Source organism: Stenella coeruleoalba (assembly GCF_951394435.1).
Source record: "Stenella coeruleoalba genome assembly, chromosome: X".
Lineage (NCBI taxonomy): Eukaryota > Metazoa > Chordata > Mammalia > Artiodactyla > Delphinidae > Stenella > Stenella coeruleoalba.
The window spans coordinates 16121054-16697769 of record NC_137152.1 but is presented as its reverse complement, the minus strand read 5'-3'; the positions used below and the strand labels follow the sequence as shown (position 1 = coordinate 16697769).

At 39.8% G+C, this 576716-nt stretch overlaps 2 protein-coding genes and 1 pseudogene across 7 annotated transcripts; 2 read left to right on the top strand and 1 right to left on the bottom strand.

Annotated features, from left to right (window-relative positions):
• Positions 1-232434: 232434 nt before the first annotated feature.
• RPS6KA3 (ribosomal protein S6 kinase A3) lies at positions 232435-546008 on the top strand (the record flags this gene model as incomplete). 5 transcript variants are annotated; one of them, XM_079910436.1, is made up of 23 exons in its annotated part: positions 232435-232720; positions 347054-347226; positions 465631-465687; positions 492033-492149; positions 497982-498063; positions 505418-505498; positions 506252-506331; positions 506916-507022; positions 510943-510980; positions 511216-511358; positions 511559-511629; positions 520386-520474; positions 520671-520735; positions 520812-520914; positions 522880-523004; positions 524617-524742; positions 528024-528113; positions 530068-530226; positions 532286-532447; positions 536269-536345; positions 537097-537214; positions 539813-539953; positions 540600-546008. In XM_079910436.1, 22 exons carry the CDS (start codon positions 347119-347121, stop codon positions 540720-540722), a joined length of 2262 nt encoding a protein of 753 aa, XP_079766562.1. In that variant the 3' UTR covers positions 540723-546008. The 5 variants fall into 5 exon arrangements, with proteins under 5 accessions (XP_079766562.1, XP_079766566.1, XP_079766563.1 ...); XM_079910440.1 differs by lacking the exon at positions 232435-232720 and adding an exon at positions 459813-459849 and having other exon boundaries at positions 347096-347226; XM_079910438.1 differs by lacking the exons at positions 232435-232720; positions 347054-347226 and adding exons at positions 458773-458823; positions 459813-459849.
• Positions 234933-235669, bottom strand: LOC307180216 (pancreatic progenitor cell differentiation and proliferation factor-like; annotated as a pseudogene). Its single transcript has one exon. The product of its transcript is annotated as a pancreatic progenitor cell differentiation and proliferation factor-like (transcript).
• A 3297-nt stretch (positions 546009-549305) lies between the features above and the next one.
• EIF1AX (eukaryotic translation initiation factor 1A X-linked) lies at positions 549306-570688 on the top strand. The gene is made up of 7 exons (XM_079911707.1): positions 549306-549686; positions 560755-560838; positions 562943-563046; positions 564133-564183; positions 566297-566378; positions 567522-567613; positions 570582-570688. Exons 1-7 carry the CDS (start codon positions 549671-549673, stop codon positions 570585-570587), a joined length of 435 nt encoding a protein of 144 aa, XP_079767833.1. The 5' UTR covers positions 549306-549670; the 3' UTR covers positions 570588-570688.
• Positions 570689-576716: the final 6028 nt, after the last annotated feature.

Sequence of the window (576716 nt, the reverse complement as noted above, 5' to 3'; positions counted from 1 at the left end):
TGAAAACTCTGAAAGTGAAATTAAGAAAACACTCCCATTTACCATTGCAACAACAACAAAAAAAATATGTAGGAATAAACCTACCTAAGGAGACAAAAGACCTGTATGCAGAAAATTATAAGACACTGATGAAAGAAATTAAAGATGATACAAATAGATGGAGAGATATACCATGTCCTTGGATTGGAAGAATCAACATTGTGAAAATGACTCTGCTACCCAAAGCAATCTACAGATTCAATGCAATCCCTATCCAACTACCAATGGCATTTTTCACAGAACTAGAACAAAAAATTTCACAATGTGTATGGAAACACAAAAGACCCTGAATAGCCAAAGCAATCTTGAGAAAGAAAAACGGAGCTGGAGGAATCAGGCTCCCAGACTTCACACTATACTACAAAGCTCCAGTAATCAAGACAGTATGGTACTGGCAAAAAAACAGAGGTATAGATCAATGGAACAGGATAGAAAGCCCAGAGATAAACCCACGCACATATGGTCACCTTATCTTTGAGAAAGGAGGCAAGAATATACAGTGGAGAAAAGACAGCCTCTTCAATAAGTGGTGCTGGGAAAACTGGACAGCTACATGTAAAAGAATGAAATTAGAACACTCCCTAACACCATACACAAAAATAAACTCAAAATGGATTAAAGACCTAAATGTAAGGCCAGACACCATCAAACTCTTAGAGGAAAACATAGGCAGAACACTGTATGACATAAATCGCAGGAAGATCCTTTTTGACCCACCTCCTAGAGAAATGGAAATAAAAACAAAAATAAACAAATGGGACCTAATGAAACTGAAAAGCTTTTGCACAGCAAAGGAAACCATAAACAAGACCAAAACACAACCCTCAGAATAGGAGAAAATATTTGCAAATGAAGCAACTGACAAAGGATTAATCTCCAAAACATACAAGCAACTCAAGCAGCTCAATATCAAAAAACCAAACAATCCAATCCAAAAATGGGCAGAAGACCTAAATAGACATTTCTCCAAAGAAGACATACAGATTGCCAGCAAACACATGAAAGAATGCTCAACATCAATCATTAGAGAAATGCAAATCAAAACTACAGTGAGATATCATCTCACACTGGTCAGAATGGCCATCATCAAAAAATCTACAAACAATAAATGCTGGAGAGGGTGTGGAGAAACGGGAACCCTGTTGCACTGTTGCTGGGAATGTACATTGATACAGCCACTATGGAGAACAGTATGGAGGTTCCTTAAAAAACTAAAAATAGAACTACCATATGACCCAGCAGTCCGACTACTGGGCATATACCCTGAGAAAACCATAATTCAAAAAGAGTCATGGGGCTTCCCTGGTGGCGCAGTGGTTGAGAGTCCGCCTGCTGATGCAGGGGACACGGGTTCGTGCCCCGGTCCGGGAAGATCCCACATGCCGTGGAGCGGCTGGGCCCACGAGCCATGGCCACTGAGCCTGCGCATTCGGAGTCTGTGCTCCACAACGGGAGAGGCCACAACGGTGAGAGGCCCGCGTACGGCAAAAAACAAACAAACAAACAAAAAGAGTCATGTACCAAAATGTTCATTGCAGCTGTATTTACAATAGCCAGGAGATGGAAGCAACCTAAGTGTCCATCAACAGATGAATGGATAAAGAAGATGTGGCATACATATACAATGGAATATTACTCAGCCATAAAAAGGAACGAAATTGAGTTATTTGTAGTGAGGTGGATGGACCTAGAGACTGTCATACAGAGTGAAGTAAGTCAGAAAGAGAAAAATACCATATGCTAACACATATATATGGAATCTAAAAAAGAAAAGAAATGGTCAGAAATTCAATTATCTGAAATATGTAATAAAAAATAATCAGTCCTCGAGTGGCATTGATATATATACATTACCAAATGTAAAATAGATAGCTAGTGGGAAGCAGCCACATAGCACAGGGAGATCAGCTCGGTGCTTTGTGACCACCTAGAGGGGTGGGATAGGGAGGGAGGGAGGGAGTGAAATGCAAGAGGGAAGAAATATGGGAACATATGTATATGTATAACTGATTCACTTTGTTATAAAGCAGAAACTAACACACCATTGTAAAGCAATTATACTCCAATAAAGATGTTAAAAAAAATTACACTGAAATACAGATATCAAAAAATTTTTTAGAAAAAAAAAGTCTATGCGGATTCTCTTAGAACTAGGAACATGTCTAAAGAGTCCTTGTGTTATTTTCTATGTAGAATAAATAAGTAGGTATACAGAATAACTGAAAACAAGGCTGAATTTCATTCAGTATTCCATATAATGAGCCGATGGCATGAACATCAGTGGGATGTTTTTCTCCAAGAAGATGGAAAAACAATGTCCTGAAAGCAGCAGGGGAAACTGAAGAGGTGTGGGAAAAGAGTAACCCCCACTTGAGAGGGTTTTTGGTGAAGCTGAGTTTTATGTGAGATCCCTTGCTCTCAGTTTCAACAAGGAGATGGAGGGAATGTCTAAGAAGAGGATGTGATTATGGAAAGGTTGTAACTGAGAAATAAAATATTGCCTGCTGTATCAGTTAAGCAAAGGCTGTCACAGCCGTCAGTGTGGAGCCAGTGAGCCCTGAGGGAATTCAGGAAGGAAACAAAGAATACCTGCCATCTAGTAGCCATCAGGAACTGCAGCCACTCCCTACGGTAAGCCCTGAGGGAACTCAGGATGTGAAAACACAGGATACTGGCCCCAGACAGCTGAGGCGCATATCAAAGGAATGGTTTCAGTGAGCCCAGACTCTTGCATCTTCCCATACATAGAAAAGCCCTAAATTCCTTAACTTGAGGTACCTAGTTTTCATTTATTAACAGTACTCTTTTGTTTCTACTACCTGCCCTTTGTTGCAAAGCTCCTCCCATATATCGTAGCTCCCCCCTCGCCTCCTCGGAGCAGTTTTTTCAGGGTTACCTGAGATGCTGCCTCCTGGGCTTGAAGTCCTCAGTATGCCCACCGAATAAAACATAACTCTCAACTTTTAGGTTGTGCATATTTTTTTTAGTCGACATAACCATAGAAAAGCGAATTCCTGAAGGCTAAGGGGAAAGTTTTTGGAGGGTGAGGATCAGTGGGAGTTTGGAATAGACATGAGAAGGCACAGAAAATTCTCGAAATGTGAATGGGGCAGAGGATGGTCAGAAGACTTAAGGCTTCATATATTGGGGAGGTGACCAAGGATAATAGAGATAAAGAGGTATGTGGATGTAGCTACGCATAATTCTGCCAAGTGAATCATTCCACTGGGGGATGGGATGGGCACCCAGGCATCAACCAAGATCCAGATGGATTGCATTTTCAAGACAACTCAAGTTAATGGGGAAGATTTCAGCTTTTGGAGGGTTAAGCTGAGTCTGCATTGATTATGAAGAGGGTAGGAGAGGATCTGGGCTCCAGGCTGTTGGAAATAGGCTCCTTGGGAGTGGGTAGAAGCCAAGTGGATGCATCGGAGGGCCTGTGAGTTGAGGGATGCTTATGATCTAACTCAAGTCCAGTACCTTCTCATTAGCCTTGAATACTCCTGGTATGCCATATACAGATGCAGGGCCTTATTTACCAGTGTAGGGAGAAGGGTGTGGTTAGATGAAATATGAAAAGATGAGAGAAAATAAGTTTCGGAAAGAACAAATTGTTGATTTATGAGTATGTTGAGTTTGGGAGCAAATGTGGCCCACTCAGGTGTAGCTGAGCAGCAGGCCATTGTAAGTGTAGCCTAGAGAGAAAAAAGGAGGGTAGGGAAATTGGAAAGCTTGCTAAGAAAAAGAGCTTCCACTTGTATTGATCCATAATGTGCCTGGAATGTTGGGTGCAGGTTGTATGTTGGTTTTTGTATTCTGTCTTCTGCTTCCTGCCTCACTTAGTTCTATTTATCCTTTCTTCAGTTTCTGTCTTCTTTTCCATTTGACCCTTTCCTTTATCCATCAAACATGCTTACGTTTTCATTTCCTAAATAAATCTTCCCAAGTTCTGGTTCTTCTGCAAGCTACTGCCCCACCCACCCACCCATTCTTATTTCAAAGTAAGAGGTGTATTTGATGCCTACATTTTATCTATCCTTCTACTTTTCAGCTCCCTGCAGTGTGGCTTCCATAACTCTGTGGGAAATGATCCTTGATTCTCTCTAACGACATCCTCATTTCCGAATCTCATAGCCACTTCCAAGTATTCATCCTCCTGACCTCTTGGCAGCATTCAGTGTTGCTGAGCACACTCTTTATTGATGTTCTTTCCTAGCCCTTGGCATCTCTTCTTTCTTCATTCCTCATTTTTCTCCCATCTCTTCTCTTTAAGCACTGGAGCCTCTTCCCTTGTTTTATCTTAAAGTTAGCTGTTCTGTATGTTCTGTCTGTTAGATGCTGCTTCAACCCAAATCTGTGGGGAGGGGGGCTGCCTGAAAGCCTTGGGGAGCTTCAGCCATTGCCACCATGAATGCCACTTTAAGGACTCACTAACACCAACTGCTGCCACGACTATCAGTTGAAAGAGAAGCAGGAAAATTTTTATGTGGGTTTTTACCTGATATTCAAATGACTAATAACATATCACTAAAATACAAAAGTTACAGAATGCTACCTGCCACTTAGCATTCTGCAACTCTCAGCTTCAAGCTCCCAAAGTTGGTTAAATGTGCCACTTTTACTGCCCTGTATTGTGATCTCTACTACATTCCTTCAAACCAAAGGTGGCTCCTGACAGGGTGTTGAAAATTGGCACCAATTAGTTATCATCAAACCTACCCTCCTTTGTCCCTCTTATGTGTTATCAGTGATAAGTAGCAGGCAAGTCTGTAGGACTAAGACAGGAGGGCATTTGTGAAAGGGAGCAGGTCATATTTTTAGCGTTTAGAAGCTTTACACATTTTCTCTGAACTCTCAAGCTTGGTACAAGCTATCAGTTCTGAGTTCCCAGGTGTTGCACTGCCTTTAGCACATTTTTTTTCTCCCACTCTGCTTATTTTCTCAGGCCACCTAATCTTCATCTCCAGCTCTGATTCCAGTCCTGGTCCCTCTACTGTGTTACATATCCACACCTCCAAGTGCTGATTGGAAAACTCTGCACAGTTGTCCTGCAGGCAGCTTGACCTCATCTATAACTGAACCTATTTCCTGCCCCCTTGACCCTTCATTCTCTTTCCCCAATAAAAACACACTTATGGTCTTTACCTTGGCAAATGGCAACCATCTTCAACTCCTGCTTATCTCTCTCCAACCCCACCACACATTTCCAGTGATACTGACTCTTGGATGTTTCTCTCATCTGTTAACTTCCTCACACCCACTTCCACTGCCCTAGTTTCATGCCCCATCACTTACTGCCTGGACTTGCAATAGCCTCCAGATACTCCCCTCTCCAATCTGTCTTTTACACGTTTATCAGAAACGTGTTCCTTAAAAAATAAATATATTCAGTCCCTGGGTAAAAATCTCTGTTGAAGGCCTGTTGCATGCAGAATAAAGTCTAATGTCGTTAACCTGGCTTGCAAGATTGATCGTTATCTGGCCCCAAAATAATTTTCCCTTAGAGATTTTTTTTAAATTGGGGTAAAATTTACATACAGTGAAATGCACATATATTAATGGTACAATTTGATTAGTTTTGACAAAGGTACACACCCATGTAAGCAATGCCTCAATCAAACTACAGAACATTTCTATCACTTTAGAAAATTCCCTTATGCCCCCTCTCAATGAATTTCCATATTCCCATAGATAAGCACTGTTCTAATTTTTATCATTATTGATTAATTTTATCTGTTAGCAACATAAAGTATGTATTCTTTTTTCAGTCAACATAATGGTTTTGAGATTCATGCTGTTTTATGTATTAGTAGTTCACTATTTTTTATTGCTGAGGAATATTCCATTGTATGATGATACCACCAACTGGAAGTGTTTCCAGTTTGAGGCCTTGATGAATAAAGCAGCTATAAACATTTTTGTACAAATGTTTTTGTGGAGTTATGTTTTCATTTCTGTCAGTTACGAGTGGGAGTGGGATTGCTGGGTCGCATAGTAGATGTATAGTATGAAAGTTTATTAAACAGTCCTCCGAAAAGTGATTGTATCATTTTCCACTTCACCAGCAATATATGAGTTGCTCCATAACCTCAACAAAATTTGGTGTTGTCCGTCATTTTACTTTTAGTCATTCTAGTGGTTGAATTGTGATGTGAATCGCTCACTGTGGTTTTGGTTTCTATTTCTTTGATAATTAATAAATTTGAGCACTTTCCTCTGTGCTTATTGGGCATTTGTGTATCCTTTCTTAAGTGTCTGTTCAAGTATTTTCACCATTTTAACTGAGTGGATTGCCTTTATATTGTTGCATTAAAAGCATTCTTTGTATACCTTTTCTGCAAACCCTTTGGCAGATATCTGTATTGTGAATACTTTCTGCCAGTCTCTGGCTTGCCTTTACATTTTCTCAACTGTCTACTTTAACAAGCAGAAGTTTTAAATTTTGATGAATTCTATCAATTTTTTTATGTTTATTGATTTCTGTGCCCTATTTAAAAATCTTTGCCTATCCTTAGATAACAAAATATTCCCTAGTAGCAGTTTTCTACACATTTTATTGTTTTAGCTTTTGCGTTCACATCTGTAACACAACTTGAGTTGCTGTTTGCATATGACCTAATTATTGATGAGGTTTGGATGAGCCTACCATCTTGCTATTTGCTTTCTAATTGTCCAACCTGCTTTTTGTTTCTCTATTCCTCCCTTTCTGACTTCTTTTGGATTAACAAATATCTTTTATAATTCCATTTTAATTCCTGTATAATACCTCTTTGCATTTTTTTGAGTGCTTGTTTTAGAGCAGGATTTCTCAACCTCAGCACTATTGACATTTTGGGTCAAATAATTTTCTGTTGTGGGGACGGTCCTGTGCATTGTAGGATGTTTAGCAGCATCGCTGGCCTCTACTTATTATATGCCTGAGGAGGTTTGGCAGTGGGGGGGTTGTATGCTGCATATTGTAAATGATAAATTATATAGAGTCTAGATTACGTCATCTTATTTTAAAGGACATTGAGTGTTGTTCTGAAAATCTCTTTAATTACTAGTGGAATCTCTAGGTCCTGTTGGACTTAGTTTTATTCTGTTAGAGTGGGTCTTAACTTCCTGTCCCTTATTCTAGGACCTGGTCCTGTCTCCTGAGGTGTGGGCTTGTCAACTGAATGCCTGAAGTGCTCAGTGGGATCTCTCCTCTCTGGCTAGGCCAGAATGCCCCTGTCTTTTAGCAGTGCATAACCTCTGGTATCTCCACTTAGCATTCAACCCAATAACATACAGTCTCTGATAAGCCTAGTGGACTAAAGCCCTGCCTATGTGCAGCCCAGCCCAGAACCTACGGCCATGTAAACTTCTGATGTCACCCTTCTTAAAAGCTCCATTTTCTCTGGTATTCAGTCCCACACATTTCAGTCTCTTCAGCAGCCCAGAACCCCAGTTTCTGGCTCTTTAAGGAAGATGTTCTGCTTGGGCTCCACCTTCCAGTATGAGGCAAAAAAGTATTCTTAGGGAAAAAGCTGAGATTGTGGGATTCATCTTGTGTATTTTCTTTCTCTCAAGGATTACGGTATTGCATGGCCTGTTATTCATTGCCTGAAAATAGTTGCCACACAATATTTTGTCTAATGTTTATCTGCCATTGACAGGAAAGTAAGTCAAGGATCAATTACTCTGTAATGGACTGAAGTAGAAGTTTTATAGTTTTTTACTGTTTAATTAAAATTGAAAACATATTTTTCTCTTGACATTAGTAACTGAACTAAAGTCATTATATTGGGGAAAATGGAGAGGATGGTATGATTTTGAAATTATGTTGACAAGACTGATTTAATAGATAAAATTAATTCTGAACCTGAACATTCTAGTTCCAAATTTGTAGTTATTTGGAATTTAATAGACAAGACACAGCAATTATCAGAGAGGGATCTGCTTGTCTATCTCCTGCCTCTGATCTCTTCTTACCTATCATCATTTACACCTTAAAACTGCCAGTGGTTCTTCTGAGGCTCTTTGAATGAATGCAAACATCAGATAGTTGCATCCAGCCTGCCCCCGTGGAAGTGCCTCATTAGCTGGCTGCTCTTTGCTGCAATAAAGTCTTCTTTCTTCCTGCCCCTGGCCTCTAGTTCTCTTCTTTTTCTGAACTTCTGCACAGGATGTCAGTATACAAAGCAGGATCTTTCTTTTTTGTGTGTCTGCAGTGCTATATTTGAGGGCCCATCCTGTCCAGAAAGTATTTTTCCTGAACAGTTCTATCCATTTCCCAAGATGTCTATTTATGTCTTCTTCCTTTAGCCTCAGTTGCTGAAAAGTCTGAGACCCAAATAATAAAGGTTTTTTATTACAATCTATTCCCTGATTCTATCAGGCTTACCTGTTTCACACTTTTTACATGTCGTGCACACCTCCATAGCTGTTTCTTCTGGGATGACTATCTCAGGATGCAATCCAGGCCACTGCCCCTGGGCAATGTTGCCAAGGTCTATTACTGTTCTTTAAAAAAAAATCTCCAAGTTCAAGTCACACTTTGATTTCTGCAGTGTCTTCTTTTGACGAAATTAAAGAATGCACAGTTTAATGTTGAGGAAGCTTTCAGCAATGCCCTACTCAGGAAGAAACCAGAGTTGTCCCTAAGCAGCAAATGCCCGGGCATTGTGAGTAGAACACATTCCTTAGATATTCCGAAGAGTCTCTCTGCAGGAACAACATGTCAGTTACTGCCTCCTGGCGAATTTCTTGATCTAAATAAATGCTGAGTGTGTGTAGAGATGTGGCTAACAAAACCCCCTTGTGATTTTCGTGCTTAGGAAACCTCATGTAGATTGTGCCCCTATGTTATACCTCGAGAACCCCAGGATTCCCCAAGGTAAAGATATAAACTGGACTTAAAAATGATTGTTGGTTGCGTGTTTAAATCTGTGTTTCTGTGATTTTATGTATGTATTTTGAAAATTACCTTCTGTCTACTACATTGCAATTTCCTTGAGGACAGTGATTGAATTTATTCTTTGACTAACAGGTTTCTGTCCTCTCTGTCAGCCTACTAAGCCCCTAATGTAAAGTTATACACCTGAGGCAATGAAACTTGCCGAACTCTGAACTGAATGATTTCTCTACAATTATTGTAAACCATTAGAAAAGCAACACAGTCATTCAAATCGGCTTTCTAGACCAAAAATGGTTTTTAAATTGAAAACATGGCCTGCAGAACTATATTCTTTAGGATTACATCCATCATTATAAAAGGGAACCTAAAGTTCTCTAAGAAATATAGATCTCAGGAGGAAAAATGTTTCCAGTGATTAGCTGACGGTGGAGTAGAAATGGGCATTCAAGCACAGGGGTAGGATTTAACTATTCCCATGCAGGTTTGAATCCCAGGTTTATCTCTTATTAGCTAGGTGCCATTGGGAATGATAAGAAGGTCTGGAACCTCTCCATTTCCCCATCCTCAAAATGAGGACAATAATACTTAATTTTCAGGTTTGTTTTGAGGTCTAAATAAGATGTGCTTCAAATATAGTACATAATCTTAAGCCTCTAAGAGTGTGTTACCTACAATCAACTGATTCAGCTAGCTGGCATTAGAAAATGTGAACTAGAGGCATTATTTGGAGAAAAGTGGAGAGGATGGTATGTCTACAAGACTGGTTTAATAGATAAAATTAATTCTGAACCTGAAGATTCTAGGAATTGGACATACCTTTGATTTAAAAATCATTCATGAGTTCTAGTTTTTAAATTAGGAAAGAGATTAATAGAATAGCTAAATGGATTTAAAAGGTAACTGTAGAAAACTGTGCTTCTTCAAGGTTTGTAAAGCTAAATTCCTTTTTTTAAAAAAAATTCTGATTTCAAGGTTCGGAGCTCACACTTACCTTCCTTATCAATTTAGTGTTACCAAGTGCAATTTCTGTCTTCTTGCCAAATGAATCCAGCAATCATGAAGAGTTATCATTGCAGTGGCATTGTGTAAAGAAATTCAAATTTCTGGGCTGAAACCAACTGTAAAACATCAGACAGGGAAGATAAACCTCTGAAGCCTTGATAAAGAACATAGTAATTTGTAAATGTGTTTATGACTATACATTTTATTATTCCACTCAAGGAGAGCTGCATTAACACAATTACCTTCAATGTTCAAAAGATGGAAAATTAACACTCAGAGGCTTCACTCTAAAATAGGATTCTCGGAGTTGAACTAAAACAATGAAAGTTGTTTTAACCTCTGTGTATATAAGCATTTCTGAGCTGGAAGGAATACATAAAATTCAACAAATTCTAAGTCTATTGTGTAAATCCCATCTCCTGAGTTCTGAATTTCAGTGTTTATATTTTTCAGTTTTAAAATTTCTGATTGATTTTTACAGCTTCCAGTTTTCTGCTGAAATTCCTCTTCTTGTCATGTAATTTACTGAACATATTAATTAGTTATTTTAAAGTATATGGCTAATAACTCAATATCTGGACCTCTAGTATGTCTGTTTCTATTTCCTGTTTTTTTACCTTTTTATTTTTTAATAAATTGTTGCCTTTTGTCATACTTAGTTGTAGTTTTACTAATTGAACACTGAATATTGTATTTTTATATGCCTTTATTTTTATTTTAGTTTTAAATTTTTATTGGAGTATAGTTGATTTACATGAACATTGTATTTTTTAAATAGTAGAAGATATTTTGAGGCTTTGAAAATGTTATCTTCCTCCAGAGATGACCTCCTTTTGCTTCTGGCAGGAAGTTAGGGTAGGGGCAGATTGTCTTAATTTTGTCTGGGATTGAGCCGATTTGAAGCCTGGTTTAAATTTTTGTGAAAGCTGACCCATTAACAGTTTACCCTTTTTTTATTGTGGCAAAATACATGTAATATAAAACTTACTATATTAACTATTCTAAAATATATGGTTCAGTGGTATTAAGTGCTTTCATACTGTCGTGCAACCATCACCACCATCCATCTCCAGAACTCTTTGCATCTTACAAAAATGAAACTCTATACCCATTAAACAATAGCTCCCCATGACTCCTTCTCCACAGCTCCTGGCAATCACCATTTTACGTCTACTTTCTTTTTTCTTTTTAAAAAATCTCCCCTTTTCCCACATGACCCATCCTCTGGTAACCACCATTCTACTGTCTGTACTATGAATCTTTTTAAAACTCCATACAATATTTTTCTTTCTTTGTCTGCCTTATTTCGCTTATCATAATGTCCTACAGGTTCATGCATATTGTCACAAATGGCAGGATGAGTGTGTGTGTGTGTGTGTGTGTGTGTGTGTGTGTGTATCACACTTCCTTTATCCATTCATTTGTTGACAGACATTTAGGTTGTTTCCATATCTTGCCTATTTGTGAATAATGCTACAATGAACATGGGAGTGCAAATATCTCTTCAAGATAGGGATTTTATTTCCTTTGGACACATCCTCAGGAGCACTTGTTATCTTCTGACTTTTTGATAATAGCCTTTCTAACAGGTATGAGATGATATCTCATTGTGGTTTTAATTTTCATTTCCCTGATGATTAGTGATGTTTAGCAACTTTTCATGTACCTATTGGCCATTTGTATGTCTTCTTTGGAAAAATGTCAGTTCAAGTCCTTTGCCCATTTTTTAATTAGACTCTTTGTTTTTTGCTACTGAGTTGTATGAGTTCCTTATACATTGCGGATATTAACCCCTTATCCGATAGATGGTTTGCAAATATTTTTTTCCTATTTTGTAAGTTGCTTTTTCATGTTTAAAATTGTTTCTTTTGTTTTGTGGAAGCTTTATAGATTGATGTGCTCCTACTTATTTATTTTTGCTTTTGTCACTTGTGCTTTTGGTGTAACAGCCAAAAAATCATTGCCAAGACCAATGTCAAGGAATTTTACCTTGTTTTTTTCCTAGAAGTTTTACAGTTTCAGGTCTTACATTTAAGTCTTTAATTTATTTCAAGTTAATTTTTGCGAGTGGTACAAGACAGGAGTCCAACTTCCCTCTTCTACATGTGATTATCCAGTTTTCCCAGCACCATTTATTGAAGAAACTATCTTTTCCACATTAAGTATTCTTGGTTCCACTGTGAAATATTAGTTGACTGTATATGCATGGGTTCATTTCTGGGCTCCTGATTCTATTCCATTGGTCTATATATCTGTTTTTATGCCAATACCATACTGTTTTGATTACTATAGCTTTGAAATATAATTTGAAAGCAGGAAGTCTGATGCCTCCAGCTCTGCTCTTCTTGTTCATGATTGCTTTAGCTATTCAGGGCCTTTTGTGGGTCCATATGAATTTTTAGATTTTTTTTCTATTTCTATGAAAAATGCCATTGGAATTTTGCTAGGGATCACATTGAATCTATATATTGCTTTGGGTAGTATGGCCATTTTAACATATTAATTCCTCCAGTTCATGAACATGGGATATCCTTCCATTTATTTATGTCTTCTTTAATTTCTTTCATCAATGTTTTATAGTTTTCAGTGTACAGATCTTTCACCTCCTTGGTTAAATTTATTCCTAACTATTTTATTCTTTTTGATGCTATTGAAAATGGGATTCTTTTTCTTAATTTCATCTTTGGACAGTTTATTGTTAGTCTATAGAAACACAACTGATTTTTGTACGTTGATTTCACGTCCTGTAACTTACTGAATTCATTTATCAGTTTTAACGGTGTTTTGGTGGAGTCTTCGGCATCTCCTATATATAAAATTGTGTCATCTGCAAAAAGAGACAATTTTAGTTCTTCCTTTTAGTTGTGCCTTTTTAAAATAAGTTTATTTTATTTATTTATTTATTTTTGGCTGTGTTGGGTCTTCATTGCTGCGCGCGGGCTTTCTATAGTTGCAGTGAGCGGAGGCTACTCTTCGTTGAGGTGTGCGGGCTTCTCATTGCAGTGGCTTCTCTTGTCGTAGAGCACAGGCTCTAGGCACGTGGGCTTCAGTAGTTGTGGCTCGCGAGCTCAGTAGTTGTGGCTCACGGGCTCTAGAGCTCAGGCTCAGTAGTTGTGGCACAGAGGCTCAGTTGCTCCATGGCATGTGGGATCTTCCTGGATCAGGGCTCGAACCCATGTCCCCTGAATTGGCAAGTGGATTCCTAACCACTACACCACCAGGGAAGCCCCTAGTTGTGCCTTTTATTTCTTTTTCTTGTCTAATTGTTCTGGCTAGGACTTCCAGTACTATATTGAATAAAAGTGGTGAGAGTGTGCACCCTTGTCTTGTTCCTGGTCTTAGATGAAAAGCTTTCAGCTTTTCACCACTGAATATTATGTTAGCTGTGGGCTTGTCATATATGGCCTTTTGCATATTGAGATTCATTCCTTCTGTACCTAAATTGTTGAGAGTTTTTATAATGAAAGGATGATGAATTTTGTCAGATGCTTTTGCTGTGTCTATTGAGATGCTCATGTGATTTTTATTCTTCATTTTGTTAATGTGGTGTAACACTTTGATTGATTTCTGTATGTTGAATCATCCTTGCTTTCCAGGGATTAATCCTACTTGATCATGGTGTGTTGTTTAATGTGCTGTTGAATTTGGTTTGCTAATATTTTGTTAGGGAATGTTGCTACTGTGTTCATCAGGGATATTGACCTGCAGTTTTCTTTCTTATAGTGTCCTTGTTTGGCTTTGGTACCAGGGTAATACTGACCTAGTAAAATGAGTTTGGAAGAGTTCCTTCCTCTTCAATATTTTGGGAGAGTTTGAGAAAAATTGATATTAGTTCTTCTTCAAATGTTTGGTATATTTTACCATCTGGTCCTGAACTTTTCTTTTTTGGGAGATTTTTTACTACTGATTCAATCTTACTCATAATTGGTGTGTTTAGATTTTGTATTTCTTCATGATTCAGCCTTGGTAGGTTGTATGTTTCTAGAAATTTATCCATTTCTTCTAGGTTATCCAATTTGTTATCATATAATTGTTCATAGTAGTCTTTTATGATCCTTTGTATTTCTGTGGTATCAGTTGTAATGTCTCCTTTTCATTTATGATTTTATTTGTCTTCTCTTTTTTTTAGTCTAGTTAAAGGTTTGACAATTTTATTTAAAAAAACTTAATTTTCTTAATCTTTTCTATTGGCTTTCTAGTCTCTATTTTATTTATATCTGCTCTGATCATTATTATTTCCTACCTTCTACTAACTTTGGGCTTAGTTTGTTCTTTTTCTAGTTCCTTGAGGTGCAAAATTAGATCGTTTATTTGAGATCATTCTTTTTTCATAATGTAGGCTTTTATCACCATAAAATTCTCTTTTAGCAGTGCTTTTGGTGTATCCCATAAGTTTTGGTATGTTGTGTTTCCATTTTCATTTGTCTCAGTATATTTTTTTATTTCCCTTTTGCTTTCTTCTTTGACCTATTGGTTGTTCAGGAGTGTGTAGTTTAATTTCCACATATTCATGAATTTTCCAGCTTTTTTCCTCTTGCTGATTTCTAGTTTCATACTATTATGGTCAGAAAAGATGCGTAATATGATTTCAGTATTAAATATATAATGAGAAGAACATGTATTCTGCTGCCATTGGATGGAATGTTTCATACATGCCTGTTAGGTCCATTTGATTTAAAGTGTAGTTCCAATCCTGTATTTTCTTATTGATTTTTCTGTCTGGCTGATCTATCCATTGTTGAAAATGGGGTTCTGAAGTTCCCTACTGTTGTATTGCTGTCTATTTCTCCTTTCAGATGTGTTTTATTTGCTTTATATATTTAAGTGCTCTAATGTTGGGTGCATAAACATTTACAATTGCTATATCCTCTTGATGAAGTGACTCCTCTATCATTATATAATGACCTTCTTTGCCTCTTGTAACAGTTTTTGATTTAAAGTTTATTTCATCTGATATATGTATAGCTACCCTTGCTCTCTGTTGGTTTTCATTTGCATGGAATATCTTTTTCATTCCTTTGTTTTCAATCTATACGTGTCCTTAAAGCTGAAGTGAGTCTGTTGTAGGCAGCGTATAGTTAGGTCTTATTTTTTTTAATCCATTCAACACTTTGGGTCTTTTGAGAATTTAATTTATTTACATTTAGTGATTATTGATTGTTAAGGGCTTACTATTGCCCTTTTGTTCCTTGTTTTCTGGGTGTTTTATAGATTCTTGTTTTCTTCCCATCTTGCTGTATTCCTTTTTATTTTATTTATTTCTCCTTTGATTTCTTTTCTATTTATCTTTTGTGTATCTATAATAGGTTTTTGCGTTATATTGATAGTTACCATGAGGCTTACATAAAACATCTTATAACAGTCTATTTTAAGCTGTTAACAACTTAACTTCCATTGCATACAACAACTCTACATTTTTGCTCCCCCCACTGCATTTTGTTTTTGCTGTCACAATGTTCACCTTTCTATATTACGTATCCATTAATAAATTATTGTACCTATAGTTATTTTTAATACTTTTTTCTTTTAACTTTTATATTAGAGTTATAAGTATGTTACACACCCCCATTACAATATTAGAGTATTCTGAATTTGACCATATGTTTACCTTCACCAGTGAGTTTTATACTTTTATATGTTTTCATGCTGTTATTTAGTGGCCTTTTGTTTCAGCTTAAATAACTCCCTTTAACATTTCTTGTAAGACTGGTCTAGTGGTGATGAACTCTTACAGCTTTTGTCCGAGAATATATTTATCTCTCCTTCAACTCTGAAAAACAACTTTGCTGGGCAAAGCATTCTTGGTTGGCAGTTTTTTTTCTTTCAGCACTTTGAATATAGCATCCCACTCCTTTCCGGACTGCAAAGTTTCTGCTGAAAAATCTGCTTATAGTCTTATGGGAGTTTCCTTGTACATAACAAGTTGCTTTTCTCTTGCTCGTTTCAAAATTCTCTCTTTGTCTTTAACTTTTGACAGTTTGATTATAATGTGTCTCGGTGTGTGGCTCTTTGGATTAATCTCTTCTGGTGTTCTCTGAGCCGCCTGGATCTGGATGTCTATTTCTGTCCCTAGATTTAGGGATTTTTCCACCATTATTTCTTTGAAAAAGCTCTCTGCCCCTTCTCCCTTTCTTCTCCTTCTGGGACTCCCATCATGTATATATTATCCATTTGATGGTGTCCCATAAGTCCCTTAAGCTTCCTTAATGTTTTAATTCTTTTTTTCTTTTTCCTTTTTTGCTCCTCTGATTAGATAATTTCCACTGACCTATCTTTGAGTTCAATAATCTTTTTTCCATTTGATCTAGTCTGCTGTTGAACCCCTCTATTGAATTTTTTAGGTCAGTTGTCATATTCTTTAGATCTATTATTTCTATTTGGTGCTTTTTAATATTTTCTCTTTACTAAAATTGTCCTTTGTTCATGAATTGTTTTCCTGACCTCGGTAAGCATCTTTATGGCCATTATTTTGAATTCTCTGTTGAGTAAATCACTTAACTCTCTTTCATTATGGTCAGTGTCTGTAGATTTACTTTGTTCGTTTGTTTGGGACATATTCCCTTGTTTCTTCATTTTCCTTGACTCTCTATATTGGTTTCTGCACATTAGATAAACTAGTCATCTCTCCCAGTCTTAGCAGACTGGTCTTGTGTAGGAGATGAACTTTACCAATCAACCCAGCCCAAAATTCTGAGTGCCATCAAACCCTTCTGCTTGTCAAACCCATACCACCATCTTTGTTCTTAGTGCTTCCATGAGATTATGGGGTGCCAAGTCTCATCACTTTCCCCAAAGTGGGGGGAATGCCCACATGCCTGTTCAGGCTCCTGGAGGACTATTAATTGCTTGCCTGGTCAGCTCCCAGATGCATGCTAATTGGAAGCTGGACCCTCAGGCAGCTGATGAGAAGGAATGTTAGATATGCAGTCTAGCCCACATCAGGGAGATAAGGGGAGATAAGGAGCAGAGTGGTCTTGCCTACTCACTCTGTACTGATCCAGGGGGAATAGCTGCTGGAAGTACTTGTACGCCCATATAAAACCAGCTTTTTGTTCTCTGTGGTCCTGCGGGACTCAGGAATGCTGAGCCCTGTCAGCTCCCAGAGCTAGGTAATTTAGGAGACAGTCCTCAGATAAAAGTTGCAGAGATTGGGGTGCTAGATGTATAAACAAGTTCCTTCCAGGGAAAAGCTAGAGACTTGGTTTTATTGTTGGAGCAAGGGGACTAAGGTAGAAGATGTGCCCAAACGTCCTTTCAGGCTCCAGGAGGAGCCTAGCCAGCTCCCAGATGTAGATTGATTAAAAACCTGACCCTCAGGCTTCCCTGGTGGCGCAGTGGTTGAGAATCTGCCTGCCAATGCAGGGCACACGGGTTTGAGCCCTGGTCTGGGAAGATCCCACATGCCGTGGAGGGACTAGGCCCGTGAGCCACAACTACTGAGCCTGTGCATCTGGAGCCTGTGCTCCACAACAAGAGAGGCCGCGATAGTGAGAGACCCGTGCACTGCGATGAAGAGTGGCCCCCGCTTGCCGCAACTAGAGAAAGCCCTCGCACAGAAACGAGGACCCAACACAGACAAAAATAAATAAATAAATAAGTATTAAAAAAAAACAAAAACCTGACCCTCAGCAGCAGATGGGAAAAAAAAAAAGTAAGCAGTCAAACCTCTTTCAGGGAGAAACTGGAAGCCGGGCATTTTTGCCTGCTCCCTCTGCACTGAGCCCAAGGGGATAGCTGTGGAAAGTGCCTGTACACTCATTTAAGAACTGCCTCTTTGTTTTCTGTGGTCCTGGAGGACATGTGAATGCCAAGCCCCTTTGGCTCTCTGAGCTAGGTGATTTGGGAGCCTGTCCCTTGGGTTGAAGCTGTAAAAGTTAGGGCATTAGATATGTAAAAAATCTCCTCCCAGGCAGAAGCTGGAGACTTGATTTTATTGTTGCAGTGAACTAGGGGGAGAAGGCAGGGGAAGTGCCCACAGGCCCTTTCAAGCTCCAGGAAGAGCATAGTCAGCTCCCAGATGCAGGCTAATTAGAAGCCTGAATCTTGGGCAGCAGCTGGAACAGTTGCAGTCAAACCCCTTCTAGGGAGAAACTGAGAGCTGGGCTTTTTTGCCTGCTCCCTCTGTGCTGAGCCCAGGGGGATACCTGTGAGAAGTGCTCATGCACCCATTTAAAAACCACTTCTTTGTTTGCTGTGGTGATGGGGGACTTGTGAATGCCAAGCCCCTTTGGCTCTTCAAGCTAGGTTATCTGGGAGCCAGTCCCTCAGGTGGCAACTATAAAAGTTGGAATGCTAGCTGTGTGGTCAAAACCCTTCTCTCCTCAGAGAGAAGCTGGGAGTTGGGGGTTCCCTCCCAATTGTAAGGCACTGTGCCAAGAGTGGGGTTTATGGCATGAATGTCTCAGCTGTTCCTACTCATTTCGATGTGGGTATTTTCTCAGTCCTCTGATGGGTAGGAGTCACTGAACTAGCTTCTGGATTTCTCTCAGAGTGAATCGATCCATCTGTAGCTATATATTCAGTGCATCCATGGGAGGAGGGAAACTTAGGAGCCTCTTATTCTACCATCTTGCTGATGTACCAGTTCACTCTTATACCTAAGCTATAGTCTTTCAAGAGTTCCAAATGAAACTCTTCAGTATCTACGAGGACTCCGCCTCCTTGTAGAGCTCTGAACTCCAGCTTTTGTCCCCCAAACCCATGAGGTTCCTAAAGCCTCTGTTCAGTTTCTCAGCCTCTTAACTCTTGCCTTCAAATTGGCAAATGCTTTAGAGGCTCTTGATGAGTACTTTAACCTTTCTGAACCATAGTTCCTTGCCTGTAAAATGGGACTAATGCTACAGGCCTTGCAATGTTGTTGGAACACTTGAATGAAACAACTTTTGGAAAACAAATGATGCAATGCTTCGTACTTAATAGCTGCTCAATTCATGTCATTTTTCTTTCATCTTTTGTGGATCTAACCCTTCCTTTCAAAATGTTCAAGGAAAACCTATAATGACAGCCATATGGCAGTTGTTCTAGACAGGATATGAAGGGAAGGAAAGCATTATTTCAACTGTCTTTTCACAGCATCTGAAGCACATGTACCTTATGCCCATCTTGTATGTGGAATCCAGCAACACTGTTCATCTTTTTTTCAAAATAAGCTATAAAAAACCACAAGTTATTTAGAGTAAAGTACCTAATTCAGAATGCAATATTTGTGAGCTAATTTGAATTTCATATGAGGAAGAATTCTAGCATTTTGCTTACCCTTGGAAAAATAAAAAAGTGTAGCATATGCGTAAATATCATTAGAGGTCAAAGGACACACAAGGGCTTAGTGACACTTGTAATCAGTTCTTCTCCCTCACGTGCACGGAAAAAGGTATAAAAATGCAAACACTTGGCACTACTTTACAGAACCATGGATCACATCACAGAGAATGCCTCTTTTGTTTTCTTGTTTACTTTGAAAGATAAGCCTTTCTCCCCCTTCAGAAGCTGGAGACTTCTTTGCAGCAGGTATGTGAAAAGAAATGCCATAATGCAAAGAACTTTCCTTCTTAACTCAGTAAAATTGGCAACCTCAGCCTGCATGAGGGTAGCAATGGCCCTGCCACAGTTTACCATCATCACGGATTGGGATATAATGTCAATGCTGGGCTCCTGGAGATGCTTTTTTAAAAAAACATCTCTATTGAGTTATTATTTACATGCAATAAACCACACCCATTTAAAGTGTACATTTCCATGAAGTTTTGTATATGTGTGAAGAAACCACCATGATAAAGATATAGAACATTTCCACTTCCCTACCCAGAGATTCTTTGTGCCCCTTTGCAGTCCATCTCTCCTTCTACCCTCAGTCTCAGGCACCCACTGATATGCTTTCTGTCTCAATTTGCATTTCTATATTAGTTCATATTTTCTAGAATTTTATATAAATGTAATCATACAGTGTAACTCTTTTTTGTCTAGCTTGTCTCACTCACCATAATGTATTTGAGGTTTATCATATTATTGCATGTATCAGTAGTTCATTCTTTTGTATTACTGAGTAGTATTCCATTATATGGGTACACTACAATTTGTTTATCTTTTCACCTATTGATGGACACTTGCATTGTTTCCAACTTTTTACTATTACAAACAAAAGTGCTACTAACATTTGCATACAAGTCTTTTGTGGATATGTGTTTTCATTTCTCTTGGGTAAATACCTAGGAGTGGAATAGCTAGATCATATGGTAGGTTTATGTTTAACTTTATTAGAAACTGACAAATCATTTTCCAAAGTGGCTGTACTACCTTACATCCCCACCAGCAATGTGTGAGAGTTCCAGTTTGGGGGATACTCCTTAACATCATTTTATTTACTTAAAGAAATTAATTCAGAACAATTAGCCTATAGTAAGTATATAGTAAGGCTTGGCATTGAGTTCTTCATTTATCCTCTATGAGTCTGTTTCTGCATCTGATAAATAAGAATAATAATGGAACCTACCTCACTAGATTGTTTTGATGTTCAAATGAGATATAGGTATAAAGATCTTAGCATATGGTAAGTTCTCAATAAATGTTATCTCATTATTATTATCTATATGTTATTAAGGCTATATGCCAGGGACTTACTAAGAGTTTTACATTTCTTATCTTATTTCATCCTCCCAAGACCTTAAAATGTAGGCATTCATTATATAGACTTTACAGAGGAAGAAACTGTAATTCAGAAAAGTTAAATGACTTGCTCAAAAATCACACAACAGAGTGACTATCTGGAATTCAAACTCAGACAATGTAATTAGAAAGCTCAAGCATTTAAGCATTATGTTAGCTGGTCTTGCATTCTAATAGGATTAAGAGTGAATATGGTTGCATCGATATCATCATTCCATGTAGGTTGTCACAATACATACTTTATCACTTGCTTTTAGGTAGACCACTGAACAGATAGAGTACTTCTTTGCCCTGTGTTTCAGCAGCTTGAGTCCCATTCTGTTTTGTAAATTTATGGCACCTAAACACAAGTCATGGAGAGAAATAACTCCCTGTATCCAGTATCTCATCTGTCCCCTCTGCTTCTTGAGATTACTCCATCCTACTGTCTAAACCTTCTCCAGAACAGCCTTCTACCTGAAATGCTGCTTGAAGAGGTAGGTGCCTACCAAATTGGAAAACTGCCTGAGAGTGCCTCCTACTCAAGCTGTACATATGCCTGTCCCATCAGCCAGCAATTCCACTCCTAGATGCTCAAAAGAAAAGAATACATATATTCACCAAAAGAAGTGTGTTAGAATATTCATAGCAGCACTACTTGTAATAGCCCCAAATGGGGAAAAAACCCAAAAGACCATCAGTAGTATAGAAGTACATTGTGTGGTAGTCATACAAAAAATAATACACAGCATTGGAAGATTGGGATTGACACATACACACTACTATGTATAGAATAGACAACTAATAAGGACCTACTGTATAGCACAGGGAACTCTACTTAATACTCTGTAATGACCTATATGGGAAATGAAGTTTAAAAAGAGTGGGCATATGTATATGTATAACAGATTCACTTTGCTGTACACCTGAAACTAACACAACATTGTAAATCAATTATACCCCAAGAAAAATTAAAAAAAAAATACACAGCAATGAAAATGAACAAATTGTGACTATATGCAAAAGTACATACCACATATGTATAAAAAAACATAACATTGAGCAAAAGAAACCAGACCTAGAAGAATATATACAGCATGATTCCATTTATATAAAGTTTTAAAACAGGCAAAAATAGTCTATGGTATTTATAGTCAGCTAAATGGTTATCCTTGTTGGTGGGCATAGCAGGGTGTGGCGGGGTATAAGTGACTGACTGGAAGGGGACCTGAGCAAGGCCTCTGGGAGTACTGGTAATGTTCTGTTTATATAGATGTTGGATAAATTATTAGTGTTCAATTTGTGAAAATTCCTTAAGCTGCATACTTATTTTTTATTGCACTTTTGTATGTCATACTTCAATTTCAAAATTCAAAAGAAATTAACCCCTTACTCTGTCCCATCCCCTCACCCCCAAATCCAAAACCCTCTGCAAGGCTGCTGATAGCACAGTTTTCTTTCATTGACCATTCTCTCAAGCATCTACTTAAAGTTTACTTCATGAGAAACTGGGATAAAACCAGCTTTTCCAACAATAAGAATGTAACAAAATTCCCTCTCCCACAACCAAATGTGTATCTCCCTTCCTCCCTGTTGCTCCATATGAAGACAGAAAAATAAAAACTGAAAATATAAATGAGAGACTTGCACTCGACAGTGTCTTTAGGTAGAAATGAGTACCTCTGGCAACTAATCGTAAGGGGTGGTCTTGGAGAATGAGTCACTCAGCAAGTCATGCAGTCAGCATAAAACAAAGAAGCAAGCAATGTGGGTATTAAAAGGATTTTTGTTTTATACTTCAGTTTGCTAAGGAAAAATATCATCGATCTTGGCCTGCCTCTGCTAGTAGGTAGTACTCTCCATACTGAACTACAGCTTGCAAAACCCAGCAGCCACCACAGCTGTCAGAACTGCCCGTGAATTTAGACACACTGACGCTAGAGACCAGATGCTTAAAGTAGTTTGATATGTGTTGGTCTTTGAGTACATGTTCATACTTATTAATTAAGCAACTTAAATCATAAGACAAGAGATTAGCCAGCTGAAGTTTTTCTATTTGCATGCTTTCGGCAATTGATTTCTTTAACGGCAATGACTTAGATGGCAAAGCTGTCTCTTATGGGATTGTAACCCACCCATCATTGTTTATCATTCAGTTTTACTACTGGCTGAATTTCCTGGGTATGGAAAAAGCTGCAGAAATCTGTGAAATTCCTTTGGTTATGCTTATCAGAAGAAATACATCTACTGTTTTTGTCTCCTTTAAACATATATGAAGTCTGCCTCTAAAGTGAGCTATCTGATCTTGAAGCAGAGAGTAATTGGGTATTAACAGAGGAAGTACTTAGCGCCTGGCTAACCAAAGTATGATTCTTGGATAGCAAAGTTGGCATTGCCCAGGAGGTTGTCAAAAATGCAGACTCTCAGGCCCTGCCCACATCTAGAATCTGCATTTTAACCAGGTCCCCAGCTGATGCCTATACATGTTTATGTCTGATAAGCACTGCTGCAGGGTATATAGAAAACACTGACTTTGAGCAGTAGATACAATTTTTCCGATTTTGTATTAAACATAGCACGTTCTTTCTTATAGCATGAAAAATAGGTACCAATTTCGAGATTGTAGCCCAAGTTTCATAATATGTTATGAGTAGAAAAAGCCTGTTAAAGTTCCCTATGTGGCTGGGAGCCTTATCTGTTTAGATCCATGTTTATGTCAGAAGGACAAAATGAATTGCTTAGAGGGAAACTAGAGGTGCTGGGACTTGTGGATACGGATGGTCAGTATAGCCCATAAGCCCATGGCAGTAGATGCTGCCAGAAGCGCACATGATGCTGACCGCATGTCTGTCTGTAGGAGACCTGTGCTTTGTGGGCAGGGCAACCACTGTGATGCTTTAGGGAATCACACTATTCCTCCTTGTGGCAAAGACTGCTTATCATCCCCCAGGATCCATTATCCCTTTCTTCCTTTTGATAATAACCTCCCTGCACACATATGGAGTTTTATCAAAACATATAGCTGTCTAGCTAGAGACTACATTTATCATCCTGCCTTGCAGGTAAGTGTGGCCATGATACTAAATTATCCAATGGAATGTGAGCAAGAAGATGTATATACCTCTCATCGTTAAAAGGAAACTGTTTGGCCTACCCTCCTCTTTGCTCTCTTTCCCAGCAGATGTGGTGCTGTGAAAACAGCTTTGACCATCTCTATGATGGCAACACTCCAGTGCAGAAAGCTGCAACTAAGTGTCTGCAAAGAAAAATGCCAACAAGAAGCAAGCGAATTTTCCCTATATAACCCCAGAAAGGCTGAGAAATACGGGGCACAAATACTTCAGAATGTAGAGTGAGATATAGGAAAACTGACTGAAAGTGTATTAAGGAAAGTTACACCCCCAGTTTCTCTCTGTAACCATTCCCACCCAGCCACTAAGCAACCCAACATAGACAGGAGACTTCATCCCTGGGATGATTCAGCCTGAGAGTCTCCAAAGTCTGGCACACTAGAGGGTATGGAAGAGAAGCAGGTGAAATTTTAAAATTTCTTTTCCTTTTTTGACTTCTAGAACCCGTAGTCAGGCTTCTAATCCTCCAGGTAGGATTTTGGAAGAGTCTTTTCTGAAGAAACAATCCCAAGAGAAAAAATCTTATAGATGCTCAAATTTGAGGGTTCCCCAACAAAATGGCTGGGCCACACCCAATCACACAGAGCTTTTAGTTAGCTTTTCAGTGTTTTATACTGTACTTGGCATTTGGTATGTCCTTGCATTCTGGAAACTCATTTTCTTAATTTCTGGGAAATGTTCTGTCATTACCTCTTTTATAGTTTCTTTACCTCCTTTTACCAGTTTTTTGAAAACAAGAGCTACACGTGAGCAAAGCACATCATTTTAAATGCTAGACTAACAGGGATAAAGAGGAAACCCCTAAAAACTCCCAAAGGAGAAATAAAGTTTGCTCACAAAGAATTAGGAATCAATTTATAATCATATTTCCCAGCAGTAGCACTGGAAGCTGGAGCAATGCCCATAACATATTGATTAAAGATTATTTTCATTCTGGATTTCTATATCCAGCCAAACTAACATTCAAGAATGAAAGGATGGGAGATTGGCATTGACAAATACACACTACTATATATAAAAGAGATAACTAATAAGAACCTGCTGTATAGCACGGGGAACTCTACTCAATACTCTGTAATGGCCTATATGGGAAAAGAGTCTAAAAAAAAAAGAGTGGATATATGTATACGTATAACTGATTCACTTTGCTGTACACCTGAAACTACTACAACATTGTAAATCAACTATACTCCAGTAAAATTTTTTTAAAAAATAAATTATACCTAAAACAAACAAACAAAAAAGGGTGAAAGGAAAAGAACATTTTCAGGCATGAAAAAATTCTAAATGTATTTCCAGAAAGCTACTCCAGGATGTGCTTCACTAACACAAGGGAATAAACATGCAAAGTGGAAGACTTAGGATCCAGGGACTTCAACACAGAGAAGAAAAAGGAGAATTCCTTTATTAACAGAGGAAATTGTGACAGAACAGCCATGCAGCTGGTCTAAAGAACAACCAGTACAGACTGAATCAGGATAACAGGAGATTCTAGGACAGATGTCTTGTGGGGGAGGGGAGAGGAGATGGAACTGATAGATTACTGGATATGTTTGACAGTATTGAGAAGCATCTGTAACTCTATGGAAGAGTGGGGAAATAATTAGCAATTGTTACACATAAAACTAAGCAAACAAAGAAAAGGCAATTATTACCTAGAGAAAAAAATGTACAATAAAGGAACTAGAATTATTGTATACTATATGCCTCAACTGTGAACAATTTCACATGGTCATAATAATGTTAACACAGGGTATTCATTTAACCAAAAGTTATGATACAACTATATTGGAAAGATGAGGAGAGGGACAGTATGGGTGGTGTGTAAGGGTACCAAATTCTGATCTTCCATTACAGGAAGTAAGTAGATAATGTACAAAATAGATAAATAAGAAATCATATTATAAATATAAAACTTAGTGTATGAAGGTAAATAGAAGAAATCGCTAAGAGTTAACAGTAGTTTTCTCTGAGGAGTGGTTCTTGGGCATAGGGAGGAGTGGACCAGTAGCTATATTTTCTTACAAGATTTTTAGTACTAATTTTGCTTTTTAAAATTAAGTACATCTATTAATTTGGTAAAAAATAAAAATATAGGCAAGTCAGCAACAAGCTACTTCTCTGGGAAGTATTCTTCTATAATTTGAATTCTCTGTCTGTCTGTCCGTCTCTCTCTCTCTAATTGTGGCATGAAAGGATTTATTTCTTGTTAAGAAATGTCAGGCGTCAGGAAGCAAGTGAGCACTATATATTTGTGGTGATCCCAGTATCCCTGAGATCACATCACAGCATTCCACTCATATGAGGACTGGCCCTAGTGGACCATTAGTATGTGCATCTGGTTACATTGCAACTGTAATTTCTAAATAAGGTCAGCATTCTTGAGCAAACAGATATGACAGCATGATTAAATGATGAAAATCAAACCCAAGGGCATTTTAACAGTAGTCATAGTCCTGAAAGTAAAATGAGGATCAGAAGGCCTGGATAAAGGAGTGTCAGATACGGACTTAGGCCTCAGTGTCCTAATCATTCAGGAATTTTGCTTTCTTAGCCAAGAATCATCATCAGTTTCATCTGACATGAGAGTCAGTCTTCCTCCCAGCAATGCCAGATAGATGAGGCAGAATGGCCCAGATTCAGAGCAGAGCCACACAGGGCCAGCAGCCGCCTGGGCATAAGGGAAACCAGGCTGAAAAGAGCCCTTCAGTTTTTACTACTCATTATCCTAACTTAGTGCCTCTTCAGCCATCTTTGTGACAGCCAGAAGCAGTGACCAGTGGAGCATTCAGTCAACAAATGTTATTATCACTGAAATAATAATCATGTTATCACCCATCATAATGATGTTTGTTCTGAGAGAAGACTCAGAAGGCTTGGGGTTTCCATCTGGGAAAAACCAAGAAGAGAAAGGTGATGTAAGCAGGACAGGTATGCCAACAGGGGTGGAATAGGAGAGGGCATGTGGAATTGAGAATGGAGTAAAGGGATAAAAGACAAGCGGCAGTGAGGAAAGTGGCACAATAAGAGCTACCCGATAAGAGCTAGAAATAAACTGGTTTCACAATAGTGTTGAGAGCAAGAGACAGATATTTTCTGCCACAGTCACGTTATATCCACCCTGCAGTGTGTTCATTAGTCAGATATACATTGGTAATATTTTCAATTATATAGGAGATGCTGTCAGTGCTCCTCCCACATCCTCTTTGATCTCCTCCCCATGCCCATGCATACCAGCCTGACCACCAATGGCTGGTACATGCATCTTTGCCAGAAGGCTGACCTGGGGCTGCTGGAACCAACTTTGCCCACACACACAATAGTGTCTGGGAACCAGTATTCCTCCAGGGGCAGCCTTGAACCAATGTCTGATGTGTATGGAGGTATACATGCCTCAGATACCTGGTTCCTTGGGTGAGTTATGCTGAGATGTCTGTTTTCCATTTCCAAAGTTTCCCAGCGGGAATAAACTTTAGTTGTCCTCAGTGGTAGCTGGGTTTTTAAAATCACCTTTTATTAACTGTCTTCCCTTCCCTGTATCACCTCCCCATTCCCAGCCAGTGTTCCAGTACCTCCCTAAAACACTACGTACATTCAGTTCTTGTCTGACATTCTACCTCTGGAGAAAACCCAACCAGAACAAACATGGGCAGCATCAAAGGCAGATCTGTAGAGTTTTACGCCTGCTACTGCAATATGGTCAATAGCATCCCAGAGAACAGACAAAGGATGACTAGTAACTACAGTTCCTTCCCCAGCTGCACGTCTGCCGTGGAAAGAATCCTTTTTCTATCTAATGGGGCCAATCAGCCTAAGGGTAAATAGTGGTGGAAATTTAGTCCAAAGAAGAGGATCTTTAGATATAATATGTCCAAGGCAGACTGTGTATTTATGAGTCTTAGGCTGGAAGGGGCAATGACAGTTCATTTTTAAATGTAAGATTATATTCCTCTCGCACAGTTCAAAGCAATGTGCTGCATGCCAACCAGGGTATGGTTTTTATCACGTTACTTGTGGGAACAGTCATAGGAATAACACTGGCCCTACTCTATGGAAGATAAACATCATAATTTATATTAAGAAGACCTGTAATATAAATTTATTTGTAATATATAGTTAATATCATAGGTCTATGACATATCACTATCACGTAGGTAGTCTCATTAATGTCTGAAGTTGCAGCAGAGAGGGCCACTTGCAAGTCTTCGTCTGAGTGCCTGAAGATCTTAACGGCAAGACAATGGTTGGAAAGTAGAAACTGGTGAACAGTTCCCCCTCCTGCAAAGGTACCAGAGACCAAGAACAATCCCTTAAGCCCCCAGACTGTGGGTTTTCCAGAAGGAAAACAATCTAACCCTGATGAAAGAGAGTTCAAGTATGTCCTTGGCCCAAGAACAGTGGTTGTAGCCAAATGGAAAGAGAGGTTGGGTGTCGCCTAGCCAACTAACCCTCAGAATACCTTCTAGATCAGATCCCCCATTGGGGACCAGACCAGGATTCCATGCAAAGGACACTTTAAAGGATAGTGACTAAGACAGGAGGGTTGATTCTCTGATGTGATTCTAAAATCCTCAGAGAACAATGCAGAGCTCTATTAAGACATAATAAAAATATAGCCTAGGCGAGGGACAGTACTTGCTCCCATTTCAGCTCAATGAGTGAGTAAATGCAGGAGTGACTATAGCCACACCAGACAGACAGCAGGGGATTTAGTCCCTCAAATAATTCAATAAATACTTACTGTACATATATATATGTGTATATGTGTGTGTGTGTGTGTGTGTGTGTGTGTGTGTGTGTGTGTGTGTGTGTATATGACAGCATGTAAAGATATAGTGTTCAATAATGAAAAGGATGACTTCTCTCCTGGTGCTTACAATGTGCCAGGCACTATTCTACTCTGTAAGAGTCTTATAACACGCCTATAAGATAGGTATCCTTGTCATCCCCCTTCTAGAGATGGGGACAGAGGTTAAGTGATTGCCCACAGCCATACAAATTGTTAGTGCTAGAGCTGGGATTTGAACCCTACAGTGTGCTGCCCCCCAGGTAGTTCTAGCCTCTGTTGCTCTATTGCCTTGGAGTTTACATTCTGGTCAGCAAAAAAGACCTTATGTAAGATATTAATCGTATTTGCAATCATTTAATTTCAATCTTAATCTAGACCTTGTAGGAGGTGTTACGTACAGAGTGCCTTGAGCATGTTCACCAGCTTATTCACTCCATAAAAACATACTGATTGCCTACTCTGTGCCAGGTTCTGTGGGAGATACTGGGAATTTAATGAGAGCAAACGGATACCTCCTCTACTGTCCTGTGGAGGGAGAGCGGTCAGACATTATTTGAATGACACACATTTATATGTGATTGCAAAGGTGGTTAATGCTTTGAAGGAAAGTACTGAGAAGATTAAGAACATACAATATGAGGACTTGACATTTAAAATGAGATCTGAAGGATAAGTAACAGTTTACCGTGGTAAGGAGAAGAGGAAAATACATTTCAGGGAGGTATGTACCAAAGCTCTGAGGTAAGAAAAAGAAAAATCTAAGGCACTGAGAGAAAACCAGTGAGGCTGTAGCCCAGTGAGTGAGAGGGAGAGTGGAATGCAATGAAGTAGGTCTGGTGGGGAGGGGTCACATGACTTAGCCAATTAGGTTACTTTTGAAAATGAAAAAGATGCTGATAATAATTAAACCAGGGCAACAGGCATAAACAGGTTTTGAATTGGGTAAACTGGGACAGACGGTGACTCTAATTTAGGCCTTGTAAAGGTTTTATTCTCTATCCTAAGAACAATAAGAAGCTGTCACATGATTTTAAATGAGGGGTGGGGACATGTATAATCATATTTTATCATGATTATTTTTAACAACACTCTAGCCGTAATGTGGAGAATAGATAAGACAGCGATAACAAATTCAGGGAGACAAATAAGGACATTATAACAGGAATCCAAGTGAGAGATGATGGTGCTTTGGACCAGAGTGAAAGTAATGGAGATGGAAAGAAGGAGATGGAGCCTAGTGATCACGACTAGTAAAATCAATATAACTTGAAGACTGATTGGGTTTGAGGAAGAGAGGATGACATAGGAGCAACCTGGAAACTGCTTCATGAGGTCAGGAGAAGTGAGAAAGAACTGGACAAATAAAGAATGAAGAATGAAAGAAATGATCAAACAAATGGCTGCTATGGCCATTTACTCCCCAGGAGGAATTTGAAGGGTCTAAGAAACTGCCATCCCAGCATTGGGGGCTACTTCTCATAGCCCCATTGTTCTCCACCATGGCTCATGGATACAAACCAATTCTTGCTGTCTGAACACATGCACAATTAGAGAACGCAGGTATATCTGAGAGACCTAGAACTGAGCTAGTGACAGAAGCAGAGAGGTGGTGTTCAAGGATGGCAATGTGATTTCAGAAAGGAAATATATCTTGAAAAAGATCTGGAAGAGAAGGAAGGAACCTGGCTTGTAAAAGAAATAGGTATTCCAGATAGAAGAAAAGGCACATGAAGAAATCCTATTAGGTTGTGTGTTAAGAGTATGTTAGTGACTTTCCAAAATTATCACTTAATGTTTGAAGGGGTCTTTTTTTCTTTTTACAATAGAAGTAGAAAATAAGGAACAAACCCAAAGTAGTTTCCCTTCCAAATGAATCACTTTCCCTTTTCTAAACGACTGTCAGATGCCATCTGATTCTGTCCCAACTGAAACAACCAAATTGGGAGGGAAAATCCCTTCAGGGGAATTGTTGTACAAAGCACACTGATTTTCCTTGTGGATAAGTGAAGTCAGAACATAAGTTCTCTTAGCTAACATATCTTTTTGGTTGTTGTTAATTTACTTATGTCTGAGGCTGATCAAAGTAAACTGGGTTTAAAATAGCTCTCAATCAAATTAAAGTTCCTCTTACATTATTGATTTTAATCAAAATGGAAATAATGTATAGTTTGTTATCCTTTCCAAAATTATAAGCCTCACTCTCGTTTGATGTGGCCATAAGAGTGCAAGCATAACCAGAAATTCTAATTTTTACTGATATTTCTATAATGTTTCCATTTTCATATTCAACTGCATTGTGTAAGTCTGATGTTTCACTCTTTCTACCAAAAGTCCTGAAGGAAAAAAAAAGACAGTGATGCTTCGTAACAGTCTTTACCTGGTAACAAACAAATAATTCAAAGTTAAAGACTTTTAGTCTTGGAATGAAATCTAGAGGTTAGGTCGTCCTATTCCCTTATTTTGAAGACTTAGAAAGCGTAGGTCAGAAATTGCTTGCCCAAAATTGCGTGATGGAGTCAGAACAAGAACTCAGCTTGCCGATGCCCAGGCCCTATTCTTTCTACCATATTCCATAATCCTAAAGCTTTGTTGGGCTTCAAGCCTCATGGAGTTTCTAACAAGCTAATAGTGTAAGGAGAAATAATGATTTATTTAATTAGTATTTTCCAGAAGGAAAATGTTCATCTCTTTTAATATCAGTGTTCAATTTCTTTTGACATAAACGTTCAATCAGTGTTCTTCTCTCTTAACATGATGCCAACTATAACTTCTTTTGGCAATTATACTGTATTGAGAAAGACTTCTCTGTGGTGGAATAAAGCTAATTTGATAAAAACCTCACAAATTCAATCTTGGGTTGCATTCTCATTTAACCTTCATTCAGAGGAATCAACTTTCCCTGAAGCAGTAGAAAATAATAAACAGGGTGTTTATTTGAGGTTTTTTTCAAGTATAAAGACAACCAAAGAAATGGTAAGATTAATTTGTACTTGATTTTGTTTAAAGCTTTTGAAGAGGAATTTGTTGTGCTTGTTCAAATAAATATCTTTCTGGCACCTCAGTCCTTCCTTGCCAAAAAAACAGATATGGAGTTCTGTAAAGGTTGAAAGATGGAAATGTTTTAATTCAAGACTTCTTTCACATAGAAAATAAACAATAACCACATCTGGTTTAAAATGTTCTGATACTTGTATTTTATAAGAGAACACAAATTATTGAAGACACAAATTACTTCATCTCGAGACTCAATCAGTTCCCCTTATTCCTTGGTATTCAGATAAGTTAAAGTTTTCAGTTTTATAATCAGCTAATATTTACAAAACATGATTTTAACAGTCCTAAAAAATCTTTCAGCTATCTTACTACAACCTTAAGCTACCATCCTATATCATTTATTTTTGAACATCAATCCTATCTTCTTCCCTTAGCTTCTACCTCTTTACCAGTCAATTTTCAACCCCTACCTCCATTGAAACTGCCCTTTTAAAGGTCACTCATGAATGGCTGGCCTTCCTCTGCCTCTAACAAAATCTTTTGGTCTTTATTCAGTCATCATTCTTACTGACATTTACCCACAACGTTTGACATGGTTGATGTTGATATGGTCCCTTGTCATCTAAAATGCTAAACTATCCTGGTTTCTTCATCCTATTGCATCAACAGCACTGCTGATCAGAGTATGGAGCCATGGGAGCCCCTCATTTTGGAGGAGAAAACATCATTGTTAGTTAGAGACAAAATAAGATAAAACAATACATTTTGGGGGAAAGTATTTTGGTGAGTGAGTTGTTGAGGACAGACAGACAAACCAAAGAAAGAAAAACAGTGGGAGATTAACCAAGTAGAGCTGAGGTCCCAGTGGAAGCCCAGATGCCCTGGCAGTAGAGCCACCCCCCTTTTAGTGGTGCCATCATGTTGATTTTTTCAAACGAAAGTAGCGTAATTAGAGGTAAATCCATCAGTGGTCTGGAAGGAGTTTGGGAAGGGTTTGTGCCTTTGGAAAGGATGAGGTCACAAGGGAAAAAAATCTGGGTTAAGTGCATAAAAATCTCCCTGGACTTGCACACTTAATACCTTCTGAGGCCAGCACACACCTGCTGTTTCTCCCTCTATATTGGTAAAGTCTGTGTTGGTAAAGTATCATCTGATTGCATTTTCGTCTGTTCTTCTCATTGGCCTAGCTGCCTATAAGGAATCTCAGTCTGGACAAAAAGACAGAAGAGCACTTTCCCAGACTGGGATCAGAACAACTGAAGGACCTGCTCCTCAGATTTCTTCCCCTGCCCTGCAAACCACCTGCTGGGTTGGCTCAGCCAGAGTTGGGGGTGGAAGAAGAACAGGCATTCAACACCTTCTTTCCTCCCTCCTCTCTCCCACCCTCCTTCCATCCTTCAGTAACATGTACAGAGAACCTAATGAATGCCAATTACTCTGTTACACACTGAGGGCACAAAAATTAATAAGACTGGTTCCCAAACTGAAGTAGTTTATGGTCTTAAGGGAAAATGTATAGCTTACAAGCACCTTTAAGTCAATATTTTTTAAAAAAATCATGTATTCTAATCCTTACATTGCTCCCAACTCCTACCCATCCTAGCCCCTCTTCCTGATTTCTCTATTTCTATTACAGGTAATCAAAGGTTACTCAAGCTTAAAACTCTAGATTTATCACTTAGTTTCTAAAATAAGCATCCCTCCCTTCCTTTTCTACTGCTATGCCCTTGGTTCAGATGCTTATTAATTTTCTACTGCACTAACATGCTTGCTAACCTCCCTGCTTCTAGTTTCTCCCCAGTTCAATTTATTCTGCTCAAGGCCACCACATTAATTTTCTTCAAACACGGCACTGAGTATATCAGTATCCTAGGCAAAATAATCATGGACTCCACAAAATGTCTATTCAAAGTACCTACCAGCTGACCCCAACTTATCTTTACAGCACATTTTCCACCATTCTAAATGCATACTTTATTCTCCAATTATATTAGTGTGGTAGGCTGAATAATGGCTCCCAAAATGTCTGCGTCCTAATCCCCAGAACCCCTGAATATGTTACCTTACATAGTAAAAGGAACTTTGCAGATATGACCAAGTTAAGGATCTTGAGATGGGAAGATTATCATAAATTATCCAGGAGGGTCCAGTGTAATCACAAGGGTTCTTATAAGAGGGAGACAGGAGGTCAGGGACAGGAGAAGGCAATGTGACAACAGAAGCAGAGATTAGAGTGATGTAGCCATGAATCAAGGAATGCCAACAGTCTCTAGGAGCTGGAAGAGGCAAAGAACAGATTTTTCCCTAGAGCTTCCAGAAGGAACCAGTCCTGCTGACATCTTGATTTTAGCCCCATACGACACATCTTGGACTTCTGATCTCCAAAACTCTATAACAATTAATTTGAATTGTTTTAATTTACTAAGATTGTGGCACTTGTTATGGCAGTAATAGGAATCTAACACAATTCATTAGCTATTGCTCCATAAATAACTACCAAATCTCATTTGCATACAAACATAAGCATTTTACTTCTGACTCACAGGTCTATAGGTCAACTGTACTTTGCTGATATTTCATGGGTTCTGCTGGCTCCCCACTCTTGGTTCAGTTCACCTCTACTCTGTGTATCTCTCATTCTTCTGGAAATAGCAAGTTGCATAGAAATTATCCTTCTCTAACTCGGCAAGTACATTTCAAGCATTTGCTCATATCATATCTGCTGACATTCCATTGATCGAAGCAGCTTACCTGGAGGAACCCAAGATCAATGGGGCAGTAAAATATCTCCTGTCTCTAGTGGGAGGAACTTCAGGGTCTCAGGGCAAAGGGCATAGATTTAGGGAGTTTGAAGTAATAGGAATAATAATGCAATATGCCCAGTGGTGTGCTGGTACATCAGTTTTCAAAAACAAACAAACAAGAAGAAAACACACAAAAGAACGCTGATTTATAGAATTTGTAAATATTCCCACTTTGGTTGATTTCAGGCTACCATCATGACATCACGGAACATGAAATTGGGAAGAGATGCACACAATGGGCTCTCGTAGCCAATATCAGTCAGTTTCAGCATAGCATTGGATCTGCAAATCAATCAAACCAGGCTCATGCCATTCTATCCTACTGAAATTCCTCCACCTTTCAAATGCCACCTTTTGCACAAAGCTGCTCTGTTTTCCTAACTAGAAGTGATTACTCCCTCCTTGGCATTTTCAAAGCACTTTCTTGTGGATATTTTTCATTCATTTTTCTGGGATACCTATTGTGCATATAGACTTATGTCCACTGGTTTTCAAGGTACTAGAAGGTCTAACCTGTGTCTAACCTATTGAGATCCTGCAGCACTTTGCACACAGTAGGTATTAATAGCTATCTAGTAGATGAATAAATGAATGAAGGAGACACATAAAACGATAAAAATGTTAATTAGATTATTTGGACAAGTGTTATTCCAGCAGAAAAAAGTCATCTGAAAGAAATAGGCCAACTAAGAATTCCAAGTAACCTAATCCCAGAGAACACAAGAGTCCTGAGCAAGTGCAGTGGGCGAGAAATTTTGTCTTCCTAACCTGTTCAAAGCTGAGAATTTGAAAACCGCCACAGAAGTTAATTCTGACAAAACAAAACATTCTCTTCTCCACCATTAGGAAACAGAAGCTCCAACACCCACAGAGAATTTGGAAGCCCTCAATGACTGAAGCAGTGGAAAATGAGTCTGCTTCATAATCCATAGCAGTTTTGCAGAAATCCTCCATTTTTCTTGTCAGGAGGAAGCCACAGTTCTTACCACCTGGCAGCTGTCGAGACCGGGGATTCAGACTGGTAGAACCAAACTGGTTTCCTGTGTAAATACCTTTTTCAATCCTATCATCAAACTCATCCCTGTGGATGAGGTGCTCCTCCAACGTCAGTGCAAGGCAATTCTGTTTGGAATAGAGATTGTTACTGAGGCAATTTTTAGGGTTTGTGATTCAAGCACATTCATTGATAGGGTAAGAAAGTGTAGAGGCACTGTGGCTGTCCCCTGTTGAGTTCATGAAATGAAAAATAAGACTTTCTTTCATTGCTATTGCTTCTGGTCTTTTTAAAGCCCTTGAATACTAAGAGAAAGGGGTTTTTAAAAACTGAAATGCAGATAGAGTTCTTTTTCTCTCAAACAAAGCATCTTTGGTACAGATAGCAAAGCCTTGGTGCATAAAATATACATAAGGGCCATCTTCCCTTCCTTCATTAAGAATCAGGGATAACTTTACATGTGTAAGGAGAAAACTTACAGATCTAGACAATATTTTTTCTGGAGTGAGGCAAATATATCTTGTGGAAAAATATACCCCTTCCTTGATCTGCCATGTCAACAATCTCCCTTCCTGCATAGCATGAAATGTCCACAATTACAGTGGCTTCTCTGGGTTAAATAATAGGCTAAACATTGATTCAAATGGCTCCAATTAAAACATACTCATTTGTTCATTCAATTAACCATTTATTGTATAACTACTATGTTCCTGACACAGTGTTTGACACTAAGGATTCCAAGATTAATTTTTAAAAATGAAACAAGATGGGGCTTTCCTGGTGGCGCAGTGGTTAAGAATCCGCCTGCCAATGCAGGGGACACAGGTTCGAGCCCTGGTCCGGGAAGATCCCACATGCCGCAGAGCAACTAAGCCCGTGCGCCACAACTACTGAGCCTGTGCTCTAGAGCCCTTGAGCCACAACTACTGAGCCTGCACGTTACAACTACTGAAGCCCGCGCACCTAGAGCCCGTGCTCCGCAACAAGAGAAGCCACCGCAATGAGAAGCCCACGAAGCCCGTGCACCACAACGAAGAGTAGCCCCGGCTCGCTGCAACTAGAGAAAGCATACACGCGGCAATGAAGACCCAATGCAACCAAAAATAAATAAATTTATAAAAAAAAAAAGAAACGAAAAAAAGAGAATCCCTATTGTTAAGGAGTTAAGAGTCAAATAGGGAAAATAGACATAAATAGTTGGAGGTTAGATGTCCTCATGTCTGATCAGACACACAGATTTGAAAACCTGTTATTAAAGAGTGAAGCCAGTGTTCAAAGGGAGCCATATTAACAGTGGCACAGATTCCATTAGATCTTACTCCCCACATACTCTTTGAAAACCTCAGACTTCTTTAAGGTATGCCTTGAAGATCTCTGGTAGTTCCCATGGAGTACTTCACATGTACTCATAAAGATATGCAGTCTAACCAAGAACCTTTGTGTCCTGGCCCAATGGGCTGCAGTTCTCATGAGAGGTGCTCAGTAGTACATCCCTTCTGTATAACATTCAGTTGGGTGGGATCCTGGGTTCTCCAATATCTTACAGATATTTAAGGATTCTATTTTTTAATTGTCACACGAGCTCTCTTCTCCCTATGGGCCTATACTAGTGCAAGGGATAAATCTGAATGGCAAACACCATGCTATACTCAAAATCCCCATGCCCTTGGAATTCCCAAGCTATAACTTATTGAACCACCCTTACTGGGCCTGCCTTTTTCTTCCTTCAGGGTGATTTGGCTCACAAAAGGGCCTCTCCACTGGTTGAGAAGTCATGATTAGGCATATCTGCAAAGTTCTAAGACTCAAGCTGGGACCATTGCTACTCTTGTAATATTTAAGCAGTTTGACTGGTGCAGCCTAGTGGAAAAAACAGAGAAAGCACCCTATAGGAAGTCACACACAGGCTGAGGGCTAAAGGATGAATCAAGAGTTTCCCAAGTAAAGATGAGGAATGAAAACGTCAGCGATGAGGTAGAATAAGCAAAGGACTCCATTTCATTTGAACACTGAATTGTATAAGCTAGTATTGTCTTGTAGTGCACATAGTGGGTGTATGTCCCATTTCTAGTATTACATATTAACACATCACTGATCTAGTCAGTGTCAGTGGATTGATATAAATAGTTTGAACACACCAATGTATCATTGTAATGCTTCTTTAACTGTTTTATGCAGACATCACAAGTTACAGTAATACCTATGTAAATCATAAATGGTAATTAAATTGAAATACTTATTTTAATTATAATATAATTAAACTACTCTTTTAGTTGAAAAAAATAGTATGGAAAAATTTTTCTTATTAAAATGAAGGCATCCAGTTGATACAGAATTGAGAGGAGATGCAGAAGCTGGTGCTATGACCAGAACAGGAAAGAAACAAATTGGGATAAAGCATGCAACAAATTTCACAATGAATGGCAATTGCAATTTGCTACAACACAATAAAACAAAAAAGCTATTTGTGTGCAAAACACTTTAGAAGAAAATAAACTGGAAAACATTAAGAAAATATTAAAAATAAAACTTATTTCAACCAATACATAGTGAATTTGATAAGAAGTTTTGCATCAACAGTCAAAAAAAATCAGTGAAATGGGTCACCTGGACTCAGAATGAAATTTCTAACAAAACACTTTTTAATAATTTATAACTTTGGCCAGCTAGCTAATGGCTTGGATTCTTGCACAAAAAGAAAACCATATTTAGACAGAGAAACAGTGAAAGATTTTTCATTTCCGTTGTGGAAATTGTGTTAGAAAATTATAAGATAAAGATTTAAAATGATATTTTACGAAAAGTGAATGATTCTCTATTACGCCACCAAACAATTACCTGTGGAATACAAGACGTTTCTAACAATTTCAAAGATCAGTTGGCTCAAAATTTGAAAAATTGCATGTACTTTTCTCTAGCTTTAGATGAGTCATGCAGTGTAAGTGACATTGCCCAATAATACTCTGGGTACATTTTGTCTCAAAGGACTTACAAATGTATAAAGAAATGATGTCAATTAGGGGCCTAAAAATCAAATTTATGGTGTAGATATTTTTTAATCTTTTATATCTGTCAAAGAAGAATTTCAGCTAGATACGAAAAAATTCATTTCTATAATGACAGATGATGCTTCAGCTATATTAGTTTCAAAAATATGGATTTATTGAATTTTTAAACAAAAGACTGATGTTTTTCTTTTTGCTTTGTTCCACTGTATAATACATATTGAAAATATTTGTGCTCAGTTTCCTGAAGCAAACTTAAGAAAAGTGTCATGGATACAGTTATTAAAATTGTTCAGTACACATGCAAATGCTATGAATCATTGCCAGTTTATGGAACTGCTGACAGAAATAGAAGACAATGATCGTCTGTTCTTTGCCAATGCTTATTGGCTGACTTGTAGAAGAGCTTTGCAAAGATTTATTGTACATTACTTTTAAATAAAATTCAAGATTTTCTTAAAGCAAAAGGAATACTTGCCAAGTAGTCAATAACCAAAGATAAAAATGGCAGTGGGATTTACATTTTTTCACTGATATCAGATTGCACATGAATAAACTAAACTTTTATACCAGCTTTATTGAAATATAACTCACGTACCATACAATCCACCCATTTAAATGGTACAGTTCAATGAATTTTTAGCATATTCACAGAACTGTGTAGCCATCACCACAATGTAATTTTAGAACATTTTCATCACCCCAAAAGAAGTCCCATACCCATTAGCAGTCGTCCCCCATTTCCCCCTAGTTTCCCCCCTTTCCCTTGCCCCTGGCAGCCACCAATTTACTTTCTGACTATGGATTTGCCTATTCTAGACATTTCATATAAATGGAATCATACAATACGTGGTCCTTTGTGACAGGCTTCTTTCGACTATCACAGTGATTTCAAGGTACACTCATGTTGTACCATGTATCTACTGATACATTTATATTTTCGTTTCTTTTTATTGCTGAATAATATTCCATTATATGAATATGTAACATTTTATTTATCCATTCATCAGTTGATGATATTTGTATTGTTTCAACATTTTGGCTATTATAAATAATGCTGCTATGGACATTTGTGTACCAGTTTTTGTGTAGATATATGTTTTCATTTCTCTTGCACGTATACCTAGAAGTGGAATTGCTAGGTCATATGGTAACTTTATGTTAACATTGTGAGGAACTGCAAAACTGTTTTTCAAAGTGGCTGCACCATTTTAAATTCTCTCCAGCAGAATATGAGGGGCCCAATTTTTCCACATCCTTGCCGACACTGCTATTATCTGTCTTTTTGATTATAGCCATCCTAGTGAGTGTGAAATGGTATCTCATTGTGCTTTTGATTTGCATTTCCCAGATGCCTAATGATGCTGAGGAATGAGCTCATTCTGAAAGTCCAAGGAAAGGAAAAGCTTATTTGTGAGCTAGACAGGTATGATAATTTATGTTGAAATTGAAACTTTTCATAATAGAAATCACTGATAATGATTTTCACATTTTTCTAACATGAAACAATATGCAGAGGATTTAAACTGTAATTGACAGCATTATGTAAGTTGGCTACAAAAAAACTACAAGAAAAATTTAAAGAATCTTTTTTTGATAAATTGAGTTGTTTTTCAATTTATACAATACCCCTTTGAACTTATTCATCATACTGAGTTGACACAAGATTTAGTGAATTTATTTAACTCGGACAGATGTAGTTTGAAACTGATATGCTTTTTATTCAAAGTCAAATCAGTTCTAAAAACAATAAACTGGCTTTGTCAATATGGATGCAAATGTTAAAAGAAGATGATTTTTTGGTACTTGCTTGATTTCAGCTCCTGGAAAGCTTTTAAGTACGCTTGGAAAAACTTAGGCATGTGAATCTACTTTTTTAACTGAAAATTATATGAAATCTAAATTCAGTTCAAGTATTCCCAATGAAAATTTAACATGCAAATTGAAAGCTACTGTAAGTATGAAACACAGGCCAATTTTCAAAGATTCAATATGAAAAAAATAATATAAAATATCTCAATAATATATTTTTCATTTTGATTATTTGTGGAAATCATAATATTTGCATATATTGGGTTTAGTAAATTTTGCCATTTAAATTAATTTGACCTGTTTCCTCTTCCTCTTTGTAATAATTAATTTCAAAGGTTGATCTATATTGTTAAGGGTGATACTGGGAGTAAAATTCTGTGTATAAAGAGCAACAGTGAACTAAAAGAGGAGGGCAGGCATGTTATCATGAAGATAAGTTGCCAGAACTGGAACTTACCTGCCAAATCACTATTTGCATAGGTCCAGTGCATCCCCAAAGAGAGAAATCTTCACGAAGATTAGAAGTAGGTACAATCTTGAACAATGGGAGAGGATTTAAGACCAATTTAAGTTATGATGCTTTGGTACTTTTGAAAACTCTCATCTATCTACATAGCTCTTGATTCTCTGGGATAGCAGATAATGGCTGGGATATGCAGACAATTATTGAAGCAAATCTATAAAAGCAACTAAGGAATACATATGAACAGTATGTAGAATTATTTTCACTTTGCAGCCAGTTAGATGTAACCAGAAGGGCTAAATAGGAATAATACTTACTACAGAGAACAATTTAGAGATTTTAGTACAGAAGTGAGCAAATTGTTAAATGGAAGATTACAAAAGAAACAGCAAAAAATTATTTTTATATTATACATATGCTACCTTTAAGTATATATGTATATATTTAAAGTATATATTTTAAAGTATGTGTATATGTGTCAAATATACATATATATGCATATGGAATGATATATAACACAACATTCACTGTATTAGCATTGGTTATCTCTGGGAAGCAGAATTACAGGTGATTTGTATTCCTTTCTTTTTGCTTGACTGTGTTTTATAAATTATCTACAATGAACATGTATCCCTTTTGTACTAAGAAAAAAGTCTTTTAAAAAGTAATCTGGGGGCTTCCCTGGTGGTGCAGTGGTTGAGAATCTGCCTGCCGATGCAGGGGACACGGGTTCGTGCCCTGGTCTGGGAAGATCCCACATGCCGCGGAGCGACTAGGCCCGTGGGCCATGGCCGCTGAGCCTGCGCGTCCGGAGCCTGTGCTCCACAACGGGAGAGGCCACAACAGTGAGAGGCCCGCGTACCGCAAAAAAAAAAAAAAAAAAAAAAAAGTAATCTGAAGACCTCCTGCCTATGTAATTGAAAGCTGCAGTCTTCTGAGCAGAGCATAACCAGAAGTAGAAGACATTACAAAGACTAAACAATCATCACCTCCCCTCAACACACAGCATAAAGATGAAAAGACCTTCCAACAAATTAAGTCTCAGTGAAATTCTCCAACAGCCACTTTTGGCTCAGCAGAAGGGCACACATTTTTTTCTCTATTGCTTGGCTTAAGATGTCTGGTCACAAGCTCACTGGAGTGAGGTGATACCAGGCAGCCTCTCCCAAGCTCACGCAGACACGGTTTTCTATGCGGTGCAGCGTAGCGGGTAAGGCTAAACTTTGTGGGACACCCCCCACTGACTCTGCTCCCCAGAACACATGAAAACCCCATGAACAAATTCTTAGTTTCCTACTGGGTGGTGATTTTGCACATTGCTCTCATTCTCTTGGAACGCAAACATGATGGATTTCTTTCACAGAGTAATGTGAACAGAAAATGCCTTAAGGTCATGGGGTGAGAGGTGGGATTCAGTACAAGTGTCTGGAAAGTTTAGATTTCCATGGTCAACTGCACACTAGGGAATTTTCCCAAGTGACTCTCTTGGTTATAAAGCTTTTCCCTCTCAGCTCCAAACCTACCTTGCCTTGCTTTGTTCTTTTCTCCGAGGCAGGGTCTGGGACCCTGCCAGCTACTTTTCCCCTTAGCCAGCTGCTCCCTGTTGGACTCTGCCAATAGGGGGCGCACAAGGGAGTCCGTGAGGGTGGAGGAGGGAGAAGGGACTTGCTCATCCCCGTTTGCTCACTGTTTCTGTCAGAATCACTCCAGTAAGGTTTCTTCACCCAGGCAGTGACGTTTGCTCCCTCAGAGACATCTACACCAGCTGAGAAGCTCCCCTCCTCGGAGTTACTCAGTTCTAACAATCCCAACCTCTGCCTTGTGTTCTCCAGTCCTAGAGGTAGAAGCAACTTTCTGTAGCTACAACCTTGCAATATTTCAGTCTTCCCCTTTTGCCTTTCCAGATCTCTAATACCTGGTTAACAACTTGTTATATTAAATTCTCTCTGTTAAAACAGCTAATGTGCTTTCTGTTACCTGACTAAACCTGCCGGATACAGTCGGAGAATAGAATTTCAAAAAAGGTGAAGGGCACATTATTAATAGAACATATTAGGTAACTTTCTTCTGTTCTAACAGTTGGGCTTATAATTGATAAACAAATAAATGAAACCATGTGTAATTATAATATAATAATTATATTACTAATGGCAGCTATACAGACATTTTAAGAATTGGGACCAGCTGTGGCTGGAATAACCTAAGCCATGTAATTGGTTCAAGAAAACTTCAAGAAGGAAATGAATTTTAGGGATGAGTGATACAATCTCTCAGAGAGGAGAAGAAAGGTCATTCTGGTATGGGCAATGGCATTTGCATAGGCTCGAATGGGAAAACAAATGAGTCACTTGTACAAGGAAACTAGGATAGTCCTTCATCATCAACCTCCTTCCCAGCACTTAGCACAGAGCCTGAAACATTGGAGATGATCAATGAATATTTGCTTAAGTATTGAATGCAATGATCGAGCTGGTTTGTTTTGTTGGTGTGGAGAGTTTGGGTAATCTTGTCCTCAGAAGTCTTACCTGTGTGTAGCAATTCAGAATCATAGCAGGTTCATAATAATAGGAGCCAGGATTCTGGAAGAAGATATCTTGGAAGTACAGTAGGAAAATGGGAAGTTTTGAGACAGCCAGAAATTATCGCCTGGGTAGTGCAGAAACAACCCCTGGACTTCAGCACCCATGACAGAAATGGTAAGGAAATGGAAGAAGGGGAAAGAAGGAGGAAGAATCTTCAGTATCTGGAGATCAATGTAAGGATAAAGGAGAAGAAAAAGAGCCATCACGCCAGTGTTATGAATCTAAGAAAACAGAAGACCTGCATAGGATTTGGGGAACAAATAAAACTATCTGAGCTAAGTGTTTAACATGTTTATGGAATATCCAAATGGAGATTGCCTGTGGGCAGAAGGGGAAAATGATACTAAAAGAAAGGAGAAAATTTCAGACCTGGAAATGAAGATGTGCAACCCATATATACAAATAAATTGTGACTGAGTGGATAGCTAGCAATGTAAAACGAGAGGGGGCTCCAAAAGCAGAAGAAACAACTCACGTACCTGGAGGATTTTTATATAATTTACAATGACCAGTTGTTCTGCTTGTAGACTAGAAACAAACAAACAAACAAAAATATAGGTTTAAACTAGAACTTGAAGGATTTAGATTAAATTCAGTATTTCCTGACAGTGAGAGAAGGTTACAAAATCTTCTTCTCTAGACTTTTTTTTTAAATGAAATTGATTATTATTTGTCTGGGGGAGGTGTGACTATGGACCTGCATAAACTTAGTGGAATAAAATTTATTGCTTGATTTCCCTTCCGTTCTTATGATTTCCTAGAAGGACTTTTAGTGGTTGGTTAATTCACTCAAGGTCATGTACAATGAGAGCCAAGTAGAAATCAATTTGCCAAGTCTGAAGTAGGTTTTCATCTCAAATGGTTGTGTCGTATCTATCCCCTTCAAAGAAATAATAAACGGAAAGAGTGCAGTCTCTTGGATGTCTGGTGATTACCACCATGACACCCTAGACGGAACTCTGTCCCCAGCAATCCCTTACTATTCTCACTGACTCAGAGCAGCAGAAAGGGTGGGCAGTTAGGATTGAGGAGAGAGATGCCAACGAACTTACTGTTCTCAAAGTGACTAAAACTTTGGTACTTTCTGCAATATTCAGTCAAAGAAATGCAAATTCTCAACAGCAAAAATAATAACAGCATTTCTGACCTGTGGCACTCCAATGATAGGATGTTTCAGAAATCATTTTAAACAATGAGGTAAATACTATCTGTTACAGGTTCAATTGTGTCCCCCTCAAAAATTCACGTGCAGAAGTCCTCACCACCATTACTTCAGAATGTGACCTTATATGGAAATAGGGTTGTTGCAGGTTAAAGTTTAGATGAGTCATGCTGGAGTATGTTGGGGCCCTAAACCAATATGACTTGTGTCCTTATAAAAAAGAACACCATATGAAGAGACAGAGAGAACACCATGTAAAGAGTGGAGTTACGCTGCCACAAGCCAAGGAACTACCTGAAACTAGGAGAGACACCTGGAACAGATCCTTCCTTAGCACCTTCAGAGGGAATTTGTCTCTGCTGACACCTTGATCTTGGACTTCTAGCCTCCAAATCTGAGACAATAAGTTTCTATTGTTTCAGACACTCAGTTTGTAGTACTTTGTTAGAGCAGCCATAGCAAACTAATATACTATCATTATCTCTATGTTATGGATGAGAAAAATAAGGAAGTGGTAGCTAGTAATGTGGCTTCAGAGCCTGAGCTTTAAGAGCCTGTATGACCACTCTCCCCAATATCATTCAATATGACAGTAGTGATAAGTGAGGGTTGTACTGAAAAACTGATGATAGTAGTAATAGCTCTGTAATTCCTTGACCATATCTTGAATTAATAAGGGTAAGAAAGTATTCTTGTAGATGTCACACACACACACACACACACACACACACACACGAAGTCTAGACTTTAATTACTGCGTCCCTGATCACTTACTGAAAACTGTGGTTTTTTGAACCCCAGATGTACACTGAAGACTTGTGAATTTCAAGTCTCAGCACCAACACTAACCAGGAGCTTTTCCTTCACCCCAGCCTCAGTTTCCTCATATGTAGTGGGTGGTGAAAACTTCCTAGGGTTGAGGGAATTACATGAAAATGTAGAGGAATGCACTTTGAAAACCATACAGTGCTGGGCAAACACAGCTGGAATTTGAGTTGCATCTAACCCAGAAAGAACATACCGAAGTGGAAGTGTTAGCAATTATTCTGGTAGGGAAGAGCGTGAATTTTTTTTCAATGATATGAAAATTTTCCCTACCTTATTCTTTTCATTTCCAGCGGGGTACAGTTACTACAATGACAAAATCATGGGGCTCCACCACCACTATCTCCTACACATACACCCAAAACTTGGCTTTGAGTATGTTAGCTGGTAGGTCTAATAGGAAATCACTGCTACTGTATTTGGTAAGAGATTAATTTAGCTTTGTAGTCAAGAAAACAAAGGCTTTGTTTTGGATTCTTTGGGAAGCTAGGTTTCAGACTCATTTTCACTGCTTTCCACTGACCAGCCAGCCTAGAACTGAACTGGACCTCCCACTGCCTCATACATATCTGGTGTTTTCTAACGCAGAGAGGAAGGTAAGGAAAACTGGTCTTTTGTTAATAAAGGCAGAGGAGGTTTTCCGTTTTCATTGAAGAGCCAATGAGCAGTGGCCAAACAGGAGAGAGATGCACCTGTTTGTGACAATCCAGTGAATGTCAAGGCTGCTGGTATTGGACTGGAAACAGAATTCCCTTTGAGAAGTACTTTGAGATCTCGCAGGGGTGAAGAGAAATGAGAATCCAGCCTGGCTTGCAATGCACAGCTTAGAAAAGTGCATTGATATTATCTTGTTGGACATATCAGGGAATCAAGATTAGGGGTACTTGTAACCTTATTCAAAGGAGTACATCTTGAACAAAACAAATCTTCTCTCATATTGCCATGTTTCAAAGATCCCTTAGCCCCACCCTGCACCAACCCCAGAACAACAGAATTATTAGGAAGAGTGTCAACTTACCACCCCCTAAGCCAGAGATGCTTGTTCTCTGGGGCCTCTTCTTGTCTTCTGCTCATGAGCTCTTGATATCTGCTATGGACTACATGTGTCTCCCCAAAATTCGTATGTTAAAGCCCTAATCCCCACTGTGATAGTACTTGGATGTGGGGCCTTTGGGAGATAATTAGGTCATGAGGGTAGAGCCCTCATGAATAGGATTAGTGTCCTTATAAGAAGAGACACAAGAGAGATGATCTCTCCACCATCTGAGGACACAGCAAAGACAGCCTTCTGTGAACCAGGAAGAGCGCCTTCACCAGAATCTGACCATGCTGGCATCCTGATCTCAGAATTCCCAGCCTCCAGAACTGTGGAACAGTTTCTGTTGTTTAAGCCATTCAGTCTATGGTATTTTGTTAAAAACAGCCTAAACTGACCAAGACGACACCCTACAGCATTTAGAACCCAAAACATACCCAGCACATAAGCAGGGAAGAGTCTGGCTATAATTCAAGATTTTGATACTAAAGATTTCATGTCCATCCCTCCCCATCAGCATATGGACATCAGTATATTGGATAATATACAAAATTCATACATAATATACTAATGGTGGGAGGAGTAGGGTAAAAGAGCAAGTTTTCCTGAGTGTACTTATTTAACTGATCTATTAGTAAAGGTAACACTATAACAAATAAATCCTAAAATTTCAGTGGCTTAATATCCTAAACATTTACTTCTCATTGACGTAGCAGTCTAATGTGGTTGTTCCTCCTAGGCAGCAAGGGGCTATTCCATGCAGTCACCCAGAAAGCAGGCTACCATAGACTCTGATACATTTTACGTATGGCTTTCATGGTCTCCCTGAATATTAACATGCAGACAAGGAAAAAGAGAGAGAGAGTGAGTGAGAGAGAGACACTTGGGAGGTTTCGATGATCAGGCCTAGTAGACTTGAACTCATCTCATGGCAATACCCAACTGCAAAGGAGGATAGGAAATGTAGTATTTGTGCTCAAAAAATAAAATAGGAGGGAGGGAGGGAGAGAGAGAGAGAGAGAACAAAGCTGATAATCAAGGAGCAGTCTGTGCCACAATTGATTTAAAAAACCCACAACACTGCAGTATGGTAGACGTGTCTAAAGCAGGAAAGCAAAATGGAACGAAAATTAACCATTGCACACTGACTCAAAATCCACACTCCCAAAACGCAGAGTCTAAAGCATCTCTCCTGTATCAGTTATCTATTGCTGCATAATACACCACCCCAAAACTGAGTGGCTTAAAAACAATATTTATTTATTATTATAGCTCACATGAAAATGGGTGTGCCGGGGTCATCTGACCTTGACTTGACTTGCCCATGAATCTGTATCTGAAAGTTGGTGGGTCAGTTCACATGTCTACAGGTCATCTGGGAGCTCTGTGCTATGCTGCAGTAAGCTGAGCACCTTAGGGGGCAGCTTGCTCCACATGTGTCTCATTCTCCTCTTGGGACTATCAGATGGCCTGAGTATGTCCTTTTTTTAACATCTTTATTGGAGTGTAATCGCTTTACAATGGTGTGTTAGTTTCTGCTTTATAACAAAGTGGATCAACTATATGTATACATATATCCCCATATCTCTTCCCTCTTGCGTCTCCCTCCCACCCTCCCTATCCCTGGCAGAGGTGCAAGAGAGCTACCAGAAACACACAAAACCTCTTGAAGTCTTGGCTCAAAACTGGTGCAAAATCACTCCTACTTCATTGTATTAGCCAAAGCAAGTCACATGGCTGAGCTCAAATTGAAAGGGTGGGGAAATTGACTCTTTAATGGGAGGGGCAGGAAATGTGCAGGGCAAAAGACGTGCATACAGATAAGGGTGAAGAATAGAATCATTATTGTAATCTACCGCATCCCCCCAATTCCAGCTGAAGTTACCCTAACAGTGATTATGCTCAAAAGAAACACTGATGGTTATATTTCTTTTTACCTGGTTTTACTGAGATATAATTGACACAGAGAACTGTATAAGTTTAAGGTGTACAACATAATGATTTGATTTATATATTGTGAAATAATTACCACAATAAGTTTCATTAACTTCCATCATCTCACATATATAGATACAAAAACAGAAAAAGAAAAAAAATGTTTTTCCCTTGTGAGGACAACTCTTAGAATCTACTCTCTTAACAGGTTTCAAATACACCTTACCAAAGTGTTAACTATAGCCATCATGTTGTATACTACATCCCTAGTACTTATTTGTCTTATAAACTGGAAGTTTGTAACTTTTGACCACCTTCATACAATTTCCCTCTCCCCTCCTTCTGCTTCTGGCAACCACAAATCTGATCTCTTTTTCTGTGAGTTTGGTTGGTCTTTTGTTTTCTGTTTTTTTAGATTCCATATGTAAGTGAGATTATACAGTATTTGTCTTTCTCTGTCTGATTTATTTCACTTAGCACAATGACCTCAAGGTCCTTCCATTTTGTCACAAATGGCAGAATTTCCTTCTTTTTCTGTGGCTGAAAAAAAATATATATGTGTGTGTGTGTGTGTGTGTGTGTGTGTGTGTGTATATATATATATATATATATATATATATATATATATATATATATATACATATCTCACAACTTCTTTATCCATACATCCATCATTGGACACTTAGGTTGTTTCCATGTCTTGGCTATTGTAAATAATGCTGCTGTGAACATGAGGGTGCAGATATCTCTTCAACATAGTGTTTTCACTCCCCTTCAGATATATTTCCAGAAGTGGAAATGCTAGATCATATGGTAGTTCTATTTTTAATTTTTTGAGGAACCTCCCTACTGTTTCCATAGTGGCTGTACCACTTTACAATCTCACCAGTAGTGTGCAAGACTTACTTTTTGTCCACATCCTTGCTAGCATTTATTATCTCTTTTTTTTAAACCATATAATTATAATTTTATTTATCTTTCCTGAATTTTGTGTTATCATTGTCATATATGTTACTTCAACATGTTATGAACCCCATAACACATTGACAGTACTATTGTTTTAAACAGCAAATAGTCTTTTTTTCCATCTTTATTGGAGTATAATTGCTTTACAATGGTGTGTTAGTTTCTGCTCCATAACAAGGCGAATCAGCCATACATATATACATGTGGCATATATATACAATGGAATATTACTCAGCCATAAAAAGAAACGAAATTGAGCTGTTTGTAATGAGGTGGATAGACCTAGAGTCTGTCATACAGAGTGAAGTAAGTCAGAAAGAGAAAGACAAATACCGTATGCTAACACATATATATGGAATTTAAGAAAAAAAATCTCTTGTTTTTTTATGATAGCCATTCTAACAGGCAGGAGATGATATCTCATTGTGGTTTTGATTTGCTTTCCCTTATGATTAGTGATGTTGTGCATCGTTTTGAGTACCTATTGGCCATTTGTATACCTTCTTTGGAAAAAATGCCTAGTTAGGTCCTTTGCCCATTTTGTAAATTGGATTATTTGTGCTTTTTCTATTGAGTTTTATGAGTTCTTTATATATTTTGGATATTAACCCATTATCAGCTATACAGTTTGCAAATATTTTTTCCCATTCTGTAGGTTGTCATTTCATTTTGTTGATTGTTTCTTTTGATGTGCAGAGCTTTTTACTTTGATGTAACCCCACTTGTTTATTTTTATTCGGTTGTTTGTGCTTTAGTGTCATATCTAAAAAATTATTGCTAAGACCCATGTAAGGGAGCTTTCTTTGTATATTTTCTTCTGGGAGTTTTATGGTTTCTGGTCTTACATTTAAGTCTCTATTGTGAGATAATTTTGGAGGGCTCTAAGACAGGTATCTAGTTTCATTCTTTTGCATGTGAATATCCAATTTTCCCAGCACCATTTATTGAAGAGACTGTCCTTTCTCCATTGAGTATTCTTGGCTCCCTTTTCAAATATTACTTGATCATATATGTATGGGTTTATTTTGAGGCTCTTGACTGTATTCCATTAGTCTATGTGACTATTTTTTATGCCAGTACCATTCTGTTTTGATTACTATAGCTCTATAATATAGCTTGAAATCAGGACGTTTGATGCCTCCCACTTTGTTCTTTTTTCTCAGAATTGCTTTGGCTATTTGGGGTCTTTTGTGGTTTCATATAAATTTTAGGATTGTTTTATTACTTTTGTAAAAAATGCCATTCAAATCTTGATAGATATTGCATTGAATCTATAGATGGCTTTTAGTAGTATTCACATTTTAACAATGTTAATTCTTCCAATCCATGAACGGGGGATACCTTTCCATTTATTTGTGTCTTCTCTGATTTCTTTCATCAGTGTCTTGTAGTTTTCAGTGTATAGATCTTTCACCTCCTTGGTTATATTTATTCCTAAATTTTTTATTGTTTTTGATCCTATTGTAAGTGAGATCATTTTCTTTATTTCTTTTTCAGATAATTCATTGTTAGTTATAAAAATGCTACTGAGTTTTGCATGTTAATTCTGTATCCTGCAACTTTATTGAATTCTTGATTAGATCTAACAGGTTCTTTTGGTGGAGTCTTTAGGGTTTTCTATATATAAAATCATATTATCTACAAATAGAGACAATTTTACTTCTTCCCTTCCAGTTCTGATGCCTTTTTTTTTTTTCTGGTCTGATTGTTCTGGCTAGAACTTCCAGTACTATGTCAAATATAAGTGGTGAGAATGGGCACCCTTGTCTTGTTCCTGATCTTAGAGAAAAAGCTTTCAATGTTTCATCACTGAGTATGATGTTATCTGTGAGCTTGTCATATATGGCCTTTATTATGTTGAGGTACTTTCCTTCTCTACCTGATTTTTAAGAGTTTTATCATGAATGATGTTGACTTTTGTTAAATGCTTTTTCTGTATCTATTTAGATGATTATATGATTTTTCTCTTTCATTCTATTAACACGACATATCACATTTATTGATTTGCAGATGTTGAACCATCCTTGGATCCCAGGGATAAATCCCCCTTGATCATGGTGAATGATCCTTTTAATGTGCTGCTGAATTCAGTTTGTTAGTTTTCACTGGGAATTTTTGCATCTTCGTTCATCAGGGATATTGGCCTATAGTTTTCTTGTAGTGTCCTTTTCTGGTTTTGGTATCTGGGTAATGCTGACCTCATAAAAGGAGTTTGGGAGTGTTCCTTCCTCTTTGATTTTTTGGAAGCATTTGAGAATTGGTATTAATTCTTCTTTAAATGCTTAGTAAAATTCACTAGTGAAGCCATCTGGTCCTGGGGTTTTCTTTGTTGGGAGATTTTTGATTATTGATTCAATCTCCTTACTAGTAATTGATCTGTTCAGATTTTTGTGTTTCTTCCTGATTCAGTCTTTATAGGTTATATGTTTCTAAGAATTTTTCCATTTCTTCTAGGTTGTCCAGTTTGTTGGTGTATAGTTTTTCATAGTAGCCTCTTATGATCCTTTGTATTTCTGTGGTATCAGTTGTAATGTCTACTTTCCATTTACAATTTTGTTGATTTGGATCCTCTCTCTTTTTGCCTTGGTTAGTCTAGCTAAAGGTTTGTCAATTTGGTTTATCTTTTCAAAGAACCAACTCTGTTTTGTTCATCTTTTCTATTGTTTTTCTGTTCTCTGTTTTATTTGTTTCTGCTCTAATCTTTATAATTTCCTTCCTTCTACTAACTGCACTCAGATGGTTCTTCTTTTTCTAGTTCCTTAAGGCATAGAGCTAGGTTGTTTATTTGAGATCTCTCTTGCTTTTTAATGTAGGCACTTATTAACTTCCCTCTTAGAACTGCTTTTGCTGTATCCCATAAGTTTTGGTATATTGTGTTTTCCTTTTCATTTGTCTTAAAATACTTTTGTATTTCTCCTTTAATTTCTTCTTTGATCATTGGTTGTTCAGGAGAGTGTTGTTTAATTTCCATGTATTTGTGAATTTTCCAGTTTTCCTCCTGTTATTGATTTCTAGTTTCATACCATTGTAATCAGATACTTGGTATGGTTTCAACCCTCTTGAATTTGCTTAGACTTGTTTTGTGTTCTAACACATGGTTTATCTTACAGAATGTTCCATGTGCCCTTGAGAAGAATGTGTATTCTCCTGTTGTTGGATAGAATGTCCTGTATGTGCCTGTTAGGGCCATTTGATGTATAGTGTTGTTACAATCCACTGTCTTCTCATTGATTCTCTGTCTGGATGACTTATCCATTGTTGAGAGTGGGGTATTAAAATCCCCAACTATTATTGTATTATTGTTTATTTATCCTCTTGCCTCTGTTAGTTTCTGCATTAAGTGCTCTGATGTTGGGTGCATAAATATTTAAAATAGTTATATTTCCTTGATGGATTTACCCCCTTTATCATTATATAGTGACCTTCTTGGCCTCTTTTTACCATTTTTAGTTTAAAACTTATTCTGTCTGATATAAGTATAGCTGCTCCTATTTTGTTGTTGTTGCTGTTGTTGTTACCATTGGCTTGAAATATATTTTTGATGGTTAAATTTATGATGAGAATGAGTAAATTGACTTCTAATCACTCCCAATATGCAGTCTCCACAGTAGACATGCAAACAGCAGAACAACATTGACTGGTAGGGAATCAAAGCTGCTTATCTATTGGCAAGCATTAGTCATCTCTGCTAACAAACGATTGTGCAAATGATGTTGCTGGCTCAATTCTAATTAGAAAAGAACATTTGAAATGTAGTGCTACTTTTAAGCCATTCACAACTTAAGGGAAAGTCCTTTTCCCATGGGACCAAAGTTTCCATAAGCAAATATCATTACTGGGGAGTGGGGGTGAGATGGTGTGTGTGATGGTTAAATTTTTTTTGGGGGGGGGTACGTGGGCCTCTCACTGTTGTGGCGTCTTCCGCTGTGGAGCACAGGCTCCAGACGCACAGGCTCAGCAGCCATGGCTCACGGGCCCAGCCGCTCCGCGGCATGTGGGATCCTCCCGGACAGGGGCACGAACCCGCATCCCCTGCATCGGCAGGCGGACTCCCAACCACTGCACCACCAGGGAAGCCCTGTGATGGTTAGTTTTATGTGTCAACTTAACTGAGCCATGGGGTACCCAGACATTTGATCAAACATTCTGGGTGTGTTTGTGAGGGTGTTTCTGGATGAGATTGACATTTGAATCGGTAAACCTAGTAATAACAGATTGCCCTCCCTAATGTGGGTAGGCCTCATCCAGTTGATTGAGGACCAGAATAGAACAAAAAGGTAGAGTAAGAGGGAATTCCTCCTGCCTGCATACTAGAGCTGGGACATTGTTTTTTTTTCCTGCCTTTGATCTCAAACTGAAAAATTGGCTTTTCTTGGGTCTTGAGCCTGCCAGCTTTTGGACTGGAACTTACACCTTCAGCTTTCCTGGATCTCCAGCTTGCTAACTGCAGACCTTGGACTTTCTCAGCCTCCATAATCACATGAGCCAATTCCTTATTTGATAGATAGATAGATGGTAGATAGATAGATCGATCGATTGATATGATATAGATAGATATAAATATAGATGTAGATATATAGATATCCTATTGGTTCTGAAAAACCCTGACTGATAGAGGCAGCAAGGGGTAATGTTCAATTGGAACTTCAGCAGCCTCTGAAAGGCACTCAGGAAATCTAAACCATGCCCGTGAAAAGTAAAGCTCCAGTTTGTTTTTCCCACTTGTCTAGTTCCAAAACGCCAGTGGCTATTAACATTGATCTGTCCAGACTGCGTTTATAAAGATCTGTAAACTGATCAGAGGGGAAATTAAATTAGACTGTAATTCTGCAGCACTCTGAAGAACATTAGCTTACAAGAACACTCAGGAGGGCCAATTAGAGCCATCATGGTCTATCTGGCCGTGGAATACAAACATGTTCTCTCTCCTTCTATGAAACCTGAAGTGCTACTTAGGTAGTGCCTGTTTCATTTGGAGAGTTAGTGCTGCTTGTGTCTAGAGGTACTGATCACACATCAAGATTAGGAAATGCCTAAAGTAATCCTCTTAGCAAAACTGGACTGAGGAATAAAGCCAGTTGGGTGATACAGCTAAGATTAATGTCAGAGAACTAGTAATATGAGCTCCAGCAGGGAAAGAGAGCTGAGCTCTGCCAATGACCACTGGGAGAAGGGAAATAAGTGAGACCAAAACAGCAGGACCAACAACTCTCACAAAAAGGAGACACCCCCCCCCCCGCCCGCGCCGACCTCAGTAGATTAGGTTCAGAGTTAGTTTCTAAAACCCCAGATAGAAAAGGAAAAGAACATTAACCTATCCCGTGTCTACCGTATGCCAAATTCTTGCACACATGGTTTTATTTCATCTTTGCACCATGTCTCCATATTTTACAAATAAGTAAACTGATGCTGAGAGAGATTAGGGTAATTGCCCAAGATCACATCAGTAGAAAGTGAGGCTCCTGGGATTCTTATCCAGGTCTGAATCCAAAGCCCATGTTCTTTCCACTACAACACACAATCTATGTAAATGAATGAGGTAAAGGGAAAGTAGAAAAGGCTTAGAGCAAGCAAGGAGATGAGACCTCTTGCATTGCATCAAGGAAAAACATTCTTAATTAAAGGTAAGGGTGGTTGTCATAAAAACCTGAAGTAAAGTATGTGAAAGAGAAAAGGAGCCTGCACATGATGAAAAAAAAAAAAAGCTCAGAAAGCACTGAGAAGTGCTGCATCTGAGCCACATCCTGGGAGGCAAAGGGTCAGAGACAGGCAGCTGATCAGGCAAATGAAGAAACACATTGAATTTGGAGGAATTCACCAAGAGTAGTGGTCCTATGCTTACTTCACACCCTGGCAGAGAGAGAGCTAGGAAATATAAAGTGATGTGGTGAGCTTGGAGTTGACAAGATGGGGCTGATGGTCTGGGCTGGCCTCTAGAAAGCCTTAACTTTTACTCCAGTATCCCAGGAACAAGTTGACCATAGACATGCTCAATATCTAGAGCCAGATCCTGAGTTTTCCAGAAGCATCTCTGTCTTTTGGGAATGTGATCAAAACTGTTTTACCTCATGCTTTAGTCAGATGGGACTATTTGTTGTTTTTCGAAATATCAAGCACTCTTTGGCTTTCAGGCCTTTAGGCATGTTGCTCTCTCTACCACAAATCCTATTCTCCTTTCTTCACTGCCAGCTAGAGCTCCAACACTGACTTATAACACAGCCCAACTTATTTCCTGGGGTGAACTCTCTGATGTGCCACCCGGAGTCCCCTTCCGGGAAGCACTCGTTGTCCCGGTCTCTGGGAGTGCTGCTGCACCAGCCTTCAGACAGCAGCCCCTCCTCAGCCAGGTTCATGCTCCTTCCTGCAGTGGACTGTATCCAGTGACTGATCAGTGCCGGAATATTAAGGTCTGGCCATCTTTGCCCAAACAAGGACAACTATGAAGGGTCCTATATCCTCCAGACCTCCTCATGGAGTTGGCTACACCTGCCCTTGGGCCTGCATTGAAGCTGACTTCTCCTTTACTCACTTCTTCCATTCTCTCCTTTCCATAAGCGTTTATCCCATGGGAACTCTTTAATAAACATCCTTCACATTAAGCTCCATCTCAGGGTCTGCTTCCTCAGGAACCCAATCTGTGACACTTCTGGCCCAGCAGAAGAGGGAAGAAGTGATAAAATGGGGGAGAAGGTGAAAGATACTAAGCACTGACCATCAGTGAGGTTCGTCAAAACATTTAAATATATTTTTAATCCAATAGAAATCCAACAAATTAAAGAACTCCTGTGCCAGTCTGGGTTTAGTCAGGAAAACAAAGGCACCGCATTTATTACAAGAATAGGGAATTAAACTTGGAACTCAAGACGTATACGAACACGAGAGGAGTTGGGGAAGTGAAGATCTGGAAGGGGCTGTAGCCAGAGGATAGAAGGTCTAGGGACCTCATTTAAAGCACTGAAGTAGGTGAAGTGGGCTGAGAAGCAGGAAGTGAGGAAATTCAAGAAGCCACCATTCTGGCCACCAAAGTGGGAGCTCATGGAAAGATTTGTGAAGCTGCCAATTCAGCGAAATCCACTGCATTTCACAAAACTGCTACATCTAAGCTCCACAACATCCCAAGAAGTATAGCTTTCATTTCCACCTTCCACATTTCACAGGAGTATCTCTTCCTAGCAAACTCTAACCCAGAATCATACAGGAAAGAATATTCTGAGAAATACAGTTACCTGCCTTAGACAGGAGTGGTGGTGGAGGCAGTTGACACAGACAATCCAGAACTCCGCAACCAAAGAGTTAAGCTCATCTGCCCAAATCCGTGAGTTATGATTTGTTCTTGTTGATCTCTGCCCACTTCAGGTGACTTCAATGCGCTTCTGTTCTCTACATGTCATTGTTTCTGAGTAGGGCCTCTGGGAAAAAATAAGCATGCCTATCCTCTCCATGTACAATGAATGTGGCTCAAGCCACTGTAAAGAATGTTTATGGAAAAGAGCCAAAAACCAGCCAGTGGGCTTAGAAGTGGAAAAGCTTAGAGAAACTAGGAATGATACGTAGCATATGGGCGGCTTTCCTCCCTTTAGTCTTAATTACCCAGAATAATGAACACCTATTAACCCAGGCACAACCTACAAAGGTCACAGCCATGATGGAGAATTTAGTATCAGGTCAGAAAGCAAAGTGGCTTTTATGAAATAGGAGTCTTCATCCACATAAACCTTCACCCACTTGGAAGAAGCCAAATTCCAAGCCTTCTTTTGCATCATTCCCATTTCTGAGGCTTCGCAGATGTGTAATATGGAGACTACAAAACACAATTTGCTAAATTATAACCTTAATAACTCAGTTTGCTCATTCCATCTGGGGACATATTAGCAGATGGTCCACTAAGTGGCTTTTAACTTCATATATTAATGGTTCCCTGAGAACATCTTTTCTTAAAGTCCCTCTTCAGGGAAACAAGATCAGCAGTCCCTGGGATATTAAATAAAGTGGTAGCAGCCTCCTTCGGATTTCTTTCTTTCTAAAACCTCAAATCCCATATTTAGGTTCTTTTTGTGTTGGTTTTTGTTGTTGTATTTTCATTTTTGAATGTGCCCCAGGACCACAGCTACTCCAACTGTGGTCTTTGGACCAGCAATATCGGTGTCACCTGGGAGCATGTAGAAATGCAGAATCTCAAGTCCCAGCCAAGACCTGCTGAATCAGAACCTGCATTTAACATGATGACCAGGTGATTCGTATACCCTTCGAAGTGAAATTGACTGCAGTAAGTGAAGATGCTAGATTTTCATCTACCTGAGGGCTTTCTGATGGAGACTATTTCTACATGGTCTCCTTGCTCTAATCCAGGGGCTTTTACTATATGGGAGAACAGGTGAATCCTTTGCCTTAAAACTTAAGTTTAATCATCTTGGGTGCTCTTGTAATCCTATGACCCCAACAGAAGGGACCCGGTTTCATAACTAAGGGCAATGTGACAACTTTCCCACATTCAGAATGCCTTCGTTGAACTCTGGCCCCATCCCTTCTACTTTCCGCTTGAGTCTGGGCTGTTTGGTTTTGCAGGAGTGGTCTAGGAGTGATCCCTGGATGGTCTGAATGATCCAGAGTCCTGGAGAAAAGTTCCATGTCTAGATTTAGACAATAATCATTATAGCACATGTTGACAGTGCTGTGCCCATACCATTTTCATGCACACCTGCTCCTGGTGGGCGTGCGTTCCTCCCAACAACCAGCACCTGTGCGTCTTTGTTGGCAAACTGCCCTCCGGCTGTCAGAACTTGCTTTGCCTGTGTGCATGCAAAGCCAGAAGTGCCTGAGGATTTATGTCCTCCTTTCCTAGCCCCTAACCTATGCCTGATTGGTGGAGAGGACAAATACTCCAGCCCCTTGGAGTTGGAGCTGATTGGACAACTGTGAACTGTGACTGTGTACTACTTCCAGAACTTTCCCTGTGTCACATTGATTCTATACACTTGCTTGACCTCCTTCCCCTCCTGGTCCCACTTCCCTGGTGGTTCTTCCTAGAAACAGTTCCTGCTAACTCACTGTCACACGAATTCTTGTCTCAGGCTCTGCTTCTGGGAGACTCAACCTAAGACAGTCACCTTTATTGCCTCTCCTCTTGTATACTATTGTTTGTAATTTGATATGGAATTTATTACTTCTATATATTTATTGAACAGCCGCTCTGTACAAGGCACTGAGCTAGCGGTGGAAGTAGAGTAGTGATCAGGAGGGATATGGTCCCTGACTTCAGGGAGCTTATACCTTAGTAGAGAAATAGACTTTAAAGTCTGATGAAGGTTATGACTAGTTATATGATATTATTACCAATAAGCTAAGACAAATCTATTTTGCAGAAGCTCAGCTTTTCCTCCTATTAAGATCTGAGATAAATGGCTCCCCAGGGGCCTCAAAGAGGATACAAGATATACATACAATTTAAAAATCAGATCCATACTTTTAGTCATTAATTCAACAAAAGTTTCTCGAGTACCTACCTTTAGGTACTGTGGAAATAAAATGAATAAGACATAATCCCTTGCATTAAGGAGCTAACTCACTAATAGAAGAAACTCAAATCCATAAAGAAATCAGTATAAAACAACGTGTTAACTACACTTGTCAAAATCTGTTCAGTGTGATCAAAGAATATAGAGAATTGTTTGACTTCTCTGAGGGCATCAGAGAGAGGTAGTAATGCCTGGGTGAATCTGAAAAAGTAGGATTTTCCCAAGCAAAGGCACTGCAGACAGAAAGGACAAAGGAAAGGCCAAGTGGGTTAATCTGCCCTGAGATCCAAGCATGGAGTGGGAAGAAGTGAGGGTACAGATGTAGACAAAGGGAGAGAATAACACAGGACCTTGAGTGCCATGTTAAAATTCATGGACGTCATTGGGGGTGATCTGGGAAAGGGCTAGTTTTAAGCACAGAACAATAGAGACAGATTTTCCTTTCAGCCCAACCACACTGCCAACAGCGTAGATGACTGGATGTAAGAGATACCAGTCAGGAGACTGGTAATAATCTATGATAGATCTGAGACCACCAGGAGGAAGGGGTGAATTCAAAGTCGCTAAGAGACTTAAATGTTCTCACCACAAAAAAGAAATGGTAATTATGTGACATGATAGAAGCATTAGCTGAAGCTACGGTGATAATCATACTGCAATATATAAATGTATGAAACCAACACATTGTACACCTTAAACCTACACATGTGATGTTAATTATTTCTCAATTCAAAAAGAAATACTTAGAAAGAAAATCACTACATATGAAAAGTAGTACGGTTTACCTCAAAATGCGTGATATACAGAAAGCATTAGCTTTCACAGTGCACCACAGACATTGGCCCTTTTTGTACCTGAGTTCCCATCCCGAATGATAAAAGGCCCCCATGGAATTTTCTCTACACTTGGGAGATTTGCAAGACATGTGTTGGCAGGTGAACCTAAAAGCACAGAACTTAGAAGGCAGTGATTAGAGACTAAGAGACATTTGGGACTAGATTTGTGAGCAGGCTTCCACTCCCCTAGTGAAAGAAAAGAGGCCTGGTGTGAGCCACACCAAACAAGAAGTAAGGTCAAGACAGCTGAAATAATATGAAGTGAACACGTTTCGAGAAGACTGGAAAATGACCTGTTGAAATAAAAGATGACTTTCCCCCTAAGTTACTGCTAATTCATTTGTGCTGAATGACCTTATTTAAAATGAAGATTTTTTAAGCTGTCAGAGTGCCCTCTAACTAGAAGGCATCATCAAGAGACGTCATTACCTATCCCTCTGTCCTTAGAAGGTGGCACCTAGCAATAATTCTGCGGGGGATTTGCAAATTGATTTTTCCCCACCTTTAGTCATTGATGCTAATACTTTTCCATAGCATCTTAATGTCAAACTACATTTGACAGGACCGAAGGCGTTAGAGCAGTGATTCTCAACCTTCACTGCATAGTAGAATCACCCGAGTGCTACAAAAAATTACTGATGCTGATAGCCCAATCCCAGAGATCCAGATTTAATTGATCTGGGGCTTTGGACATCAGGTTTTTTTTTTTTTAACTCCTGGGTGATTCTGATGTGTGGGTAGGGTTGAGAATCACTGCATGAGACACTGGCCCCAAAATGACCCTCGGTGGACAAAAGCATTTGTCCATTCCCCAGGAGTACTGGAGAGTCTGAGTGGGGGGTAGCACCCACCTTTTTGCATAGGCCAGCAGCAAGGAAACTGGAAATATCACTTCAGTTTATTTAAATGACCCCCTGCCCAGCACCTTGGGTGCCCTAGGTGTAAATTAAAGAGACAAACACATAGCATGTGTAATTTTCTCTGATAAGGAAGGGGTCTGTCAGTGAAATGAACACATTTCCAAACACCAGAAGGTATCTCAGTGCTTTTCTCACTGCACAAAAAAAGTCTAACGGAGTGAGTTGCTTTATCTTGAATAACTTATCTCATTGACTTTTGGAAGGAAAAAAAAACACTGGAGATAAAACATAATAAAAACAACACAAAGAAATGTAAAATACTAGAATTAAATAAGGAAATATTAAACACATTCTGGCAGAGTGAGAAAGTTGCAGCTAAATATAGCCTATATCAGAGAGGATGGCAAAATTGAGGGATGATGTTTGTGATCATGTGATGCTAATGAAAACACTTCAAATAATTGCATACTCAGGTGTCAGTGAGAGGAATCTCTTTCAAGGGAAGGGGGATAAAAGAGCCTAGGAATTCTAAGTCTAGTGTGACTGCAAGCCGAAGTATAAAGGCTAAGTTTTATGGAAGGCTGTGTGTGCAAAGTACTGTGGGAAACATTTTTATCCCCACAATGGACTAGGAGGTAGATATTGCTAATTCCATTTTGAAGATAAGGAAACTGAGATCCAGTGAGTTTAAGGGACCAAAACTTATTGCTTTTTGATAGTAAGAGTCAGTACAGCATGGTGGTTATAAGCAGGGACCACCATTGGGAGCTCAAATGCCCAAGTTTGTGGTGTGTTTTCCAGTTACGTGCTTTCTCTTTCCCTGCCTCAGTTTACTTATCTATCAAATAGGGATAATAATCGTTTCTCCCTCATAGAGTTTTGTGAGGATTCAATTGGTTAATATGTGTAAAGCACTTAGAAGGCGAAGCTGCTAGGACTCAGAAGGGTGAGCAGCATATTATGTGTTAGCTACAATTATTTTTTTTTTTGATGATTTTTTTTACATCTTTATTGGAGTATAATTGCTTTACAATGGTGTGTAAGTTTCTGCTTTATAACAAAGTGAATCAGTTATACATATACATATGTTCCCATATCTCTTCCCTCTTGCGTCTCCCTCCCTCCTACCCTCCCTATCCCACCCCTCCAGGCCCGTTATCCTGAAGATAATAGGCAAAGGAATGTTTCTCAAGGAACAAGAACCAACCCAGAAACTTTGAGGAAGTGTTAGAAAATTGAAATGAGCTAACCCAGACCAATGGCGAAAGCTGAGAGGGGGAGCCATAACCCAAAGCATCAGCAGTAGGAGCAGCATTTTCAGGGGCAACCCAGAGGAACCCGAACCCAGAGGGGGCGCCCACAGATGTCAGGCATGGAGTTGGAAGGATAAACGTAGCTGGTCAGTGCCAGTACCACAGGGAAGAGACCTCAGAGACTGAATGTTAAAGGAATCCTCCTCTCTGTCCTGGGCCCCCAGTTACGGGGGCCTAAGAGAAAAGCAGAAGAGAATGTGAGGAAAATCCAGATTCTGCAGAACAGACATGCAGACAATAAAGCCAGCCAAGGTATTGGTTCCCAGAAGTAACTAAATCCTTCCACTGCCCAAGTAAATCCTCCCTCATTTGGCAAGTAGGAGGGCTCCCCACAGGCCAGGCTACCTGACCCATGCCCACAAGTACATGTGAAAACTGGATGTAGGGAACGGTTTTCTAAGATAATATAATTTACCCCAAAATGATGCCAGAAGTCATAGAGAAATCTAAGTAGAAGAAATTGAAAAATTTGTCAACTAAGCACTAGGCTTAGTTGATTTTACAGAGGAATAAAGATCTAAAGAACAGATAATTCAAGGGCTATTTAAACATCCCACTGCATAGAAAAACAAGGAAATTTCCCATTTTCTTTTTATAAACCAAGCCAAACATTGTTATCAAAACCCAACAAAGATTACACAAAAAAGGAAACTAGAGACCAATCTCACATATGATTTAGTAATGAAAAATCTTAAATAAAATACTAGTTTATGCAATCCAGCGGGGTAATTCTTCATCACTAATTGGGGTTTTATACCAGGGATATGGAAAATTTATTAAAATAATCCACCATATTAACTCATGTAGTACTAGGTATTATTCCAAATGCTCTACATACATTAATTTTTTCATTCTCAATGAAACCCTAGGAGGTAGGCACTACTGTTATCATGATTTAGAGAGAAAGAAACAGAGACACACAAAGCTTAAGTGACTTCCCCAGGGTCCACAGCTAGAGAGCAGCAGAGCTGGGATTTGAACATAGGCAAAGTGGCTCAGAGCCTGTGCACTTCTCCATAATGCTCTATCGCCTCTTGTTAAAGGAAAAAGGAAAAATATCATTTTATCATCTGCTTAGAGGCTGAAAATACATTTGGTGAAATTCAACCTCCATCAAGAAGTATTTTTTCTGGACTAAGTTTTTTATTGTGGTAAAATATACATAATATAAAACATACCGTTTTAACCATTTTTAAGTGTATAAGTCAATGGCATAAGTATATTCACATTGTTGTGCATCCGTCACCACTATCCATCTCCAGAAATTTCATTAAGAATTTTTAAAGGACTCTTTTTAAAAGGAGTGAATTGGAAATCTAACATGATTAAACTATGTATCTCATACATGGAGAATACTATAAGATTGCCATTGAAGTCAGAAACAAACCAAGGGTGTCCATTATTGCTACAATTATTTACCATTGCTTTGGAGGCACTGGCAACACAAAAATAGACAAGAGAGTTAAAGGCATAAAAATTGCAGAAGAGTTAATATTATTTAGAGATGGTTTCAGGATATACTTACGATATATAAAAGAATCAACTGAAAAAACATTTATAAATAATAATACAATGCAATAATCTGGCTGGGTATAAAAGTAATGTACACAAGTAACTACCCATTTACAAACAGCAGTTAGAAGAAACAGAGGGAAGTATCTCAATTTACAGTAGTTATACACACATGCAGAATACCTAGGGAAAAACATAACAGGAGATGTAATTGAAAACTTTAAAGTGCCAATGGAAAATGCAAAAGTGTGAAAAATAGAATGACAGACTGTATTCAATGATTAGTAGGTTTGTTGTAATAAAAATGTCAATTCTTCCTAAGTAATGTGGTTTCATTAAGAACAATAACAGAAATTTCATTTGCAACTTTAAACTTCATTTGAAAAAATAAAGGAAGATTATATATGAAAACTCAGAAAATAGAAGGAGCTAACACTATGAGACATTAAAATATAAAGATAAAACACTTTAAAAGATCAACGGAGCACAACAGAAGTAAATGAACTACATATGGAAATTTCTTTCTGATACAAGTGATAGTTTATATCCATGGGGAAGAGATGGATTATTCTGAATTTTTATTATACAATTGGGTAGCCATCTAAAAACTAAAATAAAATTTGATCCATACTTAATATCTTATACCAAGGTAAATTCAAGTTAAAAAGATATTTTCATTTTAAAATTAAGTAAAACTGAAAATAGCTGGGAGAATACTTTCATAATCTTGGGGGTGGGGGGTGGCCTTTCTAAAGATTAAAAATCCTGAAGCCATAAAAGAAAAGACTGAGAAAAATCTATAACCTAAAGCCAAAAGACACACAACTTACAAAAATATTTGCATTTCATACCATAGAGTACTAATTTCCCTAATATGTAAAAAGTTCTTACTAATCAAGAAGATAAGATCAACAATTCACTAGAAAAAGGAAGAAAGACTTTGAACATATAGTTCACAGGAAAGGAAATACAAATGGTTCTTAAAATATTTTAAAGGCTCAGTTTCACTCATAATAAAAGAAAGTAATGCAAAATTGTACTGATATACAATAGCTCTCCTATCAGATTGGTGATGTTGAAAAGTTTGATAATATGCTCTGTTGTGATGAGAGGAAAGAAGCTCTCTCTTATATTGCTGCTGATAGTATGAGTTGGTAAACCTTCATGGAGGTAACCTAGCAATATTTATCAAAATTACAAATTTTCATATCTGCTAAAACAACAGCATGACTTTGGGGAATTTATCTACAGGCATTTGTACATGCTTATTTATTGTGGCATTGTTTATGATTACAGAAGATGGGAAACACTCGAAGTGTTCAAAGAGGCACTGGTTAAATAAAGCACATTCAAACAAAATATATTATACAGTTGTTAAAAAAATATACGGAAGACTTTCAGGTAATGATCTAGAAAGACTGTCAGGATATAATGTTAATGAGAAAATAGTACACTACCATTTGTAAAAAAAAGAAGAGGGAAATAATATAGAAGGTATTATTTACTAGGGTATGTGTATTTAGTAGTATACTCATAAAATAATTCTGAGAGAGGTAACAATTACCTGTGGAGAGGAATTGGGTGACAGGAACTTTGGTGTGAAAGGTGAATTATCATAATTTCAGAACTCCAAGGATAAAAAGAAATGAAAATAACTTTGAGAACAGTGGGATGATGCTTTTAAAACTGAGGAAAAATGATTAGGAACCTATAATTTATGCTTAGGTATACCTCAAGTATAAGAATAAAATACATTTTCAGACATGCAAAAATGCCGATAATTTGCCACCTACACATCTGTATGAAAAATGCCTTACCAAAGTTATTCTAGCCAAAAAAAAAAAAGGCAATATTATACATGAACACGAGATAGAAGAAACAAATGCAGTTGACTAAGATCTAAAAGAAGCACTGGAATTCGATGCTTTTAAAATCTTCTCTCAAGTTTGGTGACATGGATTTTTCCATAGGAAGAGTCTCCTGTAGTGAATAATATTTACATAAATCTAATACTGCACATACTATTTTATTTGTTTTAATATTTTACAATTAATCTAAAGACAGTTACAGAATAAAATTGTATAAACCTAGATTATGTGAAAATAATAATATAACAAAATCAGGTAATATCAGGTGGTATAAGTGAGCCAAATTTCTCCTTTTTCAGAGTGAGACATTAACATATTATAGATAAGGTTAATAAAGCAAGAAATACCAGTGTATGCTTATTATCTATAATAAAATAATACTATTATACACCAGAAAAGCATGTTAAAAAAAGAAATTGGTTCAAAGTATTTACCTATGGGAAGAGGTGCTGAGGGAAGGGAAGCTTTTAGTTTTCATCTTAAGACCTTTTATATAGTTAAATTTTTAACCATGCACAGTTAACTTTTAAAATAACATACAAAGGGTAAAAAGGGAGGGAGGAGAGGAAGTAACTTGCTCAGGATCACACATGTATTAAGTGATGGAGCCTCACTCTACCCGGATTCATCTAAGTGCAAAGAATCCCCTGGAGGGCTGGTTGAAACACAGCTTATTAGGTCCCATCCCTAGAGTTTCTGATTCAATAGATCCAGAGTGAGGCCTGAGAACTTGCATTTAGAATCAGTTCCCAGGTGATGGTAATGCTGCTGGTCCAGGAAAAATACTGTGTAAACCACACAATACATCATAACCCCCATTTTTGAGGTCAACAATTTGGGAAAAGAATTATTTATTTATTTATTTTTTTGTGGTATGCGGGCCTCTCACCGCCGTGGTCTCTCCCGTTGCGGAACACAGGCTCCGGACGCACAGGCTCAGCGGCCATGGCTCACAGGCCCAGCCGCTCCGCGGCATGTGGGATCTTCGCAGACCAGGGCACGAACCCGTGTCCCCTGCATTGGCAGGCGGACTCTCAACCACTGCGCCACCAGGGAAGCCTGAGAATTATTTTAAATGTGTCACGAGTTTTGACCACGGTGTGTTGGCTACTGTCTTTTGGCGGTGGCGAGTGGGGTGTGTGTGGAAGAGGAGTGTGGGTTTGGTTTTTCCACTTTTGCCTCCATAGACCCTAGAAAACAGAATGTCCTTTGAATCATAAACATATTATTTAAGTGATTTCCCCACCAGGAAAGTGGGCTCTATCTCCAATTATCTTCAGTTTCTGGATTGCCACTCATGAAGCCCATGTAATAGCCAGGTTCAGAAGTGAGACCCGACCCTACAGACCAAGAGAAAAAAAATGAAAGGAATTATTTCAGGATTAACATGTGTTCACACAAATTCAGTGGCTGGCAAGTAGTGTTTACCGTGTCACTATGGAAATCTCTGGGCAATCTTAACAGCACACTGAAAGGTTCAGAGGAAGCCTCTAAGGTGTTGTGTTGACAATTTAAATGATGTAAAACAGTGTTATCATCTCAGCCCCTGCACAAAGCAGACGCTAGAAAACATCATGATCTTACAAATACGGTATCCATCTTAGCCCTTATCCTTTCTGTTATGTCCCCTCATTTCTCTTTAAATAATGAGCCGTTTGGTCACTGACTTTTTGTTAGGTATCTCATCATTTTCCTGTGGAAAATACTACCCTTCAAAAAACAGCTCACATCAGAAAAGTGAATGTTTTCATCTGTTGTAAAACATGCTGTAAATTACTGAATTTAGAGGCCTTTTATCTAAAAGGGGAGCATGTAAAATGTCATTGGCAGTTTAGTAAAGATTAGTTCAGCACATTTATTCTGATTAGCACCAAGGGCTTCGCAAACATCCAGACATGAAATGCCAATAAACCAATTACTTTATAGGAGCAAATCACTTTAGAAGGTGCATTAACTTCCTTGAACCACTAGGCTACCAATTAGTAATGGATTGCCTCTTTGTGCTTACTGGTGACAAACTGTAGATAATGCCACCCCGAGGCATTTAATATATTCCCAGGGCAGGATTTAATAAATCATCATCATCGTTATTTGTTAGATTTCTAAAATTGCCCTGTTCCTAGCCCTCCACATCAGGGAGCCAGTACAAAACTCAAAGTGTTTGCAAATAAATAAATTGGAATTACAAAAAGTAATTGGTGGATTTTTTTTTTCTTTTCGGTACGCGGGCCTCTCACTGTTGTGGCCTCTCCCGTTGCGTAGCACAGGCTCCGGACGCGCAGGCTCAGCGGCCATGGCTCACGGGCCCAGCCGCTCCGCGGCATGTGGGATCTTCCCGGACCGGGGCACGAACCCGTGTCCCCTGCATCGGCAGGCAGACTCTCAACCACTGCACCACCAGGGAAGCCCTACTGGTGGATTTTTTTGGTAGTCTATTAGTTAAGGTAAAGCTATATGTTGGTAACAAGAGCAAGTATAATGGCTCAAATGCTACAGAAGTTATTACTCCAAAAACTATGTTCTAAAAGAGCTGTCCCTAATCAACAGGTAGTTGTCCTCTGTCAAGGTTAATTTTTTTTTAATTGAAATATAGTTGATTTATGGGACTTCCCTGGTGGTCCAGTGGTTAAAACTCCACGCTTCCACTGCAGGGGATGCGGGTTCTATCCCTGGTCAGGGAACTAAGATCCTGCATACTGCGCAGCATGGCCAAATTATTATAAAATATTAGCTGTATTCCCTGTGCGGTACAATATATCCTCATAGCTTATTTATTTTATACATAGTAGTTTGTGCCTCTTAATTCTCTACCCCTTTCTTGTCCCTCTCCTCTTCCCTCTCCCCACTCATAACCTGTAGTTTGTGCTTTATATCTGTGAGTCTGTTTCTGTTTTGTTGTATACATTCATTTGCTTTATTTTTTAGATTCCACATGTATGTGAAAGCATACAGTATTTGTCTTTCTCTGTCTGACTTATTTCACTGAGCATAATACCCTCTAAGTCTATACATGTTTTTGCAAATGGCAGAATTTCATTCTTTTTTATGGCTGAGTTATATTCCATATATATATATATGTATATATATATATGTGTGTGTGTGTATATATATATATATATATCCCCCACATCTTCTTTATCCATTCATCTGTTGATGGACATTTAGATTGCTTCCATATCTTGGCTATTGTAAATAATGCTGCTAGGAACATTGGGGTGCATATGTCTTTTCAAATTAGTGTTTTTGTTTTCTTCAGATATATACCCAGGAGTGGAATTGCTGGATCATATGGTAGTTCTATTTTTAGTTTTTTGAGGAAACTCCATACTGTTCTCCATAGTGGCTGCACCAACTTACATTCCCACCAACAGTGTATGAGGGTTCCCACATCCTTGCCAACATTTATTATTTGTGTTCTTTTTGATGATAGCCATTCTGATGAAGGTGATATCTCATTGTGGTTTTGATTTGCATTTCTCTGATGATTAGTGATGTAGAGCATCTTCTCATGTGCCCCTTGACCACTTGAATATCTACTTTGGAAAAATGTCTATTCAGGTATTGTCCCCATTTTTCAATTGGGTTGGGTTTTTTTTTTTTTTTTTTTTTTTTTTTGCGGTACGCGGGCCTCTCACTGTTGTGGCCTCTCCCGTTGCGGAGCACAGGCTCCAGACGCGCCGGCTCAGCTACCATGGCTCACGGGCCCAGCCGCTCCGCGGCATGTGGGATCTTCCCAGACCAGGGCACGAACCCGTGTCGCCTGCATCAGCAGGCGGACTCTCAACCACTGTGCCACCAGGGAAGCCCTGGGTTGGGATTTTTTGATATTGAGTTGTATGAGCTGTTTATATATTTTAGATATTAAGCCCTTATCAGTCATATCCTTTGCAAATATTTTCTCCCATTCAGTAGGTTGTCTTTTCATTTTATTGATGGTTTCTTTTGCTGTGCAAAAGCTTTTAAGTTTAATTAGGTCCCATTTGTTTATTTTTGCTTTTGTTTCCTTTGCCTTAGGAGACAGATCAAAAAAATATTGCTACGATTTATGTCAAACAGTGTTCTGCCTATATTTTCTTCTAGGAGTTTTATGTTTTCCAGTCTTGCATTTAAGTCTTTAATCTATTTTGAGTTTATTTTTTATATGGTGTGAGAAAATGTTCTAATTTCATTCCTTTACATGTTGCTGTCCAATTTTCCCAGCACCACTTATTAAAGAGACTGTCTTTTCTCCATTGCATATTCTTGCCTCCTTTGTCACAGAGGAATTGACCATAAGTGCATGGGTTTATTTCTGGGCTCTCTATTCTGTTTCATTGATCCATGTGTATGGTTTTGTGCCAGTACCATGTTGTTTTGATTATGGTAGCCTTGTAGTATTGTGTGAAGACAGGGAGCATGATACTTCCAGCTTTGTTCTTTTTTCTCAAGATTGCTTTGGCAATTCAGGGTCTTTTGTGGTCTTTTGTGGTTAAATTTTAGGATTATTTGTTCTAGTTCTGTGAAAAATGCCATTGGTATTTTGATAGGGATTGCATTGAATCTGTAGACTGCTTTGGGTAGTGTGGACATTTTAACAATACTGATTCTTCCATTCCATGAACATGGGGTATCTTTCCATTTACTTGTATCCTCTTCAATTTCCTTCACCAATGTCTTATAGTTTTCAGAGTATAGGTCTTTCACCTCCTTCGTTAAATTTATTCCCGGGTATTTTTCTGTGAAGGTTAATTTTATGTCAACTTGGCTGGGCCACAATACCCAGATATTTGGTCAAACACTAGTCTGGAAACTGCTGTAAAAGTATTCCTTAGATGTGTTTAACATTTAAATCAGTAGACTCTGAGTAAATCAGATTACTCTCCATAATGTGGGTGGGCCTCATCCAATCAGCTGAAGGCCTTGAGAGAAAAAGACTAATGTCCCCAAAGAAGAAGGAATTCTGCCATCAGACTGCCTTTGGATTTGAGCTGCAACATCCACTCTTTCCTGGGTCTCCAGCTTGCCTGCCCTACCCTGCAGATTTGGCCGCTTACCAGCCCCCACAATTATGTGAGATAATCCCTTAAAATCAATCATTCTCTCTCTCTCTCTCTCTCCCTCTCTCTCTCCCTTTGCCCCCCACTCCAAATAATAACACATCCTACAACGCATGATTCAGGCACCAAGTCCTGGTCTATCCTGTGGCTCTGCCATCTTCAGTACATGTCTCTCAATGTTTCTGCAGTTGTCTCTACCATGCCTGAAGAAGGAGAAAGATCAATGAGAAAGGTATATGGAAATTGTTCATAGGCTATTCTACTCACATTCCATTTAGAAGTTAGTCACATGACTACTTCTACCTATAAAAGTGGATGGAAAATGTAGTCCAATTGTGTGCCTAGGATAAAAAAGAGAAGATGGATTTTGGAGAGTAGCTAGCACTGCCTTGCTTGCTACCATCCTTCAAATAACTTTTACCACCCTAATACCCTGAATCTCATTACCAAATCAATGTTATCTAAAGACAGGCAGGTGTAAGGAGTCCCAAAAATCACTGCTTTGGACAACAAATCTTCTCTCTCAGAAGTAGATCAGCCCCAGAAGTGTTCTGAGCACAGTCATTCACCTCGCTAGATGTTGGTGACATTTCTCATCCACCAGGTTCAATCTCTTCTCCAAAGGCCAAGACAGCTTCCTGTAAGAAAAAGTAAGAATGCCCTCACCCTAGTCTCCTGTAAGACAAAGACCTCTCTTTTTCCTCACCATTATATTCACCATTACACTGTGAAATCCACCACAAATCTGAGCACATAGAAATAATTCCATAAGTATTTTTGAATTAATGAATGAATGTCAGACTTCTTATATTACAGAATCTTATATTTAGGATCCAGTAAAAAATTCTAGAAATTATCTACCAATTTTCTCCCTTGACAGAGAAGTGAACTGTATTCTTAGAACATAAATGTTTTATTCAAGGTCACATAACTAGCTGTGAATAGAGTTCATACCAATTCCCAGCCCAATGTGTATAACATAATGGTTTTAGGCAGAAAATTATAGATAAATAAATCAATTTATTTCCTCATTAAATAATTGTATGTTATTATGTAACCATTTATTAGATAATACTATCTTCATATACATAATTATATATGAGGATATATAAAAAATCCTCATTTATTTCTCTCTACTCCCAAAAATCTTTATCCTGCCTCTGCCCCACCCTAATCCCCACCTTCTCTGTCTCCTGACATTCTTCTCTGTAGATCTGCATATAACTCCCTATCTGTGTAACTGCACCTGGCAGAGCTAGGAAGTCAGGAGAGAGGGATGGTGAAATGGGGCCAGTGATGCCTGCTCAAGTATAAATCACCAAGTGCAGGTGAACCTGGCCATGTTTTCACCTTCAGACAATCCATCTCAGTCATATTCTCTATGTACCCCAGTACCCAGTGAATCATTTTTCTTACCCGTTGGGAAATAAACAAACAAAAAGAGCCTCTGTACGTGATAAGGGCTTGTATAATCAGGACTTTAGGGGGTTTTGTGCTTCTGTGCTTATATTGTCACAGAATGGTGATGATAATGACGGCTACCATCTTTTGAGAGCTTACCACTGGGCAGGCACTGATGAATTACACAAACACACCACACACTATCTTGGGATCACCCAACAGTGTATATTTGCTGATTGGGGATAAAGGGTCATTCTCTAAGGCAGAGGACAGAAGTGGACCACATCAAGACTGAAATCATGACCTTGGCCCAATTAATGTCATAAATATTTCCCTGTGGACCTCCCGGGGGTTCTTAACTGTGAGCCACGGTGCCCCAGGGCATGACAAAAAATTTACACCAGTGCCATGGGATATTTTAATTTTTCAAGGGAATACCTGTGTTATATGTTGTATACCATATGAACTACTAGCTTGAGATAATTCAGTTTCATCATGAGTTAGATCACTACATTCCTTTTGATGACATCATATTTTGCTAAGCTGGGATTTTTAGTGGTTGCTATAAAAAAAAAAGAAAGTATTGCATGAAAATCAATGTGATATAAAAAACGAGGATTGCAGTGTTCAGTGTGACTCTAAAGGTTGAGAAGCTATTTAGTGCCCAACGGGTGCTAAGTTGTTAGAATATAAATACTTATTAAGTTATCTGGACCTAACTCCTTAATAAATGGAACTGTTAGGTATTTGTTTTGGCCTACATGCCCTGTGAAAGAATTACTGAGATTCTAAGGGTGGTGTGAACTGAGAAAGTTAGGGAACCTTTGTGGACATCATTATTTCTGAGGAGAAGCAAGTGTGGGTGTCGTGGCATGAGCTTCCTCCTGCTGCTCCCTCTGATAATTGCTTTAGCCCAGAAGCAGCAACCCTGTGAACCCAACCTACGCATGCTCAGAAACTAAAGCAGTGGCCTGTTTTATGGACACTATGCTTTCCTAACATCCACTTATATCAGAAGGATTTCCAAAGACTATCTGAGCTGATATCTACTTGCTACAAATAAATGCAAATAATAAAAGTAATGAACTTCCCAGAAGTCCCAAAGATGTTATTTCTGATCAAAACTGCCTCACTGCTTTCCTAGCACGTTTCCAACAGTGTTCAAGCAGCAGTATGCTCAGTGACTTTGTTAACTGGCCTTCATTCCCTTTCTGCAGTGTGTTTTTCTCCCAGGAGTTACACTCCATGCCTAAGAGCACTGGGGCTCACACTTTCAGATTCTTCCAGCTTCCCTAGTTGAAATATATTGGACTGAATGACTGACTATTTAAACCAATATTTGGGTAAAGCTTAAAATCAGTCCTCATAGAAAGAACTTCTGGAGCACAAGAATTACATCTTAAATGTTTCAAATAAAATGTAATTATGATAGTAAAGATGAAGTCCTTCCAACAGGTAAACATTCACATTTGTTTTCTTGTAGCTTCTTTTGTTAGGAGGATTGTTGAAGTTTTGGGGTAGGGCAGAATTGGGAGAAGACTAGATAAAATTTTAGCAAATAAAATTTTCCTATAACATTCACTCTCTGGGGCAGTTGTAGACCTTTCAGTAACTGACTGCAGTGACTATGATGTGACCTGTAAAATCTTCCAAGTTTCCTCAAGCCAAATGGTTTTTAAACTGCTTGCAATTCCTCTGGCACTCTTAAAACCCAGCTACTGGCAGAATGGGTCCTGATACTAGTAACGTCAACCACTCATCAATGTTTACAAATTTATTTGCATGCTATTGACTGTATACCCTTTGAAAATTTTAACTTTTATATATTCATTCATTCAACAATAATGTTTTTCATACCTGCTCTTCTAACCATTTCTCATTTCTAATTTTCTTCATTCTTGTTTTCTTTCATTTTTTTCCTCAATTATATTTACCAGAGATTTACCTGGTTTTTGTTGTTGTTGTTCAGTATTTTTGTTTTATGATTTATTGTTGTTGTATTTACTTTCTGTCTCTGAAAAGAGTGTAATTAAGAATCTCATAAATTTTAACAAGTATTAAGTTTTAATTATTTTCTAATAGTCTGTAACTTTATTTTGAAATCATCTTTGTTCCAAAACTATTTAGCTGAAGTTGTTCATCTCTCTTTGGTCTTGTCTTTCCTTTATACTTTTATTAATTTCTAAAAAAATTTTATGGGATCATGCTCAGAGAATGTCACCCATGCAATTTCTAACTTGTGCAATTTTTATAAAAAATTTATTTTGTAGACATGCATTTAGTCACTTTTTGTAAATACCCCATGGATATTTAAGAAGGAGGAGAACATCTCAACAGATAATATCTGTTATCTTTGTAGAGTACAACATCAAAAACTCTTTAATAGGGCTTCCCTGGTGGCGCAGTGGTTGAGAGTCCGCCTGCCGATGCAGGGGACACGGGTTTGTACCCCGGTCCAGGAAGATCCCACATGCCGCGGAGCAGCTGGGCCCCTGGGCCATGGCCGCTGAGCCTGTGCGTCCGGAGCCTGTGTTCCGCAATGAGAGAGGCCACAACAGTGAGAGGCCTGCATACAGCCAAAAATTCCCCAAAAAACAACTCTTTAATAATTCCTTTTTCTTAATTATATTATTGAAATTTTATATCCTTATTTATTTGACTACTTTGTCACATATTGATAATAGACTGTCAATTGATTGTGTTCCTATCAAGTTATCTTGATATTTACAGAAGTTTTTGATTTCTATACATTAATGCTATGTTATTCATTGCACAAAGGTTCATGACTATTATATCTTCATTGTGTATTATATCCTTTATCAAAATTGTCATCCTGTTTCTCTCACTTAAAGCATCAGGGTCTATTCTCTGTCTCTAAGAAGAATTATTCTCTCTCTCTCTCTCTCTTCCTCTCCCTCTCCCTCTCCCTCTCTCATCTGTCCTGCTACAGTACCCTGTTTACTCTTGATAAAATTTAGGTCAATTACGAAAAACATGGTTATTGAGGAGAACACACAAGAAGGGATCTGAAGCAAACCTGCTAAGTTTGGTATGACCAGGACTTCAAGGGCTGTAGGGGCTGACCCTATGGGGAGCCATATAATCAAAGCAATGTCCAAAAAGGCCATTCAGGCAAGTTTAAGTTTAGAATTCAGGAACAGGAAATCTTGAGAGTTGAATTAAGTGGGAAAAGTACTGCATGAAGGAAACCAGGCTGTGAGCAATGCAGCCACTAATGTAGACATCTGTGGAGCAGAGTGACTAGTTCATAGGAGGCATCAAACAAATATTTGTTGAATGGCTAAATGAATGAATGAATGATATATGAACCTGTTCATAGGTGGCAGGATCCCAGCAGTTGAGTCAGGGTGAGACTGAGGACTTCAGTAAAGTAACTATGTTCTCCAGAGTTTAGGGCACAGATCAAGAAAGGGTGCTTGGCCCTGGAGCAGAGTATCTTAAACTTCTTGGTGAAAAATAATTAGAATACATATTCTTGGCTTAATTTCAAAGAGTCTAGGATAGTAGTCCAAGAATCAGCATTTTTAGTATACATCCAGGTGTTGCTGATTCAGGATGTTACAAATTTCACATCTGGTAAACACTAGCCTAAAAGCAGGATAGACCTGTAAACAGGATGATGGGTTAGGACCAGAGAGGCTACAACTGGTGTACCATAAGACCAGTCCAGCAGGTGGACACATGCAGCCATCTAATGGTGCTGCACACCAGATGGATAAGGATGTGAAGCAAGAGGCTTAGAGGGGAACGATAAACAAGCCACAGTGCAAATATTATTCTTTCACTCAAGCCTCCACTGCCTGCTCCAGACTATGTGATCTGTCACTCTATGGTGTCATCAGCCCTAGACTATAAGCCAAGAAACATGGGTTTTTATCCAAGCTCTGTCACTGCAATGCTCTGGGGTGCTGTATAGGCCACTAGTCCAGGTCTCAGCTGCTTCAGGTATTTTAAAAATGGAGCTAAGATTGTGGTTTCCGTGTTCTTCTGGGACAATGAGAAGCCTGTGAATTTCAAAAATCAAAACACCTGAGTTCAAATTCCAGCTGAGCCCTTTACTGACACTGTATCATTGTGCAAGTTACTGGGAAAGAGATAATTTTTCTGGGCAAGATAGAAACTACCTTACTGCATGGTAGGTACTCAATTCTTGAACTACCTCCCCAATATTCAATATTTTGAAAAACTGTAAAACTTACATAACAATGATTTGTACTAATTTTGACAGCATGCTGTTATCAATAATTGTTTAATTATTACTTTGTTTCTAAACATTTCATTGCACATATCTCATCTCTCCTAGTAGATTAGATTTCTTGAGAGCAGGATTTTACCATGCATTTTTGCTTTATTTAGGGTGACCAACCATCTCAGTTTGCCTGGGACAGAGGAAGGTCCCAGATATGGGACTTGCAGTGCTAAAACCAGGAAAGTTCCCAGGTAAACTGATGAGTTGTTAACTCCACTTTATATCCACCTTCATATTTCATTAAATACCTAATAAATATAAAGTGAATAAGTGTATTTTCCCCACCTCAGTTTTAATCACTGCTTTTGTTTTAGTTTATAATTACTTAATTAAGACAACAAATCATAGAGAAGTGTAGTTAATCACAATAATAGTCAAGTTATAGTTATTTTCTATTAAAGATTCAGTTTTTGTTCACAATATATTTGCTTTATCTTACTAAAGGGGTAATCTTTGTGACAAAAGATGTTAATAAAAAGTGGTATTCTCGATCATATAGCCCAACTTGTAGTTTGCTCCTAAAGTTCAGGGATTTTGTTGTTTGCCAACTATATAAAACAGTCTCTAAAGATAAAGCCCCAAAGCAACATAAGAATGAATTTTTAAAAAGAAGTTAGAATTATTATAATTTTTTGCATTAAATAATGTAGACTTCTGAGTACCATCTCTCTTAAGTACTTTTTTTTCCTCCAAGAATGCAATTCTTAAAATTTTAAAACTGGTTAGGCAGTTTGGGATTCCTCTGGGATTTTCATGCCAAAGCCTCCACTGACATTTTGAGGAGTTAATGGTTATAATTATTTTGCCTGTAGCAATATCACTGCCTTTAAAATAAAAACCTCGGGACTTTTTTCTAATGTATTAGATTATATTCTATTCAAAAGGACAGGATTTATTTATTTATTTATTTTTTGCGGCACGCAGGCGTCTCACTGCTGTGGCCTCTCCCATTGCGTAGCACAGGCTCCGGACGCGCAGGCTCAGCGGCCATGGCTCACGGGCCCAGCTGCTCTGCGGCATGTGGCATCTTCCCGGACCGGGGCACGAGCCCGTGTTCCCTGCATCGGCAGGCGGACTTTCAACCACTGCGCCACCAGGGAAGCCCGGACAGGATTTATTATACAGAGAAACATACTAAGTACACTGATCTTTCTTCCAAAATCTATTTTTCTAACATGAATCTTAAAACTATTATCACATATTTGTGGAAAAATTTATTTCTCTAATCCTCCATTTTTAAAAATCAAAGATTCTCGGGCTTCCGTGGTGGCGCAGTGGTTGAGAGTCTGCCTGCCAATGCAGGGGACACGGGTTCGTGCCCTGGTTTGGGAGGATTCCACATGCCGCGGAGCGGCTGGGCCCATGAGCCACGGCCGCTGAGCCTGCGTGTCCGGAGCCTGTGCTCCGCAGCGGGAGAGGCCACAACAGTGAGAGGCCCGCGTACCGCAAAAAAAAAAAAAAAAAAAAAAAAAAAATCAAAGATCCTCTGGTATGTGATTCTTTAATTTTAATTTTCGTTTTTCAACGAGTCATTATTTGTGGTACAAAATCCTTGCTCCTTTGGCAGGGTGGGGGAAGAATTGCCCAGACCCTGTTGAGATAAGATTTGCGACACTTAGTCACAGCTGATGACTAACAGCAGAAAGACCAAGTGCTCCCTCACAGTGGCCAGCGGCCTTGTAGAGTGGCCACCATGGCTGCTGCTCAGGAGAGAGACCAAAGACTGTGGAAACTGTGGCACTTAGGGTCGAGCTGCCCACACAGAAGGAAGAACATAGTGCCTGGAAGGGGGTAATCATGGATAAAAATGGCACATCCCAGGAGTATTTAGGTGCTTGAATAGAGTTGGCCTTGGCAATGGTTTGAATAAGTGGCTGACATACAGGATGATGTTAAATGCTCCAGAAGGAACAGAGGTAGGACACATGGCAGCCAGAGGGGCTTCCTCCCAGGTCAGGTGGGTCACTAGGGGAGACTGAGGCCGTCTGTCAGCAGACTTTTACATCAGTCAGCACTGCAGCTTGAAAGCAGACTGGAGTCCGTCTCTAGGCTCACCCCTTCCTCTCTCCAACTATAGGCTTCATCCCTCTCCGATTCTTTCCCCCTTATGGTACCACAGTTTGCCAGCATTTTGTTTTTACACTACTGGATAGGTGTGTGTGTGTGTGTGTGTGTGTGTGTGTGTGCACGCGCATATGGCGGGAGGCAGGGGACAAGGAAGCTAGTGTGTAAGAAATGCCTAGTATGTCCCAGCCACTACGTGAGATGCATCATGTACACATAACTTCACTTCATTATCACAAGGTGCAGAGGCCAGTATGGTGGAAAGCATTGTTCAGATAGAGAAACTGAGGATTGGAGAAGTTAAGGAACTTTCTCTAGGTTACAGAGCTAGGCTATGCACCCAAGACTGACTCCAAAATAGATTTTCTTCCTACCACACCACACTGACAGCATTAGGATCTTTATTTCTATGAAAAATTAAAGGTCCTGTTTCCCCAAGACTCTGTTAAATGTGTAGTGCATTGTTATACGCCAATAGATAAGGGTCTTCAAGCAACAATATTCACCTCAGATCAGAGAAGTGGCGTTGTATAATGGAAAGAGGGTTAGCATGGGAGAAAGAAATTTGAAGTTGTTACCTCTAGCTGGTAAATATCTAAAGCCATTTAAGCTCCCTGTGGCTCTGATTCATTATTATCGGAAAAATTGAAATAGCCATATTTTCATAATAGGATGTAAGTGAAGGTAAAAGAGCTTTTGTAAGCTGTACACTATCATGCAAAAAGAAAATATTAAAGTAAAATGAGGGAAACAACCCAGATGTCCATCAACTGGTAAGTGGATAAACAAATTGTGGTACATCCATACACTGAGATATTGTTAAGCAATAAAAAGGAACAAACTGCTGATACAAGCAACAACACAGGTGAATCACAAACGCATTACTCTAAGTGAAAGAATCCAGACTCTAGAGGCTAGATCCTGTAGGATATCATTTATATGACATTCTGGGAAAAGCAAAACTGTCAAGACAGCAAACAGATCAGTGGTTGCCAGGGACAGGAGAAAGAGGAAGGGGCTGACTGCAAAGGGGCATGAGGGAACTTTCTGGAGTGATGGAAATATTCTTTATCATGCTTGTTTTATGTTTGTCAAAATACAGAATTATATACATTAAAAAGAGTGAATTATGCCTCAGTAATCCTGAATTTTTAAAAAAATGTAAAATGAAGTTACCAAATACTTAATTCTAACTAGTTATAAAATTCTGATTTGATTACTTGGGGAGCCATTTGCATCCTGATAAACAAGGTGCTTTAGTTCCTTTGGAACAAATGTTTGCTCTGAGTTAGAGAGCGTCCTCATGATCATGAATGATTAATATGGCCTCCTGCTCCAAGATCTCTGCAGATCCTTTGCTCAGAGCCATATTCCCGGTCAGCTTCTTTTTAAAGCAATCTCCATTTGGCAAGGGTTGTACCTTTACTTGATGCTGCGAAAGTGTTCCAAGCTGAACTACTTTCAAACTGCAGGATGTAGCCAGACAGCAAGCTCCTACTGGCATCTTGTAATATGGGAAGACCCGACCTTGTTATCTCCCAAAGAGAATATCCAAGAGCTCAGCCATAATTACCCGACTCTGGAGTCTGGCTTGCCCTTTCTTAATGCTAAGCAGGCTGCTGCTGAATCAGAGAAAGCCTATAGAGGCTTTTCTATTTGAAGCGGCAAAAAGTTCCAGGGTAAGCCTTCAACTGACATTAGCAGGGTTTCCCATCTCAGAATCAATTTGCAACATTTCAGTTTTGAAAGGTAAAGGCCAAAGGGATAAGAGCCTGTTTTTTTGACAACAAAACTACATTACCTCTCTGATCTAAAGTAGACTTTCCAAAAATAACACACAGACATTCCAATGGAAGATTTTCATTTTTGTTTTAACTTGGGGAAAACTATGTCAGTTTTTTTCTACAAACTTTTCAAATATTCATTTTTGAAAGCCTTGATAATGGCTATATTTGAAGTTATATATTTGAAATCCTTAACCGTCAACCATTCTTAAATGAAACAGTTGGCATTTTTGTTAGATGTCTAATCTGCACCTTTTTTAAGTGCAGCAAATACATGAGGCAGTTAGATTGTAAAATATTTGTAAGAAAAGCTCCAATCTTAAACCTTTTGAGACATCTGATTAGCAACTGTGACAATCTTGAAACTGAAGACAATAAAATTCCTTTTATTTTCATGATCCTTTAAAAAATTTCTTAAAAATTCATAGGATCTGCATTTGACCAGTATTCTGCACATTAATTTCATGTGTTGAGGGAGCACCATTCCCTTCAGTGCAGAGAATTCCCTTTCATTCCTGTGGATTTTGTTAATTCTCCAAGCCACATTCCACGCAATTGGCAGTATCAAAAATGTAAAGCTTCCCTCAGAGTTCTTTGCCAGGCACACAGGCAGTTTTAAGACTCAACCAAACAATGAGACAGTGTTCCCACTCTGGAGAAATGACTGATTGGATGGATTAAATGTGCTTCTGAAGTGATTTCCAAATGGCTATAAAAAAAGGAGGCTAATTAAATATAGTCATTGAAGAGCAGTACTTAACTCATCGAGCTCCTGTATTTTACATTCTTCTCAAAGAAGCCATGTGCTGTGGAATTTTCTGCAAAGGGGGAAAATGAAAAAGAGCATAAATGTCCATTGAAAAAGCAAAGGTTTAGCAAACTATGGGACACGAACAAAAAGGACTACAGTGTGGTCATTTAAAATAATCATTAGGAAGACTTTATAACTATATGGGGACCTTCTTATAATACATTAAAGGAAAAAGCAGATTGTTAGGTGGTATGCACATTACAATTGTAATCGTGAAAAACGTATGCTTGTGAATAATTGCAATCTAATAAAATATACAGAAATTTTAATTCCTCTATTTAAATGAGGGGTATATAAGTGAGTCCTGTTTTTTAATTTTCTTTAATGCTGTGACTATACCCTTTTTAAAATTTAAAAAATGCTTTTTGTCTGCACTCTTCTCACTGGAGATAGATAGGAATATGAGTCGTGAGTTTATGTGAGGCATTCCGATCACCGTGAATTCAATTCAAGCTGCAGTGTTGCCTAGCAACAGGATAACTTTTCTGCAGTGAAATTCCCCAGTAGCAGCAACCTATGAAATATCCTGCGAGGAATTCCCTACCTTAAGTGCACCCCATACTCTGTTCTCGTATTCCACTGCTCTGGGGGAATTTCATAATCTGATCATGCCAAGATATTAAAATTTGGAGGGCTGCATTTTAAGATCCACATCCCTGGATGTTTTGCCTCTCTGCCTGGAAGAAGAGAATGGAGTAAAGGATTTTTCTAGATTTCTTCCAGTCTCTAATATTCCCCAGATAAGAAGAACAAGGAAGGAAAATGGTGAGCGCTTTGATTTCTAATCTTTACGGATGGTGGCTTGACATGGCTCCAATCAGACGTAATGTTTCTTTTTTTATTATTAAGAGTTTCTTGAGATATAATGATATAATTTACTATAAAACTCATTCTCTCACAGTGGTTTTTAGTATATTCACAGAGATGTACAACAATCAATTTTAGAACATTTTCATCACCTCAGAAAGAAACCCTATAATCATTGGCAGTCTTTCCCCATTTCTTTCCAACTCTTCCCCCAGTCCCAGGCAACCACCAATCTACTTTCTGTCTCTATAGATTTGCCTAGTCTGGACATTTTATATAAACGGAATCATACAATATGTGGTCTTTTGGTTCTGACTTCTTTCATTTAGCATAACGTTTTCAAGGCTCATCCATGGTGTAGCCTGTATCATGACTTCATTCCTTTTTATTGCCAAATAATATTCCATTGTGCAGATAAACCACTCTCTGTTTATCCATTCATCCACTGATGGACATTTGGATCGTTTCCACTTTTGACTATTATAAATAGTGCTATGAACGTTTGTGCACAAATTTTTATGTGGACATGTTTTCTTTCTCTTGGAGATACATCGAGGAGTGGAATTTCTTTGTCATATGGTAATTCTAATGTTTAACATTTTAAGGAAATGTCAAACTGTTTTCCAAAGTGGCTGTGCATTTTACATTCCCACCAGCAGTGTATGAGGATTCCAGTTTCTTCACATCCTCACCAACACTTGTTATTGTCTGTCTTCTTGATTATAGCCATTCCAGTGGATGTGGGGTGGTATCTCATTGTGGCTTTAAGTTGCATTTCCTTGATGACAAATGATGTTGGGCATCTTGTCTAATGCTCATTGGCCATTTGTTTATTTTCTTTGGAGAAACATCTATTCAGATTCTTTGCCCATTTCTAAATTGAGTTAACTTTTTTATTGTTGAGTTGCTTTTTCTTTTCTTTCCCTTTTGCTACTTGGATTCTTTGTGGAAATGTATTGATGTCAAGACCTTTGCAAACCCCCAAACATTTAGACCAAGACAGTTACCACCAGTTACGGAGGAGAATAGAGGGCAGTCACCATACATCAGTGTCAGTGAATGGAGACACAGCAGGCCCCAGGGAATGATCCCAGTGAACATGATGATATCTGTCTGGTGTCCTTACATCACCCCCGAAATCAGAATGTTGCTGTTCGGCCTCCACAGAGCACAATGCCTGCTCTTGCTCTCAAACAGCTCTGGGGGATGGGGGACTTTCCACCGTAAAAAGAAAAGAATGGCTGTAGTCACCACCCACCATCCCCCACCCCTGTGGTCAGGTTCTATGCCTTTTATATTCCCCACTATTTACCCTAGATCCAGGCAAACAGTTGACAAATAAATGAATGTGAAAACCTCCAAGTAAGAGTGAGTTAGTTCATCTTGCTTGCAAATTTCCTGTATATGCCAATTTTGTGTTTAACATGTATTTAGCACTTAGTGCTCTAAGCATTTTATGAATAATTTTAGCTAATTATTTACAAATATTTTTAACACTTTACAAATAATTTTAAACCAATTTAATCCTCATAACAATTCTGTGAAGTTAGTATGTTACTGTCTCCATTTTAAGGATGAGGAAACTGAGGCATAGACAGGCAAAGTAACCTTCCCAAGGTCAACAGCTGATGAGTTGTGGAGCCAGATTCAAAACCTCGCCTGGCTCTAATCTGTGCTCTCAACTGCCACGCAATACTCCCTTGCCAATTATGTGGGGTTTTTTTTTAATTTTTATTGGAGTACAGTGGATTTACAATGTTGTGTTTGTTTCAGGTGTACAGCAAAGTGAATCAGTTATACATATACACATATCCACTCTTTTTTAGATTCTTTTCCCATATAGGCCATTACAGAGTATTGAGTAGAGTTCCCTGTGCTATACAGTAGGTCCTTATTAGTTATCTATTTTATGTATAGTAGTGTATACGTGTCAATCCCAATCTCCCAACTTATCCCTCCCCCCCATCCCCTGGTAACCATAAGTTTGTTTTCTACATCTGCAACTCTACTTCTGTTTTGTAAATAAGTTCATTTGTACCCTTTTTTTAGATTCCACATATAAGCAATATCATATGATATTCATCTTTCTGTGTCTGACTTACTTCACTCAGTGTGACTATCTCTAGGTCCATCAATGTTGCTGCAAATGGCATTATTTTGTTCTTCTTTATGGTTGAGTAATCTTCCATTGTATATATGTACCACATCTTCTTTATCCGTTCACCTGTCAATGGATGTTTAGGTTGCTTCCAGTACATTTCTTCTTATATGAGAATACATTTCCTTTCATATGAGACAATAAGCTTTCTTTTTCTTTACCCAGTTGAGAGAATTTTCTGTTACTTACATCCAATATATTCTAAAAAGGTAGTGAGGATGAAAAGAGGAAGTGAAAAGTCAGGGTAGTAGCCGAATGAGTGAGGACAGGATAGAGCAAGGGTCAAAACTAAGGCATGTGGTGTAGGAATTCCATGTTGAGTGATAGCTTAAAGGGACTGTAGGCTACTTACTTTGGGTGTTATGTGCAACCCCCTCAGCTTTGCCCTTATCAACTATTTAGACTAATCAGTGCACTTGACCTATTGCATCTACTTTATGCAACCTCAGCTTTAGATATAACCCCCAATTATTTCTCCACCCCAGCTCTTAGGCTGCCAAGCACAGCTAGAGGAAAAAATGTGTCATTGTACCAATAGGTTCTACTACAAATCCAGACTTCCCAAACTCTAAAAGGATATGTTCCTTTTAGATCAAAACCATAAGTTTTGTATACCTCTATGGGGACCTCATTGTCTAAAAATGTTTTATGTTGTAATTATTATTTTCAATTGAAAAATTAATATTTGCTTCTTGTAAAGTAAAAAAGTCAACAAAAATGAAAGGATAAAAAAATGTGAAGATTAATGAGTATACTTCTAGCTTTTTAAAAAATTTTTATTGGAGTGTAGTTGATTTACAATGTTGTGTTAGTTTCAGGTGTACAGCATAGTGATTCAGTTATATGTATACATATATTCATTCTTCTTCAGATTCTTTTCCCATATAGGTTATTACAGAATACTGAGTAGAGTTCCCTGTGCTATACAGTAGGTCCTTGTTGGTTATCTATCTTATATATAGTAGTGTGTGTATGTTAATCCCAAGCTCCTAATTTATCCCCCCCCCCAACATTTTCCCTTTGGTAACTGTAAGTTTTTAAAATCTGTGAATCTGTTTCTGTTTCATAAATAAGTTCATTTATATCATTTTTTAAAATTAGATTCCACATATGAGTGATATCATATGATATTTGTCTTTCTGTCTCTGACTTACTTCACTTAATATGATAATATCTGGGTCCATCCATGTTGCTGCAAATGGCATTCTTTTGTTCTATTTTATGGCTGAGTAATATTCCCTTGTATATATGTACCACATCTTCTTTATCCATTCCTCTGTTGATGGACATTTAGGTTGCTTCCATGTCTTGGCTATTGTAAATAATGTTGCAATGAATATTGGGGTGCATGTATCTTTTCAAGTTATGTTTTTCTCCAGGTATATTCCCAGGAGTGGGATTGTTGTATCATATGGTAGTTCTATTTTTAGTTTTTTAAGGAACCTCCGTGCTGTTTTCCATAGTGGCTGTACCAGTTTACATTCCCACCAACAGTGTAGGAGGGTTTCCTTTTCTCCACACCCTCTCCAGCATTTATTGTTTGTAGACTTTTTGATGATGGCCATTCTGACCAGTGTGAGGTGATACCTCACTGTAGTTTTGATTTGCATTTCTCTGATAATTAGTGATGTTGAGCATCTTTTCATGTGCTTTTTGGCCACCTCCTTCTAGACTTTTTTTGTGATGCATATATGCATGCATGTGCAAATACACACACAAACACATAGACATATATTCACACACAGAGGTTTTGGTTTGGTTTGGTTTTGATGGAAGACACAAAGATACTCTCTCCTGGAAGAAAATCATTAGTATCTTTTCAGATATATCCTACACATATACAAATCTTTAAAATTACAAATATGCATATATAAGTGTACTTGGTTTTGTTACATTGTATTTTTTCCAAAAAAAGGACGTGTCATACACATTATACTATAATTTAATTTTTTCACTTTACAATGTATTGTTTCTTTCTACATCAATGCTTATCTGCACCCCATCTAAGACAGACCTTATCTGAATAAGATCCCATTGCAGGGATGTACTGCAAGTTTTTCAACCAATTGCCTATTGAATAGGCATTTGTGTTATTTCTGATTTGGTGTCTGTTTTAAGCAATTCTTCAATGAACAATTTCACACATTAATTTCTGTGGAATTATTTCTACATGACAAATTCCAAACTTTTAATAGTTTCCTCAAGTCTCCAACCAGTCTGCTTACTCTCAACAACCTTTTACTTCTCTGAGGAAATGGGGCTCACCCAACAAGTTCTGCCTTATAAATTCATCTCTCTTCATTTTCATCCATCTTCTGCTTGTTCTACCGAATTACAGATGGAACTACGTCTTTTCCCTTGCCAAGGCTAAGACTTTCACCAGTGCTGCCAAACCTGTCCTCTCACTCTTCTCTTCTGGATCATTACAAGTGCCTCTGAACTGGGTTCTCTTACCCCAATCTATCCCATCTAATCCAGCTTCCATATGGTTGGAACACTGATCAAATGATGTCTATCTCCTGCTCAAAATCCTCTCTTGGCTTCCTAATGCCTATAGAAAAGCGTACAAACAACTGGTCTTTTTCTCTTTGTGTCTTTGCTCATTTTGTTCCCTTTTTCTGTAAAGTATTTCTTCCTGCTTCACCAGTTGAAGCTTTCCTCAGGTTTCAGGGCCCATTTCAAAAGCTTCTCCTCCCTGAAGATTCTCGAAAACACCCAGGTGAAATTGGCCCATTCTTAAGTTCTCAGAGCCACACATTTCTGCTTTATTTTGGCCCTTGTCCCATCACACTGCTAATAATAGTTAGCTATGTACATACATATTTATCTCCATGGCTCTATATATGTTCCTTTTAGATCAGAGCCATAAGTTCTGTATACCATAGCACCCGGCACAGTGAGACTACATAAAAAGCCCTCAAAAATTGTTTAATATGTTTATTAGTACCACAAAAATAAAAAGAACACTGACATTAGTTCAATATCAGATAACCAGATTGTATATTATATAAATAAAACCTATTTGATAAAATCACAAAGAAACATTTAAATATGGAATTATGTGAAAAATACAAAACAAATGACCTCATATGGTTTTAATACTACAACTTACAAAACATGACCCATCTCCTCTCAACTCGATCATGACACCTTGTTTTGCCTCCCAATCACAAGAATGGGGTACTCATATACACACTACTACATATAAAATAGATAATTAATAAGAACCTACTGTATAGCACAGGGAACTCTACTCAATACACTGTAATGACCTATATGGGAAAAGAATCTACAAAAGAGTGGATATATGTATGTGTATAACTGATTCACTTTGCTGTACACCTGAAACTAACACAACATTGTAAATCAACTATACTCTAGTAAAAACTAATTTTTCAAAAACCCACATACATTCACACATGATGGCTTAGCCTTATGAACAAGAACTAGAATCTTGATAACACAGTACACCCTCCTTCTTTTTCTGTGCCCTCACCATCATTGCACCTCCAATTAGGATTAAAGAAAAGATAATAGAGATGATCTTGAGTTTTTGGTCAGAAACCAAAAATATTCTCCTGGTCAGGTCCTCTATGAGTAGGAAAAAAATTATGAGCCCTCACCTCATTTCTTTGAAAGTATAGATAATTACCACATCTAAACCTATTAATTGTTGAATCCACTAAATAACCCAAATGTTTAACATTGGATAAAATTATAAAGGATATAGTCATAATGAAAAAAGTAGTGAAAAGCAGTAAACAATAATATTTACCATTTTTCAAGCACTTACCATAGGCCAGACACATTGTGCCAATACTTTACACATAGTCTTTCATTCAATCCTCATCAAGTGCAGTAGATATAATCATACCCTTATAGCAAATTAGGAAAGTGAGGGTTAGTAAGAGTAAGTAATTTGCTCAAGAACACGTAGCCACTAACTGTCAGGAGACCAACAAAGATTTGCCTCAGACCCCAGGCCCTGCTCTTCGCCACCACTCTGTACTACCAGCCACCATGAAGGAAACACATCTTTCTATAAAACACTCTGCAAAGAAGTTTCCAAAAGTTCATATATGTCTCCTTTTTTTGACCAAGGAATTCTAACAGATCAGGAATTCATTCTAAGAAAATAATCTTTCTTCCCTCTCCAGCACCCCTGCTGTTGAAGATTCTGTAATGTTCTCTAATACTCTATTTTCTCCATTCGATTTCTCACCTACCCTTACAGACTAGTTCTGGTCAAAATGTTGTGAGCAGAGGAACATGTGTCACTCCCAGGTAGAAGCAGTGAAAGGGTTGTTCATAATTTTCCATTATCTCTTCCTTTACCATGATAATTGAGCTAGACGTCTGTTCCAGCTGGCAGCTACAATAATGTGAAATCTCCATCAAACTCGGTCCCTGAGGACTGTGTGCCCCTCCCCCCACTGACACATGATGGACATGTAACATGAGTGAGAAACAAGTTATTACTGTATTAAACTACTGGTATTTTGGGGTCAATTTGTTACTGAAACATAACCCAGCCTATCCTGACTAATACATCTGCCAAATAACAAATAGTATAGAGTAGGGAAAAAAAGTTATGTAGGAGAATTTTTTTTGCAGCATTAAAAATATTTAAGATCAATGTCTAACAAAGAGTCAAATAAACCATCATGCAAGTTACCAGACAGACTGCCACTTGTAATTGTGACACTTAAGATATAGTATTAACTGGAGAAAGCAGATTACAAACTTTATCTTCTTTGGTATGAATTCTAAAACAAAGTGTCTATATGTATATATGGGAGTATAAAGAGACATGGAAAAAAATAAAACCAGTGTGTTGATAAATAATGGAATAAGAAGGTAGGAGAGAATGTTATTTTATGATGTTGCTATTAAAATTGATAATTTTCCCCTACATAGCACATCCAATTAATACTTTCCTTTAACCAATGCATTTCTTAAGGCAAAACATTAGAAAACCAAAATAGGATAGTTGAATTCAAGGAGTTTTAAGTTAATAATATTTGCTTTTCATATTTATGCTTAATACAAAGAAAATCAGACCCTGACAAATTAAACATTCATTTCTCTTCATATTGGCCAGTTGACCTATTTCTCCAGGTCAGCTCCCTCCTTAGTGTCATGGCCCTGCTGAGATCATTCTAAATCCTTTACTATTCTATTCTTTACATTCCTCCTCAGTGTGATAGTCACCTGATCTAGTCAGGAAGGATCATCCAGAAATGACACAATAAACATCCTGAGGAGGAATTTAAATAAATGCAAAAAATTTTCTAGCTCTTATCATCACTGAAAAAAAACCCACCTAGCTTGTGATTATAGAAACTTGATTTTAGGATAGAAGCATTATCTGTGTTCCCCTCCCTAAAATGCTGTCTAACTAGATTTTGGCTTTTGAAGCAAGATTTTAATTCTCACTTGTTAGAATCTTCTTTGTTAATCCACCAAAATAGAATGACAAATCCAAGAGGTGCCATAAAGGGAAAGCTAAGCACAAGACATGTTTCTCATGTGCTTCCATAGAACCCATGCGGCATGACTCACTTGCAAATAAAATTACTAGAGAGAGTGTCACCTGTTTAATTATGAACAGCTGTTATTTCCAAGCTTCAACATAAGAAAAATTCCTTAACAGCGAATCTTATCCCAAGTAGAATGTATGACAGCATAGCGCTGGCTTCTTATACCTAATATCCCAGTTCTGCTTGAGCCATTTGAAATCAGAGGCAATCTTTGCTTTGATCAAAATGTTCACTGTGGGAGGAGCTTCAAGATGGCGGAAGAGTAAGACGTGGAGATCACCTTCCTCCCCACAAATACATCAGAAATACACCTACATGTGGAAATGCTCCTAGAGAACACCCACTGAACGCTGGCAGAAGACCTCTGACTTCCCAAAAGGCAAGAAACTCCCCATGTACCTGGGTAGGGCAAAAGAAAAAAGAATAAACAGAGACAAAAGAATAGGGACGGGACCTGCACCAGTGGGAGGGAGCTGAGAAGGAGAAAAGGTTTCCACACACTAGGAAGCCCCTTCGCGGGCGGAGACTGCGGGTGGCGGAGGGGGGAAGCTTCGGAGCAAATAACTCAATTTCATTAGAGAAATGCAAATCAAAATTACAATGAGGTATCATCTCACACCAGTTAGAATGGCCATCATCAAAAAATCTACAAACAATAAATGCTGGAGAGGATGTGGAGAAAAGGGAACCCGCTTGCACTGTTGGTGGGAATGTATATTGATACAGCCACTATGGAGAACAGTATGGAGGTTCCTTAGAAAACTAAAAATAGAACTACCATACGACCCAGCTATCCCACTACTGGGGATATACCCTGAGAAAACCATAATTCAAAAAGAGTCATGTACCACAATGTTCATTGCAGCTCTGTTTACAATAGCCAGGACATGGAAGCAACGTAAGCGTCCATCATCAGATGAATGGATGAAGAAGATGTGGCACACATATACAATGGAATATTACTCAGCCATAAAAAGAAACGAAATTGAGTTATTTGTAGTGAGGCGGATGGATCTAGAGTCTGTCATACTGAATGAAGTAAGTCAGAAAGAGAAAAACAAATACCGTATACTAACACATATATATGGAATCTAAAAAAAAAAAAAAAAGGTCATGAAGAACCTAGGGAGAGGACGGGAATAAAGACTCAGACCTACTAGAGAATGGACTTGAGGACACGGGGAGGGGGAAGGGTAAGCTGAGTCAAAGTGAGAGAGTGGCATGGACATATATACACTACCAAATGTAAAACCGATAGCTAGTGGGAAGCAGCCGCATAGCACAGGGAGGTTAGCTTGGTACTTTGTAACCACCTAGAGGGGTGGGATAGGGAGGGTGGGATGCAGGGAGACACAAGAGGGAAGCGATATGGGGGTATATGTATATGTATAGCTGATTCACTTTGTTATAAAGCAGAAACTAACACCATTGTAAAGCAATTATACGCCAATAAAGATGTTAAAAAAATGTTCACTGTGGAATTCGCATGTAGTTTTGGAATACGGCTCCTGATCTGGCTTTACTGAGTCAATAGGAAAAATAATAACTGAAGAAAAACAAATAAGCCTACGTAGACTAGGCCACTGGGAAACTTAAGTGTCATTGGGATTTAATTACCCATAGATGAGCTTGTGAAAAGAAAGAAATCTCTTCTTACAGGTAAAATTCAAGGGTCATCTTCAAAGAAACAAATCACAACTGGAAAACACCCTCTAGAGAAAATCAAGAAAATGCATCCTGTTGTCATAATCATTTCATCAGTGACACTGTTTTACTTTCAATAAATCTGAGTAAAGAAATCCACGTGTCCATCCAAAGTTAGAACCTGGATTGAAATGTCAATAAAAATTACTCTTGTAGACACTGAAGTACCACTTATATTACAATACAGACGTTCCCTGACTTACGATGGCTCAACTTAGAATTTTTCAACTTTACCGTGCAAAACTGATGCACAGTCAGTAGAAACTGTACTTCAGATTTTGAATTTTGATCTTTTCCCAGGCTACCAAAATGTGGTACAATACTCTCTCATGATGCTGGGCAGTGGCAGCAGCCTCAGCTCCCCATCAGCCATGCAGTCATGAGGATAAACCACTGATACACTGACAACCATTCTGTACCCATGCAGCCATTCTGTTTTTCACTCTCAGTACAATAGTCAATAAATCACAAGATATTCAACACTTTATTATAAAACAGGCCTTATGTTAGATGATTTTGCCCAACTGTAGGCTAATGTAAGTGTTCTGAACCTGTTTAAGGTAGGCTAGGCTAAGCTAAGCTATGATGTTCGGTAGGTTAGATGTATTAAACATATTTTCAACTTGGGATAATTTCAACTCACAATGGGTTTATTGGGACAAAACCCCATTGTAAGTGGAGGAAGATCTGTATTTTGATAATACTAAAATTAGAAGATATAATGCTAAGAGTTTGAGAGGGCTTGACATTGTTGTCCATGTTTAGGACCAAATCCTAGAAAAAAATGTTTAAACTACCTGATGATATTTAGTCATTTGAAATAAGAGGTTTGTGGCAGACACTATTAATTGCCTACCCAACAAACATTTCCTCTTTCACCTTTGCCAAGAAAACCTCAGTTGGATTCCTTTAGCTACATGCCGTTAAGAAATAGTATCCCAAACTTGGAAATAAGGTAAAATAATGACTGTCCAACTTTCAATGTCTTAGACTCAACCAAAGAGTATCTAATTCTCTAGGGAGATGTACATTTACTTGACATATAACTTACTCTTGATTCTGTAAAGATATATGTTAATTTGTAGAACATTAATAAAGTGTGAGGAATTTCTGTCTGGTAAAAAAGATAACCCGTAAGGTTACAGTTTTATAGTCCTGTAACATATTAAACCTATCTATCACTTTCTCCTAGTCAGCTTTGAACCAGCTTTACTATTTTGATGGCGCCCTCATTAAGGAGTTACCTTTGATATGTGTTCACTCTATGCTTATATAAGAGTCATGTTTTTAACCATTTGAAATTTAGAATTTGACAGTATCTGGCCCAAAGGAATGAATTGTGATTAATCTCAGACAATTGTGCCATTCCCATACCGCTTTGCCAGTAATTGTTCTAGGACTGCACATATGGACCCATTCTGATCAATGACACATAAAGAGAACTCTTCTGGGGCCTTTTAGGAAACAAAGTTGTTTTCTCTGAAAGAGAGATGATGAAGAGAAAGTCTCTTTTTCTACCATTTTCATGTTTCTTGCTTAGGATGGTGTCATAGAAAGGTGAGGCAGCCATCTTGCAAGTATGAGAGGAGACATCCCTGAATACTGAAGATAAAGAGTAAATGAATCCAAGGATGACCCCAGTCCTCAACAATATCACAAGTTGCGTAATGGACCCTGACCCACGTAGTTCTGGGCTTCTGGTTGAATAAACAACATAAGTCTTCATGCTATTAGATATTATTAGATGACTATTCTGTCACTTGCTGCTAAAAGCTTTCCTAACTGATATAGAAAGAAACAGGAAAAAATGCAATACAAGGATATATTATTTGAGTTCTTAGTTGCTACAATAAAAATAATTTCTAGAATTACTTGTTTTTAACTTCATACTACACCAGAGTACAATCAGAAAACCCAGAGGCATACCTGAATCTACTGCACTATGGCAGTGGGCTGGGAGCTGGGGAATTTTCTTGGCCCATTTCAGGAAGGATATTTCTGAACCATTTCTTGCAATATGAATATTTACTTGGTTGGCTAGTTTTCCATCCTCAGTTGTCTAGCTCACACTGGCCGTAGCAGCTCTACAACTCTCTGCTCTGACACACAGACCTTACAGGCCCTCATTTATATCACTGCTGTTTCAACAAAAGTGCCTTTGCTGGTATTTTATGAACATTGACATCCCATTACTTTAGTTAGTTCAGAGTTTGCAGATGTAAATTATATTGTACTCTCTGTAATAAACTTAATCACAGAAGCTTCTGATGACTGTGATTTACTTCTCAAGGGCGACAGAATTCTTTGAATTTCCCAGCAGTGGACACGCATTCTGATTAAACAATGAATATACTCTATATTTTTGAACATTGTGAACCTGCAAGTATCTTTACAAAAGTATCAAATAATTTTGATGCATGCTTAAGTGAAAAATGTATACAGAGATAGGAAGTGTCTTTGAGAGATCATTCACCCTACTCTTGGTTTACAGATAAGGAAACTGAAGCCCAGGGGAATTTTACCAGTGATCATTAAAAAATGCAAGTGCTTCTATTTTTTCTAAACCAATAGAAAAAAGAGTAACTTTAAGAGAAGTTATTCCTTATCCCAAGCCTCTAACACCCTCTCCCAAATACTCCAGGAGGGGAGAGGTGTGTTGCAGAAGGAGATGGGTAATAATAAGAGCTTTAGTATATGCTGTTGGTATCCCATTTGTGTCTTCCACAACATGGGCCCTTGATACATAAAGTGTCGTCCCTGGACCAGCAGCACTGTCATCACCTGGGAGCTTTTTATTAAAATGCATAATCTCAGGTTCCCCCAAACCTGCTAAATCATCCTTTATTTTAACAAGATCCCCCAGGTGATGTACATTAAATTTGAGGAGCACTTGTGTTATCAACTTCCTTTATTTTACACAAGAGGTCATTGAGATCCAGAAAGAGGAAATGATTTGTTCACCTCTTAGACTTCATACATTTTCCAAAGAACTCCAGAAAGAAAAGTGACCCCATTAAGGTAAAGAAGAAGTGATACATAACAGGAAGTTTCCATGAAATGAAATATTATGGAAGTAGCAGAAAAATGAAAAGACTCTAATTTTGTTTTTTTAAAAATACCAACTATGTCATTCTTTGTTCATTGGATTGCTCTTTATTTTCAATTGTTATCTGAATCATGGTCAATTGTAATGAGGGTATGTCTTAAAATACAGCTTTTTCTCCTTACTTCTATAGTGCACACATTATACAAATGTAGCAGGTTTAAGAATATCCAACCACAGACTCAGGCATGCAAGAAATGGAACGTTATTCTTCCTTATAACTCAACTTAATTTCTATCTTGATCCCCACCTCCCATCAAAAACTTAACCATAGATAATTTGGTGTACCTTTTCTCCTAGGTTATGTCAAAGTTATGACAGCTTTTCCAGCCTGCCAATGGATCCAGGGGCAGAGGGACTGGCAATCTGTCTCTCAAAGTCATCTGTCTACATGAGATCCTCAGAGACATCCATCATGCCACCTGGTCCTTAGTTACAATCCATATGGGTCATAGCTGAGTGTAAGGTAAGACCTCATTACAACCTGTCTGCCCTCTTTCTCCACCAACCTGGGCACTGCTTGCAGGCACCAGATTAATTCTGCTGCTTGTGTGTCCTTTCAGGCTAAGATCTTGTCTTACAAGAGTAGCGGTCACACACTCAAATGTCCCCAAACTGCAGGCAGGCACATGGTGACTGAAGTAGGCTACAGCAAACTGAAGAATTCACACCCCATATAAAGAGGGAGGCTGCTCCTTATTGCTCCAACCGCCTGCTGGCTTCAGTCCCAGTATGTCAACATTTAGGATCATTACTAGCCAATAGGTCTCCCTTTCTGGTCTGTGTATTCCCTTAGTGCAGGAAAGCCTGCTTCACTCATCTTCATACCCCAGTGTAGTGCCCGATATTCATTCATTTGTATTCATTTATTCAATAAATATCGATTGAGCACCCACCATGAACTAGGCATGTGTTAGGCATTACAAAATCTCTGCCATCATAGAGTTTGCATTACTAAGTGGAAAAAACTGACATTAAAAAAGTGACAAACTGATGAATAAAGCACTTACTTGCACTGGTAAAATGAAGAGCCATATTATTGCAGATTTAATGAAAAGTTTAGGATAAACCTATGTAGCCAGCCTGCCAGGAGTTCAGCTGTGTGATCTAAATCTGTCCTGATTCAGGCCATGTTTTGGCATCTCCTCATTTCATTGTCTACTAAATACCTCCTGGGAGTGATTCTAGTCCTTATGAGTACATAGAATAGCAGCATTTCCAAGCATTTTGTTAGACCAATATGGAGAAACAGGCCAGGAGAATACAGGAAACTCAGGCACCTACGCTCCACGTCAGGGTAGCCTGCCAATTCTCACCAGTCCTTGCCCTTGCCTCCATAACAACATCCACCTACCCCCACTCTAAAGAGAATAAGAAATTTAGGCCATCACTAGGTGAGAAACAAGGCTGGGAGGAGGATGAGTGCCAGTCATTAATTCAAATTCAAGTAATTATAGGTCTAGGTGTCATGAAGTTTACTGTATTTTGTTCCCGGTAATTTTCAGTAGTTCTTAGTAGTCCTATGGCTTGCCTTTTACCCATTTAATCATTGTCAGTCATGCCCCAAAAGTATGGTAGAACCAACTGAGAACAAACAGTCACTATTCACCTTTAATTATAAAATAGAAGCTTTAAAGTTTTTAGCAGGGAAAATGGCCTAAAAACCAAAGTGCTTTTGATTTGCAAGAGCTAGACCTCTGAAGGAAAGGAGCTTGGCTTTCAATGTCAGGATCCAAAGCCTGACAGGGAAGACCAGAGTTTTTATCTGAATCATAAGTTGAAGACTGTGTAATGATAGGAGCATTTTCCAGCCACATAAAGAAGAAATAAGGTCTTAGAGAATGAAGTTGGGTAAGTGTAGGGGGAAAGGGCAAGAAAGTTTGGAGCCAGAGTGGGATTTTGTTTTCCAGTTTCTTCCTACCCTCAACTGCTTCCCTCCCCGCACCACGAAAAAAATCTATGAGGAAAGGATGATAAAAATCCCCAGATTGATTTAGAGAAATGAATGAAGAAAAAGGTTTATGTCTCACTTCACCTCATTTTGAGATATGCTTTTTGCAAAGCTCCCTGGACCAACATGTGGCAGACCCAGAAGGGTGGAAATTACGGTAGGTTGTGTTTAAGCATGGCTGCACTCACCTCGTTCCCTTTCCCTTCTTCCCACTCCCAGCAAACTTCAGCCTCCTTGCTTTCCAGTCACAGTGTATGAAAGGAGATCCGTAAATGTTACATTGTTTAAGAATAAGTCACAAGAGCCATCTGAGAAGAGCCATCCAGGCCTTTCAGGGTGTCACTTGTTGTGAATTGAGAAGAATTCAAGAAAAGGGGGGGTGGTGGTTTTGGAGGGAATGGCCTAAGCTAGAGTTAGGATGGAGGTAGCAAATGACCCTATGAGAACCATAGGGCCAACTCTAGCCAATAAAATAGGAACAGAAGTTGGGAGGGTCACTTCTGTACTGAGACACTGAAAATGCCCATGCTCAATTCCCTCATCTTTGCTTTTGTGGCATCCGCCAAAAAGTCCATGCATTCCAGACGATACAACTATAAGAGGGTAATACTTCTACGAGCCTGGATTCCTGAGTGACTGAGTGAAGCAAAGCCCCCTGCTGACCTGTATTGGAACACGTAGCATGAGCAAGAAATATAGTTTTATTGTGTTAAGCCACTGAGATTTGGGGGGGCGTGTTTGTTGCTGCAGCATAACCTAGTCTATCCTTACTAATACAAGCTAATTTTCCTAGTTAGAAATAAGGAGAGTTAAAGCTTTCTCTCTCTGAGTTTTATAATCTCTAAATTTTAATTACTGTCACACATATTAGAGTGAACCGTATGAAACTGCCATTTTACTAGGTCAAAATGAGTTGAACATCAGCAATAGTTCAACCATAGTATTCCTGGGAATGAACTTGCAGAATCCAGATGTACACGTTCACTATGACTTGGTATTTAAGTTTATTTTGTTTGATGATAAACTAGGGCATGATTTTCAACACTAAAGCAAAAACAGAAACTGAATTCTTCCATTTTGTTCTCAGACAACTTGAAAAATGTTGGAACTGGCTTCTCTTCAGCAATTGACATTACATTTATGTTGTTCAGGCAGAAGATAAGTAAATTTAGGAAAGGGAGGCAGAGAAAAGGAGTTTTACTCTCATATAAAATTCTGGTTTGAGCAAGTATCCAAGGATGGTTCTAGACAAAATAATAAATTGAGTGAAGATTTTTCTTTGAGATATTCCCATATCTCCTATCAGTTTCTCTTTCCCTACTTTATTCTTTTTTCACTTCTCTCTTTCCCCCGAAGACTTGGAGTCAAGCCATGCATCCGAGTTCTGGGAATCTCAGCTAAGATTTACACCAACTACCAAGAAGGGGACGAGTTGGCCATGATTAGAGGTATTAGCATTCCAACGAGAGCCTCACAAAAGATCCAAAGTCCCACAAGACTCAAAATCCTGGATAATAATAACAATAATACTCATTGTGTCAACAAATATTTATTGTGCACCTAATTTATCCCAAGTACTGAACCATGGCGAGCAAAGTCCCTGCCTTCACGAAACTTACATTTGAATGGACCAAAAGATTGTAAACAAATAAATACATAACATGATGTTAGGTACCAATAAGTCTTGTGAGTAAAATAAGGTAAGGTAAGGGGCTAGAGACTAATGGATGAGAGGTAGGGGCCATTTTACATATAGTGGCCAAGGAAGGCCTTTTTGAGGAGAAGACATTTGAGGGGAGACCTGAATAAAGTGTAGGAATAAGTCATGGGCAATGTGAATATGTGGGATCAGGAGAATTCCAGTGAAGGAATCAGCATATGAAAAGTCCCTGAGCCAAAACACGCCTGCATAGCTGAGGAACCACAAGAAAATTATGACTAGACAGAAGGGAAGGATAAAGGAAATCATTAAGAGAGATCAGAGAAATAGGCCAAGGCCAAATCACACAGGGCCCTGTAGGCCATAGTAAGGACTTTGGACTTTGTTCAAAGTGTGATGGAAAGCCAACATAGGGCTTTGAGTGAGGGAGTGACAAGACCTGATTTATGTTTAGAAAAGATTCTTCAGGGTGCTGTGTGGTGAATAGATTCTAAGCAAGCATGCAAGCAGGAACACCAGTTAGGAAGCCACTGCAGTCATTCCAGAAAGAGGTGATGGTGGCTTGGACTAGAAAGGTTGACATTGTTTGGTTTGTGATATAATCATGGTTGACATTTATTGACCATTCACAGGCTAAGGGCTTTATAAACATTATTCTCATAACACTCTGTGGAGTAAGTATCATCATTTGCTCCTATTTACTGAGAAGAAAACTGTCCTCTAAGGAGGATAACTTGCCCCATTTCCATCAACTAGCCCTGATTTACCAAGGAGGGCTCTGAAATTTAGAGAGGTGAAGTAACATATCCAAGGTCACGGAAGTAACATGTGCTCTGAGCTCATACAAATTTGTGTAACTCAAGACCAAGCCGTTTTGCCTGCAAAGAAACTATACAGGCCACAATTACTGGTGTTGGGCTAGTTATATTTGAGGCAACTCATTATATTCAGGGTAAGGAACGAGTCCTAGCATATGTTAATCACGGACAAGGGAATACTGGAAAGGACTGGGGCTGGTGTTAAAATTGGGGCTAGGCAATCTTATTTTTGGAATGGGCTACTTAATAGAGGCCCTGGAGTAAGAGCTTCTTGGATTCACACAAAATAAGATTTTTGAAGGCCTTTAGAGGCCAAGAAATGCATTAAAATGAATATAACTGTTAGACTGTACTCTCTTCCTTTTGGACACAAGGAAGGTTTGTGCAGTTTGAGTCATCTGATTTTGAAAAGATTGGCCTGTGAACCGTCTGAGTCTTTATGAGAAGAGAAGAAGGTGGGACACATTGGAACATACTTCCTTGATGGGTTGGCTTGGAGGCCTGAGTAAGAATTGACTCTGGGAAAACCAGCAGCTGACAGGGCTGTTCCCCACCAAGTGAGAGTTTAATAAACAAAATCACAATTCACCCCAGCTTGGCTTCAGCATTTTTGAAAATGACATGCAAGATGGCATCACCACTGAGGAGAAAATCACAGCCTGGTTTGCAGTTGGAAATTGCTAGCTTGGTGGCAGCTGCTGTTCGCTCATAGTTGAACTGCTCTGTCATTAGATCTCAGGATAGGGTAACACAAAGGGAGAGGATGATGCCATTGTCTTCCTAGGCTAGTGAGCAAATAAGAGGTCAGGACAATCTTATTTACAGTCAACGAAGTACTTAATACATGTGGTCAGAACTGTGTTAAATGCCATATAAACCGTTGCGGGGGGCGGGCAGGGGGGAGAACTGTGACATTGCCCTTGCCCTCAAGGGGCTTACGGTATTGCTAACATTCAAGAGAAATTACAAATACAAAGGTGTACCAATTATTAATGTATTGCCCCTCAGCTCCAAATCCGCCCTTCTTTGCTCTGCTTTGTGATACTGGAGCTGGACCTTGTAAACATTTCTCCCTTGCCAGATGGTGCATTGTTAAGATTTGTCAGTAGAAGGTGCTAAAAATACATGGCAGGGCAAAGGGGTACCTCTTCCTAATGTGCTTTGTTTCTTCCTTGCTTCTGCACCACACAGTGGTCAGTGGCAGGCAAACACGCAGAGGTGCTCACGCCTCAGTGAGTTTCAGAGCACCCCCAAGGTGGCTTCCTAGCCAATTTCAGTGGCATTCTCACAGGCAGCCTCCCAGCATATTCCACTAGTAACTCAGAAGGCCACTTCTCAGAGTGTTTCTGTAGCACCCCCCTGGGCAACTTCCTATGAGTCTCATCAGCACCCCACCAAGAAGCTTCCTAGTGAGTTTAGCTGGCACCCCAGCCAGCAGTTTCCTGTTTACCAGCCTGTCTGCAGAAGCTCAGTGAAGCTCTCCACTATCCAGTGGGCCATGCCAACACCCTCTCCACTGAGGTCTGAATCCTTCAGCCTTAGTGGGGGTCTACAGAGCTCTCCCACTTTGCTCCTGCCTTAGGTACACTGCTTCAGTCCTAGAGATAGTGGCTGCCTCCTATATCTGCTGTCCCTGTATTCTTTAGAATTATCCTTTACCCCTTGGTAGTTGATCTCCTTTCATTAGTTAATAATTCTTTATGTTAAACTCCCCCTGTTCTAATTACTGTGTGGTTTCTGCCTCCTGACTGAAGACTGGCTGATACAAGCAGTAAGAAAATATAAGTACGAAACTGGGGGATAACAATGAGATGTTATAGTAGTTCAGAAAATGTAGAGTTCAATGTGGACTTTTGAATCAAGGGAAGGCTTCATGGAAAGCTATAACCTGAAACTGGACCCACTCTGACAGGGGAAGAGAATTCTAAATTCAGAGAGCATGTGTGTCAGGTGTGTGTGTGTGTGTGTTTGAGAGAGAGCGAGGGAGGGTGGAGAGAGAGAGAGAGAGAGGGAGGGAGAGGAAAGATAAGATGAGGGGCTAGATTGGATGATTCATTTTAAATGGTGGGAAGTAATTTCAGAGCATAAAAATAGATTGATTAACCAACCAATTAATGAACTCAACAAATGTTCATTGAGCACCGACTGTGTATCAGATTCTAAGTGTAAGTTTATAGCAGTGGCCAAAATAGATGAAGATATTTGCCCTTGTGGGGTTTACAATATGGAGGGGGACAGAGGGTAAGGCAGGAGAGACATAACAAACAATAGACATGATAAGCACTTTGGTACAATAGAGGTTGGTAAGTGATATGAAAAAAGAAAAAAAGTAGACGGAGGGGTGTATTAGTTTCCTCTTACTGCTGTAATGAATTACACTGATAATGGTTTAAAACAACATAAATTTGTTATCTTATGGTTTGGAGGTCAGTAGTTCTAAAATGGAGGTATTAGCAGGACTGCGTTCCTTCTGGAGGCTTTAAGGGAGATGCCTTTCCTTGCCTTTTCCAGTTTCTAGAGGACACTTTCAATTCCTTGACTCATGATCTTTCTCCACTTTGCACCTAGCAGGGTAGCATCTTCAAATCCCTCTCCTTTCTTACCTCCGTTTCCGTGTCACATCTTCTCTGACTCTGACTCTCCTGCCTCCCTCTTATAAGGACCTTTGTGATTACATCAGGCCCACCCAAATAATCCAGTATAATGTCCTCATCTCAAGATCTTTAACTTAATCACACCCGCAAAGTCCTCTTTGCCGTGTCGGGTAATATATTCACAGGTTCTGTGGATTAGGATGTGAACATCTTTGGGGGGGCCATTATTTGTCTACCACAAGGGGGTTGCAGTTTTAAATTGGTGGTTATGATAGGCCTCATTAAAAATGTAAGATGTGAGCAAACACTTAAAAGAGGGAGTTACCTATGAAGTTACACATGTGGAGAATGTTATGGAAAGAGGTAACAGCCAGTGCAAAGGCCCTGAGGCTGGAGGGTTCCTAGTGTGTTGAAGGAGCAAGGAGGCCAGCACAGCTGGCAGAGAATGAGGCAGGGAGAGTACCAAGAGATAAAGTCAGAGAGAGAAAGACAGATCATTTGGGGCGAATGATTTGGATGAGGACATTGAGCAGAGGAGGACAGTGAATGCTGGAGAAGAATGCTGAGACCAAATACACTGCAGGCATGGGAGGAACGAAAATATAACTGGCATCTTGGGTCCAATGTTTTCCACTGTAGTAGATATGGGGTTCTTGGAATGTTAGACTAAGGGAGCATGTTTCATGTATTTTATAGAGAATAATAAGAAAAAGGTTTTAAGCAGAACAATGTTAATATGTGTCTAAAATTTTTCACTGAGGCAGCAAGAAGAAAAGCTGTCTCACTGAACTAAAATGCAAATGTGCACATTTCTCATATTATTGATACCTCTTGCAGTGTACTTGGTAGAACCTGAAATGTCTAACATGTGCAGGACTTGTGATAATGGCTTCTTGGCTGTGCAATTTTATTTCTAATTGCAAACACCTGACAGTTCAGATGGTCCCTTTCCTCAATCGACCTGATGCTATTTAAATCTATGGACATGATGCTTGCGGTAAAGTGAGAGGCTTTCATGTGGTCTCAAGCTGATCTTCATAAAGGACCTACCACTTATTGGGGAGGGGAGAGGTCCCTAAGGGCTCGATTTCTCCTCTGCACCTCTGCAAACCTGAGAAACTTCCTTTACCAAACACTCAAGATGATCAGTCCTGCGGAAGCAAGACTGGGATGGTACACCCAAGTGCTAATTAATTGACTTGAAGTGTGAGGTTTAAGATGGTCAGTTTTCTACAGAGGAAACTTCCTCCTGATAGTAACCACTTGAAAGGCTAAATTACAGATCATAGAAAATCATATTAATAAAAGTTTAAATTTGTGTATTTCTTCATGCCAGGCACTGTTCTAAGAACATTTTTTTGCTCAACAAATAATTTTTGAGCACCTACTTTATGCCAAACATTGTCTTAGGCACTTGGAAAACATCAGTTTTTTTTAAAGGTTCGTGCTTGATGTATTTTGAAAGTAAAGCCGAGAGGATTTCCTGATGGATTGGTTATAAAGACTGATATAATGAGAAGTCAAGGATGAGGCCAAGTCTTAGGGAAGGAAAGGTGGTCAGTGAGGAATTCTTCATGAAGAGGGTAATACCCTGAGTTCTCTTGGTTGTCTCTAAATCTTCAATCACAGTCTACTGTACCCAAGAGCTTTATCTTAGTGACACATGGAGAAAACAAAGGTGAAACGGAGGTGCCTGTGCAAGGGACAGGTTTCAGGAAGCAAAATCATGGCCTAGGGAGTGTGAATCAAGAATTTGCATAGAGTAGGAATTCAGAAAGAAAAATGCCCAGGAAACCGTAAGTCTCCCCGCCTCCACAGTCCTTATAAATGCTGCAACAGACCTTGGGCATCTCACAACATAGAGGTGAGAGCTTGAGAAGCTTGAGAAAGTTTACATGGGACTCATATAAAGAGGGGCTCAAGAAAGCTAGAAGACTTGGAAGTATTGGGGCATTCAGAATGCATTACCATTTATTAAATAATTATCGATATAATTATCATGAGTTAGTAACGAAGATAAACATATTAACCCTTATTACAACGTTAGAATATAGGTACTTAAATTATTCTCATTCCATAAATGAGAAAACTTGGACCTCAAGAGAGAGGGTAAGCAAATTGTTTGCCCATCCACACCCAGCAAGAGAGAGGGACAGGTCTTAAACCTTAAGCCTTAAAGATGGGTCTTTTTGACCCCATGAAATGTACTCTCCTTGGACTGACAGTTAACAAAGAATATGCCTCTATATGGTATCCTTTTTATGTGTATACATGCCTAGGTTAACCATTGACACACTTGTGTATATTTTAGCTATTGTGATATTTTGATGATTCTCAACAGATGTTTTTCTTTGCTTATAAAACTCTAAATTAAATAAGCCCTTCAGCCATGGTATATTAGTCATCATCAACATGGTGTATCCTTCAAGGGGCAGGGATTTTCTCTGCTTTGTTCATTGTCTCCTCAGCACCTAGAACAGTCCTGGCACATCGTAGGTGCTCAATGAGTGTTTGTTGAGTGAAAAATTGGCCGGCTGATCCCACCATCTGGTTTGGTATGGATGACCACAAAATCTGATCCTTGACTGGGAAGGTGAATCAAATGGTAACCAAAAGGGACTCTTTCTCATTTGGAAGTGCTTGAGGGGATGCCAAGATGAACAAGAAGGAGTCTCAGAGGACATACTATCTGGGGGACTAATGTTTTCTGTGTAACTGAAAATTCCACCTTCTAAATGAGTATTGGGTCACATCCAAGAGCCTGTGTAGGATCTCTGACACTCTGTGAATTGGGAAGAAGAAATCCACCCATACTTCCTCTGCTGCCCAGATGAATGTTAATTTCTGCGGAACTCCTTTAAGCAATATTCGGTGATCCTGTTTCAACTCCCTTCGAGTTCTAGAATCCTGATTCACTATGCCCCTCTCCACCATTAGCTACCATCCCCATCTCCCCTCCAGCCTCTCAAACTTTCCTCTAGAAGCTCTGGCTCTTGGCCTGGTCAGGCCCTTTTAATGTCTCCTCTCTGCATTTCCAGTGGCATTATCCTACCCTGGCCCTTACCATGGCTTTGCCTTCATAACACCAGGTAGCTGGACCACCTTCACAAACTACATGTTTGGTTTTGTTGTTTGTTTGTTACTTTTTATGGAAACATACGTCAAGAAAAATGTACTGATAACAAGTGCAAACCAAACACACCTGTAATACCTGCACCCAGATCAAGAAAGGGAACATTGTCAGCATCTCAAAAGCTGCTGTCATGCTCTTTTCCATCACTACCCCCATCTCACTGCCTATTTCCCTCCTCTTCCCTTTAATCTCTGATTGATTAATGTGTTCAAACAAGAGAATTTGTTTCGGGAGATTTTTAACTCTTCTCTGAAGCTTCTACTGTAGAGATCCTGGTCGAAAATAGGGTATTCTCATCTCTTGCCTCTTGTGAAGTAAGGTTCAAAGGATAGAAATAACCACTGTTGCTTCTTATTATTATCATTGCTTATTTAAAAAAAACCCACATTCAAATGACAGTCTAGTCTGTGACAATGTCAAATGGACAAACCAGGAAAAGAACCCATAGCAAAGAGGTGATTAAAATCCTATGAATAGTTGACATGCCAAAACTTGGGCATACTCATCCCAGATTTCTGTTATTTCAGAAAGGTTTCAATAAGCTTTAGCCATGCCCCATCCTATCTAAAGATGAGCATGTATCTTGCTTGAAACCACTTGATAGCAATAAAGATAATTTCTCTCTCAAGCAGATTTCGTACTGGCTTTATGACAGATGTCTACAGACATCTCTGTCTCTGCACCCACACCTCCCCCAGGGTCTGAGTTTGCATACTGAAAGATAAATGACATTGAAAAGATATATGTATCTCAAGGGGTTTCTGAGATTACCTTTGAGGGAATTTTATTTGTCTACCAGAGCTTAGAGCATCTGAGAACTTTTATGCCAGGAAGAGTTAATTAAATGCAATGCATCCTGGGGCTTGAGAGCTGAAAGCCTAATGAGATCCAATGTTTCAAGAGAGACTACTTAAATTGGAACAGTGGCAGGATTATCTAGAAGCTTCAGATGAACTTTCAAGCTTGATATGTTCCTCATTTCATTTTTTGGTCTGATACAACACTCAGCCAATTGCAGTGTACATTTCTGCATTTATGCCTGCCAGAATCTCCTCGGTTCACTTCAGGAAGGCAATTTGAGATGAGAGTTATTTGATGGCATTTTAGATGTTGTTGTGTCTAATAATGATAATGACGGTATATGGAAGCTGGCACAATAGAAGTGCATAAGCTACTGGGGAGAGAGAGGCCCAAAATTTCATAAGAAAATGCTCATTATCTTTCACCAGCAGCAGATAAAGTTGAAATTTATTTCTACTGGTGGCTTGCAGCCCAAAACACTCGACTATTTCCAAGGCACACAGATTACAGTACTTTGGAAATCGCCCAATATGGAAGGCCAGGGGAATGTCTTTGTTTTCTGGCTAGAAAGCCAGAGTTCTCTCTCTGCCTCAGGTTTTACAGTTGCAGCAAGCTCTCTGGGAGCTACTGTAGTTCCGGTAGGCAGCATGAGTGAAAGGCTAGGGGGACTTAGCAGGAACTGTAGGGGAGAAAGTGACAGCAATGGTAGATTTGGCGAGCGATTTTGAATATGCAGCTCATAGAGCTTTGCATCATTTGCACACCCCACCCTTTAGCCACCTTGCCAGAGAATGAGATACCCACTCTTTGCTCCTTTCCTGCAGTGGGGACAGGATAAAAAAATGAAGGCAGTGAAAATCAGAAGCAGGCATCTGGTGATGGCTCAAATAGCCCCCAGACATGTAGGGGCAGCCCCCACTTCTGTTGCTCACACTGGGGTTTTTGATGGAGACACGATTTTCAGTCTCCTGGTCTACAAGTCCTATTTATTTGGTAAGGGAATGAGCCTAATTGAAGTGATGTGTCCTTTTCTTCTAACACCGTTCAATTTTATTGTAACTTCCCTTTCGTTTTCAGCCTGTCAGCTAAATGTGTAGGAGATTAGAGTTATCATATCTAGATTTATGCAAATAAGTACACATCACAGAGATCAGAAATAGAGAATGCCATAGCTGGAATGCAAGTGTGGTTCTCTGGTCTGCAAGTTACAAAGATGGCAGAACACACTTTGTTACCTTCTCAAAGTGTTGATACTCTTCATTAGTAACTTTTAAATTGCGAATATGACACATATCATTAACCATAACATCGGTTTAATGAAAAGATCATATCTTGTAGAATCAGATCATTTGAGAATCTATAAATAAGTTCAATGGTAAGAAATTACTTAATGGAAGGGGAAATCCCTTTCTCATTGATTAAAAATGCTTCCCCCTGTCACCTTTAGCCTATTAATAGGCCCAATCCTGAATTAAAAGCTGAGCTGCACACCATATGTGCCAGGGACAGAGAGAACATTCCAGCGCTTCTCAAATTTTCATGTCCGTATGTATCACCCAGAGGTTTTGTTAAAATGCAGATTCGGATTCAGCAGGTCCAGGGTGTGGCTCTGGGCGGTGGCTGCTGGCCTGTGGGCCACACTTTGAATGTGGAGGACATAGGGAACCTTCTGCCCTGTAAGGAGGCTCCGTTCAGTTTCAAAGTGTTTCCGGAAATGTGCCCAACCTTTTGAAACACATAAAAAGTTTTGGTTGTTGTTATGATTCACTCTCATGATTCTTTTTGCAATTGTGTGGAACAGAGTAAACATATTTGAAATATCAACTGATGGAGTTTTTGTCCATGGGTTCACGTTTTCCTTCCACCGCCTTGCCCCCATTCAAACAATAACTGACCCTTTGCCCTCTGGCACATAAGAGGGAGGGGGCAGGAAAGAAAGGAAGTGGTTTCTTTCTAGATTTGAGTGCTTCAAGGGCCCAAGGCCAGTTCTCTGCCACCCTGTCACCTTATCACTCTCTATTTTCTCTCAGTCACTGAAGCCAGTTGTTGGTTTGCAATTGTTACTGTACTTGCTCTGTTGCACTTGTAATAGAATAAGGAGGATCAGTAAACAATTCTTGTACCCACTATCTCTACGACAGATTAAGAGGGTAGCCTACTTCAAGATAAATGAGAGAGAGCATATTTCACGATTATTTTGCAAAACAAGTATACCTATGTCAAAAGTATACAACTGAAGACACCGTTATGAAACAGACCACAGTAAGAACTGTCAGTAGTATACAACAGGGTTTCTCAACCTTGGCACTGATGACACTTGGGGCCAAATAATTCTTTGCTGCGGGACTGTCCTGTGCATTGTAGAATGTTTAGCAGCATCCCTGGCCTCTACCCATTAGATGCCAGTGGCACTTCCTGCACGCTTCTACACACATACACACAACCAAAACTATCTCCAAACGTTGCAAAATGTCCCTGAAGGGCAAACTCACTTCTACTGGGAATCCCTGGCATATGACAATAATAGCACACACAGAGTGCATATTGTGCAACTGGCAGGGTTCTAGGTATTTACATGTATTCACACATTTAATAATCAATACAACTTTATGAGATAGGTACTATTACTTTTCCTAGTATAGATGAGGAAGCTGGAACACAGGTTAACGAACTTACCCAAAGTCACAGAGCCAGTAGGTAGAAGAGCTGGGGTTTCCATCTAGCCAACCCTTCTAGTTTAAGAATCTGTGCTCTTAACCAATATACTGTGTGATGAAACATTGAGTAAACTAGAAAAGGAGTGCAATTCCAATAGGATTTATTTTGAATGTGAATAAAGTCAGCAATGCTGCTATGAGATACAGTTACATATTAATTTAATTGCCTGACACCAAACCATTTACATTTGGGGATTTTATAAAAGACTATGAATTAAATATAAGAGGCCCTGGGCCTTAGGGCTGCCTTCCTGGAGACTTTCTAAGTTCCCCTCTGGCACTGGTACTGGCCCAACCAGCAGTGCTTCCCAGGCAGCTGGGAAGCACTGCCCAACCAGCAGTGCCTCCCAGCTTTGCCCAGTCACCGGTTGTCATTCCTCCCTTCCAATTACTTTTTGAATCACTACCCTACCCCTTGCACGAGGTCGACCAGTTGCCCCAAAGAGCTCTGGAAATCAAATGTGTGGGCTGCTCTTGAGGTCCTGGTTCCAGGAGAGCAGTCTGGTGAGAACAGTGCTGCCACCAGCCAGCGTGGTATTTCTTTCATGAAAGTGCACAAAATTGGTGCTGACTCACTGATTTGGAGTGGCTCTCGCTCATATCACACAAGTATCTCTAAGCTACCAATGGTCCACCACCAACCCTTGGGCAATGCTGCTTCCAGTCTACAGGACCTGAAAGTGAAAGGGTTGACGGCAGGCACCCATTACCATGTGCATCCCCCAGCTGGCACCCAAGGTGATCCCCTTCCCCTGTAGCCTCTAGAGGTGTTGGTGACCCTCGAAGGGAGGCCGTGCCTGTGTCCTCAAGGGCTTCTGAGGCCATCACTCTACAATGCCAATGCTATATCCATGTCCTCTCTTGCCTCTGATCAATGTGGTGACTCTGTGCTCTCCTAGATCAGACTCAGGCCACGTGGATCTAGAGACAGACATTCCTTGTGTAAATGGGACTATTCTTGTCACTCAGCCCTTGGCTATCCTCCACTCTCCTCCCCTCTGGTGACTGTGAGTATACTGCAGGGGTATAGTCAAAATTGAGAGAGGTTGAATTCTAGGAATGCAGTGATGATGGCCTGAAGGGTTCAAGAGAAGACATGGTTAATTCATGTGCTGTTCCACCTTTGTACTATAAAATTCTGGGTGGTAAATTTAACATGACCAGAAAATGGCTCGTTCACATTTTCCTGCATACTCTAAGACTTGCATTTGTGATCGTCATCAACAAAGCACAGTTAGAACATCTGAAAGAGTCATGGGCAGCAGGATGGATGATGCATTGTTAATATGTAATCATGTCACCGACATCACATAAATGTTATCAGAGAACTGTGGGGGCAAGAAGTGCTGTATTGCTTCAATAGTTTCCTAGTTTCCTGAGATGTTTTTTAAAGTCATGAATGGGTGTTGAATTATTTCTTTCAATGATGATATCACATTACCCAAGGAAACATGCCTATCTCAATTTAGCAGCAAAAATTCGATCAAGGACTTGACACTATGACCCTTCTAAATATTTTGAATATTTCTCACCAAGGGCATTATCAAATGGAGAAATTTGTTTTGTTCATTAATCATAGAAACATGAATCTTTAGGAGTTTCATTTGTCAGAGAATAATCTCAGCTACTTTCCTTTATTAACAGAAGTCAAAGCCATAGCCAGCTTTACATTCCCAAAAGTGTGAAATAAAATCCCAGATTCCAAATGTATTTTCTTGATCTGAAACTTTATGAAAATAAACTAGCTTTGTTCAGTTCATCTTCCCCAACTAGTATTGATAGTATGAATTGGGAGCTCCAAAGAGAAGTTATTGAACTGTAGCACAATATAATACTGAAAGTGAAATAATGACATTTATTTATCCTAAATATAAAAACACTGTGCAAGGATCCTATCCGTGTTCAAATGAGCTATCATTTTATGAAGAACTTCTTTCTGTTACGAATCTGAATTTAATTAAATATCAAAATCAGTTAGAAGATTAAAGGCTGAATTCTACCCTGCACCTCACAATGTGAAATATAAGACCTGACGCTTCATGTTTTCACAGAAGTTGAGGTACCTGCTTTCCAGTTCCAAATCAAAAGAGTAATGAAACATGAAAGAAAACAATTAATAGTTAGCTCTCTCTATTTTCAATTTGCATTCCCCATGTATATAGTAACATATGATCACCATTAGTCTATCTGTGTTTATTATGTTATCTCTTTACCCTGTATTTCAGTAAAAACAAAGAAGGCTTGATTACATTTCTGGTAATTGATTTTCCATACACCTGGCCTGCTTCACTAATTTATCTGCTTGGTCTGTAGACACACTTGAGTTCATGACTCATTCAGCAAGTATCTGACACATGATGGTTGAACTGAATGCATTGCAAACACTCCTGACGTTATGGTTTGTTCATTGAATTTTCTTTTGATTTCTATGTTACCTCGATCCATAAATAGAGCAATAGCAAAAAAATTAGGCCCAAAGAAAGCTCTCAGTAAAGACATACAACAGAATTTCAAACGTTAGTACAGAACAATAAAATAATACCAGATCCAGAGGTGACATTCAGAATATTTAGAATGCTCATTCTCAGAAGGCTAATAAAAATATTATCAATTGATCCACAGAAAATAAGTAAAAATACCTAAAAATCCATTGAAAGTCTCAATATTTATCAAGCAATTAAAAAAAATTAGTCTAATCTTGGCTTAATCTATAAGAGCACAAATAGATTCATTTCTGTCATTGTCCTTTTCCTGTAATTGAAACACTCATATGGCACTTTTTCAATTCCAAAAAAAATTCCTATTGCAGACTTCTCTTTATTCAGATTTTAATGTAATGACTGGGGGCAAATATTTACTTCACTTTTTGAAACCTTATTTTTGCCTTACCCCAGTTTACTAATTTTCTCTGATTGTAAGTATACTCTGCCTCAAATCCTTCTCTAGAATGAAGTAGGATGTAAATATACACATTCTTTCCTAGGATTCTTCAGGTAAGAGAAAGCACTTGCTATAACAGGGCCTAAGGCAACTTAACTAAGACTAGTACAGTCTTATGTAAGCAATTTCTGTAAGGTTTTATTTCTGTAAATATATTTCTAGTGGAAAATGTAAAAATCATTTTACTTTGGCACATAGAAAACATGAAGCTATTATCTAGCCTGGGATTAATAAAGAAGCACAAACAAAACCAAGTAAAAGCACAAACTAAAGAAATCAAAGACCAGGTAGACTCTGCAGCTCAAATCTAGTATTTGTCCAAAAGTTTAATGGACGCATCAAAAGTCTTTCAAAATCAAATGCCTGTCAGGACTTCCCTGGTGGTCCAGTGGGTAAGACTCCATGCTCCCAATGCAGGGGGCCTGGGTTGGATCCCTGGTCTGGGGACTAGGTCCCACATGCCACAAGTAAGAAGCCCGCATGCCGCAAATAAAAAAGATCCCACATGCTGCAATGAAGATCCCACGTGCTGCAACTAAGACCCAGTGCAGCCTAAATAAATAAATATTTTTTTAAAAAAACCAAAAGCCTGCCAGTCGATAAAGAGCCACCAGTGGTAGAAAACTTCCCCCCAAAGACGAGAGACTGGAAATGCATTTTCTCCTCAGAGTGAAATGAAAAAGAAGGATTATAAGTGAGAATGGAAAACATGCAGGTGAACTCAATCACTCATTTAACACCTATGATGGAGCAACTTCGTGGGTCCGTCTTTGATCAAGGTGCTAGAGACACGAGTAAACACATCAGTCCAAGTCCTTGTCCTCATAGAGCCTTTATGCTGGTGAATGAGATAACTATGAATGAATGAATCAATCAATCAATAAAATACAGGGTTGCGTGTGTCTGTAAAGAAAATGACAGGGTAAGGAGACAGAATCATTCAGAGAAGGGTACTCTTTCAGACAGGGTAGTCAGGGAAGGCTGTATAAAAAGAGAACATTTGAGCAGAGACCTGAATGAAGTGAAGAAGTAAGGTATGCAAATGTCCATCAACAGATGAATGGATAAATAAAACGTGACAGATATATATAAGTACGTGCAAATATTATATAATGTATATAAAATATTGTTTGAACATAAAAAGGAATGAAATTCTGATACATGCTACAACATGGGTGAACCTTTTGGAAAGTTTTGCTGTAAAGAGTGATAGAGAAGTGAGGGACGGAAGGATTAGGGAGGGCTTTTTGGTAATGAGCCTGTTTGCCACTGGAAAGTAAATGTCAGTTGAACCAGATGTGACTTTATGTCAGATAAAGACCTAATTTCCATAACAAATAAAAGGCTGAGCAGTGCACACTAAAAGCAAGCAAAACACTGAAATTATGACTAGTAAGAACTGTGAACTAATCCTTCCAAGTAGTCACAAGATTTAACGCCTTTCCAAAAGAGGGGATCCATTCCACACTTCATAGTTAAACATGTGGAAAATTTGGAAATGACACAGGGAAAATCACAAACATGAGAAGTTTTGATAAACAGGAAATAGAGAAATGAAAGGAAAAGGAAAGAAGAGAAAAATAAGGAAATAATTACTAATTCTTTTCATGTTACTGTAGAGCTTTCTCACAAAGAATTTGTGAATATGCTGCACCATATACTCAGAGGAATAATAAAAAAGAAGCATTAGTAAAATGACATAGACAACCTTGGGATTGGCAAAACAGAGCATATTACACATTACATGCATATTACTTATTGCAGCATAAAATTTGAAACATTGGAATGACCTTCTGGTTACAAAACCTCTTTGCTATATATATATTTTTAAATTTATTTTATTTATTTATTTTTGGCCGCATTGGGTCTTCGTTGCTGCACGCAGGCTTTCTCTAGTTGTGGCGAGCAGGGGCTACTCTTCATTGCGGTGCACAGGCTTCACATTGCAGTGGCTTCTCTTGTTGCGGAGCACAGGCTCTAGGCATGCAGGCTTCAGGAGTTGTAGCTCGCAGGCTCAATAGTTGTGGCTCGTGGGCTCTAGAGCGCAGGCTCAGTAGTTGTGGCGCATGGGCTTAGTTGCTCCGTGGCATGTGAGATCTTCCAGGAGCAGGACTCGAACCCGTGTCCCCTGCATTGTCAGGCAGATTCTTAACCGCTGAGCCACCAGGGAAGCCCCAGCGGGGGCTACTCTTCGTTGCAGTGCGTGGGCTTCTCATTGCGGTGGCTTGCTGCGGAGCATGGGCTCTAGGCACGGGCTTCAGTAGTTGTGGCATGTGGGCTCAGTAGTTGTGGCTCGCAGGCTCTAGAGCGCAGGCTCAGTAGTTGTGGTGCACGGGTTTAGCTGCTTCGTAGCATGTGGGATCTTCCCAGACCAGAGCTCGAACCCGTGTCCCCTGCATTGGCAGGCAAACTCAAGCACTGCACCACCAGGGAAGCCCCCTCTTTGCTATATTGCTTGCAAAACCAGACCAATTCTATCTAATATTGTTTTGGTATTTCTGGCCAGTACAATAAGATGTTAAAACCAAAAAAAAGAGGTATGACTCTTGGCAGGCAGAAGAAAGAATTTTTGTTATTTGCAGATGTTAAGATTGTACACTGAGTTAAGGCAAGAGAATCAATAGGAAAACTATTAGAATTAATAAGCACATTCAAAAAACGGCTGGATACAGGATAAATATCAAGAAATCAATACTTTAGGTTATAAGCAGCTAGAAATATAATGAAAATACAATAACACAGCCTAAAATAATATCCTAGAAGTAATAAGAAATGTTTGGAATATATACCCTAGAAGTAATAAGAAATGTTTGGTGTATATATATATATATATATATATATATATATATATATATAAAGATTCTTTATATATATATAAAGATTCTTTTACTAAGAGAAAGAAGACTTGGATACCATGTCCCTAATTGGGCAGACAATCTTATAAAAATGGCCATTCTTCCCAAAGGAAGGGTAATGCAGTGCTGATCGTAATCTCATGATGATTGATTTTAATTTGACAATATATTTCTGAAGATCATCTGGAAGAATAAACAGGTGAAAAATAGCCAAGAAAACTTTTGAAGAGAAATGATAGTGGGCTTGTTCTTCTAGATATTAAAGCTATTTATAAATCTCAAATAATTGAAATAATGAATTATTTGGAAAAGACTTATAGAGAGAGCAATAAAACAAAAAACTAATACAAGATCGAAACTCTGGAATGCATGAGTATTTACCATATGGCTGAGTAGGTATTACAAATCAGTTGGGAAAGTATGAATTTTTCCATAAGAAGTGTAGAGTAGCTACACTATATTGACAGCTATATTGACAGCTATATAAGAAAATCATATTAAACTATTACCATATCATGCACCAAAATAAACCAATAGATTAAACAAACATAATCAAACCACATAGAAAATATAGGTATCTGATTTTCTAGTGAATAAAAGTTTCTTAAATTTAAAAGTAATTTTTTAAACAACAAAGAAAAATATATACACAACATGAAAAGTAAATCAACAAATTGAGAAAAATATCTGCAACAAATATGATAAACTAAAATTAATATCCATAATATATGAGTTCTTGAAAATTGGTAAGATAACCCTAAAACATGATATAAAAATGGCCAAAGGACGATCTAGAAAAGAAGAAATGCAAATGGCTAGAAAATAACCTCATTCACAATTGAAAATAATCAAATTGAATAACAGGTGATAAAGAGTGATGATAATGGCCCCCCCAATGAATCACACCTCTCTGAACCTATGGTCCTTTGCAGTATGACTTTGATACTCCTTTCATGAAGAAATGCAATCTATTTCCCTACCACTTGAAGCTGGGATAGCCTTATGACTTACTTTGACCAAAAGAATGTGGTAGAGGGCTTCCCTGGTGGCGCAGTGGTTGAGAGTCCGCCTGCCGATGCAGGGGACACAGGTTCGTGTCCTGGTCCGGGAAGATCCCACATGCCGCGGAGCGGCTGGGCCCGTGAGCCATGGCCGCTGAGCCTGCGCATCCGGAGCCTGTGCTCTGCAACGGGAGAGGCCACAACAGTGAGAGGCCCGCGTTCTGCAAAAAAAAAAAAAAGAATGTGGTAGAAATTACTTTGTGCTAGTTCTGGAGCTTAGGCCTTGTGGGGCCTCCCTTTTCAATCTTGCCACTGCATTGGAACCCTGAGACTGTGAAGAAACTCAGTCTAACATATATTTCAAGATAAGGGACCATGATGGGAAGAAAAAAGGCGACTCAGCCAACAGCTAGAAATCACTTCCAGACATTTGAGTGAGGCCATCTTAGCCCCTTCAGCTCCAGCAAGCTGTCACAGGACTACAGGTGCATAAATGACCTAAGTAAGACCAGGAGAAGAACCACGTAACCCCAGCTTGCCAGCCCATAGAATCATAAGAAATAACAAAACATTGTTTGAACATACTAAACTTTGGGGTTGTTTGTTACATAACAATAGGTAAATGATACAGAAAGTTTCCACTTTTATCTACCAAATTAGCAAAGAATTAAAAGAAAAAAGACGCTAATTACTAATGAAGGAACAGTTAGCGAAATACCATAATTCTAGGAGTGTTAATAGATACAAACTGGGAAATGATGTTGCAATGTTCGTCAAGTTCTTAAGTATATTTAAATCCTTTGACCAGCTAATTCTCCTTCTAGAGTTTTATCTTACAGAAATATTAAAAGGTGGACAAGATTTATGCCCAAAGATGTTTGTTACCCATAATTTTTTTAAATCAGGGCAACTTTCCATTTAACAATAGAATAATACATATTTAAAAATTAAAGTATATCTGTGTGATGGACTGTTATTTCATGGAAACTGGTCCCTATTGTCAGAAATCACGGATCTAGACCTAAGTACATAGTATGATCTGTCTGAATTTGTGTTTGGGATAAGCAGGTAGCAAAGACTAAAACAAAGTATATCCCAAAAACTTAACAGTAATTATTTCTGAGTGTGTTATGTGAGTTGTTATTTTCTCCTTTAGTTTTCCTTTTATTTCCCAAATTTTCAAGAGTAACACTGCATTATTTTTATAATAAGAAAAAATGTATCTTATTTTGAAGCTAAGGCAAGTTCTTGGTTGTTTGAGAAGATTTAAGTATGGTCCTGTCTTAACGAGATAATGAACTAACAAACAATTACTGATCACCTACTATGTACAAACTACTGTGTCAGATGTTGAGGTGGGCTTATTGAAAGGGTCTTGAAACCACAAGCCTGTAACAGATAAGCCTCCAAAAAGTGACCAACTATTCCTACTATTAGTTTACAGATTGTATTACATCAATCAAAACAATCAGGGAAAACTGTGACAGCAATTAGAATCAGGAGGTAACTTAGAGACAAGTTTTACAAATCTGAGTAGATTCAACACCCCAGTTGAAAAGTTCTTATAAACTGCATATGGTCCAGTGGGATTGGCATGTCTTAATGACCCTGAGGTAGCCTTTGGCCCAAAAGTTCCTTTTTCCTGCCCAGTACTGGATTAGGAGGACGTTTTCTCTTAAGTATCTTCATCCATCAACCAGAGCTCAAGCTAGATCAAATGGACCAATCCAACTAGAGTGTTGAAGGGGCTGTAGATCTGGGGATTGACCAGAGGCTGGGAATTGGAAGAGGATCCCATATACTGTAACATGATGACTCAGTCTCTGTTCACCAAAAATGGAAGATTCTAGATTATACAAATCGGGAACAATTTTAGTGAGCTGTAATTTGTTTCAGTCCTAGAGACACCATAATCAATTAGCCACCACCAAAGATCCATGTGGTCAAGCCATTCTGACAAACATTTGGGTTTTGCCACCCACCCACACCCATTGCTGTCTAGTGACTAAGGGCTACTATTACTCAGCCTCTGCCTCAACCACCCTATTTCAGTGGTTGCATTTCCTGTCTTTGTTCCCTGCCACCAATACAGTGCTTTTCAAGGATGCTGATTTATATTCACCAATTTATTCTTTATTGCCATAATGAAGGGAATATTTTGTAGGCCCTCTCAGAGGACCTGGTTGTGGGTTGGACAAATCAGTTGCACGTGATAAATCCACTTCAACATTCTCATCTCCCTAAGCCTTTGAATTCCTTCTTTCACATCATACTAAGGTATTTCTGGCATCCCAACTTTATTTCCTATAACACTGTTGAGTACAAATTTTAGTTAAACAACTGAGCAAACAGAACCAGCTGCTTGAATCCAGAATATATGGCGAAGGCATTCTTGTTAATTAACTCAGCTCAATTTAAAATTGCTTTGATCTCTGTTTTGTTGTTGCTTTTGTTTCTGATTTTGGTTATTGTTGTTATTTCTATTCACAAAAAAATCAAGTCACACTCAAGATTTTGTGAGTTCAGTCACTTTATTAAAGACTTCAGGAATTACAAGAGGGATTTCAGGGCTGCTATACAATCTTGCACTATTCTCCTGTCTTCCCCTTTATACTCCAAATATTTTTCAAAAGCCCATGTTCCCAACAAATTGGATAACTTAGATGAAATAGACAAACTCCTAAAAAGGTACAAACTACCAAAAAATGACTCAAAAAGAAATAGAAAATCTGAACAGACATGTAACAAGAAAGGAGATTGAATTGGCAATCAAAATACTACCTACATTCCACACAAAAACTTGTACACAAATTTTCATAGTAGTATTACTGATAGTAGCCCAAAAGTGCTAACAATACAAATCTATGAGCCAATGAATGGACAAATAAAATGTGGTATAATCATTCAGTGGAATATTATTCATCAGTAAAAAAGAAAATTATACATGCTACAACATGGATGAACCTTGAAACTATTAGGCTAAATTGAAGAAGCCAGTCACAAAGGACCACATATTGTATGGTTCCATTTATATGAAATGTCCAGAATAGTCAAATCTATAGAGTGGTTGCCTAGAGCTGAAAGAATTGGAGGAAATGGAGGTTGACTACTAAGAGTATGGGATTGTTATTTGGAGTGATGAAAATATTCTAAAATTGATTGTGGTGATGGTTGCACAATTCTCTGGCTATACTAAAAAAACATTTAATTGTTCACTTTAAATGGGTGAATTATATGGTATGTGAACCACACCTCAGTAAAGTTATTACCAAAAAAAAAGAAAAAGCCCACATTCCCACAGGTGACTTTTTCTGCCTCAGTCAGCCTCTGGAGAAGTACAATCCTGGCCTCTGTTCTAATTGCTTCTCTTTCTCCTTCCAGTATTATTAAAATATCAGATGTCAGAGAGAAAAATATATTGGTCATAATAAAGAGGTAGAGGCAAAATTGACAGCCATAGGAAATACTGTTTATGTAAAACACAAGACTTCCTTGACATAAATATTGTTTTAGGGCTTCTGTGGTGGCACAGTGGTTGGGAATCCACCCACCAATGCAAGGGACATGCGTTCAAGCCCTGGTCTGGGAGCATCCCATGTGCCACGGAGCAACTACGCCTGAGCTCCACAACTACTAAGCCTGCGCTCTAGAGCCCGTGCGCCACAACTACTGAAGCCTGTGCACCTAGAGCCCGTGCTCTGCAACAAGAGAATCCATAGCAATGAGAAAAGCCCGCACACCGCAACAAAGGGTAGCCCCCGTTTGCTGCAACTAGAGAAAGCCTGCGTGCAGCAACGAAGACCCAACGCAGCCAAAAACAAAGAAAAAAAGAGTTTTAAAAATTAGATCAAAAAAAAAATTCGATCAGTTAAACTTGAAAGAAACCTTAACTTGAGAAATATCAGAAAAAATTCAATATTAGATATATAAGAATTTAGTAATTTAAACATATAACTTAAAGTTTAATCTTTAAAATATTTCCTTATTAGTCAAGTTCAAGTTTTTCATAAATTAAATAGGTAATACAGATAAGAAAAAAGAAAACATTTTTTAAAAATCGGAGTAACAGAATACTGTAACAGAATATCAGAGAGAATACTGTTATTATTTTATCACTTTTTCTATACCAGTATATACATACAAGCCCATGGGGTTGTACTCCAGAGTACCTGGAAATTTGTGAGTTGTATCCTTTTTTTTCAGTTATACAAATATATGTATATATTCTTTTTCATATTCTTTTCTATTATGGTTTATCACAGGATGTTGAATATAGTACCTGTGCTATACATTAGGACCTTATTGTTTATCCAGCCTCTGCTTATCCCAAACTCCCAATCCTTCCCTCCCCTACCCCAACCTTGACAACCACAAGTCTGTTCTCTATATCTGTGAGTCTGTTTTTGTTTCATAGATATGTTGATTTGTGTCATATTTTAGATTCCACATATTAGTGGTATCATATGGTATTTATCTTTCTTTCGTGACTTACTTCACTTAGTATGATAATCTCTGGATCCGTCCACATTGTTGCAAATGGCATTATTTCATTCTTTTGATGGCTGAGTAATATTCCATTGTATATATGTACCACATCTTCTTTATCCATTCATCTGTCGGACACTTAGGTTGATTCCATGTCTTGGCTATTGTAAATAGTGCTGCTATGTACACAGGGGTGCATGTATCTTTTCAAATTATGGTTTTGTCTGGTTAGTTTCCCAGGAGTGGGATGGCTGAATCATATGGCAACTCTATTTTAGTTTTTTGAGGAACCTCCCTACTGTTCTCCATAGTGCCTACATCAATTTACATTCTCACCAACAGTGCAAGAGGGCTCCCTTTTCTCCATACCCTCTCCAGCATTTGTTATTTGTAGACTTTTTGATAATGCCCATTCTGACCAGTGTGAGGTGGTGCCTCATTGTAGTTCTGATTTGCATTTCTCTGATGATTAGCAATGTTGAGCATCTTTTCATGTGCCTATTGGCCACCTGTATGTCTTCCTTGGAGAAATGTCTATTTAGGTCTTCTGTCCATTTTTTGACTGGGCTGTTTGTTTTTTTGTTGTTGAGTTGTATGACTTGTTTGTATATTTTGGAAATTAAGCCCTTGTTGGTCACATCATTTGCAAATATTTTCTCCCAGTCTGTAGGTTGTCTTTTCTTTTTGTGAGTTGTATCTTCTACTCATAATTTATAAAGAAAACTTTTCATATTGATATGCAGCTTTATCATTATTCTTTTTTTTTTTTTTTTTTTTTGCCGTATGCGGGCCTCTCACTGTTGTGGCCTCTCCCATTGTGGAGCACAGGCTCTGGATGCACAGGCTCAGCGGCCATGGCTCACAGGCCTAGCCGCTCCACGGCGTGTGGCATCTTCCCGGACCGGGGCATGAACCCGTGTCACCTGCATCGGCAGGCGGACTCTCAACCACTGTGCCACCAGGGAAGCCCTATCATTATTCTTAATTGCTGCATACTATTCCATCTTAGACACACCTTAATTTAAGCCATCTCTTATTGTTAGACATTAGATTATCCCCTATTTTATTTTGCATAAACAGCATAAAAATAAACATTCTTGTTTACCCATCTTTACATGTATGTGGAGTCATTGTCTTGGGATAAATGATGAGATGTGGAATTTTTGAGCTAAGTAATATATACATGGATATTATATTCCCAAACTTCTCAGCAAAATAATTCTATCAGTAACAACAATTCTATCAGTAATTTCATAGCAGTATATGAAAAAGTGACTGCTTTCCCACATCTCAGCCAAGACTATGTGTCTACAATCTTTTTATCCTTGCTAGTCTGACAAAGGATATCTCGTTATTATTTTAATTTGCATTTTTTTAAAAAAAATTAATGTTTCATATGTCTTGTCATTAGTAAGTCTACTATTCACAAACTTAATCTAGTTTTTATTAGTTTCTATTTTTAAATTGATTTATAATAGCTTTTTAAATGCTAAGGATATTAATCTTTGCTCTGTCATGAATGTTACAAATATATTTTTCCAGTTTTACATCTATCTTTATGGTGCTTTTTCCATATAGAACCTCTAAGCCTCTTTATGGTCAAATATTTCAGTCTTTTTCCTTCTGATTTCTTCTACTGAAGTAATGCTTAGAAAGTCCTTCCCAACCTAAGACATGTACCTGTGGTTTCTCCAACAATATATTTATTTCACATGTTCAAATATTTAATCCATCTAGATTTAAATAGAGCTCTGAATTAATTTTTTCCACATCATTAACCAAGTGTCGTAGCATCATTTGTTAAATTATTTCTTCTTTCACCACAAATTTGAGAGGCTGCTTTTCTCATATAGTATTCCAATTCCTGTGTACACTGCGGTCTGTTTCTCGACTCTTCTTTCTCCCCTGGGCTGTCTGATTCTTTCTTGCAACAAGACCCTTGTGTTTTTCTGGGCTGGTCATCTGCCAACACTGGGCCTCCCCCTGCTGAGCAGTCTCAGCATTGGCTGCAGTCCCCACTGACACTTCCAGTCTTTCCTGAGGTGAGGCAAGGGATGGCTTCTCTCCCTGTGATTTTTGCTCTGTTACATGGCAGCCACAGACAGGTTACTTGAGCCCCAACAAATTATATAGTTTAGTGCCTGTTTTTATTTTGGCCAACAATCATAGTCCCTTGTTCTTCCCAGCATAGACTTCATTCATTCATTCAACAGAAGACCACTACAGTACCTGGATCAAGACATTGTCAAGCAAGGGACACCATGCCATCTATACATGAAGCCACTGCTCTTCAAACATTAGCCCTTGTTGCTGAGTCTGGCTTTCCATGTCTCCCAATGTGGAAGGCAACATTCTTATCATGCCTTAGAAGGCCCTAGAAGGCCCTTTGTGATCTGGCCCACTCTTCTTTCCCCTCTTCAGTCTCATATCCTACAACTCCCTTGACAGCCTCCACTTCAGCCACACTGACGTCTTCACTCTTTCTTGAACATTCCTGTCAGGGCAGGCAGGTTCTCCTCAGGACGTTTGTACTCACCATTCCTTCTTCCTGGAATTCTCTTCCCTCAGCTAGCTACATGGATAACTTGCTCACTTCCTTCACAGTTTTGCTGACATCACCTTGTAAAAGATGCCTACCCAAAACACCTGTTATGGACAGAATTGTGCCCCCTAAATTCATATGTTGAAGCCCTAACCTGCAATGTGACTGTATTTGGAAGTAGGACCTATAAGGAGGTAATAAAGGTTAAATGAGGCCAGAAGGATGGGGCCTTAATGCAGTAGGGCTGGTATCCTTATAAGAAGAGGAAGAGACATCAGAGCTCTCTGTCTCACCACGTGTGTGCACAGAGGAAAGGTCATGTGAGGTCATAGCAAGAAACAGCCATCTACAAGACGGGACGAGAGCTCTCACTAGAAACTAAATTTTCCGGCACCTTGATCATGGATTTTTGGCTTCCAGAACTGTGAGAAAATTAATGTCTGCTCTTTAAGCCACCCAGTCTGTGTTATTGTGTTATGGCAGCCTGGGCTGACTAGGACGTGATCCCACTCACGTTAACTCCAAGGCCCTTTTGCCTGTACTACCAATCTCCCTTACTTATTCTACCCTAGCCCTTAACTTAAAAAATAATCTAAAATTTACTTCTTAGTATTTTAATTGTTTATTCTCTGTCTTCTTCCACTGGAATATAAACTCATGAGTGCAAGGATTTCTCATGTTTTCATTCATTGATGTATCCCTAGCTGGAGCATAGCAGACTCTCAATAACTGTCTGAATGAATTGCAGCAGACTCCTTCTTCCTTTAAGATGAATTCTCTCTCAGAAGCCCTAATCCTTGCCTCAGTCCATTAGGAAGCATCTTTGTAAGTCTATCCCACCTTGAGGGCACAATTTGAGCCCTTTGTTCAGGTGGGTCCTCCGCCTCCACGACAATTAGTGCAAGGCAATAGATACTAGAGTTGGAATTGGGGGACCCCTTGCCCGGGGCATATCTGAATTTCAGGTCCAGCTCTTGGTGTTTTAATTTGGGCTCCCCTCAAAGCAGAGCCTGAAACAAAGATGTGGATGCAGGTGGCTCACTTGGAAGGTGATCCCAGGCATCAGGAATGAAAGAGCAGGAGAAATAAGGCAGAGAAGAAAGGAAGCCAGTGAAGGGTATGTTATTGAACCAATTACTGCTGTGGGCAACTGGAGCTCACTCCTGCCCGCGCCCCACTGGCAAACGGTGTAGAATGTGCCTTGGAATTATTCCTCCATCAGACAGGAAGCATTTCTGGGCCCACTCCTGTCCCCCTTTGTTTCAGAGTATCACGCAGAGGTGTTACTTCCCGTGCCCCGCTCTGCGCCATACTCTCAGGCTGCCATATGTACCAGCTGAGCGAGACGCAGCAGTAATGTGAGAGAACCCTTCAGCACGCATAAGAAATGGTACCATGGCTACCACTGAAATCATAGGGAAGCAGAGGGAATGGGGTTTGGGGCACAAGAGCACCAACTACATTTGGTTACAATAAATTACATTTTAAGAACTGCTTTAGTATCTCACTATAGAATATATAGAAATATTTCTATTTCTATTTCTATATATTCTATTACTAAGTTTTCGTTTTTCATGTAGGTAAATGAACTTTGCTAGAAGGATGTGATCTATTAATACAATATGGCACACTGAGCCCATAAACTGAAAAGAACACAACGACCTATGGACAGAAAGCTGGCTTGCAGTTCTCAGTCCACCGTTATTGGTTGTAGCAATGTTGCTTGTTGATTTGTGAGAATTTTCATCCACAGTAGCTCTTCCTCCCAGTAATCTTTAGTGTATAAGTAAAGATATTACCCGTGATCAGTGCTCCGCCAGGGGCAAGGTATGTGTGGTATTTCAGCACAAACTGCTATCTGCCATATCAGACTCTCCAGACAGCCTCCTCAGAAGGCTCATCCTTTTCACGGATTAATTGAAACTGTTACACCAAGTCACCGAAATGGTACAGTATCTAGGAACTACTGTTCTTTGCTCAGAGATAAATATCTCCAAATGAGAACTTCATCTAAGCACAGAGTGTTCCTCATTTTTCCAGAAAATTACAACTAAATCAACCCTATGTTTTAAGGATGCAAGAAGCTTAATAGACCTAAGAATGGAAAAATAAAATACCTGCAAAAGCTGCAGAGAGAAGAAGAGTTCAAGTATGCACAAAAAAAATTCAGAAGTTCACTTCTGGACACTATTTATGGTTGGAGGAAGGACAAGATGCTTAGAAAATATTTGTGCCCATAACTGCCTGAAATATCATGTCTGGTATTTTGGGATGCAAGTCTAACCCTTGAATGAGGAATGTCCCTGGCCAGGAGGACATGTTTAGCATGTAGTAGGTATTTAATAGGTTACGTGTATATTTGTTAAAAGCAGAATACATCTTCCAGCTTAATCCCTGATTCCACACCTGAGAAAAATAACCCCTACTTCAGGCATGGTATTCCCCAAGCATTCTTCAGATTTAGGCTCAAGCAATAGTGAACACATTTTGTTCTAGGTAAAATCTTCAGTATAAATTTATCTCATTTAGTCCTCACCCAAACCCAATAACATGAGCACCTATTATTTGGGAGATGAAAAAGCAGAGGTCAGAGAAGTTGAGACTTTTGCCCAGGGTCACATAGCTAGAAAACATACAGCCAAGATTCCAACTGCAAGTTCAGGGAGTGGGCACTTTGTTTGTTTAAAGGCCTCAAGTTCTTTGCCACTCCTCCCATCAAGAGGGGGCTGCTCTAAAACTCCTTGCCTTGAATCTAGGCAGCCTTATAAACTACTTTGACCACAAGACAGAGGTGAAAATGATGCTATGTGATTTCCGAGGTTAGGTCATAAAAGGCCATGCGGCTTGCCCTGGCTCTCTTGGAACACTCGCGTCATCCACGGGCTCCCTCTTGGGACTTCCCCTCTCAGAACCCAGCCGTCATACTGTGAGAAGCCCAAGCCACATGGAGAGGCCATGTGTAGGTCCTCTGGTCAACAGTCCTGCTGCACCCAGTCATGGAGTCATCCCAGCCCAGACCCCAGACATGTGAGGGAAGAAGCCTCCAGATGATTCCAGCCCCCAGCCACTCTAGTCCTCCCAGACCAGCTGAGGATCCACACATCATGGATCAGAGACAAGCCATCCTCACTGTGCCTTGTCTGAATTCCTGACCCCAGAAGCTGTGAGCATAATAAAATAGCGGTTGTTATTTACACCACTAGTTTGGGATGATTTATTAGGCAGTGATACTAACTGTAACAGGGACCTTTCCCCAAACTTCAAATATCCCATGCACTTATGATGACATATAATCCCATAAAGTCCCACAGGCTCATGGAGACCCATGAGTGCCACCTAGATCCCTTGAAGTTACAGGGGAGCAGGAAGTAGGGACTCTGGCCCAAACTCTGATCTGGGCTTTGTTTCTAAAACTCTAGCCTCAACAATTTCTCACTCCTTCCTATTAGACCTTTCTAGTAACTTTTTCTGCCCGCTACCTTATTTCGGTCACACAAAGCATCCTTTGCCTCTCTGAGCCCACCTAGCCCCTCTGACCCTTCCTAGCACTAAGATTTCTATCTTCATTCTTCACAGCTCTCCCTCTGGTCCCTAGAAGCAGGGGGAAAAAATCTACCTTCTCTTACTGTCGGTCTCAAGACCTGATCACCAACCCTATTTTGGTGGAAGTCACTATTTTCCACAGATATCCCAGCCCACTCACACTAAGTGTGACGACCAAAAGGCACCCATTCCTCTCTCCTCTAGGCTCCTGTCCGCTGGAGAGAGCATAAGTGCCAGATCGAGGGCCTGTCCAGACAGGAAAAGCAGAGCATCCTCAATAATCATCAAGGTTTAGTAAGAATTCGATTTTATCAAGCCCTTACCTTAAACACATGTCATCATTTTAAAAATGAAGCAAGTGTGGATTGCATTGGAATCTCAATCAGACCAAAACAATTAACTGACTGTATAAAACAATTCAAGATATCAAAAATATCTTGTCTGAGAGGCAATAGGAATTTCCCATCCCTAGACCCAAAGTCTAAGTACACAGTAGCTAAGGCCTGAAATTCTACTCTTCAAGGTTTATTCCGTTGGCTTAAGGCTTTGTTCCCCTTTAAAATTCAAATATCTTATGAGTGTCTTACCACTTAGTGACAGTGGCTGGTCTTGCTAACTGACTACCTAATATCCATTCTCCTCCCCTTTTTTTCTGGTTACAGAACTCCAGTTTGGGGGTTGGGGTAACAGTATATACAGATTCCATTTCAGCTAAGGGTGGTCGTGCCACCCAGCTCTGGCTTCTGAGGGTCTAGGTGGAAACCGTTGAAAGGGGCTGCCTGAAAAGCTTGTTTAAAAAGGCAGATTTCTAAACACTCTTCCATTCTTGCTTCATGAAAGATGGAGACAATTCGGGGAGGCACAGCAGCCATATTGCAAACCTAAGGACGTGAGTTACATGTCACAAATAGCAGAGCCTAATTTGTTGATGGCATCACAGAGTCACTGCACTAGTGCTATAGTCAACCTATCCCATTCCAGATGGGCGGCACCCTATTGAGTTAAGGCTGGAGAGAGAGGTTTCTGTCTCTAATGGATGCAGTGTTACAAAGGTTTGGGAAATCATCCAGGAAGTGAGTTTTGAAACAAGCAAGAAGGCAGAGGCATTAGAGGCTGTAAGTACTGTACAGAAAAAAAGGTTCACTGGAGGAGAAAACTGTGGAAGTGGGGCCCTGAAAGTCAGCCTATCATGAACAACTTGACTTAGGTTTTACCCTGCATTCTTCTTTTTTTTAACCCTGCATTCTAAACTAACTAAGTGGAGAAATCATTCCATGACCTTCCATAAGTGGGAGAAAAGAAAGCATTTCTTTGCAGCGTCTTTATGAAACAATAACGTGAATGCTCAACATGCAAATGCTTCAGGAAGATTTTTCTGGGACGAATCTAGGTGAATCACAATTCTAGTCAAGAGGTTTTCATAAGCAACATAGAAGGCCAGAGGTTTCCCTAAATGATGGCTCCACAGGAGCTGGTCGTGGGGTATGAGCTCACTGACTAAAATGAACGTTGAATTGGTGTTTTTGTTCTCCTGAAATGCAGTTGTCATTGGCTGGACTTGGCAGTGCATAAGTTAGTACAAACATTACATAGGACCATTTGAATATTTTACCAAGAACTTTGTTATTTGAGAGCTGAGATGTCAGAGCACTCTAAAGAGAAAACTATGGTCCAGTTTTAACCTTTAATCTAAAATATTCATGCAAACCTCAGTTTCTTTCGTGAGGATTTCATGCATAAAATCAAAGACAAGCTAAGGTTGAAACTGGTGGAGAGTTTCCTTTAACTTGGAATTATCTGTACTGTTTACCACTTCTCCTTCAGGAAAACGTCGCCATAAGTTGTAGGTACATTTTGTGAAATCCCACCAACAGTTCAGTAGGTGGGAATCAAATGAGTTACAATGTTTTTAGCTTAACCCCACAAAGAATTTTCCCATTCTATAGCATTGGGGTGGAGCGGTGCCTCTCGAACTGTAACGTGCAGTATGACTCATCCAGGGATCTTGTTAAAATATAGGCTCTGATTCAGTAGGTCTAGAGGTGAGGCCTGAGCCTCTGCATTTCTCACAAGCTCCCAGGCGATGCTGATGCTGGTCCATGAGCCACACTTTGAGTAGCCAGGGAGTAGAGCATGGGCTAAACTGGCTGTTCCTCGGGATCATTTAGGGATCTTGTTTCTTAAAAACAACAACAACAAAAAAAACCCAAAAAGCAAAAACCACCAAGTCTTGGGCCATATCCCAGCTCTACAGAATCAGAATCTCCGGGAATGAGGTGCAGGAGTTTGTATTATTAACCATCTCCCCAGGTGATTCCTATTCAGCCGTGAGCTGCACCTGGTCTGCAATGAGGCGAGCAGCAGGTCTCAAAGAGTAGCTGTGCGCCCCTAGATCAGAATCGCCTGAGGAGCTTGACGATTGTGCGGATCCCTCTCTGCAGATACCTCCCTTCTGCTGCCTAGGAAGGAGGCAAAGGGTGGAGGGAGTAGAAAAAATCAGGAGACAGTATAAAAAGAGAGATTGACGTCACTTCAACTCCCAGCTGGCAGGAGTGGAGAGGGCCAATTCTCCTGGAAGTGACAGCATGCGACGCACCTCCCGCTGCCTGACCACCTGCACCTCCTTCCTTCCCTTCCTCTCCCTGGCAAGTGCCACAGCCAAGGCTGCCCCTCGGGGGCTGCTGGGGGGCCTAGTTAGAGAGGAGAGAAGAGGAAAGAAAGGGGAGGGCTAGAAAAATAGGCAAAGGTATAGTAAGTATGAACAGCCTTAGGCTTCTGTTCAAGCCAATGCAAATAAATAAATACATATTTCAATATCTGTACTTGCTGAAATGGTAACAATATATTATTTGGCCAAAAGAGTGCATTCCAGTTGCATAAAATTTTGTCTATGTGTAGAAAAGGGTCTGGAAGATCATGAACCGTATTAATTTCCAAGCGGTGAAATTTCAGGTACTGCCTTCCTTGCTTCTGTACACTAATCTGTATTGTTTGAATGTTTTACACTAAGCATGGATTATTTTTATAATGAAAAATAAATTAAGCCATTTTCATTGGGGGAAACAAAAACAAGGGGTCACAGTGCTAACATACTGTAGGACACAGATTGAGGAGGAGGATACAGGCCCTTCAAGAAGCTCTCAGACTCAGCAGTCAGAATCATGGATGCTTTCTGAGTTGCAGAGATATACAGCTAGGTGGCCCACAACAGATGTCAGGGCTGGACTCTCCTGCAGGGAGTGGCATGTGGCCCAAAAGTCCAAGATGGAATCCAAGTGTATGTTATTGAGTGCAGATCTGAATAGGAGTTTAGCGTATTAAAGGAGAGAAATTTATCAAGGTTGATTAGTATGAATAAAGTAGCTCTGGAGGAAAATGTATGAGTCAAGGGATCTCGAAAAAGCCACTATAATGCTTCAGAAAGATGGCATTCTTGTGGCTATAACAATGAGCTGAGCCAAGAGCTCAGCTAGAGATTAAGCAAGCAAAGCTGAGACCTCATCAAAGGTGGAACCACTCCTGCTTGCCCTGGGACTCACTCCCCATGGTACTGATATAATAGAATTGCCACATGCAAATGAACTAAATAGCAACTAGGTGTGGAACAATGATCTCAGTAGAAGTTTGGGCAGGCTTTGTACATCGGACAAAAGATGAGTTCATGAGGGGAAGAAGCTAAACAGGGTCTGCTTATTTGGAAATTTCTTGGGTACTGCAGACCTGTGGTATCTCCCACTGATTTGAACTCTGGTCATGGAAAATCATAATCTAAATGTTTGTAGGTCCATGTTGCCTCGGTCTCCTGCTTCAATCATGGGGAGAAAAAGAAAAACATAAAGCAGCCTGGAGGGAGGGGAGAAGGTCAACCAATTAAATCACCCCTAGGATTCTGAAAGCTGGGTCAGCAAAACTCCCTGAAACTCCTAATTTCTGAACTTGTACTGCCATCCACAACTTAAAGAGATTTTTCTCTTTTAATTTCCTATATCTATTGCTTTCTATTAGCTCAAGCTTCAGGAGGGAAGACTGGGTCATGGAAAGAGAAATATGAACCTAGATACGGAAACACAAATGTTTAAGTGAGTATAAGGCACCTTCTAGCAGTGATAGATAAGCTGAGAAAAGGGGCTGCATGAATCATTTTGCCTCACACAATCTCAGGCACCTTCATCATCACAATCTGAGCCTGGCTTCATCAGCACACTTTCATCGAGTTAGTTTCCAGCCACTGTGCTATCTACAAGGGTTAAGAAAATGAAAGATAAATGTTTCTGGGAGATGGGAATGGGATGAGGAAAGGGGGAGGAGGGACATGGACATGGAGACAGCTGCTGATAACACACTGTCATGACAAGCAGACCCTGTGGCCAGCTTGGGCTCATAGCCTGCCTTCGCCTGTTACTTCCATTGCTTCCACCTGGATATTGTAGCCAATAGAGAGTTGCCCGGGCAGTTATCATGCCACAGGCTAATTTTACTGCTAGGAAAAGGTAGGATTTAGGTTCTCTGCAGTGACTTAGAAAATATCTGTGATACAGCATCAACAGCTGAAATCAAAGGAGGTATCTCAAGTGGGGGGGAATGAGTGATCAAAAATAGGAGATGAGAAATTGTCACTGACTTGTTTGTCACCAATGTTAACTACACAGGAGTGCGTTTACAGTTTGAACGCATGCTGCATTCAGGAAGGTTTGACTGGTGCTGACCATTTCTGGGCCTCTCAGGGTCTCAGATCCAAAACAACTGAACACACCCCCTGAGGAAGCTGCTAGTTCAGCTCTAACTCTCCTGGCCACATCAACCTAAAATATCCCTACAGACAGAAATCGTTCTGGAGCAAGATTCTGATTTTTTTTTTTTTAACAAACGTATTTATTTATTTATGGCCGCGTTCATTGCGGTGCACGGGCTCCTCATTGCGGTGGCTTCTCTTATTGCGGAGCACGGGCTCTAGGTACACGGGCTTCAGCAGTTGTAGCATGCAGGCTCAGTGAGGGGCCCAGAGCACAGGCTCAGTAGTTGTGGCGCACGGGCTTGGTTGCTTCGCAGCATGTGGGATCTTCCCAGACCAGGGCTCGAACCTGTGTCCCCTGCGTTGGCAGGTGGATTCTTAACCACTGCGCCACCGGGAAAGTCCAAGATTCTGATCTTCTTTTCTCTTTTTCAGACCCATCAGAGGAGATCTCCAAGAAGATGCGTGAGGAAATTTGCCAGTTGGCCAGGATTCCTTCCAAGGTGAGGTACATTTAATATACATGCTTGTGGAAAATGCTGTATCTCAAACGCAACCTCCATTAACCCAATTATTCTTCATTAATCATGGCTGAAAAGTCTGGCATCAAGAGACACGTAGAGCTTTGTGCCGTGGCAGCATCGTAGCCAATGAGCTTTATCTGATGGGTGATTATTGCAAGTTGAAAGAGACACTTAGATCCTGGCTCCTCAAAATGGGGTTCCTGGAGCAACAGCAGCAGCGGCATCTGGGGGCAAATTGGAGAAGCAGACTCTCAGGCCCCAGACCTACGGAATCAGAATCTGCATTTTAACAAGACCCCCCAGGTGATCTGTGTGGGTTTTCAAGTTTGAGAAGCGCTGCTTGAGATTCTCTTGAGGAGGTCATTTTCATTCATCAGGTTCTAAATAGGAAACCAGTTGAGAAGTAAAATGTTCAGTAGGGCTGCAAATACTAACACTGAAGTTGTTAGTGAATATTGAAAACAAGCCAGCAAAAGACAGTTTTGAAAAGCTAGTATATACCCTGTTCTGAGGTCAGAAGGTAGGTGCTACAAGGAGAGTGGCCCTAATTATGAAGATAGGTGTTTCAGCACAGCCAACCACTGAATCCCACACCCTTCCTCTTAATCCTTTCAGTCTTTCACAAAAAATGCCACATGACTCTTTTGGCAGAATTAGCTCCCAAATTCGCAGTGGGAATTAGAGAACATCTTCTCCTTCCTTTCCTCTGAAATGTGGGGATGGGGGCTAGAGCAGGCACTCCTGAGGCCAAGAGTAAGCAAAACAGACTGGAAAAGCGGTGCTAAGATCCAAGTGCCAGAGGACACACAAGGCACAAAACTGCAAGAGGGGACAGGAGAGTGATGCCTTGTCAGGCACCTGGGACTAGAGAGGCAAGAGGAGGTGGAGACTTGATAAGGAACTAAGGATAGTAGGGAATTGTCTTGGGGTGGGTGGCTGCTCTAGATAAGCCCCTGTTTTTATTTTTATTAGCCAGTGCCCGATGGGCGGGCCCAGCTAAAGAACCGGGGGAAGATCAGATAGATTCCACGTGGGAGGGAGATGATGAAAGAGGTTGAAAAAGTATGGAGATAAATTAGTTCAACATTTCTGGGCAGTTCGGTGAATTTGAAAGGATAGAGCGATATGATCTTGAAAAGCATAAGCCAGGGTGGGATGTTAACACATAGAACCAGACCTCATCAAAAGCGTGAAATCGATATTTTGCTGCCAGCATCCTCTCTCTGCTCCTGCCTTTCTTTCCTTCTTGCTACTCCCTCCTCCAACCCACACTGAAACCCTTGGTTTAATGTGTCCACCAATTCCTTTAAGCCTGTGGATGTCCACCAAAAGATTTGTCCCCCTTTTAAAAGGAAGTTGAATTTGTATACTCTTTTTTTTTACATCTTTATTGGGGTATAATTGCTTTACAATGGTGTGTTAGTTTCTGCTTCATAACAAAGTGAATCAGTTATACATGGGAACAGTAAATATGTTCCCATATCTCTTCCCTCTTGCGTCTCCCTCCCTCCCACCCTCCCTATCCCACCCCTCTAGGTGGTCACAAAGCCCGGAGCTGATCTCCCTGTGCTATGCCGCTGCTTCCCACTAGCTATCTACTTTACGTTTGGTAGTGTATATATGTCCATGCCTCAGACCTGTAACAATGATGTCCCCTGAAACCCCTCAAATCCATGTCAACAGACACGTGCTCATCTATCCCAAGGCAAGACTTATGTACATGACATTCTGAAAGGATAAGAAAGATGAACTCCGTAAGTAGTTAGGGGCTTAAAAAAGATGGATGACTCAAAATTTCAACCCTGAGTTCCTGAGCAATTGATAAGGCCACTGAATAGACTGGGGGCAAGAGAGAGAATGGATTTTTACTAAATGTAGGGTTGTTATTTTAACAAAATTCTTTATCAATATTGTAATTTATTTTAGGTCTAATCTCAGATTTCTCTTTCATACTTTCTAGCCCTTTATCGTTAGGATATTTATAATTTTTTCCCAGATAATTGTCATAACTCCTTTTGTTCTAGAATTTCATACCACTCAAATGCCAACCAATTATCCCAGTTGGTTCTAAGAGAAGAGAATTGGCAAGAAACAAACATCCCAATGTTTGAGAGCAGAGGGTGAACGATTTTTTTAACAATGGTAATGAGAATTCAGTTTTCTTCAAGGATCATGCAGTTTAACCAATTACATTGAACTATTAATCTGAGGGGGAGGGGAGGGGGAAGAAATACTACTCTCTCATTACTTTCCTAATATCTGTCATCTTCATAAGGTTTTCTTTGGCACACACAGATGATCCTCGTGGCAGTGCAGAACTGAACTCTGCAGCATGTATTGGCCAAATGGTACAGTTCCCATTTGGTGTGTGCCTTGTACATTACTTGTCAAATTAGACATGCTAGTGACATCCGTAATTACACGTTGCAAGCAGCCTGGCTGCAGTTTGAAGTGTACCTAGATGCTAATCAGACTTCAGGGAAATCCCTGTGAACAATGCATTCAAACCTCCTCTAACCGCGGGCTTGGAGGCTAGGCATAGGTTCTTTTATAATGCCAACATAATTTCTAACTGTCTCTGATAATTTAGAATGCTTTTTAAAAGGGTAGAAAGCTAATCCCCAGGGGGCCTGGAGAACCAATTTCCAGTTTTACCAAGTTTATTTTGTGTTAATGGTGTCTTCGCAGGCCACGCCCATCGTGGGGGTGGGATGGGGGTGTGGACACAGCTTTAGATCTAGGCTATCATCAAAGATTCTTGTGCTTCAACTTCCCATCCAGCCTTTCTGAGACTCTCCTCCACCCATGCTCCTTCCCCAACCCCAAATACTTCCATTTGTGTTGGCGTCATAGTCTCCTCCCTTGTGCTTTAAATCTATATGCATTTATCGAACACCTATTGTGTGCCTGGACTGTACTGCAAAGACAAATGATTCCTCAAGGTGGTCACAGTAAAATGAGGAACACAGATACACAAAGACATAATTCTAAAACATGGGGTGACTGTACTGATGGTAACAGAGCCAGTGTATTACAGAAGTACTGACGAGGGGAACCCAAACCAGCCTGAGGGGTGTGTGTGTGTCCACATACATACATCTGTGTTTTGAAGACCAGGGGATATCACAGGCACTGTCAGTGCCCCACCCTTATTGCCTGGAACCCCTTTGCCATTTTCCTGCACATCAGCTCAGGCCGCTTTCACTCCCAGCAACCAGCGCTGTGTCTCTTTGTCGAGGACAGCTCTCAGGCTGCAGGAGCCCACTTTGTGCACATGCACAGAAAACTGAAGAGTCTGGGAATTTACTTCCCCAGAGGCAGCCCTATGACTGACAGCTGTGGGTTTACAAGTGCCCCAGCCCCTTTCCCCCTGATCAAGGTAACTCTGATGTGTACCCTCCCCTGCTTCCACAAGTCCCTAGTGGGATGGAGCCCAAGTTACTCTCCATAGCTCTCCATGGCAGTAAGTCATCCTTGCTTGTTCTCCTTCCCTTTCCTGTCCCTCTGCCCTACTTCCCTATTACTTTTTCCTGGAACACCTACTAATAAATGCACATGAATCCTCATCTCGGGGCCTGCTCCTGGGCTACCCAAGTTAAGACAGGGAGAGTAAAGGAGAGAAGTCTTCCTTGGGGGTCCATCTAAGCCAGGTCCTGAAGGAATGGAAGAATTTCTCAAGATGGAGATAAGAGTTTCACCGCAAGAGAGGGTGAAAAGGGAGCGCTGTGGAAAGCATTTCAGATGGCATGAAAGAAAAACAGCCTGGAATACAGAGAGCTAAAACCACATCCTAGAGCAGAAAGTCTGAGGACAGGATTGGCCAGGGATAAGCCTGGCAGACACCACATCTTCAAGGGCTTGATGCATTTGGTGGGCTCGAGCCAGCTAGCAACCACGTGTTAAATATTCAGAAATGTTGTGATCTGGCTGTTAAATGCGGTAGCTTGAAATGGGCCATGGTGGGAGTATTTACACTATGGAAATTTGCAAACACTACAAGCTAGGGCCTTATTTGAATAGAACTGGTTTACCAGCACACTACTTAGCCATGCAGAGGAGCTTGCTTTTCACTTTATAGGCAGCAGTGGGGAGGACACTTGCTGTTTAGCAGTGGAGTGATAGAAGCAGATTTGTATTTTTTATCTAAGAGTTTGATAGCCATGTAGAGTTTAGAGAAGGCAGAGGGCCTAAACCGAAGCAGCAGTAGCAGACGTGGAGTATGGGGGAGAGAGAGAGTGAGGAGTTGGTCTTATTGGATGTGAGGATTGACGGACAGGCTGACTGGGCAGATGGCTGAGCCAGCCACCAACAGAGCTGGAGAATACAGGAAGAAAAGCGAATTTGGGTGACAAGTTTATTTCTGGAAATGTTGAATTTCAGAATTCTGAGAGATTGCATGGTGGAGCATAGGCATGAGGTCCAGACAGACCGGGGAGTCTCCACAGCTCCAGTCACTTAAGTGAGTCCTGGCCAGACACTGCCAGCCAAATCCGTTCTCTCCTTCTTGGGGTGGCTGTCTCCGTTACTGACTGCCTGTTCTGTCAGTTTCTACCTGCACTCATAACTCTTTATGCCTCAAGTAGAATGACAGCTCCTCTGAAGACAGGGCTGCTCTGGCCAGCAGGCCCTGGGTAATTCCATCTTTTCTGAATTTATAGTTCTCTCTCTCAGGCATTTAAGCCAAGGCTCCCAAGATGTCATGTAGAATGTTCTTTATGTGGCCCCACCTTGTATCCCCAGTTAGGGGCCCTCCTTCCCCAAATGTGACCTTGGATCACAAAGTCAGATGTTTATCCTTTAACTCTTCCCTCCCTCGGGTGACTTCCCAGCTTTCCAGAAAGCTGGCCCCGACAGATAGAAGACAACCTTAGCTTCCCTTTCTTGGGTGAGGGAGTTGACAATGCCAGTGTGTGGAGAATTAACCTCCGACTCCCAAGTACTCATCCTATTTCCTTTCCAGGACCTAGGAAATCTAAGGAAAATGGTATTCTTGGAGGCTGACCATGGCCTCTTAGTTTCATGAGGAAGCTTTGACCTTCACTCCACTCCTTCATTGCACAACATAGATTATGAACCTTTGCTTGCAGATGTAGATTTCACTCAAATTCCATAGGCATTTCTAAGTAATTTTTAAATGAAGTGACATAATAGACATGCTTCATTCCTGTCAGCTCTGTCACCTCCACGCCCCTACCTCAACAGACCTGGAAATGACAAACCAAACAGACATTTTGAGAATGAACTTTTAAGGCAAACTTCAATGCCTGCTTCCTATAAATATATTCATCAAAGGAACTCTGGAAACTGCCATAAATTTATGCCATTATACTCACGTATGAAATAGATCAGTTTTCCTAAACTAATACAATCTAGGCATATTATCATTTTTTGGACGCAATAAAAACTGTGAGCTTGCAAAGTATGTAGCTCACCAAACAGATAACTTCAGTAATGGCTTCACTGTAAAGTTTGAATTTTATCCTTAATGCTCCTTTTCAGTGTAGCACTGACATTTAGTCACCCTAAGAAAAGCATAGAGGGAAAAACACTCTAAGAAATGCTTTGTAATCTAGAAGGCTTTCATTTAAAAATCCAAAATCCCTGTACTAAGCAAATTTATATAGAGAATTTTTCCATTTGAATTTCTACATTGTTTTTAAACATGTTGGGAAAATGTGTAGGAAAAAATTCAACACCTAGCTAGCTTTCAAAATGTAAATACTAGTTACTTTCATCTCCATACTTAGCTCAGAAATAACTGGATTATTTTTTGCCAACATTTCTCAATACTCTCACATGGGAGCTAAGATAAATCATGGCACATTTAATATCAAAGAGTTCTTTTGGTGTTTAGGAGTGGAGAGGAGATTTATTTATGAGCCATTAGCAACATAAATGGAGACTGCTCTTGGGACATAATTATCTACTTTATATAAATAGGATATGGCTACATGGCAATAAAAATACAGCATTCATTTAGATAAACATGAAAACATTGACATATTTGAGTTTTTCTATTTAAATATGTATTCTATTAATTTTCAGACTTTTTAACACAAGAAGGTAACTTGGATTGAAGTGATTCCCAAAAATATAAGCATTGAATATTTGAATTTGAATTAAGGGAATTTATTGATCAACTACAAACTGGTTTTGGCTTTGGCTTAATGTTTATATTAAATAAAGAACAAATTGTTATTTCATAGTCATATATACCAGCTTAATGAAGACATATGCTTTCTCTTATTCAAAAGTAAAATGAAAAGGCACAAACCAATCTGATACCTAAGATGAATCATTTCACACTGAGCAAATTGCATCCCATTTCTTCATATGTAGAGAATTCAAGAAAAGAGGTAGCCATGGCATAGTGAAAAGACCACTGGCTTCAGAGCCAACACAGCTGGGCTTGAGGGCTGGCACAATTCCCTTTTTGGATAAATGGACAAATTAGTATTAAATATTAAAATCATGAAAATAATGCTGTGAAGATTAATATTTATGTTAATATAGTTCAAGTCCCGGGCATTGTGCCTAATACATAGTAAATGCTCAGTGAATAGTAGCTCCCCTGCTTTAAAACACCAATGGCTCCCCATTGCACTCACGTTAATTAACACGGCTCCAAAGATCCTTCACGATCTGGTGCCCCTGACTTCTGATGGCTTCACTTTATAACATGTCCCTCTTGTACTCTTCACTGGTGGTCTCCAAAGTGATGTATGTGAACACCAGAAGAGGTAGAACAGACCCTTTTTGTGCCCTAGCTATACCCTACAGGCCTTACCACTTCAGCGTGCACCAGCCGGTTCTAAATGGCAATGTTTACATCTCTGTGTCAGAGCTTTCTCCAAAGTTGCAGAAGGTCACTCAGCCTGTTCATGCAGAAAGCTGGAAATGTTGGAGGTCTGACACCTCCTGGGAACAGCCTTCAACTAAGGACTGAGGGTTGTTAGATACCCCAGCTTCACCATCCCTCAGGAGGGATAAGTCTGAGAGATCTTTCAAGGATTGTGAAGAGTCTGAGATTTTCCCCTGCCTGCAAGCCAGCAGGTCAGCCTGCCACCGTTTCATGGATGCTGGCAGAAGACATGAGTCCCCTGGGTCAGAGAAAAAGAGCTTTATTACTCACAGCCAGCAGGCAGCATGAGCTTCACGTGCCCATTGGTTTCCCTTGACACCCAAATCCCGCGGGGGTGATGCGGAGTAGTCCAAGTGGGTGCTATGCACACAGTGGGTCTGTGTCATAGCAGAAGGACCCCAAGCTTAGAAAGCCCCAGTCTTACAAGGGTCTATTAGCAAACTTGCACAACTTTTGTCCCAGAGAAAGATATCTTTAATTATCCTGATCTGGAAACAAATCTGTCCTCTGCCCCTGGAGGGAGACACTATATATTCCAAAGATGTTTATATAACAGACAGCAGTACAAAAGCTGTCACAAGATGGATAGAAACTCCACTGAGAATTGTCTGCCAGCAGTGTGCCCTATACCATCATCACACGGCCCCGGCCGCACTGAGCACCACAGCGGTAACTCACTTGATAATGTTCCCTTCATTGCTTCCTTCCCTTCTCTGTCTCTTTCTCCACTCTCTAACAGTGTTTCCTGAGGTCACCTCCCAAATAAATGACTTGCAGATACCTGAACAAAATTGGAATGCTATTAGGAAGGAATAAAAGAGAAAATGGATGGCGGATCAGTCAGCAAGAAAGTCCACTATACCTTAAATTTCTCCTGCAGGATGTAGAAGCATTTGCTTTAGGCATTGTGGTTGAGCTAACCTAAGAAAGTAAACGAACTGTCTATCTTGCATTAATTCAAAATACATACTTTTAATTGAAATGCATCTTGCAGTGTTACCTGAGCAACTGATTGAATTACCTCATGGGCATAGTTCAACTGCTAAGAAATTCACTGGTCCCAATCGTTATCCAACAAGATGACTCTGTCGAGGAAGAAAACGCACTTTATGACATAGTCTGATATATATGTTCAGAATATAATTTGGTGACCCGTGATCACTCAGGAGAAAACAAGATTTATTTCCTCATTCCAAAAAGTAGGATGTTCTTTATTTTTAAGCCATAGTGGCAGAATTCATTTTAATTGTTCACATATGAAATCCAGAAACACCATATTTTTAGTGGAAGGCTATAGTTCTAGCCACAAACAAAAATAAGGATGTTTTCCATTTGTCTCCCCAGATGGCATCTAGCTTTCTTGACTTTCAATTTTCATTCCTTTTACATTCTTCAATTTTAGTCATGAGGTGCTAAATGGCAAGGTCTGTTCTAGGAAGAGCTGTGTTACTGTGTCTATAAGACTGCTCAAGGAGAATGTTATTCTAGTCCATTCTTTCTCAAAGTGTTGTCTCGGGACCAGCAGCATCAGCATCACCTGGAGTGGGAATTCTTAGGCCCCACCCCAGACCTACAGAATCAGAAGCTCGGGGGTGGGGTCAGCCTCTCTGTAACAGGTCTTCCAGATGATTCTGACACACACTCAAATGTGAGAACCACAGCTCTAGGGTTTACCCCAAAGTCCCAATTCCAGTAAGGAATCCCTTGTGGCTTCTGTGTCAGGGAAACCAGTTACCAGCAGCCTGATGATACAAATTGAAGTAGCTTCCAAACCAGGCTTTGATTGTGCTGAGGGTGGATTACCTCAGAGACTATATGCTAAAGTCTTTGAACTAGAACATGGACATTGAAGCATCCAGTTTTGACCTCCTCCCTTTAATGAGCACTTTGAGTTGTTTTGGTTTCAGTTTTAGTGTTTGGGGCTTTTTTGTATGTTTTAGAAAAGTGACATTATCCTCACTTCAGAAAGTGACATTCACATCTTCAAAAAGGTCCTTCCTGATTAACCCCATATTCCTTTGATGTGGCATTTCACTCTGTGACTCAGTGTCCTGTTAACATTTGCATATTCGCTTTGCGTGGCATTAATCTACATTCAAGCCATGTGCTTTGCAAATGCTCCTGAGTATGTTACATCCATCTGTCAGACTGGAGCTCATGGGCACAGACCAGGATTTTTTTTTCTCATCTCCTCAGAATCTGTTTGACCTCCATGCCTATGTTGGTCAAATGCTATGCCAACCAAACAGTGATGTGTGTGTGTGTGTGTGTGTGTGTGTGTGTTTGTGTGTTTGTGTGTGTGTGTTTGTGTGTGTGTGTCTTGGCACAACAAGTCTTTAAAAAAAAAGAAAGAAAAAGAGAAAGAATGAAGATAAACTATTCAAATGTCCTTACGCCATGCACTGAGGATCAGGTTTTTCCAAATTCCCCACCATCTTGACAATGCCTGGCCCTCACTGTCGACATGAATGAAATACTCCTAAGAACTTAACAAGGCTGATTTTCTTCCAACTGACTGGCCAGAAGGAAAAGCCCACTCCTCTGTGGTGGCCACACATCGAGTTCTGGGTCCCTGCTGCAGAGGTGAGGCTGGGGTGCCCAAAGAGTCCCAGTTTGCCTAGGACTAGGAAGTTTCCCGGGATGCATGACTTTCAGTGGTAAAACCAGGACAGTTCTGGGTGAACTGGAACAGTTGGTCACCCTCACTGAGGCATCTAATTCAGAGAAAAATTAAAAAGAGTTAGTAGGCTCAGCTTTCACATCGTGCCCTGCCCACTACTCAGGCCAGCTAGCCAACAAGGTAGTACAATCATCAGACCTTCCCAAATCCTCCAAAGCCCTCGGCAAAACTGTACAGTGTGCAAAATGTTCAGCTCCCCCACCTTCCCCACTTTACATCTCTCTTCACATCCCTGCCCTTGGTGTGGACCCCAGTTTTCTGGGTCTTTCACCTCTTGCCTCTCCTCCCTGCCCCAACCCAATCTTGCCCATAGGAGATTTCATCCACATGAAGTTACAAAGGCTAATTAACAGAGCAGTGATTCTCAAACCTCAACACAACGTTAAAAAACAGTCTGCTTTTGAAAAGCACTAAGGCCTAAACCTCACCAGCGGAGATGAATTTAATTGATCTTGGGTGGATCCAGGCATTTGTATTTTTTAAAAGCTCCCTTGATGGTTCTAATCGGCAGCTAGGGTTGAGAACCGCTGGCTTGAAGCATTTGTTCTCAAATGTGGCTGCACACTGTGATCACCTGCAAAGCTTTAACAACTACTTATGTCTGGGTCCCACCCCCAGAGTCTCACTTAATTGGTCATGGGCACAGTCTGGACTTGTGGAGGTAAATACTCCTCAGGAGCGTATAATGTGCAGCCATATTTGAGAACCACTGATCTGGTCTCGCCACTCAAAGTGCCACCCACCAGCAACTTCGCCTCACCAGGAAGCTTGTTAGAATGTAGACTCATGGACCCCACCCTAGACCCACTGAAACCAAATCTGCAGTCTAACAGGATTCCCCCAGGTGATTCATATGCATGTTAAATTTGAGAAGCTCTGGTTTAGAGTGTTATCCACCTCCCAGAGCATTTAACAAGAGCTAGAACCTTAACCAAAAAAAAAAAAAAAACACCCAGAATTCTCTTGCAAGAATTTTAGGCATCAGACAGAAGGGAGGAAAGCATTTTGGTAAAAGGAGGGTTTCCCCAGTCCTCTGAGTCATGTCCCGAGAAGCAGTCACCTACTCCTCCTACTCATAAGAACATTCTGGTGTTATTAAATGTCAGTTGCAGATATACATCTGGCTGTGAATCAGACAAGGGGAAAATAGACACTGTGGAGGGTTGTAGCTGGTGTACAGGCTTCCTGGAAATGGCCGGCGGAGTTCAGGAACTGGAACTGGCATCAGAGTTATCCAGAGCACTGTTATTTCAAAAGAAAAAAGAAAGAAAAGGGAAGGAAGGAAGGGAGAAGGAAGAGAAGAAAAGAAAGAAAGAAAGAAAGGGAGAGAGAGAAAGGGAGGGAGGGAGAAAGAAAGGAAAGGAGGAAGGAAGGAAGAAAAGTAAGAGAAAGAAAGAGAGAGAAAGAGAGAAGAAAGAAAGAAAGAAAGAAAAGAAAAGAAAAAAGGAAGAAAGAAAGTTTTAAGCAAAATGGGCCCTGTCCCACATTGAAAGTGAAGAGTATAAGTTGGGGGGTTGGGGGAATGACACAAACGATAGCATTATAGAGATTGAAATTAACCCAAGTTAGAAATCGTATGCATATCAGTGGGCAAGTTAGCAAATGTGTCTGTGTCTAATATATTGAATTCTACAAAAGATGCTAAAATGAGAGCCTTGGCAGAAAATGGTGATGACCTTTACTTACTTTAATAACAGCTAAACACTATTTAATTCCTTTGTTTTATTCTGAACAGTCAGAGGTGGAGGGTTCCTGAATGTCTGAGCTGGACCTCCATTATAATGCAGTCCCATTCCCTCCTTCTCTATTTAGACTTATTCAGAATTACACTCCATTTCCAAATTAGACTGGTGAGGGGTGAAAATGAAAAACACTGTTGTGAATCACCCCCCAGTGGCTTTATTCTAAAAGACCCCACAAAGGAGCAAGTGTAGCCCAAGTTCTCTGTGGAACCAGGAACAGGGAAAGAGATGTCTACAGAAGTGAAATGCCACCCAGCCTCCCACTGGGTCAAATACGCTAACCCTTGTACTGTAGATTCCAATCCCAGGTTAGTTACCACAACGCATTCCAGGATCTTCAACAGTTCAGTGGTATGCAAGAGGAAAAGGCTGACCTATTTGACAATTAGTCAGATGGGAGGCAGGCATGCTGAACCCCAGGAGTGCGTGCAATCCCACATGGATTTCACAAGGAGCAAAAGCACAATCAGCCCCATGTACACAAGAACCCAAGGAACAAAGGACACCACATTGGAGCTACCAGTGATAAGTTGAAGGCAGAAAGCTTTAAAAATCCGGTTTAGCCACAAAGGAGGGAGTTTGGATTCCTCAGTTTAAATATATCTAAGTAAGCAATACTTCTGACTAGACCTGTCACCTAGGCACTCAGCAGTTACTATGAATTCTGACAATTTTTATAGCAACAAAATAATGCAGTCATTTTCTATTAGCATGAGCATCTCTAGGGAGCTTGTTAGCAATGCAGACTCGAGGCCCAACCCTAGACCTGCTGAACTAGAATCTGCATTTTACCAGAATCCCCAGCTGATCCATATGCTCATGGATGTTTAAGAATCACTGATCTATAGAACAGTGATTACCAATCCTGGATGTGCATTTGAATGACCTGGGGAGGTTCTCAAACTTGTGGCTATCCAGGCCCCAGCCTAAATTAATTAAAGCAGCTTTGGGAGGGGGACTTAGTCACCCCTGTGTTTTAAAAGCTCCCCACGGGTCTCTGATGAGCAGCTAGTTTTGAAAGCTGCTGCCAGGATATGTAAAATAAGGAGCAGGGCTGTTTTCCAGGGTATCATTCTCTCTCTCTTTTTCTCTCTCTCTCTCTCTCTCTCAATCTCTCTCTCTCCATGAAATATTGGCATCATAATTATGTTAATTAAACTCACAATTAAACTTTAAAGTCCTTTTTCATAGGCACCCACATGGACATGACATGGACCTGTGTCCCTGCCCATCACCTCTTCAGGCCTCTTCAATAGATAGAGCCAAAAAAACTATGTCCTATTGGCTCTACCCAGAATTCCCTGTGTGACCTTGAATGGGTCACCATCTCTGAGCCTTGGTTTGGTTTTTTCTCAAGCGAATATAATCTTATAGACCCTTTTTGCCTCCCAAGGTGACTATATGATAAAAGGGAGTAGGATGACCAACTGGCCTGGTTTCAGCACCCAAAGTCTCATATCCCAGAACACCTCTCAGTCATGGACAAAACAGGGTGGTTGGTCACCGTAGGAGAAACTAACATGAATCACTAAGACAGACCCAGAGAGCTTTGCTAATATAAGATTGTATCTGGCTCCCAAGACAGGCTTTGCTAAGGAAAGAATAAAATTGCCAAGCTGATCTGAGATGCAAAGAGTGCAAATGGGGAACCTAGCAATTGCTCCTGAACCAGGAGAGCCCCTAAGAAACAGGAAACTGTGTTTGGGAGTCTTGTCGAAATCTGATAAGCCATATCAGTTGTTATAGACTCAAATCCAGCCTACAAGGCAAAGACCAGGTTTTAAAGGATGTAAGATCCTGGCAGGTAGGAATGTTAATGATATAAAGCATCCCCTGAAGCCTGAAGCACCATTAGTAGGAAATTGTAAAGCATTAAGAAAAACCGGACTTCCTTGGTGGTCCAGTGGTTAAGACTCTGCACTCCCAATGCAGGGAGCATGGGTTTGATCCCTGGTCAGGGAACTAAGATCCCAAATACCACATGGCGCAGCCAAAAAAAAAAAAGAAAGAAAGAAAAGGAAAAGCATTAAGAAAACCCTATAGAAATTTTCCAGTCTTGCAGAAAAGGAAGTCATAAGCTTCACATTTGTTTCAAGCATGCCTCCAAGGATCATGATCTGAAAAGTATAGCTTACTCCCTGAGCTCTCAAGGGTGGTGGTGGTGATGGAGTGTGTACCTACAGGAGGCAGTAGATCTTTGCAGCTCCAAAGAAAATGTGTCTTTAGGTGAATCATTATTACAATGAACTACCTTATGGATTCCACTAAGACCTATTGAAGAAATCTCTCCAAGCCAGCTCTACAAAGAATTCTCATGACCCAATGGCATTGCTAGGAGCATAGTTTTTCATTGTATTCCGTGAGACCAAACCAGGCCTTGATTTGTAAAACAAAAATCCTGTCCTTGCTTGGACTATTGCAGTAGCCTCCCAGCTCATCTCCTGAGCTCTCTCCTACCTCCCTTTTCAGTGGCCAACCATTGCCTTCAAGACAAAGAGCAAAACTCTGAACAAGGCCCACAGAGCTCTGTATGAACTATCCTCTATCTTCCTTCCCAGCCTCGTCTCTTACATTCCTCTCCCACGTACTTACCATGGTCAGTCAGACACAGTAATCAGTCAGCTCCATCTTCAGCTGTTCAGGGAAGCTCTCCCTGCCCTCCCAACCCCACCAAGGCTGTATCTCTAATACATATTATTATAACACTGTTCCTTACCTTCTGGGAATGTCACAGTTCATAATTACACATCTGTATGTAAATATTCGATTAATGTTTCTCTTCCCACGTACTACGGGCTACAGTAGCACAGAACTGGTGTTTTCTCTCTCCTTTGTATCAGCATATTGGCACATAGTAGGCACTCCAGAAACATCTGTTAAAGTAAGGAAGGAAAACAAGAGAGGGGAGAAGGAGGGGCAGAGGGAGAAAGTTAGAGGTATTAATATTTTTTATCTTTTGTAGGGAAAAATGTGCTTTAATGGAAAACTATGAATTGTCTAGAGCAGCGATGGGCAAACTATTCCCGTAAGGGCCAAATAGTAAATATCTTCAGCTTTGCGGGCTGTAGAGTCTCTGTGGCAACTACTCAACTCTGCCGTCATAGTGTGAAGGCAGCCACGGGCAATCCATAAATGAATGCGCTATGTCCTAACAAAACTTTGTGGACACTGAAGTATGAATTTCATATAATTTTCAGGTATCACAAAATAGTATTATTCTTTTGATTTTTTCAGCCATTTATACTGACCATTTTTAGCTCAAAGCCATACAAACACAGGCTACAGCTGGATTTGATGCTGGAACCAAAGTGCCAGCCCCCGGTCTGCAGCACAGTCTTCCGGGTTATCTGGTTCGGATTCTCTGGAGCTATTCTACAACTCCCCAAGTCATTCTATAACTGACAGAAATGCAAACTAATTCTTGTCTCTAGACATCTGTAGGCCTGCCAATGAATTTTTTCAGGTGAAGGGACAAGCCCTCCCACTGGAAAAAAAAATCAGCTAGCTTTGCAACCTTTTGCAATTCATTTCAACATTCCTTTACTTCATATAAATGTGTACTTCTATGATTTCTCCCTTGATTCTTTATTATATCTGCCTGCATCTCTCATTCAATTTATGAGCTAAAGTCATTAACACATGTTCATTTTATGTATGTATAAGAATGATGTTTTCACCTTAAAAAAATTGCTTTTATCCACGGTCCTCCCCTGACACAGTAAGATCTGTGATGAAGCCTATAGTAAATTCTGTGGACTCCTTCCAAATATACCCCCATGCTGAGGCAAAAGCTCATGGCCTCTCTTTATTGATTACTTAGGGTGCCTCATTTATTTATACTCCTCTCATATCAGAAAGTAAGGAATTTGAAGGTAATACATGCACACAGAAAATGAAGATAAGAAAGATAAGTTGAATCCAAGAATGAGGTTAGTATACAAAATACTATGGCAAAAGGTGGGCCATAAATTAGACTCTCAATTATCTAGAAATAGACCCAGAGAAGAAACACAATCAGTTCACATTTTTTGTCCATTTTTGTTGGGTTGTCTTATTTTTGAGTTTTAGGCTTCTTTATATGTTCTGGATACAAGTCCCTTATCAGAGGTATGACTTGCAAATATTTTTCCCATTCTGTGGCTTATCTTTTCATTCTCTATTAGTGTCTTTCAAAGAGCAGAAGTTTTTAATTCTGATTAAGTCCACGACGTATTATAAAGACACAGTATTTGTCTTTCTCTTTCTGACTTACTTCACTCTGTATGACAGACTCTAGGTCTATCCACCTCATTACAAATAGCTCAATTTCGTTTCTTTTTATGGCTGAGTAATATTCCATTGTATATATGTGCCACATCTTCTTTATCCATTCATCTGAAGATGGGCACTTAGGTTGTTTCCATCTCCGGGCTATTGTAAATAGAGCTGCAATGAACATTTTGGTACATGACTCCTTTTGAATTATGCTAACACATATATATGGAATTTAAGAAAAGAAAATGTCATGAAGAACCTAGGGGTAAGACAGGAGTAAAGACACAGACCTACTAGAGAATGGACTTGAGGATATGGGGAGGGGGAAGGGTAAGCTGTGACAAAGTGAGAGAGAGGCATGGACATATATACACTACCAAACGTAAGGTAGATAGCTAGTGGGAAGCAGCCGCATAGCACAGGGAGATCAGCTCGGTGCTTTGTGACCGCCTGGAGGGGTGGGATAGGGAGGGTGGGAGGGAGGGAGATGCAAGAGGGAAGAGATATGGGAACATATGTATATGTATAACTGATTCGCTTTGTTATAAAGCAGAAACTAACACACCATTGTAAAGCAATTATACCCCAATAAAGATGTTAAGAAAAAAAAAGACACAGTAATCATGGAACTGTGGTACTGGTATCAACATAAATAAATAGATTAATAGAACAAAACAGCGTCCATAAATAGACCCACATGTATATGGACAACTGATTTTGACAAAGGTGCAAAGAGTATTCTTCTCCTGGAATAACTGTATATCCACATGCAAGTGCAATGAACTTCAACCCATAATATGCTCCATATACAAAAATTAACTGAAAATAGATCATAGACCTGAATGTAAAAACTAAAATTCTAAAACTTCTAAAAGAAAACACAGAAGAAAATCTTTGTGACCTTAGATTAGGCAGATTTTCTACATACAACACCAAATATACAAGCCACAAAAGAAAAAAAATGATAAATTCGTTTCCAATCTTTTATATTACAAAAAAATACTACAATGCACAACCTTGAACATATGCCATTCCACATGTGTGCAATAATATCTAAGGGATAAATTTCCAGAATTCTAACCAGGCTGTAGCTAAGCATTGAATGACAGCAAGCTAGAGATTGTTCTTCTAGATGAGCTCTTGGTGTTGGGGTATCCTATGTTGCCAGTTGAATGTAGAACAATATGCTTTAACAATCAGCCAGGTTGATCATAGGGATTCATAATCTTTTATGAAAGTTAAACAATGTGACTAGAAGGCCAAGAGACCACCCAAAAGCAGGACCAACATTCTTCTTGAGAAATAATATTGGGTCACCACAAGCTCACAGAGAGTAGACAGAAAGGTCCCAAATTCTAGACCGCAATAAATTAATCCTGAAAAAATTTAAAACATGTAACAAAACACTACCTTGGCTTTAACAAAAATTCTAAACCATTTAATATGAAGAACCTTAGAATGTTTAAGACTGAGCAACATCATTTCCTACAATAACTTTCAAGATAAATTGGTTTTGAAATGTATGCCCAGATATCTGAGTAAGCTGATATGAAACACAGGCTTGTTACCTATAAATTATTTAGATATTGGTAAAATGTTATCATAAATGATCATTTTGTTTTAAAAGAGTCACCTGTAGTTCTTTGACTTATCAGTTATTAGATAGTATGGCTAAGAATTTATCAAAGCCCCTTTATGACACTAAATCCAGAGGGAATACTTTTCTCTTTTTTTCTATGTAGTGGTCCATGATAGTTAAGAATAAGAAAAAGATGTGTCTTTTATTTTTTTAAAAAAGTTTATTGGTTAGTGGATTTTTGTGTAAAATTTTCATGTGAACTGAAGAAAATTTTCTAATTAGGCACAAGAAAAAGTTGAAAAGGAAAAAAAACACCTGTAATCCCACCATTCCCCCAAATTTTGTCCTGATTCTAAAATTAATCTCACTACTGCTAGCAACAGGAGAAAATTTTTTTTTTTTTTTTTTTTTTTTTTTTTTTGCGGTACGCGAGCCTCTCACTGTTGTGGCCTCTCCCGTTGCGGAGCATAGGCTCCGGACGCGCAGGCTCAGCGGCCATGGCTCACGGGCCCAGCTGCTCCGCTGCATGTGGGATCTTCGCAGACTGGGGCACAAACCCGTGTCCCCTGCATCGGCAGGCGGACTCTCAACCACTGCGCCACCAGGGAAGCCCAACAGGAGAAAATTTTGAATACGTTACTAGAATTTTATTTTCTCAACATTTTGTCTGTAGAATTGGGTGAATTTCTGTTCTTAGTGAGGGACACACAAATAGAGTTGTTTCTTACCCTGGCTACACATTGGAATCACCTGGAGAGCTTTAAAAAGTGCTGATGCCTGGGTCCCACACATATTCTGATGTATGTGGTCTGGGGTGCAATCTGGACACCAGGATTTTTAAAGCTTCCTAGTAGGTTCTAATGTACAACCAACACTGAGAAGCACTGGTCCAAATATGAAGGAAAGGAGTCTGTTATGAGCTGAATTGTGCCCCCTCCAAAATTCGTATGTTGATGTCCTAACCCCAAGTACTACAAAATGTGACCTTACTTGAAAATAAGGTTGTTCCAGATGTTATATATTAAGATGAGGTTATACTGGAGTAAGGGTAGGGCCCCTAATCCAATATGACCAGCATCATTATAAAAAGAACTTTGAATACGGTCATACAGACAGGGAGAACACAATGTAAAGACTGGAGTTTTGCTACTTTAAAAGTTGCTGCCCATGGGTCTGGCTTCCAATCAGCCTGAAACTAGGTGCTGACTGAGATCCCTGTCTTTGGAACACTGACACGTATTGGTACACATTCAACAACCGAGACATGTCCAGAATAAATCAGGTTGCTTAGACAATCACAATGGTTTTAGAGACAACCAAGAGCTGGGCAGGATTGAATGATAAGGTTCATCTCATACACAAGTCCACTCCTTCAAGACTGAGAAAGGTGGCTATTTCACCTAATACATAGAAGCAAATCCAGAGAGTCAAGCAAAATGAAGAAACAGAAGAATATGTTCCAAATGAAAGAATAAGATAAAACCTCAGGAAAAAAAATGTTAATGAAATGGAGCTAAGTAATTTACTTGATAAAGAGTTCAAAGTAATGGTCATAAAAATCTCACCAAACTTGGGAGAAGAATGGATGAATGCAGTGAGAACTTTCACAAGGAGGCAGTACCAAACAGAAGTCACAGAGCTGAAGAATAGAACAACTGAACTGAAAAATACACCAGAGGGTTTCAACAATAGACTAGATGAAGCAGAAGAAAGGACTGGTGGTCTAGAAGATAGGGCAATAGAGCTCACCCAAACAGAGCAGCAAAAAGAAAAAAGAATTTTTAAAAGTGAAGGTAAATTAAGGGACCTATGAGAAAATATCAAGCAGAATAACATTCACATTATAGGGGTCCCAGGAAAAGAGAGAGAGAAAGGGGCAGAATACTTATTTGAAGAAATAGCAGATGAAAACTTCCCCAACCTAGGGAAGGAAACAGACATCCAGATCCAGAAAGCCAAGAGAGTTCCAAATAACATGAAGCCAAAGAGATCCACACCGAGGCACATTACAATTAAAATGTCAAAATTTAAAGAGAGAATCTTAAGAGCAGCAGGAGAAAAACAATTTGTTACATATAGGGGAACCCCCATAAGAATATCAGCAGATTTTTCAGCAGAAACTTTGCAGGCAAGAAGGGAGTAACACAATATGATGAAAGGGAAAACCTTCCAACCAAAAATACTCTACCTGGCAAGTTTATTGTTCAGAATTGAAAGAGAGATAAGTAATTTTCCAGACAAGAAAAAGCAAAAGGAGTTCACCACCAGTAAACTGACCTTACAAGAAATGTTATAGGGTCTTCTTTAAGCAGAAAAGAAAAGGCCATAAGTAGAAACAAGAAAATATATGAAAGAAAAACCTCTCACTGGTAAAGACAAATATATATATATATATATATATATATATATAAAAGGCAGTGGATCAGCCACTTAAAAAGCTAGTATGAAGGTTAAAACACAGAAATAGTAAAAATCAACTGTAACTATATTAAGATGTTAAGGAATACACAAAAAGATGTAAAACATGACGTCAAAAACAAAACATGGGGTGGGAATTAAAATGTAGTGCTTTTAGAATGCATTCAAACTTAAGCAACTATCAGTTTAAAATAAACTGCTATATATATAGGTCTATATACATGACCCTCATGGTAACTACAAATCAAAACCGGACAATAGATACACAAAAAATAAAGAGAAAGGAACCCAAACATAACACTAAAAAACAAATCATCAAACACAAGAGAAGAAACCAAGAGACGAAGAAAGGAACAGAGAAGAACAGCAATAACAACCAGAAAACAATTAACAAAATGACAGTAGGTACATACTTTTCAATAATCACTTTAAATGTAAATGGACTAAATGTTCCAATCAAAGGACATAAGGTGGCTGGATGGATAAAATAAACAATAAGACCCATCTATGCGCTTCCTACAAGAGACTCACTACAGATCTAAAGACACAAACAGAATGAAAGTGAAGGCATGGAAAAAAGTACTCCATGAAAATGGAAATGAAAAGAAAGCTGGGGTAGTGATATTCATATCGGACAAAATAGACTTTCAAACAAAGACTGTAACAAAAGACAAAGAAGGGCATTTCATAATAATAAAGGGGTCAATCCAAGAAGAGGATATAACATTTGTAATTATTTATGCACCCAACATAGGAGCACTTTTAAATATATAAAGCAGGGACTTCCTTCATGGCACAGTGGTTAAGAATCCGCCTGCCAATCCAGGGGACACAGCTTCAAGCCCTGGTCCGGGAAGATCCCACATGCCACGGAACAACTAAGCCAGTGTGCCACAACTACTGAGCCTGTGCTCTAGAGCCCGCAAGCCACAAATACTGAGCCCGCGTGCCCAGAGACCGTGCTCCACAACAAGAGAAGCCAGCGCAATGAGAAGCCCACACACCGCAGCCAAGAGTAGCCCCTGCTCGCCGCAACTAGAGAAAGCCCGCGTGCAGCAACAAAGACCCAACGCAGCCAAAAATAAATAAATAAATTTATAATAAATAAATAAAGCAAATAGGAACTGACATAAAGGGAGAAATTGACAGTAATACAATAATAATATGGGACTTAATACCCTACCTACATCAATAGACAGATCATCCAGAAAGAAAATCAATAAGGAAAAATTGGCCCTTAACAACACATTAGACCTAATGGACTTAATAATATGAAGAACAATTTACAATAAGCATATACTACTTTAATAATCAGAAATATAAAAATATACTTTCATTTCAAAGGTTAAGCTTATCTTTTCACAAAGGATAGAGAGGCAAAGATGGAAGGCAAGAAGAGAGACAGATATAAAACTACCCCAGAAATGATAATAGCAACTATTGGCTAGACCTGAACTGTCATCTTTCTCTTGTTAAAGATAAAATATTCGTAAATATCCAAAGGACTTGTACTAACAACTCATGTTTAATTTTTTAGTTGAGTTAACATTGAATAACAGTTCATTCCTACTGCCCAAAATAGATTTATGAAATATTAAATTATTGATTATTTTCACAATTCCAAAACATAAAAACTATATAGAGAGTTGTTAAAAAAAATAACAGAAGCACAATAGGGCATGTTTCAGGAGCTGCTCCTTAGGTCTGCCTGCGTGGCTTTTCTGTCCTGCACTGAAATCACCAGGAAGACTCTTGTGTCACCTCAGGACCCAGGACCTATTAAGTTTTTAATTTTAAAACACCCGTATGGAAAAAAAATTAAAAATAAAATAAAATTCAAGCACCTTAATTAGGATTACATTTGCAAAACTCCCTTGTTGGTTTTCCATTTAAGGACTTTATGAAAATATTTTTAGTCATGTACAAAATGAAAAGAACTAGGAGGCTAATTAGCATGAAATTCCACTTTCTGTCTAGGTTAAATACAAGGTGACTTGTTTTAAAGTAACTCAAAAGAAGGTCATCCAGTGTTAAACAGCCTGTCTTTATGGGAACATTCTATTTCAGAAAGATGTTTTATAAAATAATCACAAAAGGGCAGTACCTAGGGAAACAATATTGCATCTGTTTTTTTTTAAATGTGAAAATGAGCAAACTAATTTCAATAACTTTGGAGTAGAAATGCATTGAAATTATATTCATGTAAGTTTGACTTTAAAACCATGTAAATATTATGTAAACCAAAATTAAATTTAAAAGCAATTCCTGGGCTTCCCTGGTGGCGCAGTTGTTGAGAGTTCACCTGCCAATGCAGGAGACGTGGGTTCGGGCCCTAGTCCGGGAAGATCCCACATGTCGCAGAGCACCTGGGCCCGTGCACCACAGCTGCTGAGCCTGCGCTCTGGAACCCACGAGCCACAACTACTGGGGCCCATGCACCTAGATCCCGTGCTCCGCAGCAGGAGAAGCCACCGCAGTGAGAAGCCTGCGCACGGCAGCGAAGAGTAGCCCCCGCTCACCAAACTGGAGAGAGCCCGCGCACAGCAACAAAGGCGCAACGTGGCCAAAAATAAATAAATGAAATAAATAAATTTATTTTTAAAAAAATAAAAGCAATTCCTAAAATATTCAAAAGTAAAATTACACAAGTGAACATAACCATATATCTAGTTGTTGTCACAACTAGGCAAAGAGATTTTAAAACAATAATTTGGCTCTATATCCTTGAGATATAGCCTAATGACAAAAAAAAAGTTAAATTTGAATTTCAGATAAGAAACAAAGCATTTTTTTAGTATAAGTATATCCCAAATATTGGATGGTACATACTCATACTACAAATACCTGTTTTTGAAAAGTATTCATTGTTTCTCTAAATTTCCAATTTAACTGGGTGTTCTGTTTTTTTTTTTTTTTTTAATCTGGCAACACTACATTGGGGAAAACTAGGTAAAGAATAAAAGGAACTTCTCTTTCATTTTTGCAGCTTTCTACGAATCTATAATAATTTCACAATAATTTTTTAAATTGAGAGAATAGAGTTTGAAAAGTAGTTGGTTCATGAAATGGGAGTCTAAATCATCTCAAACTGCCTATAGCTAAAGAAGAAAAATGATACCTAGAATATTTTTTAATAGTAAATGCAAAGAGGCAGTAGTCCTGGGGTAAGACCTGACATAAAATTATTTAATATAAGGGCCAGGTGAACTGAGGACTTAACAAACTGTTCTTTATAAATGAATGTGTTAGTGCTAGCTAACCAAGAAGGTGGGAAGAGAAATGGACTGGAAGACATTTCTCTGTCCATGGTACTGGACTGACAACGAAGAGATTCTATTTCAATCCAATACAAATATATCTTAATTTAAATCACACCTTGGATCATTGCAATAAAAAGCATGCCTTGATCATTTTTTCCTTTATAAAATCCTTCTGCAGACCTGAAGTTGACAGGCAGTAACAGCAGAAAGAATTTAAAAGTGAGTGTTGGGAATGTAAGAAAATCTCTTCCAGAAAAACAAACATTGTTTCTTATCATTGATATAATTTTTCTTTAGTTGAGGAATTGTTTTTACAGAATATCAAGCTGTTTACTCTGAGTCATTTCAACACCAACCTGAAGTGGGGAAATAAAAATAGCAATGACCTCCTTCCTAATCTCGGTCACATTTTCAATTGGGGGGAAAAATTGAAGAATCAACTTTCTTTTTCCCGGCTTTGGGGGAGGGAAATAAGGTAAGAAGGAGAGAGTACTATGAGAGTGGACAAAAATATCACAGCACCAGAACACATGGTGAGTGGGTAGAGTGGGAGAACACTACAGAAATGGATATGCATGACCTCACCATGAGCATCCCTAAAATATCCTGTAAAAATGCAAGGATTAACAGCTTATTCAACACTGTGTGTACAGATGCACAGAGCAGACCCAGAGCTCAATAATCATTCCTTGCCTGACAGATTTTTCATTGAAAATTGGTGCTTAAACTCAAAATAGTTTTGCTCAGATAATTAAATGTTTTAAAAGTATATTTTCCACTTAGCAACATGCCTTAAGCAGGTTTCTCCTCTTAAAACCAGTGTAGCCAAATCCCCTACACAATATATGGGTACTACTTTTCAGAGGACCACCAGAAAGGGAAAGTCAAAGGTTTTCATGGTTAACATTGTACAAAAATTTAAACCATAAAAGTTTATCTAGTGCTTGCTCTTTGCTTAGCACTGAGATAGATACTAGGGATTTATGAAGATGAAATAATGCACAACCTCACCTACAGCAAGCTTATATTCTGTTTGGAGAGAAGACAAAATCGTGCAGAGGTGAAAACTTCATTTAAGAACTTTAAAGATTTGAAAATTGACATCTTCATAAACATTTGCTTCACACTTTCAACTTTACAGAGTACTTCCACATATTCTACCATCTGATATGCACAATAGCCCTATGAGGTAAGGGGTTTTATTAAGCCCCTGAAACCTACAGGAATTCAGCTTTGGAGAAGAAACCAAAATATTCCTAAATAATTCTTCAGATGGTATTAATTGATTTGATCTGGGGACGTATAGGGACATGGAAAGTAATTGACCTCCTTGGGTGCATATTCTTATCCCCAACAATACATTGCCCAATCTTTGGTACACAGTAGATGCTCAATAAATGCCATTGAACACAAGTTGCATTAATGTATTAATAATTGTTACGTTTGAGGAAACTATGAGAACAGCATATTCCTCAGGGTGATATCTATCTGTGCTTGACACAGTTAGTAGTTCAGTATATAGAATTAAACTAAGCTGGTACAAGACTGACCCTAATAATAGAGTGCTTACCACATGCCAGATACTGCTCTAAGCCTTCTGCATTTATCACTTCATCTTAACCTCATGACAATTTTATGAGTTATAGGCTGTTATTATGCCTATTTTTCAGAAAAAGTAAAGTGACCTCTGGAAGGTTAAGTAACTTATCCAAAGTAGTACAGGTATTAAGAGCTTATGATCTTTTCATTATTCACCCAGTAGACCATAAAGCTAATAGTCACTTTAGAAATTTGGTGGGAGGTATTGCCTCAGGCTGAGATGGTCAGAAAACATATCATGTCAGAAAAAAATAGAAAACAGGTCATCACATTAGCTGTCAAATTTGATAAAGTGAGAAACGGGCACTGCAGGAGAGTGAAGAGGAATGACCAAATTCACAGAGAGAAAAATCATGCAAGGGAAGTATATTCATTAGGGTCAGTAACATCAGCAACTGTAACAAACAGACCCCCACATCTCAATGGCTTTGTAACTTTATTTCTTGTTCATGTGAAGCCCAAAGAGTATATTCCTAGGTATAAGGTTGCCTTCCACACGGTCTTCAGATGCCCAGACTCCTTCCATCTTGTAGCTTTACCAGCTCCAAAATGTTGGTGTATACTGTGGAGTCCTCTGCACCTTGCTGGGAGGCAAGGGAAGAGAGAGCATGGAGAAGCATTCTAGAAATTTTTATAGAGAAAGCCTGGAAGTTGCTCACTTCACCTCTACCCTTATTCCACTGGCCTGAACTCAATGCTGTGGCCACATACATGCAGGAGAAGCTTGGAAATGTAATCTAGCAATGTGCCTGGAAAGAAGAGAAGGCATGGCAATCTCAACTATAGTATGCAAACTGGACCTTCTTCCACGTCCCATAGAAAGCTCTTATTCTCCTCTCACAGTTCTGGTCTAGTCTTAGGTGTCGTTTATCACTGACCATGATGGCAAGAGTTGACTGAAAGGGTAGTAATCAAACATAATACTCACCCTAGAGTTAGCAACCACCTACAATCTGTTCCGTGAATATCTACCTTCCTCCAGAACTGTGTTCTCATTTGGGAAAATGCGACTTCTTTTGGCAACATAATGGACATACAAACATTACCTAGCCAAGGGAACTCTGCCCAAAACCCAAGAGGAAAAAGGCAGGAAAAGGAAAGGTTATGAGCACATGGAAACTAACCACAAGAGAGAGAGAGTTTCATTTAAATTTATGAAAGGAAAGGAAAATGGAAGAACTAAAAGACAATCAAGAGTGTTTATAATATGTATAGAGCATATGCCAAATGTGTATGGAAGCACATACAGAGTAAACATGCCAAAAATGTTTTATTTAAGGGCTAAATGGGAAAAATTAGCAAAGAGGGAGAGGATAGAGAGTTGAAGATTCACCTGTCACCCTAAAAATAAGGTAATGAGAGCTTCTAATACAAATATGATGGACAGAGACACTGGAATTAGTGTTTTATGACAAATATAGCTCAAATGGGGAATATAAATTCTTCCTTTTTACCATACCATTACCCATTCCCCAGGATTGCTCCAAGGTATCCCAACAAACTTTGAAAAGATAACAACACTAGGGGTGGGAAAGCCAAAACTGGTGTCTATATTTGTTTGCCTCATTTCTTCCCCTCCCATTCACTCTTTCACAATGTGGTTTCTCTCCCCACCACATCATGGAAACCACTTCAGTCGAGTTCACCAGTGAGCTCCATCTTGCCAGATCCAGTGGTTACTTCTTGTCCTCAAACATAGTACTGTATCCTCTCAGGGGCACTTAACGCAGTTGATCACGCCCTCCTTCTTGAACTCATTTCCTTTCACAGTTTCAGTGACATCACACTTCCCCTGACTGGTTCCTCCTTTGCCAACTGATCTCTAAATGTTTATAAGCCCCAGAGTCCTCTTCTCTGTCTTACCTTGATGCACTCATGCAGTCTCATAGCTTTAAATACTACTGATGTTCAATACTCCCAAACTCTATCTTCTGCTGCTATGACATCTCCCCTTGGAAGTTAGGTAGGCTGCTCTAGAAGGTCCTCTAAATTAGTGACCTAGACCAAAAACCCATAATCCCCTCCCTCAACAAAATCCATTTCCCCACCTGTCTTTCCCAGTTTAGTAGATGGCACCAGCAGTCACCCAGTTGGTCAAGCCAAACCCTAGGATCACCCAAGTTCCCTTTTTCTTCTTCAACCCTCACAACCAATCTGACAGCTCCTCCTTCCAACTCTACCTCTAAAACATCCCAAATCTGTCCGTCTGCATTGTTTTCCCTTGTCCATGCCACCAGCACCCCTCACCACCAACATCTAGCAGATCTCGCTGCTCTTGCCCCTTTCTAAATTCTTTTCCACTCAGAAGTCAGAGTGATCTTTAAACTATAAATCAGATAACGTTATTACCCCCATTTAAAACCCCCTCATGGGCTTCCCTGGTGGTGCAGTGGTTAAGAATCCGCCTGCCAGTGCAGGGGACACGGGTTCAAGCCCTGGTCCGGGAAGATCCCACATGCTGCAGAGCAACTAAGCCCGCGTGCCACAACTACTGAGCCTGCGCTCTAGAGCCCGTGAGCCACAACTACTGAGCCCACGTGCCACAACTACTGAAGCCCGCGTGCCTAGAGCCCGTGCTCTGCAACAAGAGAAGCCACCGCAATGAGAAGCCTGCACACTGCAACGAAGAGTAGCCCTGGCTCGCTGCAACTAGGGAAAGCCCGCGCGCAGCAGCAAGACCCAACACAGCCAACAATAAATAAAATAAATTTATAAAACCCCCTCATGATTTGCCATTGTTCGTAAAATAAAATCCAAACTGCTAAGCATCACTGAAAAGAGCCTCTACCTTCCTAAACTCATCTCATGAAACTCTTCCCACCTCACCATGTTCCAACCACCCTAGCCTTCTTTCTATTCCTCAACCAGACCAATTCTCTAAACTAGCCACCTCTTCTAAAATAGCCCCTATTGCGTTCTATCTTGTTACCCTGTTTATTTCAGTACTTATAACAACCTGAATTATCTAATTTACATACTAGTTTCCTCGTTTATGTTTTGTCTCTTTCACTAGACTGTAAGGTTCATAAGGGCAGGGGCTATAAAGTTACTACTGTAACTTTCGTATCTAGCACTGATAGCTTATTGAAATGGTCCTCAGGCAGAAATTGTTAAATGAATGATTCAAAGGAAGTAGTAATTTGAACACAATGGAAATGGAGGAAATGTGTCTCCTTGGCCACCTGAATCTTCCACCAGTATTGTCTTCTGACCAGCGTTTGAAATCTGCTGAGATCTCATGAGGGAGAGAACTCTGAACTGTTGTCAGGCAGAGGTGATCCAAATAAAAGTTTAAATAGAGCTATTTTGGTGTGTAAGAGGGTCATCAAGGAAGAGTGGAAAGAAAGAGAAAACTGTTGATATGTGCCACTGGGGATCAGAGAAGCCAGATGGGGTGAGGCATAGAAATCATAAAGTAAAAGTTTTAGAACCACTACTCTTGGCTTTCACTTCCCAGCCCACAATAACCACCAAAGTGCAGTCATTCTATTTCCAGGGTTCTATTTCTAGGCTGTAAGAATGGAGCAAATTTTAGAGTATTACAGACTTTCACAGGAAAAAGAAAAGACTACCTAAAAATATTTTCACCTTTGCTAAGAACTGCTTCCAAACACAAACCTTTGTTTGTCACACCTGCCCCATTTCCCCCCTTTTCCCTTCTTTGCTGGTACCTATTCCCTCATTGCACCAGACACATCTGGTACCATATGAATTAGCTAACATGTCCCAAGTAATTTGAGCTCTTCAAACGGAAAGTGTTCCAGAAATAAAAATAAGGTGCTAAATAGTTACAAGTTGTTTCTACCAGAATTATTGTTGAGATTTTCTATTTTTCTATTTTTAAGTTTTCACCCTTATGTTTTATGGAAAAGAATGCCAAAGCATGTGATATTTCACCATATGATTAGTTCTCAAATAAGGGACACAAAGCTAGTATTATCTGGAGCCACATTTTCTATTTTCTCTTGAAAATATGCACCAACCTAAAAGAAGAACAAAAACTTTTTCTCTGTCCAGAGAGTCTTGCAAGTTGGATTCAAACTCTCTGTAGCATACAGGTTTTAGGTATTAGATTTACATTTCCATTCAGCTAACGTGAACTAAGTACATACTGTGTTCCAGGTATAGTGTTAAATGCCTTTACACTCAGTTTATTTCATCTTCATAACCATCCTCTGAGTGGGATATTATCGCCCCATTTCAGAGATGGAAAATTTGAAAATTAGACTATAAGTAACAACCGTGTTTATAAAGGCGATAGATAGTTTAGATAGGTAGATAGATAGACAAATAAAAATAAAGGCCATGGCAATTGTGTGCTTACAATATGTAGTGGGCAGAATAATGTCCCCCCAAAATGTCATCTTAATCCCCAAACCTCTGAAAGTGTTGCCTGCATGGTAAAAGGAACTTTGCAGATGTAACTAATGAAAGATATCCTGGATTATCCAGGTGATCCCAGTGTAATCATAATGGTCCTTATATAAAAGCTAGGTAGGTGAGTTTGTCAGAGAAGGAGTTGTGATGATAGGTGCAGAGATGGTGGTGATACAATTGCCGAAGGGGGCCACAAACCAAGGAATGCAGAACGCCTCTAGAAGCTGGAAAAGGCAAGGAAAAAGATTAAACCTCCAGAAGGAATGCAGCACTGCCAACACCTTGATTTTATCCCTTGAGACCCATTCCAGACCTCTGACATCCAGAACTGTAAGTGAATAATTATGTGTTTGAAGCCACCAAGTTTTAGGCAATTTGTTACAGTAGCAATAAGAAACGGATACACTGTGCATTCTTTTAACATCTACATATGCTCTTATGTTTACCTGTGGGACTGTAGGCTCCATGTGTCCTGTTCACTTCCACATCTTCAGCATCTATCGCAATACCATCTGCCCGTTCTTTGTGCTGGTGGTGGTTACTAATGATACTTCCCTACAGAAAACACAACAGCAATCCAAACCATTATCTGACATCATTCATTTTCACAGCAAGAGAAGGAAATTATGATTTAAATGAAATTAGTTGCTTTCTTTAATCACCTATGTAAATATTTGCACCCCTTTTTCCAAAATTGGAGATCTGTAACATCTTTCATTTTTAAAAAATCAGATGATTTAGCTGGGATTAGAAACTGATAGACTGAGAGATGTCAGCAAGCCTTCCTCAAGGCTCTTCCAGTTCCCTCCTTGGGTTAAACTACATCATCAGAAAGCTACCTGCTTGGCCTACCTTCCCCTCACTCTACAACTGTCTTTACAGAATATTTTAATGGTAAACATTGGCTTTCAGTGAGGGCCAAGGAAGAGATAAATTTTTAAAACACTAGTCTTTTAAAGAAAATGTTTAAACAAATTTTCTAATGATACTAGAAACCCTTTGACGCAAAGAACCCAGTGATAAATTTCTCTCAGGTGTCCTCATAAAGATAGCCACCAGGAGACACAGAGCTAAATTTGGTATGTGAAATCTATAGCTTCTTATAGCAAGGAGCTCTTGTCAGAGTTTTTCACCTTTTCTTATTTTGAAAGTTCTCTTTTTATCTTGTCATCATTTTATATTACCTAGTCTGTCTCAGACCAGCTGTTGAAGGTTGGAAGAATATAAATGAGTCAACATTAATATGTTAAACCACACTCTAATATTTATTACTGTCTTAATGAACATGCGAGTTATTTGAGAGCCATGTAGCTCAAATGCCATGAAACAATGAACTAACAAATCCTCAGCGACCTCCAGGCTGGAGGGGTATAGAGGGGACACATTTAACAAGATCCTGTGGATAAGCACAGAGAAAATGACTTCTACCCAGTAGGAAAGACTTCGTGAGGTAACACTCACCCTGGAAGATGTCCACTTTCTGATGAAAACCAGGATGGGCTAAATATATTTGTGAGGAACTCTGGAGATTAATAAGAACAAATGGCTTGAAACAGAAATTAAGTACTCTGTATTTTAAGTTTTGGACTTTGAACAATTCAGACAGGCTGAGAGGTCACTAGAGTTAATAACAGGCCTAGTATAAGGTTTTAACCAGTCTGTGATATCATTGGACACGATAGACGAGAGAGAGAGAGAGAGAGAGAGAGAGAGAGAGAGAGTAATTAACCAGTTCTGTAAAAGAAGACCACCAACCAGGCAGGAAGAAGCCTGAGACATTTCAATTGGTCATCCCCTATGTAAGGCCCTCACCAACTTCTAGACAAGACAGACTGGGAGGTAACCTCAGAACCAAACCATACTTAAAGCCATACATGTTTTTGTAGCCCAATTCATTTCAGTCCAAGAAACATTCATTTGATACCTCTTTGGTGCTAAATACTGCACTAGGCACTTGGAAATAAAAAGATGAATCATATGTGGTCTGGGCCAAAAAAGAGCTCACTTTCTAGCAAGGAAGACAGACATATGAACAAAAAATTAGAAGGTTGCATGCGAGTTACAGCTAGAATAGTATGTATGAAATAAGAGGCCAAACACAGAAGGGAGTCTGAGGAAGGATATAAAATAGAACATGGGCTGTGAAGAGACTTCATTTTTGAGGCAATGAAGGGACAGAAGAGAACTCCAGGCAGAGGACAAAATGTAGGAATAATCATTGAAGTGTAAAATAATATGACTGGTTTAGAAATAAATGCAAAAATAAAGGTAGGAGTGGGTAGAAATTAGAATATATTAAAGGTTTCTGAGGACGGAAGTGGCATGATCAGATTTTTACTTTTAAAAGTTTCCTCTGGGGCTTCCCTGGTGGCGCAGTGGTTGAGAGTCCGCCTGCCGATGCAGGGGGCACGGGTTCGTGCCCTGGTCCGGGAAGATCCCACATGCCACGGAGCAACTAAGCCCGTGCGCCACAACTACTGAGCCTTCGCGCCTAGAGCCCGTGCTCCGCAACAAGAGAAGCCACCGCAATGAGAAGCCCCTGCACCACAACGAAGAGTAGTCCCCGCTCGCTGCAACTAGAGAAAGCCTGCACGCAGCAACGAAGACCCAATGCAGCCAAAAATAAATAAGTAAAAAAATTTTTAAAAAGTTTCCTCTGGAGCAATAGCTACCTAGGTTGTTTCAAACCAACAATCCTGCTGACAACAATTAGAAAAGCTTGGGGAATAAACAATTTTACAAAAAAGAAGAAGAAGAAAACCTTAGCTTGAATGAATCAAAGAACTACCAAGGCAGTGAGCATTTTCAGAATCAAGATTCAGAAGAAAACAGAAGCCAAGACTCTTGAGACAGGCATTTGGGAATACTTTTTCCATCGAGGTGATTGCCAATTACAAAAGTGAAAGCAGCAGCTGAGAGGCTGAGAAGCTAAGCATAACAGAGCATAAAGGGACACAAACTGGAGTTCAGACTGCCTAGGAGAAGGGGCCCTGGTAAATATCTCAAGCTGTTAGTCAGGACCACAAAGGCCTATGCTCTAGGAGGAAGGGTGAACTGGAAATAAAACCGTCCTCAGCAGGATTAAAGCGCAGCTTTAAGTCACCTCGATTTCTGGCTGGAAAAAGGTGATCACCCCCAAACCTAGTTACCTAACAAATGCAAAAATAAATCCTCTCTGGAGAAAGTTTGTATTATATAGAGCATCAAAACATCTATCAAACTTTGAATGCAAATATCTGGCACTCAGTCAAAAATAATCAGACACTTAAGGAGATGAGATGCAACTGAGAACCAGAATTTTTTTAAAAAGACAATAGAAAAAGACCCACAGGAAATCCATAGAATGGAGTTATAAGACACAGACTTTAAAATGGCCCAGACAATATGTTCAAAAAAGTAAATTACAAGTGGAGAATTTTGTCAGAGAACTGGAAACCAGAGATAAGAAACTATACTACACTATCCATAAATTGGACTACATTACAATTAAGAGCTCCTACATCGTTAAAAGACTGAAAAGAAATCCACACGCCAGGAGAAAATATTGTTCAACACATATAAATGGTAAAGGATTACACCCAGAGTATATTTTTAAAAGAAGAAGAAACAAGGAAGAAAAAGCATGAGAGGGGGCAGGGGTGTAGGAGAAAGAGGGAGAGAAAGAAAGGTGACTTCTACAAATCCATTACAAAAGACAATCCAATGGAAATGGGCCATAAGATTTGAATAAGCTTTTCCAAGAGTGGATATCCAAATAATCAAGAGATATAAAAATGTACTGAATCATATTGGTCACCAGGAAAACGCAAATTAAAACCACAATGGGATATGACTCTATGCCTAATAAAAGGGCTAAAATTTGAAAGACTAATAATATCAAGTATTGGCAAGGATGTGAGTAACTGAAACTCTCATACAATGCTGGTGGGAGTGTAAATTGGTACAACCACTTTGGGAAACTGACATCTACAGCTGCTGAACATAAATATTCCCTACAACCTAGAACTCTCACTCTTAGGTACATAACCAACAGAAGTGAGCATATATGTGCATGGAAAATAACATCTCAAGAACATTTACAGCAGCACTGTTTTTAATAACCCCAAACTGGAAACAACCCAAGTATTCATCAGTGTTAGAAGGATAAATAAATGGTGGCATACTCATATAGTGGAATACAATAGAAAATTAATCAACTACATCTACACACAGCGACATGGATGAATCTCACATACATATGCTGAGTGAAAGAAACCAGGCAAAATATGTATTCTTGGATTCCGTTTATTTAAAGTTCAACAACAGGCAAAACAAATGTATGGTTTTAAAAGTTAGTTAGGATGTGAGCTACCTTGACTGGCAATTTGAGTGAGGGGCCTTTTAGGCTGTGGGTAAAGTCTATTTCTTGATCTAGTTGGTGATTACACATGGATCTGTTTACTCTGAAAATTCATCAAGCTGTGTACTTAGGATTTGTGCACTTCTTAAAATGTTATATTTTAATTTAAAAAGTTAATTTTAAAAAGTACATTTACAAGCACAGTAGCAATAAGATTAAAATAATCAACAAGTTTAGAAAATTCTTGGAATTTAAAAAAGTATAAGAGGTGTCAATATTAGCATTTAATGCATAAATAAATCACTGGTTTTATGCATTTTTGCTTTCTTTTCTTTATTGGTTTATGAATTTAATTTCAATTCAAGTACTAAAGCAATTTTAAGATAGCTTCGTGTTCTCAAATTCGCACTCAGGATGTTGAGCGTGAGGGCATATTAAAAACCCACAAATAGTAGATCTGTCTAAACTTGTTGGAGTTCTGAGTTTAAAGCAATTTCCTCAGAAGCCAAGCTTAAAATATTTAAGAAAGCTATTTCAACAACCCTGGGTTTGAAATTTAGATGAGGAGTGTTGAAGCACAAAATTAAAAAGTAAATAATAAACCTTTCAGACTTCTGATTCAGGATAATTGAGTGAACACGGACATTTTACCTCTCCTTCTTACAAAAACCATTGAAGAAGAAATATAAAAATAATTATTCCACAGTCTATTGGGAGTCTGTGATGGGTGTCAGCAATAGACCAGAAAGAAAGAAATATCTGGCAGTTGTAAATTCAATGGGATCAGACTGACAGTGACACCCAGAAAAGCCGGGAAGCAGAGGAAATCCTAACCTTTTACAGTACAGGCAAAAACAAAGGCTTTTCAAGGAGAATTCTCCCAGTAAAAGCTCAGCATAACAACAAAGTCAGAGGCAGTGGGTCCGAGAGAACTTGGCATTGGCCGTTCAGCTAAGGACATTGGCTGGGGGAGGATTGAGTTCATTATATTCCTCTGCTTGTCTGTCATCGTTGGACCATGCAAGGTTCAGCTCTTGTATTTTACTTTTTATTTATTTTTATTTATTTATTTTTTTGGCTGCACCATGCAGCTTGTGGGATCTTAGTTCCCCAACCAGGGATTGAATCTGGGCCCACGGCAGTGAAAGCACGGACTCCTAACCACTGGACTGCCAGGGAATTTCCTCTTGTATTTTATTTTATTTCTTTAATCTCATTCCTCACTCTCATTTACATACCCTCCTTAATTTTTTCCCCACTCAGCACTATGTTTTAAAGATATCCGTGTGACTGTGTACAACTGGTCAGATGCTTCTAATTATGGCACAGTATCCCACGAGTTGCACCCTTGACATTTTCTTAACTCAGTTCTCCAGTGGCACACATCTGGATCGCCCCCTACTCCCCACTACCGCACATAACAGTGTGATGAGCGTCTTCAAATGTGGCCACCTCACAGACCTCTCTGAGAATTGTCTGACATATATAACCAAAAGTGGAATTTCTGGGTTATAATGTATACAGATGTTTGTAATTTGGCTAACAGCTGCCATATTGCTCTCTAGAACTACAACAGCGATGTATGACGGTTGCTATTTCCCCACAGGCTTACCGTTACCACCTTTCTAATGCTTGCCAACCTGATAGGAGCAAAATGATATCCCTTGTTTTAATTTGCATTTCTCTAATTACTAATGCTTTAGAGCATATCTTCATATACCTGATGTAGTCATTTGCTTTCCTCTTCTATGAATTGCTACTTTTCTTTTGCTCATTTTTCTATTAGAGTATCATTTTCTTATTTATTTACTAGAGTTTCTTGTTAGTTTGACATTGGAAGTATTTTCTCCCAGTCTATCATCTGACTATTTACTTTGTCCATATTTTCTTCATTGGAGAGGAATCCTTGATTTTTACATAGTCAAATTCCTCTCTATTTCTTTTTCCTTTGGAGCTTTATTTAAGAAGTCTCCTTCCCTTTGGCCACAAACAAATCTCCAGCATTATCTTCTACTAATTTTATACCTTTATCCTTCACATTTAGTTCTTTCATGCATCTGGAGTTCACTTTTGAACATGGTATTAAGTTGGGTCCCAGTTTTCTTTTTCTCCATAAAGTGAGTTAGTTTCCCCAATACCATCTGCTAAACATTCCATCCTTTTCCATTGATTTCTGGTGCCACTTTCATCATACATTAAATTCTCATATATACAAGGTCTGTCTCTGAGTTCTCTGTTCCATTCCATTGATCTATTCGTTCTTACTCCAGTACCACATATATTTTTCTTGCTGTGACTTTGTGCTGTGTCTTAATATCTGAGTAGATAACTCCCCTCTTTGTTCTTCCTTTTAAAAATTGATTTAGGTTTTTGCAGAATTTTATTCTTCCATATTAATTTTAAAGTAAAGTTATTGAGTGCCTCAAAAAATCCAGATTAATTCTGGATTTGGGTTACATCTTGTAATTAATGAATATAAACCATTATTTCATGTCAATTAAATAATTGATTCAATTAATTTAGAGGTGACAGAACATTTTAATAGAATCTAGTCATTCAATCGAAGAGCAAAGAATGTCTCCTCATTCTGATCTTCTTTTCTATCCTTTAATAGAACTTTTACTTTTTCCCCCACACAGGTGTTGTATATTTTGGGTTATGTTCATTCCTGTATACATTAGAGCAGGGGTCAGAAAATTTTTTTCTGTAAAGGGCCAGATAGTAAATGTTTTAGGCTTTGCAGGCCATACAGTCTCTGTTCAACTACTCAACTCTGTCGTTGTTGCATGAAAGCAGCCATAGACTGATGTATCTGTGCCTCAAAAAAATTTTATTTACAAAAACAGGTAGTTGACCGGGTTATCCCAAAGGCTATAGTTTGTCAATGCCAGCTTTGCAGGGATTTTTTTCTTTTTTGGTTGGTTTGTTGTGTATTTTTGGCATTTTATTTTTGAGTTTTGTTTTGTTTTTGCTATTATAAGTGGTATCTTTTTTTAAAACATCATTTCTAGGCCATTATTACTAGTGTAGAGAAATGCTATTAATTTCATAAGTTGGTCTTGTGTTTGCGTAGCTTGTTTCTTGATTTTATTGGTTTTTCTAGGTAGATATATATATCATCTACAGATAATGACAGCTTTATTGCTTAGCTCCCAATTTTTTTAAACTTAGTTTGTTTTCCTTTCTTATAGCTTTGTAGGTCTCAGTACTGTGTTGAACAGTAGCTGTGATAGAGGTATTCTTGCCTTGTTCCTGATCTTAAAAGTTTCCCCAAGATTTCTCAATTAAATATAACATTTGCTCTAGGGATATGGTGTATAATCTTTCCCAAGATAAAGAAAATTCTATTTTATTCCTAGTTTGTGAAGACTTACATCATAAAAACGTTTTGAATTATCAAATGCATTTTCTGCATCAATTGAGAGACTAATATTCTTTTCCTCCATTACAATTTTGTCATCTACATTCATAAGTGAGATAGACCTATAAATATTTTTTCTTCCTGTATTGTCCATGTCCAGTTTTGGAAACCAGAGTTCATTAACCTCACAACATAAAATAGACATGTTTTCTATCTTCCAGAACAACTGATCTAGATAAAAATTAACTATTTCTTTAAGATTTGGTAGAAATTTCCTATAAAAACATATGGTCCTGGAAAGTGAAAGGGAGTTTTTAATTGTCATGAACTTTTTTAATGCTTCTTGTTCTTTTTCACCAATTTCTTAGGTGTATTTTAGCATTTAAAAATGTTTTTCCAGAAAAGAATCTAGTCATCTAGGTTTTCAAATTCAATTACTTGGAGTTATTCATTATGCTCATTTATTATTTTTAGTCTCTATTTTATCCATAGTTTTAAAACTTCTTGACTTGAAAGTGTAGCTCATTTCAACATTTCTTGTTTCTTGATAAATGCATTAAAAGCTATAAATTTCCCTCTAAATGAGGACATTGCTCTGTGTCTCACAAAATTTGACAAGTAGTGTTTTCATTGTAATTCACTTGAATTTAGTTTTAATTCTTTACCTCTTAACCAAAGGGGGTTTTAGTGTGCTATCCAGTTTCTAGTCTCACAGGAATTTTTAGCAATTCTTTAATTTTATGTTCTCATTTTATTATATTATTGTAGGAGAACATAGTTTTTAATATTGATAGTTTGGAATTTATTGAGGCTTCCTTTGTGGACTATTACATTGTCAATTTTTGAAAGTGTGCTCAAAAAGAGTGTGTTGATTTGGATTTAATTAATATTTAATGGCCGAAAATGATTAATTTGTATGTTTGGACCTCCCATGTCTCAGTTTGTTTTTGATTTCTTGATCTGTCAATTTTAGAAAGGGGTGGATTTAAAGATCTAAATAAGTTATTGTTGCATAATTAATTTTACCTTATGAGTAGCTGCTTTATATATTTTGAAGTTATATTGTTAGATACGTATATATTCATGATTCATTTTTCCTTCTGATTTTATAACTTTTGCTTGTATACAAAGACCTGTTTATCCCTTATACTTTTTGCTTTAATTCTGTTTTATCAGCTATTAAGATGCTACCCCAGATTCTGTTGGCTCATATCTACTTGGTATATCTTTTCATCCTTTTTATTTTCCATCTTTCTATACCCTTTTGTTTCATTTGTTTTAAGTAGATCATATATTGTTTAATCTTATTTCAAAATTCAATTTAATGTTCTCTGGCTTTTAATAGTGAGTTTAGAACACTTACATTTATTAAAACTTATTTCTGCTCATATGTTATGTTATCCATTTATTGTCTTTCTTTTCTTTTTTCCTGCTTCTCCTTCCCTACTTACCAATGTAAGTCAGTGTAGCTGTTACACGTCCCTTAATTATTTGGCCAAACAGGTCTTAAAGTGAATATAAAGATAGCTTCAGAGAGTTTTTGATTCTTAACCAGGTGGAGAACTAACAGAGGCTGCTGGCTCCCCTCTACCAAAATCAACCATGGAGAAACTTCACAAGTGAGAGGAAAAGAGGGAACCAAGGAATTAACAACAACAAATAAAAAACTCTTCAGACTGTCTTGGGAAGCCACAGGGAGTCATGAATTCGTGCCTCTAGAAATAGCAGCAGCCTGGGGCAGTGGCAAACACAGGAGGAATTAGATAGATGAAGGGAGAGCCTGTAAGTTCTCCTCTTACCCCTTCCCCACATTCTCTCAATATGATCATGACCCTTCACATAGCAAAGGTAAAAGCAGCCTGGAATGCCAGTGTCAGTGGAATTCTCTTACGGCAGCACAAAAGCATACTTGCATAAGGAGTTGATAAACGGGTATGGTTTGTCCTGGGCCACACAGGAAGTCACTTCTTCCCTCTTACTCTCTGAATTGCCAGAGCTGGTAGATTACAACTCTAAGGAGACCACCACCTCCCAATGTGGCTTCTTTAAGTATTTAAAGAAAGGATTTAGAAGGATTAGAAGAGTTGCCTGTGGCATAGCAGCAAATGGAGGTGGTTCCGTGGTTTCTGGGGTATTCCAGACTTGGGCTCATCTACTTGTCTCTCCTTAAAAATCATTTGGGCTCTAATCTTATGATCCATAAGTTTTCTGTACATATGTTGTTCTTCCAGAAAATGGTTCACTTACGTCTAAATCACTAACTTCCCAAGTCTCCATGAGGCATTGAGCAGGTTCAGACCATATGGCTTCAGCAGACATGGGCCATCATGGCCCAGAACCAGCAGCCTCAGAACCACCCACCTAGGGGGTTCTTCACTGGGCAGCAGCAGGGGGTGCAGCAGCCTCCCAGGTCACGGAAGTCAGGACACTGGGAGACTCTCCATGAGCAGATGAATCACTTAGTGGAGCCCACATGTGTAAACGTCCCTCATTTAAAGATTCTCAGGAGATGTTTAGGGAGGGCTTGGAACACCTTGACCTTCCTACAAAGTGGGATTAGTGCACATAGAAAATAAACCATATTTAGAAGGTTGCTGTGACCCTGCTCTCCCCCTCAAGTTGGTGGCCGCTAAGAAACATACTTTGAAATGTTTTATGAAGACTTTATCCCAAAATGGTTGTAAGAAATTGTGGATAGCAAATAGATAAAGAATACTCATTCCCCTTTCCTTCTTATGCCAAGTTGAAGCCATTGAGAAACAGTAAAATAATCTCCTCAAATTTAATATAATTAAATAATCTAAAATTTAAAAAAAAATCATCATGCAGGACATAAACAACTACAGCCTGGGCTTCATCTATTCCAAATTTACATTACTAGAGAGAGTAGCTGGTACCCTAGGAACAGGGCCATGCTGGCCAAAAGAATTTTATCTCTGAGTAATACAACATCTACAAAAAAAGCAAATTAAATAATGTATACCACATGAAGCAGAGTTACTGGAACAGATGGCATATTAAATACCCTCAAATAGATAAGGAAGGTTATTTGAATTATGTAGCAGTAAAAGGAATACTTTAAAAAGAACCAAGTGAAAATGTTAAGTATCAAAAATATACTTGTAGCAATAAAGATCTTAATAGCTAGGATATGTAGCAGGATGGACCTAGCCAAAGACCACATTACTGCACTAGAAATCAGATTGGCGTGCTTTGCCATAAAACATTAGGAAAGGATAAGGAAAAAGAAATTGTAAAATTGTAAAATAAAAGCCAAGTGATATGGAGGTTTAAAGTGACAAATTCTTGATAATAGGAGTCTCAGAATGAAAGGAAATATGTGTATGGAGACAGTGAACTACAGCCTGCAGGACAAATGCAACCTGTTTTTTGTAAAGTTTTACTGGAGTACAGCCACACCAATTACATATTTTCTATGGCTGCTTTCATGCTACAATGGTAGATTGAGTTGTTGCTACAGAGAACATAAGGCCCACAAAGCCTGAAATATTTACTGTCTGGCCCTCTACAGAAAAGTTTGCTGACCCCTGCTCTAACGTGTGTAGGAATAGGTGGAATGAGACAGGATAACCATAATAGACATTCCCGTTCAGAAAGAGGAAGAATGACAAATATGTGACATTCACTGGTCCATAGCAGTCCTGAAAACCCCTAAGACCATGCGGTTGACTGCTTTGGACATCCTCATGGAGGGAGTGGGTTTCAGTCTCATCTAAATCTTAAAGGTAGCGTGAACAACCCATATAATGTAGTAGTTATTTTAAGAAACATTTCTGTGACATCTGATTTCATAATCAAGGAAAGTAGATGGTGAAGCTATCTAAGTGGTTCTGAAGCTGCTACATGCTTGAATACTCAGTGAGGATAATGGGTATGAGGTAGATAAGCTTGAGAAGAGACACAGACTAGGAGAAAGAGAGGGGGCTCTAGAAGAAAGGGATGGTAGGAAGCGGAAATAGAGGCGGAGCGTGCAGGGGAACCCAAGGTGGATATGTTCCTTCTGATGATACAGGTAGGAAGTTGAAAGCAGACGTGATACCAGCAGACTCTGGACTGTTCCATGTAGGCCTTTTTGCAAAGTGCATTAGATATCTTGTTGCTCTAAGTTCCTTAGCCTGATAATTACAGGAACCCTCTGTCCCACATCCCTCCTCAAAAGCCCCTAGACATAAAGAAAAACCCACCACCACCTCCACCCTGAAATGTATGCTCTCATCTCAGTTTTTCACCTACATTGAGACCCACAAAACCAGAAGTTCATTACTAACTCCTGAACACTCAGAGTCCTAGCTGTCTAAATTGGTGAATTTGTCATGTTTTTGCTTTATTTGTACAATGCTCTTTAAATAATTATTCATCATTGAACTATTCATTCAACTATTCAGAACATACAACTTCCCCATTCATAAGCATTTGGGACTACAGAGGTGACAGTAAGCTATCTTGAAAGATGGCTTTCAAAATTCTAACTCCTTAAATATATGATTCTGACTAACAATAAAATCCAAAGCTCTACATTAGGGCACAAGTCTGGTAAGCTTTGGAAGTTTCAGGAAAGACTCAAGAAACAATTAAAATCTCTCCTACTTTTCCTAAAAACAATAAATCAATGTAAGTTCAGAAGTGTTTCCAAATCAGCTGAAGTCTCCCTTTTTTCTGATTGGAGGACCAGTTACCTTCAATCAGCATTGATGCCTTGGCCTAGCCTCTGTCAAGGTTGCACTTTCTCAGTGTGAAAGAACAGAAAGGAAATGAGAAGGCAGTGTCAATTTACTGCTCACACTTGCAAATGAACTCTCACTATACTTGCAGGGCTCCTCCACCCTCTCTAATGGCTTCCAGAATTTTCCAGACTCCTAGAAGTTTGTTCAAGATGTTAGCACTCTACAAATTCCCCCCAGATCCCAAATAAAGGAAGTCCAACTTCCACTGAATTTTTGCTGAGACTAATTCTGCCTTCAAGGGCGTGCCTGTGTCTGCTTTCAAGAAAGGGAAAGGAAATAGTAAATTGTGAGGGAAGCTCCGTGCCCCCTAACGTAATGTCCGTAAAACTAAGAAATCAATGTAGCATCCTACAGAATTACTGGGGACACAATTCTTTTTCCTTCTGCTGCTCTTATAAGCCAACTACAAAAGCAGCCAGAGTTAGCTCTGAGTTTCCAAGTGGAAAAATATTATACTAGAGAATCACAATAGCATCCCGAATTGGAATCAGTTAAAGAAATTACAGGTTTCAGAAACATCTGTATTTGTCTACATTTTTTTCATCATAAATATTTAGTAACCTAGGGTCTGGAAAGATTCTTCCACACATCAGTTTAAAAAGAATCAACCATTTTATTTTCAGAGCCAAGTCAAAAAAAAAAAAAAAGGGAAAAAAAAGACTTTAAACAATTCTTACCTATAGGTCCCCACAGTTTTGAAGTATAACTCCATGTGTATTATTTATGATATAAAATTTTTCCACCAAGGGCTGTTTTTACTTTAAGGAGGAGGATGAGTGCTTGCTCTCAGTTTAATGTAGATTTCTCTCCAGTTACAGCTAACTTGTGGAGATTTTGTCCTCGGGCTGAGCTGACATGCTGACTCATTTCACCAACAGTGTCTTAAGCCAGCACCATTTCCCACTGTGACTGAGGCCCTGCAGTTGCTCCCAATAAGCTGCATGTTCTCTGTCTCTCTCTCTCTGTCTGTCTCTCTTTGTCACTCTCTCTCTCTGTCTCTCTCTGTGTCTCTCTCTCTGTCTCTCTCTCTCTGTCTCTCTGTCTCTGTCTCTCTCTCTCTCTCTCTCTCTCTGTCTCTCTGTCTCTCTGTCTCTCTGTCTCTCTCTCTCCAGGCCCTGCAGAGCTGGAGAGAATTCACCCGTGGCCCAGTAAGTTAACGAGGTAGTCAAGCAAAGTTAAGAGCAAGTTTTCCCACCCACAGCTGGCAGTCAGCCACTCCATTCTGCCAGCACTCAAAGTTGGCTTCTCAGAAAATCTATTCCAAAGCTGGCGCTTTACCTCAGGAGATTTTAGTCGAAGTATTTGGAACATCAGATTGTCTAAAACACAAGGTTAAGAGCTCAAAATAGCCACTCTATTCCAAGACTGTCTTAAATTAAGGAACATAATTATTAAAAGATTCTGCTACAGTTGGACATGAAAACCATACCCTTCCACAAGGTAGCTAGGCAAGACTGCTTTTCCTCCTGATAAATGAACAAATATTTAATGAGCATGCACATGGTTTGTCCACTGTGGGAATACAAAGGAAAACAAGACACAGTCATCCCCGTCAAAGAACTTAAAATTTAATTAGAGAAACAAGACATAAACACACGAAAACAAAAACCATTTACAAAATTAGAACACAAGGTTTAGATTGCTCCTGGGAGCCCCTCCTTGGCCTTTCTCCAGTCAATCACTAGTCTCCTCTGAGTGTAACCCTTATCCTGACTCCTATCACCATAGATTTGTTTTGCCTGTTTTTATACTTGATGTAAATGGAATTGTGCAGTACGTATTCTTTTGTTCCTGGCTTCTTTTGCTCAACATTGCATTTGAGAGAGTTACATATATTGCTGTGCAGAGTTGTAGTTCATTCTCATTGCTGTAGAGTATTCCCTTGGGTAAATAATACAAAATACATTTATCCATTTCCCAGTTGATGGGCATCTGGATTTGATGAGCGGTATTGTCTTGAACATTCAAGTTCATGACTTTTGGTGAACACATGTATACATTTCTGTTGGGACTATACCCATGAGTGGTGTTGCTGGCTATGGGGTGGGCATATGCTCAGCTTTAGCAGATACTGCCAAACTGATTTCCAAAGTGGTTGTACCATTTGGCACTCCTTCCAGAAGTATATGAGTGTTTGGCCACCCCACATCCTTGCCAACGTTTAGTATTTTCCACAGGACAAGATTTTGACAACACACCCATAGGGTAGAGCATGGCTTTGAGCAGAAACTAACAGGGATTTAAGGCATAGCCTCCGGGTGGCTGAAAGATCTCTTCCTTCAGAGAGAGCACCCTAGAACTGGGAGGGCTCAAGTCTGGCCCCAGAAGCACAATTCCCCTCCTTATCCCCCTATCCAATCTTGTTTTGTCATCAGACACATGCACATATGCAGACTTCTCCATTGCAAAATAAGTTACTTTCGTTTTCCTGAAGCAAATAAATATACATATCCTCTAGCATAAAGATCAGGTCAAAGCACAGATTCTTCCTGGAAAGGCCAACTGTATCAAGATACAGGGTTTATCTATCTATTTTTCTATCCATATATCTAACACTAGGTTCTTACTATGTACTAGACCCTATTCTAAGCCCTTTACAAATATTAATTCATTCAATTCTTACAACATATGAGGTAAGCATTATTATTATTCTAATTTTACAGGTGAGGAAACTGAGGCACAGAGAAGTTGAGTAACTTACCCAACCTCATAGAGCTGGTAAGTGGCAAAGCAGAGATTCCAGTCCAGGTAGGCTGGCTCCACAGGCTGCACTCTCGGCCTCACATTATGTTGTCTTTATTTTTCTGGAATACTCAGGCCTTGAATAACTGCTCATCTCAACCAGTCCAATGTGTTCCTTCTTATTTTCCCCTTAATATACCAGAGAGAAAATTCTGCCCACCCCTGGCCAAAATTAGAGCCAATTTAAGTAATAAACTTGTAGAGCCATAGATTAAGTAGTCAAATGTCTACTTATATGTTGTACTTTTTTCATCAATATTTTTTATTGAAGTATAGTCGATTTACAATGTGTTCATTTCTGCTGTACAGCAAAATGATTCAGTTATACATATGTATATATTCTTTTTTAAAATATTCTTTTCCATTATGGTTTATCATAGGATATTGAATATACTTCTCTGTGCTGTACAGTAGGACCTTGTTGTTTATCCATTCTATATATAAAAGCTCACATCTGCTAACCCCAAACTCCCCCTCCATCCCTCCCCAACCCCCTCTCCCTTGGCAGCCACCGGTCTGTTCTCTATGTCCGTGACTCTGTTTCTGTTTCATAGATAGGTTAATTTGTGTCGTATTTTAGATTCCACATATAAGTGACATCATATGGTATTTGTCTTTCTCTTTCTGACTTACTTCACTTGGTATGATAATCTCTAGGTCCATCCATGTTGCTGCAAATGACATTATTTCATTCTTTTTTGTGACTGAGTAGTATTCCATTATATATATATGTACCACATCTTCTTTATCCGTTCTTCTGTCGATGGACATTTAGGTTGTTTCCATGTCTTGGCTATTGGGAATAGTGCTGCTATTAACTTTGGGGTGCATGTATCTTTTCAAATTATAGTTTTGCCTGGGTATATGCCCAGGAGTGGGATTGCTGGATCAGATGGTAATTTTATTTGTAGTTTTCTGAGGAACCTCCATACTGTTTTCCACAGTGGCTGCACAAACTTACTATAATATTGTACTTTAAAATTTTCACACATATGTATAATATCACAAATTAAATAAAGCAATGTATTATTAAAATATTGCTTTTTTTTCCAAACTCACGGGTCAGGAAACATTTTATTCATCTTGGACAGGTTTATATAGCTATGCCTCGGTATCTTTATTGTCACTATAGTTATGTTTAACAGCGTCAGTTTCAAGTCATTCTGAGCTATTGACATACAGCATCTTTTGATTTCATATATGATGAGATTGTTGGGAATTCTGTCTGAAATTAAAATACCCCTTTGCACGCCTTTTTAAAAATTTATTTATGCTATGAGTATTATAATCACCATCTCTTCAATGGAGCACCTTAATATATCGCTCCATAAAGCAATGACTAAAAGATTTGTTTACTATAATATCAAATGATTGTGGTGGAGTCATGATCCCAGTTATAATTACTAAATCTGTTACATTTCTTTTCTTTCATTTTACCTAATCTGTAGAGAGACCTGTATAAACTTTCCAAATTAGTATTGATTTAGGTTGTTTTAATGTTCCTCCCCAAATGGTACTTTTCATTCAAACAAAATTAATCAGACTTATAAAGACTCAAATAGAGGGTGGCAATTCCTACTTTCCTAAGGAACAATTATGAAGGAAGGGAGAGAAGTTCACCTCTGAGTTTGCTCTCCCTGGCTAAATCAGAATCCACAATGTTACTGAACCACACTTTTTTTTTTTTATTAACCTTTCTCCTAAATTTGTCTTCGTCCTGCCCGCTCTCCACTTCCCCAAACTCTCTCCCTTCCCCAGAACTGACATCTGGATATTTGGCTCTTTTCACAGAGAACATTCTCAACCTTAAAGTCAATGGCTAGATACCAAAGAAATAACAAAAATAATAGTAAAGGATAACACACCCACAAGGGCAGCCATTTATTGAGGTCATACTATATGTTAGGCTCCCTGCCATACCCTGTAATCCTCACAACAATAATGTACTAGATTATGATCTCCATTTTACTAAACCTCAGAAAAGTTAAATAATTTGCCCAAAGCCATAGGCCTATTAAGTTGTATGTATTAATTAGACCTGTCTGATTCCAAAGCTTACATTGTAAACCCTATCATCTCCTGCAGTCGGATTTTTAGATGGGATAATTCTAATGATAACATATTAGATTCATTCTATAAACCTGTGTGCAAAATACATCACAGATTCAAATGCAGATTATGGGGGACAGTTTTCCACAAGGGAAGTACCCTATGTCCTGGTAATTCTGTACCCAGTGAGATACAGCCGGATTTCCAAAGCCTGGACACTCTGAGCCGGCCACAAACTAACACGTTTCTCCTGAACAGTGAGCCCCATTGTGGGCCAAAGATAATTTTGGAAAATTCATATCTAAAGTGTGAGCTATTTGTGCACAATGGCTAGGCACCATACAGAGCTTCTGGAGACTTCTGTTCAAAGAGCCAGGGTCCCTACTGAAATAGCATTTGGAGAACTTACAAATTTATAAAAAGCAGAAAAGTTAGAGAAATGGTGACCTTCTAAATCTGTTGCGTTGCCTCATCAGAACTCCTAAGATCTAGAAGGGAAAGGCTAAGAGGCATTTGGTGTTGCAATAAAGAGCAAATGTTAATGCAAGTTCGTGTGCCTGACGCACAGTGAGGCGAAACAAACTCAAACATTGGCGTTTGGAGCAGAGAAAGGTTTACTGTAAGGCCATGCAAGGAGACGAGGTGGCTCATGCCCTAAAAAGCCCCGAGCTCCCCAAAGGGTTTCGGCAAAGCATTTTTAAAGGCCAGGTCGGGATGGGGGGGTGGGGGGGGTCGCAGGCTACGTGATCAGATGGTGCACAGTCCTTTGATTGGCCGATGGTGAGGGAACAGGTGGTGTCACAGGGGTTCACATTATCAGTCCTTAGGCTCCAGGAGGCCTGGGGCGATGTGCTCTCTGGTCATCAAGAAGTTAACATCTTCCATTTGGTGGGGGGTTTTCACATCTGCAAAACAACTCAGGAAATTTGCATCAAATACTATTGTCTAGGTGCTTCAGAGAGGAGCTGAAGCAGAGGATGTGGGGGAAGGCCTGTCCCGGGAAGGCCCCACAGGGTCCTGCTCAGTTACACAAAGGCTTTAGATTTAGAAACCTGGCCCTGCCACTGACTGTCTGGCCCTGCACAGAACACTTATCTTCTTCAAGTCTGTAAGATGTAAAATAACAACTGTAATAATAAATTCATATAGGAGTTGTGAGGGGTAAATTAGACTGCCTCTAAAATATTTAGCACATTCTAGCATGTGGGAAATCACTTAATAAATGATGAGATAACGATGAAGATGATGAGGATGATTTCAATTCTATTTTATAAATATCTTCAGCCCAAGCTTAAGTGACTGGAGTATCCCTTCTCACTGCATTTAAAGAATCTAATGTTCTCCCAGGAAAATGGGGGGAGGGGGAAGAGACTTGGGTAATGTGAGGGCAGAGCATCCCCTTCTTTTCCCCATACTCCCTGTTTCTGAGTTTGTTTTGCCACACAGTAACACTCCTCTCAGCCCACTCAATGCCAAAACTCACATCACCATCTGAAGTAACATCTTCAAGATGAAAGGAAAAACAGATAAAAGGATGCCAGTGATGTCTCAATTCAAGCCATGGGAAATGCAGCTAAATTTGTCATCCTTCCCATCCCATGTGAACAAAAGTGCCTTGTACCTGCCACAGTAGCTCTATAACTAGTACACAGATTGGGGGAAAAAAATCTAAATTTAATTCTTAATCATCTTGAATGATGCTAGACCTATTTTTGTCAGCTTTTAAAAACTTTTTATTATGGAAAATTTTAAACAAATAAAAGTTGAAAGGGACCCCCTTGTACCCATAACCCAGTTGAAAAAGTTATCGACTCATGGCCAATTGTGTTTCTTACATGCCCCTATCCACTTCCCCCCTCCTTTTAGATTATTTTGAAACAAATCCTAGACATCAAATTATTTTATCCTTAGCTATTTCAGCAGGTGATCATTTTAAACAATGATTCTTTTTCTAAAACATAAACATAATGTCATTATTCCCACTAAAAAGTTAATAATTACTTCTTAATAACATTAAATATCCATTAAGTGTTCAAATTCCCCCTAATCTCATACTTTTTACAATTTGAGTTAGAATCAAAATAAGGTCCATATTTTGCAATTAGTAAGTTAGTAGATATGTCTTTCAATACTCTCTCAATCTTTACCTTCTAAACCTCTCTCTCTCTCTCATTTTTCAGTGCAGGTTGGCTGTTGAAGAAAGCATGTTGCTTGTCCTTAGACTTTGACAGTCTAGATTTTGCTAATTGCATCCCTATGGTATCGCTTAATGTGATCCTCTGTTCCCTATAAATTGATAGTTTCATCTAGAGGCTTGATCAGATTCTAGTTTGATATTTAGACAAGAAAAACTTCATATGTGTATTTTGCACTTTCATAAGGAGGCATATAATATCTGGTCACCTCTCTTTTCAGTATGGTATCCATTGATGATCGTTGTCCAGATTCAATTTTTTTAAACAAACTTTTACTATAGTTTATCCCAATATTTTTTAGAAGTTAGACTTGACTTGATTAGGTGCTGGACCTCTAGGCACTGCACATCTAGGGCAGAGACATCTAGCCATTTTAGAAAAAAGACTGTATCTCATCCTTCTTTATGCCCTCAGTGCTGAGAGTATGGTGCCTGTGACATCACAGGCACTCCAAAACTGTAAGTCAAATTAAATTGGAAAACCAGTATTTTCTCTAAAATGTAATTTATGCAAAGAAGTCCTCTTTTCCTCCTATCATCAGCTCTTATAGAGTCAAGGACCTCACCACTACCTCAACACCTAGGCTGCCTGTTCCTTTTAATTAGTCATCAAATTCTCCTCACATGCATTAAAGAAGACATTGCTATGCTTGGAATTGAGTGGCTACAAAGGCTAACATTAGTTTTAATTCTTCCATCACATCTGCTTAAATTTCCTCATTAAGACTTCAGGTACAATTTTCCCCATAGCATTACCTGGGCTGTATATGCAAATTATATCCCTGCTTACACCATTGAGCATTTAGGGCATGAATATATTTTCCTCCCCACTGTGATAAGGAACAAAAGGAAATTTGGCTCACACAAAGCAGGAGACACCTTTCGATTGTCTTGTTCTACTTTTTAAACAATTCATTGTAACAGTACCTGGCAGGACTCATTGCCCTGGGAGGTTTTGATTCCGTTTTTGCCACAGTCCAGCCTCTCTCTTGATCTTGACAGACTTAGACAATAGGACCAAATCAGCATTTAGCAGAGGTCAGCACAGAGACTGGTTCGACACATAGAAATGATCCTGGTTCATCGTTTCTAGCTTTGGTTCAGCTGTGACCCTTCACTGTCAAAAGTCCTCACTCGCTCCCCTTGTCCCATCTCACAGCCTCTTCAGTCTCCTGTAACCCCATTTCTACACCTACCTCTACCTAGCAACTGTTGTTGGTCACCAACATGTCAGACAAATAGGCTTTCCTCAGTTCTCATCTCGTGATGGTTTTGCAGGTTTCACAGTGTTGAGCAGCCCCTTCCTTTAGAAAGGCCTCTCTCAGCGTCTGTCTACACACTGATCCCCTTCTGCCTCTCACACTGGTCCTCATTCTCACTTGCTGTTTGCTCTTCCCTCATTAACCTTTTAAATATTGGATTTTCCTATTGCTTTTGCTGAAGACCACGTATTTTCTTACTCATTCTTTCCCAGTAATTTCATTAGGTAGTCTCCCAAAACTTGGTCATCTACATCACTCCCTCTGTCCTTGTCTGGGAGTTCATGTTAGCGCAAGTCCACGTGGCCAACGCACAGCGAGGCCAAACAAACTGAAACGTCGGAGTCTGGAGCAGAGAAAGGTTTATTGCAGGGCCGTGCAAGGAGACAGGTTGCTCATGCTCTAAAACTCCCCAAGCTCCCAGAAGGGTTTTGTCAAAGCATTTTTAAAAGCCAGGTGAGAGGGGGTCGCAGGGTGTGTGATCAGCTCGTGAGCAGTTCTCTGACTGGCTGATGGTGAGGGTACAGGTGGTGTCACAGGGGTTCACGTTATCAGTCCTTAGGCTCCAGGAGGCCTGGGGCGATGTGCTCATGGTCATCAAGTAGTTAACATCTTCCATTTGGTGGGGGGTTTTCACATCTGCAAAACAACTCAGGAAATTTGCATCAACTACTATTATCTAGGTACTTCAGAGAGGAGCTAAAGCAGAGGATATGGGGGTAGGGTCTACCCCGGGAAGGCCCCATAGCGTCCTGCTGGGTTACATTCAGACTCACTTCTCTGGTTGCACACTGGGATAGCTGCAAATGAATGGCCAAGCAGCACACATCCAAATAAAATTCTTACCTCTTCCGTGTCCACTCGTTGCCCTCTATCACTGCCTTCCACAAATCTGTGGAAACCTCAAGCCCCCCACAGTAACCTTTTACTCTCTATGCTTCCCATTCCCCACATCTAACTGGCCATCGGATTTTTTAAAATTAGTACACCAGAGGTCTCTCAGTGTCATCCCTTCTGCCCTTTGGCTCTATTTTGCCTCGTATATATCTCGACGTCCTTGCACCTAAGCCATCACAGTAGCCTTCCGATCTTGTGCCAGTCTCTTCCTCTCTGAAGCTGCCATTCACACTGCTGCCACTGTTATTCATATCGTCCTAAGACGCACGTTGGCTCCCATTGGCTTCCACTTCTATAAGCTGAAGACAACAGCATCCAAAGCCCTTCATGACATGGACCCAGATTCTCTTTCTAGTGCCGTAAGTCAAAGCAAAGAGTCTCTGGGGCTCCCAGAAGCAGAAGAAATTTGAAGAAAGATAGAACTCCTGTAGGAGGAAAGTAAGCAGAAGGGCATGCTCGAGTAGGGAAGCAACATGAGCCAAAGCACTGAAGTTGAAAACGCTGTTTTATTAAAGGGAAGACAAAGAAGAGATAGGCTGATTGGCAAGGAAGGCTGGTGTTGTCATGTAGAGAGAGATACGGTTCAGTCAATAGGATGGAGAAAAATCATTAGTAAGAGTCTTATAATCAAACATAACTTGAATAACAGTGCTATGTTAATTTCCATGTATATTACCTATCGCTGCATACAACTTCTCCAAAGGTAATATTCTACCTCAGACCCAACAAAATACTCCCAAGGTTGCTAAGTGTTCTTATTTCTATTTTAGGCTTTCAATCCTAATTGTTAACAACTCCATTAAATATAAAACTTCCTTTCAGAGCTACTTGGAAATGTGTTACATAAATGCTGCATATTTCCCCTCTTACTTCTTTCGAGCTTCTCCAGGTTCTAAAAATAACACCTCAGATGCTGCTTTGTTCACTGTTCTAGCTCCCACTTGCACACCTATCATGTTCAGAACCCAGCTGGGACAGATCACTTTCATTGGCATTTCTTTTTTGTGTCTCCATTTCTTCCTGCTCATATAGCATTTTTTTAAATGAAGCTTATTGCTCCCGAGGAAATTATGTTCTGCCATAGGAATGAAAAGGGTACAAATCATTTTTCTCTTCTGATTTCCCCAGAAGACATCTTTTGCAGCCAATGTAAGAGGTCTCCTATGTACATTAGGAGGGGAAATAAGAACAATGACAGTCAGCGATTGACGATATTTATTTAAAAGCTTAGACTGTGAGCCAGACACTGTGCCAGGCACTTCACATCACTCCAATGACTAGGTATTATTACACCTCTTTTTCAGACAAGCAAATCAAAACTTGGAGGGGTTACAGAACTTGACCCAAGGTCACAAAGCTATGTGGCAGGACCCACTTTCAGACCTAGATCCACATGGCACCATAACTCATGTTCCGTATGCAGAAAATCACATATAAATTTTGAAATAGAAGCCTATGTCCGGTATCTTAGGTTGGGTTCTCCCAGAAGCAGACCCAGAAACAAGGATTAGAGTGCCAGTGCTCTATCCACACCAAGAGGGGAGGGAAGGGGTGGTACAGGGAAGGGAAGAAAGCCAATAAAGCACGTGCATCCTCTGAGGAACTCTGGGAGGCAGCCTAGAGCACTATAGAGCACGCCTCAGAGTTCATCCAACCAGTAGGCTACGAAACTGAGATATTTCTCTACCAACTTCTATGTCTGTTATTGGTTGAGAGCTGCTGTTGGGGGCACTCGAAGCTTGCTCTGAGCACAGACTAAGCATGCTCCCCAGTCAGAAAAAGACCTCAGACACAGTCACAGACATGCAATAGAAAGCAGCCTACAGCAAGTAGAGGTGAGTACTGAGGGGTGTGGCCAGGGCACCAGGAGTGTCTGCTATTCACATATATGGCCCTGGGAACTAAAAAAGGAAAGACAGAAATCCCCATCCCCTGGGCACACACATTCAATTACACCGCTTCACACGCCAGCCTCTGGACTCAGCTTAACCAACTGGGATCTCTCAGCACTGGCTTTCACCATTTTTCTTCCATAATCCTCTCTTTGCTGTCTCTAGCTGGGCAATAGGAACTTTCAGGGAGTCACAAGAATGACTGTGAGGCTGCTACCACCAGAAACAGCAGGACCTCCACCTACCCTTCCACCACTGCACACCAGAACTCTCTTCTCGCCAGCGCTACCCTCCCACAATAAAAGATTTCTCACACTGTCTCCTTAGGCTGCAAAGACTACATACTCTAATAGTCCCCAAATTCCAACTTTCGGAGACCAAGATGAGGTCATTTTCAGAGACAGGATCCTATCTCTGAAAAACCCCTCCTTAAATTTCTTTCTTAAAAATTTATTTTATTTAAGTATAGTTGATTTACAATGTCGTGTTAGTTTCTGGTGCACAGCAAAGTGATTCACTTATACATAGCATCTGCTAATCCCAAACTCCCAATCCAGCCCTTCCCTACTCCCCCACTCCACCTTGGCCTTCCTTAAATTTCTTCATTCAAGATTTTGTAATTTTAAAGTTCCTAAGTTAGTAAACCTAACCAAAAGAGCTAAATATTGCATAGTTCTTTGAGGTTAAATAACTCTCTAAATAATTTTATAGGTTGGGCATTTTAGTAGTAATGACAAATATTAATAATACTAAAGAGTTCCCATATATTGATAGCTCGCTATGAGCCCAGCCATCTGGTTAGCCCATTATTTCCCACTATAACCATAAGAGATTCTTGCAGTTTAAAAATCAAAAGCCCATGGGTGTATTCATTGGCACTTCCAGCACACCCATTCCTGTGTGCCCCAAGTTTTATAGGCTTTAGATACCAGACACACAGAGGAATGGAAAGTGGCTAAGTTAGATTGATAATAGCCAGGTCTGGGAGAGAGGGTTCTAGCTGGCCCAAGCAGGTAGGGGAGATTAAAATTCATCTTATTCTCTTTCCTGTGAGTCCCAAATTAGTGTTGCATCCACTTGCATCATTTTCCTCAAACTTTCCTTCCAACATTTTTCATCCCCTCATCACTTTGCCCCCTTCTCAGAAAAAGAAGAAAAAAAAATCAGAAGTCCAGATGGTTAAACAAATTGTCCAAGGGCATATAACAAATAAAAGGCAGATCCAGGATCCAAACCTAAGCCTGTTTTTTTTTTCCCTGCCATACCACAGTGCTTTTCTAGCATTCCCTGAACTTAAATGCTCCAGGGTCCATTGCCATTAAAACACTAAAGAAATGATTGCTAAATGATGGGCTATTTTCATAGATATGAAATATAGAGTACTTCAGAAAGGTTGAAATATTATAATACCCTGCAAAATGCTTGATTTATTAATGAGTGCTACTGTATTCTCCATGAGGAGTCAAATTAATAATGTCATCTACATTTGTTCTTGGAAGAAGAACAACTTGTTAGAATGGAAGGAATTCTGAGATCATCTAATCACCTGATCTGAGACCTGAGGCCCAGAGTAGTTAAGTAACTAAAGGGTGCTCAGCTAGCTAGTTAGCCCTCAGCTAGGGTTAGATCCCGGGCTTTCCCAGCTTCAGGTCTGTAGCTTTTCCATCCACCCCACCAAACTGTGTCTTTTCATTCAAACTGCCCCTTTGGACAATTGTAGATGGTCACAGTTTTTAGCACTGATGCAAATTTTGATCAATTCCACCGCCCCACGTTTCTAACGACTCTAAGAAATGTTTTTCTCACAGGCATTTAGGATAGTGCTGTAATAACAGGGTTTTTTTTTAATGTCTTTTCTCCGAAAGAAATAACAAAGCCAAAGCTCCAGGCTTCTGCTTCATCGTTATATAATACTTGTCTGGGATTGCAAATCACTTGCAAAAGGACAAGGCCTGGGGGAGGCGAGGGTGGGTGTGAATCTTTTGTGGTTTCTTGAGTAACGTGAAACGATTTGTCATTTGAGAGAGGCCACAGCCTGTGCTCTCACATCCCTACGCGATCAGGCTCTTTTTGATCATCTTTGAAAACAGTTTCTGAGGCCATCCCTGAACTGGGGTGGAATACAACGGTTGCAGACAGACCTGTTTTTCTCTCTTCCCTTCCACTCAAGTAAGAGAACAGGCTAATAATAAACCAAAGTTCTAGAACTTGAATTTGAACTGAAAATACCTCCGAATAAAACCTGTTTCTTCCACCCTGCAAATGGGAGACGCGATCAGCCAGAGCAGGGAACTGGCGTATTTTCTGTGAAAGTCCGCCCTCTGGTGATGAATTTCGGTAACGACTGGCTCTCGGGAGAAGTAAACAAAATTACCATACCAAAAAGAATTTTTTATGGGGGGGCGTTGGGGAGGGAGAAGATCTATAGAGAACTCATTAATGTTCAACTTTATAGTCCTAAGTTAGCGGTTATGGAGGACCCACTGAGAGCTGTGTTAGTTCTCATGGAGGTTTGCACAAGGGAAATTCAAAACACTTCTTCTGTTACTTGGGGAGCTCTCCAAATACCTTGTTGCTGGGCATATTTATAGAAAAGAGAAAATAAAGCAACTCGGAAGGGGCAGCGGTGTAAACGTTTTGGCTGTTTACATTAAACCCTCACCAAAATAGTCGGAAGCAGTGTGAGGTCGCTTCAATTTGGAAAGATGGACAAGGATGCCAGAGCAAATAGAAATTCTTTTTTTTAAAATGTTTTGACTAAAAACGAATGAAGTTTTTTTTAACACAGTACAATAAGCTATGCCTTCAGTGGCAAATCCTCCACTGATGACTCTTGTCCTTCTGCTCTTTTTGCCTCCTTGTAAAAGCCCTGCGAGCTGCTGCATATCTTAAGTATTTAGATTGAAAGGGCAGTGAGAGAAAGCCAACTCCTTTATTAGGCATTCCACTCAGCCATACTCCATTCCTTGGTTCCTGCTTACGTGTGATAAGGAACGAATTCCAGTGATCTACGGTTAGCTGCTAGTAGAGAGAGAGTTTTCCCTTATAATTCCCTTCCCTGCTTCTCCTTTTTCACTCTCCTCACCCACCCACGCATAATTCAGACCACCTAAACTACCGCCGTTATTCATCCCAATCATTCCTCACCACGCGATGCACAGGCACCCACGTTTATTTCCTTAACGATACTCAGTTTAACCTCTTGGTGCAGGAGAAATACAAAATCAAATCAGCTGTCTGAATCTAGCACTCACGGGGACTGAGCACAAGTTTTGCAGTACCCACTCTTGAGCCAATCAAGCGGGAGCCCATCAGCAAACAGACGACATTACATAAGTCAAGCATGAGGCCAGCGATGAGCTGGGAAGGAAGATCACACTGCCAGAGCTACACCCACGTGCTTGGAGAATCTCCACCAGCCCCTGGTGAGAAGAAACCCAGACGTCTGTAGCTGTGTGTACATTTTGTGCCAGGCAGCAAGCACACGGGTATAGAAGAGACTCTCTCTACATTTGTGTATTCTGAAATTGAAATACTTAGCAGAATTCATGTTGCCCTCAGGGGAATACAGAAACGTGCTTTCCTCCTTTGAAATTCCTTCAACTCTTTATTAAGGAAAACGTTTGTTTCACTACCTGGTCAGCATGTGTTTGGTGACTAGGGCGAACAGAGCGGCTGTTACCCCAGGAGGGTAACCCGAATTCCTTCTTCCTGCTCCTTGCCTGAGCTTTCTCAGTTGGCTGCTCTGTGGGAAGAAAAGAGGGCATCGCGAGAAATTGAATTCCTCTGCGATAACCTGAATCATAGCTGCTCAGGTTCTGGACTCCATTTAAAGAAGTCTAAATCTCAGATGGAGGTTTGATTTGAGAAATGAGCAGGCAAGTAAAACCTCTTTCCACTTGGACAGAGATTGTGATAAGAAAGAGAAGAGTGGAATTGTAGTCATTTTTCATCCACGTGATTTGAGTTGATCCTAAGTAGGTCGTTGCACTTTGCCTCTGCTCTGCGTTCGGCTGATTCTCATTCAATTATGGGCAGATGACAGCAATGATTGAGCATTGCTTTTAAGTAGAAATAATATTTTCCTACCAAGATAGCACACACGTGTTCCATATGCGAGAAAACTACCTTCTCTCACTTCTGAGATCAAATTTATATTGTATGGGTGTTCTCTTGTTATAGGTTTAAGATAGCATTGCATTATAGAAAGGAGATCATTAGAATTCTAAGAGGGAGAGCAAAGAGGGAGGAGATGAAGAATGGGAGATGGGAAGGGGGAGAAAAGAGAAGAGAGAGGGGAAAAAAGAAAAGTAGAAAGTGAAAGAGTCCAGGAATATTTGAGGGTATGAGAGAGAGCAAGTCCCACTCTAAGAGAAAGAGAGAGGGTCAATTCATTGCTGCTAATTAGACAAAACTAACAGCTTCTGGGAGCTCATCAGAATCTGAGGCTAGAGATATCCCAACTGTGCACAACCATCTCCGCACTGAGAATCATTACTGGCAATAAAGTGATAATACTGACAGTGATGTAATAGGAAGTGTCACTGATGTGAGGATGTCATACGTGAGAATCACGTGGAGAAAGAATAGGCTGAGGACCCCTGGAAATAAGCAAGGGAGAAAGAAATGAATCCCTTTACTGCAAATGAAAGACACCAAAAACACATTTGAAGATGAGCTAGAGAAATTCTCAGAGGAAAGTAAACCCAGTAATTAAGTCATTGAATACCTACGATACCCCCATCCCAAACAATATAGGAAAACAACAATTCCTTGTTAAAAAGTGAAGAGAGGTGTGTCATTCACAGGGACAATTGGTCATTATGTTGCAGTCGCTCTGCAGAGAGCTGGGAGTCTACATCTTTCCCATGATGAGCCTTCAGAGATTCTTGTTATGTAAATGTGGGTGGGTGGCAGATGGCTTTTGGTTCAATGAGGGTATTTTCAGCATTTTTTGATTAATAATTTCTAATTTCTGCAGCAAAGACTTTCCAAAACCTTAAGTCTGAATTGCGTTCAACATACAAAGTTCTGAACCTCTTTATGAGCTGCCTTTGTTGTAGCTTCCGTTGTTGATGATGATGGTGGTGGTTCTGGTGGTTTTTTGTTGTTGATGACGATGAGGTTGTACAAATAAAGGAGACAAAAGCGGTAGATCTTTGTACACTGCAGCAATTTCTGGTAAGAATTGATTCTTATAAAAGGTTTTGCTTCCATCTAGTGGTTACTGTGTAGAACTGTCTTATTCTGACAAGCTAAATTCATTGAACTAGATTTTTAAATGCCCCTACACTGTGCTGAAAGCTAGTGATTAAAATACTAATGCTACTGTTTTAAATATACTGCTAATAATCACATTACCCTGCCATTGATACATTCCTAGTATACTGGAGGAATCGGCTACTTTAATTGCTGTAAATTAAACCAAGAACAATAATAATAGTCAGTATTTATGTAATGCCTACTAAATACATGCCAGACATCGGTCTAAGTGTTTTACATGTTTTAACTCACCTGATGTTCTCAATAACTCTATGGGGTACTATTTTTAGCTTCATTTTACAGAAGAGGAAGCTGAGGCTTAGAGGGTTTATATAACTCCCCTAGAGTCACACAAGTAAATCCTGGAGCCAGGCTTTGAACCAGGCCAACTGGCTGGAGCCTGTTCTCTTACCATCATATATTCAAATGACAAGTACAATAGAAGGAATATGTAGTAACTATAGGAAATGAGTCATGACAAGGATTTGGAGTAGGGGAGAGATCTAAAATATATGTAGGGAGTAGAATTAATAGGACTTGGTGGACAATTGGATGGGGAGGAGAGGAGGAAGGAAGGTGGTAGAGTTTCTGACTAAGCAAAACGGGAGATGGTAATAATCAAGATAGTGCATTTTGAAGTAGGCATAAATGGGAGGAGAATGGGTGAAGGTCAGACTCTCATTTCTTGTTTAGAGGCTTAGAAGTGATGAGAAGTAAACATATTTCAATGAAAAATATGAACATTAGGAAAAGATCTCTGCATGATTAGGAAAACTATTCCATCATATTGTGAATCATTGACTTGAGGAAGACATATGGGAATACACTAATCTAATAGGACTTTGTAACACCTTTGACATTTCTGAAGTGGAAAAGATCTATCATGAGCTATACCTATAACTAAATGTTCAAATGTTTTACTATAGAGTATACCAAAAGTACTTAATGTGGGGCCCCATATGATATGTTCTCATGGAATTTTTCACAGAGCTTTATTAAAGGTGGAGGGACCTTGGAGTTCATGTATTCCAACCTCCTCATTTTGCAAATATAGGAAGTTAGTTATATCAAGGAAAATTAATATTTTTGAGCACCTACATTATAATAAAGTTCTGAGGCAGTCATTCTGTGAGATTAAAAGAAGTGTAATACAGGGCTTCCCTGGTGGCGCAGTGGTTGAGGGTCTGCCTGCCGATGCAGGGGACACGGGTTCGTGCCCCAGTCCGAGAAGATCCCACATGCCGTGGAGCGGCTGGGCCCGTGAGCCATGGCCGCTGACCCTGTGCGTCCGGAACCTGTGCTCCACAACGGGAGAGGCCACAACAGTGAGAGGCCCGCGTACTGCAAAAAAAAAAAAAAAGTGTAATACAGAGATCTAGTTCTCAAGAAGTTTACACTTTAGTTGGAGAGGTAACAATATAGCGTACAAAATAGTTGATCTTCTGATCTGCTCAGAATCCATTCCCATCTTTTGGTCACAGCACCCTGTATTTCTTTGGGGAGACCGTTCCTCCTCCACTCTCAGTGATTTATCTGGTGCTGACGCCACCCCTGGTTCCAGGTGATACGACTTAGCCAATAAAAGTAGTAGCCTATTTCCATGGTGATGACAATTGATCTAGGGATGGGCTCATTGCATAGCCCAGTCCATAAAAGCAAATGAGCATCGGGCCAGGAGTTTTTTTTTAATACTTTTAAGAAAAAGTGCCCTCTTTCCACTGAGGTTGCCAAGCTGATAAGAGGTCAGTCTAGAGCTGCTGGAGGCAACCATGTGAAGAGAGTGTCCTGAGAACGATGCTGCCAGTGGAAGGTAGACCAAGAGAAGAAAAGACTTTGAAAGCTGATGGCAATGTCTCAGCCTCTAAATCGAACTGCCCTAGAACTTTCCAGATTCAGCATCCTCTTTACCATGGCTTCTCCATTCCTGAGCTCTTTATTTTAATCATCCACATGGTTAACAGAATTTCCTCACTGAGAAGTTATGTTCCTTGCTTCTCTCATGTCTGCCTGTTGCCTTTTTAATTGAATGATCCGTTAGCTGAGTATAATACTCTTGAGTCCCATTTTCTTTCCCACCTAACTTTGCAGATATTATCCCATTGCTTTCTGACATTAAATGTAGCTTAAGACTGCCAGATGAAATACAGGATGCCCAGTTAAATTTGAATTTCAGATGAACAATGAATGTTTTTAGTATAAGTCTGTTCCAAATGTTACATCTAAATTTTAAAATTGAACTGAGCATCCTATATTTTTCTTTGCTGCATTGGGCGACCTTAATGAATCTGTGGAAAAGTTGAGTCTTCCACCTCCTTACCTCATAGATGACTTGCTTTTTTTTTTTAATTACCTGCACGCCGAAATTTCTTTTTTAAACTTGAAGTTCAATATTGAATATCGTTTGTTTTCTCTTTTTTCCCTGGTACAAAGGATACCCTTTTGATATTAATATTTCCTTTTACCTGCATTTCAGGAACACAGTTGTCTAGTATGTTAGATTACCTGTCTGTTTTCCATATCTATCTTTCCTATTTATCTTTTTGCTTCTGCATATACGTACTGAGACTATCTCAAATATTTTCCCATGCCTATTTTCAACCCTAAAATATTCTTCTCCTTGCTGCCTCAGATTAATTTTTAGAAGTGTAATGGTAAACAAATTTCTTAACCTCTGCAATCTCACTTTCCTCACTCTGTTGTTTTATCATCTCATCTGCTACTACTTGTTTATTGAATTTATATTCTTACAAAGTCTTTTATAATTTGTAGTACAGAAATTATGAGTATAAGAATAAATCTTATTCTTCCAGATTCTAGAAGGGGGCCTTCTGTCTTTTATTTATTCATTCATTCATTTATTACTGTTCCTTTGTTTAAAACTACCTTCCTTATATTATTGATTTATCTGTCTATCTCTCCAGACATTTATTTAGCTGTAATATGGTTCCATGGTTTCCCCGATATTTTTTTTCTTCTTGCTAATGCCAAATGTGAGTAGCTTTGTGCAAATCTGTCTGCTCGGAAATTGTATGGGTAAATTTTAATTGATACCTTTCCCACTTTATACAGGGTGAGTCTGTCCTTTTCCCTGTTGGAGGGCTGGATATTACATTCTTTTGTATAGGTGTAAGCCATGCAAAGAAGGCAAGGGAGATAATTCACCAGAACTGAGTTCACCCCTTGCTAGGGAATCTGAAATCCGCTTTTTCCTCTGAGGCCTTATTAAATTTCCAGTGCTAGAATCCATTTTACCATCATGTTTGAAAGGAATTGAGAGTTAACAAAGCCTTCTATACTTTGGGGAATTAATTTAAGGAGATAACATAAAGGCTTTTTTTTTTTTTTTTTTGTAGAAGAAGCGTTATAAACTGCTTAACACCATCCTCAGCCTGGCACAACTACAAGTTTCATGGAATTTGTTACTCTTTCATTCAGATTTCAACCTGAAATCTTTTGAAATGTACCTCTGTGTGGAGAGAGGGAAGGCAAGGGGAAGAGTGACTTTAAGACCCCTCCGTTTTAAGGAGGTATGCACAGTGCATGCTCATTGGAGGGCAGCTGGGCAAGCTGGAGTGTTGTGTGTCAAAAGGACCACAATATCAATATAGCAGACATTATGTGTCTGCTTTGTTTTAAAAACAAATTAATTTTATGTGATTATTACAGCATTTCATATATGGCTTTAGGGATAGGCCCTAACATTCATAATCAGCCTTTATCTCTCTCTACTTCTCTACACAAACTTTCCATTTCAGCCAAAGTGGCCAACTCACTGTGACCTAAACAAGTTTTTAATTTAGTCTCTGCAATTTGGCTTCTGTCATGCCACTCCTCTGAAATGCCTTCTTTTACACATTCTTACACAGTCTTTAAGATTCAGCTAAAAGTCCACCTCCTTCACAATGCATCCTCTGATTGTGCCAGTCTAAAGTGATTGCTCTCACACTCCCAGAATGTGTTACTTTCTGAGTAAATTCTTCAGCTCTATCTTCCATTTCACTAGTTCACCCTTTAGCTCTGTCTAATCTGTGGTTTAATCTATCCACCAAGTTTGTATTTTAATGACTAAATTTTTCATTTCAAAGCAAATCAGTTGGTTATTTTTCAAGCCTGCCTGGTCTTTTTGGTAGTGCCTTGATATTTATCATATTTTTTTCCTAGAGAATAGGTTTAGTCATAGTTTATAGTACATATTTAATAAGCTCATCATCTAAAGGACTTGAGGGCCTAATCTAACTGTTGGTTGTGTTGGCTACCAATGTATCTTAATTTTTTTTTCTTTTTGGATGGTGAGCTCATGTTTAGTGTGGCTTTATCTGCAGGAATCTTTTGTGGTCTGGGTTGAGGGTGTGACTGACTCTCCAGACAAGATCGGTGTTTACTTCTACAAGGGGAATCACTGGATGGGGACTACTTTTTATGTTCATTTCATGGGGTGGGGTATACTGGACCATAAAGGGAGTATATATTTGAGCCAGAAATACAACTGAGTGCAAAACTTAGGTTCCAACTTTTCAGGTGGGGGACCTGAACAGGGTGATTGTCTTGCTGGCAGTGGGTAGATTTTGCTTCTGTTCTACCTTTTCACTATGACATAGCCCTTTGGAGGTTATAGCTTTAGGCAGTCATTCTGCTTTGCTCTGGACTGACATGTAGGTGCTTGTCCTCATTTGGCAGTTCTAACCTAATCTTCTTGGTTACAGAAACGAGCAAAACCCACCATTCGAAAACCCTGAACAGCAGGAGCTTTAACTCCCCCCCTCTTACAACTTTCCTTTTTCAGTTTTCCTCTCAATTTTTGGTTTTTGAGGGGAATTCCCTTAGTTTCCTCGTATCTCAGCTTTATGTTAAAAAGGATGTTTATTATGTTTCATCAATTATTTCTTGGTGTTTTGTGTTGGAATGGTTAATATTACCTTATACACCACATTATAAGAAATGGAAGTTTACAATTGATTCAATAATTAATCATAGAGAGGCTTCTGACAGATCTCCTATTGTTGTCTTGACCTATTATTTAAATCTTAAGAAATTTTTCACATAGTTTCTCTTCAAATAAATTACCCCTCCAAAAAAAATGAAGCCAGGAATTGTATCTCACAGTCCTTTTTGTTTATGATAGTGTTTTGCCTAGCATGGCTCCAGGTTGATTGATAGACAATAAATTGGTTGAAAATATTTGGTTGAGCACAACTGGTCAAAGAAACAAATCGATTGAAAATTAAACTGAATATTCCAAGTTTGCTTTTTTCAAATATTGATAATTTGATACACCATTAATAATTAAAGAAATATTTATAAAATAGAGATAGAATGTTGAACAAGACAGATATGGTGTTTCCCCTTACAGAGATTACAGCACAGGGTAGGTTTATGGTTCTTTAAATGTTTTAAAGCATATGTATCCATTTCTTCTCCAGAAGTTTGAGTCTTCACACACACACTACTTTTTTGGTTTTTTATTTATAATTCATTCTCATCCACTTATTCCTGCTATGCTGGTTTGCAAATGCTGTAAGAAATTGTTACATTTGCTTCTATCTCTAAATGAATTGTCTATAAGCAAATTAGTATATGAATTAACACTTACAATATTCAGTTCATGTTTTTATAATTTCTGTGCAACCTAGAATAATTGCACAAATTTTAAACAGTCATAAAAGTAATTTTGTCTACCTTCTCATTAGCTTTTCATCCTTTTAATTTTCAACCATCACAGACTTAATTTACTTAACATGTTTTTACTATCTTTGCATAAACATTTATTTTTTAAAGTTTTCTTAGCTGTATATGACATTTTGTGGCCAGCATTCATACAGTGTTTGCTGTCGGGACTGAAGCTGTAGTACAAAGCATGTGCAACCACAATGTGAATGCAAGGACAAGCTTGAGGTTGCTTACGCTGCTGGCCTGCAGGCAGATCGATCTGATGTTTGCCTTGCCGCTAGACAGGAGACAGGAATCTCTTACTGGATTTTAAGAAAGATAGAAAAACTATATCTAAACATTGGTCCTCATATGATTTTCATGGACTTTGGGTCATCATTAATCAATGTAGCTAGTTATAGTTTGAGGTCAATGAAAAATAAACCTCAGTTTTCTTTGATGGAAGGCCACTTTTCCAGCTGATAGCTGATACCTCTACACACAGGCTTTCAAAGAATTAGAAATTTTAAAAATAAATGGAGTGAAAATTACTCTAATTCTGAAAAAAATGAACAAAAATGCTTAAAGGCACATAAAAGGTTGCAAAAATCATCCCAGATTGCTCAAAAATGTTCAATAAGTAAAAATCAATCATTGGGAATAATTATTTCAACAATTTGCATTCAACAAAATGGTCTGGGACTCCCTGATAATAACAGCTAGCATTTATGAGCTGCGACAATATTGCCCATCCCACATACTCTTTTTAAGATGGGCCTTTGACACTCCTTTCAGAGAGAGGTAGGGAATCCATGTTCCCTTCCCTTGAATCTGGGCAGGCTTATTACTATGGCAGAAGTGATGCTGTGTGACCTCTGAGGCTAAGTCATAAATGGTGATACAGCTTCTACCTGATTCTCTGGAGTTGCTCATCCTGTGAGGAAACCCAGACTAGCTTACTCAGAGAGACCACATGGAGAGGCCCTGTGTAGCTGTTCTAGCTGATAGCCTGGATGAGTTCCCACCAAAGCCAGCAGTAACCACCAGACACGTAAGTGAAGATGGCCTGAAATGATTCCAGACTCTAGTTGTGGAGTCAGTCCCAACCTTTGAGTGTTCCAGCTGAGGCCCCAGACATTGTGGTACCATTTCTGCTGTGCCCATCTGAATTCCAGATCCACAGAACCCACAAGCATCATAAGATAGTTGTTTTATAACACTATGTTTGGGGTGGTTTGTTGTGCATTGGTAGATAACCAGAACATAGCCTCCCTCACATATGGCTCAAAAGGATGATGAAGAGAAATCCTCTCACAATAGAGTTTCAAGCAGCACATCCCTTTGCCTACCTTGTGTGGAAAGGGAGATAGCCTGAGGTCAGCAGCTACACGAATTCCTTGGCACTGGCTAAAGATCTGAGTAATTGAACATGACCTAAAAGAAACAAAATTGGAAGATTGGTGACAAGGATTGGGAAAAGGCTATATGGATGAATGTCTCTGAGTGGACTAAGAGACTGAGACTATTTCTATCCCGTGTGAATGATCACCAGAAAGCCCCCACGGCCTTGCTTACCCATTGTTGTCAGCTAGACTTCATTCCCAGCCCAGAGCTTGCTCAGAGGGCCCAAGATGGTCTGGATGGAGCCTATGCATGGGGATGAGAACAAGCCTGTTCTCTCCTTGACAAGGCTAAATGCCCTATTTTCCAGAAATCTTCTTTTGCGGCCCACAAATCTTGCTTCTTTTTTAAGGAATTGATTGTTCTCTGAAGAGAAGAAGAAACTCTCCTAATTATATTTAGTTTGAACCAGCTGAAATTGCTATTTTTCTAAGTTAAATGGTTGAATATTAGCAATGTCATATGGTTTAACCCAATATTCAAGAGATTACTTTTTTGAGGATGGGCGAGTAGAATACCCAAAAAAGACCAAATAAAAGCGCAACTTATTGGTCTTTGTGCATACTGCCCAAGATCAATTCAAGAGCTATATCAGTGGAGTAGTTAGCTTATGTCTTTATTCCATGATATAATCTTCTTAGTTATATAAAAATGCTGACTGTAATGTCAGTCAAACAATCCCTCGTGAAAGCTTAGTAATGTAGGAGGATTGAGAAAAATGAAGGGAGAAGGAGGGTAAAATGACTGGTAGAATTAAAAGGGAATCAACTTCTGCCATCATAAAAGACACACCTGACTGCTTTACTAAATTTGAAGAAGATGAAGTACAGAAGTGCTTACCTGTCTGAGTCATGGGTAAGCTGGAAGACAGTAATTGCAATACTCTTTATTTCTTTCCTGAAATTTGTCTCCGAAGATAATGGCAAGTTTATTAGAAGAAGATAACATTTCTTCCAGAAGAAGTCATCTGGAAATAAAGGAAAGCATGAAATGTCTCGAGCACAACATGCTTTGCTATGTCTTGCCCAAGAAAAGCCTTTAGAATGTGCCAAGCAATATCTCACTTCAATATGCCAAGCACCAAGCAAAATGCACTTAGGGAAAATATACTCAGTGGAGGACACACAGTCACACCACATCATCTTCATTTCTCCTTCTCATTCACCCACAACATGCAAATTCAAAATTCAAATAGTATTTGTTGGCAGCTGTCCTAGACTCTGGGGGAACATCAGTGAACACAACATACAGAGTGGGAGCTCCTCGGGAACTGGCTTTGTGGAATTGGGGGCGGGAGCTAGGTAACAAAATCCTGACTGTAATACATAAGTCAATTGATAACATGGGTTAAAAGGTCATAAGAGCTATGCAGAAAGAAAAGAACAGAAGAGCGAGAGAAAGGGTTTCAGGAGTGCAGGACCTCAGCAGCAGAGGGCAGCTTGCAATTTTAAATCAGGTGGTCAGGGTGGAGCTCATGGAAAAGGTGAGATTTGAGCAAAGATGTGAAGAAAGTGAGAGTTAGCCAAGTGGATCTGGGACAAGAGCATTCCAGGTAAGAGGAATAACTAGTACACGGGCCCTGAGGCAAGGGGACATTTCTTGTGTGTTCTTCGAACAGTAGGGAGGCCTGTAGGGCTGGAGTGGAGAGAGCAAGGAGAATAGGACAGGCGATCCGAGGACCGGCAGCATCGGCTTCACCTGCGGGTTGGTTAGAAATGCAGAATCTCAGGCCCCACCCCAGACCTACTGTGTCATAGTCTGCATTTTAGCAAGATCCCCGGGTAATTCATATGCACATGAAAACTTGAGAGGTGCTGATGAAAACTTGAGAGGTGCTGATGTCAAGTCTTAAAGGCCCTTGTTAGCACCTGGATTTTGACTATGAGGGAGATGCAGTCATTGCAGGCTTTTGAGCACAGTAGCCCCGAGCTCTGCCTTATGTTCAAAAGGATCCCTGTGGCCTGTGTGTTGGAAAGCGCCTGCAGGATAGAAGCAGAGGGAGCAGTCAGGAGGAGATTACTGTGATCTAGGGATAAGATGACATGACCGGGTGGGGACCAGCACGTAGGAGGCAGGGGTGGTGAGCCCCTAGCAAACTGCCTGATCCTGCCCCCTCCCCAGCCCGTCTCCTCCTCTCCAGCTCCCCTTCGTCAGTTTCGATCCGGGCACATGGGTCAATAAGACATCGAAGAGTTAGAGAATGCTTCAGAAGGAAGTGACCTTTCCAGTCAACTCCCTTAAAGAGGGCCCTGGGTCCTATGGGAACAAATAAGGGCGGCCTTACAAAGTCCCCATCATAGCCAGAGGAGTCTTCAAGAGGAGATGCTTAAGCTGAGATTAGGAGGAGTGGGAATTAAGCTAGGAGAGGGGAGAAAAGAAGAAAAGGACATTCTGGGAAGAAACAGCAACATATGTGAAAAGGGCAGATGTGAGGAACTGTATGACACACTCTGCCTGAACAAAATAGGGGGGCGGGGGCACTGGCAGGAAACGAGACTAGAGGACTAACCAGATCCTGGAGTGCCTCGTGCGCTGCAGCGAGGAGTTTGAAATATCCAGAAAGCTCTGAAGACATAATGTCAGATTTCAAGGTGGGAGTAAGTTGCACAGTTAAGAAAGAGCATTTAGGAAACAATGCGGAGGATACATTAGCCAGGGATGAGACTGGAAACAGGGAGAGCGGTGATCAGTCAATAAAGGATGAGAGTAATTCATCCCAGGACCCAGAGCCCAGGACTGGCGGTCAGAAATGCCTGAGCCCAGATCCGACTGCCATCTCTGAGCTTTATAATCTAGGCAAGATCCTGAACTTCAATTTTTCTTCCATGAGATCAGGTATTCCTCATTTCCTTGATGATATCTCAGGCTACTGTTGAATCAGATGAGATACTATATATAAAGCCCTTGGCATGCAATAAATATTCAACAAGTTGCCTGATAAAAGCATTCCAAGAGATCCTAATTTGTAGCCAAGGACGAACCGCCGATCTAGTCCTACTAGTTCATTTCTGTATAAAAACACAGAGGCACACAAAAAAGGAATTATTTGTTCAAGGACACACTTCTAGCTAGTAAAATATCAGGACTCAAGTCCACCACATTTGGATATTGTGATGTCTCTCTCAGCCACATCTGTAAGATGGGGATGATGACAGCGTCTACCTCACAAGGTTGTCAGAAGGATGAAATTCATTAAGGCACACAGGACACTCAGCACAGTTCCAGGCACCATCAGAAGCATTAATGAAATGCTAGCTATTGTTATTAGCTATGTTCTGACTCACAGACCAGCGTTCTTTCCAAATCTCTGCCATATTTTATAAACCTCTCATGAATTTTAATCGTTGTTTGCCTCATTCCTCATGACTACACTCATGGGAATAATTTTTTAGATATTGAACTGAAAGAAAAAATTAACAAGCTGACACATAGCACGGGGAGATCAGCTCGGTGCTTTGTGACCACCTAGACGGGGAGGGATAGGGAGGGTGGGAGGGAGACACAAGAGGGAGAAGATATGGGGTTATATGTATATGTATAGCGGATTCACTTTGTTATAAAGCAGAAACTAACACACCATTGTAAAGCAATTATACTCCAATAAAGATGTCAAAAAAAAATTAATGAGCTGACTAGTTCTAATTCTTCCTGCCAGCTGATGATACCCAGAGTTTTAATCAAATGAACCAAATATAACTGTGTATCAAACATCCGTGCTCATGCGTAGGCCCTGGCCAGGTGCTGTTTGTGCTGTCACTGGGTTTTTTATGTCACCATTTCCTGTGTGTAATCAGTAATCGACACTGAAGCTCTGACAAAATGACCATTTTTAGAGTGCCATTAGCTGTCTCCCTGGGTTTGGCTGTAAATGTAACATAAGTAGGATCTTTAATACATCAATTTCTTATTGCAGGCATGTGTATCTTCCTGAAGTTAAGAGCTCTGGGAGGAGCTGAGTGGGTGGGTATTTTGGCTTGTTTTTCAGCTAAAAGATGACTTTGATGTTCTTTTACTATTACCTGAAATGTGTGTGCTATTGCAGAAAGCAATATCCTTCTCAAGGGAAGAACATGGGTACTGCTCGAGCTAAAGTACTGTTTTTGTTATGTGTACAAATGAGGTAGAAGGTTTGTAAACATGCTTCTTACAGAAAAGCTGCCCTGGTAATTTGTTTGGTAGTACATCTAAATAGCCTAATCCTTAATTAATCACTATAGGCCATCTTTTGCTTGTTTCATATAGAGCACAGAGCTTTCAAATTTGAGTAATGAGAGAAAATTTCTTCTTTGGTATATATAAAAATTATAATTGCCACCAGAAGCAAGGTAAATCTATAATTGCCAAAGCCAAGACAACAAGATGTTTCTGAAAGTGCTTTAATTAGAGTTTGTTCCACATTGCATCTTATCATGAAATTGAAAATACCAACCATGAAAACTCTCTGTGGATAAGCTTTCTTTGTGCTTTGATCCGTGCTTCCATACAGATTCTTGTATATTAGAATCGTAGATTCAATAGAATTATAGCTTGTATTGTTAATTCGGATGACCGTGATGGAAATTGACTTAATTAAACAAGGAACAGATCAATAAAAACATTTCAAGGGTTTTGGTTATCATGGGTTTCTGATTAAACAAATTTTGAAGTCTATAGAAAAGCCACTAGAGTTAATTTACCAATTGGAACTTTGTACAAGGTTTGGGATACTCGAACATGGCAATTTTTACTTTCAACCATTGTGACCCTCCTGGAAGTAGTAAGAATTTAAAGGATAAGAATCTGGAAGAAATGAGTACCTTGCAGCTGATGTCATCCAAAACTCATTCTTACTTTAACATCAGCCAAGTATTCCTTGCAGTCAAATTTCCCATGTTCTCAGAAATTGTAATTGTAATAAAGTGCCTTGTTGGCTCTAATTCTTCACCCCTCCCTGTAGCATACCTTTTGTCATGTGACTTTGGAGATCCTTCGTAAAGGCAGAGTTTTTATCGCCACCCCTTGTCTTTGAGCTGGCTGTGTGATGTCCTTTGGTCAAAGGAATGTGGGTAGAAGTGTAGGGTGCCAGTCAAAGCCTCAGCCTTAGAGCCTTGCATGTTTCTGTTTACCCTCTTGTAGCTCTGCTATCCCATAAGAAGAACATGCCTGAGGATAAGAGACACGTGGAGCTCAGCCTCCCACCCAGAGTCCAGCCGAGATCAGCCAACCCCCAGGCAACTGCAGACTTGTGAGCAATAATAAATAATTGCTGTTTAAACCACCAACATTTGGGGTGGCTTGTGATGCAGGAGTAGTTAACTCACATGATCCCATAAAGCAGTTATTGACTTGAGCTTCTCTAGGTTGTGTCCTATAAATACATATAATGTAGAGCTGGTCAAGTTTCTATAATAGGGAAGTTATTATCCAGCTGTAATCTCAAGGAAAGATTACTTCTGTATGATACATCAAAAAATAAGTTACCATCGTTCAGTTCTGGGCTCTGTGCTCTGCTGGGTACTGATACACAGGATGGAATACACAGAAGTGGTTCCCAAGGTCTCAGACATGGGTATATGCTCTCTAGTAACTGAAAAACTGGAACCACAACTGCAAAGGCCATTCAAACGGGAGGCTGTAAAACTTTCTCTTTTCAGGGCTGTTTCCTATAGCCAGGTTTTGTAATATCTTGGCCTTTGTGTGAACACCGAATCCAATGTGGCAAGCACTCTCTCTTGCCTGATTCAGTAGAGGTTCAGGAAGTACGTCTTGTCCTGATTTCCTATAGAGGTGACTGGTTAAGTTAGGTGTGTGGCCCATGGAGGAATGGGAAATGCTCATAGGCTGCAAGCCTCTGAGTATAGTCAGATGTGTGTGAGAGAGGCTGGCCTAGTGTGTGGTCAGATGGTGAGCAGGGAGTAGGACTTCGAAGTGCTCACCATTAGAATAGATAGACAGAGAGATGATCCTGGAAAAGGGCCACTGGGTAGAGGTCAGAGGGCTGGAGTGGATAAAGAGGAGAGCCAGGGGAAGGAAGAGGACAGGTAGAATGCCGAGCTGGAATCAGAGACAACTCAGCTCTTACCCAGAGGACCTTTATATTAGTTTTTTGTTGTTGTTGTTTTGGGTTTTTTTGCTCGTTTGGATGTGTTTTAGCACCAAGTGGGTTATAGCACCTTGTGGGGACTTTCAGCTTGGTGTCGTGGGTGTTCTGTGTTCTGCACTTCCCTTTCTCTGACATCAAGGACCAGGACCATTTGGAAAGAAGATTGGTCCTCTAGTTTGGAAGAGATATCTTTCTCTGCTCATGAAGCCTCCACGTTTGTCAAAGAACTCATGCAGCCTTTGGGCACATGGAAGCCTCATTCAAGGGACAATAGGAAGTTGAGTTCTCTGAGAGCAAGAGACGTTGCTTCTCGGGTCCTTCTCCTGGGTCCTGGGACTTAGATCCTGGCCCCTAGGTTCTGCCATGTCACACCAAAGGAAGCCCTTGGACTCTCTGTCTCCTCCTGCTCAGTCCACGCAGGGCGTTCTGACCCATCTAGATATCAGCAGGGGATGACTCATCAGTGGGCTGCCTCTGAATCATGGCTTGGTCCTGATGTGGAAAGGCAGAGTGAATGCAGCACTTGAGAATTAATGTGAATTGGTGTTCATTTGGGGTTTGTACTTAATGTAATTTGACTCAATGTTAACCCTCCTTTTAGTTTAATAAAATAATGATGGCAGGATATTCAAAGTCGCTCTGATAACTTCATTCCTAATTCAGAATCAGCCTAAATGTCCATCATTTTTGATATTGAACCCTTATATCAAAGTAACTGCTGATATCAAATAATGACTGAGTTGATGAGACTCCATAATTCATTTTTTTTTATTGAAGTACAGTTGATTTACAATGTTGTTAATTTCAGGTGTACAGCAAAGTGATTCAGTTTTTTATATGTGTGTGTGTGTGTGTGCATTCTTTTTCAGATTCTTTTCCATTATAGGTTATTACAAGATACTGAATATAGTTCCCTGTGCTATACAGTAGGTCCTCGTTGTTTATCTATTTTATATAGAGTAGTGTGTATATGTTAATCCCAAACTCCTAATTTATCCTCCCCCCCCCACCTTTTTCCCCTTTGGTAACCATAAGTTGGTTTTCTATGTCTGTGAATCTATTTCTATTTTGTAAACAAGTTCATTTGTATCATTTTTTTAGATTCCACATATAGGTGACATCATATGATATTTGTCTTTCTCTGTCTGACTTACTTAGTATGATAATCTCTAGGTCCATCCATGTTGCTGCAAATGGCACTATTTCATCTTTTTTATGGCTGAGTAATATTTCATTGTGTGTGTGTGTGTGTGTGTGTGTGTATATATATATATATATATATACACACACACACACACATATATCTCACATCTTACTTATCCATTCTTCTGTCAACAGACATTTAGGTTGCTTCTATGTCTTGGCGATTGTGAATAGTGCTGCTATGACATTGGGGTGCATGTATCTTTTCAGATTAGTGTTTTCTCCAAATATCTGCCCAGGAGAGGGATTGCTGGATCATATGGCAACTCTATTTTTAGTTTTTAAAGGAACCTCCATACTGTTCTCCATGGGAGATTCTATAATTCTTGATGCAAAACAACTTCAAAATCAGTGCAATTGACCATTTTCTTTTGGAGAGAGGAGCAGATCTTCCCATGGGATCAGCCTCTAGAACTGTTGCTAGTTTTGTTGTATTGATAGTTCTGATTAATCTCTCTCATCATGGTCCATAAATTATTTAAGATGACAAAATAATAATTTTATCCTGTGAACAGCTAAGTAGTCAACGCTTTAAGTTGTTCTAGTTGTTTCATTTCTGGATTATGTCCCTTTATGAGGATCTGAAGTCATATTATCTGAGTTATTTATTTTATTTAATTTTCCCAACAGCCCCCTATTGCCATCCCTCCTTCTCATATGAGGAATTTGAGTCGGCCTTTCAGAGAGGTCCAGCAACTGGCCAACAGTGATACAGTTATAAAGTCATGGAGCCAGAATTTGAACCCAGGCAGACTGACTCCGAACTCCTTGCTCTTAACCTTTATGCTACTAACCTCACCAGATGCCTAAGTCCAAATTACCTACTCTCATATCCTAGCCAATATTTGCAAATAATTTAGAAATGGAGGCTTTCTTTCAGATACATTCTAGGAGGCTATTTTTAAAACACCCTTGAATCATCTTGTTTTCCCCAATATTGATCCTTATTGGCAATATTTAATACAACTTACATTGTACTTGCAGTAAGTACAACTTTTATCTTGGTGACTGGAGGTTCTTGTGTTAATACTACATTTATTTGGTAAACTGAGGTTCTTATATTAATACTGCAGTTTAAAAAGCAGCATTTTCCTGTTTTATAAACAAGCTTCAACTTTTCCTTCCTCATCTGTCTGCCTTCTGGTTACATCTAGTAACCATCAATTAACAGTAATGTCAGTAAAACAAGCTTAGCAAAGTGGGGGTAGCAGAAACAGAGTGAAGAACATTATGCCAGGAAGTACTTTAATGCAGGTGGAGCCCTGCCAACTTTTATTATTATAAGAAAACAAAGCAACTTTATTAACCCAACTGACATTATACTTTGGCTTTTCTTTTTATTTTGTTTTATTTTTGAGCATGCAATAGAATTCTTTGTGCTTGGATTTTCCTTATTGTTGTCTGCTACTTGCTTCATGTAAAAGGAAGCTTATTTTAGTGGCAAGATATGTATGTCTTTCAATTTGTATTCACTCATTCTTCTCAGATATCTACACAATTCTCTTATCTATGGTGTTTGAGAAGCAAAAATGCTACTGAAGCAGAACCAATCCAGTACCTTGCTTCCTTTGGTTAGGGCAGAATTTGTTGCAGAAGAAATTATGTTTGCTTCTGAGCTGCCCCAGGAGCAACTAAATCCCCTGAAAGGATTATAAATAATGACAATTTTTATGCATAACTTTGCTCCATTACTAGTATCTATTACCAGAAAAATCCAAAACAAAATAAAAAGGAAGCTCCAAGCAATATCAGACTTTGTCATTGAGGTTGCAGACAATAGGAGCTCAGGCCTGTCGGGGCCCCTCCACTGCCCCCAGACCCTCTTCATCCCCTCCCTTTGCAGATGCTCACGGGCAGATTGACAGAATTTGGTAGCTATCTGACTATCTAAAGAGGAAAAATATATATCCAGTAGATGTATTCAGCTTTCTCATCAATTTTTCTCTGCAGGAAAGAATAAAATGTAGAAACATCTTCATATTTCCATGCTTTAAACACACCCTTAAAGTCTTCATTTGGTATAAATTCAGATTTTGTGTGCCTCTCTCTTTAATGAAAATTCGCAAACCAGGTCTCATCTAAGAAAAAAATAAAACATCGGTTGCTCTGCTTTAACTTTCTATTATAGAAATTTTCCATTGTTTGCACAATTGAGAGAATAGCACATATAATGAGCCCTCATATATCTGTCACCCTGCTTCAATTATCAACATTTTGATAATCTTGTTTCATCTATTCCTGCTGTACTTTTTTCTTATTTTTTTTAAATTTTTTATTTTATTTTATTTTAATTTATTTATTTTTGGTTGCAGTGCATCTTCATTGCTGCATGCGGGCTTTCTCTAGTTGCTGCGAGTGGGGGCTACTCTGTTGTGGTGAGCGGGCTTCTCATTGTGGTGGCTTCTCTTGCTGTGCAGCACGGGCTCTAGGCGCGCAGGCTTCAGTAGTTGTGGCACGCGGGCTCAGCAGTTGTGGCTCACGGGCTCTAGAGCGCAGGCTCAGTAGTTGTGGCACATGGGCTTAGTTGCTCCGCGGCATGTGGGATCCTCCCGGAGCAGGGCTCAAACCCGTGTCCCCTGCATTGGCAGGCGGATTCTTAACCACTGCGCCACCAGGGAAGTCCCTCCTGCCGTACTCTTTCTTACTTTCCACCCCACTGCCCAGGTCTCCAATGCAGTATGTTTAGAACAATTCCTAGACACATCATTTCATCAATAAATACTTTAGTTTGTATCTCTAACTGGTAATTGTTTGTTTTTTTACATAATCACTATGGCATTATCATACCTCATGAAATTAATAATAATCCCTTAATAGTTTTTAATGTTTACTTCATAGTCAAAATTTCTCCACTGTCTCAAAGGAGAATTGATTTGGTTCAGTGAGGATCTATATCAGTCCCATCAGGAAACAGCAGTCTCAGGTTAGGATAGTTCAAGGAGGGTTTATTTACAAAAGCACTGTGGGGTGTAGGGGAATCACGGAGGCTAGTGCAGTCATCTTTGGCTAGCAACAGCAGAGCTGTTACCACCGCTAGGTGTGAAGGAGTAACGAGGACAATGTCAAGGTTACTAAACCTGGAAGGAAAGAGTCTGTAGAGAAGACCTTGAGAGGAACAGTGTCCTTCTATGGAGGGATCCAGCCAGTCCAGGTGACCTCACAGAGAGGAAGTCAGGGGAATAAATCCTCAGACTGCCCACTCTTCCCCTCTCTGATCTCCTTCTGGGGCTTCCCATTGGCCAAACCCAACCAGAAGCCGGAGGGCAAGGGAGCCTAAAGGCACAGTCCGTATAGGTCAACTTCCCAGGCCAGAGAGAAGGGTGGAGAGAAAATCTGGAGGAGAAAAGAGAAGATCCCTGGCATAGGATCCAACAAGTCCTACGCATTGGATTTGGTTTTTATGTTTCTTAAGGCTCTTCAATTCTGTAACAGTCCCCACCTTCGTTTTATTTATTTATTCTAACATGCCATTAATGAAGAAACTGAGTTTTGGTTCTTGTAGGATATACCACATTTGGGATTTTGTTGCTTCCCTTTGGTGCTATTAAGTTGTTCCTTTATCCTCTGTATAATTTCTATATGACACTGATTCACATATCTACAGATGCATTTAAGTGTTATTTATGATTTCTATTTCTTGTAAACTTAGAGTTGTATCTAGAAACTTGGTTAGATTTAGGTTCAATGACTTTTTTTTAGGCAAGAAGACTTCCTAGGTGGTGCTGGGACCTTCCCATTGCATCACTTCATGAGGCATTTAATGTCTGGTTTCCATCAACCTCTCACCTAACCTTGACTACACATTAGAATCACCTGTGGAGATTGACAAGGTCGCCATGCCAAGGCCACACCCATAGTCATTTAAATCAGAATCACTGGCTGTGTGACATGGGTATTAGCATTTTTTTTAATCCCCTAAGTGATTCCAACACGAGTCCAAAGTTGATAACCTCAGACGTAATGATTTTATTATCCACTAATTATCATTTTTTAGACTTGTTATTTCATTTGAATTTGAAAATTGGTAATTTTCTATTCTATTCTATTGATAATTTCTAATTCCATCATTCTTTCTGTATTTATTAGCTATCAAAGAGTACCAAGCATAAGCTTGCACTCAGTAAAGAAGTATAGGTTAAAAAAAAAAGAAGGTTGATTTGATCTATAGTTCATGTTTAATGACTATTTTTCATCAAAAAGTTTTATGGAATTTCTCTATTAAAGAGATTCAAGCATTTACAAATGGATTTAAGTAGGATTTTATTATTTCTATCAGATCGATATTTATTTTTACAGATGATAGCTCTCTGGATCATGTCTAAAATTAAAATTTCCCTCAAAAAAATTCTCGCTGTAAAATCTCAACTATATGTGTCTGTTATTTGTTATTCATGATATGTTAGATTTTTCAGTCCCACACACACTAGGGCCACGTGATGTAAATACATAAGTTTTTTTGAAGGAAAGCTTACACAAGAGAAGTAGAGAATACACATACTCCGGAAGCTCTCATTACCCCATAGAGAGATGTACTTAGGCTGATCAGGCTAGGCTGGACAGACAGGGTTCCAAAAGAGAGACCCCTCCCATCTCCCATTGTACCCTACATATTTATTTTAAAAATTGGGAGTAGGGAATCCTCGGGAACCATATAAAAATAGAAGGTTGATGTTTGAGGAAGTGGCCTGGTTATAAAAGGGGAGCCCCTGGAACTTAGCGACTGGCATTTGTTGTGTTAACTCAGACCTGCTAGGCTACCTCTCTGCTAAACTACCAAAGGAGTGAAGTGCCTTACAGATTTGTCTCTTTTCTTTTTTTTTTAAAGATTTCCCACATTTATTTTATTTTAAATATTTATTTGTTTGCTTGTTTGTTTGTTTTGGCTGTGCCGGGTCTTAGTTGCGGCTCATGGGATCTTCGTTGCGGCATGGGGGATATTTAGACGCGGCGTGAGGACTTCTTAGTTGCATCACGCGGACTCTCAGTTGCAGCACGTGTGCGGGACCTAGTTCCCTGACCGGGGATCGAACCCGGGCCCCCTGCATTGGGAGCACGGAGTATTACCCACTGAACCACCAGGGAAGTCCCCAGATTTGTCTCTTTTCAATATCATACATATGTAAGATAAATATCATAAATATATAGGATTACAATATATAAATATATAAGATTACACTCTGAGCATTTACTAGGTGCCAGTCGATTCAATCAATGATGCTGTTATTTTCCCCAAACACACTTGGAAACCCTCTATCCTTCTTTGATTTCTTTGTCCTCCAAGATCCGTTTGGTGTTTCATCTCTTGTAATGCTTATTCATTTGATGTGCACTCACTTATTCATTTTATTCATCTGTCACTTCATTTACTAATTATTCAGGAACATTTATGTAATAGACCATTTTATTATTAATTTTTATTGGAGTATGGTTGCTTTACAATGTTGTGTTAGCCTCCACTGTACAACAAAATGAGTTAGCCATATACATACAGATATCCCCGCCCTTTTGGACTTCCCTCCCATTTAGGTTACCACAGTGCATTAGGTAGAGTTCCTTCTGCTATACAGTATGTTCCCATCATTTGTGTAATAGACCTTTTGTTGAGGGTGATATGGGTTCCAGTTATGACCAAGGCATAGCCCAAGTAGCTTATAATCTAGATGATGAAATAAGGCAAACCTAATAACCAAAATATAAAAGGTCCCTTCTCTGTCCTTTCTCTCCATCCTCCCCATCCTAGTCCAGGCTTGATTCTCTTCCCTATGTGGCTAGCCCTCCTGCTTTTGTTTTATTTTCCAAACCATGCTGCATACCTCTTTCAAGTTACTTTCTCCAAAATACTGCATTTTACCCTGTTCACAAAGTAAATGGCTCCTTTTTTTTTTGCCTACTAAATGAAATACAAGCTTTTAAATTTAGTTTAGCATTCAAACCCCTTCCAGACCTCTTTATTACCAACTTCTACCTCTCTCTTAAATTTCCCCCTTTGAACCCTCCTCCCCAGTGAGCTTTTCTGCCAAGTCATCTACACCCCAAATCCATGAAGCCTTCCCCACCTGTCCTATCTTCCTTTGAACAGCTAAAGTAATTATTAACTGTACCTCTGATTTTATCATCATCGTGTCCTATCTTATATTTTTAATAACCTTTTCATATGTTGATATCTCACATCCCCTACTAGAGTATAATCTCCTTGACATCAGGAATTGTGTCTTATACTTCTTTTTTTTTCTCAATACTTAACAGTATTAAATAAAAGGGTGCTCAATAAAAGGGTGTTGATGAAGATGAGAATATTGGGAAGCTCTTGGAATATGGGGGTAGTTATGGGGGGTTTTCAACAACATTTCAAGGGATTCTTTTTCTCTTATCATTAAACTAGAGTATATCCAAGTCTCTCCATCTTAAAGATGGAGATTAAAGATTTCCTATGTGCCAGGAGGTAATTGCCTCTCTCTCTCTCTCTCTCTCTCCCCCCTCCCCCCCTTTCTCTCTCTCTTCATCCCTCCCTCCCTCCCTCCCTCTCTCTCTTTCCCTTCACAGCCAGACTTCCTAAATGAATAGCCTACACTTGCTGCCTCTGCTTTTTCACCTCCCATTCACTTCCTCAACCCACTGCCATCTGGCTTCCTCCACCACTATACCAAAAATCTCCTGGCAGAGGTCACCTAGCACCTCATAGATGCCAACTCAGATGGACAGTTTCCAGTTCTTTTTGCATCTCATCTCCATAGCATTTGATGCTGTTTCCTCCTACCTCATTTGGGAAACTCTCCTTTACTTTGGGTTTTTAGACCACACTTACCACAGTTTTCCAGTACCTCTCTCTATTTCTTCTCTAGTTCCATCATGGGCTTCTTTTTCCCGAGTCATCCCTTGAATGTTATTGTAGACCAGGTTTCATCCTTGCCTGTCTTAATTTTCGTTCTCCCAGAAGCAGACCCTGAGACAAGGATTTACATGCACATGATTTACTGAGGAGATGATCCCAGGAGGGGAGTGGGGAAGTGAGGCAGGTAGGGGAAAGAAGCCAATAAAGCATGTAATATCAAGCCAGTTACCACTGTGAGCAACTGGAGCATAATCCCACTGTAGAACGCATGCTTCAGAATTATCCTGCTTGTGGAGCCACCAAGCCTATGAGTTGTCGGTTGAGGGCTATTTTAATTCCCTGGCACTATTCACCTGTCCTCAGGCAAAGAGTCGCAGTTGCCATAGTTGGAAGTCAGCCTGCTATGCACAGAATGTTAAGGGCTGAGGGATATGGTTGGGGCACCAACATCAGCCATCTTCTTTCCTCACCTTAACCATTACTCTCATCAATGATAATAAAATTAACAATGATAATAGCTAACATTTATGTACTAGGTTGGATGTTTTACCTATGTTAGCTCATTTAATACTTACAACAGCTCTGTAAAATACCATCATCATCCCTATTTTATTGAGGAGGAAACTGAAAATCACAGGGGCTAAATTGTCCAAGGTTCTGATGTCTCTGCACTTATTTACAACCCATATTGCTCCAAGCTCTAACTAGTATTGCCATTTGCCAACTGGATGTCCTCACCAGGTTTCTATCAGCATCCCAAATGCAACGCATTCCAAATGAACCTATCAGAAATTCTGAAAAAGTCTTGACACATTATGATTCTTCTTAACTTTTTCCTTTTTGACAGCTTTTTGGCTCTTCACTTAAAGAATAATTTTTATCTTAAAATGAGTTTTTTTATCTAAAAATAAGGGATTATTATAGGGATTTGGGAAAATATGGGGAAGTATAAAGATTGCAATAAAATTCTCCATAGTTGTGCCACACAGTTGATACTGTGGGCATCTCCTTTTGCCCAACTGTCTATGTGTTTTTAAGATGTCTGAGAATATACTCTGTGTGTATAAATTTGCATATTGCTTTTTACATTATAAGCATTTCCCCATGCCATTAAAAAATCCTTATAAATGTATTTTAAAGGCTACATAATGTTCCTGACATATAGATATACCAAATTTGCTTAACTCTTCCCTTGTTATTGAACATTTGTATTGCTTCCTTTCTTTACTCCTATGACAGCTGCTGAAATCAGTATTTCTATACCTAAGTCTTTATCTGCATTTTGGATTATTTCCGGAAGAGGAATCATTTTTAAGGGCAATAACATTTTTAGGGTTTTAATATGTACTGCTTTCCAGAAAGGCTGTACCAATTCACACTCATACGGAGAGAATGCAAGAGTGTCTTCCACCACACCCTTGCTGGCAATGAGTATTTTCATCCCTTTATAAACTTGTTAAATCTATAAGAGAAAACTACTTATTGGTTCCACATTCATTACCTCAGTTTCCAATGGGGTTAAATTTTTTTCACCTGTTTGCTGACCATTTATGTTTCCTTTTTGTAAACATTGTTGGCCAATTTTTCTACTGGTCATTGTGGTATTTCTTATCACTTTTACAAATTAGTGATAAGTCTTTATTATATTTATGGAAAAATTCCCATCTTGCCATTTGTCCTTTCAATTTTTTTTCTTTTTTTTACGTCTTTATTAGAGTATAATTGCTTTACAGTGGTGTGTTAGTTTCTGCTTTATAACAAAGTGAATCAGTTATACATATACATATGTTCCCATATCTCTTCCCTCTTGCACCTCCCTTGTCCTTTCAATTTTTACATAACAGTTTAAATGATGTAGCAGAGTAACTCCCTTGCTGCAGTCTTTTGAAAGTCAGCCCTCTACAGGAGGAGTTTTAAAAAAGAAAAAAAAAAAGATTTAACTATTTTCTGAAGTCAAATCTAACCTTTCTATTTGAGATTATTCTGATTACATTTGAGCTTTGACAGTCTTTTGCCATCCAAAGTTTAGGTAAATATTCACCTATATTTTCTTCTAGTATTTTATGGTTTGTATTTCTGCATTACATTTCTTTTAAATCCAATAAAGTATTACATGAAACTGATTTCCCCACTCCCCCAAATGCAGTACCTGCTAGCCAACTTTTTATTTATTGAGTTCTTATACCCGTTGTTATATGATATCTCCTTTGTAATGGATCACATTGTTTCGATTGCTGAAACTTTGCAATAGATTTTAGTATCTGTCATAGGAGGAGTACTATAATCCTTCCCCGCTCCTAATATTTTCTCAGCTATTCTCATCTATTTATTATTCCGTATGAAATTTAGAATCATTTTATTATCAGGTTACAAAAAATTCCAGTGTGTATTTATTGTAATTACATCAAATATAAATATTAGAGAAGAATGGATCTATTTAAAATATTTAGAGCTTCCCTGGTGGCGCAGTGGTTGAGAGTCCGCCTGCTGATGCAGGGGACACGGGTTCGTGCCCCAGTCCGGAAGGATCCCGCATGCCGCGGGGCGGCTGGGCCCGTGAGCCGTGGCCGCTGAGCCTGCGCGTCCGGAACCTGTTGCTCCATGGCAGGAGAGGCCACGGCAGTGAGAGGCCTGCGTACCACAAAAAAATAATAATAATAATAAAATATTTAGTGTTTCCATCCATTAAGATGATGAATGATCTCTCAATTCATTAATGTCTTCTCTTGTATGTCACACAAGCTCCTAAATTTTCTTATTAAGTTTATGCTAGTGTTTATGTTCTTTTTCCTATTTCGAGTGTATTCTTTTGTTTTACAATCTCTTATGACTGGTTATTTCTGTTATAGAGTAGATCTATTTATTTTTGTACATTTGTTTGTTTATCTAGCCACTGTGATGAAATCTCATTAATTATAATAATTTTTAGTTGATTCTTTTGGGTTTCTTCCTTTTTTTCATATCTACTTCTACTACTTTTGTTTTTGCTGTTTGGGGTTTTTGCTTTTGTCTTGTTTTGGTTTTCCAGAACTTCTAAAACAATGTTAAATAATAATTCTTTTGGTGTATCACAATTAATTAGGCATTTACTGCTATACTGAGATTAATATTATTATTAATGCTATGCTAGTTTTTCTTTCTTTTTTAAAGCTATTTTTTAAATCAGAGGTGGCTATTGAATTATCAACTCCCTTTTCAACATCTATTACAGTAATCATGTGATTTTTCTTGTTTGTCATCCTGATATGATGCATTATATTAATATATTTGCTAATATTATATTATCCTTATATCCCTGGGATAATGTTACTTGGTGAGTTATTCTTTTAATATGCTATTAGATTTGATTTGCTGCTGTATTATTTTATTGCATTACATTCATACTGAGATTAGACTATAATTTTTGTTTTCATAAAATAAGTTTAGTAATAAAAATGGATGGGAAAGGTTCTCATCTTTTTTTTCTGTTCATGAACTGTTTATATAGCATGAAAATGATGTGTTTCTTGCTGCGTAGAAAGAAAGAACTCACCAGTAAAGCCATATGGCAAGGATAAATTTTTGTTATGATTATGAATATAGATAACCTGCACTGACAGGCAATTTAGGAAGAAATTAATTATTAATCATTAATCGTGCAACATTGATATTGTGCTTTCTTCATTTCTAAAGTACTCTTACATATGCTACCTCCAGTCATTCATTCCCCCATTCAAAGAAACCTTTATTGAACGCCTTCGTGAGCTAGATAGAATAGTTGATGCTGCAGAAAATAGGTGAATTGCCTGTGGTCCTTGATTTGGGGAATTCTTTAGCTAAGTGAGACAGACATGTCAACCAATAAGTCTAATAAAATATGACAACTATTTTAATAGAGGCATGTTTACTCACATTATCTTTGGTCCACTTATACTAGCATCATTATGCCCTTTATACAGGTGAGGCAACATTCCAGGTCAGTGGATTCGTATTTGAATACCTCCAGTGACCAGTAATTTAGTACCTCCTGAGGAAAACACATTTATCTTTGAACCAGTCTAATAGTTGGAGTGTTATTCCGTACGTCTTCTATGGAATAGAAGAAGACATGGTTTAGCTTCTCCCAAACCATGTTTCTAGCCCTCAGAACCATACAATGAGTCTGATTCCTTTTACACAGAATGGTTCTTCAGATTTTTTAAAAAAAAAATACTTATTTATTTATTTGGCTGTACCGAGTCTTAGTTGCAGCATGCAGGATCTTTCGTTGCAGCGTGTGGGACCTTCCTTGTGGCATATGGGATCTAGTTCCCTGACCAGGGCTCGAACCCTGGTCCCCTGCATTGGGAGAACGGAGTCTTAGCCACTGGACCACCAGCAAAGTCCCAGTTCTTCAGATTTTTAAAGACTGTTATAACCATACCCTCCCCCCACCGTAAGTCCTTTTAACCAAGACAAAAATAAATCTTCAGTTCTTTCAACCTGTCTTTATACAACACAGTCCTGAATAACTATCATCTTGGCCCCTTTTCTCTGTATGTACCTCAGTTTGTGTTGTTTCAGAATTCTGCCCAATACTCTACATATGCTCTGACAAAAACAGGGTATAGAATAAATACTACTTTTTTCATTCAGATATTACACTTACTAATGTAGTACCAAGTCAACTTGGTTTCTTTGGTGGTGTGACTGTCAACTGACATTGAAGCTGTTAGCCACTGAAAATTTGAGGTTTTTTACACATATGCTCCTGAGTCATATTCCCTTCACCCTGAACTTGAACAGTTGTTTCTTGGTACTCATACCTGATACCTCCTACTTTTCCCTGTCAAATTTGATTTTAGTTGTTTAAAATCATTACTTAATTATTAGAAGATTTTTTTGGATCCTGAATCTGCTATTGATTAGCTAATCTTTCTAGGTTCACTGATACATAAATATGATGATCCTGGCTCTGCAAGTCATGATAAGAATACCAGATATAAGAACACTAAGGACTGAGTCCCGTGCCATAACAGGAACCACTTGTCATGCTGGCATTGATCCATTAATTAACACTTGCTAAGTATAGTCATTGACAAAGTTACTTTATTATGTGATATATATTTTGTATATATATATTGTATATACAATTCTTGCACTTGGCTCACACATCTCCATCTTGTTCACGGTTGCATATAAGACCTGTCAAATGTCTCTGACGTTGAGATCATTGCTTACTAAGAGAAATTAAAACATACATCCATACAAAATTTGTACATGAATGTTCATACAGCTTTATTCATAATACCTCAAAATGAAAACCCCAAATGTTCATCGACAGGTGAATAGATAAACAAAATGTGGTATAGCTACACAATGGAATATGACTTGCAATAAAAGTAACATCCAACAGCATGGATAAATTTCAAAAACAATGCAGTGAGTGACAGAAGCCTGACACAAAAATTTATATACTATATGTTTACATTTATATAAAATTCTAGAAAATTGAAACTAATCTACAGTAACAAAAAGCAGATTAGTGTTTGCCTGGCACCAGGAATTAGAAGGGGTTTGACTGCAAAGGGACACAGAGGAACTTTTGGGGGTGATGGAATGTTCTGTATCTTGATCATGGTGATGGCTACATGGGTGTACACATTTGTCAAAATTCATCAGACTACACACTTTAAATGGGTGCAGTTTATTCGTTGTAAATTACACCTCAATAAAGATGATCCTGGGAATTCCCGGGCTTTCCAGTGGTTAGGACTCCGCACTCTCACTGCTGAGGGCCCCTGTTCAGTCCCTGGTTGGGGAACTAAGATCCCACAAGCCCCGCAGCACAGACAAAAAAAAAAAAAGATGATCCTTTAAAAAATAATATTGCTTATTGCATTCCCTGGATTATCATAATCATCTAATAATTTGATTAAAGAAAAAATTAGTCTCATTTTTCATGAACCCCTGCTGGGTCCTAGAGACTGCTACATCATTTTCTAAGTACATGTAAATTATTCTTTTAATATGTTCTAGAACGTTTCTGAAAATCAAGATCAAGTTCACCCAGCCATACTATGTGAAAGCTGTCTTCTTCCCCCCTTTGAAAATGGGAATTCTACTTCCCTGTCTCAGTTTTCTGTGACTTTTTATATTGCCAGTTCCCACAAAGAAATAATGATTCTGTCACCTCATTTGCATGCTCTCTTAGTTCCCTGGGATGTAATTCACCCAAACCAGGAGATTTAAAACTTGTTTGGAAATATTTAGTGCTCTTTCATCTTGGGCTTCCTTTGCAAGGAGACTTTTGAGTTGTAGATACTGTGGGAGAATTTAGGCTGCAATTTAAGGAGCCGCTCGCCGCTTATGAGCCATTATGTTAGCCTCTGTCAGGATGTCTGGCTCCACGTCTGGTGCGGGCGATGTCTGAGGAGCTTTCTTTGTGAGAGCACCACAGTTTCCTGCCTGAGAGTTCAGTATTGATCTGGCTCAAACCACTAACGGATTTTTACTCTCCTTTACTTCTTTGGTGGCAGGAGACAAGGTTACTGATGCTTTTATACTGTGTTGATTTCATATATTCATGTGGAATAAATGCACGTATAATGCATGTCATGCTTGGCATTCTATGTTAATGTTACTGAGAATATGTTTCCTCTCTGTTTCTGCAGAAACATTTTGAGCCTGGAGGAGAAGAGAGAGTGAGGCGACAGTCTGCATTCTGAGCTGACAGCCTCTAGCCTCTATTTCATCCAGTCCTTCCTGGCCCATTGTAGGTCAAGTTACAGATCAGAAGGGAATGCTGGTACATCTGTGACAGGGAGCTATGCGCCAAAGGGTAAGATTTGGAGACCCTGGTAGGTGAGGAGCCCCGTGCCCTCCCTCTTCAGAGCACGGGATAGTAGACAGAAAAGTGGGCGTGGAAAAGTAAACAGTGGATGGAAGAAATCCTTTGTGCTTTGATAGGCATGCCTTTGGAACTGTGGCTTTGACCTTGTTGTCCATGGATCACACGATAAAGAGGAGTACTTACCAAAAACTCACCAAAACAGAATAGCCCTTCTTAAAGGGCTCTGGGTACTTCTGTAAGAGAGCTTATTTATACCACTAGAATACGATAACCCTAACAACACAATCCTCCCAAATCCTCAAAGCCTAAAGTACACTGGAAACAAAGGAAGATCACTGTGGCTCCTATGTCAGATTTAGAGATGTTTTCTTTCTGAATTTGGAAAGTCAGAATCACCAAGCACTGTGAGTGTTAGAATCAGTTGAGGGTTGGAAGAAATGTTTAGGTTAATCTAATCTATCCTCCCACCTAATGCAATATCTCTGACAGATGATCACCACGCGCCAGATAGATATTTAATGCACAGGAACTCAATTCTTACGAGGCTGCTCATTTCCTTGCTGGAACAGTTCTTTCCCACTCGGAACCGAATGCCCTCCCTGGGTAACTTGTATCCAGCGCTCTTACTTCTGACCTTTGAAGCCCTATAGAATAAAACCGTATTCTTTTGAGTCTGAGAGTCGTTTAAATATCTGAAGACAGTGATCATGTTTTCCATTAGTTACAGCCTCCCTACTTTAAACATCCCTAGTTCCTTCAATCATTGCTCCTTGATACAGTTTTCAGATCCTGCCCTGGATGCATTTAAAATAACCAATACATCTCTTAAAGTGTGATCCAACCCTTAAACACAGTGTGACTCATTGGCGTGACAGGCACACGGAACACATACTGTACGACACTTCCATTAGAGCAGCTTAACAGTGTTTAGCTTATAGCTGACAGCAAATAGCTGCTCTGGCATAACTGTTCTTTACTCTGGAGGGGTTGTGGAGTTCACGACCCAGAGACACAACTCCTTAGGCATGGGAGCCTTTGCTAAGAGTATTCAAAATTACCAATCTATTTTAATCTTTTAACAATGATCCCGTCAAAGAATGTTTGTTCCTTAAAATGCATAGCGAACCATCTCCTGAAATGTGATGTAGAATAAGATTACTTTAATTAAAATATAAAAATATAAGGAATTTAGAAATGGTGAAATTATATCTACATAAGCAGATAAGTAAGGTTGCCCGTATATTTGAGTACAGAACATGTTGCTGGGGATCAAAGCCCTGGGGGCATTTCAGAGCTCATGTTAACTTTTTTGTTTCCCTGGACAACATTCCTCTTTCCATTCGTTGTGATTCTCAAAAACTGCATGGAAGCTGATGGGGGATGTTTGTTCTCTTAAGTTGGGCACTATATTATGTCCATATTTGTTAGAAGCAGTTTTGTTAGAAATGAAGGTCTATATTATTTGCTGAAAGTTCTGGACTTTAGAGTAGCTGGGCCCATTTGGGGTTCAGCACATTTCTCATCTTCAGCGAAACGCGTTCTTCGTGGCATCGCGACACACAGAGATGAGACGCCGTGGGGTAGATGCTGTGGTCCCTTCATTGTGTCTCATTATGTAGTTGACTTCACACTACGTGAAAATGTGACCTAAAGGGTGAGTTACTTCGCTTTATCTAAGTCTCCTCTTGTTTATGGGCAGCTGATCATTTTTTTCTCCTCTTTGAAATCATGAGAGTGTGCCTTCGGGGGTCTGTGTGCTGGGATTTCTAATGTAGGGGAATGGAGGAAAGGGATTTTTGAAAACATGATTCTATTTAATCTTTAAATAGCTCTCTCGTGTAGACGTGAGAAATGTAGTCTTGACAAAACAAAAGCAAAGTGATCCATTCAAAGTCATAGTTGATAACAGGTAAAGCTAACATTCAAATACACATGTTCCAGAGAATAATTCCCTGGAGGTCCAGTGGTTAGGATTCTGGGCTTTCACTGCCAGGGGCCAAGGTTCAATCCCTGGTTGGGGAACTAAATCCTGCAAGCTGCGCGGCATGGCCAAAAAAAAAAAAAAAAAGTTCCAGAATCTAAAGGCTTAATTCTAGATGCTATGCGTTATGCTGCTCTGCGTGTCTCCCAAGAGTTGTAGAGGAGGAGTCCAAGTGTTCTTTTGCCCCTTCAAATTTGTGGACATAAAGACAGATATTGTCTTAACTTTTTCACAGGATACATACTGATGGCTGTGCATCCATTCTCCCTGCTTATTCTACTGATACTGATGGCTACCAACCCATTCATGATTTCTACTGATAGGAGCCTGTTATTGTTCAAGGCTGCACTGTGTCCCCAGACTCCTTTACAGCTAGTGTCCATGTGATCCATTTTTGTCCAGTGAAATGTGAGCAGATGTCAAATGGGTGAGGCTTCCCCAAGAGCAATCGCTCTCCTGATAGAAAGGGGGACACTACAAAGGGGCAAACTCAGTGTCTTTCCCTTCACCCTTCTCCTTCTTCCTCTCTGGGATGTGGGCACGATGTGCTGGTGGAGCAGCCATCTTGCAACTTTGAGATGGTAGCCGTAGCCCAAAGATGGCAGAATAGAAAGATGAAAGTAACCTGTGTCCCTGGTGGCATCTTGTACTGCTACTCCTAGAATTCTGATTTTCCGTACATTAGAAAAAGTTACTATTACGTACAGACCAATGTAGTCCTAACTGATACATCGATTTTCTCCTTACTTCCCTTCCATTTGTCTACAAGCGCCAGACCATGGTTAAGAAGAGGGTATTCGAAGCCTTAATTTGGGAATTCATGTCAGAGTTGTTCACAGGATACTGTGAATTAAGATGCTTCTCCTCCACCACCCCCAAACCAAAATTTCATTGTACCTCCCACCACCCCCAGTGCTGTGGGTGACCACATGCCTGAACTAGGGAAAAGCAAAATGGGATGAGGGGTGAAGAGAGAGAGGTAGGTTCTTGGACTCCTAATTATCAAGCAAGGGTGGTGTGTCCAGAGCCCAGGGTTGAATGCCCTGAAGTCTTCTATATTTCATCTGTATTGAATTTTAGAAGAAAAAGGTATGTAATATGATTTGCTTCAAAATTTCGTTTCTATGGCATTATCCCTGGATATCTTGGTGCATTTTTTTCAGGTGGAACTATTTAAGTCAAATTTATTTTAGTGTCCCTCAATTCTAAGAAGAATAAGCATATCCTATTTTAAACCACAGGGGAATTGTCACATTAAAATGAATGTAGAATATGTAGAATAAATCCACAAAAATAGATCAGAATAAAGCTTCCTGAGTGCCTCTTATCCAGTATGACCCTCCTATGAGAGGGAATATTTATTCAGCACATTTGTATACCCAGAGGGGATATTTACATGCCTGTAAATAAGAAAATGCTATAAGAGATGAGTAATTGTTAAAGTAGCATCTGAAAGTAAAGAGTTATTCATTATGGTCTTTTAAAATGTTTTCTTGCGTTAAGGACTAAAGATGAGCAAATGAAACACTGAAGCATGTCTTCTTTGCAAATTAAGATCAAAATTGCTGCATTATCCTTGGTTGCACTTATATCACAATGATAAAGGAAGTTAATGAAAGATTCTGTGTGAAGACGAAGGAGAAAAGGAAATTACAGAAAGTGGGCCTGTACTCTTTTTTTTTTCTTTATTTGAGCTATAATTTAGAAGACAACTGGGAGTAATGAACAGCTCAGTGGCATAAAGTTGGTCTGCCATGTGTCACCCATTTGGGCATGATGTGGCTAAATGAACTCACCCATGAGCCTGAATGTCAAGGGAGGGGGACAGAGAAGAGAGATGGTGAGGGTACATACCAGAAGTATTAGCCATCTGTGTTTCTGTCCATTTGGAGAATCCATTTTCAGGGCCCCAATCAGGAAGTCTCTCTTTCCTCAAACAGGAATGAAATAAAATACTCACTCTCTTCTCTGCCATTTGAGCAGAGCATATGCTGAATCCACAGTGGCAGGAAACCCTGGGAGAGCACAGCGAGTTGGCCTAGGGGATTCAGTCTCCTCTCTTGTCTCCCATTACTTCCTGTCATCATTTTAACTTACTCAACTCTCACCCCCCCTTAAATTAATAAACAGATCCATTGCTGTGACTTTGCATTCATCCCCAGCTGCCCCTTGTCTCTTTTCTCCCCTTAGCAATGAAACAATTTTTCATTTACTATAAAATTAATACAAAAAGAAGGAAATCCTCCCATTTGCGACAACATGGATGGACCTTGAGGGCATTATGCTAAGCGACATAAGCCAGAAAGAGAAAGACAGATACCGCATGGTATCACTTATACATGCAATCTAAAACAAACAAACAAACAAAAAATCAAACTCATAGAAACAGAGAATAGAAAAGTGGCTGCCAGGGGCTGGAGGGTGGGGGAAATAGGGAGAGGTTGGCCGAAGGTCAAAGGGTACAAACTTTCAGCTATAAGATGAATAAGGTCTGAGGATCGAATGTAAAACATGGTGACTATAGTTGATAACACTGTATTTTCTAAATGAAATTCACTAAGAGAGTAGAACTTAAATCTTCTCAACAAAAATAGAAAAAAAGATAAATGTGTGAGGTCATGAACGTGTTAATTAATTAGATATAGGGAATCCTTCCACAATGGATTCATACATCGAATCACCATGATATATACTTTAAATATCTTACAATTTTATGTGTCGATTATACCTCAGTAAAGCTGAATTTTAAAGAAACACAAACAATTTTTTTAAAAAATAGCAATACAATTGTACTATAGGTTTGCAAGATGGCACCACTTGGGGAGCTAGGTAAAGGGCACAGGGGAAATCTCTATTATTTCTTACAATGCATGTGAGTCTACATCTATCTCAAAATGACAAGTTTAATTTTTAAAAAGAAGGTATGTGCTTGACACAAAAACACTTAAACGCTACCTTGTTCTAGAGTATGTACAGTCCTGCTGCCACTGGCATGGTTTACCTACATCAAAGAATAACTCAGGGATATTTAATTCTTTTGTATGCAAGTTGTTTCCTTACATGTGAGAGAATCAGTTGGTAGACTGAATTGAAGAAGGCCAAAACAGGATTTATAAAAGGCTGGAGAGAGGGGGAGGGAACACCTGAAGCTATTCTGGAAATAGGGAATCTCCTTTGCACATTTATGGGGTAACCTGATTGGCTGACAGCTAACGGAGCAGTCCCTCTGGGCATCTGGCCTTGGTAAGGGCTTCAAAGAAAACAATTTCATTTGTTTTTGGATTCTCCATCACATTTTGAGGGTCTAGCTGGGGAGCACCCAAGTCGGGTTTCCTAAGTCTGCCCATGGCCTTTCACCAGCACCTGAACCAAAGTTAGGCCCATTTTGCACCATTGTGCACAATAGAATCTCTCCCCAGCGTGGAAGAGCAGGCCAGGGCTGGCTTTGGAATCAGGAGTAATAGTTGGATTGCAGCTTGACTCCACCATCCATTCATCGAGAGGCTTGGCCAAATCGACCTCTCCAAGGCTCTATTTCCCCACCTCTAAAAGAAACAGAGTATTGTTGTAAGAGTTGAATGATAGCATAATGATGGGTCAAGTCCTCTACATGTGCTATGTATTTCTCCTGCTGTCGTCTGTGCATTCAGTATGAGATATATAAAAACACATAGGGTCAATTTCTGCTTGTTCTTCCCACAAGGAAGTTGTAAAGTTAACATAATTCCTACCTGTTTAATATAGGCCCCATAATTAGATCTGTATTATCGATTACAAAGAGCTTTCAGTGGCTGTTTTAAACCCTGGCTGAAAAGGATATTACTTTCACAAGTTTTTTTTTTTTTTTTTTTGCTGAAACACCATGCATCATTTTTTTTAAAAGGAAGCAAAAAAAAAAAAACAAAAACACCTGCTTCTCCAAGCCTCGAGACCTTTGACCCTCAGGCGAGAGCTACCATTATAGGCACCAGCTGGGTGTCTGGGCCCTGTTGGCACAGCTGACAAAATGTCAGTGCCCGTCATTTCTTCTGGGAGCTCTTGGGAGCTGATTGAGCAGATAGCTCAGTCTTTTTCAGAAACAGTTCTCCCCTACTGCTTTATTGATCCCTGCCAGGTACCTCATTTTTGATCCTTTAGCTTGATGTGGCCAATTCTCCATTGAGTTACAGTGGAGGACTGTGGTATTAAATTGTCCAGCTGGAAACACTCCCGGTCCCACTCCCATCACCTCTCCATTTTTTTTTGAGCTGGCTCTGAAACAGCTTCTCAAAAATGAAGAATTGTCTGTGTCGTATAGATAACACTTCTTTAATTCCTGGTGTCTCAAGATTAAATTAGCTATTTTGATGGGCTCATATTCTGAGAACACTGTGTTTTTGAAAACCAACCTTTTATCATGCTGGGAGCCATTTGAAAGCTTTGAGTGAATCTTTGCCAGACCTAAGTATTGATCTTTGTGGCAGGAGGTAGAGAAAGAAATGTGGCAGACAGGGCAAACGAATAGGAATTGAAAGGTTAGAGAACACCGCTGAGTTCCTCTGTGTGAGGAAAGTGCTGTTGTGAGGAGCAAAATGGGCCAGGGGAGGGATACAGGCACATCCTGGGCTTCGATGATTTTCTTAAAAGCGGCCCTAATGGTTCTCAGTGACCACCAGGGAAGGAACCTTGTAAACGTCAGAAAAAAATTATTCTTACCATCTTCAGTTGACAGTAATCCTCCCTCTGAACTAAGTTTTTGTCTTCAAAGGTTGATTTAGTTTAGGGTGATCAGCTCATTTGACGCTTTGGTCAATGATGTCACGATCTGCATTGTGTTATTGGGGCATCTTAATAATATTTCCCTCAGTAACAGTTAACAATGATGATAGTCTAGAATAAGGGCCAGCAAACAATGGCCCACCACCTGTTTTTGTACAGTGCCATCAGCTACACTTTCAAATGGTTGGGGAAAAATCAAAAGAAGAATAATATCTTTTGTGCCATGAGAAAATTATATGAAATTCAAATTTCAGTGTTCATAAAGTATTATCGGGAAACAGCCATGCTTGTTCACTTACATGTCTTACATGACGTTGTCTGTGGCTACTTTCACACTACAACAGCAGAGTTGAGTAGTTGTATCAGAGGTCATACGGCCCACAAAGTCTGAAATATTTACTATCTGGCCTTTCCCAGAAAAATATTTCCTTCCCTTGCTCCACACCAGTGCTGCCCAATAAAACTTTCTGCAGTGATGGAAGTGTTCCATAACTTTTACTGTCTAATCCAGTAGGCACTAGCCATGTGTGGCTAGTTAAATTTAAACTAATTAAAATTCAGTAAAATCTAAAATTTATTTCCTCAGTTGCTCTAGCCACATTTCAGTGCTCAATGGCCACATATGGCTAATGGCTACCATATTGAACAGCACAAGTCGAGGATAATAAATAATCTCTATCAAGGAGCTCCATTGTTTGTTCCGTGGAAAATATAGACCTCTTTCATTGCTTCTTCCTTTTTCTGGTAACTTTTTAGGGGTCACTTTTCTGCTTCATTTTACAATCAGAGGACAGTAGCTTTCTTAGCTTGGTTACTTCTGTTCAGCAGCCTAAGACAAGGATTTGGTTGCATGTGGTTTATATGGAAGGAGATCCCAGAAAGCATCAGTAGGGGTGTGGGGAAGTGAGATAGAGAAGGGAAGAAAGCCAATTAGTGGTGTGTTAGCAATCCAGTCACCAACGTGGGCAACCGGAACTCAGTCCTACGGGGAAACTCTAGGAAGTGGTGTAGAATATGCCTCAGAATTATTCCACCTGAGGGTTAAGGAAGCTGGGGCACTTATCTACCAATTCCCCCATTAGTTGTTGGTTGAAGGCTACTTCTGGGGGCATTAGCTCCTCAGCACTGCAGACTGAGTATGCTTTACAACCATAAAACTTGCCCTCAGGCAGAGAGTCACAGGTGTTCACGGTAAGTAGCCCACAGTAAACGGCAGTATTGCCAAGGAGATATGGGCAGGGCACCGATAGCATCTGCTACAGTAAGGCACGGAAGGCATAGCACAGGAAACTCAAAGTATGGCTCTGCTCCTCTGTAATAGCTTTGGTAAAAGGCTGGTGATAGTCGTTAGATAAAGTTAGTGGCTAAAATTGAGACTTGGGTGTATCTGTAAATGACCAGTGTCCTTTACACTGAAATGTGCCTGTAGTTGCACCACCTGACCATGCTCTTTGAGCTCATGGCAACCAGCATTGCTGCCACATGTCCTGCTGTGACCACATGGAAATATCCCTACTGGCCAGCCCATGTTCTTTGACAGTTGAACATTGGTTGACAATTGAGCATTCTTTTAGGATCATGCCAGAGGCCAGTACAATATTACATGTACAATATTAGATGACTGACCCAAGAGGGCTAGGTGGAAAGTGGGAACTGAGAAATTAAAAAGTGGTCAAGAAGCCAGGAAAACCATGAAGATGGATTGACCAATCTAGGTGGCCTTGAGAAGTTCCAAAGGTGCTGCAGATGCCTTGGATAGCTTCTGATGCAGTTCTCATGGGCTGGCTTCAACATGCTGGCACCCTGAAGCAGGACAGATGAATGATTCTGAATATGACAATTCAGAACAGCAGTACCCAGCTTGTAATTGATGACAAGAAACAGAGAAATATACTATATACCAAAAAGTCTCTGGGAATTCAATACAAAACCTCAGTGCTAAATATTGGCCTAATTTTGGAGGAGATCAGTCAGGTCATATGTTTCTAATTATGTAGGGTTTTAAAAACTTTTTAAAAATATACGTTTTTCAAACTTTCCAAATACAGGCTGTTGCAATTGGGAATCAAATTTTTAAAAAATTTAAGGAGTTAACCACCCTTTCTTCCTGCATCTATGTAATTGGGAGAAATGGGGTCACCTTTTGTCTTTCTTTCTGGCATGTTTGTGTGCTCAAAGGAACTCTGCCCAGTCTCCAGGTGCTTAGGCTTTGGGCCGAGCATGTGTCTGAAATCCCTTCCTTCTGGGGAGTCAGAACGACTAAGTCTTTAAAATTATGTTATCACAGTGGAAAACTAGAAAAAAAATCTAAACAGGTCATCAGGTAGATGTGAATAATAATTTTGACAGCCATATAAAAATGTCTCTTCTATTAGGTTGAATTCCATACTAGTTAAGTTAAAGCTAGCTGTTTTAATAGGTAAACCCTATAATCTTGGTGGTTTAACAAAACAAGTTTATTTCTTGATCATAAAAAGTACAGTTGGTACAGGGAGTTGGGGCTAGGGGCCTCTGTGTTCTCTCAGTATTTGGGACCTCAGGCAGAAGAAGTATCTAAAATCTTTAAAACATGGCTTCCAAGATCACTCCGAGCATCAATTCAATCAGCAGATGGTAGGGAGGGGTGAGATAGAGGGAGAGAGAGTAAGAGAGATCGCTTGCACAGGAGGAGTTAAATGGCCCAGGCCTGGAAGTGGCATATGTGGCTTTTCTACCCATATTGCATTGGCCAGAACTCAGTCATGTGGCACGACCTAATCACAGGGGAGGCTGGGAAATGTAGTCCAGTAAAGGGCCAGGGGGAAAAGATGAGGGTTTGTTGAATAGCCAGTCAGTTTCTGCCACACAAGTTCTATCTCTTTTCTTCTTCCCCCTTGACCTTTCTCTACCACAACTGAGATATGGAAAAGCCCTTATGCCTGCCGCCACTGGTTGGGGCAGTGTGTCCCCAGTGGATCCCTTCAAAACCCAAGTTCTAATCTCTTTGCCTTTTCTCTTGCTTTTTAAATTCTGCTAATCTCTCTGGTTTCTGGGAAGAGCCTGAGGACAGGCCAATGGTGAGGAGCGGAAGGTAAAAGCCACGAATTCTAACCGTGGCACTCCCACCAGAGCCATTGCTGGATCCCTGGCATCACACCCAAAGGTACAGATTCCTGTGGGCCCAAGACCTCAAGCGTGTAGTGATGTGTACTTCCTGCTCCCAACATCCTTGAAAGGACTGGAGATATTGTCTGAAGTGACCTGCTCCATTGATAATGCACCTTGTCTTCCAGGGATGGGAAGAGGATTCATTCTTCAGAGGGCACAAACAGCAAATTCTTTTTTCGTCTCCTATGAAACAGAGTAGGAGTGCTGTAAATGCCAAGCAGTATGGATTTTTTAGAATGATGAGTCACTGCTTCTGGTTTTTTCAAGGCAATTATTCATCCAGTCTGAATCTCTTCAAGATGAGCCATTAAGTCTGTTATATAGACAAAGAGCACGGCTGAGATTGCCAAAAGATTGATTTAGGTCAAATAGTAAAGCTGGAACAAATAACTTTTAGAAATAGTGCATCTGCTTTGAAAAAAGAATTGAAATTCAGAACTCCAGGGCTGAGACTGCTGGCCAGTGTAACCCTTGGCTTCAGTGATCCTCTGGCACCAAAGGTCTGGGTTACATTTGTGCGAGAAGGAATCCAGTTTATGCTTCACTTTCTTCAGGCAGGTACCCAGCTCGTAGAAAATGCCTCCTCAGCTCAAAGCTAGAGAGAGAGAATTAATTAACAGACAACGATATCATGAATATTAAATCTGCAAGTTGTGTAAGGAAACAAATCCCCTCACCCCCAGTCTTGTAAATACCTCCATTTCTTACAGTTTCCCCATCCGTAGTGTACCCTCCACACACACACACCTACACCCTCCTTTTATGCCTACAGTTTTCCTCTGCCCTGAACCAGTTTTCCTCTGCCCTGAACCACCATCTTTTGGCTCCAAAGTTATGATTCCAGCTTAAGCTGTTCCCTAGGCTTCTTTAAGTGCCCAGAAAATCACTGCCTGTTGCCCTTTGCACACCCTTAATCCTGGTGGGAAAAAAGTCCCCTCTGTTACTTATAAAAACTGGGATTCCTTCCATTTTTTAAACTCTATCTGTTAAAATGGGATGATAAACCATGGCTTGCTGCCGGAAGAAGAGAACGAAATATCCCCACCTTAACTCCTCCCAAAGCAGGCCTACTCCCTAGCTTACGCACATGCCAAGCCAACCAGCAAACAATAGACCTATTGCTGCCTTGCATGGATCTGTGAGCCCAGGAGCCTGAACTTAATTCATGAAGAATTTTTGTGTTCACTTGAGTGTTGGGAAGTCTGGGATACTTTACATTTCTCGTGCCACCTATGCGCCATGTGTCACAATCCTGCATTCTAGTCCCTGTACATACTATAGGAGACATCATTTGCTCAGCGACTTTGGATCATTGATGCCTTTACTTTTTAATGATCAATAAGAAAATGTGTTGCAACTAAGAGATTGTAGAAAATGTCAAGTTTAAATCTTCAGCATCATCTTTAAAGACTTCAAAAACATTAAATATTATTCCATTTTGCAAGGATTAACTAATTCAAAAACTGAGTTTGGGAAAGGCAAAACAATGGCACAGATGTTGAAATTCTAGTTACGTAGTTAACACTTTGCGAATGGGATTATACCAATTTAAGTTCTAACTCCTAGTTTGACCTGATACATCCAGCTTGGGCACACATAGTGCAGAGAAGCAGGTGGGAAAAGGTTACATCCTAATGTCAAAGTCATCAAGTACTTGCCCACCCTCCAGTTCAGTGGATGAAGTTTTTGTTTTTTAAAAATTTCACTTTACTATTAGTTTTATTTATTTATTTATTTTTGGCTGCGTTGGGTCTTCGTTGCTGCACGCGGGCTTTCTCTAGTTGCAGCGAGTAGGGGCTCCTCTTCGTTGTGCTGCACGGGCTTCTCATTGCGGTGGCTTCTCTTGTTGCGGAGCATGGCTCTAGTTGCCCAGGCTTCAGTAGTTGCAGCACGTGGGCTCAGTAACTGTGGCTCACAGGCCCTAGAGCACAGGCTCAGTAGTTGTGGCGCACAGGCTTAGTTGCTCCACGGCATGTGGGATCTTCCCGGACCAGGGCTCGAACCCTTGTCCCCTGTATTGGCAGGTGGATTCTTAACCACTGTGCAACCAGGGAAGGGCCCCTCAGTGGGTGAAGTTTTAACCCACCAAGCCTGGGTTGTGAATCCTGGAGGCTTGGACTCAGTCTAGTTCTTTGCTCCAACAGTACTTAGCAAGTTGCTATCTGTCAATAAATATCTAGCGCTAAAATTCCACTCTGTGCATCAGTTTTTCTAAGTCATGGATTTTATTTTTCATTCTGCATACTAAACATTGACTACATCCAAAGCTTGGTTTAAAATGACTTCATGGGGTATCTTCTCCTCAACCAAAAGACGTTGACTCATGCCACACTTCTCCATGCAGATTTAGCTTTTTGGTGTACTAAAAATGGGCAGAAGTTCTTAGTCTATAAAGCATATGGAGTGTCGGGGTTTGGGAGGAACAAAGCATCTTAGAAGGGCTGTATTTTTCCTACTTTAACACCTAGGGAATGCTTCCTTTCCCTCTAATTTTTCAGCAAACTTTTCTGTCGGTAGAAGTAAGCAAAAGCATTCAAGTCAAAACATCATTTGCCTTGGATTTCAAAATCATAATCTCTGTTTTGTTTTATTGTGCCTAGCTAAAACCCTGTGGGTTAGACTTCGTTGCACTGTAAAATAAATAAATAAATAAAAAATAACCTTTGATAAATGTGATGATGAGAGCACACAACTATAAATTCTAGCACAGCCTTTGTGTAAGAAGTTGTTCCCTATTCTGCCCCTCTTCTCGTATTTAAAGTAGGAATCATCTTCACCTAGATATTCATTGACAGATAACATCTTGCTAAGTATTGTTGGAACAAAGAATTGCACTGATTCCAAGCCTCCTAGACTCACAACGCAGGCTTAGTGTGGTAACACTTTACCCACTGAATGGGAGGGTGGACAAATACTTGATGAAATGCTTCTGCTGATTCCTGAGGTGGTTGAAGCATCTCTTTACTAAATCACAGGTTCATGGGCAAAATCTGGAGATGACTAAAACTATTCACAGTTCTGATGGCCAGGATTTTTGGATGTATCTATGGGAGAATTGTGCAATAAAAGTTCTCATGGATATATCTGAGTAAATGATTATGGGTTTAAGGCAAAGCAAAAGGACTGTTGCAACACTGTAGTATTGGGTGGCCACCAGTGGGCTTATTTGGACTGCTAATATCTGTGATAGGGACCAGGAGCTGTGTTTTCCTATCAAAGAAGATGCTGAGTAATTGTTTCCAATATTTCCCCGCCTCACCACCCTGTTACATCCCAGATCTTGTGTTTTTATTCTTGTTTAGATGTCTGTTGTTGTTGTTATTGTTGTATCTGCTCAGGTTCATTCACCCACCTAGGAGAACCCACCAGGTCCCCACAGCAGCCAGAATGGCCTTTTAAAAATACCAATAGGAAATCAAAGAGGATGGAACCCTTCCAAACTCATTTTACCAGGCCAGCATTACCCCAATACCAAAGCCAGACAAGGACAACACAAGAAAAGAAAGTTACCGGTAAATATCCTTGATGAACATTGATGTAAAAATCCTCAGCAAAACATTAGCAAACTGAATTCAGCAGTACATTAAAAGGATCATACACCATAATCAAGTGAGATTTACTCCTGGCATGCAAGGATGGTTCAACACATACAAGTTAGTAAATGAGATACACCACATTAACAAAATGAAGGATAAAAATCATATGATTCTCTCAATAGATGCAGAAAAAGCATTTGACAAAACTCAACATCCTTTCATGATGAAAACTCTCAACAAATTAGGTATAGATGGAATGTACCTCAACATAATAAATGCATACAGTCGTCCCTCAGTATCCACAGGGGATTGGTTCCAGGACCCAGCACAGATACCGAAATCTGAGGATGCTCAAGTCCCATAGTCAGCCCTCCATATCCACAGTTCGGCATCTGCAGATTCCACCAACCCCAACCGCAGATCATGTAGTTCTGTATTTACTATTGAAAAAAATCCATGTATAAGGTTGGTAAAAGGGTACAAACTTTCAGCTATAAGATGAATAAAGTCTGCGTATCTAATGTATAGCATGGTAACTATAGTTGATAATACTGTATTGTATAGTTTTTAAAATTGAGATATAATTGACATATAACATTGTGTAAGTTTAAGGTGTACAACGTGTTGATTTGACACATTTATATATTGCAATATGATTACCACCAAAATGTTAGCTAACATCTCTACCATGTCACATAATTATCTGTTTTTGTGTGTGGAGAGAACGTTTAAGATCTCATAGCAACTTTGAAGCGTATATTGAAGTTTGTTAAGAGAGATCTTGAGTGTTCTCAGCAAAAAAAAAGAGGCAGATATGTGAGGTGATGGATGTGTTAATTAACTTGATTGTGAATACTCTTTCACAATATATACATAGTATACAAGTATCAAGTCACATTGTACACTTTAAATATATTACAATTTTATCCATCAATTATACCTTGGTAAAGCTGAAAAAAATACCAATAGGATCACAACAATCACAGCATTCCCCTGCTTAAAACCTTTCAATGACTTCCTATTGATCCCAGAATAAAGTCCAAACTCCCTTAGCTCATGAGCATTTTCCTTCTGGATCAGGCCCTTGCTTACCTCTTTTCTACCTTATTTGTATGCTGCACTCATGCTGCATCCAGTTATGGGCATGTTCTCTTATGATTTGCCCATTGAGATTTCCTCCCTCTGAGATCCTTCTTTGCTCCCTTCTCTGTCTGGCTAATGCTTATTTGATCTTTAAGACATGACTCAAGCATCACCTCTTACTGGAAGCCTTCCACGATCCCTCCCATCCACAGACTGAGACAGGTACTCACCTCTGTACCACTGCAGAAACCTCTGCTTACATCTGACCCTATGTCAGAGCCTCTCCCTCATCATACCTCGAGATCTTTGAGTGCAGAGTCTGTTTCTCACCTCAGTGTTCCCAGTGTCTAGCATCCTTCCTGGATCTGAAAGACTAATCAAATTCTTTTGGGAAACAGATAAAGTGCCCTTGAAAATAGAGATTCCATACAAGCTACTGTATATGAAATAGATAAACAACAAGGTCCTACTGTATAGCACAGGGAACTAGATTCAATACCCTGTAATAAACCATAATGGAAAAGAATATGAAAAAGAATATGTACATGTACCCATAACTGAATCACTTTTCCATACACCTGAAACTAATACAATATTGTAAATCAACTATACTTCAGTTAAAAAAAGAAAACAGAGATTCCATATTGCATGAGGTTTTTAAAAACATGTAGTGAAGGATAGCATTGAGAAAACTACTCAAATAAACCTGTAACTCAAGAAATAGAGCAGTGTCAGCTACCCAGAACACCCTCATCATGCCCCCTTTCAGGCATTATTGCCCCAAGATAAGCACTATCCCGCCACTATAAATTAGTTTTGCCTGTTTTTTACTTTAAATGAATGGAAACATACAATATGTACTCTTTTGTGTCTGGTTTCTTTCACTCAACATTTTGTTTATGAGATCCAGCACAACGATGTTGTGTCTAATTGTAATTTGTTCATTCTCATTTCTGCATAGTATTCCATTGTGTAAACATACCACAGTATATTTATCCAACTATCATCAGGCAGTATTTGCTCAGTTTTCGATTTGGGGCTTTTACAGAGTGCTGCGATCCATATTCAGGTTTTAGAGTTCTTCTGTTAGTCACTTATTTATTTTGTTGGTAAAATTACTTTTCCCAAGAAATGCCTTCAGCAATGTCCTTAATTCCAAACTAATCTGCACATTCTTTTACTTGAGTTAATTAGAGCTGGATCAGTGAGGTCAAAAATGGCAGATCAATTATCAAAGAGCTGGTGAGTAAAATCAACCTCCTAGGACAAACATAGCTTAAAAGCTTAAGCAAACAAGCACAATTTTCTACCCCAAACATTCTAACATGCAGTTTCCTGTCATAAACATTCATAGTCTCAGGGTTACAAGTCAACAGTCTTTAGAGTTACTAAAACTAACCTTGCAAGATTATAGAAATGCTCTTTGCCCCTTTTCGGTAAACAGCCTTAGAAAGTCAACTTTATAATGACCATATATAGAAGTAAAGATTTAGCTTAAATGTTGTGAAAACTTGTAGGTAAATATTTGCTTATCTTCTCCCTTATCTGTCTAAGCAAAGGGTAATGGTTAATCCAGTGTTTCGAACTGTCAAAAATGCTTGTGTCACGTCTTAACCTTTCTCCCCATGTTTTTTCATATCCTCCTATTTGAAACTCCTATTTGATTTCAATGTTTATCTCAGTTGAGCTTGAATCATAGATACTCAGGACTTGTTTTATTATTTTCCATAATGGTGTATATATAAATTTATCTGATAATAATTACTCAGTTTCACTGAATTGAACTGAATTAAATAATGTTTTAGAAAATAGTTAAGACGCCCACCAGGTGTTCTGACGGTTTCATTGCATTGCCTCTTTCCAGAGATGTATACTAGGAAAAGGTGGTATGGTTAATAATGATCGACTGTTAAATTAAGGTGAAGTCAAACATGACCTTGAGATATCTTGAGCAAGAACCTAATATAGAAGAGAGAGAGAAGAAAGGTATGGAAAATACCAGGAGTGTTTCTTTAACACATTGAGTTAGGGTGGCTAGACAAGCCATCATCAGTCATAAGCAAAGTGGGAAAATTAGCAGATCTGAGAAACAGTGAAAGGATCCCAAGTTAAAACAGGGAAAAGCGGAAAGATCTCTAAGGATAGGAACATATTAAAAGCAAGTAAGTAAACATTTCTGCAGTACACGTGTGTGGAGGGGAGACAGGAATCTGTGAAAAGATTTTCTCTCAAAAAAACTTACAGCAAATCGGTAGAGAGCTAAAGGCCCCGACGGAGCTTGTTGGATGTCCCAGATGTAAACCCTGAGAGGAGAATTCACGTGAAAGTGATTTATTAGTAGGCGTTCCCAAGCAGGCGAGTGGGAAGCGGGTGTGGGAAGGAAGGAGGCCAAGCAAGAGTGCAGCAGCCCGCAAGCCCACAGAGGGTAACTTGGGCTCAGTCCTGAGGGAGCTCCGCGGACAGTGGAGGTCACACCTCAGAGCTGTCCCCATCGGGAGCACAGGGACTGGAGTTGCTCCTCCTGGCCTGTCAGTCAGTGGTCAAGGGCTACCCTGGGGGGCACCCCCAGCTCTCTTTGCCCAGGCAAAACCAGATTAAAACTGGGGCAACAGCTCCAAAATCGATAGAGCAAGTAGGATCGGAGAGTGAGACATGAGATGCTCTGTGGCTTTGTCCGGGCCGCTCTGGACATCCGGGGAAGGCAAGCCAATCTGAACACTTCCCTGGGGCGCAGCGACCTGGAGCTGAGAGAGAGAAACGCTTTGCCCTCGGCTGTGGAGTTGTGATAAGGTAAGCTGGAGCGTCAGTCACCCATGATGCGGATCATTGAGAGAGCGAAGGGACACCAGATTGAGTGGCAGCGGAACCGTCAAGGGAGCCCTGAGGGCATTCGAGTCCTTAGTTCGATTATTCCTCCCTTCTGCTGTGGTTTGGATTCAGAAATCGATTCTCCTCTTCACTTTATTCTTCAAATATTTATGGAGCTCCTACTATATACCAAGCACTGCTCAACGGCTGAGGCTGTGGATGTGAACAGAAAAGATAAAAGCCCTCTGCCCTCATAGAACTTACAGTCTAGTGGACAGAAAGCCAACTATATGTGTGAATTGTGAATTAGTTGTTTCCCCCACTAGACTGTAAGCTTCATTTTATATATATATATATGTATGTATATGACAATGTCCTATTGGGACAAGTGCTATGAAGAAAAAAAGCCAGTCAGAGCAAGCGGATAGAGTGAAGAGGGAGGTGGTTATTTGGAATAGGGAGGCCTTTCTGCAAAGAGATATTTGAGCAGAGACCTGAGTACAGTGAGGGTGTGAACTAGGCAAGGATGTGGGCAGGAGGTGAGTTTCTGTCGACTGCAACCAAGAGAGTCTTGAAAGTCTTTCTGACGATTTTGAAACATGGTGGTTCGTGGGATTGTATTTGCGCAGACCTGCCGTGGTCCCCAGGGCTAAGGGGGGTGTGCGTGTTCCTTCTGTGTCCAGTCTTGCCAAGGCAGCTCTAAGCAGGAGTTGGGGGCCTTTGCTGGGCGCTTTGCCTTGCTACTCAGGGCTGAGTGTTTACAGGGCCGTGGCTGACGCCACCCGCTGAGACGTGACGGTCTAGGAGATTTTCCTTTATGGTCATTTGGATTACAATGTTGGAACTTTTCTTTCCTAGTTCAGTTGTAAAATCAGGTTTTTAAATCTGCTTATGTGCCCTCTTACAACATCAGACTTCCTGGTTCAAGGGTGTGTTCTTTCTGTTTTGGTTTAAATCATGTTTATTAAGGTATCATTGGCATACAGTAAAAAATCACCCATTTTAGGTGTACAGTTCTCTGAATTTTGACAAATACACACAGTTGTGTTACGTGTACCACAATCATGATACACAACATTTCCATTGAAGCCGAATCTAGCCTCTCTATCCCGACACTGAATTAAATCTCAGAGACAGAGTTTTGGGTGAAGTAGAGAATAGCTTTATTGTTTTGCCAGGCAAAGGGGGCCACAGGTGGCTAATGCCCTCAAAACTGTGCGTCCCAACGTGGAGGGGGTAGTGAGAAATTTTATAGTAATGGTTCAAGGAGAATGTGATGAGCTCGTGGACATTCTTCTGATTGGCTGGTGGGGAGGTAAGTGGGCGTCAGCATCATCCACCTTCTGGTTCCAACTAGTCTGGGGTCTACGTGCTGCTGGGCAGCATAGGCAGCATACTGTAATTAACCGTTAACTTCTCCCACCTGGTGAGGGCTTCAGTATCTGCAGAGCAGCTCAAAGATACTGTTACAGTGTGTGTATCCCTTGGGGGGAACCAGGACCCAGCCCCAAAATTACACTATTGTTTCTCTTGACTGTTCCTCCCTTGTCTCTGTATCCCCTCCCTTCCCTAATTAGCATCTGTTTGAACCTGCTCCTCCGCACTCAGGGAAGGTCGTGGAGGCTGAATGAAGCCGGTTTCCTGTAATCAAGGAATGGGGGACACAGAAAGGCTTTTGTGCCCAGGAGCCCCACAGGGTCCTGCTGCGCATCACTGTCACCCCAAGGATGTGTCCTGGAGAACACCTTAGGTCCTTTTTCTTCTCTCTCTCTTTGCTGAGAAGTTGGGGATACAAAGATACACAAGCATGGAAAATAAAGTTAATACTTGAAAACTGAAACTGAATATTTGGGAGTTAAGCTACAGCAGATAAACTATTATGTAATCTTTACTAAACATGTTTTTATATTAATTGAGCTGTTTCTTCTAGATACGTAAACAAAATAGTTAATATGTGAAGATTATAATCTTCACCTGGACATTTGAATTGTAGAGGATTGACTGTTTTTGTTTTTTTTTTTTTTGCCGGCTCCTTGGAGTTTATTTTCCACTTGGTGCAAGGCACAGGGTTTTGGGGTGTCAGGAAGGCTCTTGTGTGGCTTGGATAGTAAGGAGTGGGGTCCTCTCAACTTCCTTTTTGGTGTTTTGCTGTTTTAATATTAAAAAACAACTGCTTCCGCTGGCTGCAGCCCGCTTAGTGTCGGGAGGGAAGGGGGGGCTCTGATGAGCCTAGTGCCTTGGAAGGAAGCCTGGCAGCTGTTGGGGGCCACTCAGGACGGGGGCCTACAGTTGGTTTTGCCAGGCTGCTGCTTCCCCACGGCTTCCCGAGCCAGGTCATAGGTGATCGTGCTGGCGGAGGCCTGGGCAGATTCCGAGTGCTCTGAGGACGCAAACACTGTGGCCATGAACGGGAGAGTGGAGTTCCTGAGAAAGAAGCTAGCCCACCCGTGTCCTGGGTGGGCTTTGGGGAGAGCGGGCTGGTGGGGGATGGCTTCCCCAGGGCACTCGGCACTTCCGTAGGAGCTGTTACTGGAAGTGGCACCCAGGCGGCGCCGGTAGTAGTCGTGGGTGGCCACGAGTGGGCCGCTGGAGGGCATGGCTGCCATGCTTTTGCCTGTGGGCTGGGAGAAGCCTCGGCGACGACCCCTCGCGGGACTGGGAGCGCGATCACGGGCGGCGGGGACCAGGGCGCTAGGCCACGGAGCGCATCTGCGCAGGAGACCGCGGGTGGCCGTTCCACCGACAAAGTTTATCATATAATAATGTGAACATGTATGCTTTAAGAATAATTCAACTGTTTCTTCTTGGTAAGAAACTACTATTTAGTGGAAGTGGGATATTCCTTCAAGAATCATCTTGGTTCCAGTGCGTTCAAGACACTCGCATTCAGATGAGCTGTGGATGTGCTTGTTCCTTCCCTTATCCCCACTCCCTCTCGCACCCTTGATCAGTGCCCTTCACTAACTCTCCAGGGATATCTTTCTTCCGTTTTCAACAAGCCAGTTCTCCTCTATCTGGGGGGGAAATCGTTTAATTCTTCTCAAATATAGCTGGGTTCCCAGTAACTAACATTTGTTGAGTGCCAGTAAATTGCTAATTGCTTTTGGTCATTATCCCACTTTATTCTCCCAAACCCTGGTTGCAGGTAATATTTTACAGAAGAAAATGTGATGGCCATGTGCCTAGACTTTCGGTGTTATGAAATCCCAGCAGGTCATCCCAAAAGATTTGCTGTGAGAATCAAATGTAATCAGTGAGGAAACTGAGGCTTGGGAGGGGCAGGAGGGTGTATATTTCAGGCTCTTGGGAAATCTGCTTCACGTTCCTCTTGCAGCTTGATTGCTTTGGCTTTGTCCCCAATCTCTGCAGCATGGCTCCATTTCTCCTTCATTCCCTATACCTGAAACTCTTGGCCTTTACTCGAGGTTTTTTGAGGGCCACATATTGCGAGAAGTTGAGAGAATTTGAGAAATTCTCTCAAACTGGCTTAAATTTTAAGAGGTAAATATAAAGATAGGGGAGTATCTCACAGAACACAAGGTAGAAAGAGTACTGTTAGGCTTCTGACAGCACTGGCAGCAGGAATTAGAAAGCAGTCAGGAATGAGGGCAGCATCGTCTCAGTTACTTGAACATGAAATCCTTTATACATAGGATATCTTTAACATCCAGTAACTAGTGTTCCTTAGAACCTTGTCACACCAAGTGTGACCCAGGGACCATCAGTATCAGCTGAGAGCTTGTTAGAAATGCAGTCAGGCGGCACCGCTGGCCTACTGCAGCAGATTTTATATTTTAACAAGATTCCCCAGGTGATTCGTGTGCACATAAAAGCTTGAGAAACCTTAGCACTGGCTTACAGCACAGTTAGGGGAAACACTAATCTATCAGGCCCCCATCAAATTGGGAGATTCAGCAAATGCCTTTATAGTTTTTAACCCCTTGAATGGGAACATTGGCAAACTTGTTTGGTGCATTCATCAAGAGGCCTTCACTAGATAGTCCATTAGAATATGAGCCCCATGAAGCAAGGGCTTTGTTTTGTTATAGCTGTGCTCCTTGCATCTAGAACAAGGCCTGACATGTGGTAGGCACTCAGTTGATACTTGTTAAATTTTTAAAAAGCGCCACAGGACAAAGGGATGTAATAGAGACAGTCCCCTCACTCCCTCAACATTCTGTGGTGCTTGACTTTACTTCAATAGAAGGCACTGTAATGATTCACTGCATGGGACGTACGCTGCTTGCGATGGACTAACTGCTGAACCAAATAGACCTGAAACTGTACAAAGGCTCAAATGCAGCAGAACTTGATTTCTTGCTCACTAACTAGTGCTCGACAGGTAAACGAGTCAACAGGGTACTCTCCTCCATGTAGTCATTCAGGACCCAAGCTGATGGAGGTCCTACTACCTTTAACATGTGCGTCCCAAGCGGCCCTGAGAGTTGTTTCATTTCAGCCAGCTGGCAGGGGAAAGCAGCACGTGGGAGTTCTTTCTGTACGAAGCATGAGAGTAGTAGAGAGCACTTCCTCTGGTAGCCAGCCTTCAAGATAACCTCTGCCTCCTGGTCTTCATGATCATGCAGAGCCCCCTCCCACAATGAATGGGATTCACCTGTGGAACAAATAAGATATTGCAGAAATGACAGTGTGTGACTTCCAAGACTGAGTTTTACTATCTTGAATCACTCACTCTGAGGGAAGCTGGCTGCCATATGATGAAGACATTCAAGTATCCCACTGAGGGGCCCAGAGAGCTCCCACCAATAGCCATGTGAGTGAGCCAGCTTGCAAGTGGATCCTCCAGCCCAAAGCAAGCCTTCCAGTGACTGTAGCCCTGCCCACACCTTGACTGCAGCCTCATAAGAGGCCCTGAACCAGACCACCTTATTAATAGACTCCTGAATGCCTGACCCTCAGGAAGTATGAGATAACAAATGTCTGTTGTTTTAAGCAGCTTAGTTTCAGGGTAATTTGTTATGCAACAGTAGATGATTAATACATTTCCACTCATTTCATTGGCTAGAAATCAGCCACATGGCCACACATGACTGAGAAATGTAGTCTAGCCCAGAAATAAGAGGGTTTTGCTAAACAGTGGGCAGAGTCTTCCACAGGAGTAGACAGAATAATCCAAAGATAAAATAAGCAGAAATAGAATTGAGAACCCAGGTTCAAACCATAGAGCTAAGTGGACACATTTTGCCCTTCTCTTCATCTTTGCAAAGTCCACCTACTCTTAAAGGGCCATCTCCAGTCCTTGCCTTCTTCTTGAAACTGTCTCTGTGCACTTGAGATCACATTCCTCTCTCTCTCCCCTCTGAACTTCTGTAGCTCTTCTTGGCTTGATCTCTTCTGTATACAGCAATAAATGTCACTGGTTCAGAGATGGGAGGCGTCATTTGACATTCAATCATGCATTTCCTTGTGATAGCCCTTATATCACTGTCTAGGACAATTATTTAACTTTTCATGCTATATCTTGTCTTCCCAATTATATTTAATATACTAGAGGGCAGAGACCAGTGGAGGTGGATGATACATGATTTGTGACCACATTAGCTCCATAATCTGTAAAGTGATTTATTGAAACCACCAAATCTAACCTTGTTGGGAGTTGAATTTTAATAGGAATTCGGTCCCTTCCCTAGATTACTAAACATATGATCACAACCATGTATTTCAAATTCTGTTTGCTAAGCATTAGATCATATCCTCAGTGGTACCTAGCACAAGGGTAGTCAATGAATATTATTTGAATGTAATTTTAACAGTAACTGCAAATGAGAAACTTGATTAAATTTTGTATAAACTCTATAATGATATTTAGAAAAATTCAATGACAGTAGTTTTTAATCTAGATTTATTTGGCACCACTCACTCACCTGTGGTTTAGCAGATCCTAATCAACTTTAAATTTTAACCACTTGGTCTTGGTTTTATAAAAGCAAGCAATCATATTGCCAGCAAATGTTATTTCATTTACTCTCATTAGCCCCTCCTTGTGATATATATTAGTCATTTAAAATAATTGCAGAGGCTTTATGTTCACCTTCGATTTGCATCTTAGCTTGATGCCAAAAGTAATGACTCAAGGACTGACAAATAGATATTGCCTGATAATAAATTTATGAGGAGTTTATCAAGTGTGTGCACTGTTCTTTGTCAAGCATCTTGTAGCTAAACATAGCAAGCAGGCCATTTAAAGTAACAATGCTCACGGTAGAAGCTTTTAAGAATGATCACAGAATACAGCTCCTAGAAAGGGCCGAGATAAAAAAAAAATCTCCCTGTGATCAATTACTTCAGCTAAAAAATACTTCGGTGACAACTTTGTTATTTTCTATTCTGGAAAAAGAACCCTTTATTTTCATATCGTTGAATTTTTTGAAAGACCGTGAAATATTAGAATAATGTACACTGGTTGAACTCATGGAATATGTAGTCTAACTGGCTCTGTAAATCCTTGAAATCAATTATTTATACTATGTGTAAGGATTGTTCAAGGAAACTAAGGAATTTCGATTTTAAAATGCTGGACCTTTCAGTGTGAGAGGAAAAAAATATGACTGTGAGCTTTTCTCCAAAGATAATGTTCTAAGCTGACTTGGATCACTACATGTTAAACACACATTTTTCCTCTGCTGAATTAAATTAGGGAGTTGATTTGTTTTACAGATTCCATATAAATTACAGTGGCTTTGAACACCGGGCAAACTTACTGAGAGTACAAAGATCATTGGTTAAAAGAAAACTTCTTTGTGTTATGTCTTCATGTGTTCAGATCCCAGAGTCCCTGAAGCAATATCAGCTAAGTATGCCACACTGTGATCTTGTAAATAAAACATGACAATCTGAAGCAGAAACTGTTTTACCAGGGTGCTCTGACTGTTAAAAGTAGGACCCATGATTGACACGCGTCTTCTGTACAGTTGTGTCCTTTACTCTAAGTCTGACCAGAGTTCAATGTATAATCACATTTCATATGCTCCCTTCCAGAGAATTTTAAAAAATATGTCCATTGACTCTTAGCTGTTATAGCTATTTCTAAAATACTGCAAGTACCACAGTATTTGTTAATTTGTTCATATCCTGTAAATTTACCATGATTTCATCATTAAAATGTTAATAGAGACTATAAAGCTGATTAGAAAGGAGTACTATAAAAATATACACCATGCAAAATGAAATTAAATTACAATATACTGTTATCACTCACAAGAAACAATAAATAGTGGAATATTTTTGGAAAAATATATCTATTTTGAAATAATGCTGTTATCACTGATCAAAACGATTCAATGTCAATTGAACACCAAATTGTTATTTTGTGTGTGTGGGGGGGGGGGTATGTGGGCCTCTCACTGTTGTGGCCTTTCCCATCGCAGAGCACAGGCTCTGGACGTGCAGGCTCAGTGGCCATGGCTCACGGGCCTAGCTGCTCCGCGGCATGTGGGATCTTCCCGGACCGGGGCATGAACCCGTGTCCCCTGCATCGGCAGGCGGACTCTCAACCACTGCGCCACCAGGGAAGCCCCCAAATTATTTTTAGTTAGAGAACATACAAATCAAAGGCACTAATAGAAGGTTTACAGAGGAAGGGATCCCTTCAGACCAGAAGAGGACAAGTACTGAGCAGGGATTTAAGAAGGGGTGGTTGTCCCTTCTGGGTAGTGCCCTGCATTGGGTTCTGGGGCAAGAAAGACCCTTTAAGTGCAAAGAAACTAAGTGCTTGCTTTCAATGATAACAAATGGGAGGCTGAGGAGATCCCATCCAACCCTTCCACCAGTTTGGGAGAAACCCCTCAAGAAGGGGAAAGCTTTATAAAAGAAAGGAAGGCCTTAAGCAAAAGAGTGATACATCATGTCCCTTAGAAGTGGCCCAGAGGGAGTTCCCTGGTGGCCTAGCGGTTAGGATTAAGGGCTTTCACTGCCAGTGGCATGGGTTCAATTCCTGGTCAGGGAATTGAGATCCTGCAAGCCATTCAGCACAACCCACCCCACCCCGCAAAAAATGGCCCAGGGGTAGAACTAGTGGTTGACCCATGACCTTGCTGGGCATCTTCATAACTGGACAGCAGCAACCACAGAGCTTGCTGTGACCCATTGGCCTCTGGATGAGCCATCTTCCTCTGCCCCCGCCCTAGATGAGCCCACTTGCTGCTAGAACAGCATGGCAGCTGAGAGCTCCAGAATTTTATGGGAAGAGAAATGGTTGATGCTAGGCCTGTCAATGGTGCAGACATATTTTAGAACAACTTCTGAGCTTTCTAAACATCATTAGGGACCACTTGGCTATGGGTTGAAACAGTCATTTGAAATCACCAAATTCTGTTTATAGTTGAACAGCAAAGGTCTTTACTTATGAATACTGAAAGCTTTCGCTGGTATATAAGAAATTAGAGAAGTAAATATGAAGTATGTATTCCAGGCAGACTCAAGATAAAAATAAAACTCCTTTTAAAAGCTCAAGGCAAACACAGTAACACATTCGAGGCATTTAACAAAGAGCTGTTTAAGAGTCAGAATATCCAAGTGTTATATTTTTTAAATTAAGGCTATCATGATTATATTTGTTAGAATATGCACTGAGCTGTTATTTCTCTATTCTGAAATACATTGGGCCTCCCACAGAGAACAATTTACCCGTCATCTTTGCCTGTAGTATACCAGCATGGCTGTACTTTGTATTATCACATCTGAGACTGAGTCAGTCAACAAAAGAAGATTTAATATGTGACTAACAGCACTCATTTTTCTTTAAAGAATAAAATCAAAAAAGAATAAAAGAATCAGATACAGAAGCCGTGCATCTTCATATGGCTTAAGATGCACTAGGATAGACCTTAATTAATATCGTCGTTCACATGTCACATAGATCCGTGCTTCTCAAGCTATTGTCACAGACCAATAACTTTATAAATTACAATGAAAGTAAATTATTAGGAAAGTATTAAAAAGCATACAAAATGTAAGCGCACCGATCCCACAGTGTTACAGTAATGTCAAATTTTTAAAGAAGTTTCTACATGCTTCTTCTCAATCCCTGCGCTTACCACAGACCTGTAACAGTTTGTGGGCTAGTGATGGTGCAGGGACCATTCTTTGAGTAACACCGGTTTGTGTAAGTTACATTCACTCCAAGTTTCATAGGTCAAAATTATTTTTTATTTAAACTTTATGTCACATGTTCCTTGAAATAAGAGAGCCATTGACAGTGACTTTGACATCATCACCCCTTTTCCAGTAACCTTTACAATATCACTTAATGTGTGTTCAAAATATGACACATCATTCTGCACTGAATAACTTTTGTAAGGTGAAAGCTGCCTTCTCTTATTTGCCTGGGTATTTATTTATACCACCAGCCCCCAATCTTGTTCCTTAAATAATTTAAGAAAAAGGAGTATTGAATGTGGTGTATACCCGTGTACTTGGTCTTTCAACCTTATTTGCAGAAGTTTCATGCAAATTCAGTTCTGCAAATTTGTTCACTTTAACCTCAGTGGTGTTTTTAAAGCATTAGACTTTCAGTGCCTCTAAGTGAGGCATTGTCAGTTGCTCAGCCCCACTTACATGAGTTACCCGACTCTCAGCTTTTGGCTTCTTAACCAGGGTATCCTGCTGTAGTGGAAGAGGATGTGTGGGAGGCCGGATCCACCTGGGTTAGAATGTTGGATCTGCGACAGATGATCGTGGTGCTTCCTATGTGACCTACACAAGTTGCTTAAATGCTCTTAGATTCATTTCCCTCTTGTAAAATGGAGATAATACTTAGATGGCAGGGTTCTTGGGAAGGTTAAATGAGGCAGAGTAAATGCAATGCCTGGCGTGTGTAGTTGAGCACCCAGTAATATTCCCGTCCTTATCTACCTAACCATGCCTCATTTCCCCTCACCCCACCCCTGCCCCTTCTCTTTGCACCCTTGGTATTTTGCCTCTGGTGAGTGTACTGCTTCACTCTGCTAAAGAGGAGGATAAAATGAACCCATCAAAAATATACCTTTACTAACTACAGAGGAAATACTATGCTAATAACTTGAAGCTTGGCCAACTAGAAAAAGGGATGACTCAAAGAGGGCACTAAGTGAAAAGGAAAGCTCTAAAGGAAAGAGCTGTGGAAAGCACCTCTCTCAGAATTTAAAAAATTCACCGAAACAAACAAACAGTGAGTGCTCATCCAGCTAATGGAGCCATCTTCCCCGGCCATCTCACTGACGAGCATCATTGCCTGAACAGCGCAGCACATTCAAGGGAGCATCTCAAGTAACCTTGAGAAAACTGCTCCGAGGAGGTGAGCGGGGAGCTAGGTTATACAGGAGTTTTGCAACAAAAGGCAGGTAGTCTGAACATCAGAAGATTATTGTTAATTAAGGAAAACCAGATTATCTCAAATTAAGGAATTTAGCACTTTTCTTTATATGGGAAGATGCAAGATTCTGGGCTCACTGAAATCATTCCTTTGATATGCATCTCAGCTATCTGGGGCCAGTATCCTGTGTTTTCACATCCTGCATTTCCTCAGGGCTCACCGTAGGGAGTGGCTGCAGTCTGATGGCTACTAGATGGCAGGTATTCTTTGTTTCCTTCCTGAGTTCCCTCAGGGCTCACCCGCTCACTGTAGGCGTTGGCTGCAATTGGCCTCGGTTGCTGATGACTGTGACATCCTTTGTTTACTGATATGGCAGGCAATATTTTATTTCTCACTGTGAACCTGAAACTGCTCTTAAAAAGTAAAAAAAAATGAAAGCCACCCCCACCACAAACCACTACCCCACTCACACACCCCCAGTCACAACACCCTCCCCCATCCCCGCCAAGGTCTTTCCAGCCCTAAGAGCCTGCTCATTTCTGCCTTATTGCCCAACTCAGTGTGAAAGTTGAGGCATAACCCAGTCATCAGCCTACCCCATTCTGCTTTTCTCCATGAAGTGTCTTGCTCCTTCTCTTTTTTACTTCTACTCCATGACCACCTCAGATACTAGAATCCACTTGACTACGAATTCCAACTCAACAATAACAAAACAGGAATTACTAATCTTTTATTGAGGTATAATGGACATGTACACTGAAACTAATATGTTACAGCATAATGATTCAACATTTGTATTACCACACAATAAATCTAGTTAACATCCATCACCACACATAGTTACATAATGTTTTGCCTTGCGATGAGAACTTTTAAGATCTACTTTCACCAATTTTCAAATATGCAATACAGTATTAGTAACAGCAGTCACCATGCTGTACATTGCATCCCCAAGACTTACTGATTTTATAAATGGAAGTTCATACCATTTGACTCCATTCACCCATTTCACATGCCCCCTCCAGCCCCTGCGTCTGAGAACCACCAATCTGTTCTATCTATTAAGCTTGGTTTTAGTTTTTAGATTGCACATACAAGTGAGATCATTCAGAACTTGTGTTTCTCTGTTTGATTTATTTCACTTAGCATAATGCTCTCAAGGTCCATCTGTGTTGTAACAAACGGCAAGATTTCCTTCGTTTTTTATGGCCGAATAATATTCATGTGTGTGTGACATTTTCTGTATCCATTCATCCAATGATGGACACTTAGGTTGTTTCCATATCTTGGCTATTATAAATAGTGCTACAGTGAACATGGGGGTGCGTGTATCTTTTTGAGTTAGTGTTTCACTTTCTTCACATAAATACCCAGAAGTGAAACTGCTGGATCATACTGTTCTATTTCTAATTTTCTTTGAAGAACTTCCATACTGTTTTCCATAGTGGCTGTACCAATTTACGTTCCCACCAACAGTGCACAGAAGTTTCCTTTTCTCTACATCCTTGCCAACACTTGTTATTTCTTGTCTTCTCGGTAATAGCCATTCTAACATTCTGACAGATGGGAGGTGATATATCATTTGTGGTTTTGATTTGCATTTCCCTGATGATTTGTGATGTTCAGCATCTTTTCATGAACGTGTTGGTCATCTGTATGTCTTCTTTGGAAAAATGTTTAATTAGATCTTCTGCCCATTTCTAATCAGAGTGCTTGTTTTTTGCTTGTTAATTTTTGTTCTTTTGGTTTTTTGCTATTGAGTTGTATGAGTTCTTTACATATTTTGGATATTATTGTCTTATCAGGGATATGATTTACGAAAATATTCTCCCATTCCGTAGGTTGCCTTTTCATTTTGTTAATGGTTTCCTTTGCTGTGCAGAAGCTTTCTAATTTGATGTAGTCCCAGTGTTTGGTTTTGCATTTGTGGCCTGTGCTTTTAGAGTCAGATCCAAAAAATCATTGCCAAGACCAATGTCAAGGAGCTTATTGCCCATGATTTTTTCCAGAAGTTTTATGGTTTCAGGTCTTACATTCAAGTCTTTAATCCATTTTGAGTTAATTTTTGTGTATGGTATAAGATAGTGTCCAGTTTCATTCTTTTGCATGTGGCTGTCCAAGTTTCCCAGCACCATTTATTGAAGAGACTGTCCTTTCCCTATTGTATATCCTTGCCTCCTTTTCCATAAATTAATTGACCGCATATGCATGGGTTTGTTTCTGGGCTCTGTGTTCCATTGATTTCTGTGCCTATTTTTATGCTAATGCCATACTGTTTTGATTATGAGAGCTTTGTAATATAGCTTGAAACCAGGAAATGTGATCCTCCAGCTTTGTTCTTCTTTTTCAAGATTACTTTGGCTATTTGGGGTCTTTTGTGATTCCATACAAATTTTAGGATTGTTTGTTCTGTTTCTGTGAAAAACGTCATTGGAATTTTGATAGGGATTATACTGAATCTGTAGATTGCTTTGGGTAGTATGGACATTTTAACAGTATTAATTCTCCCACTCCATGAACACAGATAATCTTTCCATTATTTGTGTCTTCAATTTCTTTCATTAGTGTCTCGAATTACTAATGTTTTAAGACACGTAAAATTGTATTATGCATGCTTTATATTGTATCCAAGCATGAAGACATAACAGTTTGCCTGAAGTGGAGGTAGAAGTCCCCTTACAAGTCTTCCATTAACTGACTAACTGACCATATCATTCCTTCTGTAAAACAGGATGATCAAAGCCCATGATACATGGAATGCCCACATTCCAGTCCACCCATGCAGCTCAGCTTCCATCTTAAGCATACGTTGTATACTTAAGAGAAGATCTGTTGGGTTTCTGTTCTCAAGTTTGTTTATTCCACTTGTAATTGTAGGTATGTTGTTTTAAATACTATGCAAGCTAATGAAATGTGGGTGCTCGTGAGGGGAGGGAAGCAGAATTGTACAGAGGGAGAAATTGAGTGGCAATGTGTTGATCCCAGGAGCACTATTTCATAAATGTCTTGCCCACTAAACTCCATTTCAGGATCTGCTTCCCAGGAAACCCAACCTACAACAGTGTTGCTATGCATCACAGCACTTAGCCTGGGGAAATAAAAATGTTTATGTCCATTCAGCTTAAATACAATTTCATCTAAGTATGGTCAGACCTTAGATCAGGGAATATTTAATTCAAGGTACCCACTAGCCAAGAAGAGCACAATGTCTTTTATGGATATAACCATCTCTTCTCATGAGCTACACTGACTGATAACCATAAAAGATGGGCAAACTGGAATTTTTAAGACATATATCCTAACAATCAAATCTTACAGGAAAGGAAATTCAATGTAGTAAAATATTTAGGTTCAGAAAATCTAGACATTCCCTTTTAATATTAAGATTAGAAGTCCTGCATGGATTAGAAGCTGTGAGACTTCAAAAAGAAGGCAATAAAACACCAGGAATTCAACATTGCAACAGAAATCTCTAGATCTTTTTCTAAGATGATAAATTTAGGCAAGGGAATGATTGCTCCTCATTACTGATGAAAAAAGAAATATGCCTGACAATAGCTGTGGGTGGACTTGCTACTTGGTCCCCAAAGCAGTCAAGATTAAAAAAGAAAAAATAGTCATTATTTGAAATTTTCCATAGTGGTGACAGCTATTACAGTGTGCTCTCTTTTGACCTAACAATCTAATCTACCTGATTTGCTACTGGAAAGTTTCACTGATGACTAAAATGTTTATTTAGCTAATAAAATTATTCACTGTCCCTAGATAGAATGATAAAGATTTATTTTAATGTGAATAGTGACAAGAAAAGCGTCATCAACTATTTGCAAGAATAGGCAAACAAAGAAAATAGAAAGGAAATAAAAACATTGTAATGCGTCACCTCAAGAATTATCCCTTTACTTTTCTTCATTATGCATAGGGACTTCAGAGATATTCATTTCCCATATTCTATCAGGGTGAAAAATGACATCGTTCCTATCTATAAATAGAAAATTTTATGACCTGCTAAAATTATACTATATACCCAAATCCTACATGGAATTATAAGTAGAAGGGAAGTTAGGAATTGACATGCCGTTGCACTGAGAAGTCTTCATCACCAAGAATAAAGAGGTTAACCTGTTTCCCCTCCCACCTACTTTCCATTGCCTGTGCTTCTTTTATCAGAATCATCTGACCATAAGTTCTGATTGTTTACCTTCAGTTGGTCTAGGACCTAGTACCACCTTTGATTTCTTAGCAGAAACATTTTAATCAAGCATCCCTAAATCTTTTCTAATGTGTGTTTTTAACTGATTCTGATGAAAATTTGGAAAGGCATTGAATCTAAAAAGGAATGTACATTCCTAATGGGATAGGGCAGGTATGGCAAAAGCAACAGTCTATCTGCTCCATACTCCTAGGGCTTCTTGGGGAGAAAGGGGATGTACCAGTTAACTATGGCGACAGTAATGCTGTGTAACGAACAACCACAAAATCTCAATGGCAAACAGTAATAAGCATTTAGCCCGTGAGTAACCGAGTCAACAGGAGTTCAGCTGATCTAGTCTGGGCTTTAGCTGAGTGACTCTGCTGATCCCTGCTGGGCTTACTCATGCATCTGTAGGGTTGACCAAATATCAGTGGATCTCTCTGGGCTTGGCTTGAGTGACTTGGCTCTGCTCTACATGTCTCTCATCCTCTTTCTGGGACCAGCAGGCTAGCCTGGGCACGTGCTTCTCAAGGTGTTGGCACAGGGGTAAGAAGGCAAGCCTAATCACGTACGTGCTTCTACTTTTGGGTCATCTCACATTTGCTAACATTCCATTGGCCAAAGTTCATCACGTAGCCAGACTCAAAGTCCAGTATCAGAGAAATATAGTCCACCTCTTTAGTGGGAAGACCTGTAAAGTCTTATGACAAAGGGTGTGGGCACAAGAAGGAGTAAAAAAAATTAGGGCCATTAATTCAGTCTACCATAGGGGAGGAGCAGAAGCAGTTGCTTTGATATCAGAACTGCCACTTACTGATGTGCAGGCGTGTCCTGCACAACAGCACCTGAAAAAGGGGTGGTAGGGACTGGAATCCAGCCCACACTTCACTCCCCAAAGCCATGCACCCTGGCATGGGGCTGTGTCCTTTTTCTAACAAAAGCGCTCTGTGGGTTAGTGGAGCCCTGTTTGAAACTCACCATTGAAGGCTTCAAAAACTACTGTTGTATCACTGTCTACCCACTGGATGCAATTGTAAACTTTCTCATCAGGTTTTTCAATTCCATGTTGTGCTACTTCAGTTACCCCCTTCTACCCCCAGACCACCCCCTCCAGATATCATTTACAACACATGCAGTATATACCAATCCCAGTACACAAACCCAGGTTGCCAAGACATTTAACTTATCTTCTATAGCTAAACTTAATTTCCATTTTAGACCCTCATTTCAGTCAATGGTAGAAAATTAATTCCAGTCAATTCAGCATTACCCCTTCTCCACAGTTGTGTCAGCCACGTGGGGGACTTACATGCTGTCATGCAGTCAGTGGAAGATCTGGTGTGTGGTCATCACATAGCCCATGAAATGTGAGGATGATGTGCACCCATAAAATCCTCTCACATGCAGTCTTCATGCTCCTTCCCTAAGCTGAAACCTTAGAAACCATGAGTCAAAGATGACAAGGCGGCAAGAGGGTAGGAGCTTTGGATCCCTGAATCATCACCTAGAGTAGAGCCACCTACCCATCAGGAACACTCTTTGGGGATTTACATAAGAAGAAAGAGGGACTTCCCTGGCAGTGCAGTGGTTAGGACGCCGTGCTTTCACTGCTGAGGGCGCGGGTTTGATCCGTGGTCGGGGAACTAAGATTCCATAAGCCATGTGATGCAGCCAAAGGAAAAAAAAAGAAGAAAGAAAGAAAGAAAGAAAGAAAGAAACTTTTATTGGATTAAGCCACTGATATTGGGAGTTTATCTTTTCAGTAGGTAGAATAACATAAATACAGACAATTCAGACAGCAAGTTGACTGGGAAATGTAGGATGACCAGGCTATACCTCGAATTCATATGAGTTTGATCACTAACTCAAAGTGCAGATCGTTAGCATAGTTATGGTTTTGTTCTCCAACACGTTACGCTTCTCAGTGCAAATGTGGAGTAAGTAGAATCCCATTTTGAACCTCAGGCCTCTTAGCCTCATCCTCAGTGAATTTGACACCCAGATAACTATCTTTCTCGCCAACTTAACTCCTGTCATAATTCTTGGAAATTTCAGTATCCACATAGATGATCCTTCTAGTACCCTGTCACTGCCAGCTCACTTGGTAAGAGGTATGTGTTTCTCCAGAAACAGAATCTGAAATGGAGATTTTTGTGCAAGTGATTGATTGAAGAAGTGCTCTCAGGAGTAAAGAGCAGAGGGAAGCAGGATAGCACAGAAGAAGCCATGAAAGATGTCGTTTCAGCTCAAGTCTAGCCTCAGCTTGATCCCACAAGGGGCTCTGGAGTCTGAGTGTCACCACAGAGGTGTCCTACCTGGTGACAAGGGGGGACTGGACTTTATACTCTCCCCCAAAGCAGGCAGTCATTGGCTGTGAGAAGGCCTCATAGGAAGGGCATAATGTCCCAGGCAATTTCAAGGAAAGCAGCTTCAACTGGCGAAGGACAATTCTCCAAGGAACAGTACAACTATAAGCCGTAAGCTGCCAACTGTCATAGGAAAGAGCATCTGAGTGGAACACCAACAGCTTACTACCGCATGCAACCAAGACTTATCCTCCAGTAAGCAAAATCAGTTTTTCTGTGCGTGACCGCATTCTTCAGAAGGAATCTAACCAGACCACTTCTCTCCAAGATAATTTGGCCAGCTGCCTGGCATATCTACCCGGTGAGCCTCACTGCCAGTCCAAGGTCGTATCAGACAGATTGTCTACATCGTAGTAGCCACTTGGGAAGGGGTAGTGTTAAAAGCTAAATCTCCACCTAGAGTAAAAAGCAGTAACATGCAGGTATTGGCCTGAATTGTTACCGCTCCCACCTTGTTTCAGCTGAAATAATTTGATATAGCCCTTAGCTCTCTTATTAGGAATTTCGTGAACTTGATCTGCAAAATAAAACTGAAGGGAAGACGATTTGCGCTGCTGAGCTCACTGAGGTCCACAAGTTTTATGCAACGTTTCCCGTGTAACTAGCTTTTCCATCACTTCCCAGAGTATTTTCAAGTTATGGCGACAGAATTATTCTTGCAATTTAAAAAGCCGTTTCATGAAGAAACTTTGGCTCAAAGCATGCTCAGAGAGCTCTTGAAATCGAATTAACAGAGTGAATGGGGGCCCTTGTCTTTCCAAATTAATCAAAGAAGACCTACTTCCCCTCCATAATAACAAAATACTCCTAAACTCACTTTTTTCCTTGCTGATGATTTATCAGCCCCATTAAAAAAAAAAAAGTCCACCTAACCAGTCTATAAAACTCCAGGAAAGAGCTGTGCTTTCGTTCAATTCCACCACCTACCAGTTTCTCAAATATATTCAATATATATTACACATATATACATACATATGTATATAAATACATGCAAAAAGCTAAAGTGTTGGCCAAAGTTATCATTGTACCTCAAGTATCTTATTCAATGTGACAAATACTTATTTAGCATAAATGTGCCAGACACTGTGCTAAATGCTAAGCTTGCAAAAGAGAATGAGGCATATGTCCCATCCTCAAGCTGCTCCCAGATCATTCGTTGGGCGAGATGGACCTGAATTCAAATAACTCACAAAAGAACTGTGGCATATGGATAAAACAACTTTGCATGGGTTAGTTTGGGAAAACTTCATTGAGAAGGTGGCATTTTATGTGAAGTTTAGAGGATGAACATGTGTTGTCTAGTAACTGGGATAGTTAAAGTAATATCCCAGTGTATAGAATAATCAATGAATCCACCTTTGAAAATTCAGAAGGGTCACTATTTTTCAAGATAAATTAGTTCTGAAGCTTCCAATATAAAATGCCTTATCCAAAAACATAGGTAATAACATTTTTGCCATCTAAAGCCAAGTCTTGCTTAGAAAAAAAGAAGCGAGCTTGATACAGTATAAATAGTGATAAAAGAAAGTAAATTATATAGACCTTATTGTTTTCTACCAAACTATTTTTTTCACTCATTCAGCTCAACAAACATTTACTGAACACTTTCCAGAAGCCACACATGGCAATATTTAAGATGAAGAAGAATAGTTGAGTGTGCAAAAATCCAAATTTTGGAACTTTAGAACAAAACCTCTGGCAATGAAAACCATTTTTTTAAAAAGGAAAGAAATGATATCCATAGAATTGTTTGATGCAGTACTCATATTTTTCTTTACCAAAGACTTTTCTTGCAGCAAAACTTAAATGATTCTCTAGAATACATAAACTGGAAGCACCCCAAGGATGACAGGTACATTAGTCAATGTAAGGAGCATTCCCGCCTCAAGGGAGTCTGCCGCCTGAGTAGTTGCAGACTATGCAAGATGGACTAGGCATTGTTGACAACCATGAAATTGATGTAGCTAGAGAATGCTTCGAGCATAAGAGTCACAGTCATAGTCATGGGATTTAGAGATGGAAGGAAATCCACTCATCAGGAACAGACGGTTGTTTGTCAGACATTCATCCAATTTAAATAGCTCTTCCTGTACTGATACCATAGGTCAGGATTAAAGCATTGGGGAAAAAATTGGCGTTTCGACCCACAAGCACAAGGTGGGCAAGAAGAGGCCACCCACTTGAGCTGAAGGGATTTCAGGGCTCCCAACCTTTAATACACCGAGAATGTGCATACACACGTGTACACACTCTCACATGCTCACACGCTCATTCACCTAAACACACAATCTTACTCTATATCTCAAAGCACAGTCTGAAATCCCACACTTACAGACTCATTACAGTTTAAATGTTGAATTCATTCCTGGACCCAGTTAGAGTAAAAATTCCTCTGGAAAATAAAACGACCTTTTTACTATATGATCCAGCAATGCCATCCCTAGAGGAATGAAAACTTACATTCCTACAAAGACCTGTACAGGAATGTTCATAGCAGCTCTACTCATAATTGCCAAGAGCTGCAGACAACTCAAATGTCCTCCAGCAGGTGAATGGATAAACACTCTGTGGTACAGCTACAGCCCAGAATACTACCCAGCAAGAACAAGGAGTGACTAACAATGCAGACAGCAACATGGGTGAATCTTATAGGCATTACGCTGAGTGAAAGAAGCCACTCTCAAAGGTCAGCTTCACAGTATAATTCTCTTTACATAACACGTATAAGGATGGAGAACAGATCTTCAGTTGCCAGGGTTCAGGTGTGGGGAGCAGGGTTTTGCAAAGGGGCAGCTCAAGGATTTCTTTCTTTTTTTTTTTTTTTTTTTTTGAAGTGATTGAACTGTTCTGCATCCTGGTTGTGGCAGTGGTTACACAAACCTACCTGGTGTTAAAGCTTATAGAACGCTATATTAAAACAATTCTATAATATGTCAATTTTTAAAAAAATTTAAGACAATGCATGCCAATCTCAAAAAGAAAAGAGAGATGTATATTTAGCTACAATGTGGAAGGATAATCAGATCCTCCTTCTCTCCAAAAATCTGTTTTATATAAAGTGAGAGGGAAGAAAGATGAAGAAGGCATTTGGAGCACCTGGAGGTGGATTTGCAGAGGATGTAATGCGTGGGAAAGAAAAGGCATGCGTGAGGGAGGTAAAGAGCAAAGAAAATGGAGTCTGGGAAACCAGGGAGTTTTCTGACATCTCCATTTTGCCCAAGGAACAAGTCTGAGACTCAGAACCATAACAGCACCAATTTCAAAACTTGAGCAGATAAGATGATGCTTCTTAAAAGCAATTACACAGCCCTCAATTTTTGTTCTTCAAGAAAACAGAGGCTGAGAAGAAGAAAGCTAATAACACAGGAGGAGCAGGGGGAGATCAGCAAACTAAGAGAGGATATGTTCCCCTGAGTACTTTCACAGTGAATTTTGCTTTTCACGTTGAGTGTTAAGTGCAGAGGTGAGTCACCTCTCTGTCAATGGTAGCGTTGAGATCACCTGCCTTTGCCGAATGAACCATACAGCCTCTTGTCAATTCTCAACCCTTGAAAGAAAATTATCCATCTACTTACTTCCTCTTTGGCAAGAGGCTGATTTTGACAAAGGACAAAGAATCATCATCAACTAAACAAGCCTTCCGATCTTTAAGTCTCTTAGTGAGTCACGTGCATTTGGGAGCATACGTTTATTCCATATCTAATTCTAAATCAGTGGTTCTCAACCGGGGACAGTTACGCCTTCCACGGGACACTTGGCAGTGTCAGGAGACATTTTTGGTTGTTACAACTTGGGAGGGGATGCTACTGCATCTCGTGGGTGGTGGCCAGGGATGCTGCTAAACAGCCCTGCAATGCACAGGGCCAGCCCCACAGCAAAGAATTACCCAATCTCAAATATCAGTAGTGCCCAGATTGAAAAACCCTGTTCTGAACGTTCTAGTAAAACTTGAAATGTTTCCATTGTCTAATTTACATGCCACCTTTTCCTGAAATAACTTTTACTCATTAGAAGTTTTTCTAACACGTGTGGTGTGGCTGGAGGTCTGGTTGGGTTTCTTGACTTCACAACTAAAGCTGCTGATCACCACAGGAAGCTGCGAACTAAATACAGTTGCTCCAACTTGAAAACCCAGGCGCTGTGGGGCTGTATGCTCATCCGCATATGTTAAGTGCATTTTCCACATTTGGTACTTTTTATGGGGCAAATAAAACCCATGCTGCTTTCCCAGGATCACACAAAGATCAATCAATGTTCTCCATGGAAACATCACCCAGCTCAGGGCAAAGCAAAGCAAATGTGTCCCCTCTGTATAGGGACAGTCCTTCTTGTTTCAAAGGCTAGTGACAGGTAAGATGATAAGTATTTTCATGCCTCCTCAAAGTTTAAAAAGCATGAATTATCTTCTTTTCAATGTAATAGCCAGAACAATCTATTAATTTTCACTTTGCTTTCTCACTGTAGAACAGAATCTGAAAGACCTAGCGAAACCACCAAGCTCCCTCTGTACCCCCTTTCCTGTCTTCATCACCTCTCTCTCTCTTAAAGCTGCAACTGTCCTCAGTTGGGCAATGACAAATTCCTTCTAACCTGAAATGTAGACCAGCAAATTCTCTGCATCCTCTGAGACACAAGCCACAGTATACCCAAGTCACATCTCTTTCAATGAAGGTTAAATAGAAACATTAAGTTGCTATTCATGCTTGAATGAATTCTTTCTCTATATGCTGAACCTTCTTTTCCTGCATCACAGACACTTGGGTTTTTCATACATTTGACTGCTGTCTCTCTTTCACCTCCTGTCTCATCCAGGCTCAAAGCATCGGCACAAAGGTACATTATGTTGCTGTCTTGGTTCCTTATTCAGTGTCTTGTAAAGAAAGACAGCAATGAATGGTGTCGAGCGTAAATGGAAGCAGGTGTGCCACACCTTGCCTTCCATCTCGTGTCTGACATTTTCAAACACATAATAGAAAAATTGTGCTCTAACAGGGCCCAATTTGTTGCCATTTCTAAAATGCCTAAAGCACTAGATGGATGACTAACAGCTCTAGTTCATTTCTTCCATCTATGCATTATTATGAGAGCAATACATTCACTGGGGATGACAAGGACATTTATTCAAAGACCACCTGCCCCCAAAGGCCTAGTTTTCTATGTAGAGACTACTTCCTATAAAATGGGTAACATTTCAGCCTGCACTTAAGAGCCACCTTACTATGATGAGCTCTATAAGCTGCCTGTGTTTACGGCACAGTGAAGTTACATCAGAAGAGAATGATCACCTAAAGCACAGTTCTGGTTAGAAATTTTGGTCGCTGCGGATTTGAGGATGTAGGGTAGGTGCTGTGAAATACACGTATTAAATCAGCAAACAGTAAGTCTGCCATTCGAGGTTCTATGGCAGGTTTAACATGACCTGCCTTCAAGGAGTTTAAGATATAACTGAAAACATAAGACAAATATACCCACACCAAAAAATAAAAAGACAAACTAAAACTAAATAAGGGCACTACAGATGTACATATTTCACTTATTGCAAACTCTATATGATGGTGGTTAACCCTCAAATCAAAAAAAGCCAAACTTCCTTTGGGGAGATTCAAAGAATATGATATCATATGATATCCAGATGACATCAAACACAAATCAAGTGCGGGTTTTCTGAAGACATCAAGGTATGGCAGCCATATGTGGACGATTTCTAGAGTAGTCCCAATTTCAAGTATTTTATCATCTTGCCGGATCCGGTGCTGATTTTCAGTTCAGAAAATATGGTCACAATACGTAGAGTGAAATGCTGGATTCTCATCAGTGGGGTACCTCCAAACCTCACTGTAGGAGGAATTTCCTAGAGAAGGACTTCTAGGGCTAAGGAATCCCACCTTGACTGGACGATTGTCTCAAGGAAAGAAGGTAGCACTTGGTTTTTCTACCCTTATATTTTGAGAGGTGGTTCTCACTTTTGAACCTTTGCGCCTCTAAAAATCAACTATATTACCTATCATGATAAGGACTCTGAAAGCATGAGAAACAAGCAATGTATTTTTGCAAGCAATGTACTTAAAGAGCAACAACCCTCAGACACAATGAAGACATTGTTTTTTTTTTTTTTTTTTTTTAAAGCAAGGGATATTTTTATCCTGGTCAGGCTCTGACATTTATGTGGGGTTACATAAAATGAATTCTTATTCTCCAATTAGCCGCAAAGCTCCTGACCCGAGGTTATGCTTATAAAGGAAGCGAAGAGAATCGGAATTCAGAAAGAAGGATGGATGCCTCAAGCCCAGTAAATCCACCGAAAACATCCCAATGTGAAGGACCTTCTGTTTTGTCGCCAAGAACAATTTCTTTTTCCCATCTCCCTATTTTTCTCTTGCTGAGTGGAGGATTTTCAAAAGAACCATTGGGTCAATGACAAATTGACGGAAAATGCTTCAAGCCACTTGTTCTGTCAGCACGTAGAGACTCCTTTAATTCTCAAATGACTGTCTTCGGTAGCCTTCCTGTTGTTATGAGTTAGGAGTATTGCTGCGTGATGAATAAATTGCACCCGTTGGTTATTGTCAGGAACAGAGTTAAATTACATGTTGAAACTGGCATTCCTTTCTTCAACCTTATCGCTAAATGAAGCATGAGTGATATGACTACGAAAGTCCTTCCTGACTCAGAGTAGAGTAAAATAAAAAACAATTTCTAGATTACCGACCCCTTACAAAATAGGAAGAAAAATCCACAACACCCCAAAAACATCAGACGACCTTCTGGAGATCCTCTTAGTGCTATATCTCTTTCCTTCTACTCTATCTCATGAAAGCTCATATTTCTATGTAAGACCAATGGTTAAATGCTTGAGCTCCATTTGAGAGGAGGATTAAGATAAGAATTAACTGATTTGTGAAGTTAGAAATGGCTAACTGAAGCCTGTGCAGGCTGGGCATCATTGGCAATTCCTCATGCTTTCATGGGACAAACGGTGCTATAGTTTTTCACAACCTCCTGTGATTCCTTACTCTTCTCCTTGTGACTTTTAATGGGAATAGAAAATAAGAAAGATGTTCCAATCCACAATCCTATTAATGAGGATTCAGTCCAAATTCAGGATTTTGTATAAATTATATATTAAGTACACCTTAAGTTACATCAATATATTTGAAATGGGAAGTGAAAACAGGTTTATGGAGTTTTTTTTTTTTTTTTTTTTTTGGCCACGCCGCATGGCTTATGGGATCTTAGTCCCCAACAAGCCCTGCGCCCTCGCCATTGAAAGCCAAGAGTCCTAACCACCGGACTGCCAGGGAAGTCCCAGATTTATGGAGTTTAAATAGCTACTGATTGCTTACCAAATGAACTTGACTTTTAAAAATCCACTTGATAACCCATATCCCCAACACATTTTTGTTCTGTTGTATGGAATATTTAGTAATCAAAACTGTTTATTTATTCAACACACTATTTTTTCAAGTAACATTTCCAAAGTTTCTAGTATCAAACTGAGACTCAGTTCTTAATCTTAAGGAGCTCAGTCTAAAGGGGAAATTTTATCTAAGGTCAAGAAGAGTCATAAAGAAAATTTGAACCATTCAGTAGTTTTATTCTTATACCTAACTGTGGTATTCTTATCCAGAAACTACTTTTTTTTTAATATTGTAAGATAAAACAAGTAATTATGTTAAGAATCAAGATTTTCAGAGTAAGAGAAAAGAATTATAAAAGCAAAAAAAATTTAAGTGATATTAAAGTTAATTGGATATATCACTGAAGTCATTTGTAAAAAGAAATTATATATATATAATTAAAATGCACTGGGCTTCCCTGGTGGCGCAGTGGTTGAGAGTCCGCCTGCCGATACAGGGGACACGGGTTCGTGCCCCGGTCCGGGAGGATCCCACATGCCGCGGAGCGGCCGGGCCCGTGAGGCCATGGCCGCTGAGCCTGCGCGTCCGGAGCCTGTGCTCCGCAACGGGAGAGGCCACAGCAGTGAGAGGCCCCCGTACCGCAAAAAAAAAATTAAAATGCACTAAAGTGACCTCGAAGCAATGTCACCCCAATCGTCATACTTAACCTTGAAACTTTTTTTTTTCTGTCTAGTACCCATTCCTCACTCAAAGGAACTCCTTGGAGAAATGGCTGATTGTAGGCCTGGGGCAGAGAAGGTACAATTATAGTCTGAAGGTACAATTATAGTTTTCTTTTGGGCAAGAAAGAAAGGGAGCTTTTGAAGATTAATTGGGTCACCCCAAAAGGACACAGGAGCCAGATTGAAAGTGCCCCACCTACTGGCCAAAGTTGTGACAAATGAGCATCGAAAAGAACAATGTAGTTATTTGAAATGTATTGAATCTATGAAAATCCATAAATCAAAAAAAGAGAAAGCCAGGAAAAATCCATTTGGCACCATCAAGGGCAGCTCTAAAAACAACTACTTTCTTTGAAAGTTGGTGATTAAAGGAAAAGAATTCAGCATTTATCCTGGAAAGGTAGCCAAATAGCTCTAATTGATAAAAGACAACTCTTCATTCCATAACGATGCCAGTTAATACATGTAAAAGGAATGCTAGAATTATGCAATTATTATTTTGAAGCCCCCAAAGAAATTATTGATTTGGGCAAGGATGATCAATTGGTGTTTAAAAAAATAAAACTATTAGGGGAATGTTTGATGAGGAATGAGGCATTCATATGGTGCCAAGAAAAACCAAACAGTTTTTGAACTCTGGTCTTGAAGAGTAAAACTTAAGTGTATGGCAGAGGGATCAAGCTGTCATCACTTTAATCCAGGGTTAAGTCTCTGCATCACCAATGGTGGAACAAGCAGATATCACATGTCACCTGATGTGACGCATTATAATGTACCCATCATCTATGTATGATGAATTCTTGCAGCAAAATTTAACTTGTACCCATCAAGGTTTTAGAGCCAACTTCCACTTTACAGGAAATACAGCCAAATACAGCAAAGTAACACCACAAGGAATCAACCACACAAATCCAGAAAGTGAAATATTTTTATGGGCAACTTGCCCATCAGTAAGTCAAGGTCATGAAAAAGAGACTGTTTTGGAATAAAAGAGACTTAAAGGAAATAGCCACTTGCAATGGGTGGTCCTATAGTGAATTGTGATCGATTAAAGGATATTTTGGAAGCAATTGGGAAAATTTGAATATTGACTGCATATTAGCTTTAGTGAGCATAATTTTAGCTTTAAGTGTGATAGTTATTTTGCCCGAGATGATTTTTTTAATTTTATTTATTTTTTTATACAACAGGTTCTTATTAGTTATCCATCTTATACATATTAGTGTATATATGTCAATTCCAATTGCCCAATTCATCCCACCACCACCATGTCCCCCGCCACTTCCCGCCTTGGCGTCCATACGTTTGTTCTCTACATTTGTGTCTCAATTTCTGCCCTGCAAACTGGTTCATCTGTACCATTTTTCTAGGTTCCACATACATGCGTTGATATACGATATTTGTTTTTCTCTTTCTGACTTACTTCACTCTGTATGACAGCCTCTAGGTCCATCCACGTCTCTACAAATGACCCAGTATTGTTCCTTTTTATGGCTGAGTAATATTCCATTGTATATATGTACCACATCTTCTTTATCCATTCATCTGTCGATGGGCATGCAGACTCAGTAGCCTATTTAGACTGGTGTGCAACACAAGCCCAGCCTAGAGCTAAGTGTGGTCCATGAACCAGTAACATAGGCATCATCTGGGAGCTTGTTAGAAAATGCAGGCTCTCAATCTTCACCCCAGACCTACTGAATCAAGAGTCTTCAGGTCAACAGGATCCCCTAGGGATTTCTCTGTACAGCGCAGTTTGAGAAGCACGGTTGTGGTACATGTATCTTGCTACAGGGGAAACCACTGGAGAACGTTGTGACAGGGATGTCGGTTGCTTCTGCCTCCAGCTCCCAGTGCACTGATGTACTCCATCCCAAAATGGACTGGGGGACTTCCCTGGCGGTCCAGTGGTTAGGACTCCACACTCTTACTGCCGAGGGCGCGGGTTCAGTCCCTGGTTGGGGAACTGAGATCCACAAGCCTCAAGGCCAAGAAGAAAAAAAAGTGGTTTGGGACCTAGCCCCTTAGTCCACAGGACTCAGCCTCTAGTTTATCCATCTACTCCCTTCACTCTCCCCCTGTCTTATCACTGCTCCTAGTGGCTCCCAAGTTTCAACTCCAGGGGTAAGAAGAGTCTGGTCAGCAGAGATGGTATTGTACTCAGTGGAGTGAAGCAGTCATCCACTGAATATGGAAAATTCTCCTGGGGGCAGCCAGAGAGACAGTGTCCTCTGTGACTTGTTTCTGTCACAGCTCTTTCCTTCTCGCCCAGGTTCTGCTTAGTTCAGAGTGAGCTCTGCAGGTCCCCTCTTAATCTTCTCCAGGATTTAGTGCCATCCCGTACTGGTATACTGGTTCAGATGGTGCCCGCCCCCCGCAAATTCATGTCAACCCAGAAGCTTAGAATGTGACTTTATTTGCAGATAGAGTCTTTGCAGTTGTAATCAAGTTAAGATGAAGTCATCCTGAAGTTGCATGAGCCCTAAATCCATTATGACTGCTGAACTTATAAGAAGCAGGAGATTTGGACAAAGACACACAGGGAGAATGTCATGTGAAGACAGGTAGAAATTGGAGTGATGTGTCTACAAGCCAAGGAACGCCAAGGACTGCCAGCAGACAACAGAAGCTAGGAAGAGGCAAGGCAGCATCCTCCCCTAAAGCCTTCAGAGCCTTGCCCACACCTTGGTTTCAGACTTCTAGCCTCCAGAACCGTGCAAGAATAAATGTCTGTTGTTTTAAACTACCGAGTTTAAGGTGCTTTGTTACCGCAGTCCTCGGAAACTAATACACTGAGCAATCCTCCCATCCTAAATTGAAAGGAAGAGTATGAATATTGGTTGACATTGATCAAGTGTTTATTATGAGCAAGACACCAGACTAAGTACTTTATATGCAATTATGTAATTTAATTCTAAAATCATCCTATCAGTCAGATAACTTTATCCTCCATTCTACAGATTACAGAACTGAAGCTGTGGGAAATCAAACACCTTGTATAAATTTATAAAGTTAATGAATGGCAGAGTGGGATTTAATGCATCTGTCTGATTCCACAGCCCATCTGCTTAATCACCGTGCTGTGAAGGTCAAGATGAAAATAGGATCATATGTTGACCAGGATTTTTCAATGTGAGTGTCCCATGATCATTTCTCATATGGATTTGTATCATTTCCCAGCCAGAAGGCAGCAAACGCTAGGGCCCTGAAAAACTAGGGACCCAGGGACACTCAGAAGGCCACAAGTCCCGGTGTTTCGGTTACCCTATCAAAGTGGATTTTTTATTCTCACTTACTGGTGTCTCCATTATTTCTGAATACAGCTCATGTCACAATTGAATCTAAAATAGCTTTCAGTCAGCTCTATCCTAATAGATACTCAAAATTCTCAGTCTTTAATTCTTGTTAGGACAGAGATAAAGCCAAAAATTATGATCCAAACCGTACAATACCGTTGCCTAGGTAAAAAATGCCTGAGTTAAATAATCATTAGCTTCCTACACTAGCTGAAAGCCAGAAAGCTTGGTTTAAAATACACCAGTATTTTTACTCACTTGCCTCTTTGTCTCTCCTGCAAAACCCAGAGACAAATCCTCATCATTATCAAGAGCAACATCTGGGGAAAGAGACTGCTAAGGAGCAGGTCAAAGTTACCTTTGAGTGATTAACAACTTAGATGTGAATTTAGTGTTCCAGTAGTCTCAATATTTTATGAGAATTCTAGGCTTTTGAATTACTACTACTTAAGTGTCTAAATAACTAGTGAACTTACTTTATAAGAATCCTAAAATGATTAAAGTGGCTTTTTTGTTTTAGGGTAGGGAGGCTGTTGTTGTTTTCAGTGCTAGAGCCCAGCAAGGTGGGGGATTAGTCACAACTTGAAGCCAGAAATATTTGGGTTTTCCTTTCTTTAACTGATTTTTTAAAACCATTTTAACAAATATCTTATTGATCTCAAGTTCTTGAGACTCCTCTATTTTGTTTTGAACTCCTGTGTTGTGTCTCATGTAACCTATTAAATTAGCCCAGGGCAGAGGGTGATGGGGAAGGAGTGGATCATGTATGATGCTAGAGTCAGTCCTCAGCTATGTTACATTGTCTTTATTTCTTTCCACTTACATAGAGCTTTAGAGTTTCAAATCTCTAATTGTATTTGCTGTTCACAATACTTATAAGAAGTAGGCAGAAAAGACATTACTGTGGTGGCCCCTTGTGAAAAGAGAGCTTGTTTTGAGGTTCCAGCAAGCGAGCTTTGGGACGCAGATACTGCTGACCAAAGAAAAGGAAGACTCCACTCCACCCATAGGCTTTCGGAGGGGCTGACATAAGGAGGAAAGGGACACCCACTTAGCCAGTCAGATCAGTGGAAACAATCCTGGCAACCAGTTCAGTAACAGATGCTCCGGCCAGATGGCCCTCTCATTCATTTTACACATGAGGAAACTGAGGCCCATTCACATGACAGATTGATTGGACAAATATTTATTGAACACCGAGCTTGGGATACAGTATCTAGAGTTGCATTCTAATGAGGGGAGTGGACGTTAACCTAATAGATAACTGCTCTGAAGAAAAAGCATAAGGGGATAGAGAGGGATGGGGGTGCTGTTTTAGATAAAGCACTTAAGGAAGTCTTCTCTAAGATGCCATTCAAACATATCCCTGAAGGCAGTGGGGGAGTTAGCTCGTGGATGTCCAGAGCAAATATATGCCACTTACAGGGAATGGCAAGGGCAAAGGCTCTGAGGCCAGAACATACTTGGAGAGTTCAGCAGCTGGGAAGTCAGTGTGGCTGAGCAGAGAGAAGGAAGGGAAGAGCGAAAGGAGATGAGGTCAGTCTCATGGTGGGGATGGGCTGGGGGCAGGGGATATTATGTGGGGCCTCATACGATGTGAATTCTCAATTTCTTTCTAAATGCAGTGGAAAACCATTGTAGGTTTTGGGCAGGGCAGTGACATGATCTGGCTGGCACTTTTAAAGGATCACTCCCCCTGCTATGTTGAGAATAGGTTGAAAACTGAACAAGAGTGAAAGAAGGGATACTGGTCCAGGCAAGAGATGATGGTGGGAAAAATGAGAGATGATGGTGGTGATGAGAAGACAGCAGAATCAGAATATTTTTCTCAGAGAGAGCTGAGAGGATTACTGAAGAATTGGTTTGGAAGTATGAGAGGAAGAGAGGAATCAGGAGTGACTCCAGTTTGGGACCTGAATAACTGAGTGAACTATAATCCCGTTAATTTAGATCAGGGGTCAGCAAGCTTATTCTGTAAAGGGCCATATGGTAAATATCTTCAGCTTTACAGGGCAGATAATCTCTGTTGTAACTAATCAACTCTGCCGTGAAATGTGAAAACAGCCAAAAGTAATAAGTAAATGAATGGGCATGGCTGTGTTCCAGTAAAACTTTATAAGACGGATTTGCTCATGGTCGCATAGCTGATAGGAGCCAGGGTGAGAATTTAGATCTACTGATCCGCGCTCTGCTGTTCTTTCTGCTGTTCAGCCTCTTCTAATAAAATTGCTCCTACCACCGACAGTATATGAGAATCACAATGTACAACGCCAGCACTATTTGAAACACCACCAGGCAGTCAGTGAGTACCATCCACTGGGCATCTACAAATGGCAGAGGAGAAGTTCAGCAGTGCACATCCCCAAGAGAGGGCAGAGAGTCTCCCATTGCACCCCTATTCTAAGTGCTATATTCGAGTTTGGTCCTGCGCCAGCATCCTATGCCAGCCTCCCGGGCTTCCTCCCTGCACAGCCTGTGAGTGACAGCCTTTCTCTCGCACCTGACTGGGCCTCTGGGGTGAGGAGGTGCTGCACGAAAGGAAATCTGAGGCACAGAGAAGTTAACTGCCTAGTCCAAGATCACAGAACTACTGTGTGTCTGACAGGGTCTTGGTGCTCTGGCCTGGTGTCAGGCCTGAGCCTCTGAGGTGAGAGAGCCAAGTTCAGGACACTGGACCACCAGAGACCTCCCAGCCCCACGTAATATCAGATGGTGAGAGCTCTCCCAGAGATCTCCATCTCAATGTTAAGACCCAGCTCCACCCAACGGCCAGCAAGCTCCAGTGCTGGACACCCCATGCCAAACAACTAGCAAGACAGGAACACAACCCCACCCCATAGCAGAGAGGCTGCCTAAAAGCATACTAAGTTCACAGACACCTCAAAACACACCACCGGATGTGGCCCTGCCCACCAGAAAGACAAGATCCAGCCCACCTACCAGGACACAGGCACCAGTACCCCCCACCAGGAAGCTTACACAACCCACTGAACCAACCTTAGCCACTGGGGGCAGACACCAAAAACAACGGGAAGTATGAACTGCAGCCTGCGAAAAGGAGACCCCAAACACAGTAAGTTAAGCAAAATGAGAAGACAGAGAAAAATGCAGCAGATGAAGGAGCAAGGTAAAAAACCCCCAGACCAAACAAATGAAGAGGAAATAGGCAGTCTACCTGAAAAAGAATTCAGAGTAATGGAAGTAAAGATGATCCAAAATCTTGGAAGCAGAATGGAGAAAATACAAGTAATGTTTAACAAGGACCTGGAAGAACTAAAGAGCAAACTAACAATGATGAACAACACAATAAATGAACTGAAAAATTCTCTAGAAGGAATCAACAGCAGAATAACTGAGGCAGAAGAACGGATAAGTGACCTGGAAGACAAAATAGTGGCAATAACTACTGCAGAGCAGAATAAAGAAAAAAGAATGAAAAGAATTGAGGTCAGTCTCAGAGACCTCTGGGACAACATTAAACGCACCAACCTTCGAATTCTAGAGGTCCCAGAATAAGAAGTGCAAAAGAAAGGGTCTGAGAAAATATTTGAAGAGACTGTAGTTGAAAACTTCCCTAACATAGGAAAGGAAATAGTCAATCAAGTCCAGGAAGCACAGAGAGTCCCATACAGGATAAATGCAAGGAGAAACACACCAAGACACATATTAATCAAAATATCAAAAATTAAATACAAAGAAAAAATATTAAAAGCAGCAAGGGAAAAACAGCAAATAACATACAAAGGAATCCTCATAAGGTTAACAGCTGATCTTTCAGCAGAAACTCTGCAAGCCAGAAGGGAGTGGCAAGACATATTTAAGGTGATGAAAGGGAAAAACGTACAATCAAGATTACTCTACCCAGCAAGGATCTCATTCAGATTTGATGGAGAAATTAAAACCTTTACAGACAAGCAAAAGCTAAGAGAATTCAGCGCCACCAAACCAGCTTTACAGCAAATGCTAAAGGAACTTCTCTAGGCAGGAAACACAAGAGAAGGAAAAGACCTATAAAAACAAACCCAAAGCAATTAAGAAAATGGTCATAGGAACATACATATTGAGGATTAGCTTAAATATAAATGGATTAAATGCTCCAACCAAAAGACATAGACTGGCTGAATGGATACAAAAACAAGAACTGTGTATATGGTGTCTAGAGACCCACCCCAGACCTAGGGACACATACAGACTGAAAGTGAGGGGATGGAAAAAGATATTCCATGCAGATGGAAATCAAAAGAAAGCTGGAGTAGCAATTCTCATTTCAGACAAAATAGACTTTAACATAAAGACTATTACAAGAGACAAAGAAGGACACTACATAATGATCAAGGGATCAATCCAAGAAGATATAACAATTGTAGCTATTTATGCACCCAACATAGGAGCACTTCAATGCATAAGGCAAATGCTAACAGCCATAAAAGGGGAAATTGACAGTAACACAATCATAGTAGGGGACTTTAACCCCCCACTTCCACCAATGGACAGATCATCCAAAATGAAAATAAATAAGGAAACACAAGCTTTAAATGACACATTAGAGAAGATGGACTTAATTGATATTTATAGGACATTCCATCCAAAAACAACAGAATACACTTTCTTTTCAATTGCTCATGGAACATTCTGCAGGATAGATCATATCTTGGGTCACAAATCAAGCCTTGGTAAATTTAAGAAAATGAAATCATATCAAGTATCTTTTCCAACCACAATGCTATGAGACTAGATATCAATTACAGGAAAAGATCTGTAAAAAATACAAAGACGTGGAGGCTAAACAATACTTACTAACCAAGAGATCACTGAAGAAATCAAAGAGGAAACCAAAAAAACCTAGAAGCAAATGACAAGGAAAACACGACCACCCGAAACCTATGGGATGCAGCAAAAGCAGTTCTAAGAGGGAAGTTTATAGCAATACAATCCTTCCTCAAGAAACGAGAAAAATCTCAAACAACCTAACCTTACACCTAAAGCAGTTAGAGAAAGAAGAACAAAAAAATACCCAAAGTTAGAAGAAGGAAAGATCATGAAGATCACATCAGAAATAAATGAGAAAGAAATGAAGGAAACAATAGCAAAGATCAATAAATCTAAAAGCTGGTTCTTTGAGAAGATAAACAAAATTGATAAACCATTAGCCAGACTCATCAAGAAAAACAGGGAGAAGACTCAAATCAATAGAATTAGAAATGAAAAAGGAGAAGTAACAGCTGACACTGCAGAAATACAAAGGATCATGAGAGATTACTCCAAGCAACGATATATCAATAAAATGGACAACCTGGAAGAAAAAGACAAATTCTTAAAAAACCACAACCTTCTGAGACTGAACCAGGAAGAAATAGAAAATATGAACAGACCGATCACAAGAACTGAAATTCAGACTGTGATTAAAAATCTTCCAACAAACAAAAGCCCAGGACCAGATGGCTTCACAGGCGAATTCTATCAAACATTTAGAGAAGAGCTAACACATATCCTTCTTAAACTCTTCCAAAATACAGCAGAGGAAGGAACACTCCCAAACTCATTCTACGAGGCCAACATCACCCTCATACCAAAATCAGACAAAGACATCACAAAAAAAGAAAACTACAGGCCAACATCACTGATGAACATAGATGCAAAAATCCTCCACAAAATACTAGGAAACAGAATCCAACAGCACATTAAAAGCATCATACGCCATGATCAAGTGGTGTTTATTCCAGGGATGCAAGAATTCTTCAATATACGCAAATCAATCAATGTGATACACCATATTAACAAACTGAAGCAGAAAAACCATATGATCCTCTGAATAGTTGCAGAAAAAGCTTTTGACAGAATTCAACACCCGTTTATGATAAAAACTCTCCAGAAAGTAGGCATAGAGGGAATCTACCTCAACATAATAAAGGCCATATATGACAAACCCACAGCCAACATCATTTTTTTTTTTTTTTTTTTTTTGCGGTACACGGGCCTCTCACTGTTGTGGCCTCTCCCATTGCGGAGCACAGGCTCCTGACACGCAGGCTCAGCAGCCATGGCTCCCGGGCCCAGCTGCTCCGCGGCATGTGGGATCTTCCCGGACCAGGGCACGAGCCCGTGTCCCCTGCATCGGCAGGTGGACTCTCAACCACTGTGCCACCAGGGAAGCCCCAACACCATTCTTAATGGTGAAAAACTGAAACCATTTCCTCCAAGATCAGGAACAAGACAAGGTTGCCCACTCTCACCACTCTTATTCAACACAGTTTTGGAAGTTTTAGCCACAGCAGTCAGAGAAGAAAAAGAAATGAAAGGAATCCAAATCGGAAAAGAAGTAAAACTGTCACTGTTTGCAGATGACATGATACTATACATAGTTAATCCTAAAGATGCCACCAGAAAGCTACCAGAGCTAATCAATGAATTTGGTAAAGTTGCAGGATTCAAAATTAATGCACAGAAATCTCTTGCATTCCTATACCCTAATGATGAAAAATCTGAAAGAGAAATTAAAGAAACAATCGCATTCACCACTGCAACAAAAAGAATAAAATACCTAGGAATAAACCTACCTAAGGAGACAAAAGACCTGTATGCAGAAAACTATAAGACACTGATGAAAGAAATTAAAGGTGATGCAAACAGATGGGGAGATATACCACTTTCTTGCATTGGAAGAATCAACATTGTGAAAATGACTCTACTACCCGAAGCAATCTACAGCTTCAGTGCAATCCCTACCAGTGGCATTTTTCACAGAACTAGAACAAAAAAATTCACAATTTGTATGGAAACACAGAAGACCCCAAATAGCCAAAGCAGTCTTGAGAAAGAAAAACAGAGCTGGAGGAATCAGGCTCCCTGACTTCAGATTATACTACAAAGCTACAGTAATCAAGACAGTATGGTACTGGCACAAAAACAGAAATATAGATCAGTGGAACAGGATAGAAACCCCAGAGATAAACCCACGCACATGTGGTCACCTTATCTTTGACAAAGGAGGCAAGAATATACAATGGAGAAAGGACAGCCCCTTCAATAAGTGGTGCAGGGGAAAATTGGACAGCTACATGTAGAATGAAATTAGAACACTTCCTAACACCATACAAAAAAGTAAACTCAAAATGGATTAAAGACCTAAATGTAAGACCAGACACTGTAAAACACTTAGAGGAAAATATAGAACACTCTATGACATAAATCACAGCAAGATCCTTTTTGACCCACCTCCTGGAGAAATGGGAATAAAAATAAACAAATGGGACCAGATGAAACTTAAAAGCTTTTGCACAGGAAAGGAAACCATAAACAAGATAAAGAGACAACCCTCAGAAAGGGGGAAAATATTTGCAAGCGATACAACTGACAAAGGATCAATCTCCAAAATACACAAGCAGCTCATGCAGCTCAATATCAGAGAAACAAACAACTCACAATCCAAAAATGGGCAGAAGACCTAAATAGACATTTCTCCAAAGAAGATATACAGATTGCCAACAAACACATGAAAGGATGCTCAACATCACTAATCATTAGAGAAATGCAAATCAAAACTACAGTGAGGTATCACCTCACACCAGTCAGAATGGCCATCATCAAAAAATCTAGAAACAATAAATGTTGGAGAGGGTGTGGAGAAAAGGGAAACTTCTTGCACTGTTGGTGGGAATGTATTGCTACAGCCACTATGGAGAACAGTATGGAGGTTCCTTAAACTAAAAATAGAACTACCATATGACCCAGCAATCCCGCTACTGGGCATATACCCTGAGAAAACCATAATTCAAAAAGAGTCATGTACCACAGTGTTCATTGCAGCACTGTTTACAATAGCTAGGACATGGAAGCAACCTAAGTGTCCATTGACAGATGAATGGATAAAGAAGATCTGGCAATATATACAATAGAATATTACTCAGCCATAAAAAGAAAAGAAATTGAGTTATTTGTAGTGCAGTGGTTGGACCTAGAGTCTGTCATACAGAGTGAAGGAAGTCAGAAAGAGAAAAATACCGTATGCTGACACATATATATGGAATCTAAAAAATTAATGGTTCTGATGAACCTACGGACAGGAGAGGAATAAAGACGCAGACATAGAGAATGGACTTGAGGACACAGGGAGGGGGAAGGGTAAGCTGGGATGAAGTGAGAGAGTGGCATGGACATATATACACAACCAAATATAAAGTAGATAGCTAGTGGGAAGCAGTTGCGTCGCATGTGGGGATCAGCTCAGTGCTTTGTGACCACCTAGAGGGGTGGAATAGGGAGTGTGGGAGGGAGACGGAAGATGGAGGGGATATGGGGATATATGTATGTGTATAGCTGATTCACTTTGTTATACAGCAGAAACTAACACAACATTGTAAAGCAATTGTACTGCAATAAAGTTAAAAAAAAAGTGGTATGTTCACACATGCACTTGTATAACGTGTTCCATCTTGTCCTGCTTACATCACCTTTCAGTAAGGTCACTGCAGTGAACTTGGGGCATGCTCTTCTTTGTCTGAGTAAATTTGCAAAATATTGCCAGGCAAGAAAGGAGAAAAATATCCTACTGCATCATTTCAATAGCTCTAACAAGATGAACCTAAAATCGAGGTTTCTTTTTTTCTCTTGGCTTCTGCCAAGAAATAAAAGAGATTCTGGCTGTATCTCCTGTAATAACCTGTAATTACTGCAGTGATTAAGAGCTGCCACCTTTTCCGTGTCTGCAGACCTCTTCTGTTACGTCTCTGACTGCAGGTCATAACGGTTAGCAGTATCATGGCTTCAGCTGGAAGTGTCTGATTCTCAGTTGTTATTGGCTTTTATCATCATTGGCAGCCTCCACATTTGTATCTACAGCTTATTTCTGTGTGGGCATCAGTGGCCAGTCATTCAGAACTCTCCATGGCTTTCTCATCCTAGCCTCAAGGCCCCTCGAGCTCTTCCAGCCCACGTTGTGAACCACTTCCATAATGCTTTCAGGGTGCAGGAGAATCTGGATCTTCTCTTATACCACTAGGAGGTGACAAGGGACATGGGAGTTGGTCTCATGCCCTTGCTACCTGGACTCTCCTAGATGAGCCCCCATTTCCACTCTAGATGACACATAATGGGGAAACCGTAGGCTCTTTGACCTCTTTCCTGGTTCAAGCCTAGAAACGGAGCACAAGATTCTCTGCCCTCAGATTCCCAAACTTGTGTGAAGGATTTCCCATGCTCATACCCAGTGGCATGCTAGATACGGCTCATATGGACTCGCTAGAGCCAAATGTGTATATTTCTTTGCAAGTCCACAATCAGTGATGTTGTCTTGGTAACTTGAAATTGGCCATGCATGGTGGGAGTAGTTACACAATAGAAAGTGGAGAACACTATAATTCGGGCTTTTTTTCTTTGTTTTTTCATCTGTTAGACATTTACCAGCACATCACTGCCCATACCCACTTCATGGCCTGATGGGGATGGGGGATGCTGGGGTCACAAAGGCCCTTCTCAAGGACATATGAATGTCTAAGCTACTGTCTCTCTCTGTTTCACCTCTCCTCTCACTTGTCAACCTGTGGAAACTTCGAAGTGTAATGCAGTAGAACTTTCATCAGGAATCCTTCCTAAATCTACTGTTTAAGGCACCTAGTTCCCACCTCCACACATTCCAATTTCATTGGTACAGGTGCAACCTTGGCATTGGGGATTTTAAACTCTCCAGGTGATTCTAACATGCAACAAAGTTTGGGAACAACTGTTTTAAGGCATTGGTTCTCCACTCTGCTTGCATGTTAGCATTACCTGGGCAATTTGTATATATATATATATATATATATGAATGCCCACCAAAAATCGATTAAAGTTGAATGTTTTCAGGTAAAATCCAGGTACTGGCAAGTTTTAAAGCACCTGCAGGTGATGTCGTTGTAAGGAGAAGATTGAGAACTGCTGGTTTGTAGCATAAATTTCTACTCCGATGGTGTTAAAAACTATTCTGGTAAAGCTCAATGCCTTTTCTCTGAATCTATTTAGAAACTCAAAAGCTGTGAGATGTCATGTCTTTCTCTCTATTTGCCTGCTATAACCATCCTACCTTGTGAATCTGTATAGAAAGGTTTCACTGCTGCCTGAGTGGTACAAGAAAGAGTGAGGTAAATGTGAATTCCTGTAGATGAGTAACACACGGGTTACTCTCTAAATATCACTCCACTACAAGGCTTTAAAACAAAGCTTTAAAAACTAAATTCACTAGTTTTCTTCAAGAGAAAAGGAAAAATGGGGTAATCTCTAGGTATCTTAGTCTGTTTGGGCCCCTATAACAGAATACCATAGACTGGATGAGTCAAAAACAGCAGACATTTATTTCTCACAGTTCTGGAGGCTGGGAACTCCAAGATCAAGGCACTGGCAGATTCTGTGTCTGGCAAGGACCCACTTCCTTGTTCATACATGAGTGTCCTCTCACCGTGTCCTCACATGGCAGAGGAGTGAGGGAGCTCTCAGGGTCCATTTCATAAGGACACAAATCCCATTCATGAGGGTTCCATCCTCATGACTTAATCATGCCCAAAGGCCTCCACCTCTTAATACCATCACACTGAGGGTTAGGTTTCAACATATGAATTTTAAGGGGACACAAACATTCAGTCCATAGCACTTGGCTTCTGTTGTCTTGTTGGTTTGTTTGCTTTTTAGAGTTTAGGTTGTGTTTCATTCTGGTTTCATTTTTCAGAAGCTCAGATCACTTTAATGATCTTGTGGCAATGAGTCTCTACAGGCAATAAGTCTCTAAGTTAGTTAATAAGTTAGTATAACTTATTTCTAACTTAATAAGTTAGTATAACTTATTTCTGGTTCTCTCCCAACCAATTTGGTTACTTTGTAGCCAAATTATTTCACATTCTGGAAACTTGTTCCTCTACAATGCACAGTTAAATCCTGTCCTGTTTTTTTTCCCACTAAAAATGCAGTTAGATACTTAACTCTTGTTATTTTTATAATCTCACAGCCCAGTGAACCTTCAAATCACTTCTCCCTACAAGATATCTCCCCCTTCCATTGATATTTATCCAGGCGTTCGGCCAACAGATCTATACAGTCAGTGATGGTGGTGGTGGTAATGGTGTTGGTAAAAACACTAAATTAGTTACTAGCTTCATTGTTTCAGTGTGATATTGAGATGTACATCAACATTACTCATAAATACATAAATACATCAACATTACTACCTCAACTAAGTTATTTGGCACATATAACAAGCTCAAATGAAAAATGGGAAGCAACACTCTCAAGTCAGACTGACATGGATTTGAATCCCACCTCTGCCACCAAATAGACATGTGGCTTTGGCAAGTTATTTTTCCTCTCTTGGGCTCAGTTCCTCGTCCATTAACCAGAGATAGTAATACTTTTCTTAGAGATGTTATAAGAATCACAGTTAATGCATTTAGACCTAGCAATTTAATACATTAATGGGTCTTTTAAATTACTATTTTCAGGTCTAAGCTTAGCCACATGACCACACCACATACTGTATTAATGTGCTTTCCCACAAGCAGAGAGAAACAGTAAGCTTTCATTTTCCCTTTTAATTTTAATATATTAGCAGCGACTAACCTATACCTAGCGTTCAGTGTATCATGTGTGTGCCAGAGGTTGTAATAAAGAAAGGGAGACAAAAAAAAAAGAAAGGAGTGGGTAGTACACTGCACAAATAAGCAACTTTCATTTTCAAACCCCCAAAATCACGAATAAAGATTAATATGCAAAGGGAAATTTGTTCCATCAGAAAATTATTCGGATACCACCCTCATTCTTATTTCCAGAGTTCATCGTTTGTCAGTGCTCTTCTAATTCTTCTGATGACATAGAGAGCTTCTGTTGGGTATAAGAGCTATTTTCTCCTCATGTGTGTTCCTCCAGCAGCACTTTGTTTTTACATCTACAAAACACTTTTCTTGTTTTAATCTAAAACTTCCCTTTACAGATTTGTTTCTTTTCCCCTCTCTAGTGTTTCTCAACCTCAGCTGCACTTTGGAATCACCTGGGGAGCTTTATAAGATATGCAAGTCTGGGTTCTATTCCCCCAAATTCTGATTTTATTGAACTGGGGGAGCAACTTAGCCATGGGCTTTTTTTTCAAAAAAAGCTCTCCAGGTGGCTTTAATCTGCAACCAAGTTTCAGACCCCCTAGCCAGCACCCTTTCTAGACTACTGTGAGCACCATGAAGGCAGCGACTGTGCCGTACTCAGCTTCATGTGCCTGGTGCATAGCACAGTGGCTGGCACGAGAGTTGCTCACTAAGTGCAGGTGGATATTTAAGATCTTGTCATTTCTGATTCTCTCCCAATCATGGATGGAAATGATCAGGATATCCCTAATATTCTGATCCTAGAATCTTGGGTCCAGCAATCCCAGGGGCTCTAGTAATTAGATTCTCATGTTCACTAGTTGGCTCGGGACCTGGATACTGATGACCTAGTGGTGGTCCCCCAACCCTTCTTTCATGTAGTAGATAGATATAGAATAATTTCATGTCATTTGGAAGCCTGAGAGAGAGCTATCATCAATCCTATTCGCAAAGGAAAAGTGAGATTGTCCTCCCAGGAGATGCTTAGTGGAAACAAAAAGAATACTGCAGCAAAATTTCCTTCTCAGTGGATAACTCCATCCGAGTTGAGGCATGAAAGCCTATCAGTAAATATGGCAACGGGGCTTCCCTGGTGGCACAGTGGTTAAGAATCCGCCTGCCAATGCAGGGGACATGGGTTCGATCCCTGGTCCAGGAAGATCCCACATGCCACGGAGCAACTAAGCCCGTGTGCCACAACTACTGAGCCTGCGCTCTAGAGCCCGCGAGCCACAACTAGTGAGCCCACGTGCCACAACTACTGGAGCCCGTGCTCCGCAACAAGAGAAGCCACCACAGTGAGAAGCCCGTGCAAGGAAGAGTAGCCCCCGCTCACCGCAACTAGAGAAAGCCTGCGCGCAGCAACAAAGACCCAACTCAGCCAAGAATAAATAAATAAATTTAAAAAAATAATGGCAACTAAATGGCAACTAAATATGGCAACGTGTGACCTTGTTCCATAATCTCCACTGCAACTCCTTATTCCTAATCATGTTTTTTCTGGGAAATGTTTACTGAATGGATATTTTGTGTGAGGTTCTGAAATAAGTGCTATAAGAAATATAAGGAAGATCTGGTATAATAAAAAATATATCAAAATTACAGAGTACTTTAAATTTACAAAGTACATGACACTTTCTAAACTTTATACTTCAGAAGAATCTTGTTCAACTCAGTCATACTCACAAAATTGTCCAGTCCCTCCTTCCCTCTCTTTGCCATGGTTACGGAAAATTCTAACACTTTAGTTTCTACATCTAAAGCCAGCCTCACAGGAAAATAAGTTATTACTTGCCTGGGCATAATTTAAGAAGTTCTAGAAAGATCTCACAGCCAAAAACACCTACCTTTCTCGCCCACATCTGAAATTCCAACATTTGAGATTCTTCCCTTCTTGATATCCTATTGGGAGGAGTAGGAGAAAACTCTTACAACCTAATGAATTTATCAGCTGCTTCCTTATCCCGGGGAGCTTGGGAGAAGGAGAGCAAAATCAGTGAAAATCTGGAGGAGAAGGAAGAAAGAGGTGCTGGAGAGCCTGAAAAACAAATTTCTGTATCTCCACATCACACTTAGGTCAGTGCTGAGCACTGCCCCGTTTCTGCTTTGGGTAAAGTGATCACACGCTGAAAATGTCCAAAAACAGACTTAACTCCACTCCTTCTGTCTCAGTAAGCTCCCTAAGTCTGCTTTCACTTGCTTGACATATTTTGTTTGTGTTCTTAAACCTTATGAATAAGAATTGCATGTAAACGTCTCAATATCGCCTGAGGGGGGGAAAAAGTATTTCTCAACCGGGCCCTATTGGCATTTGGGATGGGACAACTCTTTCTCGTGCTAGACATTTTCCCTCCCTCCCTCCCCCACCTCAGCAATTGGAAGTAACGCACCCCCCACCCAGTCATTGTGACAATCAAAAATGCTCCCACACTCTTCCAAATGCTCACTGGAAGGGTGGTACTGGCGTGGGTTCAGAATCGCTCATTTTGCATCCTGAACAAGCAAGACACAAAAGGCTCACAGCCGTCTTCTAGAGGCATTTTGCCTGCAGAACTTTGAAGATGAAGTTGTCATCTTATCCTGCCACCTTCAATAGCAAAGCAAAAATTAGAAACTGTCCAAACACATGACACCTTTCTACAAGAAATAAACCAAAAAGGAGTCCCCTCTCCTCTTGCAAGAGCTTAAACATCACGTATATTCCTCTTAAGCCTTCCCTGAATTGAATGTTCAATAAAACTCCAAAATAACTTAATTTTAGTTTGAAAGCTTTGAAGGGAATTACTGAAGTAGTGATGTCAGAGACATTACTCAACCTAACTTGAACTTGACCTCAGACAGGGAAGTTATGTCTACAGAAGGAATATTTCAGTGGCCCCCAGGGGGCACCATAACCCCTTCACAAGTCTACCAGCCCTCTGTTCTGTGGTTAGGCTGGTCTGCAGCCCAGTTCCATTATCAGCGGGTTGGTAGCAAAGAATAACTCTCCAGTGTGATTGCCTGGAGACCAACCAGGCCAATTCTGGTAACCCCACGGCACTTGGGCTGCACTGAAGTCTCATAGTCCATCCTGCTTGGATCTCTTCCAGTGACACAGTTTGAGTATCTTCAGCTATGACTGATCTCAAGGTGAATCAAACTGTCTTGTTTCCAAATGATGAAACCCAAATTAACCCAAGTTCCAAGGTACTGAGCATTCCTTTGCAAGGGCTCCTGAGCACTTCCATCCATTCAGACATTCAGTGCCTGTATTCATCTCACCAAGAAAGAATATGAGTTGTTTCTCCAGTTCCCCAAGGCTAAGCAATAACTTGAGATATTCCAAGTCTAAATGCTGAAACATTGCCTTCAGGCAGTACAAGGTTTTGTTCTCACCTTGCCAGAAACAGTTAATAGACAATCACTTTTTCTGTACCCTTCCAACTGGTATCCATTTTAATTTTATGTGTGTGTCTTGTAAATTTTAAAGACAGACCCAGCACTACTACTCTTGGGTATATATCCAAAAGAAATAAGTACCCAGACAGCCCTGTTTTGTACACTGTCCACAAAAATACTCTTACAAGAATGTTTAACTCAGTTTTTCTCATAGTAGGCAAAAAACCCAGAAAAATTCAAGAGAGACTAAATAAACAAACTGTGGCACATCCCTAAAATTGGATACTACCTAGCAATAAAAAGGAATGAACTATTGATGTATTGTTGTAAACTACAACCATCTCAAGTGTATTATGTGAAGCAAAAGAAGCCAGATTTTTAAGAGTACGTCTATTTGTATGAATTTTAAGAACAGGTGAAACTAATCTGTGGTGTTAGGAGTCAGAAGATTGGTTACCTCTGGGAGAGGGTGTTATTTGGGAAGGAGCACAGGGAACTTTCCAGGCGATAGAATTGTTCTATATCTTTGAGTGGTAGCTATATGAGTGTATAGATAAAAATTCACGGAACTATGCACTTAAGATGTGTACATTTTACTGTAGGTAAATTATTCCTCAAAAAAAAATTCCAGGGCAAACGCAAAATATTAAAGATGGTTAGAAGCCTCAGTGAAGCATTTCTCTTGTATGCAGTAATTACATGTGATGTCCACCGTGTATACTAATATTTCTGTCACCTATGTCATATGTTGTGAAATCATATTTTTATGCTCTCCTCTAAATTATGTAACTGAACAGGGCCTTTTGAGCTGGGGCGGCATCCAGGAGAGGAAGCAAACTTCCCTAAGTCAGTGCGTGGTCTCACTTTAAAATGGGATTTGCTGAAGAGGCATTTCTTCCTTATCCTCCAAACCTCGCCAGGAATCTTCGAGACAGGCCTCCTTTTATGAGGCCTACCGAACTCTCCAACGACTGTTGGAGCAATAATTGCCCTCTGCCCCAAGTTTCTTCCTTTTTAAATTCAGTCTTTGCTCCTGTGAATAATTTATGACAAGTCTGGTTTACAAGACAAACACGCAGGCTCTACCTGATTGAATGCCCCTTTCCGCTTTTCAAAATTCAATAAAACAATTTAGTGACCTCAAATTGTTTTCCCAAGCAAGCATTTAATTACTGCACAATTACCTAGACCCTGCATCTGAACTGGCACTCCCTAACTCTATAGCAAGAATAATTAGAAAATCATCTTCCAGTTGTGTACAACAGCACAGTGCACTTCTTGCCTGCTTATCACATTTCTTTTTAATCACAGTAAAACAAATTAGAATTTCAAAGGAAGTTATTGCAGCATTGCTTACAGGGTTTTTGTTTCTCAACAGGATAAGAACTTGATGAAAGCTTGATTTATTATTTCATGTCAGAGTTCAAGGCCACTAGCTGAGCTCAGCAGAGGCAAACCCACCAACAACCTAGGCTCAGTAAAGGACACCCCAGTAATCCTTTATATTTCATCAAAACGTGAATGCATTGAGCCCATAAGTTGCCACTGCAAACCCTGAGGAACTTTTAATTCACACCTCTTTACAGGTCATTAGAACGTATAAATTGAAGGATAAAATTGGAAAGCAATGCTTTCTTCAGAAGGACTTAGAACCAGAAAATCAAGATCTGCCAGTAGATCTTCAGGGTCAATCTGAGATACCTACACACCCATTGCTGACCCCAGGACTTTCTTCTTGGGTTTGTTGAAGTATTGTTCTTACATGGAGTGCTCTAAGAGTAGAGCCTGAGGCTCAGGTGTATATGTACGTGATTTATCAAGGAAGAGCTCCCAGAAGAAACCAGTAAGGATAAGAGGGAAGCAGGATGGGGAAGGGGAGCAAGTCTGACAAGGGTATTATCTCAGGCATCTGGGGCTCTCAGCTCATGTGGATCCCATGGGGGAGCCCTGGAATGTAAATCGTACCTTGAGGCAAGAGAACATCATTCAGTCATGGCCTAGAGGACCTGGGGTGGAGGTAGGAAGAGAGAAACTCCCAATAACTTTGGGCTCTCTCCTAGTGTCTGAAAGTGGGCTCCAGTAGCCCAAGGACAGGCCCCTAAAGAAAGATGAAGGCCGTTGTGTACTGGTAAATATTTAACAACTGGCCGGGGCTAGGCAGAAAGAGCCTTGATTCGTAGCATTTGCCAATTTCTGTGGTGTAAATACTCCCACTGTGGCCAATGTCAGACTAGCAACTTGCTATCACTGAACATGGGGACTTGGAGAGAGATGCACAGCAGCACCCTCCGTTGTGTAGTATTTCTACTCCATGGATACAGCACACATAAATAACCTCAAGAACATAGACGATAGCAGTATGTAGCAAAATCATTAAGAAATGAGGAATTTTGAGTATTTGTTACCTTTTGTGTAATATTTAGTATAAGTTTATACAGTCAGTTCCCATTATTCATGATAGTTATGTCCTATAAAGTCGATGCAAACACTGAATTAGCAAATGTGAAATCATTGCTTCTAGAGGAAGTACAGGGTTAGGTTCCTCCAAGCCTCTGGTCAAAACATTTTGTGAACTGATTGATGCGTAGCCTTGTTTTATGTGTTTCCGTTTAAAGACACCTTATTTAATATATCTTACTGATTCATGAACAATGGACTCATGGCCAGCAGCAGTAATTCAGGCCTGAACAAAGCTTATCTAACGCATGTATTTTCTCTGTAAAGCACATCACAGCCTTTCTGTGCTTGGGAACATTAGACAGCACTTCAGCACTACCCTAAACCATTTTAAACAGTGAAATCACTCACAAAAAGAATAAAAATGTGGGAAAACCTGGCACTCAGTATACCACGAAAAGGACACTTGTTTACAGAATGAAAGCTGAAACAAGAAAGCCTTGTTTGACCTCAGCTGGGAACGTGCACATCGGGCAACTCAAGTTTTTCACAGCTCTGCAAATGACCACAAAAGTGACCCAAGTATTGATTTGGGGCTTACAAATAAATTTTAGGAAGTAAGTGAATTCACAAATGTGGAATCCGTGAATAATGGGTGTCAGCTCTACCTTAATTTTTAATAATGGCTGTATTTAACAACCCACTTGCAGAATTCCTGAAAATTTAATAGCTCTTGTGAGCCTGAGTGAGCCAGCTCCAGCACAGCATTGACTGGACTAGACGTTATCTTGACCACCATCTCCACTGGCCTGTCAACTTCTACAGTGCAGAAACCAGGTCTCGTTTATTTCATTATTCCATGCTTAGCCCAATGCCTAGCTCATGGCAGGTAATCAGAAACTGTTAATGGATGCACGAATGAAGGCAATTTCCCTCTTTTTACTATCATGGAAAAGTAATAAACACATTGGAAGAGCACTTTCCTGTTTAGAAAGTACCTTCCCATCCAAAAGTTGTTTGGTTTTTACAAAATTCTGTGGCCAGCTTCTACAACTTTATAGGTAAGAAAATGAGGCTCAGAGATTTAGGTGCCTTCCTAAAGGTGACAGTTAGGAAGAGAGTCAGGACTCAAATAACATTTTCTTATTTTAAACCCCATGTGCCTGCATCATACTGGGATCAGCGATGTCCCTTCAATTAATGAGCATCGACAGCAAACACACTCAGGCTAGGTCTGTGCAGGGTACCCACATTTGTTTCAGAGATTTCAACTGAACAAGTCACTAGTCTACTCAATAAATACCAGCAAGAACCACCTCCGATAGCAAGAACTCTTCAGTCACTCATGGTACAAAACTTAGCGTTCTAGATTTTTTAAAGGCTGCAGATAGATACCTGAAACAAATCATTTAACCACAATTGTTTCTGGAGAAACAGTTTTTACTAAAATGTGTCTAAAATGTATTACATGCAGAAGATAATTTCTAAATTCTCAAGTAACAGAGTAGCTTATTTCCTGTGCGTGTCCACATACCACAAGTTATCTGCTTTTTCAACTTTTACTAATGTTTTCTCTTTCACTTACAACTAGGTCTAACCAAGAAACACTTTTAACTGTCTTTGTACCTGATGTGAGAACGCAAGAGCCATGTTGAGGTTCAGAGGCTAAATAGTCGGCTAAACTTAGCAGTTAAATGATACAGTTCTGTAACCCAGCCTCATAAAGCATAAAATTCAAGTCATGCACACACAAAATCAGAAAGCGCCTCCTCAACTGGACTGCCATATTCAGAAATCTAACACATCCTTAGAGATTCCAGATCATAATCATAAGCTGCAGTGCCTGAAATAGTGCCTGGTTCGTAGTAGGTACTCAGCAACTGGCTCAGTCACTAACCAGAGTCTATATTTGCCTCCTAAATCATCAGGAACAAGAAAGAGTGTATAATCATTGAATGAAAGTTCTTTCTCAGCTCTTGTCCTGACCAATGAGCCACCTCTCAGCTCAGCTACATTCAGGGAGAAGTTTGCTAATTATTTGTGAAGTAAGTCAGCACAGCTGGGTACCAACAACCTTAGAATGTGTTAGTGTACAGTTCACAGCTTTATTTCCTTTATGTAGAGAGCTTGTGTACTGGCCAGAAATGAGACTCAGCTCATCAGTGGGAGGAGATGATTCCCTTCCAAGAGTACAGTCTGAAGGAAGACTTGAGAAAGCTGACTGCAACTCAACTAGGAAATGTTAAAAGTCTTTGTAACAGATAAATCCTTTGCCCTAGCAATTCCACATCTGGGAATTTAACCTTAGGAAATAAAGGATTAATATATGAGGAGCTCCCGCTAATACTTAGCAAAATTATAAAGAACATACTTTTCGCTTGGCAAATGATTTTAATAGAAGATGTTTCAGAGAAAGAAACATAAATAACCAATTATTATAGGAAAGAAGTACAATGGTGAGGTGTCATTTTCATCCATCAGTCAGCCTGGAAGAATTACAAACATTAGTAACAGCCAGTGTTGTCAAGGGCATGGAGAAATACGTTGAAGGAATATCATTTGGTTCTCCACATTTTGAGAGTCAACTGTCTATACTATTGAAATTGCAAATGCCCATACTCTCTGACCCAGCTATCTTAAAAATATCTGCACATTTACAAAAAGGTATACATGCAAGAATACTTATTTCAGTTGCCATTTGTTGTCATTGAAAAACAGTCACAACTAAAGATCCATTACCAAGGGAGTCATTACATAAATTATGCCATGTCAATTCACTGGAATAATACACAGCAGTTTAAAAGAAAGCAGTGGGTAAACATATGAATATGGAACTATCATCATGATATATTGGTAGATGGAAAAAGCAACTTGCAGAATGATACATACTGTAGGATCTCATTGAAGGGAAAAAAACTCTATTATGAGTATATGTACATATGCTTGAATACATGCGTATAGAAAAAGTATAAAGGGAGCCACAATAAACTATTTGTAGTTGTTACTTTTGGGAAAGTGAGTAGATGGAGAGTCAAAGTGAAGAGGCATTTTTACATTTTACTATGTATACTACAATAGTGTCATAATTTTGCAAGTGAAAATGTATTTCTGTATTGCTTAAATTATTTTTAGAAAACAACAGAAAATATATAATGATTTTTTAAAGCCTTCATCTAGAAAAAGTCTTGCTATTAAAAGGCAGAAAAGCGAAATGGAAGTTTTGAAAACTAAGACTGAGTGACTCTGCATAGCTGAAGGTTCAAAGACCACTTGCTGATTCTACCCCAAAGTTAAAGATTGGCCCCTGGGAGGAAGAGGTGAGGAATCACACAGAATTAATTCCGTTGGCTGCTTGGGCTTGACTTAATCTGATAAGAACCTAGATAGAACGTGAATAAAAATTTTTCTTTCCACTTTTCTCTCTGTGGTAGGTTAAAGAGGGCCACAAATTCTTTGCCCCCCCCCCGCATCAAGAGATGAACTCTATTTCCATTCCCCTTGAATCTAGGCATGCGCTGTGACTTGCTTCGAACCAGTAGAACGTGATGGAAATGACAATATGCTTGTTCTGGGCCAAGCCTTTGAGAGGCCTGGCAGCTTCCACTGTCTAGGGGGAAGCCAGCTCTCAGTTCAGAAGTGTGACTATTCTGAGACCACTGTGGGATGGCCTAGCTAGCCATGTGGAGCAGTCACGTGGCAAAGAACTGAGAGCCCAGGATTATGACCCCAACTGAGCCATCTCATCCAGTTCCCAGTCGTTCAAGCCACCGAGCTGAGGACCCAGACATTGTAGAGCAGAGACAAGCCAGCCCCACGGTGCCTTTCCAGATTCCTGACCCACAAAATCATAAGCAAGTAAAATAGCTATTGCTTGAAACCACTAAGTTGTAGGGTAGTTCGTTACTCAGCAAGCGGTGACCAAAATTCTCTGTGCTGTACTTCTTCTCCCCTTCTCTCAACTATAAGAAGACATTACAGGAATTTATAGTCTGACACAGTTGGCATTTATTACAAATCCTGTAGTCACGATACTGACCATGTAAAGTAACATTCTGACCAAAAAGATGCACCATGCCAAACACTCAGAAAGCTATCTTCCTAGAAACTTTCAACTAAAAAGTATTGTCAGGAAGCCAATAATGCATGGGTGTTTTCGAGCTGGAAATAATCAGGTCATTATTGAACTTGGAAAACCAATTTGCCAGCCCCTGACATCACAAAAGGATTGCTCTTCTCTGGAACCTGCTCTGCACAAGTTCATCCAGGGGCTGGACCCTCCAAGGGATATACACAGGCTCGTCCACCTGGTCCTTCTACATGCCGGGCTAGGCCCTGAGCAGCATGCGCGGGGAGCGCCTGGGAATCATTGAGCGTCTAAGGGAAGCGGCAAGTGAGAAAGATCACAGATGTGGGTGGGAGCAAAGCCACAGATGTGGCCTTTGGAGATCATCCGGATGGGCCCTGAGACTGAGCCTCCAACAGGATTGAGACCCAAGAAAATCTGGCCATTTGAGTTCTGGAAGCAGGAAGTGGGCAGTCCCTGTCAAACTTGGCCTGAAGCTTCTCCAAATGCAGTTTTTCTTGAGCTTGGGAAGCTGCTTGGTTTCCCTAAACCTTGAAGTCAGTCTGTCCCTCAGAATCATGGCTTCTGATATGCACATCAGTATTTGCCACAGTTCAGGAACTAGAAAACACTGCATCGCATCCATCCAGATGAATGTGCACAGATGTTTCTGACTTCACTCTCATGTGAAAAAAAAGTCACTGAATTGCTCTCTCATTCTGGAATACTCTGACTTAGTTTACTGGGACTTTTTCTGGCTAATATACAATTGAAGTTTTTTTTTCTGAGGGTTTTTTAATTTTTATTTTTTTTATTGAATGATTTTTAAAATTCTCTAGTGCTTAACAATTTTCAAAAGTTTCACACACATGATTTCATGTAATCCCATAATAACCCTTTTTTTCCACCTACCCCTCTATTTCCCACCTCCACCCCCTGCCCCACTGGTAACCACTACTTCGTTCTCTGTATCTGTGAGTCTGCTGCTTTTTTGTTTTATACACTAGTTTGTTGTATTTTGTCAATTCCCCATATAAGTGATATACCGAATTTGTCTTTCTCTGACTTATTTCACTTAGCATAATGGCCTCCGAGTCCATCCACGTTACTGCAAATGGCAAAATTTCATTTTTATGGCTGAGTTGTATTCCATGATATATATGTATGTGTATGTGTATATATATATATATATATATATATATATATATATATCTCACAGCTTCTTTATCCATTCATCTGTTGATGGACACGTAGGTTGCTTCCATAACTTGGCAATTGTAAATAACGCTTTTAGGGACATTGATGTGTTACAGTTGAAGTTCTGAAACCTCTCAAGAATGGTAATTTTTAGTTGTATGGCATAAATAGATGTGACCACCATCTAGTGTAGATCTGGAGCCTTGCTACTCTGGGGCCCAGCAACATCGGCATCACCTGGGAACTTAGACTTGCAGAATCTCAGGCCCCACTCCAGATCTACTGCATCAGAAGTTGCTTTTGAACAAGCTCCTCAGGGGACTTGCGTGCTTACTACCGTTCGGGAAGTGCTGGTCTGGGGGGACCACTGCTCCAGGGACATCCAGCTCTTCCCCCAGCCCCCAGAATTTCTTACAGACAGAATGAAAAGTGGCTTTGAAGAAGAAAAGCAGGCCAAATAGGCAGACACACTACCTCAAATAGCAGGAACTCAATTAGGGGTAGGACTTGGCCTTGATGGGTTCTATCTCTGGTGATGGTATCGCAGAAACAACTTTTCTAGCAATAAGAAGGGAGCAGAAGTATTTAAAAGTGCCTGGCACACCATGCCCTGCCCTGTTTTACCCACTGTAGGAATAAGAAGAAAATGAAAGCACGAATGCCCTTCAGAATCTAACTTCCTCGTCAGGGACTTAGCAATCCAACTGGCTACATTGCTCAGGACGACCGTACAGAAAACAGCTCTCTTCTGGTCTCAGCTCTGTCCCTCTTGCCATAGCAAGGACTCTTATCTGGTTTCGGCTTGTCCTGTTCAATGCCACATGGAACCTTCTGTTGCTCTTTGGCAACATCACTGATGCATTGTAACCCTGAACCTCAGGCTGAGAGGGGAAATCCTGCCCAGCACCCTTTCTCAAGATACCGAATGTATGTTATTTATTTTCTCTTATCCCTCCCTGTGGTTTACCAAGCATTTCAAAAGATCTTAGAGCCAAAAAGAACCTCAGTAAACATCTGGTCCAACTGTCTTACACATGATGAAATAGAGGTCCAGAAAGGTCAGATGTTGGGCAGCAAAGCCAACACTGAAAAAAAAAAAAAAAAAAAACTCAGGCTGTCCAACTCCCAGGCTCTGCTAGTTTCATGGCCACAGTAAATAGACGGCCTCTTGACCATTTTTCATCTGAGGCAAGGTTTAGGAGACCACAACAACAACTTGAGCACAGCCTTTGAAGTTGAACAGATCTCAGTTTGAGTTATAAATCTTCACCTACGTGTTGGGTGACCCTGAGCGATTTAACCTCTTGTTTTCCTCGTCCCGTGCAGCAAGGCTAAGGCCACGTACCTCAAAGATGGCTGTGATGATTGATGAGAGAACATATGGGAAGTTCTGTGTCAATTGGGGTGATTTCGGCTCACGGTGTCTTCAACTTCACCCCCACAGACACACCCCATCCACTTCCACCCCTTAGCATCTTTCTCTTCCAACGTCCTAGGTGTTAGCTACAGCCTCAGGCAAGCAGCGAGATGACTGTGGCAGTTCCAGACATCCCTTCCAGGCACAGCAACTCCAGAGAAGAAGAGAGATGATCTCTTTTGTGGCTCTCTCTTGGGAGTGAGGAAACTTTTTCCAGAAGACTCCCAGTAGGCTTTCCTGTATCTCACTGGCCAGATTAGGTTTCATGTCCGTCTAAGGGGAATGGGAATAATCTTAAACCAACCAGGCTATCCCTGAAGATGTGGATGGGATTAGCTTCCCCTGGGACACATGGCTGAAAAAGTGTAAGGTTCTGGTAGAAAAGAGGGCAGAATGGATGCTGGACAGACAAGAAGCAGGGACAATTACAATAGATGATTTCCATGAACTTCTTTTATTGTGGGTGAAGAAGACACTTCTGAAGTATCTTAGATAACCCTTCTGATAAGGTTTCAATGGTAGTCATTGATGAATTCCCTTCCCTCCCTCCGCGCCGCCGTTTCACCCAAAGGGAGTTTCCTGAGATTCCTGCTATGGCCTTTCCCTACCTCTGTGGGAAATGTGTTAGCTCTTAGCTGTTCAACCCCAGTGACTCACCAACTATGTGGGCTGCCCCTGGGGGTTGTGCTGGAAATGAATATCTTAGGATAAAACCATCCACATGGATAGTGCTTTCAAGTTTACAAAGCTCTTCAGCCCTGTTATCTCATGTGAGCCTCTACATCTAAGAAATATGAGGAACAGGGAGAGGTGAAGCGACTTACCCAAAGTCCCAAACTAATAAGTGGTGATGCTGTCTCGAAAGAGACCACGAATGCAATGTGCTTTCTGCCCCTCTGCATTGCCACAACGAATTTCAGGTCAACATCTGGTGTACATGGCAGCCATGAGCAGAAAACGCTATTGGTGCCAACGGAACTGTGGAGTCTACAGTCCGGACCCCATTATATCTGTTCTTTTGAGATCCATCCATTTTCGAATCCAAAATCTTCCTCGAAGCCCAAATAAAACTTTCCTTAGTTCAAAGTAGAGCTTCTCATTTATTTGTCAAACATTTATATAGCACTTGCTGTGTGCCAGGCGTTATGCAATGTGCTTTACAAATATTAATTCAATTAATCCCACTTAGTTCTATCTACTTAGCCAAGTCCAGCATCCTTAGGTCACACGTGTTTCACAAAGCCTTGTATAATTTATTCCACTGGAAATCCACCAAAGGATGAGACCCCAAAATGGTCCAAAATTCAGGAACAGATCAAACTTTGGGGCACAAGTGTTTCCAGAGCTAGCCATCCTTTGTCCTACTCTTTTATTAGAAACAACCTATGCCCAAATTACCCAGTCAGGGCAAACACGTGTAAACAAATCATGCGGCAGTCTGTAATTGCTTGAGGAAAATTCTGGATTGTCCTAAACTTATTATAGCACATAATCCTTTTGTAACCCTTTTTTCTATTTTGGCAGATTATAATCTTCCTTAAAAGGCGAGGGAGCTTTCTGGTTCAAGTTTAGGAGGGCCAAAGGGCATTGGTTGGTGCCGTTTTTGTGTCAACACATTCTCAATCTTCCTCTTGGTATTTTAAAATAACAGATCACCCATGGAAATTATAAACTGTACCATGTAAAAGTCTCTGTGAAGTGCTGCCATTTGCAAGAAGAAGGGCTTTCTGACAACCCGAGAAGTCACAATATGTCTCCCTGCAGCCAAGAAGACAACGTTTATAACAGGTTCCAGCCGCAGACCATTACTGTTTGCAATATATAATCCCCATTTTCAATATGGAAGGATAAAGCCTTTAAAGTACAAAAAGAGACAGCCTAAGATATTTTCTCTCATTTAACAGTTTGGGAGAACCCTTTTATGGAGGATACGGTCAACAGCCTCACATTCTTGCAAAAACAAGTCACGGTTTTATAGACTTGATTAACAAAGTACCAGGGGTGCTGGGTCTTTTTGTTTTTCTCTTACACTTTTATCTTTTTCTTTCTTTTTTTAAAAAATATTTTTATTTATTTATTTATGGCTGCATTGAGTCTTAGTTGTGGCGCACAGGCTCTCTGTTGTGGCCCGCAGGCTTCTCTCGAGTTGTGGCGTGCAGGTTTTCTCTTCTCTAGTTGTGGTGCACGGGCTCCAGGGCGCTTGGGCTCAGTAGTTTGAGGCACGTGGGCTCTCTCATTGAGGCACGCGAGCTCAGTAGTTGTGGCACGCGGGCTTAGTTGCCCCGCGGCACGTGGGATCTTAGTTCCCCGACCAGGGATCAAACCCGCATCCCCTGCACTGTAAGGCGGATTCTTTACCACTGGACCACCAGGGAAGTCCCTCTTTTTCTTCTTTAAATTAAAATTTGCCACAGATAGAATAAACTAATAAAATTTACTGCTCCTCACACCTTGGGGAACTAGAGAAAATGCTCTCAGATTCCAAGAAATTTGCTTAAGTTGCCCTTGATTAAATAGGTGTTACAAATAGACACTCCTCTATAAAATGTCAGATGTAGAAAATTAAGATTTCTTCCTTCAAACTTTCTGTCACAGTGCCTCTCAGACTTTAGCACACATGAGACTTTAGCAAAGTAGGAATCAAAATGCAGATTCCTACCCACCCTCAGAGAATCTGATTCGGCAGGTCTGGGCTGGAGCTCAAGATGCGGCAGCTCTAACAAAGCCCTCAGTTAATGCTGATGCTGCTGGTGTGGGGACCACCCTTTGAGTAACACTGGTCTACACCAGTAGCCTATTCAGTGAAGGCTGAAATTCCACCTTTGGAGATTCCTTTCCTGGGGTAAAGAAATGTGCAGATAGAATACAGTAACCCATGTTATCAACTAAACCTGTGTTATGAATCAGGGTTTCAGCTCAATTCGGCAAACTCACTCTGCTACCTTGCACTGTGCCAGCTGAACACATCAGTTTACATTTTAAGTGTGATTTTTACCTCTATTTTGTTTTTGTTTGTTTGTTTTAATTTATTTATTTTATTTTCGGCTGTGTTGGGTCTTCATTGCTACGCGCTGGCTTTCTCTAGTTGCGGCGAGCTGGGGCTACTCTTCGTTGCGGTGTGCGGGCTTCTCATTGCGGTGGCTACTCTTGTTGCGGAGCATGGGCTCTAGGCGCGTGGGTTCAGTAGTTGTGGCTCGCGGGCTCTAGAGTGCAGGCTCAGTAGTTGTATCGCACGGGCTCAGTTGCTCCGCAGCATGTGGGATCTTCCCGGACCAGGGCCCAAACCCGCGTCCCCTGCATTGGCAGGTGGACTCTTAACTACTGCGCCAACAGGGAAACCCCAGTTTACATTTAAGAAGATTCCAATCTACACATGTACAGAAATAACAAGGTAAATTATAATGATACCATGATATGACAAATACCAAAAATGAAATACCAAGTCTTATGAGGTTGTAGCATTCAGGGCGTATCAAAATGGAGATGAATACTATAAATGAGTATATGTGACATAAAGTATATATGACTTTCTCTATTTTATAAATGAGCAAATGAAGGCTGAGAGCTGAAATAATTTGCTAAAGTTACATTTAAAACAAATGAGTCAGATTTTAAATGGTGGAGCTAAGATGAAGGGCATACCCAGATGAAGAAGCAGCAGAAGGAGAGAAAGAAAATTATAAGTTTCTAATAGTAACAAAAATAGTAATAGTAAATAGCTGACATTTCTTGACCACTTAACAATGCCAGGCATAGTCCTAAGAACTTAATATACATTACATCATGTAATCCTAAAAAGCAATCCCATAAAATAAGTATTATGATTATCACCTTTTCCACAGGAGAAAATCTGAGGCACAGAGAGGTTGAGTAACATGTCCAAGTTCACATAGCTAATAAATGGCTCTGTCAGAATTTGAACCCAGGTCTCTTAGAGTTTTAATAGAGAACAAGGGATGGACTGTATGCCTAGAACTTTGGTGCTGGAGGTGAGGGGCATTTGAGGTTAGAAAAGTGTCTTAATTGTCTACCTAAGAACAATTGGACTTGATGTCAATGGATTTGATGTCAGAGGGAAGTCAATGAAAGTTTTATTTTAAGAATGGGAATGGAAAGATCAGAAATCTGATTTTAGAATGATGTCTGTAGCAACAGTGTCAAGGATGGTTCAGAGGGAGACAGAGAAGAGGGACAGGTGAATCAGTTACGTCTGTCAGGATTCACCTGAGAGCTGCAGCTGGAAGAGGGTGATAAGCCCCAGGTAAGCATTGAATCACAGGAAGGTGAAGAAAGGGCTGCAGGATGGAGACTCTGCCCAAGAGGGGCTGCTGCGGAGAGGCGTCCTGAGCAGCCTTATGAGTTGGGGACCTCAAACAGACCTTAGAGAAGCCTGGAGTCCTTATGTTTGTGTGGTACTTTATACTTTGCCATAGAGTTTTTTCTTTAATGGAACTTTGTCTTTATTTATTTATTTATTTACTTCTGGCTGCGTTGGGTTTTTGTTGCTGTGCACGGGCTTTCTCTAGTTGCGGAGAACGGGGGCTACTCTTCGTTGTGGTGCGCGGGCTTCTCATCGCGGTGGCTTCTCTTCTTGCGCAGCACGGGCTCTAGGCGCACAAGATTCAGTAGCTGTGGCACATGGGCTCAGTAGTTGTGGCTCGCGGGCTCTAGAGCGCAGGCTCAGTAGTTGTGGCACACGGGCTTAGTTGCTCCGCGGCATGTGGGATCTTCCTGGACCAGGGCTCGAACCCGTGTCCCCTGCATTGGCAGGTGGATTCTTAATCCAGGGAAGCCCCTACCATAGAGTTTTCATGTAATCTCACTTAGTCTTTAGAATAAGCCTGTGAAGTAGATATTATTTCCCCCCTTCTGTAGATGAAGAGATGAAGGCTCAGAGGGTGAAAAATAATTTGCCAAAGTTACAAAGCAAGGAGATCTGGAGCCAAGGAATGAAGTTCAGAGCTAACATTATGCTTCCCTGAAAGAAAATTTGGACACATCACAATTTGGCTGAGACAGCCCTCCCTGGTGGTGATTCCCCATGGCAGCAGGTCATAGGGCCCTGCCAGCTGGTAGTGAAAAGAGGTTTCCAGGATCAAATAAGATCAAGTTAAACTGGGTTGTCTCCTGCAGAACTTCTCAAAGCCTCAAATGTATGTGTGTATTGCAAAGCTATACAAAGAGGGCTGTAGAGCATGGTGATACAGTTAATAATACTGTGTTGTATGCTTGAAAGTTGCTAAGAGAATCAGTCTTAAAATTTCTCACCACAAAAAGAAAGGTAACTATGTGAGGTGATAGATACGGATGTGTTAATTAACATTATGTGCTAACCATCTCACAGTAGAGTTGACCCTTGAACAGTGCAGGTTTGAACTGCTCAGGTCTACATATATGCAGATATACTCCAGTAGAAACGTTAAAAAAAAAAAAAAGAATGATTGTACCGAAGTCCAAAAAAATAAAAAATAGTAAATGCTACAATACTGCACGGTCCATGGTTGGTTGAATCCGCAGAAGTGGAACCGCGAATACAGAGGGCCAACTGAATTATACGTGGATTAACCTTGGTTGTTCAAGGGTCAACTGAAGATATGTACATCAAATCATCACATTGTACACCTTATATTTACACAGTGTTATATGTCAGTTATATCTCGGTAAAGCTGAGGGGGAAAGAATTGATGCAAATGCAAAAAACACAAAAAAACGGAGAGGAGGCTGTAGTGTACATCATTTACCAAAAAGAAAATATTGGCCCATGGAAAGTTTGTTTTTTGCAGAATACATATTAACTGTACGGTAGAGAGTGTGAAACCCTTCCCTAAGGAAATTATTCTCATCGGGACCATCATGTTACTACTTGCTGGACCTAGAAGTGAAACCATTGGATGGCTTTGGCCCTTCCCTGACTCTGTGTGTGAGGCTCGACACTGGAACTTTTAATAAAGGCTGGTCGCTTTTAAAAAAAGAAAGAGGTGTCCCTCACTATCTGAACTTATCTAAACTCTCACTGTCTGAAAGCAGAAGCCAAATGGATTTGGGAAAGCAAGGAATACTTATATTTACCCCTCTCAGATGACATACATATTCATTACCATCCTTGGAGAAGAAACAGAAGGTAAGCCTTCATGGAAATACATTAGATTAATAACAACGTAATAGGCCATGGCTCTTCAATTGCCTGATTGGATCATTCCCACTCTTCTTCACTCATCTCTTTATTGGAGGAGACTGGAAACCTGCAAACTACATTTCCCAGACTCCCTTGCCTGTTGGCCTCTGGTTGCGTTCTGCCAATGGGAGAGAATGACAGAATTGCAAGGTGGAAGAAAGGGAGAAGTTATTTTTCTCCGGCTTCTGGTGGTATCATTGGCACAGCAGGTGGCCTTCTGTCTTTCCAGCAACTGTGGTCATGGACAATTGCTGGTGGCTGCCAGCAACTGAGGGCTACAGTGAAAGTAGCAGATCTGACATCAGGGACAGCTACAGGCTCCAGTGGCCTTTGGTGTTCTCAGGAGTGACCAGGATTCCAAAAGCATCAGCAATGTTTGAACGATTTCACGGACTAATGTGCCCTTCAGCTCTGGTAACGCCACCTCTTTCCTTTTGCTCCTCCAGTCCTAGCAATGGTTCCTCCAGTCTTTGGGGTAGCTTCCTGCAGTTACTACTTTCAGGGATTCTTCACCTTTCCCTTGTGCTCTTTGTGCCTTGCCAACACTTTTGTAAGCCATTTCCTGTACTGAATTCCCTCTGAAAGACCTAGAACGGACACTGTCTTCCTGACCGATCACTGACTGATACACCCACACCACTAAGTTTTCCCATACTACTGCAGTAGTTCTCAAACTTTCCTATAGAAGTCCTTCTAAAGGTAGAGAAGGATGAATGTGATTGCTTTGTTCCCCGTACCTGATATCTGATGGTTTAACCCAAAGCAGTTTCCAAAAGCAGGAAATATATTTTTAATCTTGTTTCATATTAAACTTTTTATTTTTACACAAACATGCATCATGAATGACTTGACATTACAGATGCATCAGGTTTATTATGTGGTTCTGCTTACCCTGGCATGTCACCTCGTAGGTCTTGTGGTGCGGATATCTCGGTTTGAAAAGTAAGAAACCCAGGTGCTATCTGAGGCTATTTTAGCAATTAATCACCAACGAACTAGCCCTTTTCCTTAGAGAGCGAACTCTGGAAGGTAGCTTGGCAAAGTAGAAAACGTGTGGCTTTGGGCACTTCCCTGGTGGCGCAGTGGTTAAGAATCCGTCTGCCAATGCAGGGGACACGGGTTTGAGCCCTGGTCTGGGAAGATCCCACGTGCCGCGGAGCAACTAAGCCTGTGCACCACAACTACTGAGCCTGTGCTCTAGAGCCTGCGAGCCACAACTACTGAGCCCTTGTGCCGCAACTACTGAAGCCTGTGCACTCTAGAGCTCGTGCTCCGCAACAAGAGAAGCCACCACAATGAGAAGCCCGCGCACCGCAGCAAAGGGTAGCCCCCGCTCTCCGCAACTAGAGAAAGCCCACGCACCTCAGCGAAGACCCAACGCAGCCAATAATTTAATTAATTAAAAAAAATAGAAAACATGGGACTTTGGAGGCAAGACAGGCTGTGTCCCAGTCCTAAGAGATGTTTGCTAGTTGTGTGACTTAGGGCCAGTTTCTTAACCTCTCTGAGCCTTGGTTTCCCTGTTTGTAAATTGAGCCTAGGAATCTCTACCATATCAGGTTGTTAGGAAAATTTGCTATCATATAGGTGCTTGGGAACTCCTAGATGCTCAATAAATGGTAAATTGCTATTGTCGTTATCTGCTAATGGACACTACAGCCTTTCCTGGTTGGTTTCCAAGCTCCTCCTCCCTGTAGCTCTGGGAATGAAAACGAGGCTAACAGCCCACTCCCATATCTATCAGCCAAAAGATGTCATAGAAATTGATAGTTGGTTCTCATCAGGAAGAAGATAGGACTCCATGATCCAGTGACTTTGACTTTTAGTCAGCTGTAACCTCACCTGACAGGGACCTGCTTTATGAAAGGGATCGATAATGATACCTCTAGGGGCTTCCCTGGTGGTCCAGTGGTTAAGAGTCCATGCTTCCACTGCAGGCATGGGTTCGATCCCTGGTCGGGGAACTAAGATCTCGCATGACATGTAGTGAGGCAAATAGTAATAATAATAATAATAATGACACCTCTATTACTTATGCTGCCTCTCTTGTTGTTCTCTTAAATTCCAGAGTGCCAAGCAATGTCTGGAAATCTAGGCACAGCTTAGAGTATAAATACACTTTTCTTTAATTGTAGGATGTATAAATTCAATGCTGAAACCACCCTGGCTGTGCCGCATTTAACTCAAGGCAAAAACTTTAATAAAATGGGCAGCCTGGGCTTCTAACTTTTGGGATGGGGGTGTATTTTGGGGTTGTTGAGGGTTTTTTCCCTTTGTCCCTAAGTAAAACTTCCATGTATTACTAGAAGCTGTAACAATCATAATAAATAATAACACCATCCAGAAATGTATAACTCTACGATACTCTATTGAAAGGACATTTGCTTTGGGGTATTTATAATGTGGTTTCTAGCTGTTAGTGTTGCCTCGTGTCACTCCTTTTCTCCTGTTATCCCCATAGATCTCTTTGTCACTCAGTGCTAGCTGGGCCAGTGTAAATAGACCCTATTAAAAATTTTAAATGAATAATAATAAACCAGAAGGAATTAGATCTTAGATTTTAAAGCTTTATTTTCCAAGATTGTGAAATAGGTGGTCAGTTGATTTGAAAGGAGGGTTTGGTACACTTACAAAATAGCAGGTACTGACTTTGTGGAGCAATAGAAGTTTTCTAGAAATGAATGAGTTTACAGTACTTTAAAATGTGATCAGCGTATTTATATTAGCGTGTCAGGAGTCGAACACTTCCATTTGACGGATTAATAATTTTAATCATCAGTTTAGAGACTACACATTTATTCCATTTATTCAAAGAACAAATATTTACTAAGTACCTACTATGTGTCGAGTGTTGCAATAGGCAAAGACAAATAATTTCTGCCATTGTGAAACTTAGAGTCTAGTGGGGTAGGTAGATCTAGTGGGTTGAGTAGTGGCCCCCCAAAGATATGTCTGCCTGAACTTGTGAGTATGACCTTACTTGGAAAAAAAAGTCTTTGCAGATATAATTAAGGTGAGATCGCCCTAGGTTGGGGTGGGCCCGAAATCCAATCAGTGTCCTAAGAGGCAGAACAGGAACACTCTTGAGACCCAGGGTAGGTCATGTGAAGAGGAAGGCAGAGATTGGAATGGTGCAGCCACAAGTCAGGAGCCACCAGAACTGGAAGAGGCAAGGAAGGATTCTCCCCTACAGCCTTCAGAGTTATCGTGGCCCTGTTCACACCTTGCTTTGAGTCTTCTGGCCTCCAGAACTGCGAGAGAACAGATTCTGGGTTTTTAAGCCACCAAGCTTGTGGCAGTTTGTCCCGGCAGCCCTAGGAAACTAATACAGCAGATACTAGTCAAGTAACCACAAAACAAATGTAAAATTGCAGCTGTGCTAAAAGTGATGATGAAGAGTTAAGTGACGTGACGAAAGCAAACACCACAAGGATCTGACCACCTCAGGGAATGATCTGAGGGATGAAGAGGGAAGGGGTGAGTGCTCTGGGCAGAGGGAAAGGCACATGGAAAGTCCCTGTGAAAGAAGGCGGCACTGGCTAGTACCAGGTCAGGGGAGGGGCAGGCAAGGCTCAAGATGACCTTGAGGTTCCAGGTCATCTAGACCAGACCTTATCGGCCATTTTAAGGATGTTTGGTGTATAATCTAAGAGAAGAGAAGAATTCAGATATATGAAGTTCAAGGCATACTATGTAATCCATACAGAAAAATTAAGCAGTTGGTTGGAAAAGCTCCATAAAATAAGAATCATTTAAAATGACACATGCATACCTTTCACATTTTATTTGAAATATGCATTCATTCATCAGTCTCTCCATGAAGATCCAAACTTTGTCTTTAAGTATGGGTTACGTGAATGTCTTTCCTTGGCCTCTTTCTTATCCATAATGTGTTGACTGCAATTTTCCAATTCAGTTTCCTTAAATAAAGAACTGAAATACACTTGCAAAGAATTTTGAGGGCAGAATTACTCTAGAGTTTTATGAAATTTTTTGCATTTTTCTCACTTATACTTAATTGAACAATTTTCTTTATAGCAATCTATCTTTATTGAGTCTTCCCAAAGCATCCAACCTAGTTTTCAGAGGAAAAAAACCTTCTGAAATAGGAATGTGTTCATATTTCATCAGCTTACATAATACTTCATTAAATTTGGTAATTGTTTTAAAAACTGACAAAAACAGGTTAGAGACTCTTAGTAAACATACAGCTCAATTGGTAGGAGGAGAAATACCTGCGCGTCCTGGAGAGTAGCCTGCTAGCAATGAGCGAGCAGCGTGCTGTGGGCATGGACAGTGTGTTTTACAGAGGGTGTCGCTGGAGAGCACTGGTAAATCCAGCAGGTTGCTTAAGTGGATGTCAGTTACAAGAATAGAACTGAATCTGGGTTTTGAGAAGAATGGATTTCCTGGGGAAAAGAATGTATGGTTGCAAGCCAATTAGGAGGCTAACATAGTCTATGTGAGATATTTGTAGCTTGGATTACAATGGTTCTCCATAATGGTAATGGAAAGATAGGCCCACATTTGAGAGATATGCAGGAGGTAAAATTGGCAAGATGGTGGGTTAGATGCAGTGAGAAATAGAGAAGGGTCAAATAGGACTCCACGTTTCTGGTTTGCAAAACTGGACAGACAATGGTGCATTCACTAAGTTAAGTTATGCTGGAATTGAACTAAGTTTGAGATGAGTTTGGGATACATTGAGTTTGAGGTACCTTTAATATCCGAAAGGGGTCTAGAGCTCGGAGGAAATGTGTGGGCTAAAGCTTAACACTTAAATCCAATCAATCTCACCTATCAATACATTGATAGTCATGGCAGCTTTCAATCAGCAATAACTGTGCTTTGATGAGAACCTCATTAGCTACGCTACCACCTCTGCCCAAAAACTGTCATGGCAATTTTGCATACATGTATACATTATAAAGCTTTACAATGCTAACATTTAACAGCCTGGCGGACACACACACACACACACACACACACACACACACACACACACACACACACTATTCCATAGGTGACAGCCTTTCAAAAGAAAATCTGATTCATTATGGTTTTTCTCTATTCCTCATTAATAATAATAATAACATACTGAGTGCTTTCTATAGGCATTCTCCTAAGTGCTCATATGTATTTTAATTCACTCAATCTTTGAAAAGATTCTTTAAGGTAGATACTGATGTCACCATGTCCATTTTACAGATGGAAAAGGTGAGCCGCAGGCAGACTAACTCTTCTAATATTGCCCGCCCAGCAATTGGCAGAGCTGGGAGTCAAGCCAAGGGTGTCTGTGCCCATAACTATTGCACATCACCGCCCCCAGCAAGAGGAGCCATCACCACCCACAGGGCTCTGGACACACAGCATATTCCAGAACTCGAAAGTGGAGGAGTACAAAACAGTGCAGCCATGATTCATGTCCTATGTGATTCAGCTCGCTCTCCACAGTCATGCAATTTCCCAGCACCTAGGTTCCTGTGTTTTTTAGAAAACATATTCTTTTAAGTAGCAACTCGAATTGCTTCTTCAAATGTTTTGAAGCCTTTGTGCTGCTGGCTCAGGTAGTATTCTTGCTGGCATTGGAAAGCAATAAAGCCAATTAGGAAACTACCAAGAAGAAAGCTTCTTTAAAGAGATCTGAAATCATCTTTCAAAGTACGTAGAAGCAGGATATGTTTGCAAAACAATAAGAACTGTCTCCAAAACCTTCTGAAATCTTTAGCAATACCAGGTACTTGTTATCTACCAAAAGAACTCTTTAATCTTTGAAAGAGTAAAGACGTCATAGCATCAGTGCATTAATAACAAAGGACTTGTTTTGCTATCGGGCAGCTAAAACATGTTTCTTTCTTAGAAAATATTTTCTAGATTTCATCATTCCTGGTCATAAATTAGGTATTTCCAAATTGTTGTCAGCCAGCTGACAGAGTCAGCTGGACAATTCTTTTTACAGAGGCATAACTTGACAGTGATTTGATATCAACAGACTTCGTTGTGCCTGCCCTGATTAAGTGTGCAATTTGAAGAGAAAATGAGGAAAGTGAATTCATCTCACATGGAAAAACTATGATAAAATTTCCTTGGCTTTCACACAGCCCTGGATAAGCCTCAAAACTCACTTATCTTTTATCTTACTGGTCTCAGAAAAATTTGAAGTTGTTTTAACAGGTATTCCTTCTTTTTCTCGTTTTCTTTTCATCTCTTGTCTCCTTCCATCGACACCCCGTGTCTATCTTCTATTCCCCCTTCTCACCCAACTCTCCTATTGCCCCCGGTGTCTCCCCTGCACCTCCCATCTTCCTTTCTGTCTCAGATTCTCTTCTGTCCCTATAAGAATTAAATCAAGTGCATGATCACATTTTCTACTTTTGCCATTGGTATAAAGCAGGAGTCAGCAAACTACAGCCTTCTGGCCAAATCCAGCCCTCTGCCTGTTTTCATAAATCCAGTTTTGTTGGAAGATAGCCAAGTGTATTTGTTTACACACCATCTACGGCTGCTTTCACGCCACAATGGCAGAGGTGAGTAGTTGCTTCTGAGACCATATGGCCCACAGAGCCAAAAATATTTACTACTGAACACTTTATAGAACAAGTTTGCTGACCCCTGGTATAAAACAATGGGCTCCAGAATTAAGCAGCCATATTTCCAGGGTCTTTGGAGCACTTGTCTCTCTAGCCAGGGGACTAGATCACTATTTTGCCACCATGGGACTCTGGAAAGTCATTGAACGTGTCTTTGCCCAGTTCTGTCATTTGTAAAATCAGTCCACAAAAAGCCATTCTTGCTCCTGTTTCAGAAGGCCATGGTGATCAAACATAAAATAATGTTCCTAATACATGAATGGGGAAAGGTATCGGAACACTGTCATTTCAGATGCCAGGAGGAAAGGTTTTCTATGGACAGCGTCATGAGAAGCACGCGCCTTGGCGTATCTGAATCGCAGAATTTGTTTCTCACTGCCTGCTCACCTTTGTAATCGCTGTCTTGTGAGAGCTCTCTTGTGATAAGGAAGTGTAAGGCCAGCTTCAAATACCCACTGCGGAGAGAACTGGGGAGCTAGGTCCAGCTATGGAGCTACTGAGATCCCATAGCAGGCTTCCAAGAGCTGATATTGGCCATGGCTGCTTCGAGTTCATTCTTTGGCTGGTGTTTCCTCAAGATGTTCCCAGATTTCCACTTCTGGGCTGTGGCCACCACCCTGTTTGTCATATCTTCAATTTATGAAGCGTGGTCTTATCATTCAGACTGTTTGGGGACAATCTACTTTCTCCTCAAACTCATTGGGTAACATGATCCCCTTAGGAAAAGATGGCTCTGGCACGGAGAGCCTGTGTGGAGATCATGTGTGAGTTTGGGATTCTTCCTCGCCTCTTAAACAGAAAATTGGAGAGTAGACACCCGTCATCTTCAGTTACGTGGGACAAATCACCTGAGATTAGCCCAGATGAGCCCCTTCCTGTATTCCTATTTGACCGAAGGCATGAAATGGCTCAAGTTAAAATGTTAATATCATTTAGGAGAGGCCAGGCGAACCCTCTGAATCCCCTGGGAACTCTCTGAATCCCCATCGGCCAGCGAAGTCCTGGCAAATTTGATGCAGAGGAAAGAAATGAGAAAGCCCCAGAGTAAGGAAGGTGGGAAAGGAAGGCACGCCACATGCCTGCCCCAAGGGTGGCGCAAGGACACAGCTGACCAGAGAGGAGTGCTGCAAAGGGCTGCTCTCCACACTTAACAGGAAGGCGCAAGCGCCAGTTGCTTCAGGGCCTCCTAGGATCTCGCCGCTCAAATGAGAGCATCCCTGGGAGCTTGTCAGAGATGCAGAAGCTTAGGCCCGGGGAACTCGTATGCACCTTAAAGTTGAGACGCTGTCCTGGGATGTGCTCAGTTGTCAGAAAGGACTTGTGCCAGTTGTTAAGTAGTTGTCCAGTTATTCACGTGTTCTCTCAGCCCCACGCCCGCCCGTCCATGCGCTGCTCTGTGACACTGGTGCTGGGACTCCGCAAACTACATTTCTGTTTTGCCGGGTGCTCACGGTTTGGCTCTGCCAGCAAGACATCCCCTCCTCGGGAGGGATCTGTGCCTGGCCCCCCGAGCCCCTCCTCTCGGAGATGTCAGCACCAGTGGGCAGTGTCCGCCTCAGAGGCCTGAGTTTGAACAACATGGGCTCCTCCCCCAAGTCTCTAGCTTTTCCTCCTTCCAGCTTCTTCCTTTGTTCCCTCGGCCTCCCTTGCGGGTCGGAGCTGCTTCCTACGTCAGTGACATCTTAGAATTCTCCTTTCACCCTTTTGGTTCCCTAGTTCACAATTTTATACTTAGTTAACGATGTCTTCATTGGAGAACCTTACTGTTCAAATGCTGGTGTGGCTTCTGTCCCCTGACTAGACCCTGCCTGACCCTAGACCCCGAGAAGTCAGGGCAGAGAAGAGGGCCAAAGAAAGAAGCTTCTGGGTTGTTGGCTCATGAGGGGCCAGTGCCCTCAGAAGGCCTGCCTAGTGTTCACTGTTGAACTTCTTTCCCCAGCACCTCCGCACCACTGTCTAGTCCCACTCTGAGAGAAGGGGCCTTGTGTTCAGCAAAAAGAGCAGCTCCCCTCTTGGGTTGCAGTTGGGGTGCAGGGAGTCTCCCCACAGCAGCGGGCATTTCAACCGAGGAGTGGAGGAGTGGGCTGTCCATCTTGCTAGAGCAGACGTGGATGGGGAGGAGAGTGGCACCTAGAATTCTGCCCCCCGCCCCGCACACACGCACAAGAAGTAGAAAGATAGCATTGTTTTCAGCAGCGTGTCACCTCAGCATGAGGTCATATTCCTTCCTATGGTAGAGGCACACCTGCAACGATGGATTCTGATTGATCGCGTCAGCTCTTCCAAAGCAAGAAGTTGTCAGGCATATTTAATTAAAAGGAAAGTCAAAAAAAACCCCAAGCCAAACAAAAACAAAAAAGAACCAGCATGTTTAAGTGGCAAAATCCATTTGCAAAACAAGGGTGCAACAGCAATACAGAAAAAATAAAGATTCACGATAAACACCAAATGGAGCAAGAATTGTGTAACTTGATGTAAACTGGCCTAAAGAGGAGAAATGGAATAAAACAGAAGAAACTACAGATTTTCAAGGAAATCAGAACCTGATTTAGAATACTTTATTTCCTTGTTAAGTTTTGAAACTGCTTAAAAGTATTGTGACTACATATCATCTCTCCGCACATGATTCAGATAAAGGGAAAGAAGACAGACCACATCATATCGTTGCCCCACTGTGTGCCAGGGATTGAGTTCCGTGCTCCACATGAAATACATCAGAGAATTTTCTCTCCTCTACCGAATAAACCTGTAGCTATTACTATCCCCATTTTAGGAGAAAACTGGAGCTCAGAAGTCCTGAATCTTACTGAAATTTGGCCACATGTTCAAATGGAATTAGGCCGCAGACTCCATGTCCTGTTTTCCGTCCCATGCAGCTGCCTCCCAGCAGTCTACTTGTGGATTATTGACATCTCGCATTGTCTCTGACCATTTGGACTGCTATAACAAAATACCACAGACCGGGTGGCTTATGAATAACAGAAATGTATTTCTCACAGTTCTGGATGCTGGGAAGCCCAAGATCAAGGTATCAGCAGACTTGGTGTCTGGTGAGAGCCCACTTCCTGGTTCAATAGACCATAGATGGTGCCTTCTAGCTGTAACGTCACTTGGCGGAAAGGGCAAGGGAGTTTTCTCTGGTCTCTTTTATGAGGGCTCTAATCCCATTCACGAGGGCTCTGCCCTCATGACCTAATCACCTTCCAAAGGCCCCACCTCCTAATACCATCACCTTGGGGGTTAGATTTCAACATATAAATTTGGGACGGACACAAAAATTCAGACCATAACACCCATTTTTTGTAGCCTGCCCTCATTTATGATTTTCTGAGTTTTGAGTAAAACATTCAGCTTTGCGGGATTTGATTCTTTAAGTAGTCCGTTACATCACCCTGTTGCGGTTCTAGTATCAATACTTCGGTAAGGAATTTCCAGCCACTGAGAACCTACAGTTCTTTGCTCGCCATACAGGAAACGTCATTCAGCATTGCTTTGCTTTTTCTGTACAATGGAGCTTACCATCTGATAACGTTCTCTGTTGCCTCAAGATGGAACCAATGAAGTGGATTGTACTTAAATCATTAGATAATCCCCAGCTCATCTTTAAAAGCCTCCTAGTTCATGAGCAACAGCTGACTAAAGATAACCCCAAGTTGTGGGTTCTTGTAAACAAACTACATGTTTTATTAAAACATCCATATGAATGGCAGCTAATTTGTCCTCTATCGCAGTAGTTCGCACACTCCCCAGAATCCCTTGGGGAGCCTGTTCAAACAGATCACTGGGCTCTACCACAGAGTTTCTGAGTCAGTAGGTCTGGGCTGGGACGCAAGCATTTGCATTTGTCATCGGTTCCCAGATGATGCCAATGCTGACGGTCTAGAGTCCAGACCTGAGACCCATCACGCTAAAGAAAGGCTATAGAAAATGAAGTGGCCGTTCCCTCTTTCTTCTTTAGTAATGAAATGATTTTATTTTATTTTATTTTCATTTTGAAAGCCTTTATTTTTCTTTAAGTTTTATTTTATATCGGAGTATAGTTGAGTAACAATGTTGTGTTAGTTTCAGGTATACAGCAAAGTAATTCAGTTATACGTAGACATGTATCCATTTCAAATTCTTTTCCCATTTAGGTTATTACAGAGTATTGAGCAGAGTTCCCTGTGCTATACAGTAGGTCCTTGTTGGTTGTCTATTTTACATATAGTAGTGTGTACATGTCAATCTCAAACTCCCAATCTGTTCCTCCCCCTGACACTTCCCCCCTGTAACCATAAGTTCCTTCTCTAAGTCTGTGAGTCTGTTTCTGTTTTGTAAATACGTTCTATGAAACTGGTTTTAAATCAGGGTGGAAATGCATCTAGCTGAAAGATTATATTTCTTAGCCTCTCTTGGAATTGATGTGGCCAGGTGACTAAATTATAGCCTGTGAGCTATAAGGAGAAGTGTCGGGTGGGAACTCCAGGAAGGCTGCTTGCAGGAAGCTGGGTCACTGGGAAGAGCCTGCACAGAGGCGGCCTCTAAAATGGCCCCAGTGACGCCCACGTCCTGGTATTCAGGCCCTTGTACGAGTCCCTCCGCTTGAGCACAGGCTGGACTTCTAATGGGAGAAACCAGCTGCCGAGTCATGAGGCAGACCTGCGGAGAGGTCCAGGTAAGTGAGTGTGGAGGGGGACTCTGAACCCTGCCAGCACCACGTAAGTGGGCTCAGAAGCAGATCTTCCTGAGCGGAGCCTTGAAGTGACTACAGCCTAGCTGCTGCCTTCCTTGCAGCCTGTGAGGCACTGAGCCAAAAACACACGGCTAAGCTGCTCCCAATGGTGAGAAACTATGAGATAATAGAACTATGAAATAATAATATCTATGAGATAATACGGAAACTGAGATAATATTATTTCCAACCCCTAATTTTTAGGATGACTTGTTAAGCAGCGATACGTAACTAACCCAGAACCCCTTCTTCCTTCTCCTGCCCTGATACCTGGATACAAGAGCTAGAGCCACAGAAGCCCTCGTTGCCCACGAGGATAGAGTCTATATGATGAGGATGGGAAAGCAAACAGACAGGTGTCTGGGTCCTGATGATACCAGAAGACCAACAATGGGCTGCATACTTCCCGACTTCTTTTATATGAGGGAGAAACAGACTGCTGTCTTATTGAAGCTTAAAAATATTTACGTATGCCTGCCTTTCCTCCTTTCACCAAGTCTATAAAGTAAAAATATTACAATTTTAACAGACATTTAGCTCTTACTATATGCCAGACACTGTCTAAACACTTTACAAATATTAACCCATGAAACTGACATCACAACCCTATTGATAGTCCCATTTTGCAGATGGGGAAATCTGGAGCACAGAGAGGTGAACTGATTTGCTGAAGGTCACACAGCTAGTGAGGATTGTAAACCCAGGCGGTCTGGCTGCAGAATCTGTGCTTTTAATCGCTAAGCCCTGTTGTGTTGTGCTAACATTTCCTAAGTACTTCCCGAGTGCTGGCCATCATACTAAGCGCTTTACACATTTCACAGGAGAGGAAACTGAAGCTCAGGGAGGGTTAAGTAACTTGCTGAAAACCACAAGGCTGCAACTGGCAAGTTGAGATTCAAATCCAGGTTACCGCTTGTGAAATGACACTTCTGTTCTGGGCCTAGCTTGTCTTCAAGGATTCCCAGTGACCGCCTCATTGAATCCTGCACTCCCCAAACTTGGCTGTGCATTCAGGTCACCTGGGAGGCTTGGGTAGTGCAGATTCTGACTCAGAAGTCCTGGCCTGGGGCCCAAGAGTCTGCATTTCTCACACATGCACAGATGACAGTGATGCTGCTGGTCTGGGGACCATGCTTCATGCAGTGAGTGTCCAGACAGCAGGAGATGGACTTTTTCCTTAGCGGGGCTTGACCCTAAGTGGCTGTGCTACCTGTTTCCTTTTCTGTAAAACAGGAGGGAGCTAGAGGAGATGTTCAATGAAGTCCCTTCCGGTTCTCAAAGTTGTCGATTCTGTGCAGAATATAATTTTCTGCCACTCCCCACACTTTTGTACTTAGCTGACAAAGAAAGTAATCCAAATTACCACAAGCATAATTAAACACCTCTAATTTGATATCAGGGAGAAGATCAACTTGTCCAACCCCCTCACCTGGCAAGTGAGAAAACAGAGAAGTGAAATGACTTCTCAGGTCACAGAGCTGGGCGCTGGGGAGCTGTGACCCCACGCTGCTGCTTCTCAGACTTGGCTGTACCTCCGGGGAGCTGGGTACAACGCAGAGTCTGGTTTCAGAGCTTGTGCATTGCTACCCAGCTCTCAGGTGAGTCCCACAGGGCTGGTCCTGGGGGCAGGGATCCAGGGTGCGTTTCTCACAGCATCATGCTGCTCTCCAACCACACGACGCGGGCGCAAAAAGACAGCTCGGCTGGGGAGGGAAACCGAGACCAGGCCTCCGGGTCCGCATAGTCACAAGAGACAGGAAGAGCACAGTGAGACAGGAAGGGATGAGCCGAGTGACCCGAATTCAGGAGGACCACCACCACAGGAGGGGTGAGGTTCGGGGAGGGCCTGAAGTTCAGGGGAAGCGGTTAGAGTCCCAGCGAGGGCTGAGAACACAGCAAGAGCAGACCCACTTCCGGCTCTGCAGCACGGCTTTCCTGGTGTTTGTCTGACACAAGAGCCAACCCCCTGGAGCTGGTCCGGGCCTGTAGGTGGGCACAGACCTGGGTGGTAGCACCAGGCTGGTGTGGGGTGTTCAGGGGTAGCCCCCAGGCAACAGCCTGACCTGGGGCCCTGGGTCCCATGCATCTATGAGACTTCTGACCTCAATTAATTAGTCTTTAGTAAATGTCCCCTGTGTGCCTAGCGCTGTGCTAGGTGATCTGGCAGATGAAATGAAGTATACAGTATGGTCTCTACACTCAAGGGATTTGTCATTTAATGGGGGGAGCCAATGGGAAGCAAGCTGAAAATTCAAGAGAGTTCCAGAGAATGCTAAACTTTGCAGTGAAGACTGGGTGTGCAGTGGCGAATCTCAGAAGGAAAAAAAAATCACCTGAAGAGGTGATACCTGAGCTGGGGCCTTAGGGAGATGTGACCTATTACTAAAGTGGCCCCAGTTCTAACCCCCTCCCTGTATGCTCACCCTTTGTCATGTAACTTTGTAGCCCCTGCCGCTTCCCTGACCTTTTTTTTTTTTTTTTTTTTTTGCGGTACGCGGGCCTCTCACTGTTGTGGCCTCTCCCGTTGCGGAGCACAGGCTCTGGATGCGCAGGCTCAGCAGCCATGGCTCATGGGCCCAGCCGCTCCGCGGCGTGTGGGATCTTCCCAGACTGGGGCACGAACCCGCGTCCCCTGCATCGGCAGGCAGACTCTCAACCAGTGCGCCTCCAGGGAAGCCCTTCCCTGACCATTTTGATTCTGCACTCAGCCACGTGGCTTGCTCTGGACATTGGGGTGTTAGAAGACTCGACACAGCAGGGGCCTGACGATTGGCTCGCATAGTTCCGCTTGCCTTTTACACTGCAGGCACCACCAGGAAGAGCTGCCCGGGCTAGTCTGCTGGAGACTGAGAGACCAGCAGGGCAAAGCCAGTTCACCCCAGTTGTCCCGGCCAAGAAGCAGGCAGGCCCCAGACACAGAAGCCCGCTGAGCCAACCACCACAGCTGTGCGAGCGCTAAGCGTTTGTTGTCTCCTGGCACTGAGGTTCTGTGACTGTTTTTATGCAGCGTTATTATGAAAATAGGTAATTGATATACTAGGTAGAGGTTGGAAGAGTGGAACACTCGAGCCAGGCCTGCAAAGACTCCTTTAGAAAACTACAACTTAGAACAAGGCTCCCCTGGTTAAACACGTTTGGGAAATGCTGAGTAACTGAGGATAACAGGTTTCTTGATGTAGGACTTCCCAGGGCCTTGATTGTGAAATTGTACATTGTGAACCTCCAGCAAGAGGGAGTGCTCAGAATGCAACATTTCTTGAACATTGGGTGAAATGTCTCATGGGACAAGGTTGCCCCTGAACACATTTTGGGACTCAGCAAATGACGTGCCGTTCCATCACTAGCAGAAAAATTGTGCTAGGGTAGGGATATTATCTTTCTTTTTAGTGCCATAGCTCCGGGGACTCGGGCAGTGCTTGCCAGGTCATGGTCACTCAGTAGATAGAGATGGAGGTAGGGAGGGAGGGAGGGAGGGAGGGAAGCTGTGGGCTTTCTTACCGCTGCTCTTCCATTCGTGCTGTGCCTCTGCCTTTGTCTACCTGGTGAGCCCAGACTGTGTTTCAGAGCTCAGGGTGCAAGTCCTCGCTTCCCTGAAGACTTCTCTGACGTCCTCAAGTAAAGTTGGGTGATTCATCCATCATTATAAATGCTTAAGTACCGCCGCTATGTCCATCTCCCCCACAGTGCTGGGAGCTGCACGGCTGACACCAAGCACAGAGTCCCTCGCACTGTACGTGCCTAAAGAGTATGTGCTGGGAAGAAGCAAGGGGGAGAAGGACGGAGAAGGAGAGGGAGAAAGGAAAGAGGGATTGAAGGATGGGAAAGAGGGAGGGAGGGAGAAAGAGAGGGAGAGAAGGAGGTAGAAATTAATATTCAGGGATCATTTCGTAATAGCAAATGGTTAGTGATGATAAGACTGGAGAGGTTTCCTGGGGGCAGGTGGTGGAGAGACATGAATATAAGTAAATGAGTTCAGTCTTTATCCTGTAAGTCATGAGGTGCCACCGATTAATAAGCAAGAAGGTAGCATCAGATAAGCTTTCTCCGGACATTGCTTTTTGCCAGCAGGTAAAACACTCTTACACCATGTATTCCAAGGTAGCCGGAATATGATTTAAGTCATTTACTTAATAGAGAAAACAGTATGTGGCAAAAGAGGAAAAAAAATTTATTTTGGCACAAGTCCCTCAACCTTTGTAAACTAATACAGAGACCTCTGTTGAATGGAGATGTTGCACTCAATGGGGGCCTGGTGACCAGAAGTGGTCACCCATGAGGCTGAGCCATGTGTTTACATATTAAATATTGAATCACATCTGCCCTGTGTTGCTAGAGGAAGGCAGGAGTCCCAAGAAGAGTAGTCTGCAATCAAAGTGGAATTAAATATTTTCCTCTTCTGAAAGCCAGTAACAGTACAAATAAGCATTTAATCAAGATTTGTTTATCATCAACCCTCATGCATGGAACATAAAGGGCTTGTCAAATTTAGGCGTTCCATTTTCTACCCTTTAAATTGTCAAGCAGATGCTGGCGGTTTCCTCATGGCTATCATGCCTGCCAGAGTTGAAGGAATGGCTTGTATTTTTTTGAAAGCTCTCCAGTACCATAGGTGCCTTAAGTGTTCTATACTAAGTAGGAGAAACTCAAAACATATCAAGTGTGCCTGCTTCACGCACTTGTAGTCCTAACTAATTCGAAGCTGGCTGGGAGCATTAAACAAGCTAAATCTTATTTGTATCGACATTTAATAAGAGGTGAAAATGCAATTCTGCCCAAATCTAAACAAGCCAAAAGGATTACAGAAGTGGGAGAATTGCCCAGAAGTTTCCAGAAATGTAAGAAACTTCGTGTGTGTGCACGCGCGCGCGCACGTGTGTGTGTGGATAGGAAGAGATTTTGGTATTTAGATATTCCATAGTCTCTGTTGCAGTCAATATGTGGAGGGGTGACATCTAGTCTCATCCAGAAAGGGATGAAGTTAAGTAACAGATGTGACTAGCGTTCACAAAAATAACCTATACAGACCCTATAAACTTGTGGCTGAAAATATTTGAGGATACCCCGATCCCATCAAAAAGATTTTGAGAAGGATCTCAAAGAATATGACTGGAACTTTAAAAAGCTGATTCGATTATCTTCTGTTCTTAAAAAATGTTTTAATAGCCAAAAAAAGGATGCTCAGATTGGAGGCTAGAAAAAGAAGAATCAGAAAGCAAGAATTAATCAGTGTCTCTACAGGCATCCTAGAGTAAGGGGCTCTGAACACCCAAAATGGGCATCCACTCTACTCAACAGATCTACCCCTATGGTTGGCTGAAAAACACCCCTCCCCCAAAGATATCCACATCCTAATGCCTGGAACTCGTGAAGGTTACTTTATATTAAGTGATTAAAGTAATCACTTTGCAGACATTAAGGATCTCGAGATGGGGAGATTATCCTGGACTGTCCAGGTGGACCCTAAATGCCATTACTTGTATCTTTATAAGAGGGAAGCAGAGGGAGATTTGACACAGAGGAAGAGTCCATGTGAAGGTGGAGGCAGAGATTAGAGCGATGCAGCCACAAGCCAAGGAACGCCAGGCAGCCACCAGGAGCCGGAAGAGGCAAGGAACGGGTTCTCCCCTAGAGCCTCCAGAGGGAGCGTGGGCTTTCCAGCACCTTGATTTTGGCCCATGGATAATGATTTTCTGGCCTCCAGAACCGTGAGAGAATAAATCTCTCGTTTTCAGCCACCGATTTTGTGGTGATTTGTTACCGAGGCCACAGGGAAGGAATACAACTCCTAGCTCAGGATGAGTGCCTCAGGCAGTTAGAGCTTAGGGACACTCCCATTATATCCGTGCAATTCACCCTCACTTCCCTGCCCCCCTGGGCCTTCACTCCCTGCTGACCCGGCTCTGATTCCTTGCTCTCCAATTAACCTTCTGGATAATAATTTGGCATTTTTTTTTTGTAGATTCACCAAAAGAGAGAGACAACACCAGCCAGAGACATAAACTTTTTGGCCAGCTCAGCAGTTAGGTTTTCTATTGTGAATCCACTTTATTTTTTTTAATTTTTATTTTTTTTAATTAATTTATTTAATTTTGCCTGCGTTGGGTCTTCATTGCTGCCCGCGGGCTTTCTCTAGTTGCGGCGAGCGGGGGCTACGCTTCGTTGCGGTGCACGGGCTTCTCATTGGATGGCTTCTCTTGTTGTGGAGCATGGGCTCTAGGCATGCGGGTTTCAGTAATCGTGGCTCGCGAGCTCAGTAGTTATGGCTCACAGGCTCTAGAGTGCAGGCTCAGTAGTTGAGGCGCACGGGCTTAGTTGCTCTGCAGCATGTGGGATCTTCCTGGACCAGGGCTCGAACCCGTGTCCCCTGCATTGGCAGGTGGATTCTTAACCACTGTGCCACCAGGGAAGTCCCTGTGAATTCACTTTAGATTTACGCGTTAGTCTCTGTGAGACTGACTAGCAGAAGCCAACACCCCCAAAGCTGGTTAGCTTCAGTCATACCAACACAGTCAATTTTCTGGACCTGCAATGTTGAAGTCGCAGTGTGCAAGTTCCTGATGATCTTGCCAGCCTACTGAATCCCAGCCTGGGTGGCCAACTCTCTTTCTTTGATGGCATCTCCATCTCCTCTGTCAAAATGTAGCAGTGGCGTGCATTGGGTGAACTCATTTCAGGTACCTGTGAAAAGGTGCAGCCTTTCTCTAAAAGATATAAGAATATCATGAAAATAGACCCTTGATGTACTTGTCAAGCCTCAGTTGCAAGTGAAATAACCCCAACTCAAATGAGCTTAGATAGCAAAAGTAAACCCAAAATGACTTAAAGACTTAAATATGAGACATGACACCATAAAACTCATAGAAGAGAGCATAGGCAAAACATCTCTGACATAAATCATAACAGTACTTTCTTTTTTTTTTTTTTTTTTTGCGGTACGCGGGCCTCTCACTGTTGTGGCCTCTCCCATTGCGGAGCACAGGCCCCGGACACGCAGGCCCAGCAGCCGTGGCTCACGGGCCCAGCCGCTCTGCGGCATGTGGGATCTTCCCAGACCAGGGCACGAACCCGTGTCCCCTGCATCGGCAGGCGGACTCTCAACCACTGCGCCACCAGGGAAGCCCACAACAGTACTTTCTTAAATCAGTCTTCCAAGGCAAAAGAAATACAAGCAAAAATATTTTTAAATGGGACCTAATCAAATTTATAAGCTTTTGCACAGCAAAGGAAACGATAGACAAAATGAAAAGACAACCTACAGAATGGAAGAAAATATTTGCAAACAATGTGCAAATGATGAGAGCTTGATTTCCAAAATATACAAATAACTCATACAGCTCAATATAAGAAAACAACCAACCAACAAACCAACCAATCAAAGAATGGGCCGGAGGCCTACATAGACATTTCTCCAAAAAAGACATACAGATGGCCAACAGGCACATGAAATGATGTTCAACATTGCTAATTATTAGAGAAATGCAAATCAAAACCACGATGAGGTATCACCTCACACCAGTCAGAATGGCCATCATTAAAAAGTCTACAGATAACAAGTGCTGGAGAGGGTGTGGAGAAAAGGGAGCCCTCTTGCACTGTTGGTGGGAATGTAAATTGATACAGCCACTATGGAGAACAGTATGGAGGTTCCTTAAAAAACTAAAAATAGAGCTACCATATGACCCAGCAATCCCACTACTGGGTATATACCCTGAGAAAACCATAATTCAAAAAGATAAATGCACCCCAATGTTCACTGCAGCCCTATTTACAATAGCCAAGACATAGAAGCAGCCTAAATGTCCATCAACAGAAGAATGGATAAAGAACATGTGATACATATATACAATGGAATACTCCTCAGCCATTAAAAAGAATGAAATAATGCCATTTGCAGCAACATGGATGGACCTAGAGATTATCATACTAAGTGCAATAAGTCAGACAGAGAAAGACAAATATTATATGATATCAGTTATGTGTGGAATCTAAAAAAAAATGATATAAATGAACTTATTTACAAAACAGACTCACAGACATAGTAAACAAACTTATGGTTATCAAAGGGGCAGGGGGGAAGGGATAAATTAGGAGTTTGGGATTAACAGATACACACTACTATATATAAAATAGATAAACAATAAGGACCTACCATATAGCACAGGGAAGTATATTCAATATCTTGTAATAACCTATAATGGAACAGAATCTGAACTTTGCTTTACACCTAAAACTAACACAACATTGTAAATCAACTATACTTCAATAAAAAAATTAGCTTATATACACAAACCAAAAAGAAATTTATTTCCTCTCATAACTGAGAAGTTCAGAAGGAAAGCTTCAGCTTCAGGCATACCTGGATCCAGGAATCCAATAACGTAACCAGGAATTCATCCCTTTCTATCCGTCTCTCAGTTCTGTCTTCCTGTTGTTGACTTTCAGTCTCTGGTAAGCTTTCCTCTCTGGGTGGCATATTTATCCATTAGAAGTTCAAGACTTACCTACCCTTCTTTCTAGCCATCACAGCAAAAAGCAGTTGCCTCTTTACAATTTGTCTTAGCAAAAAATCCTGGGGAAGCTCCACCTGGTCCATCTAGAGTTACAGATCCTTCTTTGAACCAACCACTGTTGCCAGGAAGCTGTGTGGTTAATTGTCATTGTGACAATTTCTTTGTTAAATGTTTCAGTATGAACAGTGTGAAATATGTATATAAATCAAGTCGAATCTCCACCCCAGGGGTGGTTAGCATTTGAAAGCCTACAGTCAGGAATCAACACCCCAGGAGTGATTAGCTAGAAGTACGCTAATCAGGAATCAGTACCTTCCCAAAATTCCAGCAGGAAAAACAGAGCCCACTCAAATTTGGATAATTCAAGAACGGTTTAATAAAAGTATGGTTTACAAAGGTTTGGATAGGGTGTCGAGAAATCTCAAAGGATAGCACAGTACTTAGGAGCTAGTAACAACAAGACTGTTACCACCCTAGGCCCAAAGAGATGAGAGAAAGCAGCAGTTACCAGAACCTGGAAGGAGACAGTCATGTAGAAGGTACCACCTTGACAGGAACTGTGACCTTCAAGATGGGTCACAGCCAGCTTAAGGAGGCCCTGCAGGGATAGAATTGGGGGAATAAATACACTAACCCCACTCGCTTCTCTCTTCCCAATCACCTGCTGGCCTCACCATTGGCCAAAATCAGTTGGAAGCCAGAGAGTATGTATGGGAGCCTATTGACACAGTCCATACAGGTCAGCCTCCCAGGCCAGAGAGCAGAGAGAGAAAGGGTGGAGAGTATGAGCTGGACAGACCAGCAGAAAATATTCAGCAAAAGATGTGATGATGTAGCACTCAAAATCTAAACATGGGGAGCTGGACAGGAAGATGGCGGAAGCGTAACATGCGGAGATCACCTTCCTCCCCACAGATACACCAGAAATACATCTACATGTGGAACAACTCCTACAGAACACCTACTGAACGCTGGCAGAAGACTTCAGACTTCCCAAAAGGCAAGAAAGTCCCCACGTATCTGGGTAGGACAAAAGAAAAAACAGAGACAGAAGAATGGGGATGGGACCTGCACCAGTGGGAAGGAGCTGTGAAGGAGGAAAGGATTCCACACACTAGGAGCCCCTTCGCGGGTGGAGACTGCGGGTGGCGGAGGGGGAAAGCTTTGGAGCCGTGGAGGAGAGCACAGCTACAGGGGTGCGGAGGGCAAAGTGGAGAGATTCCCGCACAGAGGATTGGTGCCGACCGGCACTTACCAGCCCGAGAGGCTTGTCTGCTCACCCGCCAGGGCGGGCGGGGCTGCGAGCTGAGGCTCGGCCTTCGGGTCAGAGCGCAGGAAGAGGACTGGGGTTGGCGGCGTGAACACAGCCTGCAGGGGGTTAGCACACTACGGCTAGCCGGGGAGGGAGTCCCGGGAAAAGTCTGGACCTGAAAAAGAGGCAAGAGACTTTTTCTTTCCTCTTTGTTTTCTGGTGCGCAGGGAGAGGGGATTAAGAGCGCTGCTTAAAGGAGCTCCAGAGACGGGCGCGGGGAATGGAAAAAGATATTCCATGCAAATGAAAGTCAAAAGAAAGCCAGAGTAGCAATTCTCATATCAGACAAAATAGACTTTAAAACAAAGACTATTACAAGAAACAAAGAAGGACACTACATAATGATCAAGGGATCAATCCAAGAAGATATAACAATTGTAACTATTTATGCACCCAACATACGAGCACTTCAATACATAAGGCAAATGCTAACAGCCATAAAAGGGAAATCGACAGTAACACAATCATAGTAGGGGACTTTAACCCCCCACTTTTACCAGTGGACAGATCATCCAAAATGAAAATAAGGAAACACAAGCTTTAAATCACACATTAGACAAGATGGACTTAATTGATATAGGACATTCCATCCCAAAACAACAGAATACACTTTCTTTTCAATTGCTCATGGAACATTCTGCAGGATAGATCATATTTTGGGTCACAAATCAAGCCTTGGTAATTTTAAGAAAATTGAAATTGTATCAAGTATCTTTTCCGACCACAACGCTATGAGACTAGATATCAATTACAGGAAAAGATCTGTAAAAAATACAAACACGTGGAGGCTAAACAATACACTACTTAATAACGAAGTGATCACTGAAGAAATCAAAGAGGAAATCAAAAGATACCTAGAAACAAATGACAATGGAGACACGACGGCCCAAAACCTATGGGAGGCAGCAAAAGCAGTTGCAAGAGGGAAGTTTATAGCAATACAATCCTACCTTAAGAAACAGGAAACATCTCGAATAAACAAGCTAACCTTGCACCTAAAGCAATTAGAGGAAGAAGGAAAAAAAAACCCCAAAGTTAGCAGAAGGAAAGAAATCATAAAAATCAGATCAGAAATAAATGAAAAAGAAATGAAGGAAATGATAGCAAAGATCAATAAAACTAAAAGCTGGTTCTTTGAGAAGATAAACAAAATTGATAAACCATTAGCCAGACTCATCAAGAAAAAAAGGGAGAAGACTCAAATCAATAGAATTAGAAATGAAAAAGGAGAAGTAACAACTGACACTGCAGAAATACAAAAGATCATGAGAGATTACTACAAGCAACTCTATGCCAATATAATGGACAACCTGGAAGAAATGGACAAATCCTTAGGAATGCACAACCTGCCAAGACTGAATCAGGAAGAAATAGAAAATATGAACAGACCAATCACAAGCACTGAAATTGAAACTGTGAATAAAAATCTTCCAACAAACAAAAGCCCAGGACCAGATGGCTTCACAGGTGAATTCTATCAAACATTTAGAGAAGAGCTAACACCTATCCTTCTCAAACTCTTCCAAAATATAGCAGAGGGAGGAACACTCCCAAACTCATTCTATGAGGCCACCATCACCCTGATACCAAAAACAGACAAGGATGTCACAAAGAAAGAAAACTACAGGCCAATATCACTGATGAACATAGATGCAAAAATCTTCCACAAAATACTAGCAAACAGAATCCAACAGCACATTAAAAGGATCATACACCATGATCAAGTGGGGTTTATTCCAGGAATGCAAGGATTCTTCAATATGCGCAAATCAACGTGATACACCGTATTAACAAATTGAAGGAGAAAAACCATATGATCATCTCAATAGATGCAGAGAAAGCTTTCGACAAAATTCAACACCCATTTATGATAAAAACCCTGCAGAAAGTAAGCATAGAGGGAACTTTCCTCAACATAATAAAGTCCATATATGACAAACTCACAGCCAACATCGTCCTCAATGGTGAAAAACTGAAAGCATTTCCACTAAGATCAGGAGCAAGACAAGGTTGCCACTCTCACCACTCTTATTCAACATAGTTTTGGAAGTTTTAGCCACAGCAATCAGAGAAGAAAAGGAAATAAAAGGAATCCAAATCGGAAAAGAAGAAGTAAAGCTGTCACTCTTTGCAGATGACATGATACTATGCATTGAGTATCCTAAAGATACTACCAGAAAACTACTAGAGCTAATCAATGAATTTGGTAAAGTAGCAGGATACAAAATTATTGCACAGAAATCTCTGGAATTCCTATACACTAATGATGAAAAATCTGAAAGTGAAATCAAGAAAACACTCCCATTTACCACTGCAACAAATAGAATAAAATATCTAAGAATAAACCTACCTAAGGAGGCAAAAGACGTGTATGCAGAAAACTGTGAGACACTGATGAAAGAAATTAAAGATGATACAAATAGATGGAGAGATATACCATGATCTTGGATTGGAAGAGTCAACATTGTGAAAATGACTCTACTACCCAAAGCAATCTACAGATTCAATGCAATCCCTATCAAACTACCACTGGCATTTTTCATGGAACTAGAACAAAAAATTTCACAATTTGTATGGAAACACAAAAGACCCCGAATAGCCAAAGCAATCTTGAGAACGAAAAACGGAGCTGGAGGAATCAGGCTCCCTGACTTCAGACTATACTACAAAGCTACAGTAATCAAGGCAGTATGGTACTGGCACAAAGACAGAAATATAGATCAATGGAACAGGATAGAAAGCCCAGAGATAAACCCACACACATATGGTCACCTTATCTTTGATGAAGGAGGCAGGAATGTACAGTGGAGAAAGGACAGCCTCTTCAATAAGTGGTGCTGGGAAAACCGGACAGGTACATGTAAAAGTATGAGATTAGATCACTCCCTAATACCATACACAAAAATAAGCTCAAAATGGATTAAAGACCTAAATGTAAGGCCAGAAACTATCAAACTCTTAGAGGAAAACATAGGTAAAACAGTCTATGACATAAATCACAGCAAGATCCTTTTTGACCCACCTCCTAGATTAATGGAAATAAAAACAAAAATAAACACATGGGACGTAATGCAACTTCAAAGCTTTTGCACAGCAAAGGAAACCATAAACAAGACCAAAAGACAACCCTCAGAATGGGAGAAACTATTTGCAAATGAAGCAACTGACAAAGGATTAATCTCCAAAATTTATAAGCAGCTCATGCAGCTCAATATCAAAAAAACAAACAACCCAGTCCAAAAATGGGCAGAAGACCTAAACAGACATTTCTCCAAAGAAGATGTACAGACCGCCAAGAAACACATGAAAGAATGCTCAGCATCATTAATCATTAGAGAAATGCAAATCAAAACTACAATGAGATATCATCTCACACCAGTCAGAATGGCCATCATCAAAAAATCTAGAAACGATAAATGCTGGAGAGAGTGTGGAGAAAAGGGAACCCTCTTGCACTGCTGGTGGGAATGTGAATTGGTACAGCCAGTATGGAGAAGAGTATGGAGGTTCCTTAAAAAACTACGAATAGAACTACCATATGACCCAGCAATCCCACTACTGGGCATATACCCTGAGAAACCCATAATTCAAAAAGGGTCATGTACCAAAATGTTCATTGCAGCTCTATTTACAATAGCCCTGAGATGGAAACAACCTAAGTGTCCATCATCAGATGAATGGATAAAGAAGATGTGGCACATATATACAATGGAATATTACTCAGCCATAAAAAGAAACGAAATTGAGCTATTTGTAATGAGGTGGATGGACCTAGAGTCTATCATACAGAGTGAAGTAAGTCAGAAAGAGAAAGACAGATACTGTATGCTAACACATATATATGGAATTTAAGAAAAAAGAATGTCATGAAGAACCTAGGGGTAAGACAGGAATAAAGACACAGACGTACTAGAGAATGGACTTGAGGATATCGGGAGCGGGAAGGGTAAGCTGTGACAAAGCGAGAGAGTGGCATGGACATATATACACTACCAAACATAAGGTAGATAGCTAGTGGGAAGCAGCTGCATAGCACAGGGAGGTCAGCTCGGTGCTTTGTGACCACCTAGAGGGGTGGGATACGGAGGGTGGGAGGGAGGGAGACGCAAGAGGGAAGACATGTGGGAACATATGTATATGTATAACTGATTCACTTTGTTATAAAGGAGAAACTAACACACCATTGTAAAGCAATTATACTCCAATAAAGATGTAAAAAAAAAATCTAAACGTGGGATGTTTCTTAGTTAACTTAAAGAATGTTAGAAAAATATTATTGATGGATAATAATCCAAGTAGTAAATTGTTAGTAAAGCTATACAAGTTGTACCACTGTTGCATGAGAAGCTGGCAAGACCCAGCAGCCTAATGCCATAGGCAGCACTTGGGGATTGAACCCCACTGCCCTGCGTCGCTCCCTTCACGAAGAACCCTGTTGGGCTTCCCTGGTGGCGCAGTGGTTGAGAGTCCGCCTGCCGATGCAGGGGACACAGGTTCGTGCCCCAGTCCAGGAAGATCCCACATGCCACGGAGCGGCTGGGCCCGTGAGCCATGGCCGCTGAGCCTGCACGTCCAGAGCCTGTGCTCCGCAACGGGAGAGGCCACAACGGTGAGAGGCCCGCGTACCGCAAAAAAAAAAAAAAACAGAAGAACCCTGTCACCAGGCCTACTTACAGGGCTGACCTGTCCTATTGTCAGAATATTGTCGCATCTACAAAGGACTCTCATGCAAGGTGCTGTTTTGAGTGTCTAAAAAGAATGGAACGGGACTGCCTTGGTGGTCCAGTGTCTACGACTCCACACTGCCAGTGCAGGGGGCCCGGGTTCAATCCCTGATCAGGGAACTAGATCCCACATGCCGCAACTAAAGATCCACATGCCGCAACTAAAGATCCTGCATGCTGCAACAAAGATTCCGCATGCCACAACTAAGACCCGGCACAGCCAAATAAATATTAAAAAAAAAAAAAGTATGGAACTTCTACAGAGCAGACTGAATGGTATATTTGGGGCTGCTTGCTAATAATTATACCTTTTGTAGTATTTATCTAAGACTTGCTTTCATTGTAGGATAGTCAGGTTAACAGGAAAGGACACATGACTTTCACTAACTGCTAACCACCAGAGGCTCCCAACACGTACCAAGGGAGCCCAACATTTGCTGAACATCAAGGCTGGATCACATGCCCAACCCTGTGGCAAGAAGCAGGGGTCACTTCCACAAAGTTCATCCAGAATGGATTTTCCGTAAGCAAAATAAATTCTCACTACAAGAAGAAGGTTGGGGAGGGAAAGACAGTTTATTAGGTTGACAATAACTATACCTGCCCCAGCTTACTACACTTTCCATTTGTGGATTTAACATTCATGGTTCCAGCTATTCCTGAGTCACCTCGAATATCCATGACACTCTTAAAAATTGCATTGCCCATGCTGCAAAACCAGAGAGCAGGGAAAAGTGCTTAGCTATTGAATGAGCCTAGCCGACCACCTGTCAAGCATCTCAGAGTGGTTTTGTTCTTCTCTCCTGCATCTACACAGCTCTAATAAGAGGCAAACCTTGTTCCTTAAGGAAAGCTTCCCTCAGGTGACAGCAACTATCAACATTGGCTCTGAAGTGAAGAAGTGACAGGGTCTTTTATAAAAACTAGAAAAACACTATATTCAAAAATCATCATAAGCCTGAAGGGGCTGCTCAGATATTTTCATATTGCCTGACTGCATACTGTGAGTTTAAATGCCAGAACGTCTTCAAGAAGGGCCTGGGACACCTACCATATGAATGATGTGGATTTACTATACAAAATAATATCTGCATAGTATTCATGAACCCTTTCAGTTATCTATTCTTAGGTTAAAAACTACCCCAGTGTCTCAAAGCAACAAACATTTTATTTGCTCACAGTTCCACAATCTGGACTGGACTCAGCTAGGTGGTTCTTCTGCTGGTCTTACCAGCAATCACTCAGGTGGCTGGATTCAACTGGCAGGTTGGTTGAGGGCTGGACTCAGCTGGGAAACTACGATGCTTGGATCTCCCTCTCTCCGTGGATTCTCAAGGCCTCTCTCTGTCTCCACGTGTTCCCTTCACTTCAGAGAACTTCCCTCATGGCAGGCAGACTTCCTGTATGGTGTCTCAGAGCTCCCAAGAGTACAAATGCAGAAATTACCAGGTGTTCCTAAGGCTTAGGAGCTGAACACACTCCGTTAATTAAAGGGAGTCACAGCGCCAGCCCAGATTCAAGGGACAGGAACTACACAAGGGCAGGAATTTGGGGAGATATGGTTCATGGGGGCTCTGGATGTAGGAGACCAGCACAACCTCCCTGTACTACAGTCCTAGGTGCTTTAGTCTGGTCTTTTGCTGAATAAATCCAGATGCATCCTTATTTTGTATATAATGAAAGTGAGGCTTATAGAGGTTAAGAAACTATCGCAGGGCCTCCCTCGTGGCGCAGTGGTTGAGAGTCCGCCTGCCGATGCAGGAGACACAAGTTCGTGCCTCGGTCCGGGAATATCCCACATGCCGCGGAGCAGCTGGGCCCGTGAGCCATGGCCGCTGAACCTGCGCGTCCGGAGCCTGTGCTTCGCAACGGGAGAGGCCACAACAGTGAGGGGCCTGCATACCGCAAAAAAAAAAAAAAAGAAAAGAAACTATCCCAAAGTTACCCAGTTAGATTTTACTTCAAAGACAGTGCTCAATCCACTAACCATAGGATGTCATACTAGCTTTGGAATATGCAATTAAGTTCATTTCCTGGAAATGTATTTATTGGGTGTTTCCATCGGGTGTTTCCTGGTAGATTGCAAAACAAAGACACCCTTTCATCTTCCATTCTCTCCCGTTTAGCCTCAACCCCAACATTATCATCCCCTACTCCAGGACTTGCAGCAACTCAGATTCCAGAGCTCATTCTTTTATCTGCTTTTCTCCAGGCACAAAATTAATCACTTGCTGCCACACACAAAACAGCACCCACTGAACAGCTAAGGCTCAGCTCAAATACACCTGCACTTGAGCTTCGCTTGTGCCTGATTCCCCAACCCTCCAAAGCCCAAGGTGAAGGCTCTCCATGCTGCTCAAAGGTACTGCTCTGCCTGCCACCCTCCACCTTGGGGTCCTTGTAAAAGCCTTCAGCCAAGGTGGTATCATCAGTGAGTTCTTAAGGCTGGAGACTGTGGGCCATTGAGCTGAGGTTGATAAGCCTAGACTGGCAGTCTCAGAAGGAGGAGAGGGTATCTCAAGGTATAGTCAGAGACCCATGAGTAGGAGTGCCAAGAGAGCCACCAGGGAAGGACTTTATTAGTATTAGTATTATTATTAATTGATATTCCAGAAAGTTTATGCAGAGACTTAATCTATCGACACATAACTGTTAAAACGTATTGACATGAAAATTTGACGTTGACAGCTTTTCATAGCAGTCTGGTGCCAAGCAAGTGCGCTGAATATCCAATTTCATTTCGTGTTTTCCCAGCACTGGGCTCCAAGGTGGTTTGGAGAAGAGACTGAACCAAGAGTGAGAAGGAGAAGAGAGGGCCTGCTTGAGTCATTCTTGGGCCCACTGTTACTCACATTTCAGGTTCTCCCGTCTTTTAATAATCTCCCCTGTACCCCAGGAGATTCTTCTTCTCCTTATGACAGCGCCCCACTCACTGGGTTGATGCTAGAACTCACGCTGATACAGGGACCCAAAGTGGGGCGTGGCAGCATAGGAGCCTCCCCCTTGGGCCCTAGAGGGTTGATGAATGAGGGACAATGAAACCCCAAAGGTTGGTATGTCTGAGCCCAGCCTCAGCATTAAGTGGGTGCCGTTTTGTGTGTACACGTGAGACAGTTTGAAGATGGGAGGAAACTGTCAGCCTTAATGCTCCAAGATGTATAATCTGCATCAGAGTGACAAGAGAAAAACACAAAAATTGATTCAAATCTATAAATGTAATACTCATTATATCCTTTAAGCGATCTATTTACTGTTTAAGCTAAATCACCACTCAGCACAATAGCAATTATGTGCATATCATTAAAATCTGTTCTGTTGTTATGGTTTCAAGTTATATTTGATTACGGCAATAATCCATGAGACTTACTCTGTGAGCAATATATGAAAATTAATCTTCTTTATATCATGAACTTGCCATCTTTGTAATTTGCTGCTCGTAAAATACGGCCACAGCTGAAACAACTAAAGAAAATGTTAACTATTACTCAAATCATATATGGCTTTTTCTCCATTTAATTGTTTATAAAAATTCTATGATTTTCCGTTTAAAGAAGTCAATGATGCTTGGCTGTGGCACCATGGAATGTCTGTTCTTTCTTTCAGACATTTAATAAGCAGTGTTTCTATTCAGTTATGCTTAGTGCATCTAGCATCTTGTATTTCCTAGACCAGGACCATAAAAGGAAAACGAAGTAGAATATTCTACCTTCACTTTTCATCTATATGTAATATTTTTAAATTTATCGGAGTATAGTTGCTCTACAGTGTTGTATATGTAATCTTTTAATCTATCTGAGCTTTGCTGATGGATGTTGAGGAGGCAGTATTTGGGAACAAGTTATCAAGGTGTTGGAGTACCAGCTCCACAGTGATGATTTTTTCTCAGTTCTACTGGGCAGGGGATACATGCTACAAGATGCTAAGGGCCAAAGGATAATAGGGTTACTGGGTGAGATCTCCTTGACAAGCAGGCAAGCACATCCAAATTGGGACAAAGATTGCGTAGGCAGATTTACCCTCCCGTTTGTTTCTGCTAAGGTACCCACTGCAAACTGACCTCAGAGAATTGTTGAGTCACAAGTTTTGGGGTTTTTTGGCTGGATAGGAGGAGGCTTCAATAATTAGAAGTAGCTGAGGGCAATAGTTCTTCTCTCCAACAATCTCACTATCAGGTAGTACGTTACAATAAAAGCAAGTGTCAGACCAAATTCTGACACTTACGCAAACGTTCATAGCAAGGAGACACCTAGACAGCCATACAGTCTGTCCTGGAAGTTCAAAGAAGTCCCGTCTTTGTGACCCTTTGGCTACTCCTACTGCACCTTGTATATAAGGTTCACATGAGTTACATGTGCAATACTGGGACTGTTGAATTTACCAAAACCTCTAGCCAGAATCAGGTAACCAGGTCCCCACCAAATAATGGAACAAGGCACCAGTCTGGATCCTAAGCCTTGAGTGCCATTCTAAAGGGCTGTGGGGTGTCGGCCTCACCAGATTCTTATACCCCTATCATGCAAGGTAGGACTTCCTGAACAATATTTCTAGCTCCTCCACACTGTTTAAATACAATTCATTTCATCAATGTGAAATTATTTCTAACATCCATTAGGCTAATTAACAAAGCCTGTGATACTGATCTGAGATAAAGATACTTGAAGGCTTATAGTAGTTGCTCAGGGAATGTTGATTTCTGATTAGAGTCAAGAGAAGAGAATCCCTGGAATGAATATCCTCAATTAGAGGAACTCAAATGTTAACAACTGCCCCTAGGGTATAGATTAAAATTAAGAGGCATAGGGCTTCCCTGATGGCGCAGTGGTTGGGAGTCTGCCTGCCGATGCAGGGGACACCGGTTCATGCCCCGGTCAGGGAAGATCCCACATGCCGCGGAGCGGCTGGGCCTGTGAGCCATGGCTGCTGAGCCTGCGCGTCCGGAGCCTGTGCTCCGCAACGGGAGAGGCCACAACAGTGGGAGGCCCGCGTACCGCAAAAAAAAAAAAAAAAAAAAAAAAAAAAAAAAAAATTAAAAGGCATAAATATCTGTCATACTATCTTTGCTGAAGTATTTTAAAGTAAATTACACCACAGCAACCATATGCTATGAGATATGATGTTGTTATGGCAATGATTACAATAAAAGATGGATTTTAGTATTTTTATTCGTTTTACATGTATAGGCTTTTGTCAGAATGAAAGCCTTTGAGCTAGGCTTAAAACATCACATTTGTTAGAATTGCCATATGATCTGGCAGTTCTACTTCAAGGTATATACTCAAAAGAGTAGAAAGCAGGGTCCCAAAAAGCTACTTGTTTACCCATGTTCATAGCAGCTGTATTTACAATAGCTAAAACATGGAAGCAACCCAAGTGTCCATGGACAGATGAATGGGTAAAGAAAATATGGTATATACATACAGTGAAGTATTATTCAGACTTTAAAAAAAGAAGGGAATTCTGACATGTGCTATAACGTGGATGAATCTTGAGGACATTATGCTATGTGGAATAAGCCAATCACAAAAAGACAAATACTGTATGGTTCCACTTATATGAGGTACCTAAAGTAGTCAAAATCATAAAGACAGAAAGTAGAATGGTGGCTGCCAGGGGCTAGGGGATTGGGGAAAGCGGCATTGGTGTTTTTTGCTTTTCGGGTTTTATTTAATTGAAGTATAGTTGATTTACAATGTTGTGTTAGTTTCAGGTGTACAGCAAAGTGATTCAGTTATATCACTGAATATCAGTTATATATTCAGATATATATATATATATATATATTCTTTTTCAGATTCTTTTCCCATATAGGTTATTATAAAATATTGAGTATAGTTCTCTGTGCTATACAATAGGTCCTTGTTCATTATCTATTTTATATATAGTAGTGTGTATATGTTAATCCCAAACTCCTAATTTATCGCTCCCCCACTTTACCCTTTGGTAACAATAAGTTTGTTTTCTATGTCTGTGGGTCTGTTTCTGTTTTGTAAATAAGTTCATTTGTATCACTTTTTTTTAGATTCCACACATAACTGATATCATATGATATTTGTCTTTGTCTGACTTACTTCACTTAGTATGATAATCTCTGGGCCCATCCATGTTGCTGCAAATGGCATTATTTCATTCTTTTTTATGGCTGAGTAATATTCTTTTTATCCATTCTTCTTTATCCATTCTTCTTTATCCATTCTTCTGTCAGTGGACACTTAGGTTGCTTCCACGTCTTGGCTACTGTAAGTAGTGCATCTGTGAACATTGGGGTGCATGTATATTTTCGAATTATGATTTTTTCTGGATATATGCCCAAGAACGGGATTGCAGGATCATAAGGTAGTTCTATTTTTAGTTTTTTAAGGAACCTCCATACTGTTCTCCATAGTGACTGTTACCAATTTACATTCCCACCAACAGTGCAAGAGGGTTCCCTTTTCTCCACACCCTCTCCAGCATTTATTATTTTAGTTTTTGATGATGGCCTTTCTGACTGGTGTGAGGTGGTACCTCATTGTAGTTTTGATTTACATTTCTCTAATTATTAGCAATCTTCAGCATTTTTTCATGTGCCTGCTGGCCATCTGAATGTCTTCTTTGGAGAAATGTATATGTAGGTCTTCTGCCCATTTTTTGATTGGGTTGTTGTTTTTTTTGATTTTGAGCTGTATGAGCTGTTTGTATATTTTGGAGATTAATCCCTTGTCAGTTGCATCTTTTGCAAATATTTTCTCCCATTCTGTAGGCTGTCTTTTTGTTTCGTTTATGGTTTCCTTTGCTGTGCAAAAGCTTTTAAGTTTCATTAGGTCTCATTTGTTTATTTTTGCTTTTATTTCCATTACTCCAGGAGACGGATCAAAAAAGATATTGCTGTGATTTTTGTCAAAGAGTGTCCTGCCTATGGTTTCCTCTAGGAGTTTTATAGTATCCGGTTTTACATTTAGGTCTTTAATCCATTTTGAGTTTATTTTTAGGTATGGGGTTAGAGAATGTTCTAATTTCATTCCTTTACACGTAGCTGTCTGGTTTTCTCAGCACTACTTACTGAAGAGACTGTCTTTTCTCCATTGTATATTTTTACCTCCTTTGTTGTAGATTAATTGGCCATAGGTACGTGGGTTTATTTCTGGGCTTTCTGTCATGTTCCATTGATGTATATTTGTGTTTTTGTGCCAGTACCATACTGTCTTGATTACTGTAGCTTTGTTGTATAGTCTGAAGTCAGGGAGCCTGATTCCTCCAGTTCTGTTTTTCTTTCTCAAGATTACCTTCACTATTTGGGATCTTTTGTGTTTCCATACAAATTAAAATTTTTTTTGTTCTAGTTCTATGAAAAATGCCATTGGTAATTTGATAGGAATTGCATTGAATCTGTGGATTCCCTTGGGTAGTATAATCGTTTTGACAATATTGAGTCTTCCAATCCAAGAGCACGGTATCTCTTTCCATCTGTTTGTGTCATCTTTGATTTCTTTCATCACTGTCTTATAGTTTTCAGAGTACAGGTCTTTTGCCTCCTTAGGTAGGTTTATAGTCTTAGTTTTGCAAGATGAAAAGAGTTCTGGAGCTGGATGGTGGTGATGATGACACAACAGTATGAATATATTTAATATCACTGAACTGTACACTTAATGGTAAATTTTATATTAGGTGTATTTTATCACTGTAAATTTTTCTTAAATCACATTTCCTGCTCTCTTGATGTTTGGGCTCATCATGAGACAAATATTTTCTGGGTTCCTGTCCCTCTATCATTACCCTGAAGCCTCAGGAATAATCCACTGCTCAGACAGGTGTTATTGTAGCAATGGTAAGAATAAGGTGAGTTCAGAGGTGTACAAACAGCCCAATGTGTTAGAAATGAGGACCTGAGTGGCAATGTGATAAGAGATGAGACCAGAGAGAGTAACAGGGGCATGTGCAAAGACAAAGTAACAAGGCTGGGGCAAGCAAGCTACCTAAGGAGTAAAATTTAAGGTGATATTCACTCTCAAGTGCTAACCCTATGAGCCTTGAGGGTGAGTGCCTCCTTAAATTTTGCACCCTAGGTGCCTCACTTGCCTCATCCTACTTCCAGCTGTGCACCCAGGGCCTTGCTTTCAAAGCATGAAGCTTAGATTACATCCTGATGGCTATGGGGAAACTTTGAAAGAAACTAAATAAGGGATTCGGGTTTTTGAAACATAATTTTTGCCATTATGTAGAGAATTGATTGGAAGAAGGTAAGACTGGAGGCAGGGAGATCCAGACAAAAAAATTATAAGGCCTTATCTGGAGTCTTGGGGCTGGAGGACAGTGGATGCTTAAAGAGCTATTAAGGAAGCAGGATTGAAAGTGTGGTGACTAGTTCAGCGTGGTGGTGATACAGAGAGGAATGGTCAAAGATGACTCTTTTGCTCACTTGGGCAACTTGATAACATGGTAATAGCCTGCACTGAAAAGGGATAAAGGGGGTGAACAAATCACCAAGAGTGTACAGAGAGAGAAAATAGGATGATCAGAGGTAAAACTTCGGGGCACATCAACATCTAAAGCATTGATTCTCAACCAGGGCCAATTTTACCCACCTGGGCAATTGACACTGTCTGGAGACATTTTTGGTTGTCACAGCTGGGAGAGGGGTACTTCTAGCAACTAGTGAGTTGCGTTGAGGCCATGGGTGCTGCTAAACATTCTGCAATGTACAAGACCCTCCCCGCTACAAAGAATTATCCTGCCCAAAATGTCAGTAGTGCCAAGGATGACAAACCCTAGCCCAAGGGTAGCCTGAGAGACTTTGTTACATGTCTTGTTGAAATCCAGACATACTTTTTCTAGCATATATCCCTGATTTTACTTTGAAAATTCTAGTTACCTCCTTTGAAAGGAGGAAATGAGATTCTTTCTTCCTAGAGGGGCATGACTTATCCTTTTCTCCTCAGATTTCCCCAGAGAATGGGCTTTCTACTCCCCTGTCAAGTTTAGTCTCTTGTTCCTTTCAAAAAAAAAATAGGAAATGTTAATCTGGCCATATTTACCATTGGGCAGGATGGCCATGCCTCTAATGTAAGAATATAGCTCCACGCTTCCTCTCTTAGGGCCTGCCTCATGCATTGGGTATGGGGTCCTGGATTCACCTCTGCTTCTAGCTCCCATGATGTAAGCCCACCCAACAACAGGGCATTCCCATTTTTCTTTTCCTCTTACTTGCTGGTACTCAGGTGCATGGGAACCTCCAACTCTTGCCCACCTCGTCACTCCCTGTCTCTGTGCAGAAGGAACACCGAGCAGGGTATCCCCATGGTGGGATACCTGTGTTGCCTGTTACCCTCTGTCCAACCTGTGACCAGGTGGGGGGCAGGCCTCTGGTCTTCGTGACTGGCTGGTTACTGAATCTGTTCTGCAAGCTCAGTCGTATCCCCTTGAGCATACCTGAATGTGGACCCCAAAGTGTATACATTTGGGGTAGAAGGTAAGAAGCCTCCAGTCCAGGCCACATTAGCCACACAGTTTAGCAAAAGCCTTGCTTTTAGGAGATTGCAGAAACCGTGGACCATACTGTCTTAGCCTGTATCCTCTATAAAAGAGAACCTGAGTCAAAGCTTAAGGGTTAGTACTTTATTAGAAGGTGCAATCCTAGGACAGCGAGAGAGGGAGACAAAGGAAGTAGGGCAGGGAAAGGTTAACAGCCAAGTAAAGTGATGCTTTCCTGAGCTGACACTGCTTCTCAAAGAGACACAGCCAATCACTGAGTCATGCTAGATGCCTCCAGACAGGCTATACACAGTTCAGTCATGTCTCAGAACAGTCCATGGAAGGGAGGCATGGAGACAGAATTTACCTGCTGGCTCACCTCAGTCTCCCATTTCCCATAGGTCAGAGTTCACTCCATGTGGAGTTAAGTCACCCGTATTTCCCTGTTGCATTACCTCGCTGGGAAAACCAGATCCCACACCCATTGGTTGTATTTGAGTTGAGGAACAGTGAGAAAAACCAAAGAGTCTAGGCCTCAGCCTCCAGAAAGGGGACCACTTGGGCCCACACAGAGATGATTGCCATAGCAACACAAGTGGCAGAGAGTCCAGGAGACAAGTGAGGTTGAGAGAGTGTGAAGAGGAGACGGAGGTAGGTCTAATGCACAATGAGCTTGTAGAGTCCATTGACAAAAACCCAGACGGGAGTGGGAACCGCATTTCCATCCTTAAGACATTAGCATTTCTGTCATGATTGCTTAGAAAACTCACGCTGGAAGCTATTGCTAGTAACAAAACCTCTGGAGCAGACACTATTACTTGCCTACCCCAAATTCCTTCCACTAATGAGTGGTTTATATAATAAGGGCACAGGCCTCCTTACTTCCCCTCCTCCACCCTCCCACCTCAGAATGGACGTCTGAAACTACCTCAGTGATGACTTTGGCTACAGCTGGAAAGACTCAGTAAACCTTTGCCATTCTATATAAACAGGAAGCCAGGAAGGGATAGGAGCACTGCAGAAACTTCTATAGAGAATTATTTGAAAAAGTCCTGCCCGAACAGTACAGCTGGGCAACATCTTGCCTTTCTTTTTCCTATGGAAACTCTGTTCAAAGCACACACAAATCACAAACACAAATGCGACAAAACACACACACACACACACACACACACACACACACACAGCAAAATTTGCCAGTTTCACTAGCCAGGGTTAGTTTTGCAATCAGTTCTAAACCCCAGCAGGACAAGCGTCTCTGCGCCACATTTGAGGAACTTGGGACAACTAAAACAAATGGCCAAAATACTGCGCAGAATAGACTAGTGTTTCTGTTGCCCAGCCAAGAAGAACCCCCAGGAAGTGAGTGCGAAAGGGAGATTTGGGAGGTTCTTCTTCAAGGGTGAAAAACACAACACTTTCTCTTACTGTTCAACTGCAAATATTTCTTGAGACCCTTCTATGTTGATAGTTCTCATCGATACTGGAAGAGGGATGACATGAAGTATAGAACCCAGTTCTCACCTTCTGGGAGAGAAAAAGTTCTTCTCTTTGTTTCTCCTTGGCCCTTAAATAGAACATTCTCCTTTACACTTTTGTGTCCTCAGGAAAGTGGTGGACAGAAGCTTTCACCCTTCACTCCTCTCCTGGTGAGACACGCATAGAGACAAAAATCTAACATCTGTTGATCTTCCATCAGGTGGTAGAAATGTCACTGATAGAAATGACCCCTCCTCTCGCATGTGACTTTCTGGAGATATCCTGCCCACGGGGGGAATTCCTAGGCCTTGCTGTCTCTTCCCTGTTATAAGCATACCAGAGTGGGTCTTCCTTGCCCTGCAGGAGAGACCTGCAGTTTTCTGCTTGCTCCCTCTTTGCTTAGGCAATTAAAGGTGAAAATAGTAGAAAGATTGATGTGGGCCTTAGTTCTAATGCGAGGCCCCCTTTCCTGCTTCTGCTGTCACCGCGTGAAGAACAGGCCATGACTAAGCCAGTAATTCAAGGACGGTGAGATACATGTAGAGCAGACATGCACTCAACCTACAGTTGGAGCTGCCCAGCTGAGCCCAGCCGAAGTCGGCAAAGCCATGCCAGCCAACCTGCAGACGTGTGGAAACTAAATGCTGATTATTATTTGCCACTGAGATTTGTGGATTTTTTTGCAGCAGTAGCTAATTGACACAGAAACTGGTGGTTCCAAGTAATTGAACAGCTAGAGTCTGGTTCCAGTTGAGTCAGTGGTAAACTCACAATCCAAAAGCTGATAAGCTCAGACCAGTTACTTGCCCTCTTTGTGTCTGCATATCCATTACACGGGGATAACACTATTTCATATTCCTTAGAAGGTTGTTGTGAAAATTCGATTTCTTAATACACTCAAAGTACGTGAAGCAATCCCTGCAGCACAGTAAGCGTGCAGTAAATGTTTTCCAACATTTTATCTAACGGTAAAGCTGATGTTTTATTCTTGCACATGAATACAGATGTTACAGTCAACTTGCAAAACTTCTATCAAAAAATCCTGCAGGGATTTTGATTAGTATTGCGTTGAATCTATAGAGCAAGTCAGAGAGAGCTGGCATCTAAGTATTGAGTTTTCCAATCCATAAACATGACCTATCTCTCCGTTTATTAGGTCTTCTTTAATTTCTCTCAGCAATGTTTTATAATTTTCAGCAGTAAAGTCTCATAACAGTCTTTTCGATTTACACCTAAGTATTTCCGATTTTTATATTTTGAATGATATTTTTCTTCAATTTCCAGTTATTCATTGCTACTATACTACATTCTGTATCATGCAAACTTGCTAAACTCACTTTTAGTTTTAGTAGCTTTCTGGTAGATTCTTTTAGATTTTCTATGTGGATGAACATTTCATCTGTTCATAAATACAGTTTTATTTCTTCCTGTTCAATCTTTATGCCTTTTTTTTCTTGCCCTCTTGCACTAGCCAGGACCTCCAGTACAGTGTTGAATAGAAATGATCAGAGAAAATATACTTGCATTATTCTTGTTCTGAGGAAGAAAGTATTCAGTCTTTCACCGTTAAGTTTAGCTATAAAGGAACTTCCCTTCTATTGCTAGTTTTCTGAGAGTTTTTATTTTAAAAAATGAGCGTTGAATTTTATCAGAAAATCTCTGCATTTATTGAAATGATCATTTTTCTTTTTAAATATGTTAATATGGTAAATTACATTGATTGCATTGAAGGATACAGCCTTGCATTCCTGAGATAAACCCCACTTCTTCATTGTGCAATATCATTTTCATACCTTGCTGGATTTGGTGTGCTAATAATATCTTGTTTGCTGTATGCGGGATAGATCCCCAACCAGGGATCGAACCTGTGCCCCCTGCAGTGGAAGTGCCGAGTCTTAACCACTGGACCACCAGGGAAGACCCTATAGTTTCCTTTTTTTTAAATTAATTAATTTATTGATTTATGGCTGCGTTGGGTCTTCGTTGATGCACGCGGACTTTCTCTAGTTGCGGCGAGTGGGGGCTACTCTTCGTTGCGGTGCGCGGGCTTCTCACTGCGGTGCGCGGGCTTCTCATTGCGGTGGCTTCTCTTGTTGCGGAGCACGGGCTTTAGGCGCACGTGCTTCAGTAGTTGTGGCACGCGGGCTCTAGAGTGCAGGCTCAGTAGTTGCCGTGCACGGGCTTAGTTGCTCCTCGGCATGTGGGATCTTCCTGGACCAGGGCTCGGACATGTGTCCCTGGCATTGGCAGGCAATTCTTAACCACTGTGCCACCAGGAAAGTCCCCTTATAGTCTTATTATGTCTTTATGTGGCTTTGGTATCAGGATAACACAAGCCTCATAAAATGAGTTGAGAAAATTTTGCTGCTCTTCTATTTGATTGAAGAGTTTGTATAGCAGTGGTATTATTTCCCTAAGTGCTTGGTAGAATTCTCTAGTAAAGTTTTTTTGTGGGGGAAGAAGGTTCACTATGAAAGAAATTTTTTAATAGCTATACACTTATCCTGAGTATAACTTTGGAGCTTTTGGAAATTTGTGCCTTGATTGAGCTTTTGGTAATTGATGCCTTTCAAAAATTTTCATCTACTTTATCAAATTTATTGGCATAAAGCTGTCCACAGTATTTCCTTATTGTCCTTTTAATGTCTGTATGATCTTTAGTGGTGTCTCCTCTTTCATTCCTGGTATTGGTAATTTGCATCTTTCTTTTCTTCCTGATGAGTCTGGGCAGAGGCTTATAAATTTTATTGATCTTTTCAAAGAACCAACTTATGCTTTGATTTTCTCTGTTTTTTCTGTTTTCTGTTTTGCTGATTTCTGCTCTTATTTTTATTACTTCCTTCCTTCTACTTGCTTTGGATTTAATTTGCTCTTCTCTTACTAGCTTCTTACAGTAGAAGCATGGCCCATTGATTTGAAAGTTGTCTTTATTTCCAACACAACCATTTAATGCTATAAATTTTCATCTAAGCACTGTGTTATCTGCATCCCACAGTTCTTGATACGTTCAGTTCCAAGTATTTTCTAGTTTCCTTGGTGGTTTCTTCTTTAACACAAGGATGCTATTCTTTAATTCATATATGGATCGTGCATCTGTCTTTCAGTTGATTCAGAATGCATATGACAAAGAGTGTGTTTTATTAATATCCTGCACCCATTTACCTACCAGGATCAAGCTGTGAGGTCAGGCATAAGGGAATAGCACCTAGGTGTGGAAAGCCAGTTGATCCTATAGACACCATACATCAGAATCACTGAAGTAGTTTTGTTTTTAAATACAGATTCCTCAGAGACTCTACTTCAGTATATTTGAAGTGTAGGTGTAGGGATCTGCATTAAAAAAATAAATAAACCAAGAATAACTCCGTAGGTAACTATGATGTTCAGCTAGATTTGATAACTCTTGTTTGGGTGTAGAGAGAAAGTGCTTTCTACAAAGCCTGGATTAGAGCCAAGAAAGAGAAGCAACTAGGGTGCAACGTCTAAGGAGGAACTCACTCTCAAGGTTTCAGGTGTACACTTGCACACATCTGTGAGTGAATGCCACCTTACATTTTGTGCCTCTGGCAGCTTTCTTGCCTGACCCTAGTCCTGGTTTTCAGCGTTCAGAAAAAGTGCAAGTAAGCAGGAGTTCCTGCTCTGCCTGATTCCCCGTCTCACCTCACTCCCAAGCTTGCTCTCCAAACTACCCCAATTTAACACCAGGTCACTTGCTTGTCAACCTTGAAGCAACATTGCTGCCAGTCCTGCATTCCTAGCCAATCCCAGCACCCACATTTCTATCTTATGCCTCCTTGGTGACCACGTCTCAGTCTTGTATCACCATCTCCTAAAAACTAAGCACATACTGCCTTCTTCCCGCCTCCTTTCCCGAACTTGAGAATGAGTTTCTTCCAAGTCTGTTCATAAGTCAGTTGTTTGGGATTTGAAGGATTTCAGTTTAATTCTAAGGCTGGTGGAAAGCCACTGGGAAATCACTGAAGAGTTTTAAGCGAGCATCTTAAATGCCACGTGTTTGTTTAGTTCCCCTCTTGTTTCAAAGAAATAAATCTCTGGTTTTCTGTTTGCAACGATTTTCTTTTTCTGAAATCTCCAAATGTGAACATTCTTTGAATGCTTTGATTAAAGATTTCCAAATGGTTTTGAGAAAACAATGAAATAAAATTTAGAGGAATCACAGCAATGTTCAAAGGCAATGTAGAACACTTAGTTTGATTTACAAAGTAATTCTTCGAAGCCTCAGAGATTTCTAAAATCTACTTGATGACTGCCAGGAAAAAGAGAAAGCACAAACTGTCATGTTAAGTACTTTTAATGCCGCATCAGCTTTGTCATAAAAATGTTGTATTTCCATTGCTCTGACGTTGTATACATAGAAACATTTGTAAATTCTGAAAACTGCGTCTTCTATTTTCATTGGTAGAATATTGCAGCTTGTTTGTACACAGTTAATTATAAATCATGTATGCACCTTGTTAAGTTCCAAGTATACTAAAGATTTCTCAATTTTAGTAAGAACGTTGTTTTTACCGTCATGCTGTACTGCACCAATATTTGTATTTTAACCATTACCCTCAAAACAATTTTATCTTCAAATGTTAAACTTCTCAAATGAATTTACTAAAAATAATGGCAGATGTTTCACCTTTGACAGAATGAATCTCCAAAAGCTTCATTTGATTCCATGAATTGGATGAAAATATCAAATTATAATTGGAATGAACTAATTTTTTGTTCAAAGGACACTAATACAAAATGTATCATTTAACTCTTCGTGAACTTCTTCATCTTCTGATGGAACCAACACGTTGACAGCTCTCGTTTCACTTTTTCTATGTGCACAAGAAAACTTGGAATGCAGTTCAGCCGTTTGATCTATATGAAAATACATGCTCCATGAAGTGATATGTAAATACCCCTAGATGTAGACAAGAAGGATCCCTGCCCTGGGCCATGAACTTTAGGGGGCCTGGCCCATCACAAACACATGAAAACTAACTACATTTAAAAACTCGTGGGGGACTCCTCTGGTGGCGCAGTGGTTAAGAATCCACCTGGCAGGGGACACAGGTTCAAGCCCTGGCCCGGGAAGATCCCACATGCCGCAGAGCAACTAAGCCCATGTGTCACAACTACTGAAACCCACGCTCCTAGAGCCCGTAAGCCACAACTACTGAAGCCTGCATGCCTAGAGCCCGTGTTCTACAGCAAGAGAAGCCACCGCAATGAGAAGCCCGCGCACCGCAACAAAGAGTAGCCCCCGCTCGCCGCAACTAGAGAAAGCCCGCGCGCAGCAACGAAGACCCAATGCAGCCATGAATTAATTAATTAAAAATAAATAAATAAAAACTCGTGGACAGCCCTGTCGCTCGTGATCCAAAACTCAGTACCGGTAGACTATGAACCACAACCCTAAACGTCCACACTCAAGGCTAACACCTTTCAAAGCTCAGGAATCTCTTTTCCACAACTCTTCCCCAGTGTTCTAGAAACAAAAAGCAACTGCATGCAAATGCTGTTGCTGAAATCAAAGACAGAAACAGTTTTAGACTGCAAGGAGGAGCTGAGTGGTACAGGGACTTATGTGAGAGAAAAGGCAAATTAATTTTTCAAATGTTTCCCTGCAGATAGCAAGAATGCAGGAGATTTATGCATAACCATATTATTTCCAATTAGTCCTGAGCATCCATTGCCTTGCTTTTCTTTTTGTTCCACCTCTTGGTTCCAAAGGTACTGATGAGTTACTATGTATTAGTAATGTTTTCAATGTTCAACAATTCATAATATTCTTAAATTGGTATGTGTCTACCTATATCCATACACATAAATATATTTAGTTTTATATAATTATGTGTAAGTATATATAAATCTAGCTATAACATGGGTGAAGCATGCTGCAGATTCTTTAAATTTGTAACTGGATAGACAGTGAACCCTAGAATTGTGAATTTTATATCTTTATAAAATTCCTTAATACAGTTGGACTTTAAATTTCAATTTCAGACTTAAATTGGGATATTCACGTTTCTTAATTTTGATCATAAAATTTGATGATATTCATGAATTATACTTTGTATTTCCCTTTTAATTTTAATTGATAATTTTGACTATTTTAGAAGAAAAACACCATTTTTGAAAACATGAAAAGTAACTTAATTTTTTATATTTTAAATTCACTTTAATTTACATATTTAGATGAACATATATTCAAGTTTTATACATTTCAGATAATTAGATTTTAGTTTTTAATCTTTCAGATCTTAACTGTCAATAGAAAAAAGTTATGTGAAGATCGCAAATATAAGTATGTAATTAGTGGTTTTGCTGAAGTGAAGGGAAAAAAACTATAGAACAAATATATATAATAAATCATGTGTTACGTATTACTTTACTTGTATTACTCATCTAAACTTTGACAGCCCATCAAGGCAACATTCAGATGTGCTCAGTATTTAAGTTCAGTCATCTGTGAGTTTTTGCCAACTCCATATAAATACCGTAGCTTCACACATTTGGCGGGGGGGCAGTCATTATGAAGGTATTTTGTCAAGGTGGGAGCATAGAACATATTTTATTTAACAGTTTGCTAGTTTGATTTATCTCTCGTAAATATTTAAACCTAATGGAATGTGGGCCTTCATTTGTCCTCTTGCCTGGGGCCCACAAGTGTCAGGAAGAGCCAGAACCCACGTCTGCAGCTGCATGTGGTAAATCACCACCATCTCCAGGCAGTCTCCCCACAGTGGCAGTTACCTCTTGAAGCACATGATAGTGCTTCTTCAGCAGCTTTGGCTTTTCTGTTTCCCACGTGGTTAGTGGTGTCTCTGTGGCCTCCATGGCAGGTGAAAAATGAGCACCAACAACTTTGTGCAGGTCATATACTCAACATCAACCTACTTGAGAGGTGAAAACTCAGTACTTAATTTTTCATTTAACATTCCCTTTAAGTTTGATGTCAAAATGTTTTATTGCAAAAACAACAAAAAAGAAGCATTAGCAAATAATACAGTAAATGAGGAAATAGACATAGTTTAGCACTGTACAATAAACAACAACACCACTGTAGCAAAAGCGCTGAGACTGGGCTTGCCTGGTGGCGCAGTGGTTAAGAATCCGCCTGCCAATGCAGGGGACACGGGTTGGAGCCCTGGGCCGGGAAGATCCCACATGCTGTGGAGCAAGTAAGCCCGTGCGCCACAGCTACTGAGCCTGCGCTCTAGAGCCCGCGAGCCACAACTGCTGAAGCCTGCGTGCCTAGAGCCCATGCTCCACAACAAGAGAAGCCACCGCAATGAGAAGCCCTCGCACCACAATGAAGAGTAGCCCCCACTCGCTGCAACTAGAGAAAGCCCACACACAGCAAGGAAGACCCAATGCAACCAAAAATGAAGGCAATTAAATAAATAAATTTATTTTTTAAAAAAGCATTGAGACTACTCTGTCTACACTCCGCAGCAGTGTAGACAGTGTAGCAGTGTAGACTACTCTACATTTCCCACTGGTACTGCCAAGAGGTGGCCTCTGAGCATGAATCACAGCAACTGCCTGGCACACAAAGAGGATGGCAAGGACAGTAGCTTCAAATATCTCTCCAACCACCACCCGAGACGGGAGGGGCTTCGATTCCTCTACCGGCTAAAGTCTGAACCCACTTGGTTTTATCAGGGAGCCACCTGCAAGTTCCCCTTCGTTAAAAGGCAGGTATTAGCTACCTTGCATCTAGAAAGGGTCAGGAAAAGAGAGGTAAGCTATCACTGGTCTTGTTCCAGATTTAACCACATGATGAAGTGAGACCTCTGCTCAGTGAATATGCCTCTCACTACTAGACAAGACCATGGCAGAAGCTGGAAGCACAAAATGGAAGTCTACCAGACTCACCTAGGCTTAAGTTAATGCTTTGTAATTACAATACTTAATTTATAAATGAAAAACCTAGGGCAAATGCTAAACTGGGCAGAATCCCAGGACAACAGGTGTAAATCGAAACTGTCTCAAGCCAACTGGCACTTACATTCACTCTGAATATTCCCCCCTGATTGATTCTCCAGGATACAGCCAAGGTGGCCTTTCTAAAGCGTGACCCTGATCGGGTCAATCCTCTGTTTACAAACTCTTCGATTACTTTCCACTACCGTAAGGTTAAAATGCAACCCCCTTGACGAAACAGGCTATCTGGACTCTGCCCAGCTCAGCTTTGACCCCTTCCCCCTACATTCCTCTACCGGACCTGAGCTGAATCTCACCTGATTTTTCCTCTTCTAATGATATCCCTCCTCGCCTGTGACCTTTCTTCGGCTGACTGACAGTTATCCATCCATCAAGATATTTTAGCCATCCTCTTTCCTGGTAAGATTCCATGGCCTCTCTCTTCTAGTCAGCCTGTCCATCCCCTCTTCCCCCATGGTGCATTTTGAATGTTTCCCACACAAGGTCTGTATCACGAATGCAATCTTCTGTTTATCACTTCCACCTCCTCTGTGAGCACCTTGAAGATAGGGACCTGTCACTTCTGTATCCTGAGCACTGAAACATTGCACTAGTATACATGGAGTTGGGTTGGGTTGAACACAACTTGAAAATAAATATTTAGAGCCAAAATATGGAGAAATGTTAATGCCTGGCTGATGAAATTATGCTTTGCTAGATGGCTGATAAAGATAAATGGGGAGATTTTGAGCAGAAGAAGGCATGTTGACAGTATTATTTTAGGAGACTCAGTCTGGAGGTGTCTGGAGGATGAATCGAATTTCCGCTCTCACATGCTCCCCACCAGTAATGTTCCCAGTAAGCACCCTCGCATTCCCTCTCCGCCCACTCCATCTGAGCCTATCAAAGTAACTAACACATGAGAATATGGAAGGCGTTTCTAAGTCAACATTTTTCATTTTTAGTGAGTAAATGTTAATATCCTTACTGTATAAAGCAGGAACTCGTAAATAAACATGAAAAATACCAACATCAATTGGACCACAGAGAAAGGACATAAATAGGAATGTCACAAAGGAAGAAATTGGGCCAAGTAAGCAAAGAGACTGCAAACTAAATTAATAATGAGATGCCAATTTTGCTTATCAAATTGTCAGAAATTATAAAACGTATAATAGCGTAGGCAAGGCTTTAGGAAAATGGCACTCTTATACGTTAGGAGTGGAAGTTAGGTTTCTGGGAAGGAAAAAATTTCAGAGATGAAGTTAAAGATATATTATACTAGACATTCAGAACATTTATATTCACTCAGAAATTTGCAAAGAACTGAATGGCCAACAGTAAGGGAATAATTAAATTATGATAGTCTAATGATTCTATTTTATACAGTTATTTAAAATCATATTATAAAAGAATATTAGATACTTAGGGCATTTCATGTTTATATTATAATGTTTAGTTTAGAAAACAGGATATGAATATCTACACACAGAGTCACACTGAATGCATGTTTCGGCTGAATATCGTGTGACTGACCGTTAAAATTGATATTTGGCTGAAACCAAATCTCACCATCACAGAATGAACTTCTGAGATACAAGAATAAATTAGAACTTTTATCCAAAATTTAATTAAAATTGCAATTTCATTATAAAATTTTTAGTAGTCAAAAAATTTGAAGTTGCCGTTACAGTATCAAAACAATAATTTAGGGTATTCAATAAATGCTCACTTTCACCTGAGGTGGGTGGAGAAACGAGATATTTTCATGTAGCTCATTTTTTTTTTTTAAATAATATTTATTTATTTATTTATTTATTTATTTATTTTTTTGCTGTACGCGGGCCTCTCACTGTTGTGGCCTCTCCCGTTGCGGAGCACAGGCTCCGGACGCGCAGGCTCAGCGGCCATGGCTCACGGGGCCCAGCCGCTCCGCGGCATGCGGGATCTTCCCACACCGGGGCACGAACCCGTGTCCCCGGCATCGGCAGGCGGACTCTCAACCACTGCGCCACCAGGGAAGCCCCATGTAGCTCATTTTTTAAACGTAATTTCCTCTTATCTTCATGTTCTTTATGTTCTTCATTATGCAGGGACTGAGGATGATATCTCATGAATGTTGTTATGTGTGATTTTAGAATTTCTTCTTACATTATTATTACACTTTTATAAACATCTGTTGACTCGAAAAGGATATAATGAAGTCCCTAAAGTTACTAAGCTAACGCACTCTCTTAATATTCCTATTTTCTGTACATTTATTTATTTAGCTGAGAGTTCTTAATCATTTTGTAGTTAAAATTAACAGATCTTACAATCTTACAATAATAAATATACATCTAAACTTCACCTGATGAGTAAAATTTCAACACAGAGCACACCTAAGGTGTTCACTTTAAGTTATATTTAGTATGCTTAACTATTTTTAAAAGAAAATAACCAAGTAAATAATCAAAATCAAATTAATATAACATGTCTTCTTCATGATATAGTTTGGTCTTGCTTTTTTATCTAATCTGATCACCTCTTCCTTTCAACTGGGGTATTTAGATCATTTACGTTTAATCTTACTGTTGATACAGTTGGGTTTAAATCTACCATCTTGCTATGTGTTTTCTATTTGTCCCATCTGTTCTTTGTTCCTTTTTTCCTCTTTTTCTGCCTTCTTTTGGATTGAGTTTTCTTATGATTACATTCTATCTTTTTCATGTGCTCATTAGCTAAAACTCTTTGCTTTGTTATTTTAGTGTTTGTTTTAGGATTTACAGTACATGTCTTTAACTTATCACCATCTACCTTCAAGTAATATACCACTTCATGTATAGTATAAGAACCTTGCAATGACATACTTCTACTTCCCCACTCCTGGCCTTCAGGACTCAGAATGTACAAGATTCTGTGTCTCTTGTCCGTTAATTCCTCTTCCACTTTCACTCAGCTTCACACATTCCAGTAATACAATCTTCCTTCTGATATACTCTGACCTTATGAGACTAAAAAAAAATCCTCAGTGTGGTAGGCTGAATAATGGCCCACAAAGATAGCCACATCCTAATCCCTGGAACCTGTGAATGTTATCTAATATGGCAAAAGGAACGTTGCAGATGTGATTAAGCTGAAGATTTTGAGATGGTGAGATTATCCTGGATTATGTGAGTGGACCCTAAGTAAAATTACAAGGGTCCTTATAAGAGAAAGGCAAGAAGGTTAAGGGGGACAGTAGGAGATATGATGAGAGAAGCAAGAGGTTAGAGAGAGGCTAGAGGTTGGAGTGATATGAGGAAGGGGCCCACAGCCAAGGAATGCAGGTGACCTCTAGAAGTTGTGAAAAAGGCAAGGAAACAGATTCTCTCCTGAAGCCTGAATACAGTCCTGCCAACACCTTGATTCAGCCCAGTGAAACTGACTCTGGACTTCTGACGTCTAATCTCTAGAACTGTAAGGAAATGAATTTATGTTGCTTTAAGCCACTAAATTCGTGGTAACTTATTACAACAGTATTAAGAAATGAATACAGATTACATCACAATTTTGAAATATTCCATGAAGATTCTATTATATATAAGCACATTTCCATCAGAAGACCAAAAACATAAATATCCTAACTGCAAGGCAGTTGTCCTAATAGACCTTGTTTGGTTGCAGTGAACTGGAGCCATTCCCTTTTGCATGAATAAGGGAAAGTGGTAACTGTAAGAATACAACAGGCAAGCCCTCAGACAGACATCCAAGGAGGACATAGAGTCTCGTCAGGCCACTAAGAGGCAGCAACTGGCATGCTGGGGACAGAGGCTAATTCTGGGGCCTCTCATGCCCCCAGAGAAAAGTCTTATAACTTTTCAATTCAAGACTCCATCCACTACAGAGTCTCTCTCTCTCAATTCTTTTGTCTCAGTTGGTGACCTGATTACACCAGCCAGCTTGTGATTGGTTGCCCCAAATCAGGTGTCCACTCCCAGCCTAATCAGCTGAGGCCAAAGGTTACACAGTACAAACATGGCAGCCTAAGCTCTCCCCTTCCTCAAGGACAATTTCAAAGAGGGGTGAGTTCCACGGGCATCCTAAAATGGGCCTGACACACATGTGTAAATAAATACAGTATGAAAGGCCAAAGCTGTGAGCCCTGTTTCTCTTTGGATAACTTTTCAACAGGTGACTAAGTCCCAGAGGCTTGGAAAAAGATTAACATTTGTACAGCACCTCTTAGAAGTCAAGGAAATTGGGGCAATAATAAGCAACTCTTATCATAATTACTCACCTTAACTGACCTATAAAGCAGCTTGAAGGGAGAGTATTAAAGGGTGTGAGGAAAAAAGAGAAAGTGGGATATAAACGGAGAATAGAAAGGGGAAAGGGAAAGGAAGGACTGTTTACTGAACACCTGTTGTGTGCCATACAATATTATGGGCACTTCCCACAGGTTTTCTGGTGTGTTCGTTTGACAAGGTGTAGAGGAGAGAAGGAAGAACTTAGGAAAGAGTAGGAAAGTTTGAAAATTTACTCTCCCCACCACTGGTAAATGCCGCTGCCTGTTTTCCCACAGCGTGGATTTATTTTAAGACAACTCGCTATTTTTATATTATCTGTAGAGCAAATCTCAGTTATCAGAAAATCTTACGTGATAAGCAAGTTCTTCTAGTTTAAGGTGCAAAACATTTTTTAAAATTTTAATCAGTTCACATAGATGAATCTCAAGCATTATGCCAAGGGAAAGAAGCCAGACTTGAAGGGCTACGTACAGTAGTTACACAACTATATACATTTCTTAGAATTCATAGCACTATACACACCTAAACAGGATGAATTTAACAGTATGTAAATTATGCCTCAGCAAACCTGTTTAAAATGTTTTCATCAATTCAGACTGAAATATTTTGAAATCTTATTACCTACTGTCTTACATTTTCTACCTCTAAACATAACCTGACCATTCTTTGTTGCTTTGGGATTTGAAAAGAATTAGGAATTCCAACGATTGTTCTCCTCTGTGTAAAACTGATGCCCTCAGAGTCAATTTTGCCCAAGACTAAATGGTCCCAGATTGCTGCGCTTTTTCAGTCCGTGTGACTGCTTTATAATTTTTCTTTCTCCCCCCCTTCCTATAAGTCATCAGCGGTGACACACACCCCAGCCCCACTCCACTCCCACCCCTACCCTGGAGTGTACTTTCCCAAAACAGCAATTCGAGTTTGCTGCTTCTAATCTGTTGTGAACTGTGGTGGGTAGGAGTGAGGGCAGATAATCGTGTGGATAAGAATTGTGTGTTCAGTACAAATAAGTATGTGCTGAATAAGGGTCTAGGAGGGTTCCCTACAATAAAATGCACCAGCTTTTGTGCACGGATTGAGTGATCAATCTACTTTAGCCACTCAGAGGCCCGTTTTACTTATTTATTAGTTCTCGCCCAAGTTCCTGAAAGGTCAGGTTGCTACATCCCTGCATTCATTTGAGGTGAAGCGTTATCACAGTATTTTACTCATACACACACTCATACATACATATTTACACGCAACAAACTACTGAAACAGCAAGGAGAAAGGAAGGAGCCAGAAGAAACAGTCCATTCTGGGTAATTCAGAACAGGTACAGCATGGAATAGAGTCAAAAGGGGGACAGTTACACATATATTATATACATATACACATATATTATATATAAACTATAATATATATTATAGATATAATATATACATATATACACGCATACATATATATACATACACACATACATATATATATATCTATGTTTCTTGAGTTAGACAGAAAAGATGTGGTTCACTGCCCACAGGAGGCTAAGGTCACATTTTGAGTCAACCAACTGATAACGTCAGGAAAGCATTTTAAAGAAGCACAAACAGTAGGGGCTGTTTTCTATCTCTTTCTCAAACAGGGCATTTGATTAACCTTTTTTCTAAGATAAGAGAATCAATGACATGCATAGCCTGCTGCACGTGTATCTACTCACGAGGGAACCGTTTAAAATCTTTATAAAAATAAGGTGATTTCTACACTCAGGAGTCTAGACGGAATTTTGTTAATTCACTCTCAGAGGACATAGTAATTAGTGCAATATTTAAAGGGACAGGAAATAGTAATGAAGCTTTGGAGTTCTGCTGTAAAAAGGCATAATGACTAGAATATAGAATTTCAATTCTTGGCTTCTCTTCCCTGTGCTAAAATCTCCACAATTGAATTTGTAGATGACTTTAGTTTCATGAGTCAGACGTCCTCAGTTTGCTTCTCTATCTGTTCTGTAATTGCTACCAATTTCAGAATAGCCTGTAAAAATGAAGGCGTTCATTTCAGATTTATATCCTCCTAATATTTTTGAGCTTCTCTTTTAAGTTTCAGGCGCTGTGCAGGTGTTTTTAATCCTCAAAGCATAGGTACTGACATCTTCTCCATTTTATAGCTGGACAAACTAAGGCTCAAAGAGGTTTCAGTAGATTTCCCAGACACACAAAGCTAGTAAGCTGGGAGCTAGAGTCTGAAGCAGGGCGCTGTGCTAATGTCCTTGAACTCATTGACGTCACTTTTACTAAATAAAAGGTAGAGGCCTCATTTCCTTTAAGTTGTCGTAGCAGAGAGTCTCTACTGAGTCTTTATCTTTGTGTATTTTAAAACTTAATTTTGGGACTTCCCTGGTGGTGCAGTGGTTAAGAATCCGCTTGCCAATGCAGGGAACACGGGTTCGAGCCTGGGTTCGAGCCTTGGTCCGGGAAGATCCCACATGCCGCGGAGCAGCTAAGCCCGTGTGCCACAGCTACTGAAGCCCGCATGCCTAGAGCCCGTGCTCCAGCAACAAGAGAAGCCACCGCAATGAGAAGCCCACACACCGCAACGAAGGGTAGCCCCCGCTCGCTGCAACTAGAGAAAGCCCGCATGCAGCAACGTAGACTCAACGCAGCCAAAAATAAATACATACATAAATGTATAAAGAAAAAAAATTAATTCACCTCTGGTGCCTCCGCTCATCTGAATTATTATTCTTTCATCATTTTATTTGGGCCAACAAAGTATTTTTCATCAACGTGAGCCACAATCTGCTATATCCAGGAATTTTTCATTGTCTCTATTATGTGCCAAGCTCTTCAGAATCCTCCTTTCATTGTGAAAACGTCCATTTTAAAACCTTTCCAAGTATGAAGCTGGCCACCTCAAGACTCAGCTTTATAACCCTCACCAGAAGAAAATTGACTGAATCTTCCTTTTCTGAAATGCTGAGAAGTCCTCTCTTCCCACATCAGTTCACGTGATCATCAAATCTTAAGAAGAAAAGAACTGGACCGTTTTAACAGTTTCAGAGGATTTTTAAAAAGCAAAGGAATAGGAATATCTAATACAACCCCTTTGGTTCATCTTTTATGCTTTTACATGATTTTTTTTTAATTTTGTGTCTTTACCAGTGCTATGCCTCGGTTTCCAAGTGACTCTCTGTAGAAACACAGAGCTTTGAGGAACCTTTACAGAGAAAGAAGTGAAGGCCCAGAGAGCTGTTTTTTGGCCTCACACGTTGATGTGAGAGCCAGTCGGGAGAGACACCCCAGGCCCCTCTCTCCCGCTCTGCCACAGGGTTGCCTCATTCCCACTGGTTTTCTCCTGGTACCTGGTTATCTTCAGGCTCCCTGTCAAACTGCTCACAGAGAAAGCTGTGTCTGCGCTTCCCTAGCAGAAACGGCTTCTGAAGTTATAATAGGTACCGATTTGCTTCCCTTGATGATACTAAAGCACCACCCTGCTGGTGTTAACTTTCCAGATCATCAGATAACGAATTGAGTCACCTCTGTGTTCCCAGCGGCTAGGCCATCCACTTGCTGACTAATGAGAAATTCAATGAAGGGCAGGGAAACGATTCTGGGGCAGCAAGTCAGAGGAGCAGAGATCGATTCTTTGGTACAGTCGTGCTTGTTAGGTCAAGGCGAACCGCCCCCTTGCAAAAAAACCTTAACGGGAAAAGAGAAATGAGAATTCCTTCTAGCTCTCGTGAGTCTTGTTTTAACTTACACATCTTGGAAAAATGAGAAACTGAAATGAAAGGGAATGAGAGCAAGGAGAGAGAGTGATTACCCTTACCCTAGGGGACAAGAGGAAGTTCAAAGCAGAACAGCAAGTCCAAATTTTTGTCCCTCCCCTGTAAAGAGCTGGCTCTCCTTTTCTGGAAGCCGGCAGGCTGCTCCAAGCAGTTGGCCACCTGTGAAATATTGCCCCGTGCTGGGTTTTCATCAGGAAAAACAAACACACGTCAAGTTTCCTCATGTGTAAAATGCAAAACACAACCTGTACCTCAGAGCGCTATGAGAATGGTGTGATATAACAAATGTGAATGTGCCCCAGCACAGGCCTGACCCAGAGAACGTGCTCCTTGAATGTTAGAGCATGTGGTGGACACAGAGCCCCCTTCTGTGAAGGGCTGGTCGCCCCCGCTGCTGGGAGTGCTGGCAGGGGTATAAAGGCCTGACCATTTGGGCCCAACATAGGACAACTTGGATGGGCCGTTTAGTCACACCGCTCCCAGTGGGGTTGGCCTCATCTGTCGCCAGGCCTGCTTTGCAAGTCAGCTTCTCCCTCTGTCCACTCCTGCTTCCCCCTGCGCCCTTCCACAGGTGTTGACTCGCAGGGCATCCATAGTAAACATCCTGCCCACTAAACTCTGTCTCAGGGCCTGCTTCCCGGGCAACCCAACCTGCAGTAGGAGAGTATGGAATTCAGGGTTTAAAATGGTGTGTAGCTCTGGCTGGTACTAATACAGCTTGTGCAAACCTATTACCAAAAGATTTATAAAGCACCAGAAAAATACCCCTAAAATGTATGATGACTTTCAAAAGCTAACTCAAGTTAGTATTACTTGGCAAATGGGACCAGAAAATTAGCCACTGGGATAATTGACTCTTTGGGCAAACATTTCCAGCTATAGGCTGCACTTCCTATATCTACCAATTCATTTTCAGATCTATTTGAGAGCTAAATGCATCTTTTAAAAATATAAGAAAATATGTGATTGAATATTTGGCTGATTTCTGTCTTTTATGCATTTTAAAGTAATTTTCACATGATTGTTTAATTTTCTCTATTTTTGAGAACTTAAAAGTTATAAAAATACAAAGAAAAATGTAACAAACTCCTATAGCCCCATCACCCCAAATTAATAGCTGTTGATATTTTCTAATGTTTGCTTCTGGTCATTTGTTTAAAATTCACATGCATGGTATTTCTCATTAGTTTGAGTACTTGAATTCAAATAAGCAGAAAAAGGATACACTGGTTATTGGGCCATTAAAGTAGAGAAGGAAAGTCTGGAGATGGCCTCATAAGACAGGCAAGTACAAGGGCAACTAGACTGTAGGTAGCACAGCCAAGTTATGGCACAAGAACAGTCTTATTTGGAGCCACCGCTGGTCCTACCACACCTGCACACTAGACATCCCCACCTCTGGACTCTCAATATGGCTCTTTCGACCCTGAGTAATTTTTCAACTCTTCCTCAATCTTGGCATCACTCTCTCAAGATTCAAAGTCCATTCAAATGTCCTGGGTCATGACGCTCTAGCTGTCAAGGTTGGGGAGAGGGTATATCTAACCCCCCTTGCAGAGACAAGACCCTGTCTCCCCAACTGACTCAAATAATGGAGAGTGTCAGTTACTAAGCTATTTTTTTCCCTCGGCTTCAAACCCTGTCTCCTCTATACCACTTTGTGATGCTGAGGCTGAGATTCTGTAAACCGCATTTCTCCTTTGCCAGCTGCTCTCTATATTGACTGCCAATAGAGGATTCTAGAAGAAAACTAGAAGTCTGGGGAAGAAAGAAAAGTGAAGGCTTCTTCCTGTTTACTTCCTGTGCCTGTCAGCATTAATCTATTAATGCTTCTTCGCCCCAGCAGTGGTGATTCACACCAGTAGTAGTAGTAGATTCCAGACTGCAGTTTTTCCAAGGTTCCCAGAACAAGGTCCTCATGCATCCTTTGAGCTCAAGGACACCAGGACCAGCCAGTCAGCCCCACTTCCTCACAGGTCCAAGTCCAAGCCCCGTGGGGCCCCTGCTCCAAGCCTCTAAGGTTTAAACATTCTAACCTTCTCCCTCTGCTCTTTCATTCCTGGGGGTGGTGGTCCTTAGTGTCTCCTCTTCGGTGAATTGCCGAGCCATATTTTATGTTCATTACTATTGTGTTATTTGTCTTTTCCTTATTGATTTGTAAGGCTGCTTTGTATATTCTGGGTACTCATCATTTTTGAGTGTCTTCTGTTGTTCATCATATGGCTTTTAACATTTTTGTGATAGCATGTGCCAAACAGACATTTTGTATTTTGATGCACAAATTTATTCATCTTTTCCCTTTTGCTTTGTGCTTTTTATGTCTTGTTGAAAGAAAGAGAGAAGAAGGCAGAGACGGAGGGAAGACGGAGGGAGGGAGGGAGAGAAAGAAGAAGGGAATGAAGCAATCTAACCCAAGATCATCCACTCATTCATTCACTGAATGAATGTTTATTGAGTGTCTGTGTTGTTCTTTCTTCTGCTGTTACTTACAGCAATAAATAAGACAGACAAGGCCTGCCCTTGTGGAGTTTACATAAATATAGAATTGACTGTGGGGAATGAAGGTGCTGTGAAGGAAAGTAAACAAGTGTAAGTGGATAGACAGGGACAAGGGAGCTACTTCACCTAGGGTGGTGGGGGGATGCCACTCTGAGCAGAGACCTGGAAGGAATGAGGGAGTAAGCAATGCACGTATCAGGGGCAGAAGCTTTCCAGACAGAGGGAAAACTGGAGAAGAAGCCCTGAGAGGGCACAGACATTTGCGGTGTTGCAGGAGCAATTGGCAAGGAAGCCAGTGGGGCTGGAGTCCAGCGAGCAGGGGCAGGTGGTAGGAAATGAAGCGAGAGAGGTAGGCAGGGCAGGGGCCTCCTGGGGGCCACTGTGGAGAGGCAAGAAAGAGACCTTATCTTACTCACAATTTAAAAGAGTCACTGTGTTCTCCAGTACCGAGGACAGGTTGCGGGGGAGGCATGCGAGAAACCAGAGAGATTAGTTGGAAGGGACCACAGTATCCAGGCAAGAGATAATAACTGCATGAACTAGGTCATCAAGATCTTCTTCTTACATTTTCTTCTCTTTTTGTGTGTGTGTGTGTGTGTGTTTTTGCGGTACGCAGGCCTCTCGCTGTTGTGGCCTCTCCCGTTGCAGAGCACAGGCTCCGGATGCGCAGGCTCAGCGGCCATGGCCCACGGGCCCAGCTGCTCTGCGGCATGTGGGATCTTCCCGGACCCGGGCACGAACCCGTGTCCCCTGCACCGGCAGGCGGACTCTCAACCACTGCGCCACCAGGTAAGCCCCATTTTCTTCTCTTTTGAAACATTGTTTTGCTGTTGTTTTAACCTTTAGGACTTTAATGTAGCAGAATTTACTTGGGGACATGTTGTAGGAATCTAATTTTTTTTAACATCTTTATTGGAGTATAATTGCTTTACAATGGTGTGTTAGTTTCTGCTTTATAACAAAGTGAATCAGCTATACATATACATATGTCCCCATATCTCTTTCCTCTTGCGTCTCCCTCCCACCCTCCCGATCCCACCCCTCTAGGTGGTCACAAAGCACCGAGCTGATCTCCCTGTGCTATGTGGCTGCTTCCCACTAGCTATCTATTTTACGTTTGGTAGTGTATATATGTCCATGCCACTCTCTCACTGCGTCCCAGCTTACCCTTCCCCCTCCCCGTGTTAGGGATCTAATTTTACTTTTCTCCATATGGAGAGCCAATTGTCCCAACACTGTTTATTGAATATAGTTGGTCTTTTTCCCAATTGATTTGTGAAACAAGCCATTTTACATATCAGTGGCTCTTTGGGGGCAAGGTCTCTATTCTGTTTCATGGATTAGTTTGTCTATTCCTGTGCCAATACCATTCTATTCAAATTGTCGTAATTTTGAATTATGTCTCGATATCTACAAGGATGGGTTTCTTCTTTCTCCCCACTGCCATCTTTTGTTCTTTTTCAAAATTATTTAAGATTTTGTGCACTTTCATTGTTTCATATTAAATTTAGAATCAGTTGTTGTTGAGTCCCCCACCCCAAAAAATCCTGTAAAGGTTTTTGCTTTTAATTACACTAAATATATAGCTTAACCTAGGGAGAATTTACATCTATAGAGTATTAAGTCTTCCTAAGTGTAAATGTAGCAAGCTTTCCATATATTCAGTCCTTCAAAAAGTTTTTTTTGTAAATTTATTTATTTTATTTTATTAATTTTGGGCTGCATTGGATCTTCGTTGCTGCCCACAGCCTTTTTTTAGTTGTGGTGAGCAGGGGCTGCTCTTCATTGAGGTGCGCGGGCTCTAGGCACGCGGGCTCGGTAGTTGTGGTGCATGGGCTCAGTCGTTGTGGCACACGGGCTTCAGTAGTTGTGGCATGTGGGCTCAGTCGTTGTGGCTCACGGGCTCTAGAGCACAGGCTCAGTAGTTGTGGCGTACGGGCTTAGTTGCTCCACAGCATGTGAGAACTTCCCGGACCAGGGCTCGAACCCGTGTCCCCTGCATTGGCAAGCGGATTCTTAACCACTGCACCACCAGGGAAGTCCCCCTTCAATAAAGTTTAAAATTTTTCTCCATAGAATCCTCCCAAAACTTTATAATTTGTTATGAACTTCTGTTTTCCTATTGAGTTTTCTATTGGTTACTCCTGGTGACAAAGAACTTTATTTTTAGGGTCAATAAAAACTCTAATCAAGCATACAAAAGGCAGACAAGCAAATACAAAAAAAAGGTGGGCAAAGGACATGAACAGGCAATTCTCAGGAGAAACACAAATAACCAATTAACACAGTGAAGCTATTCAGCCTAAGTAGCAATCAAAGAAAGGCAAATTCAAACAACCCTGAGATAATCATTTTACACCTGCCAAAGTGGAAACGTTTGTTTTCACATTCCTGTGCTTACTCTGTTTCGAGGGTAATACTAACAGGCACTCTTATACTCTGCTGGTGAGAGTGTGATTGAGGAAAAAGAATGTAGCACAAGATTTCAAGAATTTTAAAAACTGTACATTCCCAATCCTAGGGATTCTGACCTGAGGGAAAAGTCAAAGATTATTGGGGAAAAAATGCTCATCAAAGAGCCATTTCTGATAACAAGAACCTGAAAGAACCTAAATCTCTGACACCAGCAGAATAGTTAAATAAAGGATGTTACAGCCTCATGATTAAATGGTGCAGCCATTATCATAACCATGTTTGAAAGATCTTTAATGGCTGAGAAAAATGCTCCTGATGAAATATTAAATGAAAAAGGGAGATATAAAGCTGTAATCTCTGTTTTTAGTATATATTAGACTAGAGAAAATACATCAGAATAGAACAGAATTTCTCTCTTTATAGTGGATTACCAGTGATTTTTATTTTTTGTTACAGCTATTTCTGTTTCCTAAACTTTCTACAATGTGCATGTGTTGTTTTTTAGAAGCAGGACATGAAAATGTTAAGTAAATAACAAAGTCTCAAAACTGCTATAAGAAACTGGAAGTGTGAAAGGACCCACCTTGAATTCTCAGTTCACTTTTAAATGTTCGGTTTATTATATGTAATAACAGACACTGCCCGTGGACAGACTAGTCTCTGCTTGGAAGGGCAAAAAGCTGGTTTTAACAATTTAGCTCCTAATGAGGAGGGGTCTACTTCGTAGTCTTAAGATCCTTAATCAAAGTTAACGCAGCAGTGAGATCTGAGAGCCACATAGTGTCAAGAATAGGGGCTTTGTCAGCGTATCTTAAAATGCATAGGATTTCTTTAAACCAGGAACTCTATAGTTCTAAAGTATACGTATTGTTCACTCATCCACTCGATAAATATTTTCATGCATATTTGGTTCTAGACTTTAATATAATGTTGGCATATTAAGAGAGATGAGTTTGTTGTGATTTTAGCAAAAAAACAAACGATTTTTTTCTAAGGTTTATGTTGTGACTTGGTCCGGTGTCCAAGCCCAGCATATCCGCAAATATAATCCCACACACAACCTTTCTGGGGAATGTAATTCACTCCTCCTCGCCCTTGCAGCCAGGAAAGATTTCAGAGTATCCTTTTACACTTACGTGGAACTGCCTCCCAAGATATTTTTATCGTATCCTCAAAACCACTCATCTCCTTTGCATTTGCCTTTTATACTCATAATAACTTCGACTCTTTCCTCTTTCTGAAAACAAGGAAGTTCCCTTGATATTTGTGTATTTATTTTGCTAGGAAACAAACTGGAATTAAGCCCACGTTTCTATTCAGTGTCAATAGAGCTCATAAAGAGACCAGTTTCCCCCTCGGTTTAGGCCTCTTGGTCAAATTTACTCAGCTTCCCAGTCGGCAATCCATCCCACTCACAAACGCTGGGCTTCTCCAGAGAATAAATAACCTAGGCTGGGAGCTCGGTGACTAATCGTGTTTGCCCAGCCCTCACCATTCCCTCATTAAACAGCTTTTAAAATTCAGCTTCCTCTGTCTACCAGTGAGTAACTGAAATACAGAGGCTCTCCATCCCAAGCTCCAGTCTAAAATGGCACGCTCCTCTTGGCCCTTGCCCGGGTCCGCATGGGCACGCAGGCACTCTGTTGATGTGCTGTGTGTCCTCGCTCAGCGTTTGCCCAACTGGACAGACTCACGTCTGTCCTGATGTCTGCCCGCATCAGTAGTGTCTACATTCAAATGCAAGCCCCTCAGCCAGCAAGTACAGAGCCAAATGAAGGATTTTTATGCTCCCCCAAACGATGAGGCTACTTAGGTGAGGCATCTAGAGGCAGAAAGGAGAATGGTGGTTGCCAGGGGCTGGCGGCAGCGGGAGTTGGGGGTTAAGGTTTAAGGGAGGACAGAGTTTCAGTTTGAGAAGATGAAAAAGTTCCGGAGATGGATGGTGGGGACGGTTGCACAGTAATGTGAATGTAGTTCATGCCACAGAACTGTGCACTTAAAAATGGTTAAAATGGTAAATGTATGTGATGTATAATTTACAACATTCTTTAATAAACCAAGTCGATGGAAGGTTAAAAAAAAAGGAAAAAGGAAAAAGCAGCCTCGTTTCTCTCCTGTAACCCAAACCCTCTTATCTAGATGCTGCCACTTAACATTCCAGATGGGTGAGCTCTTAGATTTTCAGAGTTCCACACCAGGTCAACTGGTGAAAGGGAGCTCTGAAGAAAGGGAGAGAAGGGAGAGTTAGAGGCACACGCTGCCCAGGAGAGCCTGCAAGGAAACTGCACAAAAAGTGCACTTGGGCTCCGCGATTCCTGCAGGCTCACTTTCCCGCCACTGGCTTCCTAGGTCCTGATTACGCAGATGGCCTTGTTTCTGCAATTCGTCTTGTTTGGGCGTGAGCGCCTCCATCCCCAACTTCAACAGAGTTGATTCTGTTTGCCCACCAGCTTCACAGACTGCAACCCTGGGTGAAGCACGTAGTTTCCCCACCTCCCACCCCGTCCAGGCCCTTGGGATCCCGCCCCAGCTGTGCCCTCCCCAAATAGCAGGGGAGACAGGATGGGACAGGTAAAGAGCAGTGGGCATTCAACTGTGCGTTTCTCTGAGCCTTTGCCCCAATTCCTAAGGAAAATTCCTAAAGTAAAAATGGAATTTTTGCTGGAAGAATTTTTAAGTCAAGCAAATCTGCCACATTCCTTAAACGACAGCTGCGGTAAGTACAGCTACTGTGTTGTTATGCAACATTCAGCCAATATTGGCACAACTGAGCACATGGGTAAAACATGAAATGCTTTCCCTGTTTTCCATGTTTTGCCACAAAATTCTGTTGAGAAAAGTCTGTGACTCTCCCCTGTCTGTCACTTCTGCGGGCTCATCCGGAAATTTAGAAAGTGCCCTTTCAGTTAAAACTCCTCCCCGGTGTAATGAGAGTCTTCTCTCTCGCCTTAGGTAACACATTCCTTTCTTACCTGAACTCACGTTCACCTGCATATGCTGAAGCGGCAACAACTCCTATTTTTATTTTGCACTTTCAAGGGGTGATATATAGGACTGAGGATTTTTAAATCCCAATTTCCAAGATAACTGAGATAGTGAAGACCCACTAATCTGTTATAAAGACCAAATTCTTCCATTCAGTTAACACCTCACAACTTCCCTGCTCCGTGGAAACAGTGTTGGTAACACTGCTCTATATTTGCAATCTGTTTAGGTGTAACACTGGTGGAAATTAACAGTAAAGTGTTACTATAAGTGAACTTGGACGACAAATTTTGAACCTGAAATTGTAATTTATGCCATATAAATCTGATATGTCAAAAAAGGGAGAAAACGCTCAGAAAACTACTCGGAATATCCCAAGAATAGCTCTAAATTAGGCTTTCTTCAGCAATTGGAAAAACAAATTTTTTTGTTTCTAAGAAATCGATTTTTAAAATATTTAGAACACCTCCTTCCTTCTGGGAGAAAACCTTAATTATTCTTTTAGTTATAGGATTATAACAAATGAAAGAGAAGAACTGGTAAAAAGAGTTGAAAAGATTGTTCAGATGAAAAACCGAATATCTAGAATGCCAAGCCCAAATATTTTCCAAAGCCAGGTTCTAAACAGTGAACTACATCTTTCAAGATCCCCGAGGATCATTCCAGATTGAATTTCATAAAAAATAAGTACCATTTTGGCAAAAAAATGTTTATTCAACGATAGGATCGCCAAACCCTAACCAACACCCATTCACTATAACAAAATTTCAGTGCAGTAGTGTTAATGTTTAAATGGTCCTTACGAATTCCAATACAGTGTGCGATAAATACAAAACAATATAGGAGTGGCTTGCTTTATATAAAACACTAGATGCGTTCCTGCAAAGATAAAGGTAACAAGTTTTGTTAGATTAAATCATATTTTTGAGACCTAACAATTCTCTATCTAAAGGAGAACTCTGACAAACCTCGTATTAAATGAAGCATTTTTAAAAGAAGACCATCCCCTCCTAATTTATGTGCTCTTTTAATGTGTCATTCCAGACATCAGGTTTTTGTAAAGGGGAGATTCTCCCACAATACAACCCTCAACCTTTAAGATAGCAAGATACAGGCACTGAGTATAGAAGTTTATCCTTTGTGTAAAAGGGATGAGGAAGACAATAGAAATCTGTATTTACTCGTATATGCACTTTTAAATCCCGGGAATCATTCAGAAGCAATTAACAGTTGTGGTGACCTTTGAAAGGAGGTGAATGGGCAGACAGGAAATGGGTTAGGAGAGAGATCTTTCACCACATATTTTATACTTTTCAATTTTTGAAGCGTGTAAATGTATTACTCATTGAAAAAATGTTTTTTTTTTTTAAATTCAAGGTCAGATTGAGTGATTCTAAGTCGTGTATTCTCTACATATTCATTTCCATCTTGGGAGCCCTTTTTCCAGCCCCCCACCTGCTTTGCCTGGAAGCAGAGCCTGAGACAGGGATTCAGATGCTCATGATGGAGTGAAGGACTGCTCTCTGAAAAGCCTGTTTTGGAGAAGGGGAGGCAGAAGAAGGTGGGGAAAGAGGCAGGCAAGGATGAGGTCTCAGGTAAAGTCCAGAGCATAAATTGCACCACACATTGTCATTCCTTGAGACCAAAGGGCCAGCTTTCATACCCCAATATCACACTCTGGGCCTTGGGGTCAGGAGCAGGGGGCTGTAACCTCTCAGGCCATGGGGCTCCTGTTCGCCCAAAGGCAAGTCTCCAGAGATGGAGATGGGGCCAGCTGGGAGCAGCCAGCAACCAATATTCCTGGCAGCTGGCAGGGAGGTGCACAGCCTGGGAAGGGGGTGGAGGTGGGGCACCAGCAGCATCTCCTGCACTGGGGATTCTCCACCTTCATTGTTCATCAGAGTCCCATGGAGAGCTTCTGAAAACAAATGACTAGGTCCCAGCCCCAGAGTTTCTGATTCAGTAAGGGCAGGAAATTTCTAGCAAGTTCCCAGGTGATGCTTTGCTGCTGGTCCAGAAACCACATTTTGAGAACCACTGCCCTACAATATCTTTGCCTCTTGCCTCTCCTTTTCCTATATAGCCAATCTCAGGACCGTCTTATCTCCCTTTGAATCTTCTCCAAGGTACTTCCTCTCCATTCTCGTGGCTGACATTCCAGGGCAGCTTCTTATTTTATCAAGACCTAGATTAAGGGTAATTATTACATAGACAGAAAAGGGCGGGACCTATTGCGAATTACCTTTATTGGCTACCCTGATTAAAACCACAAGGTAATTATCTCACTTTAATTGTCTGCAAGTGCCACAGGGAGGGCTTGACATGGGTTCAAACAGCGGAAGCACTGCTGCAGTTCCTTGCCAGCGATCCGTGTGCTAACTATTCTTTTCTAGAAAAACGTATACAGATCATCAAGTTCAATCGTTTTCGTGGGGTGGTGGCACAGTGTGCAAAGTAACAGCTCTCAGAACTGGGTGGGGGTAGGTCGCTGATCTCCGAACCTTACATTTTAGAGATAAGGAACCTGAGGCCCCGCTCGCAGGCATGTGCCTTAGAGTGACGCACAACCCCTTGTCCTGGGAGCATCCCAGCCTGGGATCCAGGATGAGGACCCCAGGTTTGGGCCTGTCACAGCCCAAGAACTTCAGCGACAGTTAGTTCACCAGCTCCGGCTCCACCTCCTGCTTTCCAGGCTCCTCATCCCCAGGAAACAATGAAGCTAACACTTACTGAGGCCCTGGTGTGTTTGAAACAATGTACCGGGGTTATCACCTATACCACCTCTTTATCTCCCTTACACATCTCACCAAGACCAACAGCAGGACTAGGGCGAGGCAAGAGGAGTACCTAATCCCAACCCTGACCAGAACCACCACCTGCAGTGCGGGAACAGCCACCCTCCGGGGATGCCCTGATCCTGGCATCCCTGACAGAGTCACGTCATCTCAAGTGCCATTGTATTTGGGATTGTGGCAGAACAGTGCACCCTGGGAAGTGATGGTGTCGTGCAATATTAGTCAATGAGAAGTTACCCTTAGGTTCTAAAAACCATGAGCTCCCTTATAAAAAGGAGAGTGGTGGCAGCCACCCAGAAAAGCCAACTGTAGCCTCATTTTCATGTCATCAACCGTGTCCTTAAAGGTCATTTGGGAGTGGAGGCTTCTTTCGACATGTGATGTCTCTTTACATTGGGAAGATTTCTCATGCCTTAGATGGAGTGGCTTCCTCCAGGCAGTTCCTCTTTGTAGGACTGTGCCATCCAGTATGGTAGCCATTAGCCACATGCGGCTATGTCAGATCAAATTTAAATCAGTTGAACAGTAAAATTAGAAATTCCATTTTCAGTTCCACCAGCCACATTTCAAGGGCTCAGTAGCCGCTTGTGCCTAGTGGCTGCAGTACTTGACAGCACAGATATAAACATCTCTATCACTGCAGAAAGTTCTGTTGGACAGTGCTGGTATAGTGGCTTTCTCTATCCTCGATTTATTCAAAAGCTTATTTCTCGAAGTCACCTAGAAAGAAAAAAATCATTTTCTCCTTAATTATACAGAATCTGATTTTGCCTTTAGTGTCATCCTTTAGTTCCTCTGTGACTCTTAACTGACCGAGTTCACTTTAAAAATAAGTTCATCTGTGTCGGCCGTTCTCAAAGTAGAGCCCAGAGACCCCTGAAGGTCCCCAAGACCCTTTCAGGGGGTCTGCAAGGTCAAAACTATTTTCATAGTAACGCTAAGACATTATCTTTTTCATTTTCATTCCTTTCAAATGTAGAGTGGAGTTTTCCAAAAGCTACACAATGTGTGATATCACAGAAGCAGATAAGATAATCCATGAATCTTCTATTAAGCCAGACATTAAAAGATTTGCAAAAATGTGAAAACAGTGCTACTGAGGAGGGCGATGAATTAGGAATTTGGGGTTAACATATACATACTACTATATATAAAATAGATAAACAGCAAGGACCTACTGTATAGCACAGGGAACTAAATTCAATATCTTATAATAACCTATAATGGGAAAGAATCTTAAAAAGAATAGATATATATATATGTATGTATAACTGAGTCACTTTGCTGTACACCTGAAACTAACACAACACTGTAAATCAACGATACTTCAAGCTAAAAAAAGATTACATTATATCAGAAAAAAAATGCTACTTTCTCACTAAATGTCTTTTGTTTTGGAAAGGAGTTACTTTTTTAATGTTATTTATGTTAACATGTAATGGCTTATTAATGTTATCTTAAATGAATTGATAATTTTAAATATCTGTTTTAGTATCTTATATGGTAAATATTGATATTTATAATGCATGTAGACAGCTCTATGGGGGCTTCAATTATTATTATTTCTTTTTTAAGATCTTTATTGGAGTATAATTGCTTTACAATGATGTGTTAGTTTCTGTTTTATAACAAAGTGAATCAGTTATATATATACATATGTCCCCATATCTCCTCCCTCTTGTGTTTCCCTCCCACCCTCCCTATCCCACCCCTCTAGGCGGTCACAAAGCACCGAGCTGATCTCCCTGTGCTATGTGGCTGCTTCCCACTAGCTATCTGTTTTACGTTTGGTAGTGTATATATGCATGACTCTTTTTGAATTATGGTTTTCTCAGGGTATATGCCCAGTAGTGGGATTGCTGGGTCATATGGTAGTTCTATTTGTAGTTTTTTAAGGAACCTCCATACTGTTCTCCATAGTGGCTGTACCAATTCACATTCTGGGGGCTTCAATTATTTTTAAGAGTGCTTTTACACTAGACTAGAGACAAAAAAGTTTGAGCACTGCCAAACTATGTTATTAGTGATATCGTTGCTCATTTTTGTTTTCGTTCTGGTTTTTGACATATACCCATCACTAGATAAGAAAGACTGGTCCCATCCCAGATTCTCCCATTATTCCCAGCTTGTTTGCCACAGCATTAAGGAGGCAATCATCTCCAATCCCTTATAGAATGAAACCGATGCGAATAGGAGAACAAGGGCTCTGTTGTCTCACTTGTAGTTTAGCAAAATGAACATCTTTCCAGGAAGTGGAGCAGCAGGCGATGAGAATGCACTGCAGAAATGTCCTTCCCACCCCCTAGCCCTTTTTCCCTCTTGACCTAAGAGAGGAGCTGGAGAAAAGTCCAGAACTTGAGAACAGAGAAAGCCAAACTCAAAGAATGCAATGCCCCGGGAACACTGAGCTGAACAAGGTTGGCATTCGAATCAATGGCTGCTAATAAGGTTGGTATTAAACTATTAAGAAATGAACTAAGGAGTGGGGAAATACGCACTTGTGTATTCTAGGAGTCGATTCTTTTTTTAAGAAATTCTAAAGAAGTGTCTATTTCACATTGTTAAAGCTTCGTGAGAATTTTTTTTTTTTTTTTTTTGCTAAAGTGTCAGAATCATACAGGAGGAAGCCATGTGCAAATATATCTAAACTGCTCTGTCCCTGTGGGCGAAGGGAGTCAGGAACGGAGGAGAGGAAGGGCTCCTTAAACAGATGAAGGGATATTCAACACTCACTTTCTTTGGGGAAATAATCAAGTCTCTTAACTATAGACTCACCAATGCTTCCTACCTGTATGAAATGATTATAAATTTTAATGATAATGTAAATTGGTACAGCCACTATGGAGAACAGTATGGAGGTTCCTCAAAAAACTAAAACTAGAACTACCATACGACCCAGCAATCCCACTCCTGGGCATATACCCTGAGAAAATCATAATTCAAAAAGTCATGGACCACAATGTTCATTGCAGCTCTACTTACAATAGCCAGGACATGGAAGCAACCTAAGTGTCCATCAACAGATGAATGGATAAAGAAGGTGTGGCATAATATATATACAACGGAATATTACTCAGCCATAAAAAAGAATGAAAAATGCCATTTGCAGCAACATGGCTGGACCTAGAGATTATCATAGTGAGTGAAGTAAGTCAGAAAGACAAAGACAAATACCTTATGATATCACTTATATGTGGAATCTAAAATATGACAAAATTTTAATTAGATTTAAGTGTATAGTCCAGTAGTATTAACAATATTCACATATATACAATGGAATATTACTCAGCCATAAATAGAAACGAAATTGAGTTATTTGTAGTGAGGTGGATGACCTAGAGTCTGTCATACAGAGTGAAGTGAGTCAGAAAGAGAAAAACAAATACTGTATGCTAACACATATATGTGGAATCTAAAAAGAAAAAAAATGGCTCTGAAGAACCTAGGGGCAGGACAGGAATAAAGACGCAGACGTAGAGAATGGACTTGAGGACACGGTGGGGGGGAAGGGTAAGCTGTGACAAAGTGAGAGAGTGGCATGGACATATATACACTACCAAATGTAGAATAGATAGCTAGTGGGAAGCAGCCGCATAGCACAGGGAAATCAGCCCAGTGCTTTGTGACCACCTAGAGGGGTGGGATAGGGAGGGGGGGAGGGAGATGCAAGAGGGAAGAGATATGGGAGCATATGTATATGTATAACTGATTCACTTTGTTATAAAGCAGAAACTAACACACCATTGTAAAGCAATTATATTCCAATAAAGATGTTAAAAGAAAAAAGTATCTGAACAAATAATAAAACTGAAGAGCATAGCAAAGTTTTGAATATTAATGACATAGAAAAGAGAAACCTAGAGCCTGGACCCTAAGATGCTGATCTGAGGGAAGTTATCAAAATGTTGGATAGTTATATTCTTTTCTGCTTGTTTTTCTCTTTCAAGTGGGAGTAAGCAAAGGAACACAGGCAGCAGGGAGGTGGGAGGGATATTCTCCCAGTAAACAGGGCTCTCTGAAGGCCTCTGCTGTGCCTCTTCCTCCTTGCTCCCCTCACCCACTCTCACCCTCTCAAATGATAACAACAGTAACAAAAGTAGCTCCCATGCATTGAGACCTTGAATGTACCAGATACTGTTCTGAACACTTGCAGGTAGCAACTCGTTTAGTCCCACAAGCCTATGAGGTGGGTACTCTTGCCAAGCCGCACTTTACAGATGAGACACCTGAGGCACACAAAGGTACAGTAATTGTCCAAGGGTTTTGCGCTTCTGAGCCTAAGAGTTCTAAGAGGGAAAAAAAAAGCATCGGTTTTGGTGGAGAGGATAATGGTTTCAGTTTACGATAAGAGAAATGTGCCATTTAAACCCAAGACTTTGTCCTCCTTTGAATATTACTCTTTAACATATTTTTAAAAATAATTATTGGAAAATCATTTAATGTTTATACTATTTAATTTTTTTTAATAAATTTATTTTTTTATGGCTGCATCGGGTCTTCATTGCCACATGCGGGCTTTCTCTAGTTGCGGCGAGCGGGGGCTACTCTTGGTTGCGGTGCGCGGGCTTCTCATTGCGGTGGCTTCTCTTGTTGCGGAGCACGGGCTCTAGGCACACGGGCCTCAGTAGTTGTGGCTCGCAGGCTTTAAAGTGCAGGCTCAGTAGTTGTGGCGCAGGGGCTTAGTTGCTCCACAGTATGTGGGATCTTCCCGGACCAGGGCTCGAAGCCGCGACCCCTGCATCAGCAGGTAGATTCTTAACCACTGCACCACCAGGGAAGTCCCTATTTAATGTTTTAATAGAAAAGACCTACATAAAAAGGAAAGAGAATGATATTTGTATTTCTCTTTACTGTCCACATTTAAGAAGAGCCTAATTGCTGATGCTCAGCTGCTGCTTCTGTAAAATGCGGGTAAAATACCAACTTCTTAAGACTGCTAGAAGGATTTGATAACAAAAGTACAAACAGTGCCTAATGCCTCCTGGTACGCAGTAGGTGATGAATAAGTGGCAGCTGTAATAATGGTTCCTTCACCCTCTGTCCCCATTTCTATGCTTTACTTTCTCCTCTGTGTTGATTTCATTCCAAGTCAGACAAGCTCACATCTTGTGGTGGCAAGATGGCTGCCAGCAGGTTCAAGTATTATATATACCCCCTCCCCCCAGCAACTTCAGCAGGAAAACAAGGGATGCGACCGAAGTGCCAGGGACTGTGAAGGGTCTGAGATTTTACCCTCTTTGCAAACTAACAGTTTATCCTGCCACAGTTTCATGGATGCTGGGAGAAGACACAAAACTCCTAGGTCAGAGATGACGGATAGTTTATTACTCACAGCAATAGCAGTAACTAGAGTATCAGCATTTTTGTGTTGGTTCCCCAGACACAATTCCCACAGGGCAATACAAAGAAGGCCCAGTGACACCTGTACACAGGGGATTGTATTATAGGAGAGGAGCCTTGAGCTTGACGAACCTAATCTTTTATAACTGTCTGGAGAGAACTATTATCTGTACTACGCAGGACAGGAAGCCTGCCTGTCCTTTGCTCGGGAGGAAGACAGTATCTTTTTTTCTTTTTGGATGTTTGTATTTTACTTTTATTTACATTTCTAGAACTGTTTAAAATACAGAAAAACACAAAGGATAACACAGTAAATACCTATATTCCTATCGTGCAGAATTAAAACTTTTAACATTTGGTCATATTTGTTTGCCTTTTTCTTTTTTTTGGTAGTTGTTTTCAAGAAATAAATTATTGAAATCACAAGTTCCCCACTCCCCAACCCCCAATCTTGCCCTCCACACTTGTAAGCTACACTGTGAGTTTGGTATCCTTCTAGCCCTTTTTTTTTTTTTTTTACATCTTTATTGGAGTATAATTGCTTTACAATGTTGTGTTGGTTTCTGCTCCATAACAAAGTGCATCAGCTATACATATACATATGTTCCCATATCTCTTCCCTCTTGTGTCTCCCTCCCTCCCACCCTCCCTATCCCACCCCTCTAAGGGGTCACAAAGCACCGAGCTGATCTCCCTGTGCTATGCGGCTGCTTCCCACTAGCTATCTATTTTACGTTTGGTAGTGTATATATGTCCATGCCTCTCTCTCGCTTTGTCACAGCTCACCCTTCCCCCTCCCCATATCCTCAAGTCCATTCTCTAGTAGGTCTGTGTCTTTATTCCTGTCTTACCCCTAGGTTCTTCATGACATTTTTTTTCTTAAATTCCATATATATGTGTTAGCATACGGTATTTGTCTATCTCTTTCTGACTTACTTCACTCTATATGACAGACTCTAGTAGGTCTATCCACCTCAATTTCGTTTCTTTTTATGGCTGAGTAATATTCCATTGTATATATGTGCCACATCTTCTTTATCCATTCATCTGATGATGGACACTTAGGTTGCTTCCATCTCTGGGCTATTGTAAATAGAGCTGCAATGAACATTTTGGTGCGTGACTCTTTTTGAATTATGGTTTTCTCAGGGTATATGCCCAGTAGTGGGATTGCTGGGTCATATGGTAGTTCTATTTGTAGTTTTTTAAGGAACCTCCATACTGTTCTCCATAGTGGCTGTACCAATTCACATTCCCACCAGCAGTGCAAGAGGGTTCCCTTTTCTCCACACCCTCTCCAGCATTTATTGTTTCTAGATTTTTTGATGATGGCCATTCTGACTGGTGTGAGATGATATCTCATTGTAGTTTTGATTTGCATTTCTCTAATGATTAATGATGTTGAGCATTCTTTCACGTGTTTGTTGGCAGTCTGTATATCTTCTTTGGAGAAATGTCTATTTAGGTCTTCTGCCCATTTTTGGATTGGGTTGTTTGTTTATTTCATATTGAGCTTCATGAGCTGCTTGTAAATTTTGGAGGTTAATCCTTTGTCAGTTGCTTCATTTGCAAATATTTTCTCCCATTCTGAGGGTTGTCTTTTGGTCCTATTTATGGTTTCATTTGCTGTGCAAAAGCTTTGAAGTTTCATTAGGTCCCATGTGTTTATTTTTGTTTTTATTTCCATCCCTCTAGGAGGTGGGTCAAAAAGGATCTTGCTGTGATTTATGTCAGAGTGTTCTGCTTATGTTTTCCTCTAAGAGTTTGATAGTTTCTGGCCTTACATTTAGGTCTTTACTCCATTTTGAGCTTATTTTTGTGTATGGTGTTAGGGAGTGATCTAATCTCATATTTTTACATGTACCTGTCCAGTTTTCCCAGCACCACTTATTGAAGAGGCTGTCCTTTCTCCACTGTACATTCCTGCCTCCTTCATCAAAGATAAGGTGACCATATGTGCGTGGGTTTATCTCTGGGCTTTCTATCCTGTTCCATTGATGTATATTTGTGTTTTTGTGCCAGTACCATACTGTATTGATTACTGTAGCTTTGTAGTATAGTCTGAAGTCAGCCTGATTCCTCCAACTCCATTTTTCGTTCTCAAGATTGCTTTGGCTATTCGGGGTCTTTTGTGTTCCCATACAAATTGTGAAATTTTTTGTTCTAGTTCCGTGAAAACTGCCAGTGGTAGTTTGATAGGGATTGCATTGAATCTGTAGATTGCTTTGGGTAGTAGAGTCATTTTCACAATGTTGATTCTTCCAATCCAAGAACATGGTATATCTCTCCATCTATTTGTGTCATCTTTAATTTCTTTCATCAGTGTCTTATAATTTTCTGCATACAGGTCTTTTGTCTCCTTAGGTAGGTTTATTCCTAGATATTTTATTCTTTTTGTTGCAATGGTAAATGGGAGTGTTTTCTTGATTTCACTTTCAGGTTTTTCAACATTAGTGTATAGGAATTCCAGATATTTCTGTGCATTAATTTTGTATCCTGCTACTTTACCAAATTCATTGATTAGCTCTAGTAGTTTTCTGGTAGCATCTTTAGGATTCTCTATGCATAGTATCATGTCATCTGCAAACAGTGACAGCTTTACTTCTTTTCCGATTTGGATTCCTTTTATTTCCTTTTTTTCTCTTATTGCTGTGGCTAAAACTTCCAAAACTATGTTGAATAAGAGTGGTGAGAGTGGGCAACCTTGTCTTGTTCCTGATCTTAGTGGAAATGCTTTCAGTTTTTCACCATTGAGACTGTGGGTTTGTCATATATGGCCTTTATTATGTTGAGGCAAGTTCCCTCTATGCCTACTTTCTGCAGGGTTTTTATCATAAATGGGTGTTGAATTTTGTCAAAAGCTGTCTCTGCATCTATTGAGATGATCATATGGTTTTTCTCCTTCAATTTGTTAATATGGTGTATCACGTTGATTGATTTGCGTATATTGAAAAATCCTTGCATTCCTGGAATAAACCCCACTGGATCATGGTGTATGATCCTTTTAATGTGCTGTTGGATTCTGTTTGCTAGTATTTTGTGGAGGAGTTTTGCATCTGTGTTCATCAGTGATATTGGCCTGTAGTTTTCTTTCTTTGTGACATCTTTGTCTGGTTTTGGTATCAGGGTGATGGTGGCCTCGTAGAATGAGTTTAGGAGTGTTCCTCCCTCTGCTATATTTTGGAAGAGTTTGAGAAGGATAGGTGTTAGCTCTTCTCTAAATGTTTGATAGAATTCGCCTGTGAAGCCATCTGGTCCTGGGCTTTGTTTTGGAAGATTTTTAATCACAGTTTCAATTTCAGTGCTTGTGATTGGTCTGTTCATATTTTCTATTTCTTCCTGATTCAGTCTTGGCAGGTTGTGCATTTCTAAGAATTTGTCCATTTCTTCCAGGTTGTCCATTTTATTGGCATAGAGTTGCTTGTAGTAATCTCTCATGATCTTTTGTATTTCTGCAGTGTCAGTTGTTACTTCTCCTTTTTCATTTCTAATTCTATTGATTTGAGTCTTGGAAGAAGACAGTATCTTAATCTTCCAAGATTGCTGGCTACATAAACCTCCTGGAAAAGATAGTCTGGAACAAAGGACATTCAGTGCCTCACTCACAACATGTGCAAAAATGTGAGATACCCGTGGAGAATTGTCTCCCAAAAGAGAATTCCAGAATTGAGTTTCATTGGTTTGCCTTGGGTCATATCTGCATTGCTGAACCAGTCACTTCAGTCAGGGGGAAGGACTGCATTGACTGGCCAGGCCTGAGCCGTATCGCAGAACTGGGGAGAGGGCGTGGCCCCAAAGCAAAAAACATCCGGTAGCTCCACACCTTCCATTTCCAAATGTGACAGGTGGTGGCAACGATCACTCTATGGCTACAAATGTGTGAAAATGCCTCTTGACTCACGTAGAAATTTTCTGTTTTGGCACTAGCACCACAATACTGTAGCACGTTACTGATGTCCATCATCTATAACTAAATGTAGTACAGTAGTTATGTCAAAAGAAAGTCAATTTAAAACCAAATACTATGAGGTGACACGTTGAGGGCAGTACTTAATTTCTCAAGACAGTCTTCCTAAGAAAATGTGAGATAGTTTGATAAAAGTTACACGGATAAATGGCTGGCTTTATGTTTTAGCTCATCAAATTACTCTTTTGCAACTTAATTGTTTACATGTGTTCTCTCTTTGAAGGTCCCAATGCCCAATGTAGTAATGAGAGCCACTATGTTGCTCACCGGAATACCCATGTCTGTTTGTTTAATGCTCTCTTCGAATTTGCCAAGGTAACCATCAAACAAAGCCTGGATGGCCATATGTCTGACAAGAATGTTATGAATGGGGCAGGAGGCTATGATAGATGTGTTTCCCAAACTGCATGGAACCTTTGATTATCTTATTATGTCAACATGTTTTTGTAAAAAGAAAAAAACAAACAAAAAAAACCCAAATTCCATGACCCAATTTAAGAAGCATGCTACAAAGGTTTACAGGTTTCTGTCTTGCAGGATTTCTCAGTGCCTTTAAAGTAGTAACATGCACTGTGAATCTCCACAAGAGAGATAGAGAATGCAGAATTACCCATACTTCTTTGATCTCAGAACAAGTTTTTTTCATAGAAAACCTAATAATAATTCAATGAAACACTGTAAACGACGAACATTAACAGTCCTTACCAAATCAGAGATTTTATAATTCTGTTACTTTATCCTCCACTGAAGACCCAATAGAAATGTGACCAGCGATTTGTACATTTTGATATAATTAAGTGACAGTGTCAACAGGGCTAAAATTTCCCCGGTAGATTATGCAATTTTTCAACAAATTACTGAACTTTTAGTTCAGCTGCAAGTTCTTTTACTGTAACAGAGCATTTGGGATTTATCTAACTGTGTCAAAATTAAACATGATTATTACAGACCAAGAGAGACAAAATAAAGTCAAAACTATCTGAACACTGGCATTTTCTTCAGGCTAAAATATACTTTTTACAGAGTGTACAACCATAAAACTAGCATTATTGTCAAGCTAGGATTAGTATTATCGTATTGTAGATACACTGAGTTGCTTTTCGCGATTTTGAAAGGCAGTTTCATATTCCCAACTGTAATAGAGTGCCTGAGAAATCACACCCATCTTGCTAAAACCAGTGTAATTATGAGAGTGAAAACAACTAAACATCTTTGACACAGCCCTTTGGCTGTCTTGTAATACTGAGACATTAAGGCAGTCTGTTGCTCTGAAGAAATGTGGAAGCTGCTCTTCCATTCTAGTTTGAAACAAAAGTTGGTAGCATAAAATTGATAAGTAAATGAACCAGGAAAGGTATCCATATTTTTTGTAATAGCCTTGCCCTGGAGAATAAATCCCCCACTGAAAGAGTAGTTTGCTGTAGAAAATGAGCAAATCATAGACTCTCAGAGGCAAAAAGGACCTTAGAGATCATCTGGTATTATGTAGACCAAGTTGTGCAATTTAGTTTTTGGAAGCAGTAGGTATGGCGATGGGAAAAAGATGCCTCAAGGTGGATAATGTCTTATTACACTTATTGTTTCACATTACTTTCCCATGTGAGACCACTCCAACAATTGCACACACTCTTCCCAGACTTGGAGTTGGGAGCTAACAAAAGAAAGCAACAGGGACAGTGGAGAATCCATTTTGATGGTGGTGGCAACAGCACTGGCAGCAGTGGTAGTCACATCTGGATTCCAGGGCAGAGGTGGCAGCATCCAATGCCACTGGTGCAGTGACACAAGCTGTGACATCCAGTGTTGACTGGAAGCAAGAAGAATGTCACACTGAGGTGTGACTTTTGGTAGTTTGGGCTGCATCGGCCAAGGTCTGAGCTAGGGTCCAGCTGTCCTGAAGATTTTTTTTTTTTTTTTTTTTTTGCTGTACGCGGGCCTCTCACTGTTGTGGCCTCTCCCGTTGTGGAGCACAGGCTCCGGACACGCAGGCTCAGCGGCCATGGCTCACGGGCCCAGCCGCTCCGCGGCATGTGGGATCTTCCCGGACCAGGGCACAAACCCGTGTCCCCTGCATCGGCAGGCGGACTCCCAACCACTGCGCCACCAGGGAAGCCCTGTCCTGAAGATACCTTGTGAGCTACCCAAAATCTTTTCATTAAACCTTTTCCCATTTAAGTCATCCAGAGTTCAGTTGATTCTTCCAGAGAAAGGGAGTCTGGGAGATGGCTTTTTAGGTGGTCTCATGGAGGTGTGCTAGCCTGATGTATACATGGCAGGCATCTCTTCTTGATACCAGCCTTCTGATAAGATTTCAGCACAGCCCTGTCTTTCTTGTTTGCTGTACAAATATCACCCAGTCCTAGGAGCGCCATGATGCATCTCATATACTGACCGTAGGAGAGAAGGCTAGCAAGGTCTTTGGGACCAAGCCTTAGAGGGCTGTGAATGTCAGGCATGGATTTTAAAGTTTCTGAGCAGAGGGATAGTATGACTATAGCTGCACTTTTATCATCCAATTATGTATAGAATTAATTGAGAAGAGGAATCCAAAAAGGCCAGTTGGGAGGCCATCACAACAATACATGTAAAGTGCTGGAGATCTCAGGGTATATGCCCAGTAGTGAGATTGCTGGGTCATATGCGACTACTGGATTATTCTTCCCATACTCAGCTGAACAACTAGACTTTATCCTCCAAGTCTCAGCTCAGATGCCAAATCACCAAGGAAGCCATGTCTGAACACCCAGCCAGGCCAGCCTGTTCTCTCTACCGTCAGACATTTGGGTGCATTCCTCTACAACAGCTCTCAACACATTATCTTGAAAGTATCAATTTACGTGACAGTCTCTTTCAAAAACCTTACTGTTTCTCTTTGCATTCTAAGCACCTAGAAGCTCATGACATGGCCAGAAAGGACACGCAAATCTTCCCTCCCAAATCTGATCGAATTCCAAAATTTCCCATTTTGGCAGATGGCTCCTTGGCTCAAGCAGAAAACCTGCTGAGCCATCCATGGCTGACACATCTCTCTCCTTGCCACCAACTGCCTCCAGTCCCCCTCCCAATCCAATCCATCACCAAGTCATGCCTGGTCTACATTCAACATGTACCTGGAAAGAATTCACTCTTCTCTATTTCCACTGCCACCATTTTGACCCACCTGACTGTCATCTGTCACCTGGATGTTTGCAACAAACTCCTAACCTCTCCTTTTACACTTGTGATTTTTCATTTGGAACTTTTAAAATTCACACTGTTAATGAGTATGGATTGGGATAGGATAAAATGCACATACTTCAGTTGTCTAATTTGGTAAGTTTTGTCATAATACATGTTGAATTTAATTGAATAAATGCTCTTGATCTGTTTACATTGCGGCATACCGTATTCTAAGAGTGCCTGAAAGGTGGAGGCAGCCAACGCTTAACAGAGCCCTCACTTGTGTTTTGTTTTGTTTTTTCAACTTGAAAGTAATTATTTTAGTCAAGTTAAAAAAAACCTTTGTGTATAGACACAGTAATGTACCCATGTTACAAGTCTACAATGAATATTACAAGCTGAATGAATTTTCATAAATTGAACACCAGTGTAACCAATCCTTGATCAAGAAACAGAACCTTAATTGCATCCAGAAATCCTCCTCCAGCCCCTGTCTAGTTTCTACCCACTGGTCTCTCCCAAGTATAACCATTATCCTGACTTACTTTTGTACTTTATATAAATGGAATCATACAGCATGTATTGCTTTGTGTTGGTTTCTTTTATTCATCTGAATTGTTGCATGAAACTGTAGACTTCTCATCCTCATTGCTATATGGATTTCTATGAAGTAACCATATCACAGTTTATTTATCCATTGTACCAATGATGGGCATTTAGCTTGTTTCCAGTTTAGGGTTATTATAAGTGGTGCTGCTGTGAACATTCTTGTACATATTTTTTGAGGAATATTTGTACACATTTGTGTTACCTCTGTCTAAGAGTACAATTTCTGGGTTACAGGGTATGCATATGTTTATCTTTAGCACAGTGGTTCTCAAAAATTCACATGAATCAGATTACCAGGAGGGCTTGTTCAACCACAGATCTCTGGGACTCACCTGGAGTTTCTCATTCCATAGGTCTGGGGGGACCACACTTTGAGAACCTTTGCTTAGCAGATACTGCCAAACAGGTTTACAAAGTATTTGTACCAACTGACCCTCCTGCCAGCAGCATACGAGAATGCCAGTTGCTCCATTTGGTATTAGCCTCCTTCTTTTAAATTTCAGCCATACGGATTGAAAAGGAAGGTTATCTTCTTGTGGTTTTAATTTACCTTTCCCTAGCGGCTAATGAAGTTGAGCTCCCTTCCTTAAGTTTATTGGCCATTTGGATACCTTTTAATGTGAAGTCTGTGTTAAAGTCTTTTGCTCATTTTTCTATTGAGTTGTCTTTCTCTTTCTTATGGAGTTGTAGGAATTCTTTATTTATTCTGGGTATCCGTTATTTGTTGGAGGTTTTTATATATATATATATCTTTATTGGAGTATAATTGCTTTACAATGGTGTGTTAGTTTCTGCTTTATAACAAAGTGAATCAGCTATACATATACATATATCCCCATATCTCCTCCCTCTTGCATCTCCCTCCCACCCTCCCTACCCCACCCCTCTAGGTGGTCACAAAGCACCGAGCTGATCTCCCTATGCTATGCGGCTGCTTCCCACTACCTATCTGTTTTACATTTGATAGTGTATATATGTCCATGCCACTCTCTCACTTCGTCCCAGCTTACCCTTCCCACTCCCCGTGTCCTCAAGTCCATTCTCTACATCTGCATCTTTATTCCTGTCCTGCACTTAGGTTCTTCAGAACGTTTTTGTTTTTTTTTTAGATTCCATGTATATGCATTAGCATATGGTATTTGTTTTTCTCTTTCTGACTTACTTCACTCTGTATGACAGACTCTAGGTCCATCCACCTCACTACAAATAACTCAATTTTGTTGCTTTTTATGGCTGAGTAATATTCCATTGTATATGCCACATCTTTTTTATCCGTTCATCTGTTGATGGACACTTAGGTTGCTTCCATGTCCTGGCTATTGTAAATGGAGCTGCAGTAAACATTGTGGTACACGACTCTTTTTGAATTATGGTTTTCTCAGGGTATATGCCCAGTAGTGGGATTGCTGGGTCATATGGTAGTTCTATGTGTAGGTTTTTAAGGAACCTCCATACTGTTCTCCACAGTGGCTGTATCAATTTACATTCCCACCAACAGTGCAAGAGGGTTCCCTTTTCTCCACACCCTCTCCAGCTTTTATTGTTCGTAGATTTTTTGATGATGGCCATTCTGACCGGTGTGAGGTGATACCTCATTGTAGTTTTGATTTGCATTTCTCTAATGATTAGTGGTGTTGAGCATCCTTTCATGTGTTTGTTGGCAGTCTGTATATCTTCTTTGGAGAAATGTCTATTTAGGTCTTCTGCCCATTTTTGGATTGGGTTGTTTCTTTTTTTGATATTGAGCTGCATGAGCTGCTTGTAAATTTTGGAGATTAATCATTTGTCAGTTGCTTCGTCTGCAAGCAAATATTTTCTCCCATTCTGAGGGTTGTCTTTTGGTCTTGTTTATGGTTTCCTTTGCTGTGTAAAAGCTTTGAAGTTTCATTAGGTCCCATTTGTTTATTTTTGTTTTTATTTCCCTTTCTCTAGGAGGTGGGTCAAAAAGGATCTTGCTGTGATTTATGTCACAGAATGTTCTGCCTATGTTTTCCTGTAAGAGTTTGATAGTGTCTGGCCTGACATTTAGGTCTTTAATCCATTTTGAGTTTATTTTTGTGTATGGTGTTAGGGAGTGTTCTAATTTCATTCTTTTACATGTAGCTGTCCAGTTTTCCCAGCACCACTTAGTGAAGAGGCTGTCTTTTCTCCATTGTATATTCTTGCCTCCTTTATCAAAGATCAGATGACCATACGTGTATGGGTTTATCGCTGCACTTCCTATCCTGTTCCATTGATCTATATTTCTGTTGTAGAGCCCTTACTTGTTATTCGCAGTAGTTATGTTCTAGAAGTTGCCGTTAGCGCTGAATTCGCAAAAACTGAAGCACTGCTCCTAGGGGAAATACAGACTTAGGCTCCTGTGGGCCTCTGGTCACATTTTCATCAACCAATCAACACACAACTTTATTTAATATGTCTTTATGTTGAAAGACACCTTATTTAATATATATTGTTGAATCATTAGCATTAAATTCCCAGCCAGTAGCACTGTAACTCACGCCGAACGAAGCTTCTTTGACACATGTATTTTCCCCACAAACCACATTGCAACTTTTTGTGCTTAGAGACACACGGCAGCACTTCAGCATTAGCTTGGGAACTATTTTAAACAACAAAAAAATCTCAAAAGTATGAAAAATGTGGCACTGAATAAATATATTGCAAAAAGGACACTTGTTTACAGTTTTAGAGCTGGAACAGAAGAAGGCAGGGTGTTGCCTTATCTAACCTCAGCTGGGGACATGCCTGTCGTGCAACTCCAACTTTTCACCTCTCTGCCCATGTCCACAAATGACCAGTAAAGCACCGAGAGTCTTGATTTGGAGGTTACAAATAAATTTTGGACCTTATCAGTATTCACAAGTACAGAACCTATGAATAATGACGATTGATTTTATGTCACTCCCTTGATTAAAACTCTTTAGTAGTTACTGATACTGCTCGGGGGAAAAAACCAAATTTTTAATATTCTCTACAAAGCCCTACACGGTTTGCACCATCCTCATCACCTTGCCTGCACTCCCGATCACATCAGTTTCCTTGTGGTGATATCATACCTCATAACTAAATGTGTTACCTAGTTGTTTAACGTCTCTCTCCCCCACCGGCTCTAAGTTTCATGAGAGGTAGGACCATGCACTTTCGTTCCTCATTCTGTATCTTGTGCCTGTCACAGAGTCCAGTCCATAGCAGGCGACAAGATGCAACCATCAAGAGGCCAATAAAAGGTAAAGCACTTTTTGTGCTCTGCACCATGTGCCTCAGCCCACCGCTGATTCCACTGCAGCTGTGTGGACAGTACCGTGCATGCTGCAAGCACCCCACCTCATAGTTCTCCACATCTCTCTGCTTTTTTGCCTCAGGACTCTTCCCAAAGCTTTTCCCAAGGCTGTTTCTTCCAGGGCAGTCCAGAAGCACAGTTAGGGTGGGAGGATGCAGTTACTGTCCCAGAGAAAACCCTCAAGCGATGGCGGACGAGGGTGGATAAACGCTCCAGTGTCCAACACTGGGAAGACATTTCTGAGGTGCATTCTGCACGGTTCTTCAAAGGGCCCCCAGAGGCGCTGAGCTCAGTTGCCCACAGGGTAACCAGGTCAATGAGGCACATGTTCTTCGTGCTTCCTGTGACCATCTCCCAAATAAGCTACCTGCACCCAAGTCTGTTTTCAGGGTCTGCTTTCAAGTGAACCCAAACTAAGACAGCAGACATATGTTCTTCCTAGCATCTTTTGAACAACTAGCATTACCCTAAAGATGCAGATGGGACAGAACTGAAACAGAGGCTATGACAAATTCAGGACACTGAAGATAGTTCAGTAAACTGGAAGATAGAGAGCAAAGGAAAGTGTAGCAATGGATCAGACTGGAGGGGAAGGCAGAGGTCAGGTCAAGGGACATAACCTGACAGTGTTTGCTTTAGCAACTGCAAGCTCCAACAAGGTCAACCTCCGGAGAGTGAGGTAGGAGAGACACGTAATACACTCGTTGTATCCTTAGTGATCGTTTTCTCCTAAACTACTCATTATACTTCTGGGCCAAATAGATGAATAAGAGAGTCTTGGAGAAATAGATGTAACTTCAGAGAGAAGCTCCAGAAAGAAATAATGAGTAGGTGACTAACATCTTTGGAGTAAAGATACATTATTTCATGTGAAGCAAATGAAAACTTGAAGGGAACTTCTGTCTCTTGTGAGGCAATGACTAAGCTAACAGATACAAAGGGATGTCGTAGGGGTCCTTCCACATATTTATGGAGGGGCCAGGAGGAGAGACTCTAGGTGGGTTTGCTAAACCCAGGCATCCCTATAGGTACTCGGCTGGGAGAGTAGAGGAGGAAAGGACTTAAGCTAGAATTGGCCGACAGGAACTTAGGAAATCTGTGTAAATCAACACCGACTTATTTCTCTGTGCTCCAGGAGGTGTAGAGGCAGTGCTAAAGAACTGAAAAGGCTACTATTCAGTGAAATAAAGTCATGTTGTTTGGAAGCTCTTACCTCTCATAGCCCAGCAGTAATTGCCTGGAGTTCCGACTTTGGATTGCAGTGAGTTACAGTGCATCATCATTTGGCAAACTCCAGTATCTTCTTTTGCCTGTTTGAAAATAAGCCAAATGTCACTGGCAGTTTACCGGTCAGAAATGAAGTGGGGGAAACTAGTAAATGACGGGGAAATAACGGGCAAGTAGAAAGTGAGGTATAAAAGTCTTTTTGCATAAGGCGGGAGAGGAATCTGATAAAGTGGGGGAAATTCTATTTGAAGAGATTATTTGTAAGATACTAGTGACGTCCTTCCTATTCTCGGAATTAGGGGCTTCCCAGATAGACCCACTACGGTATTTTTATATTACTTGACTCTAATAAAACTGCGGTCGTGCATTCTCTCTGTTATCACAGGCACCATCCTCCCTCATTAGTTCATTCACTGGTTTTCTTCAGAGCACTATTACACCACACTTGGAAAATCTCAGTGTATGGGCTGCACCAGCAAGTCGAGCCTTTAGATCTTGTGAAACCTTCACAAAATTCTTTCCATTAAATAGTGTTCACTGAAAATTATACCATTATCAAGATCCCTTGAGAAAAAGACATTAGACATCCTGGTGAAAATCACTCCACCTCCAAGATGCTGTGACAACCCTCTTATTTTCCCTTTGTGACAGTTCACACTTGCACCAGGAGCAATTATACTCAGCAAGAGCCAGTACAAGGATTATCTCAGCACACTTGCATTTTATGTAGAATTGTGACTACCCTCTGACAACAAAAATTCTGACCTTTACTTCAGGAGAAAGTTCATATCTAGTTGATGCCTTGTTTAACAAGTCTAATTGGGATGACTGATTTGGAGAAGTTAAGTGAAAAGTATTAGTGTTTGAATTACAATTCACTCCTTTTAAGGTTCAGGTCCCCATCTTTAAAAATCTGAAATCCGGGCTTCCCTGGTGGCGCAGTGGTTGAGAGTCCGCCTGCCGATGCAGGGGACACAGGTTCGTGCCCCGGTCCGGGAAGATCCCACATGCCGCGGAGCGGCTGGGCCTGTGAGCCATGGCTGCTGAGCCTGCACGTCCGGAGCCTGTGCTCCGCAACGGGAGAGGCCACAACAGTGAGAGGCCTGCATACCGCAAAAAAAAAAAAAAAATCTGAAATCCTCATCTCCCGCTTCACGCCAGCACCTTTCCTCCAGGTGTCACCTGTCAGTGTTGTAGTCAGTGGCCTTTGCTGGTCTCAGTGGCAGTACTTAGTCGGTTCCTTGCTGCCAGAAGCAACTTCTGCATCCTATCCACATACTCCCTACCCAAGCCAGATGTTTACAACTCAGTGTTCAAGCTTGTTTGCTCACCTGACATTGGCATTTGCCTTCATAGAAGACATCTTTGAAACTCCCTAGTTGCAAACAAACAAAAAAAAGTCATTTTAGAATGAAACTGCTTCCTAATTCGTTCCCCACCATCTCATTCCTCTTGACAGTTTCATGGTCCTGCACAGGTTTCTGAGAGCTTCCTGTAAGTTATTTCACTCGTTCTTCTCTATAATCTGTAAGCAGGTATGGCACATTTTACTTGTGAGGAAACAGAGATGTACAGGCGTCCAGTAATTTGGCTGGGGGCTCCCAGGTGGAAGGTGATAGAGAAGGAACTCAGACCCAGAACTCCTGTTACCTAACCCAGGGCTCTGATAATCATTCCCCTCCTTGCCTGGCCGTGATCTTCCAGAAGGAGCCACCCTTATGCATCCCGATCATTTGCCTGAACTTTCTTGGGACTGCTGTCTTTGAGATTGGTGTCCCCTTGTTTCTCCCTGTCTCATCTCTGACCACCATGTACTAGTGTGTAGCAGATGGTATTAAGAGCCTTGGAATTTACCATTGCTTTACATGCTGACCCAATGATTCCCAAATACAAGCACCTGTGACTCTGCTTAGGGGCTTTCTCAGGCTGCTGGAACCCTCTCAGCCTGTGTGTAGGTAGCTAATACCCTTCTCCCTGCAACACACTCAGAAACAGCCCTCAACCAGTGGCTAATGGAAGTTGGTAGATAAATTCCCCAGCTCCCTTACCTCACTGGTAGAATAGGAAGCATATTCTCCATTATCTCCCATTGTTTCTCAGGTGCATCGATCAGTATGCTGCTCAGTAATACTCCTTCTGCCAGCTTCTTTTCCTTCACTATCTCAGTACTTTCTTACCAGTGCTTCCTGGGATCACCTGGCACACAAACTACTTGCACTCAAATTCTGTCTCAAGGTCTGCTTCTGAGGGAACCCCAACTAAGACAACATGTATGCCCCCTCATCCCAACCTGACTTCCTGGTTGGGATTTCCAGACTTCAGTATGAAGAAGCAGTTCTACTCAAAAATATTTCCTTGGCCTTAAGCAACTATAATACTTCCGCTTTGACTACCAACTTCCAGATTGGTCCTAAGTCCGCATTCCATCGCCTTCCTCATATCCTGTGTGCAGACTTTCTAAACATGTCTCCTGTCCCTGCACCCTCAGCCAATCGTGCCACATACCTCCATCACCAATACCATACCCCCATCAGTTCTCGGAGTTCAACTGGATGGATGGATGTTACAGCCCAGATACATGACGGTACATTCTGCAGGGAACAGCAGGAAGAGAAGGCAGAATGCATGTGTGAATGTGGGACTAGTAGGGGGTTCTCTGTGTCTGGAGAGTTCTGTATATCTAAGGAGAAGAGAGGGTGGGCAACCACCATCGGGGGAGCAGAGATTACATATAGAAGGACTGAGCATGCCTGTGAAGAAGTTTACATTTTATCCTGAGGTCAGCCAGTCAGCTCTCAAAGATTTCAAGCAGGAGAGCGCCAAGTTTAGGTTCATATTAAGAAAAATTACAGGAATTCCCCGGGGGTCCAGTGGTTACGACCCCGCACTTTCACTGCCAAGGGCACAGGTTCAATCCCTGGTCAGGAAACTAAGATCCCGCAGGCGTGCGCTGCGGCAAAAAAAAAAAAAAAAAAAAAAAAAATTACTCTGAAGGCTCTATGGAGGGTAGTTTGGAGTAAACTATTATCTGAAATCAGATAAGAAATGTGAAAGCACAATGTAAACTGGGAAGATGACTCCAGGTGAAATATTTGGAGTCCTGAGGTAAATTACCCTAGGAGTCCTTACTTACGCAATGTAGTGCTCGCCTCTATTCTCTCCTCCAGTCCAGTCTGGGACCCCTGGTGGCAGGAGGCAACCGTGGATTTATGCCATCAACATTATTCAGTACCCACTATGTTCCAGGCATTGGGCTTGTGTTGGGAATGCATCATGTGCAGCCCTTTCCTTGGCAGAATTCACTGTGTAGCTTCCAGAACTCGCAGTCCCTGGAGACACCCACCTGTCCCTCTGCAGGCCTAATTGCAGGATTCTGTAGTAGCCATTACAAGGCTCTGATTATGCTGCACCCAGTGATGGAAACTGGTGTGAGACTAAGAGGGGCAGAAGATGGGACTAGTACTAGATGGGGAGAATATACATGTTTCCTAATAAATTGTTGAAAAGTGGACATATACAAGTAATTTTGACATGGTTTTACATTAGGAACACTTGAGGATTTTACATTTAAAAATGAAATGTTTGCTGCACTTGTGTCTCTCCTTTTCTGCTAAAAGAAAACATAATGCAGCTGAACCTAAATGAGATATATTTAAAAATTCAATGACATTTTACCAACAGTATGAATGAAATCTAAATGGTGGATGTCCTTGGATTGGAAGAATCAACATTGTGAAAATGACTCTACTACCCAAAGCAATCTACAGATTCATTGCAATCCCTATCAAACTACCAGTGGCATTTTTCACAGAACTAGAACAAAAAATTTCACAATTTGTATGGAAACACAAAAGACCCCGAATAGCCAAAGCAATTGTGAGAAAGAAAAACAGAGCTGGAGGAATCAGGCTCCCTGACTTCAGACTATACTACAAAGCTACAGTAATCAAGGCAGTATGGTACTGGCACAAAAACACAAATATACATCAATGGAACAGAATAGAAAGCCCAGAGATAAACCCACGCACATATGGTCACCTTATCTGTGAGAAAAGAGGCAAGAATATACAGTGGAGAAAAGACAACCTCTTCAATAAGTGGTGCTGGGAAAACTGGACAGGTACATGTAAAAGAATGAAATTAGAACACTCCCTAACACCATACACAAAAATAAACTCAAAATGGATTAAAGACCTAAATGTCAGGCCAGACACTATAAAACTCTTAGAGGAAAACATAGGCAGAACACTCTATGACATAAATCAGAGCAAGGTCCTTTTTGACCCACCTCCTAGAGAAATGGAAATAAAAACAAAAATAAGCAAATGGGGCCTAATTAAACTTCAAAGCTTTTGCACAGCAAAGGAAACCATAAACAAGACCAAAAGACAACCCTCAGAATGGGAGAAAATATTTGCAAATGAAGCAACTGACAAAGGATTAATCTCCAAAATTTACAAGCAGCTCAATATCAAAAAAACAAACAACCCAATCCAAAAATGGGCAGAAGACCTAAACAGACATTTCTCCAAAGGAGATATACAGATTGCCAACAAACACATGAAAGAATGCTCAACATCATTAATCATTAGAGAAATGCAAATCAAAACTACAGTGAGGTATCACCTCACACTGGTCAGAATGGCCATCATCAAAAAATCTGGAAACAATAAAAGCTGGAGAGGGTGTGGAGAAAAGGGAACCCTCTTGCACTGTTGGTGGGAATGTACGTTGCTACAGCCACTATGGAGAACAGTATGGAGGTTCCTTAAGAAACTAAAAATAGAACTACCATACGACCCAGCAATCCCACTACTGGGCATATACCCTGAGAAAACCATAATTCAAAAAGAGTCATGTACCAAAATGTTCATTGCAGCTGTATTTACAATAGCCAGGAGATGGAAGCAACCTAAGTGTCCATCAACAGATGAATGGATAAAGAAGATGTGGCACATATGTACAATGGAATATTACTCAGCCATAAAAGGGAATGAAACTGAGTTATTTGTAGTGAGGTGGATGGACCTAGAGACTGTCATACAGAGTGAAGTAAGTCAGAAAGAGAAAAAAAAATACCGTATGCTAACACATATATATGGAATCTAAAACCAAAAACAGATCATGAAGAACCTAGGGGCAAGACGGGAATAAAGATGCAGACCTACTAGAGAATGGACTTGAGGATACCGAGAGGGGGAAGGGTAAGCTGGGACAAAGTGAGAGAGTGGCATGGTCATATATACACTACCAAACGTAAAATAGATAGCTAGTTGGAAGCAGCCGCATAGCACAGGGAGATAAGCTCTGTGCTTTGTGACCACCTAGAGGGGTGGGATAGGGAGGGTGGGAGGGAGGGAGATGCAAGAGGGAGGAGATATGGGGATATATGTATATGTATAGCTGATTCACTTTGTTATAAAGCAGAAACTAACACACCATTGTAAAGCAATTACACTCCAATAAAGATGTTAAAAAAAAAAAAAGTAAAACTAAATGATGGGGACTTCTCTGGTGGAGCAGTGGTTAGGAATCCGCCTGCCAATGCAGCGGACACGGGTTCGAGCCCTGGTCCGGGAAGATCCCACATGCCGCAGAGCAACTAAGCCTGTGCACCACAACTACTGAGCCTGCGCTCTAGAGCCTGCAAGCCACAACTACTGAGCCCGTGTGCCACAGCTACTGAAGCCCACATGCCTAGAGCCCGTGCGCCACAACAAGAGAAGCCACCACAATGAGAAGCCCGCGCACCGCAACGAAGAGTAGCCCCCCCCTCCACAACTAGAGAAAGCCTGCGCGCAGCAGTGAAGACCCAACACAGCCAAAAATAAACAAATAAATTTTAAAAATAGATAAATAAAAATAAAAATGTTTTAAAAAAAACTAAATGGTGCATTGCCTTGAATGAAACAAGAGCATTTGCTAACTTTGATCATATAAAAAATAAGTTCTTTTTTTCCATGGATGATGTTAATTCCCTAAATGTAACACAATGGTTTTGCATTATAATATTCTGTATAGTAGCCAGTTTACAGCTAATATTAACTCTCTAGATATGACTCAGCACACAATAGTTTTGCGTTTCAATATTTTTGGTAGTGGTTGGTTTATGTCAGAGGGAATGAAGGTTCTTATTTGATATAATCTCTCATTATCTTTTCACATACTATTTTTGATTAAATGTTCCCTCCCAATATCAGAACTGACCTTTTACAGAAATCTCTACACCAGGGCAGAAATTGATCTCATAAGGCAAAGGGATATTAAATAACAGAGCTTTGCAGGGATGTATTATCGTACCCTTGTCTAGCGTTTTGCTGCTTGTGGATGTTGCTACCTTCCTAAAGTTATAATTAACATTCATGGGTGAACTCATTAAGGCCACAGAGAGGAAACACAAGTCAGCGAGGGCTACAGAAACCTAGACATATATCAATAATCATCTTGGCACACTACTCAAAAGTTGTGTCCAAAAAAAAGTTGTCAACAAGAGAGCTTCTAACTTAATCTTTGGCTTCTCATTCTTAATTCCCCCTCCTACCCTCACCCTAAAATGGGTTTGCTTTCAGAATAATCTAGAAATGGACAATGGACTTGCGCTGGGTGTGTCTCTGCATCTTTCTTCTTTGTCAGTCTTCGCAAGCCTTCATTTCCGGTGTGTTTGACCAGGCTTTAGAATGTTTACATGACCCATTCCATTTTTCTTGCTATGGGGCAGCAGAGAGGGAGCCTGGCTCATTTTAGAAGGGATAAGAAGAGTGTTGTGCAAGATGTAGAAAATGAGAATATTTATAACTTTTATGAAGAAAAAATATCTGAAAAAGCAAATTTAGATCTCGTATTTTAAATTTTTTTAGCTAAAAACCATAATATTTTCCATAAGCTCCAGAGTGACAAAGAGGAAAGGACTGTCTTGATTAAAAGTTCTCCTTTTTAAAGATAGTACTGGGAAGAAAGGAACTACATAGATTGTGTAATAAATATACAGTTGACCCTTGGACAACATGGGTTTGTACTGCACAGGTCCACCTATACATGAATTTTTTAAATAAATATACTAGATTGAGATGACTTGATGTCGTCATCCAAGCGGGTTTCCTTCACCACTGACTCATCATGTGAGTAGCGAATCTCTATCATGCTTGTCTTTCCATCTTTGTCATGGGAATTAAGCCTTGTGTTGGCCATCTATGTAACAGTGATGTTTGATTCTCCATAAGAGCCCAGTCATCTTTGAACCCTCAAATGAGTAAAGTCAGAAGGTCAGTCAGATCTTGCTCTGAATTACAAATAAAGTATCCTTTTCTATAAACCACCCCCTCTTATATTCTACAGTGTTTTCTATAGCCTGGTAACTAACAACTAATGTTCTTAAATAGGAGACATTTCCAGGTCAATTTACAGGTTACTAAGCATTTTTGAGCTACTAATAGGCTCCGAGCTCTGAAGGGTGATGTGGAATCTCGCTACTCCAAGTGGGTCCACTGACCAGAGGTACCAGCATCCCCTGGGAGCTTGTTAGAAATGCAGAGTTTGGGGCCTCTCCTCAGACTTCAGGAATCAGAATTTGCATTTTGACAAGATCCCCAGGAGAGTCCCATGCACATTCATGTCTGAGAAGCTCTGATATAAAAGACTGAGGAAAAAATAGTTCCTACACAGGCACCAATGTGATGGGACCTTTCTGGAGGAAATTCAGGGAGGAGGGGGATATTCAGAAAGAGGCATCCCAATCCACCTGTTTGCAGATAGCTATCTTAAATAGAGGTCATAGCATTTCACACCACAATCAGAGATAAGTTTTAAGAAAAGATAGCTCCTGGGAGGATACTGACTACATCCTCACACATACCTGCTTGTACTGACGCCACAGCTCCGGTTTTTCCCACCACCTTGGCTTGTCTGCTCACGGAAAGTGAGAAAAACCTGTGCTGGGCAAATAGGGACCAACTGCAGTGCCTGAGCATTAGGTCCCAGGGGTTGGGCCTGAGGTGGCTGCACTCACACCCCATTCACATCCCAATTCCTTTTGTTTTGGTTTTGGTTTTTTGGTTTTTTCTTTATAAATTTATGTATTTATTTATTTTTGGCTGCATTGGGTCTTTGTTGCTGTGCGCGGACTTTCTCTAGTTGCGGCGAGCGGGGGCTACTCTTCGTTGCAGTGCGCGGGCTTCTCATCAAGAGTGGCAGTGGCTTCTCTTATTCCAGAGCGCAGGCTCTAGGCCTGCGGGGTTCAGTAGTTGTGGCACGTGGGCTCAGCAGTTGTGGCTCACGGGCTCTAGAGCGCAGGCTCAGTAGTTGTGGTGCACGGGCTTAGATGCTCCGCGGCATGTGGGATCTTCCCGGCCCAGGGCTTGAACCCGTGTCCCCTGCACTGGCAGGCGGATCCTTAACCACTGCACCACCAGGGAAGCCCCCCCAATCCGTTTTGAATCATATGCCCCCAAACAGCGACCTAGTACAGAAAAAATAAAATACTACTTCCCGGAGCCAGGATTTCTATTGACGAATCCTGAATCTATCCTCCAACATCTACACGCATCTTCAACAGGATGGAGCATGCTTGCTGAGCAGCCAGCCTCTGGGTTTGGGTACCAGCCCCATCACTTACTGTGTGGCCTTAGACAAATGCTTTAATTGCTCTGAGCTTCACTTTCCATATCTGTACACCCAGCCTTAATGATAGCTCCCATCTCCTGGACTAATTGTGAAGGTTCAATAGGTTAATACAAATAAAGCATTTTTAGCACTGCCTGACACATAGTAAGAACTCAGTAAGTGACAGCTACTGTTACTGTCATCATTATTATAATTGCTATGATTACTGTTATCACTGGAGATCCACTTCAGATTGAACATTAATGAGCACTCTCTGGGTAGAGTTGTTCAACCAGTTCCATAGGCACACCGCCCCCAACTGTTTTTCATCCAGTCCATAATTCTCCATCTTATCAGGAAATGGATTTTTATAAATCACTGTGACAAACAGGACTAAAATCCGGTCATGGAGTCTTGACACCGGAACACGCCCCTAATCTGCCCAGAGCACTTACGATCTGGGGACTCACCGGGCATGAGTTCGTGACTCCGGGCTGTTTGCTGGCCACCCCCTTTTCCCTGTCTGAGTACCCATAAACCACTCAATTTAATAATTCATTCTAGAGTTTTGAGCAAACTCAATTTCCATTTTGAGGTGAGAAGTCTGGGGAAATTCGGACATCTTCCCTTTTCCAGTCTTTGAGCTCTCTTCTTCCCCACAGTTCCTCAGAATTACCAGCTGTGGCTCAGAAATTTCATCTGCATTTGTCTAAATTCTCTTGGATTGTCATTTTTCTGTGTCAGAAGACATAAATCCATTTATAGCAGCTTGTGGCTCTCTGCTGATCCCCTCAGTTATCTCTGCCTTCAATCCCTCTTAACCAGATGTGTTCTGACCTTTCTGCATTCTCTCTACTGCCCACTGACATGACCCCATCAGACCCAAGCAGTCAGGCTAATCCCATTTTATTCTCTGTGAGCCAAGATAAATTGAAAAACCTAGCCCCAAAAGAGTTAGCTTTGATTCATTTGGGGTTAAAATTGTTCTGATAATAGTTTTACAGGCTTGTGTTTGTTCTTTCATAAAGTAGAGCATGTTGGATGGGACTTTGGACCTAAAGTTGAGGACAGAGAAGTAGTGAGTAGCTCCACATGCTAAAGATGAGAGAGTGTTGGGAGTTTGGAGGTTTATGTGAGCGTGGATACTGGAGCCTGCTTCTAGCCTGGAGGTGTAGAACAGGGTAGAGCAAGGTGGATGCTGGAACAGCCCACCCTGGAAGGATGGTGAGGAACGCCGGCAGTGGATGTGCTTGCATGGCACAATCTGGCAAGGCAAGAATGAGTGCATTTCCTGCAGGCCAAGGAGACATTGAGGAAGAAGATATCTGGGATTAAGCAATCATACCTCATCCCACTCAAGAGGGCTGCCCACTAGATCAAGGGACCCCCCCAGTGGCAAGGGGCTTGGGGCAGACACCCAGTGGTGGTAGCTGACAGAGAGGGAGGAAAAAGAGACTGAGCCAGACCTCCTCCATCAGGGACCTATATAGTGGGGAGGCCTTCCAGCGTCTTCTAAAATAGTACATGTGGCCCCCGTGGATCATCTGGGCATGTTATTAAAATGCAGGTTCTGATTCAGTGAGTCTGGGATGGGGCTCTGCTTTTCTAACAAGATCCCAGGTGATCCAGATTCTGCTGGTCCGTGAACTGACTTGAAGTGTCAAAGCCCTAAATCACTAGTTCTCAAGCTCTTTGGTTTCGGGATCCGTTTGCAGTCTTAAAAGTTACTGAGGTCCCAAGGAGCTTTTGTTTATGTGCATTTTAAGTATTGATATTTACTGAATTCAAACTTAAAACTGAGAATGTTTAATATTTATTAATTGATTCACTTAAAAATAACGTTAAAGCCCACTACAGGTTACCATAAAGAACCTATCTTTATGGAAAGATAACTATAGTTTCCAAGGGAAAAAAAAAATTAGTGAGTGGCATTGTTTTACATTTTTGCAAACCTCTGACTTAGAAGATAGCTATATTCTCACACATCTGCATCCGCATTCAGTCTGTTGCCTCATGCAGCTTTGTAGTTGGAAAAGAAAGGAATTTTTAAAAAATATTTATTTGTTTTTATTTATTTATTATTTTGACTGCGCTGGGTCTTAGTTGCGGCATGTGGGATCTTTAGTTGCAGCATGCGGACTTCTTCTTCTTAGCCATGCATGTGGGCTCTAGTTCCCTGACCAGGAATCGAACCTGGGGCCCCTGCATTGGCAGCACGGAGTCTTACCCACTGGACCACCAGGGAAGTCCCCAAGAAAAGAATAGTTTAATGGCCTTTTCAGGTAATTAGAAGTACTCTTCTTTGATGCCACAGTAAAAGTCTATAAGAGATATTTTCTTAAACGTTACTTACAATGTGAAATCTGAAACCACAATGATGAACTTTTCACACTCTTACATTAAAATCCATCTATCTTGTACTTTGAATGAATCTTTTGCCCATACGTATTTTGTAAAATCATGCATTGATAATTTGAAAATATTGGTTCACTGAGTTATATAGATGTTCCAAATGTTTACATATTTCATTATATAATTTCAAAAAGTCACATTTGTTAATATCACCAGTGATCTCACCAGTCAGCTTACCAGAAATTTTTTTAAGAACTGGGAAGCTTTCATGCTCAAAAATGATGAATACAAGTTTTACAAAATTTTAATTTTTGCTTGAGACCTAAAATTTTATCCCTGACAACAAATGGTGTCAGTTGTTTTCCTTGAAGTGGCAGGTTTACTTTAATCACTTACAAGAAAATGGCTGCCACATACCTGAGTCTAAATAAGCAGAGTTTGTCGTCAGGAATTCTTTCCCGTCAAAATGATTTTCCAGGAAAATAAGTTGCTAGTTCAGCTCGCAACTCAACCAACCATACACATAATTTTTCTCAAGATAACCATCATGCTTCGGTATACAGCAAAAGCGCTTTCTGCACACTCCCCATTTTATCATGCAGAGTATTAAGAAGGTGTGTACTCAAAGGTCAATATTTAACACAGTAATTTTTACTGCTTCGTCAAGGACATTCTTAATTGCAATTGGATTCTTAATTGAAATTGGATTCTGTTTTGTTTTGTTTTGTTACCAAGAGTGACAGCAATGAAGAATACCATGACTACTAGTAGAACTTAGTGTCACTGCTTTGCTTCACGCTAAGGGACAGGCAGTTTTATCCCCCATTGCTTTTGCATTATCATTGGAGATGCCAACACAGTGAAAAAGACAAATGACATCTCAGTGTTAATAAGCAAATAGCTCTGATCTCACAGACCACTGCCCTAAGGAATTCACCATGTGCCCCATAAGAAAGGCAGCATTTGGAAAGCTGCCACCAAGAGGGTACAGAGGCCTGGCAGTGTGCACCCAAAAAGCCATAACAACCAAGAGAGAGTAACAATAGCATCCCATTAAGTAAAAGACATTTTTGTATTAAGTGAAGGATATATTTTAGAGCTAGATCAGGCCACTCCAACACAGCTCAACCTTAGGTTTGGGCAAGGAGAGGAAATGAGCGATTGAGATCAAAGTTGAAATTGAAATTTTAAGCTGGACTGGACTTCTAATAATCAAAAGTGACCAGAAAGTTATGGAACCTGCCCAAGATGTTATTAAGAAAACGGGAAGGGCAATAAGACAGAGCACAGTTGGAAACAGAGATTAAAGCTAAATAAAACACTTTCATGTCTCTATCCCCACTGAGTTGAAACTCTTCATTAAAAAGTTATGTCTAGTCCCCCTTCCATTTATAACACATACATATTTGAGCTAATTGAAAAGCTCCCTATGTAACATGCCATATTCCTTTTCTTCCTTGTCAACATCATATCATTCATCTATTCAACAAAGTTCGATTGAATGCCTACTGTGCCAGGCACTGTTCAAAGGGCTTGGGAAACACCAATGAAAAAACAGATGGATATTGTTGGTAGAGCTTACATTTGTAGTTGTTACTTTTTAAAGTATTTTTTTCCAATTAGCCATGCAGGCTCAGCTGCAAAACGTGCTGGAATTTTGGAGCAACATAGCAGGGTTCAAAGGAGCTTGGCAAAATATTCTGAGTGGTCCATAAAGCCGGTCCCAAGGAACATGGCCAGCAATCTATATCACAATGTTCCAGGGCCTGCTGGCTCCAACAGTCAAGGTTATCTGATAATCTGGTGGGCAGGAGCCCAACAGCAAAAGGCTCTGGGCAAGATCAATAAGAGTGGCAGCATCTTGATTTCAGTGGGATGTAGGAGGAACCCAATCCCAGCCAGTGTCTGGAGGCACAAGGGACAGGGTACATCTCCTTCAAAGAAGGGGACCTGGTGAAGGCTTGGCAGGGGAAGGGTCTTTGTCAGATGAGCTGGTGTTCACCTGGGAGCTTTAGTAGCAGGAACAGAAACCAGCTCACAGGCTGGAATGGACACTCCGGATTGGATTCAGAACAAAGAGCAGTTCAGCGGGTATGTGGCTGCTTCCTGCTGAGCTCTTTGAAGGGTGTGTTCCAGATCCAGTTTAAGATCATTAAAGGCACCACACTGTGAAAAGACATGTAATGTCAAATGAAAACAACCCTAAACCAGAAAATAAGTATAAGGAAATCCAACAAAGTTCTGCTTCTTTGCATGATGTCATCTTCAAAGTTGTCTCAGTACCGTTTCCTTCAAATGGGTGTTTGTGGGGGTGGGGGTGGGGCACACATTGTGGCATGTGTGTGTACCATGATCGCATGTTTAGTCTGTCTCAGGGGTCATCTATACTGGTCTGTCCCCAGCCCAACAGGGAACATCAAGGACATATGATGGGAAATTCCAGAGTGAACCACCAGCATTCATGTGATCAGCCCTGAGCAGGCCTCTCTTTATGCCCTTGGCCTGTCCCTTCACCTCTGACTTTATCTTTACTCAGCACTTCCAGGTCATGACCCAGCCATTCTACTGCTCCAACACTCAGCAGTCCTATCTCATTCCTCAACTTTTCATTGTCCGCTCGTGGTGCTTCCTTGAAACAGCTCTTTCAGGAATGATCCCCTTCAATTCCTCTCCAAGTGCCCTTCATACCCCCCTGACTTCCTGATGAAACTTAACCGGACACCATCCGGCTTCCCCCTCCCAACCCCAGCCTGGATCCTGGAGGAAAGAGATCAAGCAGATAATCCTTCCCTCTCCCTCTCCATCTCTCTCCCCGCAAGCAATAGTCATAAGACTCAAGGGAATTGCAAAGGCTCTAGAAGATGGTAGACCAGTAAAGAATGCTAGTGTCCTTACATTTAATTATCATAAAAGTCACAAAACAGAGCTTCTCAAAATGTCTTATGTTGTGCCACGCGCATCAAATCATCCTAGGGTGCTTGTTAAAAATGCAGATTACTGGGCTCAACTCCAGACCAACTGTCTTAGTCTGAGCTCCCTCAGAAATAGACCCTGAGACAAGGATTCAATTGCAGAAAGCTGATTTGGGGAGGTGGTCCCAGGAAACACTAGTAAGGGAAGGCAGCCAATAGAAGGTGTCCTGTCATGCCAGTTACTACTATGGGTAACTGGAGTTTCATCCCACTGGGAACTTTGAAAACAACATAGTACACTCGTCTCAGCATCCTGCCAGTGAAGAAGAGAGGGAGTCGAGGTGTTTGGACACCAACTCTCCTCAGTCATAGATTGAAGCTGCACTTGGCTGGTGTTAATTCCCTGGTACCTCTGGCCTGCAAAACCATAGCCCTCTGGCAAAAAGATGAAGGTGCTAGGAACGGGTGGTCAGGTTGGGTGCATTGGAATTGTAAGGGTTGAGGAAATATAGGCAGGGACCCCACATCATCTGCTATAGCAGCTAAATCAGCATACCTGTGTGAGGGGCTGGAACCTACATTTTGAACAAGTTCCTCACACTATAGTTGGAGAACATAGAATATTAAGAAAAGGTAGTACACGTGAGATTGGATTTCTGATTTCCTAATGGCTTCTGTGAAGAAGAAGACACTTCTACTCTATCATCCCTCCCCCGCCCCCCCAAAAGAATCCAGTTTTAGTAAGCCCTCCTTTTCTTATAGAGAAAGCAATAGAACTTGAGTCTACCACTCACCATTATAATCCCTAGGCTGAAATTTCCTTTTGTACCAGGGGAGCTATTTTAGACAAACCCTGTGAACTTAAATAGGGAAAGTGATTCATTGGCATGTAAGGTCCGTTTCATGTTGATGTCAGGATGGAGAAATCAGATGGTGCTAAATGTTCTCTCAGGTCAATACTTGATGACTTCATAGCTTTCACCAGCGTTTTTAATGGTTCGACATTTAGCACTCAAGTCCGGGAGCTTTTTGCCAGCTCTTTGTGAAGGGGGAGGCGGGGGAGATGCTATTGAAAGGTTTTTTTCAAAAGGTTAGTTAATGCACTAGGGCATGGATTTCATTACATGATCGCATAACACTGAGTGGCAGAACGTATAGTGGGCAATCTAAAAATAATTACTGCTCAAATGTCGATTAACCAAGGGTTGGCCAGGAGCCGGACTTTGGAAATGTGAAGCTGGAGGCTGAGAGAGCAGGTTCCTGGGACCCCCATAAGGCTGCAGGTTGGGAGGGACTAAAATCAAATTCCTGCTATTGCAGGTCTCACTGACTTTCCCTTCCTGTTCTGCATAATCATAAGCTACTCCATGCCCACAGGAACTGCAAAGGGCTAACAAAGGGCTATCGCAGTCCTTCTTTGCTATAGTCAGGAGCCACCTTATATATCTGTTAAGTGTCAATCTAGATTATCTGTGGTGGGTGCCATGCTCTTTCTGTAATATTCCCCTGCCTAGGAAAGTGCAGCGATTGGATACCAAGGGAAGAAAGAGAAACTAACCCAGGGTGTGGAGCGGAAGGTTCTCCTAAGACAATCAGTCAGAAATACTCAGGAGAGAGGCAGGAAAGTGAATCCGCGTAACCGAGCCCAACATTCTGAACTTCCGTCGTCTGCCAAGGCACTCACCATGGTATCATGTCTTTGTATCTTTTCTTGCCTGTCTCTCCTCCCTCCTGCCACCCCTACTGAGAGTTCCTTGAAGGGAGAGCTAAGCCCTGTTCATTCTTGGTAGGTTCCAGCGTTTTTTGGTCAACGGTCGTTGAGCAGTTAGTTGCGATTTTGGTGTTTTCCTAAGCAGCGGGTAAGCTCACGTCCTTCTACCCCACCATCTTGCGCTAATCCAAGCCCTGTTCATTCTTGAATCTTCTCTGACTAGTATCCAGTAAGCTCACACTGCATTTTGGTTGAGTGAATAAATGAAAAATAATTAAAGACCTCCCAGTGGTCAAAGCTGGAACAGTTTGAATAACAAAAGAAAGAAAGTAGTATTGGATTATAACTGAAAGTATAAAATAAATATCCATGAGTCCATACTGATATAAATAAATGATTGAATAAATTAATAAATGGGGAGAAGAAACAAATCTTCCATGCAGAAGAATTGAAAATAAATTTTGTAGCTACCCCACCCTGTAGGAAGTGGACCCTGACTTCCTACTCCTTAAATGCAGGCTGTGCAGAGTGACTCCCCTCCAAAGAGGACTGCATAGAAAGAAGGAAAATGAGGAGTAACCTTGCAGTGGAGAGACCTGGCAAACACCGTGTCAGCCGGATGACCAGTATTAATGTCGAAAGTCATCAGTCAGGTAGCTAGTATGTACCCCTGATGTGACGCGATGAAAATGACACTTTACCACTGTGATCTTCCTCCCCCAAACCCATAACCCCAGTTCAACCATAAGAAAAGCATCAGACAAAGCCCGACATAAAACTGTTCTAAAAAATAAAGTCTATTTTTAAAAAGAGAGAAGGTAAGAAGGAAAGAAGGGAGGAAGGGAAGGAGTGGAAGAGAAAGAAGGAGCTGGAGGGTTTAGTTCTGTGCTATAGGCCATCACCAGGCCTGCTACAGAAAACCTGTAAGTAACCATAAATGGAAAGCTCCTAGGGCCCACAGTGTAGGCACAGATAAGAGGCAGTTGCCCCTGTGATGCTCCAGCAGGAATTCAGGCCTGAGTGAGGGGCTTGCTAAGTGCCAGGCTACTGCCTTACATGATTGTACAAGTTGTTTCTGGATGCTGACATGGATGGAGTTTTAAAGGCTGCGGGCCCACGACTCTGGGTTCCTCTGGCCTAGGAAACGTCTTACTGTTTTCAGGCTGCCAAGATCACTAAGAAAAGCAAGAGAAGTGAAGGGGAGCTGCGTCTCCATCGTTGCATTCTTATCTCATCTATATCATTCGCATGGTTTGTTAGCCGCTTTGGGAGAAAATGGAAGTAAAAGCAACCTGGAGGTGAGCTCCGGTTGTCAATCTCGCCCATCGTTGCCCCCAGACCAGAATCTGGCCTAGTCCCTGTGTAATCGTGGACTAGTTTGGACCTGAGGTTGCCTCACCCAGTGGATACTGCTGACTTCTTCCATTCTGAATACTGTATCTGGCCTGCCCAGTGAACTAACATCTATTGAGGGCTTTCTGGGTGCTGGCAGGCTTTCCATGTTGTTTCAATAATGCTACTATTTATGCAGAGGGGGTTATCTTTCCCCACCTGGAAACGAGAACTTGAAGTTTTAGGAGGAGTTGTGATCACATTTTTACACTTCCTGATCGGAGGAAAAGCAGAATAGATGAAGTCGTCATCACAGGAGACCCCAAGCCCCTGGTGGTCTCACAAGGTTTGCAGTCCACAGTTCTACTTCTTCTTTCCCAGGTAGTAAGATGGCCTCATACAGGGATTAGCATAACTATGGCCCAGAGTCAGAGACCCTGGGTTTCATTCCCGTTCTGCCACTGACTAGTTAGAACGTTGCTCAGTATTGATGCTGACAGACACTCCGTGGTGGTAACAGCACAAAATATGCTGAGGAATTGGCCACATCTTTTTGTTCCATTCATTTTGATAATAACTAACATTATATCTCAGTTTGCAGTGTTCACACAAACCTTATCTTGCTTGCTTTTCAAAAGAGTTCTCTGAGATAACCGGAAGAGTAGTTATTATCTCCATTTTGAAGAAAAGGAAGCCAGGGCTCAGAGAAATTAAGCAACTGGTAACAAACTAATGTGGCAACTTAGCAAATGGCTCCTCCTGAAACCTACAGTCAGGAGCCATCTTATGTGTGTTAGATATCAGCTTAATGGTGTTTCCTGGGGTGCCCTTTCTGCTCTTCTTACAAGTGCCATCTATTGGATTTCTTTTAATCTCAAACTCTCATAAGTCTACAAATTGGGCTGATTGTTAAAAATGAAGAAACAGGTTCAAAGTTACCCGGCCAAAGTTACCTGCTAAGAAGGTCTCAGCAGTATGAATCCAGACCTAATAAGACAACAGAACTCCTGTCCTTCCCTCTCAGGCACAGTCCTTTCCTAAGGTTACACCGTCCCTGAGTGACATCCTTCACACCTGTAACATGTTAACCGTCAGATGTGTCTCCGGCCCAGACTTCTGAGCTCCAGGTGCACTTACCCAACAGCCTGCTAGCCATCTCCACTTGGGTGTCCCATACACATCTCTAGGCCAAGCCAACACATCCTACAGTGAACTCATACATCTCCCAAACCTGCTCCTCCTTGGGGACTTCCGACTGCAGTTAATAGCACCACAGTCCAGTCCCCTGCACAAATCCGAAACGTGGAAGTCCTGTGACAGCCCTTTCTCTCCCTCCCCCTGCCCTCAATTGGTGAGCCTTCTCAATTCTTTCTCCTAAACATGTCTCCGACCACTCTGCTGCTTCATCTCCCCTGCGTCTCTCAATCAGTTATCCTTTATCTTCTGCAATAGACCTCCTGGCCTCAAGTCTCACCCCACCCCTCAAACTCCTCTCTACCTGGAAAAGTGGCTCTCCTAGATCTGGCCCTGCCGGGCTACCTTTCCAGCCTCACCACCCTCACTTAACCTCGAGCACACTGTGTTCAAATCCAAAGTGCAATCCACAAAGAGCCACGCGTCTTCTGCCTGGGACGCCCTACCTCCATCTTCGAGACTTGGTTCAACACCCACTGTCAGACGCTTCCTCTATGAAGCGTGCAACTCCCCGGGGAAAGCTGCTTACTGTCTTCTTTGTAACACTCCTGTATCTTGAACTTGCCCCTTTTGTGGCCCTTCTCCCAATTCTTTGTTGACATGCCTTCCCTCCACTGCTACTGCCCCGCAGTGCCCCAGCACACAGTAGACACTGCACAGGTGTGCATTGAATGTGTGCTGGAATTCATGATCGTGGAATTTTAGAATCACTGAAGGAAACTTGGGGCGAGTCTAGTCACTCCAAACCCTCATTTTACAGATAATGATATCAAGGTTCAGAGAGGATATGACTTGCTGAGCTATATAACTCCTTGGCAGCGATGGTAATAAATAGATTCAAATCTCCTGAACAGATTCACTCCTTTATCGGCTCTCTTTCCATGATTCCTCATTGCCTCTCAGACTCAAAGTAGAAAAGCCATTACGCCTGTCAGTGTCTCTGTTTCCACTCATAGACAACGGAAATTACTAATGCCTTCGCTTTCCACAGCATAGGGATTTTATTTAATGATGGCTGAATGCTGTCTGTAAAAATGCTTTGAGATACACCACAGCCAAGACTTAGCGGCCTACCACTTTGATTTCAACTTCTCAGTTTACTCTCTCACTTCCTATATTGACTTTTCCTCCCATGCAGCCTGCAGCCCAGCAGAAGCTGGAGGAGAAAGAGATTTGTGATTTCCTCTTCCACTCCAACTCCACTTGAATAAGGAGAAAGGCATTGTAAATAAAATAAGGCAAAGGTTCCTGTATGGCAGCATTAAAACTATTGCCATTGGTTATAAGTTCAGAATGAGGATAAAAGGAGGTTCAAGTTTGGAGTCTTGCACTGGGATTGGTTATGACACTACTCAGAAACTCCACATCCATCCAGATGTATGTATATAAAATAGCCTGCCAACCTAGGAGTGTTTTTAAAAATTTTGACATTCTTTAAAAGGGGGAGGTGTGTTAACTTGAAAACTAATCATGTCATAAAGGACAAAAAAAGGCTGTGGAAATGTTCCAGATTAAAGGAGGCTAAAGAGACACAACTAAGTGCTATATCTGACCCTATAGTGGGTCCAGTATTGGAGGGACAAGATGCCATGAAGGACATTATTGGGTTACTTGACAAAATTGGAATGGGAACGAATTATTGATACAAATGTGTTATGTCAGTATTAAATTGATGGAAGTTGATCACTCTCTTGTGATTAGGTAAGAGATTAGCCCTATTCTTAGGAAATACACACTGAAGTATTTAAGGGTAAAGCGTCATCATGCATGTAATTTACCCTCAAATGCTTCAGAAAACACTGTGTGTGTGTGTGTGTGTGTGTGTGTGTGTGTGTATGAAGAGAATATGACAGAAAGATAGATAGATGATAGAGATATGGAAATATAAAGGAAATGAAGTAAAATATTTACAGTAAGTGAATAAGTGAATCTAGGTAAGGTATTTACAGATGTTATTTATACTATTTTTATTCCTGCAGCTTTTCTGTTAATTTACAATTATTTCCAAATAATATTTTTTTAAAATCATGTGTTAACGAGACTTTGCATTTGTGATCTTTAAGAAGTTCAATTTGCTGTATCTCTATCTATCTTCAGTAATCATGTCCCTGACTATATATTAAAAGCTAAAGGGATTAAAAAGAGAAAAGGGCATAATGTTTTGTTTAAATAGTTCATTTCTAGCTCAGAAGAGAGGACATAAACACATAAAAAGATGTAAATAATAATAAGCAGCAAATGCTGAAATTCAGTTGCGTCATAGCAACAAAAGGGAAGGCAAAATGGGATTTCAGGGCCTTAGAGAGGAGATAGAGTTGGAATCAGGCCTGTGAGTGGGGGCTGGATCTAGAAAGGAGCAGAAGTGAGGAAAGGACACTCCAAGTGGAGAGTAGAGTGGAGCCGAGGTGTGGAGTTGGGAAAGCACACCCTGTCAAAAGTACGATTCTCGAGAGGTTTCATGGAGGAGGGGGAGCGGGGCAAAGATCAGGGTAGAAATACAGGTTGGGGCCAACCAGGGATGGCTGGAAATGCCAGGTTGAGGAGTTTGGGCTTTATTACAGAGGCCAGAGTTCAGCAATCTCTTAGAAGTGGCTGACCCCTCTTTCTTGTGGACAGTACAGGTAAAGCTGGGAACAGGCTGGGCCAGTGATTATGCAAAGACAATGAGAAGGCTCAGCATACTTAAGGAACATCTCCTTCATAGATTGTACCAATAAGGAATCCATTTGAAAAGAGAACTATCTTTGGGGAGATAATTTGGTACTTCTTGTTCACAACTGAGTGTACTTCATCAGATAATTGTGTCTTGCATTTAACACATGGCCGTTTTCAGCTATGTTATTAGCCATGCTGAGGGAATGGAAATTTTTAAAGAAGGATGGAGAGCAGTAATTTTTGAGAATGGAGTGAGGGAAGACTGAGAGGGCAGGTATATTAATCAGGGTGGTTAATGCTAGCTGCTGTAACAAAAAAAAAAAAACTCAGTGATTAACGTAGTAAAGTTCTGTTTCTCATTCATTCATGTCACAATCTGGTACAAGTGGGACAGCTCTCCTTAGTAGGTCCCCTCCAATCACTGACTCAGGGATCCAGGCAACTTCTATCTTGCGATGCTGCCATCTTAAGCACATGGCCTCTGGAGTCACCACGGAGAGGAAAGATTGAGAGGGATGATCACACCAGGAGTTTTGTGGCCAGGCCCAGAGGTGACGTATATCACTTTTGCCCATGTGTCAGAGCCTAGTCACCTGGGCTCAACCAGACTGCGAGAGCCACCGGAATATGTAGTTGTTCTATGTGCCCAGGAAGAGGAAATGAGATGGTGAATTTGGGGTTTCCCCAAGAGCCAACTCCGAGACCGACCGGGATATGGGTACTCATAGTTTAGGCAAGACGTGATCTTGGAACACCAACAGGAGGGTAGGGAAGTGAGACAGAGGGAAAGAAGCCAATACAGAGTATGTTAATGAGCATCCTCTGGCTCAAACCTGCTGGGGAGTACTGGGAGATGATATAAAATTAGCCCTGAGTTATTCCACCTGAGAGGTGAGCAAGTTGAGCTATTTATCCACCAACTTCTGTCCTTCTTGGTTGAAGGCTGCTCCCTAGGAAATTACCTCTCTGGCATTTCTGGCAAGCAGGCCAGCATGCTCCAGTTTCCAGAGAAAGTCCTCAGCTCAGGCAGAGAGTACATGTGCCTGTGTATCACGCCAGCAGTGTGTACTGAACGGTGAGTGCTGAATGCATGTGAAAGGGATATCAACAGCATCTGCTACAGCGAGCACCCACCTGTGGCTTCTAGCCTCTCGCTGCCACACAGATAATCCTGATAGAAGAGCTCCTGGGAGGCCAGAGTACACCCTGAGGCCAGGGCTCTGGGGTGAGTCCTAGAAATGCGTATTTAATACGCTCCGCAGGGAGGTTCAAGGCAGTGCATTTATAGTTGAGCATTTGGAACTCCTCCCATTCTCTACTCCAACTTCCTTCATCTCTCTTCTCTTGCAAACCACTAGTGAAACCACTTTCCTTGGTCACCACTGGCCTCCCCCTTCAAATCTCATTGTCTCCTCAAGTCCTCAACTTAGTCATTTGATAAATGTTATTATTTCCTTCTTTAAACACTCTTCTTCTGGGACCCCCCCCCCACTCTTCTAGTACTTCCCCTGCTTTCCTGGGTGCTTTCTCTGCCCCTAATAACCAGAGCAGCTCACCTTCCTTGGATGCCCACAGTTGTTCCTGATTACCACACCTAGACTTTGAGAAGAAACCAGAAAGGGTAAATGGATTTGCTGGCAGTGACTCCCTGAAGCCATGTGTTGAGAAGGATTCTGAGGCCCTATGTTCAATTACCTATGTCTGCCATGGGTGTTAACATAGGGACTGGCAGCCTGAGTTCAGCTCTGCTGTAGATCTTTCTCAGGTTTCCATTTTACATGATCTCCCTTGACAATCTCATCTACTCCCAAGGCGTTAACTGTCATTTCTATATAGATACCACCTAAATATGTATTTCTATTCATGACCTCTCTCAGGAGTTCCAAACCCATATTTCCAACTCTTTGGAGGACATATTAACCTTGATATTTATTTTCTAATGACAACGTCTTTCTTCTGCCTTCTCCATGTCACATGATGGCTTTACCATCTTTCAAGACACCTCGGCTTAAAACATTGGCGGCATCTTTTAATAGTTCCTCATCACTTTTCCCTATCATTTACCAGGGTGCGCAACAAATTGTATTAGAATTAGTTGTTTACTCTCTGTCTGCCCCAACATACTGTGGATTAATTGAACAAAAGAACCAGATCTAGGACTTCCCTGGTGGTGCAGTGGTTAAGAATCCGCCTGCCAATGCAGGGAACACGGGTTCGAGCTCTGGTCCGGGAAGATCTCACATGCCGCAGAGCAACTAAGCCAGTGCACCACAACTACTGAGCCTGTGCTATAGAGCCCATGAGCCACAACTACTGAGCCTGCGAGCCACAACTACTGAAGTGCGCCTAGAGCCCGTGCTCCACAAGAGTAGCCCCCGCTCGCCACAACTAGAGAAAGCCCACGTGCAGCAGCAAAGACCCAACGCAGCCATAAATAAACAAACAAGCAAACAAATAAATAAAAAGAACCAGATCTATGGGAATTCCCTGGCGATCCAGTGGTTAGGACTCGGCACTTTCACTGTGGGACCCCAGGTTCAATCCCTGGTCAGGGAACTAAGATCCCACAAGCTGTGAGGTGCGGGAAAAAAAAAAAAAAGATTTGCACCTTCAGCTTCCAAAAGTGTTTCTTGTACAAAGTAGACCCTGAGTAAGTGCCTGAGAATGTATTGTGCATTTACATATATATAAAGTGTGTGTGTGTGTGTGTGTGTATTTATATATATTATAAATTATATATGTGTATGTGTTTTGCTCCTTCTCTTTAACTCTTCCACCCTTCCCACCCCATATCTCTAATCAGTCACCAAGCTCTGTCCACTCAATTGCTCCACAAAGACATCTACCTATGCCAGCTCCATTTCTAGCCTAAATATTTGCCACGACTGTGGTCCCCTGGAAAACAGACTTTGAGGAAGAGAGATAAGTGCAGGAAGTTTATTAGGAACAGCACCTGGGGAGGAGCGAGGTTAGCAGGGCTGGGAAGAAGGAGTGGAGTTGGGCTGAAATACAGTCACAAGAAAAGCCTCAGCGTTTAGGGAGCTCTAGAGCTGGGATGGCCTTTATAAACTGCCCCCACTGCCTCCCCCACACCACTGATGAATTATTGGATGTAAGCTGTCACAGAGGACGAATGTGATTTGGGGCTGGGAGCTCTCCTCTGGTGAGTACAAGGCCCCAAAGGAGACTCAGCTGAGAGCCACCAGCCACCAGCCCTTCCTGCAGCTGAGCTACCGCATGCCCGAGTCCTGAGGTGGGGATCTTGGAGGCGCACCACACCATTCAGTAGACTGCCGGCGTCCTCATTCGTACCTGCATGACCTTCTTGCCCCACTACTGCAGGTGTTGCCTAGCAGTGTCACTGCGCCCAACCTCTTTTTCTAATCCATTGTTGCCCTGCCACCCAGGCTAATTTTTCACAAGCCAATCTGATATGTTCAAGAATCAAGATATATATATTCAAGAGTCAACACAGCTCCCTTCACAGTATTAACAAATCCATTTTTGTGGGTGGGAGAGAAGTATGTGTGTGTGTGTGTGTGTGTGTGTGTGTGTGTGTGTGTGTGTGTGTATGTTTTGCACATGTATACATAGATAAGTATCTAGGAAAAACAGAGACAGAAGGTAGATTAGTGATTGTCGGGGGTTGGGAAGGAGGAATGGAGAGTGATTGCTCATGAGTTTGGGGAGGGGGGGTGATGAAAGTGTTCTGGAATTAGACAGTGGTGATGGTTGCACAACCTTGTGAATGTCCTAAAATGCATTGAATTGTACACTTTAAAATGGCCAATTTTACGGTATGTGAATTATATCTCATTTTTTGAAAAGTATTTCAGAGTTGACATATGAAGGCAATCGCAGTGATTATATCAGGTGTGTGTCCTTTGTGTTGGATGGCTTTTCAGATTTTTCTGTAAGTGAACATCGTTTTTAATATTAATTTAGGGAGGATAACAATTCTCTCTTCAAAGTTACTCTACTGCTTTAAGACACTTGAAACTCCATCCCTACAGGTGAAGGCCAAACTCCTTGCAAAGTAGTCCAGGCCCTTTTAGAGCAGGCCCCAACCTGCTTGGACAGACGCTCATCTTTCCCTCCCCCAGGACTCTCCACCCCTGACTTCAACTGCTTCAAGGTTCTCCATTTCCCAAACGTGCCCTGGGCTCCCTCTTCCAGAGTCTTTGTTCCCTGCCACTCACCACCCACCCCCTTCTTTGTCTCTTTTCCCACCCAGCCCTACCTGCAGAAATATTTCCAGGGCCAGATCAAATCTCACTTCCCCCAAAGCTAAAATTGAAATGGCTCTCTCTTTCTAGCTCTGCTACCACTTTGTTTGGCATCTGTTTTTACAGCATTTATCACAGGCTGCCATTTTATATAATCGTGTATTTTTCATTAAGCTGATTTACCTTTGAGTCCTCTCCTCTATACAGCAAGTGGAATAGGTACTCAATAAAACTCTACTTAATTTGGGGGTTAAAATTTTTTAATACAAATCCATATCTATTCACTTAGTAAGTAAGAAGTACTTACTGATGGCATACTACGTGTCAGACAGTAGTGCCCAAGTCACAAAATACCCTTGCTCCCACGGAACTTACTTTTTTCTTTTTTAATGTATGACATATATAGAGTGTGCGTATAAGTATACACCTAAATGACCTTTTACATAAGTACATATCCATGTCATCACCACTCGCATCAAGATATAGAATATTTCCAGGACCTCAGTCTCCCTCCCAGGCAATATCCTCCCACCCAGAGGTAACCACTATTCCCACTCCTCCCAGCATAGATTAGTTGTGCCTGTTCGTGAATGTCATAGAAATGGAATCATATAATGTGTTCTCTTTTGTGCCTGGCTCCCTTTTTTTCATCCTAATTTCTATGAAATTCATCCATGTGCTGTGCGTAGCAGCAGTTCATTCTTTATATTTCTGTGTAGTATTCCATTGTAGAATAGTTCACAATTTATTTATGCATTCTCCTATTGATGGACATTACTACCCAACAGCCTTCCCAAAAGGGTCGTGCCAACTGGCACTCTCGCCGAAAGCATTTGAAAACCAACAAGCGAGAAACACATCTGAGTGAAAACAGTGACTGACATTGAGAATTAAGATCAGATGATGAAACTATGTTAGATTTGGTAGCCAGGCAAGGCTTCTCTGACAAGGTGAAATTTAGCCTGAGACGTTAAGTGACAAGAAGTCTGTCGTGCATATGTCAGGGGAAGAGCAGTTCAGGCAGAGAGAGAGCAGCAACTGCAAAGGCTCTTGGGCAGAAAGAGGAGCGGAAAGGAGGCTAGTGGCCTTGGAGTGAGTAGGGAAATGAGACAGGGAAGGGAAGGGAAGGCAACAGATGAAGGGTATGTTAAGCCAGCTGCCACAATAGGTGACCAGAGCCTCATTCTGTGGGCAAGCTATGGGAAAGGTATAAAATACATGCTTCAAAATCATCCCACCCAAGAGCTGAGACAGCTGGGGTGTTTATGTACCAGCTGCCATAGTCATTGGTTGAGGATTGCTGCTGGGATGTTGAGGAGGGAGGTAGATGTTAATTTCCCAGCACTTCTGACCTGTAAAGTGACCTTCCATAATTCTGGAAAAAAAGCCCTCAGGTACAGGGATGCAGAAACTGGCAGCTAGAAACTGTCCAGAGCCCATTCAACTGGACAGTTTCAGGGCAGGGGTGTACTGACAGCTTTGCTATGTTTTCTTATGTTAATCTTACCTATTTTCTATTTTAATACTTAGTCACACAGACACACATCTGATACCGGTATTTCCTTCCATAACTGAGATTCAATGCCTTCCTCTTTATGGGGGCTTTTAACTTTATCCTGTTGTCACTGTTCTCCCTGACCCTTTGCCCCAGAGCCAGCTCCTTGATTTCACCCTTCTCCATCAGCCTAAACATCCTCAACCATTTGACCAACCTCATTCCCGTGGCCAACCTCTATGAATCGTGTCTGTCATTATACTTTTGCTTTTCTTGGGCTGCCATTCCTTAGGTATTCCTCCTAGCATAGTGTCTTACCAATCATAGACTCGGTATATGCATGCGGAATGACTGTTGGAGTGGTATACATAACTGTGCTGATTTGGAAAAACTTCAGATTTGTGTCAAATCTCAGTTTGATTCTTGCTGCTCCCTGTAATCCTCCCAACCCTTAAGTACTTCCTGGATATTTCTCTGATAACTAAAGTCTCACTTTCTGTGTCAATCATCAGTTACTGCATAATGCTGTGTAACAAAACACTCCAAGACTCAAGGTCTTTAAACAGTAAGCGTTTATTTAGTTCATAAATATGTAGGTTGGCAATTTAGACTTGGCAGTGCTTCTGATCTCAACTGAGCTCAGAGGTCTTGCAGTCAGCTGCAGCTCAGCTGATCTGGGATAACCTCAGCTGCAACGACGGGCAACTCAGCTCTGTTCCTCATGTCACATTTTCCAGCAGGATAATCGGGGCATACTCTCATGGCAAACAGAAGAAGAGCAAGCAAATGAAAACACTCAGGTCTCCTGAGACCTAGACTTGGAACTGACATAGCATCACTTCCACCACATTCTATTGGCCAAAAGCTACAAGGCCAACCTATATTCAAGGGGAGGGAAAATTGACTCTTTAGTGAAAGAAATTCCAAGGTCACGTGGTAATGGATGTGACTAAAGGAAGAGGTGAAGAATCAAGGTCATTAATGCAATCTGCTGTATTTTACTGCTTGCCTTTTGACTTAGAAGGTTGAGTGTATATTCCCTTCCCTTTTCAGCTCAAACTTTCTGTGTCTTAAAACATCACAATAAATATAACCAGCAGTTCTGTTTTGGTTTGAATTATTAGATATGCTTCAGTTCTCCGTTTTTATATATGTAGACATCAAAGAAAGAACTATGGAAAGTGTGACTTCAGTTATAACTATCCTGACAGATTTTAACAGGATTTCTAGTCAGCAACTAAAGGCTGATCTTGAACAGAGGTTAGATAAAATCACCCACAATCTTAGAGTTCGTTTTATTTTCTATTAGAAAGAGGGGTGCTTTTCCTATGTCTGATGTTCTCGTTGGAAGAGAGGCAGTGCAGGAAGCTGCTTAAATTACGTGTTATTTATGAAAGGGAACAAAGGAGCTGCCACTATCACAGCCATTGCCATGGCCTTATCATATTAAATCAGGATAGAGGAGGATACTGAATTGGCTTTTCGAACAGGGTGTCTCCTCAGGAGACATCTCTGCCAGTGACATCAGCAGGAACACCAAGTACAGCGTGTCCAGTAGAGAGTATGTACAAAATATTCAAGACGACAATGATGCTGTGAATCAGCCCTGCTGTGCCCTGCTCAACACTATTTCTGTCCTGTGTGAGGTGTGTGTCTTGAATGTGATTTACTATCTTTAAAGCCATTCACCCACAGTGTAGTGTGTGGATGCAGTACAGGACTCCAGCTAGGATCGGGAAATCCACTGCAGTGCAATGAAAGCATAACAATTAGAAGCAGATAAAAGCTGTGGAGAGGGAGAAGGATGTGACGCTAACTCATTCCTAATTTCCTGCCCAGAGAGAAGGGACGATGCAGAATGGTGATTAAGAGGCCAGGTTTCCGAGACAGTCTCAGATTTGAGTCCAGGCTCTGCCATTGCTCATGACATCGCTACGTGACTTCAGGCAAGTCTCTTAGCCTCTTGAAGCCTCAGTTTCTTTCTCTGCAAAATGGGACTACTGTTGAAACAGCCTCAAAGGTTTAATGGAGGGGAACGATCCATAGGTAAAGTACTTCATGAAGTGCCTGGCACAAAGTAAGCGCTCAATAAATGTGAACTATACATGTTTTAACTGGAAGGGACCTAGGAGGTCATCCAATCAAAGCCCCTCATTCAGAAGATGAAAAACAGAGAGCCACAGAGAAGCTAAAGGAATCTTCCTCGGTCACACAGCTAGTGGCGCATCAGGGCTGAAAACCCAGGACGTTCTGACTCCTGTGCCCCACCTTATCCTCCACTAACACACCCTCCTGGGGCCTGCAGCCCTGCTGACCCTCTTCCACAAAGTGGGGCTTCAACAAATACCTGCGAGTTTTCCTCTTCCCCCTGGATAGCTACATCTCAGGCACAGGAAGCTCTGAACGGTATGGAATTTTCTAATGTGGCACTCACCGCCTGCTCACTTTAACCTGCTGCAAGTGTCTCTGGGAAATAAACTGTTGGCAGGTTTGGCCAACAGCTGCTCAGCCTAGAGACCACAGCTTATTTTGGTCCATTTATGTTAACTCATCTGTCTTAAGCTCTTTGTTAGTGACTCACCACATACTGCTACCAAAAATATACACCAAAATCCAAGAATCATTCATATGAAGGGCAAACCTCTTCCTTAAAATACCACATTTCTGCCGTCTTGTTTTTATGAAGTTTTTCCTTCCTCCCCCCTGCACATCACATTTTCTTCTTTCTTCCTTCTCCATCTTTGATCGCCTTCAGCGACATGGAAGCTGCATGCTGTGGTCAAGAGAATTCTAGAATGGACATCTGAAGGCCTGGTTCTGGTACTGGCATTCTGTAGCCATAAAAACCTAGCAAGTCACGATCGGTATGAGACTCAGTTTCCTTATCTGTAATATGGGAGGGTTACATCAGCTCTACAGTTCCCACCAGCGCAGTCACCAAAAACTTCCTCATTATTTTTTCCTTCAAGGATTCCAAGCTTTGAAGGATTTCCATCTGCCTTGTAAATTGCCTGTTAAAATAAAATTAATATTCCCCATTTTCTATTAATTGCAGGCATAAACAGCCTAAGTTATAGATATTAGAATCGATAAACAACAATAAATAGGAAATAAGAATTAAATTGAGCTTATTAAGATGGCTGCTGTTTCAAATACCGTGGCCAGACTTATCACAGGAAAATATGCCATCTTTGTTAGACTTGGTGAGATATTGAAAATAGTTCATATATTCTGTCATATACTTAAAAATAGACAGATGTGGGAAGGTACACATCAACTTCAGGATGATGCTAATTTCCAGGGAGGAGGAAGGGGAAGGAGATGGGAAGAGAGTCTTCAAGTGCATCTGTAATATTTCCTTTATTAAGATGGGAAGCAAATACAGGAAATTTTAATGTATTAAATCTGAATGATAGATACAAGGCTGTCAGCTAGTAGTATTCTTTTTTATGTTTGGAACATTTCAAAATTGAATACATTAAATTAAAAATAAGTTTATTAATGGAAACTCATACATTACTGGTGGGAGCGTAAACTGACGTAACCACCTTGGAAAAGCTTGGCAGTTTCTTAAAAAGTGAAATCTATACTTACCGTGTGACCCAGCAATTCACCTCCTGTGTCTAGACCCAAGATAAATGAATACACACATTCACAAAAAGGCATGTGCAGGAATATTTACCACAGCTTTATTCATCATGGCCCAAAATAGGAAGCAGCCCAAATGCCCATCAGTAAATGAATGGATAAACAAATGGTGGTATAGTCATACAATGGAATGCTTAACAGTAAAAAGGAGAGAACTCCTTTTATCCCATAATGTGGATAAATCTAAAACAAAAACAAAACAAACAAACAAAAAACATGCTGAGCAAAAGAAGCCAGATAAAAAGAATACAGACTGCATGATTCTATTTACATGAAGTTCTAAACCAGGCAAAACGAATCCCCAGTGATAGAAATCAGAACGGTGGTTGCCTATCATGGGAGGAGTGTGCCTGGAAAGAGGCACAGGGAAATTTCTGGGATGAGGGACATATTTTGAGGAAATATCTGGGATTGAGAAAATGTCTTGATTGGGGTGGTGGTTACACGGGTGTTTGCATTTGCGAAACAAAACTCTTCAAATTATACATATGAGACCTGTGCATTTTACTGTATATAAATTTTACCTCAGTTTAAAAAAAATACCTCAAGACCATAAACTAACATACTATCCTCATGGACTCCCAGGAGCTCTAGAGACCTCGGGAGAGGAACCAGCCCTGGATGAGGGACCCCTGCAGCCATTTTCCTCTCTGAAAAGTATAGGATTTTCCTTGTTTACTGCTGTTCGCTCTCCTTCCAAATGAAGTCTCTCTCTGAGGATGTCTTTCAAAGGTGACGTGCTGTTGTGGAAAGAATACGGGCTTTAGAAAGAGTCGGAGCCCTGGGTTTGTGCCTCTGCTCCATGACTCACTGGCTGTGTGACTCTGGGCAAGGAAGTGACCTCCCTTGTTTTCTTTTCTTAACTGTATGCAGGAGAGTACGAAGCCTACTTCCCAGGGTTATTTGGAAGATTACATTAGATCACACGAGCCAAAGTGTATTTCACACAGCCAGGCTCGGCACAGATGCTCCATACATTCTGATTTTCTTTTCTTCCTTCCTTTACTTTTTATAGACCCTCCACAGAACGGAAGTTTCATATCTCCTCCATCATCACAGTTCAAATCCTGAGGATATAGGGACTCGTCTCTTTGTTCCTCGTCAAGCATGACAAGCAAAAGCGCCACCCTTAGGTCCTGGAAAAGGGGCCACTGGCCTGGCCTCTGTGATTTCAAGGGTGTTGCTCTGATCCTCCCCCAGCCACACCCTTCCCTACAGGGCAGAGTCAGTGGGGTCAAGGGGCTGTGCCCCATCTAGACCACATTCTGGGTGCCCAGTACCCCAGGATAGGCTGCCCAAATGGCCAAGAGCTGGCTTCCAGGAACAGCATGGGCCTCTGCCCTGGTTCGTCTTCCCAGAGAGCAGACTGTGTCACGAGTGTGCACATCCCTAGTTCCAAGGAGCCATCAGAGGGCAGCTGTTTGGGGGTATGTGAACAGAACTTGGACCTGTAGGCAGGGATGTCCACTCACATGGTGCAAGACCCCTCATGGTGATGGGAGGATCCTGGGGTGGGAAGAGAAAGGGGGATTGGCCTCTGGCTGGGACCAGATGCCAGAGGCTGGCTCACCCGGTACCACCAGGTGCTTGTGTAGAACCCTGAGGAGTCCGAGAATTCTAAATCTAGACCTGTCCTTCCTGGCCAATATGGAGGTATACTGGTCAAGTTTGGATGATAGGATATGTTTTATAACTTTTAATGTCTAGACATAAATTTCATGAGCCTCCGTTTGCACTCTCGCCCTGGGCTTCACAAATGTTAGGGACAGGCCTGCCAAGTTTTTTCCCCTCTCCGGGCCTGCGCGCTTGCTATTCTTATGCCTGGAACGTCCTTTCCCCAGGTATCTGCTTGGCTTCTTCCCTCATTTCCTTTGTGTTCTTCCTCGCATTCCCGCCCCCCCCCCACACCCCCGCTTGACTGTTCTGACCATCATGTTTAAAATAGCTCCCCCGCCCTCATGACTCTATGCCCTTGCTATAATTTCTTTTTCTTGTTACAAGTTGATATTTATTTGCTAAGTGCCTAGCTCCTCCATTAGAGTATAAATTCCAAACCATCAAAAAAAAATTTTCTGCCTTCTTCACTACTATATTTACAGTCCCTAGAATAGCACCTGGCACCTAGGGTGGGTCTTAGCAAGGTATTTGTTGAATTAATGCAGGAGTGAGTTAATGAATGGATTTCAATTCCCATGCCTTATTCTCTATTCGAGCATTGATATTTTACAACACAAAACCCAAAACAAAACCAAAACAACTTTTAAATAGGCCAACTCACTTGCATTTCAGATTTATTTCAGTTTTAATAAACCTGCTGAACACAACCCTCCGTTCTTCCAGTTATCTTGCTCTATTTTTACCATTACGTCTGTTCTTATTACAGAGACCTCCAGCCCCTTGACATCTTCTACTTTGTTTTCATCTGTCTAGAACTCATGGCACATCACTTCAACCATTCTTTTGCCGTTATCCTCAAGTATCTTGCCCTTTTGCCTGGCAAAACCCTAACTCTGGATCAAGTCAAGGAACTTTTCCATTTCTACACTTCAGCTACATCAGAGGATAATAAATTAACAAGGATAGCGAAATGATCTAAAAATATAGTTGTTTCTTTCCTGGCCCAAACTCTTGCCTACGAACTATTGCACATTCTTTACATGGCTAAAATTAAATATGCAAGTCTTCCGTGGCATTTAATTAGCAATCTGTCAGAAAGCAAATGCTGCTCTACTTTCATTCACAAATTTTAGTTTAATTACATTCCATACCCTTTTCCAACCCAAGATGGTTGGGTTCAAATCTATGGTTAAAGAATCTAAGGTAAATGTTACATCACTTTTGAAAAGCTTGAAATTCACGCAATCAACACATGTTCCCTTTTTTTTTTTCTGCTAGAGTGATGTAGCTTCCTTAGTCCTATTTTATAATCTCTTTATAGAAATTCCAGCTCTCTTTTCAAAAAAGAATTGGCGATAAAAAAGCAGAATACGATATTCTGTATATATACTGTGATTGCTACTATGTTTAAAAATATAAGTGTGTGTGGGCAAAGAGTAGAAGGCAGCAAATAGAGATGATAATAGTAGTATTAGGAATTTTGTTTCTTAATGCTCTTAGGTGTTATAATACTGTTTTTACAATCAAAAGTGAGGATAGGGTAGGGAGGAGGGAGAGGAAGCCAATTTTACTGAAGAGAGGGTGTGATGTCATTACAATATTCAAATTTCTTTTGAATTTCAAACCAGCACTGGTTCCATTGACACCTAGAAGCAGGCATCTCTCTGACCTTTAATAAATGTCCTAAACAAATCAAAGTGTCACGGTAGGACAATTAGAATCCTGTAGTTTTAAGGTCACATGCGTCCTACTTATTACAAATGTCTTACCAGCCTTTTTTTTAAATCCCAGAATACAGAGAGCTTTTTTGCATGATCCCAGAGTCTGGATCAAGTTCCAAGAGAAAATCACTATAAAGCCTCATGAAAAGACAACTATATTTTAAAGATTATAAATAATAAATGTATTACTAAAATTACCTCATAATATATACATAAACCTTTTCCAAGGCCAAAAGCGAAAACTTAGAGCCCGGAGACTCAATTCTTGCAGGAGGAGGGGGAGAAATATCTTTAAAGCTGGATTACTCTCTAAACCTAATGAAAAATGAGGAAAGGGCCCTACCATTCCCTTCAGGTTCAGGTTCATCCAAAAAAAATCAGCGTTTCAGTAAACAAATGAGGTGAATAATCCACTTATGATAGCACTAATTTCATGAGGTTACTTTATAAACACGACGAAAGTAAACCCTAGATATAAATGAATTTTGCTAGTGGCTTCTCCATAAGTAACATTGCAAATCAATAATTATGTTCATTTCCTTAGGAGTACCTTAATTATTATTCAACATTCTTGTGTAGAAATATGAGTAAAAACATAGAAAATTAAATAGGAACCATTCCAGCATCCCAGTAGGTTCACTTTGGATATGTCTTTCTTAGCAATTCTACTACTGTTATTTAAAATTTTTTTTCAAACATACCTGCTTGTTTATCTTAAGGACTCCTTTGAGAGGCAGGAAGACTAAATTGGTACAGTTTAATATCACTGCACTTTTTAATAAAGAATGATGTAAACTATAAACATTTTAAGTTATCGATAGAAATGCCTCTACTAGCATTCAATTTACTCCAAGAGCAGGTTGTTTATTGTTTCACTTATTTATTGTATTCCTTTATATGCTACCAAAATTTGTTTACAGAAATAGTGAAGGGAGATTGAAATAAAAAGCGCATAGATCATGGAGCGATATTCGTAGAAGCAGCAGCAGCAACTGAATGTGCCACCTCTTTAGCCTGATACTGTAATCTCACTTACAGCCGTGTAAAGCAGTGTTATTAAGTAATAAAGCATGAGCAGGGTGAAGGATAATGGAATAATTCCCACTTAGCAGTTTGTACTGTTTGAGCTCAAGTCAAGGGACATCTCTGCTACGAAGTGTGTTTTATTAAGCAGCAATAAAGAGTCCTGGGAGATTCTTTTGTAATTCTCATTTTTAAATAAGAGCCAAAAAAAAAAAAAAAACCCATTTCTAGCAACACAGAAAACCACTAGCACATTTTTATATACATATCTTTCAAATAAAAGGTAAATCACACTCGGGGGAACGAAGCTAGTTCTGGGGGAATCATGGTGGTAAGTCCTCGATGATCCGTGGTGAGTTCCTAGGGCACTGGGGTTCGGTGTGGGCTGGTGTGTTGCTTTGGGGTTCTTGCTACTTTTATGTTTCTGTGTTTGGAGGGTAAAGAAAGGAGAATAACCTAAAGTGTTTTTGACAGAGTTCACCTGAATTGTTGAAGATAATATGTGGAACCTCACGGATGAGTTAGGGGAAGAAAAAAGGTTGAGGACCACTGGTTTAACAGTTTCAAGTGCAATACGATTGTCTTTTAAGCCAGTATTTCTTAATTTACCAGCAAAGTTCCTTTAAAGGCAGATGGATATAAACTCTTAAAACTTCACCATCACCCTACCCACCCTAGAGTCTGGGGACTTGGTTCAAACCAGATTCAGCATCTTGGGCAGGTGGCCCCAGAAACAGACCTGGAGAGTAGGATTTGAGTGGTTATTTGGGAAGTAAACCCAAGAAGCACCAATGGGAGAGTGGGGGAAGTGTGCTAAACAGGGAAGGAAGCCAATCCAGGGTACACTAATGAGCAGGTTACCTCTGTGGGCCGAGGGCTCAGTCCCACAGGGGACCTTTGGGAAACAGTACAGAACGTAAATCAAAGTTTCCCTTCCCACCCCCACCCAAAGTCAAGGAAGCAGAGGTATTGAAATTTCAACTCCCATTCATCATTGGCTTAGGATGGATCCCAGGTTTGTTAACTGCTGCTCTGACCAAGAGAAAGCCCGCAGGCAGAGTCGCAGGTGTTTGTAGTAACATAAGACACCGATTGGCTTGTACAGGAACGATGAGTGTCAAGGAGACATGGGTGTGACCCAAATAGTCAGCTGTACTCTCTGCAAGCATGAAATTTCTCTCATCTCATAATTTATTATAAAAATTCACACTAACTTTGCATCTGATTCCATTATAATCTCCACGTTAAAGTGATGCTCTAGGAGTATGAACCCTAGTTATCCTGTGACTTCAAGTACCTGTCCATAAAATGCCCTTGAGAACCTAGGGTTAGCGCACTCCAGTTTTGAGGAAATCAGGAGCAGAGATAATCAGGTTCTGACTACACCCACTGGGGCAAGAAGGGGGAACAAGTAGTCTTGGCAAAACGTCTCTACACAGGCTTCACTAGGGAGTATAAAAAGTCAATGCCTTCCACTTTGATTTTCCATTTCCCATGGAATTTCCCAGTTCTTCCTGGAGCCCCATGGAACCTCAATTTTTGCTGGCCTCCCTCTCCCAGAAGTTGAGACCTCCTCTTAACTGCATGCAGGCTTGGACAGCCAATCCTATCCCGCCCTTCAGTAGTTCTTGTACCTCAATTCAGGTACCTGAGAATGCATCAGGCTTGGACCCAGACTCCAGTTCTGACAATTGTCTCATTTCCAAGAGTCTGCCTACCATGTGCCCCCGCTTTAACACCCAAGTTCTGTCTTGGACTGTGTCTGAATTGCTATCTTGGTAATCCCCCATCCCTGCTAGCACTAGGGCTTCATCTTATGGTCTTCAGTCTTTGTTATGGGTTAAATTGTGTCCCCTCCTCCCCATCAAAATCATGTTGAGGTCCTGACCCTTGGTACCTCAGAATGTGACCTTATTTGGGACATAGGGTCTTTACAGAGATAATCAAATTAAAATGAGGTCATTGGGGAAGGCCCTAATCCAATATGACTGGTGTCCTTATGAAAAGGAGAAATTTGGACACAGAGACATGCATACAGGGAAAATAATGTTAAGAAACACAGGGAGATGACATCCATCTACAAGCCCGGGACAGAGGCCTGGAACAGACCCTTTCCCCCATAGCCCTCAGAAGGAACTCTGCCAACACCTTGACTGTGGACTTCTAGACTCCAGAGCTGTGAGACAATAAGTTTCTGTTGTTTAAGCCACCCAGTCTGTGGTGCTTTGTTATGGTAGCCATGGCAAACCAATACAATCCTGTTCCTAAACTCCAGCAGGTGGCCCTGCTACCTGTTTACCTTAACTGCCTGTCTACCTGGATTCATCCATTTCTCTCCTCCCCAGGTTCCTTCTAAATGCATTCAGCCTATTCATTAGGACTCCCAGGTATCTCTCCTCAAACTCCTAGTGCTGGTTGCTTGCCTGAAATTACAACATGATTTGACCACTCCCTTTGGATGTTGTACTTTATCTGCTAAACTCGATTTCTGTTTTCCCAACAATTTCTCTTTTCTCGATTTCTCTGCCCCCAGCAGATGGACCAAATCACAGGTCCTAACCTTTCTTAATCCCCCATATAGCATTGACTAACAGGCTATGCCATATTCTATCACAGAACATCTTCCTCCATGGAGCATTGAATAACTGTCATAGAATATTGGCTTTCTAGGATTCTAGATATTATTGCCAACTCTCAGGGCTTTGTATCTGTAAAATAAAGTTATTCATTTCATATCTTCATAAAGTATAAGATGCTTCTACTTTTCCCCTGTATGGGGGGGACTCTCTCCTTTTTTATTGTTGGTATGAAGCGATCTAGTAGACCTAAATCAATGTTGCTCTAAAATTAAGAGACGCTCTGGGTAGCAAGTGCCATCACCAAAAAATCTTTGTAGATACTAGTTTTTTCCTCCAGTTATGAGAGAGAGAGAATGGATTGATAAAAATGCTCCAAGAACCTTTAATGCGTAAGAAAATAAGAAAGAAAAAGTCAAACTGCGAATTCCATTGCCACTGTCTCAGCATACCACTGCGATATTATTACGGTTTTTATACCCATTCATATAACTTAGGGGTGACCTTGAGATAGTCACTCCCTCTGCTAAATAGGAAGGGGTGCAATTGACCATCGTGTACATGGTTCCATCTTTGTATTTTTTTCATTCTTACTAGTATTTTTCTTTTAAGATTTCTATGTGATACTACAAGAAGTAGGATGGGGATTATTCAATGGTTTTCAGCTATAATACAGTAAAACCACCTTATCCCCTGCTTTTGACTGCCTCTTCCTAAAATACTCTATTGTCATTACCTAATGAAAGTGTTCCCTAAGGATATAATGCTTTGAACTTAGTGCTCATTGAATAGGGAGGCTTATTGTATCTTAGCGGCCTGCTGAATTCCATGGTGAGGTATCCTAAGGGGAAAATTAGAAGTTGCTTGAAATCATAATTTTAATTAGACTCTTGTTCTGAATGTTCTGAACTTCTTTTCCAACTCAGCTTTAAGGTTTTTATCAAGTCATCTTAAGGTGTCAGTTTGGGTGAAATAATAGTATCACACATTGCAGAACCGAATGGAAGCTTCAATCTTTAGTCCTACCCTCTACTTATATGGAGAATGAAGCAGGCTCAGAGAGAATAAATGATGTACCCAAAATGCCAGAAATAGGGAGTAGCAGGGATCCAGAACCCAGGTATTCTAACTCCTAGACTTATAATCTTTGGTCTACATACATACATCTGAATATAACCAACTTTAGGCAAAATAGCTGTATTAGTGAGCTACATCTTCTGAACCTCATGCCCTATGCCCCAAGCTTTTCCTTCCTCCTTGAGAAAACTTAAATTTTTCTTTCCCTTTTCTCCTTCCCAACTCCTACCAGAGCTTACTTGCCTTGAGTCTCAAACTCAGGAGCTTCTCTTCTGTGTGTTGAGTGGCATCTAAGTCACATGACAGTATCATATGGCTTCACGCTAAGCTGTTCAAATATACTGCTGGATACCCATAAGTATAAGGCCAAGTTCACGGGATAATTGAAGCCATAGATTAAATATTATAATTTGTCTTTACCAACCATCAAATTATCTGAAGAAATTGATTGTGGAAAAGAGTGATGAAATCTTTGCCCCTTCACATCCACTCTCTATCCCTCTCTACCCAATTCTGTGCTCCTAGAGGCTGACCTGTATAGACTGCATCAATGGGCCCTTTTGTCTTTTGGTTTCTGATTGAGCTTGAAGAATGGGGAGCATCAGCAGAAGATTAGAGGGTATCGATTCCCTCAGCTCTGTCTCCACAGGATCTCCACAGGTCGGCTCCATCCCTAGGCTGAAGGCTGGCTACTGTCAGACAGCCCACTTCGTACAGCTGAGTCCCCACAGCCACTCTCTCCCCTTGCTTCTCCAGACCTAGAGGTAGTAACAGCTTCTCAATATTACTATTTGCAGGGTGATGCACTATCCCTTCCTGGTTTCCCCGCCAATGCTTTTGTAAATAGTCCCTCTGTCACACCCTCTTCAGTTACCCAGTTTGAACGTGCCATCTGTTTCCAGGCAAGACCCTAACTGATATCAAACAGGACATTAAATAATTTGACTAAGTAATTTCAATATTTTTATATCATCAAGCATGCAAATATTAAAGAGAAAAATGCAAAGTATGAATTTATTGTCGTCTGCTAAAGGGCATCTCTGTGGAAAATTTCAGGACACACTGGCAAATATAATTCTCTTCCCTTAGAGAAAATTTATGAGAACCAGAACTCAATTAGAACTTTTGCATTACCACTTTTTTCTGGCCTTCAACTTGTAGTGAAAGAGGAAAAGGAAAGGACAAAAATGAAAAGAATTTCATGGCAAGAATTCACCTTATAAAAATGTTTTCAAATAATGCCCTGAGCTTAGAACATTTACTTTTTTTTTAAATCCAGTATTCACATTGAAAAAATTTGCTTTTTTATGTTTCTACTCACAAATATAATTTTACAAAAATGCATAAATCTGATCATATCATACACATTTGGATTTTTGGTGCAGTCTTTTCTTCTTCTATTCCCATTCATCTTGGCTTCCCTCTCCCCATTTCTCGCCTGCCTCCCCGACCTATATCCCCCTTTCAAGTAATCCGTGATAGCAACTTAGTCTCTATCGATACATATTTTCTCCGAGTTCATATTTTACACACACACACCTGCACATACAACATTTAAGGGGTTTTTTTGGTCATCGTTTTAGAAAGAAGGATTTATATTATACTGCTTTTCTTCATCTTGCTTTTCTCATTCAAAAACACCATTTGGAAATTTCCAAGTAAAATGGTATACCTCTCATTCATTTTTAAAATGACTGATTGCACAATATTCCATTGGGTGGGTATACCATAATTTATTCAACCATTCCCTATTGATGGGCGTTTTCTTTGATAATCTTCTGCTAGTACAAGCTGTGTGTGTGTGTGTGTGTGTGTGTGTGTGTGTGTGTGTGTGTGTATTCACAATTATTGCTTTTAATTCCTAAGAGCTGGATACCCTGAAAAGGGATGACTAGATCAAATGGCTTGGATATTTTTAGTCTTGATAGATGCTGCCAGATTATCTTGCAAAAAGCTGTAGCAGGTCAAATTTCATCCAGCAGTGAATGAGAGTGTCCTTTCCCCTGATCCAACCAGCAATAAGTTATAGATACTTTAAAATTTTGTACCTGTTCCTTGGGCAATGTCTCATTGTTACCTTAACTTGCATTTCCCTTTGCTAAGAGTATCTTTTCATCTGATGTTGACCATCTGGATCTGCACTTCGGCCTCTTTTTCTATAGGCAGAGAAATTATATGTATAAAATAGAAACGCAGAAAGCTTAGGACCTGTAACTGCAAGTGTTTTGGATACTTATCTTCAAATTGGCTCTTCTACAAAAAAACCTTGTTGAAGCATCTAAAGTGTTAGCTGATCTAGACTTTCTATTTATTTTTTTAAATTAATTTATTTATTTTTAGCTGCGTTGGATCTTCGTTACCGCGTGCAGGCTTTCTCTAGCTGCGGTGAGCGTGGGCTACTCTTCACTGCGGAGCAAGGGCTCTTGGCACGTGAGCTTCATTAATTATGGCATGCGGGCTCAGTAGTTGTGGCTCGTGGGCTCTAGAGCGCAGGCTCAGTAGTTGTGTGGCACATGGGCTTAGCTGCTCCGCAGCATGTGGGATCTTCCCGGACCAGGGATCGAACCCGTGTCCCCTGCATTGGCAGGTGGATTCTTAACCACTGCGCCACCAGGGAAGTCCCTAGACTTTTTAAATGTTCTTCAGTCGTTCAATAAAAAACGGGTGTTTCTGGGCTTCCCCGTTGGTGCAGTGGTTGAGAGTCCACCTGCCGGTGCAGGGGACGCGGGTTCGTGCCTGGGTCCGGGAAGATCCCACATGCCGCAGAGCAGCTGGGCCCGCGAGCCGTGGCCGCTGAGCCTGCGCATCCGGAGCCTGTGCTCCGCAACGGGAGAGGCCCAAGTACCGCAAAAAAAAAAAAAAAAAAAAAAAAAAAAAAAAAAAGGTGTGTTCCTTCAAGAACTTAGGTCAATTATTTTCAAGAATGTTTTGAAATACTTGCCTCTTTAAATCTTTTACCCATTCTTACATTGAATTTTAAAGTTCTTTCTATTAAATGTATTATTATGTCTGTCTGATGTTGCTAATGTTTTTCCAAATATACTGTTAGTCCATTAAAGTTAAGGACATTTTTACAATTTTATAAAGTCAAATATACCTGACCTCAGTTTTGGTTAAGAAAATCACTTGCTATGTGTAGTTTCCTAGACTTTCTAACAAGATGTTTATTATTTTATTTTTATCACTTAAGTGTTTAATTTAATACATCTTAAATTTACTTGTGTGTACAGTGTATAAGGTCTCGCTTTATTTTCTTCTAGATGCACAGGCCAGTTATGCCTACCCCATGTATTAAATAGTCCATCCTTCTCCCACACATCACCCTTCTCTTCTTAAAATTCTCCGTTCTCTCCCACATTTCCTGTCTCTCCCCAAATTCTTTAGTTTCTCCCTAAATTCTCTGATTTCTCCCACAGTTTCTTGCCTCTCCCACAATTCCTTGTATCTCCCAATACTCTTCACTCTCTCCCACATTTTCCTGTCTCTTCCATGTTTCTCCATCTTCCCCTGGGATTCTCTGGTTTCGCCCACAATTCCTTTTGTCTCCCACAATTCTTTGTCTCTCCACAATTCTCCCACAATTCCGTATGTCTCCCTCAGTTCTCCATTCTCTCCCACAATTCCCTATTCCTCCCACATTTTTCCGTTTACTTCCAGAAGTCTCTCTCTTCCACATTTCCCCATTCTGTCCTGTAATTCCCCATTCTCTACCACAAATCCCTGTCTTTCCCACATTTTTCCATTTTCTCCTGTGATTCTTTGGTTTCTCCCACAATTCTTTGTCTCTTCCAAAATTCCTTACATCTGTCACAGTTTTTCTCACTCCCACAATTCCTTGTCTCTCCCACAATTCCCTCTCTCATAATTCTCAGTCCTCAAAATTCCCTCTCACATAATTCCATGTTTCTCGTACAGTTCTCTGTTGTCTCCCACAACTCTCCATTCTCTCCCACAATTACTTGTCATTACTAAATTCTTACATGTTTTGGAATTTTTTATGGACTGTTTTTTTCCATTGAAATATTTGTTTATTCTTATTCAATTACCGTATTGATCGGGCCTTATAATATGTTCGCTCATCTGGCAAAATGTTGCCCTTTGTATTGTGATATTTCCAAAAAAAATGCCTTGACTCTTCTCAGACATTCAGACATTTATTCTTCCACTTAAGAGAAAAAGGATATTTTATTCAGTTTAAAAAAACTTATAAAAATTCACCTACTGGCATTCTAACTAGAATTAATCGAATTAATATATTAATTGGAGAAAATCGAGTTTTTTATCTTGTCTCCTACAAGATTTAAAGTGTCTTTCCGTTTGGTCAGATCTTGTTTTATGACCTTCAATTTGAATTTATTCGCCTTTTCATGGTAGTTCTGAACCTTTCTTATTAGCTTTCTGTTATGAATCTCATGTGGGTTTTTTTCAATATTATGAATGGAATAGATTTTTTCAATTTCCTGTTCTAGGTACTTATTGCTAGAAAAGAGGAAAAACTATTGATTTTTAAAATATATCTTCTTATTTGTACATGAGTGAATTGAAGCAGTAAATAATGTAGAAAGCTGGGGAAATAGCACTCCAGGTAGAAGAAACAGTAAGAGTACAGACTCCGAGGAGGGGACATGCTTAATGAGTCAATAAATACTAAAAAGATCACCGTGGCTAGAGGCAGTGGGCAATGGGAACAGTGGTACAAGATGCAGTCAGAGAAGTAGCCTTGGGCAAGATTATGTACCTTATAGGCTGTATCAATTTCTGTTGCTACATAACAAATTACCTCAAAATTAGCAATTTAAAGCAACAATAAACATTTATTATCTCAGTCTCTGTTGGCCAGGGATTTGTCAGTCATTTAGCTAGGAGGTTCTAGCTCCTGGTTTCTCTTGAGATTGCATTCAGGATATCAGTCAGGGCTGCAGTCATCTGAAGGCTTGACTGGGGCTGAAAGATCTACTTCTAAGATGGTTTACTCACAAGAAGCCTGTTGCAGGCATTTTTTATTTCAATCAATTCAATTCCTACTTAATGCCTGAAGTAAAACCCTGAAGTGTGTGTATCGTCACTTTTCTCTGACTATTTTTCCTTGGCTCCTGTGCTAATTTTGAATGACATGTTTTGAATATGAACCCATCTAAATGTCAGACCCTGGCTACAAATGTCACAACCCATGTACATTTCTACAGCCTATAAATGCTCTCTTTTGGAAACACAATAGCATTTATGCAAGCAAGAGGATAGTAAGAAAGGAAGCATGAATATTTTAAAGCAGAAGATATGGGGGCCTCCAGATTTTGACAGAATCTCTTTGATGAACTACTATGTGTAGCTCCTACTCTATTGCAAACGTAATAAAAGGCAGTATCTTCTAGTGTGGAAACTCTCTCACATCTACCTATTTATAAAAGGGGAGGCCTCGTGTAAATGAAATGGGAACAGACTTGGCTGGAGAGAATTATTCCATCCTCCAAGAGCTTAGTCTCTCCTTTCAGAATTAGGTTACAAGTTTATTCTCAGGCTGCGACCCTAGAATTTGCATAAGTCATTCCATATTTTTCTTTTAGTTTCATTAAATTCTTATTATGGGAATTGGAGTTGCGTTCAATATTCAGCTTTCTTTGGACCTTCTCCTGGTCAAGCCTGCTGGACCTGGCGAGTAATAAAGAGTTCCAGGCCCAGAAGGTAGAGGTGAAATCCAGGAACTACATGAACAGTGAATCAGTCAAAAATCAGAAAGAAGGCAATGTCTTTGATGAAAATTAATAAAATTCAAGAAGATAGCCGGGATCCATCCAGCAGAATAGATGGCAAGAAAAACACTTTTCAGTGCAATGAGAAGGATATCTAGAACTTTCCCATAGACTACTATTCTGTTTTTGAGAAGAGTAGTTCATTTGGATATAGCAAAGCCTGGATAGTCTATCTCTTATCATCATTTGATTTCTTCTCTGTAATTCCATCCTCATCAGTATGGCCTGCTGATAAATAAGATAGTTTCTAGCTATATCAGGAAGGGAGTACCTTGGAGAAAAGACTCTGTGGTTCAAGTCACTAGAAAAGTCTACACCTCTCTCTAAATTAATAAAATTTTCATTCTGGTTCACAAAAAGGACTCCTATAAATTTTATTTTATAGTTTTCTGGGACCTGATTGCTTCCTAGAGCAGCAGGAAATAAACTGGCATGCTGTTGTTTCTTTTCTCTCTCATTTTATATTCAAAAGGAAAATCAATAGGCTAATGTTAAAAGCACTTAAAACGTTTTAAAAATCTTGATAAATATGGATGGAAAAGTATGAAATAGGGGAAAGGTGAATTGTAGGATACTGCTAATGAAACAAAGTTTTGTTTCATACGTATATACGATAACATAACCTGCTATCAGACTATTGTAAATATGAGACGTGTTGAATTTACTTCATTTAATAGCTGATTCATGTCTAATTAGCAAAATCCATTTGATCCCGAGTAATTACACTAATGCGCCGAGTCCTTAAGCCCTGGTTAATGCCCTGATACTGAAGGAACAGTTTCACATGTACCTGTGTGTCCTAGATAGTACTCTCTCTATTGCAGGTTAAAAATACTCAAACTCAAGTTGTTCAAGCAGAAAGAGGAAGGTAGAATAAAGATTTCTCACAGAATTCAAAGTCAGCAATGTGATTGGCTGTGCCTTAGAAATTACTAAAATAAAATATACATTTGGTGAATTCTGTCATACTCATTGGCTTTATTCTTCTCCTTTGCTGCGAACTGACTTTCTCTGTGTGTTGGAAAACATGGCTAATAACTACTTCAGAGCTTTACATTTTACTTTTTCGAGTATCTGAAGAGAGACTGGCCCTCTTTCTCCTTTCCTGTTCTAAAAAGTCCTGGGCTCAGACTCTGATTGGCTTGATTTGGGTCACGTGATCGTCCATTGACCAATAAGATGCAGCCAGGGATGAGCTTATGTTGTATCAGCATTGGGGCTCCTATGATAACCAAGTAGATGGAAAGGCAGTTTCCAGAAGAAAGGTGCTAAGGAGATAATTCCAATATATATCGCCACCTTGAATATAGGTATTTTCTTGGGACAGATCCATAAATTTCATCAAATTCTCAAGGGATCCTGACCTCAAAATGTTGATGAATTACTACCCTAGCGCAACTTATGTCCTTTAGCATTCTCCCACATCAGGGCAGATAAAGACATATGTGCTCCCCTCAATATTTCTATACTACGTTATTACTTAAACTTTCTTAAGGATTGTACAAGGTAAATACAATGAAATTCCCACAAAGTCTAAACTATTGGAACCAAACAACTTTATCATGCCAGACAGACAGATTCCATAGTCAATCTCTTGGCAATGTTTGACTGTTTTTCTAGTTATATATTATTATTAAGTTTACCGTAATTGGAGGTACCAATCATGTCTTTGGTTACAGAAGAATTATTGTTATGTGTGTGATCTTTGATTAATGCCTGACAATGACAGTCGAAAGATTTACAGTAAGTAAGAAATGAGGCATGAACTATTTCAGACAGATAACCAGAACTCAGCTAGAGAAGTCCATGCCTCTGTTCTTGATTACTCTTTATATATTTTATAGTTAATGATTTCTCATAAAACCTGAGCTTGTTTGTAAGGTAATAATTTCTGGAAACTCCATCATGACCTCCTTGTTCAGCTTTTAGAATACCGTCCACAAAAAAGTATGTCTTATTGATAAATGTGGCATACGGACTTGATAAAATAAGTAGGTTATTTTTTCGGTATCATCCTAAAATTATGTCTAAAGATTATCAAGTTAGGGTAGATCATATTGTATATGAGTACACCAGTTGTGAAGGATTACCTTATATTATCTAGCAAATAACAAAGACTCAAAATACCTGTGGTTTAAACAAGGTTAAAATTTTTTTCTCTCTCACATAAAAATTAAGAAGTAGTCAATCCAAGGGCTTCCCTGGTGGCGCAGTGGTCAAGAATCCGCCTGCCAATGCAGGGGACATGGGTTTGAGCCCTGGTCCGGGAAGATCCCACATGCCACGGAGCAGCTAAGCCCGTGCGCCACAACGACTGAGCCTGCGCTCTAGAGCCCGCAAGCCACAACTACTGAGCCCAAGTGCCACAACTGCTGAAGCCCGCACGCCTAGAGCCTGTGCCCTGCAACAAGAGAAGCCACCCAATGAGAAGCCCGTGCACTGCAACGAAGAGTAGCCCCCGCTCGCCACAACTAGAGAAAAGCCCGCACACAGCAACAGAGACCCAAAGCAGCCAAAAATATAAATAAATAAATAAATTTTTTAAAAAGAAGAAGTAATCAATCCAGGGCTGCTACAGCAGCCCTGCTTCACAAAGTCCTCAGGAACCCAAGCTCCATATAACTCTGGGATGTGACCCTCATCCCCATGGTCTGAAATAGTGGCTAGAGCTCCATACCTGTGCTTTAGGCAGCAAGAGAAAGAAAGGGAAAATAAGATAAGAAGCAAAGATCACACACTGGCCATCTCTTAAGGAAGATCCTTGGAAACTGCCACACATCATTTCTGCTAATATCCCTTTGGCCACAGCGAGTTGCAAGGGAAACCAGCAAGTATAGTCTTCATTTTGGATGGCCATGTTTCCAACTAAAGATGGGAAGAATGGTTACTTGGGAATACCTTGCAGTGTCAGCCCCATACATCATCTAAACAGTCAGCGGGTACCAGGAAATCTCATTCAATATTTAGTAGTAAAGTTATCCATACCCATAAGGAGTTAAGACCTTTTCTATTTCAATTCACTTCAACAAATATTTCATTGTTTCTCTTTGCCAGCCACTGTGCCAGGCTCTGGGGACACAAAAATAAATAAGACAGGCTTAGTCCCCAGTCTCATGGGCTTTACATTAGAATGGGGAAGATCATAAATATGTAATTATAAGTGTGATGACTGTTGCATAAGAGAACAGGGTGCTTTTATATTTGTGGCAATTTATCCACCAACTCCTCTAAGACTCTCTGGACAGGGGAAGAACATGATATTATCCATATTTGTCACAAAGACCAAAATGGAGTTTTCTGTGACATTAACTAGTTCCTTACTCACCTATCTTCTTTCCTGCCCCTTCTAGCAATGCTGGGAAGTGGTCTGAGTTCACCAGTTTTCCACGGAACCATAATAAATTACTGGCCAGTTTTTACCCTGAGAGTCCAGCATGCTAAAATCTGTGTTCATCTTAATATCTAAGGGTAGAGCAATAACAGTACCAGAGATATTTAAGAATGGGTTTCCTTGAGTTTATATTTATGGAGGGAAGAAGACTTGGGGAAGATTGCGTCAAGACCTTTACAACTGATTGGACATACTTGGGGAAATTGTATTGTTAAATATTATCAAATCCGGGTTTGCTGATTTTCTGTTTCTGTTTTTCTTTCTTTTAATATAATTTCTTTGAAACCTCATCAAATATATATTTGTCATTAATCATTCACTGCAAAGCAAGCTATCTGCTACCTACAGTATTCATGTAGTCTCACACATGTACACATGTATATGGATGGACATTATACAGAGAGTTGCTCAATACCTATAAAGTATTCAGAGAATAGAAAAGGAGCCCTTCAAAAGTAAAATAGCAGGTTTAACGGAGTTGTATGTACAGGAATGTGTTAAACACTTATGTATGGAAGTGTAATTATTCTAATAATGAAAGAAGTTCATTATAATGTTCTTCATATCACTTGCCTTCAGACAGGCTACTGACTTTCCCTTAGAAAAATTCTTTCTTTCCCATTAAGTTGTCAAGGGTCATATGGGTCTAGAAAGCATTTAACCACTGTACTGGATTGAATGGTGTCCCAAAATTCATGTCCATCCAGACCCTCAGAATGTGACTTTACTTGGAAATAGGGTCTTTGCAGACGTAATTAGTTAAGATGAGGTCATACTGGATTAGGAAGGCCATAAATCCAATAACTGGTATCCGTATAAGCAGGCCATTTAAGGACACATAGACACACAAGTGAGAACTCCATGTTAAGACAGAAGCATATATTGGAGGGACGCATCTGTAAGCCAAGGAACGCCAAGGATTGCTGGCATCCAGCAAAAGCTAGGAGAAAAGCACGAAATAGATTCTCCCTCAGAACCTTCAGAAGGAACCAACCCTGCCAACAACTGATTTTGGACTTCTAGGCAACAGAACTATGAGAACATAAATTTATGTTGTCTCCGTATGACAGCTGGAACTGTTGTGGACGTCTTGCAGCCACAATGGGACAAGCCTGAGGAGCAAACCAATTCTCTAAGAATGGCAGAGCAAAAATATGGAAGGAGCCTGGGCTTTTAATAACATTGTCAGTCACTGAATTAATTAACCTTGCAATCACTCTACCCTTAGTTCTCTCCTTATATAAAATAACAAATTTCCTTATTCCTTAGGCTTCCTTTAGTTAGGTCTTCAGCTCTTTGCAGTAAAAAACATCCTAACTGATAAGTCTCCCCTGGTATAAATACAAAAGAGCAATACTTTGGCTTCACTGCATGTTACCTAGACTTTTGTGCATTACTCTAAAAGCTTAACCACTGGGATAAAAAGATGAGTAGAACACGGAAAATCTCTCACACGAAGTAACTTGAAAAGAGAAAAGATTATTCATCATCTGCACAATGTTTTTATGTGGATAACAATGACATCAGTGGTCTTGAATTATTTAATACTTTGTTCCACGGTGTCATTTATGAGCAATGTCTTTTGCAGTTCAAGATTAGCAGCATCTTAACTTTGCATTTCATTTACCTTGGTCACATAGTTTTCAGTCATATATTTTTCCATGTTGGCTTTGCTTCAATTTCTCTTTTCAATTTATTAAAACTCTTCTTTGTTGAACCTGAGCAAAATACAACAGAATACATGCAGAATACAAAAGTAGAGAAAATGGAAATAAGGAAACAGTCACCCCCCACCAAATAAATAATCCACAATCGAAAACATTGGTCTTACTGTACAAAAAGTTAATAAAGCAAGTAAAAAGAGCTAAAAATGACGAGCAAACTATAGCAGTAAAATTTGTGAATCATTCTATGAGATGAAAAAATACATTAAAAAGTATTTCTCTCTGAGGTGAAGCTGTTATGGCATTAATGAGCTTTGTGAATGAGTTTAGATGCTGAGTAGAAGCTTGAAACAGTACCGGGAAAAGCACAGTTCAGCAGCAAGGGCTGGGAAACTAGAAAGAATAGGTAAAAGGGAGCCAAGGAGAAAGATGAGATCATAAAAAGCAGTCTATTTAAGGTTCAGGTCTGAGATTTGTATAATTAAAGTGAAAACTTTTCCATTTCAGGGACTGGAATTATGTTGAAATGGATTTTGATAAAACTCACATTCAAACTTTACGAGCATGACTCCAGAATTGCTACCTATCCATTATATAGAATGTACCCACGAAATTCTGCTGGCTGAATTAGTCATGACTCATTGGTATGTTTTTAGAACATTTAGATATATTGGTTGCATGAACATTTCAGGCAGTTTTGTTCAAATGTCTCTCAGGCAGAATACTTCAGTAGTTTCCACCATTTCTAATGAAGCTCTAAAACATTACAAACCACTTCAAACATTTCATAAAATAGATGTTAGTGAAATATGTTCTCTTAATTCCAAAGGAATTTAGCAGTAGCCTAACCAAAGACAGCTGTTGGCACTGTTTTTAGTGTTAATGATACTCCCCTTCGATAGAAATAAATAATGACATGGTTATTTATTCATTTTGCTCAACATTTATCAGCATCGCTCCGTGCAAAGCCTTATAGTAGGCCATGTGGGGAATATTCAGATGAATCAGGCAGGGATTCTGCCCATTCTGATATCACAGTTAATTTGGGACAATAGAACACATACACAAATGACTACAACATGAGACAGGAAGTGGTACATGCTAAAAGAGATGTGGACATAAAATTCAAGGAGAGTGAGAGTATATTGCCATCATAGAGGTACAGGAAAGGCGTTGTGGAGAAAGTGCATTGATGCTGAATTCATTCCTTCTTCCAAAAAAATTTTATTGGAAAAGTCCCAGCCCTCACAGAAGGTACAATCCAACAGGGAAGACAGACAATGAGGAAATAAAGATTTGAGAGTGGTGAAATCAAGATATAGGAATAGGGCCAATGGAGGCAGAGTATAATGAGAAACGGGGAGAGTGATAGGGGCTGAAGTCAAAGGGGTAGATAGGGTTCAAATTGTGTAAGACCATGTAGGCCATAGGAAGGATTTTGGACTTTAAGTGCTTTGGGAAGGCATTAAATGGTTGAGCAAGAGGGTAACGTGATCTGGTTTGCATTTGTAAAAGTTCGCTGTGGCTGTAAGGTGGAAAAGGGATTGTAAGGAGATACGAGTAGGAGCAGTTGCCTCTCAGGAGGCAACTGGAAGAGTCCAGGTGAGAGATCATGTTGTCTTAAATTTCAGTGGTAGCCAGAGGGCTAGAGAGAAGTGGATAGATTCAAGATCTACTGTGAAGATAGAGCCAAAAGATTTCCTGATGGATTGCACGTGGAGTGTAAGGGGACTAGAGCAATTAGAGATGATTCCTAGACTTTTGGCTTATGAATAGTGTTGACATTTATTGAGAAGGCCTGCAGAGGGAATGGGGCTGAGGAGGAAGATTAACAAGAATTCTAATTTGACCACGTTAAGTCTGAGATGCCCGTTGGACATTCAAGTGGAAATATCTAGTAGACAGTTACACACACAAATCTGGAGCTCAGTGGAGGCATAAGGGCTGAGGCTATAGATTTGTGAATCATCAGCATATAGATGGTATTTAAAGCCATGGACCTAGATAAGATCAATAGGGAGAAAGTGTTGATCGAGTAGAACAGAGACCTAGGACCAAGTCCTGGGGCACTTTAAAGATGGCTAACATTTTGATAGGCGGAGATGAGAAGGGCATTTAACAGGAAGGAACAAAGTGAACAAAAGCTCAGAGACAGGAAAGTGCTTAGCAGGAGTGGGGAAGCACGGGTGATCCATTTAAGAAGAACCTATAATAGATACCAAGTCCTAGATTTGGTCCACAGATTTCAGTGGAGAATCATGGAAGGCTTTAAATCTGTGGAATGATTCTGCTCCTGATAATGTGAGAGTAGCTCCTTTGTGACCACCCTTCTCTAGATAACAACTCTAAATGCTGGACAAGATTTTTTTTAAAATCTTACCTGAAGACACTGGAGAGCAAACAAGCAGGAAGGTATTGGGGGGTAGGGGTCAACACTTGAAGGACAACATCAAATATTTGTGAGTTTCCCATATTCATTTTACAGCTTTTTGCGTGAAGGCAAGTCCCAGTCTTCACCAAGGAGGGCGGCTAAACCTGCATTCTTATTGGATTGAAGAACCAGAGGACAGTTTGGAGTGGGGAGGGGTGGGGGCAGGAATCTGTGAATGGAGAAAGACAGAAAGGGAGTAATTTAAGTTCTGTATTTAAACTTTGCCTAAATCTCTGGGTGATCTTGGAAGTACACAAGTACAGGGCAGACTCCAAGAAGCCCAGGTAAGGTTTAAAAGAAAACAAAACTGAACTTTGATTTCAGCTGCTGCCCACCATGGGGGAGGCAGTTTGGAATTTGAGCTCCGCCAAGTTAACTGCCTGCAAAAACAAACCAGAAGATCCTTTGGAAGAACAGAACAGAATCCAAAATCTCTAAAACATGTCATTTACAGTATCCAGGATACAATCCCAAATTATTAGACATAGGAAGAAATAGGAACACGTGACCCATACTCAAGAGAAAAAAAACAAAACGATCAGTGGAGAGAATCAGTGGAGATGACCCAGATGTTAAGATCAGTAGACATAAGGAAAATATGCTGGTAATGAATAAACCTGAGAAGTGAACTCATCATTCTGTATCTTAGAAGAATGAATCTAAAATCACTGTATGAGATTAATTGGAGGGTGCAGAGGCCAGAGATGTGAGAACAGTGAGGAAGTTTTGATGAGTGCGTAGTTCTACAGATATAAAGTGAGGGAATATGGCAAAAAATAACTGAAAACTATCATCTGACTAAGGGAAGAAGTGAGAGGAATCAGAGATGGCACTGAGGTTTCAAGTATGGTTGACTGAAAGAATGGTAGTACCACCAACAGAAATAGAAACATCAATAGAGGATATAAGGCTTGAATATTGGACGACAAACCCAGGTTTCGAAATATTCAGTTTGGAGTGTTAACTTGATATGCAGATGGAGTATCCAATATGGAGTTCCAAATTCAAGGTAGAGCTGTGCAAAAGATCAGAGTCAAAGCTGGGGAGAGTGAGTTGGAGTCATTCAATACGGAAGTGATCACTGAAGTCCCTATAAAATTGGATTAGATCTCCAAGGAAGAATGAATATAGTTGAAAGAGAAGTAATATTTATTAGTTATCTATTGCTGCATAGCCAATCAAAAATGCTTAAGACAACAACCGTTTATCTAGCTCATAGTTCTGCAGGCTAGCAATTTGGTCTGTGTTCAGCTGGACATTTATATTGGTCTCTTGTGGGCTCACTCAGTATCTGCCAGTAGAGCTGCCAAGTCAGCTTTGCTGACAGTTGTTGGAATTATGTCGAAATGGATTTCGATAAAACTCACCATTCAAACTGTATGACTCCATAATTGCTACATATGCATTATATAGAATGTACGTGTTTCAGGCCTCACCTGAGATGGCTCACCTCTGCTCCATATGCTCTCTCATCCTCTAATAGTTTAACCTAGGCTTGTTCACATGGGTTCCAAGAGAGCAAACAGATGTGTGTAAGACCTCTTAAGGCTCAGACTTGGAACAAGTACCACATTGCTTCCATCTCATGCTATTGGCCAAAGCTAGTCAGCAGGCTGTTCCAGATTCAAGTAATAGGGAAATAAACTCTGCGCTTTGATGGGAGAAACTGCAAAGTCACATCACAAAGGGGCATGGTTACAAAAGAGGGAATCATTTATGGCCATTTTGCAATCTACCACGTCATCAAAGAACTTTGGATTTGCACACCCACGTGCATAGTAGCATTATTCACAATAGCCAAGAAGTGGAAACAGCCCTAAGTGTCCGTTGACAGAAGAATGGATAAACAAACTGTTGTATGTACACGCAGTGGAATATTATTTGGCCTTAAAAAGGAAGGAAATTTACACATGCTACATATGGATGAACCTTGAGGACATTATGCTACGTGAAATAAGCCAGCCACAAAAAAAGGCATATTATATGATTCCACTTATATGAGGATCTAAAGTAGTGAAATTCCCAGAAGCAGAAAGTAGAATGGCAGTGGCCATAGAGGAGAGGGGAGATTGGGAGTAGTTGTTTAAGAGGTACAGAGTTTCAGTTTTGCAAGATGAAAAAGTTCTGGAGATCGGTTGGTTGCATAATAATGTGAATATACGTAACACTACTGAACTATACACTGTAAAATGGATAAGATAGTACATTTTATTTGTTTGTTATCACAATTAAAATATTTTGTAGAAGATAGGACCTCAGACACAACCCATATTTTGGGGAGAGAAGGAAAAAGAGAACCAAAGAAAACCAATTTTGCCCAGTCCAGAACTAAGGGAAACCAATCTAGCAAGTGGGGTTTGAAAATGGTTCTCTACTCTTCTGTTTATAAGGACCACTGTCAGAGAAAGCGTTTTAGAATTTAGCCTTTCCTCAGTGGAGGGAAGAGGAGACCAATCTGCTCATCTGACCCTCTTGTCTCCAGGATTCTGGAGTTCGCATGATTTTTCCAATTATTCCGGCTTAGAATAGCATGGTGGAAGTTCCAACCCCACTCTCACCTTCTTTTCTCATTCATACCAGCCGTATCTCCTGATCCTGGACCTCAATTCTGGTCTCTTGGTTTCACCTCAAATTGGTTATTCCCCATTAATAACACAATCTGCCTCCAATCCTTCTCAGAACCACTGCCCTGCCTGGCTCCCAGACAGCACACATCCCTAGGAGAGTGCTCCAAACTTAGAGTAGTTCTAAAGTTCTGTTGCACTCAGGGATTTGTTTTGCTGTCCTTTTGCTGTCAGAGAAGAGACAACCCTTCTGCCATTCCAGATGTTCACATTTGCCTGCTTCTGCCTTGCGCCCCGCTTCCTCACTCATTACACTCAGGATGTCTTGTGGCCAGACCTGGAGTCCTTCTTCTCACTTAAAGCTGCTGAAGATGTTAAAGTCAGGGGAATGGGCATTTCAAGAGCTGAATGGGATACCAAAGTTCAGTAAAATTTTAAAACCACCAAATTCCATCCATAATCCCATTTTGATGATTATCTCAAAAGTATTTTTACAGTTGGTTTGTTGAAATCGGGATCCAGACAAGGTCCACACATTACATTTGGTTGTCTCTTTCAGTATAAAGCATCACTCCCTCCCCCTTTTTTTTTTTTTTTTTTTTTTTTTTTTTGCAGTACGCAGGCCTCTCACTGTTGTGGCCTCTCCCGCCGCGGAGCACAGGCTCCGGACGCGCAGGCTCAGCGGCCATGGCCCACGGGCCCAGCTGCTCCGCGGCATGTGGGATCCTCCCGGACTGGGGCACGAACCCGTGTCCCCTGCATCGGCAGGCAGACTCTCAACCACTGTGCCACCAGGGAAACCCCCCTCCCCCTTTTTATTCATTCCATTGATTTATTGTAGAAACCGAATCAACTAAACCTGCAGAATATATCACATTCTTTATATTTGTCTACTTGTTTGCCTCTGGTGTCGTTTAATTTCTCTAACCCCCTTTTTCTCAAAGACAGAAGTTAGCTCTGGAGCAGTACTGTTCAATAGAACTCTCTGCCACAGTGGAAATGTTCTATAATGTGTACCGATACCATAGCCACTAACCACATGTGAAAATTGACACTTGAAATGTGGTTAGTGGGACTTAAAAACTGAATTTTAAAATTGTATCATATTTAATTTAAATTTAAATGGCCACCTGTGACAAGTGGCTGCCATATTGGACAGCACAGCTCTAGAGGCTTAATTGAATTCCATTTCAGGTTTTTGGAAAGAATACTTCATAGGTGGTCTTATATGCTTCCTGTCGCATGACAGAGGAGGCTTACAGTGCTTGGTTGTGCCATATTTTTTGATGCTAAGATTGGTCGTTGTGTTCAGGTGGTGATAGCCTGATCCTTCCAATTTCAAGTTCTCCATCCACCTTTCATCTAATGGCTTCATTCATTTACAATTTTTGCCTGAATCAGCTCCTTCATTATGGTTTTCAAAATGGCACTTTTCTAAGTCTGTCATTCCTTCGATATAATTCTGTAAAGAACTTTCATCAACTAATATTACATGGTTGGCCTGAAATACTGTTTATACAAGAAAAGGCATGATAAATCCTTAATTATTTCTCTTTAATTGTCATTAATGACTGGAGGAAAAGGCAGGTGTCTTGCATCTATGCAAAGGTGCTGGGATTTTATCCTGAGGTAAGAAAAGCCGCTGTGGGTTTTAAGCAAGGGATAAATAAGATGGGGTTTTCATTTTAGGAAGCAACTGTTGGCCATAGTGTGGAGAACTGGTGAAAGTCTGGAAGGTTCTAAAGGGAGCTGTCATAATACAGGCCGGATATGGCAAACTCTGGGGTGGTGGAATAGGAAAGTTTGACAGAATCCAGATAGATTAGAAAGGAGAATCAACAAAATCTAGCTGTCAAATAACATTGGGGATGGAGGCGAGAGGAAGTGTGGTAGGATGACAGGATAAACCCTTGATTTCTAATCTGGTGAACTAAGTAGATGATAATGCCAAAAACTACCTTGAGAAATACAGGAAGAGAAGTAGAGGCAAGTTACTTTCTAAAGGAAAAAAACTATATGGCTCAAATACAGACCTCCCAGACAGAAGGACAGATTTAGGATGCTACAGCATTTTTTTTTTCCACTTGAGTTTAGTAAATAACAGCGAGTGCATACCATACTTGTCGGGGAGGGGGGATTGCTCATATAGAGTTGTCTGGATTCCAGAGATCTATAAATAAGAATCAGGGATTATTTTTGTTAGCAGTAAGTGTTTAACCTGAAGAAATTAAGTTCTAAATTCTATTCCTAGTCCATTTTTAAACATATTTCAAATTCTTCTCTATCATTATTTTTTGCCCTATTACTTACAGAGATGCACCTACTATTTTAGAAATTCCTTAGTAGAAGATGTAGTGTTTTCAGAAGTAAAAATGCTATGCAAGTGTATAAGCAAAAATCTTCTCTGTGTTGTATCAGTTTGCTAGGACTGCCATATGAAGCACGACAAACTGGGTGGCTTAAAACAACAGAAAGTTATTGCTCACAATTCTAGGGACTAGGAGTCCAAAATAAAAGTGGCAGCAGGGCCATGTTCCATCTGAAACCTGTGGGAGAATCCTTGCCCCTTCCTAGATTCTGATGGTTTGCCAGCAACCTTTGGCTTGTTGATGCATTATTCCAATCCTCTGCCTTTACATGGCCTTCTTCTTATAAGGTGAACAGTCACATTGGATTAGGGGCACGTTCTACTCAAGTATGACCTTATCTTAACTGATTATATCTGCAATGACCTCGTTTCCAAATAAGGTCACTCTCTGAGGTACTGGGTGTTAGGACTTCAACATATCATTGTGAGAGTGGGGTGTAGGGTGGGCAGAATTCAGCCTGAAACAGTGGTCTAAAGACTCATGATGAACTATGGAAGGGAAAGTTTTCATTTGAAAATTATCTCCTTTAGCATCCTTTCAAAAGCCTTACATTATTCTTTGGAGAAACTAAAACTTATTTTCTTTTTTTCAAAATGATATTCACAGAATCTTGCTGTCTCCACCAAGGTGAAATAAAGAATAAGAAAGCAACATGACATGCAGATATATTTAATAAGGATGCTTTAAGTACTTATTTGACTATATCTTATGGTACATTTTCCCCAAGCATTTTCCTGAATTTTTTGAAGGAATTAATTATAGTGAAAAACATTCATTCTTTATCCCAATAAAACACTTTTGCTAACAAATACCTATTGTTAGAAAGAAACAATGTATGCAAACCATTTAACAGTTTTTAAGTACTCAATAGCTGTTAGCTACTATTAATATGTATTTAGTATTTTTAGGATTGCAATGATGATTAAAGAGGTTAATATAGGACTTCCCTGGCGGTCCAGTGGTTAAAACTCCATGCTTCCAATGCAGGGGGCATGGGTTCAATCCCTGGTCTGGGAACTAAGATCCCACGTGCCACACGGCATGGCCAAAAAAAAAAAAAAAGAAGTTAATATATATGAAACACTTATAATAGTGCCTGACACATAGTATGTATGAAATAAATGTCTATCTATTATTGTCAAGATCACAATCATTAGATAAGATGGTAAAGTGTCCAAAACTGCCAATGCAACTTCTAATTGGTTTAATTGGCTTACACATACACTCAACATTTGCATATAGTTTCATTCGGTGGGGTTTCTTTAAATTTTGTGTAATCTATAGAATTCATTCCTTATTTAGTAGGCAATTGTAAGTTATTTAAATTTGATTTTTTAAAATAAAGGAATGCCTTAATATTTATACCTCCCCAAAGTATTTATTTTATTTACTAGTCACCAGGAACATGACTTGAAAACAAGCTACTGAAATCATAAGTGAAGTGTTGTTTGATGAAAATGTACTTCATTTACAAATATGGCATTATTATCCACAACCAGTTTTTCCAGCACCAGACCTGATTTGACACTGCCCCATTCACATAATTTTTCACACATCTTTGTGATTAAAGCTTCAGATTTCCCAAACATAGAGATCTGAGGTTCATTCGGTGGTCAAGGAATCAAGTTCCATGTGATGCCATAGCTTTCCCCAAAGTCACTTCCCCAGTTAAGGTCTGGTCATAGACTGATCTTAAATGCAAGTCGCTAAAAAAGTTAGCATACTTTTTAAAGAATCTTTTCTAGCTGCAGACGCAAATCTACATTCACAAGCACAAATATAAACTTTAAAAATAAGAAACGTAACCACAATAACAGCCACGTTCTAAAGCAACAGTTCCATAAAGTTTGGGTTTTTGGTTTTTGGTTTTTGGTTTTTTTCCATAGTGGTGAGTAGGAACTGGTGGTTCTTGGGTTTTTGTTTCAAAATGGTTTGTGGACTGAAAAAAAATTTGAGAACCACTGCTCTAACCAACCAGACTAAATTGATAGTTATAAAATGGGAATGTTTATCCTCTGAAGGAGTACTTTATACTGCGATTTTTGGTTAATGTTAAAAGCAGTCGTTTTTAATATCAGTTTGAAAATGAAATTTTAACGTATTATCTCCCTCTTATGAATTAGTGTTTATAAACAAGAACATTTAGTGGGTCTTTTCTGTTCTAGTAGAATGAAAGCTGGAGGAAAACAGTAGCTTATTAAAGCTCCAAGAATGGGTTCTTAGTTCCTTGTCAAGTCTCAAAGCCCCATAATTCTTTCTCTTCTAACAACTCAACAAACTGACACCTCTAAGGATTAAACATTTTGGAAATCAATAAAAGAAAACATTAAAGCATGTCTGACACAGACCTTTCCTCCATACTTCCCTGTTCCTCCAGTCCTCCCTACATAAGTATGAGTCAGGTAATGTTAACTTTGAATCATACATTAGTTAGTTTCCTTTGAGCATTACGTAAACAAAGTTTTGATCATAGCCTATGAGGCAACTGACCTGTAATCATTTGCATTTCAACATATGTGGCTTGAAAAACAGAACAGGACGTTACCCTACATGCTCTTTTATTTGAATTCCACAGGAAGTTACTCACGGTTTCTTTTTTGTGTGTGTGTGATACAAGAGTGCCCTAAAGAAATAGATTATACCATAATGAAATGCTCACACAACAAATGGAAAGAAATAACTTTTAGGAGTGAAGTATTTGAACTGCATTATATATGCAGGAATACTCCCTTTCTGAAGCTCATAACAATAGCTCCATTTATTGAGTGCTCTTCCTATGTGGCAGGCGCTGTGCTTTATGCTTCCCAGACATTATTTCCATTCAATCTTCCTCAAAATTCTACAAGGTAGGTGTTATTATCATATTTTCTTTTTTTTAAATTTATTTTTAAATTTTATTTCTTATTTTTGGCTGCATTGGGTCTTCGTTGCTGTGCGCGGGCTTTCTCTAGTTGCGGCGAACGGGGACTACTCTTCGTTGGGGTGCACGGGCTTCTCATTGCGGTGGCTTCTCTTGGGCTGAGCATGGGCTCTAGGTGTGCTGGCTTCAGTAGTTGTGGCACGCGGGCTCAGTGGTTGTGGCTCGCGGGCTCTAGAGCGCAGGCTCAGTAGTTGTGGCGCACGGGCTTAGTTGCTCCGCGGCCTGTAGGATCTTCCCGGGCTTGAGCTCGAACCCGTGTCCCCTGCATTGGCAGGCGGATTCTTAACCACTGCACCACCAGGGAAGTCCCTATCCTATTTTCAGATGAGGAAAACAAAGCTGATTTTGCCAGTATCTACTGAGCAACTATTATGTACCAGACCCTCTTTTAGGCCTTTAAGTTGAAGCTTAGAGATGTAAAGGAAACTGGAGTTTGGACATAGGCCTAGCTCTGCTCTTATCATGATCCCATACCGCCTTACCCTGAAGAATGTTAAACGTTTCAAGTATTTGTATCATAGATTGTCTTCCCCTTAGTTCCTTACAGATTTTATTAGCATCTTTCATCACATGCAACTCCAGAATCATTGAACTTTGTATCTGCAGGAGAATCTAGAGAAGATCTTACGTTTTCCAAAATTTGAATTCTCGTAAAACACATGTTCGAATGGGTGTAGAAGAATTTGTTGTCTCTTAAGATGTGTGTCATTCAGGAAGATATTGTTAATAATTTTTACTTGGGAAATTTCAAAGAAAAGATGAAACTCATACACACGAAAAAAGATGTCACCACATATTTTGTTTAATTATTGTCTTATGCAAGATAAAATTTGAGCCTAAGTTTTATCTTTCTTTCTCACTGGAAAGAAATAGTTAAATAGTCTCTAGTGATTACTTTTTCTTTTTTGTATGAAAAGTAAAAATGCTCAGATAATGTAGAGGGAAAACACTTGTTTCAGAGGGGCACTGATGATTACACTTTGTTTTCTATAGGGACAAACCTATAGCTGTGAGTATTGGTTGTATATGAGGTAGAGATTGTGCCATGAGCCATAGTTTAGTCATCTTGTAACTTTTCCAGACTGATGTAACTCCATTTTTTGAACAAATGTTATTTTGTTAAGTAAATGCCCATTTGAACTTGTATACAAAGGTTATAATTATAGCAGGAAATTGTTGGGGACAGAGGAGGTTAAATCTGGTTGTCCTGTCATACAGCAGGAATCATTTCTTGGAAATCTAGTCCAGATTTTCGACTGAGGTTTGCTGTTTCCCTTTGCTGTAGTTTCAAGTAATAACTTTCCAATATTTTGGTTCTGACTGAGAGACTTATGTGTGTGTTGGGGGGAGGGGTATAGAATCAGTAGGTAACTGAATCCACCCTTTCTGCTGATTTTGCACAGAGGAGCCCAAAAAGACAGTGGAATGTGAGGATATCACTTAACATTACAGGACTTGTAGGAATATATAAAAGGCTCAATGCTAACGCAGCACTGTCCTGTAGAACTATAATGCCAATCTTGACAAGTAAGCCACGTATGGAAGTATACATTTTATAGTAGCCACATTAAAAAAAAAAGTGAAAAGAAACAGGAAATTAATTTTAACAAAATATTTTATTTAACTCAATATATTGAAAGTATCATTTCAACTCATAGTCATTATACAATTATTAATGAGCTACTTTACATTCTTTTTTTGGTACTAAGCCTTTGAAATCTGGTGTGAACTTTACACTTATAGCACATCTCGGTAGCGACCAGCCAACCTATTTTAAATGCTCAAGAGGCTCCCATATTACCCTGCACAGGTGCTCTCTAGAGGCAGCTATTCTTTGAATACCTAAGAGTTTTCCTTTCTTAAACACGGGGAAAAAAAAAGTAATCCTGCTCAGGGCAATATCACCTTCTATGTTCAAATAACTCTTTTTGTTGCCACCTGCAAGAAAAATCCCCCAGCCTCATTTGATTTTCCCAAATTCTCCCAGCCTGAGTGAGTGGTTGCACCACTCTTGGATTTAATAAATGAAAAAACGAAAAAAGTTTATTGTTAACCAAAAGGAAAAAAAAATTGCTTTCTTTTCTTTTTGGGCAAAAGAAAGGAGAATAGTGTTTTCCCGAATCAATTCACATACTTAACAAGTTGATCCTATGTGCGAGACAGCTGTGCTAGTGGTACTTTAGCCCATTATTAAGTTCATTTAATGCTTAACTCCTGCAATGTGACCACTGTTCACACTACTTTTACAGATCAATTCGCTGTTTTAAAAGTTATTCCTCTAGTTCTCAAGGTAAAAGGAAATGAATAAAAATTGATACCGAAATCAACTTTTCAGTATACAGTTTGATTTATTTTTAAAAAGGTTAGTTCACCCTTTGAGCGGCGTATTTAGCGCTGGACAGTGTTAGACACAGTAACTCTTTTCAACTATGTATGTTTTTACTAAGGAAAGAATGTTAATTGGAATAATTGATCACCGTTGGGGGGCTAATTTACCTTAAAGTAACCAAATTGACCAACTTCTTTTCGCTGTAAGGAATGGTAACGTGGCTTTGCAATATAAATGAAAGATAAATTAGGCATTTTGTACATAAATGAAAAACAATACACAACTCCTTATCTTCAAACTTCTGCAAGCTGGTTTTACCGTCAGGAGTTACAGAGACGGTGGCTGCCAAATTAGCTGAGTTTTGGGTCCAGATTGGATTTGCAGCACTTGAATCAGCATGTTGGGGGAGGTGACAAAATCACGAGCTCAGTCCTCCCCACCCCCACCCAACAGACCACGCTGAGCCTGCCCAGATGTTGCTCAACCCTGAGCTGTCCCCCTGAGTCCAAGGCTGCGGGAGAGGGCGCGCAGCGAGTATTTCCGGCCGCCTCCTCAGGCTCCCTGAACAGATGGAGCCTGTTCAGGTGGCCGCGAGGCTCCCGGGCCTCGAGCCTGTGCCCAGGGGCGCGCAGGCGAAGGCAGCAGAAAGAGCCTAACACCTGCCTGTCTCGGCCCAGAGAGAAACCTTGCACCGCCCGCGCAGACCTGGCCGGCTAGGTGTGGGGCTCTAATCTCATCCTCACACCTGCGTTAGGGAGGGAGGCCAGGGCTCTCCAGGTGTGCGGGTCCCGCGAGGATGAAAGGAAGCTGTTAAAAGGCGTGCACCAGGAGCGCAGCGGGGGTCGCGCTGTGGTCGCCCGGCGTGGGAGGACCGGGACGCCTGGGCCGAGGCCTGAGGGGATAGAGGCACTGGCCGGCCTGGAGATTTCCCTTTACTTTTTTCCTTCTCCTTGTAGGGCGGTTAGCCGATCGCTGCGGTAGCTTTCCACTCAGCCTGGGGACTTTTACACAATTCTGCCCGGACGCACTGAGCTCGCCGCGGCACCTGGCGCGGGGAACAGGGGGTCGAACCCTCCGCCCCCTCCCCCCAACCCACTCCAGACGCCCAGGCTTCTCTCCTCAAGTTCTCCCCGTCCTCGGCCCTCCGTTGCCTTCTGGGGGTTGGGTTTCCTTAACCTAGGGCTTCCCTATCTCGGGCGGGAGGAGTTAGAAGCTCTCCCTCTCCCCCCTCCTCCACCCACCGCCAGCCTGATTTTTAATCTAATCTTTTATTTAAAGTCAACAGAAGAGCAGGAACCCCGGGCTCCTGCCAACAAGATATTTATAAATAATTCCCCAACCTCTGCAGAGAGGGGCAGCCTTAAAGAACCTCCTTGTTTTCTCCTTCGTGAGGGATTTAGGCAGCGGAGACCCGGGGAGGGGGCGCGCTTGGAGGGTCGGGCCTGAAGCCCCAGGGCTCTGCGGACTTGGGGCGGGGGGTCGAGTCATGCAAGACAAACTAATTCCAAATATTAAAAATATAACACAAGAGCGTCAATTTGGAGAGCCTTGACTCAAACCGAGAGCCGAACCCCCAGGCGGCTCCGGGACACATACCCTTCCGTGTCCCCGTCGTGGGGGGTGGAGGGGCAGGTGAATGCCCATCGTGTGACCCTGGGAGAGGGCGGGTCCTGGGCCACTACGGGATGTGCCCATAGACTCGGCGCGCCCACGTGCACCCATGGAAGAATCGCGCCGAAAAGACACCCGACGCCCCCTCCCCGGGTCCTCGGCACTGTACTGCGCCCCCTGCGCCTCGCCCATCTCTCTCCCCAGCTGGGCGGGGACCACTCCTCTGCATCCCCGAGGAGCCTTCAACCTGCTCGGACTCGCGGCACTTAGAAACTCCCAGCCTTTCGCACCTCTTCCCTTTTCCCTCTTTCCCCCACCTCCAGCCGACGCCCCCAGATCTCTCCCGCTCGCCCTTCCAGAAAGAAGGCGAGGCCCAGAAGCAGTGGCTGGGGCGAGGAAGGAGGGACTAGCGGAGCGCCGCGGCCAGGGGCGTGTCTTCCCAGGCCCCGCCCCCGGGTGCGCGCGGCGGTGGCGGCGACGGCCGAGCCTCGCTCTGAGAGACAGGTATCGCTTAGGCGCCATGTTGTGAGCGGAAGTAGCGGAGCGCGCGGGGGCTGCTGTTCTGCTGGGAGCGGGCGCGGGAACCGGCGGGGGGGCGGAGCTGTAGTCCCGGCGGCGGAAGGAGGAGAGGAAGAAAGGGGCGAGACCCGGTGCCCGGCAGCGGCGCGAGGCTCTCGCTCGGCGCGCGGGCGTCTCCAGCCGGGCGCGCGGCGTTCGAGGGTCGGTGTCGGCGCCGAGCCCTCTCCCGGGCAGCCGCCGCTACTGCTGCTGCTGCTGCTGCCGCCACTGCTGCCGTGTGGCTCGGGCGGCGACGGAGCGGGGCCGGCCGCGGGGCGGGCGGGGAGGGAGGAGGCGGTGAAGGCGGCGGGCCGGGGGGGAAGATGCCGCTGGCGCAGCTGGCGGACCCGTGGCAGAAGATGGCTGTGGAGAGCCCGTCCGACAGCGCTGAGGTGAGTGCAGCCGAGCGGCCGGGGCCGGCGCGCCCCCTCCCCGCGCCCCCGCCAGTTCGCTCCCCTCCCGGGAGCCGACCACTCGGCCCCTTCCTCTGCCGGTCGCGTCTCCCCTTGGTTCGGGATTCCGGTTTGGATAGTTGGGGTTGATCTATTTGCCCTTCTGTTCCTCCCGCCCGCACTCTCCCCTCCCTTTCCTCCCTCGGGGGGCTGTGGTGTGGTGGCGCGTGGGGTTTGGAGTGGGCGCCGGGGCTCTGCAAGAAGCCGATTTTCATCAACTTTGCGTGGGGGGAGCGGGAGGCGCAGCGGGGGCTGGCGAGGAGTTGGGAAGTTTGGCCCTGCCTGGTCGGGGGCTTCCCTGGACCCCGGTGACTTTGGGGGATGCGGGAGGGGTGTGGATTAGGTTCGCTGGGGAGAGGGGACTCTCGAGCCCGGCCGGGGGAGGGGGTTGCCCCGGGGAGCCGGGCACGCGGGGGCAGGAACGGCCCAGGGCAGGGGTGGCGACCTGTGAGGGTTTCGGGTAAGGGGTGCGGGACAGCCAAGGGTTTCTGCCCCCCCATCTGCCGCAGCGGTTTCTGCTGCTGTAAGGGAGAGAGTGGAAGCCTGAGGTCCTCCACCACCACCCCCCGCCCCGTTTCTGAGGTCCCTGAGCTCGAGGACCCCGTCCCTGCGAGTTTAACTTGAGTTTCCTGTCCATGGAGGTGAGAGGGTGGTATTCAAGGAGATCAGCGGCCGCAGTAAAGGGGTTTCTGGTTTTCCTTGTCCGCGATCTGGTGACCGTCCCTGAGATACCCACCCGAGTGACCCAAACACTATACCTAAACAGGGCAAAACAGAATTCGCCCGACTCTTCGCAGCCGCCCCTGTCCCAGAACCAACTCGGGGTCTGCGAAAATAATCCAGACAAGACCCATTCCAGGGCATCAGCGCTCCTCTCCGGAGCGGAAAATCAATTCCTGATGGTGGCGCGTCTGTGATTCTTCCTTCTTGACTTTTTGCTGTCTTCTATTCCCCACAGCGGACTTTGGGGGATTACAGGATGATAGGCTGCGTGTGTGTAATAGTTACTGAGCGAGTGACCCCATTTCTGGAAAGCATGACTGAAGCGCGGGGGTGGAATGGGGCAGGCTCTGATGAGTGGTGTACTTGGCGGCAGCCGCTGCCCTGCCGGCCTCCGCAGTGTGAGAGGTGGATAGGGTTACTGGTTACGTCAGTAAGACCGAGGCTCAGTTTGATCTGAGATGCGGGACACTTGCATTCTCGGGTAGAATGGAGGGGGAGGCGGACGGGGATCAGTTCAAATCACTTTGCACTTTTTCCCTAGTCACCTCCGCTGCTGTATAAAATGTTTACTTGCTCTCTCTTTATCGCATGCAGAATTGTAATAGTGCTTACGGTTGGTGCTTAGTATTTTGCGACTTGGATCATATTTTTAAAACCTAAACGAAACGCTGCTCTTCAATAGAAAACACATTAATAGATGTTTCCTGAAAAAAAAATTTTTAAAGGAAATCTACGAGAATTTCATTTAAAATTGTTAGCCAGTCTAATACTGTGAATTTTTTGTAAGAAAATCAAATTTAGAATGTTTAATCATCTTTGGAATTGGATAGTATGAAACATAGTGCTCCCGGGGCTCTTTTCATTCATTTTTTTCCTTCAGAAAAATTTTTGCATTAAGTAATATAGCTAAAAGGTTATATTAAGTAATATAGCTAAAATGTGTTCTCAGAGTGCCGACCTTGTGGAAAGAAATTGAATTTGCTTTGAGCCTGATTTTTAAATGCAAACGTTAACATTTGCAACTCGTAATCAGTCCACACTTCTGCTTGGCACGCATCAGTGTGTTAAAAAAAAAAGTCATTTAAAATTCCACCTGATCCTTTTTCTATATAGCATACAATTGGATAAAGAAAGCACAAAGCTAATGTTTATTTAGCACTTACTATATGCCAGATACTGTGCTCATGCTATTTCATTTTATCCTTCCTATGACCCAACAGAGTAGGATTATGGTCCCCATTGTTACAGATTAAGAAACTGATCTCAAAAGTTAAGGGCACAAAGATTATAAATAGTAAATGGCAGAGCCATAATTCAGAGCCAGATGGATATAATTCATGTGCTTTGCTTTATGCTAGGGTAGCTGTTTCAAATCTTTTGTGGAAAAAAATCAGTATAAATAAGTAAACCGGTAGTTAGAGGTCAAGTATTTTTCAAAAACAATTATGGTATTATAAGATATCTCATTTGTTAAAGCCTGGTTATTTCAGTTACTGTCATGGTTTCCAGAACCTGGCAGATAGGTTCCCACAATTTGCCATTTTCAAGTAATTTTCTTGATATTCTGGCATAAGGTATGTCAGTCAGAGCCAGTGTTGCCTAGATTTATTAAAATTAGATTTTAACAAATTGCCTTTAGATATTTATTGCCTTTGGTTGTTCAGCTGTTTCAAGTAAATTACTTCTGATGCAAATTTGGAAATACTGAAACCAGTAAGGAAAAGGTTGAAAATTTTCATTTGGAAGTCTGATATTGAACTTAGTATTATGCTTAGCATTATGCCATCTCCTCCTCAGTAAGTTCTTATCAGTGAATAGTTGTATTTTACGATTTTTAAAAAATAGTCATTTGAGTAAAAACACCAGATTGTTTCTCTTCAGGCTAAAAGATTTCAGGGTTGATCTCTATAGAAATTTACATTTATGGTCTCTTCCCTAGGAGACTGTGAATTCTTCAAAGCTGAGACTTCTTTTTTTTTCTCTGTATCCTCAGCTCTTAACACAGTGCCTGGCGCATACATAGTATAGGCCCCCTAGATGACCGACGAATTAATTATGAAGGTCAGGAATAGGGTAATTATCAATTTTATCTCTGTTCTTATCATTTTAATCTTACATTGAAATATGAGCAATCTTAAAAGAACTGAGTACCTCACTAAAAGTACAGGCAGTTTCTTCATTCCTTTACATGTCTTCTTGACCTCACATGGGTCTCATGGTGCTCAAAACAAAAAAACCCTTGTGGTTGAACTCAAACATGGGTCAAAACATGATAGGCTAGAACTATGCCAAATGTTTAAAGAAGCAAATTTAGAATAATAAAGGAAGTACTATGTGAGCAAAGTCAAGGTTGGTACAAGATTAAAAACAAAATAGCTTCCTAAATAGTCCAGGTGAATTCAGAACTCTTTAATGAGTTAAAGACGCTAGTGTGTTTTTGAATATTTGACTGTTTAGGAGATGGATATCCAGGAATTGTGGCTATTCTTTTCTACAAACTCTTGCCACTGCTATTAGGGACATTTACTGGATCATAAACCTGACCTAAAGTGACACCTTTTTCTCATTTTTAGTAAAGATATATTATAGTAAATGTAAATATGAACAATTTTCAAAAATAATAAAATTAAGGAGGTTCTTTTTGCTTTATAGAAATGTGTTATGTAAAAATAGTTACCTCGAATTCCTTTAAATGACAAGTTCCATAGTGCATTGAAAAATATTAACTGTATAAATATTTTATTTATAAAAAATGAGACCCTTGTTTTGGAAACCATCTTCAGTGGGTGTGCAACCATTTTTAACCTCAAAGATTTTATTGGATTCTGTAATATTTCCACTGTATCAATATTAGGTTTCTTATGTTTCATCTGTAGGGAAAAACATTCTATTAAAGTGTGATCTTTGATTTTGAAAAAATAATGTTTTATTAAGTTTCTTTTCCTTTTCCTGTTTCATTTTTACCACCTTTCAGGTTTTTTTCTTTCCCCCAAGTGAAGATCTGAGGAGAGGACAGGTATTGTTACATGTCAACTGTCGAGTAACTGTGACACATTATTGAACACTTTGTTGTTTTCAGTGATTATAATATCAGTTTTTGTTAAACTAGAATTTAGGAAGGTTTGCATTATTTTGGAAGCTTGATCCTATACTGATGGGGTTAATCCAAAACGAGAAACTTCTTTGATACATTTAAATTTTAAGATAAAGAGGGAAACTTATCCAGTTAAAGAAACAAGTATAGGCAGACTTTGCCTTTTCATTAGTATGTTTCTGGAAATCACAATGAGTATGTCTTATTTTTATATAAGAAGAGTGGCATAATTGGGATGTGCACTCTTGACCAAGGACATGACATTCAGTAAATTATAGAATGATCAAAAATATAGCAGATCGGGCTTCCCTGGTGGCGCAGTGGTTGAGAGTCCGCCTGCTGATGCAGGGGACACGGGTTTGTGCCCTGGTCCGGGAAGATCCCACATGCCGCAGAGTGGCTGGGCCTGTGAGCCATGGCCGCTGAGCCTGCGCGTCCGGAGCCTGTGCTCCGCAACGGGAGAGGCCACAATAGTGAGAGGCCCGCGTACCACAAAAAAATAAAATAAATAAATAAATAAATATATATATATATATATATATATATATATATAGCAGATCATTTCTCAGAAGTCTGAATTGCAGAAGAGTTGTTCTAAAGATTTTTTTTAATTTATCATCCACTAAAAAATTTATACCATTGTGATCGTTGAGAAGATTTGCTCTAGAGTTCCGTGTTCAGGGACATGTGATCTTCCAGGCTGTGAATGATGGATGACGTCAAGTGGCCCAGTTTGTCCAGTGCAGACTGGATGCTTTAGACCCAGTGGTTCAGATTACAGTGTACAACAGTGACATCTTGGTGGTCTCTTGGTAATGCATGAGTGTGATAGTGCTCAGTTGTTTATGTGTTTTGGTGAATGACAAATTTTAAAGCATTGGAATGCAATCGAGCAAATGTATATTTTACACATCCCGTTCCCCATTTCATGTAATAGAAAGAAAAAACAAGCAGTTGCATTTTAATACTTGGCATTAGATTTATCGCACTCCCCCCCCCCCGCATCTTTAGGAGTTGATACAGTTTCCTGTGCCTTTCGTTAATCTGGGACAGTTACCAAATCTCAGATACTCTGGTTTTTCAATTTAATACCAAATAGCATAGAAGCAAAGATAAAACAACTGTAAATTTTAATTGTTAAGTAAAATGTGTCAAGTTAACAAAACAAACACAAATATACTATATTCGTTGTATAAAACAGGATAAAATGTATCTGTGTAGAACATAACTATCATTTAATACATTTGGCTATTTTAAGCAAATACATTAGTTACTAGCAATTAAATATTTCAATTTTACTTATTCTACTTTGTGGGATAATTTGGATGTATGGCAAAGTGTTAAAGTACATAAATTTTGGAGCCATGAAGACCTGGGTTTGAGCCCTGTCTCTGCCACTTAATATCTTTGTAATCTTATGCAAGTTATTTAATGTCTCTATGCTTCAACGTCCTAATCTGTAAAATAGGCATGAAAATAATATCTACCTCATGGGGTTGTGGTGAGAATCGAATGATAATATATGTAAAGCACTTGGGTCAGTACATGGTTTGTATTTAATAAATAATAGTTATAATGAATCATCTCTCAAACAGCACTGTCTTAGGAAGTTCTGTGTTTTTCCTCTGGGGTAATTTTTCCAGAATCAAACAGAACAATTAAAAATGGTTTGTTTGGGGCTTCCCTGGTGGCGCAGTGGTTGAGAGTCCGCCTGCCGATGCAGGGGACATGGGTTCGTGCCCCGGTCCGGGAAGATCCCACATGCCGCGGAGCGGCTGGGCCTGTGAGCCTGCGCGTCAGGAGCCTGTGCTCCGCAACGGGAGAGGCCCACATACCGCAAAAAAAAAACAAAAACAAAAAAAAACAAAAAGAAAAACAAACAAACAAAATGGTTTGTTTGATTGATCTGTTTAAAGAGAACCTTTATAATATCTGAATATAACTGTAAGGGTAAGGTGAACAGAAATCTCTTGAATCTTATCCTTTTTTATATTGTTCCCCTCTTCAATATTGTCTTTAGAGGGGGGAAACACATAAAAAACATTTTGAAGAATATGTGCGGAAGAAGGAAGAAAAGAATGTTCATATTTCAACGTTGCTCAAATTGGAAGCCCTCTCACACTCCACGGCATGTCATTGTTTAATCAGCAGGGGCTTTTTTCTCTTAGTGATATATAAGATAATAGTATATCTCACACACGATGGTGTCTTATAATTGTTGAAATATGGTATACCCTGTATGTCAACCTCTTGAAGGAAGTGTGTCTCTGAAGAAATAAAGTCAATATATAGCATCAATAGGTAGAATTTTAACTTACTTTCTAAAAAGTACCAAAACAAAATGTGCACACCTTTTTATATTTTAGGATCAGTTCTGTTAATTTCATTTTTTAGGGACAGAAATTAATATGGCACACTTCCCTCCACATTACTATAAACACATTTATTTTGGTTATTTGAATATGCCATGAGTGACTGGCTTTTCCAGTCTAGAAATACAATCCTTTGGTTTTTGTTCTGTTATGTGATACTGGTACTTAAGGAACTTTCAATAGTCCACATGGTATTTTCAACTGAGAAGTCTCTGAAAATTTTCAAAGTGTGTCTGTGCCCCAACAACCATCTTCTCCCTCCAAAAAAACCAAAGGAGCGTGACATAATCAAATAAATTTGGGGATTGTGGAATTAAATGAGATCTGACCAATGTCTTTACTGCATAACATCTTAGAACTTTTAAGATGATAATGTACATGCTGAATCTGCAAAAAGGAAATAGCTCACAGCATTTGAGACTTGATGTCAGCACCCCTTTTTCATGAACCATCTATTGAAGTCTCAGAGGACACAAGTGCTTTGCAGAACACAGTTTTGGAAAGTCTGATAACTACAGTAACATGATCCAGTATTGCCTGGAAACAAGCTGTTAATGTTTAATTGACTGTATCAAATCTTTTTCTCTGTAACTGTCAAACGAGTTTTTGTTTCATTTTGAATTGGAGTCTTTCTAAATTAATTTGTGTAACAATTTTCCATCTTAATAGTGGACTAAAAATTTAAATGCAGTAGTTTAAATAAAAGTTTGAAATAATTTAAACTTTTAAAATTCAGTGTTTTGAAAGGTAATGGTCATATTCTACCTTAATATCAAGCTAATTGCCCCTACTAAATGGCTCCCTCATGGACTTACTCTGTAATTTACTTTTAATATTCATAGTTTTTAAAAACTCTTATCATTTGCTATTTTATGCTGCTGTCAATCTGTCTACTTCTCCCATTCTTTTTTAATTAATTGCTTCAAACTTGAAGTTACTAGAAAACAGCTAGGATTAATGACATTTTGATGCAGCTGTTTTTAACTTGGGAACATTGTTACTTCATCTTCAAAAAAAAGTTTACTTACAGCTTACCAATGATGTAAAATGACTTCCTCACCCTTTTTCTGATCTCTGCCCATTATATACACATACCTCTGGAGTCAGGGGTATTCGAGGGGCGTATTACCTACTAACAAACAGTGATTTTATGCTTCAGCATACCATAACGGAATAGCTCAATTACTGGCATTACCTACTCTGAATATGTACCTTTTTCTCTTGAAGGTATCAGCTAGAAAGGAATGTGAATGAACGAAAGATCAGGAGGCTAGCCTACTGCCCCACCTGGAGTCAGCTCTCCACATTGTCTTTTGGAGGGTATTTTTGTGTTTTGTTTTGTTTTTTTCATGAAATAGTGCTAGTTGCCTGAATATTAGATAATCCTACATTTATGTGTAAATCCAAAAGCACTTTTATACTTCCTATCAGTCTTCCCCTCTATTAGTATAAATAGAATTACAGCAGTAGCATAACTTAAATCAGATTTTCCCATCTTAACTAATACTCTATCCATGGTTTCTTACATACCTTAAAAATTAATTGTTTTATCCACCATGTTAATTGATTTTTATAATCTTACATATGATGATGATCTCATCTTCATGTCTGACCTGGTCATCTAGATTTCTGTGAGCTTGCGTCTAATCCTTTGGCCCACAAAACTTGTTATAGGAAACTTGGTTCAGCCATTTGATATGTGTTAGAAGCAGATGGCAAATGATAGCCTGAAACAAAAGTTCATTTTGACATTAATAGATTGAAGTGCACCTCAAGTGCAATGTTTTGGGAGAAATCTTCACTCCAGAAATCTTGTAGAATCTCTACTAAAAACCTCAGTTACCCAGGATGTTATTTCACTTTTTCACATTTAGGAGCAGAGGAGTCTACCTGAAAAGAATATAAAATAATAGGAAAGATGCACTTAAAAAAAACCCCAGCTTCTAGATGGGTACCATTCAGTAGCCACTAGCCAGCCACATGTGTGGCTACTGAGCACTTGAAATGTGGCCAGTATGGCTGAGAAACTGAATTTTTAAGTTAACTTTAATTAATTTAAATTTTAATAGTCATCTGTGGCTATTGGCTACCACATTGAACAGCACAGTTCTAGATTATAGAATTAGCACAAACTGAACCCTTTTTTCTACACCAGTGTTTTTCAACTCTACCTTTTCTTACTTGTAGTTTGAAATTAATAGGCTAAAGCTTTTTCTAAATGAAAAATATATTTAATATGCTGTTTCAAATTATGTTTAATCAGCTTCGTCTTGTCTCTCTTCTACCCTGAAGATTTTGATAAGCCCTCCTAAGTGGTACATGCCCCTCAAATAACCATTCTGCACTTTCTACAACTTTACTAACTTTACAGTGACATTTCTCATTCAAGTCATAACATCGAAGCATTGGGGAAATTTAGCTATCAGAATTGGTGCATTTTGTTCACTATACTATGCTAATTAATACTGGGAAAGTAGATTGGTTCATCTTGGAGATTAACATATACTGAATGCCCTCTCTGACTAGACGCTTTGTGTATATCAACTTGAATAAGGTAGATGTAATTAACCTCAACTTACAGGTGAGGAAACTGAAGCCTAGAGAGGTTAAGTAACTTGTTCATGGTTGCACAGCTATTAAGTGGAGGAGGCAGGATTCAAACACCAGGTCTCGCAGATTGCAATCCCACTGATTTTCCACTAGACTGCCCTGCTTTGGTTGAAAACAGCGTAGAGGTGAGTGACTCGGTCTAGATGACATCTCCTCCTAAGGGCAAAAGGGTCCAGGTGGTTTGTATTGAGCAGATGTTTTCATGGGAACGTACAGGGAGACTTAGAAAAGCAAAATTGATATTACTCTCCAAATACAGCATGGGTAAAATAAGCTTTTGTGAGCTGGCCTGAGAAACAGCATCGTATGTGACATCGTATGGGAAATTTTTTTGAGATTTCTAAACAACTATCTTACAAGTGAGAGTTTGAAACAAAAACTACTGTACTTGAAAAAGGGGGTTTGTCCAGATGTAACTTAACACCTCTCCATACAGAAGCCCCTAGGTGTGTGCTTGAGTAACTGTGCTCTGTTTTTTAATTGCAGCTTATTAAATCATTACCTCTTTATATTTGCATCTTCTTTTCAGAAAAATGTATTTGACTTTCCCTCAGAGTGCCAGAAAACAGGATGTGGCACAACCTGAAAAAGTTGCCAATTATCTTGGTACAGTAAAAGAAAAGGAAATTTAAAGAAACGTTGATCATTGGTGACTTTTCCCCCCCTTTGGGTTTTTTAATTCTTAGGTTAAATAGCCCTAGTTAATCTTTTTAAAAATTGAGATATGATTTATATACCACAAAATTGTACCCTTGTAAAGTATACAATTCAGTGGTCTTTAGTATATTCACAAAGTTGTGCAACCATCACCACTATCTAGTGCCAGAAGATTTTCAGGACCTCCAAAATCCCACACTCATTAGCAGTCACTCCCTATTCCCTCCTTCCCCCAGCCCCTGGCAACTAATAATCTAATTTCTGTCTCTGTAGATTAGCCTATTCTGGACATTTCATGTTAATGGAATCATATGATATGTGGCCTTTGTGTCGACATCATGCACTTAACATAATGTTTTCAGGGTTCATCAGTGTTGTAGCATGTGTCAATACTTCATTTTTATGGCTGAGTAATCTATTGTGTGGTTATAGCAGTTTTGTTTATCAGTGTATCTGTTGGTGGACATTTGGATTGTTTCCATTTTGGGGGTATTATAAATAATGCTGCTATGAACATTTGTATACAAGCTTTTATGTGAACATGTTTTCAGTTCTCTTGGGTGTTTGCCTAGGAGTGGAATTGCTGTGTCATATGGTAAGTCTATATTTAATATTTTGAGGACCTGCCAAATAGTTTTCCAACTTGTTTGTATCATTTTACATTCGCACCAGCAATGCACGAGGGTTTCAGTTTCTCCACATCCTCACCAACACTTGTTATTGTTTTTTTCATTATAACCACCCTAGTGTGTTTGAAAGTGGTATCTCATTGTGGTTTTGATTTACATTTCTCTAATGACTGGGAATGTGAAGGATGTTTTCATGTGCTTATTGTCTACTTGTATCCATAGTTCTCGTGCTTATTTTGCTGCTGATTTAGGGACTTAAATGGAGTTTCGCTCTAATGCTGATATAGAAGATCCTTATCTGTGTCATGTTATATACATAGTTCTCAGAAAACTTAGTTTCAGTTTGCACTTCTAAAAGATTTCCTTTATTTTTAGATGTGATAAATAAAAAGCTTTTTCTAGAACAATGGCTTTCCAGTTGGGTGAATAGAGCCCTGCTTCACCTGGGCCACACCTTCTCCCAGCCAGAACAGAGTTTCTAGAGGAACACAACAAAGAGTTAAAAGATTAATTATAAAACAAATTATACAAAGAAAGCAAAAATTGAGGCAGTGATATTTTTCCTTACAGTCTCCTCAGTCTTGTTATACTATTCTATAGTTTCTTATTTAAAGCAAGAGTACAGGAATTAATTGAAGGTCAGTCAAAACAAAAAGTCTAGAATCTCTGAAATTAAATATAAGTCAACAAATAAATGAATTTTCAAGGATCCATCTCTTAAAGTGAGATATACAGATGTTTCATTTAAAGTAGTGAAAATGCAAAGCAAAACCCCTGTTGGCCTTCTTTCCTTCAAGTTCCTCCTGGCTCTTGGTATAATTCAAGAAAAATAACTATCACAATGGATGTTGATAGCAGTAAGGGGGGTTACTTAAAGAGAGAAATGTCACAGGCAAGTTAAAAATAAGATTTGCCTTGGATTATTAAAAAGAGGAGCTCAAAATGAGTTTTAAAGGGATCTTTTCCCCCTGGCTGTTCTGAATTTGTGTGGTATAGTACTAGGTGATAATGAATGAGATAGAATTCTTTCCTTTGGAATATTATAGTGTGAAAGTACTGAGGTGGACTGGCAGTTGAATAACATGAAGCAAGCTAAATTAGCCAGGAATGATATAAACATAATCGGAACTTTAGGGGAAAGTTCTGATCTATGATGTTATATAGCAGTTTTCCATAGTGCATTTTTAACCATAATGTGGAAACCTAGAAAATAAATGTCATTACCCCAAACACCCAGTAAAGTTTCTTTTAACACACACACACACACACACACACACACACACACACACACACACACACACACAGAAAATGTTATTTTCAACATAAAAATTAATCACTTGGTGGAGACTTCTGGTTCTGCCAAGGTGGAGGAGTCCTTTTCCTCCTAGGTCTTCCTTTACAACTAAAACACATAAGACATCACAGCAAACAAGTACAGGAACACTCTGAAAGGTGGAAATTAGAAAGCAGACTGCCTACAGACTTTGGGATTAAAGGAATGACACAAGTAGTGAGTTCCCTGGGTGTTCTTATTGCCTCCCATATATCCTGGACAGGGTGTTTTAAAAGCCTCCAACCTGGAACCACCAACAGGCGCAGACAAAAAGGGTTCCAAGAAAAGCCTGTTCTCTTTAGCCAGATGACTAAAGAAAGGGTGGGCTAACAACAGTAAACCTTTTTGACAATACCCACCCTACTGTAGCCAAACACCAACAGAAAAACCCCACCCTGCTTCTAAGAAGCAAGTGGCAGTGCTTGTGGCTGGGCAGATCAGGGACCTAATCGCCCCTTCTCCCCTTCGCTGCCTAGCAAAAACAAACAGCACTTTGATTCCCCCTGCTCGGTGGCTTTGGCAGGTTGTGCAGGGACCTGATATTCCCTCACCACCACGCCTGTCCCACTCCCTACAGAAGGAGGTGGTGTTCTCACTAGGGTAGTGTCAGTGGGGTCCAGCAGCCAGTTGAGCCTCCACTCCAACCTGGAAGCAATGAGGCATAACAAGGTGGTGTGAGGTAGGACTAGTCCCCACTAAGCCTCCCCCCGCCCTGTGTCAGTGAGGTCCACCCTCACCCAGCATCAACAAGGCAGAACAAGATGGTTGGAGGTGGCCTGGTCAACGCTGCTTCCCCCCTCCGCTGATGCAGTAGGGCCCAGATGCCACCTCCATCTGGCATCTACAAGGTGGAACAGAGTGGTAGATGGCAGGGCTGATTGGCACCCCACTTCTCCCTCTCCCCTCTCCTGTTGTCAGCTGGGCCTTTCAGGGAGCTGAAGTCTACCTTGAACTCCGCTGAACTCTGCTGAACTCCACTCTACCCTGCAGCAATGAAGCAGTGTGAGTCAGCCCTCCACTTCCCCTCTTCCTATTGTCAGTAGGGTCTGTCAGGGAGCTGAGCTTGCACCCCTGCTCAGAGGCAATGAGGTGGTATGGGTTGGTGCCCCACTTTCACTGGGAACAAGAGTGAAGCTGAACTTCCATCCCACCCATCTGCAAAAAAGCAATGTGAGTCATTGCTCCACTCTTGCCAGGGTGGTGTTGGCGGAGCCCAGCAGGAAGCTGAACATACACACTCACCCTGCCCTCACACTACACCTCAACTGGTAGACTGCCTGCTAAAAAAGATTAAATAGGATCCAGAGTCTTAAAATCTCCAAAATGTCCATTATACAGCTGAAGTTCACTTACACTAAGACCCAAGAAGATTGCATCATGAATGAGAAAAAAGGCACCAGATACCAGCACGGAGATGCTTCATATATTGGAATTGTCTGACAAGGATTTTAAAACAGCCATCATAAAAATACTTCAGTGAGCAACCACAAACACATTTGAAACAAATGAAAAATTAGTCTCAGAAAAGAAATAAAGTAGAAAATGGACACTTTAGAACCGAAAAATGCAATAACTGAAATAAACTTACTACATGGGCTCAATAGAAGAATGGAGGGACTTCCCTGGCAGTCCAGTGGTTAAGACTCTGTGCTTCCACTGCAGGGGGTGCGAGTTCGATCCCTGGTCAGGGAACTAAGATCCCACATGTGGTGCAGCCAAAAAAAAAAAAAAAAAAAAAAAAATGGAGGTGACTGGAAAGAGTCAATAAAATTGAAGATAGAGCAATAGAAATTACTCAATCTGAATAGCAGAGTAAAAATAAACTGAAAAATAAATGGAGTGTCTCAGGGGCCTGGGAACATTAACAGAAGATTTAATATTCATGTCACCACAGTTTCAGAAGCAGAGAAAAAAGGTGGACTTGAAGAAATAGTGCCTGAAATTTCCCCAGTTTGGCAAAAGATGTAAGCCTACAGATTCAAGAAGCTGATTGAACTCCAAATAAGGTAAACTAAAGTAATCCACACCTAGGCACATCAAAATCAAACCTTCGGAAATGTGAAATTGTTTAATGGGTATAGAATTTCAATTTTGCAAGATGAAAAATTCTGGAGATTGGTTGCACAAGAATGTGAATATGCTTTTTTTTTTTTTTCTGTATGCGGCCCTCTCACTGTTGTGGCCTCTCCCGTTGCGGAGCACAGGCTCCGGACGCGCAGGCTCCGGACGCGAAGGCTCAGAGGCCATGGTTCACGGGCCCAGCCGCTCCGCGGCATGCGGGATCTTCCTGGACCAGGGCACGAACCCGCGTCCCCTGCATCAGCAGGCGGACTCTCAACCACTGCGCCACCAGGGAAACCCAATGTGAATATACTTAACATACTGAACTTCATACTAAAAAACAGTTAAGACAGTAAATTTCATGCTAGGTGTATTTTACCACAGTTAAAATTTGTTTCTAAATCAAAGTAAAAGACAAAAAATCTTAAAAGCAATTAGAGCTGAACTATTACCTATAGGGGAATAATAATTCAAATGACAGTAGATCCCACATTAAAAACCATCGAAGCCAGAGGGAAATGGCACACTGTCTTTTAAGTGCTGAAAGAAAAGGTCTGCAACCCAGAATTCTATACCCAGTGAAAATATCCTTCTAGCGTGAAGGTGCAATCAAAGCAGTCTCTGGTGAAGGGAAGCTAAGAGAATGTGTCTGTAACAGACCGTGAAGGAATGACTACAGGTCGTTCTTCAAGCAGAAAGGAAATGATAAAAGAAGGATCTGGAACATCAAGAATAACATGAATTCTACACATTCTCTTCCAGAAAATAGAAGAGGAAGCATATCACTACTCATTTTTTGAGGCCAGTATCACCCTGATACCAAAACCTAAAGACAGTACAGAAAAGAAAACTCCACATCAGTATCCCTTAAGAATATAGACACAGAATGCTCAACAAAATATTAGCAAAACAAATCCAGCAACATATAAAAAGAAGTATACAGCATGACCAAGTGGGTTGTATTCCAGGGGTGTAAGACTGGTTCAGTATTCAAAAAATCAATTGATGTAGTCCACCATATTAAAGTTGAATAAAAATATTAATAATGTGCAAAACACATGATTAAAGACATACAGATTGGAAAGGAAGAAATAAAAATGTCTCTATTTGCAAGTGACATGAGGTCTCCAATGGAAATCCCAAGGAATCTACGTAAATCTAGAACTGATAAGTGAGTTCAGCAAAGTTGTAAGATACAAGATCAGCATACAAAAATAGTGTTTCTATATACTAGCAATGAATGTGTGGAAACCAAAAGGAAAAACATAGTTCCATTTGTAATTGCTTAAAAAATTTCTCAGGTATAAATCTAACAAAACATGTATAGGGCTTGTGTGCTGAAATCTAAAAAACGTTAAATGAAATCAAAGGTCTAAATAAATGGAGAGGTCTACCATGTTCATACATTAGAAGACACAACATAGTAAAGATGCCAGTTCTCCCCAAATTCTTCTATAGGTTTAACACAACCGTATTCTAAAAGTTATATGCAACGGTAGAGGAACTAAAATATCCAAAACAGGATAAAAATAAAGTGGGAGGAATCACTTTACCCAACTTTTAGACTTACTAAATAGTTTCAGTAATCAAAATCCTGTGGTATTGGTGAAGGGATAAATACATAGATCAGTGGAACAGAATGGAGAGCCCAGAAATAGACCCAAACAAGTACGGCCAACTGATTTTTTTCAAAGATGCAAATGCAATTCAATGAAGGAAAAATAGATAGCATTTACAACAGTGGTGCTTGGAGCAATTACACACCCATAGGTAAAACAGTGAACCTCAACCTAAACCTCACACCTTATACAAAAATTAATCCAAAATGGATCGTGGAAACTCTAAAACATTTAGAACTTAGATATAAGAGAAAATCTTTGGGCCTGTGGGCTAAGTGAAGGGTTCATAGACCAGACACCAAAAGCACAATCCATAAAAGAAAAAAATAATAAATTGGACTTGATCAAAATTCAAAATGTTCGCTCTGTGAAAAAGATCCTGTTAAGGGGATGAAAAGACAAGCCACAGATTGGGTGAAAGTATTTGCACACCTGTATCTGAGACAGGACTTGTATCTAGAATATATATAAAGAACTCTCAAAACTTAACAGTAACAAAGGCAAATAGTCCAGTTAGAAATTGGACAAAAGAGATAAACAGACATTTCATCAAAGGGGATATATGGATAGCACATAAGCATATGAGAAGACGTCAACATGGTTAGCTATCAGAGAAATGAAAATTAAAACCACAAAGAGATATCTCTACATACCTTTTAGGATACCCAAAATGAAAAATAGTGACAGTACCTAGTGTTGGTGAGGATATGGACAAACTGGATCTTTCATACATTGCTGATGGGAAAGTGAAATTATACAGCCTTTCTGGAAAATAGTTTGGTCATCTCTTTAAAAACTAAACATACACTTATTATATAACCCAGCAGTTGCACTCCTGGGCATTTATCCCAGAGAAATGAAAATGTATGTCCACATAGAAGTCTGTTCACAAATGTTCATAGCAGCTTTATTTGTAATATCCAAAAGTTAGACACCAAATGTCCTTCAATGGGTGAATAGTTAAACAAGCTGTGGTGTGTTCACACCATGGAATACTGGAATACTACTAAACTAAAAGGAATGAATTATTGATACAACAACTTGGACGAATCTTCAGGGAATTCGTGCTGAGTGGAAAAAAGTTACATACCATATGATTCCATTTATATAACATTCTTGAAATGACAAAATTGGAGACTAGATTAGTGGTTGCCAGGGTTAGGAAGAAGGGTGGGAGAGAGGTGGATGTAAAGGGGCAACACGCAGGATCCTGATGGCGAAGAACTGGTATCTTTACTCTGGTGGTAGATACAGGTGCCTATACATGTGATAAAATGTGTAATAATGAGCACACACACGCGAGAACCTGTAAAACCAGTGATATCTGAGTAATGTCTGGGCATTGTACCAGTATAATTTTCCTGGTCTTGACAGGAAGTTGTGTAAGATGTAACCACTGGGTTAAAGGTATATGGGACCTCTCTATTATTTTTGCAATTTCCTGTGAATATATAATCATTTCTAATTTAAAAGTTAGGAAAAAAGTTGAGAAAGCATTAGATAAAATTCAGTGTCTATTCTCAATTAAAAACAGTAAAATAGGGCTTCTCTGGTGGCGCGGTGGTTGAGAGTCTGCCTGCCGATGCAGGGGACATGGGTTCGTGCCCCGGTCCGGGAAGATCCCACATGCCGCGGAGCGGCTGGGCCCCTGAGCCATGGCCGCTGAGCCTGCGCGTCCGGAGCCTGTGCTCCGCAGTGGGAGAGGCCACAACAGTGAGAGGCCCGCGTACCGCAAAAAAAAAACAGTAAAATAGGAATAAGAGGGTGTGTCCTTAACATTATTAAAAAATAGTCTCAGACCAGTAGCCAGCATCATGCTTGATGGAGACATATTATGGGCAATCTCATTAAAATTGTGCCTGCTGTTTTCACCTCTGTTTCACATTCTACAAGAGTTTGCTAATGAAGTTAGACAAGAAAATCAAAAGGTATTCAAAAGAAGGATAAAAGATAACTATTCATAGATGATATAATCATCTTCTTAGGTAATCTATGGAGACCACTAAAAAGCTTTGTGAAAACTAATGATGGTCTAATAAGGTGGTATTAAACAGAATATATATTTAAAAATTAATAAATAGTTTTCCTTGTTAGAAATGATAATGGGAAAAAAGAGCTCATTCAAAATAGCAGTAAAAATATTAAATGTCTGGAAATAAACATAAGCAAAGGGCAGGAACTAAATGAAAGAAAATAGTTGTATTAAAGAATAAATAAGTTGAGAAAAGCTATGGTTCTTTAAATTACTTTCAGTAGGATTTGAGGTTTGTTATTTTCTTGTTTATTTTTTTAAAAATTTTTCCTCTGTCTTGAATGAATGTTCCCAGATTTTTAGTTTTTTTCTTATTTCTTTAGGTTTCTTTTATTTTGTAGCTTATCTGGACAGTTAATACTAACAATTTTTAGTAGAGTCCTCTTATTAATAGTGTTTATGCTTAATACATATACAGCTAGAATTCATTATGGAGCTGTAATTATAAACTATATTTCTCATTTTTCCAAAAATAAACCTTGCTGCCTGGTTGTGTTTATACCTATGGTACTTTTAAATATATATATATGTATATATATTTAATGAGTGAGTAGTTTGGATTGTTTTTTCCTAAGTAAGTTCAGTTCCAAACTTGTCTAATACACTTTGTGTTAAGGTACAGTTGATATTGCTTGGCTGTTAAGCTCTTTTTTGTGTATTTGAGCAAGTCCTATTCTGTCTTGTTTCACTTAGTGGCAAGCTATTATTGCTGTCGTTTTGTTCATAAGAATGTTTGTAAGATTGTGTGTAAGTTTAATTAAAGTGACTTTTAGTTAACAGTTATGTTATCAGTAACACATGTTGGGTTCAGTTCATCAAACATTTAAGCACCACTTGTTTTGCCGATGAGGAAACAGGTTCAGGTAATTTTGCCACAGTCACATAACAAATAAAGCTTGGGCTTTGAAGCTCGGCTCGGCATCATGGTGTATCTGTTTTAGATAGAAGGACTTCACTAAGCCTCTGGAAACCAGAAGAAATTATTAGACTTTTTCCTAAGACTTAAATTAGCCAAACCAAGTAATGCATTAATGAATTATCTAGTACTCAGACTTTTAGCCCTAGAAATGGAAGTGGACCCATTAGGGTAAGGGACTCACCAGAATACCCTCAAGTATTTGCATTTGTCAATTCCTCTGGCAAGATGAGCAGGAGGAAAGAGAAGCTAACACTTACTGGGCACCCAGCATGGCTAAGCGTACTAAACTTTATTACAACCTCCGGCATAACTGGTATTCAAATCTTGTAGATTAGAAAACTGAGACTCATGTTAAGTAGCTTGCCCAAAGTCACACCTATAATAAAGGACAAAGCCAGGTTCTGAAACTTGGTATGTCAGGCTCCAAAGCCCATGATCTTTTCTCTACACTGTGATTTCCCAGACTTAACCTAATCACAGGAGTCATCTAAGGTGCCTGTTTAAAAAATGAAATACTGAGCCACGGGGCTTCTGGAACTTCTGATTCAGTTTCAGTTTGAGGTAAGGCCAGGTAGTGTATTATTAACAGGAATCTTAGGTGATTCTGATCATCACACAGGTTTGGGAAACACTGCCAACTCCATGTGGTACTAAGAGGTGGAGTTTGAAGGTGTTAGGAAGGCATAAATAGCAGTGGGCGTACACAGAGTAGCTTAAAAAATAAGTTGACACTTTACTAGTAAAATAAGACTGGTAAGATTGGATTGTGGAAATTATAAAATTGCTTTAGGTTCCTTAATCTGCACAGAAAAACAATGTTTCATTTATTTTCTCTTTGTTAGTACTTCTCTTTCAGGTGACAGCATTTGTTACAATCCATTCTTTGGTATGATCCTTGTTTACACTTGGATACAAAGGTACCAATGAAGGATATAGATAAAACTGTATTTTAGATGCAGAAAAGAAAGAAGGAATTACAGTTAGAAATAACGTACAAAACAGCTTTAAATACAGAATTAGTAATTTCCTCAGGTGTAAAAACCCCACAAAATTTTAAATACTTTTAATCCTTAAAGTCACAGGATTATAACATTTTCAAGCTGGAAAAGCCCTTAGATATCCACATATTTTATACATGAAGAAATCACAAATCAGAGAGGCTTTAAGGGCTTGCCCACAGTTAGTGGTGGATTCAAATCCATGCTGGCTAAGATTCCATTGAACTCTATGGATTGCAGATAAGTACCAGAAAATAGTGACTTTTTAGAAATAAATTTAGTGACAGTCATGTTTACCTTATATTCCCTACCTTATCTGATTTTATGGTTTCTTCCTTTTTAATTGCCCTCTCGAGAATATGAATATATTCAAAGGAGTCTCTTTTAGGAGATTATGCAATTTTAAATATTACGTCGGATCAATGATACGTTAGAAAAACGAACCATTACCTTCTTAGTGTAGTGTATTTAACAAACGGACATTTTCAGAACATGTGTTAAGAGTTGTAGTTTTCTCCACTTTTTATTACAAAATTTTATTTTATAAATAGAGAAAAATGAGCACAGCTAGATGCCTATACTTGAATTCTAACAGTAATATGACATCATTTCTGTGTAGTAGTGTGAGCTTTGGATTCAGACTTGGGTTCAGTTGTCTTATCCGCAAACTTAATACCCCTGTGATCTTGGACAAGTTACTAATTCTCAACCTAAGTTTTTTCTTCTCTATATAATAACATCCCTCATAGTTGATTAATGATTAATTGGGATTAAATGAGAGAATATATGCAACATAGCCAACACTGTACTTTGAACAAAATAAGCATTGCATAAATGATAGCTGTTATTATTTATTTCCTTGAGCCAGTAGTTATTTAGAATAATATTGATTTCTGAATGAGTGCTTTATTTCCTTATTCAGTTTTTTGTCATAATCAGAAAATATCTGTAGAGTTCCTGCTTTTAAGAATTTTGGACTTACTTCATGGCCTAGAACATGGTCAGTCTTTTATAACTTTTCATAGATAACTTGAACCCATATTCTTTTTACATTATAAAATTCAATATCTACCTATTCTAATGTAAGTTACATCAAATGCTTTGTCCTGTTTTATTCATTATGCTAGTTGATGTTAGTGTGCTAAAATTTCCCCTTCCACCTGTGTCCATTTATTTCATGTTATAGTCCCCAGAACATCTCCTTTTGTGTTTTGTGGTTAGGTTAGTCGGTGATTAAGTGTTCAGTACTATTTTGCATTTATTATTTTTAATGACTCGTCTGAAAAAAGTTACACAGGCTGATTATAGAAAATCTGACAAACAGAAACATACACAGAAGGAAATAAACATCTTCACTCTTACTATGAAATATTATGAAAAGATTTAAATGTGATTAAGAGTAGGGGTTTTAGAATCAGAGTTAGGTTTGAATTTAAGCTCTACTTATTTGCTTTAGGCAGGATATTAGACTTTTTCATTTATTCAACAAATATTTATTGAGCACTTACTGTATGCCAGCCAGGCATTTTGCTAGGGGCTGAGGATACAGCGCTTTAAAAGATTGACATACCCATCTTAGCTTAATGTCCTCATTTGTAAATTAGTGATAACGCCTCACAGAGTTCTTAGAAGCATCAAAGATGTACTTGCCTGGTGTGCAGTAATTGCTCAGTAAATGATAACAATTATTATTACTGTATGTATTAAGTACTAATTATATTTTTAGTCCAAATCAAATCACCTTTTTATTTAATCAGCTTAAGGTTTTTGCTTCACATTTTATTTTTGGCCTTAATAATACATACACTTGCTTTCTTCTTTTTCTTTATGCTTTTCTATGCTTATCTGTTTTTGCTTGGCTTTCTCTTTAAAGCGGTAAATACTGGTGTGGATTTTTTAAGCTTCTTAAAAATATAACCTAAGACTATTAAAATTTTTATTATCAAGCATTTCAAACACATACCAGAGTAGAGAGAATAGTATAATGAACCACCATATTTCCATAGCCCAGCCTCAAAGATTATCTCATGGCCAGTCTTGTTTCATCTGTACTCCCCATCATACACACTACTTTCTCTCTTCCCCTCCCTGGCTCCAGTGGATTATTTTGAAGCTACTCCTAGATACATCAATTCAGACATAAATATTTACGTTTATATTTCTTAAAAGATAAAGACTTTTATAAACATCAAACATACCATCATCACTCATAAAAACATCAATAATTCTGTAATAGCATCCAATATCCAGTAAGACACTTTGCTTTAATTAGATACTTTACATTTCTTACATTATTACTTTTGGAATTATTTCTGTCATCCTATTTTAAGTTTTTTATTCTTTTCCTTATGGTTTGTTTTTTTTCTTCGGCCTTATGGATTTGTTTGTTTGAAGAGGTTATGAAATATTGAAGAAAGAATTATGGAGCTAGAAAGACTTGGCTTTGAACCTTGCTTCTGCCGTTCATAAATTAACTTTGCTGAGCCTTGGTTTCCTCATCTGTAAAATAGGGGTAATTATACCTACCTCCGTGCTTAGGGTTGAATGTGATGCCTGCATAAAGTACTATTCACAGTCTTTGCCAGTTATTATATTCTCCACTGATTTGGACTGCAATGAATAAGTATAATTCTCGGTTGTTGTATGCTTTTTCAAAGCATGCCAAAATTTATATTTATTTGGTAGTTACTAAAAGTAGTGGTTTTAAAATATCTTTTTAGGAAAGACAGAGAATTTAGAATCTTAGTTTCTCCCTTCTTCCACTACCTCTTTTAATTTGAGTCCACATTAATTTATCCTGAGGTTACAAATCTTACCTTTAACTTTCTAAAGGTTTATATTGTTTATATACTTATATCAGTTATTTATTCTTCATTATTGACCCTTTCTCCTTTATTGGGGTTAATTATTTTATTCAGTTATTTCTAGATATTAAGTTGGTATCAATATACTTCACCAATTCTTTCCTACCTCAGTATTCTTGAGTTCTTATTTTGTTTCTCTTTCAATGGTCTAAGACATACCTTTGAACAGTTTATGAAAAAGGTACTACCAGGATGGTGAAATTTTATAAGACTGCAGAACTAAGAAGAATTTCCTGTGATCTTTGTATATGAACAAGTAGAACAAGGTATAAAATTCTTAGATCATAACTTTTCCCTTTTAACTCTCTGTAAGTCATTACTTCATTGTCTTCTGGCATTTTATTGTTGCAGAGGAGAAATCTGAGGTCAATCTGATTTTAGTTTCTTTGAAAATAACCTATTTTTTTCTGCTTGTATGCTTGTAGGATTATATCTTTATCCTTGAAATTTAAAAACATTTGCCAGGACATGTCTTGGTGTTGATGATCTCTGTTGAACCTTCTCAGTCTCCAGTCTCAGGTATTTTTTTCCGGAACTGGAAAGTTTTCTTATACTTTTGATTGATTAAACTGCTGGGTTTTTTTCTTTAGGAGCATCTGTTATTCATAGATTATTTCTACGTCTGTCCTCCATCGTTTTTTAATCTTTTCTTTCATTTTTTTTTCATTTACTCAAGTTTGTCCTCCTTGGCATGGATTCTGTTTTCTGCAGTGTCAGTTCCAATACTTGCTATTCACAATGCAGATTTAATTTTGGCTACCGTGTTTTCGTTTCTTTATTCTTATCTCAACATACTCTTGTTTCATAAGCAGAATTCCCCTTAGGGGTACACTCCAAAAAAATGAGATGGATTCAGGCCTAAAACCGTATCTATTTTCTGAGGCCACAACCACAGGAAACCATCAGAGAGGAAAAAAAAAAAAGCTTCTGAAAGTTTCCTCTAAAACTTAATAATGTAAATATAACCAGTGGTCATTCCTACCCTAGTCTAGAAAATAGAATAGTCTTGAGTACTAGCAGACCTTTAGTTGCTAGAGGAATAGCAAAGCACATGTAAGGGCACCTTAACTAGAAATAAATGGATTTTTCTAGTTACATTGATTGTTTTTCTCTTTATAAAAAATATATAATAAATGCATATAATTTTGAAAATACAGTACAAAGAAGAAAATCCTATGACCCAGGTAACTACTGATAAGATTTTATATATGTTTTGCCAGTTACATGCACACATGTTGGGAGGGGGGTATGCAAAATTGGGATCATACTATTTAGTTTTGTATCCTTTTTAACTTAATATATTGCAATCATATTTTTGCATCATTAATTTTTCTTTGAGGCCCTGATTTTAACCATTGCATAGTATTCCTACATATGAATAGATGTATTATGATTTATTTAACCAGTCCCCTGTTGGTCATTTAGATTGTTTTCTATTTTTCAGTATAATGAGTATGATGAATATCACTGTACATAAGTCTTTATGCACATCTCTGATATTTCCTTAGGATAAATGAGGAGCTGATTCTTAATCCTGTCACATTGGTAAGGATTATATACATTCCTTATTAAGAATATAAAATGCTTGTTTCTTATTGTTTCAATGTGATTGCATAGAAGATTCTTTGGATTCTGAACAATTTGATGGTATCTTAACTGAAGTTTTAGAGAGGTTTCTCATGCCTCATCCTCAGCACCTTCACGGAAGTCCTATGGCATACACTTTGGACAGGAAAACCACTGCTGATATCAGGGAGTTTGGAAGGCAGATACACTTGTGGAAACTTGAGGACAGTAAAGAAAAAAAAAAAGGCATGATTCTTGCTCATATCTACAACCTGGGTCTCCAAATTAGTACACTAGGGCTCTGGCCCCATTCTTTTCCTCCTCCCTTCCTGTTACTTTAGGCTGTTTTCTGTGAGGAATTCTTTTCTCCCAGTGTTCATATATACATTTCATTTCCAGGTAGTAGGATGTCAGTAGATGATATGTCCTACTAAGTTCAAGGTAGCATTTTTGAATCACAGATCATTTTTTTAGTCCTAGTGTACTTATACAAGATGATCTCCTGCTGGACTCAGTGCATTTTTTCAGAGGTATCAAACAGCCAAACGGCCTGGAAATGTGTGTGGTTGTAACATGCCATTACAGCAAAACAATCTGTTTAATAGGGTTGCTTAAAATAAATTTTTTTTAATTAGAAAAATACTCTTATTTTTAACACTTCAAAATTTTCCTTAAAATACTTTGGGATATTCTAGAAGTCCTGAAACGTTCGTTCAGAATTACTGACTTGAATTGTTTATTGCCTTAAGAGCAGGAAAATTATCTTAAGTGATAATTTTATACCACAACATTAGAAGTTAATGTTGAAAACAATACCTGCTGAAACTCAAGCTAACAGTCTCCTTTTTCTGATTTGTTCTGATAAGGCCCATATTGTACGTTATTCTAATTTTTGACTTTTACACATTTCAGACTACCAGAGTAAAGCTTGATTAGCATTTCCTAACCTTTTCTAGTATTTCACATAATATTTGCATATGTACAGTCTGCCAAGATCTGCGATTTTTTGGCTGGAAGGCATTATGGTGGGATGAGAGAGGATAAATACATTTGCCTCACGTTTAAACTATTCTTTTGCATTTGTACTCTATAGCCACATTGTATAAAAATATATCACACATATGAATGATCTCTTCTACCCTGCTTGACAGGAAATTGGCTGTAGTAAGTGGTGAAACAGGTATCTCAACACTCTCTTGTACTTCTTTATTGCATTACACTTTGGAAGCTAACTGTAGAAATGTAAATGTTACACAGTCAATTGAGGCCAAAGAGGGGACAGGAGGTAGCATTTACTGAGCATCTACTGTCCCTTGGTGGGTCCTTTTAATTACAGCATCCCTGTGAAGTAGATATTATATGCATCTTACAAATGAAGAAACTGAGGCTCAAAATGTTAAGTAACTTACCCAAGGTCAGGTAACTACAGTAGTAAGTGACAGAACTGGGGTTTAAACCTGGTACTAGCCAGATTCAGACCACATGTTTTTTTCTATTTGTTTCTTAAAATTAGAGAAATAAATTTTCTTGTTTAATTGGTATTATTCCTTGAACTTTTGGAACTATAAGTATTACAATATTGAGTCAGACTGGTGGTCCATGTAACCTAATCTCTAGTGAAGCCGAGAGTCCTTTTTCAAAAGTGAAAATTCTTAGCTGCCTAGGTAACTTTATACTCATTTCTATTTAGATAGCATTTGAATCCTTGTTTTGGCAAAGTGATACAAAAGGTTTGTTGAAATAAAGGTGCTTTTTTGGGTCGGTTTTGGTAAAGCTTCACTGGTATGTAGGATAACATTAGCTTTTATATTTTCCTGCTTTAAAAATTAAATTGTTCAAAATTTTAAATCTTTGGTAAACTCAGAAAGGAAGTAGTTGTTTTTGCAAAAAGTAGAGCATAAAATACCTTTAGATGTTTCACTTAATTTTTTTCTTAGATTGTTTTGTTAGTATATCGCTATTAATTAGCTGGGTGAAAAGTTCAGAAAAGAAAATACGTTGTACAATTTATGGATTACATGAAGCTGAAAATAGTGAAGTAGCTGATTGGCAGATTTGGAATCTAATCTGTAGAGGTTGTAGCAATGAATCAGAACTGGAAAAAGATGAATCAAAAATTTAAAGTAAGGCTTTATTCATGAGACTAAGTACGGAATAGAGGATAGAAGGCTTAGTTGCAGTGTAAGTGAAGAAAACAAGGAAGTAACAGACAGAAAACAGGGAAAAAAATAATATGACCGAGCAATGTGTTGTGGACCTTCCAAAAATAATGCATATGTGAACTGCATTAATATAAGTTTATTATGTAGGGCAAGGGAGGTGATATGCCCTTTACTTTACTCTGCATTGGTCATATCAAGGTTGCAATGTTAATTGCACACAATTCTCTTTACTACCCTTTCAGATGAATTGGATGCATGCTCAGAGAAGAAAGTGGTCTCATCTTCTAAAAGGAGTGTTTGAAGGACCTCGAGTTATCTAGGAAAGAACAGACTTGGGGTAGTTTATAGTCATAGCTGTAGATTTACTTCTGTGACTTTGAAGATAGAGTACAGGCAAGTTAGTCATCATGTATTAGTAATCCTCTTAAAGGAAATTTGCATTTGAGGAAAGTTACTGTATGAAGAAGAGCATTATCGAGCAGCCAGTGCTTTTTCTGAGTTAGTATAGTAAGCTGCCTGGTGAGATACTTCTTTCTTGTCCTGATAGTGTTCAAATATAGGTGAGAATGGGATAGAAAGAACTTAAGCATATGATATGAGTATATTTGTATATTTGGAACAGAAAACTTTCAAGATCCCTTACCAATTCTAAACTTTTTCTGATTCTAAGATCAAAAGGTCTTTATGCAGTATTATTTTATCCTCATGAAGCTACCTTACCTTAATAATAGTAATTTGCGTTGGTACAGCTTCTTACAGTTTATAATGTATTTTCTTATGAGTTATCTCAGTTTTGAGCTTAACAACAACCCTTTGAGTAGACAGGGCAGGTATCCCCATTTTGAACAGATCAAGTAATAGGTTAGGAGAAAGTCTGAATTGCCCCAAATCATAAAGCTTTTAAGTGGCAGACCTAGGACTCTACCCCTGGTCTACCAATTCTGATTTTAGTGCTGTTTCTACCACACCAAAAAGTAAGTTATAAGCTGTGATTGTTACTTTGCATTGAAAATTACAAGGAGCAGATGATTCTCAAATTATATTCCCATGGAAAATATAAATGTAGCTCAAGTTAAACCAAGGGTTCTAAAAGCCAAATAATGGGGAGCCATTGAGTAGATCTGTGTCAGTCGGAAGAGAACACTGTGTATAATTAACGAGAAAATCTACGTTGGGCTACTAGATTAATGATGATACCATTTACTAAGAGCAAATGCAGGAGAAGTAGCAGATTGGTGGGCCACAGAGGGAGTGATTGAATTTTGGCTATAATTAAAATAGCTAACTTTGATTGTTTACTATGTGACAGGTCTTATGTCATTATTCTCATTTAGTCTTCACAACTCTCTGAAGACTTTTCAATCTCCACTTTCCATATGAAGAAAGTAGAGCTTAGATAGTTTAAATAACTTGTTCAAGGCTTCATAATTAGTGTAAGAGCAGAAATTTGAATCTAGGTGTCTGACTCCAAAACCAATGTTCTTAAGAGCTAGTTTAAGGTTTGTCTGGAATGTTTGGATAAAAATCATCAGTGTTCAGTTGAATAAATGGTTGTGGCTTTTAAGAGGATGTATCCTGGAGTTATTTGAGTCCTTACCAAAGAAGTGGGCAATACATAGCCTCTGAAAGTGTCTTTGGAAAATAAAGATTTTATACCTGCCTCCCCCTTTTCTGCATTTTGGCACCATTTCTGTGCTTTGTAATATTGTGTGGGCATTCCCTAACCTAGGAACATACTCTGAGTGTTTGAAAATGAAAGTTACCCTTTTTAAGGGTCAGTAGACCTGTGAGGTCCTGTAAGATGGATCTTTAGGATAGGGGCATGTTTCATTAACCTTTCATCTCCAGCTTGGTGCCTAGAACATAGCATGAATGAAATGAAATGGATGGATGAATGGTTGGGTGAATAAATAGAGATAGGGAGAGTAGAGAGAGGAGTTCAAGTTCAGAGCAGCTGTCTCATGTGCGATGTGGGGTAATGGGTGGGCTACCTTTTATTTCCCAGTTGATAATTCTCCAAAGATGGTTAGCTTAGATCCTTGTACATTTGTTGAATTAACAAGTGGTCAGGGGCATTTACTCCTTTTCCCAGTGAGGGAACTAGAGAAGACATTACGTATACCTGACTTTTGGTTTTGTTTTGTTTTTAATTACACAAATAATACATATTCATCATAGACATTGTAGACACATTAGAAAATCCAAATAAGCAAAACAAACAATTTAAATTGTCTAAAATTCTACCACTCAGAGATAGCCACTGTTAACATTTTGGTGTATATCCTTCCAGAGTTTTTCCCATACAAATATATACATTAAAACATGTATATATTTATTTAAAATGGGATCATTACAATTCATATTGTTTTGTAAACTGCTTTTTTCACTTATTACATGTGACTGTCTTTCCATGTCAATAAATTTACATCTTTATCATCATTTTTAGTGACTGCATAGTATTCCATTATATGGATGTACCATGATATATTTAACTAGTTCTCTATTGTTAGGAATTTAGGTTTACAATTTGGAGTTCTTTTTGGAAAAAGTTATGGTGAGCATTCTTATATGTATATCTTTGCACACTTGTCTTTTTTTTTTTTAAAGTTGAAATGATGGGACATTTCAAAGTTTTATGTGTCTCTTTTTGTTTTTTAAATACAGACTTAGATTGCCTTCTTGAAGGGTTGTGCTGATTTACACTTTCTCCAGCAGTATATCCAGAGTGCTCTTTTCCCCATATCCGTATTAGCACTGGGTATTTTTTTTTCTGTAAATCGTTAGCAATTTGAAAGGCGAAGGTATCTTTTGGTTAAATGCATTTCTTTGATTAGCATTAAGGCTGAACTCTTTTTTTCCCTTATTGCTCATTTCTGTTGAGGTTCATTGTTTTTTCTTACAGGTTTGTAAAATGAAGTTCTTTATGTATTGAGGATACCAACCCTTTGTCATATGTTGCTTTTATTTTTTTGTAATCAATTTGTCTTTATCTTTTTAATGTCCGGCAGAAGACGTTTTAAACTTTTATGGATTCAAATGTCATTTTTCTTTCCTTTATGATTTCTGCCTCCTTACCTCATAAGTAGCACTCACCTATATTTTCTTCTAATACTTGTATAATTTTACTTTTTGACATTTAAATGTTTAATCCATCTGGAATCTCTTTGATGTAGAGACCTAGCTTAATTTTCCCCCAAATAATTAATCATTTGCCCTGATTTTCAATGGAGTTGGAATTTAGAATGTGTTTTGACACAGAATGTATTGTAAACAATGTTTGGTGAGGTTTAAATAAGACCACTGTAGTGCATTTAACTATTAAACTCAAGAGCTTACCTGGAAAGGTAACCATCATTTATTATATCATTTCCATGGAAAAAATATTTTTATAGTTTTAAATAATCAGTTTACACATTAACTTTTGAAGCACAACCTGTTGCAAATTGGCAACTGCATACTTAAATGGTGGTTCTGTACTTCATTAGAACCCTTTAGGGGTGAAAATATTCCTATACGGTTTTGTTTTACCTGTCTTCATTTGACTTAAACTGATGTGAGATCTGTTTTGGTAACTTTCTACTTGCTATACTTTTCACAGAATGGACAGCAAATTATGGATGAACCTATGGGAGAGGAGGAGATTAATCCACAAACTGTAAGTAAAATATTGTATCATAAGGGATACAGATAAATCAGATACCATAAAATTTAAGTATTCTTATTTTTAAACTGAACAAAGTAATGATTTTACAGTGTTAGAAACTTGTTGATGCTTTCACATTAATTTTACCAAAATACATTCTTGAATGTGCCAGTGACATTTTTAAAAACTGTTTGATGAGACTGATTTTAAGAGAAGGACAAGACAAACTACTTTACATTGTTGAAGGTTTTTCATTTAAAAAAAAAACTTAAAAAAAAAGCAAACTAACCATAGATTTATTAGTGAAATAAGTATAAAGGTCATTATTTTTTGGAGATACTTAATGTTGAAAATGATTGCTCACCATTTCCTCATCTTGTGTTTTTGGTTCAGTCCTGAATCCCCAGCACCTAGACCAGTGCCTGGCACGTAATAGACACTCATTAAATATTAAGTAAATGAATTAATAAATTGTCTCCTCTTGCAAGAAAACCATTGTTAGCAGCTCAGTTATTATCATCATTTTCTTCTGTATATAAGACAATTATTATTGATATTTACAAAATATATATACTGTGCCACTTGCTTTTTTCACTTAATATGTCTTGAACATCTTTTTATGCCAATACCTGTAGATCTGCCTTATTTTAAACGGTTTCATAGTATTCTGTTTTGTGCATGTCCTGTACTTAATGTAATTTTCCCCCATTTATTTTTGTGAACTTGTGTTTCAGTAGGACATAGTCTTAGAAAAGGATGTGCTGGAACAAAGGATATGAACATTTAAATCTCAATAAGCATTGCCAGATTGCCCTCCAAACCAAAAAGTTGTAAAAACTTCACTATATGTGAGTGTTTGTTTGACCATACCCTATTCAACACTAGATATTATCAGAAATTATTTTTAATTTGAGCCACACTAAATAAATCATACTTTCTCTTTTCAGTTTGCATCTCATTTGATTATTAGTGAAGTGTCCATGCATTATTGGCCTTTGTATTTTTGTATTTGCCCAATTTTCTTTTGGGTTACTTACTGTCTCATTATGGTCTATATGATCTCTGTATATATTCTGGATGTTAACTCCATGTCTATAATATATCTTGCAAATGTTTTCCCCCTACTTTTTTTTTAACAGTGATTATGTTGTCTTTCACTGTATGTGTACAGAAGTTTTCATTTTTAAATGGTCAGTTCTGGCTTCTGGGTTTCATGTTTTAGTTAGAAAATCCTTCCTTGAATCAAGTTTATAAAAATATCCTCTCACATTTTCATCTACCACTTTTATGGTTTTGTTTTTTGCATTTAGATTTGTGGTCTACTTGGAATTTTAGTACCTGTTACGATGCAGAAATATAACTTTTCTTTCCAAATGGGTTGTCCTAATCTCTACTTACTGAATAAATAAAACCCATTCATTCCCACTCATTTGAGATCCCTCTTTTACCAGATGTAAAATAGCCATATACCCCTAGTATTAGTTTCCTAGGACTGCCCTAATGAAGTACCACAAGTGGGTGGCTTAAATAACAGAAATTTATTCTCTCAGTTTGTAAGACTAGAAGTTTGAAATCAAGGTGTCGACAGATCCATGTTCTCTCTGAAAGTTCTGGGGGAGGATCCTTCCTTGCCTGTTCCAGCTTCTGTTGTCTGCTGGCAGTCCTTGGCATTCCTTGGCTTGTAGACATCACTCCAATCTCTGCCTCCATTGTCACATGGCATTCTCCCTGTGGGTCTGTGTCCAAATTTCCCTCTTCTTATAAGGACACCAGTCATTGGATTAGGGCCCACCTTATTCCAGTATGGCTTCATCTTAACCTTATCACACCTGCAAAGACCCTATTTTCAAGTAAGATCACATTCACAGGTACCGAGGATTAGAACTTGAACATACCTTTTTGGAGGACACAGTTCAACCCACAACATCCCTGAATGTTTGACTTTACGTACCTTTTCAATTACTGTACTTTTATTATATGTTTTTTATATGTGGCAAGGCAAGCCTTCCTGTCTTTTTTACCTTTCAAAATTGTAGTCTTATACATCTACTAGATGAACTTTAGAATCAGTTTATCAAACACTCCTGAAAATTTTATTGAGACTTTTATGCAAATAGCATTAAATTTATAAATTAACATGAGGAAAATTATTTTAATAAATATTGGGTCTTCACTTCCAAGAACATTCATTTATTCTGATATTCTTTTATATCCTTTATCAAAATTTTATGGTTTCTTAATATGGTTTTGTACATTTCTTATTAAGATAATTCATAGACATTTTATAGTTTTTGTTCTATTGTAAGTGGGAATTCTTTTCTGTTGTGTCTTCCATTTAGTTATTGCTAGTATGTAAAAAAAATTAGATGTTTCTATGTGCTTTTTTTTTTTTTTTGCGGTACGTGGGCCTCTCACTGCTGTGGCCTCTCCCGTTGCGGAGCACAGGCTCCTGACGCGCAGGCTCAGCGGCCATGGCTCACGGGCCCAGCTGCTCCGTGGCATGTGGGATCTTCCCAGACCAGGGCACGAACCCGTGTCCCCTGCATCGGCAGGCAGACTCTCAACCACTGTGCCACCAGGGAAGCCCTCTATGTGCTTTTTAACATCAGTTATGAAAGAGTGGGATCATTGTACTCTTCTTCTCAAAACCCTTCATAAGTTTTTTGCTTCCTTTAAATAAAGTCCAAACTCTGCAGTGTGACAAACCCTGCGTAATAAAACCTTTGCACACTTCTACCCTCTACTGAAAGTCTAATCAGTCGTATGTTTCCGGTTCTCTTTTACTCCTGAGCCTTCATAGGTGATAGTCCCTCTCCCAGAATTATTTTCCATTACCACCCCCCTCCAATGAAGTCCTGGTCATCCTTTAGGTCCAAGTTTTGCTATCACTTCAACTGAGGTGTCTTCCTGACACAGCTACCACTTTCATTTCCACCTTGAATTGAGTATTTTTCCTTTGTGCTGCCCTAGCAGCCTATGTGTATGCTACATGACAACACCACACTAGATTCCATTGCTTATTTACTTGTCTGTATTTCCTACTAAACTGTGAGCTACATGAGGCAGTGACCATGTCTGACTTACTCCTTGTTTTTACATCCACGTATCTGGCTCCCAGTACCCAGTAGGTATTCCATCAGTGCTTGTTAATTAAAGGAACATGTGAATTAAGTCTTGGCTATCATGGGGCCTAGTGCCCAAGGCTGCCTTCAGATTTGGTCTAGATTTCTGCATCTCCCAAACCATTTGGGTTATTTTACTTCATTGGTCTATAGTATATGTTTATTAGCATTTAAGCAAATGTAAAAACAATCAGTAAGTATTAATATTGATTTTTTTTGCCATCAGCCACCTTTTTTATTTTTGCAACAATTCCTTTGGAAGGAAAACCTCTAAATTTTTTATTCTCTGAAGTCTAAAATCAAATAATTTTCCATTGTGGTATTCTGCGTACATGGCTCATACTTTCCCTCTGAGTACTCACAGCATTAGCAACATTTACATCTGGAAGTGAACTGCATTCTAGAGGTAGGTTGAAAAGGTGCAGGACTAAGATACTACGTGGGTAAAGTTGTTGAGATCATTCCACATTATAGGAATTGAGTATAAGATGAAAACCTAATATTTCTTTAATGGTATTAAATCCAAAAGATGGTCAAATATGTATTAGCCTTATACTTTTAAATTGTATTTGCCTCTAATGTACAGTTAAAAGTTTTTGTCAATTACTGATCATTTAAACAGTGAAAGTTGAGATGTCGCAGCAGTTATTTTATGCATAACAAATTACCCCAAGCTTAGTAGCTTAAAACAACATACATTTATTATCTCACCGGTTCTGTGGGCCAGGAATCTGGGCACGGCTTTCTTTGGTTCAGAGTCTCTCACAGACTACAGTCAAGGAGTTTGCCAGGGCTAGAGTCTCATCTGTACCTTGACTGGAGAAGGATCTGCTTCCAAGCTCACATGTTTGTTGGCCCAGATTCCTGGCCCATAGGAACTGTGAGATGCTAACTGTATGTATGGAGGTCGTCGACTGGTAGGCTTTCTTGTAGGTTGATTGACCCCTTTTCTATGGGCTAGAATGCAGAGTGTGATGATTAGCCAGTTTTGGCCTCAACAAGACTATAGGGCAGATAGAGAATAACAAGAGAGAAGAAACCTGGATCCTTAGTGACCTAAGGATCTAGCGACACCTCTTCACTCTAACCTAGCCTCGTGCCTATGGACTGCTCCAAGAGAGAAAAATAGGCACTTACCTTGCTCGAGACTTTGCATTTTGGGGCCTTTTTGTTAGAGCAGCTTAGTCTGTACTCTGACTACATCTAATCATTCATTAACGAAGTAGTTAATGAATGTCTGTTTGGTGCCAAGAACTCTGCTAACTTGTTAGAGACACAGAAACACATAAGGGAAACTTGCAGTTTTAAAATGGCAAAATAAAGCTGTTTTTGTCCTCTTGTCCTCTGGGAAATTATCACCCAAAACAACAAGGACAATAAGAAACGGAAACACGGTCTTTGTAATTAGAACACTTCTGTTATTTGAACCACAATATATAAATATGAAAAGCAGATAAAAGAGTCATAACAAGATGAAGTTATAGGACCTAAGTGCTGGTGAGGAGTATATCATCAAGAAGCAAGCCTTATTCAGGGCCCCAAAGCCCCAGAAGAGCTCAAGAATGAGGTCACTAAGTATTGTGGAAAGTGGAGGTATGGCCCAGGCTGAAAATAGAGATTGGTTGAATGTCGATATGAAAAGCCTTTACTCTAACCCCTCTCCTACCCCTGGAAGAGACAAAGTATTTTATAGAGAAAAATGAACCAGAGAGGCTCCATACATGGGGAACCCCAGGCATAGTAGGAAGTGGGGTGAGACACTGGGCTGGAAACAGGGAGATCAAGGGAAAGCCTACTCCTCAATGGTGTTATGATCCCCTTCCCCTCCCCATTTCACCAACCAAGACCATATCCTCCAGACAGGAGAGTAGAGTCGTCTTTCCTGAAGAAACTGAATGATACCTGATAAAAGACCTTCAGATACTGATATTTGGGAGATCTTCAGTGTAAAGGCTGGCTACTTGACCATTTAACCTACAAGAAAGCCTACCAGTTGACAAGCTCCAGAACATCTGGTCCACTTCTTAGTGCATCACTCTTAAAATGAGTTAAAAGCCAAATATCACCAGACACTTGAGAAAGGATTCCAACATGAAAGAATAAGATCTTGGGGGAAACGGACAATGCAGGAAAAAGGAAAAAGAAAAAATAAATTAATATCCTTTGAGTGCTAAGAGATGAAATTGATTTCCTAAAACAAGAGTAGAATGCTGTTTTTTAAATCTACTTTTATTTATTTATTTATTTTTGGCTGCATTGGGTCTTCATTGATGCGTGCAGGCTTTCTCTAGTTGCGGCAAGCAGGGGCTACTCCTTGTTGCAGTGCACGGGCTTCTCATTGCGATGGCTTCTCTTGTTGCGGAGCACGGGCCCTAGGCATGCAGGCTTCAGTAGTTGTGGCACGTGGGCTCAGCTGTTGTGACTCGCGGGCTCTAGAGCGCAGGCTCAGTAGTTGTGGCGCACGGGCTTAGTTGCTCTGCGGCACATGGGATCTTCCCGGACCAGGGCCCGAACCCGTATCCCCTGAATTGGCAGGCGGATTCTTAACCTCTGTGCCACCAGGGAAGCCCAGTATGCTATTTTTTTAAAAACAGAAAAAGAAGAAACTGTTAGAAATTAAAAATGTGATAGTAATATTTTATATTTTAGTAGAATATTTAGAAGCTAAAATGGAGGAAACTTTCCCCAAAATAGAACAGGACAAATAGAAAGTAGGAGAGAAAAAGAAAGAGAAGCAATTTAACATTTACCTAATAGGAATTCCAGAAAGAGACAGTGGGGAAATGGAGGGGAAGAAATTAGGAAAGAAATACCATAAGATACATGTTTTCCCCCCCAACATCTTAATATGTCTGAAATCAGAATGTTTGTTATAATCAAAGGTGTGACACATTTTAATTGGCAGCACTTTCTCTTTCTTAATGGTACAGTGCTAATCGTGCTCTTAGATTAGGCAGAATACTAAAATGCCAAAAAAAAAAATTTTTTCCCCCAACATGAGGACCACGAGTCTCCGGATTAAAACAGCCTACTGAAAGCCTGTTAATAATGACCAAAAAAATAAAATAAAATAAAAAGAAGAAGAACCACCCTACTCAAGAAGGATCGTTATTATGAAATATCAAAACACCAGGGATAAAGAGAAGATCCTAAAAGTTTTGCTGTGGGCTGGATGTGTTCCCTCAAAATTTGTATGTTGAAGCCCAAGCTCCAATGTGATGAAGTTTAAAAGTGGGGCCTTTGGGAGGTGGTTGGATCAGAAGGGCAGAGCCCTCATAAATGGGATTAGTGCCCTTATAAAATGGACCCCAGAGAGCTCCCTCACCCCTTCTGCCCTGTGAAGACACAGCAAGAAGATGGCTATCTACGAACAAGGAAACAGATCCTCGCCAGACACAGAATCTGCTGGCGACTTGGACTTGCACTTCCCAGGCTATAGAATTGTGAGAAATAAATTTCTGTTTGTTGTAAGCAACTCAGTCTATGGTATTCTGTTATAGCAGCCCAAACAGACAAAGACAAGCTTTTAGAAATTTTTTTCATACCATATATAAAGGCTGGGGGACTTCCCTGGTGGCGCAGTGGTTAAGAATCCGCCTGCCAATGCAGGGCACACAGGTTTGATCCCTGGTCCGGGAAGATACCATATGCCACGGAGCAACTAAGCCCGTGCGCCCCAACTACCGAGCCTGCGCTCTAGAGCCCACGTGCTGCAACTACTGAGCCCTTGTACCACAACTACTGAAGCCCACGTGCCTAGAGCCTATGCTCCGCATCAAGAGAAGCCACCGCAGTGAGAAGCCCGTGCACTGCAACAAAGAGTAGCCCCCAGTCACCGCAACTAGAGAGCCCAAGCACAGCAACAAAAACCCAACGCAGCCAAAAATGAAAAATAAAGAAATTTATAAAATAAAGGCCTGGGTATAAGAATAATATACGATATTTCAACATTGAAAGTTAAAAGTCAAGGAGCAGTGCCTTTGAAATGCTTAGTGAAAATGATTTTCAATGAAGGTATTTTCAGACATGTACCTATTCTTTGGAAGAAGAATACCTTCTTCTGCCAACAGTAGAAGGTTATTAACTAAAGGAAAGACATGAGATTCAGGCAGCAGAAGACCCAACATGTACAAGCACAGTGAAGAAAGTTCCTTCCCGTTATGATGAATAAAGGATGCTTCAGAAGACTAGTTCATTCAGTAGGCTTAGAGAGTACTCAGTCCAGATTGAAGCAGACAGATGTTTCCAGGAGGGCTGTCTTCAGGGGAAAAAAAGAAGTTATGAATTGTCCAGTAGGTTTGAATATTGAAAATCCACTTGAGAGGCAAAGTGAGAAGAATTTGAGATAGGTGCAAAGGAAAGAAAGCAAGTTTTAAAACAAAGCAACTATAAATTTAACAAAAATAGAAACGTTGCATACAAGAAATGTAACTAGAGTATATTACTTCAAGCAGTGAACAGTGTTTACATAGTCATAATATTTGTAAAGACTCAATATTGATTTAACCAAAATGTGTGATATGAGTGTCACGTCAGCTGTAATAGGATGTCTAAAGGTGATATCTGAAATTGTTGAGTCAGGAGAAAATAGTATAAGGTTATTAGCTATCATATAAATACCAGAGGGAACAATGAACAGAGCTGAAAGGGTATCGAGAACACTGGGTACTGCTACTTTTTTGTTATACAAGCCTTGCATCATTACTTGACCCTTTAATCTTCACTCAGACCTTCTTGACATATGGAGCTGCCCCTGTGATTTCTCTTGAGCATGTCTCCTGGTTCCTATTTGTGGTAGAGCCATTTCATTCTGTCTGGATTTTTCTCCCTTCTTCACACCTCATGTTTTCCTCTCTTCCCTTTGTTCTTTGCCCTCCGATCTGCCTCCTTCCTATATCCTAGATCTACTTTTCTTTCATCTTCTAGAATTTAACACTGTTTCCCTTTCTTCTGGCTTTCTGAAGGCTCAATCCTTTCTTGTCTTTATGCACCTGAAGTAAAATTTTTATTTCTTCCACTCATGAAGTATACGAAATTTACCTAATTAAATTGATCCATACCAGAATATAACAGGTAGTCATCACCTTCCACCATCTCCCTCCCCAGGAATGGTTGCGTGTTAATTCATATTTATGCACAATTAGTTGAATTTCTCACCAGTTAACTTGCTCCAGCCAGTGTATTTTGTTTTCTCCCTTCCCTGCTGGAGAGACTTGATTATTTTTATCCGTTATTCCAGTAGGGCTGGGAGAGAGACTGCCTTCATAGCAGAAGGTAGGGTGCTGTATAGCCCCTTAAGCCAAGATACCTTCCTGGACTCCAGAATTTTCTATCCTTTCTCAGCTGGCCAGAGGACTCCATGCTCTGATGATCCATGCAGAGGAAGTAGGGAGTCTGGGCTGTTTAGGTCTCCATAATCATCCAAGAATCATTAAAGCAGTTTCTTGCTTAGTGGGGAAATAATTCTCTTAATGGTTCTTACAGTAGCAGGCAAAGGTTCTTCTGAGGCTTGAGAATTAAAGGAGATAAATAAGTACCTAGCACAAAGGAAGAGCCCAGTAAGTGTTAATTTTCCTGTCCTCTTCCTCCCAGATGCTGATCTTGCTCTCTCAGACTATTCACCTAGTTCCTCTTAGGAACTAGGGTGGTATCCAGTAATTTTCTGGCTGACAGTAGGCCTGGCCTCAGACAAAACTGTGAACTGACTTTCTCTTAATTTGGTCCTTTGACCCTTCTGTTCCCCTTATTGTTTATTTCTAATAACCATGCATACATTAATCACTCATAACATTAACTTTGTGAATATTATATTACTACAGTCCTAAACACTATATTTATCAACGCAGTCTTTGTAGCTCTTGTATCAGAGTCACATGCATGATTGTTAAGAATTGGAGAAAACATGGGCTTCCCTGGTGGCACAGTGGTTAAGAATCCACCTGCCAATGCAGGGGACACGGGTTCAAGCCCTGGTCCGGGAAGATCCCACATGCCACAGAGCAACTAAGCCCGTGCACCACAACTACTGAGCCTGTGCTCTAGAGCCCGTGAGCCACAACTAGTGAAGCCCACGCGCCTAGAGCCTGAGCTCCGCAACAAGAGAAACCACCACAATGAGAAGCCCGCGCACCGCAATAAAGAGTAGCCCCTGCTCGCTGCAACTAGAGACAGCTGCACACAGCGACAAAGACACAATGCAGCCAAAAAATAAACAATTAATTAATTAATTTAAAAAAAGAATTCGAGAAAGCTTGTTAAAAGTAGTAGTGGTAAAAATGGTTTAAAAAGATAAAATGGAGATGACTGTAGATGACTTTGGATGCCAAGTTAAAGAGCAGCACCCCTGTAAAGGTCACAGGCAGGAGTACACCAGCAGTGCCCCATTCTTTTCAAATCTCCTCATGGGCCTTTAGCGGTAGTTTCTTCCAACTTCTATGCATGCCGTAGCTACTGTTCATATAGTAACCCTAAGGCAGCAGTGATTTGTATGACGGCCTTCACAATATCCAGGGAATTTCACCAGTTCCCTGTTCTCTGCTGGTTTCCTCCATTTCTTTGAAGGTTCCCTCAAGCTCCCTTAAAACTTGCATTTGAACCTCCAAAATGATACTCATAGCTGTGAGTCCGGCATACACTTGCATAACTCTTTCAGTTATCATGGGTTAAACACAAAATAAACTACAGAAAGAGAAGCCCTGGACTTCCCTGGTAGCGCACTGGTTAAGAATCCGCCTGCCGATGCAGGGGGCATGGGTTCGATCCCTGGTCTGGGAAGATCCCACATGCCGTGGAGCAGCTAAGCCCGTGCGCCACAACTACTGAGCCTGCGCTCTAGAGCCCGCGTGCTGCAACTACTGAGCCCACGTGCCGCAACTCCTGAAGCCCGCATGCTCTAAGGCCTGTGTGTCGCAACTACTGAGCCTGTGTGCTCCAACTACTGAAGCCCGCGCACCTACAGCCTGTGCTCCACAACAAGAGAAGCCACCGCAACGAGAAGCCCGCTCACCACAACGAGGAGTAGCCCCTGCTCGCCACAACTAGAGAAAGCCCGTGTGCAGCAGCAAAGACCCAAGGCAGCCAAAAATAAATAAAATTAATAAATAAATTTTTTTAAAAAAGAGAAACCCTAGAGGAGTAGACAATAGACAGCGAAGAACCCACTCAAAACAGGAAAGTACGGTAGAGTGCTTGCTCGTTGGCAGGGAACATTTGTGGAGTGTTACATTAATGACACTGACTAATTGTTTAGAGTATTGTCTGTTTATCTAACTCTCATTAGCTGAGAGTATATTTTAGCACTTAGAGCATATACTTAAATCTACTAGAGAAGATATGCTCTAGTAGATTTAAGTATATACCACTTAGGAAAATATTTCCGAGAATAAATAGCATTATAATTAACACTGCATCGTCACATTAAATAGAGTGTGTGTATAATAGGCAAAATTTCCAAGCATGTAAGTTTTCCTTTACTACATTTTTGGCCCTCTTTCAGGGCTATTTTTTATTTCTAGTGTCCCTTTTCTCCACCCCTAAGAGCTTTAAAAAAAAATACCCCCTTTTTTAAAAAAATCGTGGCTTGCCTAACTCATATGATCCCTCTGATCCAAATTTGCTTCTCCTCTGCTGTAGTCTACTTATCACAATACCCATTTGTTCAATTTGACTGATCTAAACCATAATTGGAAAGAAAGAAAATTCATGTAAGTTCTCTTGAAGTATGAATGGTTTATTGAGTCAACCTGAAATACTGGTGTATTGAACGTTGTAACTCCTGTACTTAAATGAGTCTCTTAATTTAACCATTTTAGACAAAAATGACTAAGTAAAAAGAACTCCAGGGCTTCCCTGGTGGCGCAGTGGTTAAGAATCCACCTACCAGTGCAGGGGACATGGGTTCGAGCCCTGGGCCGGGAAGATCCCACATGCTGCGGAGCAACTAAGCCCATGCGCCACAACTACTGAAGCCCACATGCCACAACTACTGAAGCCTGCGTGCCTAGAGCCCATGGTCCGCAACAAGAGATGCCACCACAATGAGAAGCCCAGACACTGTAATGAAGAGTAGCCCCCACTCGCTGCAACCAGAGAAAGCCTGCATGCAGCAACGAAGACCCAGCACAACCAAAAATAGATAAATAAATAGAAAGAGAGAAAAAAAATTATTTAAAAAAAAAGTTCAGGCTAAGCAGGAAAAAAAATGCGTGAATACAGTGACCAGCAATACCACCTAGGGTGTATTGCTGCTTACTGCAAGATTCCAGCTGGGACATCGGTGGTGCTGCCCCCTCGCCCTCTCGTCATGCTCAGGGGAGATATTGTGAGTGGAATATAGCATGCTTTCCATTGACACACGGCCTTAGAAGCAACCCCTCTCAGCGCTCTAGGAAGCCACTACCATTTGGTTCAGGTTGATGATCATAAAACTTATTTCCCATCTCTGATTTAAAACCTTAGAACCATAGCACTTTATAACATTATCTACTGATGGATGTGTGCTACAGAATAATTCTCCTGTACTTAAATGGAAATCCTTAGATATTAAATCCTTTAGTATCTGAAAAATTGATTCATACAAAAAAACTGTATCTGAAGGAATTGGTTAAGAACATGTTAATTTTAAGCTTTTATTATAGCAGTTTATTTTTCTCCAGCAGGGTTCAGCCATCATGGAGTCATGAAGATGGTTGATAATTGGGTTTGACCAAGGTTTGGGTTTCGCCAGACAAATATAACGTATGGTGTAGAAAAAGTGTTCAGAAACTCTGCTATGGACCCTCTATCGAGCTGTCTTCCTTCAGGGTCTTATCAAAAGGTTTAGCACCTCCTGGCTTCTGACCTAAGTCAGCCACTGACCATACATATGCATGCTCCTTCCCCAGATAGAATTGCCTGTCTATGCTCCCACCAACATCACAGCCATTTCCACTTCCAAACTGTGGGAACTTGGGCAGCAGGTTCCTTAACTTCTCTCTAAGCCTTAGTTTCTTCATCTGTAGTGTAGATAATAGTATTTACTTATCTCATTGTGGTGAGAGTTAACTGAAGTAATTTCATGTAAAGCATGGTTCTTAGCATATAGTAGTACCTTATATGATATTGTCAGAATTATACTTGAAAGAAAAAATTATTAATAAATGAGAATTCAAATAAAGGAACTAAGGATTCAGTGAAAGAACCTAGAAAAAGAACTACAAAGTAAACCCATAAAAAGCAAGAGAGGGCTTCCCTGGTGGCGCAGTGGTTGAGAGTCCGCCTGCCGATGCAGGGGACATGGGTTCGTGCCCCGGTCCGGGAAGATCCCACATGCCGCGGAGGCGGCTGGGCCCATGAGCCATGGCCGCTGAGCCTGCGCGTCCGGAGCCTGTGCTCCGCAACGGGAGAGGCCACAGCAGTGAGAGGCCCGTGTACCGCAAAAAAAAAAAAAAAAAAAAAAAGCAAGAGAAAGGATTTAAATTTAAATTCCAAAATCAGTGAATTAGAAAACAGGAAAAATAAAAAAAGCAAATGCACAACATTAGGAAAGCAAAACAGTATATAACCACAGATAGGAAGGAGATTAAAACATCATAATAACTGAAATATTCACAGATGAAATGATATAATGTCTAGGATTTGCTTCAGAATAATTATGAGAGTGGGGGGAAGTGAGTATATGAAGCAAGATTGGCCATGAGTTGATAATTGTTATAGTTGAGTGGTGGGTTCATGAGGGTTTGTTATACTATTCAGTCTACTTTTAGATAGGCTTGAAATTTTCCTTAAATTTTATTTAAAAAACATAATAGTATACTCAATATATCTCTGTACTGATATGGAAGTCTTGCTGAAATATGTGGTTTTCTAAGAAAATCTAAACGATATTTAGGAAGGAATAGAAAAACTATGACTTTACCAATAGCAAGGGAGAAATTTAAGTTATTAAAGAACGCGTACCGCCACACACATCCCACCACTACTGTGGTCCCCCCACCACTACAGTGGTCCCCCCACCACTACAGTGCCAGACCCCAGGCTCCAGTAGGAGAAATCTTGGAAACTTTCAAGAAATAGATTGTCCTAAAGCATAGGAAAAAATTGTATCACCTTCTAGTCCGTTTTATAAAGTTAGCATAGCCCTGAAAATGAAAGTTAACGCAGAAAAGGAAACTGTGCCACTTTATGAATACAGACAGAAAAATCCTTTTAAAAATTTACAAATCAAATACAGACTTATATTAAAACAATGGAATTTTCCTAGGAATACAAGCATATTAGGACATCTGTTGATATGAGTTATCAAATCAGTAGGTCAAAGGAGAGAAACTAAGTGTATTAATAGATAATAAAAAGACATTTTTTTAAATTGAATATTCATTCTTCTTTTAGTAAAGAGGAAATAGTCTGATATTAACATGATTAAAATATGTCTAAAACCAAATATTGATATCATATTTGAATAACTTACTGAATATATTCCCAAGTCAGAATCAAGGTAGCATTTATTAGTGTTTGCTTTATGTTCCATAGACTGTGAGAAATTTGAGTTTTATTCTGGGATGGGAAGCCATTGAAGAATGTGAGGTGGGGGTACGACCAAGCCTGATTTCTGTTTTAAAATTATTCTGGCTGCCATGAAGAGAAAGGATTGCACAGGAAAAATTTGGAAGGAGGAAAACCAGTTAGATGGCACTAGATGATAATGGTTTGTACTGACAGTGTCAGAGAAAATAGAAATAGACAGATTTGAGATTTATTTCAGAGATAAAATCAGTAGAATTTATTGATGGATTAAATATGAAGGGAAGGAAGTTAGATTAGAAAGGAAAAAGCCCAAAAGGACTTACAGGTTTGGGAGATTGGTATTGATGCCGCTGCCTGAAACTAGTAAGGTTAGCTTCAAATCCAAATCCAAACTTCTTGATAGTCTGTAAGGCCCTGCTTAATGTGGCCCGAACCTACTTCCCCATTTCCTTCTTTTTCCTTGGTGTTCACCACATTCTAGACACCAAGGTCTTTCCTTTGTGCTTTGAATTCATTAAGCCGATTCCTAATCTCAGGGCGTTCGCATTTGCTGCTCATTCTGTTGGAGGACTCAAGACCATGAGTCAGCGAACTTTGTTTATAAAGGGCTGGGTAGTAAATATTTTAGGCTCTGTGGCAACTACTCAAGTCAGCTGTAGCCATTATGTAGGGAAAAAAACAGCAGGAGCTCTTATGTAAATAGACATGGGCATGACCAGATTTAGCCCTTGACTGGCCCGGCCTGGTTGTAGTTTACCCCTGCCTGAGGTCTTGGTGTGGTTCTCTCATTGTTTTTTAGGTTCTTCCCGGAGGACAACTTGGCAAATATGTTACGATCAAGAAACTTTAAAATGCTGCATACTCTACCTCTAGAAATACAGTGCCACTTCCAGAAATTATTTCTAATAAATTGTGAATGTGCACAAAAGATGGGGACATCCCAGTGATATAGAAGATCAAATACCCAACAATAGGGGATTTATATAGTAGAATGCTCTGCAGTCATTAATAATGCATTGAGGATGGGGCTTCCCTGGTGGCGCAGTGGTTGGGGGTCCGCCTGCCGATGCAGGGGACGCGGGTTCGTGTCCCGGTCCGGGAGGGTCCCACATGCCGCAGAGCGGCTGGGCCCGTGAGCCGTGGCCGCTGGGCCTGCGCATCCGGGGCCTGTGCTCCGCGGTGGGAGGGGCCGCAGCAGTGAGAGGCCCGCGTATTGCAAAAAATAAAAATAAAAATAAATAATGCATTGAGGATGATTTAATAATAGAAAATAGGGGTCAGCAAACTATACCTGAGACCTGCCCCCTATTTTTGTAAATGAAGTTTTATTGGAACACAACCTCACCCATTCCTCTTCACGCTGCAGTGGCAGTGTTGACAGAGACCAATATGTCCTGCAAAGTCAAAAACATTTACTTTCTGGCCCTCTACAGAAAAAAAAAGTGATAATATGTGTACTGTGGTCCATGTGTATATGTGCGTATATACAGACAGAGACTAGAAAGCACCAACATAGAGGATTTTTTCCCTCTTTTGTTTTTCTTCTTTTTATTATTTAAGTTTTCTATACTGGACATGCATAGTTTTTATAATAAAATTACTTTTCAAGTAGTAAGGCAAATGATAAAACCAATAAGACACAAAAATGAAAAACTAGCTGAAAATTTAATACGAGAAATTTCAAGATAGTTAAAGTTAGAAGCAGGAAAAAGGTTAGAGGCAGGAAAATATCAACAATAATATCTGGTTTCATGTGCACAACCACACAAGTAGCGTCCATTTCAGATTTCAGTGTATGATACTTAATTGGGCAGCCATTATTTGAGTTCCTCCTATGTGCTGTTTGCCTGTTCTGAAGCTTAATCTGATAGGGACAATGGGTTGTGCTTAAATACTAATAAATGCCATAAGCAGTGTCCCTTCTGTACTCATACAAAATTGACAAAATATCCAAACATTTCTCGTAGACACTGGGGTTTACTGCCAAAATATTTCTAAGCCTGACAAGACTCCTGGAATACCTCTGATACTTAGACATGGTATGGATATTTGAGCACACGCAAAAGGAGCACTGAGGCATTTTTCAGTGTTTCAACTGCTTATAATGAGATATGGGTTCGTTCTGGTTCGGAGATAGCTAACACCCAAGTAAAGCAGTTGCTCGGTGATATCTTGTATATAAGGGATTCTAATCGTGTGAGCTGGTCTTTTAACTTTATGGTGCTTTTTGACATAGAGGAGTTTTTGAATTTTATAATCAAATCTATATCAATGTTTTCCTTTATGGCTTACATTTTCTAAACAGGTAGCCAAATATCCTAACATCTCCCTCAGATGTAAAGTGTCACATTCTTTTCTGTCACTCTGCTTTTATACAACAGTACCATGCTGTTTTAATTAAGGTATCATTTCAACTGAGGGAGACTTAGTTCAGATTTTGATATCTGAAATATTGCTTCATTTTTTAGGGGTAGTATTAAAAAGCATAACTCACAGCAAAATGTGAATTGTTAACCTGAGCATCACTAGTCATTAAAGCCAATTTAGACTAATCCTTCAAATTCAGAAAAGGTTATTTAGTTGCTTCTGTTCTTAAGTATTACTTGAGTAAAATTGATGACTGCTCTGTACAGAGACACTCCTGTTTTATTTTGTACCCCTTAATTGGTTCTATAGTAACCATGATGTTTGCCTCTTCTTGACAGTCTTTTTTTTTAATAAATTTATTTATTTGTTTGTTTATTTATTTATTGGCTGCATTGGGTCTTCGTAGCTGTGTGCAGGCTTTCACTAGTTGCGGCGAGCGGGGGCTACTCTTCCTGGTGGTGTGCGGGCTTCTCATTGCGGTGGCTTCCCTTGTTGCGGAGCATGGGCTGTAGGCGCACGGGCTTCCGTAGTTGTGGCACATCGGCTCAGCATTTGTGGCTCACGGGCTCTAGAGTGTAGGCTCAGTAGTTGTGGTGCATGGGCTTAGTTGCTCCACGGCATGTGCGATCTTCCCGGCCCAGGGGTCAAACCTGTGTCCCCTGCATTGGCAAGTGGATTCTTAACCACTGTGCCACCAGGGAAGTCCCAAGCAGGTTTTTTTTTTTATTCTTCAACTTGCATTAGGTCATTTATAGAACATTGCCATAAAAATTTGATCTAGGACGAAGAGCCCTGGCCTTTCACATGGTACCTGTAGCACCTAATGGACCCTCTAATGTTTGCTCAATACAGGACAGCAGCACTGAGCTTCCATGATAGATAGCTCTGTCATCAAATATGTCCCTGCCTTGATCATAGTTCCTTCAAGCTTGGAGCAAGCTTGGTGATTTTTAGAGGATCTTCAGGTTTTGAAAATTCAGTGATTTTATTAAATTTGTATAGGGTATGTAGATTAACATTTGAGGTTTTTATTGGTTCCACATAGATTGTGTACATTAAGTAAAGTATTTTCCCACAGCTCTCGATGCTTCTGTCCTTTGGTTTTGTTTAAATGCCGCTATCTCGGTGATCATGTTCTGAATACTGGCATACTTTCAAAAATATTTCCCAAAGCAAAAATACCTTAGAATAACTTCTGGAAGCTATTAGAGGATGAAATGGAGTAAGGGATTGTCTGGTAGCTTGACCCCTCCTTCTTTTCCAGGTTGACTTCTTCAGTAAATGTTCCTTTTGCTCACTAATAGCCCAGGGAGTGGACTTTTTTTAAATTTAGATTTTATCAGCTAGGAATGTGAGTTTTAACTGTGGGCCTTGACGTCTTTAACCTGGTTGATAATTGATGTTTATAACCATTGTGAATTTATATGTAATTCACTTTCATTGAAGACAGGAAGAATTTGTCCTTACATCACAATCAAAAAGCTTCTTGTAGTCATTTTCTTCCCATAGTTCGGAAACTCTTCCTCATTGACAGGGAACACCCATGACATGTCTATATATAACCTTAAAATAGTCTTAAAACTGTCCTTTGGAGTGTGTGTATAAACATTACGAAGGGTAAAATTTCACATGAGAATTGATGACTTGTTATTTTAATTGTGCTGACTAGTTTCAGTTGCTTTTAAAGTGTCGTATAGTTAAGAAATACCAGCATATCTCAGGATTCTGAAGTAAAATAATGTTCGTTTCATGGGTTGTGAAAATTGTCTGGATTTCTGGGAACCAGGAGTACGAACATTTCAACAGGATTTTGCTATCAGCAAATCTGTTTTGGTTTCCTGTTCTGGCCTCTCTACCTATCAGCTACATTAGTGCCCTCGCCATTACGTTTCTCCTTTCTTTTGCCACAGGAAAATTGTCAGGCCTCTTTCTCTAGCATTTCAGGACCCGCCTGACAGGAAATTTTCTAATTGCCGGAACAGCTGGTAGGGGAAAACTTTGCAGGGGCTTGGCCTTCCCTTTCTAACTTAAGTTTTACCGTTAGAAATTCTTTATCACCATCATGGTTTCATAGCCATGTTTAAATTTCTGTCTTTTCGTGTTCGCTCTATACAGGTAAGCTTTGTTCAACTTCTTTAGAGACTAAAATGTTTCGGTTAGAGCTAAGTATAATTATACTAATTAAACAATTATTTCACTTTAATGTTCTTTTAAGAAGCTTTTCAAAATTCAAAACCAGTTCTTATAGAACATTTAAAGAATAATATTTCTATTTACTAAAATTAAGCCAGCTATTTGTATTATATATTTCAACTCTGTATATTTTGTAAACTTATTTTACATTGCCTTTTTAGTGCTAAAGTAATTTTTAATCTTGTTAGTGTTTGTAATTTTGTATAATAAAACAGATGACTGTAACTCTCAGTATTGAACTAGGCGTGAACCTGCTAATATTTAGGAGATTACTATGTAATAATAATGTAAGTAACATTTTGATGAGTAGGAGAATGTGTTATTTTAAACAGTCAAGAATTTAAAAACAGATTTTTGTTGAAATTGGTTCTTTAAAAACTTTGACGTTTTTAATCAATTATATTTAGCTTTAAGCAAGTAATTTTATCTTACAGTAGGCACACTTTTCAAAGCATAACTTTGTTAAAATGTGCTTAGTGAATGATAATTTGTATTGTATTTAATCTAAAATCCTGCCAAAATCAACTTGATATTTTGCCATGAGAATTGTGCTATCCTGCTGCTCTTTAAAGAGAATTAAATTTGTTGATCGGGATTCCCAATTGGGAGAAAACTCAGTGCTCTTTCCAGCAGTTATTGAAAATATTAGTCTGGAGAACCAGCAATGCTGTTTTCTCAAACATAGATTCAAGAAGCTGGCCTAGAATAGTCTCTTAAAGAATTTGGCTAAATGAAAAATTCTGAATGTATTATTCATTAGCAAATCAAGTAAATCGGATTTGGTCAAATTGTAATCTAGAATAAATTAAAATGTGGTTTCTCACCATAGCTTGAATGACAAGACTAATTTTGTGTCACAGCCAAATAATTTTTATGTATCTTGATCATCAAAAAAAATTAACATATCTTTTTCAAATTAAAAAAAGTATATTATTGAACTATAATTATCTATATAGAAAGCGATGCTTTATTCATTTTACTTTTGGATTATACTTAAGAGGTAAATAAAATCTTATAATTTCATTTGTCGGGTCTTTTTTTTATGATAGGCCAAAAAATGGTTACGTATCTATGAGTAGAAAATACTTATTTATTGGCTTTTACTAAGGAATATTTAAATATTTTATTTTGAGCTTCAACAATACTTTCTGACATTAAAAACAATTTAAAAAATACAAATGCCTTAAGAACACACTTCCTGACTCAAGGGAGGGGAGGAAAAAGGAAATTATGTATACAAGGCAGGGCATAATGCCAAATGTTGAATCATTCTTTAAAATCAGTTAATGTCACCCAGTTTGTTTTCTTGATATTTGCATGTTACAGTATTAGGTTTTATATAACTCAGGTAAGCAGTGTCTGTTTCAGTCCCTTTTCTTTAATCCTTTTAAAAAACATTTTAAGAACAAAATTTTATATTTTCCCTTTCAACTTGAAAAGGAAACATTGAGTTAATTTTTTCCCGTTAATTTTTTCCCAGTAAGGGGTGAACCTCAAAGACCATTTAAGATGGAACCTATCAACCTTTTGTTGGTCCTGGGAAACAAATGAGGTGGCTTTCTCTGTGACTGGAGGAACAACAAAAGATCCACCTGTCCATGAATTTTCTTCTGCCATTTTTCTGTGATGTTTAAAATGATACTCTTTACAAATTCCTAAAATTATAGGGTTTTTTTGTTTTTCTGTTTTTTAATTTTTGGCTATGTTGGGTCTTCGTTGCTGCACACGGGCTTTCTGTAGTTGCGGCGAGCAGGGGCTACTCTTCGTTGCGGTGCACGGGCTTCTCATTGCGGTGGCTTCTTTTGTTGCGGAGCATGGGCTCTAGGTGCGCGGGCTTCAGTAGTTGTGGCACACGGGCTCAGTAGTTGTGGCTCGCGGGCTCTAGAGCGCAGGCTCAGTAGTTGTGGTGCATGGGCTTAGTTGCTCCGCGGCATGTGGGATCTTCCCAGAGCAGGGATTGAACCCGTGTCCCCTGCATTGGCAGGCAGATTCTTAATCACTGCACCACCAGGGAAGTCCCATAGATATTTTTTAACTGAACTGACTTTGTTTTATCTATCAGGGTCATATCTCAACAAGTATTTTCCCAATAGTACATCTTTGAAGCCCTAGGTAAATTCCTAGAGAGCAGATACTCTTCTGTATCGTAGTTTTGCTAATACCTAGTGCAGTACCTGGCCCATAATCTGAATTGCCTTCTAACAAAAAGGAAAGAGCCTAAGAGAATATGTCATAGATCAGAAACACTTCCATCAGGACCAGGCAGTCAGGAAGAAGCAAAAGTACAAGAGCCTTATTATTATTATTATTATTAGGTCTCTCCCCAAAACAGCAAAGATTTTGGTCTGTTTCATTTATTGTATATCTCAGACAGCTAGAAGAGTGCCTGGCATGTATTAGGTGTTCAATAAATAAATGTTTAAATAGATGAACGAATGAATTCCCATTCATAGCTTGAGAGTATTGAACACCTCTGAGTTTGGTAACTGTGAGTACCAAATGTCTGAAAGTGCTGGGAATGTAGATGAAGGATACAGGGTTGTGATGTAGACCAGCTGGCAGCTTCACAATTTTGCCTACAGGTAGACCTTTATCTAGCAAATAAACGTAGACTTTGTAAAAATAAAAACATGGAATTTTTTATAACTTTTAAAAATACACAAAGTAAGTTTTTGTGGTAATGACTGGGCAGGTATCCATGTATCAGTTCAAGTACAATTGTGCCAGAAAATGTAAAAATGTTAGCTTCACAGAGTAATTGTAATGGATATAACTTACATCTCTGCTCTACTTCATTGATAAAATTCTTTTTCCATAAAATTACAGTTGCTTCACTGTATACTTACAGTCAAAAACACAACTTTACAAACTATCAAACTGTAGTTCTGTGTTGTCATGTGACAGATTTATTTCAGTAACAGGTGATTTAGTGACCTAAGGTAGGTTTGTCACATGCAAATATCAGTCTGTCCTTGGTTATCAATGTCTTCAGAAATTTGATATCCCTCTCTGCATCCATCTCATTGGATTCCAGGTATGAGCTAGAAGGGCACATTGTTGCTTTCCTTTCTGTTGTCCAAGATTGCCCAAGCATTAGTATTATGTCCTAATTGAACCTCAAATTCATTTCGAAAATATTCATGGTCCCATAACTTGGAAAGACTGGTGACATAAAGCACAATTTGGGGATCAAGATACCAACCAAGGATATTGTGCCTATTATGCTACTGTGACTTCACATATACATAAAAGTAGATAGAAAATGGCTTGCTGATATGATTAGTAAAACTTTCAACTGGGAAGGAGCAGAAAAATGTGTTGGGGATAGTTTTTGCAAGTTTTTGCAACTTGGGCCATAGGCATTGATCTTTTCTCTCCACCCCCAAGAACATTTTTTGTATCCTCTGCATCCCAATTTAGAAAAAAGATTTTTAAAAGTCTAGTTACTATCCTCAAGGAGGTTTGGGATGATTGCATCCATTTTGGGGAGGAAGAGGTAGGGAGTGGAGGAAGGTGCTATTTAAAAAAAGAAAGAAATATTGAGAAAAGAAGCACTTGAAGATTTATTTTAAAATAAGATTTGCCAGGATAAAAAATTCAGTATGGGGGTGGGAAAATAAAGTCAAGGATGTCTCTCAGAAAAGAGACAGAAAATAGGAGGAAAAAAGATGAAAATTAAATTCCAGGCATACAGTATCCAGCTAATAGAGTTGTTGCAAAAAGAGAAACCCTGAAGAGTGGATGGAAGGAAATTATCAAAGAAATGTCCGAATTCCCCCAGAGGTAAAGAATTCACGTCTTTAGATTATAAAGGTTCACCAAGCATCTAGCATTCTGAAGGAAAGGAGACCATATTTATCTCACTTAGTGTGGAATTTCAGAAATACAAGGACAGAAAATTCTTAAAGTTTCCAGAAAGAAAAACCAGGTCACGTACCAAAAAGTGTATATCAGGCTAGCATCATCCAGCTCATCAGCAGTGCTGACTGCTAGAAGACAGTGGACGAATGGCGCCAACATTCTTGAGCAAGATTATTTTTATTCTAGAATTTGGTAGCAAGCCAAATTATACAAATGTGAAGACAAAATAGAGACATTTTCAGATGTGCAAGATCCAGAAAGTTTTCTTCCACATCACCTTTCTTTGGAAGTTACAAGGGAGTAGTCTAAGAAAGAAAGAGACATGGGAAACTGAAAATAGTGGATTCAACCAGGAAAGCACTGAAGATATATCCCGAGATAATATCTACGCAGCAAGGCCTAGAGAACAACCCATCCTGATGGGAGGGTAAGAGAGGGCTCTCAGAAGAATGGAAAGTATGGTAAAAATCTAAGACTTAAAGTCCCCTTGGATTGTCCCACAAGTCACTGTTAGGGGCCCATATGAAAGGAAATTTAATACACTTCCTAGCCTGCGTTTGAGCAAGATATTGTCATGAAAATGCTGCTGCTTATATAGGCTTTCAGCTTTGAGAATCAAGCTGTAGTGAGAGCATGAAGGATTTGGTTGTGGTTACAGGAGAGAATGTTAATTTTCTTAATATTAATAACCTTAAATATTAATAAAAATAAGCTATTAGCAGGTGGGGGGAAGTTTGAGGGAAAGAATGTATGGGCACTATTACCCTCCTTTTACAAAGTGAAGAATTAGGATTCTGTCTAAAACTTATAGAAAAAACAAGAAGTTTATGTGAAATTAATATAATTATCAAACAGTGGGGAGGAAGGTGATGGATGGAAGGGGCATAATATAAGTAAGTCCCTCATCTTTCTTATTTTTAAATCAATAGGTATTGTCTTAAAGTTAATAAACTAAGAAATGATCAAAGTAAGTGCAGAAAGAATTAAAATTTTTTTAAAACTTAGGTATGGGGGTGAGAAGAGACTTGCTTTTCACCATAAGCTATTCTACCACTATTTGATTTGTTACCCATGTGCATATATTACTTTGACTTTAAAAACAAAAAATTTAGGGAACAGGAAATAACCCAAGTTGACAGAAGGCTACGTGTAAGGGAATGTTGGGAAATAATACCAGAAAAGCAGGTTGAGACCATATTGTAGAAGGCCTCCAATGCCAAGGTAAAGCAGTGCATTTAATTTGGAAAAACTTGGAGGAGTTTTTGAGCAGTCTGGGCATGTAACTGGAGCTGTCTACTTTCAGAAAATGAATTTGTCAGGAGGATGGATTGGAGTGGCAGTGGCAGAAAGGGGCATTAGGAGTGACCAAGCTAGTTTCAATTTCCTGCAGGAAAGGTAACGAAGGATTACAGCAGGACGATGTTACTGGAAATAGAATGAAAGGTATTCCCAGAACCAAGCTTGATACATAATAGGTGCTTAAGTGTGTTTATTGAATGAAGGGATCAAAGGGAGACTCTACATTTTTTAGTAATTTTTTGACATGAAAGGAAGGATAGTCATCAAAGATGAAATCTTTCTTGAATAGTAACTGCTGTTTATTTTGAGATCCATGGCCTGATTGTAGCTCACACTGTGAGAGTAAGGCTTGATGCTGTATGCCTGTGACAAAATGCAGAACGGTTATAATTCAGTAGTCCTTCCTTGCCTATGTTGCATCTTTATTTGTGACAGACAATTGTAGTAGGTATTTGCTATGAAATATAAGATGAAATAATGTTGCAGCCTAATGAATTACATCCCACTTAACCCAAGAAAGAAAAGTGGTAAAATATATAGAACATTACAGGGTATAGTTCTTCACAGCGTCATGATATAAGGGCGTAAATAGCCATTAGATTTCAGTTAGGCTCTTGAACAGTTCGTTTTTCCCACAGGAGGCACACTGGCACATGCTGGAGTCCAACCCATGAACTTAGCCTCATGAGTTCAAGTCTGTTATCAATTAGTCTTCAAAGTTTGATGTGACAGCACTTTAGGGTACAGAAAAGAAAGAGGAGAACTTCTTTATAGTTTCATTTCCATGTATAATGTATATAATTTAGTAATACAAAAAGTATATAATTTATAAGTATATATATAATTTAGTAATACAAAAAGTATATATAAGCCAATAAGTATACAAATATTGGGTATATGCTATTTTTTTTTATTAATAATGGTGTACTACCAAAAGTTCAGAGACCACTTCACTAATCAGTTTAGCTAACTGACCGAAGAGATACAGACCAGTTACAAAGGCCAGTTACTGTCATTGATCTTGGATGGGGAACCACCAAGAGCCTCATGACAGTCTCAATGTGGTGTAATGCTAAGATCCTTGTTTTAGAAGTTGTTAGAAGTCAGAAAACCTGGAATTGGGCCCTAAGTCTGCCAGTTACTAGTTTGTGATCTTTACTTGATCTCTTTAAACTTCAGACTGTAGAATATTCAGACCATTTTACCTTTAAAATTTCTAATGGTGAATGGGGGAGTCTGTAGAGAGTTCTGAAATGTTTTTGCTTGCTTTGGGGTATACTCTGTGTTATCATTAGCCCTCTCTAATACTGATATGTAGTCAAAGATTTGCATGAAGCATAAATAGAAAAGGTGAAAAAAACACCTAACCCGGGCTTGATACATGTTAGGTATTTAATAAATAGTTGCTGGATTTTAATCTGAATCTTTCTTACTTAATCAATCCCACATATACATTGTTCTTTGAAATTTTTTTTTTTTAGAGAATTTGGTAATTTGCTTCCTTTCTTTCCTAATGCGCCTAGGAACAGCTATCACTCTCAAGACCTTGTACACATTGGTCTCATTTGGAGAGAAGGGGTGCCCAGGAAGGAGTCAGCTAATGTTTGATTCTACCCTAATGCCTATTGCATAGGATCATTGTGAGAATTAAATGAGATAATGCATATGGAATTACAAAATAAAAGACTAAACCATATTAGGGGATTGTTTTATTATTGTTGTCAAAGTTCCAGGAAAGTCCAAAATGATTAAGCTGCCTTAGTAGAACATTCTACAAACTACAGCTTCTGTCTTACAGAGTAAATTGGTGGGCCTGGATTTCTTTTCTGTTCTCTTATAGGAGCTTTTTTTCCTTTTACTACTCATTTTCAAAAGCTACCACATTAGGATATCCTTGGTATATCTTTTTGAGAAATCTTTGTAATTCCTTATATTGCCAGCCTTCTGTGTCTCAGAGAATGTTATTTGAGTTCAAGCATTTATATGGATACAATGGTAATAAAAATAATGAATTATTTATGTTTGTATAACACATTTAGATTCTACTCATAGTACGTATGCACTAGAAAAAACATTATAGGCAAAAAAAAAGAAAAGATAGTCTTTGACAGGCTTATGTTTCTTGTTTTGTTGGGTTTTGTTTTATTGTCGTAGTTTTGGGCTGATAAAGTACATGTCTTGATTATTGAATAAATAAGGTGTACTTAATCTGCTGATCTCAGGATAATAAAGTAATTGAAATTCTATGTTTACTTACATGTATTTTCAACCTTTCTCTTCTGACACCTTCTCTCAGGTATAGTAAAGCATCCACATTCTTTAAGTATCCTTCTCTTAACTTTAAGACCTTCTACTTTTCCATCATGCTGAACATGTTTTTTCTGTCTAATCCTCCATCCAAATGTTAAATCTTTTTTGATTTTGTGTTTTAGAGTTATTCCTTTCTCCCATCTCAGATCTCAGGTAGTCCTAGAAACAGAAAGTAACTTAGATATTTCAAACACAGTAAACTTCAGCAGGCTAATTCAAACGGCCTTGCTGACGGTAGAAATCTCCACGTTGACCCTGGAATATTTTTCAACCCCTCTCCCCAATAATCAGGTTTTGTTGTGTATAGTGTTGGTTCTACCTAATACAATCACATATCAGAGCACACCAGATTACTCTGATCTGTTTTCAGACTTCTTTACACACTCTGCCCTCACCCCATGAAACTAATCATTCTGATTATCTCCAATAGGAAGAGTGAAGACTTGAAAGTATTCAGAACTAATGTTATGTAGAGGTTAAACTGGCCTATGTGGTTGGCTGGTATTATTCTTTCTCTGGCATTTAACTTGAAAGTATATTTGCTTGGCATGTGTTCTCTTTTTACTTGGTGGGTCAGTAAAGGTGGTTTGTGTATGTTAATTTGAGGATTTCTAATATGATACAATAAATTTACATTGCTTGATTTATAGCCAGAGGAAGTAGCTCTAACTCTGTTTTATCCCCTTATATTTGCATCAACAGGAAGAAGGCAGTATCAAAGAAATTGCAATCACACATCATGTAAAGGAAGGACATGAAAAGGCAGATCCTTCCCAGTTTGAACTTTTAAAAGTACTAGGGCAGGGATCATTTGGAAAGGTAAGCCATGAATATGTGCTTTTTAAAAAGTTGCTTTTTGGAATTCATATATATTTCATACAAATGGGGAACAGAAATATTTTATGAAATACTACTGATCTCCCTACAATGCAATATTTTCTGTGTTTTTACAATTCTCACTATCAATAAGTGTGACAAAGTGAATAAAGTCATTCAGAAGTACAATGGGAACTTTCATAACTTGGCAGTGTTCACTTCATATTCATTTTATCTTCAAGACTATATGACGTCTCTAATGGCACTTTTTTTTTTTTTTTTTTTTTTTTTTTTTTGCGGTACGCGTGCCTCTCACTGTTTTGGCCTCTCCCGTTGCGGAGCACAGGCTCCGGACACGCAGGCTCAGCGGCCATGGCTCACGGGCCCAGCCGCTCCGCGGCATGTGGGATCTTCCCGGACCGGGGCACGAACCCGTGTCCCCTGCATTGGCAGGTGGACTCTCAACCACTGCGCCACCAGGGAAGCCCTAATTGCACTTCCTGAATGATTAAAAAATCACAAAATGTTCCCGTGACACACTGGCCTCTTTTTGAGTCTTCATGTAGAATCGGAAGGTGATCTTACAATACATTATAACAGTGCATCTCAATCTTTCCTCCAGAGTACCCCTAATACCAGCAGAAAGCAAATAGGTACTCCCAAGGAAATAGGGTGGGGGGTTACCACTACATGTACGAAATTTGGGGGACTTATAGCTTGTCTTTAAAATGAACTCAAAGGCTGCATTCTATTCAGTGATATCTGTGTCTGGTTTTTGGTTTTTTTTAATGAATTAATTAATTTATTTATGGCTGTGTTGCGTCTTCGTTTCTGTGCGAGGACTTTCTCTAGTTGCGGCGAGCGGGGGCCTCTCACTGTCGCAGCCTCTCTTGTTGCGGAGCACAGGCTCCAGATGCTCAGGCTCAGTAGTTGTGGCTCATGGGCCCAATTGCTCCCTGGCGTGTGGGATCCTCCCAGACCAGGGCTCGAACCCGTGTCCCCTGCATTGGCAGACAGATTCTCAACCACTGCGCCACAAGGGAAGCCCCTCTGTGTCTGTTTTTAATATCCAAAAATATTTCTCAACTATTTCCCAAATCCACCAACTAAAATTGCAACATCTTTATCATTTTTCAAGTATTCCTTGTCCCCCTGCTGCATACCTCAGGAGCGCTTCCTGTACTCCATTTTGAGAAGTACAGCATTATAATCACTACTACTTGATCTATCTAGTCCATTTCTCAGCAAGAGGAACGTTCTGAGATTGCATTCAGCTTTCACAGTGCAGTGCTTCCTTGCCACCTCTCTGTGAGGAAGCATTTGAAGATAGACTTTGCAAGCTTCAAAACAACACCCGTTTTGCTCTCTTGTGTATTTTAACGGGACTGTTTAGCAATTCTTGACTAACATAGGTAATCTGTTACAGCTGTTAACCTCTTTCAAGCCCAAAGTGATATTTTTAATCCAGATATAGATTAAGTAGCCAAAAGAAGATAATGGTTGCAAGTTTGAGCTCTAGGTCAGCCAGACGTGGATTCTAGTTTTGTTTCGTTTTTTCTGCTTAATTGCTATGTGCACTTGAGCAAGTTACTTAACCTCTTGGAGCCCCATTTTCCTCTTCTAGGCAGTCATTAGGTATTGAAGTTCTCAAGGTTCCATTCTAGGCTCCCTTCTCACTCTATACTCCCTACTAATTAATTTCTTTATGCCCACTATCTTAATAAAACCCACATACAGCTGATGTAACAGATTTATATCTCCAATCTAGATTGTGACTCTAAACTCTGAACTGTATGTACAGCTACTTATTTTTTCCTCTTTGCATGCCCCAAAGTCAGTTTAAACTCAACATATCTAAGACCAAACTCATGATTTTCCCCTAACCCCCAAACCTCTATTTCATTTTTCTCTATTACTATGAATGACTTCTGGTTAAGCAAGCCAGAAACTTGAGAGGCATTCTTGACATATCCTTCTAGTCCCCGCCCTTCCCTCTCCCCCCACCCCCACCAATCTGATCCATTGACAAGTTATGCTGATTTAGTGAAGATTTCTCAAATCATGCCTGTTCTCTCCTTCTCCCTGCCACTTCTCCAGTCTGTGCCACCACCATTTCTCCTTGGCCTATTGAAGGAGGCTCCTACCTTGGGCTTCCCAAATTTATTTTTGCCTCAAGCCCTTATTTATCAATACATGACAGCCAACAAGAGCTAGTCTTATACTCCATCCACTTAACCCTTTAGAGGCCTCCCTTTGCTTTTAGGAGAAAGACAAATTCTTAAGATGGCTGAGGAGCCCCTCAGTCTGCCCCCTAGCTACCTCATCAACATCAGTTTATACACTTTTCACTGCCTGTGTTCTGGCCACATTGGCCTTCTTTTTTAATCCATAAGCAAAAGCCTTTTGCACATGCTGTTCCCTCTGCCTGAAAAACACTGCCCCACCCCCATCCCTTCCTCCTCTGGTTGGCTCCTCTTAAGCTTAGGATCTCAAAGAAGTCTTCCCAGCCATCCTGACCTAGGTCATATTTGTCTATTTTTACCGTCTCAGAACATTACATACCTCATCTTCACAGCACTAACCTCAGTTGCAGTTTTTTGTTTGTGTAATTATTTGTTTATTGGCTGTCTCCCCCACTAGACTATATGTTCCATGAGTGCAGGGGCCATGTATGCCTTGAACCATGTCTCAGCATGGAACCAGTAGCACGGTACCTAACATATAGTTCTGGAAAGAATTAATGAGTAAATAATAGTCCTGCCCTCATAGGGTAGTAGTAAGAATTAAATGATATAAGGCCAAGCACATAATATCTGCTATGAGATTGTATTATCATGCAGTTTATTACGGATAAACCAAAATAGATGGATTTATTTCTACACATTATATTTTCAGGGAACATAATATTGAAGTTTCCAGGAGTTAGCATGCTTCTCCCTTTATTTCTTTAAAAGTAACTTAAATACCTTACTATAAATAGCAAACATTAAAAATAGGGCGTCTCCTTTCTTACTCATCCTCAAAAGCCAGTCTCAGCCAAGGAAACAGGGATGACCTGTCACAGCCTAGAATAGCTTCATGAGGGATTCGAAAAGTCAGAAGTGCTGGTGGGGGAAGATCTGATGGCATCTGGGACTGCTGCTGCTCCTGCTGCGCTTGACTGGTGACCAGCCAGAGGCAACAGATTGAGTGCCCTGAGCAGAAGCACAGAACTGGGTGGCTGGCCCGATTCTTATCCCAATACCTCCACTGTGACACTGCGTTAATTATTTAACATCTCAAAGCCCTAGCTATAAAATAGGCATTGCTTAGTAGGCCTGCCTCCCAAAATTATCATGATGATGCATTACAAATGCTTGTGAAGGTCCTTTGCAAAAACTAAGATGTGCTGAAAAGTATCAAGAGGGTGCTTTCAAAGTAGGGTGAAGAAAGTTTGAACCCATGAGGAGAATTTTTCTTGTAGAATAGTGTGAAGAAGCTTGATTAGGGAATCTTAAGAATGAATGAATAATAAATATCAGGTAAATCCTAATTATCCCCACCTAGTTAGAATTTATTTCAGTTCAAAAATATTCATAATCTCTGATTGCCTTTAATTTTTAAACATCATTCCATCTTAGGAACAACCCTGATTGAGAATACACTTTTCGCTCCCTAGGTTGGCTCACTGCTAACTGGCTAAAAGGAAGTTTCACCATGGGCCACGGTGAAGGGGGACAATGGGTGTAATTTGGGGAGAGAAACACACCCTGCATCAGGGTTTCTGTGCACATTGTGGCACTTTTCACTGGACGTGAGGTCACTGACCATTGTCTTCGGCACAATTTCTCGAAGTGAGGAACTCTGCCTTGCCCTAGAATCAGTTGAATGAATCATTTTTTTATTTTGTGCTAATAGCCTAGTGTGCTAATGCAGGTAATAGAGAGCTGACCCTAGAGTTAATTCTTGATTGTAATTGAGTCTCTTCTTACCATCTGTGGCAGCTCAGTAGCACTGCTAGGAAAGAATGGGTAGGAGAAAAAAAGTTGAAATTCAGGTCCATTTAGCAAGTCTGTGTAAAGGTTTGCTGGAAAAGATAATGAAACTAATGGTCAAAATGAGTAGAGGGGATTTATTGATAGTTTGGTATTGTATTAGACAAGTTATAGCATGACCGTGAGTTATTTAGAGCAGACTTTATTCATTTTGTATAAATCCCACACTATATTTTGAAAACAGCCAAAAATATTTGGAAAATCAAGATACTCAGTAACATACCTGGGAATTGCTTGCTTTTTTTTTTTTTTTTTTTTGCCACACCACACGGCCTGCGGGGTCTTAGTTCCCCAACCAGGGATCGAACCCGCACCCCTCCTGCAGTGGAAGTGCAATAGTGTCTCATCACTGGACCGCCAGGGAATTCCCCTGGGAATTGTATTCTTAATATTTAGGTATATGTGTGTATTTGATTTTTAAAAGATGGGGAGGCAGGGTTCCGACTTAATTTACATTAAATAGTTGTGAGTAAATTTCTTCAGTATAAGTGTTTTAAATTGTTTTGCCCAAATCAAAACTACAGTGAGGTATCACCTCTCACCAGTCAGAATGGCCATCATTAAAAAGCCTACAAATAACAAATGCTGGAGAGGATGTGCAGAAAAGGGAACCCTCCTACACTATTGATGGGAATGTAAATTGGTGTAGCCACTATGGAAAACAGTGTGGGGGTTCCTTAAAAAACTAAAAATAGAGTTGCCATATGATCCAGCAATCTCACTCCTGGGCATATATCTGGAGAAAACTCTAATTTGAAAAGATGCATGCACCCCAGTGTTCATAACACTATTTACAATAGCCAAGACACGGAAGCAACCTAAATGTCCATTAAGAGATGAATTGATAAAGAAGGTGTGGTGCACATACACAATGGAATACTACTCAGCCAAAAAAAAGAATAAAATAATGCCATTTGCAGCAACATGGATGGACCTAGAGATTGTCACACTGAGTGAAGTCAGAAAGACAAATACCTTATTATATCACTTGTATGTGGAATCTAAAATATGACACAAATCAACATATCTACGAAACAAAAACAGACTCACAGATATAGAGAACAGACTTCTGGTTACGATAGGGGAAAGAGGATAAAGGAGGGATAGATTAGGAGTTTGGGATTAGCAGATACAAACTGCTGTATATAAAATAGGTAAACAACAAGGTCCTACTGTATAGGGAACTATATTCAGTATCCTGTAATAAACCATAATGAAAAAGAATATATATATATATTTATATATATAACTGAATCACTTTGCTGTACACCAGAAACTAACACAGCATTGTAAATCATCTATACTAAAATTAAAAAATAAAAATAAATTGTTCTGCCCAGCAATGAGAAATTGTGGAGTTTTCATACATAGAAAAGACTGTCAACAGAATTGAATCAACAGAAAATTGTGGTCAAGGGGAACTTCTGTATTAAAGTTTTTATGGAATCAGAATTTTTGTTTTGTTAGAAGCAGAGCAATCACCACCTGTGTTATACTTTAAACATGTTAGACTTTTCTCTAATTGCTTCATAGTTTAAAGATTTTTGTTTCTGTCTTACATGTTACATGGTCTTTGGGAATTGGCAAACAACAACAAAAAATGTATTCACTTATATTGACACCCAAAGTTATAACCAGTGTTTACAACTCACTATATTTATAATTGGTAATATTTTAAGGAAAATAGTTAATGTATCAGAATCTTTCTAATAATAAGCTATATTACAGTAGGGGGTCTTATTTTAGCAATAGTATAGTTTATGATACTTTGTAAGACTTATTTTCTCTTATTTAAATACAGGTTTTCTTAGTCAAAAAAATCTCAGGCTCTGATGCTAGACAGCTTTACGCCATGAAAGTATTGAAGAAGGCCACATTGAAAGGTAAGTGCTACTGCTATTTGTAGTGTTCGCGTAGTATGAACAAACTGAAAAATCTGAATAGGTCTCATGTGACTCCTAGGCCAGTTACTTAAATTCAGAATCTGTTCCCGTTACTGTCTTTAAATTTAGACTTTCTTTTAGTGGATTTTTCCTACAAGGCTAGGAATCATATGACTAGTGAGAATGGGAGTTGCCATGCTTTAAAAGAAGTATTATAAATTCTTCTTGGGCTTTAGGCAAGTAGAAGTTTAGAATTTTAAAACTAGGTTTGATGCATCTTCCAGTTCATATTATTATTTTAATGTTTTGAAAACTTACTGATTTATGATGCAAAATAGCTTTTATTCTAAGGACTTTATCATTTTGACTTCTGGTCTCCAAATAAGTTTTTATTCTAAGCCTCTGATTTTGAAAAATCTAATGTCAGATTTGGCTCTTATAGGTAAACAGTCACTTAGAAAAAATTGTACATAGATTTTTAAATACTTAGATCTTCCTTTTTTAAAGTAGTATCAGTTATTTTACCACATAACCTCTAATTATTTTGTGTGTTGATTGCTGACATCTCTTTTTTTCCTCTTCAACGTACCTGTATTTTCTAAAGGTTTTGAAATATTCTGGAAGGAATATCTGTGATGATCACTTATTATTTCTGATGTTATTTTTCCCAATTAGTAACTCACACTGGATATTATCATCGTTTCAAGAAATTTCACCTTCCTCTATAAACACCATCCTTTGCCTCTGTTCTCTTGCTCCCTTCCTGAATGTATTTTCTTTCCTATCCAGTCTCCACCCCTGGGCATACTACTTACTTGATTCTTGCTAGGGCCAGGAAATTAAATTATATCCTCAGTGCCCTACTCTACATCACTACTTTTATAATTTTATACTCATGAATTCCATGTTATAAAGCTGCATAGATGGAACTTATTTGAGAGTTCATTTACAAAAGCAACAAAAGTAGTTTTTTTCATGTATATGACAGGATTTGTGTTGTGCATAGTATATGTAAAGGAAACTATGAACTCTGAGAAACCTGAAAGATATTGGGAAAGGAAATACATGCCCAATTCCTTTTAGAGAAGGCTGTTAAGACTCTTAGTATTCCTCTAATCATCCAGTTAGCTCCATATCCTCAAGATTCCTGTTGCATTTTCCTTGAAATATTGAAAATTTCACTTGAAAACATACGCCTCAAAGAGTATTCTAAAAAAGAAGAATGAGAAAGGAACAAGTTTTATCAGGTTTAAGGCTTATTAAAAGCAGTAATAATTCATTGTGTTTTGGGGGAGAATAATACAGGCATATAAACCAGTGGAACAAAACAGTACAAAAGTATTATATATTAAAGTTTCATGTATTTGTTACAAAAATATTGAGTAAGTGCTGTGCTGTATGACAAAGCAGGTGGCCAGAACAATGGGAAATTAAATACTGATTTTTTAAATTTTGTTTGAAATACTTATGAACAACCTGCAAAAAAACTAGAGTCTTCTCTTAAACCATATACCATAATAAACAATCTAACTGAATTTTACAACTTAACACATCCTAGGAAACTTGTGAAGAGATATTGAGCAAAGCACAAATTACAAACAAATTGACAGTACAAAAACTTTTGGCCTTTTGTACAGTGAAAAATAGTATAAATAGGAAATCAGGAAATTATTTGCCTCAAATATTACAAAATATTAATATATAAGGAATTTATTAAAAGGCTCCTACTGGCCAAATCTAGGACAGTTTAAACATTGCAGTAATTAATGACAGTGATCGATTACAACCCACTGAATAAAGAATCCATGCGTTAATCCATAAATTAATGGAGAACAAGGGAAAGCTCTTCCTTACAATGGAATTCCAACTAATAAATGTAAAAGGAATGATTGAGTTAGGAGTTCCTAAGAAATAACTTTACAACCTCCACCTAAAGGGTTTTAGAACACATTTTTATGCAAGGGGATAAAATAAATAACATTTGGGGAAATGTCCCAGTTTTCTGATAAATGCATATAAAATAATGAGTTATTTCATATAATGGCAACATAAGTTAGAAAGCGGTTTTGCAGTAAGTACAACGAACCATTATTGCTGCTAAAGTAACCTAAGGAAATAATCTCAAAGAAGGATTTTGTGTACTTGAAAATTTTCATTGCAACATTATTTAGAATATCGAGAATTTAGAAATCTTATAAATATTGAATGTTTAGAAAAGTATGGTATGCCACTTAATAGAATATTATTTAAATGAAATATTTCAAATATCATAAAAATGAATGTAACAAAAATTTGTAAGTGAACATTATAACGAATTTGGCTACCACAAGTATGTAAAATTATATAGATGTTAGCGATATAAGAGACCATAGAAAAGTGAAGCTACTTGACATATTGGAATTATAGACTGCTGGTGTGTTCTTAAATTTTATTTTTATTTTTATCAAAGTAATATGTGTATAGAGTCTTACAAAATAGCAGTGCTTTTCCTACCCTTCTCCCTATCCCAGTTCTTGACCCCCAGAGACAATGACTTCCGTCTCTTTAGCTGCTGCTTCTGCCTTTTACCTCCACATTCAATATTCTTATATTGTAATTCTTTGATTGTTTTCATTTTGGAGACATAATCTTTTGACTTCCTACCATGGAAGATTAGGATTTAGTTCTCTTACACACAGTTTCCCTTTTCATGTCCTCCTAGTAATGTTTTCATAATGCTTTATACAAATTGTTCCTGTACTGAAGTCACATATCCTTCACATCTTTGCTGTATTAGATCTCCTTTCCTAAATTCTGTACCTACCTTTTTCTCAGTTTACTTTCTAGTTTTGCTGAAACACATCTTCTAGTAGCTACTTTAGAAAGGCTGAATGGATGGTAAATTTTTTGTAACTACATGTCTGAAAATGCCTTTATTCTGCCCCTCACTTAATTTATAATTTGACTGGACGTAAAATTCTAGATCAGAAATAATTTTCCCTCAGATATTTGAAGGCATTGTTTCCATTGTCTTCCAGCTTCCTGTGTTGCAATTATGAAATTTATTACCATTATGGTTCCCAGTCCTTTGTGTATAAGCTGCTTTTCCTCCTTAGAAGTCTTTAGAATCAAGCTACTCTTTATCCCTGGTGTTCTGAAATTTGTATAATGGTATTTCTTTAGTGTGGATTTTTAAAATTCATCATACCAGATATGGGGTGGTCTCTTTCAATCTAGAAACTCATTTCTTCAGTTCTGGGAAAGTAGTTTGTCATTTCTTCTCCATTTTATAACTGCTACTCTTTGGATATTTTGAACCTCCTGGGTCGTTGCCTAATTTTTATTTTTTTTCCATCCTATTTTCCATTTTTGTCTTTTTTTCCTGTTTCCTAGGAAATTTTATCATCTATCTTCCAACCCTTCTATTAACTTCATGTTTCTACCATTATTTTTAATTTCCTAGATTTTCCTTGTTCTCTAATTATTCCTTTTTTTTTTTTTTTTTTTTTTTTTTGCGGTACGCGGGCCTCTCACCGTTGGGGCCCCTCCCGCCGCGGAGCACAGGCTCCGGACGCGCGGGCCCAGCAGCCATGGCTCATGGGCCCAGCCGGACCGGGGCACGAACCCGTGTCCCCTGCATCGGCAGGCGGACTCTCAACCACTGCGCCACCAGGGAAGCCCTAATTATTACATTTTTTAAAACTTTTTATTATGGAAAGTGTCAAACATCTACAGAAAGAAACAGAAAATATAGAGAAGCCCCATATACCCTTCTTTTTCCTTCAACATTTATCAACTCATAATCAATCTTTTTTTATCTGTGTTCTCTCCCTTCCCCTCTTTTGATATTTTGAAGCAAATCCCAGACATTGTATAATTTCTTCCATAGATATTTTAGTATGTATCTCTAAAAGATAAAGACTCTTGAAATAATACAATTCTATGATTATACCTGAAAAATTAATATACAGATATCTGATCAGTGCTCAAGTTTCCAGTTGTCCGTATTGTTATAATTCATTTTTCTTTTTGTAATTTGTTTGAATCGGGATCTATATAAGGTCTATATTTTTCTACTTATTTTGATAGCTATTTTTCGTGTTTAGAGTCTTTCCTTAAATTCCTGGGAATTCTTTGCTGTCTTTTCCTCATTTAAGAGTGAGGTACCTATATTCATATATATATATATATATATATATATATATATATATGTATATATGTATATATGTGTGTGTGTGTGTGTGTGTGTGTGTGAATCACTTTGCTGTACAGCAGAAATTAAGACAACATTATAAATCAACTATACTTCAATAAAATAAATTTTTTTTAAAGAAAAAAAGTGCGGTACCAAAAAGCTGATTAGAAGGGGTTCTATGGCAAGAATTTGCTTATTTCTCATTGACCTCCTTTCTTTAAGCTTAGATTTTAGCTTTCTCTGATTTGCTGTGTGAGTTACCACTTAGTAACTCACACAGCAAATCTGCTACTGCTTCTCTTTTTTGTCCTTGTGAGTTTATGCATAATTTTTCCATTATTGTAATTTCAATAGGGTTTTAGAAGAAAGTAGAAAGTAAAACATCCATGTTTAACCAGAAGTCTCTTTCCATTTTGAAGTTTCTATTAATATAATAAATGGGGACAAAAAGAAGTCAAAAGTGTTAGGTTGAGTTTATGGGGACTTTTGTCCTAATAAAGTAGTCTGTGGGCCTAAAAGGTTTTGTAAACTATTGCTTAAAGCATTTTCTTAATACATAATTCTAGAAACATAAACAGCATTTCTTCTTATTCACTCTCATGTTCAAGTCAAGTAGAATTTAAAATGTAATAACTAGTATGTGATAAAAATTATTTCAGCGGAATGTAGTTGCTTTGCCAACATGAGTCAGTATTAACAAATTCAGTTTTGGGGGTTTAGAGTTTAACCAATGTAAAGCATGCCTTCTTCTGAACCACTAATATCCTAATCAAAATTCCTGATTGTAGGATGATTTATATTTGTCACTAGGTCTTTATATACATAAAAGAAACCAGATTAGAACTATTACACAGTCCTATCTCAGACGGAAGGAAGGAATTCTTTAGTGAGTGAATCTTACTGTTCGTTTTGAACTAAACAAGGTCTCATCAGTGTTGCATATAAGGAAACTATCTCACAAGGTAATCATAATAGAAAGAAAAGCATCTGGTTCTAGCCTCTCATTTTATAGAGAAGGAAGCAGGAAGCCCCTGAGCAATGAAAGGATTTGACCAAGGTAACTCATCTAGTTATTAGCATGGCCACTAAACTATAGCTCTTGACTCCCAAGTAATTGTTCTTTCCATAGTGGTACAATAATAGAAGAGGGATATACAGTAAATATACTGATGGATATTTTTGCTGCTTATTAAATAAGCTTTGTATAAGTATTGAAAGAGGTAGAAACTTGGAATCTAGCTTTAAGGTAATAGGAACATAATCCAAGATTGTATGGGTAGCGATGGAAAAAAGGGCAGTTTTGGGCTAGACTAGACTAGAATTGTCAGCAGGCCTAGGTGATGAACCTCATTCACACAAATAATAGAAAGGGCCTGTTGGACATAAGGCATCAGAGTTGTAGTGATAGGGCAAGATAACAAAATCAGAGATTGATCCTGAATTTGATACATCCACAAAACAAGTCAATAAAAAGACAGAGCTGCGTTGATATCAAGAGCAATTGAGTCCTTTTCCTGTTTTGCCTATTTTCAGTCACTGGCACCAAAATCTCCCAGTTGGAGTGGAAAACTGGTAGAATGGGAAACATAGGAAATTTTTAAGTTTATTTCTTTATTTTTCCCAGAGGGCTTAGTTCTGAGTTTTAGATATCAGTGGTCACCTTAAATTGACAAGAAAACTCATCATTCTGTCTGTTCCCGCCCCCACTGCCAAAAAAGACGCTCTTTCCATTCTTTCTATTTAATCTTCGGCAGAACCATTCAGTCTCTCTGGCCTGAAAAATAGAAGTTATGTGTGATTTATCCTTATTATGCAACAGAAAAAAAAACTTTAATGAATGATCATTCTCACCTCTTAAATCCATTGAGCTACCAACAGAGTACTTATCAGATGATTAATCATCAGTTTACTTGTCTGTCATTCCCACCAGATTATTAGCTTCTTGAAGATTATTTTATTTGTATCTCACAGTGCCTGGCATGTAGAGTTTGCTCAGGAAATATTTGGTTGGTAAAAGAGATCTTTGCCTACTGGGTCAAATGTAAATTCATCCTGGCATTCCAAATTGTCAGGAATCTGGATCCTCCCTACTTCACCACCCCTCCCACCCCCACCCACCCCCAGCCCCCCAGTTTCCACACTGATTAGCTTCCTTCTTGCTCATCATGCATGCCTCCATGTCCTTGCTTGCACTGGTACTCGATACCTGGACTTTTCTTCTCTCGGTCCAATCCTTGTTGCCCATATAAATTCCACTCTAAAAGTCCCTAACCCCACCTCTTTGCTCTAGCCTTCCTATGCAAGTAAAACTGATCTTTCCCTTTTCTGAATTCTTGTACTGCTTATTGGTGGTAATACATCATTTTATCCCTTTATCATATTCATGGTGCTATAACTACTATTTAATTGAATATCTCTTATATGCGAGGCTCTCGATGTACAAACCTTATCTCAAAGGGTCACATAGCCCCCAAAGATACAGTGGTGTTATCCCCATTTTATAGATGAGAGGTGTAATAGAGGCACAGAGAGTTTAAATAAGTAACTTGCTCAAGATGACACAGATCTGAATCCAGATTTTTCTAACTCCAAAAAGCCTTTGCTCTTTCAGCTGCACCACAGTACTTCCTCTCAGTATCTCTCCTCTCCTGCCTCCCTCAAAATACACCTTTTGGAGTATATCTGTCCTTCACCATGTCTGCCCCATATTTTAGATGCTTAACGAATGTTTGTTGAATTGAGTTGATAAGGTTGGTAGGGAGAAGTGTTAAAACCTATTTCATTTTTTGTGTGTGTTTTAACATTTCATTGGAATGCCTTGTTTTTAAAAAGTTGCTCCTTTTTTGGCTATTTTTATAACTTTGATCAAAATACTTGGAAATCTGATGTTAAAGCCAACATCTAATATGTTCTCTGTACTTTTTTAATGTAAAGCACAGATTTTATAAATATATACAATTTCTTCTGGTAACATAAGTTATTAAAAATGGTTATTAATTTTGAAAATTCAAGAGTAATGAATAGTTTTATTTATACATATAAGTAATTTTATTTATATGCGAATTCACGCTTTTATACATATAAGCAAAATTTTATTTAAAATAGTCACCAAAGAGATTTTGTTTTAAAGATTGTCTCTGGAAGCTATTACAGTATAGCCATATGTGTAATATTTTATAGTTCGAGACCGTGTTCGGACAAAAATGGAGCGTGATATCTTGGTAGAAGTTAACCATCCTTTTATTGTCAAGTTGCATTATGGTAAGTTATGAACAACCTGCCATCTCATCCCTTTACCTCATTCTCCCACTCCCTGAGTGCATTCAGATATACTAATGTATATAAATATTTATTTGTGTATATTTGTATGTGTCTAGTAGATACATATAGTAAAGTCATGGAAATTAAACCATTACTTCTTAGATAAATTTTAGAAGCTTTTATTGCATTTAGGTTCGTGTTTCTTTTAAACATTATAGTTTCTGAGTGATAGCCATAGGAACAGGTAATAATAATCATTTTTAAATTATAATAATAATAATGTACCAGTATTTTATAGTCTATATGTGTTAGCCTAACTTACAAGCAAGAAAGATCCCTAATATCGACGTCCTGATGTTCTTATTCTGTGTAATTAAAGCTAACCAATCCACCTTTTTTTGTAGTTTAAGTGACATGGTATTTTGTATTTTGTTTCATGGTTAAGTAAGTCCTTTCTGTTGGGAATTTTTCTTATTGACTGCATGTTCTAGAACTGTTGTATTCCTGAGAGACTGTTGCCTGAATAAAATCTAACAAATGTTTTAGTGGTTCCATAATAAGAAACACTGCATTTAACATTTCTACGTGGAAATTAAGAGGAATCATTGGTTAACTTCTAAATAAAAATCAGTTTAGATCTATGATGTAGTCATTAATTTGCTAAAATAGTATTCATTTGTGAATGAGTTGACCTAATGTAAGCCCCCCAAATTAAACTATGAATTAAATGGAAATTTTCTTTTCTTCATTCAGCTTTTCAAACTGAAGGGAAGTTGTATCTTATATTGGACTTTCTCAGGGGAGGAGATTTGTTTACACGCTTATCCAAAGAGGTATATAATTAATCTCTGTTTTAAATCTATTTATACACATCCTTTTTCAACTAAAGCTTTGTTATATTTCAATATTATGCTTGTCGTATTTTGTCAAGTGGCACAAGATTCTTACATTGACGAATCAGAGCCAAAAAGAGTTATTTTACTAACTCCTCAATTTATTCGGAAAGTAGATTTTAAATTGATAAACTGTCTTTTGCCCTGCTTCTTTTAGTTATAGTTTTTTCAGAAGCAATAATATAACAACAAGATATCCTTAAACAATCAGTAGTGGAAATTCAACCTGCATTGTAAAGATCATTTTTCATTTCTAAGGTGTTACTGTGATGGAGCAACAATGGCACAATCTGAATATAGTTGTTACTTAACAAAATGTAAAATTATTTTCCCCACAGTGCATATTTAGCATTTAGTAAGTCATTAGTTGACTAACTCAGTCATTTTTGAAATTTCCTTTCATAAGTGAGTTGTGTAATTAGCATATTTATAATTTTTTGATATTTAAACTGTAGGATGGAACTTTAAAAAAATAGCAAATGCAAAAAGAAAATAAAGACAGAAAAATTATTATTTTATTTTAGGTCATGTTCACAGAAGAAGATGTCAAATTCTACTTGGCTGAACTTGCGCTTGCTTTAGACCATCTACATAGCCTGGGAATAATCTATAGAGACTTAAAACCAGAAAAGTAAGGAATCATGCTGCTAAGTTGAATACAGTGTAATATAATTATTTAGGGGGTAATATAAAATAATATTATTTCATAGAACTACCACAAACACTGGATTAGAATGCCTATGCTTCACATTTCTGCTAACCCTTTATGTGCTCATACTTTTAAATATCTGTTAATCAAAATACCTGTTAACGTTACCCTTGTTTTCATTTGCATTCTTTGATTTTTAATGAAGTGGAAATCTATGCTTATAGCTTTATTGGCAGTTGTATTTTTGTGTGATTTTTCTGTTCATGGCCTTCACTCATTTTTCTTTTGGGGCGTTGTTTTTTTCCCATTGTTTTGTAAGAGACCTTTCTATACAGATTAAGAATTTAACCATTTGACATATGTTGCAAATACACTTTTCTAGTTTATCTTTTAATTTTATTATTTTATTATGTATGTATGTATGTATGTATGTATGGCTGTGTTGGGTCTTCGTTGCTGCACGCAGGCCTTCCCTAGTTGTGGCAAGTGGGAGCTACTCTTCGTTGCGGTGTGCGGGCTTCTCATCGCAGTGGCTTGTCTTTGTTGTGGAGCACAGGCTCTAGGCGTGTGGGCTTCAGTAGTTGTGGCACTCGGGCTCAGTAGTTGTGGCTCACAGGCTCTACAGCGCAGGCTCAGTAGTTGTGGCACACAGACTTAGTTGCTTCGCGGCATGTGGGATCTTCCTGGACCAGGGATTGAACCCATGTCCCCTGCATTGGCAGGCAGATTCTTAACCACTGCGCCACCAGGGAAGCCCCTATTTTTTAATTTTGTGTTATTTTAACCTACACAAGTATTTTTCCCTCAGATCTACCAGTCTTTCCTTTTGTGGTTTCTTCTGTGACTTTTATTCTTCGAAGGGCTTTTCCAATTCTCATGATAAGATTTTTTTCTTCTAATTTTATGGTTTCTTTCTTTTTTTTTTTTACTTTTAACTCCATCTAGAAATTTTTTGGTATGAGGGATGGCATGGAGCTAATTGTTTCCTCCAAATACCATTTATTGAAAATTTTCTTCTCCACATGATTTCAAATTTTTAATGAGAGTTAAGCAAATTTCCCTTTACTTTTATAGTAGTGGTTATCAAGAAGCTAATATTATTTAAATTGTACACACTTCTGTGTTTTAATTTGTTAGTGTTTACTATCTACCACTTTGAGAAAGAAAGGTTTTCTTTTCTCCTTTTTTAAGGATATAAACAAGAGCCTTGTTCTATCAAGAATTTTTAAAAATAGCTTTTTTGAGATATAGTCCACATACCCCAATGTTCATAGCAGCATTATTTACAATTGCCAAGATGTGGAAGCAACCCAGCTGTCCACCAACAGATGAATGGATAAAGATGTGTTATAAATATACAATGGAATATTTCTCAGCCATAAAAAAGAACAAAATTAGTGGCTGCTGGGGGGTGGGGCAGGAATACAGAGGTGGGGAAGCGGTAAGGTACAAAGTATTGGGTGTAAGTTAAGCTCAAGGATGTATTGTACAACACAGGGAATATAGCCAATATTGGGGAAGAGCTGTAAATGGAAAGTAACCTTTAATTATACTAAAAAAATTTTTTTTAATTAAAAAAAATAGTTCTACCACCTAAGTATGCATTCTTAAACAATATAGGTTTCATTTGTTTTAAACTTTATTAAATAAATACTGTACATAAATCTTTGTGTCCTGATCTTTGGACCTATATGATATATTAATATCCAGCTATTAAAACTAAAGTAAACAAGTCGATGTTTTTTAGTATATTCAGAGTTGTGTAACTATCATCTTTATCAAGAATTTGGATATTACTTACCTTAAAATGTTACATGCAAAATTTAAATTATATATTACAATAGGAAACAAAGGAAATACTCCTTTGGAATCCTGTTAAGTGATCATTTAGAAATTGTTATACTTTCATATTTTACGGTTTTTTTCAGGTATTTTGTTTTCGGATAAGTTTCATATGGTTCTGATTTTATTCCCCAGATAATGACTGAGTTTTTCTCATCATTTTCCCAATTTCTGACTATCACAACATAAAATATAATTCCTAGTGAGAATGAATATTCAAGCACATAGCCCTTAGAAGAAAAATTTACTGTGAACATAAGATTAAGCATTCATAATAAAAATGTGTTCGTGTTTTATATCATTTAATTGAATGTATTTATTGTAGACCATTGTATTACTGTTGGTTTTAAAATTATATATAAAGCATGGATCCTGTCTCAAAGATCAAATAAGATCTAATGTGGGTAAGATTGCTTATAGTGAGATTTTTCACGTAAATGTCTAGACTACACTATTAAACTGAAATCACATTTAATTGTTAAATGATCCAAGTGATATCATCATGTAGAGCTTAGGAGAAATTTAAATTTTTAGACCAATTGTTTTACGCACTATAAGGGGTTTTCCAGATCCTTTTAAACTAGAACTCTGTTACAATAAATATGGCTAAAAATAATTATTAATAATTGAAAGGGAACTTTGCTTATTGAGAGTAATACAGTTGACTTTTTCTTTCAAAGATAAAGGACGGGCATGGTTATCTTAGAATGCACTTGCTATAGGAAGTATAAGTAATTCCCTTTTAGCCATGTTTTCTTTTTTAATTTTTTCAAAATTACCAAGAATGATTTGAGGTTTGTTTTGTTTTGTTTTTAGAACTGTCTTCCAGGTATTGATTAGACAGAAGGGAGGATGATTCCCACCATACCTAATAATTCCCTTTATATTCCCTAAATGTATTGGTCTGCTTTCTAGTCAAGCATAATCAAGATCAATATTTTTTTCATAACAAGTCCTTTGTAGTGAAAGAGACTTGAACACTGTGTCCCTACTGAATTACCCTCACTGGTAAACATTATTGTAATCATAGTTGAACTGATGATATAGGAAGGTTGGTAGTATTTTTGACATAGTAAAATTTTATTATAACAAAATTTGGCTTGCACATTTTTTTAGTTAATTAAAAGAATTAAAAGTAAGGAAATAAAGTAAGGAATTAAAAGGAATTAAATGTATTAAAAGTAAGGAAATGACTATATTATGGAATAGTTTTGAATATGAGTGAAATAGTTGACCTTATTACTTGACCTTTCAAGTCAGTATACTCAAATACCCATCCAGAAATGCAGTAACTGGCTTAACAGCTTAGTACTTACTCCTTTCTATAGCTCCTTAATTAACGACCTTACTCTCCACTCAAGTATCTGCTAAAGCCAGAAACTTGAGTGTCTTCTCCAGTTGTTGTTCTTTATCATAAGTCATACCTAAGAGCACACTATTCTTTATTTTTCCTTCTAAATTGTTTTCTAAAATTGCAGATCTGATTATCTTTACCTTCCATTCATGTAAACCTTTTATGATCTTCATTGCCCTTAAGAAGAAATCCCAACTCTTTGGAATGCTCTATCAGCTCTTTGTAGACTGGCCCCATTCATGCAATATACATTTCTTCTTTATCTGTGCTCTACCAAACAGTGAGCTAAAAGCTAGTAAAGAATGATTGAGTCAGATGCCTTTAAAATGACAGCTCTAACACTTTTGACTTAACTATCCAGACCTCTGTCTATTGTGCAAGCACTAGGGAGTTTAGTTAGGCCACCTCTGCAGAAAGGCACTAAGAGCAACTTAGAATATAGGTCTTGGTTCCTTTCCTCATAGTTCTCAAGTGTCCCTGGCTCATTAATACAAGTTATAAGGCTTTGCCTTTGGGATTCGTTATGTATGTGTGTCCAAAAAAATAATTTTTCTCCTCCTTTACCTTCGCCTTTTTATTCAGAGTCTAAAGCAATATTTTGGAATGAATGTGATGATCTGATACTTAACAGAGTAATTTCAGTTTTAACTTCGAAAAATCTCTCTTTAATGGTTTGAAAAGATTTTCTAACTTTGTTTTCTTTCAGCATACTTCTTGATGAAGAAGGTCACATCAAGTTAACAGGTAAAAATCCTCATTTTGTTAAAATAGTCTCTCCTACTCTATATAATTAATTTCCTTTAAGGTTGATCATGGTATAAATATTAAGTAACACATTGTGTTAAAAACTTGAATTAGAATTTTTAAATAATTAATGTAAATATTGGAACTATTAATGTAAACTTTGGAACTCAAAGTTTAAACTTTACGTGTGCAAATTATTGTAGGATATTTATGAACTTGATATTTATTTTGGCAGATTTTGGCCTAAGTAAAGAGTCTATTGACCATGAAAAGAAAGCGTATTCTTTTTGTGGAACTGTGGAATACATGGCTCCAGAAGTAGTTAATCGTCGAGGTCATACTCAGAGTGCGGACTGGTGGTCTTTCGGTGTGTTAATGGTAAGGTTTGGGGTGTTTTTTTGTTTGTTTTTTTTTTTTTTGAAGTTCACTAGTGAATATAGTAGAAATATAAATCACTTGTTTTATTGTATAGCAATTTTAGAAGATGTGGTTGTAATTAAGATGATGCTTTTTTATCTTCTAGCCTTCAGATTTTATACCTACTGACTAATACCTCTGATTATTTCGCCTTTTTATAGTTTGAGATGCTCACTGGTACACTACCTTTCCAAGGAAAAGATCGAAAAGAAACAATGACTATGATTCTTAAGTAAGTACTCCCTAGTGGATGTGTTTTGATGAGATTTAAAAATAAATGCTTCAAACTAAAAAATGAGATTTTTAGAGTGTTAGCTATAGTATAAGAAATAACTAAGAAATTCATTGATATTATGACATCAATATTACGTGGTTTAAATATGAGCAAACCCCATAGATCTAGAATACTCATAATTATCTTCATGTTACTACTGAAAGGTTTACGTTTGAGATTTGGAATATGAAAAAGATGCCCATTATTCTACTTCTGTTTACGTTGTCCTGGAGGTACTAGCAAGTAAAGTAAGGCATCCAAAAGAAGTGCAGCTTAAGGTTTAAAAAGCAGAAATAAAATTGTCATTATTGGGAATTCCCTGGTGGTCCAGTGGTTAGGACTCCACGCTTCCACTGCCAGGGGCCTGGGTTCGATCCTTGGTCAGGGAACTAAGATCCCGCAAGCCCCACGGCGCGGCCAAAAAAAAATTGTCATTATTTAGTTAACATGATTGTGTCCATAGAAAATCCAAATCTTCATATAAATCCTTGGAATTAATGAGAGCTTGGCAAAGTTGCCGGATAAAGGGTCAATAAATAAAATCTATTTCATGTCTGTATACTAGCAACAGAAAATGGAATTTTTTTAAAAAGATACTGTTTACAATAGTAAAAAAAAATCAAACCTAGGGATAAATCTAGCAGAAGTTATGCAAGAACTTTATGCAGAGAACTTAGAAAATGCTAGGAAATTTTAAAAGACCAAAGTAACTTGGAAGGTTGTACCTTCCAATATTCACATTATGACAGACCCAAGTGTTATAAAGGATGTGTGTTATCCAATAAAAAAATATAATGTGAACCCCATACATAATTTTTAAATTTTCTAGTAGCAACATTAAAAAAGTAAAAAGAAACAACTAAAATTAACTGTAATATATTTTATTTAACCCAGTATATCCAAGATATTATCATTTCAACATGTGATCAGCATTAAAAAATGATCGAGACATGATACATTATTTTTTTTATTTGAAACTCACTGCAGGTTTTACACTTACAGTTTGAGCTAGCCACATTTCAAGTACTCAGTGGCTGTATGTGACTAGTGGCTACCATATTGGACAGCATGACTGTAGTTTCAATGCAAATCATATTTAAATCCTAACAATTTTTTTGTGTGGAACTTAATAAACTGGTTCTTATATGATAATACAAAGGACCAAGAATAGCTAAAACACTCCTGAAGAATATCAAGATAGGAGGACTTGCTTTACCAAGTATCAAGCCTTGCTATAACTATAATTAGGACAATATGGCATTAAAACAAGTATAGAAAATAGAATTGTGCAATGGACTCGAGAGGCCAGTAGCAGACCTATACATATATGGACACTCGATTTACAACCATTGGAAATTGCAGAGCAGTAGGGAAATAGCACCTTTTTTAGTAAATCATGCTGGAAAAAATGATATTCAAACAGAAAAAGATAAAACTACCTCACACCATACACAAATCATTTCCAAGTATATTACATATATATATATATATTTTTTAACATATATATGGGAAAAGGGAAGAAAGATTCTAGAAGAGAATATAGGAGGAATCTTCATGACCTTGGTGTAGAAAAAGTAGTCTTTCAACACAAAAAGCATGAGCCATAAAGGAAAAGATTGATAAATTATTACTACATTAAAATTAATAACTTCTCATCAAAATATTCCATTGAAAAAATAGAAGAAATTTATAACATATAACCAACAAAGGACTTGTTTCCAGAAGATGTCAAGGACTCCAGTCAATCAATAAGAAAAAGACAGCCCAGTAGAAACATGAAGAGACGTAGGGACTTCACAAAAGAGGATATCCTATGGCCAATAAGCTTATTAAAAGATGCTTGCCCTCATTAATCAGAAAATGCAAATTAAAACCACAGTGAGCTACAACTACATACCCGCCAGAGTAGCTAAGGGTACAAAGACTGACAATACAAAGTGCTGACGGGCTGTGGAGCAGTGGCAGCTTTCATACATAGCTGGAAGGAACGTAAATACTCATGTAACCTCTTTGGAAAGCAGTTTTTGGCATTTCTTCTAAAGTCAAATACATGTATAACCTCATCCAGTAATCCTGTTCCTAGGCATGCACCCAGTTTTTATGCATCAAGGTACTTGCACATCAAGAAACAAGTACCCAGATATTTATAGCAGCATTATTTATAATAGCCAAAAGGTAGAAACTAGATTCTTAACAGAAGAATGGACTAATAAATTGTGGTATATTCATACAATGGAATACAGCAGGGGTTGACTATAAATATTTTAGATTTTGTAGGCCACACACAGTCTCTGTCACATATTTGTATTTTTTATTATTTGCTTCTAGCACTTTTAAAATGTAAAAACCATTTGTAGCTCAAAAGCCATACAAAAATAGGCTGAAGCCTTTTGCCCGTGGGTGTAGTGTGCTATACAGCAAAGAAAATGAACAAACCACAGTTACATACAATGACTTGGGTAAATCTCACAAGAATGTTGAGCAAAAGCAATTCAGACACAAAAGAATGAATACTACACAGATGATCCTATTTATAAAGTTTTAAAAGCAGACAAACTAAAGCATAGTTTTTAGGGTCCCTATTTAGATGGCAGAAGCCTGCAGCAAAATCAGGAAAGTAGTTACACTGGATGAGGGGTTCTGGCAATGTTATATTTCTTGGCAAGATGACTGTTCACTTTGTGGTCAATCATGGAGCTGTGTACTTTGGTTTTGGGTTTGGGAGGTTTGGTTTTGTTTTTTGCACTTTATGTTATTCTTCACAATAAAAAACATTGAAAAATATTTGCTATACAAATGAATGTTCAGTGAACCTTCATCACTCCATCTACTCTGGCCCCTTCCTTTCAGCTAATAGACACACTTTAGTGTTGAGAAAAACAAACCATTTCTTTGACTTGGCCTATCTTTCAAGTTTCTGCAGCATCTTCCTGCATTCTTTCAACAAAAAGCCTCTTTAAAGAGTGGTCTGTGCTTTCTCTTACTTTTTTTTTTTTTGGCTGCTTTTATCCCATAGCCTGTTTGTCGTTCATTTCTACCGCTCCATTGAGCGGCTCCATTCTCTCACTATGGTCATCAGTAATTTCCTGGTTGCTTAAACTAGTGGCAGATTGTCAGAAAGGTGACTCTTTGTATGATTTGTTCACGCAATTCATTCAACAGATGATTGAGGTCTTTCTATATGTACTTAGGATGCAATGTGAACAAGAGTGACAAGATCTTCTGTGGTCTCACTGAGCTTGCATTCTAGTGGGGGAGACAAGGAATTAATATTTAAACAAATAAATATAATAATTTCCCGTAGTAATAGGAGCAGTGGGGATAATAAACCAGGGTACTTTTGAAGTCTGAGGGAAGGGGCAGGGGCAGGAATCATTTTAGATGAGACATTTAAGGAAGGTCTCTCTGAGGAGTATTTGACACTGCTGGCCACCCCCTCCCCCCTTCATTTTTCCTACTTTCATCTGCTTCTCCCACCTCTCTAACCATTCCTCTTTTGGTCTCTTTTGCTTGACCATTCCTTCTCTGCCTGCTTTTCTCTTTTTAATTATGAAAAATTTCAAGGGTAAATTCGCTAAAATAGAATAATACAGTGAACATACGTATACCAATCACCCACATTCAACAGTCATAAAGATTTTGCCACATTTGCTTTGTCTATTCCTCCTTTCTTTTTTTCTTCTTTACTGAAATAGTTTAAGCATTCCAGACATGTCATTTCTCACCTACTGCAGTTTGCATTGCTAAAATGTATGGATATTTTCTTATGTAAACTGGTAATAGTTATCTAATACCAATCCTTAACCAGATTTTTCAGGTTTTCTCCAAAACTGTATCCCAAATCAAGTCTGCACATATCCTTTCGTTGTATTTCTTCAGCTTCTGTTCATCTAGAACAGTGTACCCCTGTTGTTCCCCTGCCATTTACTTGTAGAAACCATGTCACTTTTATAGAATTTCACTTTCTGAATTTATCTTGTTAAAAGATGAGACCACTTCTTAATATCTGAAACAAAAAGCATAAAGGTGATTGTATTGCTTACTATAGTAGGGAAAGCGGTGCTGGTCCAGTAGAATCTCTCCAAGCAGAGTAGACCATTGTTCTTATATAGGGTTTTGGGGAAGGGTGGAGTTCAAGAATTGGCAGGTTTTCAGGGCCTAAAATGAATCGACATCATCTGTAAGTATGGTTACTTGGGTGGGACTCTTGGCACTCAGGTGTGGTTATTGGCGTCAGTTCATTCTTATTTGGCTAATTTTCACAGATGAAGAGCAGTTACTGATTCGTTGGTTTGCAAAAACAAAAAACTCTGTTCACCTAGGCAAGTTGTCTTTGATCAATTGAATGGTTCTGGCGCCTCTCGTTACCATGGTTACATAATAATTAGTCTTTTCCCAGGAGTGTGAAGTTTTTTTATTCTCCTTGTGATGTTTTTTCACTTGTTACTTTATCCTGTTTTTGGTTAAACTTTTTTGGCAACATTATTTCATAGCTCGTGCTTTTGCACCCTATTGCATCACATCAGGAGGCTTACGGCACCATGTTGCCCCACTTTAAGTGATGAATTCCCATGGTTACAGCTGATCCCTCCATTGTAAAGTTCCCTGTCAGGTTTTCATCTAATAGTTTCAGCCACTGATAATCATTACTTGAAACAGTTATTTTATTAGGGATTTTAAATTGTGTATTTTCTATTACTGTTATTCCTTCACTTATTAGCTGGTATTTTCCAAAACAATGAGCTTTTCCTCATCAACTAGGGCTATTTAGTTACCTTGAAATAAGGCTCAAACAAGATGAGCCCCAGTGGGGGTGATGTCCGATGAGTTGGGTTTTTATGTTAGTTTTGGCTTTTTCCTTTTCCTTTTTCACTATAACGAAGTCATGGGATTTAATAATCAGTGTGATTCAGCCAATTGCATTCATTATTTTTAATGCCCAAATTGTTCTTTTTCTGACCACCTTTTAAATGTTCTCGTTACCCAGTGTTCCATCTCTGATATGCTTTTCTCCCCGCCTGGACTCACTTTCCTGACTGACATCAGTCTTTCCAATAACTATTGAACATTTTAATTACTCCCAAATCACTCTTTCTTACCTTAATTTACCAGGCACCAGACCTTTATTTCCATTTACTCACCTGCATGACTTAACATTTTTAAACTAAATTTATCTTTGTTCGCTGTTCTGTTCCTCTTCTTGTATTCCCAATTAACAGCTTTTCCATGTACCCTATCTCCTAAGCCAGAAACCTAGAAATCATTCTTGACTTCTTCCTCTCTTGCATACAAAGGTATTCACCAAATTGACTCTCAGAAATATTTCACTGTCCCAGCCTTCCTTCTGCATTGCACTGCTTACAGTTCTCAGATCTCCTACCCATGGTGATCTCCTACCCACACTATAGGGCCGAGCTTCTAAGTAGATTGCTCACTGCCTACCACCGCTTCCTACTCCAGATCATTCTATACTTCCCTTGGAGTTCCCTCTTGAAAATAAATCTGGTCCGTTAGTCCACTGTTTAAAGACCTCTGCTATATCCCTGTTACCAAATACGGCAGTGTTTCCCCTCGTTTCTGTCGTTCAACAGAATGCTAATTCTACAAGATGTTAATAGGTATTCTCTGAAGAAGAGGTGCTAAAAACAAATGTTTAGAAAAATACTGATTTCATTACTCTAAATTTATCGGCCTTTTATATGCAACGTATTTTATTTTTATGTCTCTCACAAGGGGTATAATAGATAGCATTCCACAAACTCACTGGATCATGAAATATTTTTTTGTTGTTGCTAAGTGTCTAGGGAAATTAATATTATTTAGTAAAATATTGGGGGACACTGGCCAAACGAATAGATTCTCAACCTTTAAATTGCATTTAAGGCCTTTTTCAATCTCCCATGTTAAAATAGATATTCCCTACTGTTCCCTTAGCACTCTTTACATGTGTCCTTCTGAATTTGTCTCTTAATGTACTAGCATTATCTATATCTGTCTTCCCCACTGATTGTGGGGGGGGCTGTCTTTATCTCCGTATCCTAAGCAGTGTCTAGCACATAGTAGCTTCAATAACAACTCACTGAATAATAAATGGATCTATTTCTGAAATAGAAATTTCTCTGCTAGCCATTTTCTCCAGCTCTGTTATTATTTTCATACTTACAGGATCATTGGTTTCCTTAATTTGTAGGTTGAGAAAAAGAGTAAAATTATATATTAGAAGTGAAACAGACCTTCAAGCTCATCCAGGCCAGTGGTTTTCAGACTGTGTGCCACAGACATCTTAGATGTTCCACAGACCCCTTTCCCACCAGCTCCCCTTCCCTGGAGGGCTATTAAAGGGAACGGGAGGAAAAAAATAGGTGTGTGAAGCACATGTTCTTTTAAATGTTTTAAATGTTGGATTTCTTAAATTCCTATTGAGAAAGGGTTCCAAGTCTACAGTTCGGCAGCCATTAATCTAACATCCAATCCCCTTGCTCATGAAGAACTGGTAACAGGCTCAAGGGGATTGGCTTTCCCAAGGTCACAAAGTTCTTAGTAACAGACCCAGAACTAAGACTCAGATGATCTTACTTTTACAGTAGTGCTTTTTACCAAATTCTGAAAAATGAAGAAGTTCATTAGAAGATTTGGGGCTAACATTCTGTGTTCACACAAAAACCTAGACCCAAATACTCATAGCAGTTTTATTCATAGTAGCCCCAAACTGGACACAATCCAAATGTCCCTCAACAGATAAATGGATAATCTGTGGAATATCCTTGTCATGGAATACTACTTAGCAATAAACATGAATGAACTATTGGGACTTCCCTGGTGGTGCGGTGGATAGGACTCCATGCTTCCAATTGAGGGGGCCCGGGTTCAGTCGCTGGTCAGGGAACTAGATCTCACATGCATGCCACAACTAAGAGTTCATGTGCTGCAACTAAGGAGCCAGCAAGCCACAACTAAGGAGCCTATGAGCCGCAACTAAGGACCCCACCTGCTGCAACTAAGGAGCCCTGGAGCAGCAACTAAGGAGCCCACGTGCTGCAATTAAGACCCGGTGCAACCAAATAAATAATATAATAGATAGATAGATAAATAAATAAATAAATGGAATGAACTATTAATACAACAACTTGGATGAATCTCAAGGGAATTATGCTGCATGAAAAAAGTTACATACTATATGGTTCCATTTACATGGCATTCTTAAAATGACAAAATTATAGAAATGGAGAATACATTAGTGGTTGCCAGAGGTTAGGAATTGGGGAGGGAGGGAGCTGGGTGTGGTTATAAAGGAGCCACTTGAGGGATTCTGGTGGTGTTGAACTGTTCAGTACCTTTACTGTGGTGGTGGATACAGGAACTTAGAAATGTAATAAAATGGCATAGAACTTCACCTCACAGCTGTCAGGATGGCTATCATCAAAAAGTCTGCAAATAGTGGTCGCTTTGGCAGCGCATAAACTAAAATTGGAATGATACAGAGAAGATTAGCATGGCCCCTGCACAAGGATGACATGCAAATTCGTGAAGCATTCCATATTTTTACTTTGTTATACAGCAGAAACTAACACAACATTGTAAAGGAATTATGCTCCAATAAAGATGTTTTAAAAAAAAAAAGTCTACAGATAACACGTGTTGGATGGGAATTCCCTGGCGGTCCAGTGGTTAGGGCTCCGTACTTTCACTGCGAGGGCCCAGGTTCAATCCCTGGTTGGGGAACTAAGATCCCGCAAGGTGCGCGGTGTGGCCAAAAAAAAAGCACACATGTTGGAGAGTATGTGGAGAAAGGGGAACCCTTGTACACTGTTGATGGGAAAACTCTAATTCAGAAAGATACATGCACCCCAGTGTTCATAGCAGCACAATTTACAATAGCCAGCACATGGAAGCACCCCAAGTGCCCATTAACAGATGATTGGATTAAGGAGATTTGGCATACGCACGCACGCACACACACACACACACACACACACACACACACACACACAATGGAATATTACTCAGCCATAAAACAGAATGAAATTCTGCCATTTACAGCAATGTGGATGGACCTTGAGGGCATTATGCTAAGTGAGATAACTGAGACAGAGAAAGACAGATACTGTATGATATCATTTACATGTGGAGTCAAAAAATAATGCAAATGAATGTATATGCAAAACAGAAACATTCACAGATACAGAGGACAAACGTATGGTTACCGAAGGGGAGATGGAAGGGGGGGCGAGGGACAAATTAGGGGTGTGGGATTAACAGATACAAACCACTATGTATAAAATCAGTAAGCAACAGGATATACAATATAACACAGGGAATTATGGCTGTTATCTTATAATAACCTAAAATGGAATATAATCTGCAAAAATACTGAATCACTATGCTGTACACCTGAAACTAATGTAATACTGTAAATCAACTATACTTCAATTTAAAAGATGGCATAGAACTAAACACACACACAAATAAGTGCAGTGAAAATTGGAGATATCTGAATGAGATCAGTGGATTGTGTCAATGTCAGTATCCTGGTTGTGATATCACACTATAGTTTTGTAAGGTGTTACCACTGGGGGAAACTGGGTAAAGGGTACGTAGGCTCTCTCTGTATTATTTCTGATTTTGAATCCATAATTATCTTAAAATTAAAAGTTTATTTTAAAAATAAAATACAGATACCTCCAAAACATAAAATATATGGATTTATTATTTAGAGCCAAACTTGGGATGCCACAGTTTTTGAGTCCTGAAGCCCAGAGTCTTTTACGAATGCTTTTCAAACGAAATCCTGCAAACAGATTAGGTAAAATTTTTAATTAATTTGTTTCTTTTGTGTGTTTGTTGGTGTTTGTTTTCTAGGGGGGAGATGGATATTTGTGTTTGTTGTGGGATTATGAAATAGTAGGACAAATGTTAAAAGTGAAGACTGAATAAACAATATATATATTTATCCTTGAAATAAAATTACCATTTAATCAAAACTAGTCAATTTTTGATAGGCGCAGGACCAGATGGAGTTGAAGAAATTAAAAGACATTCATTTTTCTCAACAATAGACTGGAATGTAAGTATAGAATGAAAACTTGCTTGAAATTTTTTTTATAATTAACACATGTCTAAGTCTCTTATTTTTCCTCCAGAAACTGTATAGAAGAGAAATTCATCCACCTTTTAAACCTGCAACTGGCAGGCCTGAAGATACTTTCTATTTTGATCCTGAGTTTACTGCAAAAACTCCCAAAGGTAAGGAGAAAACGTGAAAACCCAAATATAAGACAATATATATTTTTTTCTTGTTCAATCAGAAAATCTTATCTAGTATAACTCTATATACTGTCCTCATTTTTTCCCTTCATACACTACCCCTGCTGTAATAACTAGATCATTAGTAGATCCTTTATAGCATTTTATAGAAGTTAAGATCCTTGTTAAATCTTTTAGCAAATTACGTTGTACCTTAAACTTCCATACAATTTGTGTGAAAAAATTATTTGGTTGTGCGTTTATTTACCTGTAGCTACGTTCACATGAAATACTACAGCATAAGTAGTGCCCTTTAAAATTCTAATATTATATGGTATTCTGGAAGTACTTACAAAGTTCAAATCCCAAACATAACTTAAACTTCATGTGAGGTGTGATAACTTCAAAATGATTCATATCCTGTATCAGGCTTTATCCTAAAATTGCACAAACAGTGACTATTAGAGAAGTGATCTTTGAAATGGTAAGTTGTATTTCATTCATTAGTGTGTGCATTATACATAATGGTGTTTTTCACTCTAATGTTCTCTCATTTAGGTGTATCAGATCCCAGGTTTATCATTGACAAGCAAATAAATAGAAAATGTACTTGCGTGTATTTCCCATAGAGTGTATCATTCAAACCTTGCTATAAAGCTTTACAGCCAAAAGTCTAACAATCTATATTAAGCATTGATGGGTGTTTATTTTTGTAAGACAGCCTTAGAAATTTGGATTAACACATGAACAGAATTTTATCAAATGTATAGACAGTGATATGCATAGAACTGATGATATATGGTAATGTTTTACTTTGCTTTCTGAATACAATTTGTCCTGATAGAGGAAAAATCTTAGAATAGAGCAGTTCTATATTATATTCTGCCCAGATAGGTTCTCTTAGCAGAAGTCTTCAGTATAATACTGTCACATTGATGTAGAATTCACTAAACAATATATATTGCTGAGAATATTAAGCTGATATTAAAAGAGAACTTTATGTGGAGTTGATGTTTAAGTAGATTTACCTGTTTTTTGCTTGCCTTTAGCCTTTATAGTATGTTTATAAATATTAGTATGCCTAATTGTATGTTTATATTTATGAATAACATATTATTATACTTGTATTATTTCTTTTTTAGTGAGCATTAACTGTATTGTGAAAGTATTTTTCTGTTTTTGTTAATGCCAGTAGATTCCACATAAATAATTTGAATAACAATACATGTCATGTCATAAAACATTTTAAGGACTACGTACTGTGATCGTCCTAGTGTGTGTGTGTGTGTGTGTGTGTGTGTGTGTATATATATATATATAAATTTGATCTTTTACATGTATAATAATTTTATCTTCAGTTTAGATTTCTAGATTCTGACATTATGTGTTGAGACCACTGGACTAAATCCCTTTCTCCTAAATTATCTGCAGATCAACCTTATATCTCCCCCTAACCGGGAGCCATAGCATTGGTAGGTTATTATTTAGGGCTGCACTGTCCAATGTGGTAGCCAGTAGCCATATGTGGCTGTTTAAATTTAAATTAATTAAAATTAAAAATTTTGTTTCTTAGTCACACTAACCACATCTCAAATTCTCAGTAGCTACATGTGGCTAGGGGCTACTGTATTGGGCAGCACAGATAAAGAAAATTTCCATCACTGCAGGAAATTCTTTGGGACAGTGCTAATTTAGAATATATTAACCCAGTAATTCATTAATTTAGTATATTCTTCAAATGAATTAGCAATTTTCTGGGCTCTGAGGGACTAGGATGTTAGAGTTTTGATGGCAATAAGCCATCAGGACAGATCTGATACAGTGCCTTACTTAGTTATCCTGGAAACACTGGATACCTGAGAAGTGGAATTCCAGAATAAGTGAGAACGCTCATAATGTTGACAATTCTTCCCTTAATTACCTTTCAAAGCAATTACTTTCTTAGTAATTTATTATTCTTTTCAGATTCACCTGGCATTCCACCTAGTGCTAATGCACATCAGCTTTTTCGGGGGTTTAGTTTTGTTGCTATTACCTCAGATGATGAAAGCCAAGCTATGCAGACAGTTGGTGTGCACTCAATTGTTCAGGTGAGTGAATGTCTAAGTAATTTTAAATTTGAAGTGTTGTAAGATACAGTTCGTCGTGTGGATAATTATGTTAGATTTGATCTGCTGACCTTAAGTGAGCAGCTTAAAATACATTTTATATCATTGACATTACTCTTAGAAACTCCTTTCATATACCTTTGAAAAGGTTGCATGCGCCAGAATCCTGGATACCTATCTGACTTGAAAGTAGAATTCTAAGAGAGTTGAGATAAGTATCACCATCTTGTTGTCTCTCGTCTCCTGTGCCTTAGAATGTTTATTGGGCCTAATTTGTTTCATCCTCTGTCTCTGTTAGATCAGCTGTGGTGAGCTGAGGTCTCCTAGTTCACTGATACTTTCGAACAGGGGTCAGCGGACTTTTTCTCTAAGGACCAGATAATAAATATTTGAGGCTTCGTAGGCTATATGGATCTCTGTTGCGACTACTCAACTCTGCCATTGTAGCACAAAAGCAGTCATAGATTGTATGTAAATGAATGAACATGGCTGTGTGCCAATAAAACTTTGTTTAGCAAAAACTGGTAGTGAACCAGATTTGGCCCACAGGCCATAGTTTGCCAACCTCTGCCATAGAAATATATAAGAAATAAAAATAAACTTAAATTTTAAGTTTTCCAAGTTTTGTGTCCTTGTTCTTTTGGAGCCCCATTGTCATTAGGAAGAAATGGTTATGGATACTGCCTTAGGGTACCTCCCTCCTTATCCCATCTGTTGATCAGAGTGGGAGAAAAAGGAGCTACAGAAGCAGGTTTCTGAGTGTGTGTGTTTGTAGCAGGCGACTGCACTGCTAAATTAAATGTTATTAGAGGAACACAAATAGTACAAACCATTAGATTTATTTCTTCCCATCGTAGTATCATGGAAAGATAAATTTAATTCATCTTCTTAATCATAGAGGGAACTAGATACATCTTTTGAAGCACTGAATTGTTTTTAGGGTATACTTAGTGCTTGAATTTGCTTGATGATTAAGTTGCTTTTGCGCTAAAGTTTTTTTCACAAGTCAGTTATCTTGCTTTCCACTTTCTAGAAAACCAATTTAAGCACTGTTTTTTGAACAAAGTTCATGTTGAAATAGTCTGTCCCTTTTACTATGACAAGCATGTGATGAATTCTATAGAATGTATGTTTATGATTTCTGTGCGGTGCATCGGAGAGACGAATCCAGATGTTCTAATTCTGAATCCTCCTAAATCTTTTCTTCTATACCAGAGGTTTCAAATGTCTCCCCGTTTGCAAAGGTATTTCAAAGACCTATAGCCGTTTGGAGAGTAGAATGGGGCATAACCACTGGCAAGGCTGTCGGCCCCTTATCACGTAGCTCTGTGTTTCTTGTTGTGCATATTCAGTTTTTTCTTTTCAACATAAGCTTTTTTTAAAGGCATATTTCTTGCTGTGCATTGTATCGTAGACACTTCAGAAATGCACAGTTGTAGAAGAATATATGCAGAAAAATTCATTTTTATTTTTACTAAATTCATTTATATTTATAGTTAAGGCCAACAGTGCATGCTGAGTAACATGTTTCCCTATTATGTAATGTACCAAAGTCATTACAGGGCTCTTCATCAATTTATAATTGTGTTTGTAGCAGTTACACAGGAACAGTATTCAGTTTACTGATGGATATGAAGTAAAAGAAGATATTGGGGTTGGCTCCTACTCCGTTTGCAAGAGATGTATACATAAAGCCACAAACATGGAGTTTGCAGTGAAGGTAAGTGTTTTTAGATTTCAAATGCACCTCTAACAGTTCTTATTCATGCATGCTAGTACCAGTTAAAAATTACAGTCTTCTTTGGTAAGTGTGCCTTTTGTTATAAAAAGGTAAGGTGATATAAATGTCTGGCTAGTGATCTTCAGGGATCTTAATCTGGAACCATAGATCCTCCTATGAGCTCAAAAGGTAAGGCAGCATACATCCAGTTTGCGGAGGGCAGTACCACTTTACACCTGACCTGGTTTTTAGTAGCACCCCGTGTACTCTCAGAAGTCCCCCGTTTATGGTCAAGATGTCAGGGAGTTCCTCGGAATTATATGCCAAATTTTGTATGTTTACATTTTTATGGCAAAAATGTTCATACCACCTTTCACATTTAGAAGGATCTGTGAACCAATAAAAGAATAAGAACCACTGTCATAAAATATATTATCATTAGCTGTTTTAAGTTCGTCAAGCATCCTAAGACAGTAAAGATTTTCTAAGCCAAAAACCAAGGCACATACCTCTATAATAAAGTTCGAGTCCAAACCTTTAGTTATAAGTGAACAAATACTATATTCAAGTTTCTGCCTTTTCACTTCTTGAGTTGGATGCCTCTGCTCTCCCATCACAAACAATTCAAGTAATGTCTAAAGCTTTCAACTTAATTTGAGCCTTAGAACTAGTCTATAACTATGGGTAGCTCGTTTTTAGTTAGTGGGGAAAGTGGCATTAATTATTATTACTTCTATCCTTCCACCAGTCTGTCCATTTATCTAGATCTAATATGATTTTACTGTGTAAAAGTAAAAATAAATGTGCTTTATTTATGCATAGCAAATATCTGGGAGGACACACCCAAAAATGGTTGCTGCTATCTTAAACTTGGATGTAATTGTTCTAAAAAGTCATCAGTGTCTGTAAGGCATTCTGTCAGTTATAAGGATGAACCATAGAAATACATTTTAATTTGCTCTTCTACTCAGTGAAATGTGGGGTACATAGAAATTTTCAAACTGCACACATGAAAGGAGAGAATGTGAATAATGTACTTGGTAGGCAATCTAAGAATGTATCTTGCCTCCATAAACACATCAGAAAAAAGCAGAAGTGTCCTGAGGCCCCCTTCAAATTATAGAAACCAGGAGCAGTATACCAAAACCTTGAGAACATCCTCCAGCTATATGTGGATTCTTGTGACTTAAATTACATCCCTAAAACCAATCCCAGCACTTGATTCTACTGAAATTACTACATATCTAAGATTCACAAGCAGAGTTATGGATATAATGTAAGCTGGGCTCAAGATTAGCAGATCAGAGAGAATGTTGCCCAAAATAAAACCTCCCCAATTCTCTGGTGGTCCAGTGGTTAGGATGCCACGCTTCCACTGCAGGGAGCATGGGTTCAATCCCTGGTCCAGGAACTAAGATCCCACAAGCCATGTGATGCAGCCAAAAAATAAGTAAATAATAAATTTTTAAAAATAAAATAAAACCTCCCAATGTGTTCTGGTTTTCAAAAGACTAACCCCAAATCATCTCCCTTGAGTCAGCATGTCTATTCCATGGACCTTTCTTCTTAATCATCCATTTGCCTGATTCTACACTATCATTTGCAGTTGATCACAGTGGACGCCTGTATGTTTGACTTACCTGTTCTCCAAATAAAGAACTGTTTTCACAACTAAATCCATTTCAGATAGCAGATTTGGCTCATATTGAGAGTTGCAAGCTCTTTCCTAGGATGCTGAAGCGTTTGGGTATTTATTGCATACATAATTACTAAGCTGTTTTAAAACTGAAAGTATGAAGGTCACAAAATTTATTTCAGACTACATTTTGGATGAAATGAAAGGAAAACTTGTTGCCTTTTCTTTTTTCTTTTCAGTTTTTTTTTTTTTTTGGCTGCATTGGGTCTTCGTTGCTGCACAGGCTTTCTCTAGTTGCAGCGAGCGGGGGCTACTCTTCGTTGCGGTGTGTGGGCTTCTCAATGCAGTGGCTTCTCTTGTTGCAAAGCATGGGCTCTAGGCGTGCGAGCTTCAGCAGTTGCGGCATATGGGCCCCAGAGCACGCAGGCTTCAGTAGTTGTGGCTCGCAGGCTCTAGAGTGCAGTCTCAGTAGTTGTAGCGCATGGGCTTAGTTGCTCTGCGGCTTGTGGGATCTTCTTGGACCAGGGATCGAACCCGTGTCCCCTGCACTGGCAGGCAGATTCTTAACCACTGTGCCACCAGGGAAGTCCTTGTTGCCTTTTTAAAAATATAATGTTACTTTAACAGATGAAAACGTTAAGAGAAGTATTTTTAAGAAGCAGGTGACATAAAAGAGTTGGAAAGCTAAATTAGTATTTTAAAGGGCTTTATTGTAATAATTAAACTTCATTCTAGCCAAGTAGAATTCTAGGTATGGTATTCTGCTTAGCTTTCTGCCTAGCTTCAAAAATAAAGTTTGTTCTACATAACTATTAATTTTTTATAAGTAGCTTACAACTGATGGGATATTCCATTGAAGCATTTTATTAAAGAAAGTAAATTCAATAAACAAATGCTAACGGTGATATTATAAATACATCTTGCTCTTAATTATCTGTATTGATAGGGGTTAGAAGTTAACTGAGGGCTTCCCTGGTGGTGCAGTGGTTAAGAATCCGCCTGCCAATGCAGGGGACACGGGTTTGAGCCCGGGTCCAGGAAGATCCCACGTGCTGCAGAGCAACTAAGCCCGTGTGCCACAACTACTGAAGCCCACGTGCCACAACTACTGAAGCCCGTGCTCCGCAACGAGAGGCCACCGCAATGAGAAGCCCACGCACCACAATGAAGAGTAGCCCCCACTTGCCGCCTAGAGAAAGCCCACGCACAGCAACGAAGACCCAACACAGCCAAACATAAACAAATAAATAAATCTTATTTTTGTTTTTTTTTAAAGTTAACTGCGTTCCCAAAGGTGTAAGACATTGAAGGCTGGAAGAAAGATATGTTAACTGTGTTCTTGGTACCTTTTCTTGAGGCTTTTGAGTTTTTATTAAATCCTAAACTTGCTAAAAACTTAAACTAGACAGACCTGGTTTGAATGTGACTCATGGCGTAGAGTTTACTTTACAGCCTTGCCATCTATATCAAGACTGGCTTTCAAATTTTGATTAGACAGTCTGGCCAGGTACTTGAATAAAAATGGTTGATAAATGGCTTATAAATACAGTGTTTACACACAATAACACCTAAGCCTGTAGCTGTAAATACTTAACGTTTATACTGTATAGTTCATGAGATTTTATGATAAATATTTGCCTTTTAGATTATTGATAAAAGCAAGAGAGACCCTACAGAAGAAATTGAAATTCTTCTTCGTTATGGACAACATCCAAACATTATTACTCTAAAGGATGTAAGTAGATTCTTTAACGTAGATCATTTGACTCAGTTGTCTAACTCATATTTGGAATGTTTTCACATATCATGTGGTAGACAAAGAATTCGATATAGTGAGTAAAAAAAATAAATTAGAGGCCAACATATATAGCATAATTCCAGTTATAGAGAAAAATGTTTAGTTAATTTTTCTGCCTTTAAGAAAAAAAAGTATTACATTATTGCTTTTAATATCAGTATTTACTGGAACACTTGGGTATTAATTATGTTCAGGATTGACAAGTCTCAGGCTCCATAGGCTCCCCAAACTGTCTTCCACAGTACTGCCAGAGAGAGCTGTCCCTTCTATCTAACCATGTTACTTCCCTGCCTACAGTTCATGTTCCCCATCACCTCTGGTCCCTGCATTCCTCCATCTGTAGTAGTTTTCACACTTCCTCACACACCCTATGCTCCAGCCATGCTCAAGTATGTACAAATTTTTCTTAACATACCTCGTTTTCTTCTGCTGCTCTGTCTTTGAATTTATGATTCACTCAATTGAGAATGCCATTTCCCTTTTTTGCCTGGCTAACTACCACACAACTAAGACTTGGCTAAGGCATTACTTCCTTCAGGAATCCTGCCCTGCCCATCACCACCCCCCAGACAAGTGAAGTTTCCTTTCCCTGCTACTTATAGCTTTCATCATAACAGAGGTGTTGGCAAAGGGTGCGAACTCCTCAGGCAGCATTAAGTCCTCTCTTGCTCATGGTGCCCACATAGGCTGAAAGGCCGTGTCTGGGTATTGTAGACCAGAAGTGTCATGTAGCCAGCTAAGCCAGAGGACTCCTAAGGTAGCTTTCACCTCTGAGGTTCTGTGAATACCAACGTTTATCCTCCCTTCGCCTTCCTAACTGAAACTCTAATTTCCTCAGAATAATTTATCACTGTTCATTGTTAGAGGAGAATGTTAACTTAGTCCCATTAAATATTTCACTTAAGTGACTCTTTAATTAATATAACCTCCAAGAATCCAGCCAAGTAAATTAAAAAGGAAATGTAGAAAACACTTTCTCTCAGCCTTGCCTGGGGAACTCCCTAAGCTGTTGCTATTTTTTACATCTTTGCTCCTTCCTTCATTTCAAATTCCAAAGTCTCTAAAATTATCCCCACTTTTGTTACAGCATCTCCAACATTTTTTTAAACTCTTATTTCTATGTCTGTTTCTCCCTACTAGAATAAAAACTTTGAGGGCAGGTACCTTGTTTTCTCCATATTTGGGGCCCTAATACATGGTACCTGTTAGGGAGCTAAGCAAAGGTGTGCAGTAACTCTATGAGAAGAGGGGAATAAAAGGGCCTGAAGTTTAAGGAGAGGGTTATTTCAGTTTGGGAGTGCCTAGAGTACAAATCCAAAATTACAGTGAGCTTTCTTTTTCGACATTAGGAGTAAATTGGTATGCTTCTGCGTGGTTGAATGGAATTTCTCTTTGCTACTTAATCTTCCTACTTAGTTCTTGCCACAGCTTGTCTTTCGATTTAATCAAAACCAGAATAATTCTTTGTCTGTATGTATAAATACAGAAGTTCTGCAGTTGCAGAAGTTCCAGGAAAATCACAGCAGCATGTCTTTCTACCAGTCCCTCTCATCATTAGTAGGTAGAAAGATCAAGAGGAACACACCCTAAGAGCAGAAGTTCAGTGCCCCTTCGGATACCATACCCATACTTATTTTGATAGCCATGAGTTAAGGTTCACGGAAGGAAACTAAAGGTTATTTTTCTGACATTCAGTCTCATCAATTCCTATTTTAATATCTTTATGTGTATAAAATTGTTTGCAAATTTTATATCCTTCATTGGTTGTGATAAGTAAAATTTTCCTTGTATATAAAGTGAGTTTTAATTTCTCTTTTACTATGCCAAACTGTGTGCTGAGCACATGTAAAGCTTCACATAATTTTTTACATTTTGCTGTTAAATGTTACAGGTATATGATGATGGAAAATATGTGTATGTAGTGACAGAACTTATGAAAGGGGGTGAATTGCTGGATAAAATACTTAGACAGAAATTTTTCTCTGAACGAGAGGCCAGTGCTGTCCTGTTTACTATAACCAAAACTGTTGAATATCTTCACGCACAAGGGGTAAGTCTTTTTAACGTTTTACATATATACACACACACACACACACATATATGTATAATATCTTATAAAATTTGGTATAAAATACCAAATACTCTTTCTCTTACCTTTTCTTTCTTAATGTTTGAGCTGAAATTACAAAGGTAGAAGTTAGTTTATGCCTGTAATGAAAAATATATTAGCTTAATTATCCTACTGTTCTTCCTCTATGTAGACTTCTCCCATTGAGCTTGAAATTCTTTTTTGTTTCCTTCTTTTTTTAATTTAATTTAATTTTTTAACTTTTTATTTTATATTGGAGTATAGTTGATTAACAATGTTGTGAGAGTTTCAGGTGTACAGCAAAGTGATTCAGTTATACATATAAATGTATCTGTTCTTTTTCAAATTTTTTTCCCATTTAGGTTGTTATATAATACTGAGCAGAGTTCCCTGTGTTATATAGTAGGTCCTTGTTGGTTATCCATTTTAAATATAGCAGTGTGTACATGTCATGAGCTTGAAGTTCTACTTTGAAATTTTAGCTTGTTTATAAACATTAAATTTTTATGCTTCCCAAGAAGTGAGTGAGAGTTTGTGACCTGGAAGATGTAGCACCGTTTTTGCTAGGCCACTGTGTACTTTTGAGAACTGGGCCCATTTCGAGTTTAGAAGTGAACCAGAGAGTCATGGGTTGTATTCACTTATAAAAGGAAATCCTTCAAACAGATGAGGCCAAATAGCCACCTGGTTTCTGGATGGTGGATGCTTTCCTCCTTTCTTCCTGCATATAGATTTTTAGTAAGTGGCAAAAAAAAAAAAATCATATTTTTAAAAGAAGAGAAGTCTGGGAGGGAAGGGGAACAAAGGAGAGATGAGGGGAGGAAGGAAAGGAGGACAGCAGAGGAGTGAAGAGGAATGGGAAGCAAGAAAAGAATAAGAGATCTCTTCTTAAGGAGTTTATTTTCAGTACGTTATTCTCGTTTTCTTTGCCCCTAGAAGCTAACAAATGAAATGTGTTAATTTAATTCTAGAGCTTCTTGACTTGTAGCTGCTCAAGATTTGCCTAGTACTGGGATTGGAAATTGGTAGAACTCAGTTTTCACTGAAGAATTTGTGAGTTTGCAGTCATCTAACTCTTCTATGTTCTTTTCTCAGTGCCTCAGCAGTAATTAGTTATTAAAATGTTCTGGAGAAATAGTGTTCCGGATGTTAGGACCTAAAACTGAGGTTATTGATTAGAACATAGACTCAGAATTTGGTGATGGAGGAAACACATAAGTCTAATAAGGAGTGTCAGAGAGGCTTATGATAAAAGAAGTATTCAAGTAGGTGATTAAAGGGGGAAAGTAATACAAACTCTAAAGGAATGGTATCTTTTTGTGTTTGTGACTTTGTTACTTGGATATCAAGTAGCCAGTACTTACGTAAATCTGGGAGTTTTTTTTCCTTTTTACTCCTAAAACCCATGCCTGTTCCATTGAGCCTGTCTGTATATGTTTGTTGTATTCATCCCTTGTACACGCCATTCCCTCTACTTAGAATGACTACCCCCACTCTTCTGGCTTGTTCATTCTGTTCTTCAGATGTTGGATCAGTTGTTACCTCCTCTAGAGACCCTTCCTGACCCGCCCGAGTTATGCCCCATCTCTCACCTATTTATTCTCTGCCTCCCTTACTACTAAGTTCCTAGCATATAAAGGCAAGGATCTTACAGGTCTTGTTCACCAAAGTATCTGCAGCTCCTTGTATAATACCCTGGTACATGATACACATTCCATAAATATTTGTTGAACGATGAATAACCTGGAGACAGATATTACTGCTATTTGCATTTTTCCTTAATCCGCTTACTTAATTGGACAAAGAGGGGGAAGGTAAGTACTGTTCTTTCTTCCTCCTCTCCTTGCCCCAGTTCTGTGTTGCAGTTATATTACACTGTCAGCATTTTATAATGTTGGGATAATGTAAAGGTTGGTACCCATCATCTTGTTAAGTGCATTGCTTGACAGTTTGTGAATAAATAATTTTCCATAATGGAAATGTATCGTTAATGCACCTCTTTAATTTGTATTTCAATTAGGTGGTTCACAGAGACTTGAAACCTAGCAACATTCTTTATGTGGATGAATCTGGCAATCCGGAATCTATTCGAATTTGTGATTTTGGCTTTGCCAAACAGCTAAGAGCAGAAAATGGTCTTCTCATGACTCCTTGTTATACTGCAAATTTTGTTGCACCAGAGGTAATTGCGAAAGAGTTTGCTTGCAATATTTCAGTATATTTAAAAACTCATTTACTGTGTTTAATATAGAATAGTTAATAGTTGTTTAATTGAAGAGTTAGTTACTGAGCAAATAATTAGAATAAAATGTCAGCCCTTTTTCTTCTGTTGGTAGTTCATCCTGTCATCAATCCAGTACTACCTATAATGCTTTTCCCGCTCTGACTTCTGTCTTTCTGCATAATCACACATCTATAGCTAACTACTATCACTGACACTTCTGTGCTTGTCAGTGCATGGAGTTAAATGGAAACTAGCTTATTCTTCCCCTTTCCTAACACCCTTCGAATTTCCTGGTTTTGTCACCATCTTCCTTGTATTTCTAAGGCTAAAACACCATGGGCTCTTCTTGTCTTTAGCTGTATAACCAGGTACCATCTCTTTTATCCCCTGCAACCGGTTCGGGGCTCTTCTGTTCACAGAACTGCCATCCTAGCCCCTGCTTCCCTCACCACACCCCCAGATGACTGCCGCAGCCTAGGTGCGCGTTGCTTCCTTTTGTCGTTCTGTGATCAGTCCACAAAGAAGCTACAAAGCTGCTGAAGTCTTCTTCAAGCACTGCTTTGATCAGGTTGCTTCTTTTCCTAAGAAATTGCAGTTCCCCACTGTAGCAACTCTAAAATCCACTGCTTTGCCCTCAAAATTTCTTGCCTTTTGATTATCACTGTGTAAAAAATTGTAACTACAATAGTTAATCCTAATATAGGGCTTATGTGCCAGTCACATGTATTAACGGATTTCATCCTCAGAGATATAATTTATATATAATAATTCATTCTCATTATAACTTATGTGAGGTGAGTACTTTTATTTGCATTTTATAGGAAACTAGGTGCACAGTGAGGGGGTGATGTCATTTGCCTGTGGTCAGATCTAGATCTGAGCCCAGGCAACCTGGCTGCAAAGTCTATGCTTTTACCATGTGCTAGATATTTCACAAAAATTGTAATAGTTGATAATGTTAAGATAGTTGGATCCCCCCTCTGTTTTCCAAACTTTTTGTAATTTTGTTACTTTTTAGATAGAAAAATATTTTTTAAAGATTATTTGAGTCTGTTCTCCCAGAGATACTAGAACTGATGAGGGACAGATTCTTTTCTTCTTTGTCCACATATCCACAGCTTCTGACACACATTGGTGTCCAAGCGTGGCCCCCTAATCCAGCCATCTAATTTTTCCTCATGATTGTTTCCTGCTTCATATAAGCAGTCTGCTTCTTGAAATCACCATGTAGCTTTTATGCCTTGGCACACTGGAATGGTTTTTGGAATGTTTTTTGCTTTAGACCCTGCCTCTAAATTCTCCTTCAGGAAATCTTCGGTGATCATACTGTCCTTAGACCTCTTTAACTCTTTGTCTCCTCTTTACCATTTAGTCATCTGGGTTAAAACTTTAAAGTCCTCCTGAAATCTTCCTTCTCTGTTATTTCTCCACATTTAGTCTGTTGCCAAATCCTTTCCATTCTGATTCCTAAATATTGTAGACCCCTTTTCCCTTACCCCATACATCCAATCTTTTTTTTTTAAATTTTATCTTGCCGTATAACATACAGTAAGATATATTTTTTAATGCTTTTCTTTTTAAAAAAATTTATTTTATTTACTTATTTTTGGCTGCATTGGGCCTTCGTTGCTGCAAGCGGGCTTTCTCTAGTTGTGGAGAGCGGGGGCTACTCTTCGTTGCGGTGCACAAGCTTCTCATTGCAGTGGCTCCTCTTGTGCGTGGGCTCTAGAGTGCAGGCTTAGTATTTGTGGCACATGGGCTCAGTAGTTGTGGCTCGCGGGCTCTAGAGCATAGGCTCGGTAGTTGTGGTGTGGCACATGGGCTTAGTTGCTCCGTGGCATGTGGGATCTTCCTGGACCAGGGCTCAAACCCGTGTCCCCTGCATTGGCAGGCAGATTCTTAACCACTGCACCACCAGGGAAGCCCTATACATCCAATCTTTACTAAGTCCTTCCCATTTTATCTTTATGTCTTCCCCTTCATGTCCTGCCTTACAAATTGCCTCCTGTGAGGTGGCCTGTCTCCATTCTCTCTTCTTGCCAGCATTTCCTCTATGCCTTGAGTTATCTTTCTGGTATACACATCCACTTATTTTATTTTCCTCTTTAATGCTTCAATAACATCTGATTGCCTGCAGGGAAAAAAATCTAGATTACTTAACAAGCTTTTTATAAAAAGCTCTTCAGTGAACTCCCTAGCGGTCCAGTGGTTAGGACTCAGCACTTTCACTGCTGGGGCCCAGGTTTGATCCCTAGTCGGGGAACTAAGATCCCGCAAGCTGTGTGGCGCAGCCAAATAAATAAATAATTTAAAAAGCCCTTCAGTCTCTCTAGTATCCCCTGTCTGGAAATCTGGCCACACTGAACTTGCCTGGCACTAAGCAGGCTCTGCTCTCTTGCCTCTGCCCTTTGAGTGTCCTCTGCCCTCCCCCACCTCTTCACTTTGCCTCCTGAATTCTTACTTATGGGCCCAATACAAGCAGGCTGCTCCTAGCTTTCCCTCTCTCCCCATATCAAGAATGAATTGCTTCCTCATCTTTGTACTCATATCCTTTACACATATAGTTTTGTTAGAATACTTATCATGTTGAATTGTTAACTATGTATATGTTTATTTCCTTTGCCAGATTCTGATTTTCTTAAGGAAAACCATTGTTTTGTATTTGTCACAGCTTTTTTTCCTTATTGAAGTATAATTGCTTTACCATGGTTTGTTAGTTTCTGCTTTATAACAAAGTGAATCAGCTATACATATACATATATCCCCATATCTCCTCCCTCTTGCGTCTCCCTCCCACCCTCCCTGTCCCACCCCTCTAGGTGGTCACAATGTATTTGTCACAGTTTATGCCTGATAATAGTTGGTGATTATTAAATGCTTGAGTAAATCAAATTATATATATATATAAAAGAACAGTTTTGCACTATACCATTTATACTTAGTTATATGTTTTCTTAATTGTTTTATGTTAATCGTTTCTGCAGCCCCATACAAAATATAAATACATTTAAATAAGAAATTTACCTTCAATTTATTTTTATAGTCCACTGTGTGCCACAGCAGCATTCAGTAAATTAATTTGAATATCAAAATTTAAATTTATACAATTCTCACCTATGAACGTGTCTGACATAGGTCCATGGCCAGAGTCCCAAGCAGTTGTTAGTTCACCGAGAAGGAAATAAAGTTTTAAGCTTTAAAATGCCGGGGGCTTCCCTGGTGACACAGTGGTTAGGAATTCGCCTGCCAATGCAGGGGACATGGGTTCGAGCCCTGGTCCGGGAAGATCCCACATGCCGCGGAGCAACTAAGCCTGTGCGCCACAACTACCGAGCCTGAGCTCTAGATCCCGCGAGCCACAACTACTGAGCCCCGTGTACCACAACTACTGAAGCCCACGCGCCTAGAGCCCGTGCTCCCAACAAGAGAAACCACCACAATGAGAAGCCTGCACACCACAACAAAGAGTAGCCCCCGCTCGCCGCAACCAGAGAAAAGCCCGCTTGCAGCAACGAAGACCCAATGCAGCCAAAAATAAAATAAATAAAATAAAATAACTTTTAAAAAAAAGATTTAAAATGCCAAAAAAAAATTAAATTTATTTATATGAATTATTAGTAGTAGAAGGTTCCAGAATAGGATTACTATATTGCCTTGTTTGTTAATCATGTTCTGTTTTTCTTGTGTGCATTGATTTAGGAGATATAATTCAGTTCACAGCCTATCCAAATCTATATAATAAACAGCAGTGTGTTAATACTAATTTTTACTTTTTCTAGGTTTTAAAACGACAAGGCTATGATGCGGCTTGTGATATATGGAGTCTTGGTGTCCTCCTCTATACAATGCTCACTGGGTGAGTATGTACCATATGTTGTAAGCATTTATTTATCAATATTTTGTTTAAATTATCTAGGTTTATTTTTTCAATCTCTATGTTGTAATATCTTTCCTTCCATATTTTCTCATCTTGTTTAATAATACAATCCTCCTATCTCCCTCTCTCTCTCTCTCATATTTATAGCTATATCATTACTGTTTTCTGTAGTGTAGTGTTATTAATGTCTTGAGGTCATAAGTTGATTTTTTTCCATATCTTTTTTGTAGTCTAGTTATGTCATAAACATACACTGTTTTTTTGGGTTTTTTTGCGGTACGCGGGCCTCTCACTGCCGTGGCCTCCCCCGTTGCGGAGCACAGGCTCCGGACAGGCAGGCTCAGCGGCCATGGCTTACGGGCCCAGCCGCTCCGTGGCATGTGGGATCCTCCCGGGCCAGGGCACGAACCCGCGTCCCCTGCATCAGCAGGCGGACCCCCAACCACTGCGCCACCAGGGAAGCCCCATATACTCTTTTAAATATTTTATTCTATAATGTGTCATATTTATATTATTGTGTATTAAATCTAAATTAATATTTCATAACTTATATCTTGACCTGGTGCTTTATGAAGCTTCATGTTGTTATTTTTTTACTTTAGTAGGTTTTAATAAAGTATTACATTAAATGAACTACTTAGAGTACTTTTGGTTACTGCAAATAAATATAAAAATTACCAACCAAAAAAGAAGTTTTATTCATTAGCATTTTAATTCTATTATAAATTAGTTACACTCCATTTGCAAATGGCCCTGATGATACACCAGAGGAAATATTGGCACGGATAGGAAGTGGAAAATTCTCACTCAGTGGTGGCTACTGGAATTCTGTTTCAGACACAGCAAAGGTAAGTATGGCTTCCTATTAAAAGCTTTTGAGAAAATAATTTTTCATAATCCCTAGTGAGAAAAAATAATATCAGTTAGAAACTTGTTTATAAAGTTGTATTGAAATGATGTTACCAAATAACTCAAACTCAAAAATTGACAACTAATTTTGTTTCTTTCCCAGAATATATTGGTTTGGCTTTATTATCTATATATCTCAAACTACTTCTTGCTGATGAACATGATGAATAATAATGGTGGTGGTCTTCATGATTTGTGTGTCTCCTCTGTGCCTCACACTGCACTTTACCTAAATTATCCCATTTAATCCTCTTAACAACCCTGTAAAATAGGTGGTAGTATCACCATTTCACAGTAGGAAACCAAGGCCCAGAATTTTAGTGTGAACTTATCCTCAGTTATACACCAGGCACATGTGGATGCTCAAAAATAAATAGCTGATTCCAAAGCCCTTGTTCCCTAGAATAACTACACCATTTTCTATTTTTGGTCCATATTATGAAGAAAAGGGTCAATCTTCTTCACAGTAGACAGTAATTTAGTTTTATATGTCTGCTTGAAATCTATTTGGAAAGCCTTTCTCGCTGGAAGACCTGCCATCCCCTGAATAACGCTGATTTGCTTTCTAACCCTGCTCTAGTTTCACTTTTTTTTTTTTTTTTAGTTTCACTTTATTTAGAGAAAATTCTTTTTTAAAAAGAAGAGCAAAGTTTTTCATTTCAAAATAAGGAAAACATAGAGGAGATGAGGAAGATACATATTGGTAAAAAGTGCTGGCTCATTTTGCTTAGAGGTGGGTGCTTGAGTTGAGGTGATTGCATTAGTAAATAGGGTATGTCAGAAATTTTTATAGATACTTTTGGCGTAGAGATGAAGCCTCAGTTGACCAGCTTAATGCCTGTGTAGATAATACTTAGTTTTGTAACTGTATTTAAAGTGATAGGTTAGCCTTTCCCCTTGTTTAACAATAACATTTTTTAAACCAGATAATTCATTTTCCTGGGTACTTGTTTACTTTTTTTTTTTTTTGCGGTACGCAGGCCTCTCACTGTTGTGGCCTCTCCCGTTACGGAGCACAGGCTCCAGATGCGCAGGTTCAGTCGCCATGGCTCACGGGCCCAGCCGCTCCGCGGCATGTGGGATCTTCCCGGACCGGGACACGAACCCGTGTCCCCTGCATCGGCAGGCGGACTCTCAACCACTGCGCCACCAGGGAAGCCCCTTGTTTACTTTTTAATTCATGTATTGAGCACCTACAATGTGCTTAATAAGTGAAGGCTCCAGGGATAAAAGATGTGACTCAGATGGAATTCCTGATCTCAGAGAGCTCACAGTCTAGTTGGGAGATAGCCAAAAATATACAGTACAGTGTCACATGTGCTGTTACAATGCTCTGTTTTGTATGCTAAAGAAGTTCACAGATGATGCTTGATCAGAAAAATTTCAGGGAAAGCTTTCCAGAAGCAATGAAGGGATTCGCCACGCAGCTTTGGGAAGCAGAAGGACGTAGTCCATCCCAGGCTGAGGGATCAGCCCATGCGTGGTCCTGATGGAATGGGAATGGCAGAATGCCTCCAGGGCAGTGCAAGGAGTTTGGTATGACTAGTACCAGGTACACGTGAGAGGGTAGCCGATGAACCCCAATTATGGAAGGCTTTGTTGATCATGCTCAAGATTTGGAGTTTACTCTAAGTATTGGGGAACTGTTGAAAAATACTAAGCATTGTAGTGATCAGATTTTCCTTTTTCAAGGTCACTCTGTGAAGTAGTAGTTCTTATCCATTGGAGTCCACCAAAAACTTTGTCACGATCGGTTGTCAAGCATATCAAGTAATGTTACCGTAGAAAGTATCAGAGTTTACATACTGCCTGCTTTTTTTAATAAGTTAAAGCAAGTCGAGGTTATCTCTATAATTTTTATAATTTGGTTCTCATTCACTTGCATTTTATTATGCTTTTTTGAGTGCAAGGCAGGTGAGGATGAGATACAAATAGAGCACAAAAAATTGCATCCAACTCACAGCCTATCTTATGAATGCCATGTGATTACTAATAACGTTTGCTAATTTGTCCAGTTAAGACCTGTGATTACAAGTATAATGTAATACGGTGAATACCCACAAAATTGGGAAGTAGAAAAAAAATAAAAATAACTCTGTAATCTTTGAGGGGAGCATTTAGAGCCCTCAAGTTAATTCCTGTTATTGAACAGTTATGTACTGCTTTTCAGCATTACCAATAGCACAAAAACGTCTTAAGTAGCTGAAAATTACTTATAAATAAATCCACAAAAATGTAGAAAACTCAGAATATCTGAGGGAAAAAAAGAGCCAAAGTCCTTAAAGATACATAAAATGTGGTAAATTTACCCTTTGTAATACACCAAAATTACTGTTACTCAGGGAGGAGAAAACAAAGACCTAAGTTTTTGCTTTTTTTTAAACAAATTGTCATATTGACTAAATTGCTTTGCACCCAAAGGTCTGCTAGTGGGAAAAAATAGTGTCATAGAAGCCAAGGAAGAATACTCAACAGTATCAGGTGCTATGGAAAAACAAAGGTTTAAGTTTATTTTATTATTCTTTTTCCCATTGTAGGACCTGGTGTCAAAGATGCTTCATGTGGACCCTCATCAGAGACTGACTGCTGCCCTTGTGCTCAGACATCCTTGGATCGTCCACTGGGACCAACTGCCGCAATACCAACTAAACAGACAGGACGCACCGCATCTAGTCAAGGTGAGCAGCCCATTTGGGCACTGTGTGCCACATGTCCTCCAGGAGAGATTATGAGACGCCCTCTCCGTACCACAGCACCTTGCCCTTTCACTTTGCCTCTCAACCTGCATCCAGTTCTTGCGTGGGAATCTCTTACAGTGGGTGATTTAGAAAAGAAAAAGTCAAGGCATGCCAAAATAGCATAATAAAACCAGTTTAGGAATGATTTCTGAATTTATCAATCAGATAAACTTTATGGATTTCCTAACTTTTCTTTGTACCTGTCTTTCTTACGCACAACCCAAAGCAGACTCTTGGAGGTTGTCAGCAGTGGCAAAATACAAATTCTAAAACAGCATGCCTTGCTGACTCTCATGGTAAAGGATTGCAAAGGAAAAACAAATTTAATAGTCCTGAGAAAAGTAAGGACTGCTTGTTATGAGCCCACCTGTGTCCTCTCTCATCGATAATTTCAACCTCCCACATTGGCCTCTTCAGTTTTAGTTAAATCAGAGGATTTGACCTGTGTGGTTATTTTCATTATGAGCCTAATAAAATCTATATAAATTTGCATATGAAGAAAATATCTGGGAAAAAATCATTTCATATTCTGTGTACAGGTGACTACCCATTGTCATTATTTGTGACCTTTCTTTCCTGTTTTCAGGGTGCCATGGCAGCTACATACTCTGCTTTAAACCGTAATCAGTCACCAGTTTTGGAACCAGTAGGCCGCTCTACTCTTGCTCAGCGGAGAGGTATTAAAAAAATCACCTCTACAGCCCTGTGAAGTGACCTCAGTGAGATATTTGGTACCATGGTGTAAGCTGATAGCACAAGTTCTGGCGACAGGTAGCACATATCTGAGAGACACCTGCAGGCACACACTGTCCCAGCTGGTACCCATAATGCTGCTGCTCCTGCTGCTCTCCCGCTTTCGTCTCTTCTCGCTTTAAATGATTGTTAGCAGGTTAGATTTTCCTGGAGCTTCGGCTGAATTGAAAATGGAAACATGATGAAGATATATTCACTGAATCAACAAGAAGAATAATGAACACATGAATACCACCTAAAAATACACTGAATAAAGTACTCTACACCACATAGCATTATTTTTATAGGAGATATTTCATGTCCCTTAAATATTCTTTGTTAGTTATAGGGATGGACAGTTTATGTTAAGCACTTAGCTTAAACAATCCGTTTATATTAGCACTGTATCCCTTGTGCCATCCAACATTTTGTATGTTTTTGTAAACAGTTCATATACAGTACATTTCTGTACTGCTTTCTTTAATGTATACATGCCTTGTTTAACTTGGAATCTATTATTAATCAATTGACTATGAATTCTGGTTAAATAGTTCACCTGGATTAACGGTATTGTTGGACAGCCCTAAAAATGGCCAGATTGTAGAACAGCTGTTGAATGTAATACTTCCAAAATGTACATATCTTTCCCCATGTCTGTTTCACTGGTTCGTTCGTTTGTTTCTTAAAGTCAGGTGCTCTGTCAGGCTAACCTAGAGAGCTGTTATGGTAAAGAAAGTTATCATATGTGTGTGGTATGACATCAAGAGTACACCTGTGAAGTTAGTCCATATACTTTGCAACTCCTTAGGGTCTTTTTTCCTTTATTAAGGAAGTAGTCCTTGCACTTTTAATCTTAAATAGTATCCATTCTTAGTAGTTGACATAAATTTGGGATTTTTCCCAATATACATCAAAGGCCTTTAAGAGGCATGGTGAAGAGACTGGCGAAGGAAAATTTAGCAACAGGTCATTGAAGTCCCATTGAATATTTCATGTTTAAATAGATCAAATTGCAGAATTTAGCCTATGAATAACAGGATACCTGTTCTTGTATACCTGCAGGAAAAGTATGCTTTTTTGGGGAAAAAAAGTAAATCATAATTCTATCCCATTAAGATGCTCTATATTAAACACTAATTTGAATGTAATAAAGGCCACAGGCCTCTCTATGAAATTGGACTTAAACTTTCTTATTCTAGGGAATAAAACATTCTTGATCAATCATAGCTGAGGTAGGCTAAGTGAATGTTCAGCATTGAGTGTTTTCTGAATTCCTCCTGATGATTTATAGCCATATAATGCTTTCTTTTCTTTTTTTTTAAATTTTTATTGGAGTATAGTTGATTTACAGTATTGTGTTAGTTTCATATAATGCTTTCTTTAACTTCAGAAATGATCACTTTTCATAATGGTCACTGGATCTGCTTAGATTATTCATTATCTACATCTAATTTGTTAGTTTCCACAATATCATTAAAGAAACTTCTGCATCCATTATTACCTGTATCTTTGCCAAGCTACCTAGCATACATCAATATGTAAGATGAAAAACATATGAGCAAGGAAAAGGTGATTTAACTTATCTCATCAAGAATGTGCCTGAACAGATCTTTCCTAGTCATGTACTAAGTCATTTACATCAGAACTCTTTTTTTCCTGCCAGAAGCTTCAAATCTTCCCCTGAGAGTACAAAGCCAGGAAAGCATGGTTTATCTAAATATCTTGGAAGCCGCTCATTATTCCTTAATTTCTCCTCTGTGCAATTAAAGGGAAAGAGGAAATCTATCATGCCTTTTGCCCAAGTGACACAAAATGATTATTGCATAGAAAGCAAATGTAAGTTTATCTTCTAAATAAAAAATGTATAGGAGGAGGGATTTCAGAAGATCTAGATGGAGAAAGTTTTTAAATATTCTTGAGTATATGGATGCTAACTATTAACAGCTGCTTTCCAATGCCTGGAAAGAAAGCTTTGTTTTTCTTTCTCCTCTATTAAGTGTTCCCAACCATGGTCATCCCAAATTTTTGTCACTTTTAAAATGTTAATGTAACTCTAGGCAGAAAAAAGATAGCATTTTCAGATTTTTGACACTAACACTATTCCATAAGTGCTTAGGTGTATTGCCCATCATCGTCTTTTAGAACCAGAAGTAAATGTGTAAATGCTTTTAAATTATCTAGTCCAACTTTCTCATATTGCAGGTAAAGAACCTGAGACCCAAAGCAAAGACTAGAATCCTTAACTTCCCTTTCAGTTTTTTTCCCTCATAACACCGTGCTGCCTTCCCCTCGTATTATCACTCGACCACAAACTGAGCTGTTCAAAAACTATATATTTCCTGGGGCAGTCCTCTACTAGTATATGAATGCCTTCTTTGCCTAGTACAGCTGCCAGTTTTATTGGAGAAAAGCAAGTTATATGTTCACAAAACTGGAGGCTTTCTGCCTAAAAAGCAGTTCACGAGTATAATTTATTTCATCTGTGATTCTGGTGTTCCTATTGCCTTTGACAGAGCAGACAAACTTGGCCAACAATGTGCTCTAAATGTAATGCTTGTGCTGGGATAACCTTTCCATTAATTTCTCCAAGTCCAGTTCCTCCTGGCCCCTATAGTTGTGGTAGTGAGGCCCTTTCCCAGTTAGTCCTGCTGGTTACCAGGGCTTCTCCCAGGAGGTTTTATTTCAATCTGAAAGATATTTCAATATGAAAGAAGGAACTAAACTGTCAGGCCACTTTTACAAACCTCCTCTTAGCTTATAATCCACAATAATATCCAGAATGGTAGACTTAACATTACCAAGCACGTACTGGAAAATATGGATCACACTACCATGTGTTTTCTAGCTTCCCTTTCAAGTGATGATGCTAAATTAAGGTAAGTTTTTTGTCCTTTTAAGCTGTCGTATAAGTAAGTCATTTCAGCTCCTAATTTATAGATATGTCTTCTAAGTACAATAGACCCTTCACTTTAACAGATCTGATATGGATTCATTTATTCACAAGCAACCCCAAAAGTCCAAAAATATAATAATTTTGACAGGGCACAGAATCAAGATGCTGTGAGGCTGGAGACGTGTGGGAAAAGTCACTTAGTGAGTATCTGGAGAGGGTGTGGTGTGTATGCAGTAGAGATTCTACATTTCACACACAGTGGGCTGCAAAGAGCAGGTTTGGGCCAACCATTTCCCAACTATTTTTAAGAAGTGGTTGCTGTTGGGACCAGGGGACATCTTGGGAGGTGGGGCTAGCCTGTTAGCTGTGCCCTGTACCGTCAGCCCAGGAAAGATTTCATGAATGGGCAGCATGGGTTGGGTAAGAAAGAGGCTGGGGTACGTCCAGCCTCAGGTGAGAGCAGAAAAGCGTTCAAGATTTGGGGGCTTGGTATAGATGTGCATCACCATGAAAGTCAGCAATACACATTTCAACATGGCTTTGATTTTCTCTACTTCCTGGCCTTTATAAATGAGCTAAAATTTTTCAGTCTTCTTTACTATTGAGAATTCTCTCTTATGGTGGTATCCAGCATTTGAGATTTATGAAGGCATTAGGACAGATATCTCAGGAATGTAAATGGTCAGAAAAGGTCTGCTTTCTGTGACGAACAGATATGATGGGTTCCATGGCTGACCTTGGTGCTTAAACCAGGAGGTTTCAATCCAGTCCTAGAGTTCTGTCCCTCCGAAAGGTCCAACTCCATGTGACTAACAAACTGGATGTATACTTTGAGCCTTATTTAATTCACAGATAAGTTGACTTAACTCAGCATTTTTATTTCAATTAATGAAAATAGTCCTCTTTTCACCTCCAGATTGCTTACATTTTGCTGGTCTCCCCAAGTGACCATTGGTGGAGACCAGTTAATGAAGGAATGAAACTCGCTTTCTTGGGAGTGTGGTATTCTGCAGAGCCACGCTTAACCACTTTTTCTAGTGAAGAATCTACAGAATGATAATAACTAAATATGGATGGCCAAGAAGAATTTGTATCTACAGTGCGCTTTATGTATTTTTGACACTGCTGTATTCTGTGTGATCGAGTGACTTGTAACTGGTTCCGATGTGACTGTTTGCAAAGAATTCTAGTAACTAAGTCGACTTAATTTTCTTAAGCCTTGTATTACTATCAGTCTCACATTTACCACTTTGATTCCAGTCTTTTAACTGTTCATACCAGGGCATACCAAGGGTTGGGATGAGAGCCTACTTCCTACCTCTTAAGGCACTTTCCTCATTATTTTGCCATATAACCTTGAAGTGCATGATAAGCTGTTTAAATGTCCATGACTTCTCCCAGAGCAACTAGCAAAGTATATGACATTGAATAGAGATTAGTGGAAAGGAAAATTTAGAGACTAAGTTCAGGGGTGCAAACCTCAAGAAAACCTCTTTAGAGCACATACCATTTGAGTACAATGTATGTAAACGTATGTGAGAAGAGAGTCGCTATAATAGTCCTCTCTGAGTAGCTTAGTTCAATATCTAATGGAAGTGAAAATCTTTACTCCTATTATCACTATAGTACTGAGTGAACTGTATACTGAGTTTTTCAAACAAGTACTTAAAATAGAACTTAAATACAAAGCAAGGGCATAAGGATAAAGGTTTTGGTTTGCGTTTCTCTAAGTGTAGTTTACCATCTAAGGCTTTGTTTTTTAATTTTTAAAAAAAGCTTCAAGGTATTGCCATTCCTTAGCATCCTTAATGATTATGGGTGATGAGTTTTTAACTCTTAAAATTACATACCTGTATTATGTTTATCTTAACTCTTACCCTAAGCAAAAGGGAAGGTATACACCTAAGGGATGTAATTATTTTGCATTTTTGGCCATGGGTGGGAAAGGGATGGGTATCTACTTAAACAGTTTTTAAAAAAGAAAAAAATCACAAATATTTTTCTACTATTATATATGATTTTACTTTATACTAGTTTCTCTCTAGTAAGGCATGCCAGAAGCCCAAGGCACCATATCATGAGTTCATATGTATTGTACCTTTTATTGGTGGTTAAATCGCATCAGATGCTTGGCCCTGCTGCCATAATTACGAAATGCTTGTAAAGGATTAAATATCACTGAATACTTTAAATTGTTTTACTTAAGAGTCTAATCTGGGAAGTTTTCAAATCATACTATTAATGTGTAATCAAAGCTCTTTCAGATGTATCCATGAATAATCCTGGAACAATATTGCTTGTATTCCTGTCACAGAACAGGTTTTGTAATCTTTAAAAGAAATGAAAATTTATATAATAAAGTTTCAAATAAATTCATGTATGTCCCTTTATGAGATTATTTCAATTATATGACTGTTAATCCTTCATATTATCAAATTATTCTATCTGAAGTATACATTTATCAAATTGGATTGATAGACCTTAAAACAGGAATGTTTCTGAGTTAATAAGAAGTGCAAAATAATTTTTCTATGCAAAGTCTTGGTTAACCCAAAGAGTTTGTCAAATCAGACTCATCAGTCATAGATCGTAGCCAATACCAAATTTGATTAATGATTTAAAGGATACAGGGCGATCACTAGGCACAGGTGAAACAGTCTTCTCTTGGAGAAGTCCAACATTACCACGCTTAGCTCCACAATGCCCTTTTTCTCCCTCATTACGGTGCATTTTGAATTCCAGATTAAAGGACAGTTTCCTTCTGGGCAGTGTTTTCAGAGACATTGTATAAACAAAGGGACTCATTTGGTTTTGCATCGTCCTCTTTTTATACCTCATTAATTACACAATTTAAATGATGAGCCTCATTCTCCAGCCAACCATGCCTCATAAATTCATAAATTCCAGGTTTTACAGTAAGCCATCTCTATAGACCAAGTGCGTCTTGCTACAAGCTTTTGAGAGAGAAGAATTTTTCATTTTCTTTCCGCTAGTAAATATTATTAGCACTTTTAAAATGGAAATTTGGGGAATTCCCTGGAGGTCCAGTGGTTAGGACTCCAAGCTTCCACTGCAGGGGACCCGTTTTTGATCCCTGGTCAGGGAACTAAGATCCCCGCAAGCTGCGTGGCACAGCCAAAATAAATAAAATGAAAATTTGATTGAGGTCTTGATTCCTGGTAGAGAGGGAATGGGTTGTAGGCCTGCAGCTAGCCCTTTTCTTCACAGTTGACATTTTTAGTAGTTTTATACTATGATGGTGCATTAGTCTGTTAGGACTGCCACAGCAAAATACCACAGACTGGGTGGCTTAAAAAACAGAAACTTATTTTCTCACTGTTCTGGAGTCTAAAAGTCCAAGATCAAGGTGCTGGCCAGGTTGTGTTCTTCTGAGGCCTCTCATTGGTTGATCACCTGAACTTCTATCTCAGGAACACCCTGAATTGCCTTACATCCTTGCCTTTATACTGCATCCACTGAGCAGTAACTGTGTTGGAAGAAACCATACAATTATGCAAAAGGATACCACTGCAGATTTATGTTATCCGATCTCAGCTAAGCTCTCAGTATCGTTTGTCAATTATTTTGTTTTTTCCTTGGACAGACCCATTTTCCCATTTCTTTTTTTTAAACAGCTTTATTGAGATATAATTTACATACCATAAAGTTTACCCATTTAAAGTTTTTTAGTATATTTACAGAGTTGTGTGACTATTATCATAATCTAATTTTAGAACATTCTCATCATCCCATAAAGAAACTTTGTACCCTAGTCAGAGCCACCATTGTCTTTTGCTTGGACTATTTGGGGTAGCCTCCTGCATGGTGTCTGTTTCCTCCCTTGCCCCTCTACAGTCTGTTCTTAACACAGAAGCAAAAATGATCTGTTCAAAACCTACTAAGGATTATAACAAGTGATCTGGTCTCCCTACCTCTCTGATCTCATCTCCCCAAGCTCCCCTAGCCACATGGGCCTTCTTGCTGTTTCTTGAATATGCCAAGCACGCTCCCACTCAGGGTCTTTGTCCTTGCTGTTCCCTCTGCCTAGAACACATTTCCCCCAGATGTCCCCATGACTCACCTCCTTCAAAATGATTCTGATGATCAGTCATGTTTGGGAGCCATCCTGTAACAGAAATGAAGCCTGATTTTTTTTCTCCTTTGGTGTTTTATATTGGGTAATTGACAGAGACTTTTGATTTTTAAATATTTAAACTTAAAATATTTGGAATCTGATTACTTGCCACGTGCTAGGCATAATTACTGAACACTTGAATGCATTATATCAATTTAATTCCCACGACAACCCAAAATGGTAAGTTCTATTCCTACACCCAATTTAAAGCTGAAAAAAACTGAGCCTTATAAATAGGTTAAGTAACTTGTCCAAGATCATATAGTAATAAGTTGCTGCAGAGCTGAATTTGAACCGGGTCTCTCTAACTCCAAAGCCCAAGTTCACAATTATTTGGCCTGGAAGTAAAATTTAAATAAATTTTATAGCTATCCTTTCATCCTCAATCGTGTAAACTGCAAAATACTACAGATGGAAAGAGAAACCCGGATCTTTCCATTTCCTCTAAGAAGTGCATCTGTCACTGGTTTGTCATCCTCAACTCTTAATAATGTTTTGGGCTGGATACTGCTTTGTTTAGGGGTGACAGGCCTGTACTGTGCACTGTAGGATGTTTAGCAGCACCCCTGGCCTCTGCCCACGAGATGCCAGCAACACGGCCTTCCTTCCCCAGATGTGACAACCAGAAGTGTCTCCAGACACTGTCAAATGTCCCTGGTAGAGAACCACTTTGTTTGACAATTGTACTTTATTTCTCTGTCACTTAGGTATGTCCACCTCCTTAGAAAATGTTGAAATGCTAATGTTTTCAGAAAGGTGATTTATTTAAAATAAGCTTACTTAAAAATAAAGCTATTCATCCTGCATAGTCAGCTGTATTAGCTTGCTGAAGTTACCATAAACAAAGTACCACAGACTGGGTGGCTTAAACAACAAAAATTTATTTTCTCACAGTTCTGAAGGCTACCAATCTGAGATCAAGGTGTCCGCAGTGTTAGTCTCTTTTAAGGTCTCTCCTGGGCTTCTAGCATGGCCGCCTTCTTACTCATGCGATGCTCCCCTCTGTGCTGTGTGCTAATCTCTGCTTACTTATAAAGACACCAGTCATATTGGATCAGGGCCCACCTTAATGATCTCATTTCAATTTAATTACCTCTTTAAAGACCCTATCTCCAAAGTCACATCCTGAGGTATTGGGGGTTGTGAATTCAACATACGAATTTTGGGAGGATACAATGCAGCCCCTAACACTCAGTTTGTCTTCTCCCCTCCCTTCCTGTGTGTTGAGCACTTACTATGTGCCAGACATTCTGCTAAATGCTGGTAATAGTAAGCAAGAGATGTGATCTCTGCCAAAGAAGGTTTACAGTGAGGTAGGAAACACAGATATTTATAAAGTAATAACAAGTGTCATGCAAATATTACGCTTTGGGTCAAGTTAAGACTGAGCTGTTGAGATTAGAGTTAATGAGCCCGCAGCTCAAACCTTGAGACGCCAGTCTGCCACAAAGCAGCCAGCAGCGGGCGCTACCAGAACCCGCCTTTATTGTGGTGGGCCCCGCCCACTCCCTCCCGGATTCCGCCTTCTGCCTGCTCACGGCCCAGTCCCCCAAGGGGTTTGGCAAACTGCGGTAAACGCTCCGGGACCGCGTCACCCTCCGCTCTGACCATAGGCGTCAGTCGGCCCCGCCTACGCCGTAGGGCCGGGAGTGGGGGCGGGCCCTGAGGGCGCTGGGAGGCGGGGAAAAGCGACGCAAGCAGCCGCGACGCCATTTGTCGCGGCCCAGCGTGGGTGCAAGCGGATCTCGGAAGAGCTCGGTTGTTAGATTCTCGCGCGCGCGCGATCCGCTCTCCCCCGCCTGCTTCGTGTCACGCTGTCCCACGCGTCGCCCCTCGGAGGAGTCGCCGCCGCCACCCAGATAGGAGTCGGAGACGCAGCGAGGCCGTCGTCACCGCCATGCCTAAGAATAAAGGTAATGCCGCCTGGACCCCGGGACCACGACTCCGCTCGGCCCGGTCTCCCCGGCTGTGCACGCGGCCTCCGGATCTCCTAGGCGGCAGTAACCTGCCTCTCCGCCCTGCCTGCACGCAGCTGGGCGATCCGGACGCGATCCTGGGCTCGGGAGAGGAGCTGGGAAGTTACTCCTGTCTTCCAGTTTGGTCACATTGGGGTGGAGCCGACGCCATTTTTGTAGGGCCTCCTGCGGGAGGACGTGTGCTTCTGCTCCAGATTCGCGCCAGACTGACCCCGGCACTATAGGGACCTGTGGGGAGACCTCCCCCGTGGCCGCCTGGGCTTCGCAGATGGGCGTCTTTGGCCTTCCCGGCAGTTCTTAACTTTCAAAGGGTGATGCCTGTTTTAAGTGGCCATCAGGTACTCCTGCATGGAATTCTTTATGGGCAGTTGTTGGGTATTGTTGAGACTACTCCCTCTCTCTTTTGTAAATAGTGGACGAAACCTTGATGCATTAAGGTTCCTCTCTAGAGACTTACTCTTACCCATCCTTTTACGGGGCTTTCTTTTTCCCAGAACACCTGTTCCATATTTAGCCAAGTTTTCTACTTTTGCTCCAGATCGGTATATATTGTGGTGGGAGTAAAGACCTTTCAGTTCCTACCATTCTTAGGCCAAACATTCACAAACTGTCAGATTTGAGGATAATTTTATTTGGAATTTGCAAAATGGAAGGCCTAATCTAGGTAAAAGCAGAACAGTCCTAAAGAAATTCCTTTTTTAAGACTTAATGGTGTTTCTGTCTTCAGTATTCTTACAATTTCTCAGAGGAAATTGTGGAAGTCGAAACAGGGAAAAGGTATTTTCCTACAGGAGAGGCATGTATTTCACAACCCACAAGTTTCCTTTGATTAGTCATCTTTGAGACCCCTGCCCTGACCCAGGCCTACTCTGTTCTCTTTTTTACTTCACAGCTGGCTCCAGGAATTCTACCTCATTTCCTCTTTGTAGCTGTCACTACTCTTTTTATTCCTTGATGTATTTGGTTGCAGTTCTGTGCGAGATTTGGTGCAGCTCTCTCAGGGCACTCCACCTCACTGCCCTCTTACTTGCCGTTCCTTTTTGTAGCAAGTATTATACTGCTAATTATTCTGGTAAAGACGGGGTGACAAAATAGGGTTTTCAAAGTCATGGTTTTCTTGTAACCTACATCATCTGAGATGGTAACTGGATCCATTCAATAGATATCTTATTTTTCACCTTTATTTCTGGCGATGAGATTTCCGATTTCCTCACTAGACTGTAAGTTCTGAAGGGCAATAGTAGTATCTATTGGAGAAGGTTGTATCTATTGGAGAAGACACAAACTAGATACTACTATTGGAGAAGTAGTATCTAGTTTGGAGAAGATTGGCATCTTTAGGGATATTCGTCTTCCCATGCCTGAATGCAGTATATCTTTCCTTTATTTAGGTGTTGTTTAATATCTCCTTACATTTCATGTGCATCTTTTGTCCGGTTTATTCCTAGCTACCTTATATTTTTTGGTTGCTAATTAAAATGGTAAAATGAAAATATTAGAATGAAAGATTTCAGACCTACAATAAGCTATAAAGCAAATATAATGAATAACTGTCTGCAGTTGATGCATCAGTCATGTCCTGTCAAAAGATAGCAATAAAAGTTATTTTCACAGACAAAATTTAATATAAAGAATAGGGGACTTCCCTGGTGGTCCAGTGGTTAAGACTTCGCCTTCCAATGCGGGGCGTGCGGGTTCGATCCCTGGTTGGGGAGCTGAGATCCCACATGCCTCACGGCCAAAACACCAAAACATAAAACAAGCAGTATTGTAACAAATTCAATAAAGACTTTAAAAATGGTCCACATCAAAAAAAAAATCATTATAATATAAAGGTTGGTTAACCCATGTATTGGAGAGCTGAAAAGGCAAAAAGGGAACCACCCTAAGGTAGCAATTGCTAGAAACAGCTATGGCTCCTAGAACTGGAGGGAAAAAAGGAGAGAGGTTGTTATTATTAAGACTGACAAAAACAACAGGGATTTACTGTAGAGCACAGGGAACTATATTCAGTATTTTGAATTTATGGTAATAAACCATAATGGAAAAGAATCAGAAAAAAAGAATTTAGATATATACATATATATGTATAACTGAATCACTTTGCTGTACACCTGAAACTAACACAGTATTGTAAATCAACTATACTCCAATTAAAGAAAAACAAACAAACCTGACAAAACTTGGAGGAGGGGCCCAGACCTCTAAAGAGGGGGCGCTGTCGATAGCAGGGTCTTTGAGGACCCTGTGAGGTTGGTTCTGGGGCAAAGCAAAAGGGAATCATCTGCAACCACTGAAAGCAGTTACAGCCAGAAGACTGCTGCTGAGTTTATGCCAGTAAACCGAGAAGCAAATCCCCTTTCTGCTCCAGCCTGCCCTCTGCAGCATCCCAGCGGCAGGGCCTAACTGGCAGCAGCGGGCCAAGGAGAAGGGCGGGGGTGGGGAAGCTCCGAGAGGAAAGCTGCAGGACCAGCACTGGTGCTCAACTTCTGTCCGGGTGGGGTTCCCGGAGGCCCACAGCTCAGGGCGGGCTTTTGTGGTGTCAGTGGCCCAAATGGCAGAGGGACATATTTACAGTTGCATTATCAATGCTAAATTTCTAACAGTAATTTCTTAACATCATCCAACATCCAGTCCATTTTCAAATTTCCCCTATTGTCTCAAGGGTGTCTAGAGTGTAAGTATATAATATACCTAATGTCGTATACTGTATTTTTTAATTTATTGAGGTGAAAGTCACATCACATAAAGTTAGCCACTTTAAAGTGAGCGAGCGATTCGGACTTCCTTGGTGGTGTAGTGGTTAAGAATCCGCCTGCCAATGCAGGGGACATGGGCTCGAGCCCTGGTCCGGGAAGATCCCACATGCCATGGAGCAGCTCAGCCCGCGAGCCACAACTGCTGGGTCCACATGCCACAACTGCTGAAACCTGCGCGCCTAGAGCCCATGCTCCACAACAAGAGAAGCCACTGCAATGAGACGCCACATTGGGTTGCTAGCACTTGACACTTAGTAGATGCTCAGTAAATAATTGTTGGATTAAGTCACCTCCCTTCTGTTGACTCCACCCTTAGGTGAATAATAGGCTCTCCCTTGGTTCCAAAGGGACTGAACTACATTAAAACACATCTAGTTCACAAACCTCCTTTAAAGTTCATTTCATTACATGGCAATAAAATAGGGAAGGGGATGATCAGGGTATGGTTAATTCTGGTAAATTGACAAGCAATGAATCATTCTTTTATAAATAACACATGAGGCATACAAAAATTATAAATAATGCAGTGAATGCCTGGGGAATCAACCCATTACTCTGAACTTGAGAATTACAACACATATTCAGTTAAAGCCCTCTGTGTTCCCCTCCCCAATCCCCTTCCGCTCCCTCTCTTCATCTCTTCCAGGAGGTAGCCACCATTCTGAATTTGGTGTTTAAGCATTCCTATAGTTGTAAAACCCATCTGTTATCTTTACTTGTTATCTTAGAGGAACAGTACTTTTCAAGACTCCCGAGTTTTATGAGATGCAGTTTACTAATGTGAAATAAATTCGTGATTATTTTTCTGTTTTTATTCATTGGAAAAGCCAGAGCCTGTGAACATAATCTTTGTGATGTTTACACACGTATTGTCACTGTGTGTTGCCACTAACTGTGTTGCCACTAACTGTATGTTGCCACTAACTGTGTTGCCACTAACTGTGTGTTGAATGACTTGATTTGGATTGATTCTTACCAGCTTATTTCCTCTAGAATCCTCTAGACTCTGTCAGTTTATTACCTCAGGGAAAAAAGGTAGCCTTGGGCCCACTTATGAAGAGCAGTTGGGGTAAGGTGCTCCCACACTTTAAAGAAGTTACTACTTTTAGTTTTAAAATCACCAGTCCTTTAGGAATGTATGGGCTACTCTTGAGTGATTGATTCAAAGAATTTTCCAACTAAATATGTGACTCAGTAAACAAAGTAGTTGTGATACTTGCACTGATGCCCACTCTGCTTTGAAGATTTGGCATGGTTGGTGGCTTGAAGCAGAGGATACTTTTCTCTTTCTAGGAAATGAGCTCTGAGGACTCTGGGTGGGTCAGACATTGTAGAGGCCTGCCGAACATAGCACAGAGCATTGTGAGACTGCCCCTGGGACAGAGTAAGTGCACATGACTCAGGAAGTTAAGAGTCTGTCTTTGCAGTGGCCAGGTACACGTTCTTTATTCTGTTTGGGCTGTGAACTGTTTTTGCTGCTTCCAGGCTCGTCCCGTGAGTCCCTTAGTGTCGCTACCACTTAACACCGTTCTTCTGTCTTTTGGAATGGCTGCCAGTGTGGTTTAGGTTCTAGAATGGGAACAGAATGCTGTGGAGAGATACCCTAATGTGGGGGCCAGGAACAAAAAAGGATTAGGTTGGATCTGGTCACCCCCACTCACTAATAGTGTTGCTTCTCTGAGCTTCAGTAAACTCACTGGTAAACTGGGCATAAATGACTTATTATCTCATAGAGTGATAGTGACAAGTCAATGGGTGGCATTACTGCATACTGGTTAAGAGTATAATCACTGGGGTGATACTGCCTGATGCAAATACCAGCTCTCACTTCATTCTCTCTTGTGAGATAAAGACAAAATAATGCCTATCTCATAGGCATAAGCTTGTTAAGGGCGAGTTACTGGGACAGCGAGAAGTCTGCTTGGATTGAAGCATAGGGAAATTGAAGAGGAGTAATGAGAGGTAGGTTGCTGTCATGCTTATAGGTTGAAAGACTTATATTCTTTAAGGTAGTTATGTTACCACTAACAGAAATAAGGATGTTTATTAAGGACCAACTTTGTAAAAGAAAGTAATTTGAGTTTTGAGTAAAATTTGAATGACAGTAGCCCATTCACTGGAAATGTGCTGAGCCTCACATTAGAAATGAGGCCAAAGCTTAGTTGAAATAGTAGGATGAGATGTAAAATTCTTAGCATAGAAGAGGTAGGTGAGAGAAATTTTTCCTTAGAAAGTAGGTAAGCAGAAGCTGAGAATTTGGACTTAATGAAGCTCAAAAGGGATAGGCATAGTGAAGGGGTAGGGGTGATGAAAGGTCAAGAATAGTGCAAGTGGCCCTTTAAAAGTCAGAAAAAGAGTTGAGAAATGATCAGCAGTGTCATTATTTAAAGTATGGAAAATGGGAGGGAGGGTACAGATTTTTAAGGCTACCGGTAGATAGAAGAATTCTAGAACCCTACATGGTAGAAAGAATATAGAGGCACTTGAATCTTCTGTTCTAACTCCCTCATTTTATAGAGGCTGGAATTGAGATCCTGAGAAGTTTTGTGAAAGCTCCATGTATCCTTTATTCCTCCCTTCACATATGGTCACAATTCCCATGTTGTTTCCATCTCAGAAATATTCCTCTTATTTGTGTCTTCCTCTTCACGGTCAGGCTAGGTGTGCTTCATTCTATGTGTAATAAGGACAGTGACCTTCTTACCAGTTTTCCCACCCAGAGGATCATGTCACACCTCTATTTTTTGTTGAACTATTTAAGATTTTTTTTTTTTTTTTTTTTTTTTTTTTTTTTTGCGGTACGTGGGCCTCTAACTGTTGTGGCTTCTCCCGTTGCGGAGCACAGGCTCCGGACGCGCAGGCTCAGCGGCCATGGCTCACAGGCCCAGCCGCTCCACAGCATGTGGGATCCTCCCAGACCGGGGCACGAACCCGTGTCCCCTGCATCGGCAGGCGGACTCTCAACCACTGCGCCACCAGGGAAGCCCTATTTAAGATTTTTGAATAGAAAAGTTCACGATTCAGGTTTCAAAAAGTGTAGAATGAAATGTCTTTCCTAAGTGTGTCCTCTTGCCAATGAGTTCTTCTCACAGGCAGTCATTAACTTTCTTGTACGTGCCCTTCCAGAGATATTTTATATGTAAGCCAGTATGAATATCCCTTTTTTACACAATGGTAGCTTTATACTCTTCTTCAGCTTGCTCTATTTGTTGTTAAACTTACATTATGAAGAATTTTGAACATATACAAAAGTAGACTAGTATAATGAGCCTCCATGTACTCAACTCCTGGCCTCGGACATCATTAATTCACAGCTAAACTTGCACCGTCCGCACCAAATCAGGGTCCACATATGGGCTATACATTGTCATTGGTTGATATCTTTTAAGTCTTTTCTAACTGGTAGGTTCTTCATCCATCTGTGGGGTTTTTTTTCTTCATAATGTATCTGTTGAAGAAAACAGATTGTCTTGTGGATTCGTCCCCATGTTGTCATCGTCCCCGTCATCCCCCAACCCCCAGCTAGATTTTGCTGATTGCATCCCTAGTGTACTTTGATTTTTACTGTTTTTTACCAGACTGTCTTTTAGAGCAGTTTTATGTTGATAAAAAAATGAGCAGAAATTGCAGAGTTCCAACTCCCACCCTCCCAGTTTCCTCTATTATTAATATCTTACATGAGCCACTATAGATAGTCCATAGTTTACATTAAGGTTCATTCTTTGTGTTGTACGTTTTATGGATTTTTGACAAATATATAGTGACATGTATCCACCATTACAGTACCATACTGCATTAAAAATCCTGTTGTTCACCTATTCACCTGTCCTTCCTTCCCCGTTCCCCATCTGGCAACTACTGATCTTTTTACTCTCTCTATAGTTTTGCCTTTTCAAAAATGTTATATGGTTGGAATCATACTATTCAGCCTTTACAGATTGGCTTCCTTCCCTTAGTAATATACATTTAAGGTTTCTCCATGTCTTTGGGGGGGTTGATAGCTCATTTCCTTTTGTTGCTGAATAGTATTCCATTCTATGCACGTACCACAGTTTATGCTTTCACCTACTGAAGGACATCTTGGTTACTTCCAAGATCAGGCAGTTACTACCTTGCTTTTTTTTTTTTTTAACATCTTTATTGGAGTATAATTGCTTTACAATGGTGTGCTAGTTTCTGCTTTATAACAAAGTGAATCAGTTATACATATACATATGTTCCCATATCTCTTCCCTCCTGCGTCTCCCTCCCTGCCACCCTCCCTATCCCACCCCTCTAGGTGGTCACAAACCACCTAGCTGATCTCCCTGTGCTATGCGGCTGCTTCCCACTATCTATTTTACATTTGGTAGTGTGTATATGTCCATGCCACTCTCTCACTTTGTCACAGATTACCCGTCCCCCTCCCCATATCCTCAAGTCCATTCTCTAGTAGGTATGTGTCGTTTTTCCCGTCTTACCCCTAGGTTCCTCGTGACCTTTTTTTTTTCTTAGACTCCATGTATATGTGTTAGCATACGGTATTTGTTTTTCTCTTTCTGACTTACTTCACTCTGTATGACAGTCTCTAGGTCCATCCACCTCACTACAAATAACTCAGTTTCATTCCTTTTTATGGCTGAGTGATATTCCATTGTATATATGTGCCACATCTTTATCTGTTCATCCGATGATGAACACTTAGATTCTTCCATCTCCTGGCTATTGTAAATAGAGCTGCAATGAACATTTTGGTACATGACTCTTTGAATTATGGTTTTCTCAGGGTATATGCCCAGTAGTGGGATTGCTGGGTTGTATGGTAGTTCTATTTCTAGTTTTTTAAGGAACCTCCATACTCTTCTCCATAGTGGCTGTACCAATTCATATTCCCACCAGCAGTGCAAGAGTGTTCCCTTTTCTTCACACCCTCTCCAGCATTTATTGTTTATAGATTTTTTTCATGATGGCCATTCTGACAGGTGTGAGATGATATCTCATTGTAGTTTTGATTTGCATTTCTCTAATGATTAATGATGTTGAGCAGCCTTTCATGTGTTTGTTGGCAATCTGTATATCTTCTTTGCAGAAATGTCTGTTTAGGTCTTCTGCCCATTTTTGGATTGGGTTGTTTGTTTTTTTGTTATTGAGCTGCATGAGCTGCTTGTAAATTTTGGAGATTAATCCTTTGTCAGTTGCTTCAGTTGCAAATATTTTATCCCACTCTGAGGGTTGTCTTTTGGTCTTGTTTATGGTTTCCTTTGCTGTGCAAAAGCTTTGAAGTTTCATTAGGTCCCATGTGTTTATTTTTGTTTTTATTTCCATTTCTCTAGAAGGTGGGTCAAAAAGGATCTTGCTGTGATTTATGTCATAGAGTGTTCTGCCTATTTTTTCCTCTAAGAGTTTGATAGTGTCTGGCCTTACATTTAGATCTTTAATCCATTTTGAGTTTCTTTTTGTGTATGGTGTTAGGGAGTGATCTAATTTCATACTTTTACATGTACCCGTCCAGTTTTCCCAGCACCACTTATTGAAGAGGCTGTCTTTTCTCCACTGTATATTCTTGCCTCCTTTCTCAAAGATAAGGTGACCATATGTGCGTGGGTTTATCTCTGGGCTTTCTATCCTGTTCCATTGATCTATATTTCTGTTTTTCTGCCAGTACCATACTGTCTTGATTACTGTAGCTTTGTAATATAGTCTGAAGTCAGGGAGCCTGATTCCTCCAGCTCCGTTTTTCTTTCTCCAGATTGCTTTGGCTATTCGGGGTCTTTTGTGTTCCCATACAAATTGTGAAATTCTTTGTTCGAGTTCTGTGAAAAATGCCAGTGGTAGTTGGATAGGGATTGCATTGAATCTGTAGAATGCTTTGAGTAGTAGCGTCATTTTCACAATGTTGATTCTTCCAATCCAAGAACATGGTATATCTCTCCATCTATTTGTATCATCTTTAATTTCTTTCATCAGTGTCTTATTATTTTCTGCATACAGGTCTTTTGTCTCCTTAGGTAGGTTTATTCCTAGACATTTTATTCTTTTTGTTGCAATGGTAAATGGGAGTGTTTTCTTGATTTCACTTTCGGATTTTTCATCCTTAGTGTATAGGAATGCCAGAGATTTCTGTGCATTAATTTTGTATCCTGCTACTTTACCAAATTCATTGATTAGCTCTAGTAGTTTTCTGGTGGCATCTTTAGGATTCTCTATGTATAGTATCATGTCATCTGCAAACAGTGACAGCTTTACTTCTTCTTTTCCAATTTGGATTCCTTTTATTTCCTTTTCTTCTCTGATTGCTGTGCCTAAAACTTCCAAAACTATGTTGAATAAGAGTGGTGAGACTGGGCAACCTTGTTCTTGTTCCTGATCTTCGTGGAAATGCTTTCAGTTTTTCACCATTGAGGACGATGTTGGCTGTGGGTTTGTCATATATGGCCTTTATTATGTTGAGGAAAGTTCCCTCTGTGCCTACTTTCTGCAGGGTTTTTATCATAAATGGGTGTTGAATTTTGTCGAAAGCTTTCTCTGCATCTATTGAGATGATCATATGGTTTTTCTCCTTCAGTTTGTTAATATGGTGTATCACGTTGATTGATTTGCGTATATTGAAGAATCCTTGCATTCCTGGGATAAACCCCACTGGATCATGGTGTATGATCCTTTCAATGTGCTCTTGGATTCTGTTTGCTACTGTTTTGTTGAGGATTTTTGCATCTATGTTCATCAGTGATATTGGCCTGTAGTTTTCTTTCTTTGTGACATCTTTGTCTGGTTTTGGTATCAGGGTGATGGTGACCTCGTAGAATGAGTTTGGGAGCGTTCCTCCCTCTGCTGTATTTTGGAAGAGTTTGAGAAGGATAGGTGTTATCTCTTCTCTAAATGTTTGATAGAATTCGCCTGTGAAGCCATCTGGTCCTGGGTTTTTGTTTGTTGGAAGATTTTTAATCACAGTTTCAATTTCAGTGCTTGTGATTGGTCTGTTCATATTTTCTATTTCTTCCTGATTTAGTCTTGGCAGGTTGTGCATTCCTAAGAATTTGTCCATTTCTTCCAGGTTGTCCATTTTATTGGCATAGAGTTGCTTGTAGTAATCTCTCATGATCTTTTATATTTCTGCAGTGTCAGTTGTTACTTCTCCTTTTTCATTTCTAATTCTATTGATTTGAGTCTTCTCCCTTTTTTTCTTGATGAGTCTGGCTAATGGTTTGTCAATTTTGTTTATCTTCTCCAAGAATCAGCTCTAGTTTTATTGATATTTGCTATCGTTTCCTTCATTTCTTTTTCATTTATTTCTGATCTGATCTTTATGATTTTTTTCCTTCTGCTAATTTTGGGATTTTTTTCCTTCCTCTTTCTCTAATTGCTTTAGGTGCAAGGTTAGGTTGTTTATTTGAGATGCTTCCTGTTTCTTAAGGTAGGATTGTATTGCTATAAACTTCCCTCTTAGAACTTATTTTGCTGCATCCCATAGGTTTTGGGTCATCGTGTCTCCATTGTCTTTTGTTTCTAAGTACCTTGCTTTTTAACTTGCTTGATGTATCCTACAGCTATAGGACAAAATGTAAACTCTCAGGGTTGCCAGACTTGTTGCTCTCCCTCTACTGCCACAAAATCAGTGTCCCTTTCCAGTTGATAAAACTTTACCCACCGCCCGCCCCGGCCCAATTATCTTCTTTTTGCACACAGACCTTTCATTTGGGGGAATAGGTACAAGAGAGACCCCATTTTATAAAATTTATCATGATCCGTTATATATCCCTCCTTGGTCCTTGTGGGCCACTGTAGGAGGAGTTCACTGAGCAGTGTATTCAACCAAGTAGTCGTGATGTTTATGATATCTCCTTTTGGTTTGTTTGTATTTTATGTCAGCAGTATCCCAAAAGGGATTTCCAGGAAGGGTAGGGAAGTGATGACATGTATATGTTTAATATGATTGGAGATACATGACCAAATTAGGTGAATTTTTTAATTTTTCATTTTTTTCAGGTTTTTGTTGTTTGTTTGAAGTATGGTTTACAACATTATATTAGTTTCAGGTGTACATCATAGTGATTCAGTATTTTTGTAGATTAGACTCTGTTTAAAGTTATTGTAAAATACGATATTCCCTGTGCTGTATAATATATTCGTGTAGCTTATTTATATTACACATAGTAGATTGTACTTCTTATAATTTAAGTGGCTTTTAAAGAACATTCTGTAAGCCCTAGTTTGGTTTCTTTTTCTGTTTTGCAGATAATTAATGTCTTTTTCTTTAAAACCATTAGGTAAAGGAGGTAAAAATAGACGCAGAGGTAAGAATGAGAATGAATCTGAAAAGAGAGAGCTGGTGTTCAAAGAAGATGGGCAAGGTAAGCATTTTCATAAGTTAGATTTCTTTCAGTAATAGTTTTCTTTCTTAAGTAAGGTTTTCAATTTCTCAACATAAAAGAGATACTGTTCATAATCCTGAGCAAAAAACCACATGTCCCCTTTTGCTCTTCTCCGTTTCTCATCCCCCACACTTCTCCAGAGCCTTTCTTCTGGTAGTTATTTCTTGGTATACTCAGCATGCGCTGAGGATTGATGGCATTTCTGTAAATGTGTATGTTTCACTGTTTTATGTGAACACTCATGTTACAACTAAGAATGAATTGAGCAGTTCAGAGGGAATTAAGCCTCAAAAGCTATGGTTGACAATTCCATGACTTAGTAGACTTTTTTTGATAGCGAATGGTGCTACATAGTATGTTCAGTAGACCATGGGTATTTGAGGAATGCATCTGAGGCATGTAAATTACATGTAATTTCATAACATAATAAAATGAAACTGAACAATTGACCTTTTCAAACTGATTAAGATTTTTGTTAAGTGCCAGATACATAACAGTAGTTTCCCATGTTTTGTTTGGTTTTGGTTTTTGAGAGTTATGTTTTTGGGGGGTTTTTCGGGGTGGGGGGTGGTTAACATCTTTATTGGAGTGTAATTGCTTTACAGTGGTGTGTTAGTTTCTGCCATATAACAAAGTGACTCAGCTCTACGTATACATACATCCCCATTTCCCATGTTTTTATTTTGAGTAATTTCAAACTGTCAGAAAAGTTGCACTCTAAGTATCATGAATTCCTTTAACCCCTTCATCTTTGTGTGCGTGTGTGTGTTTTTCCTGAACCATTTGGAAGTTAGTTGAAGACATCATGATACTTTTCCCTTACTACTTACTTTATCATGTTTCTCCTAAGAACAAGTATATTCTCTCACGTAACTGCAGTAGGATTATCACACTCGTGAATATATTATTTATCTAATATATAGTCCATATTTAAATTTTTCTAGTTATCCCAGTAATTTTCAGCAGTTTTTAACAAAGAACTTTTTCTAATTATCTTTTTATAGAACTTGGTAGATTTGTTCATGCCATGAATATATAAGCCACTAAAGATGAAACATGTTATTTGGCTAAAAGACCCTTTTATTTCTTACCCTTGATTCTTGCCCTCCTTTAGCAGTTGACTTTATTTTGACTGCCATTACTTTTTCTTTTTCACGTTTTCCCCCCACTTTGGAAGAGAGCCTGCCTTTAAATCGACCAACCGTGTTGAGGCCCTAGGTGGGTGCTAGGTTCACGGTAGTCTGAGTAACTCACTTCCACTTGTCAATACCACAGTCGAGCCTTTGAAAGTTTTGTTTCAGCGTATTTACAAATTGGTGGATGTCCTCTTTGGGAATCAGTCTTGCATACAACTTGAGTAAACTAAAGGTTCTGAAGTGACCCCCCCCCCCCCCCCCCCGGTCTTCTGTCATTTAATGACAGAAGAGACGGCCCGTGTGCAAGCCACTGCTCATCATCTCAGTTTTTCAAGTGGCAGTGAAGTAGGGTGGCTTCCTGGGTACCCTTTTGGAAAGATTGTTGATTAAAAGTTTGGCATTTTGTCTGGGGGCATCTTTCCAGCTTTACAAAAACTTCAGAATAATCACTAAGATATTCTAATTTAACAGACATTAATAACATATAAGCTGATTTTTATTTGCCAGTGTACCAAAAATTGTGTTGCAGTTAGCCTCTAAAGACTAACCCTCTGAGGGAAAGGAGACGAAAATTGGGCGAGGATCCACAGTGAGAGATTGATGAGATACATTTTAGTGTACATTTTGGGCCAGGCCACCTTGATCTCCAGAAGTAGAGCATACGGTCATGAAGACAGTGGACAGTCCACTTAACTCAAAATGAGTAGATAATTAAAATATTTCTGATAGCAGGGACAGCTTGTCATAGAAATGGCATTACACAGTCTTGGTTCTGGCTCTGCCGTTAACTAGCTTGGTGTTTTATCACTCCCTTGTGCTTATTTTACTGCATATACTTATTCCTAACCAACACACCTGTATGTTCTAATCAGTTGTATGTGGACTTTTAAGTTGCTTTTATCAAAAATTCAGCAATATCCTATACCCTTTACTTTTCCCTCCTCCAGAGTATGCTCAGGTAATCAAAATGTTGGGAAATGGACGATTAGAAGCGATGTGTTTTGATGGTGTAAAGAGGTTATGTCACATCAGAGGGAAACTGAGAAAAAAGGTAAGTGTGGAGACTTGTTTTACTTTAATATAAAATTATGGTTAAGGGGAAAAAATGGCTCTAAGGTTTTTATGGGCCAAGGACCTCATTTTTCTAAGTTCCCAAAAGATTTCAGTAGAACAGTGATTTACCTCTAAGTCAAAACAGCAAGATCTTTGATGGTAATTTTATACAGGTATCTGTCTGAAGACTCATTTATATCACCTGTGTTTTATTCCTGCCCCAAAATGATTAACCTGAATCAAATCATGAGGAAACAATTAACAAGTCCAGATTGAGGGACACACTGCAAAACAAATGGCCTGACTGCTAGTATATATAATGTTAATGTCATGAATGGAAAAAAAACAGCAGGGCGGGCTATTTCAATGTAAAGGAGATTAAAGAGATGCAATGGTTAAATGCAGTAGGTGGCCCTTGTTTGGGTTCCGGTTTGAGGGTGGGGGAAATAGCTGTAAGGAGTGTTAAGAAAATTTGAATATGAATTACAGTAAATAAGCGTTGTATTAATGTTAAATTTCCTGAACTGAGATCATGAAAGGGCTGCCTTGGATAGGAGTGATTAATTTCTCATCAGGGTAGGTGTTCAGGCAGATTTATTGATCAGGTTGGTTAAAAGTCGCTCCATCCCTGGCTTTATGATTTTTTAAAAATTTGTCTTGTTAATGCTCATGTTACCAAACTAAAGGAGTTCTGTTTCCTGTGTGTATTTGGGTGCGTGGGAGGGAGGGAGGGAGGGAGATAAAACCACATTCCTAATTTACTATTCTCATATGTTGTAATGGATACCTGACCACTTAGAGGGGTTCAGTATTAAGAATCCCTTAATTTCTGAACTAATCATTGGTCCTCTGGAATTATTAAACTGTCAAGTAGTTAAATAAGATTGTTATTTTTCTAATCTCCAAAATTATAGAAAATTTGAAAGTGGCTCAGCTGCTTACTGTAGTTTTTTTCCTAATTCTAAATACAGGTACTTTACCCACAGTTGGGTGAATAGTATGTGTATTTTATGGGAAGACTGACTCAACATTGCTCTTGATTGATTATTTTTATTTTAAATGTAACCTCCTGTGACTTTTATAGGTCTGGATAAATACCTCAGACATTATATTGGTTGGTCTACGGGATTACCAGGTAAAAATAAAATTTTCATTGTTTACTTGCTTGAATTTTATGAGCAATTAATGTTTAGAACATAAGTCATAACCATATTTGACCAGTTCCAGGCCAGTATGCTATTCACTGTTGTGTCAACAAACATTTCTTAAGGGCCAGTTCTGTCTTAGGCATTGTGCTAGGTACCCCAGGGATCATGGCTCCCAAATGCCAGTCTGTGGAGTCTGCATTTTCACTATAGAAGAATCACAGACAGTGTGAATTTTTCATGAGGCTAAATAGTCCTTTTTCCCTTTTTGATATTTAAAAAGTTCCCTTTTTTGGAATGAGGGATACTATATTGTGGTGGTTTTGTTGGTGTTCTTAGTTGGCAAGATAAAAATAATTTTATGTTGGACTGCCTGCCTCCATTTTTTTTTTTTTTTTTTTTAACTTATATGTCTTGAAATCAAAATCTGGAAACCATTACTCTAGGGGATACAACTGAATGAGTCAAGCTGTCATCTCACAAAATGCTTATGGCCTGGTAGTGGAGAGGGTAAGACAGGCACACAAGTAATTGCAGTACAAACCATGATAAAAGTATGTGCTCTAAATTTAGATGAGCACTTAGGAAGAAAATGGTAGTTGTCCTTCATGATGTCAACCTGGAGACTCTACTCATGCTAGGGCTATGAAATCCATTTGGTTTCCACCTATTGGAACTCATCACCATGTATTTACATTTTGAGTGATCTTGTTTCTATTTTTATAACTTTGATCGTACTTTGATTTTTTTAAATATATGTTCTAGAATAAAGAATTAAAATATTTACCTTAAATCAGTGGTTCTCAACCGTGGGTGATTATTTTCCTCCAGAGTACATTTGGCAGTGTCTGGAGACATTTCAGGTTTTCACACCTGGGGGTAGGGGTCAGTGCTGGTCATCTAGTTGATAGAGACCGGGGTGATGCTAAACATCCTACAATGCACAGGACAGTCCCTACAACAATGAATTATGTGGTCCAATATATCAGCTGTGCTGAGGTTGAGATAGCCTGCTTGAAACTCGTACCATTTTAATGTCCATTTTCTTCTTTTGATCCTAAAGATAACCCCAGAAGTAGGAGCAATTAGTTAGTTCCCTGTTTGACAGATAAGGAAATCAAGGTTCTGAAAGGTGTAACATTCATACTATAAAATGACAGCCACATTAAGTTTTCCAATTCGTAATCTCCCATGATCCTTCTTTTATGTCCCTGCCACTTAAAGGGTGGTACAGGGACCAGTAGCATCACTAGCTTTTGACAACTTGTTAGAAACGCAGATTCTTGGACCTCACCCCAGGCCTCCTAAATCAGAATGTGCGTTTTAACTAGAATCCACTTGGGCTTCTGTACACATTACCGTTTTAAGAAGTGCTGGTGTGAATCACACGATTCTTGGATCATAGTGATCACTTACGTTGCCTTTGAGAATTTTTGAAGTTGAAACAATCAGCTTCAACCCTTTTTTTCTTCCTTAACTGAGTCAGATTCCTTTCGGATGGGGAAGTGTGAACATTCTGAAGCATTAGTTTTCAGTGGGACACTTGCATCAGAAATACCCATATCTTTTACAAATACACACTCATGGGCTTCACATCTCCTAATTTATCTGTCTTTAGGAGGTGTAAAAGCTCCATAGGAGATTCTGATGGATTTGTACCCTAAGAACCACTGATACGTGGAAAGGTATAATAATTTCCTTGGGTCATTATACCGGTCTCAATTTTTGAATTAGAGTATTTAATCACCTGTAAATTATGGTCCCAGGGAATTTTTGTACTTCAAAAGACTTCTAATCAAAGGGTAACTATAAATAATCCAAAAGATTGGGTCTGTACAGTTCTGCATTGAAGTGAAATCTATAACTGTCTTCCCTAAGCTTGTTGATCATTATTCATTTATGCATGCAAGCTTCTTTGTACTGGGTTAAACCCAAGGATGTTTTTCAGAGGGTAGGAGAAAACTTTAAATTTTTAGAAAAAGGACAGGAGTTTATAACACAACAGTAAAATTTAATTTTCTATCCAGTTTGAAACTAATTTATGAAATAACGGATAATATTTTGGCATAATCATTTGTAAATCTTATTTGTCTCTTTTTTAAGGATAATAAAGCTGATGTAATTTTAAAATACAATGCAGATGAGGCTAGAAGTCTGAAGGCATATGGCGAACTTCCAGAACATGGTAATGTCTGAGATATTACATTAACCTGTTATATGGTGTTATTACCTGGTGGTATTTAGATGAAGGAATTTTGGTAGAATTTTGTGGATTTTGCATGTTTAGTTTTGAGTTTACGTGATTCATTCCAAGTATGCCTGCCTGTACTTCATAATACTAGACACCTTAAGAAAAAAGTAACTGGGATTCTGTTCCTAATAAATATACTTTTGGTGAGGAATTATCCTTTATAAGCCCTAAACTTCTGCGTAATGCCAGTCAACGGAATAAATTGATTATAGTATTTATTTGAAAGTTCCTTTCTAAAGAGACTGTCATTATTCATCTTTAAATGTGAAGCAAGGATAGCAATTAGGTACTGTTGTCGATTTTTATTAAAAAGTCAGTTTTCAGTTCATCTTATCCTAGTGTCATAGTATCCATAGGATTTTGTTAAATCAACGTTTTTTGTTTCTCCCTTGCAGTACAAAAGTTAGGCGTTCTTAACGCATAAAACTTAAATAAAAATAAGTTTCTCATGACCTCATCAAAGGGGAAGTGACTTTACATACTATTTTGTAAGCCTACATTTTTTGCTTGGAAGTTATTTTTTGGTTCTGTTGCATATTATCAAGGAAACTATAATTTTACTTGAGCATGAAAACCCTGCTGAAATTATTTACTTGGCATTTCCAATCTAGGAAATGCTAATATATCTGGGAATAGGACTAGCACTTCCTGGTTCATTTCTGTTATTTAGGGATAAGCACGATTTGACCAAATTTTTCTGATTGATGAGTTTATCTGATGATTTGTGGCTTGTTAGCGTGTGCTCAGACGTTTTTTGAAGTGTAGCTGGAAGTTGTAATAGCTTTAGAATTTGTGTAATTAGAGCCTGCCTCACTAAAAATACCTTTGTGAGCAAAAGAAACTTGTTTGCATTTTGACTTAGAGATTTTGTTGTGTAAAATACTGTTCTATATACTAGGGTTGTTAGGTAGAAGTTAAGAGGGTCTTTTTGGTAATGAAACTTAAAAGTTTGACTTGTAAGAGTCTCCTTTTATACTGCAACATTTGGTATCCAACCACTTCTTTTAGTGGGCAATTTATTCATTTTACTAACATCTTGGTTATATTATATGAGTATATTTGTTATTGTTTCTTTAGCTAAAATCAATGAAACTGATACATTTGGTCCTGGAGATGATGATGAAATCCAGTTTGATGACATTGGAGATGATGATGAAGACATTGATGATGTAAGTAGCATTTTTCACCTTGAGTTTTTCAACTTTTGTTTGTGCTAGTCAAACTGTTTATGCTTTGAGAATTTTATCATCTTTTTCAGTATTTCTTCCTAAAAAGGTCAATATTTGCTTTGGCAATATGAATGCTAGGCATTGGAATCTCAACTTGTTTAAGTTAAGGGTGTCTAGAGAGATAGCTATTAAGAAATTTAGCAGACAGTTATGAGAAATACAAGATTTTATCAAAGAAACAGGCCTTTTTTTATTGAGATATAGTTGTACAATATTATATAAGTTACAAGTGTACTGTAAGGTGATTCACAATTTTTTTTTTTTTAATATTTATTTATTTATTTTATTTTGGCTGTGCCAGGTCTTAGTTGTGGCCCACGGGATCTTTAGTTGAAGCATGTGGGATTTTTTTTTTTAGTTGTGACATGCGGACTTCTTAGTTGTGGCATGCATCTGGGATCTAGTTCCCCGACCAGGGGTCGAACCCGGGCCCCCTGCATTTGGAGCATGGAATTTTACCACTGGACCACCATGGAAGTTCACAGTGATTCACAATTCTTAAAGGTTATACTCTATTTATAGTTACTATGATTGGCTATATTCCCTGTGTTATACAAACGTGCCTTCTCTTAATTGAAACACTAGTATGTTAGAAGAATAATCTTGTTTGAACCAGTTTCATATGAAGTGTTGGAATTACAGCATAATATTAAAAGCCCTGTTAAAGGGAATTCCCTGATGGTCCAGTGGTTAGAACTCGGCGCTTTTACTGTGGTGGCCTGGGTTCAATTCCTGGTCAGGGAAATAAGATCCCACAAAGCTGTGCTGCGCAGCCACCAAAAAAATAAAGCGCCCTCTTAAAATTGAGGCCTTTTGCCAGTTATTTTATCTGTTGGATATGCACTATTGGCAAACTCTTGGTTTGGAGTTGGTGTGTTAATTTTGAGGAAAATGCGTTGTTTTTTCTCACTATAAAGCAGTAATGCTCACAAGAATAAGTGCCTCATTGCCCTTCTGCTGTTAAAATATTTCAATGAAATTCAAACTTAGTTTCTGGCAATATAAATCTATTTAATAACTGGGGTGGTATTATAAGTTACTCTTAAATCTGGGTTGGGCTCTTTAAACCCTTTTAAATAAAAATGTAGTTCAGGAACACCTGTGTATATAAATCTAAAAATAATAGTAGTAATGTTTGATTTTATTCAAAGGTGAAATTTTAGTATACCTAGAGTAGTTGCTCCTGACCGGGATTGTTTGTGCAACAGAATTACCGGAGCTTTTCAGAAATACAAAGGCTGGGAATTACCTGGCGGTCCAGTGGTTAGGACTCTGTGTTTTTACTGCCAAGGGCCTGGGTTCGATCCCTGGTCAGGGAACTAAGATCCCACAAGCCACACGGTGCGGCCAAAAAACCCCCCAAAAACAAAAAACCCAACCGAACAAAAACAAAGGCTGGTCTCGGGGAAGTCTGAATTAAGTGATACCTACCACTGAGATTCTATAATTAACATCTCTGTACTTGGTTTATCACATATCTGCCTATACCTTTATTCATCCTTCAGTCCATCTTACATTTTGATGCATCTCCAAACCATTTTAGAATACATGATGAATTAAAGAAAATTTGAGTACATATCTCCAGTGTGTATTTGCATTTATGAATTTTTAAACATACAATACTGTATTTCAGAGCATACCCTAAAATAGAAAAATGAAAAGGGATAAGAAATAAATCCATCATTCTATTTTTTTTAACATCTTTATTGGAATATAATTGCTTTACAGTGGTGTGTTTCTTCTGTATAACAAAGTGAATCAGCTATACATATACATACATCCCCATATCCCCTCCCTCCTGCGCCTCCCTCCCACCCTCCCTATCCCACCCCTCTAGGTGGTCACAAAGCACCGAGCTGATCTTGATCTCCCTGTGCTATGTGGCTGCTTCCTACTAGCTACCGATTTTACATTTGGTAGTGTATATATGTGCATACCACTCTCTCACTTCGTCCCAGCTTACCCTTCCCCCTCCCCGTGTCCTCAAGTCCGTTCTCTACATCTGCGTCTTTATTCCTGTCCTGCCCCTAGGTTCTTATGAACCATATCATTCTATTTTTTATGTTATCTCCCTTTGGAAACCCCTGAGCCAGAGGATTCTTGTGACTAAGCTGTGAATGACACTTGGACAGTAGATTTATCGATGATACTCTGTGACAAGAACCTGACATGGAGCTACTACTGTGTTATAGGTTAAGGAGCGATCCCAACATTTTGACAGCTTAGCTGGGGTAGAAGACCTTTTTTAGGAAATAAAGAACCTAGTCAGAGTACATACCTCAATATGAAGCCACATACACAGAGGTGATAGGGTGAGGACCTAGATAGGGTTAAGCTTTTCTAAGAAAAGTATTTCTCAGTTTGTGCCAATGCTTCTTCAGAACTGAGGCTGGCAGTAAGGGATAGTAAAGGTAGTGGTTATTAAAGGAATTTGAGTTATCTTGGCCATTTCGTAAGGGTCGCTTTGTCTGTCACCTGAGAACCCGACTTCTTCCCTAAGGTGTTTCTCCAAATGGTTTCTGTGTGTTCTAGCCTTCACTCCTATAACCAGGTTGACTGGGAGGAGAATTTGGTATCTCACTTTTCCGTTTCTCAAGGAAGTAACACTCCCTGTGTCTGTTCCTACCCCCAAAATAAATTTCTAATCAGTAGCACAAAAGGAAGGAGATAGTAAAATAGTAAACTTTATTGAGAATATTCTGCATAACGTATAGCATTCTGAAGGCTGCTGTAAAGATTCAATGACAGCAGACCAGAATTGAGAAAAACCTAGTGTTCAGAATTTCCTCTTCAAACTGGATTTGTTTCCCAGATAGCCTAAGGGGGTGCATGTGTCCCTTACATGTGGTAGACTGTTGGAATATAAAAATTCTTCTTTTGGTTGATCTGATGTTCTTTTTCCTTCCAGATCTAAGTCGAACTCAACCTTTCACATTCCATTTTCTTTGAGGATTATTCAACAATTTGGATTTGGACTGTGACCCATTAAAGAAGATTAAAATTTCATTAGCATGAGTGCAGTTTGTTAAAGCAGACTGATTTGTTTCTAAGGTATTTCTTTAAAAACTAGTAATGCTGAATTCTCTTAAATGTTAAACCCACTTTGTTCTTTTGATGTGACGGAGCTTGTGGGTAAAAGACCACATCTGCTCTTCTAAAAGAAAAAAAATGCGTTAACTGCCTTTCCCACTTTGACCACTTCCAGTAAGTAAATGGATGTTTTGAGTAAAACCATTTGCCGTACACGCATTATGTACTTATTTTTTTTTTTTTTTTTTTTTTTTGTGGTACGCGGGCCTCTCACTGCTGTGAGCCTCTCCCGTTGCGGAGCGCAGGCTCAGCGGCCATGGCTCACGGGCCTAGCCGCTCCGCGGCATGTGGGATCTTCCCGGACTGGGACACGAACCCGTGTCCCCTGCATCGGTAGGCGGACTCTCAACCATTGCGCCACCAGGGAAGCCCCGTACACGCATTATGAATCATAATTAAGCCCTAGTTTTGACTAGCCTGTTTACTGTACAGTGAATTTTTGTATATTCCAGTTACTTACATGAATTTTCCCTTGAGATTTTGGTACAGTTTAATGGAGGCAGAAATCTGCATTTAAAGTGAAAAATGATTGGTCTGTTTTTCATATTTAAGTAGCATGTGGCTATTTTTATACTGATTTTGATATTGTATACATTCTTTTCATGATCTTATTTTGCCACTATAAACATCAACAAAAAAGGCGGTTTTTAGAACCTGAGTTTTAATAGCAGTTTTGAATTTGTAAAGTTGGTAGTTGCAGAAATCAAACACTAGGTGGCACCCAGTTATCTTAACATTGGAGATACTGATATAGTTGTCAACTTTTTTTTTTTAACTTACTGTGCATAGAAAATTCCCAAACAACAAAAGATTGTTTTGAACATATGCATGTATGTAGAATATTTTTGCAGAACAAAAGGATTATGTTCAAAGTGTCGTTTTATTTTCAGAAGTCATATACGTGTGAGCTACAATTTTGAGTGCTTTATAAACACTTAAACTATGTGTAAATGAAAATTTAATTTCATAACAGTTTGTACAAATTAAGCCTTTGGGAAAGTATCCCTAAGCTGGGGAAAGAGGAGGGAATAACAACTTAATGAAAAGATGGTCTCTTATTTCTGAATGGAAGAACTACATACAGTGGAGAAATATAATAAAGACAGTATCATGCTGCAGAGTATATTATACCCTTACTTTGCGTTTAGGATGTATTTTATTGTGTGTACAGGTGTTTTTTGCTTGTATTTTATTGGGAATTTAGATTTACCCCTTGTTAGTTTTTCATCATCAACTCTAGTAAGATGAAATTAAGGGCAGGGCTAGTTAGACCTAACTAGCCACATTGAAGTGGTATGCAACTGTAAAAGAAATCCTTCATGTAGCTTGTGAAACTTTTATTCTACTGGTCTCCAGAGAACTCTTCAGTGTTGAAAAGTAATACACAGAGGATTAAACCTTCACATGGCTTCAGAAAATAAGCACATCTTTTTTTTTTAGTAAGCACATCTTTGATCCCATGCTTAGTATAATTTCCTTTCCTAAGTGTGCAAACTCTGGAATAAAAATCTGAGGTACTATAAAATATTAAATCAAAAACCAGAAACTAAGAGTGGACAATTGCAGTTGATGTTTCTTACTCTATGGAGTCCCTGAACACTTAACCTAGGTGGAATGTGTCTGAGACCATGGACTGGTTTTTAGTACTCATAAGGAACCAGCCTTGAAGAGTTGACTGAGTGATCATCTTTGTCGGTAATCTAAACCTCCTAAGATATTTAGGCTTCTGTACATAAAAGTGTTCTGGTAAATTTGTGGTATATGCAGATCTTTCCTCCACATTGTTTTACCAAGAATGTTTTGACTCTGCATCTGTGCTACAGTTCATGGTACGGGTGGTGCAACTCAAACATTAGTTTTTCTACTTAACCTCCTCTAATAATATGGTTTGCCTAAAGATTCTTACCCCAATTCACGTGTTTGCAGGTGACATTTTTTTTCTTGTCTACGTAGTAACAGCCCAATCTAGTGCTGTTGTACCCTAGAAAATCTCAAATTATAATGATTAAAATAGTTGGGGTAAACTTGTAGTTCATATGCAACACTACTTGGAGGAATTATTTTACTAACTTGTCTTTAGTGTGGAAATTAGTTTCATTGATTTGATTATATTTCAAAGGTGGAATGGAAGTGGTCCTCAAGAAAAAAAACCTTTTTTGTTGTTATACTGTTTGATTCCTATAATACAATGCTAGAAAGTATGCCCTGAAAGAAAATAAAGTCTTTGAAATCCAAGAATAATGATTCTTACTGCTAAGAGAATGTAATAGTTATTACTAATGAGTTCGATAGGCATGCATTTTTCATGCAGTGTTTATTCCACTTCCAATTAGAGTATATAAATAAGTTGTATTACTAAGGTGGCTAAATAACCAAACCAAGTGTTTGTGTAAAAAAAGACTTGCCAAGATTTAATTGTTTGACTGTTGAATCTTTCTTGAAAATCCCGCCTCTCAAAGAGACCACCTCTTAAGGAGCCTGTAAACTATGCATGATGAAAATTCTTGTATTTTATTAAGGAGTGGCCATTGGTTTACTCACCACATCTGTGGAATCATGGCTATAAGTATAGTTGCTTACAGAACTCCTGGTGACTTGTAGTTTAACTTACTCTCATCTATCTTGTGTAAATATTAAATTATAGGACATTGCATAACATCTTGAAAAGATACAAACTGCTGTCAGTATTGACTTCAGAGCAAGTGAGTAATCTAATAGGTAAAAGCATGTTTCAAATAAAATACCTAGCTGGATTTATACTTTATTTGTATTGTGTACAGATTTAACAACATCCAGTATTAACTATGGCTTGGCAGTGAAATGAAAGTAAGTTCTTTATGTTACCTGTCATAAAGATTAAAAAGATTTGTATTGGTGTGAGATGTTTAGATCTCTGTCCTGCTTAGTAAGGGGAAGTTTCATTTATACAGCTTTTACATACCACTTTGTGTTTTTTATTTACCTTCAACTACCATCATTGCTTTTTTCTTCCTATTTTAGAAAAGAACAAAATCTGAATTAAGTCTTACTATAAGTGTGATAAGACACTAGCCTCTCAGGTATGGAGTGAACCGATGAATTCGGAGGGTGTGTTGGACTGTGTCTTCTCTTCCTCCCACAGCCGCCTAGTGCTTAGGAGGCATGTGGTAGGGAGTGAAGAACATGGGCTCTGAGGTCAGGCAGCCTGTGCCACAACCCCCACTCTGCCCTTTACCTGCAGGTGACCACGGGCACCTTCTCCAGCTTGTCTGAGCTTCAGGCTCCTCACCTGTAAGATGGAGATGATGAGAAGAGTACCTGCAGAATCACAGAAATGTTGGGAGGATTAATAATGCGTGTTCGTATGTGTGATCCACTTAGAGCAGTGTCCGCCACTATTCACTTGATATCCAGGACTGTGTAAGATAGAATATGCACGTCTTTTTTATTCTCTATTTACCATTTCTTTTACTTGCAGTCTTTGGTTCCTATAACAAAAGAAGTGTGTAGAATATATATTTGTATATTCATGTCGACACAATATTTAAAATAATTGCTACCACCCTCATTTAATTCAGCATAAGACTAACAGATGGAAGTCTCTAAATTGCTTAAAGAAAGGTATTTTGCAAAGTACCAACTTGCTCTATATTTCTTTAGAGAAAGCTTATAATTAGTAATATTGGTAGCTCTGGTCATCTTTCATTCTGAAGTCTTTAATGAGTCCTTTTACCATAGATTCATGACAGCTAATTGGTACTGATTTGGAGGTTTCCTTTCCCATCATTTGGAATTATGTAATCAGATGCAAACTATTGCAATTAGAAATAAAATATGAAATAACTTTCAACAGTGTATGCAGTTGATTCTTTTCAAACTGTTTATGACATTTTTAACTAAACTTTTATTCATGATCATTCTTTTCTGGAAATTTTGATGTATGAGGGAAATGTATACTTAATCTGTTTTTTATTTTTGTGTTTTTGGTTGTTTGATTTGAATGAATCCGTTTGGTCAGACTGCAGTTACAGGGTTGCATTTTCTGGGCAAGTGAATTTGTTACAAACCTGTGCTGAAGACATTTTCTGATGGTAAATCAGTTGTCCAGAATGATCTCAAATTTCCAGAATCCCATTCACTGGGCCTTATTTTATACTGTGCAAAGACATAGGTGAAGTAGATATTTATCCTCTGGTCAACTTGCTCACTTTTGTTTTTCTTTTTTAACTTGCTCTCTTTTAAAAAGCCAGTCTTTTCTGTTCCAATCCAGGCTTTGTTCGGTTCACAATCTGATAATGGCAGATCAAAAAGTGGGGACAAAACCTGAGTAAAGTCTCATTGCTGATTTGATCCACTGGACTGTCAGGTATAGAATTAGTTGGAGTTTTGCACGTTTGATAAAGTTCAATGCATATTTATGCTTTTAAATATCTCTTGTAAATCTAAGAATAATCGGGATTTTTCCTAACTTGATAGTTTATCTACCGAAAGCAAACATAGAAACTCACAATTTCTTTTAAAAAGCGAATTTTACTTAAGAATGTCCCTGACAAGCAGTAAAATGATTAATCTTATTAAATCCAACCCTTGAGTACACATGTTTTTAATAGTTCGTGTGACAAGGTTAAAACGTGCTCCATGAAACACATCTGCGTGCTGTGAAGTGCCATAGTTGCCTCACGGAAAAACACTCGTGCGATTATTGAGTTGCAAACTGAACTGGCCATCGTTTTTCTTGGAATACCATTTTTACTTGAAAGAACAACAGACAAGCTGGTTATGCAAACGTGCGTTTGTGGTCAGGTTTTCTCAAAATGACCCTGTCACTTTAAGGAAAACAACTGACAGCATTTGTTGGAGGTGATAAGAGTTTGGGGAAACTGATGTTGCCACCATTAGCTTGACGGCTTCGCAGTGAAGAGATCAGAGGTGGTAATAATGAATGTGACTTTTTAATACTGTAGAATGAAGTGTGTTGACATTTGGAAGATCGTAGCGGAGTCAAGCAGTATTTTCTAAATGATGAGTGGGTTTTAACGTACTGGTATGAAAAGATCACTGATTCAGTATTAGATTCCACAATGCAACTAACTTTAAGAAGTTACCATTTGTCAGGATTGGGTAGTGTCAAGAGCATACACGGTTACCTGAAAAGCCGTTAAAATAAAAATAGTTCTCCCTTTTCCAACTACATAGTGGCCAGATTTTCTTCATGTGCTTTAACGAAAACATATTGTAACACACTGAATACAAAAGCAGATATGCAACTCGATTTTACTTTTTTAAAAATATTTATTTATTTGGCTGCCTCAGGTCTTAGTTGCAGCATGCGGGATCTTCATTGCAGGATGCGGGCTTCTCTAGCTGCGGTGCGTGGGCTTAGTTGCCCCACAGCATGTGGAATCTAAGTTCCCCGAACAGGGATCGAACCCGAGTCCCTTGCATTGGAAGGCAGATTCTTAACCACTGGACCACCAGGGAAGTCCCGAGACTCAATTTTCATTTAAGCCAGACAGTAAAGAGATTTGCAAAAATGTGAAACAACGCCACTCTTCTCAAATTGGGAGGGGGTTGTTACTTTTCATTAAAAGTATGTTATTTAGGCTTACTGTTAAAGTAACAAATCTTTTAAAAATTTTCTAGCACATCAATACTCCCACAGGTGAACTTGTCATTTCAAGGAAAACTGAGTGTTTGTTGCAATATCACACATGCGCTTTCAGGTAAAAATTGAGTTTTGGAAAACTAAACATTCACCGCCATTAGCAGATTACAGAAGTTCTTTGGGAGTCTCAATTTTAGGTGTAAAATAGGAGTTGGTGAACTTTTACTAAAGGACCAGATAGTAAATATTTTAAGCTTTGTAGGCCATATGATCTCTCTTACAGCTATTCAGTTCTGTCAGTGTTGTGTTGCACAATAGCCTGAGACAACACGTAAACAAATGAATGAGACTGCATTGCAGGAAAAGTTC

Coding starts and splice junctions, on each gene's coding strand:
- EIF1AX (XM_079911707.1), top strand. Junction 560,839..562,942: donor GTTCAAAGAAGATGGGCAAG/GTAAGCATTTTC, acceptor TCCCTCCTCCAG/AGTATGCTCAGGTAATCAAA. Junction 564,184..566,296: donor TTGGTCTACGGGATTACCAG/GTAAAAATAAAA, acceptor CTCTTTTTTAAG/GATAATAAAGCTGATGTAAT.